The sequence below is a fragment of the Madurella fahalii genome (assembly GCF_045866475.1).
Source record: "Madurella fahalii IFM 68171 DNA, scaffold_4, whole genome shotgun sequence".
NCBI classification, from domain to species: Eukaryota; Fungi; Ascomycota; class Sordariomycetes; order Sordariales; genus Madurella; species Madurella fahalii.
The window spans coordinates 1800709-2310000 of NW_027263974.1; the positions used below are offsets into that span (position 1 = coordinate 1800709).

At 54.9% G+C, this 509292-nt stretch overlaps 168 protein-coding genes and 4 non-coding genes across 172 annotated transcripts; 80 read left to right on the forward strand and 92 right to left on the reverse strand.

The window, feature by feature from the left end:
• Positions 1 to 36286: 36286 nt before the first annotated feature.
• On the reverse strand, positions 36287 to 38215 carry ILV1_1 (threonine deaminase; the record flags this gene model as incomplete). The annotated part of the gene is made up of 2 exons (XM_071062944.1): positions 36287 to 37819; positions 37937 to 38215. 2 exons carry the CDS (start codon positions 38213 to 38215, stop codon positions 36287 to 36289), a joined length of 1812 nt encoding a protein of 603 aa, XP_070919045.1.
• A 1097-nt stretch (positions 38216 to 39312) lies between these two features.
• On the forward strand, positions 39313 to 40137 carry RCF1 (Respiratory supercomplex factor 1, mitochondrial; the record flags this gene model as incomplete). The annotated part of the gene is made up of 2 exons (XM_071062945.1): positions 39313 to 39368; positions 39456 to 40137. 2 exons carry the CDS (start codon positions 39313 to 39315, stop codon positions 40135 to 40137), a joined length of 738 nt encoding a protein of 245 aa, XP_070919046.1.
• Positions 40138 to 40411: 274 nt separating this feature from the next.
• RTC5 (Restriction of telomere capping protein 5) lies at positions 40412 to 42336 on the reverse strand (the record flags this gene model as incomplete). Its single annotated transcript, XM_071062946.1, has 2 exons — positions 40412 to 42217; positions 42274 to 42336. The coding sequence occupies 2 exons, from the start codon at positions 42334 to 42336 to the stop codon at positions 40412 to 40414; spliced, it is 1869 nt and encodes a 622-aa protein (XP_070919047.1).
• A 578-nt stretch (positions 42337 to 42914) lies between these two features.
• On the forward strand, positions 42915 to 43443 carry MFIFM68171_07527 (uncharacterized protein; the record flags this gene model as incomplete). Its single annotated transcript, XM_071062947.1, has 2 exons — positions 42915 to 43210; positions 43266 to 43443. The coding sequence occupies 2 exons, from the start codon at positions 42915 to 42917 to the stop codon at positions 43441 to 43443; spliced, it is 474 nt and encodes a 157-aa protein (XP_070919048.1).
• Positions 43444 to 43703: 260 nt separating this feature from the next.
• Positions 43704 to 44203, forward strand: MFIFM68171_07528 (Rpel repeat protein; the record flags this gene model as incomplete). The annotated part of the gene is made up of 3 exons (XM_071062948.1): positions 43704 to 43836; positions 43916 to 43971; positions 44036 to 44203. 3 exons carry the CDS (start codon positions 43704 to 43706, stop codon positions 44201 to 44203), a joined length of 357 nt encoding a protein of 118 aa, XP_070919049.1.
• A 3091-nt stretch (positions 44204 to 47294) lies between these two features.
• FPR2_2 (Peptidyl-prolyl cis-trans isomerase fpr2) lies at positions 47295 to 48069 on the forward strand (the record flags this gene model as incomplete). Its single annotated transcript, XM_071062949.1, has 4 exons — positions 47295 to 47478; positions 47579 to 47636; positions 47692 to 47807; positions 47870 to 48069. The coding sequence occupies 4 exons, from the start codon at positions 47295 to 47297 to the stop codon at positions 48067 to 48069; spliced, it is 558 nt and encodes a 185-aa protein (XP_070919050.1).
• A 940-nt stretch (positions 48070 to 49009) lies between these two features.
• Positions 49010 to 51287, forward strand: MFIFM68171_07530 (uncharacterized protein; the record flags this gene model as incomplete). The annotated part of the gene is made up of 2 exons (XM_071062950.1): positions 49010 to 50447; positions 50524 to 51287. The coding sequence occupies 2 exons, from the start codon at positions 49010 to 49012 to the stop codon at positions 51285 to 51287; spliced, it is 2202 nt and encodes a 733-aa protein (XP_070919051.1).
• A 272-nt stretch (positions 51288 to 51559) lies between these two features.
• On the reverse strand, positions 51560 to 53492 carry MFIFM68171_07531 (uncharacterized protein; the record flags this gene model as incomplete). The annotated part of the gene is made up of 2 exons (XM_071062951.1): positions 51560 to 53263; positions 53337 to 53492. The coding sequence occupies 2 exons, from the start codon at positions 53490 to 53492 to the stop codon at positions 51560 to 51562; spliced, it is 1860 nt and encodes a 619-aa protein (XP_070919052.1).
• A 415-nt stretch (positions 53493 to 53907) lies between these two features.
• MFIFM68171_07532 (uncharacterized protein) lies at positions 53908 to 55491 on the reverse strand (the record flags this gene model as incomplete). The annotated part of the gene is made up of 1 exon (XM_071062952.1): positions 53908 to 55491. One exon carries the CDS (start codon positions 55489 to 55491, stop codon positions 53908 to 53910), a length of 1584 nt encoding a protein of 527 aa, XP_070919053.1.
• Positions 55492 to 56530: 1039 nt separating this feature from the next.
• MFIFM68171_07533 (uncharacterized protein) lies at positions 56531 to 57338 on the forward strand (the record flags this gene model as incomplete). Its single annotated transcript, XM_071062953.1, has 2 exons — positions 56531 to 56756; positions 56821 to 57338. The coding sequence occupies 2 exons, from the start codon at positions 56531 to 56533 to the stop codon at positions 57336 to 57338; spliced, it is 744 nt and encodes a 247-aa protein (XP_070919054.1).
• A 554-nt stretch (positions 57339 to 57892) lies between these two features.
• On the forward strand, positions 57893 to 58969 carry MFIFM68171_07534 (uncharacterized protein; the record flags this gene model as incomplete). The annotated part of the gene is made up of 2 exons (XM_071062954.1): positions 57893 to 58044; positions 58099 to 58969. 2 exons carry the CDS (start codon positions 57893 to 57895, stop codon positions 58967 to 58969), a joined length of 1023 nt encoding a protein of 340 aa, XP_070919055.1.
• Positions 58970 to 60408: 1439 nt separating this feature from the next.
• On the forward strand, positions 60409 to 61969 carry MFIFM68171_07535 (uncharacterized protein; the record flags this gene model as incomplete). Its single annotated transcript, XM_071062955.1, has 5 exons — positions 60409 to 60414; positions 60473 to 60528; positions 60608 to 60657; positions 60719 to 61471; positions 61533 to 61969. 5 exons carry the CDS (start codon positions 60409 to 60411, stop codon positions 61967 to 61969), a joined length of 1302 nt encoding a protein of 433 aa, XP_070919056.1.
• Positions 61970 to 62730: 761 nt separating this feature from the next.
• Positions 62731 to 63699, reverse strand: MFIFM68171_07536 (uncharacterized protein; the record flags this gene model as incomplete). The annotated part of the gene is made up of 1 exon (XM_071062956.1): positions 62731 to 63699. One exon carries the CDS (start codon positions 63697 to 63699, stop codon positions 62731 to 62733), a length of 969 nt encoding a protein of 322 aa, XP_070919057.1.
• Positions 63700 to 64387: 688 nt separating this feature from the next.
• On the reverse strand, positions 64388 to 64865 carry APC11 (ubiquitin-protein ligase Anaphase Promoting Complex; the record flags this gene model as incomplete). Its single annotated transcript, XM_071062957.1, has 4 exons — positions 64388 to 64455; positions 64517 to 64580; positions 64639 to 64670; positions 64724 to 64865. 4 exons carry the CDS (start codon positions 64863 to 64865, stop codon positions 64388 to 64390), a joined length of 306 nt encoding a protein of 101 aa, XP_070919058.1.
• Positions 64866 to 65422: 557 nt separating this feature from the next.
• Positions 65423 to 66521, forward strand: MFIFM68171_07538 (uncharacterized protein; the record flags this gene model as incomplete). The annotated part of the gene is made up of 2 exons (XM_071062958.1): positions 65423 to 66408; positions 66467 to 66521. 2 exons carry the CDS (start codon positions 65423 to 65425, stop codon positions 66519 to 66521), a joined length of 1041 nt encoding a protein of 346 aa, XP_070919059.1.
• Positions 66522 to 67702: 1181 nt separating this feature from the next.
• Positions 67703 to 70087, reverse strand: MFIFM68171_07539 (uncharacterized protein; the record flags this gene model as incomplete). The annotated part of the gene is made up of 8 exons (XM_071062959.1): positions 67703 to 67759; positions 67863 to 68635; positions 68701 to 69090; positions 69142 to 69213; positions 69272 to 69398; positions 69459 to 69546; positions 69605 to 69806; positions 69883 to 70087. 8 exons carry the CDS (start codon positions 70085 to 70087, stop codon positions 67703 to 67705), a joined length of 1914 nt encoding a protein of 637 aa, XP_070919060.1.
• A 1518-nt stretch (positions 70088 to 71605) lies between these two features.
• MFIFM68171_07540 (uncharacterized protein) lies at positions 71606 to 72919 on the reverse strand (the record flags this gene model as incomplete). Its single annotated transcript, XM_071062960.1, has 3 exons — positions 71606 to 72362; positions 72426 to 72737; positions 72810 to 72919. The coding sequence occupies 3 exons, from the start codon at positions 72917 to 72919 to the stop codon at positions 71606 to 71608; spliced, it is 1179 nt and encodes a 392-aa protein (XP_070919061.1).
• A 770-nt stretch (positions 72920 to 73689) lies between these two features.
• JIP5 (WD repeat-containing protein jip5) lies at positions 73690 to 75010 on the forward strand (the record flags this gene model as incomplete). Its single annotated transcript, XM_071062961.1, has 2 exons — positions 73690 to 73942; positions 74013 to 75010. 2 exons carry the CDS (start codon positions 73690 to 73692, stop codon positions 75008 to 75010), a joined length of 1251 nt encoding a protein of 416 aa, XP_070919062.1.
• Positions 75011 to 75686: 676 nt separating this feature from the next.
• Positions 75687 to 77113, reverse strand: MFIFM68171_07542 (uncharacterized protein; the record flags this gene model as incomplete). Its single annotated transcript, XM_071062962.1, has 6 exons — positions 75687 to 75795; positions 75855 to 75986; positions 76067 to 76138; positions 76218 to 76679; positions 76780 to 76831; positions 76900 to 77113. The coding sequence occupies 6 exons, from the start codon at positions 77111 to 77113 to the stop codon at positions 75687 to 75689; spliced, it is 1041 nt and encodes a 346-aa protein (XP_070919063.1).
• Positions 77114 to 77919: 806 nt separating this feature from the next.
• MFIFM68171_07543 (uncharacterized protein) lies at positions 77920 to 78426 on the forward strand (the record flags this gene model as incomplete). Its single annotated transcript, XM_071062963.1, has 2 exons — positions 77920 to 78124; positions 78182 to 78426. The coding sequence occupies 2 exons, from the start codon at positions 77920 to 77922 to the stop codon at positions 78424 to 78426; spliced, it is 450 nt and encodes a 149-aa protein (XP_070919064.1).
• Positions 78427 to 78565: 139 nt separating this feature from the next.
• QA4 (3-dehydroshikimate dehydratase) lies at positions 78566 to 79648 on the reverse strand (the record flags this gene model as incomplete). The annotated part of the gene is made up of 1 exon (XM_071062964.1): positions 78566 to 79648. One exon carries the CDS (start codon positions 79646 to 79648, stop codon positions 78566 to 78568), a length of 1083 nt encoding a protein of 360 aa, XP_070919065.1.
• Positions 79649 to 81196: 1548 nt separating this feature from the next.
• On the forward strand, positions 81197 to 82296 carry QA3 (Quinate dehydrogenase; the record flags this gene model as incomplete). The annotated part of the gene is made up of 3 exons (XM_071062965.1): positions 81197 to 81437; positions 81503 to 82146; positions 82201 to 82296. 3 exons carry the CDS (start codon positions 81197 to 81199, stop codon positions 82294 to 82296), a joined length of 981 nt encoding a protein of 326 aa, XP_070919066.1.
• Positions 82297 to 83101: 805 nt separating this feature from the next.
• On the reverse strand, positions 83102 to 84715 carry MFIFM68171_07546 (uncharacterized protein; the record flags this gene model as incomplete). The annotated part of the gene is made up of 1 exon (XM_071062966.1): positions 83102 to 84715. The coding sequence occupies one exon, from the start codon at positions 84713 to 84715 to the stop codon at positions 83102 to 83104; it is 1614 nt and encodes a 537-aa protein (XP_070919067.1).
• A 765-nt stretch (positions 84716 to 85480) lies between these two features.
• On the reverse strand, positions 85481 to 88265 carry QA1S (Quinate repressor protein; the record flags this gene model as incomplete). Its single annotated transcript, XM_071062967.1, has 2 exons — positions 85481 to 88017; positions 88082 to 88265. 2 exons carry the CDS (start codon positions 88263 to 88265, stop codon positions 85481 to 85483), a joined length of 2721 nt encoding a protein of 906 aa, XP_070919068.1.
• A 764-nt stretch (positions 88266 to 89029) lies between these two features.
• On the forward strand, positions 89030 to 91378 carry MFIFM68171_07548 (uncharacterized protein; the record flags this gene model as incomplete). The annotated part of the gene is made up of 1 exon (XM_071062968.1): positions 89030 to 91378. One exon carries the CDS (start codon positions 89030 to 89032, stop codon positions 91376 to 91378), a length of 2349 nt encoding a protein of 782 aa, XP_070919069.1.
• A 247-nt stretch (positions 91379 to 91625) lies between these two features.
• Positions 91626 to 91736, forward strand: MFIFM68171_t105. Its single transcript has 2 exons — positions 91626 to 91663; positions 91695 to 91736. It is a non-coding gene; the product is annotated as a tRNA-Leu (tRNA).
• A 474-nt stretch (positions 91737 to 92210) lies between these two features.
• MFIFM68171_07549 (uncharacterized protein) lies at positions 92211 to 93764 on the reverse strand (the record flags this gene model as incomplete). The annotated part of the gene is made up of 1 exon (XM_071062969.1): positions 92211 to 93764. One exon carries the CDS (start codon positions 93762 to 93764, stop codon positions 92211 to 92213), a length of 1554 nt encoding a protein of 517 aa, XP_070919070.1.
• A 1331-nt stretch (positions 93765 to 95095) lies between these two features.
• Positions 95096 to 96326, reverse strand: mug86 (Meiotically up-regulated protein 86 protein; the record flags this gene model as incomplete). Its single annotated transcript, XM_071062970.1, has 3 exons — positions 95096 to 95201; positions 95470 to 95892; positions 95968 to 96326. 3 exons carry the CDS (start codon positions 96324 to 96326, stop codon positions 95096 to 95098), a joined length of 888 nt encoding a protein of 295 aa, XP_070919071.1.
• A 7248-nt stretch (positions 96327 to 103574) lies between these two features.
• RPS2 (40S ribosomal protein uS5) lies at positions 103575 to 104523 on the reverse strand (the record flags this gene model as incomplete). The annotated part of the gene is made up of 3 exons (XM_071062971.1): positions 103575 to 103838; positions 103916 to 104173; positions 104254 to 104523. The coding sequence occupies 3 exons, from the start codon at positions 104521 to 104523 to the stop codon at positions 103575 to 103577; spliced, it is 792 nt and encodes a 263-aa protein (XP_070919072.1).
• Positions 104524 to 105273: 750 nt separating this feature from the next.
• Positions 105274 to 105677, reverse strand: rps30a (40S ribosomal protein eS30; the record flags this gene model as incomplete). The annotated part of the gene is made up of 4 exons (XM_071062972.1): positions 105274 to 105297; positions 105361 to 105465; positions 105541 to 105566; positions 105644 to 105677. 4 exons carry the CDS (start codon positions 105675 to 105677, stop codon positions 105274 to 105276), a joined length of 189 nt encoding a protein of 62 aa, XP_070919073.1.
• Positions 105678 to 106184: 507 nt separating this feature from the next.
• Positions 106185 to 106705, reverse strand: MFIFM68171_07553 (uncharacterized protein; the record flags this gene model as incomplete). Its single annotated transcript, XM_071062973.1, has 2 exons — positions 106185 to 106564; positions 106630 to 106705. 2 exons carry the CDS (start codon positions 106703 to 106705, stop codon positions 106185 to 106187), a joined length of 456 nt encoding a protein of 151 aa, XP_070919074.1.
• A 2681-nt stretch (positions 106706 to 109386) lies between these two features.
• On the forward strand, positions 109387 to 111324 carry MFIFM68171_07554 (uncharacterized protein; the record flags this gene model as incomplete). Its single annotated transcript, XM_071062974.1, has 1 exon — positions 109387 to 111324. The coding sequence occupies one exon, from the start codon at positions 109387 to 109389 to the stop codon at positions 111322 to 111324; it is 1938 nt and encodes a 645-aa protein (XP_070919075.1).
• A 386-nt stretch (positions 111325 to 111710) lies between these two features.
• Positions 111711 to 114544, forward strand: MFIFM68171_07555 (uncharacterized protein; the record flags this gene model as incomplete). The annotated part of the gene is made up of 5 exons (XM_071062975.1): positions 111711 to 111741; positions 111819 to 111878; positions 111944 to 112026; positions 112081 to 112232; positions 112297 to 114544. The coding sequence occupies 5 exons, from the start codon at positions 111711 to 111713 to the stop codon at positions 114542 to 114544; spliced, it is 2574 nt and encodes an 857-aa protein (XP_070919076.1).
• Positions 114545 to 114819: 275 nt separating this feature from the next.
• Positions 114820 to 115953, reverse strand: MFIFM68171_07556 (uncharacterized protein; the record flags this gene model as incomplete). The annotated part of the gene is made up of 1 exon (XM_071062976.1): positions 114820 to 115953. One exon carries the CDS (start codon positions 115951 to 115953, stop codon positions 114820 to 114822), a length of 1134 nt encoding a protein of 377 aa, XP_070919077.1.
• An 881-nt stretch (positions 115954 to 116834) lies between these two features.
• Positions 116835 to 119183, forward strand: MFIFM68171_07557 (uncharacterized protein; the record flags this gene model as incomplete). The annotated part of the gene is made up of 1 exon (XM_071062977.1): positions 116835 to 119183. The coding sequence occupies one exon, from the start codon at positions 116835 to 116837 to the stop codon at positions 119181 to 119183; it is 2349 nt and encodes a 782-aa protein (XP_070919078.1).
• A 991-nt stretch (positions 119184 to 120174) lies between these two features.
• CAJ1 (DnaJ-like protein) lies at positions 120175 to 121976 on the reverse strand (the record flags this gene model as incomplete). The annotated part of the gene is made up of 3 exons (XM_071062978.1): positions 120175 to 120381; positions 120472 to 121811; positions 121871 to 121976. 3 exons carry the CDS (start codon positions 121974 to 121976, stop codon positions 120175 to 120177), a joined length of 1653 nt encoding a protein of 550 aa, XP_070919079.1.
• Positions 121977 to 122698: 722 nt separating this feature from the next.
• MFIFM68171_07559 (uncharacterized protein) lies at positions 122699 to 123672 on the reverse strand (the record flags this gene model as incomplete). Its single annotated transcript, XM_071062979.1, has 2 exons — positions 122699 to 123148; positions 123220 to 123672. 2 exons carry the CDS (start codon positions 123670 to 123672, stop codon positions 122699 to 122701), a joined length of 903 nt encoding a protein of 300 aa, XP_070919080.1.
• A 1152-nt stretch (positions 123673 to 124824) lies between these two features.
• On the forward strand, positions 124825 to 126455 carry ERG9 (bifunctional farnesyl-diphosphate; the record flags this gene model as incomplete). Its single annotated transcript, XM_071062980.1, has 4 exons — positions 124825 to 124892; positions 124948 to 126007; positions 126073 to 126234; positions 126339 to 126455. The coding sequence occupies 4 exons, from the start codon at positions 124825 to 124827 to the stop codon at positions 126453 to 126455; spliced, it is 1407 nt and encodes a 468-aa protein (XP_070919081.1).
• A 1437-nt stretch (positions 126456 to 127892) lies between these two features.
• On the reverse strand, positions 127893 to 129289 carry MFIFM68171_07561 (uncharacterized protein; the record flags this gene model as incomplete). The annotated part of the gene is made up of 3 exons (XM_071062981.1): positions 127893 to 128410; positions 128473 to 128626; positions 128690 to 129289. The coding sequence occupies 3 exons, from the start codon at positions 129287 to 129289 to the stop codon at positions 127893 to 127895; spliced, it is 1272 nt and encodes a 423-aa protein (XP_070919082.1).
• Positions 129290 to 133286: 3997 nt separating this feature from the next.
• MFIFM68171_07562 (uncharacterized protein) lies at positions 133287 to 135172 on the forward strand (the record flags this gene model as incomplete). Its single annotated transcript, XM_071062982.1, has 2 exons — positions 133287 to 134820; positions 134913 to 135172. 2 exons carry the CDS (start codon positions 133287 to 133289, stop codon positions 135170 to 135172), a joined length of 1794 nt encoding a protein of 597 aa, XP_070919083.1.
• A 675-nt stretch (positions 135173 to 135847) lies between these two features.
• GPI14 (GPI mannosyltransferase 1) lies at positions 135848 to 137351 on the reverse strand (the record flags this gene model as incomplete). Its single annotated transcript, XM_071062983.1, has 3 exons — positions 135848 to 136105; positions 136205 to 136484; positions 136564 to 137351. The coding sequence occupies 3 exons, from the start codon at positions 137349 to 137351 to the stop codon at positions 135848 to 135850; spliced, it is 1326 nt and encodes a 441-aa protein (XP_070919084.1).
• Positions 137352 to 137744: 393 nt separating this feature from the next.
• MFIFM68171_07564 (uncharacterized protein) lies at positions 137745 to 138846 on the forward strand (the record flags this gene model as incomplete). Its single annotated transcript, XM_071062984.1, has 3 exons — positions 137745 to 137998; positions 138051 to 138068; positions 138147 to 138846. 3 exons carry the CDS (start codon positions 137745 to 137747, stop codon positions 138844 to 138846), a joined length of 972 nt encoding a protein of 323 aa, XP_070919085.1.
• Positions 138847 to 139403: 557 nt separating this feature from the next.
• EFB1 (Translation elongation factor 1 beta) lies at positions 139404 to 140458 on the forward strand (the record flags this gene model as incomplete). The annotated part of the gene is made up of 4 exons (XM_071062985.1): positions 139404 to 139443; positions 139508 to 139547; positions 139777 to 140159; positions 140229 to 140458. 4 exons carry the CDS (start codon positions 139404 to 139406, stop codon positions 140456 to 140458), a joined length of 693 nt encoding a protein of 230 aa, XP_070919086.1.
• A 712-nt stretch (positions 140459 to 141170) lies between these two features.
• On the reverse strand, positions 141171 to 143604 carry MFIFM68171_07566 (uncharacterized protein; the record flags this gene model as incomplete). Its single annotated transcript, XM_071062986.1, has 2 exons — positions 141171 to 143427; positions 143480 to 143604. 2 exons carry the CDS (start codon positions 143602 to 143604, stop codon positions 141171 to 141173), a joined length of 2382 nt encoding a protein of 793 aa, XP_070919087.1.
• Positions 143605 to 144030: 426 nt separating this feature from the next.
• MFIFM68171_07567 (uncharacterized protein) lies at positions 144031 to 145110 on the forward strand (the record flags this gene model as incomplete). The annotated part of the gene is made up of 1 exon (XM_071062987.1): positions 144031 to 145110. One exon carries the CDS (start codon positions 144031 to 144033, stop codon positions 145108 to 145110), a length of 1080 nt encoding a protein of 359 aa, XP_070919088.1.
• Positions 145111 to 145560: 450 nt separating this feature from the next.
• MFIFM68171_07568 (uncharacterized protein) lies at positions 145561 to 147602 on the reverse strand (the record flags this gene model as incomplete). The annotated part of the gene is made up of 3 exons (XM_071062988.1): positions 145561 to 146105; positions 146186 to 146789; positions 146868 to 147602. The coding sequence occupies 3 exons, from the start codon at positions 147600 to 147602 to the stop codon at positions 145561 to 145563; spliced, it is 1884 nt and encodes a 627-aa protein (XP_070919089.1).
• A 947-nt stretch (positions 147603 to 148549) lies between these two features.
• Positions 148550 to 149773, forward strand: MFIFM68171_07569 (uncharacterized protein; the record flags this gene model as incomplete). The annotated part of the gene is made up of 1 exon (XM_071062989.1): positions 148550 to 149773. The coding sequence occupies one exon, from the start codon at positions 148550 to 148552 to the stop codon at positions 149771 to 149773; it is 1224 nt and encodes a 407-aa protein (XP_070919090.1).
• A 1427-nt stretch (positions 149774 to 151200) lies between these two features.
• On the reverse strand, positions 151201 to 152478 carry MFIFM68171_07570 (uncharacterized protein; the record flags this gene model as incomplete). The annotated part of the gene is made up of 3 exons (XM_071062990.1): positions 151201 to 151687; positions 151768 to 152206; positions 152274 to 152478. 3 exons carry the CDS (start codon positions 152476 to 152478, stop codon positions 151201 to 151203), a joined length of 1131 nt encoding a protein of 376 aa, XP_070919091.1.
• Positions 152479 to 154307: 1829 nt separating this feature from the next.
• MFIFM68171_07571 (uncharacterized protein) lies at positions 154308 to 156243 on the forward strand (the record flags this gene model as incomplete). The annotated part of the gene is made up of 2 exons (XM_071062991.1): positions 154308 to 154535; positions 154594 to 156243. 2 exons carry the CDS (start codon positions 154308 to 154310, stop codon positions 156241 to 156243), a joined length of 1878 nt encoding a protein of 625 aa, XP_070919092.1.
• Positions 156244 to 156846: 603 nt separating this feature from the next.
• On the reverse strand, positions 156847 to 158083 carry MFIFM68171_07572 (uncharacterized protein; the record flags this gene model as incomplete). Its single annotated transcript, XM_071062992.1, has 3 exons — positions 156847 to 157078; positions 157150 to 157223; positions 157319 to 158083. 3 exons carry the CDS (start codon positions 158081 to 158083, stop codon positions 156847 to 156849), a joined length of 1071 nt encoding a protein of 356 aa, XP_070919093.1.
• Positions 158084 to 158919: 836 nt separating this feature from the next.
• On the forward strand, positions 158920 to 158993 carry MFIFM68171_t106. Its single transcript has one exon. It is a non-coding gene; the product is annotated as a tRNA-Asn (tRNA).
• Positions 158994 to 159517: 524 nt separating this feature from the next.
• On the forward strand, positions 159518 to 160396 carry MFIFM68171_07573 (uncharacterized protein; the record flags this gene model as incomplete). Its single annotated transcript, XM_071062993.1, has 2 exons — positions 159518 to 159933; positions 160066 to 160396. The coding sequence occupies 2 exons, from the start codon at positions 159518 to 159520 to the stop codon at positions 160394 to 160396; spliced, it is 747 nt and encodes a 248-aa protein (XP_070919094.1).
• Positions 160397 to 161195: 799 nt separating this feature from the next.
• Positions 161196 to 162411, reverse strand: MFIFM68171_07574 (uncharacterized protein; the record flags this gene model as incomplete). The annotated part of the gene is made up of 2 exons (XM_071062994.1): positions 161196 to 162205; positions 162381 to 162411. 2 exons carry the CDS (start codon positions 162409 to 162411, stop codon positions 161196 to 161198), a joined length of 1041 nt encoding a protein of 346 aa, XP_070919095.1.
• A 337-nt stretch (positions 162412 to 162748) lies between these two features.
• On the forward strand, positions 162749 to 163167 carry ILV1_2 (mitochondrial 54S ribosomal protein bL36m; the record flags this gene model as incomplete). The annotated part of the gene is made up of 2 exons (XM_071062995.1): positions 162749 to 163021; positions 163078 to 163167. The coding sequence occupies 2 exons, from the start codon at positions 162749 to 162751 to the stop codon at positions 163165 to 163167; spliced, it is 363 nt and encodes a 120-aa protein (XP_070919096.1).
• Positions 163168 to 164365: 1198 nt separating this feature from the next.
• On the forward strand, positions 164366 to 165272 carry MFIFM68171_07576 (uncharacterized protein; the record flags this gene model as incomplete). Its single annotated transcript, XM_071062996.1, has 3 exons — positions 164366 to 164460; positions 164626 to 164967; positions 165020 to 165272. The coding sequence occupies 3 exons, from the start codon at positions 164366 to 164368 to the stop codon at positions 165270 to 165272; spliced, it is 690 nt and encodes a 229-aa protein (XP_070919097.1).
• Positions 165273 to 165690: 418 nt separating this feature from the next.
• Positions 165691 to 166285, forward strand: MFIFM68171_07577 (uncharacterized protein; the record flags this gene model as incomplete). Its single annotated transcript, XM_071062997.1, has 3 exons — positions 165691 to 165808; positions 165868 to 165979; positions 166066 to 166285. 3 exons carry the CDS (start codon positions 165691 to 165693, stop codon positions 166283 to 166285), a joined length of 450 nt encoding a protein of 149 aa, XP_070919098.1.
• An 817-nt stretch (positions 166286 to 167102) lies between these two features.
• On the forward strand, positions 167103 to 168930 carry MFIFM68171_07578 (uncharacterized protein; the record flags this gene model as incomplete). Its single annotated transcript, XM_071062998.1, has 2 exons — positions 167103 to 167350; positions 167409 to 168930. The coding sequence occupies 2 exons, from the start codon at positions 167103 to 167105 to the stop codon at positions 168928 to 168930; spliced, it is 1770 nt and encodes a 589-aa protein (XP_070919099.1).
• A 210-nt stretch (positions 168931 to 169140) lies between these two features.
• MFIFM68171_t128 lies at positions 169141 to 169231 on the reverse strand. Its single transcript is given in 2 exon segments — positions 169141 to 169176; positions 169195 to 169231. It is a non-coding gene; the product is annotated as a tRNA-Phe (tRNA).
• A 331-nt stretch (positions 169232 to 169562) lies between these two features.
• GPI17 (GPI transamidase component) lies at positions 169563 to 171279 on the reverse strand (the record flags this gene model as incomplete). The annotated part of the gene is made up of 2 exons (XM_071062999.1): positions 169563 to 170957; positions 171013 to 171279. The coding sequence occupies 2 exons, from the start codon at positions 171277 to 171279 to the stop codon at positions 169563 to 169565; spliced, it is 1662 nt and encodes a 553-aa protein (XP_070919100.1).
• Positions 171280 to 172540: 1261 nt separating this feature from the next.
• FAT1_2 (long-chain fatty acid transporter fat1) lies at positions 172541 to 174718 on the forward strand (the record flags this gene model as incomplete). The annotated part of the gene is made up of 3 exons (XM_071063000.1): positions 172541 to 172622; positions 172706 to 173466; positions 173564 to 174718. The coding sequence occupies 3 exons, from the start codon at positions 172541 to 172543 to the stop codon at positions 174716 to 174718; spliced, it is 1998 nt and encodes a 665-aa protein (XP_070919101.1).
• Positions 174719 to 175992: 1274 nt separating this feature from the next.
• On the forward strand, positions 175993 to 176814 carry PRX1 (peroxiredoxin 1; the record flags this gene model as incomplete). The annotated part of the gene is made up of 3 exons (XM_071063001.1): positions 175993 to 176012; positions 176075 to 176398; positions 176487 to 176814. The coding sequence occupies 3 exons, from the start codon at positions 175993 to 175995 to the stop codon at positions 176812 to 176814; spliced, it is 672 nt and encodes a 223-aa protein (XP_070919102.1).
• A 2428-nt stretch (positions 176815 to 179242) lies between these two features.
• Positions 179243 to 182518, forward strand: MFIFM68171_07582 (Regulatory protein ral2; the record flags this gene model as incomplete). Its single annotated transcript, XM_071063002.1, has 1 exon — positions 179243 to 182518. One exon carries the CDS (start codon positions 179243 to 179245, stop codon positions 182516 to 182518), a length of 3276 nt encoding a protein of 1091 aa, XP_070919103.1.
• A 1474-nt stretch (positions 182519 to 183992) lies between these two features.
• MFIFM68171_t127 lies at positions 183993 to 184094 on the reverse strand. The gene is made up of 2 exons: positions 184058 to 184094; positions 183993 to 184028 (listed from the first exon to the last, which is right to left on the reverse strand). It is a non-coding gene; the product is annotated as a tRNA-Val (tRNA).
• Positions 184095 to 184508: 414 nt separating this feature from the next.
• Positions 184509 to 186396, reverse strand: MFIFM68171_07583 (Long chain fatty acid acyl-CoA; the record flags this gene model as incomplete). Its single annotated transcript, XM_071063003.1, has 3 exons — positions 184509 to 184852; positions 184940 to 185932; positions 185991 to 186396. The coding sequence occupies 3 exons, from the start codon at positions 186394 to 186396 to the stop codon at positions 184509 to 184511; spliced, it is 1743 nt and encodes a 580-aa protein (XP_070919104.1).
• Positions 186397 to 187731: 1335 nt separating this feature from the next.
• On the forward strand, positions 187732 to 189144 carry MFIFM68171_07584 (Acyltransferase MbtK/IucB-like conserved domain-containing protein; the record flags this gene model as incomplete). The annotated part of the gene is made up of 2 exons (XM_071063004.1): positions 187732 to 188688; positions 188782 to 189144. The coding sequence occupies 2 exons, from the start codon at positions 187732 to 187734 to the stop codon at positions 189142 to 189144; spliced, it is 1320 nt and encodes a 439-aa protein (XP_070919105.1).
• A 1065-nt stretch (positions 189145 to 190209) lies between these two features.
• MFIFM68171_07585 (Apoptosis-inducing factor-like mitochondrion-associated inducer of death 1) lies at positions 190210 to 191737 on the forward strand (the record flags this gene model as incomplete). Its single annotated transcript, XM_071063005.1, has 5 exons — positions 190210 to 190420; positions 190488 to 190832; positions 190905 to 191262; positions 191329 to 191636; positions 191694 to 191737. 5 exons carry the CDS (start codon positions 190210 to 190212, stop codon positions 191735 to 191737), a joined length of 1266 nt encoding a protein of 421 aa, XP_070919106.1.
• Positions 191738 to 192061: 324 nt separating this feature from the next.
• On the reverse strand, positions 192062 to 194090 carry MFIFM68171_07586 (Ascus development 3; the record flags this gene model as incomplete). The annotated part of the gene is made up of 9 exons (XM_071063006.1): positions 192062 to 192177; positions 192242 to 192308; positions 192386 to 192515; positions 192597 to 193320; positions 193385 to 193424; positions 193475 to 193557; positions 193640 to 193768; positions 193826 to 193935; positions 194005 to 194090. 9 exons carry the CDS (start codon positions 194088 to 194090, stop codon positions 192062 to 192064), a joined length of 1485 nt encoding a protein of 494 aa, XP_070919107.1.
• A 480-nt stretch (positions 194091 to 194570) lies between these two features.
• Positions 194571 to 196285, reverse strand: MFIFM68171_07587 (Dehydrogenase/reductase SDR family member 7B; the record flags this gene model as incomplete). The annotated part of the gene is made up of 5 exons (XM_071063007.1): positions 194571 to 194908; positions 195012 to 195312; positions 195372 to 195437; positions 195537 to 195739; positions 196162 to 196285. The coding sequence occupies 5 exons, from the start codon at positions 196283 to 196285 to the stop codon at positions 194571 to 194573; spliced, it is 1032 nt and encodes a 343-aa protein (XP_070919108.1).
• Positions 196286 to 196985: 700 nt separating this feature from the next.
• TGL5 (Lipase 5) lies at positions 196986 to 199407 on the reverse strand (the record flags this gene model as incomplete). Its single annotated transcript, XM_071063008.1, has 2 exons — positions 196986 to 199073; positions 199147 to 199407. The coding sequence occupies 2 exons, from the start codon at positions 199405 to 199407 to the stop codon at positions 196986 to 196988; spliced, it is 2349 nt and encodes a 782-aa protein (XP_070919109.1).
• A 1934-nt stretch (positions 199408 to 201341) lies between these two features.
• Positions 201342 to 202814, forward strand: MFIFM68171_07589 (Alpha/Beta hydrolase protein; the record flags this gene model as incomplete). The annotated part of the gene is made up of 2 exons (XM_071063009.1): positions 201342 to 201616; positions 201680 to 202814. 2 exons carry the CDS (start codon positions 201342 to 201344, stop codon positions 202812 to 202814), a joined length of 1410 nt encoding a protein of 469 aa, XP_070919110.1.
• Positions 202815 to 202839: 25 nt separating this feature from the next.
• Positions 202840 to 204205, reverse strand: MFIFM68171_07590 (uncharacterized protein; the record flags this gene model as incomplete). Its single annotated transcript, XM_071063010.1, has 2 exons — positions 202840 to 203230; positions 203361 to 204205. The coding sequence occupies 2 exons, from the start codon at positions 204203 to 204205 to the stop codon at positions 202840 to 202842; spliced, it is 1236 nt and encodes a 411-aa protein (XP_070919111.1).
• Positions 204206 to 204675: 470 nt separating this feature from the next.
• On the reverse strand, positions 204676 to 207214 carry MFIFM68171_07591 (Amine oxidase; the record flags this gene model as incomplete). The annotated part of the gene is made up of 6 exons (XM_071063011.1): positions 204676 to 205904; positions 205962 to 206345; positions 206431 to 206558; positions 206738 to 206811; positions 206865 to 207040; positions 207124 to 207214. 6 exons carry the CDS (start codon positions 207212 to 207214, stop codon positions 204676 to 204678), a joined length of 2082 nt encoding a protein of 693 aa, XP_070919112.1.
• Positions 207215 to 210112: 2898 nt separating this feature from the next.
• On the forward strand, positions 210113 to 210833 carry MFIFM68171_07592 (uncharacterized protein; the record flags this gene model as incomplete). Its single annotated transcript, XM_071063012.1, has 4 exons — positions 210113 to 210277; positions 210329 to 210451; positions 210504 to 210626; positions 210720 to 210833. 4 exons carry the CDS (start codon positions 210113 to 210115, stop codon positions 210831 to 210833), a joined length of 525 nt encoding a protein of 174 aa, XP_070919113.1.
• Positions 210834 to 211607: 774 nt separating this feature from the next.
• On the reverse strand, positions 211608 to 213159 carry MFIFM68171_07593 (uncharacterized protein; the record flags this gene model as incomplete). The annotated part of the gene is made up of 6 exons (XM_071063013.1): positions 211608 to 211689; positions 211755 to 211828; positions 211913 to 212812; positions 212869 to 212916; positions 212979 to 213023; positions 213106 to 213159. 6 exons carry the CDS (start codon positions 213157 to 213159, stop codon positions 211608 to 211610), a joined length of 1203 nt encoding a protein of 400 aa, XP_070919114.1.
• A 1818-nt stretch (positions 213160 to 214977) lies between these two features.
• On the reverse strand, positions 214978 to 216488 carry MFIFM68171_07594 (uncharacterized protein; the record flags this gene model as incomplete). The annotated part of the gene is made up of 3 exons (XM_071063014.1): positions 214978 to 215307; positions 215471 to 216111; positions 216185 to 216488. The coding sequence occupies 3 exons, from the start codon at positions 216486 to 216488 to the stop codon at positions 214978 to 214980; spliced, it is 1275 nt and encodes a 424-aa protein (XP_070919115.1).
• A 1718-nt stretch (positions 216489 to 218206) lies between these two features.
• Positions 218207 to 220513, reverse strand: MFIFM68171_07595 (Arabinose-proton symporter-like protein; the record flags this gene model as incomplete). Its single annotated transcript, XM_071063015.1, has 6 exons — positions 218207 to 218943; positions 219004 to 219303; positions 219436 to 219525; positions 219583 to 220244; positions 220308 to 220394; positions 220464 to 220513. The coding sequence occupies 6 exons, from the start codon at positions 220511 to 220513 to the stop codon at positions 218207 to 218209; spliced, it is 1926 nt and encodes a 641-aa protein (XP_070919116.1).
• A 2165-nt stretch (positions 220514 to 222678) lies between these two features.
• Positions 222679 to 224128, reverse strand: MFIFM68171_07596 (SET domain-containing protein; the record flags this gene model as incomplete). Its single annotated transcript, XM_071063016.1, has 4 exons — positions 222679 to 223109; positions 223196 to 223284; positions 223346 to 223371; positions 223427 to 224128. The coding sequence occupies 4 exons, from the start codon at positions 224126 to 224128 to the stop codon at positions 222679 to 222681; spliced, it is 1248 nt and encodes a 415-aa protein (XP_070919117.1).
• A 1722-nt stretch (positions 224129 to 225850) lies between these two features.
• On the reverse strand, positions 225851 to 227551 carry PCL7 (cyclin-like protein interacting with PHO85; the record flags this gene model as incomplete). Its single annotated transcript, XM_071063017.1, has 2 exons — positions 225851 to 226006; positions 226091 to 227551. The coding sequence occupies 2 exons, from the start codon at positions 227549 to 227551 to the stop codon at positions 225851 to 225853; spliced, it is 1617 nt and encodes a 538-aa protein (XP_070919118.1).
• Positions 227552 to 230604: 3053 nt separating this feature from the next.
• Positions 230605 to 231673, reverse strand: PRE3 (Proteasome subunit beta type-1; the record flags this gene model as incomplete). Its single annotated transcript, XM_071063018.1, has 6 exons — positions 230605 to 230923; positions 231008 to 231248; positions 231344 to 231378; positions 231443 to 231457; positions 231519 to 231564; positions 231640 to 231673. 6 exons carry the CDS (start codon positions 231671 to 231673, stop codon positions 230605 to 230607), a joined length of 690 nt encoding a protein of 229 aa, XP_070919119.1.
• Positions 231674 to 232350: 677 nt separating this feature from the next.
• On the reverse strand, positions 232351 to 233061 carry MFIFM68171_07599 (Sulfhydryl oxidase; the record flags this gene model as incomplete). The annotated part of the gene is made up of 2 exons (XM_071063019.1): positions 232351 to 232741; positions 232817 to 233061. The coding sequence occupies 2 exons, from the start codon at positions 233059 to 233061 to the stop codon at positions 232351 to 232353; spliced, it is 636 nt and encodes a 211-aa protein (XP_070919120.1).
• A 1160-nt stretch (positions 233062 to 234221) lies between these two features.
• MFIFM68171_07600 (CsbD-like domain-containing protein (Fragment)) lies at positions 234222 to 234748 on the forward strand (the record flags this gene model as incomplete). Its single annotated transcript, XM_071063020.1, has 2 exons — positions 234222 to 234336; positions 234411 to 234748. 2 exons carry the CDS (start codon positions 234222 to 234224, stop codon positions 234746 to 234748), a joined length of 453 nt encoding a protein of 150 aa, XP_070919121.1.
• Positions 234749 to 236749: 2001 nt separating this feature from the next.
• MFIFM68171_07601 (uncharacterized protein) lies at positions 236750 to 237106 on the reverse strand (the record flags this gene model as incomplete). Its single annotated transcript, XM_071063021.1, has 1 exon — positions 236750 to 237106. The coding sequence occupies one exon, from the start codon at positions 237104 to 237106 to the stop codon at positions 236750 to 236752; it is 357 nt and encodes a 118-aa protein (XP_070919122.1).
• A 3355-nt stretch (positions 237107 to 240461) lies between these two features.
• Positions 240462 to 240890, forward strand: MFIFM68171_07602 (uncharacterized protein; the record flags this gene model as incomplete). Its single annotated transcript, XM_071063022.1, has 1 exon — positions 240462 to 240890. The coding sequence occupies one exon, from the start codon at positions 240462 to 240464 to the stop codon at positions 240888 to 240890; it is 429 nt and encodes a 142-aa protein (XP_070919123.1).
• Positions 240891 to 243590: 2700 nt separating this feature from the next.
• MFIFM68171_07603 (Serine/threonine-protein kinase ppk16) lies at positions 243591 to 246582 on the reverse strand (the record flags this gene model as incomplete). The annotated part of the gene is made up of 5 exons (XM_071063023.1): positions 243591 to 246004; positions 246054 to 246201; positions 246257 to 246374; positions 246442 to 246470; positions 246535 to 246582. 5 exons carry the CDS (start codon positions 246580 to 246582, stop codon positions 243591 to 243593), a joined length of 2757 nt encoding a protein of 918 aa, XP_070919124.1.
• Positions 246583 to 248001: 1419 nt separating this feature from the next.
• MFIFM68171_07604 (C2 domain-containing protein) lies at positions 248002 to 250164 on the reverse strand (the record flags this gene model as incomplete). The annotated part of the gene is made up of 2 exons (XM_071063024.1): positions 248002 to 249178; positions 249239 to 250164. 2 exons carry the CDS (start codon positions 250162 to 250164, stop codon positions 248002 to 248004), a joined length of 2103 nt encoding a protein of 700 aa, XP_070919125.1.
• A 626-nt stretch (positions 250165 to 250790) lies between these two features.
• On the reverse strand, positions 250791 to 255525 carry MFIFM68171_07605 (TRAPP II complex TRAPPC10 C-terminal domain-containing protein; the record flags this gene model as incomplete). The annotated part of the gene is made up of 2 exons (XM_071063025.1): positions 250791 to 255430; positions 255492 to 255525. The coding sequence occupies 2 exons, from the start codon at positions 255523 to 255525 to the stop codon at positions 250791 to 250793; spliced, it is 4674 nt and encodes a 1557-aa protein (XP_070919126.1).
• Positions 255526 to 255994: 469 nt separating this feature from the next.
• Positions 255995 to 257258, forward strand: MRI1 (S-methyl-5-thioribose-1-phosphate isomerase; the record flags this gene model as incomplete). Its single annotated transcript, XM_071063026.1, has 3 exons — positions 255995 to 256136; positions 256187 to 256252; positions 256303 to 257258. The coding sequence occupies 3 exons, from the start codon at positions 255995 to 255997 to the stop codon at positions 257256 to 257258; spliced, it is 1164 nt and encodes a 387-aa protein (XP_070919127.1).
• Positions 257259 to 257740: 482 nt separating this feature from the next.
• MFIFM68171_07607 (Peptidase M20 dimerization domain-containing protein) lies at positions 257741 to 259197 on the forward strand (the record flags this gene model as incomplete). Its single annotated transcript, XM_071063027.1, has 3 exons — positions 257741 to 258447; positions 258540 to 258922; positions 259010 to 259197. 3 exons carry the CDS (start codon positions 257741 to 257743, stop codon positions 259195 to 259197), a joined length of 1278 nt encoding a protein of 425 aa, XP_070919128.1.
• Positions 259198 to 259280: 83 nt separating this feature from the next.
• Positions 259281 to 260859, reverse strand: CDC43 (geranylgeranyl transferase type-1 subunit beta; the record flags this gene model as incomplete). Its single annotated transcript, XM_071063028.1, has 3 exons — positions 259281 to 260014; positions 260071 to 260116; positions 260170 to 260859. 3 exons carry the CDS (start codon positions 260857 to 260859, stop codon positions 259281 to 259283), a joined length of 1470 nt encoding a protein of 489 aa, XP_070919129.1.
• A 734-nt stretch (positions 260860 to 261593) lies between these two features.
• Positions 261594 to 262362, forward strand: MFIFM68171_07609 (Increased loss of mitochondrial DNA protein 1; the record flags this gene model as incomplete). The annotated part of the gene is made up of 3 exons (XM_071063029.1): positions 261594 to 261731; positions 261798 to 261936; positions 262025 to 262362. 3 exons carry the CDS (start codon positions 261594 to 261596, stop codon positions 262360 to 262362), a joined length of 615 nt encoding a protein of 204 aa, XP_070919130.1.
• A 412-nt stretch (positions 262363 to 262774) lies between these two features.
• MFIFM68171_07610 (N-acetyltransferase B complex non catalytic subunit-domain-containing protein) lies at positions 262775 to 266287 on the reverse strand (the record flags this gene model as incomplete). Its single annotated transcript, XM_071063030.1, has 9 exons — positions 262775 to 263596; positions 263668 to 263786; positions 263837 to 264683; positions 264742 to 265048; positions 265105 to 265445; positions 265498 to 265587; positions 265639 to 265725; positions 265791 to 266072; positions 266144 to 266287. 9 exons carry the CDS (start codon positions 266285 to 266287, stop codon positions 262775 to 262777), a joined length of 3039 nt encoding a protein of 1012 aa, XP_070919131.1.
• A 650-nt stretch (positions 266288 to 266937) lies between these two features.
• CHCHD7 (Coiled-coil-helix-coiled-coil-helix domain-containing protein 7) lies at positions 266938 to 267395 on the reverse strand (the record flags this gene model as incomplete). Its single annotated transcript, XM_071063031.1, has 4 exons — positions 266938 to 266982; positions 267045 to 267072; positions 267147 to 267254; positions 267328 to 267395. The coding sequence occupies 4 exons, from the start codon at positions 267393 to 267395 to the stop codon at positions 266938 to 266940; spliced, it is 249 nt and encodes an 82-aa protein (XP_070919132.1).
• Positions 267396 to 269272: 1877 nt separating this feature from the next.
• MFIFM68171_07612 (uncharacterized protein) lies at positions 269273 to 270463 on the forward strand (the record flags this gene model as incomplete). Its single annotated transcript, XM_071063032.1, has 1 exon — positions 269273 to 270463. One exon carries the CDS (start codon positions 269273 to 269275, stop codon positions 270461 to 270463), a length of 1191 nt encoding a protein of 396 aa, XP_070919133.1.
• Positions 270464 to 271551: 1088 nt separating this feature from the next.
• Positions 271552 to 273144, reverse strand: MFIFM68171_07613 (Mannan endo-1,6-alpha-mannosidase; the record flags this gene model as incomplete). The annotated part of the gene is made up of 3 exons (XM_071063033.1): positions 271552 to 272136; positions 272248 to 272969; positions 273042 to 273144. The coding sequence occupies 3 exons, from the start codon at positions 273142 to 273144 to the stop codon at positions 271552 to 271554; spliced, it is 1410 nt and encodes a 469-aa protein (XP_070919134.1).
• A 1912-nt stretch (positions 273145 to 275056) lies between these two features.
• On the forward strand, positions 275057 to 276289 carry MFIFM68171_07614 (uncharacterized protein; the record flags this gene model as incomplete). Its single annotated transcript, XM_071063034.1, has 1 exon — positions 275057 to 276289. One exon carries the CDS (start codon positions 275057 to 275059, stop codon positions 276287 to 276289), a length of 1233 nt encoding a protein of 410 aa, XP_070919135.1.
• A 1354-nt stretch (positions 276290 to 277643) lies between these two features.
• MFIFM68171_07615 (O-methyltransferase) lies at positions 277644 to 278389 on the reverse strand (the record flags this gene model as incomplete). Its single annotated transcript, XM_071063035.1, has 2 exons — positions 277644 to 277858; positions 277912 to 278389. The coding sequence occupies 2 exons, from the start codon at positions 278387 to 278389 to the stop codon at positions 277644 to 277646; spliced, it is 693 nt and encodes a 230-aa protein (XP_070919136.1).
• A 441-nt stretch (positions 278390 to 278830) lies between these two features.
• MFIFM68171_07616 (Filamentous growth regulator 27) lies at positions 278831 to 281110 on the forward strand (the record flags this gene model as incomplete). Its single annotated transcript, XM_071063036.1, has 2 exons — positions 278831 to 280461; positions 280531 to 281110. 2 exons carry the CDS (start codon positions 278831 to 278833, stop codon positions 281108 to 281110), a joined length of 2211 nt encoding a protein of 736 aa, XP_070919137.1.
• Positions 281111 to 282385: 1275 nt separating this feature from the next.
• On the forward strand, positions 282386 to 284103 carry MFIFM68171_07617 (Glycosyltransferase family 31 protein; the record flags this gene model as incomplete). The annotated part of the gene is made up of 2 exons (XM_071063037.1): positions 282386 to 283557; positions 283701 to 284103. 2 exons carry the CDS (start codon positions 282386 to 282388, stop codon positions 284101 to 284103), a joined length of 1575 nt encoding a protein of 524 aa, XP_070919138.1.
• A 1231-nt stretch (positions 284104 to 285334) lies between these two features.
• Positions 285335 to 287622, reverse strand: MFIFM68171_07618 (Rab-GAP TBC domain-containing protein; the record flags this gene model as incomplete). Its single annotated transcript, XM_071063038.1, has 2 exons — positions 285335 to 285835; positions 285892 to 287622. 2 exons carry the CDS (start codon positions 287620 to 287622, stop codon positions 285335 to 285337), a joined length of 2232 nt encoding a protein of 743 aa, XP_070919139.1.
• A 2899-nt stretch (positions 287623 to 290521) lies between these two features.
• On the forward strand, positions 290522 to 291105 carry MFIFM68171_07619 (Cyanovirin-N; the record flags this gene model as incomplete). Its single annotated transcript, XM_071063039.1, has 3 exons — positions 290522 to 290757; positions 290818 to 290948; positions 291008 to 291105. The coding sequence occupies 3 exons, from the start codon at positions 290522 to 290524 to the stop codon at positions 291103 to 291105; spliced, it is 465 nt and encodes a 154-aa protein (XP_070919140.1).
• Positions 291106 to 292788: 1683 nt separating this feature from the next.
• Positions 292789 to 294310, reverse strand: FAH12 (Oleate hydroxylase fah12; the record flags this gene model as incomplete). The annotated part of the gene is made up of 2 exons (XM_071063040.1): positions 292789 to 293204; positions 293284 to 294310. 2 exons carry the CDS (start codon positions 294308 to 294310, stop codon positions 292789 to 292791), a joined length of 1443 nt encoding a protein of 480 aa, XP_070919141.1.
• A 1960-nt stretch (positions 294311 to 296270) lies between these two features.
• MFIFM68171_07621 (uncharacterized protein) lies at positions 296271 to 297052 on the reverse strand (the record flags this gene model as incomplete). Its single annotated transcript, XM_071063041.1, has 2 exons — positions 296271 to 296738; positions 296789 to 297052. The coding sequence occupies 2 exons, from the start codon at positions 297050 to 297052 to the stop codon at positions 296271 to 296273; spliced, it is 732 nt and encodes a 243-aa protein (XP_070919142.1).
• A 2024-nt stretch (positions 297053 to 299076) lies between these two features.
• PRT1 (Translation initiation factor 3 subunit b) lies at positions 299077 to 301455 on the reverse strand (the record flags this gene model as incomplete). Its single annotated transcript, XM_071063042.1, has 3 exons — positions 299077 to 299505; positions 299588 to 301127; positions 301184 to 301455. 3 exons carry the CDS (start codon positions 301453 to 301455, stop codon positions 299077 to 299079), a joined length of 2241 nt encoding a protein of 746 aa, XP_070919143.1.
• A 671-nt stretch (positions 301456 to 302126) lies between these two features.
• CCT2 (T-complex protein 1 subunit beta) lies at positions 302127 to 303894 on the forward strand (the record flags this gene model as incomplete). The annotated part of the gene is made up of 4 exons (XM_071063043.1): positions 302127 to 302129; positions 302194 to 302348; positions 302407 to 303781; positions 303835 to 303894. The coding sequence occupies 4 exons, from the start codon at positions 302127 to 302129 to the stop codon at positions 303892 to 303894; spliced, it is 1593 nt and encodes a 530-aa protein (XP_070919144.1).
• A 2534-nt stretch (positions 303895 to 306428) lies between these two features.
• Positions 306429 to 307727, forward strand: MFIFM68171_07624 (uncharacterized protein; the record flags this gene model as incomplete). Its single annotated transcript, XM_071063044.1, has 4 exons — positions 306429 to 306474; positions 306772 to 307048; positions 307363 to 307531; positions 307590 to 307727. 4 exons carry the CDS (start codon positions 306429 to 306431, stop codon positions 307725 to 307727), a joined length of 630 nt encoding a protein of 209 aa, XP_070919145.1.
• A 1930-nt stretch (positions 307728 to 309657) lies between these two features.
• On the forward strand, positions 309658 to 310147 carry MFIFM68171_07625 (uncharacterized protein; the record flags this gene model as incomplete). The annotated part of the gene is made up of 2 exons (XM_071063045.1): positions 309658 to 309739; positions 309819 to 310147. The coding sequence occupies 2 exons, from the start codon at positions 309658 to 309660 to the stop codon at positions 310145 to 310147; spliced, it is 411 nt and encodes a 136-aa protein (XP_070919146.1).
• Positions 310148 to 310554: 407 nt separating this feature from the next.
• MFIFM68171_07626 (uncharacterized protein) lies at positions 310555 to 311862 on the reverse strand (the record flags this gene model as incomplete). The annotated part of the gene is made up of 1 exon (XM_071063046.1): positions 310555 to 311862. The coding sequence occupies one exon, from the start codon at positions 311860 to 311862 to the stop codon at positions 310555 to 310557; it is 1308 nt and encodes a 435-aa protein (XP_070919147.1).
• Positions 311863 to 313603: 1741 nt separating this feature from the next.
• Positions 313604 to 314608, forward strand: MFIFM68171_07627 (uncharacterized protein; the record flags this gene model as incomplete). The annotated part of the gene is made up of 4 exons (XM_071063047.1): positions 313604 to 313616; positions 313684 to 313820; positions 313877 to 314365; positions 314423 to 314608. The coding sequence occupies 4 exons, from the start codon at positions 313604 to 313606 to the stop codon at positions 314606 to 314608; spliced, it is 825 nt and encodes a 274-aa protein (XP_070919148.1).
• A 1210-nt stretch (positions 314609 to 315818) lies between these two features.
• MFIFM68171_07628 (uncharacterized protein) lies at positions 315819 to 318337 on the forward strand (the record flags this gene model as incomplete). The annotated part of the gene is made up of 2 exons (XM_071063048.1): positions 315819 to 316256; positions 316337 to 318337. 2 exons carry the CDS (start codon positions 315819 to 315821, stop codon positions 318335 to 318337), a joined length of 2439 nt encoding a protein of 812 aa, XP_070919149.1.
• Positions 318338 to 318817: 480 nt separating this feature from the next.
• MFIFM68171_07629 (uncharacterized protein) lies at positions 318818 to 321520 on the reverse strand (the record flags this gene model as incomplete). The annotated part of the gene is made up of 1 exon (XM_071063049.1): positions 318818 to 321520. One exon carries the CDS (start codon positions 321518 to 321520, stop codon positions 318818 to 318820), a length of 2703 nt encoding a protein of 900 aa, XP_070919150.1.
• Positions 321521 to 322176: 656 nt separating this feature from the next.
• IRE1 (bifunctional endoribonuclease/protein kinase ire1) lies at positions 322177 to 326016 on the reverse strand (the record flags this gene model as incomplete). Its single annotated transcript, XM_071063050.1, has 2 exons — positions 322177 to 323342; positions 323541 to 326016. 2 exons carry the CDS (start codon positions 326014 to 326016, stop codon positions 322177 to 322179), a joined length of 3642 nt encoding a protein of 1213 aa, XP_070919151.1.
• Positions 326017 to 327707: 1691 nt separating this feature from the next.
• Positions 327708 to 329172, reverse strand: MFIFM68171_07631 (Short-chain specific acyl-CoA dehydrogenase mitochondrial; the record flags this gene model as incomplete). Its single annotated transcript, XM_071063051.1, has 3 exons — positions 327708 to 327847; positions 327913 to 328526; positions 328598 to 329172. 3 exons carry the CDS (start codon positions 329170 to 329172, stop codon positions 327708 to 327710), a joined length of 1329 nt encoding a protein of 442 aa, XP_070919152.1.
• A 518-nt stretch (positions 329173 to 329690) lies between these two features.
• On the reverse strand, positions 329691 to 330324 carry MFIFM68171_07632 (uncharacterized protein; the record flags this gene model as incomplete). The annotated part of the gene is made up of 2 exons (XM_071063052.1): positions 329691 to 330053; positions 330136 to 330324. The coding sequence occupies 2 exons, from the start codon at positions 330322 to 330324 to the stop codon at positions 329691 to 329693; spliced, it is 552 nt and encodes a 183-aa protein (XP_070919153.1).
• An 8898-nt stretch (positions 330325 to 339222) lies between these two features.
• Positions 339223 to 340639, forward strand: MFIFM68171_07633 (Fungal zn(2)-Cys(6) binuclear cluster domain-containing protein; the record flags this gene model as incomplete). The annotated part of the gene is made up of 3 exons (XM_071063053.1): positions 339223 to 339245; positions 339330 to 339387; positions 339494 to 340639. 3 exons carry the CDS (start codon positions 339223 to 339225, stop codon positions 340637 to 340639), a joined length of 1227 nt encoding a protein of 408 aa, XP_070919154.1.
• A 938-nt stretch (positions 340640 to 341577) lies between these two features.
• MFIFM68171_07634 (Pisatin demethylase) lies at positions 341578 to 343550 on the forward strand (the record flags this gene model as incomplete). The annotated part of the gene is made up of 6 exons (XM_071063054.1): positions 341578 to 341800; positions 341871 to 342067; positions 342139 to 342503; positions 342570 to 342695; positions 342758 to 343262; positions 343383 to 343550. The coding sequence occupies 6 exons, from the start codon at positions 341578 to 341580 to the stop codon at positions 343548 to 343550; spliced, it is 1584 nt and encodes a 527-aa protein (XP_070919155.1).
• Positions 343551 to 344361: 811 nt separating this feature from the next.
• On the forward strand, positions 344362 to 345283 carry MFIFM68171_07635 (Ubiquinone biosynthesis O-methyltransferase; the record flags this gene model as incomplete). The annotated part of the gene is made up of 3 exons (XM_071063055.1): positions 344362 to 344411; positions 344533 to 344689; positions 344771 to 345283. The coding sequence occupies 3 exons, from the start codon at positions 344362 to 344364 to the stop codon at positions 345281 to 345283; spliced, it is 720 nt and encodes a 239-aa protein (XP_070919156.1).
• An 829-nt stretch (positions 345284 to 346112) lies between these two features.
• On the reverse strand, positions 346113 to 347855 carry MFIFM68171_07636 (Efflux pump gsfJ; the record flags this gene model as incomplete). Its single annotated transcript, XM_071063056.1, has 1 exon — positions 346113 to 347855. One exon carries the CDS (start codon positions 347853 to 347855, stop codon positions 346113 to 346115), a length of 1743 nt encoding a protein of 580 aa, XP_070919157.1.
• A 1476-nt stretch (positions 347856 to 349331) lies between these two features.
• MFIFM68171_07637 (O-methyltransferase aclM) lies at positions 349332 to 350657 on the reverse strand (the record flags this gene model as incomplete). The annotated part of the gene is made up of 2 exons (XM_071063057.1): positions 349332 to 350338; positions 350408 to 350657. 2 exons carry the CDS (start codon positions 350655 to 350657, stop codon positions 349332 to 349334), a joined length of 1257 nt encoding a protein of 418 aa, XP_070919158.1.
• A 574-nt stretch (positions 350658 to 351231) lies between these two features.
• Positions 351232 to 352303, forward strand: MFIFM68171_07638 (Thioredoxin reductase; the record flags this gene model as incomplete). Its single annotated transcript, XM_071063058.1, has 3 exons — positions 351232 to 351626; positions 351699 to 352011; positions 352070 to 352303. The coding sequence occupies 3 exons, from the start codon at positions 351232 to 351234 to the stop codon at positions 352301 to 352303; spliced, it is 942 nt and encodes a 313-aa protein (XP_070919159.1).
• Positions 352304 to 352670: 367 nt separating this feature from the next.
• MFIFM68171_07639 (Secondary metabolism biosynthetic enzyme) lies at positions 352671 to 354198 on the reverse strand (the record flags this gene model as incomplete). The annotated part of the gene is made up of 3 exons (XM_071063059.1): positions 352671 to 353686; positions 353744 to 353948; positions 354013 to 354198. 3 exons carry the CDS (start codon positions 354196 to 354198, stop codon positions 352671 to 352673), a joined length of 1407 nt encoding a protein of 468 aa, XP_070919160.1.
• A 467-nt stretch (positions 354199 to 354665) lies between these two features.
• Positions 354666 to 355641, forward strand: MFIFM68171_07640 (glutathione transferase; the record flags this gene model as incomplete). The annotated part of the gene is made up of 4 exons (XM_071063060.1): positions 354666 to 354780; positions 354845 to 355151; positions 355235 to 355318; positions 355386 to 355641. The coding sequence occupies 4 exons, from the start codon at positions 354666 to 354668 to the stop codon at positions 355639 to 355641; spliced, it is 762 nt and encodes a 253-aa protein (XP_070919161.1).
• An 855-nt stretch (positions 355642 to 356496) lies between these two features.
• MFIFM68171_07641 (Cytochrome P450 monooxygenase) lies at positions 356497 to 358166 on the forward strand (the record flags this gene model as incomplete). The annotated part of the gene is made up of 3 exons (XM_071063061.1): positions 356497 to 356634; positions 356695 to 356882; positions 356939 to 358166. 3 exons carry the CDS (start codon positions 356497 to 356499, stop codon positions 358164 to 358166), a joined length of 1554 nt encoding a protein of 517 aa, XP_070919162.1.
• A 180-nt stretch (positions 358167 to 358346) lies between these two features.
• MFIFM68171_07642 (Glutathione-dependent formaldehyde-activating enzyme) lies at positions 358347 to 359453 on the reverse strand (the record flags this gene model as incomplete). Its single annotated transcript, XM_071063062.1, has 4 exons — positions 358347 to 358679; positions 358755 to 358950; positions 359001 to 359113; positions 359190 to 359453. 4 exons carry the CDS (start codon positions 359451 to 359453, stop codon positions 358347 to 358349), a joined length of 906 nt encoding a protein of 301 aa, XP_070919163.1.
• A 478-nt stretch (positions 359454 to 359931) lies between these two features.
• Positions 359932 to 360546, reverse strand: MFIFM68171_07643 (uncharacterized protein; the record flags this gene model as incomplete). Its single annotated transcript, XM_071063063.1, has 2 exons — positions 359932 to 360189; positions 360274 to 360546. The coding sequence occupies 2 exons, from the start codon at positions 360544 to 360546 to the stop codon at positions 359932 to 359934; spliced, it is 531 nt and encodes a 176-aa protein (XP_070919164.1).
• Positions 360547 to 362208: 1662 nt separating this feature from the next.
• On the reverse strand, positions 362209 to 367121 carry MFIFM68171_07644 (Carrier domain-containing protein; the record flags this gene model as incomplete). The annotated part of the gene is made up of 2 exons (XM_071063064.1): positions 362209 to 364578; positions 364641 to 367121. 2 exons carry the CDS (start codon positions 367119 to 367121, stop codon positions 362209 to 362211), a joined length of 4851 nt encoding a protein of 1616 aa, XP_070919165.1.
• A 1072-nt stretch (positions 367122 to 368193) lies between these two features.
• Positions 368194 to 369748, reverse strand: MFIFM68171_07645 (Membrane dipeptidase; the record flags this gene model as incomplete). The annotated part of the gene is made up of 6 exons (XM_071063065.1): positions 368194 to 368725; positions 368787 to 368876; positions 368953 to 369026; positions 369092 to 369374; positions 369452 to 369611; positions 369688 to 369748. The coding sequence occupies 6 exons, from the start codon at positions 369746 to 369748 to the stop codon at positions 368194 to 368196; spliced, it is 1200 nt and encodes a 399-aa protein (XP_070919166.1).
• A 148-nt stretch (positions 369749 to 369896) lies between these two features.
• MFIFM68171_07646 (uncharacterized protein) lies at positions 369897 to 370818 on the reverse strand (the record flags this gene model as incomplete). Its single annotated transcript, XM_071063066.1, has 2 exons — positions 369897 to 370208; positions 370285 to 370818. The coding sequence occupies 2 exons, from the start codon at positions 370816 to 370818 to the stop codon at positions 369897 to 369899; spliced, it is 846 nt and encodes a 281-aa protein (XP_070919167.1).
• A 428-nt stretch (positions 370819 to 371246) lies between these two features.
• Positions 371247 to 372947, forward strand: MFIFM68171_07647 (Cytochrome P450 monooxygenase; the record flags this gene model as incomplete). Its single annotated transcript, XM_071063067.1, has 4 exons — positions 371247 to 371462; positions 371528 to 371637; positions 371699 to 372468; positions 372529 to 372947. The coding sequence occupies 4 exons, from the start codon at positions 371247 to 371249 to the stop codon at positions 372945 to 372947; spliced, it is 1515 nt and encodes a 504-aa protein (XP_070919168.1).
• Positions 372948 to 374910: 1963 nt separating this feature from the next.
• On the forward strand, positions 374911 to 376836 carry MFIFM68171_07648 (Peroxidase; the record flags this gene model as incomplete). Its single annotated transcript, XM_071063068.1, has 5 exons — positions 374911 to 375573; positions 375637 to 375695; positions 375772 to 376066; positions 376132 to 376488; positions 376546 to 376836. 5 exons carry the CDS (start codon positions 374911 to 374913, stop codon positions 376834 to 376836), a joined length of 1665 nt encoding a protein of 554 aa, XP_070919169.1.
• Positions 376837 to 377248: 412 nt separating this feature from the next.
• On the forward strand, positions 377249 to 379759 carry MFIFM68171_07649 (uncharacterized protein; the record flags this gene model as incomplete). Its single annotated transcript, XM_071063069.1, has 1 exon — positions 377249 to 379759. The coding sequence occupies one exon, from the start codon at positions 377249 to 377251 to the stop codon at positions 379757 to 379759; it is 2511 nt and encodes an 836-aa protein (XP_070919170.1).
• Positions 379760 to 382308: 2549 nt separating this feature from the next.
• On the reverse strand, positions 382309 to 384000 carry MFIFM68171_07650 (uncharacterized protein; the record flags this gene model as incomplete). The annotated part of the gene is made up of 1 exon (XM_071063070.1): positions 382309 to 384000. One exon carries the CDS (start codon positions 383998 to 384000, stop codon positions 382309 to 382311), a length of 1692 nt encoding a protein of 563 aa, XP_070919171.1.
• An 837-nt stretch (positions 384001 to 384837) lies between these two features.
• Positions 384838 to 386391, reverse strand: MFIFM68171_07651 (uncharacterized protein; the record flags this gene model as incomplete). The annotated part of the gene is made up of 1 exon (XM_071063071.1): positions 384838 to 386391. The coding sequence occupies one exon, from the start codon at positions 386389 to 386391 to the stop codon at positions 384838 to 384840; it is 1554 nt and encodes a 517-aa protein (XP_070919172.1).
• A 683-nt stretch (positions 386392 to 387074) lies between these two features.
• MFIFM68171_07652 (uncharacterized protein) lies at positions 387075 to 387797 on the forward strand (the record flags this gene model as incomplete). Its single annotated transcript, XM_071063072.1, has 2 exons — positions 387075 to 387174; positions 387322 to 387797. 2 exons carry the CDS (start codon positions 387075 to 387077, stop codon positions 387795 to 387797), a joined length of 576 nt encoding a protein of 191 aa, XP_070919173.1.
• A 490-nt stretch (positions 387798 to 388287) lies between these two features.
• On the reverse strand, positions 388288 to 390164 carry MFIFM68171_07653 (uncharacterized protein; the record flags this gene model as incomplete). The annotated part of the gene is made up of 2 exons (XM_071063073.1): positions 388288 to 389575; positions 389677 to 390164. 2 exons carry the CDS (start codon positions 390162 to 390164, stop codon positions 388288 to 388290), a joined length of 1776 nt encoding a protein of 591 aa, XP_070919174.1.
• Positions 390165 to 392081: 1917 nt separating this feature from the next.
• On the reverse strand, positions 392082 to 393684 carry MFIFM68171_07654 (uncharacterized protein; the record flags this gene model as incomplete). Its single annotated transcript, XM_071063074.1, has 4 exons — positions 392082 to 392139; positions 392203 to 392342; positions 392418 to 392661; positions 392765 to 393684. The coding sequence occupies 4 exons, from the start codon at positions 393682 to 393684 to the stop codon at positions 392082 to 392084; spliced, it is 1362 nt and encodes a 453-aa protein (XP_070919175.1).
• A 767-nt stretch (positions 393685 to 394451) lies between these two features.
• MFIFM68171_07655 (uncharacterized protein) lies at positions 394452 to 396676 on the reverse strand (the record flags this gene model as incomplete). The annotated part of the gene is made up of 2 exons (XM_071063075.1): positions 394452 to 396401; positions 396458 to 396676. The coding sequence occupies 2 exons, from the start codon at positions 396674 to 396676 to the stop codon at positions 394452 to 394454; spliced, it is 2169 nt and encodes a 722-aa protein (XP_070919176.1).
• A 923-nt stretch (positions 396677 to 397599) lies between these two features.
• MFIFM68171_07656 (uncharacterized protein) lies at positions 397600 to 398417 on the reverse strand (the record flags this gene model as incomplete). The annotated part of the gene is made up of 2 exons (XM_071063076.1): positions 397600 to 398021; positions 398087 to 398417. The coding sequence occupies 2 exons, from the start codon at positions 398415 to 398417 to the stop codon at positions 397600 to 397602; spliced, it is 753 nt and encodes a 250-aa protein (XP_070919177.1).
• Positions 398418 to 399034: 617 nt separating this feature from the next.
• MFIFM68171_07657 (uncharacterized protein) lies at positions 399035 to 399707 on the forward strand (the record flags this gene model as incomplete). The annotated part of the gene is made up of 2 exons (XM_071063077.1): positions 399035 to 399335; positions 399421 to 399707. 2 exons carry the CDS (start codon positions 399035 to 399037, stop codon positions 399705 to 399707), a joined length of 588 nt encoding a protein of 195 aa, XP_070919178.1.
• Positions 399708 to 399763: 56 nt separating this feature from the next.
• Positions 399764 to 401758, reverse strand: MFIFM68171_07658 (uncharacterized protein; the record flags this gene model as incomplete). Its single annotated transcript, XM_071063078.1, has 2 exons — positions 399764 to 399907; positions 399962 to 401758. 2 exons carry the CDS (start codon positions 401756 to 401758, stop codon positions 399764 to 399766), a joined length of 1941 nt encoding a protein of 646 aa, XP_070919179.1.
• A 1063-nt stretch (positions 401759 to 402821) lies between these two features.
• On the forward strand, positions 402822 to 406475 carry MFIFM68171_07659 (uncharacterized protein; the record flags this gene model as incomplete). The annotated part of the gene is made up of 3 exons (XM_071063079.1): positions 402822 to 403738; positions 403843 to 404118; positions 404171 to 406475. The coding sequence occupies 3 exons, from the start codon at positions 402822 to 402824 to the stop codon at positions 406473 to 406475; spliced, it is 3498 nt and encodes a 1165-aa protein (XP_070919180.1).
• A 918-nt stretch (positions 406476 to 407393) lies between these two features.
• On the reverse strand, positions 407394 to 408596 carry MFIFM68171_07660 (uncharacterized protein; the record flags this gene model as incomplete). Its single annotated transcript, XM_071063080.1, has 4 exons — positions 407394 to 407446; positions 407507 to 408314; positions 408379 to 408433; positions 408496 to 408596. 4 exons carry the CDS (start codon positions 408594 to 408596, stop codon positions 407394 to 407396), a joined length of 1017 nt encoding a protein of 338 aa, XP_070919181.1.
• A 4059-nt stretch (positions 408597 to 412655) lies between these two features.
• On the forward strand, positions 412656 to 414281 carry MFIFM68171_07661 (uncharacterized protein; the record flags this gene model as incomplete). The annotated part of the gene is made up of 3 exons (XM_071063081.1): positions 412656 to 412739; positions 412796 to 413705; positions 413815 to 414281. The coding sequence occupies 3 exons, from the start codon at positions 412656 to 412658 to the stop codon at positions 414279 to 414281; spliced, it is 1461 nt and encodes a 486-aa protein (XP_070919182.1).
• A 2455-nt stretch (positions 414282 to 416736) lies between these two features.
• On the forward strand, positions 416737 to 418522 carry MFIFM68171_07662 (uncharacterized protein; the record flags this gene model as incomplete). The annotated part of the gene is made up of 3 exons (XM_071063082.1): positions 416737 to 417128; positions 417185 to 417512; positions 417575 to 418522. 3 exons carry the CDS (start codon positions 416737 to 416739, stop codon positions 418520 to 418522), a joined length of 1668 nt encoding a protein of 555 aa, XP_070919183.1.
• Positions 418523 to 419182: 660 nt separating this feature from the next.
• URA7 (CTP synthase ura7) lies at positions 419183 to 421498 on the forward strand (the record flags this gene model as incomplete). The annotated part of the gene is made up of 9 exons (XM_071063083.1): positions 419183 to 419219; positions 419284 to 419321; positions 419394 to 419508; positions 419570 to 419822; positions 419902 to 419926; positions 420052 to 420786; positions 420841 to 421219; positions 421285 to 421331; positions 421385 to 421498. 9 exons carry the CDS (start codon positions 419183 to 419185, stop codon positions 421496 to 421498), a joined length of 1743 nt encoding a protein of 580 aa, XP_070919184.1.
• A 1067-nt stretch (positions 421499 to 422565) lies between these two features.
• Positions 422566 to 424603, reverse strand: MFIFM68171_07664 (uncharacterized protein; the record flags this gene model as incomplete). The annotated part of the gene is made up of 4 exons (XM_071063084.1): positions 422566 to 423644; positions 423749 to 424051; positions 424119 to 424199; positions 424261 to 424603. 4 exons carry the CDS (start codon positions 424601 to 424603, stop codon positions 422566 to 422568), a joined length of 1806 nt encoding a protein of 601 aa, XP_070919185.1.
• A 2151-nt stretch (positions 424604 to 426754) lies between these two features.
• On the reverse strand, positions 426755 to 428617 carry MFIFM68171_07665 (uncharacterized protein; the record flags this gene model as incomplete). The annotated part of the gene is made up of 4 exons (XM_071063085.1): positions 426755 to 427893; positions 427951 to 428163; positions 428207 to 428262; positions 428316 to 428617. The coding sequence occupies 4 exons, from the start codon at positions 428615 to 428617 to the stop codon at positions 426755 to 426757; spliced, it is 1710 nt and encodes a 569-aa protein (XP_070919186.1).
• Positions 428618 to 429489: 872 nt separating this feature from the next.
• MFIFM68171_07666 (uncharacterized protein) lies at positions 429490 to 430131 on the reverse strand (the record flags this gene model as incomplete). Its single annotated transcript, XM_071063086.1, has 3 exons — positions 429490 to 429519; positions 429579 to 429884; positions 429940 to 430131. The coding sequence occupies 3 exons, from the start codon at positions 430129 to 430131 to the stop codon at positions 429490 to 429492; spliced, it is 528 nt and encodes a 175-aa protein (XP_070919187.1).
• Positions 430132 to 430643: 512 nt separating this feature from the next.
• On the forward strand, positions 430644 to 435971 carry SWR1 (swr1 complex component; the record flags this gene model as incomplete). Its single annotated transcript, XM_071063087.1, has 1 exon — positions 430644 to 435971. The coding sequence occupies one exon, from the start codon at positions 430644 to 430646 to the stop codon at positions 435969 to 435971; it is 5328 nt and encodes a 1775-aa protein (XP_070919188.1).
• A 720-nt stretch (positions 435972 to 436691) lies between these two features.
• Positions 436692 to 438356, reverse strand: MFIFM68171_07668 (uncharacterized protein; the record flags this gene model as incomplete). Its single annotated transcript, XM_071063088.1, has 3 exons — positions 436692 to 437655; positions 437718 to 437964; positions 438029 to 438356. 3 exons carry the CDS (start codon positions 438354 to 438356, stop codon positions 436692 to 436694), a joined length of 1539 nt encoding a protein of 512 aa, XP_070919189.1.
• A 382-nt stretch (positions 438357 to 438738) lies between these two features.
• MFIFM68171_07669 (uncharacterized protein) lies at positions 438739 to 439852 on the reverse strand (the record flags this gene model as incomplete). The annotated part of the gene is made up of 2 exons (XM_071063089.1): positions 438739 to 439124; positions 439282 to 439852. The coding sequence occupies 2 exons, from the start codon at positions 439850 to 439852 to the stop codon at positions 438739 to 438741; spliced, it is 957 nt and encodes a 318-aa protein (XP_070919190.1).
• A 756-nt stretch (positions 439853 to 440608) lies between these two features.
• On the forward strand, positions 440609 to 441283 carry MFIFM68171_07670 (uncharacterized protein; the record flags this gene model as incomplete). Its single annotated transcript, XM_071063090.1, has 2 exons — positions 440609 to 440852; positions 440922 to 441283. 2 exons carry the CDS (start codon positions 440609 to 440611, stop codon positions 441281 to 441283), a joined length of 606 nt encoding a protein of 201 aa, XP_070919191.1.
• A 3348-nt stretch (positions 441284 to 444631) lies between these two features.
• MFIFM68171_07671 (uncharacterized protein) lies at positions 444632 to 446294 on the forward strand (the record flags this gene model as incomplete). The annotated part of the gene is made up of 4 exons (XM_071063091.1): positions 444632 to 444937; positions 445087 to 445453; positions 445511 to 445628; positions 445712 to 446294. The coding sequence occupies 4 exons, from the start codon at positions 444632 to 444634 to the stop codon at positions 446292 to 446294; spliced, it is 1374 nt and encodes a 457-aa protein (XP_070919192.1).
• A 1438-nt stretch (positions 446295 to 447732) lies between these two features.
• On the reverse strand, positions 447733 to 449447 carry MFIFM68171_07672 (uncharacterized protein; the record flags this gene model as incomplete). The annotated part of the gene is made up of 3 exons (XM_071063092.1): positions 447733 to 448666; positions 448740 to 449192; positions 449269 to 449447. 3 exons carry the CDS (start codon positions 449445 to 449447, stop codon positions 447733 to 447735), a joined length of 1566 nt encoding a protein of 521 aa, XP_070919193.1.
• A 2208-nt stretch (positions 449448 to 451655) lies between these two features.
• MFIFM68171_07673 (uncharacterized protein) lies at positions 451656 to 453073 on the forward strand (the record flags this gene model as incomplete). The annotated part of the gene is made up of 4 exons (XM_071063093.1): positions 451656 to 451847; positions 451902 to 452040; positions 452095 to 452203; positions 452272 to 453073. The coding sequence occupies 4 exons, from the start codon at positions 451656 to 451658 to the stop codon at positions 453071 to 453073; spliced, it is 1242 nt and encodes a 413-aa protein (XP_070919194.1).
• A 365-nt stretch (positions 453074 to 453438) lies between these two features.
• On the reverse strand, positions 453439 to 455320 carry MFIFM68171_07674 (uncharacterized protein; the record flags this gene model as incomplete). Its single annotated transcript, XM_071063094.1, has 2 exons — positions 453439 to 454679; positions 454741 to 455320. 2 exons carry the CDS (start codon positions 455318 to 455320, stop codon positions 453439 to 453441), a joined length of 1821 nt encoding a protein of 606 aa, XP_070919195.1.
• A 1169-nt stretch (positions 455321 to 456489) lies between these two features.
• On the forward strand, positions 456490 to 457329 carry MFIFM68171_07675 (uncharacterized protein; the record flags this gene model as incomplete). The annotated part of the gene is made up of 1 exon (XM_071063095.1): positions 456490 to 457329. One exon carries the CDS (start codon positions 456490 to 456492, stop codon positions 457327 to 457329), a length of 840 nt encoding a protein of 279 aa, XP_070919196.1.
• Positions 457330 to 459264: 1935 nt separating this feature from the next.
• Positions 459265 to 461983, forward strand: KATG2 (Catalase-peroxidase 2; the record flags this gene model as incomplete). The annotated part of the gene is made up of 7 exons (XM_071063096.1): positions 459265 to 459544; positions 459606 to 459760; positions 459836 to 460340; positions 460410 to 460553; positions 460626 to 460865; positions 460927 to 461249; positions 461309 to 461983. The coding sequence occupies 7 exons, from the start codon at positions 459265 to 459267 to the stop codon at positions 461981 to 461983; spliced, it is 2322 nt and encodes a 773-aa protein (XP_070919197.1).
• Positions 461984 to 463184: 1201 nt separating this feature from the next.
• Positions 463185 to 463854, forward strand: MFIFM68171_07677 (uncharacterized protein; the record flags this gene model as incomplete). The annotated part of the gene is made up of 4 exons (XM_071063097.1): positions 463185 to 463218; positions 463286 to 463335; positions 463396 to 463707; positions 463762 to 463854. The coding sequence occupies 4 exons, from the start codon at positions 463185 to 463187 to the stop codon at positions 463852 to 463854; spliced, it is 489 nt and encodes a 162-aa protein (XP_070919198.1).
• Positions 463855 to 464734: 880 nt separating this feature from the next.
• MFIFM68171_07678 (uncharacterized protein) lies at positions 464735 to 465579 on the reverse strand (the record flags this gene model as incomplete). The annotated part of the gene is made up of 3 exons (XM_071063098.1): positions 464735 to 465082; positions 465185 to 465474; positions 465531 to 465579. 3 exons carry the CDS (start codon positions 465577 to 465579, stop codon positions 464735 to 464737), a joined length of 687 nt encoding a protein of 228 aa, XP_070919199.1.
• A 1592-nt stretch (positions 465580 to 467171) lies between these two features.
• On the reverse strand, positions 467172 to 467807 carry MFIFM68171_07679 (uncharacterized protein; the record flags this gene model as incomplete). Its single annotated transcript, XM_071063099.1, has 2 exons — positions 467172 to 467601; positions 467692 to 467807. 2 exons carry the CDS (start codon positions 467805 to 467807, stop codon positions 467172 to 467174), a joined length of 546 nt encoding a protein of 181 aa, XP_070919200.1.
• A 1275-nt stretch (positions 467808 to 469082) lies between these two features.
• ZRT1_4 (high-affinity Zn(2+) transporter zrt1) lies at positions 469083 to 470884 on the forward strand (the record flags this gene model as incomplete). Its single annotated transcript, XM_071063100.1, has 7 exons — positions 469083 to 469273; positions 469326 to 469430; positions 469484 to 469600; positions 469669 to 469787; positions 469839 to 469951; positions 470046 to 470295; positions 470358 to 470884. The coding sequence occupies 7 exons, from the start codon at positions 469083 to 469085 to the stop codon at positions 470882 to 470884; spliced, it is 1422 nt and encodes a 473-aa protein (XP_070919201.1).
• A 609-nt stretch (positions 470885 to 471493) lies between these two features.
• MFIFM68171_07681 (uncharacterized protein) lies at positions 471494 to 471778 on the reverse strand (the record flags this gene model as incomplete). Its single annotated transcript, XM_071063101.1, has 1 exon — positions 471494 to 471778. The coding sequence occupies one exon, from the start codon at positions 471776 to 471778 to the stop codon at positions 471494 to 471496; it is 285 nt and encodes a 94-aa protein (XP_070919202.1).
• A 937-nt stretch (positions 471779 to 472715) lies between these two features.
• On the forward strand, positions 472716 to 474073 carry MFIFM68171_07682 (uncharacterized protein; the record flags this gene model as incomplete). The annotated part of the gene is made up of 3 exons (XM_071063102.1): positions 472716 to 472825; positions 472883 to 473238; positions 473292 to 474073. The coding sequence occupies 3 exons, from the start codon at positions 472716 to 472718 to the stop codon at positions 474071 to 474073; spliced, it is 1248 nt and encodes a 415-aa protein (XP_070919203.1).
• Positions 474074 to 475451: 1378 nt separating this feature from the next.
• Positions 475452 to 476567, reverse strand: MFIFM68171_07683 (uncharacterized protein; the record flags this gene model as incomplete). Its single annotated transcript, XM_071063103.1, has 1 exon — positions 475452 to 476567. The coding sequence occupies one exon, from the start codon at positions 476565 to 476567 to the stop codon at positions 475452 to 475454; it is 1116 nt and encodes a 371-aa protein (XP_070919204.1).
• A 1245-nt stretch (positions 476568 to 477812) lies between these two features.
• MFIFM68171_07684 (Oxidoreductase YhdF) lies at positions 477813 to 478903 on the forward strand (the record flags this gene model as incomplete). The annotated part of the gene is made up of 4 exons (XM_071063104.1): positions 477813 to 477886; positions 477947 to 478066; positions 478126 to 478491; positions 478567 to 478903. The coding sequence occupies 4 exons, from the start codon at positions 477813 to 477815 to the stop codon at positions 478901 to 478903; spliced, it is 897 nt and encodes a 298-aa protein (XP_070919205.1).
• Positions 478904 to 479580: 677 nt separating this feature from the next.
• On the forward strand, positions 479581 to 480834 carry MFIFM68171_07685 (Heterokaryon incompatibility protein; the record flags this gene model as incomplete). Its single annotated transcript, XM_071063105.1, has 1 exon — positions 479581 to 480834. One exon carries the CDS (start codon positions 479581 to 479583, stop codon positions 480832 to 480834), a length of 1254 nt encoding a protein of 417 aa, XP_070919206.1.
• Positions 480835 to 481078: 244 nt separating this feature from the next.
• MFIFM68171_07686 (uncharacterized protein) lies at positions 481079 to 481499 on the reverse strand (the record flags this gene model as incomplete). The annotated part of the gene is made up of 2 exons (XM_071063106.1): positions 481079 to 481126; positions 481176 to 481499. The coding sequence occupies 2 exons, from the start codon at positions 481497 to 481499 to the stop codon at positions 481079 to 481081; spliced, it is 372 nt and encodes a 123-aa protein (XP_070919207.1).
• Positions 481500 to 482905: 1406 nt separating this feature from the next.
• MFIFM68171_07687 (Glutamyl-tRNA(Gln) amidotransferase subunit B, mitochondrial) lies at positions 482906 to 484795 on the reverse strand (the record flags this gene model as incomplete). Its single annotated transcript, XM_071063107.1, has 1 exon — positions 482906 to 484795. The coding sequence occupies one exon, from the start codon at positions 484793 to 484795 to the stop codon at positions 482906 to 482908; it is 1890 nt and encodes a 629-aa protein (XP_070919208.1).
• Positions 484796 to 485355: 560 nt separating this feature from the next.
• Positions 485356 to 487373, reverse strand: LCC2 (laccase, multicopper oxidase, benzenediol:oxygen oxidorectuctase; the record flags this gene model as incomplete). The annotated part of the gene is made up of 4 exons (XM_071063108.1): positions 485356 to 485707; positions 485774 to 485832; positions 485914 to 486598; positions 486745 to 487373. The coding sequence occupies 4 exons, from the start codon at positions 487371 to 487373 to the stop codon at positions 485356 to 485358; spliced, it is 1725 nt and encodes a 574-aa protein (XP_070919209.1).
• Positions 487374 to 499736: 12363 nt separating this feature from the next.
• Positions 499737 to 501044, reverse strand: MFIFM68171_07689 (Aspartic peptidase domain-containing protein; the record flags this gene model as incomplete). Its single annotated transcript, XM_071063109.1, has 2 exons — positions 499737 to 500751; positions 500824 to 501044. 2 exons carry the CDS (start codon positions 501042 to 501044, stop codon positions 499737 to 499739), a joined length of 1236 nt encoding a protein of 411 aa, XP_070919210.1.
• Positions 501045 to 502162: 1118 nt separating this feature from the next.
• SFH5 (Non-classical phosphatidylinositol transfer protein (PITP)) lies at positions 502163 to 503182 on the forward strand (the record flags this gene model as incomplete). The annotated part of the gene is made up of 1 exon (XM_071063110.1): positions 502163 to 503182. The coding sequence occupies one exon, from the start codon at positions 502163 to 502165 to the stop codon at positions 503180 to 503182; it is 1020 nt and encodes a 339-aa protein (XP_070919211.1).
• A 2027-nt stretch (positions 503183 to 505209) lies between these two features.
• Positions 505210 to 506466, forward strand: MFIFM68171_07691 (LIP-domain-containing protein; the record flags this gene model as incomplete). Its single annotated transcript, XM_071063111.1, has 1 exon — positions 505210 to 506466. One exon carries the CDS (start codon positions 505210 to 505212, stop codon positions 506464 to 506466), a length of 1257 nt encoding a protein of 418 aa, XP_070919212.1.
• Between the last annotated feature and the right edge of the window lie 2826 nt (positions 506467 to 509292).

Sequence of the window (509292 nt, forward strand, 5' to 3'; positions counted from 1 at the left end):
AGATTTTTTAATACTTTTAGACAAATTAAAGCTTTTTCCTTCGCCTAATGTACTCCTATATATTTATATTCTATACTGCTTCTATACCTTTATATATCTTACTTTATATACCCTTAATTGTAGTCTATTATCTAGGTATTCTCTAGGTTCTTAGATATTATCTTTAAGTAGATCCTTCTATTTAATTAGGAACTACCTACATATTACTGAACCTTTATAGTCGATAATAGCTTCTACTTTATAATACTGCTCTTCTAGCTCGACATCAACCCTTTTTTTATACTGCTCTTACATTTATTCCTCGCTATCTTTAAATAGCTTGAATAGGGTAATTAGGAAAACTCGATAGATACAATAGTATTATAGAAGGTCTAGCTTATATACTATCTTCTATCACTAACAACCTTAAGGATTTTAAAGAGCTTTAGATATTTATCCATAAATACTCCTTAAATATTACTACTCAAGGTAGTTTATTAAGAACTACACTTATTAACTAGCTTTAAACGCTTTATTCTCCTACTTTCGATTATACTACTTCTTATAGCTCCTATTAATAGCAACGAGGATATTATAGATCTTTTTTACAGCTCACCGATAAGTATCTTACTTACTTATCTATAGTAGGAACCAAGTTCTTAGAGATTATTGTGGAGTCTAGGGGATCTTAGGGGTAGAACCTATAGAGAAGAAAGGCTAGTGTTGACTATAATACTATATAGTAGGAACTGTTATAGGTATACTCTACAAGGTATAAATAATATACCTAATCCGCTTAATCGTAGCTACAGAATATATATAGGTAACACTCGAGTATCTAGTTCTAACGCTCTATCTACCTATTAGTCTATGGGTAATATATAGTACTTAGGTACCACTATATATAGCTTTATATATTAGTAGTTTATATAGTTGCTTTTTATATATACTACTATATCCTCTCTTATAGATAGCTAAGAGTAATTATACCCTAGATACTCCTATATCTTCCTAAAGCCTCTATAGCCTATAGTCGGTATATTGTAATAGCTCTTAATTAGCTTATCCCCGAAGGATAGAGGAATATTGAAATGGTGTAGAAACACATATCTACACCCCTATATCCAACAAAATAAAAAAGGAGATAGCAAAGACAGCCAAATGCCAGACAGACAAGATAGACAAGACAAGCCAGGCGATACCACTATAAATCGAGTCTCTGTAGCCTAAATAAGGTCAAAACAATATGTGCAGATAGAGCTCCCTGTGATCAGAGGGAGATCACTTTGTATGTAAAGAAAGCTCGTCAATTGGGCTTACAATAAGTATGAAGAAAAGTACTGAAATTGATTGTCCTGTCTAAGAAGTAATGGCTAGGATGGCCCTACTTATAGTGCGAAAGAAAATGGGTCTACGGTAAGTTCCAGCCCCCGGGTACTATCCTAGTAACTGTGTTCCTCTGATCAGAGGGACTCTGCCCTCTGGGAACTGTTTTCCCTAACTCAAACTTCCTTTACGAGTCTGTATATTGCTCTAGCTAGTAGACTCACCTTCCTTATCAATGCTATCTATCTAAAGGCTATCAAATTAAATATAAGCGGATCTTCCTTTATTTCCTGTTCTTGCCCTTTATTTATTATAATGCTGCTGGTGTTAGGTAGCCTGAAGGGTGTGCTTAAGGTTTATAGAGTGTACTTGAGTCTAACGGATACGCCTAGCCTCTATAGTATATTCCCGCTCTAGGGCAGCCTATCCCTGGTACTAGGGTAGATGTTCTGGTGAATAGTGGATGTCGGGGAACTGAGAATGGTCGTATATAGGTAGGCAGATACGTCTTTGGGTATTGTAGGACGCGAAGGCTCCTTACTGCTATATTTGGTGCTACTGACAGTGCGGTTGTAAGTTCGCTTAGTAGATAGGATAGGGAAGTTTAGCGAAATCTCTCTGCAACGTTTTATCTAGGTTATCCACTGGTTTCTAGGGCTCTCTAAGTAGTAGTATTATCTAGCTGGGCCTATTATATTCTAATTAGAGTAGTGCTTTTAGATATAAGGTCTTTCTAGCTCTCTATAAGCATCTTATTTTTAATAAATGTATATAGGTCCTTAGTATTACTCAAGGATAGACTCGAGGCTTTTGATATAGAGAAGCTAGATAGTACTGCAAATGGTATATACTCGGAGTAGTATTTATTAGATTAGAAAAGAAATGCTATCTAGTCAATGGTCCGAATATTGTGACGAATCCTTCGTAGTCCCTAACGTCTGAGAAGATTCTGCAAGATGTCTTAACTAAGGGATGGTAGATTCGGTGAAGCCTAAAGGTTTATAACAATCGTGTAAGTGATGTCTCAAAGGTAGTAAAGCTAATAAGCTGTATTTCTTACTGGAGAACTCCTTGAGTCCTCTAGAAGTAACTAAAGGAATTACTTTTATAGATATTAACTCTTGTGGCTCCCTATGGCTCTTTTAGAGCTATAGAGAGCTAGGGCTCTCTATAGTTCTTATAGAACTGTATAGGATCCTCCTGATTAGTCTATTCCGAGACGCTCTAAGGCTTTTATAGAGCTCGATAGAGCTTCTTCTAATTAGCTACTTAGCCTAGTTCGGCCCTGTCCCCTAGAGGTGGGCCCGATACGGGGTTCCCCTATATTATTTGTAGTAAGATACCCCTCCTTCAAAGGTCAATGTCCTATTAACTAATTTAGTATTCCTGAAATAGTTAATGTTCCTGTTATTATTTAGTGAGCGTTCTTCTTCCTATACTTTTCCTTACCTCTACTATAGTTAACTATATTTATAAAGGATACCATAGTTCTATTAGTACGTAGTGTCGTTATCGCTTCGCCAAGACTTCGGCTGCTATTAGTCTTCTAATACCTAAGCGTTCCTTTTACTTAGAAACGGTTTTGAGTACCTGGTTTCCGGTACTTCCAATCGTTATAGGCTATATAACTATATTAACTGTCCTTCCTACGATATATAGAAAATTGAGCTTTCTATTTATAAGTATATCCGGCGTCCTCTATGTGCCTATTTGACTTCCTTCTATAGTCTGCTTCTTATATTAGAAAAGGAGAAACTAGACCGAGAGAAATAGGAAATGCTAAATAAACTTTTATAACTCGAGTATCAGACTCGTTTGTTAGAGGAGCAAGTGATGAAGGCGATATCCCGTGAACTCTAGGATATTTCGGAGCTAGAAGAGTTCGAAAGATAGGCCGCTAAGGTGCTAATCGGGGCCACTTTTAATACTGCTGCCGGTATAGGTAACTTTAATAGCTTATTCAAGGCCTTCTTATCTTTTCTATCGGGCAATCTAGATTCCTCTAATAGAATTCTCGTACCCGAAATCTAACTACTTAACTAGGTACTCGAATTGTCTGTCGATAACGTATAAGTCGAGGATTTCCTTTATATCCTACTCTTCCTTCATGTCTTCTAAATCGAATTACATTATTAGCTAGGTACCCCTAGGTACTAGTTCTAGAAGTGAAATATAAAAAATATTGGTTTATAACTTTACATCTAGGGGTAGTGATAGTTTATAGTTAGATATTATAATTCGCTCTTCGATCTTTAGTAGTCTAATCTTTTTAAAGTCGAGTTTTTTACTTAGTTGTTTTATATATAAATTTTGTGAAATAAAATAGATTAGATCCCCTCTTTCTAGGTAGGGTCCCTCAAATCTATTTTTATTATAATATTTCTTTATTTGCTATTAGATAAACTCCAACTCTTCTTTTAAAGTTATATATAGTATATATATTTTATCTACTTTAACTACTATTTTGGACTATAATATTAGGTCCTTGTTATAGGTCTACTTCGTATCTATAATTTATATAGAACAGTATAACTATAACGAGAACCTCTTGACGGAATTAGAACGACCGGGCGAATGCCCCACAATAATGTCATGTTACCTGGTAGATAAGAACTCTGCGTGGCAGCTGCACACGCGGGGGAACTTCCGATCCGTAAGGATTAGTCTCTGTCAATAGAAGGAGGCTGTTCGTGAAGACTTCTACCCATAATCGTTAACTTATGGGTACTGGTACATCGTGTCCCAACTCCCTCAACGTACCTGTGAACAACTCCTTACAATAACTCTAGTTGTTTCTATATGTATAGTATTATAGGCTAGCTGCGTTACTAGTAATAGAGATATCTAATCGTTCTAAAGAAAGTTTATAAATATTTTTTAGATACTATTTAACTATTTAGTTAAATCGTTCTATTTATCTATCTATGTATGGGTAGTAGGCTATAGATAGTTTACTCTTAGTTCTAAACCTCTATATTAGGGCTTACTAAAACTTTAATACGAACTAAGTATCTTAATCAGTTTCTATTTCTCTAACTACCTATATACTAATATAACGTTTCAGTAGATAGTATCTATAAGTTGCTCTGTAGACTAGGCTTCCTTATAAGGTAGGAAGTAGGTCTATTTAGTTAGTCAGTCTATGACTATAAGGATGCTATTGTAGGTAATGCCTATAGTTATATCCATTGAGGGTAATATATCCTATATCTACTACATCGAATGCTATTATAGTAGTTTTTCCCTCTATCTCTATAGCGATTAGTTCTATTTCTTATTATACCTGCTAGGTATCGAATAGTCTATTAACTACCCTAGCTCTCGTCTTTTCCTTCTATAGAATTTGGTATTAAGTGACTAATTATAGGGTTAAGAGGTCTAGTTATAATCCTCTATTAACTAGTACCTTTATTTGGAAACTAGGTCCTTTTACTGTTATCTAGATCCTATTGTCGAAGGCTAGTATATCGATAGTGGTGACTTCGACTGTCCTACTTATCTTCTCCCTTCTGCTCTTATAACTTCCTTTAGAGGTTCTAGGGCTCTTTATAAGGCCCCTAGGTCGTTTCCCGGCTCGGAGACTACTAGCTCATTGATCTCCCTGAGCTAAAGTAGGCTAACTTGTGCCTACTAGGGATCGACCTATGTATTTACCTGCTTTGTATAACTTCTATAGAAATGGTTGTGTATATATATCTGCTTATATTCCCTATAGAATAGGTAGTCCGATATAGTGTACCTTTCAGTAGTTCTCTTTAGGTACCCTTTTACTAACTCCTATCTGATGGGGGTTACCTATATTTTTATAGGAATAACGGGATGAACTGTCTAGTTCTGGAACTCTGTTTTAGGTATCGTTTCCTAGATCTGGTTTATTAGGAGATACTCTCTGTCTTTTCCCTTGAGCCTCTATAGCTAGTAGTTATTTTCATATTTAGTTTAATAATAATAATAGTATTCGTCTACTATATACTAGGGCCAGGCTACTTCGTTATAGTCCTAATATACTAGATAAAATAGGGCTAAGTCGTTCTTAATATACCTCCTACTAGAGCTTATTCGACTACAACCTCTAAGTCCTCTTAGGAGTAGTCGATACTAGCTACCTCTTTAATAACTCAGGTATCTATAGCTATAACTTCCTTACCCGAGACTGGTTTCTACTGGGTCTTTTTAGGAGATCGGTACTCTCGGGCAATATACCCCTTCTTACTATAGTTATAGTAGGTAAGGTCGGTTTAGCTTTTCTATAGCTTAGTTTATATTATACTGATGTCTATAGAACCGGTGTAGGTTCCTAAAGCGGTATTAAAGTACTATCTCAGCTTCTTGGTATTCGGAGTATATATAGATACCGACCCTTTTCCAGTCTTCTATTACTTATAGGCATATTACCGATCGTTAATCCCAATAGCCATAGCGATATAGCTATCTAACTCCTCCAGTCAGTTCTTTATATAGAGATCCTCTTTAACCGAATCCTTTAGTCTATTATAGAATAGTTATATCAGTCCTTTATTATTGATTTCTATATAAAGGGAGTTCTATCGGAACTAAATAGTATAGGCTATAGCAGACTTAGTTTATTTAAGTCTAATAGTCTCATATAGGTATAGAACTTTTATTATAGTCCCTAAAAACCTTAGTAATTTTTTTCTCGAATTTATTATAGTCGGTATAAACCTTTATAGTAAAATCCTTTTAGTTATCTATACTAGACGTTAACTGGTTTCTTATCGTCGGTTCGAACTATTATACTGCTTTGTCCTCTAGGCGAAAGGTTATAAATATAACCTTTACTTCCTTATCTACGAACCTCTTAGGGTAGTATTTAAAGTACATACGGATCTAGGTCAAGAATCCCGTAAAGGCCTCGTATACTCCTGAATACTTAGCTAGGGTTCGATCTTAACTTTGTTCTTAGTATCGATTAGCCCTTTAAGGTCCTAATTAGTCTACTCTAGGAGCTTCGCTCTCTTCTCCAGACTCTAGGCCTTTTATCTAGAGCGTCGTAGGCCTCTGTCTTGGCCTTCAACTCCGTAGTTAGGGTTGTTACTGCCCTGGCTAGGGCCTCAATTCTCTTTTATAGCTATCGATTGATTTCGGCTTAGATAGACATTTTGGAGATACCTTGGTATAAATCGTAATAGAATAAGGTAGAATAAGTAATGTATAACGAACCCTTTATAGTCCTTAATGTCTAAGAGGATTCTGTAAGGTGTCATAACTAAGGGGTAATGGATTCGGTAAAGCCTAAAGGTTTATAATAGTCGCGTAAGTAATGTCTTAAGGGTAATAAAGCTAATAAGTTATATTACTTACTAGAGAACTCCTTAAGTCCTCTAGGAGTAACTAAGGAATAACTTTTATAGATATTGACTCTCGTAGCTCTTTCAAAGCCACAGAGAGCCGGGGCTTTCTATGGTTCTCATAGAGCCGTATAAGATCCTCCTGATTGGTCTATTCCGAGGCTCTCTGAGGCTCTTACAGAGCTCGTGTTATGTGGGAAAATGCAAGAAAAGATGAGAATTCGTTGTTGTCTATCTTGCACTGCAAAGAGTGCGGGAGCCCAGTAATATATGACAGGAATAGGCCAGTGTCCAGGGAAGGTTCCAGAATCCTGGGATCACATGACCCCTGAGATTCTAACCGTCTGGCCCATCTGGGCTCCCGCCACGTAACAGCTCGATAGAGCTTCTCCTAATTAGCTACTCGGCCTGGCTCGGCCTCGTCTCCCAGGGGTAGCCCGATGCGGGGTTCCCCCGTGTCATTTGACAAATATCTATTTCTATTTATTGATTATAGACTAGATAACTAGAGGGTATCTTTTAAAGATAGATAGTTAGAACGCTATTATAGTATTATAATCTAGATAATTAAGGTTAATAGGCTGAATATAATCGTTATCTCCTTTAACGTGCGTGATAAGCGAGCCGTAAAAACAAGCGAGCCGTAAATTTTCTACCACCCCCTCACAGCTAACCTCAATTACACAACCACAACACTAGGAAATAACAATAACTAAATCAGAAACAGATGAATCAGACGATTCTGCAGCCTCCTTACACGTGCGTGCATTATGGCCAGGCTTACCGCATACGCCACAACACCGAATCTTCGTACGAGACCCCTTTACACCACCACCATTTTATCGTATTTCCTGGATTACCTGCTCACCCACAGCCTTCTAATCCAGTAGATCCTATACCTCTTGTACAGTAAGTGACCCTCCAAGCCGTATACGTATTTTTTTGGCTCTCCGTCTCTTACTAAGCTCCTCATTGGCCTTACGTAGCGAAGAGACCTCTACACGGAGAAGAGCCACCTCGTGTATCACAGCCATCGTACCTTTAACTAATCGATCTACAGCAGTTAGTATTGAGGTGGGAGAGCTACTCTAATGGTTAGAAATTCGAGTTTTAATAAACGCTGACTGTAAAGTAGCCTCTCGAGGGTTGTATAGCGTTTGGGAGACCCAAGGTAGTACTGTAGTTAGGCTTGAGGCTAGGGGTATTAGAGTCCGAATACGCACATCCAGCTTGGATATCACCCTCTCTAGGTCGTATAGTACAAGGCCGGCTCCGGCAAACCCCCCCTGGATATTCTTTTCCGTAACCGAAGCAAAAAATACCTCTTTAAACCTATAAAGAAACTCCAGCTTGCTGATATATATAATATTTATCCGCATTAGCTGTTTAATCTAGCAGCTATATACCTTCTTTAACAGCCCAAAACAACCAACATCTAATGGCTGAAGTAGATATAAAGAGTACGGAGGTATATAGAGTGTAATAATATTATGCTCCTAGCAGTAGGTCTCGAATTCTTCGGAGTAGTGGCTATCGTAGCCATCGAAGATCAATAGTCGGTATTTGCCCTTTATACAAGATACTATATAGAAATCGAAATACCGAATCCAATCTATACCTTTCTCATTGGTGGTCCAGCTATTATCGGTTGTTGTAATGCGCTAGGTAGCCGGAAGGTTTATACTCTTGATACCAGTTAGCAAGGTAATACTGCCTAGCTAAGATAATGAATAGTAGGATAGCCCAGCCTAGAGCATTCACTCCTTAGATAACTATAGCCTACTCTCGATTACCAGGCTGGGCCTATTTAGCCCTACTACGGCTATTAGAGGTAGTAACTACTATAGTAGGGATAATAATACCCGTTATAAAGCCGGTCTCGTCGAAATTATACGAATCGTCATTAAAAATACCGTACTTGGCCTTCGTATTATACATAAGTGAAAACCACTCGCGAATAATCTCTAGATCTTTGTACTTAGCCCTCTGGTAGTCGTATTTACGCGTAAAACGCGTCTGAAGTTCTAGCTAGCGCTTAATAAAGTTGTAAGCCCAGCGTTTACCGACAGAAGGCGCGTCGCGTTCGCGTAGCAATCGGTTAACCATATCTTCTACGTAACGAAGCCGAGGATGGAATGCACGTGTACATAGCTCAACTATATATCGAACAATCGTTTGCTCTTCCAAATCCGTAAGCTTACGTGAGTTGGCTGGAATATCGCGTCATGCAGGCCGACTGGCGCGTCGGTCGCGGAGAGTATTGTAGGGAACAGAATAGGTCTTTGCTGCAGTAGAAAGACGAAGTTTCGGGTCTTTTCTAAGAACCTCGAGGGCTAGAATTAGCCGCGCTTTTTTTGACGGTGATAGCATGTCTTGTAGTAGAGGAAAAGGTTGCGAAGGGTAGAGAGGGTAGGTCACAGGGAAAATTTACAGCTCGCTTGTTTTTACAGCTCACTTATCACGCACGTTATAGCTAAATATATTATAAACTAGGGCCTTCTATTTATAGAGTATAACCTCATTATAGATACTAGGACCCTTTAGATTCGAATAGATATAGCTTTTCTACTAAGCGGAAAGTATTATAAGTCTATTTAAATAAGCTTTTTAGAGAAAAAAGTAAGTAAATTCTATTACCTAGATACCATACTCCTATTCCCCTTTCTATTTAAGATAGGCTAAAAATATATTATATCGAAAGTACTTCTTTAGGTTAGAGGGAAAGTCTGATATATTATAAACCTTGATCTAGATTTGGTTTAGAAAACCGTGAAGACTCCTGTTATTATCTTATAGGAGTTAAACTAAGTAAAGTGGATATATATCTTATTATAGATCGTTAAAGTCTAGTAATTACCGTTAAAGTAGTATAGAATAACCTAAAAGTATTTACTAGCTACCTTTCTTCTAAGTGCTCTTTAACTAGGTGATTACTATAGTCGTTTTAATTGGATATAGTATTTAAAGCGATCTAGATAAGCCTTTTAAATGAAGTTGAAGCGAATTTTAGGAAGTTTTAAAGTAGTATATAGTCTAACTAATACTAAACTATTATACGTTTAATATTAAAGAGGTTTATTCCAATCTCCTTTAAGATTCTATTAAAGAAAGTTATCCTTTTTCTAGGGAGAATATAGCTAGAGGAGAGGTAGTGGAAGATAGTATCGTCACCAGGCTCCGAGAAGTATAAGCTAGTGATCTAGGCTAGCTATCTACCGATAACTTTAGGAGTATACTAAATATAACGTTTAATAGAGATAAATAACTTATAAAGGTCACTGTTTATTAGAATCATCTTATCATTAGGGCCAGGGACTTTATAGTGAAATATCTATTACCGGTATATATCTTTTCTATCTAAAGGGTAGGGAGTATTACTATAAAGTAGCTGATTTACTAAAGTAAACGGGAATTCTAAACGAGACCATCTGTCCTTAAATTATAAGATTAACTAAGATACTAAGCGAAAGGCTACTATATAAGAAGTCAGTAGTTCCAAAGTAGATCCCTCTTTCTATATAATAGGCAATTATATCTTCTTCCGGTTAGAGGGAGAATATAATTTTTATTAAAGAAAATCAGAAGATAGGTAGTAACTATAATAGTTATAGACTTCGAAAGCACCAGGACCTCACTAAAGCTCAGAGCTCCCTACTAGTACAGGCCCGAACGGGAGCTATCGGCCTCCGGGACTTCCTTTTTCAGCAGAGAGTTCCAAACCTCCCTACTCCTTACTGCAGCTGTGGGGAGGGTCGGGAAACAGTGGAGCACCTTGTTGTGTGGTGCCCGATACCACCGAAGCCTAGGACTTAGCCAAGGACAGAAATTCGAACTCACCGGGACCTTAGCCTTGTATTACAGGGCCAGAGCTCCCGGAACCTCAGGTTGTTAAGGAGGGTTTTAGGCTGGCTGATGGATTCGGGCCGTTTGATGGAGTACAGCCTAGCTCGACGGCTAGAATGGAAGCCGAAGAGGCTGAGGAAGAGGAGGTGGTAGTGGACGAATCTGAAGCCGAAGACTAAAAGTGTTCAGGGCTTTGTATAAGGCCTTCCTTTCTTTTGCAACTAACTGGTGTCTATTACTGTTATTTCCTATTACTTGTTGATATAGGTTTTTCATCCGGCTGTTGTAGCACGGTTTTCCTATGTATTTAGCAGTAGAAGGTCCGGCACACCCTATCTTGGGTAAAGCGGTATAGGAAGAAATAAATAATATAATAGTTACAGATTCGCCTTATTTAATAAAAGAGTTGAAGATTAGGCTAAAGAAAGGAGGTTTAGACTAATAAATACCTTAAAACTATTTTTCTAGTACCTGTTTTGATCTTATCTCTTTTCTTATTAAATCTTATATATTTTATATTGCTTTAAAGATTGTCCTAGGTTGTAACCTCTTCTGTTTATTTATCTAATCCCTTCTTCCTACTATAGTTATTGTTTTCTAGCCTATAGTAGTAAAAGAAGCCTTTTCCGAGCCTCTAGAAGGTCCTATAGGTACCGTTTATCTTTATTCCGATCTCTTTTAAAACAAGTGACCTGGATAGACGGTTAGGAGTCGTTAGATTCTATTAGCTAGGCTTTATTCTAGCTACGAATTTATTAAGGGTAGCGATCTTTTGATATAGCTAAGAGTTACTAGATTACGTCTTGCCTTTCTTCCTAAGTATAAAAGGAGGGGTCTAATAGTTAGGAGATAGGGGTATTATTAAAAGTTGAATAGTCTTCTTTTTCCCTTTTCTATTTCCCTTTTAGATCTATATATTACGCTAGCTAATAGATTTGTATATTAAAATACTATAGTACTGCTTTAGAAGGATTAAAAGACTCAGTAGACAGATTATATTATTGACTTTGAACTTACTCTTCTCGTTCTTTATAAGTCTAATTACCCTATTGACTTAACTCCTATTCTTTACTATCTTACTAATACTCATCATTAATATATCTAGGTAGTCTACTCTAATTATACCGATCTACTATATCCCAAAGATACTATTAAGCCTAAAGAGATAAACCCTATAGTATAAAGTATTCTACTGCTTATTAAATTCTTTTCTTTTAAGAAGACTTTAATTCTATATCCTATCCAGCGTCTTCTAGCGGACTTTTTAATATAGCTCTAGCTATAGTAGTTCTTTAAACTATTTCTATCGCTTCTAGCCGACTCTAGGGCTAGTAGTAACTATTAGTAGCGGACTTTCAAGGATATTATTATCGAATAGTATAACGGACTTCCCTTTAGTCATTGGATATACGAGACTACCCTCCCTGGTTATTACCCAGCTAATAGGCTCTTTATATAAGCTTTTAATAGATAATAAGTACTATAATCCCCCTATAACTAGACGAAGACTGACTCGTCTTATAGTAATCAGTTTCTTTATAAGACTTATAAGCTTATATATATATATTTGACAATAGAGATATAGTATCCTCCTGATATCCTTTATAGGACTTGCATCTATATTATATAGCCTTCTTTGGGTATATATCCTATCCTCAAGTTAACAGAGGCTAATATAGGAACTATATCTTTATCGACAAGAAATGCTTCTAGTCCGAGGATAGTAAATAGGTTAATATACCGATTTAAAGTATAAAGACGTCCTATAATAATATACGCTTAATAAAAGCTTATTCCAAGAAGCTAGGCCTAGAGATTATTATAGACTTTAATACATTCTCTAAAAATAGTCTAAAAGATATTATAACGGAATTTGCTATAGCGATCGGAAATAAGGTAGTATTCCTCTAGATAGAAGGGGAAGATAAAAGAAACGGTTATAATAGTTCTAGTAGGAGAGATATAGATAGGTCTTCTTAAGGAGGTAGTTTAGGCAGGCTGATAGCAAAGCGCTTTAACCCTCTATTACTCCTTTAGGACCCTAGTAGTTTTCCTCTTATTAATTCGATAATTAGTTAAGATTTTTATTTCAAGTGGTATTCTGTCCCTATTTTATTTCTTACTTCCGTTTTAGTCCTCTCCGGTTAAAGGGATATCGTTATCTACTCAGCTGGTAGTTACCTATAGGATTAGTAATTCTATAATTTCTATTATCTCATCCATCTCTAGTACCGGGGTTATTAAGGTCTATAGAAGCTAGATTAATATATTTCCTAGCTAAAGTAGCTCGTTGTTCTAGGATACGAATACTCTATTAAGGTAAAAGAACTTTTTAACCCTATTAGCTATAAAGGGGGTCTTAATAGAGATACTATCAAATATTTTAAAGAGATAGGTATTACTGTCCTTAACTTCTTTAACAATAAAGAGACCTTTTAATAGTACTGGAGTTTATAGAATATATTTATATCAATCCTTTAGACTAGTTTATAAACTAGGACGAGACCTCCTTCATTAATTTATTCTTTCCTAGGCTATAAACGGTATTTACCTACTATATCTCGCCTATCCGCCAACTTTCTCCAGGCTATATTAACTCGGTCTACTATAATATCTATATTATACTGGTTATATTAAAGGACTTTGACATTCAACTCAATTAGTTATATTATAGCCTCTTTCTAAGTCATCTGCCTCTCTATATAGAGGGAGACTATACCTTCCTAGTTAAGTAATTGCTGAAAAGGTGACTATATAAAGACGAAGACCCTTTCTAGTTAGAGAGTTACTATAATTGTAATATAGTCCTCGAATATATGTATCGTCTAAATAGATTCGATAGATATCGGAAATCAAGTAGTTAAAGACTTATATCATAACTCTCTAGAACAAGGCTAGTGAATTTATACCGCTTTATAGCAATATTATAAAATAAAGCAGTCTAATAGGGGTTAAGAAGGTTATTAAATCTCTACTCCTCTTGTTAAGACTAATATAATCGTAACCCGAGAAGATATCGAGTAAAAAGAGGAGCAGATATCTTCTAAATTGCTTACTAAATTCCTTATAGCTTAGCGGTATAAAGGTATTTCGAATAGTAACCTTATTGGCTTTTTAGACGTCGTTAATCAGCTATAGACCACTATCCTTCTTAACGATAAGGAACTAGTTGTTTATATAGGTACTATATAGCTTTCTTCGAGTATCCTCGATATAGTCGTTATCGTAAGAGATTAATAACCTTAAGTATTAGAGCTCTAGGGATTGGGATATACTTCGACTTCTAAACTTTATATAGAATTGTCCTAATAGATTGAAGAGGAACGATTTCCGAATCGATTCGCCTATATTCTGGAAATTCCTAGGCTAAAGCCATCCCCTTATTATATAGGATATAGGTAAATATCTCGATCTCTGTGCTACTTAAGATACCTAAGACCTTAATAACGAATTTATTAAGGCTTTCCTTGATAAACTGTGATCCTTCAGGGAGTTTACTGAACTATAGGGCGATAAATTCGTTCTATTCAGGTCTAAATCTTATCTCAGCTTCGGCAATAGCTAGGTATTTCTTCCTCGAGTAGAGGTCCCTTTCCGGAACTGAACTATCTAATAGCATATTATCGATTAGTTAAACCTTAGTAGCAACAGTTTTCTATATTATAAAAGAATATAGTATCTTCTTTAATTCCTTCTTTTCTTAATATCTCTTTATCTGGTTAGAGGGAGAGGGTATTTAATTTAATGAAAATAGGAAAAATAATAATCTAGAAAGGGTAAAGAGGTATATTTAAAGAAAAGTATATAAAGATCCTGACTAGTAGTATCGTCTATAAAGCTAATAGATATATCCCTTTCTTTAAAGTTGTAAGATCTAGAAGATCTTGGAATCTGATTTATAATCACTATACGACTAATATATATTCTTACGTAATTATTATGTAAAGAAATTCCATTGGGTTCTATAAGATTCCATAGGCTTCTAGAGGCTCTACAATGATTATAAATCACAGTGAGTCATTCGATGAATTACACTATTAGTCATATAGAAGAAAATTCTAGAAGACCAAAGCTAGCTCTATAAATACGGCTATAGCCCACTTGAAGATAGATTTTAGATTAGAAAAAACATGTAATTCTGAATAATATAACTATCTTCAACCTACTTCTACTGCTCCTACTACATTACTACCATTTGTCGATTGCTTCGTTATTCTACCTTTACTTCCGTTACCTCCTTACAATAACTATATAACAATATATACAACAATAGAGCGACTGCCCAGCCTATTAATAAAGACCTTCTAATGTGTATAGATCTGTGTCTAACGAGTCTAATTAATCAAGTAGGTGCTATAGACTATGGTTTCAATAGTTATAAGCCCGGCTAACGATCTTCTGCTTCTACGGTCAAAACTTCAGTCAGATATATACTTAAGACACGACTAACGCGATTATTAATAACTATTGGAAGTGCAATATAAGAGCAACGATTAAACTAGATAAGATAACTATTACAAAGACCGATGATACTACGGCTTGCCTCACGAGCCTAGACGACTGGTATATATAGAATTACGAGTTCTAGTCGAGAGCCGTAGCCGCCGACCTTTGGGACAAGATTAACCCCGATGTGGATATTAGGGAGCTATTTCTAAGCCTTCTTCAGCTACCTGATTTCGTGAAGTTCGAAAAGCGAGAGCTCTTAGTAAGGCAATTAGAACGCTATATAACAGCTTCCTTAGCCGGAGCTATAATACCTAGTACAGCTACAATTAATAGTTTCTATAATTTCGATATCTAAAGTTAGGGAGTAGTATATTAAGAGTATATTGATATCGGGGTCAAGCCTATATCTATTATAGAGCTCTCGACTGCTGGAAGGAGCTTTTATACGCTTGAGTATACTGAATATATAATATAGTTACGGTACTTCGAGAAAGAGAAGGATAATATTAAGGAGCTTAAGGTATAGGTTAATAATATAGTTTCGAGCTACTTGTAGTAGGTCTTTTATCATCCTATAGCTTTGTTGGTAATATAGAATATAAATCTATGTAATCTGATTAGTGTTACCGAGGTATATAAGAAGATGATTATATAAGATATATACCTCGAAGCGACTAAGCTACTTATATACCTTCCTAAGGATATAAGTACCTAACTTCGAACCTAGGAGTATACAATGGCCTATATATAGAATGAAATAGTAGCCGAGGCTAAGAGATTATCTTCCTAATTCCCTGACTTTAAGAGAGTAGTTATAAGGGTCAAGGACCTAAGGGTAGTAGGACCAGAGTGCCTAGGTACGAGCAGTACACGCATAACGTAGAAGCAGAGTGCTCGTTAGGGGTAATATAGTAGTCTCATTGAACTCTGTCTCCCTCCTAAATCCTATCTTCCACCCCTCCTCCCTATGCCCTACAATAACAGCGTTTGGACTCACTTACCCCGCTCGCTACCCCGTCATCGTCCTTGCTTATGCACTCCTGTAAAGGGGTTGTTCTAGGAACACGTTGAGGGAGATAGATCACGATGTCTTGATACCGAAAAGACCTAGACCAGCGGGCGATATCTTAGTGAACAGCCTCCTATTAATTACACAGAGACTAATCCTTGCGGATCAGAAGTCCCCGCATAGGAGGGTTTCCCACAGGATTCTTATCTACCCTAGTACTATGACATCATCCACCGTCATTCGGCCGGTTCTCCCGGTCTTGCCCAAGGGCTCTCATTACAGCTCCTTCGACGCTCCTCTAACGCGATATCCACGCCATTCTGGCCTAGCATTATTATTGCTTTTCGTAACCCCGCCGGCGCTACGGCTTCGAGGCTTCCGTCCTACGTCCACGCCGACCTTACCCAGCCGGTCCTCATAGTAGTAAAGGGTATAGAATATACCGACTAGTACTAGATCTATTAGATACTCTATTTAAAGGAGATCGAAGCGATACTTTAGAATACTATAAGTTTAATAACGACTTTTAGGACAAGATCTATAATACTTAGAGGAGTGAAAGCAAGTTATATATTACAAGAGGTATATTTATAGCTACTTTCGCTAATTAAAAGGATACTAATAATAGAGCTATTAAGTGCTTACGATCGAGAAGTAACGATATCTATATATATAAAAGAGGATATACTAGAGGAGAGCTATCGGGCTATAAGATATACAAATATCTATACTCTTTTAATTATACTTTTATATAATAGATTAGCTACTACTATAATTGTTCGAGAAAAGGGAATATATTATTAAACTCGTTAAACGGAATTTCAAAAGAAATCTCTAACTATAAGTGGAAGTTATCCGGTTTAATAAGAAAGCTAAGAGTTTTAAACTTTAAACTTATTAACGTTGAGCGATAGAGGCTAAGAAGTAGATTATTAGTAGGCTAGTCGATATAATAGTGGATACGATCCTCTATATAAGAAAATAAGGTAAAAGTAATATTTAAGGATAATAGTTAACTATCTAAGAAGATTATAGAGGTTAATACCGTCTTCGTAGTAGTAGGATTAGTGTTATTAGTAACTACCTACTAACTACAGTATTTAGCGATCTTCGATTTAGGTACTATAATCTATATACTAATCCCCTAAAAAACTTCTTCTATTCTGCTTACCGGCTGCTTACCCGCAAAGCCGGCAAAACAGCCGCAACCTACACCGATCAACTCCTCTCGAAAAGCTCTATCTAACGATACCAACTGCAGCTACGCGGCACCCGTTGCGTAGCCGCAGTTGGGCCCGAAAAACCAAGCTGGATCGAACGCTTTGGCTGTCGGTAAAATCTTCGCAGCAGATCTGTCAGCCTGACGGCCTTACAAATAAGGCACTAACTAGCCAGCCAATTATCGGGCTTGCTGAAAGGCCCTCCCCACCATACGATCGTACCAGCCACCCCAAACCGCACCAGCCACCACCTTAACCATACAAGCCACCCCCTTAATTATATAAGCCGTCTCCTACATACTATAAACAGCATTGAAGTGGAAATAGAAATAGAGGAAGAGACCCCAGCCCCAACCCCAACCCTAACGCTAACTCCAACCCCAACTCCAGCCTCAACAGCTCCGACCTCGACTCCAGCCCCGACCTCGACCCCGGCCCTGACCTCAACCTCGGCCGCAGCCCCTACCCCGGGACTACTTCGACCTACTCGTCCTACACTCAACCGCACCAACGATAGCCTAAAAAAGTCTTAGAGATCTACCCAGCCGACCCAACTCTCCCAAGTTCAACAAACCCGTGTCAATAACAGCCAGCTGAACTACCCTACGTTAGGGGACTTCGACGATCTAGTCAATAAGCTCCTCGCCTTTGTACCGACTGGAAGCAAGGATAGAGCCCGAAGCCTGGCAAAAGAGATCCAATAAGCCTACCGGAAAGCTGTTGTAGTACCGGGGTTAATCTCGACAGTTACTTTACCCAACCTTCGGAAAGTAGTAGCTGAGGAAGTAAGAGTGGCTATCCGGGAGACCCAGCCGACCAAGCCGATCCAACTAACTCGGACCTAGGCCGACGTTGCCCGGGGAAACCCAACTACTTTGACCTCAGCCCAGCCGGCTAAAGTAATCCCGGTAAAGGCAAACCGAGAGATCCTAGTCAAAGGCAACGGCTTGCCACCCGACCTAGCTAAACGGAGCCTACTTGAGATAGTTCAAGCTATCAACCAAGTCTCGGGTCGAAAGGGAGCGGTAGCAGCTTGGAAGCTCCTAAATGGGGATACAGTAGTTACTTTCTCGGATCCGGCTACCCGGGACTAGCACTCTTCCAATAACAACAACTGGATCTAACAAGCCTTCGGAACCCAGGCAAGGGAGGCCCAAAGGACCTTTACAGTCTTAGTCAAAGGGCTTCGGCGGAAAAACCTTCAGGGGGTAACAGAGCTGGAATTCGGCTAGGACCTAGGTCTGAAATCAATCGACAAAGTTAAATTCCAGTACCCAAAGGACCAGAGCCTCACCTGGGTAACGGTTCTAGTTACCCTTACCAACCAACAGGAAGCTAAAGCAGCTTACGACTCAGGGGTAATTTTCAGAGCACAGGTCTTCAACTGCGAGCCCTAGTGCGCTCCTCCACAGCCGACCCAGTGCTTTAAGTGCTGGAAATGGGGCTACACAAGCCGGTACTGCAGGAAGGAGTCTCTGTGCCCAAGATGCGGAATAGGGGCCTACGACCCTGGTGGCAGAGAGGGCGAAGCCCAGTGCCCTACCTATACCAACTATAGACTGTTCTGCTGGTGCCCGGCCTGTAGGAGACGGCATCCGGCTTGGGATAAGGAGTGCCCTGAAAGGGTAAAAGCGAAGACAATGGCAAAGGAGGCCTACCTACACCGCCCTCGAACCTTCGAATCAGCTGCCCTTCCGGCTACTGAAACCCCCCTCTTCAACTTCGCCGCTGAAGATAACTACTATTAAAGTGGTGGTCTGGTCCGGAAGAGGGGAAGACCTACCTATATCCAATAGGCTTCCCAGGATCTAAAGCAGGGCCGGCTCCCTTTCCTAGCAATCCCTAACTGGCCTACCCAGCTCAACTCCCAGTCAAGCTCTCAGCTCAGCTCCCAGCCCGGTCTCCAGCTCAGCTCTAGCCCGATCTCCAGCTCAGCTCCCAATCCGATCTCCAGCCCAGCTCCTAACCTACTGAAGCCTAAGAGCAAGACACTACTAGCGATCTCATACCCTAATAGGATTTACGATATTGCTATGGAATACCGGAGGAAACAAACTAGCCTTAGAGATGCTGCTGGAAGAAGCTAAATTCGACCTCCCGGCTATCCAGGAACCGTGGATCAACAACTTTACTAAGTCAACCTATTGCCCCCGAAGTAGCCGATACCGCCTGGTCTTCGAACCAGGGGGTAGAGCAGCTATCTTAGTCAATAAAAGGATCGATATCAGCTAGTAGGAATATGAGTCTTCCAGATACTGGTACCGGGTACGCCTTGGCAGGCAGGGAGATAGGGGAGACCTCGAGGTCTGGTCAGTATATAACCCCCCTTCAGTTAAAACAATACATAAAGAACTACTAGAAAGGCCAAAGCCAGCCTGCCCAGTAGTCCTTATAGGTAACTTCAACCTCTACTATCCTCTATAGAATCAGCTCGACCGGTACGACCTAGATTCCGAAACCCTGCTCCAACTATTAGCCTACTAGGACCTCGACCTTATTACCCCCCGCGGTACTATTACCCGGGTCCCCCGAGGGAACCAACGGGGTAAGCCTTCAATACTCGACCTCGTCTGGGCTTCAGGGGGCATCTAATACTCCTACTACAGCATCGAGGAAAGGGGGAAATCAGACCACTCTCCCTAGGTCTTCGAAATCCTTACCTACCGCCTACAACTATACCAATAACTATAACCCCTAGGGTAGAACTAGAAAAAGATGGACCGACAGAGAGTCCAGGCCGAAGTAGCTCTACTGCCCTTAATACTAGGCCTAGATAACAGAGGACCTACAGGACTGTCTAACTAAACCTAGACAGCCGAGGGGCTGGATAGAGCTTTTAATAGGCTTATTAGAGAGTTAATAAAGATTACAGAAGTTAATACCCCCCGGAGAAAAGCTAATATAGGGTACTAAGCTACTTAGTAGTCTCTAGAGGTCTAGAATAAGGTTAAAGAGGCCAGACAAGCTGAGCGATTAGCAAAAGAGGTGCCAACGGATTATAATAAGACCCAACTCAGCTACAGGCTCAAAGACCTCTTAAAGACCGTCAGAAAGACCAAGACGAAAGTGTAGAGAGAGGCTCTATAAGGGGCGTCCTACGATATAGCTTAACTCTGGAAACTCGAACGGTGGGCTAGGTATAAAAGCGTTAAATCAGCCGAACCCCCTAAACTCCTAACTTTCGAAGACTCGATAGACCAGCGTATCCTATCAATCTACCTCCAGAAAGCGATAGCTCTAACTGACTGCTTCTTTCCTGACCCTCTAGCCGACCTATCAGATATCCAGGACCCTAAGCTGTCCCGGGTATAGGAGCCGAAGTTCGAGATCAGCTAGGCTATTACCCCTAGGGATATAAAGGAGATACTATCCGAGACCTCGCCGTAGAAAACCCCAGGCAACGACTATTTACCTACAGGCCTACTTAAGGCCTATAGGTAGCTACTCTATAGGATCCTAGCTTTCCTTACCTAGAGATACTTCGAGCTAGGATAGTTCCCCTAGAGACTTAAAGAGGTAATTATAATAGTACTTCCGAAAGCTGGAAAAAAGCCGTCTGACTATTATACCCCTGGAGGTTACAGGCCGATCTTTCTACTCCCTATAGTAGGGAAAGTAATCGAGGCGGTAATAACAAAAAGGATTATTGAGATAGCCGAAGCCTATAGCTTACTGCCCGACGAATAAATGGGAAACCGGGAGAATAGGTTGACAGAGCTAGCAATCTGGCTAGTAATGGCTTAGGTCCGTAAGGCCTAGAGACAACAAGCTATAGCTTCCTTACTACAGCTAGATCTTATAGGAGCTTTCGATAGGGTCAACTATATCCGACTATTAGCTACCCTCTATAACCTCGGCTTCCTATAGTAACTAGTCTACTAGATAAAAGCCTGGCTTACCAACCGTAAAGCAACACTCCTTTTCAACGGCCAATAAGCTTAATAGTCCGATATCAGGGCCGGAGTCCTATAGGGCTTACCCCTATCCCCTATCCTCTTTATCCTCTATATAGCTTCGCTATATAGGATGCTAAAGGAGAATACCCTGAAATCGGACTGGTAGGCTTTAGTGATAACACTAATCTCCTAGCCTTTAGGAAAAACTCGAAGATCAACTGCTAGTAACTAGAAAGAGCTTGGACTACCTGTATACAGTAGGCGAGAACTTACGGGATAGAATTCAATCCGGTAAAAAGCGAACTAATCTACTTTAATAAAGGCCGATCTTATTAGACTGACCCCCTCCGACTGACCTATCCGACTGGATAAGGCTATACAGTAGTCTACCTAGTGTCCAATACGAGGTTCTTAGGGGTTTAGCTCGACTAGAGACTCAACTGGAGGGCCTACGAGTTAAAAGTGGTAGAAAAGCTGAAAACTCAGGATTTTGCCCTGTCCAGGATAGCAGCTAAAACCTGGGGACTGGGCCCAATTAGGGTAAGAGAGGTCTATACCAAGTGCATTCGGAGTACTATAGCCTTTAGAGCTACCAACTATTACCGGCCTACAACAGTCGACAGCCAACTATAGGGTATAGCAACTAGGCTGGTCAAAGCGTAGTTAAGGAGTCTTAGGATAGTAGTCGGCGCTTATAAAGCTACCCCTATCCAGAACCTCGAAACTGAGACTTAGGTACCACTACTGGATCTATATTTTAATAAGAGACTAGTAGACTTTGAAGCCCGGTTACAGACCCCTCTCCTACAAGCTGGATAAGGTCTAGAAGCCTCGAGATAGCCGCTGAGCTCCTTGATCCAAGTAGCTTATAACAAACTATATAGGAGGTTTCAGAGACGGAAGCGAGGTCGTAAAGCACTATCGCTATAACAACCGATAATATCCGAGAAAGCGGCTATTACTATCGACAAATAGGTAAGCTAAGGATAGAGCTAAGCTCAAGGCCTGAACTAGGGGTCAAGTCCAAGACCTATAACGGAGGTGGTGCTGAGTAGAGCTTGGGAAGTGCGTTGGAAATAAGAGGTTAGAGGCCGGCCTACTAGATTAGCCGACGAAGGTCCCCTTGAATTACTATTTATTAATAAGACTCTTCGAAAATATTAGGACCTTACTAAAGCCTAGAGCTCCCTATTGGTATAAGCCCGGACAGGAACTATTGGCCTTAGGGACTTCCTTTTCCAATGTCGGGTTCCGAATCTCTCTACTCCCTACAGCAGCTGTGGAGAGGGCCGGGAAACAGTGAAGTACCTCGTTGTGTGGTGTCCGATACCGCCGAAGCCTAGAACCTGGCTAAGAACAGAAATTCGAACCTACTGGGATCTTAGTCTAGTGTTACCAGGCCAGGGCTCCCGGAACCTCAGGCTGTTAAGGGGGGTTTTGGGCTGGCTAATGGATTCGGGTCGTCTGATGGAATACAATCTAGTTCGACGGCTGGAACTAGAAGCAGAGAAGGCTGAAGAGGAGGCGGAGATGGCAGACGAATCCGAAGCCGAAGACTAGAAGTCTTCAGGGCCTGGTATAAGGCCTTCCTTTCTTTTGCAACCAACTGGTGTCTACCGCAACTATTTTTCCTATTACTTATTGATATAGGTTTTTCACCCGGCTTTTACAGCACGGTTTTCCTATATACTTAGCAGTAGAGGGTCCGGCACACCCTATCTTGGGTAAGGCGGTGTAGGAAGAATAATAATAATAAGTTTAGTACCTGGACTAAGCGGTGGCCTAGATATATTATAGGCACTATATAGTACCTATAAATAGGTTATCTAGGTCTAGGAGCATTTAAGTGCCTTATTAATATAATAGAAGGAACTAAGATTAAGATATTTACTACCTACGAATACAATATCTATATATTTAGTAAGATAAAGTAATAGATCTATTATAAGCCTAGAAATCTAGATAGAATCCTCTTTAGAGAGTACTTTGCCCTCGACTTCTATAATTTTGAGCCCGATTAATAGGGATTTAAGACCCTAATATTTATTATCGATAGGTATTTTAGATATATATATGATTACTACTTTATTAATAAGGAGGTGCCTACAACTATAGACGCCTTCGAGTTCCTAGTATCAATATTAGAACTTTAAGATAAAGGTTACAATTATCGAATTCGATAACGAGATTGTTAAGAACTATATAATTAAAGTATATTTTACTTCGAAGTTAATTAACTCTGAGCCTTTACCTCTATATATATAGGACTTTAATAGTATAGCCGAATACTCGGGAAGTATGATTAAGAATAAGATATATTCGATGAAAGTAGGTATAAAGTTCCTAAGTTCCTTCTAGAGAGAGATTAATGTAACTGCGGTATACCTAGTAAACTAGATACTACGGTACTAGATAGGATAGGAGATACTATAGAAGATTCTGTATATATATAATAGAGAGTGAAAGAAGCTATAATTAAGGTATTTATAAGTATTCGACTATAAGGTATATATAATAACTACTTAGGTAATAAAGAAAGAAAAGTGCTTTAAGCGATTCGACCTATATACCTATATCGGATATCTCATTAGATATATCTCTACGAATATATATAGGATATTGAATATTCTATATAACGATTATTATTTATTTCTTCCTACACCGCTTTACCCAAGATAGGGTGTGCCGGACCTTCTACTGCTAAATACATAGGAAAACCGTGCCACAACAGCCGGATGAAAAATCTATATCAACAATAGGAAATAACAGTAATAGACACCAGTTAGTTGCAAAAGAAAGGAAGGCTTTATACAAAGCCCTGAACACTTTTAGTCTTCGGCTTCAGATTCGTCCACTACCTCCTCCTCTTCCTCAGCCTCTTCGGCTTCCATTCTAGCTGTCGAGCTAGGCTGTACTCCATCAAACGGCCCGAATCCATCAGCCAGCCTAAAACCCTCCTTAACAACCTGAGGTTCCGGGAGCTCTGGCCCTGTAATACAAGGCTAAGGTCCCGGTGAGTTCGAATTTCTGTCCTTGGCCAAGTCCTAGGCTTCGGTGGTATCGGGCACCACACAACAAGGTGCTCCACTGTTTCCCGACCCTCCCCACAGCTGCAGTAAGGAGTAGGGAGGTTTGGAACTCTCTGCTGAAAAAGGAAGTCCCGGAGGCTGATAGCTCCCGTTCGGGCCTGTACTAGTAGGGAGCTCTGAGCTTTAGTAAGGTCCTGGTGCTTTCGAAGAGCCTTGTTGGTGAAAAGTAGCTCAGAAGGGTCTTCATCAGCCAATCTAGTAGGCCGATTTCTAACCTCCTTTTTCCAACGTGCTTCCCAAGCCCTATTTAATGCCTCTTCGGCCATAAGCCTCTGATCTAACCCCTGACTCTGATTCTGGTCCTGGCCCTGACCCTGGCCTTGAAGTCCCTAGATTCGCAATCCCTACGAACGTGCTACCTAAGCTATATACAGCGAAGATCCGCCTCGAGGGGGTATCTAGTCAGAGAGGTAAGGCCAGCCTCTCTACCGGCTTCCTTACGACTTACGGCCTTTCGTTGTCGTTGGGCGTGCATAAGGAGCACGGGACCCCAAGGTTTGCACCTTAAGCCCTCCGCAAGAGGCACGACTGCCTGGCGATTTGTAGGCGACACCACAACGACCACGCAACCAGTCGAGGCCCGCGTGCGAGCTGGGTACTCCTCGCCACTGCAGTTCCCTCTCTCTTGTAAGACTGACACGCGCGTCCGTCCTCTCGAGCCGACTACCTACTCCTCAGAAGCGAAGTCCCTCCGACAAGGCGGCGACACCGCGCATTCGGTCCCCGGCCGAGGCACCGTACCGGTGCACACCTATCCGCAGCTTCATCCCATACCGTAACCACAATGCCCGTATACCCGGGACGCGACCCGCGCGCGTACGGTCTAACAGATCTACTGAGGAAGCATCGTCCGCGTTTCGCCTGCGCCTCGAGTGCGAATCGAGCCCTCCGTTGTAAACTCCCTTCTTCCGATCCAGGTGTAGTCGCTACGGCCCACCTTCCCCTAGGCGCAACCCCAGGTTCCAGCTTCCCGTTGTACTACGAGGGTCTCCCCGCGAGGCCGAAGCCGTAGTACCGACCGTGTCTTGCAACGGCGCCGTCAGGCGAGAACTACCACGCCAGCATAGTTCTCAACGGCTGCGTACCGCCACTAACCTGCCCTGATCCACCGTTGTATTTCCTCCTCTTGTAGTGTGCTGTTTATCAAGAGGGCGAAGCGCCTCGCAGGAAGACCGGTCGCCCGTTGATTTGCCTCCCTTAACGAACCCGTAACTTCCGTCTCCTCGGTCGATTAACAACTCTTGCAATTGGAATCGTACTTCGGCTTTCGCTCCGTATCCTCGTCGTAGCTGCATCTAGGCTCTTGTCGCCACTCCTAGCAGCCGCGCTCCCAGAACCGGGCAGGGCCGGGGGTGCCCTATCTCTTCTTCAGAACGTCGAAAGAGTCGGGCTTCTATATAACGAGGAAGAGTTCTTTAATAGTAATTTTAAGAGCCTAAAGGACGATATTAGAGAAGTAGATATAGAGGAATTTATTCGATTACTATAATACTACTCTATAAATACCTTAGAACCTAGTAAGATACCTATTTATAAGCCTTTCTAGGTGAACCTAGATTATAGGGTATAGAGCTATAAGCTTATTATATAAGAGCTAGTTGCTAAAGGGATCCGACTAGATTTGAGTCTAGATTACTAGGGTATTCGGATAGAGGGATCGATTCTAAGTATATAGAAGGCTATAGAGAAAATCTATATAGAGATACAGTTTAAACTGCTGTTAATGTTACTACTGTCGCTACTAGCTGCGATAATCGCTACTATATTCTATAGATCAATAGAAGTATTTAGAGATAGACTTATAGACGATTAATACTAATTAAGTAGGATCAACTATATTCGTAGGATCAAGCTCTATTATACTGAAAGCGGGAAAGTTATATTCCTAGGAGGAATCTAGATAAACGAAATCAACTAAGATAGCTATAAGCTCTTAAGAGTATAAGTAGTAAGGAAGTTGATTAAAGACCTTCTATTGAAGCACCGGGTATCAATTAACGTATATTATAAGCGAGCCGTAAATATAAGCGAGCCGTAATTTTTCTACCACCCCACCACAACTTTCTTTAATTACCCAACCACAACACTAGGAAATAACAATAACTGAATTAGAAACGGATGAATCAGACAATTCTGCAGCCTCCTTGCAAGTGCGTGCATTATAGCCAGGCTTGCCGCACACGCCACAACACTGAATCTTCGTACGAGACCCCCTTGCACCACCACCACTTTGTCGTGTTTCCTGGACTAACTGCTCCTCCACAGCCTTCTAATCCAGTAAATCCTGTGCCTCTTGTACAGTAAGTGACCCTCCAAGCCGTACACGTGTTTTTTAGCTCTCCGTCTCTTACTAAGCTCCTCATTGGCCTTACGTAGTGCAGAGTTCTCTGTACGAAGAATAGCCAGCTCGTACATTATTGCCATCGCTCCTTTGATAAATTGGTCCAATAAATTGGTCCACAGCAGTGAGCATTGAGGTTGGAGAGCTACCCTAATGGTTGGAAATTCGAGTTTTAATAAGCGTTGACTGTGAGGTAGCTTCTCGAGGGTTGTGTGGCGTTTGGGAGACCCAAGATGGTGTGGTGGCTAAGCTTAAGGCTGGGGGTATTGGGGTTCGAATGCGTATATCTAGCTTGGATATTACCCTCTCTGGGTTATACGGTATAAGGCCAGCCCCGGCAAAGCCCTCTTGGATGTTCTCTTCTGTAATCGAATCAAAAAACGCTTCTCTAAACCCACAGAGAAACTCCGGCTTGCTGATGTGTGTGATGTTCATCCGTATAAACTGCTTAACCTGGTCGCTATACGCCCTCTTTAACGGCCCAAAACAACTAACATCTAATGGCTGAACTAAGTGTGAGGAGTGTGGAGGTATACAAAGTGTTTTGATGTTGTGTTCTTGATAGTAGGTCTCGAACTCTTCGGAGTGGTAGCTCTCGTGGCCGTCGAGGATTAACAGCCGATATATGCCCTTCATACGAGATACTGTATACGAATTGAAGTGCTGAATCCAATCCATGCCTTTCTCATTTGTAGTCCAGCCATTGTCAGTTGTTGCAATACACTAGGTAGCTGGAAGGTTGCATTCTCGATACCAGTTAGCAAGGTGATACTGCGCAGCTAAGATGATAAATGGTGGGATGGCCCAGCCTTGAGCATTTACCCCCTAGATAACAGTAGCCCACTCTCAATTACCAAGCTGGGCCTTTTTAGCCCTACCACGGCCATCTGAGGTAGTAACTACTATATTGGGGGTGATAATACCTATCATAAAGCTAGTCTCGTCGAAATTATATATATCCTCATCAAGGATACCATACTTGGCCTTCATATTACACACAAGCGTAAACCACTCGCCAATTATCTTAAGATCTTTGCATTTAGCCCTCTGGTAGTCGTATTTACGCGAAAAACGCGTTTGGAGCTCTGGTTGGCGTTTGACGAAGTTGTGAGCCCAGAGCTTGCCGACAGGGGGCGCATCGCGTTCGCGTAATAACCGGTTGGCCATATCTTCCACAAAACGAAGCCGAGGAGGAATGCACGCGTACTAGCTCAGATATGTACTGAATAATCGTATTCTCCTCTAAATCCGTAAGCTTGCGTGAGTTGGCTGGAATATCGCGTCGTGCAGGCCGACCGGCGCGTCGATCACGGAGGGTATTGTAAGGAACATTATAGGTCTGTGCTGCAGTAGAAAGACGAAGTTTTGGGTCTTTTCTAAGAGCTTCAAGGGCTAGGATTAACCGCGCTTCATTTGAAGGCGGTACCGTATTTTTTGATAGAGGAAAACGTTGTGGAAGGTAGAGAAGGTGCGTTGTGGAGAAAAATTACGGCTCGCTTATATTTACGGCTCGCTTATAATAAACGTTACCTATAAGGAAGTAGAAAGAAGGCTTAGATTAAACGAATGTATCTACTATAGGGATTTCTCGGAGCTACCTAATAAGTATTATAATTTTAAGGATTATCCTTTAGGGCTATAATTTGAAGAAGCTGAATATAATTACCTCGAGAGCTATAACTATATAGAATCCTAGTCGAGGTTAGAAGAGTGGAGGCAATAGGGTATAAGATCCTCGACTACCGATAGATATTCGTATATAAGTTCGATAAATATAGTATCTTTATTAAAGTAAAGGTATATTTTATTATAAGAGGCGATTATATATCAAAGACCTGGATTAAAAGATATATATTATAATACTTACTAGAAGATCTTTCTATACAATTATAGTGATTACCGTATATTTCGATTTAGAGCTCCTATAGTACGATATATTAATACCTTTATTAATATAGCTCTCGACGAGATAGTATTTATATATGTAGTACCTAGATACTAAAAAGAGAGGATTATTTTATAGCTTAGAAAAGCCTCTTATAGATTATAAAGATTATTATTTCTATAATAACAAACGTTTATAATAACTATAGTTGTAATAGGATTTAATCCAGTTCCCTATAAGCTATATACCTTCGTCAAAATAGGATTATTATCTTCGTATATATTATTATTCTTCCTACACCGCCTTACCCAAGATAGGGTGTGCCGGACCCTCTACTGCTAAGTATATAGGAAAACCGTGCTGTAAAAGCCAGGTGAAAAACCTATATCAACAAGTAATAGGAGGAATAGTTGTAGTAGACGCCAGTTGGTTGCAAAAGAAAGGAAGGCCTTATGCCAGGCCCTGAAGACTTCTAGTCTTCGCCTTCGGATTCGTCCGCCATCTCCGCCTCCTCTTCAGCCTTCTCTGCTTCCAGTTCCAGCCGTCGAACTAGATTATATTCCATCAGACGACCCGAATCCATTAGCCAGCCCAAAACCCCCCTTAACAGCCTGAGGTTCCGGGAGCCCTGGCCTGGTAACACTAGACTAAGATCCTAGTGGGTTCGAATTTCTGTTCTTAGCCAGGTTCTAGGCTTTGGCGGTATCGGATACCATACAACGAGGTGCTCCACTGTTTCCCGGCCCTCTCTACAGCTACGGTAGGGAGTAGGGAGATTCGGAACCCCGTGTTGGAAAAGGAAGTCCTTGAGACCGATAGTTCCTATCCGGGCTTGTATAAGTAGGGAGCTCTGGGCTTTGGTAAGGTCCTGATGTTTTCGAAGAGTCTTATTAGTAAATAGTAATTCAGGGGGACCTTCGTCGGCTAGTCTAGTAGGCCGGCCTCTAACCTCTTGTTTCCAACGCGCTTCCCAAGCTCTACTTAGCGCTACCTCCGTTATAGGTCTTGGACCTGACTACTGGTTCAGGCCTTGAGCTTAGCTCTGTCCTTAGCTTGCCTATTTGTCGATAGTAATAGCGGCTTTCTCGGATATTGTCGGTTATTGCGGTAATGGTGCTTTGCGACCTCACTTCTGTCTCTGAATCTCCTATACAGTTTGTTGCAAGCCACTTAGATTAGGGAGCTCGGCGGTCGTCTCGGGGCTTCTAGACCTTGCCCAGCTTGTAGGAGAGGGGTCTGTAGCCGGGCTTCAAAGTCTGCTAGTCTCTTATTGAGATATAGATCTAGTGGTGGTACCCAAGTCTTAGTTTCGAGGTTCCGGATAGGGGTAGCCTTGTAAGCGCCGGCTACTATCCTGAGACTCCTTGACTGCGCTTTGACCAGCCTAGTCGCTATGCCCTGTAGTTAGCTGTCGACTGTTGTAGGCTGGTGATAGTTGGCAGCTCCAAAGGCTATAGCACTCCGAATGCACTTGGTATAGACCTCTCTTGCCCTAATCAGGCCTAGTCCCTAGGTTTTAGCCGCTATCCTGGATAGGGCGAAATCCTAAGTTTTTAACTTTTCTACTACTTTTGACTTGTAGACCCTCCAGTTGAGTCTCTAGTCGAGCCAAACCTCTAAGAACCTTGCGTTAGATACTGGATAGACTACTATATAGCCTTGTCCAGTCGGGTAGGTCAGTCGGAGGGAGTCGGTCTAGTGAGATCGGCCTTTATCGAAGTAGATTAACTCGCTTTATACTAGATTGAACTCTATACCGTAAGCTCTCACCTACTGTATATAGGTAGTCCAAGCTCTTTCTAGTTGCTGGCAGTTGATCTTCGAGTTTTTCCTAAAAGCTAGGAGATTGGTATCGTCGGCGAAGCCTACTAATCCGATTTCAAGGTATTTCTCCTTCAGTGTCTCATGTAGCAAAGCTATATAAAGGATAAAGAGGATAGGGGATAAAAGTAAGCTCTATGGGACTCCGGCCCTGATATCGGACTGTTAGGCTTATTGGCCGTCGAAGAGGAGTATTGCTTTACAGTTGGTAAGCCAGGCTTTTATCTAGTAGACTAGCCACTATAGAAAGCCGAGGTCGCGGAGAGTAGCTAATAGTCGGATATAGTTGACCCTGTCGAAAGCTCCTATAAGATCTAGCTGCAGTAAAGAAGTTGCAGCTTGTTGTCTCCAGGCCTCGCGGACCTGGGCTACTACTAGCCGGATTGCTAGCTCTATCGACCTATTCTCCTGGTTTCCTATTTGTTCGTCGGGCAGTAGGCTATAGGCTTCGGCTATCTCAGTAATCCTTTTTGTTATCACCGCCTCGATTACTTTCCCTACTATAGGGAGTAGAGAGATCAGCCTATAACCTCTAGGGGTACAGTAGTCAGACAGCTTTTTTCCAGCCTTCGGAAGCACTATTACGATTACCTCCTTAAGTCTCTAGGGAAACCATCCTAGCTCGAAGCATCTCTAGGCGAGGAAAGCTAAGATCCTACAGAGTAGCCATCCACAGGTCTTAAGTAGGCCTATAGGTAGGTAGTCGTTACCTAGGGTTTTCTAGAACGAGGTTTCAGACAGTATCTCCTTTATATCCCTAGGGGTAACAGTCCGGCTGATCTCGAACTTCGGCTCCCACGCCCAGGACAGCTTATGGTCCTAGATATCTGATAGGTCGGCTAGAGGGTTGTCAGATCGAAAATGGGGATTGCTGTGAGAAAAGGAGAGTGAAAGGATGATTCGCATTGAAGGAGCGGCGTCTGCGCAGCTATCGCTTCTAAGGAGGTGGTAGGTGACAGTGTTGAACTCTGAACGTTCCAAAACTTCCGGCGAAGCCGGTAATTTATAGGCCCCTGACCCTGGCAGTGCCCCGCCTGCACCTGACACCCTCCTGCACCTGACAAGGGTCAGGAAAGAAGCGGTCGGCTAGAGCTGTCGCTTTCTGGGAGTAGGTTAATAGGGTAGGTTGGCCCGTCAAATCTTTGAGGGTTGGGAGTTTAGGGGGTTCGGCCGGCTTGAAGCTTTTGCATCTAGCCCACCGTTCAAGCTTCCAAAGCAAGGCTGTATCGTAAGAGGCTTCCTATAGAGCATCTCTCCACGCTTTTGTCTTAACCTTTCTAATAGCTTTTGAGAGGTCTTTGAGCTTGCAGTTGAGTTGGGTCTTGTTATAGGCCGTTGGCACCTCCTTTGCTAGTCGTTCGGCTTATCTGGCCTTTTTAACTTTGTTCTAGACCTCTAGAGACCACCAAGCAGCTTAATACCCTATATTAGCCTTCCTTCGGGGGGTACTGGCTTCGGCAATCCTTATTAACTCGCTGATTAGCTTGTCGAAAGCTCTGTCGAGACCCTCAGTTATCTGGGTTTGGCTAGATAGTCCTGTAGGTCCTTTGTCGTCTAGACCTAGTACCGAAGGCAGTAGGGCTGCTTCGGCCTGGACTCTCTATCGGTCCATCTTTTTCTAGTTCCACCCTGGAGGTTGTGGTTGTTAGTGTAGTTGTAGGCGGTGGGTAAGGATTTCAAAGACCTGGGGAAAGTGGTCCGATTTCCCCTTTTCCTTGATACCGTAGTAGGAGTATTGGATACCCCCTGAAGCCCAGACGAGGTCGAATATCGAAGGCTTACCTCGTTGGTTTCCTCGGGGGACCCGGGTAATAGTACCATAGGGGGTAATAAAGTCGAGGTCCCAAAAGGCTGATAGTTGGAGCAAGGTTTCAGAATCTGGGTCATACAGGTCGAGCTGATCCCATAGAGGATAGTAGAGGTTGAAGTCGCCTGTAAGGACTACTAGGCAGGCTGGCTTTGGCCTTTCTAGTAGTTCTTTGGGTATTGTCTTGACTGAAGGGGGGTTGTATACTAACCAGGCCTCGAGGTCTCCCCTATCTCCCTGCCTGCCAAGACGTACCCGGCACCAGTATCTAGAAATCTCATATTCCCACTAGCTGATATCGATCCTCTTATTAACGAAGATAGCTGCTCTACCCCCTGGTTCGAAGACCAGATAGTATCGGCTACTTTAAGGGCAGTAGATTGACTTAGTAAAGTTGTTGACCCACGGTTCCTAGATAGCCAGGAGGTCGAATTTAGCTTCTTCCAGCAGCATCTCTAAGGTTAGTTTATTTCCTCCGGTATTCCACAGCAGTATCATAAATCCCATTGGGGTATGAGCTCGTTAGTGGTTTCTTGCTCTTAGGCTTCGGTAGGTTGGGAGCTGGGCTGGAGGTCGGGCTGGGAGCTAGATTGGGGGCTTGGTTGGGAGTTAGGTTAGGTAGGCCAGTTAGGGACTGCTAGGAAAGGGAGCCGGCCCTGCTTTGGGTCCTGGGAGGCCTGTTGGATATAGGTAGACCTTCTCCGCTTCCGGACCGGACCACCACTTTGATAGTGGTTATCTTCAGCGGCGAAGTTGAAGAGGAGGGTTCCGGTAGCCGGAAGGGCAGCTGATTCGAAGGTTCGAGGGCGGTGTAGGTAGGCCTCCTTTGCCATTGTCTTCGCTTTTACCCTTTCAGGGCACTCCTTATCCCAAGCCGGATGCCGTCCCCCACAGGCCGGGCACCGGCAGAACAGTCTATAGTTGGTATAGGTAGGGCACTCAGCTTAGCCCTCTCTGCCACCAGGGTCGTAGGCCCCTATTCCGCATCTTGGGCACAGAGACTCCTTCCTGCAGTACCGGCTTGTGTAGCCCCATTTCCAGCACTTGAAGCACTGGGTCGGCCGTGGAGGAGCCCAGTAGGGCTCGCAGTTGAAGACCTGTGCTCTGAAAATTACCCCTGAGTCGCAAGCTGCTTTAGCTTCCTGTTGGTTGGTAAGGGTAACTAGAACCGTTACCCAAGTGAGGCTCTGGTCCTTTGGGTACTAGAATTTAACTTTGTCGATTGATTTCAGACCTAGGTCCTGGCCGAATTCCAGCTCTGTTACCCCCTGAAGGTCTTTTCGCCGAAGCCCTTTAAATCTTCGTATATATAGATAATATTACTCTAATATTTCCCGAGTACCTAAGAAAAGCTGCTTTTAATACTGTCGCTAGGATTAATATACGATATAAATTAATAGAAAGAAATCTACTATAGTAGTTCTTAGAAATCGAAGTCTTAAAGGATTATAAGAAGTACCTGATCTAGCTATCCCAATCTATATATATTAATAAGATCGCTAATTTAATACGATTAGCGTAGCTTATAGTAATGCCTTTAAGCTATAACGAACTCTTTTTATATAATAGAAATATTGCCTACGACAAGAGGCACCGATATATATATATATATAAGATCGGATTAATCCTATATACAGCTATAATTATATACCTAGATATTACCTTCGCGATCTCGTACTTTATATACTTCGTTATAAATCCTAGGATGCTCTATTATAAGGTAGCCGATAGAGTTTTGTTCTATTTTAAGAGAATAAGCTCTTTAGCGTTTTAGATTAGAGGTAGTAATAGCCTCTAAGTCGCTAGCAATATATTATTTGTAGATAATATACTTGATTATAAAAGCTCCTAGGTATATACAATGAAGCTATTTAGTAGTATAATAGGATAGTATACGAATAAGTAGGATATAGTAACGACTTCTACTATAGAGGCTAAGCTCTTTACTCTCTCGTAGGTAGTAAAGGAGTTACTCTATATAAACCGCCTTTTAAAGGATCTAAGTATTTCCCCTGACAACGAGTATATTACAATAGAATGCAATACTATATAGACGATACGACTAGTAAGTGCCGAATATATAGTGTTTAAGATGAGCCTAAGATACATTGATATCTATAACCATTGGCTACAATAAAAGCTTTAGCGAAGTATGATTAACGTTAAATATATAAAGAGCGCTGAGATAATTGTAGACGGCCTTATAAAGGTACTGAGTAGGAGGAAATACGATTACTTTGTGGCCTAGATGAGCCTCGTAGATGTAGAAGATAGACTGGCAGAGTATAAAGAAGTAGAGGATCAGTAGTAGGAGCGCCTAGATGTAGTGGAAATAGTGGTAAAGGACTACGATAGAGATATCTTGATGGATTACGATTGACCTGACGGTCTACGATGGATTTGAGCGATTTGAGTGTTTCTGGGCGATTTGAGCTAGTTTCGCCCTGCGGACTCAACTAGGGAGGTGTGTTGGAAATGAGGACTGTCGTCGTAAACAAGCGACCTACTTTGTATAGCAGGGAGTACCTGCCGGCAGGTGTCAAATTATATAACAGATGTACCTAGGGGCTATCTTTCTGAGCTCCCTGCTTCCTGAGCAATATCTGCAGTGTAACCATACAACAATATATACAATAACAGGGGGACTGCCCAGCCAATTGATGAAGACCTTCTAGATGTGTGTGGATCTGTGCCCAACGAGCCTAATTGATCAAGTGGGTGCTACAGACTATAGTTTCAACAGCTTCAAGCTCTCACTCGCGCCAGTTCTGAGCACTTAAGATAAAGGGTGTTAGCTAATGACTTCGGTACTCATGCTACCTTTATCCACCTCTGTACACCAGTATCAGCGTATTCATCACTTCGACCGGGCATTGTTGTTCAGTTCACCCCTGCCATATACCCCATCAAGTGAGCGAGGCCCGGCTGCCAAACGTACGCAATCGACCGGATGCCGCAGCCCTTGGAAGCGCTACACTAATGCTCGGCAGCAGGATCCAAGGATTTCTACGTGATTCTCACCCTCAACATGCCCCATCACGGACTCAACCGAGTATGGCATTATCTTCACACTCATCTAAATAAGGCGCGTCGCCGAGCCCGATACGTTCGCCACGTTTTACAGTACCATACTGGCCTCTGGCGAGGGTAGCGCTCACGGTACTGCTCGACATTATAGGGAACTTTCCCAAGCTTCCTTCTCAGGGTTTGTTGTTTCCCTTCCACAGAGATTATTGCCTGATGCTTCCAAACAAATCTTCATACACCCCGTTCCCGTCCATACAACCTCCCCCAAAACCATGAGACCTTTCCCCAGTTCATCCCAATCAACTACCGTTCTAGATCTAGTTGACAGAATGCCAGCTACTACCCCATGTCCACCATATACACCCACGTCAACTCCTTCCTTTCCACTGGCCAAGGGAGCCGTTAAGTCCAGTTACTTACCAGCGACACCCTCACGGCGACGTTCTAGCTCACCAACACAAGCGTGGGCAAGTGGCCCCGCCCAGGAGACGGCTCGGGAGAACTTTTATGTGGGTGATATGCTGGGCCCAAGGGTGTGGCGCAGACGTGGCCCGCGTTGTAGATCCTGTGGTGGGACCTCGGAGGGGTGAGGAGAAAGGTATGGCTCTGACAAGGAGTTTGAGAGGTTGGTGAGAGGTGAGAGGATGGTTCCTCGGGATTCGAATTGGGCAAGACTGAAGGGCTTGGTGTGATAGCTAATTGCACCTCTTCTTACTGAGTATCATGCTTCATCCGCTACCGTAGTTCAACTCGAGAGACTGGATGAGGAAAAGAAGAAAGAGAATTGCTATTGTATTATCCAGACAGAACCTGAGACCTTCTAGCGAGTTACTTGAGAGCCGGGGACACTGCAGTGATAAAAAGAACTAACATACCACTGCCACTTTCACATTCCATTACGACCAAATCAAATGGGGCAACAGTACCCTTGATAGCATGACAGGATCTAACCGCATCCGACCAGCCCTATCTCTCGCCCGTGAAGGAAAACGGAGTTGGCCATTATTTCCCCTCCCTTCACTTCTCTTTCCCAGCCTGCCTCTCTCCCCTTACATGTTTCATTCACACATTCCTTGCCACTGTAGCTCTACTATATTCTTCTCTGTACTGCCAACAGGAGTGTGGTTAGTTACGATCATATCACCTAGTGACACAGTCGATCTATTCACTTCAATTACTGCGAGCGGGTAGCACGATTGCTAGCGCACCGCGGAAGCTAAATCTGGAGTTCCCAGTTTGATTTTTTCCACGAAGAGCCACTGGCGTAATATCTATCCTCGTCGGGTTACGCTCGGAGGAAAGTCTTGTATACTGCCGACTCAGTGCAGTCCTCCCATGGGTATCCTATCTCCTTCAAAAACCTCTGCAGCTCACCGATCTCCTCATCCGGGCAAAGGATGCCTGTCAGTACCTGTGCAATATCCCCACCGTTGTTCCTGTACTGGAAGAGGCTGATATTATACTTTGGCCGCAGCGTCCGGAGGAAGCGCTCCAGCGCCCCGGGCCTCTCAGGGAACCGGAACGTGTAGAGCCTTTCGTTCAAAACGTCAGACCGGCCGCCAACCATGTAGCGGAGATGGCTTTTGGCCAATTCGTCCGCGGATAAATCCGTCACGTCCATGGTACCGGATTCATTGATGCGATTCATGATGCCCTGTAGCTCCTGGACTCGCTGATTCCCCGGCGCGGTCAAGGAGATGCCGACCAGCACATTGGCTTCGGCCTCACTGGAGTACCGGTAGCTGAACTCGGTCACAGAATGGGGCATGACTGCGTTTATCAGCTCAGCGAACGCGCCGGGTCTCTCGGGGATCTTCGCAGCCAAGAGCGCTTCCCTCCCTTCTCCATAAGTAGCGCGAGCAGAGACAAAACCCAACCGGTCAAAGTTCATGTTCGCGCCGGATGTGATGGCCACAACCGACCGTGCTGGATCGCTAGATGGGTTGGCGGCAACCCATTTCTTCAAGCCTGCGATCGCCAAAGCGCCAGCTGGCTCAATTATAGACCGAGTGTCTTCGAACATGTCTTTGATGGCGGCACAGGCCTCATCTGTTGTGACTCGGACCATCTCGTCCACCACCTCCTGGCAGATTCGAAACGTCTCCTCGCCGACCGTCTTAACCGCGGCGCCATCGGCGAAAAGGCCGACATCCGCCAGGAGCACGCGCTCGCCTTTTGCTAGGGACTGGGTCATGGCGTCGGCATCATGAGCCTCAACTCCGATTATTTTTACGTGGGGCGCAATGCGCTTCACGTATACGCCGACGCCGGCGATCAGGCCGCCGCCACCAACGCAGCAGAATATGGCATGCAGCTTTTGAAGGTTCGTCTGGGATAAAATTTCCATGCCAATGGTGCCTTGGCCTGCGATGACATAAGGATCGTCAAAAGGCGGGATGTTGATCAGGCCGTCTTGTTTTTCCCTCCGGGCGCACTCCTCCTTTGCCTCGTCAAAGTCGGCTCCGTGTAGAACGACATGTCCTCCCATGCGTGAGACGTTGAGATGCTTGATGCTCGGCGTGCCCTTGGGCATCACGATGGTAGCGGGGATCTTGAGCTTGCGGGCCGAATAGGCCACTCCTTGAGCGTGATTGCCGGCGCTGCAGCACACCACCCCTCTCCAAGACTCGGCGGGATCCAGATGCGCCATCTTGTTGTAGGCGCCGCGCAACTTGAAGCTGAAGACCGGCTGTTCATCCTCGCGCTTGAGTAATACTTTACATTCGAGACGATTGCTCAAGCCGACTGCCTGGACGAGCGGAGTCTCGTGGCACACCTCTCTGACTCGCGGGTACGAGGTAATGATGAGTCGGAGATACTGTGGCCCAGTTTAGTTCCTTGTCAGGCTTTGAATGAATCGGACGCTTCTAGAGACAGCTCTAGAGCACGGAGAGGGCTTGCGAGTGGACCGGGAGGAACGACGTGGGTGACTCACGTCCGGGTTACCATTTGGCAGAATCAGGTCATCGGGCACAATCTTCTTCAGGTGGACTTTCCTATCCTCGGACGGAGGTGAGGGTCTTGCGCTATACTCGGTGAGAGAGAAACTGGTCAAGGACGGGATCCTGGGCAATGCTGTGTCGGTTCGTGGAGGTGTGTATGGCCGCGAGGTGCTGCTCACAGCGCCATTGACTGCCGCAGGAGATCCTCCCGCGTTATTGGTCTCGTGGATCTCGTTGGCCCGGTTCGGGTCGTCTGTCTCAGAGGGGGCCATACTGCTTGTAGTGCAAGCTGACTGTTGAGAATCGTGAAGCGGCGATGGAGAGCTCCGATTTTCGGTGTCAATCCAAAATTTTGGTGGGGCAATGAATTAGACAACGACACACCTGCCCAAACTGGATAAACTGACTGTGTCCTTGGATAGGACGACCATATCAACTCTATTCGATTGTGTGTACTGAACTGAACTATAAATACGTTTAGAAAAAAAAGAAGAAATCTTCTTTTCAACACAATTACCTTACATTGACATATTTCTATGGTGCTCTGCCTCATCTAATTACAAGGTACTCTGATTTAATCCATCTAGTGTAACAGCTCGGACTTTGACTCGGCTCCACCGTATTCAAGTTCTGTTCCGGCAGCCATGATTCGTACGGGGATCGTGAATACGAAGTAAGAGAACAAGAAATAGGAAAAAAATGGAAAAGTAAAGTTAATAAAGCATAAACGAGGTGAAAAATAAAGGAAGGGAAATAGGAGAGACAACTCCAACCCCTCCACCCTCACCGGGAAAAAAAAAAAAAAAAAAAAAAAACCTCCCTTTAGACCTGCATAGGCGAAACGCAATTTTGCGGAATGTAGTGAGATATGGTTATAATAATAGATGATAAGGTTGATTTGCTAGAATGACAATCGTCTTTCTGCGTGCTGGGTTGTACAGCTCGACCAACCCCACTGAGAGATTGGTTCAGTAGCACAGTGTAAGGTTCCTTGTGATATTACTGTTGTAAGAGGAAGGTGACTAATTGCGGATATGGCTTGTAAGGCCTGTTCTTGCCTTTTGAGAGCCCTCAAAAACAAACCACTGCACTGTGCTGTCTTGCAAGAATATATTCACATGTAACTCAGTAAAATTGGTTGCCCTAACGTAGACCTTCGGGTACAAAGTACTCCGCGGCATACCCCCGGTCGGCCTTTTGTCGTGCATATGGTTCGTGCGCTGAGGGGGTCCCACAGCTCCGGCACCTACAATTCCCGTGGCAGGTCACGTTGTTTCGACAGTCAAACTCCAAATCCGGCAACTCCACGAAGACGACTTCGATCGGTCGCTGCCTACGTCGTGTACGCTCCCTCAACAGACCGCCCAACATGTCCGACCGCCCACTGTCAAGCCGGCCACTGCCGTCGTCCTTTGAGGACAATGAGTAAGCCAAACCCACTCCCAAGGCAGCTCGCTCTCGTGCCGGCTCGTTCACGGCACACACAAAAGGCTCACGTGGGGCTTCGCGCAGGGAATTTTACAACGAATCTGCGCGCCAAAAGTTAGCCCGCAAGCTCAAAGAGGAGCCGCTGGTCCCATTTGGCGCCCTCCTCACGGTCGCCGCCTTCACTAGCGCCTACCGCGCCTCGCGCAAGGGTGACCATCACAAGGTGCAACGCATGTTCCGGGCTCGTGTCGCCGCGCAGGCCTTCACCGTCGTCGCCATGGTCGCCGGCGGCGCATACTACGCCGAAGACCGCAACAAGACGAGGGAGCGGCACAAGCAGGAGCAGCAAAAGAAGGCCGAAGAGCATCACCAGAAGTGGATCAGGGAGCTCGAGGCTCGCGACGCCGAGGAAAAGGAATTCCGGGAAAAGCTTGAGAAGAGACGGAAGCGGGCGGCTGAGAAGGCGGGACTCGAGACGGGTACGGACGGCGTTGCCGCGCAGGCGAGGGCAGCGCTCAAGGAAGTTAAAGGGGTGAAGGAGACTACAGGGGAGAAGCAGGCCAAGGAGGGGAGAGAAGCTAAGCAGGATGCGACAGACCGGGACACAACCGAGAAGCCTAGCCAAACACCAAACAACGAAACGAGACCTGAGAGTGCCATTTTGACCGCGTTAGGCGGCTGGTTTGCTGGGTCTAAGAAGACGCCGGAGGAGCCGACACAGACGCCGGATGATCGGAAGCCAGATTCAGAGGTCACTAAGAAGTGAAAGACTACGGGGATCACCGGGATGGGTGATATGTAATAATACGGAAGGAACTACTACAGATGGCAAGGTATGTGAATGTATAATATGCCAAAACAGCCTGGAGTCCAGGTAGCCAAGACGTCAACCCCCCCCATCTGCCACTTTGTCACGGTCCACTTCGATCTCGTGTAGCAAAGACGGGCACAGAGCCGCTCTTTGAGCATCAGTGAAAAAGGGCTGCTGTTACCTTCCCCAATGTTCGCCGGGATTAGTAGCGCGGTTATAACTGCCCGTGCTAGCCCATACTGCCGCCGCTCCGGTTCGCGCCGATTAACCCGGCCATCTCCAAAAGGGCACGATCAGCTTCAATGTCACCGGTGCCGAGGTTGATTTTCCTCCTGGCCTCGGCTTCCCTAGCCTCCCAAGCCCAGCGTTCGGCCTGATGCTTGGCCTCCTCGTCCCCGCCGCACCCCCATACCTCGATGCTCGAAATCTCGAAACGATCTTGAAAGTCAAATTTCCTGGCCACACTGGTATGGAATGCGCCGCCCCGCGATGTGTAGTTGTGTGTGAAACAGCCAAACTCGAAACTGCTGTCGAGGGCAAGGGAGACAGGCCCTAGTGCTACCATGTTGGATCGACGATATGCTTGGGTGTTCTGCGGTGGCGGACAGCCGAATGATATACCTCCTATCGGGGTAGACGGTGATGGTTTGTTGAATGATGCATAATCCGTGTTTATCGTTGATGCGTGGAACACATCGTGGATAGGCTGCAATTGGAATAGGAGGGTATCTTCTCCGCCAAAACACTCGCGGTGGGTGTGTTTCCATGGCTGACTGAGGTAGACGCCGTATGTCAACGTTTTGTCCTTGCCGCCGCTTCCGTCAGGGAACCGCTTCGAAGGCAGAGTCGCAAGAAAAGCGGACTCTGCCCCGGTGGTTTTGTGGGCTTCTTCGTCCTGGAGACGGGTTCCGGTCACCAGGAGAATGGTCGGTGCCCTCCAGTTGAAGACCTTCGACTCGAAGCTGCCCATGCTGAAGCCGTCTTCGTCGCCGGAATAGAGCAGACGGATTTTGCGGAAGAGTGATGAGCCCGGAATGAAGAAGGAGAGCTGTGAGAGGACATTTCGGTTCATGATTGACCCTTGATCCTGCAGGAGCGGTTGGACCGATTCGGGCGGCAACGCCACCGGTCCTGCTGTATCGTTTTTGTGCCTGTGGAAGTCTAGGTTCTTTGAGAACAGGAAATGTTCGAAGAGCGGCGTGAAGCCATTGAATATGAAGGTCATTGATGCGGGGATAATTGCGTTGAAACGTGGGAACGTGATGCCGCAAGACTGTTCCACGTTCAGAAAGGCTGCAAGGACGCAGTCTGCCGTTGTTCTCAAGCTCTCCAATTCATCGCCCGACAATCGATCCGAATATGATGTTAGGTGCTCTTGTGCGCCCAGCGGCGCGATCAACAGGAGGAGCATGATCAACTTGCGCCAATTGTCTGCTGGGATCATGGCGCCATGGGTCGTGGGCGTATTCCCGTGCTTAAAGACGCTGATGTAATCCAAAGAGTCGAAGGCAGCGAGAACCAATTCATCATCGTCGTCGGGGCTTGATTCTTCGTCGTCTCCCGCCTCGTCAATTGCGAACCCCGGCGACCGCGTACCAATGCACGCTGCGTTGCCAACTTGGACCTGGCCCTCTTGGCCTTGGTCCTTCCGAATTTTGGCCTGCCCGTTCGAGGGCAACTCGGAAAATTTCCGGTCATAAACTGCGAGGCTCTTGAAGAGTAGCTTTCTGCGGTCAGTAGCACCCTTAGCTAAAACTCGTGAATATCTCTCTGTCAAGATGGTGACGACCATGACCATCTCCTCCAGCCCAAGAACAGCTGGCGCATCCTCGAGGAATGGGAAAGCACCGATGTACGAGACCATTTGGAAAAGCACTGGAGACACGCCAAGAATGTCCGGGATCTCGAGAAAACGGGAAATCGTGTCCTCCTTTAGATAGCGGACATGCTGCTGTTGGTCGGCAAGGCTCTTGAATACATCCTTGAACGAGTACAATTCGAGTGAAGTGAAGCACTTCTCGGCGAACTTTTCTGCCTAGACGGCATGAGCGGCCTTGGAATGATGGTTCAAACGGTTGATGCGTTGCTCACCAGTTCCCTGGTAATCTCCTCGCGGGAGGGAGGGATTCTCTCGTCCGACTGACCCTGGCCCATGGTTGGTAGCCTGGCCCTGGGGCACTGGAACGCGAGAGACGTAAATCACGGGGGACGATGAGACTTATCCGGTTCAGTTCAATGAGGCTTGTGCGCAGTTTGGCTCCGGCGTTGTATGGGGACTCTGGAAAGTAGCCCTAATTGTCTGGAATTGAAGGTGAACAAAACGACGAACAAAGGCGCTGTTCAATGCAAGGCAATAGTGGTTTCACCGTGTAGCTTCTCTGAGGTTGGTTAGCCCCACTTTACGCGGTGCGTCACGGTAATCAGCAGCATGACGCCGAAAATCATTCCAGGGTACCATACATTGCGGATGCGGACGCGCTATAAGTGGATTGCGTCGAATCTGATTAAGCCGTTGTCAAGGGTGCTTGGTTCCTTTTCTCCTGCTTAACACGGCGGTTTCCACTCGATAATTTTGCAGCCGCGAACTCCTAGCAAAGAAAACCAACCTCGCAGAACGAGACACGGCCAAGCAGCGGGTAGGGAGTAAAAGCAGACCATCCCTGTTCCTGGATTTGGCAACCAACTAACACGGCATTGCAAAGCCGCGAACCAGAATGTCTCACCTCCAGCAAATGCTCGGCCTGTCGGTCGGGTTGGGGTACGGGGTTTTCGGTGCTGTTGAAATTTGGAAGCCCCAGATAATTGCCGCTCACTTTCTGGCGCTTCCGTTAGAGCCAAGCCAAGAGGCCGATCGAGCAATCTCGCTGCTGGGTCGTTTGCTGGGAGCGAGGGACCTTACAGTCGCGGCTCTGATTTTCGGTTTCTACCACATGGCGCAATACCGTGAGATGGGGAATGTTATCATGGCTGGGACGATCATTTGCTATGCTGATGCCCTAGCCGTCTGGTCGACCAAGGGTCCAGGCCCGTAAGTCGTCCTACAGACCGGCGATGGTGCTGGCGTACTAACTTCTTGCGAACAGAGCACTGCGAATGGCAACCGTGGCAACAGTCTGGACCTGGGTCGGAATGGGCCTCACGTTTGCGGACGACAAATGCCAGGGTCTAAGTGGTCGAGAGATGGGAGTGGGAAGGTGGGGTGCCTGGATCCTTGCAATTGCAGCCCAAGCTGCGTCACTGTTACCGGGCCAAGGATCTTAGAATTGCTTGTTTGTCCCACCTTCATGGTGTGGGGCGATCCCAAGTCAGATGTTGCCCCGCATTGCCAGACCTGTGGCAGGCCACCCAGAGAGTAGGGAGCGTGTCAGTCAGCTGCTTGGTCAACCTGCACTTCTGCCCAACTACAAAAGAGCTCTGTACCCCCTCAATTTCGACTATTCGGTTGGCCTTTGTCAATCTCATCTGCATTCCCATCCAGTCAAATCACACAGACCAAAAAAAACAGTGGTATTCTCGCCATCATGGCCGACAAGGAGAGCACTACTAGCAGCGTTGACGAGACTCCCATCTCGCCCAGCTTGCCCAACACAGCGAGGAGGAACTCTCTAGAGTACCATTTATCACACCGGCCAGAGCGCCAGGAGCTTGTGAACAGTACGTGGCCTTGTCCGGTCTTGGCCGAACCTGGGTAGGTTGGAAATTGGGACCGCTGACCCCAGTACCCCGCGTTTAGGGAACATCCTCCCTGCATCAACAGCCGCCCCGAGTCTCCAGGCACACCAGAAGGAGGTGAGTTGAAGGCCGCCTCTGTTGAAAGGGCTCCACTCAGCTGACCTTGGATCGCTGCGAATAGCTGGAGAGGCACATGCGTGCTGACTCGCTGAACGAAAAGATCGCCCACCGGCCCTCCCCAGAGGCACTGATTAAAGAGGGTGTGCTTCATGAGGATCCCCGCTCGCCCGAGGAGAAATATGCCGAAGCGATTGAAGAGGAGTACGCCAAACGGGAGGGCGGCGCTTGAGGCTTGGTGCTCTGTTGGAGGGTGGTCTTGGACTGCCGCGAGGAACAAGTATAACCGGGTTTTGTTTATTTGCGAGTTCTTACTCAGATAAGCTGTCCCAGAGGCTGTTCCCCTGAATCCGAAGTCTCCAGAGGCGTATTCTTCAGCGTGGGCACGACGAGAGTGTGCCCTTGGAGTACGTAGTGGGGTCTGCTACTGCCGATATTTCACTTACAATCCAAGAGGACAACTAGCGATAGCGAAGGCAATAAAGCTACCGAAAAACCCGTGAGCCTTTGGAAGAAGGTGATTCTGCCTGATTTTGAGGGTTAACATCATCACGCCCCAAATCGCCAATTGGGTGTAAAGGTGCTACCATTCTGCAGCAAAAACGAGTAGGCCGAACCGGCTACTTTAGATGAAAAGCACTTGAGATATGATTGGTCGCGAGTTCTCCGAGACCCGACTCTTTCCAACATGCTCTATCACTTCTGGTACCTCACTCTCACACACCATTTACCTCGAATTGTCGCTCGCTTAGGTAATATTGCACCTATGTGAAAGAGCAACACTGTCCAACAATCCCCATACATCCTTTGTATATCCTTTGTAGGGCCATCTGTAACAATCCCATGCCATTGCCGTTGCCAACTCGCCTACGCCGAGAACCCAGAGAACAAACCACTGACTGAACCAATCCTGCCAATATACATGCACTATGAAAACAACCAAAGATCCCAACCGCTCGGCAATGCTGAACACTTAACCGACTAAGAAAGAAAGAAAAAAAGGAAGAAGAAGACGAAGAAGAAATCCTAGACAAATACCATATTGTTGGAACATCTTATCGCCGGCCGCTGTCGTTGCGGTTGTACGTCTCCCTAGACTGGTAGTCTGACGACCTGGGCTCATCTCTGTCGGGATTGGCCCGGTTGTGGTGCACGATGACCGTGTTCTGTCCTCGGGAATTTGTGACTTCCCTGACCTCGGTGTAGAAATTGGCTGTGGAGAGGTCATCAGTCTCACGATGATCTGCCAAGGGCACATAGAGAACTCACAAGCAGGCCCAGAACGATAGAGCCCTTGAGCAATAGGAGTTTGGTCCGTTGATGAGGAAGCACTCCAAGAAGAAGACGAGGAGGTAGTGTATCTGGGTGCCCGGCCCGAGGAAGAGCCGCTCGTGTAGTCAGCCGAAGGGCGGCTGCCGCTCTGAATAACAACAACACTGCTGCCGTATCTTGAGCTTTGGTACGAGGCCATTGTGGTTTGCTTGAGAAAGAGGGACACTGAAAAAGTGTCTGCAGATGACGGGGTGGGCTGTGGTGACGACTTCTTTTTTCTTCTTTCCCTTTTCCGGGACCCCAGGAGTAACTCGAATGCGTGAATGGGTAGAGAGGGGAAGTGTCATTAAGGGATGGAAATTCAAGAATAAATACTAAAACCATACCGGAGAGCACTTGCTCGGTTTAGCAACATGGGTTACGCCTCAATCGAAGGGGACGAGTTGTGTTGACTGTTGTGACGAGGCATCTTAGCCAGACCGCAACAGCGGCGATGCTAGTTTCGGTCAGTAGGTCCCTAGTGTCCAGGCAGACTGCGAGGCCACTAGGCTATTCGTTGCCTTGTTTCTCATCGCTCATCTGGTTAGGAAACAACCAGGTGGAGCCCACGGGGATGACTCAATTGCGCTCCCGAGCGGTTTCGTCTGCGAACGAAGGGCATGGTGGATGTGAGCCAAGCAGACGCCGTTGGGACTGTGTTGGAAAAGTGGAATGGCGGCCGGATTTCTCGGGGGCTCTTTTGCGTTTCTGCCCCATTTCTAGGCAGCGAAGAGCGCATCGGTGGGCAAAAGAGAGCATGTGGCCAGGCACGAACATCGCAGACGCGACGTTGAACAGGGTTGGCGCAGCCCTGTCTTCCGTCGCCCGTCGCCAGTCCTAGGTGACTCGGTGACTGGGTGTTATGTTGGATCCCATAATAGGTACCGCGCTAGTCAGGCTTCGGTGAAGGCTGGGCTGGCCAGCCAGCATTAACTCCGGAAAGAACCGATTAGCAGGGCGTGGCTCACGTTCTCGCAAACTGCCTGGGCTGGAACCCTCGAGACAGGTTTGGCAATGGCCCAGCACCCTGTGTTCTGCCTGATGGCACTCTGCGCGAAAGGGGTGCTGCTGCCTCCCAAGTGCCCACCAGGGGCGCTTAAACCTGAAGTTTTGGGGCTGAAGAGAGCAGATGACTCATGTCAAACTGTGAGGCACCCTGAGGGAACGCCCCTTTTTAACTTTTGAACAGCCGGGAGGCCGCTGATCTCCTCGGGTGCTTTTGTAAAATCGCATCGCTGACGTGTGATTGGGGAATTAACGCTGCACTGGGCTGATTTGCCGCACGCGTCGTCAAGAAACATGAAATTGGCCCTTTGCAATTTGGGGTTGGGTCCCACCACAGCATGCGTTCGCAGGCTCTTGGCCCCGCCTGCCCTTGCATGACGATTGCTGAAGGGTCCACATACCGCCGAGGTGGCTTCCAGGCTTCCCGCTAGCGAGTGGGCGGTTTACGTGGGGACGGACAATGGACTTTGGGCGAAAGGCGGAGGGAATTTCATGGGACGGTCCGCGGCCCACTGGACCTGCGATTTCGAGTGAATTGTGCTTCTAGGGGTAGCTGCGCCTTTGGAGGCCGACCAGAGGCGTCGGTTCTCGCCTGTCCTTGGCTCGCTTTTCGATTAACTAGCATCAATCTCTCTGCCTTGGCTGCAAGGTACAGTACGGTACTTATACACCTTCGTACTTCATACTGTGTACTGGGCGTACTGGACCCACATGTGCGCTAGCGAGGAACTGTGCGCCCTGAATTTCGTCAGTTTGGTTGCAATCCGGCTGGGCGCGGCATATCGCCCCTTGTCCTCAACTTGCCCCTGCGATATCGATGATCTGGCTGGATCACGCTGCATCGCTTTCTTCCGTCTACCTTTCCGCAACATAGGTCGACCCTACAGCGGCTGCCTATCTCACATTCTCCCACCATGTAAGGAACTTCGACTGCCTCACAATCCAACGTTTATCTGTGTGGTTTACTTACAGAGTTGCCCCATCACAGTTCTGCCCTCTCTCCCAAGATGCAGCGCATCCTGCTCTCGCTCTCCCTGCTCGCCTCAGCGGCTGTCGGTGTCCTCGCCTCGGACGGATTGAAGATTGATGTTACGCTTCCTGTAGAATGCGAGCGAAAGACGCGGAAGGGAGATACGATTGACGTCCATTACCGGGGCACTCTGCAATCCAATGGCCAACAATTCGATGCCAGTTAGTGGGCGGTTGCCCTGACCGTTCGCCCCATATCCCCAGCTCTTACCTACGTGAGGCGGGCGCCGAATTGACGCTAACCCGCGCTCGCTTTTGTCAGGCTACGATCGTGGATCGCCGTTTAGCTTTAAATTGGGCGATCGCATGGTTATCAAGGGGTAAGGCTGATAAAACGTGGTACCTAAAAGGCAGCCGGGTTCTAACGTCGTGCAGCTGGGACGAGGGCCTACTCGATATGTGTATCGGCGAGAAGCGGACCCTGACTGTTGCCCCGAGTTATGGCTACGGGAACCAGGCAATCGGTCCCATTCCCGCGGGATCTACGTTGGGTATGTCCAGTGCGAATGCCCCATCCTGAACAGCGCGTTACTAACAACTTACGTTTGTGCAGTTTTTGAGACCGAGTTGATGGGCATCCAGGGCGTGGCCAAGCCTGAGTCGATTGTTACCAAGTCCGCCACCGATAGCCCTGCCTCTTCGGCGAGCCAGAAGGTGGCCGAGAAGGTGGCTAGTGCGGTGAGCGACGCTGCTGAGGCAGTCAAGACTGTGGTTGCCGACACTGACGACGTCCAAGAGCACAACGAGCTCTGAGATGAAGGATCTCTGAGCTGGTTACAGCGGTAATAGCCGGTTCGGCCAAGGGAACTGAGAACTAGGAGGTAGGGGGCCGTTGCGACGGGCAGCGCGTCGCATAACCAGAATAACCTGTCTTGGAGGCTACCGATTGGCCATCGCAGCTGTTGGTGCAGAGAGATCTTGCCTCTGGCACTCAAAATGCACCGAGCAATTGCTCGCTCCGTTGTAGTTTTGATTTCTGGGGATCCCATCGTTCCACTGCTCAGTGTGTCGCTCACTCTTCTCAGCGCTTTCTAGCCGGTAGCTAGGACGCGCTTCTTCCGTGGTGCGGTCCATTCTGTCCGATGAAAATCACTTGCCCATATCACAGTTTGTCGGGCCTGGTATGTGCTGCAACACCGATGGCCCTGCGATTGCGTTTATGGCCCCCGCGTCGGGACCGTGGCGCTGAAGCTGGGGTAATGATCATCGGTGCGGATTTAGGGCTGAACCGAGAGGGTCTTCGACGACGGGGGTGTGCAAGGAAAGGTGATTTAAGAGATAGAAACGCTCTCACTCGCAGTTTCGACGCCAGGTCCGTTGTGCACTGGAACTCAAAAGAAAAAGCTGGCACAGCGAGAACACACACATAGACCGCCTTGCGGCGCCGAGCCAGTTACCGGTCTCAGCCAGTTTTGTTTGGTGTTGGCTACTGCGCCCCAGGCAACGGTTTCATGCTCACCGCTCACGGTCAAGCTCGTAACGGATTTCAAGCCCCGCAGGGACACTTTGTTCAGCCATCCCTTCCAACGTATTGGTGTCTAGCATCCCCAGAGGGTGTCTAGCCTGGGCAGAGATCGCATTGTACGGTAGCCAGATGCCACATGCGGCTCCTCCCACCAGCAGCATGTTTACTACCGCCGTCAATCATCTGCTCTCTTTTCTCTCCATTGTTCATCTGGTCTGTTTCCCGCGTATGCGACATCGATATGGCCGGCTCGCTCACAAATGCTCACGCGTTATGGTGACGCTTCGGTCCTGGCTTCCGCCTCTGAACTTCATCACCGTTCACTATGCCTACTTCATCGTTGTCTGTTTGGTCACTTCCCTGGTCTTCTGGGGTTCATCGGACCCTGCTTGGAGCATCGGCTACACCGACAGTCTCTTCCTCGTCGTTAGCGCCATGACCGAGGCAGGACTCAACACGGTTAACTTGAGCCAGATGACAACATGTCAGCAAACCATATTGTTTCTCCTGATTGTTTTTGGGAGTTCCATCTGGGTATCCATATGGACTGTTGTGGCGCGCAAGCATGCCTTCGAGAAACGGTTCCAGGACATAGTTCGTGCGGAGCGCATGCGCCGGGCAAGCCGAGGGAGCATACTCACTCTACCAAGACTACAGCAGCTGCTATCGTTTCGAAAGGCTTCGGTAATACCCTCGCCAGAACCTCCCACAGCCATCCAGCAGGGTGAGCTCTTCGACCAAGAAAATATCCTCCCACCCCTTCGGACCAGCCCGGACCCAGCCAGTGCTTCTGACCCTGCTCCCGGCACAGGCTCTACAATGGCAACTGACCGTGGACCTCGTGAGCGGCCTGTGAGCCCTGTCCGTATTGTCTTTGTAGATGAACCCCATCCCAATGCCGCTGCTTCAACAGCAGTCCAGTATCATCCCCAAGAGAACCCGCCCATATGCAGAAGCCGCAGCACCGGGCACGAGCCGGCAGACACGGAAAAGAACGGTTTCAGCATGAGGCACTTCCTCGCAAAAAGATCCGCTGGCAGGAATGCCCGGTTCTACGACTTGACCAGTGAAGAGCGAGAGCATCTCGGCGGGTGCGAGTACCGAGCCCTCAAAATTCTCTCGGTCCTCGTGCCGATTTATTTCATTCTCTGGCAACTCCTCGGCTGTCTCGCTCTGGGCGCCTGGATCCACAACAACCAGCCCGCGACGCCTCTGGAGAACGGGATCAACCCCTGGTGGTTGGGCATATTCAACGGCGTATCGGCGTTCAACAACTCGGGCATGACTCTGCTGGACGCTAACATGATTCCCTTCCAAAACACTCACTTTGTCATCATCACGATGGGATTGCTGATTCTGGCGGGCAACACGGCATACCCAATCTTCTTGAGGCTCATCATCTGGTCGTTCTTAAACCTTGTAGTGGTTGCCACCCAAGAGGACGAATCCTGCGAGCTCAAAGATACGCTCAGGTTCATTTTGCAATACCCTCGCCGTGTCTATACCAATCTATTCCCAGCCCGTCTCAACTGGTGGCTGCTTTTCATGCTCTTCCTGCTGAACGGGATCGACTGGGTTGCGTTTGAGTTGCTCAATCTCGGTAACCCTGCCATTGAGAGCATCCCCCGCGATTCCCGCGTGCTGGATGGACTGTTTCAGGCCCTAGGTACGTTTTCGCCCGTCTCATTTGCGCCGTTGCACGATGGATCCCCCCCGTGTGCTGACCTGTCCTTGTAATGTAGCCGTCCGTTCCGGGGGCTTCTACATCGTCCCCATGACGTCGGTCTACATCGGCCTGCAGGTGCTCTACGTGATCATGATGTACATTTCCGTGTACCCCGTAGTGATCACGATGCGGCATTCCAACGTCTATGAAGAGCGGTCGCTGGGCATCTACGCCGAGGACGAGCTTGCCAACACGGACGATCCCGAAGCGGGAAGAGGTGGTCCCGCCTCAGCGCACTCCCGCCGCCTCGACCACCACAGCATCAGCGGCAACAGCCTAACCACCACCCTCAGTCGAGCCCTCCGCGGCACCCTCACCTGGCACGGCGTCGGCGCCCGGCGTCCCCCCAAAGAGCGAGGTATCGCCACTCCTGAATCACCTATCAGCTTCATCAGCCAACAGATCCACGGCCAGCTAGCCCACGACATCTGGTGGCTCGTCCTCGCGATCCTCGTCATCGTGACCATCTGCACGAGCCACTTCCTCGCCGACCCGGTTAGCTTCAGCGTCTTCAACGTCATCTTCGAGGTCGTCTCGGCGTACGGCTGCGTCGGCATCAGCGTCGGGACACCGCGCGGCGCGTACAGCTTCTGCGGGTCTTGGCCCGTCGCTGCTAAGCTGGTGCTCTGCGCCGTCATGATCCGCGGCCGCCACCGCGGCCTCCCCGTCGCGCTGGACCGCGCCGTGCGCTTGCCCGGGGAGGAGCTGCACGAGGAGGAGGAGGAGGACCACCGGATTCAGCGGAGCCTTACGAATCGGAGGGTTAGTGCTGAGGGGTAGGTGCGGTCGGCCTGGGGGTTAGTGCCTTGGGATTAATCCGAACTAGCACTGCTTCGTATAGCGAGGCGTTTTGGGGTATTCTCTGTTGTTATGGACATGACTTGGGACGATACAATATAGACAAGGGGGCTAGAGACCAATCATCCAGCTATAGACGGTCATAACAATTAATGGTTAGTGGTTGCGAAATCGCAACTAGCAGATGCAAATCTTGTGTGGTATTCCTAACATCATTCAATCATGGACGCAATCCTTATCTATCCGCCCCAAGTCTACCCAAAACAAAGCTTCTTCTGCTTAGGATCTGCTACTCCGGGTGGCCTTCCCCTTTTCTTTTCCTTGACCTTTTTAGCCTCGGGGGTAGTTTTGCCATGCGCCTGCTGTGTGGCTGCCTCCTGCTGGACGGTGTCCCGGATGGCCTGACGTGACAAGCAGAGATCGATATGCTCATTGAACTGCTTCTCGTTGGCGGCTTGCGGTCGGGCACAAACCGGACAATCCCACCATTCCTCCTCGGCTGTCGTGCTGGGCTCCTTCGTGGGATTGGGTACAATTTCTTTCCCATGTTTGTGATAAGATGGGCTGCGCCGGGCGCTCGGGTCATGGTCGGCGTCAACTTCCCCCTCTCGGGAATGCTCTGTTCCCTCGTCGTCGGCCGTCCTGTTCTCAGTGCCATTGCCTGCCGCTGTTGAGTCGCCAGACTCAGACCTGAGCGGCCTCAGCCCAAAGAAAGCTCGCGTGTCTGGCTTTTTTGTGCTGACAAGATGGGTGCACCTCAGGCCCATCAGGCGCAGCTTCAGACCGGGAATTTCATGCTGCAGCTTGACCAGCATCGGCAACGAGTAGTTGTATAGGTCATCAGCTAGACACACGGCTTTTGGTGTTGCGACCTGGCGCGTCAGAACCTCGTATGTGTGCAGTTTTACCTTGAGGCAGAGCGTGCGTCCCTTGCATTCTGCCTTCCGCATATCCACCTCCAATTCCTCAGCGGTCTTCCGGAGCTTTTCACGCAGCTGGGCCGGGTCGTCCATGTCCCGAAACGTGCTCTCGGTGCCAACGCTCTTGCGCTCGTACTCTTCGGCGGGCTGCACATTCGTCCGTCCCAAGCCCAGATAGCAGCGGAGGAGGAACTCGTAAGTTTTCTCACCAAAGAGCTGGTCCAGGTACTGCCGCTGCGCGTAGATGTCACCGCAGGTTTTGACACCCACAGCTGCCAACTCGCGCTCTAGGACGCGCCCAATGCCGTTGACCTTGCGGCAGGGGAGGTTGCGCATGAAGGCCATAATAGCGTTGCGCTCGCGTGGTAGGACGAACTGCCCATTGGGCTTGTTCATGTTGGAACAAATCTTGGCAAGCCGGGCATTCGCCGCTATGCCAGCCGACACGGTGATATGTGTCTTTTCGTGTATCTCCCTCCTCATCTGGGAGACGGCTTCGGTGGGGTCCATGTCATGTTCGGCACAGTACTCGGTAATGTTGAGGTAAGCTTCGTCGATGCTGGCGCTCTCAAACCTTGGGTCGTAGTCGGCTAAGATCTCGCGCACTTCGGACGCCTTCGCAATGTACTTGTCAAAGTTAAGTGGGAGAAGAATCAAATCGGGACAAAGCTTCTTGGCCACGAATCCGGCCATACCGCTCCGGCACCCGAACTTTCGCGCGACATAGTTACATGTGGTCAGAACGCCGCCTCCTACGGCGAAGGGGACATCCTTCAGCTCGGGTCGGTCCAGCTGCTCCACAGCGGCATAGAAAGCGTCGCAGTCGATGTGCACAATGTACTGCGTTAGGTCGCGCGAGAGCTCCAGTTGGGCAAGCAGATTATCGGCTGCGCGGAGCTCGCGGGAAAGGTCGAGGGTTTCGAGCCGGCGCTTCCTGGCGAGGATATCGTCGATCTTTGCAGTCAGGAACTTGTCCCTCTCCTCCTCGCGGTTGAAGAACTTGGAGCCCTTAGAGGCGTTGTAGATGATCTCGGAGACCTGCGAGCACGCACCAGTAACATATTAGCGAAAAATAAAAAAAGGTAATCCTAGCGGGCGTAGGGGGTGGTGCCTTTGACTGGTCGACCGAGTCCTGGCCGGCCTTCGTTAGAGATGGACCAAGCAGAGAGTACTTGAGGGATGCATGTTCGGCAGCCGCATCGGCTTCGCTTCGCTCGCCATCCGACGGCCCTGTCTCGTTGGTCGCCTGCTGCCCCTCCAGGGTCATACTGGGACGTCGATTTGGAGAGGTATGCTGAGTCTCGGCCCAAAGGCAACTCTGAGATTCATGATAGAATAGCGGTGATAGGAACCTGTGTCATTGGTAGAGATGCGTATTGGCATGCGATTTCGTGGGAGTTGGGGTGGGCGTAAGCCGTGAATGCAATGCAACGTGACGCGACGCGATTGTGTCTTGGACCCCAGCGCCAAATCACGGGGTGCCAAAGCCAACTGTGCGGGACTTATGCACTTATTGCGGCGTAATTAACCGATATGATATGTATTTTGCCAATGTTGGCCAATGCCTTGGCGTTATACGGGAGGCTGCTATGACAACTGCAATTTCTCCACTGCCTAACTCTCTACGAGCAAACCGTCCGTTCATTCGCAGAGGGCAAAGGAGGCCGTTTGCAATTGTAAGATCACTGGCAGGAAAAGCTCTCGGGAACATTCGGATCGCCGCTACCGCGGTACGTCTGCGTCTTTGGATAAGGGCAGAGCGGCCGCTGCCTCAGCACCCCTGAACTTGGATTCGCCGCGCTCTTCCATGTCGTCGCCACGATCTCATCAACCGCAGTGCCGTTCTCGACCCATGCCATCAATGCTAGCAAGGCATCATGCCGGGCGTCTTCGTAGCCAGGGGTCGAGTAAGTTGCGGTACCGAGTCGCCCATGTGAACCGGGTCCGGCGAAATACCACGGCGCGTCGACCACGGTGCCACTAACGTGCTGCAAGCCAGGCACCAGGAAATATCGAAACCAGCTCTGTAAAGTATCAATGCCTCCCATCGAGTCCGCCACGCGTTGATATAGGACGTCTGAGCTCCGTTGAGGGATCAGACCATCGGATATGCCGTGGTATAATAAAATCTTTCCTCCGCGCTGCTTAAGCGGCGATAGATCATAGTCCACGACCGTGCTGTTCCCAGGGTCTGCTGCGTCGGCTTGCCATACGATGCTGTCATTGAATTGTGTCCAGTTCCAGCTGGGGTCGTTGTACAGGAAGTACTGTATGTACCCATCCCCAAGGTTGCTGGGGGCCGGCCCGCCAAGAAGAAAGCCCCATTGCGCTTCAGAACTAACTTCGAGCCCAGGGAACGCGAACTTTCCCTCAGCATGGTAGTCGCTGTAGACATCCAACACAGTCTGTGCCTGTTCTTCGGCTAGACACGCCGACGAGTTGGCCCCTGGCGAACTGCACAGCAACGGGTCCAGGGTAAAGTTGCACTTGTGCGGTTGGCTGACGATGCCGTCTTTGAGACCATCGATGGCGTCGCACTGGTGAATGACTTCCTCGGCAATGATGTTAAAGAGCGAGGCATCGACATGCTTCCTGTCCGACGTGGGAAGGTTACGTGTGGCAACCCAGGTGGTCCAAGTCTGTAGGTGACTTGTGTACCAAGCCGGAGCACCGACGATGAGCCCATCGAAGCTTTCTGGCGAGATAGATGCTTCCTTTAAGCCCTGCCGCCCGCCGGTTGAGGCGCCAGAGTAGTACGAGTACGTGATGTTCGTTCCGTAGTACGTCTCAGCCATTGACTTGCCCAACGTAACTGAGCCGTGCATGGCGCGATAGCCCCAGTCCTTCTTTCTCTCCTCGTTATGCAGCGCCCAGCTCAAGTCATTGTTGGTTGCGTTGTGGCCTGTATCAGTTGAGACGGCGGCATGCCCGTAACGCACCCCAGCCCCCATATCGAGCCAATTGATGCCGCCTTGGAAACCCCCGTTCCCTACCGCTAGGAACCTCGTGTTCCACTCGGCAGGTAGGAAGATGCCGAACCGGTAGTTAGAGATGGCCGAGCTCGAGACGTTGACAACCACAGCACATAACTCGGGCAGGTTTGTGGGAGAGATGGGATATGCGGGATTTGCGCTGCCTTCGCCGAACTGGCCGCCGTCGGCAACAGAAACAGCCGAAACCACCTGGGCAGAGGGTGGAAGGACGTCATCGAAACTGTCAGGCGAACAGGGTTTGATGGCGGCAGACAGCGCCAGCTGCGCTGCCATGCTATAAACAGCCGCCACAATCTTCATACTCCAGAGAGACAGCAATGCGAGGAATGCTGGGCGGGCAACTTGAAGCCATCCTACAGTAGAGCCCGCAAGGAAACGAGGGGGCGACGAGGGTATAAGTTTCCAGTGGTATGTGTTTGTTATTTTCCCCTCGTTTCGGCAAGCCTTGAGATAGATGAAGCGGCAGGGGAAGGGTAGTTAACTCCGCTTGCCGTACTGACGATAATTTCTCCGCACCGCACTCTCGGTAGATGGTCCGGGAGTGCTATTGCCATTTGGGAAAATACCACTGTAACTGCGAACTTGGCTAGTGATTGGTACTACCGATCACCGTCTTGGATATTCCCTTCTGTCATCAAAGAAAGTATCTTTGTGCCCGCATTACCCGTCCCGGGCCGAGCTCTGTCAAGCTGCATAGCTGTAGCCATTGTTGATAGAATCCATCCCAAAAATTGCACCGTGTAAAGTAAGCACCTCCGTCATACTCTGTCTGCAATCTAGAATAGGTGCACTGTCCGCCGGCCGATTCAGGATATGAGAGTCGAGAGCGAGTTGGAAGTTGCAGGGATGGAGTTGAGGACATTTGGGGGTTAGATGTGTGCACTAGCTGTGCTTAGCCACTCTGTCGCTCGAGTACCTCAAAGTACTCGCTGGCCCGTGCGCTTATCTATCTGATGCAGCGCCAACGCTTTAAATTTGTATCTTACACTTGCACCTGTATCCTGACGTAACGTGAAAGCTCCCTGCTGCCTTGGCTTACGCGAAGAGCACGGGCCGCCACTTTAAGTTTCGCGTCTCCTAGCGCGGCACGGACGCGCCGTACCCTCCAAGCATTGCCAGTCTTCCACCCCTCAATTGGTGTCAGCTTTTCCCATCATTGGCCACGCAAGCATCCAAGAAACGCCAAACCATTGTGTCGTGTGCCGTTTTGTTTGTGACTTATACACGACACAGCATTGTCCTTGAAATATCAATTGGTCATTCCAACCTTTCCATTATCTTTATCCAAGAGACACCATCTCTCATCGTCAAGATGTTCCTCAAGCGCAAGAGATCCGACTCGGAGCTGTCGTCTGGGTCTTCTACCTTCTCATCCATGCTGCGGCCAGACAGCAACAGCTTCAATTTCAATGCTATATTAGCAATGGACACAAGCAGGCGGGGTTTCTTCTCGCCCCGGCTCCCCATGCCCTCCCACCTACCCAGCCGTACCATGAAGCGCTTCCGCGACAATCGACCTTCCGACGCGGAGGTCCACCGTAAGTCTGCTCAAGAGCCCTGCCAGCCCACCCTACAGCAAGCAGGCGTTAATTCAAGCACCAGAACACACCTTAAACCTTCTCTACTCAGCCCAGCACCACCATCATCCCCAACAGCCGCAATCACCCCCACCCGTGAACCCCGCGACCCCTATCCAACCACAGGCCAATACCCAAGCCCAGCGCTGCGGCGGCAGTGGCCAACAGCGCTCCCTGCACGCCTTCTGGGACCTGCCCCGCTCATCGGCCGCCTCAACGAGCAGCGCGAGCTCCGCCGCGTCCTCGCCAGACCCTTCTCCTTCTGCAGTCGTAGGCCGTGACAGGCCGTTGTCAACAACTTGTGAAGACTGTGGCGCATGGCTGCGGGGCAGTGGCGGCAACGTCGACGCTTGCAACGACGACGTAATGATGGACGTAGTTGTTGATGATGGTGGCTACGGCGGGTTTGGGTCATTGGACGGAGACGACCATACGTGCGGCGCGTGCGGGAAGGCGGTTTGCTTCAGTTGCTCGGTCAGTAACCTGGGAGAGCATCGGCGCTGTTTGGTCTGCGCCGGACGGGTGGAATGGGGAGCGGGCTAGGGGACGGGGTGCCGTGCGAGGTGAGAGAGAGAGGGGTGTTTGGGGTCTATGGTGTTAGGGGAAGCTTGAGATGGGTAATCTGCCCGCGGGCGCTGTTGGGATACCCGGTTGGATTTGGCTGATGTGGTGGAGTTGGGCGTTTGGAGTTGGCTATTTCAGATGGAGGGAGAGTCGTAGTGACGCCGCATTGATGTTTCGGTTTGGGTTATCTCATCGCACAGCTGGAGATGTGCAGCTGTTTGCCATTATAAAGGATGACAACATGCCTTCGATATGCACGTGTTCAGCAGCCCGTGTGACCCCTATTAGCGACATCAGTTGCTAAGGTGTGCAATCGGAACCAACCTGAAGAGTTGTGAGTGATGTCACAGCGCTGCACGAATTCGGGTAGGTAGCTTGGAGTGCGGGGCACATGGTGTTCAACTACCCCGCTTCAACCTCCTGCCCCTCGATCGAGCTTCCGAGCCATTCTTCGTTCGAGAACATTGGGCGAAACTGACATTCATTAATCGTAGATTTCAGGTCCCCGGCCGCAACGCCCTCGCGAAGTCAAGATGGGAACACGGGAGGCTAGTCACGCCGGATCTTGGTACGAGGATGATGCTAGGGAGCTCTCCTCTCAGCTCGACGAGTTTCTGGACAGCGTGCCGACAACATTAGACGACAGTGGCCTCCCGATTCCAGGCGCGAGGGTCATAATTGCCCCGTAAGTCAAGGCATTACACATTGTCTTTCAGAGTGTTTCCTCATCTTTCGGCAGGCATGCAGGGTACTCGTATTCCGGACCCTGCGCGGCCTGGGCTTACAAGGCCCTCGACCTCAGCGCGGCGAAACGGGTCTTTGTTCTCGGACCCTCTCACACCTACTATTTACGCGGATGTGCCCTCACCACGTTCGAGAAGTACGCGACTCCGTTCGGAGACCTCATTGTGGACAAGGCCACGACATCGGAACTGAGGCAGACTGGCCGGTTCTCGGACATGCCGACTCGCAGGGACGTGGACGAGCACTCCCTCGAAATGCACCTTCCGTACCTGTGGAAGAGACTCGAGCAGACTTTTGGTAGCGACAGCAGCAAATTTCCCCACATCGTCCCCATTCTCATTGGTGATGGCTCCGTGGAAGAAGAGAAGTCTTTTGGAGATCTCCTCTCGCGGTACCTAATGGACCCGGAAACCGCCTGGATCGTCTCGTCTGATTTCTGTCATTGGGGCTCACGGTTCAGCTACCGACCCGAATTCTGCGACGGCCTGATCCGGGACCTAGATGCGCCGAGGTCTAAGGGCTCGAAACATGAGGTCCTGAAAGTCAGGCCGGATTGGGGCGAGCTGGCTGATAAACCCGAAGGGCCTGAGATCCACGACGTCATAAAAGTGCTAGACCAGATGGCCATGGACGCGGTCGAATCGGGCATACATCACGAATTCTACAAGGTGCTTAAAGATACTAACAACACCGTTTGTGGGCGGCATCCAATTGGGGTTGTCATGGCCGCGCTGGAAGCGCTTGCCAAGGGCGGGCAGGAGGACGGGAAGGGCAAGTTCAAGTTTGTTCAGTACCAGAGGAGCAATTTGGTCAAGAAGCAGTGGGATTTCAGTGTGAGCTACGCCTCGGCCTACGCTGTTGTCTGAAGCACATGGAAATGAGCCAGGCATGATGCCGACGATATGGGCGCCAAAAAAGCCTTAGCTCATGTATTTGGCCGCATGAAGAACCGGGAGTCGAGCTGCTCGGCAGAACGCCATTGCTGAATCAGAATCTCGTTGCTCCTGATTTATCTGGTGACAATTGACCCGAGACGCGTAGGTAATGTAAACTGCGGCGGCCGGAAAGCCGGAGGTCTATCAAACGTCATCCCGATCTTTGCAAGGCGCCATTCTGCAGTGTCAGCAGCACGGTTGACAGTTACACCGCACAGTGGAACGGTGCTGCATTGACCGTCTCCGCTATCCTTTGGAGGTGCGTCAAACCGGCCGCGGATCTTTGCGATGGCCTATAATGTGAGGCCCATCGCGGATCCGACCATGACGGCTGTTTCCTGCCGTCCTACGCGGCCGTGAACGGCATGAGGTCGCGTTTCGAACTTTCCGAAGTGGACGTTATTTCTATGTTCCTAAATAACAGAAAGTCCGGATGACAGATCAGAGCCGGGACGGCTTCCCACGGTGGGGCAGCAGGTCCCAGCCTGGCCTGAGCTGACGTTCGCGAAGCACGCCTTGCCAGGACTAGGGGGTCTGGGCGGATGCAGGACAACGCATTCGCTGAAGGAACGGAAACTGGCCAGGAAGAGAGGAGAAATCTCCCTCAGGATCTGGCGGTCCCTCCGTCTAGCGAATATGTCCATTCGCTCGCTCTGACTTAATTTACATTTTCCGTGCAGCATATCCTATCCTTTGACCCCACAGCATCTGAACCAGTGGTTGTGCCTGGCGATCGCTGTTCTGAAACACCTTCTGTTGCTGGGTCTGGCCCGGACATGGGTTTTAAGCCGCCTCTTGCCCAAAGCTGGGTGGTTTCGTAACAGGCCAAGCGCGACGCACATCGCCCCGGCGGGTCTGCAAATCCCCACCCGTTAAGCTGAACATCGACGCCCAGCCACCGGCCGTGATTCACTCGCGATTCAGACCCTGCACAAGACCCTGAATCCCTGGCTCTGAGGAGGTCTTTTCACCAACCCCAGCCGAGTGTTACCCTCTGGTTTCGCCCTGGAACGTGGTGCATTGAACGAGAGCAAAGCGTGACAGCACAGCAAAAGGGAGCAATTGCACCTAGCACAGGCTCTTTGATGACCGCGCCACAACCCCCCTAACCTCATTTGGGTCAACTGCCTCCTGAGGATCCGACGGCCCTCATTTACGAGGCTGCGCCCTCCACACTTTTCATTTTCCGCGAACCTCTTTCCCATTTCCGGTTTGCGTTTTCCTTTCGGCCGCTCCAATTCTTGAAAATTTAGGCTCTATACAAAAGCATCACCGAGTATAGCTGATTTCTGTCGACCGCCCCGGTGCCTTCTCTATCACACGCACGAAAGTCTCCACCAGGAGCGCGTCAAGCGCCTCAACCCGACAAGATGAGTGTAAGCTGTTTCTATCACTTCGCACGGTTGGAAAGACGTGTTCCTAACCATGCATTAGTACGGCGGGTATAATAACTCGTACAATTCGTACAACAATGGCGGCGGTGGCAACAGGTATGCGAAGTTCCGACCTGACCAGTTCGCCCTCTGCTGCGATTATACACCGCAGGTAGTCTGACAAGAGTTGTGCTAGGGGATACGGTGCCGACCCTTTCCATGACCGAAATGCTGCGGGATACGGCGGTGAGTTAGGATCAATTAATTCCGCATGGCGTGAATTGTTTCTAATGCGGATTACGAACAGCCGGGACCGTCGAGATGTCGTCGTTCAACCAAAACAATCAGCAGTCGATCCTCCAAAAATGCACAGAAATCGGCAAGGGGATCAGCGATGTCGAGAGTAAACTCGACAGGCTCCGCCAGTTACAAATCCGGACACTCAGCGAATCCGATACATCGGACGACTCGACAACCAAGCGGCAGCTCAACGCGTTGACGCAGGAGATAATGGACCAGTACAGGGCATTGACCGACCGAGTCCGGGAGGTCAAGTCAGACCCCGAGAGCCAGAATGCCCGGTATGCGTCACAGGTCGGCTTGGTCGAGAAGCGGCTCAGATCCGCGATTCAGTCATATCAACAGAAGGAGTCGGCGTACCATCAAGACATGCGGGAGAGGGTGGAGCGCCAGTTCCGCATTGTGCGTCCAGATGCCACCGAAGAGGAAGTCCGCCAAGCCGTGGAGGACAGCAACACTCAGGTCTTCTCGCAGGCGCTCATGCGCAACAATCGCCAGGCCCAGGCCACCGAGGTTCTCGGCGCCGTCAGGCAGCGCCACCAGGAAATGCTGGAAATTGAGAGAAGATTGGGAATGCTCATGAACCTCCTCGAAGATATGCAGGTACTGCTGGCTAAGCAGGAGGTGACGGTCATGGCGATCGACCAACAAGCCGAGCAGGCCGCGGGGGATATGGTCAAGGCGAACGAGGAACTCGTGGTGGCCGTCGACACTGCGAGGAAGACTCGCAAGAAGAAGTGGATCTGCCTAGGCATCTGTGGTATGTTTTCAGTGAATAGGATGACATTAGTTTTGCTCCTTGACTAATTTTGCGATTTTAGTTGCCATTGTTGTTATTATTGTCGTTGCCGTGGTTGCCTATATAATGGTCAACCGCGCTGCGAACGGCGGAGGCGGCGGCGGCGGTGGTGGTGGTGGTGGTGGCGGTGGGGATAACAATAACAATAACAACAACAACAACAACGGCAACGGCAACGGCAACGGCAACGGTAACGGCAACACCGATACCAGCGGCGCCAGTGGCAGTCAGAAGCGAAGCCTCTTCCAACGAGACGTACTGGCCGATCTCCAGATGAACACGGACCGCGCTGTCAAAATCGCAAGCGAGAAACCCGTAGCTCGTTCCGCTGGCGCCGACATTCTCCCCCTCACATCCGTCTCTAGACGACGTGTCTCCAGGATACAGGGCGCGGTCGTTGGGAAGCGGTTTGTTGTTGATTGGGACGATGGCGCCGACCCCACTGGCACTAGCAATTGAGCGACATGTGGCCGGGGCCCTCCGTATCTTGACTTGCCTGCCGCTTCCTCATTAAGCATGGGTTTCGTCAGCGCGAGTGGATACTCCGGGGTTAGCATGTATTACTCATGCGCACTACGAATGGCGCCTGTTGCCTATCTATAGATTATCTTCCAAGGAGACCGCTGTTTCTGGCTGGTTTTCCGCCGTGGATTAGTTTGATTACGCTGGGAAGCTGTGCGTTGGTCAGGCGTTATTTTGGTCTAAGACACAGACGTACGTTTTCTTGTCAGTTGGACCTCCACACGGCGCTGTCTGCTTGGTTGGATTGTTGGTTTGGTTTCTTTTTCCCTGGACAAGTCCTTAGCATTGCGTGTCGTCGGCAAGATATCAGGCGTTTCAGGGGTAGCGACAGCTTTCTGATTCCCACCCGTCCCTATGTATTAAAGCATTGTAATAGAATTCATGCTGCTCACTACGGGTTCGGCTGTATTGCATAACTGTACATTGGGAACCATTGAGTTATGGCTGTGTTCCTCTACCTAGTCTATTGCCCCCAACACCGTCAAGTATTCTGCAAAGCGGATCTTAAACAAACATCAGCCGCCAAGTGGCGCTCAAAATTATGGTATTCGGATGTGCAAGAGTCCCAACGGCTGGTAAAAGACGTCGGTCTGTTGCTCGCAGTCACGCTTCGTGTTCGAGACACATTTCGCGATATAACGGTCAGCGTAAGCTTGCCGTCTCCGTGCTTGGCGCAATCGGATGGCTGGGCTTTGGGCTCATTGCCTGACCCCCGCTTGGTGTTGCGCATCATCGCCCTCCATCCCGGGTCGAAACGACAGACCTTCTGAGACTTGGTCACGTCCATCCCCGGACGCTCGCTGTCTTGCTGCGCCAGCTTCGACAACCTTCCGCAAAATCGCCATCCGCTTCTCAAAGTCTTGGAGCAGATCAGCGTACTCTTCAGCGGCCGGCGCCGGCGGCTGCTGCTGCTGACGACCGGTGCTGCCTCCGGAAGATTGCAACTCTGTCTCCGGTGTTCCCGCTTTGCCCATGGGAGCATTGGAGGATGGCTCGAGGCTTACCCCCTCGATCTTTAGAACCAGACCGCCGTTAGGCCCGGTAACCACCCCGCCATCGCCGCCGGCTTCCATCCGACTCACGCGCGCCGAGGTCACGGCCCAGTCGGGCGACAGACTGCTAGCCCATGCCACCTCCAAGCTGGACCCGTCAGGGCCGGGCTCCATGTCCAGAATGACGGCGCGATCGCGGGGCCCGCCGCTGCGGTCGTCATCCTCGCCGCTGGGGTCCTCGTAGGCTCCACGGTGGTGGTGCGCCAGCGCGGCCGTTAATATCTCTGGGTCGTCGTCGGCGAAAATGTAATGCACCGTCGGGTGATGGATCGTCTGGCGATTCGATGCGTGGGAGGTCGACGTGAGGAGGGCAAAAAGCGGCGAGAAAGGCGGCGGCGGCGGAGGTTGCTGGGGGGGTTGCAGCGGTGACGCAGACGACGACGGACGAGGGGGTTCCTCGAAGGGCGTTGCTGTGATCGGCTGCGCGGCTTGCGGTTGGGAATACGCCACAGACGCCGGCCGGGGTTGCGCCTGTGCCTCCTGGCGCTCTTGCTCGCGCCGTAAGCTCGATCGGCTGGCTCGGCTGGCTACTGAGGGGCGCGGGCTGGGCGGGATGGGAGAGGCGTAATGACCCGCGGCAGACGAGCCGGGACGATCAGTGTCGGGTTCGGTCATCGCTCGTGCATGCGGGAATAGCGCGGACGGACAAGGATCTCAAAGAAGGTTTCCTGGTGGTGGAACAAACGGCGGCGATGGAGATGTTGATGCTGACGGCGCATGGAACTGGGCGACGCCACGGCCGGACGCGGCATGATGCGTCTTCGAATAGCTAGGTATTGCAGTGCTGGCTGAGCAGATGTGGGAGGGTGTAGTGGGGTGGAGCTCGAGGCAGAAGCCCGTCAGAACAAAGTTCAACGTAAGAAGCTGTCGAAGAGGATGACTGGCAAGGCTGTCGGGAATTTCCAGGGCAGGGGGTGCAGGGGGGGCAGGGGGCAGAGCTGCATGCAGGCTACCATAACAGTCCGTTTTACTTGCAGACGCTCGATGCAGTATGAGGCGCCACTATCAGGCCGAGACATTGGTCCGTACCTTACAGACTCCTCTCTGAGGGAATCACGCTGCAATCGGCGTTGCATCAGGTTACCTTGTTCAAGTACTCGGGCGCGGTCACAGTCCAACTCATACGCTAAGATCCATTGCCCCGCGCCACTCACACCCAAAGGGACAGGACAATGCGCACACAAAGTGCATGGAGCATTCTACCTTTTATGTATGTAAGAGAACTTCGGATGATCTCCATCAGCCCGGCTTTGGGCCACTACTAACGGCGCAAACACTAGCCGCCTGAGGTGCACGGAGTTCGCTAGGCCTCCAGGGGATTTTGAGTCGTGTCCATAGACGTCTCGTTTGTTTGCTCGGTCCACTCAAATCCTGTGTCACCATGGTCAGGACGTTGAGACATAGTAGGGAAAACAAAGACAACGGAACGTACTCTGACGACACATAGGACACTGGCCCTTGGCTGAATCTTGCTTTATCCATTCGAGGATGCAGTGCTAAAATATCCGCTTCGGTCAACACGACCTGCAGAAAGAGGCCAGGTGTGTAACGAACCATGTGAAAGTTATGACCGCACTTTCCAGATACTATATTTGGAGTCAGCAAAGGCACTCAATGCACAGCGATGGAAACGACTAACAGAGGCTGCAATCATCACCGGGATATTTGCAGGCTGGACAGGTTCCGTCGAAGTGGACCTGGCAGATACCGCAGACATCGTCTTCCGGGAGGTCCCACCGCCAAGTCGCGACGGCATTCCACTTTTTGATCTTGACCTTCATTCCCGCAGGTGGTGTAGTTGCTGGTTGCCGCAAGACCTACTATCGGGAATAGCGTTCAAGAGATCTCTTTCGGAGTTGCACACGAATGCTCAATGCTCTTCCTGCAGGGGATCAGCGTTTGTCGGTATTGTTACAGAGAGCATTACACAGCCCGATAGCGGATGCATTGCCTTATCAGAGCCACCTGACCAACCAGGCATGGCGTAGTTAATCGTGGCCCAAGCTCCTCCTGGCCGGTTCCAGTCCCACAATCCCAACTTTCGGCCCTTGGCGGGTCAAACTTGACTAACTCTCGACAAAGAAAGTCTGATGCAAACCCCTCGGTGAGTCGATGGTGTTGCGGCATCCCCGTGAGCTGCCTATTTCCCCCGCGGGATACGTCGCCTGTCTCAATTCGGCTCCGGCCTAGGTTTGTGGGCCTTGGTGACAATAACGGACTGAAACAGCCCGGACGCTCGCCTCGCCCATTCCTGCGGGCCAGCACCCACCCAGACCTCGGGAATCACTTCGAGGCGCAGCCAAGCGCTGGGACACGACACCAATCGGCCGCCTACGCCATGGTCTCTATCACAGCATTGCACCCATTGCGGGTGACAATATTGCAATGTAGCGCCCGCCAGCTGTCCCGCGGCTCGGCCAGCTTCGTTGCCGCCAAAGCCGGAGCCCACCGGTCCTTCTCCAGCTACCTCGTCACTCCGAAAGAGCTCGCAGAGGCCTTGAAGAAGAGTCCACCCTCGCCAGTCTCACCCGAGCCGCGCGTGATTCCCCTCTGCGCTTCGTGGTTCCTCCCAAATGACCCGCAGGGCCGCACCGGCATTGACGTGTTTCGTGAAAAGCGCATCCCCAAGGCTCGGTTCTTCGATCTCGACAAAGTCATTGACAAGCGCAGCCCGTACCCTCATATGTTGCCAAACCCCAAGAACTTTGCCGAGGCCATGAGCGAGCTGGGTATCCGACGCGAAGACACGGTAGTGGTCTACGACAGCCACGAGCTTGGCATCTTCAGCGCGCCCCGCGTTGGATGGACCATGAGGGTCTTCGGTCATCCTAAGGTTCACATCCTAAACAACTTCAGATTATGGGTCCAGGAGGGTTTGCCAACCGAATCGGGCAACGTGTGGACGGTTGAGTGTGGGACATATCCGATCCCAGAAATGGACGAGAACAAGGTTGCGAGCTTCGAGGAAGTGCGCGAAGTCGCCCAGGACTACAACAGGGAAGGCGCCGAAGGCGTGCAGATATTGGACGCCAGATCTTACGGTCGCTGGTCTGGGAAGGACCCGGAGCCGCGACCGGGCTTATCCTCGGGCCACGTCCCTGGCTCGATCAACATCCCTTTCGATGCCCTCCTCGATCCGGAAACCAAGGCGTTCCTCCCGCCTGACAAGCTGAAGGAGGTATTTGCGAAGAAGGGCGTGGATCCTGCGAGGCCCATCATCTCCAGCTGCGGGACCGGTGTCACGGCCTGTGTCATCGAGACAGCGCTGAACGAGGCTCAATATGGATCACCAGAAAAGAGGAAAGTTTACGACGGAAGTTGGACGTGAGTCAACGGGTGGCAATCCAGATTGCGGCATGCAGATCCACTGACAACCTCGCAGAGAATGGGCGCAGAGAGTGGAGCCCTCCGAATCACTCATCCGAAGTGAAGTGTAGCAGCTGCGAGGTTGACGCTACTCTTCGGCGCCAACGTGTTGGAGCTAACAATGCCACCAACCCCTAAATACTTTATATGTACGATTACCCCGACATAGGTGCATCACTGGTGGATCGGCTTTTCTTCCCTTGTATGCATGGCCCCGACCAGACCGCCGCCAATCCACGGTATGTCTCTGGGGTAGGATTTCCGCGACGCCGCTTTTAGGAGGGACGAGCTACGAGATAAGGGATGTTACGGGCGTTCGGGGTTGGGAGCTATGGAGATTGTGTACGTCCAAGCTAGCATTAGGCGCGGTATTTAAAGTGACGCCACTCGAGGTTTTTTTTGTCCTCTCATTATGGCCCTGAGTTTTTTTGTCATATTGCCGCCGCCTCTGGGCTGCTCAGTTTCACCAGTATGCACGCTCCCGTTGACCTTTACCTCGTGCAGGACTCGTATTTCGCGGTTGCTCTCGGTCTGGAGCCCTACCTACCTGAGGATACAGATCCTCAACCACGTACCCGATTATGGACGGCAGCAGCGGTGAGAATAGCGATGAAGAAGGGAAGAATGGAGCGTTATAATGCCTCATCAACCCAAGGTATTGTGTTGGAAATGAACTCGTTTCTTTCTATACTCATTGTTCCGTTTGCCACACACACACACACACAAAGGGAAGGGTAAGCAGGACACGAGGATAGCGGGAATATAACGTAGTTAACGGTTCCTGCTTGCATACATATAAGAAAGCAAATTATACAAGCATTCATGGGAAAATCCAGGCCTCGTCACGGTCACCTTTGAGAGCAAGCCTGTACCAAGCCGGGTATCACAAGCTCCTCTGCCAAGCCCTTGAGAATACATTGAAATTTACGTGAACGATCGGCAATCCCCAAGTACTGCCACTACCCCTTCTGGTACACCCGTGCCATGTGGTGCAGTCACCAGATACGGTCACAAGAGTGTCCGGCGACAAGTAACCTTTGTAACCGGCCGTTTCACTATTCACACCTAACCAGCAGAAGCCCATCTTGCACGCCCTCGCTTCCTTCACACACTGGGAAGTTACAGATACAGTTAAGTGACTAGATCGTTCTTTTATATGTACACGTTATCTAGCATAATTACTATGCATACAGGATACAGAATTACTTCGCGTCTAACAACTGGTTTACCTCGGGCGACTGACAGACGTCCGCTAGTTCCCCGAACAAGCCCCGGCCAAGCAGTGCTCCTTCTTGATGAGATCGGCAAGCTGTAAGCAAGCAAGTTGTTAGCAAGATCACCCCTAGAAGAAGTGAAAGAGGAGAAAAAAAAGCACAAAAAAAAAAAAAAAGGCGGTTGGTTGAACAACTCACCCTCTCAGCAGCGGCGTACATGGTCGCCATAGGGGACCCGGAAATCTGCATGGGCCAGAAGCTGGCGTCGGCGACGCGGAGGCCGGAGACGTCGTGGACCTTGTGCTGGTGCGAGACGACGCCGCCGAGGACCTTGGGCATCATGGCAGCCGTGCAGCACTGGTGGGCGTTGGAGGGGTTGATCTGGTCGCGCATCACCTCGACGATCTGCTCGTCCGTGGTCAGGTGCTCGCCAAAGGGCGCAGCCTCGGCGGGGCCCAGGCCCTGCATCGACGGGGCGGCGAAAAGCTCGCGGTTCTTGCGGAACAGCGCCGTGTACACCTTGAAGTCGGTCGGGTCCGTGGCTGTGCGGTAGTCGATTAGTGGGTTGTCGAGCGGGTTGGTTGACCGGATGTTGACCGAGCCGCGGCTGAGGGGCTTGAGGTGGTAGACCAGCGCCGTGTCGGCGGTGCCCCAGTGGATCGAGCCGACTCCGACGTTGGCGCTCTCGAACTGCTCCAACATGGAGAGACGCTGGGCGCGATAGCCCAGGAGGACGGTCGGATGGACGTCTGCGGGGAGCGAGAGGGCGGGATCGCGTTGGCGTGCCTCTTTGATGATCTGCTGGTATGAAGATGTGGCGTCCTGCAGCGAGAGCACGCCGATGTTGGTGCTGAGCGTGCTGACGATGGAGTATGCGCTCTGCTGAGAGCTGTCGTAAAGAGCGCGCTGCTCAGCATTGTAAGTGGCATTGGTCATGAGACTGCCAGAATTGGGGACAATGTTATCGCTGACTACACATCGAATTGCAGTTAGCACGGGAGACTCGAGAAGATATGCCATGAGCGACATGACGGACATGTATATGGGACCGTCAAGGTGGGCTGGTCTTGCAAATTCTGGCCGACACCCGGGAGATCCGCGACAACTGGGATTCCAAACTTATTGAGAAGTTTGCTGGGACCAACACCCGAGAGTTGGAGGATTTTGGGTGTGTTCAAGCCTCCGGCAGCCAGGATGACTTCCGTGGATGCGTATACATTCAAGGGGGTTGCATCGGCGGGCCCGGCCGTCGGCACATAGCTTACACCCTTGGCCCGCTTCCCAGTGAACAGGACTTTAGACACCATGTGAGAGGCCAGTACGTGATAATTCGGCCGCGAGTTGGCGACCCGCTCGTAGTGATTCCGCCCCGCATGACTCCTCGTCATAGTGCTGGCGTCCAGGGTCGAAGGAAACCAGAAGATGCCTATTACATGTCAGCCACAACTAACGGGATGGTCTTGTGCCAGCGACGTACCTGGCTTGTTCCCGGCAAGGGGGTCTTCAGTCGGCTTAAGCCCAATTTCCCGGGCCGCGTTCCACCAGTTCGCTGGGTTAGCTGTCAGCGTTGTCACCCGACGATGAACCAAATCATCCAGGGCACGTACCGCTTCCCGGAAAGAAGTAGTTGGGATACGAATACTGCACCGGGCCAGACTCGCCACGGACCGAGTCATCCCATGAGATGTTGCCCGCTGCGGCAAAATCGGCATTAGGTGCGGTGAAGGTTTCGCCCTGTAAGTGGCAGCGAGGTTAGCCCCTAGGGCCGCTCCCATGTGTTCTGGCCGCGCCTACTTTCATAAAATATGGGAGCATGTTCTCCCAGCTATAATCTGGGTGGTTCCCGAGATCACCCCAGGCATCGTAGTCTTCGGCATCACCTCTAAACATCGGGGCCGAGTTAGCATCAGCCCCGGCAGGCCCGGACGAACCAAGCACACCTTAGGTAGACCATGGCATTGATGGTGCTGCCACCGCCCACGACCTGAGCGGCAACGGTTGCAATTTCCCTGTTGTTGAGTTCCGTCTGGGGGACAGTAACAAGATTGGGCCAGAAGTAGTAGTAGGGCGCATAAGCGCCGGGGACGAGGATCCCATCTAGGCCCGGGTCGATCGGACCGGCTTCAATTACGAGTACACTCACTACAGCAGCCGACAGCCGCCATGTTAGCATATTGCACATGTGTCCAAGACCGATTTGAAGCGCAATGCACTGTACCGTTCGGGTCCTCGGTGAGACGATCGGCGAGAGTGAGACCTGAGATACCGCCTCCGGCGATGATGAAATCGTATTCAGAATTAATGATTTGGCGGTTCACAATAGTAGCGTGCCGCGGCACTCTCGCCGACTCGGTTGGTGCCGAGGCGGAGAGGGACGCAAGGAGGAGAATGGCTCCAAGGAGCTGGTACCGGGAGCGTCGCATTGTGGGCGGTTTCACTACCTAGGGAGTCTTGACTTCTCTGCGGTGATTCCTGGACAGCGAGGCGCGGCAATTCGTCTCAACATCCTCCATGCTCTGGGGAACCGTGTGCCTTTATAAGCAATAACAAAACATGAGATCCGTTGTTGGTGCCATGAAAGTGGAGGTCTGCGGCAGCCACCACGTGGGAGTTGTGATTGCAGCGTCGCATTCCGTCGCGGTCCCATCCAATAGCTGCTGGGTCCGCTCGGCATACTCGGCCGACCAAGTCTTGGAGAGCGGCCATCCCCAATAATTGCTACGCTGTATGTGTAGTGCACATACGAGGCGCTTTCCTTCGCGGGATTGGAGAGCCGATTTAGGCCCAAAGCCCATGCAGCCGTGGCAGCCAAGACGGGCACGGAGGGCCCGATGGGTGGAACCTTGGATAATGCACGCAGACTTCCCCTGAGACTAAAAAGGAATGAATCCGAGCGGCCGGCTCCAGGGGCCCGTCACCGGCCCACAGTCTAGAACGACAGGGGTCAAAAGCGGAGGGCCCATAGCCTGAGGACGGGGTCAAGAGGTGGATCGACAAGGAGTCCACGTTTTTTATTTTTATTTTTCTCTTTTGTTTTCGGATCCAGAAGGTAGCAATGGTACCCTTCAGATGAGGGGTCTCCAATGGAACCGACCTGCTCCGGTGACTGTGTTAGTTCATAGATGATTGTCTGATGCCGAGCCGATGCTTCGTGGCATTGTTCTGGACGTCCGTGCGTCGCTGATATGGATACAATACAAAACCGAGGTTAACACCGAGAAAATTGATGCTATTTCATTCGGATAGCCTTGACCACCATCGATGCTCCTGATCCCATGCTACACCAGAAACCGCCATGTGAGATTGTGTTGGTCACGAGAGACTGTAGACCTGGATACTTGTTACAGAACTTTTGCCCAAGGTTACAACCTCGATAACACCGTCTCTTCATTGTCTCATCCTCCTCGTTCCACGTTCTATCATGCTTCCCATCACCCGCCGCGGTCGCTGTTATAGTCATTCTCCTTGTCGATAGCACCGTCTTTGTCCCTGTCGTGGTCGGAGAGCGGATAGGGTTAGAGTTTCGTAAGTTGTAATGAAGTTCCATTCTACTACGGTTGGATTGAAAATGAGGTTGCAATGATCGCAACATGGCATAATCCCGCTACGGCAGCGTTGATAGCGGGTTCGGTGAATGCTACCTGATGACCCTATGCAACCGGTACAGAAGGTAGAGAGCTGGTTCGCCCCCTTATACTCGGGTAGTCTTGTTGTCCTCCCCCCCTCAGTATAGGGGAATCGGTTATATACCCGTGGATGAATTGATGGACTAGAGATACGGTTGAATCACGGTAGCCGAAGTCCGTTCCAGTTCGTTGCAAAACTAGCACCAAATCATATGGTTTAGTGAGACCCAGAAATCATACATCTGCATTCTTTGGCCACCACGAGTATTACCGACATGCTGCCCGTTGGAGAGGATCGTAAAGTAATATGTATACTCACAGCTCGTCCTTGGCCTTCAAGTGCTCCTCCAGACCATCATTGAGCGCCGCCAGATGCTCAAACAAGGGCGCATCCTCCCCCAGGCCCCAGGCGAATACGCCCCCCAACCGCCTTTGACGCAAAATCAAGGGGAACTTGCGCTTGATCGCATCTGCAGTATCAAACGTCCACCAGAGATCCTCCTCTCCGTCCCAGTAGTAATACCCACCCTGCTTGTCGTCGTAAGTACCGCGGTCGAGCGCCCTCGCGAATGACTCGGCGACGTCTTTTGGAACGGGGTCGTGCCAGGAAAACGCCCCGCTGCGGCCCATATCGTCTCCTGTGTCCGGGTGCTCCAAAAGCAGCGTCGGGCAACCGACGGGCGAGGCCTGCTGGCAGCTTTCGTGCTCCGTCTTGAAGTACTTTGCATAGAAGGCGAAGCCAAGATTGAGCTTTTGCGGTGCGGCGCCCGCCGCAACGTAGGCGTCGACGGCCTCGAGGCTGAGTTCGACTCCGGTGTGATGCTTGGTCACCGTATCACGCCGGTTCATTAGGTCGTACGTCATGACGTTCAGGAAGTCGAGGTGGCGCATTATGCGCGGAACCATCTCGCGCGTGAATGCGAGCATGTCGCGCTTCAGGCCGGGCACAGCGGCCGAGATGATCTTGTCTGGGCCTAGCGCGGCACGCAGCTCTCCGAGGAGGAGCGGGTATGCCGTGATTTCCCAGGCTTTGGCCGAGTTGGGCACCTTCTTGTAGTCTTCGCCGTTGCCGCTACGTCGTTGGTTTTGAGGTTAGCAGGCCTCTGGCGCTGGCAGGTTTGCTGGGCTGACGTACCCCGGGTATTCCCAGTCAACATCAACCCCATCAGCACCGGTGTCCCGGACCATGTTGGCCACGTTCTCGGCAAACAACTTGCGGGTCTCGTCGGTCAGGGCAGCGACGGAGAACCCGAGCGTGTCCCCCCAGCCGCCAATGGCAACCATAACCTTGGTTCCCTTTGGGAACTTGGCCCGGACCTCATCGACAGTCGTGAATAGCGGCCATTCTGTCCGTCCGGGATCATTGAAGATGCCCGGACTCATGAAAGCCACAGCCACGTGGGTCACATGGCGGAGCTGATCGCTTGGAGGTGTAACAGGGTGCTGGCTGAGCATGGAGGAAGAGTTAATCAATGGCCAGGCAGCCGGCAACGTGGGTAAGGGCGAGGCTCTTCATTACCCGGTGAAATACATGATGCATCTAAATGGCGATTTTGCGGCCGCACTCGTCGCCATGATGAGCGAAACGGAGCAGAGAACGAGGAACCAGAGAAGCCGCACGCCCGCCATCCTCGCGACCGGTCGGAGGGGTTTGTCGAGACGCAATGTCAAACAATAGCAAAGGGAGGCGAGCCGGGATCGATACGACGAAGCTATTTGAAGCTCTTTAGGAATTCCAAGCTACATAAACAAGGTAACGTCGGGTGCGCATCTGCCGTCAATCGCGCAGTGGCCAAGCAGCTGGACACTGCGTCCAGAACCTGTCTTGAGGTGCGTACCCGCTGCACCTGCTTGGACCTGCAAGATGACGGAAGAGATCCAGTCATGGAGAGAGATGGGCGTGTGCGTTCCAATTGCAGATCTTCAAGCCATGCCCAATCCGGCACCCTGTTAGACCTGCTTTGGCAATATTTGGGCCAAAACGTGGCGGTCACTTGCGGCTTTCCTTTTTATTTCACGCAACAAAAACGTATTACGTAGAAAAGCTATCGAGCTCAAGCTTTGGGATGATTATTACAGTTTTGATGGTAGTTGTAGTGTACTCTCCTACCTGCGGTAAGCGGAGTCGGGGGATAAGAGAAGAGGGACGTGAATGGACGCTCCGGCGCCGCAGTGCACTAATCCAAAGCGGAACGAGCCGCTACTCCCAGAGCTTTGAAATTTTTGGCCATCTGCTTGGTTGACTCGGCTTCCCCCCAAACCCTTCAACGAACATCACGAGCATCCTATATCACGGTTACAGCCTATTTTCCAACAAACAGCAGGATTGACAAGAGGCATCGATATGAGCTGAGACTACCGAATCATTCCCGTTTGCATTGGATAAACACGTGCTCAGGATGCTGGAGAATCTCTGCACCCTCCCGCTCTCGGCGGACCTCTTCACCCAGGCCGTGCACCCGTCCCAACCGCTGCTTACCGTCGGCCTGTCCAGCGGCCGGGTTGAGACCTTCCGCTTGCCAGCCGATGACGAAGATGAGAATGGCGAGCGGAGCAGCACCAGTAGCGGCCGAGGTCTGATCAAGAGCGTCTGGAGCACCCGCCGGCACAAAGGAAGCTGCCGTTATCTCGCTTACAGCCATGACGGAGAAGGTGAGTCGGACGGGCATTTGTTGTTTTTTTCCCGTGCCTCACGTGTTAGGACTGACAACCACCACTTCAGCCCTCTACTCGGCCGGCACCGACTCGGTCGTCAAGCACTTCTCCCCCGAAACCGGTCTCGTCGTCTCTAAGATTGGCCTTCCCCCTCGCAACAGCACCACGAGTATGACGGATTGCCCAGCCATCCTCCATGTTCTCTCCCCTCAAACGCTTCTCCTCGGCACCGACTCGGGCAGCCTCTACATTTTCGACCTCCGCGAGAACGGGAGCCTGGATCCCAAGCCGGTGCGCAAGCACGTGCCCCACTCCGACTACGTCTCCAGCATCACCCCGCTCCCAGCTTCGGCCGAGAGCACTTCTGGCTTTGCGAAGCAATGGGTATCCACGGGCGGTACGACGCTCGCTGTCACGGATCTCAGACACGGAATAGTCGCAAACTCGGAAGACCAGGGAGACGAGTTGCTCTGTTCCACCATCATACCGACCGGCCTGGGACCTAAGGGCATGCGGAACAACCCCGTCGTGGCTGTCGGTACCGGTGGTGGCGTCTTGACGCTCTGGGACCGTGGCTCGTGGGATGACCAGCAGGAACGCATCTATGTCGCAGGTGGTAAGACCAAGAGAGACGGCGACAGCTTGGACGCCATTGTCCGGGTTCCGGACGAGCTTGGGTGGGGCAAGAAGGTCATCGTCGGCGTTGGCAACGGCAGCATGGCTGTCGTTGATCTGAGACGACGCGAAGTGGAGACGGTGCTGAAGCAGGACGAGATTGAGGGTGTCGCCGCGCTTAACTTTGACTACCAAAACCGGCTTATCAGTGGCGGTGGCATGACGGTCAAGGTTTGGGCCGACTCGGGGCTTGACGATTATCCCGATGACGTGGAGGAGGAGCGTGAGGCGATCGGCATCAAGCGGTCCGCAAGCAGTGACGATGATTCGGACCGTGATGATAGCGACAGCGAGGTGGAGCGTTCGAGGAAGAATAAGCAATCGAACAAGAAGAGGAAGAAGGGCCGAGGTGGCCAAGGAAGGACCGTGGCATTCCCCGGCCTGGATTAAGCTGCCTTTATCGACAGCACCACCGCGTCTGTGCCCCCAACAGGATATCGCCTCTAAATCTCCGGCTCGCTGGGTTGCGGGTCATAACTGACATGTTTAGCGTCGTATATTTCATGCTGGATGCGTAGCTCACCCTTACTCGTGTGTTTCGCAAAGGCAGGCCCGCTTATCGCTCTAACATGTTAAACTCGGGCCATGAGAAGTGAGACACTTCCAGCCGAGTCTAGCACCCCTGGCCGTACGTTCTTTACCAAAATGGGGGGAGATTCTGGAATGAAACACCTAAGGGGACCGGCGGGGGCGAAATGGCGGCAGAGCCATTTCGGTATACCTTTCCAGCGGACCCGGTTGACCATCTAAGGTAGAGTTGTATGAGTAAAGAGTCTTGCTAGGCCCCTAACCAGGACAAATCCGGTTTTAGGAATACAATAAACACAGGGGCGTTAGCCGTGCCCATCATGTTTCAAAAGACCGCCATGCTCCATTAGCTAGTGCTTCGACTTGCCTCCGCTTTCGCGTAGCCTTCCTCTTCATGGGCATTTCATGAGTCTAGCCATCCGCAAAGTGTTTTCGGACGCTTCTTAGGGCATGCCTCGATATCTATGATTTACGCCCGTCGTAGCGACCCTGTCCTCATGAAGCTTGGTTCCATCCCGTGACCATTTGCCACGACGACTCATGCACCGGGCCGCGTATAGTCGAGCTCTCTCACGCGACGCCATACCTCCCGGACTGTCCTTTCTTGCCCTTCACGTCCCGATTCAGTCTCTGATGGGCCTGCGGGCCTTTTGGCGCAAAAGTTTTAGCTAGATTAAGGGTCACCTGACGTCGGAGTAGCACTCACCGGATGGCTAGATATAACCGGCTCCCTAGTCTGGCATCCTCGATCTTTGCGGTTGCGGGATCCGCGGGCGGATTCGCGGTCGTTATCAGCCCCCCAGCTTCCTGGAGGATGGCAATACCAGCTGCGACGTCCCTTTTTTTCCCGGGGGGGTTGTATCAGCAAAGGTATTTCAGGCCAGTTTTCCAGGTCGTGCCTGGTTGATCATGGCTTACCATTCCCAGCACCCGCCCTCCCACCAGATGTCAACGGCTCCCATTGCGGTGTAGACTAGGTCCATCGTTGCGCTGTATCTTTTTGTCAATCGACGGTCTAACATGGAGTTGAAGGAGAGAATAGAGGGCCGCAGGTGCGGAGGGAACCCACCTCCCAAGACTCCTCACACCATGCACCATCCCCCCTTTTCCGCCCCTGCCCTCAACCTCGGCCGCCATATTCCAAAAACTCTCCACCTTGCGGTGGAGGTTCCCGTCGGGGGTGTCACGCCTGTCCTTGCCCCACTCGCACGCGAAGACGCAGCCGGCCGGCGCGTCCGCGGGCATGGGCCGGTCCCGGACGAGGGGCAGGCGCCGCGTCTCGTTGAGCCAGGCGCCGCGGCCGCGGCACGCCGTGAAGAGCTGGCCGAGGAAGGGCGCGTGCACGACGCCGACGGCGGTGCGCCCGCCCACCACGAGCGCGATGGACACGCAGAACATGGGGAACAGGTGCGTGTAGTTGACCGTCCCGTCCAGCGGGTCCACGCACCAGGTCGGCGTCGTCGGCGAGATGACGTACGGCCGGCCCGTGGTGGTCCCGACCGAGTGGGAGTAGCTCTCTTCGCCGAGGAAGCTGAGGGGCAGCCCGGGGGGTCCCGGTGTTAGAGGTGACTTGGTTGGAAGTTGGGACACGGGGAAGGGAGGGGGGGGGGGTTACGATTGGGGTGACGTACGCGTGGTTTGGGTACTTTTGCGAGATGGATGTCTTGATGAAGGCCTCGACGTCTGATTACGGGAGTTTTGGTAAGTGCTTTGTGTCAGGACCGGCCCAAATCTGCTTTTCAGTTGTTCACCTTCATCTGTCTTGGTCACGATGTCTACGGCGCTGTCCTTCTCGGCAAATTCCTGAGCGGCCTGGCCGTTGCCGCTGAATCTTGACTGGGCGGCATCGAGGAGGAGTTTACCGGCGTCTTTGCCGAGTTGTATGGCAAAGGCGTATATTTCATCGAGCTCCTGTTCACTGAAGGTGTCCGAAGTCATGACTGATTTTATTTCAAAGAAGTGCATATGCTGTTACTGGAATACAGGCAACTTGGATGAAGTAAGAACGATGTTCGGGAGTAGACATCAAAATTGTAATTGCCGGGCACACGCCGGGACAGCGCCGCTCCTGGCATCGGCCGCGGTCCTCAGCGTAATTCCGCTATGAAAACCCGGTGCAAGCCGAGCTCGAAGGCGCCCCGGGCCTCCGCTCCAGACCTTGGAGGTGGCACCCAGTTCCGGATCCGCTTCCTGACCCGCTTCTCCGGATGGCGGGGTGCGCACGCTGATCTACTTGAGAAGACCATCTCCACGCTGGTATTTACGACGCTACCCCGGAGGTTCTCTAAGGCCTCAATGGAAACAACTTCTTAGATGTACTTCCCGATCGCCGTCAGGTAGTTAGTTGGTTCTCCATTCTGGGTGCTGGCCGCGCAGCGGAAAACCGTGGATCCGCCCGGGAGAGTCTTTACCCGTAGGGTGGGTAGTGGAGTGGGACCGGAGACACCCCCGGAATAAGACCGCATCTTTAGGCGAACTCTTCTAAGATGGCCTAGACTACCTTTCCTGGTTGGAGAAGGTTGGAAGCTTTGCGGAGGTAGAGGGGTGTTAAAGGAGGGGGGCGGGTGCGGATATCAGTATGCTGGTCCGGGGAGAACTTGAGCGACGGTCCGTACGATGAAGTGATGTAGTATATCACACATAGGCGAGCTTAAGATTTCAGGGCTGCTTGATACCTGTAGTCAATATTGGAACAAGCCAAGTTACACCCTCCCAAAACCCCTACTACCTCGACGTACCTTCGTTCCTTCACATCTTCACCACAAACCACCATGACCCGCCGCATCCTCCTCATCAACGGCCCGAACCTAAACCTCCTCGGCAAACGCGAGCCTCACATCTACGGCTCAACCACGCTCAGCGAGGTTCAGGAGCGAGCACGCATGCAAGCGCGCGAACTGGATGCCGAGCTCGAAACATTCCAGTCCAACCACGAGGGCGCCATCGTCGACCGGATCCAAGAGGCGACCGGGTGGGGTCCCAATGCAGAACGGGATGGCAGTAGTCGTACTGCCTCGGCCCCTCGGGGAAAAGTATCAGCCATCGTCATCAACCCTGGCGCGCTGACACACACGAGCGTCGCCATCAGGGACGCGCTGCTTGGCGTAGACATTCCCTTTGTCGAGGTTCACCTGTCCAACGTGCATGCGCGGGAGTCGTTCAGGAGGCACAGCTACCTAAGTGATAAGGCGGTGGCTGTTATCTGCGGGATGGGCGTGTATGGGTATACGGCGGCGATTGAGTTTGCGGCGAGGCATATGACCTTGAAGGGTGAATAGAACTCGTTCCGTGTATGATTTTTATCTAACCACTATCCTGAAAACATGCAAATCTAAAGTGTGCTCTACTTTGTACTCGTCCACCCAACTCCTTGCGCTCGACCTGCTGGAAAGGGGAGAAATCGAAAAAGGCATGTTATTACAGGGATGCGGATATCCTGACGACAGGCGGGGATTGCGGTACGTCCACCCTCAATCTCATGTCCTTGACTAGTTTGGCCCATGAGATTGCCCCCCTCCTAGCGAGCTCCTCGGGCACCTCGGGGCCCTCGTCGGCCATGCGGCGGTTAAATAGTTCCATGCTCACCCATCCCTCGAAACCGATTTCATGAAAGAAGGTCCATGCAATCTCCTTGACGGGCAGATACGCGCCGCGGTCCTTTTCGCCGTAAAATAACCTGCAGTTCCGGGACCAGCTCATCCTGGCGGGCTGCTCGGGGTTGTAGAAAGCGTGTCCGGGGACAAGGGGTTCTCTGAGACGCTCAGCATCGACGACCTGGACGTAGAACACCTTGGCGACATCAACGTGCTCGATCATGCGCGCCATTGACCTGTGCACCGCCTCCTCGGCGTTGGGCGTCCGGCCCGACGGGACGGTGGGGTCGGCATAGATGCGGCCGGCAATGTTGAACGTGTCGAGGCACATGCCGAAGTTGGGACGGTCGACGCGGCGCACCACCTCCCAGCAGCGCTCCCAGATGTCGACGCGCGTGCTCCAGCACAGGCTCTCGTAGGCGAAGCGGATAGGGGGCATCGCCTGCAGGCCCATGTCGGCCACCTTGCGCAGGTCCGACACGATCAGGCTCAGGTCTTCCGTCACCTGGTCGGCCGGCAAGAAGTTGGCTGGGATCTGGATCAGGTCCGTGTCGAGCTCGTGTGCGAGCTGGATCCAGAACTGTAGCTGCTCCAACCGGCGCTCATGCTCCGACCGGTCCAACAGGCCGTCGTAGTGGCTGAAGGGCTGGAGACAGACAATCTCGATGCCCCTTGCGCGGCACAAGCGCAGGATGTGGCGCGCGGCGGCGATCTGCGCCGATGGTGACGGGCCCGAGGGAGACGGGACCTCACGGGACAGGTGCTCGGCCACATCGGCGAGGTCCTCGTGGAAGAGCTCGATGCCCTGGTAGCCGTATTCGTGAGCGGCGTCCAGCTTGCTGGTGAACGAGTGGCCGGCATAACACCGGCCCAGCGACATGGAGGTGATGGCTAGTTTGCACGGCATCCTGAAACGGGGTTGTGTACGGGGGGAGTGACTGCTTCGTGCCTTTGTGAATCCCGGAGGAGACACCGGGTTGATATAGATAGAGCAAAGGGAGAGGAATGTCCGAGGGGAGGTGTGAGTAAGCAGTATGTGTGTGGCACACTGGGATGCTGACGGGATGGTGGTGGTGAGAGCCACAGAGGTGTAATACCGAAAGTACCTAGAGAACTGGCGCTGAGGTGTCCGAGTTCCCTGAGGACATGTCTTGGTAAGGTGAGACAGCGATTTAAATACGAGAATCAAGCGCACAGTGCCTGCCCTCGGCGCGGCGGGTGAGACGCAGGCATATGTGCCTACTCTAGTGTACCGGGGGAAAGCCACTAAGGGATCCCAACGGGGAGTATAGGAAGGAAGGGATGTACTGAGTGAGCGGGGCGGAAGCATACCCGGTTTCCATTCCGCCCGTGTTCCCACACCCATCTACGGGAAACAATTTTCAGTCTAGTTGTCGGTCTGACCGAACGGGCACTCGTCAGGCGGGTCCGAGCCGGGCTCTACGGGGTTCTTTTCGAGAACGGACTGTCTGTTCGCAGGCCGCGGCGGGCGCCGGGAGGAGCCGCGAGTGGCAGCCACGAGACTGAATCCCAGGCCTGCCCCTGAGGCCGGCAGGGGAGGGGCGTTGAGCGGTGTATAGGTTGAGATACGTGTACTACGCGGAAGCAGGCTTCATGCAGCCAACGACGTAGTGAATCAGATTGGTACAATGTGGCCGAAGATAAGCGAGCACTCTGCTGCCCTGCTGTGCAATGGCAGGCGGTGGGGAACCTGTCTCTGCCCGTTGTGCCGTGTTGTGTCATTATGGGGGCTCTCTCCACGGGCTCAAAGAGGGATGGCACGACGTCAAAGTGGGAGAAGGCTCGCCGCTGGATAATAAAAAAGCAGCAGGGTTTGGTTGCGTGGGGAAAATGTTTAAGCACCACGACTGGAGAACGAGCCTAGGTACAGTACCATAGGTAACAAGGGCCAAGAAGCGGACGCACATAATTCCCCCCGAAAAATAATCGCACTGCAGTACCTCAGGGCAAGACCGGGCGCCAGCAACCCGGCGAGCCTGGCAAACAATTTTCCCAACAACCCTGTCAGATGCATCATTGCACCTGCGGCGTCGTGCGTCAAGCACGCCACACACAGCACACGCATGGCCCGGAGCTCGGCAAAGCCTTCAGTTGCGTGGGAGATGCATGCATCCTGTTCGCCGGGGTTCTGGTTCGGCCGCTGCGCATCCACAGTTGACCATCCCCGTCGACTCCACTGTGGTTCTCCGGGCCCCAGACCACTCGGCGAGAGAAAAGCATTGGGCGAGCTGAGTTGAGGTATTGGGGGCGTTTAAATACAATTCCTGTGGAATAGACACCGAGATAGCGTCCATTAGACAACGTCTTCAAATACCCTTTTTTTTTTTTTTTTGTTTTTCTTTTGTTTTTCTTTTTTGTCCTGCATACCACACGCACCTTTCCCGTTTCCCGTCCGTTATCTAGCTCGTGTCTCGTGACCCAAGAGAGGAACAACATGTCCACCACAACCACTGTGACGGTGCAGCAAGAGCAGCCCCTGGCGCTGGCGCTAGACTCTCGTATTGGTCAGCTCGACAGACATGGCTTCCTCTTCGGCACGAAGCTCGCAGCCTCCATGTCCCCCTTGCTGCATGGTGTGGTGTATCAAGGCCTGGGCTTGAACTGGGAGCAGATCCGATTCGACTCGACAGACATGGATCTCTTCCTCAGCTTAATACGGCACCCCAGGTTTTACGGTATGTCAGCCCCGTCAGAGCCGTTGGAGACAGGCCAACTGAACGAAATACCCCACTGGGTCCAGGCGCCTCGGTCACCATGCCGCACAAGGTAGCCATCATCCCCCACCTGGACGAGCTCACGGACGAGTGCCGCGAGGTCGGCGCCTGCAACACGCTCTTCCTGCGCCACCTGCCGGACGGCCGCCGCCTCTTCTGCGGCGCCAACACCGACGTTATCGGCGTGCGCGAGTCGTTCGTCCAGAACATCCCGCGCGCCAACGCGTCCGTCTACGAGGACCGCCCGGCCATGGTGGTGGGCGGGGGCGGCGCCGCCCGCTCCGCCGTGTACGCCCTGCACAGGTGGCTCAAGGCCACCCGCATCTACCTCGTCAACCGCGACAAGGCCGAGGTGGATGCCGTCATCGCCGAGTGCACCGAGCGGGACTACGGCAACCGTCTGCTCCACGTCGAGACGGTCGAGCAGGCCGAGGCGCTCGAGGGGCCCGGTGCCATCGTGGCCTGCGTTCCCGACTTGGCCCCCGTGACTGACGCCGAGAAGCTTGCGAGGCGCATCGTCGAGGTTATGCTGCGCAAGGAGAGGAAAGGGGCCATGTTGGAGATGTGCTACAACCCCTCCCCTTACACCGCTCTGGGTGCCCTTGCCGAGTCAGAAGGGTGGCAGGTCATTCTAGGGACCGAGGCTCTGATTTGGCAGGGGATTGAACAAGTGAGTTCCTAACCCCCATCGCTCACTTGCTGGTGGGGAATTAACAGCAGGTAGGACAAGTACTGGACTGGCCGTGATACGAGCGAGCTTCCCGTGGCCGAGGCCAAAGAGGTCATCGCCAGTAGATTAGCCCAGCTCTCCAAGAATTAAAACTTAAATCGCCCATTGATGACCAAAAACCGTGAACGATGCTTAGTTACTCGAGTGGCCTCTTCGGTGGGCCTCAGCGCTCTACCTTGCCGACTGCACAGGCTTGCTTGACGCGTAAGAACGTGGAGAGTGCTGTTTTGACTTTGAAATACAATTACTTCAAGTGGCCGCTCCCGCTGGTAATTACCGGTTGCACCCACCTCATCCATGCTTTAGAGGGTCATGAAAGGCAGACATGCTATTTAGTTTTCGGTACAAGTGAGGGTGTCACAGACACGAGCCGCTCTCGACTGAGAGATGTCAAACAACACCTAGCAAACCTACGCGGGTCGCGGTACCCCTCAGTCCCCCTGGACCTAACGGTTCTTGAGATGGCGCTCCGCGCTTCGCCCGGTGAAATAACCACCGCCATGATCCCGCATCAGTCGTTCCGGACAGCTTCTTGGAGAATAAATGCTTGCAAAAGCCCCCCCCCCCCCCTCTTTCCACGAGCCCACCTACTATTTTTTAAAATACCAGCGAGAACAACGCAGAGAGATGAAAGCCGTGGTTGAAGATGCACATGGATTTCTTTTAAGTCCTTCTGAAAATCCGGCCAAAGCCACTACGGTATTATTGAATTTACTATCATGGATTTAGTTGAAAGTCGGGTTCTCCCCCAATTTCTGCTTTCCTGCCACGGTATTGGCACAGAATCCCTCGCCCACAATGTTTCGGCACCTGAATCAACCTGGTAACTTTTATACGGATGTCTAGCATCGCCATTTCCCGCCCTGAGCGCCCAGTGGGCGCGCCACCGCGGGGCTTAGACGCTTTCCGTCTTCTCCAGGTGGTCCTGCTTTTCCTTCTCTCCCGCGGAAGACGAGTCCGCTGCGAGTACTCCTGTGCCTTGACTTCTGAGCTCTCTCATGAGGATCTCGTTGGCCCTGTGAACCGGCTTGATCTCGAACAGGCGGTCCATGTACTCGAGCGGGATCGATTTCGTCTCGGGGACGCAAAAGAATACAAAGACGATCGAAATCAACATGAGGGACGCAAAGAAGAAGTACACGCCGTACTCCATCTTGAGGAACATCTGCGGCGTGAAGCGCGAGATGATGAAGTTCCAGAACCAGTTGTTGGCTGACGCAGATGCTTGGCCTAGGGAGCGTGTGTTCTGGTCGAACATCTCCGAGTTGACGACCCAAGGCGTTCCGTTCCAGGAAGGCGTGTAGAAGGCGGTCCAGAGATAAAAGAAGAACATGGCGGCGATACCCCCGCCGCTCATCGTCCCATCCATCCTGGATGAAGGATCCGCGATCTTGACGTAGGCTCCAATGAACCACATGCACAGTGAACCGCCCGCGGCCCCGATGAAGAGCATACGTCGCCGGCCAGCGTAATCTACGAGCCAAAGAAGCCAAATCGCCGTGATGACGGTCTTGACAACACCAAAAATGCCAGTCGTCAGGAACCCCGTGTTCGTTCCTGTGATGCCGAGGCTGCGAAAGATTCGAGGTGAGTAGTAATTGATCGCATTAACCCCGGAGCCGTTCTGGAACGCAAATAGAAGACCGCCGACCAGGAAGCGCCACTGGATCCTGCGCTGCTTGAGGGCCAAGAACGGCTTCCAGAAGCCCTTGCCCACCTCTCTTTCGAATCTCTCAATGTCTTGGTCAATGTATTGAACCTCTTCCATGATGTACCGGTCGGTGGGTTCGAGGTTCCGGATCCAGCATAGAATCTGCATAGCCTCCTCCCTCCTGCCGTTGGCGAAGAGCCACCTTGGAGACTCCTTGATCCAGAAAAGGCCGATGAGCAGGAGGCCTCCTGGGATCAGCTGGACGGCAAAAGGGATGAGCCACTGTGAACGGTTCGGGGCGAGAGTGGTGTTGACGCCGTAGTTAATCCAGAACCCGACCAAGCCGCCGACCTGCCACCCAAGCTCGTAGATGCCGACGAGCCGCCCGCGGACGGCGGGAGGTGCTAGCTCCGAGATGTAGATGGGTACCATGTTCGATGCTCCACCAATACCGATACCGGCTAGGACTCGGCCGGCTATGATCGGGGCTAGCCCTTTCTCGGCGCTGGCCGCCAGCATGATACCGGCACCCAGCATGAAGACAGCGGCGAAGGCGAACAATGACTTGCGTCGGCCGAGGAAGTGGCTGGTGGCGTAGGCAAAGAGGCTGCCGAAGAAAGCACCTGCCTGGTAAACTGAGACAATGTTGGCCTGGAGAAGAGCGAGATCGTCGGGATTGTATGAGGCGAAGTCGAATTCCTCGGTGAAGGAAGGCAGAGCTATGGTGGTCCCGATGAAGGCAGAGTCGTAGCCGATCATGCATGACGCAAAAGATGCAACGGCCGCGAAGGCGTAGACACGCCAGTTGTAGACGGCCTTTGGCGTTGGCCGGTCTTCCTTGAGCGCGAGGAGCGTCATCTCGACGTCGAGTGCTGAGGGCGTCCAATCGAAGGGGATAACAAGCAACCCGTGAGGACACGCCCGGACCCGCGTGATAAGATGATCGTCCGAAGACTCTACACCAATCTCTGGGTGCTGGGATTCGCAGGTTTTATAGGGTGAGGCACGTCTCGAGGCTGGGCCGTCTTACCCCGTATGAGGTAGTCCAAACGTTCAGAACTCCCTGGCCTTCACTCTCCACAGGGAAGCCCACACGAATCCTGGGGAGCCAAGACGTGCCTCCGCATGAAGAATGTTGAACCGTGCAGCAGGGGTGCACATTACAACGTAGCGTGTGAGCGATGAAGAAAGTATTTGGGGAGAACTTCTATGCGCAAATGAGATTGGTTTAGAAGTCCAGCTTGCCGATCAATCCTCCCCCGTGGGCTCTCTTGGTTGCTACAAACCCGGTCCCGGGAAGACCCCACCACCATGGCAATGGTTTCGGCAGTGGGGATGAACACTCTCCCGGCCTTGGGTAGCTGGACTTGTGCACCCTCCGATGACGGATGTGGCGCGAACACTCCCCTTGATTGCCAACTAAAGTCGTGCCCATGTCGCGGACTACACCGTTATGGCTGTTACGCCGCGAGTACCGCAAAGTATGATAAATGTGCTGGGCTCCTCCGGCACTAGTTGGTCGGCATCAGCTGACCGGAAAGTGTGTGACACTCGATGTCGTGTCTAATCTAGAGATTTCCGGCTTTCCAACGGCTAGCCGACCGGGTAAGGCTATACAAAACGTCAAGGCTCTTGCGCAGCGATGTTGTTGAGCCGGGGCTGCAGCTGTGCAAAGTTGGAACGCCTATGGTCATCAGGATACGCCTTGAAGACTTCTCGTCTCATCAACCGGCGCGGTGCCCGCCTCCCGGTGAACAACTCAAACTGAGCAAAACCCTGCTCAGGAAGCAAATCCAGGCCATCCATCGTGACCCAGCCCCTATGTGCCTCTTGCCGGACTTGTTCCAGCAGCGGGGTGTTGAGTGTCTTGTAATCGAGCTCCACGACAACGCCGCCGGTGGGGCTGCCCAACCATTGAGGGGGAACCGTAAAATCTGGCGCCGGGCTGTCTCCAATGCTGTGTGTCGGGATGCATGAAACGATCATGGTAGGGTATTTGTAGCCTTCAGGCCAGGGTTCATCTCGGGAGCGAATGATGTGAAACCGTGCGGCCTCATGGCGACTAGAATTAGTACTCAACAAAGGTAGACCATTACGCGATAGCAGCGTCTCAAAATGGGAAACAAGTTTCTCAGCGTTGGCGACTGTCCGATTGAAGACCAGGATATGCTTGACCCCGAGCTGCAACATTGCGTAGACCGCAGCTCTGGCCATACCGCCGGCTCCGATGACGAGCCCGGAGGTGGTGGACCTCACGGCGTTCGCCGGAGAAAGGCCGCGGCGGATACAAGCCCGAATGCCGATCCAGTCGGTATTTTCCCCGTAGAGCGCCTTCACTGGACCAGCTCGGTTTCTACCGTGGAACAGCAACGCATCGTCACGAATGCTGCCATCAGCATCGAGATGCCGCACGGGGATTAACGTATTGACAGCGCCAATGGCTCTCGCATGCCTGCTTAGGGAGTGCGTTAGGCTGATAATTTCAACCTTGAATGGCAAACCAACAGAGGCGCCGGCGAAATGGGGGTCGTTGACGAGCTCCTGAAGGCTTGCGATGGTGCTCGTCGAGTGAGGTTCGTAGTGATGAGGGATTCCGCAGGCTCTGAGCGCAGCATTGTGCATTGCTGGTGACAAACTATAGCCTACTTTGGCACCAAAGACGTAGAGTCTCATGGGGTCGTAGTAGAAGGAAGAGTAAAGCGACCGTGTTGCTTCCAGAGCCGTAAGAGAAGGATATACCACGGGGGCAGCATCGTCCGTTGTTCCACAATGTCCCCTCGGCAAGCCTTCTGGCGAAACCGACGTGAGGACTTGGTTGAAACATGCGGACATCCGACCCAACGGCCCCGTATTGTAAGCAATAAGGGGGATTCTCCGCCCCGAAGTTGATTCGGCTGCGTAGCGGACGAGACGCACGTCGAAGTTGTCGGCAGCACTGACAGGTCGCCTCGTGAACCTTGCGAGGTCGCAACCGGTGTCCTGCGCCTTTTGATAGTATGCGCGCCAGAACTGTGATGCCCAAGGTGGCGGATCGGGTTGCAGCAACTGCAGGTTACCGACAACCTTACAGGTTCCCTTAATGGCCAGGATGTTGGCGAGCAGCTGGCTATCAAGCCTCATATCGACGGTAATGTACTCAGGCGCGAGACGCAACCCGTGGCAAACATACGATACGTATAGGGATCGCCAAAAATTATCGGACAGGGCTGCTTCGGGAAACACCACATGGAGGAAGATAGGAACGACAGTGTCTCGCCTGACCTGGGCCAGGACGCGGCTGATCTCACTAGCTCGGTTGGGGGGCACTTGCGGCGACGACCGTAAACGGCTAGCATAATCGGTAATGAGATCATCGATGATAATCTCTATTGCGTCGGCACCGGTCTCGAGTTCCTGAATATCCATGCTGCCTTCGACGAGGGATGAAAGTGGCAGGGAGATGGCGTAAGTAAATTGTCTGTCCTCAGCAGGAACGGACGCCAGCGGGAAAGCAGACTCAACAAAAGGGATAGCGCCTTTCGGAAGAATCAGCGAGAGGAACTTGAGGAAATGCCGCTCGGCCCGTTTGAGCGTGAGGTAGGGTGCCATGGGCCTATCGACTTCGGTTGTGGATGAGGAAAGAAGGCTGGTTGTGGATCCCCCGGGTTTGCCGTACTCCTCGGACACGTTGAAGAATTCAAAGCTAGTACACCTTCTGAAGACAGTACTGCTTGCGTCTAAAAGTTCGCGAACGATGTGGCTCTCGTAGACTTTTAGGTGGCTCTGGATGGCTTCCGGATCGCGGAGAACGTAGATGACGGGCGTGGTCCTTCTTAGTCCCTCGAGGGTGGATTGTATGCCCCGCTCCATCCACGAGCAGACAATAATCGCGTTTCTCTTGTGCCTCTCCAGGACTTCCCGTAGGATGCCAGCCTGGCGGGTTTGGCAAGCGGCGGCGCCATTCATCCTCTTGTAGGCCGGGCTCGACAAACCCGTGGCTTCGTGGAAAACCTTTTCGAGATCAACAATCTTGCGCTCCATGGCGGCGGAGGCAATAATGGCCAAGGTTGACTTGCCGGCACCTCGGATGCCAGTGATGATAATCGACACATCTGGATCAAAGGGAGCGGCTGCTGGGGAGGCTGCCGTGTGGGGTGGGGACTGTGATGCCGACCGGGTTTCTGGCAAGGCGTCAATGAGCTGAGGTAAAACTATTTAAAACGGCTAACTATCGGGGTGCCATACCTTTCGCTGCTGAGCTGGCCGAGTTGGCCGGCAGTATGTGAAACGAATGCTGTAGATAGGATGGGCCTCTGCCATCTGCTGCGAAGATTCCGGGCGCCCGTGTTTCTGGTGGCTGGCCATCGTCGTATGGCATGGCCATCGCGGTATACGAGCGCTTCACTCCGGCAACGACTGGCAGCACCATGGCGAGGATTTGCAGTTGAGGTGCATGAGACGTCGACCGGCCGATCACCCGGGACGAGGAAGCTGCCGAATTGGGAGCGAGATATGGTAGCGTTCACGCAGCGACCAGGGACCACACGAGCATCGAAAACATGCAAAAGAAATTGTTATTCGCCCAGTCCACGAGGCCCCGATCTGGCCTGAAGCTTACAGAATACTGCAGCAGGGGATGTGAGATGCAACGCGGTGGGAGAGATGCGGTTGCCGAATGAGGTGGTGGCCCGGGTGGGTGGGTGAGCGGGGATAAACATTTACCCCACCGGCCCCCCCAACCCACATCCCATTGCACCCGCAGCCCTCGCTTAATGACTTTTCCCCCGCTTCAGTTCTGTCAAGACCAACCGTACACGGTCCGGTTTCGACGGGCGCCTACCGTGGCCGAAGACATTCCATCCTTATAGGACGCGAACCAGGACGCTACGCCCGTGGGGTAAGTACCGAGCCGTCGGCCGGGTTCACCCAAAGCGCTGGGTCTTTTGTGTTGCGAAGCTTCCCAGCAGCTTTGACCCGCATGGTCCGCTTAGCTACCTCCGCTGACCCCAGGTTGCATCCGCTCATATCGAGAAACTCCGAGGAAGAGGAAGTCGGTAATCCTCTTCCCCTGAGCGACACCCGGGGCCGTCAGCACGACACTGCGGCAAGAGACGGCCATGGTATATTGGCGAGCCAGGTGGCTGGGGTGAACGTTTATCTGTGTCGGGGATCCGGCGCTGCTTCACCTTCGCCATGCCGTCAAAGCGGAGGGTGACCGAGACGGAAAATCCCATCGACAACGCGCCTGGCCAATCCGTAGCCCCAGCTTCTCCGGCACAGCCCGCTCCCACTAAGCGTCAGAGGGTATCAAGGGCTTGCGACCAATGTCGCGCCGCGCGGGAGAAATGCGATGGCGTCCAGCCCCAGTGCTTCCCATGTGTGTCGCAGAGGCGACCTTGCACCTATGAGGTCAGCCCTAAGAAGAGGGGGGTCCAAACAGGCTACATCCGCACTCTTGAGCTGGCCCTTGGGTGGATATTTGAGAAGGTGTCTGGGAGCGAGGACGCTCTCAACGCCGTCTTCGCCCAGCAAGGCGGCCAGGCTCAGATCATCCTGGCAGGAAAGGACGCCGGTGGCGCGGACCGTCTGCAGAAGAGGTGGAGGCAAAGCCGGGTACACAAGGGTATAGACCGCATACTGTCCGGCGGCGCGGCGCCGTCTCCGTGTCAGGACTCGAGCACCTCTTCTGTGGATGTGAGCGATATCGAACCCGATCCAGCCCGAGGCTGTGCCAGCTCGGAGGCGGCTGATGCTGGCGTGGACATCCTTGCACAGGATCCAGATCCTCAGCGAGCCCGCCCTGGATATCATCGCCCACATACGCCACCGAACGACGGCCCACCGAGTCTCGAACGGCGGCCAGAAAGGTCACAGATTAGCGTCCAGCAGTCTTCTCCGTTCTCACCGGACCGCTTAAGGCTGCCCCCGAACCATTGGCGCCTGCTTGACATATATTTCTCCTATACTCACTCCTGGCTCCCGATTCTTGAGAAGCACGCCCTGTTCCAAATTTCGTATCAATACCCGGAAGAAGGGCTCACCATCACTCCGGAAGTGGCCTCGTCTGGGGCTCACGCTGAGCTCTGGAGTGCGTTGGCATTGGCCTCCTTGCAAGACGCTGCGAGCTCAAAGGCTGCATCGTCTGATGACAGGGACTCTGTTGGTCCCTCGCCTATCGAGGTCTATAACGTTGCCCGTGGCCTACTCCCGTCAGAGAATGGGCCATTCCAAGTACACCATGCCCGAGCTCTCCTTCTTCTTAGTTTAGTAAACTTGGCAGGGGAGAAGCTGTCGGGCGCATGGCTTCTGACCGGCTCAGCCATACGCATTCTCCTCGACATCCCCCTGCCAGCCGGCCAACCCAAAGACCGGCGAAGCATGGAGTTGGCACTGATGGCTTGTTTCATGATCGAGACTATCCTTTCCGTGCGATGTAACCGGCCGCCCCATCTAAGGGAAGAGGATCTCGCCGACTTGCCGAGGATACCTGAAGATGGCCTTGACCAGTGGGAGCCATGGAAACCCTGCGATGGTTTTGGGCCCAGCCATGCTGGACCTCGCTCGTCCCGGAGCCCTGCATTCTGCATGAGCACCTTCAACCACCTCTATGCAATCATGAAGGTCGTAGCTAGGGAGAAGTGGGCTAAGAGGTGCGAGCCGTCTCACCTAGGGCGGGTGGCAACTTTCGTCCCGCAGTTGCAGCAGGCGGTGGATCCCAATTCACCATTCGGTAGCTTCATTGCTTCCCCGGACTGCGGTACTATCCTCGTCCCAACCGCCTACGTCGCTCGAGCCGCCTACCTATGGGCCAGCGCCATCGTTGACCCTCGCTCGGAGGCATTCCTCCCTCGGCTGCAAGACACTGTCAACCAGTACAAGAAGTTATTTGGTGGATGCAGCATGCCTCCGTTCATCTCCGCATGTTTAGCATCTCTTGTCCGCGAGACGCATCAGCCAGGTTGCAGAGGACAGCAGGGCGAAGGCGCGACAGGGTTGATATCGGATTATTCGTCCGGGTGGAACAAGGAGCGGCGACATCCGATGATCTCCGGGTCCTATCAGACGGAAAAATCGACGGCGACGGCGAGGTCGGTTCATCTTTTCGTTCCCAACAACCCTGCCATGACTTATCCTACTCACCTCATCTCTTCGCCCTACAACAACTCGACCATAACACAACACGAGACGAACGGAGGATACGGGTCTTTTTCACCCCCCGGGATGGCTGGGCCGTATTCAGCATCGTTGCCACAGGGCAGCAATAATATACAAATGCATCATGGACCGGGCGGCATGGCAAAACTGGCAAGAGGGCCCACGGCCCTGACTTCTCCAATACACCATGACCATCCGCCTCCTGGTCGTCTTCTTCCTCAGGCGGGCTTTGGCCGCAGTCCAGACTACGATGCCCTCCTAGACGACCTTGCGTCGATTGAGTGCACCGACCCGGTCGATGTCGACCCACAGTTTATGACTAACCTTGGATTTGCTCCAGGGTGTGACATTGCTGAGATCTTGACGCGCGATTTTGGCGGCGCGTGAGGGTTGGTATACGATTGAATGTACTTAGTTTAATTATGGCATCATTATAGTTTACGTTTTTAGTTCTGAGCATGCCGAGCTCGAACTTTACGAGCGCTCCTTCGTTAATGTATATGTAATGGAGTTGATTTAATGTTGAATGCGGATACCGGAGGGGGGGAGGGTTGCGAATTGGACACGGGGGAGAATTGTGAAGGGCTTGGTTGGTATGGTCACGTAGCGGTCGCCGTACTTAAACAGGTGAAAAGGCAAGATGGCCGAGCGGTCTAAGGCGCCACGTTAAGGTGAACCCTTAATACAATCTTAACTCAAGATTCCGTGGTCCGAAAGGGCGTGGGTTCGAATCCCACTCTTGTCATGACTTTTTTCGCCTGCAATCGATATACCCTACAAAATTATTTTTGAGCCCTTCTCAGGGGGAAAGGTGTTTTCCTCGGTGATCCTGTCCTTCAAATCTCAGTTCTCCGTCTTTAGGAACCAGCCATGCCTATATCCCTACCGCTTCCCCTAAAGTCAATTTACTCTCCGGGTTGTTGTTGTCCTGCTCAAGCTTTGAGCGATGATGCTTGGTAGGGTGAGGAAGGCTCGAGGGTCAGGTACGAGTGACAATTGTGTAAGCACTTTTGCTGGGGGTCAATCGAATCACTTGTCTTTTCAGGGCGTGGCAATATAAGCTAGGTACGGCGATATGTAGTTCAAACTTTGGCATCCTTCCCAGCTCCGGCAAAGGACTAACATAACATCCAGGGCCTATGCGCTTCTACGGAATACCAAGACCTTGATTGGCAAATTGACTATGAATAACATTGCCTTCCTGGCTCAACCACCCCCCTTACACCGCCATCTTCAAAGCGCACTTCACAGCCTGCTCCCCTGCAATCCGACCAAAGACAACACACTCCAGCAACGACGACCCTCCCAGCCGATTATCTCCATGTATCCCCCCGGTAATCTCACCGGCGCCCCAGAGCCCCTCGATCGGCTTCTCCTCCTCTCCAAGCTCCGAGGCTAAAATTTGGGCTTTCTCATTGAACACGGCACCCCCCATCGTGAAATGAACAATGGGCGTGACGCGGCCAACGCACACCTCCGTCTCCCCCTGGTCAATGTCCTCCACGCCGAGCCTCCAATGCCCGAACGCCGTCCTCCCAAACTCATCCCGCTCCTCCCCCTTGACAACCCGCGCATACCGCCTCAGGGTATCCCTCGTCACCTCGTCCAGCTCCCCCACCTTGACCTTCCGCAACAGCCCCTTCCACAGGTAAAACCCCACGTGCGCCGCCGCGGCCTCGCTCGCGCCGGGGTCCAGCAGCAGCTGCACGTCCGACTGCCTCAAGCCCGGCCGCTGCCCCTGGCCCTGGCCATCACCATCACCGCCGTCACCATCGCCATCATCGGCCGCCGACAGCGGCGCGGCCATGATGAGGGAGCTCACGCGCTCCCTGGTGTCGAGCTCGTCGACGAACCTGCGGCCGGCGCGGAGCAGGACGGCGCCCTCGCCGCGCAGCATCTCGGCGGCGAGGAACTTGACGGGGGCGCGGGGGGCGGCCGGGTCGACGAAGCCGGTCGGGTGGATCTGCACGCTGTCCATGTCGACCAGCCGCGCGCCGGCCGCCGTCAGCAGCGCGTGCGCGCCCGGCCGCGGGTCGTTGGTCGACGGGAGCCCGGCCAGGTCCGGCCGGTAGCGCGACAGCAGCCCGTGCGTGTCGCCCGCGAAGCCGCCCGTGGCGAAGACCACGGGCCCGTGGAGGGTTTGGGGGGTGTTGTTGTTGCTGTTATTACTGTTACTGTCGTCCTTTGCGGGGCGGTGGTGATATTCTACGCCGGTAACACGGGAGTCTTGGGAGGTGGTGGTGAGGAGGAGCTTGGTCACTTCAGCATCGGTCACGAGCTGGAAGCGGTCCCCGCCTTGGTCTTTGAGCTTGGAGAGGAAGGTAGTGATGATGGATGCGCCGGGGGGTGTCTTGCCGGCACCTCGGTGCGTGCGGGGGACGCTGTGGCCGCCGAGCTGGGCGACGACGCTGAGGTCAACGCCGAGGTCGACAAGGAAGTCGATGGCTGCGGCGGACTGGTTGGTCAGCGTTGAGATGAGGGCTTCCCGCTGCTTTCTGATGGGCGGGGCGACGGAGGCATGCAGTCTGGAGCCGGCGGACCGGACTGTATCGTCCCAGAAGGACTGGTCGACGCCGTATTTTGCGGTGTTCTGGAATCGTGTCGGGGCGCCGTTGATGCCGGAGGATGCTTTGATGCTGTTGCCTCCTGGTTTGGCATTTCGCTCGAGCAGACGGACAGAGGCGGCTCCCGATTGGAGAGCCGAGTAGGCTGCCGAGAGGCCCGCAAGGCCCGCGCCGACAACGATGACTGGGGGTGGATTGGGGCTTGCCATGTTCACGAGAGGGGAGTCGAAGAGAAACGGGGACGCTGTGAACCGGTGGTACAGTATTGCTGTGATGGGTATCAGGACGCTGAGGAACGCAATGGAGAGCAAACGGCGTCTTGTCATGACAGTTCGAGCCCACGAACCTGCCGCTTCTGCAGGACCAATGTCACGTCTCAAACATAAAGACGTAGTTAACGGAGGAAAATAGGTACAGTATCGAGATAAAACAAAGAAGCAGGTTCACTCAAACCGTGGGAGCCAAAGAAAGCACTGCGTATACACAGAAGAGCTCAGTCGGGCATCAGGTGATGCTTGCGTAGTTGTCGAACGAGTCAGAGCGCACAGCTCCCCCCAATTGGAGAAGCTTCTGTCCTTTCTCCGCACGGGGTTGAACGCGACATCCCCGCGAATGTGGCGAGCGAGATGAAGATGGGAGATGGGTTACTTTGCTGATGAAGCAACTGCCGGTTTGCTCAACTCTAAGCTATAAATTTGCGGTTCGATATATGAGTAGGACAGCAGTCAAGCCGGCGTCGCCCAACAATATCAGACCGGCACACTTGGGTCGCGCAGCATCGGCAAGCACCGCATCAGGTCCCAGAACCCGGTTAGCATAGCTCATAACATCCGCAGGACCCCAATTGGCTGAGTGCGGGCACCGGGAAGCTCAACGCGTCATACCACTCCTTGATCAATCCGGTCATCAGATAAGCAGAGGCCAAAGGCAAAATGTTCGAACAGAAGCAGCCGAGTGGCACGTGCGCCATGTGAGTCGGGTGTTCCCCCGCATCCAGGACGAAAGTTTATCCCCAAGACCATCAAGCTTCAACAGACACACTGTCAGCTGAATCAGACCTACCCACCATGTCTCCAGGACATTCCCAGCAGGGCCGCCATTAGGGCATGTTTGACGGCGAACGGGGATCAAGCCTGCGGCAGTTACGACACGAAAGGAATTCGAGACATCCGCTGTCCTCTGAAATAATCATCGACCCGGGGGAAGGGGCCGGCGCTGCAAAGTGGGCAGTATGTGGAAGAAAAACACCTCGACGGCAGGGTCTAGAACTGCAGATTTCGTCCACCTAATTATCCACTTCTTTTTTAAGTTCATTTCTCTCTGGTAAACCATAAAAAGTACAGGATTTGCTAGGTGGCTCCGATCCACCCGGGCTGGACCCCCATAATTCCGCCGTCGAAAACCTTCACCGCAGCTGCCCCACGGCATCAGCCGGCCAGTGTTGCAACTGCCGAACACAAAAAATCATCCAAAACATCCGACCAACAAAATTAAATAGACCATGGCGAAAAGCAAAAGCGCTGAGGTATCCTTTTATTATCTAAGCAGTGACGTTGCTCGTGCGGCTGGCCGACTTGGCGAGACGAGCCTCGCGACCTTTCTCCGACCACGGGAAGTGGAAGACGGGAATGAGGAAGAACGAGTTGCTGTTGTTTCCGTCAGCGAACCAGGTCCCGATTGCATTACAGGCCAAGGAGGTGAGAAACTGGGTTTGGGAGTGGTCTGGGCATGGTCTTGGTTGACGGAAGTGGCTGACGATCGGTGCCTTGGCGCATGCAACCGAAGCTGCTTCTCTCCAAGACCCCGAATCTGCGTGAGGTGGTTTCGTAGGTGCGGAGAAGCTCCCGTTGGGGCCGGGAACTCTGGGAAAGGGAGAAGATGGGAGTAAAAGGTTACGAGTAAAGATAAACATACCTGCTGTCGGCAATGCCGGCAAACGCGTTGTACCATGCCAAGAAGGCAGCAAGCATACCGAAACCGCCACCAGCGTGCTTGAGACTCAGAGCCGCAGCCGCGTTACCGTTGTTGGCAGCGTAGTGGCCGCAAGCAAGCATAAGGAAGGCAATGTCAAGGGTGAAGAAGAGCATGAAGAACATGACTGTCGACCGGAGCGTGCAGAGTAGCAGGATCGTCGTGAAGATGAACCAGCCCGTCAGGAAGAAGCCAACAGCCGAGTCGGCCATCAGAGGGTCGATCTCTCTCATATTCTCGTTTACGTACGGGCCACCAGCGCCGAGGATGTTCCAGTGAGGTGTGTTGAGGATGGCGTAGGCGATCCAGAAACCACCGTAAGACGACAGCGCCGTGGCACCAAACGTGTTGCCAACTGCCATTTCCCTGCGAAACAATTCCACATCAGAACATGTCCGTCCCGGCACCCTGCCATGTCAAAGTCGGTGCTTGGGGACTTACCACATGCCGGCCAGGAGCTGGACGAGACCACCATAACCGTACGCGAGCGGGACAGCGATGTGCGGCGGCTCGACGCCGCGGGCGTTCATGTTGATGGCTGAGAGGACAAAGGTGGTGAGGGCGAAAGCGCTCAGACCCAGCGGCGCGGGGTTGGCGAACTTGCGGTGCTCGACCGGCCGGTAGAGACCCGGCTGGAACTCACCACCGAAGGCGGGCAACCGGGCGTCGTCGCCGGCGTGGACGTTGGCCATTGGGTTCCGAGGGTCATAACTCCGGTGGTGGACGCCATTGGCGCCGGCCGCAGCGCCGGTCGTCTGGCCGATGTCCTTTTCGTTCACGGGATTTACCTGGTCCGCCATTGTGTCGCTGCGGCTTCTTGAAGCAGAGGTGAATGGTAAGATCTCCTCGTTGGCTCTTACTAACAACCGGAGATGACAAGAGGGATGAAAGAGCCGAAGAGAGGCGGCTTTGGAAGAAGTCTGAGGGAGGGGGTGACGGGGCTTGATATAGGTACCAATTTCTCAAGCGGGATACCACGGCTGCTTGTTGGTGCGGTCGGGGTTGAGACCAACGATCGCTTAGGTAGGATCGTCAAATGAACGGCAGGCCTACCACAGGAGAGACGGGCAGGCGGGATCTGTTTTTGTCATCCACCTGTCCGAGTACCAGCTAGCGGTGCGGATCACACCTACGCAAGGAACCTGGTCTAGAGCGGACCGCGTCCTGTGATAGGGTCAAGGTGCATATGCCGGGCACAAGGATCTCGTCCGTCGCCTGGGCATGCCTAAGCATGCCATGCCACGGCTCGGTGGGAGATGGGATATTGCAGCGGGGGGTCGTGCCGCATCGTCTCCCTGCGAACCATCTGCGAGAGAAAGCTGGGGGGGTCGCTACGGGACCTCGGAAAGCGAACCGAATCTGTGCTATGGAAATGCTAGCAGACGGGGCAATTCCCTGTACGAGTTGCACCGAACCCACTCTCTGGGGACAGTGAGGGTAGATGAACCCTAGCTCCCGGGGCAATGGGATAAAATAAAGAGGGGGGGAAGGAAAGGGGGTGGGGTTGGGGGGGTGGGTGGAAGAGCAATAACGGGGACACCGCCAGGGACATTCACTTGTGTATCCTATCGAGGGTTGGCAAGGGAGACGGCCTTCGTTTTGTGTTGCAAAAAATCTCCGGCCCGGATCCAGCAAGGTAGTATAGGTCGTCGTTTGGCCACACTGACGTGCATAACCTGGGGTCTCCCCGCATGAGGAAGACAGGTGGCAGAGGACTCGAATATCAGGCAGTGGATGAACCACCAAACCCCGGCCGAAGCTTGCTTCTTTCTCAAGAACATTTTCTGGTCATCTAACCTCGGATTAGCGCCATAGAAAACCATGACTGGGACCAATCTTCTTGCTCGTGCCGAGATCTGACATCGGCCATACGGGCAAAAGGTTGGGCAAATCATGACGCTTTTTGGCAGAAACTTGCAGACACCGTTTGGGGAACGACTCCGCACCCAGAAAACGGTAAAGCGCTAATCTGGGCCTCCACACCCCCTGGCGGGCGGGAATAATTTGTATGCTGTTAAAACGTTTAAAACCCCCAGATGACAGCAGTCGCCGGGGAAGATCGTCGAAAAGGAGCCTACCCAATGTCTGGGGTAAAGGCGAATCCCTGGCAATGGCTCATTTGCGGACAAGGGCAGCGCTCTCACACGGTGAAGAAGCCCGTGGCGTGCATCCCAACTGGTCCGATCCACCAAGCCACACCACATGGCGTTTCAAGGGAGTCGATCGGTCGGTGTACCGGAAAATGACCCCTCATTATCCCATGTCCATCCGACCTGTGAGCTTCCTGGGAAAGTCCCGATTTGCCCACTGATCTGGCCAGGCCCCGTTTGTGTCCTTGGATGAATTCACTTGGTTTGTCCGACTCTCTGTAGACAATCGCTTGGACTGATTGGGGTCACAATCCTACCCACCACCCGCCCGCGTGCCAGCAACTTGGAAAGAAGCGAACCCTGGCATGCAGGGCAATCCAGGCGTTCTGGGTCGTCATGTGCTGCCGCGATTCAAGACTGGTGGATATCGCCTCTCCTCCTGAACGCCGGGTCGCGATGTTGATACAAAATTCACCTTTTCATGCTGTTGGCAGTTTGTCGTTGACATGCCAAGGGCGCACGTCGTTCTCATCGAAGCTCCCAAGACACTAACGGGCTTGGGGCCAAGACGGCAAACTCGGCATCGGTTTCCCAGCCTTCGATTGGGCGCCACGCTGCGATTCCGCGCAGGATGGCGAAAGAAACACATGGCCGCCAAGCAGCAACCAAGCCGCGGCGCTGCCTGGTCGTCGACTCCCGTCCACCATTGCCGGCTGGGCTTGCGTACCCCCCAAGTCGAGAGGCTACCAGTCCGCAGGCGGCGGTCTAAAGGAGCTGGGGAAGGCGAGAAAAACAAAGCAGCACCACATGTTTTTCAAAACTCGGAAAGGCCGATGACGGCGACCTCTGCGGACACCAAATGCATTCTAAGTTAGCAGCCGGAGAGTGTCTCAACACTCCGAAGGGGGTCGGGCTCCTCAGCCCCGGCGATCCGGATGACGAGGCATTCAGACGGAGACCCACAAACCTGTCCTGAGGATCTGGGGCCCGGCTGGGGTTTGAAGACCAAGCCGGTGCACCTTCCCAACGAAGGAATCGGTTTAGGGGTTGTTGGAGCTTGTGAGTGGCTATTGCTGAGTGATCATCGTTGCTATTGACATCATGGGAAGCCGACACAACCTTGCACACAACTGGTTGGTTTCCCCTCCGGGGCCCAGATTCGCTGCAGAGTACGGAGCCGTGTTGGCGTGTCAGCGCCAGAATTCTCGTGTATGGTAAGGTTCGATGGTGTCAGAACTGCCCCGCTCTCTAGAGCCAACAGCTTGCGATGCACCGTAGAAGCATGAAAGATTCGATGGGAATGCCTTTTTTCCGGCGCTAGCTTGATGGCTTCCAGGTTGTTTTCGATGCCCCCTGGTTCCCACGTCGATGCACCCCGGTGGGGGTGGATCGAGCTGTGATGCACTGGCCTGTGCCACACATACACCGCGAAAGCGAAACCCCAGCAAAAACAAGGTTCCAAACCTGGAGACGAGCATGTCAAAAGGGAACCCGTCAACATCGGGAGTATGTGCAGCAAACGAGTCTCAGCATAATAGGGAAAGCGGAGACTGAGCTCGACAGCATCGCCGAATCGTGGTCCCTTGAATCTCGGAGCTCGCAACCAACAAAGACTCATATACCCACCCATTCTTCTGGTTTCTTCTGACATCTCCGCGGTAAAGGCATCCTGAATGGCCAACATGGGAACGGTTGTGCATCCCGGCGAGCCATGCAGAAAGGGTAGTATGCAATACGTAACCGGAAATGCAGTGCATATTAGGTAGAAGCATTATTTACCGGGGTGTTTTGCTGCGGGCCGATCTTGGCTGTATTTCCCCACAACGGCAATCCGCACGACGCACACATTTCCATTTCTCAGGAGCGCTTCCACCCAAAAACACTTGGTCCTGCGATCTAAAGATTGTTTGAGCCCCATTGTCTGCTTACGAATCAGCCTCCCCGATCCGCGGTCAGAGAGGAGGAAGAGGGAGAGATGCATCGATGCGCTCAGCCTGGGAACGGCCAGAGGTGGCCTTGCTCACGCTCCGAGGTGCCCTCTCTCCCTCTCTCATTCTGCATTCTACGTCAACTTTGTACGGCCGTGCAAGATGGCCCAGGGCTCGGCCGATTCGCTTGGCTAAAGTCGCGCGAACAACCACCTTGGACAGAGGCCGTTGGGTCGCTCAGTGGGTGGTGGCATCGGGTACTCTTCTCTTGCAGCCCGTCGTCACATTGAACCCCTAAACACGGCACCGGGAGTTGACCTATAGGCCAACGAGTGACCTCCTCGGGCTTTTATCCAGCCCGAGTCATCGTTGAGTTGCTCTGAGAACACACCATCTCGGTGCTTTGAGCGGCGATCTCGTTTGGGGTTGAGTATGCCCAAGACCGACCCGCTTCCCTCCTGAGGAATCGACCAGGTCGATTGTGGGAGCTACACGACTGCGAGAACCTATATAAGTCTTCTCTGCAGAATGTCTAGTACTGTACCATATCGTGCTCAGCTGACACAAGCAGTGGCATTGTCATCGGACATTTTGGACATATGCACACGCCTTAGTACAGTTAGCATCCGCTGTAGTATTTTCCTTTGTCCCCTGGGATGCGAGTTTCTGCCGTCGAGAGAGGAAGGTGGTTTTATCCCCTGCCCTAAGAAACGGAGCAATCGGACGGGACATGGGAAGGAGCAGAGACTTCTGCACTCGATCGACTATACCATATACCCTCCGACGCGGTCGCGGCTCACACCGGCCTCCTTTTACCAGCACACACCCTCAAAAGATACACACCATGTTTACCACCCTGGTACCAGTACTCTCCATTCCCCAGTCATCCTGGCTTTGCATTTTATTTTGTTTTTCTTTTGTTTCCAGTCGCCCAGGCAAATGCAGGACGAAGTTGCAAAAGACCTACGAGGCAATTCTCACGGCCTCTGCCTCTCTCCCCGGTAGTGCAAGCAATTGCCGTCATACCCGCAAAAAGCTTAGCAACGGGAAAGGCGTCCATGCCAAGGGCGGAGAGAGAAACGCTGCAGTTTTGGCGCCAACCTTTGCTTCGCCACACACATACGACCAAAGGTACCTCGAGGACGAAGTTTGCTTGACTGGTGATCCCGTTCTAGTATTCCTGTACACACCCCCTCTCCCGACTTTAAATCCTTCATGGACCTTGTTTAATCTCGTGCCGCGTCTCCTTGCAACGGAACATCCTACCTCATTCGTACCCTGGCCACCGCATTAACCCTCGCTTTTCACGTAGGTACAAAGGGCTTCAGCGAGGTACATGCCATGGGAGAAATTTCCTGAAATGCTGGCGTTCCTCGATCATATCGTGAGCCGAGGGCTCACCAACTACTAGGCAAGGAGAGACATGCTCGCATCAATCCTTGACACCGACACCATTTCTCCGCGAGGCTTGCCCGCATCTGGCTGTGGCATCTTGTTATGTAGTATGCGTATACATTGTTCCCTGTTCATCTAGGCAATACCGCATATTCCACAACATTGAACCCAAAAACGGCAGAAGATTGTGACGTACCACCATCTCCAGCACTGAGGACACACCGGCCAACTCATTCAAAAATTTGAAGACGCTGAGAGAAGAGAAAGCGGTCGCTAAATACCGACAATCACCATCAAATCGGTAATCAATGCTGGTCATCAGGGCGGATTCCGTACATGCGTACAGGGAATGAGATGTTTGGAGGGCGCTCTCCCCCCCCCCCCCCCCCCCTTCCCACCCCCAACTGCAGCGTTTAGTGTGTCAAGCGCTTAGCAACGCTCTGCGGCCGGGGTGGAGATGCCGATTTCCGTGTTATCTTTGCTGGCTTTCATAATTCTTAAATCCTGCGACTGTGGGGTTATGGCAGCCTTTTGGTGTACTGATACATGCCTTGGGTTGATCCTGTGCGCCGTTAAGGATGCGCCCGGCGCCCGAAGTACAAGGTTTTGAAGGAGCTACCTGAGAACTCATCATTCTCGTTCATCCTACGTGGGTTGGGCAGAGACGGCCCTCAAGAGGGAGTTGCATCCGCCCAGCGCTTACTTAACATCCAGCGGACTTGGCATCGCGAAGAGCCTCACTCACCAGAGAAGAGAAGTTCTCTCAGAATGCAACACCGCTGACGATGTCACCGCAGCCCTGAATCTCCGTTGCATACGCGAACGGCTGCTTTACCCGGATCTTGAACTTGCAGGTACGTATCGGCTCGGGACGTGCAATAACAGCTGTCAATGAACAAGAGGTAAGGGCTGGAGACACAACACCAAGTTCCCGGGACAGCAGTAGCATCACAACGGGGTTGCACCCACCGGGAAGGGTAGATCCCGCCACCGTCACACGTGTCGCCCTTGCCGTGGGCGTGGGCGCAAATGTGTTCGCCACTCCTTGGTATGCAGTACTGTAGGTCGTTATAGTACATCATGAACTTTTTGTCTCCCCTCCGGGGAGCGGGGACAAGGTGACCTCATCGCAACCAAAACAAGCTTCTCGGATCGTCCCGAGCATAGGGGTGTGTGCGTTTGTGCACATGCGAAACACACACGACCCCGATCCACTCCCTCAGAGTGGAAGGGGTGGGGAAAGGGGAGGGAGAGAAGAAAAGATCATGAAAATGAGGGAAATCAGGAATGTGCCACCGGTGCTGCTACAAGGTTTGTGTAAGGCAGAACGGGAGGGACGGAAACTCCCGACCATACACCTACCTGCATTGTACGTAACAAGCACACGGATCGAGGGTGCCGATGCCCGTGATTCGAATGCCGAATCTCCACCGAGGCATGCCATACGCCCCCGGTGTGATGCTCCGCTGGTACGTACGATGGCTCCTCAAAACCGGGATTTTGTGAGATGGGACATTGACGACCGGGAACGGCTACGGGGGAGCGGCTGCTGCCGTGGCGCGCGCCATCCCTTCACTTGCGTCCCTGTTCACTGCGGGAGGGGAGATCGATCTGAGACCAGGAACCGGGAACCGGGAACCAGGACCAGGACCATGGTCGCGGAGACGCCATCGCCACCACCGGCACCCTGGAAACATTCGCCGTCACACACTCTTTTGTGTGACCGGTGTGGGAACGGATTCGGTGAAGATTCCGGTTTGCTGTGCTAGTAGCGTGGGTTAAAGTCTGCATATTAATGGCAAAAGACATGACTTGTGGTCATACCGGGGGTTGAAGATCCAGCAGGAGGACTTTCCATCTCCTATGGTTCGGAGGAACTGTTCTGGCCTAGGCCGCGAGTGTGGCCAATCCATAACTGTCTGACTTCTGTAAGGCTATGATGGCCGGTGGGAAGGGAAAGATGTACTCGAGATTGGACACCAACTTCGGTGAAAGCCCTTAGTGTAGGTGGCGCAACACTCTGGACACAGCAGACGAGACACACAACGTCCTAAACTGGGACGCCAAAGAGTGCTTCGAAGGCTTGATTGAAACCCCCAAGTTTGAAGGCCAAACGGCAACCGACATCATGAGACTAATGGGCCAAAGACAGGTATTAGGAAGAGGCTGGGATTAAATAGAGTCTAGGAAATAGAGTGGATTGATCCCAGAGGCCATATCTGAATTTCTTGGGAACGGAGTGCAAAAGAAGAATCACTCAGTGCTCCCGCCTCATCAACAACCTCTGGCGGAGGGACGGAGGAGCACTGACTCGCTCGCCCGCAGCATCCCATGCAACACCAAACATCATACGCCCAAAGGCGTCACCTTCTGGTCTCCGGATTCAGGTTATTGGGAATGGACCTTAGCATTCCGCTCATGTCCAGCCTTGGCATACAACGCGCAGCCAGGGTAGGAATCACCCAGCACCACGAAAGCTTCGTAGATCAAATCGTGAAATTGATTCAGGCCGATCGTGCTAATAACTGCGCAGCCTCAATCTATGCCATTGCCGGAGCCCATGCAAAGTAAAAATCCACAGACGCCCCAAAAGCACCATTCCCGCTGACTGAGCATCACCCTCAATTCAGCAACCTTAGTTGGCGTACCGCTTGCCGTCCCGCAGGGTGTCGGCAAACTCCTCCAGAGGGCTCCTGATGAGCTTGGTCTCCTTCCACAGGTTGGGTGTCAGGAAGCCGTAGGTGTTGGAGACGGCCGCGAACGTGGCCTTGAGCGTGTTCTCGAGGGTCTTGGTCGAGCCGGACGACGAGGTGTAGGCGTCTTCGATACCGGCGAGCTGGAGCAGACGCTTCACAGCAGGAGAAGCGACGAGCGAGGTACCGCGGGGAGCAGGGATAAGCTGAGCACTCTGTTAGCGCCTGGATCCACGCCATATCAAAACCGCAGCAGCCTTCTTATTGTCCGGGGGATACGTACGCGGACGGTGACGGAACCGCACTTGCCGCTCTCCTTGGTAGGGAGAGAGTGCGGGAGACCGAGGTTGGCGCCCCAGTAACCACGTCTAACGGGGATGACGCTGAGCTTGGCGATGATGATGGCGGCGCGAATGGCAGTCGCGACTTCCTTCGAGGTCTTGATACCGAGACCGACGTGGCCCTCGGAGTCGCCAATGATGACGATGGCCTTGAACCGGGTTCGCTGACCGGCACGGGTCTGCTTCTGGACGGGCTTGATCTGTTTTGGGGGGGAAATTGAACGTTAGAAAGCTGCCAGATCCGCATCGTCATCGCGATTTTCGGTTTCGCTGAGCGTACCTTCATGACCTCATCCTTAAGCTTGGGGAGGAAGAAGTCGACAATCTGGTACTCCTTGATCGGGAGCGAGTGGAGGTAGATCTCCTCCATGGTCTTGATCTTGCCAGCCTTCACGAGACGGCCCAACTTGGTGACGGGCTGCCACTCCTTCTCCTCGCTCTTGCCGCCCCGACGTCCACGGCCACGGCCACGGCCGCGACCACGCTCACCACCGCGATCACCCCGGGAAGCGAAACCGCCGCCGCGGGCGCCAGTTCCCCGATCAGCCATTTTTTCGATTGTCAGTGGTTGTCGATGGGGAGTTGTTGTTGTCGTAGACTCGGTCGAGCACTTGGGGCAGGTCAACTTTTTTCCTCCGAGTGCGGGGGGCTTTTTGCAGTGAATTCTCGATTTCTGGTGTGCTATGCGGACAACCCTAAGATTGTGTGGTGCCTAAGATTTCAGGCCGCAAAGGTTCAGTGGTGATGCACGGACCAGCCAACCCCCTGCTGCATGACTTTCGGGCGCTCACCGAAGTGGGAGAGTCAGGACTCGGACGCTAAGCTCATCTTCCGCGATACCATGAATACTGCTGTATTAGTATATAGCTTCGATATGATGTCATACTACTCCTGTTCTATCTGAGGTTGTTATTTCTATCGAACGAGACCTATAGGCTTGCACCGCACTGATCACAAAGACTTGCAATTAGAATCACATCAGGGAAGTTCACATGGATGCTTACCATTGAAGACCCGGCAGGAAGGGACAGAAGCAAGTCTAAGAGACGGTCTCGCGTAACGGCTACTCTATTTCCCACACAAAACCACCCGGCAGGCGATGTATTTTCCTGCCACCGGAACGCCAATACTTGCCCGAAACCTAGGGTGAAAACAACCACTGTACGATGCTAACCATGACCTCCATTTCTAGCTACAAGCCAGTCGGCCGAGTCCAAAGCGCCACTACATAATTAATCACCTCCCGTTAACTTCAACGCCCCTCTGACTCCTCCCAGCACCTCCTCCCTTCGTGCGTTGGTTATGCGGTTGGGTTCTGATTCATCTGCGTTGCAACCTGTGTGAGCCTGCTGCTATGACTATTCAAGGAAAAAATCTGGCCCGGTACCTTGCGCTTTCCACCAGTGGCTGTGATATTGACGAAGCGGCGTGTGTATAGTTCGCGCTTGTGCGCGCGGCCCTTTGGCGTCTTGGGCTTTTCTTGAGGCTCAACCTGACGACGGGGACTCTGTCAGTCACAATCTAACGAATTGAACCGTGTAATGAAGAGTTGAAGATTGTGTCCCACCTTGGGTGTTTGCGACTTAACCTTGCCTACGCATAACCTGTTAGTCTGCTGCCCCTGTTGATCGAGGAATGTGCGGTTAAGATGTCAGAACGGGTTCACTTACCAGCGCGGGCGAGAGAGCCGTGAACTTTGCCCATCTTGAAAGGGGTATGTTAGATTATGGCGGGAAATTACGATTTCTTGTTGCTCACTTTGTGCGGCGAAAGGAGGTGATGGGAAAACTTGAAATGCAGTCAAAGAAGTGATCGAGAGAGATGGATGGTCAAATGCTTGGCCAGTGATTGGCCGGTCTCGGTGGGACCTTCACCGATGACTCGACACCGAACCTGGCCTTCAAACTCCAGACTCGGTTATGGAAAGGGTTAGGGTTATGCTAAGAACAGGAAAAGTAACACTCTTCAGGCGTAGAGTCTCAAACACCAATAAGCTAAGGAGGGAAGGAGATATCGATAGAAGGACAAGAATTCATTTGGGTATCTAAGTTCCGTTATTCCCAGCTACATATTCTCCCAGTTCCCGTTGCAGGGTGTAGCGCCTCCTCATTATGGTCCTTGGTCTCATCCCCCCGTCATCACCACCTTGCATTGCGTTATTATTCCAATTTTGGTGTACTTCACACCCGTCGCCGTTTTTAAGATACACCATTACACGACAGTATGCGGCTTAGGTTGTGCATTTGTAGTGTTGTTGCCACGGGCGCGCAGTGCGTCGAGGGTGTCGACAAAGACGAGGAAACCGAACAGCGCCCACAGGAAGAAGCCAAAAGCGACCGCCGCCTCGACAGCGCCGCAGAATGTGTTACCGCCGCAGTTCGGAGAGCCCCAGTAGGCGGCCAGTGCGATGGACCCGGCAAACCAGAAGATCATGGTGATCCACTCGAGAGCCAGAGACGCCAGGCGGTGGAAGATGCGGGCGTAGTATAGCGGCGTCAAGCCAACATAGGCGAGCACCAGCAGCGTCCAGATCGAGTTGAAGACCATGAAAGACTTGACGCTCGGAGTCCAACGGTAATAGGGGCTGACAACTAAGCGCAAGGTTAGGGCCGGGTGCGTGGCAGGGACGGTCGAGACGATAGGACAAAGAACTCACTGTAAGCTGTCAGTCCCAGCTCGATGACGGCGAAGACCGCCGCAACGATGTGAACTATAGGAACGAAGCGCTGCATGTTTCTTGGGATTTTTTGTTCGGTTCTAATCAAGGCTATATCGTTGAGCTGATGGGCGAAAGTGGAGAGGCGACGTTGGAGCAGTTGAGGCAGATGGTTTATTAGGTGGAGAAGGCAAGACAAAACTGGAGATGGATAAAGAAATGATTTGCGGGTTGGCTTTATATAGTGTCTCGACGTTTATGCCCAAGCAGTGGCGCTCATTGTCCCGCGCAGGCCAGATTTCCTGGCAATAGGCCAAGCAGAACAGAGATGACGTGTTGCCCGGCAATGCACCAAGAGGCTACGACCCAACTCATGTGAGACGAAGACACCTTCTAGAAACCCTATGCTAGACTCAAGCGTGGAATCTCTGCAAGTCAGTAACAGATAAGAGTTAATGCTAACCTAGCTGGTCAGCTGATCAGGCGTGCATTTATCGTCGGGCGGACTAAAGACATGAATATCGCTGACGTCATAATGTAGTGGGTAGTGGTAAATGTGGAGAAGCTGCTGGCTTGTCCCACATGCAACCCCCCCCCCCTTTCCCTGCCAAGCGTCTTCACTCTCAAAACCACGCTCTCTATGTTGCCGTTTGTATCTTTCATCTGAGGCAGAGATTCAACCAATAATGCAAGTCGGTTAACCTTGTTCAACGAGTGCCTGATTACCGACAAGACACACGTAGTCCAAGGTGTAGCCCAATCACCCAACCCGCAGCCAGCGCTCGGGGTCGGTGTGTGTCCTACCCTGCTGTGTCTCGGACTAGAGTCAGGGGCAACTTGTATCAGTGAGCCATGTTGGAGTCTTAAGTCGCGTAATCGGCGATACTCTGCGCTGAGATGGAGTGTGACATGTCTTCCAGAACCGTGCGCTTCGCAACGGTTTACAGTTTCCTTTACTAACACATGGGTAGCATCAGGTTGCAAGGAGCTGCCTGAGCTCGGGGTAGTATAAGCATGTTGTGCAGTGGTAAGTAGCTAAGCCGAAACCCGTGTGCACGACCGATTAGTCCGTACCTGCCATGCCCCGGTTTGCAAGCAGCAAGTCGCTCGTAGAACGGGATACTATAACCCTGCCAGCCGACGGTGTGGCTTCCCCGAAAATGGGAGATAGAAACGACTCGATATGGCCAGTTCTTCGCTTAAACTGGATTGGTGTGTAGCTAATGCTCCGTGTGGACTGTCGGGTAAAGCTGGGCTGCTCTGCCCCGGGTGTTTATATAAATTAAGGTTGGGTGGTCTAGACATGATGCTTGCCTGCATGAACCATGATCTCCTTTCATTGATACTTTCATGATTCTGGCGAGACGAAAACATGAACCCTCTCCCAAGGAGGAGGGATGATGAGGCGAGCCTTCGACCACCCAACTCTATGCGGCTTGCACTGGGTCCTCGACAGCACCAGTTTGTCCTTGCCCACCGTCTTCACGGGGAGGCTGGATGTTCTGCACTGGATGATGCTACACGTGCGTGGTAAGACGGCTTATTGGGCGAGTGCGTTCACGCTGGGTCGAGCATTGCGCGCTTCGCCAAGGAGAGGCAAGCCTGTTACGTTTACAGACTTTGAGGTTAGTATGGACTATATGATCTGGACTCGCGTGGCCCGTCTTGCTATTGGGCATCACCTCCTGACGGCTCTACATTAGAGTCTTGATCCCACAGTTGTAGACAACGTTTCTGAGGCGATGTAGAACCCTGGAGTTGGCCCATCTGCTTTTGGGGTTTCCTCGTGGCAGTAGAGCCCCGCACTTTCCGGTTCACGGACTCGAGCGCTTGCCTCTGATAGCGCTGGGAAAGCACAGTGAACCATGCGGGATCCTTCAACGGTTCTGAGCCAGACGGTTGTGGCTTCGGGGGAATGTGACTTCGAGAGGTTGGGTAGTAGGCAACGGTTGCTTCTACACCATTCTCTTCGACTCCTCTTAGAGACGGGAGATGGGCTCGAATGCGGGATTGACCGCTCGCCGCGGCATGACAGTTCATTGAGGGAGATATCTACCTACACGGGATCGATCTCAAAGGCGTACATTCTAGCCGTACTCTGCCAAACGAGCCGAGGACGGTTTGCGATGCTGACAAGAAGCCATATCTCTATGGCACCATGATGAGTGAGATGATGTACCAACCGAGCCTGGAAATACTGTCACAGCATGGCGGAAACATCTCACAGAGCTCTCCTTCAAGGACCCGAGACTGCTGCCTGAGCTGCAACAGCATGAATGTTTTAATGAGTTACGACTTGGGCATGATAAACGCAGAATACGCGGGAGCGAACTAGCCATCAATTTAGCAGTCGGACGCGTTGGGCAACGGTCGAGATCGTTTCAGCCCCCAAACTCCTCGGTGAGTGCGTAATCGAATCTTTGATTGCGTGTAGAATACTCGATGAGACCTGACTGCATGCGTAGTGGCCCCACCCTTCCCTTGCTGCCTACGATTCAGCTTGGAGCTATTGCGTGTCGAGGGGTATAGCTGTATTGCAAACCTCGAGTCATTCCCGCAGCCTTCTCGAACTGAAATGCTAGCGAGTAAACTATTTATACTCGAGGGAGGAGGCAATGGGCATGGTTTTCCAAGTAGACTACTTGTGATTTCTTTTTGCTTTTCTTTCATTTTTTTCTTTTTATTGGGTAGACGACGAGGCAAATCAGGATACCAAATTCTCACCTGCCTCTGACAATACGGGACCCCGCGAGAACCATGAATCCATACGTCGCGATCGTCTCATCGCTGCTCTTTTTACCAGCATTGTACTTTCTTCTTCACCGCCCGAAGCAAAACACGAAACCACACGAGAACGAAGCCGAAACAGAACAGCCACGAGCAGGTTGGCGCCAGCAATATGAGGACTGGAAACTCTTCCTGCCCCTCCTGCTGCCCAAAGACAGCGCCGTTCGCCGGAGGCTGGTGTACCGGTACTTGATGATGTTTATATGTGTCGGCGCGAGGAGGGTCCTCAGAGTGGCCCATCCCATTTTGCTGAGGCGAATTGTGCAGGTCCTGAGCTCCGAGACAGTATCGCCCCGTCTACCGTGGATTGAGATTGCCCTCTTCATCTTCCTCCATAAGGTAGTACAGGGCGTCATCAATAACGTACAAGAGGCCTTCAGAGCAAGAGCGGAAGGCGTACTGGTAAAAAACATCTCCGTGATCCTATATACCAGGCTGCTCGAATTAAGCGCCGATTATCACGAGAACAAGAAGTCTGGAAGCGTGTGGAGAGCGGTTCACCGATCCGGAAGTCAGACTGTCGCTTATTTTGGCGACATCTTCTTCACCGAGGTAGCCATGGTATTCGATGTCATCCTCAGCATCGGAACCTGCTGGACCATCTTTGACGGCGGCCTTGCACTCGCCATGTCTGCCGCCTTCGCCTGTTACGTCGGCTTCTCGCTGGCGTTGCGACAGCATACCAGGCGAAACTTCGATATCGTGATCAAGGAGAACGAGAGGGAGGCAAACCTGAGCTATGATGTCATTCAAAACTGGCCAACTGTCTCGCACTTCAACAGGGTTGAGTACGAGGGCAACCGATATACGTCGGCCATCAAGAGGAGCAGGGAGGCATATGACCAACTGTTCTTGAACCATCAAATTTGGAGAAGCATCGGCAGGGACCTCGTCGCAAGCGTCGGCATGGCGGCCGTTTGCATCCTCGGGGGTTATCAGATCCGGACGTCCCAGCGAAGCACGGGCGACTTTATCATGCTCTTCCAGTTCCTCACCGACACGTTCCCGCAGCTCGTGTCCCTCTCGCGCATATTCGAGAGTACGGATCGGTTCCTCTCGAATAGCCACAATGTTATCGAGCTTCTCAAGCTTCAGCCAACAGTGAAAGACAAGGAAGGTGCTCCAGACCTGAAGGTCGGAAACGGAACCGTCGAGTTTGACAATGTCAGCTTCTCGTACAACGGGAAGACGGATGTTGTCAAAAGCGTCTCGTTCAAGGCCGAGGGAGGGAGAACCGTAGCCATCGTGGGTGAAACGGGGGGCGGCAAGTCGACACTTCTCAAGCTGCTGAGCCGAACGTACGATGTCAAGAGCGGAGCCATCAGAATCGACGGACAGGATCTCCGCGACGTCCGCCAGGATTCACTACGAGAGCAGATGAGCATTGTCCCGCAGCTGATCGGCGTCTTCAACGCGTCGATCCTTGAGAACCTCCGCTATGCGAACCTCGAGGCGACTAGGGAACAGATCGAGCAGGCGTGCGAGGCTGCGGCGCTGCACAAGAGGATAATGTCGTTCCCCGATGGGTACGACCAGGTCGTGGGAGAAAGGGGGGTGAAACTCTCCGGGGGGGAACGCCAACGGCTCGCAATTGCGAGAGCGCTCCTCCGGCCGGGGCGGATCGTGCTGCTCGATGAGGCAACGAGCGATCTGGACGCTGAGACTGAGGCCCGGATTCAGGATTACTTGAAGAAGTGGTACGTTGGGCGGACCGTCATTGTCGTGGCGCACAGGCTCGCTACCATAGCCAACGCGGACCTCATAATCCCATTCAAGGATGGTCAAGTGGTTGAGGTTGGGCGGCACGGCGAGCTGCTACAAAAGAAGGGTTACTTTTACATGCTGTGGAACAAGCAGAGGCTCGCTTGGAACCCAGCTTCGAAAATAGAAGCAGAGTCGGAGGTCTGATGTAGTTGAATGAGCGCAGGTTGGATTAGGGTGATAGATGATGTGGAATAAGAATATATCTATATGAGATGAGTGAATAGAACAAATACGAACAAAATAAATTATATTTTTATATTTATTTATTTTAGTTTTTCCTCCAAAAAAAATGGAAACGAAGAACAAGCTGCGCTTGAATGTATGCAGCGAAAAGGGCACTGAAGAGTAGTCACGTGTTGTCGCGTAAATGACGTGTTTGCCGCCGAATGATTTCCCATACTGCAATGCATTACCTCTGACCACACCAGCTCCGAGATTCCTCACGTCAATCAGCCTTGTCGAACTCATCGAGCTGCCGTACACATTCAATGGTCCTAGATTCTTCCTCGTCCTTTACAACTTAGGGCACCATGTGGTTACTTGAGAGCGATATATTCGAGGGTGCGTGCGTCGATGCAAACAGCCTTCCTGGCCGCGTACACCAACGAACCCTGACGCGAAAATTAATGCGAGAATAGGCAGGAAACTCTGGTTGCGGCCGGGCAAGCTCTACCTCTTTGGCCGCACGGCTGCAGAACGTAAGTCCAGCTCGTGCACTCCTCGCATTACGCGCAGACCTGCTAACTTTCGCTTCCGTTCTCAGCTGGCCAACTTGCGATATCGGACAAGACTATCTCGAGGAAGCACATCACGATCCAAGTTGACAATGTCCCGGAAGGCGGCGGTGTATGTTGTTTAGTTTCAGGCGCATTGCAATGATAGGCTGCTGACTGGCTGCAGCGCAACCTGCGTTCGCGCTCGGCGATTACGATCGAAGACCTCGACTCCAAAAAGGGGACACTGTTGAACGGCGTCCAAATACGCGGACAGAAGAAGACACTCTCGGAAGACGTGAACGAAATAAAGCTGGGCTTATGTCCTAAAGTGGTCTGGTAGGATACCCCGCCTCTGATCCAAGGCGCTCTCCCTTGCTGACGCATGTGGCGGACGTGGTAGCATTCATTGGCAGCCGGTCGTTCTTAGCTTTTCATTCACTAGCAAAGAGCTGCGCGCGGATCCTTGGGCAAGACTTCGTGATAGTCTCGAGCAGCTCGACATAAAGTACTCGGCCGACTACGAGACAGCCACAACCCACGTCGTCTCCAAGAAGCGCAACACATCCAAAGGACTGCAGGCTCTGATCAATGGAAGACACATCGTGACGGATAGCTTTATAGATGCTATTGTGGAGGCAGCTACTATTCCAAACGAAGCTGAGGAGGGCGCAAGCAGTGCTTTGGAACAGGATTTCGAAGCCTCTTGGCCGAATGCCATAGACCATCTTCCGCCACGCGGTGAGGCGCCGGTGGACCGGCCTCCAGAAGCCTACTCACCGGATGGGCGGCGGCAAGAAATTTTCGATGGATATACGTTTGTGTTTTACGAAAGAAAGCAGTATGACAATCTCCTCTCCGCTATCACGGCTGGGAAGGGTAAAGCTCTGCTCAAAGAGGTTACTCCAGGGGTTACAGACATTGACGACTTCATCCGGTATGTCAAAGGCGTTGCCGGCGAGAAGGGACTAGGATCATTTGAGGACGGCAGCGAGGGGAAGGGAGTGGTCGTTGTGCGCTACATGCCAAAGGATGAGAACTATGAATGGTACGCTCAGTTCTTGACCGCATTTGCTCAGCGCCTCGACCATCGGCCAATAGACCAGCGGGAGTTCCTCGAGGCTATCCTTGCATGTGATGCGTCCATGCTTCGCCGTCCACTCGAGGAGGCAAGCCAACCGGAATCGACGGTACCGCGCGGCCAGCAACCAGCAGATGACTCAGGAGATCGCATGGAAGTTGACCAGCCTTCAACAGAGCCGCAAATATCTCAGGAACCGGTTGCGGAGCAGGAAGCCGCGAAACCGCCGCCAAGGGGGCGGGGTCGAAGAGCTGGACGGAGTCGTTTCAAAGGGTTCGATTTTGACGACCCGGAACCTGTTGAGGAGAGCCCGCCAGTCGAAGACCCGGAACCTCCCAAGGTGGCCGCAGCATCTCAGGACAGCTTATTCGTTTCTCAATACCGCGAACCGAACCTCCCCTTAGAGGAAGAAGTCCCGAATACACGCGTAACGCGCCGATCACAGCGTAAACGTGCCCTCTCGCCGCTACCGGAGCATGACAACTCAGCGTTAATGGACGAGATTGCACCGAGAGCAGCGGCAGCCAAACGGCGGCGCATCGAATCTGGCCAGACACCCGTGCCTCCTCCCCCTGAGCCAGCACCAGAGCCTAGACCAGATGAAAACGAAGACATGGTACCTGAATCCCCACCGGAGAAAGCAAAGAAGGGCCAGGCAGTGAAAGGCAAAGGCAAAAAGGCCAAGGAAGGCGAGGACATCCTCGAGCTTGCTCGCCAGCGCCGAGAAGAAGCCGAAGCCAAGGCTGCGGCGGAGCGCATGGAACTCGAGCAGCTGCCCGACGACGGAATCGACTACGCCACTATCCGCGCATTACACATCGTTGAAGAGTGCGAGGTACGCTTCCCGGATCCGGGTAGTAACACTCGCACCCGGGAGCAGGACATTGCCGACGGCCGCTGGGATCCGCGGTGGAACGGCCGCAAGAACTTCAAGCGCTTCCGTAAGCAGGGCGACGCGGCAGGCCGTCCAGCAGCACGAATCATTATCGGTCTGGAGGAGGTCAAACCAAAAGAGTATGGCATTGGTGACGACTACTGGCTCGAAGACGAGAGCGGCGGCCGCCGTAAGAAGGACAGCCAGCGTGAATCGCAGAGTCAGCCGCAGCCGCAGCCGCAGCAGCAACAACCACCGTCGCAGGGTAAATCCGACAGCGGAACCGCCAAGGGCAAGCAGCAGAAGGTCGCGTTGCGGCGGACTGTCTTGGCCGTGGATAGCAGTGACGAAGAGGAGCGGAACGAGCTCGAGTCTGTGGCGCAACAAGACCAGATGACGATAATACCGGACTCGGAGCCGTCAAGGAGCAGGGCAGCCAAGGCGGCTGAGAGAGCGAATACTACCCGCCGCGGGCAGACGCAGACGCAGACGCAATCGCAGAGCCAGGCAATCTCGTCGTTATCTACCAGGGGGAGTAGTACTAACAAACGGGCGGCGCCGGCGGAATCGTCGTCGACCGGGGGCCGGGCAGCCAAGAGGCCAAGGAAGGGATTCATGGCGGCGCCGTCTGATGATGATGACGACAGTGACGACAGCGACGACGAGCTCAAGTTTCGGTTTGGGAGGCGGAGGTAACGAGCATACGTCGCGCATAATTTTGGTTGTTAAGCCGGCTAGATTTAGAGAGCAAGCGAGCCATGTGACAAACCCGGGATTACAGGAGGATTACAACGAAAGAAATGACCTTCCTATATCTATGGGGGTATCATCTCTATGAGTCTTAACACTCGACACATACACCCGCCGAGAAATCTTTGCTTAGATCTAAGCCCCACGTGTGTGCAAGTATATAACACATATTACATTCCCCTCCCCTCCCCCCCTTTCCCCCAACTCTCTTACACCATATCTCAATCCATCGCCTCCATTCCCCCACCCCCCTTCCCCGCCGCCGCCGCCGCCTCCGCCGCCTCCGCCGCCTCCTCCTCGGTCACGTAGATCCCCACCAAACAAGCCGCCAGCATCCCTTCGTAGTTCACCCACGGATGGATCTCGCCAAACAGCCGCGTCCCGTCCCTCCCGGCGCCGCGCAGCAACTCGGGCTCGCCGCCGGGGTGGAAGGGCAGGTAGGGCGTGATGTTGTAGACCTTGCCGCCCAGCACCGTCCACGCGTCCTTGCCCTTCCGCCCCGTCTGCCTCTTGAGCATCGACGGCGTGACCCGCAGGTAAGGGGACCCGGGGCCAAGCCCGCGGAGGTCGGCTGTGGGGTGGCCCGACAGGCGCGCCCAGTCCAGCGGGGAGTGGCCCGGCGTGAGGACCACTTGTCGCGAGGGCTTGGCCGGCTTGGACGAGTGGGTGGGTGGCGGGGCGAGGGTGGAGCAGCCTGGTTGTTGTTGCTGCGGTTGTTGCTGTTGCTGTTGCTGCTGGCCGCGCGGCGGGATGGGGAGGTTGCGGTTGCGGGGGGCAGCGAGGGAGGAAGAGGCGGAGGAGGGGGAGGAGGAGGGGGCGGGGCTGAGGGTGGTGCTGGGAACGCGGAGGGAAGGCGTGGGCCGCGACGGAGGGGGCATGAGGGAGGATGCTGAGGCCGATGCTGGGGCGGGGTTGGACATTGTGGTCTCGGGAGAGTCTAGTATTAGCGTCGGCACTGGGATAGTGAGTGTGGCTGCCGAGGCCTTGGGTGTGCTCTGTGAATCGGTGCTCTGAGAGCCAAGGCTGGCAGCGTCAACTTCGGCGTCATGGTGCCGGATCACCGGAGGCGGTGGAGGAGGCGGCATGGCGATTCGGTCTGCCGTCTGCCGGCTCGCCGGTGCCGTTCGCTCTTTGCGGGTTTCCGATCCATTATGGCTGCTTCCAAGCTCCTCTCTCGTGCTGCTTCTTTGATCGGCGGGGTGATGATCTGTGTCTCGGTCTCGCACAGTCTCTTCAGCTGACGACCCCAGCGGGGCCCGCGAGAAAGCCCCGAGTATAGAGGAGAACCACGCCGGTCTCCGCATGCAGAATAGAATGACAGATGCGAGGATGAGCGAGAGGCCCAGTAGCGCCATCCTCGGGCGCACTCGGTGACTTGGACGGCTTTGCGTGCTGATAATCGTATGGATGTTTGGGTACAGGACGGAGACTTCGGGTGACGGCCCGAGCGTCTACAGTGGATCCTGTCAACGAGGCAGTGCGGACCACGGAGGGGGTAAACGCTACTGTATCTAGGGTTAACTAAGGTATAACTGATGCTGTCCTGTACTGTACTAAAAAGCTACGCGGGTACGTCGAAATTTCTAGCCATTGGCGTTTAAAAGAAAAAGAATATATAAAAAAGAAAAAGGAAAAATGCTGACTGTTAGACTTGGCACGAGTCTATCTCGCTCTCGCTCTCTTTTTTTTTTTTTTTTTTTTTTTTTTTTTATCTTAATTTTTCTATTTGTTTCGTTTCGTCGGCGGATTTCCTCCGAGCAGCCCCGTGTCGACGTTGTTTGGTTATAACGGAAGCGGGGTGGCATGTGGACTCGGCAAGCAGGGGATCCCCTTGCAGCGGTACCCAGAGCCCGTCTGGCCAGGCGTGGTGGGGTATGTCTGCAGGTTAACGCATGAAGTAAACAATCCATTGAGTTGAATGACGAATCGCGGCCGGGAGTGGTTAAGAGCGGTCAGAGTGTTGCGTTAGGGTTGTTTACCTTGCACAGCAATGGATCCGGTGCGTTGGGCACTCTAAAGTCTGCATTGGGCTCGAGTGCTCGCACCGAACGCTGCACAGCTGTTTAATTGTGAATATTCAGAGCTCAATCTTCTGCGGTGGCTAATCCTACTGTTAATGTTATTTTGCTCGGCGTTCTCGACCAGTCAGAGCGGGCCAATAAACGGAATCACTCTCAGGGTCCGGCCTGGCGAAATCGCGCCTCTGATTGATTTCCCCATCGCGGCCCACGACGCAATGCCACCACTCGCACCAACACCCGCCCCAGAAGCAACTGTTTTGTCGAAGCACCCTTCTGCATCGCGCGAGTCCGCCGGTGCAGCAAACAATACTCTGCTGCCACCAGTTTCCCTCAGGAAGAAGCCGTCTGCGGGAATTTTGACCACAGGCACGACGGCTTCCGGAACGAGAACGGCACACATCACCACCACAGCAACCGCATGCCCAGCAGCAGCAGCAGCAGCAGCAGCAACAGCGTCCCGCCATCCGCTCCGACTGCGCGACCAAAATGCCGCGCTGGCGTTTCGAGCTGTGAAACCGGGACCCGAAAGTACACCGCGCCTCTCGACGGCCGCCAGAATGCCGCCGTATGAGCGGGCATCCGCCACCGGCCACCGGCAGCCCACCGCCGCAAGGGCGGTAAACAAGCCGCCCCTGACCCCCAAGATTGCAACCCGGTCGCAACCACCCCAACACCCGCATGCAACTCTCGCAACAACACCTCTCGCGCGACGCCCACCGCCCGAATCAACATTGAGCGCCAATGGCGCCGCCCCGCGCGACAGGGAAGACTTATTGACGTCGCCCGTGTCGGCCTTCCTCAGCACCAACGTCACACCACGATCCGGCTCGAGGCAAAGTCGCGTCGACAGTGCTAACAGCACCCCGAACGGCACGCCGAATCCGGACCGACATGACCCCTGGGAGACGCGGTCCAGTGTGGGTATCTCGGCGTCCGGGCCGGACGACACCATGAGGAGGCCCGTGGTGACGTTTAGCTCGCCATCGGACGCGGGCGGCGGGGCACGGGCCGACCGAGACTCCAAGTTCTTTTATGCTTCGGACGCGCAAAAACAACCACAACAAGTTGCACAAGCGAAACCGTTTGCGACGCAGCAGCAGAAGCCCTCGACTTTCTTTTATGCAAACGGAAATACCGTACCGGAACGCCAAGATGCGGCCGTCCCTGGCCCGCTATCGCCCGGATTGTCTGCTTCCTCTTCCACCCAGGATAGTTTGATGAGCAAGTTTGTTTACGCCAATGGGGCGCCTGAACTACAACCGCCGGCAAAGATAGGGCCGTCATCGAAGAGACTGTCGGGGTCGGTTATCTCGACAGCATCCAGGCTGCCACCAAGCAGACAGGCAAATCCGCCACGGGCTACATCACCTGTTAAAGCCCCCCCCTCCCTCACGCCCAAAAATTCTACAACTCCTACTGTCCTCTCGCCTCGATCTCCCGTCTCGGCGACAACTCCCCAGGGTGGCAGCCACGCAAGCCACGCAAGACTGAGCGCCGAGATACCCTCGCGGCCTGCTAGGTCCCACACGCGTACTAAGAGCCTAGCCGGTACCGAACCGTCTATTGCCGCCGCAAGGCGGATATATTCCCACGGTTCTGTTCCCTCATCCGGGCGCACTTCTCCGTCCAACCCGTCACATCCGCCGCCGGGCACAGAGCCGAGCGACACGGCTTCTTCGGGGTTTGCATCTCTCCTTCAAGCTGCCGAAGACTTCGCCGAACCGGAAGAGGCCAAGTCCGAGTCGCTGAATAGCCCGACCAAGACGTCGCAGGATGGTCAGGTGACGGATCTTGTTGCTAACGCGCGACGAGAGCGCAAGGTTCAGGATCTGGAGATCACGAACGCTAGTCTTGAGGCTATTAACCGCACACTTGAGAGGCAGCTGAGGAAGCAAACCGCCGAGCTGCGGCGGTACAAGCGGTTGTCTAGATCCGGACGGTTGAGCATAAGCTCAATCGGCAGCCGGATCCCATCTGACTCGACGGTAGACGGGGGCGGTTTAGCGAGAGCCGGCATGGGTCTGGACGATTTGAGCGAAGAAGAAAGCGAGATCGAGGCTGAAGATGCCGAGATGGAAGAGCTCGAGGAGGAAGACGACCTGTCTAGTTCGGAAGCCTCGGGGGAGTCAAGCCTCGAGGTGACGGCGGTGCGTGACACGCGGCATCGCCAGAGAGCCGAGCGACGACTCGAGTTGGATATTTCTAAGCACCAGCAGCTGCTCATTGACAGCCAAAAGATCAACCAGAGCCTCAAACGGTGCTTGGGGTGGACCGAGGAGCTGATCAAAGAAGGCAAACGTGCTCTCGCGTATCAGGTTCGCGTTAGCGACGTCGAGCTCGGGGGAAGGGTCCTCCCCCCCGAGGAGATCGAACGTCGAGAGGCGGAAGCAGAGGGCGAGGCAGTGGGAGACGGCATCGAAGTCGTCGACTACCAATACGATTTGCTGTACCAGGACGACTCCCAGCTCGCTGTAGAGCTCGTCGCCGAGGCCGACACACATCCCTGGAGTAAAGGCCCGCAAGACAGAGATAGCGGGATCGAATTGCCTACAGACGGCGGGTGAAAGATGACGCAGTAAAAAAACATCCAGAACGACATCAACGCATGGCGATGCGCAAGCTCACCACTCATGGGATTTTTTAGGTATTTTTTTTTCCCTCTTAGCACATTATTTCCTTGGTACCTTGGGCCGGCATTGGGATAGGCGGCAATAGGCGGTGATGGTTTGCATTGCATGGTTGGCGAGGCAATTCGCAGACTATCCAATCGGGGACGCGCCATCCTCACGTCGCCCATCGTTTTCCTCTTTTTCTTGCTTTACTTCAAGCCGCTCACGCCCTGTCAGGGGGAGTGTATTATTGTTCTCTCATATCCTGTCCGGGAAACTCAAGCTAGAACAACCCGCTCGCCGTCGGGGGTTTTTCTTTTTTCCTTTGTCGGAACTCTGTAACACTAGATACCCCAAGCATAGAGGAAGGATTGCGGACGCGCATGGGGACAGAAGGGGCCCGTGGTCTTGTTGGCTTTCTGGAGTATCTCTGCAAATGAGCTTTTCTCATCATAATATCGCGCACACACACAGCTTCGATACCCCCCGCAGCTAGTTGAGATCGGATTCTCAGATAGTATTACTACTGTACAAGGCCAATATACGGAAGGGGAATAGTTATAACCCAAAAGAAACAGATGGCTTGTGGGGGGGGGGGGGGGGGGGGTAAAGCATTCACAAAGTTGGATAATCCTATCATCAGGCTGATGAGGTTGTTATTCAAATCAGGCCAGTTCAGTGGGCCATTAAAACGCTATATTCTAAATCGCGGATGCTGCATAGTAGATTCTAATATATGTACCCTCGTTCCTCCACGACCATCGCTGGGCATAGGGGAATGGCCCTAGCGCCACTGACGGTTGTGAAAGAGAAACCAAATTGAGCGAGGAGCGAGCCGACCCGAAGCCCCGGCGGTGCATCTCCTCCCGATGCCCCTTCCCGAGTTCCAAACATGATACGCCGTCCATTAACCAGACTACAGCAGGTGTTCCCGAGAGTCGTCACTCTATGAAGACTCGCCCTTCGGAACGTTGGGGGCGTCGTTGGCCGCCGCGGACGCGGCCGTCTGCCACGCCTTGTCGCTGCTGCCTTTCTCCTTCTTCTCCTTGCCCTTCTTCTTGGACTCCTTCTCCTTCTCCTTCTTCATGGCCGCCTCGGCGACGAGCTGCTCAAACGCCATGTAATCGCCCTCTTCTTCGGGGCTGCGCTTGGCCTGGAGTTTGTTTCATGCACGAGTTAGTCCGTTTTTCTATATGATCGGAAAGGGGGAATAAAATCAGAAACCGGTCTATGGGGCACTCACGTTTGAGCAAACCTGGCCGACGATGATGAGGGCCTCGGCCCTCTCGAGCCTCTTGGCGAGCGGCACCTTCTTGTCGTTGAGCACGGCGTCGCACACGTCGCGCAGCACGCTCTGGATCTCAAACTTGCTGCCCCGCCAGGCGGCCGTCAGGATCTTGCCCGTCACGCGCCGCTCGTACTCGGATTTCTTCTCGTCGGTCCAGTCCTCGCCCCCTTGCATCTCGAGGCGCGCCATCTCCTCCATGGTCTGCTGCGCGTCGATGGCGCTGCTGATGGTGTTCCACGTGTCCTTGACCAGCGTGCCCTTGTCCTTCATGCGGCTCAGGAAGCCGCCGACGCCAAAGAACTTTTGGCTGCGCAGCAGCGTCGTCGCCTTGGACACGTACGTGGCGCCGATGGCGTGCAGGATGTCGATGCCAAACGACTCCATCTTGAGCTCCTCAACCTCGAGCCGCATCTTCTCCTGGAACGCCGCCGTCACGTCCTTGCCCCGGTCCGTCTCAGTCCAGATCGAGATGCGGTCCAGCAGCTTCCGCGCCAGCGTGTCGACGCGCTCCTGCCGGATCCGCGCCCGCTCCTTCTCGTACGCCGCAAGCTGCTCCTTCTGCTCTTTTGTGAGGCCCGACTTGGACTTCTTGTCTTTGCGCTTCCCCTCCGACCCGGAGGCCCCATCTTCGTGTGCCATGTCATCTGAGGGCCGGTCCATCAGGGCCGGCCGGAGCGGGATCTGCGTGCGGCCGTTTCGGGGGGTTGATGCGCCAGAGCCGGGACCCGGAGAGGGAGATTTCGCGTATGGAGGCGGGGGGTCGGCGGCCTCGGTCCGGTAGGTGTTGTAGCCGAACTTCCCAGACTTCTCTGACGGTTCCGTCTTTTCCTCCTCAACTACGACCGTTGGGGCCGGGGCCGGGGCCGGTTTCTTTTCACTCGACGCCGACCCCGCCGAAGCCTCGCCCCCGGCCGTCTTTAAGCTCTCCTTAACTGCCTCCTCGGTGCCGGGGAACTCGCCGTCCCTAGGAGACCCTGGCTTGTCGGCGACGCCACCCGCCGCCGCCGCCGCCGCCGCCGCCGCCTCCTCATCCTCCTCGGCACCGGCCATAGTGATGTCCATGGTAGCCGTCAGGTCCTTCATCAGACTAATCTCGCCGATCCAGTCGATGAAGGCTTCGCCGCCAAAGATGCTCGTGAAGAACTCGGCCGGGTCGACGAAGCCCTCGGACGGGCGGGCCGATTCCTTTCCAAATTTGTCATAAGCCTTGCGTAGCTCCTCGTCGGATAGCACTTGGTAAGCCTCGCCAATCTCTTGGAACTTGGCGTGCGCGGAAGGATCGTTGGGGTTCTTGTCTGAGGAGACGAGGAGCATAAGTACCGGCGAAAAGAGGACGAGATGCGCGCTCACTTACCGGGATGGTGGATAATGGCGAGCTTCCTGTAGGCCTTCTTGATCTCGAGCTCGGTGGCCGTCGGCTTGACGCCGAGAATGTCGTAGTACGCGGTATCGACCACCATGGCGGCAACGCTTGAACTGAAGGGATGCGATGCGCCCGGCAGAGTAGTTCGGTTCGATATAGGTAAGGCAAAATCTTGCTGATGGTTACGTCTATCGGCAACAGGTTCGATGCCTCCCACGATGCGCCGATGTCAAAGAAACAAAAAAAAAAAAAAAAAAAAAATATGGTTCCGTGGATGTAGTCTTGCGAGAGCGGGCTGCCTCCCTTGTTGAAAATTACGCCCCGCGCGTGGACAACAACTGCCTTAGGCTTCTCGTAGGTCCAAAGATTATTTGGTCTGCGCGCAAAAACCACTGGGCCTTTCCGCGGCTTCCAGTTCTATTCTAGTCCTGAGTGGATGCCAAAAGCCAGGCAGAGCCCAGCCAAATTACGTATGTACCCAGCGACGGAAAACGCCGGCTGCAGCCAGGGGGAGGGGCCCGGGTGCCTGCTCGGCGGGGCAGCTCACCCGTCGCTCCGATTGCAGAGCGAGAACCGGGCCTTGACGCAGCAATAACCTAAGGTAATAGGGACTGCGGGCACTGCAGAATAGATATCCTAGCATATCCAACCCCCAGGAAGCCAAGCTGGCAACATGTGCGTCGCCGGTCTCTCATCCGATGCGATACATCTTAATCGTGCAGCAGCTAGTTTCGCTACATTCAACGCCAAACTGTTAATCACCCCATGAGGTCATGATGCTGCGTGCCATACGGCCATCCACCCCCTGGACCTTTACGATTATTGGACACCGGCAGCCTTCATCCGCTCAAAACACCTCCGGTACGCCTCGTGGATTTCGGGGATTTCGTAGCCGTACTCCTTGAGCTTGGAAACTAGCTTGGACGTATCCAGCTTGCAGTTGCTGCGGCCGGCCTTGATGACCTTGGCCTGCTCCTCGAGGCTAAAATTCTGCCACTTGAAGGATGGCCGCACAATGTCCCGGAACAGCGAGAGCACCTCGTTGTGCGAGATCGAGCCGGGATTGGTAAAGTTGTAGATGCCCACCTCGTCGTGCTCGGCTAAGAGGATCGACGCCGGCAGCAGGTCCGTCAGGATCGTGTTGCTGTTTGGTATGTCAACCACGCGCTCGTACGTCGCAATTTTGGTCACAAAGTTGCGCGGGTGCAGGTCATCCGAGACGGGCATGCGCAACCGCAGGATTAAGCAGTTATTGTAATGCTTGATGATCTGGCCGCCGCAATCGCGAGCTCGGGTCAGCCAAGTCTGGAGGAGCCGGGCGGCGAAGCGGACAGCGTTACCTCTTCAACATGGGCCTTGGTCATCGAATAGAAGCTGCCGGAAAAGTTGGCCGGGTCGGTCTCGACGAAGCCCGGCCCGTCCCATGGGTGCACCGCATCGTACTGGTAGATGCAGCCGGTGGCGAACACGGTACAATGGATGCTCTTGAGGAAGCAGCAGTCGGCCAGGTTCAATGTGCCGATCACGTTGGACCTGATAGTAGCCTCTCTGTTGTCCTCGCACCAGTCAACGTTGGGGCGCCCTGTGCAGCCGGCTGCGTTTAGCACGTGTGTGGGCTGGATCCGGTCGAGTTCGGCGACGACGGCCTCGCGGTTTTCCATGCGGATCGTTGTCGCATGCACCTCCTTGCCCTGCCTCTCTAACAGGGCCTTGAGATGTCCGGCAACCCAACCATCGCCACCCCAGATCAGGAAACGGTTCCTTCTGGTCCCGTTTGTGTTGCTCGCTGCCATCATGGGAATCGTTGACTAAGAGTATCGAGTGATGACACCGTGCCGTGCCGGTTTAGCTGCGCCGCATTGATACTTCTGGCGAACCTTGCGCCGGGAAAGACTCGAGAACAGAAGTCGAGAGAAAAGGAAAAGGGGGGAAAGGACCGACACAATGATGAAGACATGCCGGGAGTAACGCTCAAGGGGCTGAGGATCGAAAATATGTAAGGTTGTGGTTAAAAGATATTCAACCACCCTCCCCAATGTTGCACCCACAGGCGGCATGGAACACCCAATAGACGGCGCAAGGCGTTGATAGAACGGGGGAGCTAGCGCAAATCTGCTGCTGCAGATTGGTGTTTGTCGCCCACACCTGTCCGGATCTGTCCGGTCCCCACGGCGCTGCCCAGCTCCGCGGTTCCAGAACGGGCTGCTCCTGGCGATGAATAGCGGGGTGTTGCAGCCAGGGTCTGCTCACCCGACGCCTCGCCCGTACATACATCGGTTCCGGTTCTCCTGGGGTAGCGGTCGTGGCCCATGGTCCTGTCAGAATGATACCCCAGCGAACTGGACCCGAATGCTGGGAAACACGCCGCTTGTTACAGTGTGCGAAGCTGCTGGTCCCTGCCCTGAGTCCTTCCAAAAGAATTAAATTGGGAAGAGACAGGCCTAGCACCCCGGCCGAGCTTCGGATTCAGCCGTTTCCAGAAGCAGAGAGCGGTTGCGGCTAAAAGCTCTGGCCACCATTGCCATTGGCCAATGGGGGTATGGAATCTGTCCTGGAACGGGGAAACAGTGGGCCGCCAAGATGCTAATTCGTGCATGGAAAAAGGTACCGAACCAGGGACCGCGTAATTTTTCCGCCTGCGCCAGGAGATGGGGATCCCGGGGGAGGACAAATTTCTTGTGGAGTCCCGTTGGGACACTTCTCCTCGACCAACCTCCGCATCGTCGCGTACCCGTCAAGAAGTACGGATTTGTAGTTGGCGTGTCCGTTGCCCGAAGCTCATCAACAGCTGTGGCGGACCCGAATTGCGGCAGGCGCTTCCGACACCAGCCAGACCTTGAAAGTGCAGGCGATTGACAGTCGCGTCGTGTCTCACCGACAGCTACCCCTTTCTTAGTGCCTTGTACGCGCATTTGGGCGTCACCTGCCATTCAAAACCCACGAAAATGGGCGCTGCTCAGAAAGCCATCTACTTCCTCTTCCACCCGAATCAGCTCCGGTCCATCATACAGTGGTTTGTGTCCCTTTGCCCGCCCGTTAGCCACGGCCCCTAATCATTTGCTTTCTAGGAAGGTATGGCACGACCCCGTCCACCGACGCGACCTCTCCAAGGAGACGCCGACAGAGAGGGCATGCTTCAAATACCTGGAGCTGACGTCGCGGTCATTCGCCGCCGTCATCCAAGAACTCAACCCCGAGCTCTTGATGCCGATATGCGTCTTCTATCTGGTGCTGCGCGGCCTGGACACGATTGAGGACGACATGACGCTCGACATCAAGGAGAAGGAGCCGTTGCTGCGGAAATTCCACGAACTCATGGAGCAGGACGGGTGGACCTTTGACAAGAACGGCCCCAACGAGAAGGACCGCGAGCTCCTCGTCCACTTCGACGACGTCATTGTCGAGCTGAAGAAGGTGAAGAAGCCCTACTATGCCATCATCAAGGATATCACTGTGAAAATGGGCAACGGCATGGCCGACTACGCCGTGAACGCCGAGTTCAATGCCAACGGCGTCGACACGATCGAAGAGTACGAGCTGTACTGCCACTACGTGGCTGGTCTCGTGGGCGAGGGCCTGACGCGCCTCTTCGTCGAGAGCCAGCTGGCCAACCCGCAGCTGCTGGTGCGCATGGACTTGACCGAGAGCATGGGCCAGTTCCTGCAGAAGACCAACATCATCCGTGATGTGCATGAAGACTGGGTTGACAAGCGCCGATTCTGGCCCAAGGAGATCTGGAGCAAGTATGTCGACAACTGGGACGACCTCTTCGCGCTCCAGAACCGCGAGAAGGCTCTCCAATGCAGCTCGCACATGGTGTTGAATGCCCTCAAGCACGCCGACGAGTGCCTCTTTTACATGGCTGGGATCCGCGACCAGAGCGTCTTCAACTTTGTTGCCATTCCACAGAGCATGGCCATCGCGACGCTGGAACTGTGTTTCCGCAATCCGGCCATGTTCGAGAGGAACATCAAGATCACCAAGGGCGATGCTTGCCAGTTGATGCTGGAGTCGACGCAGAACCTGCGGGTGGTGTGCGAGGTCTTCCGGCGGTACGTGAGGAGGATACACAAGAAGAACGATCCCAGAGATCCAAACTACTTGGCCATCAGCGCGCAATGCGGAAAGGTATTGTTGCCTTTTATTCACATTTTTTTTGGTTCTATTTTCTTAGCTGCTGACACGTGCATCAGATCGAGCAATTCATTGAGTCCATCTTCCCCACCCAAGATCCCAAGAAGATCGCCGCCGAGAAGCAGGCTGCCCAGGCCCAAGAGCCCCAGATGGAGACTTTGGAGGCGTTCTACCTGGTCCTCGCTGCCGTGTCAACTCTCGTACTTATCGGGGTGCTCATGGTACGTACCCCTTCTTCGGGATAACTGTTTTTTCCGGCCCATGGGTGGAGATGCGACATGGCCCGGGCCACGGCTCCATTCATTTTTACTGACTCCAATCGCAGATGGGAATTGCTTGGCTAATGGGCGCTCGCTTCGACAAATTCTTCCACGACCTCGACCAAAAGCTTGGTGGTAGCGTCAGGACGACACCGCTACCGGTCGCACACGAAGAGTTGTGAAAAAAGGACGAGACTCATGCGAGCAAGCACATTTGGTTCACGCATTTATATTCCTACCTAATGACATACCCTTGATGCAGTTGTCATGTACACTGTTACGAGCGACGGGCGGGCGTCGCGTTCTGGGCGTCTCTGGATTTACTTCGGGTCCCGGTCAAGCACCTAATACTAACGATGCTAGTAATATACGCATGCTTGACCCTTCTCTTTTTTGAGGCGCGTATCACCGCACCTCGTTGGGTGATGACGTGGACTGATGCGAGCAAGCACGGATGTCAAATTGCAATTCAGTCGCTTTCCCTCCGGGACAGGCTTCAATGACTGTGGTTGTGCCGAAGATGTGCTGATAGCAAACCCCATTGCAAGTAGCCTGGAATCCCGGCACGTCTTTGGCCGGGGCTTTTTCTTTTACCTCTCTTAACAGAAAGCCTTGCTGAGGACGGACTGCGGACATGTTTTGCCAATCCTCTGGTAGAATAAACGCGTTATTGGGCAACCAGATACGGCTCGGTCGGTGCTTACCGAGATTTCTGCCCTGCCGGCCTCAGCTTCGCTCTGGCAAAACATAAGCAAACCCGACCCCGTCCCCAACTGCGGGTTTAGAAGTTTTGGTGCATACGTAGTGTTGCCGCGCGCTTGCGTAGCCTTACGTTTCGCTGCGGCGCTGGTTGTGTTGGGTGAAATGCACTCTGCACATATGTGAGGTGCCATGCCCTTGTCTGAAACCTGCCCTAGCTCTCTGAAACACCGCCTTCAACACCATCGGGCTAACGCTCTGACTCAGGCTAAACAAACAGGCTGGGAAGAGACTCTCCCTCGGGAGTGGGGGCAGCCAGGAAATAATCCTCTCCGGCATGGGCGGCCTTGCTTCTGTTGTTGTTTTAGAACGACGCGTGCAACGGGATTGATTGCTCGGTTGGTTCAAGTCGTTTTACGGAGGGGCTGCAGTCTTCGATTCTCTGTGGTGTGTGCGTACAGTACCTATACTAAGTTTTATTGTCTCATCGCAACGGCGACCCCGGTTTGCTAGACACTGTATGTGATTGTTCCCAGTTACCAGTTGGTTGGCAAACAAATTCATTCAGGTTCTAATTGTATCCCTCGCTCTTCCCAGCCTGATCTTCCTTTCCTCCAACCATACCTATAAGCCGTGCCAGTGTAAAAAACAAAACCAAAAAACAAACAAGCCTTGCCTTCCCAATTGATACCGCCGGTCTTGGAAATGAAAAAGCGATTTCTTGGTTGCGTTGGGGTTGGGGGTTGGGGGCGGGGGGAAACATTGGCTTTCATATGTACATAAATATGTCCCAATAAAACCCGGGGTATGCATCTACTAGTGACAGTTGCGTGTTTATATACAGAGTCCTGCTGCTGTCGCTGCCAAATCCCAAGAAAAAAAATAAAATCAACGTTCGAAACGCCCCGCCGTTTATTAACTTAGTCCCGGAAGCCGTTGTTAGCGATGAGGCTGGTAGTGCCGCGGACATTGCCGCGCACACGGGCGCCCGTCTCGCCGGCGAGCTCCTTGATGCGGTCGGCAACCGCCTGCACGCCCGTGATGTCCTCGAGGGCCATCAGGTAGGCGGCAATGCCGGCAACGTGGGGCGAGGCCATGCTGGTGCCGCTGATGGACCGGGTGGCGTTGTCGTTGGTCGACCACGCACTGAGGACATTGACGCCCGGAGCGAATATGTCCACGAGCGGGCCGAAGTTGGAGAAGTCGGCGCGCTGATCGTTGGTCTGGTCGATGGCGCCGACGGTGATGGCGGCTTCGGCGGAGCCGGGCGAGGTGTTGGCCGTGTCCTGGTCTTCGTTGCCGGCGGCCACGACAGGGACGACGCCGGCGGCTTCGACTTGGTTGATGGCCGAGTTGACGGCGCGGGAGCGGCTGCCGCCCAGGGACATGTTCATGACGGCCTTGCCGCCGAGCCCGTTCCGCTCAGCCGTCTCAGCAACTTTGCGACAATGTTAGCGTGTGGGGGAAAATGGTGCATGGAACGAACAGCTAAATGCTTACCGAACTGCATGCCGGCAATGACGCCCGAGTTGGTGCCACCGCCATCGGCATCCAGGACCTTGACGGCGACGAGCTCCACCTTCTTGGCGACACCAAAGTTCTTGCCGCCAATGGTGCCCGCAACGTGGGTTCCGTGACCGTTTCCATCCGTATCCTAAACGAAACGTGAGCAATTACTGTCCCTCTCACAGGGAGGGGTGGAAGACGGCAGACATACCTCATCGTCCACAAAGTTGGCCCCCCACGTCGCACGACCCTCGAACTCGCTGTGGGTGATGCGGATGCCCGTATCCACCACAAAAGCCGTGATTCCCTCGCCCGCGCTGTCGTCGAAGATGTAGGCACCCCCGCTTCCAGGCTCAGCATGGCTGATGCGAGCCAGCCCGCTCGTTGCTCGCCCTTGGACCGCCCTGGCATTGATGTTGATGTAGGCGTCCTGCTCGATGTACTCGACCTCATTGGCCGCGAAAATCTCGTTAATGAGGAGGTCGTCAGCCTCGAGGGACATGGCCCGCCACGGGCCAACCTTGTAGGTGTTGACGAGCGTCGACAGGAGCTGGCCGGTCAGGGGGCTGCGCTTGCCGATGTTGCGCTTGGATATCGTCTTGATGACTATGTCCTCGTGGGCCGCAACGTCGTCATCGCTGAAGGTGTCGTTGTAAACGACGATGAACTTGTGTGGGATAGCATTCTGCACACCGGGATTGGAGATTGGTACGCCGAGATAGAAGCCGTCTGACTTGCCGGACTGGGGCAGACAGGACACGCCTAGGGCGGAGAGAGCGAAAGTGAGAGAAGCGAGGAGCCGACCAGCCATGGTTGTGATGCGAGATTTGAGCTAGTTTCAAGAGTGAAAGAGTGACGAGAAAAGCGGCCAAGCGCGTCGACGACGACTAATATACGTCCTCGGAGAAGAGAAGAAACTTGTTGATGAGAAGGAAGGAGTCGACAATGAGCCCGACCGAGGCTGTGGAGGGTTTTTCGACTTGGCGCCGATCTAAAAGAAGCGAAGAACTGGGATGAATATGTATGCCTGGCGGAGAAGGATAGTCTGTGTCAAAGACCGACGGGAGAACACCTGGACCGGTCCGGGGCGGAGGCTCGGAAAGAGAAAGCAAGGAAAGGGGATCGAAGGCAGGGAAGAGGATGCAGGAAAAGGGAAACAAGCAATGAAGAGCGGGTAAAGACAAGAATGATGCTCAAACACAACGATGCAGACCGGCTGCTATTTAACTGAAGAGAGGGCGCATGAAGGTTGCGGGTTGATGGTCCATCTTGAGAAGGGCCCCTTTTTTGGGTCGTGTGCAACGTCCAGGGGTTGTATGGCACGAACAAAAGGTACGTGGTACCAGGGACGGGATGACGAGGAGGGCCACCCCTGGACGCCAAGTCAAACGGGAGATCCCTGGCAGCCAGGGGAGTTATTTTCCCCCAGTCGGAGCGTGTCTGCAGGTTTCGAAGGGCTGCAGGCGAGAACGCTCCCCCATTGAACCTCAAACAGCACAGCGTACGAGATACACAGGACGCCCAGCTCAGGACGGGCGCAAGATTGGTCCGCCCCGACAGGGCCGTCTAAACCGGCGACCTGGTCTGATGAAAGTCTAAAGGGGCGGGGCGGGGGGCAAGACTGCTAAGCGTAAGTCCACCCACTGCAGTGACCTGTTTGCCCAGGCCGGCACTGCTTCGCGACCTCAGCAAGCGCCCTCGGGTCATCTGCAGGGCTCGCTCCCCCAGACCCGCTGCGTGGTCCGCCACCGCGCCACGGGCAAGCCTCTGCCGAGGGCCGGCTTACGGTCGGAATGAATTGAGGCGCAAACAACGTAAAAGAGGAAATAATCCGGGGCATAAACGATCGCCTCTGATCTGCCGCTGCACAGGCGGCTGTGGACCTGCCAATTGCATTGCGAATCCGCCAAATCCATGGCCGCGCCTCTCTTATGCAAATGTCCGAGCCCGAGATCCTCACCCATGGCTATGTGGCTGCCGCGCCCGCACGGCGAGGTAAGGGTTTTGGGGTTCGGTGACCGGCGCCTGTCATTGGACGTGACACAACCGTCGCTTTCCCCTGCAATTCAGCATTCGAGCGTGCCTGGCCCAATCGACCGTCAGCAAACCCGCAGCAGTGAGGCTCGCGCCTGGGCCCATCCAACGGAATTCTTGGCAACCCTGCTGGTGATGGCAAAAGAACGGTCGGGATTGGGGGTTTTTGTGTTTGTCCATGGCCAACGAGGTCGCGTTGGTCTATCACGCAATCTTGGGCTCCGAGTGGTTCGTTATGGTTAATTGTCGCTGTCCCCAGGTGCATTCCCACCGACCAAATTCCAGGGTCCGAGACAGCAGAAGCCCTAGCGAGTTGCCGGCAGCTGCTGGCGACGGGACGATTCTACATTAGGTAGGCAACCTCGTAACCTGGCAGGCTATGTCAGTTTGGCACGAAGGAAGGTATTAGCGGGACCCGCAAAGCTAAGACGGGTTTGTACAACACTGTGGAGACCTCGGCTGTGTGTGTGTGTATTGTATGTACTCGGATACTGTAAGTACCTGTAATATATCTTGAGATCGTGCGTGTGTGGGGGTTTGCGCCACCTTTCAATCTCGGGGTGGGTGGAGGGCACTTGGCGAGCGCAACTCAATCCTCTTGCTCGCAGTTCCAAGGAGAGAACGCCTCTCACCATGATCTGTGATCAAAGAAACGCCAAGCTACCTGTTGGCGCAGGTACAACACTGGTAGGGTGGTGTCAAAGAAGGGGTCCCCCGCCTGAGGGGTTGTCTTTCTGACGCGCTTAACACTGAGAATGGCAGCTGCAGCCGCAGAGTCTTGTGAGTCTGAAACACCAAGTCTCTCCAGATTCCCCGCCAGGCGCCGAGAGCCAAGTTTCAATGCTACCAACCCGTCGGAGATTTGACGGTGGCGTGCTTTTTCGGCGGAGATGAACAGCTGGGTCTACGGATCCATGTCCCGCGATGCTGCACGCAATCAGCGACACTGGAGACGATGTGATGGAGAGCAGTGAGACACAAGATGCCAAGCGACGTTGCGGCTCTGATCATCGCAATACAACGGCGAGGTGCATTGGCCCAATGAACGGTCCCCAGATCCCTATCTCAAAGCATCGCAGCCTAGATGGAGTGCAGCTAATTAATTAGCAACCTAAAGCATCAACGGGCAACGGCCAAACAAAGCAGGGGCTATCCCGTTTGCAGCGGACAGGGCCGTGGAAACCAAACACCGAGTTCCTCAAATGGAAGCAACGGAGAAAAGCTGCACCGCCTCCTTGACAGCACCCGGGAATAGACACCATCTGATGATGAATGTCATGCCTTGGCTAGGTAGGTATCCATCGATTCCAAAAATGAAATTGGTGATGGTTCCACGCATGAACACGGCCGCAATGGATGCAAACACACCATTCGTTCTAATGCGGGCGAGGCATGATGATGGATAGTAGAGTCAATCCATCTATTCCTACTGTACAAAGACGGCGTCACCTCCTCCGCCGGGGGCAATTCCCCTGGGTCTTTTAGGAGCACCTTGGCCACCAAGAGGGCTCGACCCGATCAAGCGGCCGGACGGGTGCGACCGCTTGTTCTCGGTGTGGCGCACCGATGCCGAAATACCGAGTCCGGGTTTGCCGGAGGCAAAACCTCGGCGGCCACATCGCCACGCCCCGTCAGGTGCTTCGGGCCCGGCGTGGTGGAGACCATGAATGCGGAGCCGGGAAGTAGGAGTAACGGGATCGGCTCTCTACTACACATACGTTATAGTACTTTGAGTAGAGCATCCTATCCTAGTACACACATGGAGCTTCTTTTGCCGGATAATGCGCTAACTCCGAAGGGGAGACTTTATATCGGCTCGACGCTGGTTGCGAACTTGGTCTTTCGTCTTCTCCCGCCTCCAGTCGATCACGGATAGGTTTCAGTGTTGTTTGACTACCTATGTATCTTGATTATTGATGGCGACACACGAACGGTGCATCCCAATGTCCGCACAAAGTGTGAATGCCAGTGCGAATGTCTTATGCTTCCGAGGGGGCCAAAGAACGGATTAGAAGGGTTGGGGCTAAGGAAGCTGATGCCGATCTGCAGGCTTTCTCTGCCATGTTCTGTTGATGTTCTTTTGATGCCTTATCAGTCTCTGCAAACCAAGTCCCGGACTTCCCAGACCAGAGAGTTCCAGGCCCTACTATTTTTTTTTTAGCGTGTCTCTCTTACCTGCACTCCCTGTCGGGTCTGCTTGCGCCAACGCATGATCGCCCACCGAGAGCCCAATTTCACCGAATCAAGCAGCGCTTCCGGGAAGCATTCTGCACGCGCAACAACAACATACTGCAGAATACCAGGACAACTGTCTATCTGCCCCCCCATTGCTTTCCAGCCCAAAGTCTCCTTTAGGCGCCGAATTGGGTTGCAGACGGCCACTCTGCCAATCCAGCCCAAGAACCGCAATAGCCTAACCCCGCGCCCGCCCACGCGACATTCGGCCAACAGCACCTCACTGTGTCGCGCTTGCACCACAAACAAGAAGTAGGGTTGCAAAGGCCTCGGTTGGCCAACAGAGCGTGCTGCTGCATTGCAGGACGTCTCAGGGAGGACTCCGGCGCTTTCTTGGTGACACTCGTTTGTTGCGCCCGTGGGGGAATTAACAAACCCGACCACCGCCCCTCAGCCTCAGCTCCCTGCCCCTTCCGCAACTGTGCCTCTCGTCTACGGTTCAGTCCACGTCCGAAACACCAACAGCACCTGGCTACCCTGCCATGGTCTTCCAAGAACCGCCAGACGACTGAGAGCGATATCCCCCCCGCCGGGACAAAATGGATCTGCCCCGTGGGCCGACGTCCATCGACGAAGACCGTGAACGTGCCGACCGTGCCGATACGCTCACCATCGATACGCGGCTCCCCAGGGTCGAGCGGACCCAGTCGATACACGATCAAGATGAGGGCAATGTTGCTGTTGAGCTTGCCTCGATCATGGCGACGGCATCAAACCCAGTGTCGCCAGGCCCGTCAAGCCCGCCGCTAGAGCAGGTGAGGATGCAAGACTTCATCCCTCCCACACGGCCGAGCAGCACCCCCTTCCCCCAGCCGGAACCACGCAACACAGAACTCCGATGCATCAGCTGCCCCACCGGCCGCTTCTTGGACATTGATGGTCCCGTGCCTGCCGGACCGCCGACGATACAATCGCCCGGCGTGAGTGTCGTCGGTACGAGCATCAGCGACCTCCCTGCCGAAATCCATGAGTGCATTCTGGACCACCTGTTCGGTTTTCGAGTCTCCCCCACTTCCAAAAGTTCCATCACGCGCTGGGGCACCGCTCTGCGCCATCCGCGGAGGAAAGAATTGTCGGGCTTGTCTCTGGTGAGCCGAGCATGGAGAGTGCTGATCCAGGAGCGACTGTATCGGCACATCAAATTGAAGGCGACGGTCGACTCGCTCAGGGAGTCGTTTTCCTACTTCGCCGCCCACCCCCATCTGCGGTCCTATGTCAAGCACATCGAGATATGGTTCCCGGTATTCCGCCCCAAATACGGCCCCTTGGCGCTCTCCAATGCCAACACCCTCCCGACGGTCACGCCCGACGGCCTGACGACAGCGTCCTACGTTTTGCCCATGGACAACTGTTCTCTAGAAGAGGCATTTTACTTCGTGGCCGAGTCCTTCCCGGAGGTTTGTGTCATGACGCTGGAAGGGGGCGAACGGAAGAAGGCGCCCAAAGTGAGGCACTGGATCCGAGACTCGGGCCAACGATTGCGGGTCATGCCAAAGGTCGAGTCTATCCGCACTCTCATTTGCAAGGGGCAGTGGAACCTGATCAGAGGGGAAGACGACTTTGAGGCCATCATGTCCGCCCTGCCCAACTTGCAGGAGTGGCACGGGTCCTACAGTAAGCCCAAGTCAAAGAGCTATCTCACCATGGCCGACATTCTAGTAAAACCCATGCGCCTGACGAGCTTGGACCTGTGCATCGAGGGGGACTACCGACGTGAGCTTTCGTTCCCGCCGTACTTTCTAAAAGTGTCGAGCAGGCTACACTTTTGCTCGCGCTTGGCACTGGGCGCCGCTTCCCCATCGTTGGAACGCATCTCGTATACCGGCCGAGTCTGCAAGCAGTTCTTCATCGACCTCATGACCAAGCACAGGGACCCGCGGCAGATACGCCTCAAGTCGATTGACCTGACTGTCAAAAACTGCTGCCGTAAGGTGTCCCATTGGAACGAGTCGGGATCGGGTATCACAGATATGAACTTCATCAACGCGTTCGAAGAGCTCGTCATCGCGGGTATCCGGGCCCTGGGAAGGCTCAAGTCAATCGAGTACCTCCGGATCCGCTACGTGGATCTAGGTAAGTAATGTCTACTATTCTTTTTTTTTTTTTTTTTTTTTTTTTCCAGATGTCCAGTCGCGGGTCCGGAGACTGATGCCAACCGCCTGCAGACTCGCCAGTTCCGCCGCTCAACCCCTATTTCCTCCTGCGCGACGGGTGGTGCTCAGGCGTCTGGAGTGATGCCATCATCGCAGAACTCAATCGTGCCCGGCCGAACGCCCGCTTCGAGGACCTGGCCGAGTCGTTTGGCGAGGTGGGCTACAACAAGGACGGGCGGATGACCATCAGCCCGGAGTTTCCCAAGTCAAGAGCCCTGTCGCTCAAATTATCCAATTATGCGCTGTTGAGCGGGGGCATCTCCATCTCCTGAGACGGGATGAAGGACCTTACCAATTAATAAAAGCGCCAAGCAGTCCGCGATGCTCACCCAAGAAAAACATCCAAGCACGCGTCTTTGCCCTATTTTTATTTTTTATTTTTTATTTTTTTTACGTCTCATTCACAACTAGGAGTCATGGGCTATCGACCACTAGATCGGGGGGCGTCTGCGGCTTAATTCTTTACTGCGTTGCTGCTTGTAAGAGTTGGCCGGATAACTTTTTTCTTGCATCTGTTGGTCATTATCGAATTCGGGGGGCGTCTGATCGTTTCTGCCGGGGACATTGCGCGCAACATGGAAGGGTTACCGGTGGTGGTGGGATGTGCTGTTAAAAAGATGGATTTGTTTGTACCGAGGCATGTAATGTTTCTGCATTTCGAAATGCCTGGGGTGTGCTGGAGTGGGTTTCCAAGATCAAGGGCAAGCGGCCGTGCGGCCGGGCTACCTAAGGTGATGTCCCTAAGCAGGGGAGACACAGTGCGTACGTACTTACTGCATGATGAGATAATGTCCTGTCAATCTGATGTTGTTTGAACAAATCTATACACTAGGCAGTGCCGTGCTAGCGGTCGAACTGACCGGTTTCGCGAAGTACTAAGTCCCCGGGAGTTATAACCGTATCCTCATCCGCGCGGCTCGGACAGGCCATCCAACAGATCCTCAGCGCTACACACGGGCACATCCTACATCGCCGATTATCACGCCCAAGATCCAGCAGTTTACTAGGAAAAAGACCAGCGACGCAACCCACAGACCGGGCAGGAAGGAACTCGTCCCCAGGAACTCGAGCTCATACCCCTGCTGCAACCACAAGCCCTGCGCGGCAACCCACAGCGCCAGCGCGGCAACCCCCAGCCGCTTGTTCCTGAGGAACGAGGACCGCGGCAGGTACAGCGGGAGCAGGACCATGTACCAGAGGAAATACTATTTTTCAGCCCGTCTCAGTCAATCAAATCTTTCCACTTTCCTTTCCCAATATGAGGGTATCATTTGGGTCAGAAAAACGAAAAGAAAAGAACGTACCTGGCTGGTGCAGACCTTGTTGAAGGTGACAAACGCGAATGTCTGGGCGAGCATGGCCGCGGGCAGGTCCCTCTTTGCGAGGGCGAGCGGGATGAGCAGGCAGGAGAGGGCGAGCTGCGGGAGAAAGGCGACGGATTCGATCTGGAAGGAGGAGGACGCGGAGGGTGACGGGAAGGCCGAGGCGAGATAGAGTTGCGTGTTGTAGGGGCTGAAGTTGTGGCGGTGGTCGATGCGCGTTACGTGGTGCAGGTAGGTGTGCTGGAGGAAAGGGGGCCCGTAACTATGCGGTTGGGGTTTGGTTAGGACGGGATGCGGTTCGGTAAGGGGATGGTTGGTGGGGGGGGAGGGAGATGGCTTACAGGAGAAACATGATCGTGTTGAGAGTGAGGAATGTGGCTAGGCTGATGGCGGATAGTTTGAGCCTTGCCGGGGTGATAAAGGAGGCTAGGTTGTTGAGCCAAGAGGGTTGGTGTCTCTTCCTGTCGATTGTTGAGCCGCTCATCCTCTCCCGGTCCATCCACCACACGATTGCGGGCGCGTAGATGAAGGGGTAGATCTTGAAATGCACACTGAAGCCCAGCAACAAGCCGGCCAAGGTGATGCGCCTTTCCATCACGGCTGACAGGAGTGCCATGACCAAGACGCCTAGCAGGCCCTCTGAACTGCCCCTGGTGCTGATCGTGGCGACCATGGGGTTGAGGAGCCAGATGGCGGCAAACTTGCGTGCCGCTGCGGCATCCATAGACCGGGCCAGAGCGCGCTCCAGCAGCCATCCCGCAACCAGATCGGCAGCCGCAAAAAGCACCTTGCCCGAGCTGAACAAGGCGGCATCCCACAGCGGATTCCCGGTCTTGTGTGCTGTCGGGAGCAGGAGCCAGGCGAGCACCGGTGTGTAGCGGTACGTCTCCCGCTCATAGGGGCTCAGGCCGCACGACACAAACCGGGCGGCATCGGTAAAGACCAGATAGTCGATGTCGGTGTATTTGACTGGAGAATTTGCATCCTGCCAAAGACCGTAGAGGAGGAAGACCAGGCGGAGGAGGGCAGCTGCGATGTAGAGTGGAGAGGGCCGGTCAAAAAAGGATGTGATGAACGAAGGTGCTGGTGACGGGGCCTTCCCCTCAACTGATACCAAAGGATTGTCCATTTCCTCTCCCTAGCAGCAGCCTGTTGCCTGGTGTCAGCAATAGGAAGTGCCGGTCCAATTCCGTCTCCAAATCCCCGTCCCTGCCACCGCCGATGTTCACTTTTACACGTGCGCGTCGCCTTCTTCCCGGCCACGCACTATCCGCTCCGAAGGCAGCCGTTCCTTTCCCCACAGCAAGACGCGTCAAAACGGCCAATTTCGACCAACTCCTTTCGATGCAACGATTTTGCCGTCAAGCGGTTTGACGTCAAAGCCGGCAAGGTGTTTTGGTTGTTTGTTCGCTTGACGTTTGGACCCCTGTTCACCAATTGGAAGCCCCTTAACGCCAACACGCCATGGTGTCCACCTACTAATGCCCAACCAAAAGCCAATCATTGCTGCGTGACGTCAAAAATGGACAACAAACCATCGCCAGAGAAAGCCCATTTGGATCGCAAGACGTCCGATTATATCATGTCTGGCTTTAAGCGCGACTGGAATGGAAATGCAAAGAGACGAGAGGGGCCGAAGCCAGCCCAGAAGCAGGTTGTGAGGAATGCGTACACTCCCATGTTTGAGCAGCTCCGCAACGAGCTCGATGAGCATCACGATCGTCGGGAGCGCATTGTCAAGGCATCACGAGATATCACTGCGCTGAGCAAGAAGATGTGAGATGCCATGTAGGGACAGACCGTCTAAGCCGAGGCTGACACTTTCCAGCATCTTCTCGTTACAACGGTATGAAAATCAACATACCTATCGCTTCACCCTTGGGAAACAGTAGGACGCTCACACTACCATTTGCATCACCATCAGCGTGCGAGGCATCCAGGGCCAGCTCCCGGCAAACATCCAGGCCGAGGTGGACTCGCGTCTCGCCGAGATCGCAAAGCTCCTAGCCACCATAGCGCCCGAGATACAAGGCATCAACCGCTACCGTTATTCTCGGTCACTGATGTGTCTGGAGGAGCTTGTCGAAGCTCTCACGTTCGCGCACTACCTCAAGACCCAAACCCTAATCAGTCACGATCAGCTCTCTCCCATTGTTGAGGAACTCGCTCGCCAAGGGGCTGCGCCCGAGGATGAGGTCATGACCGATGCTCGCGGCACGCCTGCCACCCCCGAAAAGCCCCTGCAGGCTGAGACGTACAAAATCTTGCTCACGCAAGACGACTATCTCTACGGAGTCTTCGATCTCACGGGTGAAATGATGCGCTTCGCGACCACGTCGACGGCACTGACAGGTACCATGGCTAGCGGCGGCACCGGTGATGGGGATGATGAGCCTCGCACTATCGTTCAGGACATGCACGAGCTCGGCAGCTTCTTCGAGATGCTGCCGGTAGTACCTGGGAACCGGTTCGCTTGGGAGAAGAAGTTGGAGGTCACGCGGCAGTCGGTGCAAAAGGTCGAGAGACTCGGTTATGATCGCATTATTCGCGGCAGCGAGCGCCCCAAGGGCTGGATCCCAGACCTGAGCTCTGCTGATCAAGGCCAGTCCGAAGAGCTTGAGTGACTATTTGTCGGCGAGCGAGTCATGGAGGATCCAGGGTCACTTTAAGTCAGGGAGGATCTAGGGTGTCTCTGGTTCCCGACCTGTACTGTGGTTGCATTCCTCCAGCCATGTTTTGGGATGACTCATGAAGAAGGCAATACAAGCGAGACTTGCGTTTGACGCATGGCTTGCCTAACGGTTCCAGCAAGATTAAGAGATCGGAGGTATGTCTCGCACAGAAAAAACGCCCACTGTACCCGCTTTCTTTTTTTTCCTCCTCCTACTGTTGGGTTAAGGGAAAGACATGTGTTAGTTCATCAAGGCTCCATTGGATGGCTGTTAAAGGCTTAAACAGCCTGACAGCGGGGTGGGGGTCACTGGGCAGTCGCGGTGTGAGGGGCCGGAAAGAATCGCGACAAATTGCCTTAGGCCGCAAGATAAGGTGCGGGGCAACACAGAATATTAAAACCAAAAGATTTTCCTACCCCGCCATCGTTCGTAGGAGCTGCCGCCACAAACAACACACTCAACTCTCCATCTCCAGACTCTTTCAAACGTCTCGACCAAATTAACTCAAAATGGGCTTCACCGACCTCCTTACCGACGCCGGTCTTACCGGTAAATCCTTCCCAACGTTGTGTTCACCAAAGATTTCGAACTGTCGCTAACCAATGCCCCGCAGTGCTCAACAACTGGCTGCAGACTCGGTCCTACATCACTGGGTATGGTTCTTCTCCCGTTCCCCGCGACGGCCACTTTCCTGCCTCTCCCCTCCATGATGACCCCCATGGTCCGTGTTGCTGAGCAGCCTCAAGACCTGCAAATGATTACGCACCCAGCACTGTGTGCACCTCTGACACCCCGCCCGGCCAGCCGTCGGCGACTGCTCTGCCTCGTCTCATTTTTCTTTGGTTAGCATCGCGCGTCCGCTGACCATATCTACTATCACAGCTACTCCGCCTCGCAGGCCGATGTTGTCACCTACAAGGCCCTGAGCGCCGCCCCCGATGCCGCCAAGTACCCCAACGCGGCCCGCTGGTACAAGCACATTGCCTCGTACGAGAACGAGTTCGCCACCCTCCCCGGCGATGCCAGCAAGCCTTATACCGTCTACGGCCCCGAAGTCGCCGAGGTTACGCTCAACCCGGCCAAGGCACCCGCCGCGGATGAGGAGGAGGACGAGGACGTCGACCTCTTCGGCAGCGACGACGAGGAGGAGGATGCCGAGGCCGCCCGCATCCGCGAGGAGCGCCTCGCCGAGTACCGCAAGAAGAAGGAGAGCAAGCCCAAGGCTGCGGCCAAGTCTCTCGTTACCCTCGACGTCAAGCCCTGGGGTACGCTGTCCCTCTACTCGGATTTGAAATGCAGAGCGGTTTGCTGACACAGACACTTTTTCATCGCAGATGACGAGACTGACATGAATGGCCTCGAGGCTGCCGTCCGCGGTATTGAGAAGGATGGTCTAGTCTGGGGCGCTTCTAAGCTCGTCCCCGTCGGCTTCGGTATCAAGAAGTTCCAGATTAACCTGGTTGTCGAGGACGAGAAGATCTCACTGGACGAGCTCCAGGAGGAGATCCAGGAGTTCGAGGACTATGTCCAGTCGACCGATATCGCCGCCATGCAGAAGCTCTAAAACGTTTGTATATGGGATACTAGCGCGTTGGTACGAAATCATAATAAGTGACGATGCAACCATGCAAACCATGAAGGGATGGCGTGCAAGAGAGATGGAACCGAGACGTTGTGTTGAGATGTGTCGACTTGTGTTAGCATACCTCAGCAAATGAACTGAATATCCCCCACCCCCTCCCCTCACCCACCATTTACTCAAGTGGGCGTATAAAACCATTCGACACTCTCTACCCGTTCCCGCCCAGCCAAACGTTGTAACGTCCAGTATCATATACTTGATTGGAGGAATATCCTTACAGCCTAGACACATCACCGGTCAACCCCATCTTATGCACACATAATTCAGGTTTAGAAAGAGTATTTCCCTCTTGATCGCGGTACAATCACTAGCAAAAACGTCTTCGGTCTTAAACTTCTCCCTAAATTTCTAGCGTACAGACTTTCAGCCGGCATGTAGCTATTATATGATATTTGCCGTCCCTGTCACAGCTCCACTACCCAATCGGATCTCATTGTGCTTGTTGAGTACTATATCTTTTTATATGAATATTTCCCCATCTGTTACGTGCTCTAGTATTCTAGATAGTTGTGAGTACCTAATCTCCGATAAGGAATGCAATCTAGAAATGAGTAGTTCAGCTTTTTTCTTTGAATAGTAACATATGCAAACCCAAATACTATAAACAAAATATATCCAGACGCTGCTATCCGTTCTAATCACTTATCTCCCAGGACTTCAAGTACTTTAGAAAATACTGCGCTTTAGGATGATTTGCTCCTAAGACCTCGCAAAACAATTGGAAAGACGACTCCATCATAGCCCTAGCCTCAGAATGCCGCCATTGGCTATACCAAGTAATAGCTAGTTCGGCCATACTCCATATCGTATCGGGATGCCTCTCGCCAAGAATATTGCGCTGTAGTGCCAGCACTTCCATGTAAATCTTCTCTGCCTCTTCGTACCTCCCCTGCTGATGGTATGTTGTAGCTAGTTCGGCCATATTCCATATCGTATCGGGATGCCTCTCGCCAAGAATATTGCGCTGTAGTGCCAGCACTTCCATATAAATCTTCTCTGCCTCTTCGTACCTCCCCTGTTGATTGTACGTTGTAGCTAGTTCGGCCATACTCCATATCGTATCGGGATGCCTCTCGCCAAGAATATCGCGCTGTAGTGCCAGCACTTCCATATAAATCTTCTCTGCCTCTTCGTATCTCCCCTGTTGATGGTATGTTGTAGCTAGTTCGGCCATACTCCATATCGTATCGGGATGCCTCTCGCCAAGAATATCGCGCTGTAGTGCCACCACTTCTATCTTGATCTTCTCGGCCTCTTCGTACCTCCCCTGTTGATTGTATGTTGTAGCTAGTTCGGCCATACTCCATATCATATCGGGATGCCTCTCGCCAAGAATATCGCGCCGTAGTGCCAGCACTTCCATATAAATCTTCTCTGCCTCTTCGTACCTCCCCTGTTGATGGTATGTTGTAGCTAGTGAAGCCATACTCCATATCGTATCGGGATGCCTCTCGCCAAGAATATTGCGCCGTAGTGCCAGCACTTCTATCCTGATCTTCTCTGCCTCTTCGTACCTCCCCTGTTGATTGTATGTTGTAGCTAGTTCGGCCATACTCCATATCGTGTCGGGGTGTTTCCCGCCGAGACTTTTCTGTCGGAATTCGTACGTCCTCTTATTGATTACCTCCAACTCTCTCCACCTCCCACAATCGAATAGGTAGTCCGATACTCGAATCACGAGCTCCGATGCTTCTATTTCCGCTTCACACAATCCAGCCCACTCTGCCGCTCGCTGTGCGTGTACTACGTATCTCTCACACTCCTCCCAGAGTTCCCGTTGTCTTTCGGGAAATAGGTCCGTAACAACCCGAAGGGCCAACTTCGAGAAGCGCGCTTCGTCTTTCCGCCTGCCCTTCCTGCTCAAGGCATATTGGGTGGCCTCCTGTACTAGCTTGTGCATCTCATAAGTCCGGCTCTTGTTTTTATCCTCGGTGGTACGAAGGTGTAGGAACGAGTACTCCTGGAGACGGACAGCTGCATGAAGAACCTCATCGTCGTCGTCATCCTCGCTGTCGCTTCCAGACTTGACGCTTCTGGTGCTTTCGTCACTTCGTTCATCGTCCGTCAGCTCCTCGTTACACAGAGCCGCTGCCTTGATCAGAATCTTGAATGGAATGTTTTGGTTGTCCAAAAAGGCCAGAATGTGGAGGATATCGTATGCCATCTCGTTCTCCCGCTGGATCTGTTCCATCGAGATGTCCCATGTCTCTAACACGCTGTTGGACAACCCCGGCCTTCGATGTCGGTCAAACTCAGATTCTTGCAGGACCTTCCATCTCTTCCGCCGCCTCGCTAGCTTCGACAGGTATTCCATTGGTGTAATCGACATCCTCCGCATATATGCGGCAGCTTGTGACACAGCAAGCGGGAGCCAGTCGAGCTCTGCAAGCAGCTGTGCGGCATTGTCCCGCTCGTCCTCGCCGACCTTCCTGTTCCCGACTGTCTCAAGAAGCGTTACGGCTTCGCTGTCCGTCATGCGGGCGACATTGATCGCTCGCTGGGCACTGACGAGGCTACCGCCGATCCGCTTATCGCGGCTCGTCCACAGCACCGTCCCTACGGGACCCCGCGGGACAAAGTCGTACAGGTTGAATACTTTGCCTGCCGTCTGGCCGTGGCGTCCGCGCTGCACGGTCCTGCCTACCCCAAACAGCCCGAGATCGTCCGCGTTGTCGAGGACAAGAAGCCAGCACGGGTCCGTCTCGATCCGCCCGCGCACCGCCGCCAACAGCTCTGTACCGCTGAGACCCTCCGCAAGTCCTAGCTTTTGGGCAATGGATTTGTAATCCTGCGCGAACGTGGTCTCGTCGTCGGCGTGAACCCAGAACACAGAGCAGGGCGGGTCGCGGAGGCTCCGGCGGTAGGCATACTCGAGGGCGACCTGGGTTTTCCTATGCCTGTCAGCCTGCATGTAGGCCTGTTCGGAGGGCAGGACCTTCTTACCCAGATCCGCCCAGGCCCCAGAGGGCAGCGCTCTGGCATTCGCGGGATGGGGGAAGTAGTGCGTCGAGCTCGGAGAAGATGGCGGCGCGGTGGACGACATCTTCATTACGCGGGAACGGGATCATACAGCACGGGGTGGTTACTGGACGGCCTGAGGCATGTTATTAGATTTGCAGATCAAAGGTTGGGAAGAGGCTTGCCTTCCGAATTGTTGATGGTTACGTTTAGGGTTCCTCCGGACACATGCGTGCCGGCGATGACGTTATTGCCGTCAATCCGTCCAAAAGTCGCCGGTGGATCCATCGGGTCGGGCCGTCAACAACTACTCCACTAGCACCGTTCGGCTCGGTGAGCTTGACCAGGAACGTCGACAGAACAACTACCGAAATGCGGTGCTTGAGAGAAGGTCGGAGACGGACGCAGGCGGGGAGGCGGCTGAGTATGGCACAACGACCAATGAGAAGCATTAGGCCTGGCTGTCTCAGAGCCTTGCCCGAGAATACATCGCTCAGCAGCCCAACGTGAAGCTCAACAACCATCCTTGTTGAAGAATGCCTGAATTAGACCCCCGGCTTTACACTGTCGCATGGATCGCGCCTCTCGAGATCGAGGCCCGAGCTGCCCTGCACATGTTCGATCACCGACACGACGGCAGGTTTCCGACAGGCCGAGGGGACGACTATTTGTTCCATGCTGGCGACGTGTGCGGACACAACGTCGTCCTCGCGACTCTTCCTGCGGGTCAGGAATACGGCACGGGGTCAGCGGCCGCACTCGCCAGCCAGGTGAAGAAGTTCTTCCCAAATCTCTGGTTCGGCTTGCTCGTTGGCGTTGCCGCTGGCCTCCCCAATCTCTCGACGAATCCGCCCCGTGACATCCGTCTCGGCGATGTCCTTGTGGCGCTCCCCGAAGGGGACAGTGCCGGGCTGGTAGCCTACGACTTGGGCAGGGAGACGAAAGATGGGTTTCAGCCTCTGCGTTTCGGCCATGTGCTGGCTACTACCGAGACCGTGGTTCGGTCAGCGATCGGTAGTATAAAGATCCATGCGCCGAACGACTTGGAGAGGTTCCTCGTATACTATGAAAACATGAAAGAGAAGGAGCATTCAAATGGCACCTTCGCCGACCCTGGCCAGGACAAAGATGTGCTCTATGAGGTAGATGAACATGTAGTGAAGCCGGTTAAGCGTGAACCGCGGCCAGACTCCAGGCGGACCCGAGTGTGGTACGGGCCAATCGGCTCGGGAGAGAAGCTGATGAAAAATGCCCAGAAGCGGAACGAGCTTAGGGAGAGGTACAACGTCATCGGCCTCGAAATGGAGGCGGCTGGAACGATGAACCGCATCCCTGTCGGTGTCATCCGGGGAGTTTGTGACTACGGTGATGAACACAAGGATAAGGAATGGCAGCCCTACGCTGCAGCAATGGCAGCGGCTTATGCCAAGGCAGTCTTACGCGAGATATTCCCAAGCAAACCGTCTGCAATGGGCTCACCATCTGCAATGGGTTCACTATCTCCATCTGCCTCACGGGAATCAGGAAGATTTGTTTTCAATGGACCTATTGTTGGCAAAAATGTACTTGCTGGAACTTCTATCTCAGGGGGGAAAATGACTTTTGACTTTTCCTAGAGGCCAGGGAACCTGGGTCCTTTGGCATCGTTATATCAAGCGCCGATTAGGCTATGTCGCGGTCTTGACGGAAAGGGATTTTGATAGTAGCTATATCTGTCTCCTATCCCAACCAACTTCCAAAAACGAAGGGACAAAACGCCAGGCTTTGTGTAATGCAGGTCCCGTCCGTCCAACCCCGTCCATCACCACCAGCCAACAATTGTTCAAGATTCTCTTTATAGGTAGGTAGATGAGAGAGAGAAAAAAGTGGTTGGGTAACGCTTTGCTGCCGGGGCCGGTGCTGCTAGCCAGACGGCATGGCGCGGGCCAGTTTGATACCTCCATCAGGCTCATCACATCCAGCGCCCCCCCCGCCCCCCTTTCTCCTCTATTATCTCTCATCCCTCATCTTTCATCTCTCATCCACATTCATCACGCATCCATCCATCCCATAAGCATTTAGATACCTTATGATAGTCGAACCCCCCAGACCCCCCTGCCCGCGCTCACCCCAAGCCACTCGCCAAAATCACCTCCACCGCCACTACCGTTCGACGCCGACGACAAGTGCGGCACCCACCCCAGATTCCCCACCTCGTACTCGCACTGCCAGCTGGCCACCGGACTCCTGGCACTCCCGTCGCCGGTACCCCCGATCCCATTCACACCCACACCCGCCCCGGTAATCGTACCCGACGAAGACGACGACGACGAGGAAGGCTGGCTATTCAGCAAGTCCCAGATGAGCACCTGGCAATCGTCCCCACCCGACGCGAGGGTGCCGCGGCGCAGCGGGGACCACTCGACGCAGCTGAGGGCGCCGCCGTGGCCGCGCAGCTCGAGGAGGGCCTGGCCGGGCTGGCGCACGTCGAGGATGCGGATGACGCTCGAGTCTTGCGCGAAGGTGGCGAGGAGGTTGTGGTCGTGCGGCGAGGTGGCCAGGCGGAGGAGCGGCGGCGGGTGGGACATGGTCTGCTGGGCGAGCGTCGGGGAGATGCGGCCGCCGTTGGAGTCTGTTTTTTTTGGACAAGGAGTGTTAAAAAGGTTTCTTCTTTTTAAAAAAGAAAAGAAAAGAGTTGGCTGGCTCGCTTACCTCTTTCATCCTTGCCCGTGGGCTCGTAGATGATGGTGCTGTGTTCTAGGCTGCGGAGGTCAAACATGCGCACGCTGCCATCCTGCCCGCAGCTGACGAAAACGTCGACGCTCTGCGCGCAGAACCGCACGTCGTAAACCTCCTTGTCGTGGGCGATCAGCTGCGTCTTGGCCGTCAACGACGGAATGTCCCAGATGGTGCAGGTCGTGTCTATGCTCGACGTGATGATCAAGCTGGGCGTGACCGTATTCCAGTCGAGCGACGTTAGCGGCGCCGTGTGGTCCGGCGTCTTAGAGTTGGACAGGAGCGCCAGCGGCGTCAGCTTCGTGATGGGCATGTCGCGCCCGTTTCTCGACGTTATCGAAGAGCCGGACGTGTGCACCTGGGAATCGGAGGGGAGTGACCATAGGCGGAGGTGGTCGCCCGAGGTCGCGAGCAGGTCGGTGGATTGCTTTTGCGACGATGGCGGCTCCCATAGCAAGCGGGTGACGGGATATGAGTGCGTCGCCTCGGCGATTCTCGTAAAGTCCATGGCATACTTGGATGTCCCAGGCGAGTACACGTCGGAGGGCGTGGGGGTGAGTTGAGCATCGAGAATTTGGATCTGAGGTGCCGTGGCGTCAGGAGGTTTGTCCGAAGGAAGGGAGAAGGGTTTGGCTACAGGGCGGACAGAGGAACTTACAAAATTGTGGCCGTCTTCCAAATAACTTCCAATAGCCACTTTGCCGGCACTGTTGCCCTGGGGCGTCCACTTGCACCAGTCGAAAGCGTAGAGAGCCCACGGAGCCATGTAGTTGCTGGTGCGTGACTGGGCGTTTGCCAGCTCGTAGGCGGGCGTGCCGGGTAGGCCATCAGAGAGACTCGAGTCGGCCCGCGGCCGGATATCGGCGAGCCCAAGAGGGGTGTTGGAGATGTTTCGCTGGGAGCCCGAGGTGGTGTATTTGGGGTCGGTGGGTGACATGTACTGCGAAGAGGTGCTGCCGCCGGGGGTGGTCGGCGTGTAGGGCATATAACCCGAACCGCCCTCGTAGGGCGCCGAAGGACTAGAGCGCGAGTAGCTATGCGACAAGCTCAATGAATTGGGTTTCGACTGGGACTGATGCGGTTGGTAGTCTGATTGCTGCATGGTGGGCAAGGTGGGAGCCGTGTTGGACTGCATTGCGGACGGGCGCGCAGTCAATCCGCCTGGCTGCAGCACGTTCGGAACGGACCCTGTGGGCTGATAGTTGGGCATCTGCGACAGGTTCGGCGAGGCCTGGTCGAGCTTTATGTGAGGGGGGCCGGCTGCCGAGTAGTCGCGCGGCGACATCTGCTGGCCCTGATGAGCCATGGCCGACGACGACGTGTGCAGCTCGTCGGGATGCGACGAGTAGGTTCCTGTCCGCCGCGGCGGTTGGTACTGTGGTGGTTGGTTCATATGTGCCGGCGTGCCGCGGGGGAGGGGGGCCGCGGGGGGGGGGGGGGGCGCGGCCGTCCAGCGGAGGATGGTCTGGGTCCGGGGCTGCGAAGTGCCTGAAGACGGGGGGGTGATTGGGCGGGGTGGCTTGCGCCAAGGGCCCGATGCCCGTTTCCAACGTCCGCGAGATGTAGAAAAGACGAAATTGCCGTTTCCCAGCCGCAGTGAGCCAGGCTGTTGGGCGCGAAAGCCCGGGAGCGGCAATGGTAACTTTGGAACACACGTGGAAGAGGAAGCAATGTGATGTCGGAGCTTCAGATGTTCGAGTCTGGCAGCAATGGGGTCACGGTCGCTGGACTGGCGTCGTCTGCCGCCAGGTGGCTGCGGCTGCGCACCGGAACTGCGAGACGTGATTGGGCTGTCCAACGTATCTGCATGGGTCAGCCGCTTGTTCCTCGACCCGTCGCAGCGACTCTCGAGAAATGAGGGATACAATATACGATCGTGCTCTTGGTTAGGGCATGGGTTTGACAGAGTAGTATCATGGCCAGTCTCACAAAGCATTTTATAGAATTTTATGTTCTGAGAGCTGCGTTGTTAGGCGCCCTGATGTACTTTGTCACGTACACTGATCGGGAAACCGATAACACGGTGCCCCACCTCCACGCCGAGGTACATCGCCTTACTTCATCTCATCTCCGCTGCCTTTGACGGAAGCCGAAGCCGCAACAGAGAAACACAACCGTTTCATTACATTTCACATTTTTGGTGTAGATGCCCGACAGGGTGTGTGAGATCTTAGACGACTACCATAGTCAGGCAGGTGGCAGAGGCGAACCACGCCAACCGACCATCAGTGCCCGCTCAAAAATTGCGACTTGAATTCACTCACCAGTTGCACCGCCTCATTCGATCCATCGTCATCCCTTCAGGTGATTCTTTGATTCTCACCCACAGTCAACGGCATGATGAAACGGGACGACTTGCCCTCACTTCTTTTGCTTCCTTTCCCTCCGGACCCCTCGAACCGTTCGCTCCTCAACGCCGCCTATCGGCCCTCCATCACTGCTACCCTCTCCAAACTCAAACACCCGACGAGCGCATCAAAACTGACGATCGCCGTCGCCTGTCCCATCTTACACGGCCCGTTCCTCCGTTCCAAGACGCTCTCATGGCCCGCAGCCCAGGCGCTCATCGCAGGCGTCTACAGCATCCTCTCAGTCGTGTGCGCCCAACTCTCGATCGGCACTGAGGTAGGCGGCGGGCCCGGCTCGGTTGACGCGACTGTCATCCTGATCGACCACGACCGCGACCGGCGCTTCACCCCGGACTTCCGCCCGGCCATCGAGCCCAACAACACCGTCGTCGTGGACATGGCCACGTTCGCCTCCGCGTACCACCCCTGGAACTACGTCTTCCACGTGCGCAGCGAGCCCGGCCTCCAGCTGTACCAGACGTACCTCCGCTTTGCCGAGGGAAGGCAGACGCTTCTGCAGGAACAGCTCGTCCCCGTCGAGGGCGGCCTGACCATGAATGCCGCTCACGGCGGCCCCTCGAGTCTGACCCCGCAGACGTCTACCTACCCCGTGGTCTGCCTGGGAGGGACGTTTGATTACCTCCACCCGGGCCACAAGCTACTCCTGACGGCCGGCGCGCTGCTGCTACAGGTGCCACGGAAGGACGAGGCCGCCAAGCCATGTCTATACATCATCGGCGTCACTGGCGATGAGATGCTACGAAGCAAGAAGTTCGCCGAGTACGTCCAGTCGTGGGAGGAGCGGGCGCGGAACGTGATCGATTTCTTGTCGCGCCTGCTTGAGCTTTCCGGCCGTGGATGGAAAGACGGCACACAGCCCCAGATCGACGAACAGGACGGCGACTTCCGAGCGACCTTCCGAGACGGCACGATCCAAGTCCAGTGCGTGCGCATCCATGACCCGTTTGGGCCGACCATCACGGTGGAAGACATCGATGCGCTGGTTGTGTCGGGAGAGACGAGATCCGGCGGGCAGGCTGTCAATGAGAAGCGGGCTGAGCAAGGCTGGCGGGCGCTAGAGGTCTTTGAGGTCGACGTGCTCGATGCGGAGGAGATTTCGGATGAGCCAAGCAAGACGGAGAACTTTGCTGCCAAGATTAGCAGCACGGCTATCAGGCAGCTAAGGGCGCAGGCGAGAACCCCGACCAAAATATGATCCGCGGGCGCGACAGGTGCTCCGGGCAATCTGAACTGTGGATCTTAATGCGCTGGTAGATGACTTGGTAGCGACGAGATATCGTTTGGCCTCAGTGATGGAACCTAATAAGCGAGTGTCCAAGTCGATGGCTGGAGAGACGCCTTTCGACCTCCCCTGCCAATGCTGGAAGTTCTGTCAACTCGCGCGCTTTAACCTATGGATGGTTTTCACAGCTGTACGTAACGGACGTCGGAGGACGTCAGAGGACGTTACGATGCTGCAAATACGCCCGAAACCTTGGACATTTCTGGGGACCCCTCTATGAGATCCTATGTAAGGCAGCGCGGCTGGGAAAGTATCCACTGTGCGTATTCCAGTAATACAACGGACTTCTTCATGACGAATCGTTGTGCTGTTGTTGTGCATAAAATTTATGCTCACTTGGTCCATCCGTCTTGCCCCTGTCGAAGCGGCCATGCGGGGAGTGATTTGTAGATCTGTACACTAAGCGCCTAAAGGAAATAAAGTTCGGCTAGTATATTATATGACAGTGCCACCATGCGCATCATCCGTACCACGCCACATGGAATTGTGGAGGATCTGGCAAGATCGGAGATGCGGAATGTCTCAGCTGCGTGACTAATTAAGGCGCCGACAGGGGTGCTAGACACACTAGCCAGGTATGAAAATAAGGGCAGGACTTATTTTTCGGGATACGAGCCTTAGAGAGGGATAGTTCCGAAGTGCTGGTTGATCTGCATTCAGAGATAGTGTATATCAACAAGTCGACGGCTCTTGGCTGTTCGAGTTTGTTGAGAGCAGGTGGAGGTCTAATATGCGGTGGGGTCGCACTGTGCCGGATTCAGGGGTTCTGGAACTTTGGTCCGGTTCTTATTGGCGTCCTGTGAACACTGCCAACCGCAGCCAAACCAGAATGGGCAATGGAAAAGTAGTGTCTCCAGCATGTTCTAACCCGGGCTATTTACTAGTAGAGCTCTGAGATTCAGGCACAAGGTCCAACCTTGTGATGATATCCTGTGAGGGCGAATCAGCGCGATAGCCTGCCCAGCCCGATGCGGTGTAGAGACCAGAACAATAGCTGCAGATGTTTGTTCCGCCGTCTCGTGAAACCACTCCTTGTCATAATCGCCACAGCAATAGACTTCCAGGATGTGCGAAGACCCTGGTCCCTGCAGATCGAGACAAGAGCTTGAATGAATAAACAGAATATCTTCAAGTTGACGCTTCCTAATTATTCAGTTGTGGTCCAGGACCAAAACCCAATGATATCCGAACCGCCTTGCCCTTGCCGTTTTTGCTAACTCTCGTCTAAAATGTCCTAAGCGGCCTCTTGTGCCGTGAGCCGTCTATGTACGTACTTAGCATGTCTATAAAACAAAATACTATATTTGAAAACGAAACGAAGACGAAAAATCCGGGCATGTTTAGTGGTGGGAGATTGCCCACTTTGTCTGCACCCTAATACCGTTGATGTTCTGGTGATTGTTTTCCTGCTCCGTCGTTAGGGCGATCTCGGAGCCGCTGTCGCTGCCAGCGGGCCCTGGACGGTCCTGGTCGGGCTCAGGCGTCGCCGCTTTGGCTACGGCTGTCTGGTAATGCACCTCCTGGTTTGACGCATATATGTCTTCGAGTGAGATGGGCTTGTCAAGGTTGCTTTGATTCTTGAGCTTGCTGAAGGCGCTGCCGTTGGTAGGGTTGCCGTCGCTATGGTAATAATGGTTTGATTTTGCGGTGCCCCGGCTTGACGCACACCTTGCTCGGAGTGTGCCTAACATGGGCATGCTGACGCACATGATGGCCAGAAGCGGTTCGGTCGTTGACCAAAAGTCGGCCCAAATCATGGTCCCCGTGAGGTTGTTCAGGTCAAGCTGCGTCAGGGCTATGATACGGATGATGGCGACGACGCTGACGCTGAGCGAGGGAAGAGACGTAAAGTTAGTTGGCGGCCGCCACCTTGAACACAGGCTAGGGGCCTTTTGGAGATAACTTACATCAGACCGATGAGGAAGACACCGGTTAGACCGAGTTTGGTGGCCGTCGTCATCTTCAGGGACCAGACGGTTGGCAGCGGCAGCGCCAGGATCACAATGTCGGTGATAATATTGAAGGCGCCAATGGCAATGAACGAAGCCACCTGGTCGCCGCACTCGCCGGGTATGGTTGGGTCGTAGGATCTAGCGAAGGGGCGGCAGAGTAGGAACACCTGGAGGAGGTTGCCAATGCTCCAGAGACAAACGAATGCGAGGGCGATCTTGGTGGCCATCCGCAAGCCGTTGTTTACAAAGACACGAAGGTAGAAGATCATGACGCTGAGCTTGACGGTGCTGATGGATACCACGTAGATGAGCTCGTAGGAGACGAGCATCCTAAGTATGTGAGGGAGGTTGGGCATAGTCTCATTCATGGGGTATCCGACCCCCATTGGTGCCCCTGATACGCAGCAAGTTAGCCCTTGGACGGAATCTATACCCTGCTGTGTCATGGCCGATATACTCACATAAACCCTGGATAATCAACATGCCGATACCCTGGGGCAGGGCAAATAAGATGAGGTAGTCATCCCACCACAGTCCGGCGCCAGTCAAGAAGCGAGCCACAAGACGCAGGCCCACGATCGCCGTCGTCAGGAGAGCGATGATGCAGTTGATGACGAGATGGATTTTGACGATGGGCAGTACAGGGAATTCGACGTACTCCAACATTGCTGCGTCGAGTTTGTAGTGCTATTATGGCTGAACCGGTTGGGGCCAAGCGTGACGGATCACTCAGCCTCGTGACAGGCCAAGTCGGAGACAGTGGTGTTAGGAGTCGCAGTGCCGGAGAGAGAGAAGCAGATAGAGTTGGAGTGCGGTCTCAGCGATATTGTATCTACTGCTCCGGAAAGCCTCAGCTTGCTCGGAGGAATGCTGCAGCGGGGTGGCAAGTGGGAGACATGGGCGAGAGAAAAGGCAATGATGCTGTGCGCTTATGGCTCTGCAGCACCTCTATCAGGAGATATGGATTCGTCTGGATGACGCCCGCTGCTACGATAGTGGCTACTTGGACGGAAGATTCCGCCGTCAGGGGCAGAAGGCAGGGAGACAGGACCAAACAAAAACCAACAAGAATAAGAAAGAAGAGAGAGCGAAACCCGAGACAATTAACGTGGTAGAGGCGCTCTGCCCAATGGAGCACGGCGGGTCCTCGACAGGACGACATGCTGCCAAGACTATTTCCCCCCAGCCCTGTCGACTTGGTGCCCCTCGATGCCGGGACGGGGATAGAGTCGCCCCCTGGTTAATAAAGGACCTTGCTCGAACAAGTCCGACCACCTCACGCAGTGACTCGGCATGCCCAGGGGGGATCAAGAAAAAGAAAACGGCACTTTTTGCCTGCGTGAAATCCGGAAGGGGCATGATGTCGCGTGGCGACCAGCCAGGTTGCATCGAATCACACGGCCCGATGATGAAGCCTTTACAGTACGGCTAACTGCCGAGCTTCGGGACCTCCGTTCTAAATTGCCTATGTATGGACGAACCAGGTCCTTGGGATCGGGAGGTCTGGGCCACAAGCCGCAGGCAGCTAAGACCGCTGGTTGGGGAATGGACTCGGGGGACCATCTCCTACTCCCCGCGTTACACTGCATAATTATTTATGATCTGCGAAACTGGAAACAGGATGTGGAATAGCGACACACAGACCCTGATTCGTGGGCGGCAGACACTCTCTGCAATATCCATCGTCTCATAGCTTTCTAATATTTGGATACAGAAACGCCGTTTAGACCCCACATGGTAAAGTAGTGTAAATCAGGAGAAAAGGGATGGCATGAGACGGACTTCTGGACTCCTGCGGAGACGTGACTCAATCCCGAATAGCGAGCTTCTAACCATGACTCCGGCAGCCGTGGTCCCGTTCCTGTGCGCTATCTTGTGCGCTAGCTTGTTTGGACGGTGGAGTCGGAGAACTGGGGGAATTATGAAGAGCTGTTTGCGAATTATCCATCTTCAAAGTGTGTACAGTACCTCTCGACCCGAGAAGTCGGCTGCGCCATGCGTTGGAGCCTGCTGTAGATTCCTCGCGGTCATTATGCCCTTATATATCTGAGTTTCTGATAGTTCCCCGTCACAGGCGCCGGTTTCCGTATTGAGGACCCTGATAGAGCTCAGTCATGCTTCTTCACCGCCTGTTGGCCTTCCGGGTATGGCCCCCACGAAAACGGTTGGGTGGGGTTGGTGGCGCCAGAAACGTTCTCACCCCCTCTCTTTTGCTTGCTCTACGGAGGTAATCGTTCGGAAGATTTGAGGGGAGTGGGACGAAAGGGGACACACAGCCGGGGAGAATCAACACTGGCTTCCTCAGTCATGTTGGGTGGATGTCTCCCAGACAGGGTCGACATATACCAGAGCACACTCCCCCAATCGTCTCTTTGAAACAACAAGTCCGAGACGCCCTGTCCCATCGTTATTCTTAACACATCTGTTTGCTCGGGTTCCGTCTTGAAGGAGCCTTCCACCGTTCGCTTCGACGTTTGCTCAACTAGCACTTCAAAATGGTTTCTGTTGACGTCTTCGACCAGCCGTTTGACTACATTGTCGTCGGCGGCGGCACCGCCGGCCTAGTAGTTGCCAATCGCCTCAGCGAGGACAGCAATGTCCGTGTACTCGTAATCGAAGCCGGCGCTGACCGCACCGCCGACCCCCTGGTCGTGACGCCGGGTCTAGTCGCCGGTGTATACGGCAGGGACGAGTATGACTGGAACTTCACATCAACGCCTCAGGTCAGTATTCAGATCACCTCACAACCAAAAGATTCAGACTGCTGACCGATGCACATAGTCAACCCTGAATAACCGGTGCATCAACCAGGCCCGTGGCAGAATGCTCGGGGGCAGTTCGGCACTCAATTTCTTGATGCTCCTCTACCCGTCCAAGGGCAATATCGACTCTTGGGCCGCCCTGGGTAACGCCGGCTGGGACTTTGACTCCATGGCCCCTTACTTCCGCAAGTTCGGCACCGTCCACGCCCCACCCCAGTCCGCCCGGGACATGGTTGGCCTGACGTACCACAACGAGAGCCTAGCCAAAGGCGATGGGCCCATTCATATCTCGTTCAGCGAGGGTTACACTCTCACCAACAAGGCGTGGATGGAGACATTTGCCGGCCTCGGTCTCGAGGTCACGACTGACCCGCGGACTGGCAAGGCACTGGGCGCCTTCCAGAACCAAGCCACCATCGACCCGGCCACCAAAACGAGGAGCTACGCGGCCAGCGGCTACTACACCCCCGAGGTTGCTAAAAGACCGAACCTCGTGGTCGCGACCGAGACTCTAGTCAACAGGATCATTTTCGACGCCACGAGCGGCGCGGATGCCGTGGCCACGGGGGTCGAGATCATCGCGAAGGACGGCCAGAAGAAGCAGGTCTCGGCCGGCACCGAAGTGATTCTGGCAGCGGGTGCATTGCAAACGCCACAGATCCTCGAGCTGTCCGGCGTGGGCGGCCGCGACCTACTGGAGAAGCACGGCATCCCGGTGGTTGTCGACAACCCCAACGTGGGCGAGCACATGCAGGACCACCCCATCGTCTGCCAGAGCTTCGAGGTCGCCGACGGCACGTCCTCGGGCGACGTCATGCGGGACCCCGCCGTCGTGCAGGCTCTCGTGGGCATGTACCAGGCATCGGGCGACGGACCGCTAGGCCAAAGCAACATCAGCGTCGCCTACGCGCCGCTGGTCGACGGGTCGGGCGTCATGTCAGCCGAGGCCAAGAAGGCCCTCCTCGCCCAGCACGAGCCAGCGCTCACCACCCCTTCCACCCAGGCCATCCGGAAACTCGTCGAGTCGGACGACGAGCCAACCTTCCAGTACCTCCTCTTCCCGACGCAAATCTCCATCCCCGACGTGCCCAGGAGCATGGCCGACCACATCGTCCCCGTCCTCCCCGAAAACTACATCACCGTCATGACCATCCTCAACCAGCCCTTCTCGCGCGGCAGCGTGCACATCGCCAGCGCCGACATCGCGACCAAGCCGGTCTGGGACCCGCGGTACAACGCCCACCCGCTCGACATGGAGCTGCTGGCGCGGGGCGTGCAATTTGTCGAGCGCATCGTGGCGCCGGGGACGCCGTTCGGCGCGCTGCTCAAGGCGGCCGCCGAGGGCGGAAAGCGGCTGCCGCCCATCGTCCCCTCCGCAGAAACCAAAAACGGGGACGGAGGCCTGGACCTGGAAAAGGCCCGAGAAATCGTCCGCCGCCGCCAGATTTCCGTGTTCCACGTGGCCGGCAGCTGCGCCATGATGCCGCGCGAGCGCGGCGGCGTGGTGGACGAGAGGCTCCGCGTCTACGGCACGCGCCGGTTAAGGGTTGTGGACGCGAGCGTCTTCCCGCTGGAGCCGGTCGGGAATATCCAGAGTACCGTGTATGCGGTTGCGGAGCGGGCGGCGGATTTGATCAAGAAGGATCGCGTTAACCTGGCTAGGGGTTAAATATTGTTGTACTAATTAGTAGATGCGGGTGGCAGGTTTCTGTAATAGGCGGACGGTTTTTTGAAAGTTACTACTGTACCGTAGACCGTTTTTGCTGGCGTTAAGATACCTAATCGAGATGCGTTTAAGGCAGATGTTGAAATCGGTCCATACGGTATGTTCTGTGTATTTGGGGTACTTCGGAGCTGGAATCCACCGTCGGGGTTATTAGTATCAAACGTTTGAGGAGATTGCTGAATGCTTGAGTAGTCCTAGGTTCAGGCTTCTAGGCACACCCGCTTCTGTACCTATCCTAACATGTTCAAAGGGAACATTGTCGGGACACTTTCTGCTCTGTTCATGAATATCCCAGTGCCGGTTGTTTGCAGCTTCTTGGGAGGGGCTATCTCAGGTAATTAGAGCGCAAGTCTCAAATGGCTTGACGCCTTGGTCTGGTGATGGTATGGATCTAAACGGCTCCCTTCTCAATTCGCCATGCGGTTATGCTCGTTGAGCTCCCTTCGTTCCTCTATACTGTTTAAAACCTTAATCTCAGGAATACCAATCTAAGCAACCATGACTCAGGCTTCTATGCCCGGAATATTGGTGACCCCTGCGAGGTGGTTAGCCAGATCCATCCTCACCGAGAGACTTCTCAGTGCCATGTGGGAAGTGTAACTTACATCCGTCAATGTCATCTTCAACAACCTGGGGAATAGTGCACTTCATTGCATCCTCGTCGGACTGCCGCTCCAACACGTCACAGACGTCGCCGAAGCAGAAGTTGTCCATGGCGCGTTGGAGAGAATCGTCTTTCCAGCCGAAGACATAATCCCCGTGCTGCGTGTAGCCGTCCCTGCAGATTGATTGTTTAGAGTTGCGGCCTTCGTGTGACACTTAGAGGGACGTAATATGGGCATAACTCACTTGTCGCCGGTACTCCATACGAACGGTTGCGAGCCACCCTCGGGCCACAGCTCCTCCTTGTTGAATTCTCGGGTCTGTGGGATACAGCGTCAGCATGGTGGACTTTATCCCTGCCAACTCTAGGGCAGAGCTGGAGCTCCAGGAGGAAACGGGAATACTAAGTACTTACGTCCCAGATGACTTCAAACATGACTTGCGGTATCTTCACGGGATGGGTGTCTGGACAGGTTCCGCCTCCGGGACTATCGAATGTCCCTTCGCTTGGATACGAAACGTGGCTCTGGTGGTCAGGGCTATCGATATTTTTGCCGTCCCAGCAGGTGGGGAAGGTTATGACGGAACGTATGCCGCCAGCACAGAACTTATCAGGCAGGGTCTGGGAATCCGGAGGGGCGCAGTTCAGGTGGCTCCAGTCTCCTGATTCGGGCATGCAGCGATGGCACACCTTGGGGTCTTTGCTCTGCGACTTGAGCGCGGCATCTCCGACAAGCATGCGGAAGCCGGGCTTGAAGGCGGTGACCTTCGTCTTTCCGTCGTATGGAGGGATGTAGTACACGGTGATGCCGCCGTTGCCGCGAAGCATCTCACTCACGCCTTGAGGCACACGCTTGTACGTCCCATTGCGGGCTCGGAAATATAGGACGGCGGTCCAGTAGTTGGAAAGATCTTCGCTGAAGGTGCATGTGGTGCATGTCGAAGATTTGACGAGGTCGTGTGTCGCCGGGTCCATGGAAGCATTGAATGAATTCCCTCCGACGATCTGGTGGAGATGTGGTGATGGAACAGTGCCGGGGGTTACCAGGGGGTCTAGGCGGTCGATGACGAGCTGCGAGCAGCTAAAACGCAGCATTGGCGGAACCCCTTCTGGAATACCCTGGATCTGGCCGAAGCCATGCTGGACGAGAACGGCCAGGGCGAGAATATTCCACTGCATCTTGGGCGGAACGGCGGCTGCGATTCGGGGAGAGACGAAGGGCTCGGCCAAGATGATGGACGATAACTTGGAGGTAAACATCTAAATACATGGTCCTCCCAACTACTACCCCTCGGGCGGCTAAAGCTTCTGTCTTGTGCCGTTCGATGCAATGCTGACCAGTTTATCTAGATTGCGGATATATTAACAGGCGCGGGCGGGGGGTTATACCACGTTGATCTTGTAAATTGCCGGTCTCGCGAGGCCAACGACATGACTTGGTAATATTGGGATCCTGTGGTTTGCCTCGACGCACATGTGCCACGCATGGATGCTTCTCTGCAGCTTCTCCCGGGCGGCCCGGTGCCTCGTGCCGCAGGTCAAAAAAAGGACCGAATGTGACTTCTTGCTCTCTGGCTTGGAATCGAGGGGATGATAGTGATTCGCCTACACAGTAGGCGCCCTTGACTGATCCGGGGTGTCGGAAGCCGTACCTGGGCGTGACCGGGTTGACGCTTTATAAACAATGCGTGTGACCACCAATAGTCTTGAAATTGGGTACTCCCGTTCGATCGGAATTACTACGTTTAGATAGGATTTCGAATTTCCCATTCGCAACACCACATGTATTGTATATTGGAGACACTTCGTTCTTCGCCTCGGATCGAGCCTGCTTACACGGAACCGTCGCCACTGTCTCCTGTTCGCCACCATCACTCATCCGCCTCGGTCCTAGCCTGCTACCAGCGCCCGGAACTTTACCTGCCGCATCACCAACAAGCCTTCATTTGGCTGCCGACCAAGGTACGGTAAGTGTTTGTTCAAAGACATTTAGAACCCCGGATAGACGTAGTTAATCCTCTGTGGCGCAATTGGTTAGCGCGTCTGACTGTTAATCAGGAGGTTGGAAGTTCGAGCCTTCCCGGAGGAGAAGATCTGCATTTTTTTTTTGACGGGTTCATCTTATGGCTTCCACCCCTGTCCCACAGTTTCTACTCTGATCCTCAGCTGTTAAATCCTCAATAAGTATAGCCGGATATTTTTTTGTTTGTAGGTAACAACTCTTGGAGTGGGTATGGATGTGCTTTACATATGGAGAAAGAACTGCCACTCCAAAGCGTTATGCCTCGTGAAACGTGGATGTGATCTTGCGAGGAGGAGGGCTTAGTGTGGTGTAGCCAAGTCACTAGTTGAATCCTTTGAGGTCCGCCAAGCCCGCCAAATCCATACGACGTTTTGTATAGGCTATTGATCCCAGGGTCAGGGTGCGATGCGTGGTTCTGGCGTAGCAGTTAATGCCGGATTGGGAACTTAAGTCACAAGTGCGCCATTCCTGGCGGGTGCCACCGGATATAGATTGTGCAAAGTTTGGTATTCATTTTTACATGAATTGTGTGTGGTCATTGAAATCGGTTCAACAAGAATCATCAGCTGCAGCTTCTTTACAGCGCGGCCATGGCCCTCTACGCCTGGCTCGCGCTTCTTAGCGCCATCATCCGAGAAGCAACGGCACTAATAGTAGCTACGACACCAGTAACAGCAAGCATCGACTCCACACCTCGTACCACGAGCCTCTTTATCATAAACCCGGTACAACCAAGTCTCATACCCCCAGTTTACGCCTCAATCATGAACGTCATACCCAGCCTCTCCCAAACCCACTACTGGATTATGTGTGAGGTTGCCGAACAAGACTCTGCCCCTTGCCACTACATCCATGGTGCCAGCGTGACGGTTGACCCCACGAGCATGGCGCTGGACATCCACCGCGAGACGTATCTCGGCAGACTCAGACGGCCAACCGATGGGGAGCCCGAAGCGCCGACTGAGGATCCGTGGCGGCTGGTTACCGAAAGTACTCTGATCACCGTGTATGAGCACCCTCCTCTCCAAGCTCCTGATCACCACCGACACCAGCTATCCGGATCTCATCCGCACCACACCCTCCCTTTTTGTTTTCCCATAACACAAGAAACCTAACTCACCTCGCCCCAACGCGACAGAGGGGGGACAGCCACCTGCGACATAGCCGACTCCACATGGGCCTCGTGTGCGGGGCAGTTGACGAGCTCGCGGAGGTCTAGTACACGCTGGGGGTCGAGTGTCTGGGGCAGCGGCAGCGACGTCGCGATTGAGTCCATCCGGACAGTGTTCACCGATGTCGCAGCGCACAGCATCCCTATTACCGTGACAGCTGGCCTTGAGAAGGTCCCTACGGCCACGGGTACGGCGTCGCCGACTACGAGTTATTCAGCTGGTGCTGAGCTGACGGTTCCTGGAATGGGACTAGCTGTGATTCCGGGTGCTGTTGCGTTGGCTAGCTGGTTTCTTTGATCCAGACCTAAGGTGGGTATGAAAGGTTGGGATTGTTTGGAGAGCTTAGAGTGTGCTGACGTCTCAAATAAGGTTGCTCTGGGGTTGTCAGCTGCCTTGACTAGGACAGAGGACCAGAGAGCGGTTCGCTAGCATTAAGAGATATGACATTACCAATTCGAACTGTGGCTACATACAGGGAAAACCGAGGAACTAGTACTAACGAACTAACAATGTGAGAGATGCCAGAGACCATTGTATATCGAACAAGAGGCGGTCCTTGCGCTCAAGTATAATTACTCCCTCCTTCCGCATATTGATATTCAAGACAAAAAGGGAACGGCAAAGGTTGAGGATAGTTTAAGAGATGTATAGTTATATACCTGTAAAACCAGGCCTTCAAGTTATTGCTGCGCCACATGCTCGTCTTATCAGCACAAGCTCTTGGGGGAATGAGGGAGCCGCCGTTTTAACATGATTACAGCTGGACCATCAGTCAGAAACGATGAAAACTAGCGCCTAGTCAAGATCATTGCTCTGTGACAGCTCCATACTCATATACGCTCGTGGACACTTTCAATTAAGTTGTTGCAATCGAGCGGTAAGTCAAATAAGAAGAATAACTTTGGAATCAAGGCCAGAACCTGATGCAGAATAAAAAGACACAGAAACATCGACGGATTCTGTGAAGGACGGAGCGAAAGATGTCAAGCATCCCATAGGCCTGCAGGCTACAATCTCATGTGAAAGAATACGATAGGATGGCGGTGATTTCAGCTCTACACTTCAAGTGTCTTACTAACCTGGGTGCTAGGGACCCTCAATTCAGGGCCTCCTCCCCAACAACCGGCGCCTTCACCCCAAGCAGCTTCTCGGCGTTTCCGTACGCGATCGCCTTGAGCTGCTCGTCATTGACAAGCCCGCTCTCCTCCAGTTCCTTGATCCATGCCAGCCCAATCTCATTCTTCTGGAAGGGGTAGTCAACACTATACAGAATGCGGTCGACCCGAGTGTTTGCCAGTATACACCGCATCGGGTCAACACTCCACACGCCGCTCGTCGTGATCCAGACGTTCTCGTCATAGACGGTCTTGAAATCCCGCCGGAACGTCCCCCACCGTGGGCTCAGCGCCTGGATCCGCTGCAACAGAAACGGGATCGTCTCGCCCATGTGCCCGATGATGATCTTGAGCGCGGGCCGCCTATCAAACAAGCCCGAGGCAAACAGCCGCATCACATGCAGCGCCGTATCGGCGTGCCAGCCCAGCCCGCTCGACGCCATGCTCGCGGCAGCGGCCTCGGCGAAGTTGCCGCGGTACCGCGCCGCCACCTCCTCGCTGGGCCACGACGGGTGCAGGTAGACGGGCGCGCCGAGCTCCTCGGCCGCGGCCCACCACACGTCGTACTCGGGGCCGTCGTAGAAGCGGCCGCGGGCATGGTTGTCCACCAGGGCGCCGACGAACCCAAGCTCGGCCACCGCCCTGCGCAGCTCGGCAGCCGCCGCGGCGGGATCCGCCATCGGCGCCACCGCGAGCCCCGCGAACCGCGCCCTCCCTTCCCGCGCCGTCCCCCCCGCCCGCCGCTCCTCCTCCCGCACCGCCGCCCGCAGCTCGTTGTTGGCCGCCCGGCACGCCGCCGCGTCGTACCCCGCCAGTCCCGGGACGTGGCTGATCACCTGGAGGGCGACGCGGCCGGCGGCCATGTCGCGGCGGCGGGGCCCGGCGGGGTCGCCGGTGAGGTCGGTTAGTTTGGCATAGACGTTGGGCACGTGCTTCAGCTGCTCTGAGTAGCTTGCTTTGAGGGAGGCCGGGGAGGAGGTGGAGAAGAAGTCTGTTAGTTGTGGATGGCCGGGTTAGTTCGTCTCGTTTCTTGGCTTTTTAGGTGGAAAGATGTAGGAGGACTGGGTGCGGAAGGGTTTGGCATGTACTCTAGTGGCTGTAATCAAGGAGAGGTAACGGAAAGGGGGGAAAATAGGCTCCGGCTGTGGTTGGCTGGCTGTACATACGCTCCTCGAGAGTGATCAAAGGGGGAGTCATTGTGATCTCTGGGGCGGCTGTGGATGCTGGAAGATGGGAGTTTTGGTAACTATGAATGGCATCATTGATCTGAGGGGCTCATTCGGACTCCGGACTCTCCCCAACTTGGTTTCCTTGGACTGGTGTTTCTGTGTTAGTGAGGTGTTGGGCAGGAACGAGGGTTAGGGTCAGAGTTGTGTTTGGAGTTCACACGTGACCGTGCCAAGCCGTTCGAGGCTCTCACGATCTTCTCCACAGGCCGTCTTCAATTCCTGAACTGCCGACCGACGACACGCCGCCGACAGTTCAATCACGCCTGCGACACCCGCTCGCCGCCTCCTGGCAGCTAACCACAAATATGGCGAGCCTATCGATCCTGTCGCGGTCCGCCGCATCGGCAACCAAGTCGCTCACGTCCTCGATGCGCGCCCTGTCCCTCTCGGCCCGGCCGACCCTCTCCTCGGCGCCGACGCAGACACGATGCCTCTCGCAGAGCGTATCTTACCCCAGGACAATGGTGCTTTCCGCGAGCGGACCGAGCGTTACGAGTGGCCTGGCGGCTTTTCAGAAGCAGCAGACGAGGGGGATGAAGGTGCGCAGCTCCATCAAGAAGCGGTGCGAGCATTGCAAGGTGAGCTGTAGTTTAATTGCACGGCGAGAATGCGGGACTGATGTTTCCCGCGGCAGGTCGTCCGGCGGAAAGCAAACAAGCGGCACCCGGGTTATCGCTACATAATATGCCCGGCCAACCCGAAGCATAAGCAGCGCCAGGGATAGGCGGGGGGCAAGGTAGTTTGGTGCAAAAAATCTGATATACATAGTCCAAATGGCGGTGTTCTGTACGATATGTACAATTGGGGAGGTATATACCGGTTTGGGAAGGGTCATGCACCCACGGGACATAAGCGGTTGCTGCTCAAGCCGTGGTATGTGGCTGCTTGCTGCGCTAGTCCGGAGTACCCTCATGTCAAGCTGGGGTTCTAGTCGCCATGGAGCGAGACACCAGCAGACGCGAGTGCCAAATCCCGGTTAGATTGGGGCAATCGGTCGTTGTTCATTGCTTTACAGTCCGTGAATATATCTCTCCATATTCTCCCATTCCGTCTTGCCTGTCGAGAGGAGGTATCGGATGTGACTCTTGTTTTGTGTTAGTATTCATGGGTAATCTGCGGTGATAGTGAAACGGACAATATCTGTGACGCCTCGGTGGCGCTCAAACTCGTCTCGTGCGAACTTCCTTGTCTCAGTGCGAGTGGCCGGGTCGGCGATTTGGCGCGTGCTGCGGAGAATAGCCCGGTAAAAAGAGAGGACGCGTGCTCGTTGGATAAACTGTATTGGCAGGTTAAGAGGGACCAGGCTGTGAGACTCAGCAGGGCGCATACATGCTCCAAACTCAGCGTCGGGCCAAGACGCGAGTGTGCACCTGTCGCATAGGTGCGAAGGGGCCGCCACGCCGGGGCCAGACGAGGACGCATCAATCGCGGTGAAACTGGGTGAAAAGTGTTAGGATGACATTGGCGTTGTCGCTTCTGCCCGGGCCATCGAGCTCAAGTTCGTTACTCGAGACTGGGCCGGTGATTCTTGCGATGAAGCCAAGGTTTCCAAAAAATTTCCCCTGGAAAGCCGCGATTGCAGCTGCTTCACGTCATCGCTGTGGGCCCCACATTGTAGATGCCAAGCCAAGCCCTTTAGACGGTTGTGAAAGAAGGATAACTACGAAGTGCTGCACATGATATTCGCTGGGAAAGCAATTGTCTCGCCAGGTACGTAGAATGCAAGGGAAAGGGATTCATACCACCATCCGACGGTGGCCTCGCGGGGCCGAGCAGAAAGGCCGCACGCGAAACCACGTGCGTTGGCGCCAATGCCAAGACTGCGACCCCAAGACTCTGGCAGACGCGTTGGGGAAGCTTCGGGAGGGTTTGGACCAACACACTTCTGTCAGTTTGGTGTCGGGCCGTTTCAATCGCTTACAATGAAGGGCAAGCGGCGGCGGGCGCCGACAAACCCACTGGAACTTGCGAACCGCAAGACCGATGAGCAGTTTATGGCCGATTACTTAGAGCCTAGGTTTGTCTTTGCTCTTCCCTTTTGGTAAATCTAGCGGCCCAGTGGGACATCCTATTGAACCGACGGCCGTCCTTGAGCATATCCTGCCGCTTCCGCTTGCGCTCCTGTGTTCCTCTCATCTCGTTCGCTCCGGCTTCGGGCTGACTCCAGGCGAATCCCATCTAGCAGCTCAGGTGCATCATCCTGGGTGACCACTTGGATGCATCCACAATCGGGCACCGGGTACAACATCAACTTGGCGTGCGCTGGTAACCTCAGTGAGGAAGAACTTCAGGCTTGTTTCTCTCTAATTGAGCAGACCAGTCGGAAAGACTATGAAAACTCGGCTGGCAAGTGGCATCCGAAAAAGAAACTCGCAGAGATGAGGTCTCCCGAACTGCGCTACATCTTGGTCAAGGAGAAGGACACGCAAGCCATTCGCGGCTTCACTTCGTTGATGCCAACGTACGAGGAGGGCGAGCCCGTCATCTACTGCTACGAGATTCATCTTCAGTCAGAGCTCCAGGGGTACGAGCCAACACTCTGCAAGCAAAGCCCTCGATGCTGACCGATGCCACAGGACCGGTCTCGGCTCGTTGCTCATGAGCTTCCACTCGGCTGTTGCCGCAAACCTGCCGCCCGTGACAAAGGTCATGCTGACATGCTTCTTGTCAAATCAGCGCGGGCTGGCTTTCTACGAGAAGTTGGGCTTTGAAAAAGACGACATCTCTCCCGGGCCTCGGAGGCTCAGATATGGAAAGACCTTCACCCCGGACTATGTCATTATGAGCAAGATGATTAGGCCAAAAACTACTAAGAACCCGACGTCTTAAACAAGCAGCATCCCGAAACGCCTAGCCGGCTCACACTTTGACACAAACTTGTTATGCATCACCGCGGGCACTCTCAGCTCTTCAGGCAACTAGTAGGACTCGCCAGGCTGCGTATTTCTTCGGGCCGTGATTCGCCAACCATCTCTAAGGCTTCAGCCACAGACCCTTGCATATTCAACAAAATCCACCGCCGATTGTATCTTACGCCGTCTTGGCAAATCCCCGTCCCATGTCAGCCCCTGGCATGATATCCCGGTCCCACCTTAGTTGAAGCTGTGGACCCGGCTGAGCGTGAGTGAGCGGGCGCCGATGAGTTGCAGATGCCCGCTACGTTCTCGTTACTTAAACTCCTGTCCCCGGTTCGTACGTGCCGACTCAGAAAAAGCCCATGATCTCCAGCCAAACTAACCATACCGCCATGGAAGAACAGAAGCACCAGCAGAACCAACAGGCTGCTACCAAAGAATGGCAGACGGGACTCGTCCGATGCACACCATGCGGGACCTTCTGGAAGGCCGTGACATGTCCATGCATCAGTGGGTGGCAACTTTCCGGAAGACTTTGCTCGGCATATTCTATAACTAACTGTTCGCAGTCTACGGCCAGACCGCCCAACGGCTCCGTGATCCGACAGTGGAGGCCGAGGAAAAGAACGCCGACTGCGAGGAGTTTGCCTTCAATCATATATTGGCCTCGTTATGTTTCCTGTAAGCATCCACAAACCTGGCCCGATAGCCTAATTTACGTACTGATTAGCGATGGGACTAATCAATCAATTTGCTGCTGAACCCAGGGACATCATGAAGCACAGAGCCGAGATTCGCCGGCGTTACGACATCAAGGGCAGCAATACCAATGACTGCCTCGTTTCGTGTTTTTGCTGCGCCTGCGCGCTTCTACAGCAGGATGACGAGCTCAAGACTCGCTTTGCAAGTGAAGGCATCACGGCGCAGTATAAGCCGGAAGAACCCATGAGGGTGCCGGGCATGACCGCCAACGCCCAGCGACAATGAAACTCGGGGGGGGGAGTAGTTGATGGTTGGGTTTTGGTTTGGGTTTGGGATGCTGGTGCATGCAACGAGTGATTCAAACTCCGGTATGAGAGGGAACAGGAGGCTATAATTTTTCTGCGGGTTAAACTGATCTCCGGATCTCAGGCTTTCTTGGTTCTCCGCTCTTTAAATCGCTCAATGAAAGAGCAAGAACGAATGGGTGGTTCCCTTGAGACTGGCGATACCCTGTGGTGCGGATAATCTTTTCACCTAATAACCTAGCAGGAGGAAAGGGGGTCTTTGACATTAGTAATGACAACACACTAACTAGATAGCTAGACCTCTTATTCTGCGCGGGCAATTGATACTAGTAACACGATGACACAAAGCCTAGGTGCCACCATAGTACATGGTGGTGTCTGACTAGAGGTCATGATCTCCCTGATGGGAGCACAGAATCCAGAGGTCCAAGTGGCCGGGGTGGTGACACTGATGTTAAGGAAACCTTCCAAATTCTCCCACTGCTAGGGGGTTGCAAAAGCAAGACAATACATTTTCAAATACAAGAAATGAGGCTTAAGGCGCACGTCGCCATTGTTGCCGTTCTCGTGACTGTAATTTTCCACACTTAACGTGGGCGGATTGATCGTCAGCCTTGTTGATTGATGTGGTCTCGGAGGGCTGACGACGACAGGGATAGATGCGCCAATGATCACGTCTGAACTAAGTCGCACCAATGGCGTCGGATGGCGGCGCAGTCAAGCATCAAATTTAAAGTCTTACTAACGATTTTCCTAAGATCCTGTTCTCTTCGTCCACAGCGGCAAGCAAACGCAGTATGGCGTCGATGTTGCTGGAATCGCTGCTTGGCAGTGGGCAGTCGTCTTGGGACGGACGCTTCACCTTTGCTGCCGCAGTCGTGCTGCTGCCGCTTCTTCTCACCTACGCCATAACATTCCTCAGCGCCGCATGGATCAAAAATGTCCGCGGCAAAGGTGACCCTCCGCTGGTCCCGTATGCCGTGCCGATTGTGGGCAATACGCTCCAATTCGCCTACGGCACGGAAGGGTTCCTGACCCGGACGCTGTAAGTTGAGCCGCAAACCCCTGGATGTCCGTCACGCAACCAGCTCACCCTCCGATAGGAGGCGCTTTGGGAAGGTGCCGTTCCGCCTCAATGTGGGACTCGAGAACATGTACTACATCCCGTACGGGGAACCGATCCAGGCCATGTTCAAGAATGCCCGGGACCTGTCGTCGAAGCCCATCATCGTGGTCGCCATGCGGGACCAGTTCGGCATGCCAGCCAAGGATCTTAGCATCTTCCAGCGCGATGGCTCTGGCGGCAACGCGAAGCCCCTCGAGGGATGGGAGCATATGGATCCCGCCCACCGCATCTTCTACCACCAGCACCGCGACCTCCACGCCATGCTGAACGGCGCGGCGCTCGACAGCATGACGACGCGCTTCATCGCCACCTACACGAACCGTCTGCGGAAGACGCCGCTGGTCAGCGACGAGTGGATCGAGCTGCCGGACCTGTTCGCCTTTCTGCGGGGCGAGATGTTCCACGCCGCCTGTGTGTCGATGGTCGGCGAGCGCATCTTTGAGCTCTGCCCGGACTTCGGCCGCGACTTCTGGGACTTTGACAGCCACGCGCTGACCTACCTGCGCCGGACGCCGCGCTGGCTGGCGCCCAAGGCCTATGCCGCCCGGGACCGGGTGCTGGCGTCGGTCAAGAAGTGGCGCAGGCACGCGATGGAGCGTGCCCGCTACCACGACCCGTCCCTCGCCGACGTCGATTACGAGCCCAACTGGGGGTCCCGCCTCCTGCGCATGCGCGCCGAGGTGTTCGACAACGCAGGGGCGTCCCCCGACGGCGCCGCCAGCATGGACCTCGGCCTGCTGTGGGCCGCCAACGCTAACGTGATCCCGGCGACCGGGTGGGCGCTGCTCAACGTACTGCTGTCGCGGAACCTGCGCGAGCGCGTCGCGGCCGAGATGGAGGAGTGTTTCGACAGCGCCAAAGACGCGTTCGACGTGTCGGCGCTGTGCGGCAAGCCGCTCCTGAACGGCATCTACCTCGAGGCGCTGCGCTTCTGCGTCGCGACTACGTCGGCGCGCAACCCCGTGACCCCGGACTTCGACCTGGGCGGATGGAAGATGCCGCAGGACTCGCTGATGTTGTCCATCAGCTGGTTTGGCGCGCACGACCTGCGCTTCTGGAACACGGGGCGCATCCTGCCCAACGGGAAGCCCGAGTACCCCGTCGACAGCTACTGGCCGGAGCGCTTCCTCGAGTACCCGGACGATCCGGCCAGCGGTCCGGTGCGCAGGCCCGACGAGGCCATCTACCGCTCCTCCGCCAAGCAGCGGGAGAGGACGCCCGCCGACGACAAAACCGCAAAGATCGTCAACCACACGTCGGCCCTGCAGGGCTACTTCTTCCCCTATGGCGGCGGCGTCAGGATCTGCCCCGGGCGGCATTTTGCCAAGCAGGAGATGATGGCCGCCGTGGCCGTTATGCTGCAGGAATTCGAGCTTGAGCTGATAGACCCCGCGTCGGCGAAGAAGGCGAGGCCAGACCTGAGCGTCTTCCCGACGGGCGCCATGGCTCCAGACAGGAAGATACCAGTCAGGGTGAGGAGGAGGCCGAGGTCAACATAATAGAGCATTATCCATGTTTAAAACTACAGCCTTGGGTTATAATAGACTTTTTGGACGCACTATGGCTGCTTCAAAATGGAACACGACTTGTATAAAAATAGAAAGAAAGAAAAAAAAAAGACGAAACGGAGTGGTACGATGATAGGGGCCTTGCCCCCTAACAAGGGGCTAAAAAAAGTCGTGATCCCAGGTGCGGGGATCTTTGTGCAGTGCGGTTTGTGTGGATCGAACACACGACCTTCAGATTGACTTCCCGAAGTTTTACTTCAGTCTGACGCTCTCCCAACTGAGCTAAACCCGCATTGTTGGAATTCTGATCATTTTCTCTAGCCTATGGTGCCGTGCCACAGGCGACCACGGGTTGCAACATTCTCCCCCTGTGATGAAACGGGGGCGGGGGTCGTATTATTGCTGTTCAAGTCCAAGATCAAGGGAAACCAGGGTAGACATGGATCAGAGTGACGCCTAAAAATTAAGCGTACAGACAAAATCAAAAGCAATTGCAACCCCTATTAAGCAAACACAAAATAATGCCAGGTATCGAAATGACTTTATATCTACGCCCTATGATGCATCAAGAATCAAGAAAGGCTTAGTAAACCACACCCACAACGCCGCTATCCTACCCCCATCTACTCTCTCTTCTTCCCCTCCGCCTTCTCCGCCATCTCCCTCCTCCTCTTCCTCCACGCCCTGAGCTCGTTAATTAGCCCCATGACCAGCGGCACCGCTACGGGCCCCAACAACGGCAAGTAGACGGCAATCTTGTGCTCGTCGGGGAAATAAAGCTGCCCGACCATACTCTTCTCGAAGAACGCTCGCTCGGCCTCCGCTTCGGCAATGCGCGCGTGGGCCAAACCCTCGGCACCGCCCAGCGTCTCGCACGCCAGCCGTAGGTGCGAGATGGTCTTGGACACGCCGTCGGCGACACTGCCGGGGATCGAGATGGACGGCAGGGCGAGCGCGAGACGCGCGAGCGAGCCGAGCGTGGACGAAGCCCGCAGGAGCAGGTCGGCGGAGCGGATCCGCGCGAGCGTCGAGAGGCGCAGCGGGAGGGAGCCCGACTGCGGAGTCCCGGTTAGGGAGAGGAGGTGCGAGGTGAAGGTCAGGAGCGGCTGCTTGAGCGACGAGGCAGTGAGATGCGTCACGTCGTCGGGGAGAGACAAAAGGTAGACTGTGCCCCACTGGGGAATCAGCCACGAGTGCGCTGTCGAACTCTCCGTGTCCCTCGAGCTCTGCGACGGCGTGGCGATGGTCTGGTTCCCGACAAAGACGAGAAAGTTGATGGTTGGCGCGCCGCCAATCGACGGCGACAGCGGCCACTCGGCGGCATTGATGAAGGATGAGAGATCCTCCTTATTGAGAACCTGATTCTGAACCCCGGGCGTGGCATACAGCTGCACCTGAGTATCGATGGTGAAGTTGTGAATCGGCGAGAGCACGTCGAGCACGGGCTTCATGTACTCGTCAATGGCCGCCTCAATATCCCAACTACTCGGCAGCGGCCCGCTCGTGAAAAGGGAGAAGGTGAGGTGGTACGTCGGCGCGTATTTCAGCGACCTCGTTGTGCGCTTGGAAAGGGACTCGGCAACTTCCGGCGAGAGGCCTTGCGGACGATGCTCCGAAGGGATCGAGTTGGTGGACAGCAAGTACGAGATGGTTGCTTGCTCCTCGGCAAAGGTTGACCGTAGTTGACCGGCAACGTACGAAGCGAGCGAGGACGAGGATGAAGTGGGCGAGGGAATGGCATTGGGCGGGTATGTTATGTCGAGGATTGGTTCATGCGGATCGAGCGTCGCCGACGTCGTCTCGCCGGGAATCAGGCGGATGGTCAAGGCACTGTCACCATCGTGGCTCTCGCTGGCATCGCTGGATGGTGGTGCTAATTGCAGCCGCAAGTGATGTCCAGAAAAGTCGTTGAGGTCGTCGAGGGCATGCTGGGTGAGACGGAGCAGGTTCTGGGCCTCTTGATCTTGGAGCGAGTTGGCTTGGATGGAGATGCGCAGGGGAAAGACGGGGCGGCAGGCCTGCGACAAGCGATGTTAGGGGACCCTACGAGCTACGGGACAGCCGGTTGCATACCTTGCCATCAGCCCAGTCCAGCATCTCCTCCAGCGGGAGATCGGCGCGCGGGATGGTTGTTGTCTTCCACCATATTGGCAGGCCCAGGAAGAGCACGATCAGCCAGAACGAGAGAATGACGTGGCTGCGTCGCCGGATGTCGGACGGCTTTTCGGGTGGCGGCTGCTTTCGCGCTGCTGTCCCATTGCTCGATGTCACCGGCACTGTTGCAGATGTCGAGCTTTGAGATTCTGCCGCACCGTGATCCGGCGATTGTTGGAGAGACATGGCGATGCGGGCGGTCGGTCCATCGACACTCTTCTGCGCGCCGACACGCTACTGTCTGCCCGCGCGACCAACCCATCAGGTCCTTTTCGTCTAATTGGGGCTAGCGCTGCACGTGGAGATAAGGCTGCCGCAAATTTCATGCACTGGGGCAACGATAAGCGACGGAAACAGGGGGCAGCACCCACCAAGGGTTCCGTGCTGCTTCGGCTTCACATGGGGACAAGGGTCCATGGCCGGCATTCTACATGCATATCAGATCAACTTCGGTTCTCCCGCTGCAGGGAACAGCACTTGAACCTGGTCGGAGCTTGCTTCCCTCGTCCCTTTCTTCCTTCCTTCCTTCCTTCCTTCCTTCCTTCCTTCCTTCCGTCCTTCCTTGCTTACCTCCCGCCCGGTCTTCCCGTCAACGCGAAACAGCGAAACAGCGAAACAGCGAAACAGGTTTGTTCTGCGACCCAAAGAAATGGCTGGTTCCTCTCGCTCTGCAGGGCATGTTTTGCTCATTTCAGTTTTGAGCCGCATTCGACTTGCGACCAATTTAACCGTTTCCCTATGCGTCTCCCGGCATGGTTTATTCGATCTATTGGCGATTTCCCCCGACCAGAATTTGGTCCCACTGCAACTACATAGTACACTAGCGAACTGCATACCAAGCGAAGGCGAGTGACCACGGGCAGCTACTCTACCCCGCCCCCTAGCCACGGCTACGGCCACGGCCAGCCGTATCCTGGCTGCATCTTTCTCGATGCCCAGAGGTTCCTGATCGCGTCCGGCCACCCGGGGTTTCTTGGCTGGCCTATCCTGGGCCTCGTGAACCGAGGCAAATTGCCATGCTGCGCAAACCCGTGTTGCATCTGCTTACTGGGCGGCGACTGCGCAGCAACACGCGTGTCAATCATTGCCGCTGATGGTTCTTCGGCCGTGTTGACCTCCTGGCTGTCGGGCCAGAGAGCGATGGTGAAAAAGCACCTTTCCCGTCGTCGCCCTCTCGTTCCAAGCTGTCCTAGGTAACGCTATCCGAATCTGGTATCCATCTGTCCAGCTAGGCGCCACTCGATCCCTGTAAATCGCTGGTTCTCGTGGGGTTGCCCAGGCGAATCCAAGATTTCCAGATAAATGCCAGGAACTACCTCGAATAAAGCAAACGTTCCCGAAGCCCGGGAGGGCTGCGATTCCCCACCTCAGCGCTTTCTTGTCCCCCGAGTCGCAGTTGGTTTTGTGTACATGAGCGGCTCATGGTAGCGAGGCCTGAAGGTTTTGCATGCTTTCGTATTTTGAGCCGGTGCCAACTGTCATCGCCGCTGATCTATCGTCCGCGATACTTCGTATCGTGATGGCTGCTCGTAAGTGACTGAACAGGCAGACCGATCTACGTTCTCGCATCGGCCTGTGGAGCCCCCAACTAACAAGCCGCCGTCACCGCTAGTGCCTCTACCTCTGCCCGTGGCCGTTCCGGCCTTGGCTGCGGCGGCGGCCTACGTCAATGCCCGGACCTTACTGTATTACGATTATGGCCTGCTCAAGTCCATCGTCCCAACGATCACCAAGATCGCCTGGTGGACGAACCGCGGGCGACTGAACTTCTTCTACCGCTTCGAGGACCTAGCTACCTCCAAGTCCTCTGAGAACCGTCTCTTTTTGCGCTTCGAGGACCGAACCTACACCTACGCTCAGGCCTATGACACCGTGCTACGCTACGCTAATTGGCTGAGGGACCGGCGCGATGTCAAAAAGGGCGAGTTGGTTGCTCTGGACTTCCAGAATACTGACACTTTCGTCTTCTTGCTTCTTGCCCTCTGGGCCCTCGGCGCGGTGCCCGCCTTGATCAACTACAACCTCAGCGGCAAGCCCCTTACGCATTGCATAAAAAAGGCCACAGCCCGGCTTGTTCTAGTCGACCCCGTGGTTTCTGGGAATGTCGGGGAGGATGTTCGGTCGGAGCTAAGCGGAACCAGCTTCGAGGTGGTAACGCCTGAGCTTGAGAGACAGATGCTGTCCCTGGAACCCATCCGGCCTCCGGATGAGGTCCGGAACGACGCCACGGAGAATGGCATGGGCATTCTCATATACACCAGTGGCACCACGGGACTGCCTAAGGCTGCGATAGTTTCGTGGGCCAAGCTTGCAGTCGTCGGAGGGTTTACGTCCCGCTGGATTGGAACTACTAAGAACGATGTTTTCTACACGGTTAGTCCGAGACTTGCTAGAGGCGCGCCTCGACGAGCCTTAGCATGACGTCGCCAGCGCTGAACCGTATCGAGCTGACTTGGAACGTGTCGCGTAGGCTATGCCTCTCTACCACAGCACCGCTATGTTACTTGGCTTCGCTCACGCCCTCTCTATGGGCGCCACGTTCGCCATGAGTCGCAAGTTCTCGACCAGCTCGTTTTGGGACGATGTCCGAAGACATAACGCCAACATTATCCAATACGTGGGCGAAACCTGTCGTTACCTGCTATCGGCTCCTACACGCACCGACCCGGTCACTGGTGAGAACCTTGACCGCAAACACAATGTGCGCGTTGCCCTTGGCAATGGCCTGCGACCGGACGTGTGGAACCGATTCAAGGAGCGCTTCGGCATCGAGACTATTGCCGAATTTTACGGCTCGACCGAGGGTAGCTTTGCCACGTGGAACCTAAGCCGAAACGACTATAGCATGGGCGCCGTGGGCCGCAGCGGTTCCCTTTACACCGTCATCCTCGGCAGGTCCGTCGCTGTCGTTGAGGTGGACCACGAGACGGAGCTTCCATACCGAGATCCCAAGACAGGCTTCTGTATCCGGGCGCGTCGGGGCGATCCGGGCGAGCTATTGTTCAAGTTGCCGCCGCACAACGTCGACTCGCGCTTCCAAGGCTACTACGGGGACAAGGATGCGACATCGAGTAAGATCATGAGGTCCGTCTTTAGCAAAGGCGACGCTTGGTTTCGCACTGGCGATATGGTGCGTTGGGATAGTGAGAACCGGGTATACTTTACGGACCGCATTGGTGACACGTTCCGTTGGAAGAGCGAGAACGTATCAACCGCCGAGGTCGCACAGGTCGTCGGGTTGCATCCAACCGTCCTCGAGTCCACTGTTTACGGCGTGGAACTCCCGCATCACGAGGGCCGTGCCGGATGCGCCGCTATCATTTTCCAACCGTCGGCATTAGTAGGCGAGAGTGGCCAACCAAGCACCGAGACGCTGAAGGCGCTAGCCCAACACGTCCGAAGAGGATTGCCCAAGTACGCCTTGCCACTTTTTATCCGCGTCATGAGCAACGGCGCAATTCAGACTACCGGCACAAACAAGCAGCAGAAGAACGATCTGCGCAGCGAAGGCGTGGATCCCAGCAGGACGGGCCCTGACCACGTCTTTTGGCTGAAGGGCGATTCCTATGTAAAGTTCGGGAGCAAAGACTGGGAGGCTCTGCAAGGTGGCCGTATCAAGCTCTGATAGATGATTGCATGACTGAGATATACCCTTCCTCCTTCTCGTTTTCTTGTCCATCTTGGTTAGTCTACTCTTGATACCTCTCGAGATGCCCTGTACGATAATGTCACTGTATCGTGCCATGCCATTTTGCTTCAGTCTCCAAGCACTGCGGTTGGGACAAGAGAAGGTCTCTCCCCAGCGGATATTCCCGGCGGTCAGGGATTCATGCATCCCGTGGGTGGCACGGATTTTATATCACACCAAGCCCCTTGCAGGGCGAAGCGGCTGGGACGAGTATAGATGTGCAGGTGCCGATCTCTCGGACCCAGCAGCTCCAAAATCTGACTGACCAGGTTGCTGGAGGCCGGCCGGATCGTTAGTCGTGACATCCGGAGACTGGCTCACGAACCGTGCGACCTTGGGCGGCAGACGATTGGTTTCATAGTGTAGTGTAGAACCCGGCGAGGTCGATAGAAATGTCCCCCACACTTTAGACCAGGATCGTTTCCGACGACAAGCCACGAGGCACTTCTCCGGCCCGTTGCAACCACCGCCCGGCCAATCCACGGCAATGGCAGCCATCCATCAGGGTTGCTGCGCCGATTTCAAGCAGCTTGGTCCAGAGCTCAGGCGCTTCATCTTCGTCGAAACAACTTGTACGTACAGCAACATCCCACTGAAGAATTGTATTAGAGAGATGGGACTATCATCTTGCTCCTAGAAAATGGACATACTAGAATGATACTGTAACTATACAGAGGGAATCTGTCCTTAGACTCCGATGTTCGGTCCGCAGCACCCCTGCGGTATTCAGCGGGTTGCGAACAACAAGCGTCGAATGACATAATGATTTACCTCGAGTCAACTGGCCAATGAGGAGAACAATTGATCGCGCAATGCGCCGCCAGACCTAATCGGGCCAATGAGGGGCATTCTTATCCCCAACGAAGGGCAATGGAGGGGCAAATCGCCCCGCGTCACGGCATCGGCGCAGGAGAAACATGAGCAATCGCTGGCTGCTTTGGGGCATGCCCGGGGAGGAAGTCGGCGGGAAACGCCAAATGTAGGGAGGGCTGGAAGAGGCCAAGGATGGCGCTTTATTAATCCAAAGAGGCCAGAAGAAGTCCTCGCAAGCGAGTCCCAAAGCTTTAAATACCTATCCACTGTTGCCCCTCACCGTGCCAGACGCTCCCCTCTGACGTTCACTTGATCTGTGTGCTGCTTTGCTTTGCAATCCATTTCTCGCGAGTCCCATCTCTTCTGAACCAAGTTCAAGATATCCCAATACCGACACAATGGCCTCTGACCGCGCCCCGTAAGTCCCCTCAGCCGAACCGCCGGAGTTCTCCCTCGATGCTAACACGCTTCGCCTGGCAGCCTCCGCCTGGGTACCGTTGCCCCCAACTTCCAGGCCGACACAACCAAGGGCCACATCGACTTCCACGAGTTCATCGGCGACAACTGGGTCGTCTTCTTCTCGCATCCCGAGGACTACACCCCCGTGTGCACCACCGAGCTCGGCGAGATGGCGCGCCTCGAGCCCGAGTTCGCCAAGCGGGGTGTCAAGCTCATCGGCCTCTCTGCCAACACGCTCGGCAGCCACGAGGGCTGGATCAAGGACATTAACGAAGTGACGGGCTCGCTCGTCAACTTCCCCATCATTGCCGACAAGGAGCGCAAGGTTGCCTACCTCTATGACATGTAAGTGAGACTAGATTCGACCGGTCGGAAAAGATGTCGAAGAAGTTGGGTTCTGACAGAGGTGCCCCCCCCCCCCCCCCCAAACCAGGATCGACTACCAAGACACGACCAACGTGGATGAGAAGGGCATCGCCTTCACCATCCGCTCCGTGTTCGTCATCGACCCCAAGAAGACGATCCGCACCATCCTCTCGTACCCGGCCTCGACCGGCCGCAACAGCGCCGAGATCTTGCGCGTAGTCGACTCGCTCCAGACGGGCGACAAGCACAAGATCACGACGCCCATCAACTGGGTGCCGGGCGACGACGTCATTGTCCACCCCAGCATCAAGACCGACGAGGCCAGCAAGATCTTCCCCGAGATGCGCGTCGTCAAGCCCTACCTGCGCTTCACCCCGCTGCCCAAGGATTCTTAAAAAGTGTAGGGAGAGAAGTAGATCGGCGGAGATGGGAGAGGCTTGAGCTAGCAGAGATGCTGGAGCTCGGGATATTATCGATACGAAGTGCTGCCACCTGGCACGGAAATGGGAGGCGTTGAATGGGTACGGGACCAGGGGAATACGGTGGCTCAAACTTTGTTGAGCCGTGCTTATAATCCGGGTTTCTGTGGCAAAAAGAAATACAAAGCAAATTGATGTTCATTTTTGGCGAAATATCGCACTACGACCTTGGTAATATGTCCGTTGCACACCGGCAAGGCCATAACAAGGCCGGAACAAAGCCTGACCCGGCTGTATGGTCCCATCTCACCCAATATGCTTGGTGCGGCTGGTGACGCTCAGGTGTAGCAATGGCAGTATACAGTACATAGTGCAAGAACAATTCCGGCAGGGAAACATGTCGCTTTGTGATACAATTCGTGGTCGTTTGGCTCCAGCTTGTCCCCACGTCGTCGGCACAGGGGTGATGTTTCGTTTCAAAAGGACTCGGCGCTAACTCTCCGTGTTAAGGGTAGGGCCGGACGATATTGCAAGGTTTGTCCAAGAGACTTCATCTCGGCCACTAGGATAGAAAGAACAAGGGGCGGAGGAATCGTTTTCAGGGCAAGCGAGGCTTCGAGAAAAACGAAGCGCCGCGCGGAAGGCGACCCGGTTCCGTGGCGCCGTCCACCGCTTTTTTTCTTGATCATGGCACAATCAAGCCCATGCACTTCCGGACGAAGTGGCACAGTCAACCCACCACTATTCAAATCATATTGGCAAAAATCCCTAGGAGACATCACCTAACATTTCAAAGGGTTGCGAATTGAGGAATTACGGTCATGGGAAGGTATGCCGGGCCCAGCTGTGGGAGGCGCAACGATGCATTGATGGACATCTTTGACAAAGCGGCGGCAGTCGAGGGGCTGCCTTGCCTTTGTGCGACACGACGCACAATCGGACGACCAACCAGATCAGGTCGAGGGTCTCGGTTACGGCGAGAGATATGAGACCTCACAGCCTCGCTAGGGCTGCGGTAAGGACCCTTCTCTTGCACTAAGGTGAGTTGCTGTGCAGTAGGCGGGCTGTGAGTTCGGTCCTCGCCTTGCCGTTGTTCTTCTGATTGATCAATTGAAAGAGCTTGGTGGAGGTTTGTGCACGCAGGTGACTCGACGCAAGGTACTGGGAGGCTCCCGCTTCGAAAGCCAAGGCTCGCATTGCTGGCCGCTTATTCGCCGGGACCCGACAGCGGGTGCCGCAGACCGATCCGTGCCCTACTCGAGCGCCGCTCAGTCGTTCACCCCCACACCTTTTCCCTTGGTGGAGTTTGAAAGGGTCCCTCGTGGTTTCGGCGAGTCGCCATCTCGTCTTCCCTGCAGCTGCTTCACCTCCTTTCACGCACATCACCTCTCTCGTACCGAACCACGTACCCCCCCACGAGCTGGCCCAACCGGCAGCCCGGCCTCCACCCCGCCGCTTTCTTTCTGCCGACCCGATCGAATGACTAACTGGCACTGACACTTGACATTGACGGTTCATCCCAATCCCGTCCGTGCGGCGACGCTTGACGCAGTGGGGGACCGTCCGTTCGGACGTCTCCTCCTATCCACCATCTCCTCTCTCCGGAAAGCGCAAATCGCCTTGTTCTTTCATATCCCAGCGCTGCCCCCGGGAAATTAAGCGCTGCAACGTCAGCCTGGGTCGAGGGCCGGCGCTGCGCATCACTACACTGATCAGGTACGCAGGTCCGTGATTCCCTTATTTCAACCTCGCTTCCGCCTTTCCGGTTTTCACTCCTCCTTGCCCAGCCCTACGCGCGCGCGCTGCTGTCTCGTGGCGCACTCCCTGCCGTGTGCGAGTTCTCCGAGCGCCAGGCAGACTCCCCGTCCCCACACCCTTCGCTTACCAGCTCTCCCCTTCCCTGATACCCCGTCACTGCCTGCCCGTTCTGCCCCATTCGACAAGATCTCGTTGCGGGATTCCGTCCGGGCGAGTCCGGTGAGAGCTCCCGGGACCGCTAGGGGCTCGCTACCCTGGGAACTCCCGGCGCCTCCTTGCCCCCGGTCCCTGACCCCCGTCAGCATCGCCCAGGACCAGGAATCGCTCTCCGGGGGTCGACAGACACATGGTGTTGCGCGCCGTCTGTGCCTCCATGGCGGGTTATTCCTAGTCCGCCCCCCGAGTTTTTCTCTTCTCGCGAACATCTGGTTCTCCAGCATCTTTCCAGCCAGCGCACGTCGCTGTTGCGTCTCCCGTCTTTCTCGCTTGCACTTTCTTCCCTCATTCTGTTGGCCCTGGCATGAGCACGAAGTTGCAGCCTTCGCCGGACTTCGTTCCGCTAGCCCCGGCTCCCGAACCCGAGAGGGCGGCTTCACCCCGGCTCGGCCGTCTCGATTCCCGCGGCGCAGCATCCTATGCGTAGACAATGTCGGGATCTAAGCTAACGTGCGGCAAATCAGGCCAGCAGCAGGCCGACACTAACGACCCCAGCCGGTTCTCCGATTCTGAATCCGAAGAGCGCTCGCCGTCCAAGACCTCGGATATCCTATCCTCGGCCTTCCGCGGCATCAAAAAGATCACGCCGGGGAGAGACGACTTCGCGCGTCTAACCCGGAACCCTTCCCACCTCGTGATACGCCGGCCCTCGGAGCCGTTCGTTCCTACAATCGATAGACCTGCTGTCTCAGCGCCTCTCCCGAGCAGACCTCCCGGCCCGTCTCCGGCGCAACATGCGCGCAGTTTGAGCCTACAAGATAGTTTATCGAAGCCCTTACCCGAGCCGCCGCCGCCGTCGCTGTCCCCGACGAGCCCCCTAACACCCTTAGCGCAGCCGGCGCAACAGGGGAGCCTGGCCACAATCATCGACACCGAGACCCAAGAGATGGACAGTCGCACAAGTACCATGGATTCGACCTCGTCTGCCGAAATGGGGGGTGGGCTTTATATGAGAGGGCAGGCCGGCCATGGGCAAGAAATGAACACCAACAGCGGCCAGAGCAACATGGCAAACTCCTCACGGCAGGACGGGCAGGACGACCGAGGCGACAACCTGACGCCCAAGAGCAATGGCCCGCTGTCGGCCGGGCCGTCTCCCAACATTGGCCAGTCGAGAACGGCTGCTGGAGGGTCCGCGAGCGGCCCGAGCGGCCCGCCAACCCCATCAGCACACCTGTCCGGTTTGATGTGTAATGTGCACCGGACAACGGGAAGGGAGCCGCATCCTTTAGTTGGCGCGACGACAACCATCCTGGGCGACAAACTGTACGTGTTTGGCGGGCGGATACTGTCTAGGAGCAGGGCTGCGCCCTTGACGGCGGATTTGTACGAGCTGGATTTGATCCGCCGCCACTGGACGAAGCTGGAGACGACAGGTGACATCCCGCCGCCTCGGTACTTCCACTCGATGTGCGCGCTTGGCGATACGAAAATGGTCTGCTATGGCGGCATGTCTCCGACAACGAACCAGAGAAGTAATGCCATGCCGCAAGACCAGCAGCCCGAGGTCACTGTCATGTCCGATATCTACATATATGATGTACCGACAAAGAAATGGACCTTCATCCCCACACAGGACGCTCCCCAGGGCCGCTATGCGCATTGCGCATGCGTCCTACCGTCTTCAGCGACGTTCGCTTCACACCGAGCCCCGCTCTCTGCTCTGCAGCACAATCCTTCTACCGGCAATCCGAACGAGGGCCGGATCGGCATCAGCATCGACGGTACGGGCGGCGCCGAGATGATCGTTGTCGGGGGCCAAGATGGGTCGAACCACTACATCGAGCAGATCAGCGTATTCAACCTGCGCAGTCTAAAATGGGTCTCAACGCAGCCCCTGGGCAAAAGCTGCGGCGCGTACCGCAGCGTCGTGGCGCCACTCCCGCCTTCAGTTACCGCCAAACTAGGCAAGACGTACCCCAACGGCGCACGGCAGGACCCCTCGGGGATCAGCCAGGAAGCCAGGGAGGCTGGCTCCAGTATGCTGATATATAGCAATTACAACTTCCTCGACGTCAAGCTCGAGTTGCAGATCAGGTCGAGCGACGGCCACCTTACCGAACGGGCCATGAGCGGCACTTACAGCCCGCCAGGGTTACGCTTCCCCAACGGTGGTATCATCGATACCCATTTCGTTGTGAGCGGCACTTACCTCACGTCTTCCAAGCAGGAATACGCTCTGTGGGCGCTAGATCTGCGGACCCTGACCTGGAGCCGCATCGACGCCGGTGGTGCTGTCTTCAGCCAGGGGAGCTGGAACCGCGGTGTCTTGTGGAACAGACGGAATACGTTTGTCGTCTTGGGCAACAGGAAGCGGAGCCTCGTCGATGACTATAACCATCGGAGGATCAATTTTAGCAATGTTTGCATGGTGGAGTTGGAAGCCTTTGGCTTTTACGACAATCCTCGCAAGACGTCTCCCATGAGCGGCTTTGTCAGTGCCAGCAGCCCCTACACGGGACCCGGTCTGAGCCTGGCTCGAAAGGCGGGGTTTACGGCCGGCGGTAGATTCCATAGCCGTGCCGCGGAAGAACTAGGCGAGAAGGCGCTCGCGATGAGGGAGCTGGCTGATATGGACATTCTGTGTATCGGTGGCGAGCGGATACCAATCAATTCGAGAATCGTTGCTAGGAGATGGGGTCCGTACTTTGTGCAGCTCCTTAGAGAAGGCACAGCTACGCAGGACGGCAGCGATGCGGCAACGCTCAGGTCGAACTCGATCTCGGCGCCCGGAAGCACGGTCCGGAGCTCCAACATCACCATCACCCCCGGAAGCAGGGGCGCAACGGAGAGTCCGATATCGATGGGCGGCAGCACCTTGTATTCGGCTGGCAGCAAACCGCCGAGCACAGCAGGGTCGTCGATCATGTCGCCTGCGGTAGATCCCGCAGCCATCAACACAGCACCGACGCCTCGCACCTTGCCGCCCAACAGCCGGCCAAGATGCCTATATCTCCCCCACACCTACCTCACCGTCCAAGCTCTGCTCCATTTCCTCTACACCTCGAGCCTCCCGGCCCCGTCCTCACCACTCTGCACCCCACAGATCCTCTGCAGCCTCCTGCAGATCGCCCGCCCGTATCGCATCGACGGTCTCCTCGAAGCCGTCGTCGAGCGTCTTCACGGGCTTCTCGACAGCAGGAATGCCGCGGCCGTCTTCAACGCGACGGCCATGGCGGCCGGCGGCGGTCGCGGCATCGATGGCACGCTGAACCCCAACTTCTTCCCCCTCTCGGCAACCGGCGGCCTGGACGGCTTGGCCAGTCCCTTGGACAACACGGCCCAGCCCAACGGTGGGGGCGGTGCCGGCAGCGTTGCGGGAAGCGAGGTCAGCGCGAGCACGGCGACGAGCGGGCTCAAGATCAGCACGGCCGTGCAGTCGACGCAGCCGTCGAGCGACGAGCTCAGCGCGACGACGAGCGTGAGCGGGAGCGAGTGGAGCTCGGAGGTGGGCGATAGCGAGCGGGGAACGACGCGGGAGGTGTGGGCAGGGGATCTGAGTAGCGTGATTGGGCTGCAGAAGAGGGGGCTGAGGGGTTTGATGGAAGGGCGGAGGATGAGGGAGAGGACGGGGACGAACACTATGGGAGCGGGAGCCGGTGGTGGTGGTGGTGGAGGAGGAGGAGGAGGGGGGGGAGGGGGACCTGCGTCTGGGTATGGAGGAGGGATGCAGGGCCGAGTGGGGTTGGGGATTGCGGGTTCGTGAGCCACGGTAGCTAATTATTCGGATGTTTGCTGGGGCAGGATACTCTGGCGTGGATTACTGAATTCAGTCTCTGGGTAGAGGAAACAAAACAGTGGCATCTTTTGCATTCTGGACGTTTTTTTTTTTTTTTTTTTTTTTTTTTTTCCGGTTTTAATCGGAGGGTGTGATGAGACCATGACCAGCATTTGGTGTTGTGCTTGATCTGTATTTGGCGCAGTACGTATGGTATATACATGGCCAGTTGAGATGTGTCTGGAGCAGGTGGCATCTGGGTCATGCAGCATGGGATGCTTAGAAATGTTACCACTGGGGAGAATACCTGGTATATATGACATTGTGTTCTACTCGGATAGTTAGCTTAGTTGAAGAATGGTTGCCTTGGTAGTCACTGAACCATTTGCCGAGTTGGGTTGTATTAAGGTGAAGGAGACAGCATTTGTGTAATCAGAACTTTTATGGTGCTGTCAGCGGCCACCCTCGCCTGATGTAGCAAGTCATTCGGACCCGGTAGACTCCCGGTTGCTGGGGAGCCTTGGTAGGTGAGCGGTCGCTAGCCAGAAATGAAATAACTCTGAAAATGATACGGCCTACGAAGGGGCTGTGAAAGGACAGTAAACGCTTGACAATACTGGCCTTCCCTGACGGGCTCCAAGACTTCACCATCGCCACACGACGACACCGACAAAACAGCCGTCAGACCTACCTCCAATATTCCTATCGCAGTGCGAGTCTCACCGCGGACTGGAAAGAAGGCCCACAATACTATGTCAGCGACGTAAGCTCACCCTAAGGGTAGGTTTTACATGTCTCCAGTGGGTGGACAGCATGCTACAGGTACAGGTAATTATCGAGAATTTATCAGCCAGGTGTTGAATAGGACCGCTTACCCAACTAGCTGCAGGAAGACGGCTACGATACTACTACATCGGAAGCTAAGCTCTTCAATCCGGCTACTGTGGCAATTGCCATGCTGTCTGCTGCTGACGGGAACGAAGCTGACGATTTTGTAAATGATGCCGCGAAGGATGTCTACCCTCCTCTCCCAGTGATTGCCTCCGTAGCTCCGCAAAGCAACGTTGAAAATATCGTCCGTCTTTAAGGATCCGAAGATCATTTCGACAAGACTGAAATCGGCGTGGTTTCCATGTCCCATATCTCCTTTCAACGACATGACGATGTCTTGACGGCGTCAAGATCCCTCGGACACCCAACTTCAACTCCAATTTCCCGATGAGCGCCAACAAAGTAAGACAAGGCAGTCATTGTTATGGAAGGGAGGAAAGAAAGGCGGTTCCTTGGGAAGTGGTTCTGTTTTAGAGTACGGCTGTGGTGAGCTGACAACCAACAAAGTTTTAGTAAGGTGCTTTGAGAAACGCGGCCCAGGCGGAGACGGTGTCGTCTGCAGGAAGAAAAGGAAGAAAAGGAAGAAAAGAAGCGCCCTGACTCAAGCTTTCATGGGGGGAGCAAAAGTGAATGACCGACCCAGGGATCGAACCTGGCACCTTCTCGGGGGAAGAACTCCCAGTTGTGTCCAACTTTTGTGAACGAGACGTGATAACCACTACACCAGTCGGCCTGCTGTTACTGATAAAATTACGGTCTTTGGTAATATGAATGACTAGGACTGAACTAGCGCTATTGATTTCATGCCATGAATCTCAAAATACGAGTCAATTTGAACCTGCGATATTGTTACGTAGCTACCTTATCCTGTTTCGGACCACACTACTGGTAATTGCCTGCGGCTTGTGATTATCACTTGTGCTTTAACTTATTTAATTGCTGGCGGCAATCATTTATCTATAATTAGGGCGTGTGTTTGAAATTCCCAACTGGGACTTCTGTATTGCTTATAAATGCTTTTTTGATTTAAACATACGATAATGATGTCCTCCAAGGTTTCAGTGCTATAGCCTCCTTCGACTCCTGAGAGTCACCCGTCTTGTCTTCTCTCCTCCGTTTGTTTCTACAATCTGGCACCCTGCCTCCTTTACAACTTCGCCTTGGCAGCCGCCTCCAGCAACCTATTCCCCAGCTGTGCCATCTCAAACTTGCGCACCTTGCCGCTGCCAGTGAGCGGGACCGTGTCCGGGACGCCGTCACAACCCAGCCAAAAGACGTGGGTGGGCGCCTTGTGCTTGCCGAGCTTGCGCCTCACCCACTCGCGGATCTCGTCGGCGCCCGGCCGTTGGGTATGGCCGCTGTCAAGGTCCAGGAATGCGCCGACGACCTCGCCGTAATGGGCATCTTTGAGCCCGACCACGACAGCCTTGGAGATGGAGGGGTGGGCGACCAGGCGCTCCTCGATCTCGAGGGGGTAGATGTTTTCGCCGCCTGCAGACGTCAGGATCGGGACATCGCACATCACAATAACAACAAAAAAAAAAAAAGGAGGGGGGGAGGGGAGGAAGAGGGGCTCACCCCGAATAATAATATCCTTGAACCTCCCGGTAATCGAACAATACCCCCTCTCATCAAACACCGCCTCATCCCCGGTATGCAACCACAGCACGCCGCTCTCATCCCTCACCATGACCTCGTTGGTCTTCTCGGAATTATTCCAGTACCCGGCCTGCAGCTGGTAGCCCCCGATGCACAGCTCGCCCCTCGTGCCGACGGGGACGATGTGGCCGTCGCGGTCGACAATCTTGGCCATGGCGTGGGGCATGAGCGTGCCGACAGTGGTCAGCCTCGTGGCGATGGGGTCGTCGGTGAAGGCGTTGAAGCAGGTGGGCGACGCCTCGGTCAGGCCGTAGCTCGAGGTGAACTCGGACATGCCCAGGCGCGAGACGAGCAGCTCCATGAGGTAGCGCGGCACGGGCGCGCCCGCGATGATGCCCGTCCGCAGGCGCAGCTCCGCCGCCCGCAGCCGCTTGGCCTCGGGCAGCGCGAGCAGGCTGTCGAACATGGCCGGCACCCCGTGCACCGCCGTGCACCGCTCCTCGACCAGCGCCCGCAGCGTCGCCGGCGCGTCGAACACCTCGGCCGGGTACACGATCTTGGCGCCGTGCGTCATGACGGCCATCAGGCCGAGCACGAGCCCGAAGCAGTGGAAGAGGGGAGGCGGGCAGCAGAGGATGTCGTCGGGCGTGAGGCGCATGCGGTCGCCGATGAAGCGCGAGTTGTTGACGATGTTGTGGTGGGTCAGCATGGCCGCCTTGGGCAGCCCCGTGGTGCCGCTGGTGAATTGGAGGTTGCAGACGAGGTGCGGGAGCACCCTGATCTCGGCCTGGTGGAGGCGAGCTGGGCTTACGCGGGCGCCTTGCGAGAGAAGGTCGCCGTAGGTGGTATAGCCGTCCGCGTCGCCCCGGAGTATCACGACTTTGGGTGACTTGGCCCTTGCCGCGAGCTGGGTGAGTAGGGGCCCTTGGTCGAGCCGGCCGATTTTCTTGGTAGTGAAGAAGACTTTGCAATCTGGTGCGGACGGGTTAAGACCAAGGAGTAGGAAAGACGAGAAATACGAAGGACGTACCGGAAAAGTCAAGACCGTACTGCGCCTCGGTCGGGGTGTACGTGTTGTTGAGGATGACCAGGATTGCGCCTATCCGGGTGGCAGCAAAGAACACGGCGGCGTATTGCTCGCAGTTGCCGGCCATGATGCCCACTCTGTCGCCGACGCCGATCCCCATCTCTAGCAGGGCGGCTGCTAGCAACCGGCTGTGGTGGTTGAGTTCGTTGTACGTCCATCTGGCGCCGGTCCAGGGAATCACGATGCCTTCCCTCGTTCCATGGTGTAGACATTGCAGGTTGAGCAGTTCCCCAAGCGTCAGGTCGACCAGGGGTGGGTCGGTCGGCCCGTAGAGGAGCGATGGTTTCTGGGTTTGAGGGAGGACAAAGCCGTCCTCGACGGGCTGCTGTGCTGGGACGCGGACCGACATTGCCAACTTACTCTATTCGAAAGTAGATGATGCCGCTGTTGTTCCTAGTTCGGCTTCTGAAGGAGACTCACGGTTGTCTACAGATTACATGCATCCCAGAGGAGCGGGAGACCGCGGCACCGGAGCTGAGTAGAAGAGTTATGACGGAATGCCACGCTGCTTTGCCGTCAGGGTACCGGGAGCCCGGGGTCGAGTCCCATCTCCACTCAAAGACAAGTTTCGGATCACCTGGCTGATTTGATCTAATCTGATAAGATGGATTCAAGCAAGTCTTCCCAACTTCCCGCCTCATGTCGACACTGGCACCTTCCGGGGTTTGCGGGCTGATCTGCCTGAATACGACGTCGTCCCATTGTTCCTCGGCTTCAACCTCGCGTACCCCACCCCGCGAGGGCGAAACGGATCAGAATTTTCTCTCTCCACGGCCTCCATGACACCGGGCGAGAAGGGGTTGCTGCATGGCCGGTGGGGTTAATACCTCCGCTAGTACCATCTGATAACTCAAAAATGCAGCTGGTGGTGGGATGGTGGGCGGCAGACACCCCCGTAAATGCCTCAGAGGGCCCTCCGTCGGATCTGATAAGATTATTCATGCCAAGTCTCTGGTCCCCACGCCGCTGGAACCGAGGACGGCATCGGTTGTTCGCGGATTGCGAGGCATACAAGTGGTGTGGAGGTCAATTGAACGGCGGGCAATGCATATCCCGTCTGCCGTCTCGCTTGGCTGACTTGGAAAGTTGAAGATCTCCAGTAAAGCACATTGATTTCGGCGTCAGACGTGCCAACGGGACGGACGCGGGCGCCGTCTCCGAAGTCGGCCGAATCCGCCAAGGGACGGGGGGTGCTGGGAAAAATTATCTGATCCGCTTTTTGGCGTCCGAGTAAAGTTATCAGATCCGAAAACCCCCCGCCCACCACCCCCTAGAGAGTCCCCTGTCAACGGCCCCTGACCCCTCTTTCCATTGGCCACTTCTTCGGAGTCTTGACTGGAAACACACTCGACGGTGGTGTTCCGGAACACAAAATGGGTCAATGAAACCGGTTTCTGCCCTCACAGAAGCGATCGGCGAGCTAGACCTTTTGGTCGTCGACTCGTCGTATGTCAATGCCGAAGGTGGATACGCTCGATGGGGGGATTGGACTATCCCACCTACCCCAACGTGGCCGCACCCCCACCTCCCGACTGGGGGAGTCTCTGTTTCTTGTTATGCACGTGAATTGCTCTGACTCTGCCGTCGGGGCAGAAGCTTCCTATAGCTTTCGGAGCCTCTCCCATCGCGTGTCGTGCCGCTGCATCCCGTTCATCCGGACGTCTAGAACCACAGATTGAAAACGATGGCGTCGCCAACACAATCACCACGGCAGTTTTCCAACTATGCCACATCCCTAGAACCCATTCTGAAGCTTCCCCATCCGTACCAGACAGCCTACCTCGTCAGGAAAGCCGACGATGGCACCAACTCCTACCAGCTCACCCCGCGCGAAGCCGGCCCCGGCACGAAGCCGCTCCCTCAACTTCTTCATAACACCTCGGTCTATTTCTCCGAACCACAGGATCTCAAGTCGAGCGACAGGCCAAAGGATTCCAACAACACGCCATGGGGCCGGGCGAGACGGTCGCCCGCAGTGACGGTCAGCTGGAAGAGCGAGCAACCACCGACGATCGGCCAGCTCTGGCTCATCACATACGCCGTCTTCACGGTGCGCCCCAGCGAGGAGGCGTTCCGCCTCGAGATGTATGGTTTCGGCGCCGACAGGTTAGCGCAGCAGCTCAAGACGGTGGGGCTCGCCATCGAACACCCTACGTCGGCCTCCGAGGATGCCAAACCGACCAAGGAACTCGTCGTGTCGCGCGGGGCGTTCTGGCAGGGCGCGGGCTCACCGTTTGGCCCGCGGCCGGCCTGGGTGCCCGAGGAGCAGGACCCGGACCTCTCGGGGTACCCGCTGCCGCCGCCCGAGTTCGTCATGACCAACGAGGCGTCGACGGCTCTCTGCTGGCACCCACGGCGGCGGGCCAAGCCGGCGCCCGGGTCCGTCATCTACAGCCGGTACATCCCGCACCTGCGCGAGACGTTCAGCATGGTGGCGCTCGACTACACGGACAAGGAGCACCTCGAGCTGTTCCACGTGTGGCAGAACGACCCGCGCGTGTCGCAAGGGTGGAACGAGACGGGCACGCTCGAGCAGCACCGCGAGTACCTGCGGAGGGCGCACGAAGACCCGCACCAGATCACCATCCTGGCGCGCTTTGACGATACCTTTTTTGCCTACTTTGAGGTGTACTGGGCCAAGGTGAGCTGTTTTTTTTTTTTTTCACCCCTTTCTTTTCCTTTAATTCTCTCTCTCTTTTCTTCCCTGTCTTCTTTGCTAATATATTCCCCCCAGGAGGACCGCATCGGTGCATACTACTCGGCAGGCGACTACGACCGGGGGCGGCACAGCCTGGTGGGCGACGTGCGGTTCCGGGGCCCGCACCGCGTCAGCGCGTGGTGGTCGAGCCTGATGCACTACCTGTTCCTCGACGAGCCGCGCACGGCGAGCGTCGTGGGCGAGCCCAAGTTCACCAACAGCTCCGTCCTCATGTACGACCTCATCCACGGCTTCGGCCTCGACAAGTTTATCGACCTGCCCCACAAGCGCTCCGCCTTCGTGCGCTGCTCGCGCGAGCGCTTCTTCCAGCTGTGTCCGCTCGACGAGAACGACAAGGTCATGGGCGGGACGGGGGTTGGGCTAGTTCCGAAGTTGTAATTTTATTTTATTTTATTTTTTTGTTTATTAGGTTGAGTCGGACTAAAACAGGGAAGTGATTGCGCGGTTAGATCTTAATTAGCACGATCCTGTGATAACATGCAACGATTTTCTACGAGAGTCTCGTTTTGCAATGTCCGGTTGTTTTATCGAAAGACTCTGCCTGCAATTTGTCTCCCAAGAATCCAGGACTGTACACGGAAACGGGCCTCTGCATCGAGCAATAGACAAGGGGAACCATGCAATCCTCAATAAATCCGAACCAAGGGAGGCTAAGCAAAAACAGGCACGAATTTCATCAGCGGAGAGAGTGCCGACTTTTGCCGGCTCGGAGCGTCCAGTTCAGCGATGCTTGTCACGATGATGATCTGATGATCTGATAAGATGAGCCTGCAGCGGGTGGGTTACACCGCCTGTGGCCGCTGCGGGCGGAGACAGGGAACCGGCCCTGGCACTTGACTCCTCATTCGCTGAAAAGGATCTGATTAGGTACCGAAACCCTACGCCGCAAGAGAACCCCTCGGGGGGGGAAACAGCACCTACTGCAAGGCAATTCCGATGCCGGGAGCTACGGACAGGAACGTGTCCTCTGTGGACCATCAGGGAACGGCGGGAATCGATGGAATCCGCGCGAGTGGAGCCGTCGTCGGTCTTATTTTTTTTTTTCTTTTCTGCTCATCGCTCGGCCCGCAGGGGATCAACGAAACGCAGCGAGGATGGGGATTGTGGGGCATGGCCTGGTTCCCGCTGTCCTTCCCTTGGTACATCAGGTAGCTAATAAGGCACCCGCAGCAGACTGGAGCAACATCCTTCTGGTCCCGAATAAGAGGTGCTAGCCAAACTCGGGTGCCTTCCGGACAATCCCCCCCTTCCCCAATTCCAGACTCCCCATCCCTCCATCCATCCCGCCATCCATCCCACTTGCTCTGCCCGCCCGATTCGGTCCTTGCTGGCGCCACATCCAGGACTGTCTACTGCTACTCTTACTACTACTCCTACTACTACTCTGGTCTCTGATATCACTCAAACACCCCATCTACATCTCTATTTCCCAAGTCGGATACAATGGGCTCCATGTTTGAATCCCCGCCAACGCAGCCCTTCAGGGTGCTCGTGGTTGGCGGTTCATATGGCGGTCTCTCGGCCGCTCTCAACCTGCAGGATCTCTGCCGCGGCCTGGCGCCACGGTGTGGGCCAAAGCCCAAAGAGGACGAGCATGTCGAGACGCCACAGTACGCTATCGACGTTACCATAGTAGACGAGCGGGATGGCTTCTGTGAGTTCCCTCCATTCCCTCTTCCCCTCCCGTCTTATCGCTCTCATCACTCACCTCGTATTCGTAGACCACCTTATCGGTTCCCCTCTGGCGCTGGCGTCCGAGCCGTATGCCGAAAAGTGCTGGGTCAAGTATGACGACATCCCCGCCCTGCGGTCGCCCAACATCCGCGTCCTCCAGGGTACGGTGCAGTCTGTCGACCAGCAACGAAAGGTAGCGACCTACGTTGCCCACGGGGCCGGCACGCAGACGTCAGAGGTGCACTATGACTACCTCGTCGCCGCGTCCGGCTTGAGGAGGGTGTGGCCCGTTGTGCCGCAGTCGCTGCGGAGAAAACAGTACCTCTTCGAGGCTGGTGACCACATCCGTGCCGCTACGACGGCGAGGCACGGCGTTGTCATTGTGGGCGGTGGTAAGTTGTCCTTGTCTTGCCGTCCTCGGCACATACATATGTTTCCTGTGCTCTGACGCCGCCTCCACTTAGGCGCCGTGGGCATCGAGATGGCAGCGGAGCTCAAGCTCGTCCAGCCGCACATCAAGGTGACGCTGGTCCACTCACGAGACAAGCTGCTCTCGTCGGAGCCGCTGCCAGACGACGTCAAGGACCGCAGCCTCGAGCTCCTCCGCGAGGCTAACGTCGACGTTCTCATGTCGCACCGGCTCAACCGGACTGAGGAGGTCAAAGACGACAATGGCAACGCGTGCATCAGGGTGCACTTCACCAACGGCCATACCATGTTGGCCGACCAGGTGGCCATGGCCGTCTCCAAGAGCGTCCCCTCGACGACATTCCTGTCGGGCAAGGTCCTGGACGATGAGGGATATGTCAAGATCCAGCCTAGGTATGATGGCGATCCTAGTATGGTTTTACGGCTCTCATTTTGTGCTGACACAGCTGGCTGCGGCAGCTTGGCGTTCCCCTCCGACACACCCAACTCGGAAGACCACTTCGCCATCGGCGACCTGGTCAAGTGGTCTGGCATCAAGCGGTGCGGCGCTGCCATGCACATGGGTTATTTTGCCGCCAACAACATCCATCAACAGATGCAGAAGAAGGTGGCCGGGAGAGAACCCACCTTCCTGGAGCTCGACGAGATCCCGCCCATGATCGGGTTGGCGGTCGGGAAGAAGGCCGTGTCGTACTGGCCGCAGGCCGGCATGACTTCGGGTGAGGATGTCATGAAGGCCTTCTTTGGTGACGACCTTGGCTTTTCGAGTGAGTATTCTGACAAGCGGCGCATCCTTTGTCTCGTTGCTAACCGACCTGTTGCAGTTTGCTGGAATCATTTGGGACTCGGCGGCGAGAAGGTGCTCTGATGCATTGCACGGCGTTAATTACAGGAAAGATTTCTGGAACTGTTTGGTATCATATCATCTGTCGGCATTTTTCTATTTTTGATTAGATTACAAAGCCGGGTTTACGTAGCTGCTTACATTAGAATCTAAGACCGACGAGCGATGCAATACCTCTTCGCCATTAGAAACCTACAAATTAACCCTAGCCGAGGGTGGGTGTAACCGGGCACTGTCGCACCAAGAACCAGAGACAAGTCGGGGATGTCCGACAATGAGGCATGAGAGACTCAACACTTCTCGGCGGTTTCCGCCACACCATTCATCTTCCCTTCAGGAGAGTGCTTGTTATTTGGCCGCCTCCTTAATCTCGATGCTGCCCTTTTCGTTTACGGGTTGAACCTCGATGTCGGTACGCTTCTGAATGTCACCGAATATCTCGTCGATCTGCTCGAGTGATTTGCCTGCACAGCCAGGGTCAGAGTACTGCTTTGTTAGGCGCCGCGCGATTATTTCGTTTCTGCGTACCTCTGGTCTCTGGATAGGCGACCGCGAACATAAGCGCACAGAGTGCGTTGGTGAGAATGAAGAGAATCTGTGGCTCGTCGGTCAGTGTAACTACCTTAGGCCTCTTCTCTCTCCCTCTCCCTGGGTGGTACGGTGAGGACTCACGTAGTACCTCCAGCCCACCCGCTCAAGAGCAATGGGCGAACATTGTGTGATGATCAAGCTGACTGAGTAGTGGATGACGTGGACGACGGCGTTTGCTTTGGCGCGTAGTTCGGTCGTGAAGACTTCTGGCCTGTAGCAAGCATCAGCCTATCAGCAGCCGTTTCATCAACGGTGGGGAGGGGGGAGGGGGGCTCAACAGATTGGAACTTACGGAATGATCCATGTCATGGGGCCTAGGAGAGCCGAGTAGTTGGCTGATACCAGGAAGATGCAGGCGATCAGACCCCTCTGGGCGGCCTCGTTGGTTGGGAAACCGGGTCGTGCAGGGTACAAGGCGGCGAGGATCGTGATGATCATGTACGAAATCGACAACAGGGAGGAGCTGGTGATCAAGATGGTTCTGCGGCCGACGCGGTCGACGAAGAAGAGCGAGAGGATACAGGCAATCGGAGCGACGCAGCCGTATATACCGCTGACGAGTAGCTGCTGGTCCTGGTCGAACCGTAGCGTCGCGTAAATGGCTGTCTGGAAATACTGGACGAAACTGATGCCCGACAGCATGGCTGCGGCCCAGACAAAGGACCCGACGAAGAGGCGCTTCCTGAACGGGGGGGTGCGGATGAGGTCGGTCCAGCCGAGGGCGCGCTGGTCTTGAATCTCGTCGGCGATGCTGGCCTGGATGACGGCGAATTCGGTCTTGCACCACTCGTCGTTCGATCCGTCGTAGTGCCACCCGCGGAAGGCGGCCTCGGCTTCTTCGTAGCGGCCCTTGAGACACAACCATCGTGGCGACTCGCCGATGAACAACACTCCCACGCCCAGGATGAGGGCTGGGATGGCCTGGATGGCGAACCCGAGCCTCCACTGGTTGTCGTTCTGCCACTTGCCCTCGCCTACGCCTGTCCACAAGGCGACGAAGAATCCCCAGGCGACCACTTTTTGGAGGGTCAGCGACCGAAAACACAGAGGGATACGCTTCGGTGGGGTATTAATGCTTACTCATCTGGTTCACCGCTGTGATTCTCGCCCGTTCGTTTGTCTGTTCCGTCAGGATGGGACCTATACTTAGCTGAGGGACTGTGAACTCACCTTGGCGATCTCGGCCCCAAAAACAGGGGCAACTCCGGTGATAGTGCCAACTGCATAACCGACCAAAAGCCGGCCCAGGATAACTAGAAACAACCATCGTATGAGCGCCAGTCCCTGCCGGCGACAATGCAAAATGGCCAAGGCGGACAAGGCATTAGTACTTACGCATCGCGACGTGTGCCGCTCCGGCCATCAGCGCTCCCCCAAGCACACCCCACGCACATCCAAACGCGATTGCCTTGCGCCTCCCCAGCCAGTCGCTAGTTACGCCCACGGACGCGCTGCCCAGCCAGGCTATGCCTCTCGTTAGCATTCATGTTAGGATCGGGGGCGAAGCGGTGAGATGCATGCCTCCGGCTTGATAGACCGACACGATAGCGCCGCGGAGAGGCGCGCTTGGATTATCAAAGTACGACACGAAGGAGCCCAGCGCCAGGCTCGGCGTGATGATGCCCGAGTCGCTGCAGGGAGCAGAAGCCAGTTAGCATGGATTTCAGTTCTAGGCGGAGTGTTGCTCGAGTAGTACTCACTAGCCATAGAGGAAACCTCCTATGCCTAGGTACAGCGAGGCCAGAAAGGTTTTGGTGAGCCAATGGGCCCCTAGTTTTGGAGCCATGACGACGATGAGGGGGACGGCGCGCAGACAACCCGTATCCGAGAGGATGGTAAACAACCGCTACGCATAAGGATAATTAGAGGGCTGGGTGCTGGGCGTGAGCATCGGCAGAGAATTTATTTAGGGGAGGCTTGCCGGCTGCAACCCTCCATCGCCGTCGGGGAAAACTGCCGATGTTCTGTTGTGGGACGGTCTGGCCAAGGTGAGCTAGTGTGCGGAGAAGCTGACAGGCTAGCCTGGGGAAGACAGACACAGGGATGACAATCCTTGAAAGCACATGGTATGATTCGCGATACGGCCTGGGCTCTCGGAACAGTTCCGGCAGCAGTTACCCAGGCTATCGGTGGCAGCTAAGAAGTGATGTCTAGTGGTCGCCCTTGAAGGAAGGGTGAATATCTAGAACCGCCAGAATCGTAAAGTGAATAATAGGCCACCTCAAGTCTCAACCATCCATGGTCCATCTCTAAAATCCCCGTCTACTTACTTGCTCACGTCAAACCCCGGAAAATCAAACTTGACCTCCTCCGCAAAATACCCACCGGGCGGCGCCCCGGCGTTGGTTAGCTCCCCCAGGAAACTCGTATGCAGCGAATACAAGTCGGGATCAGCCTTGATCGCCTCGGCCTGTGCCAGCACATCCTCGAGGTCCTGCCCCACGTCAAAGTACTTGCCCCTCAACACCTTCTTGCCCACTCCCGTGGCCAGCGCGACGCAGACCATGCCGTTGAGGTAGGGCGAGTCGTTGTAGACATCCAGCGCGTTGGCGAACCAGGCGCGGGCCTGCGGGGGGAGGTTGTTTACTGACTCCGTTGCATACTCTAATATATTCCAAAAATGATTAATTAGTTTTCCCCGAGGCAATGAGCTTCAAGTGGTGTGCAATCAGGCCAAAAAAAAAAAAAAAAAAAAAAAAAAACATACTCTTGAGCGTCATGGCCGACTTGATCCCCCCTGGATGGAGCGAGTACAGGTGGACGTCATCCAGCTCCTCGACGTCCATCTCCTTCTGCGTGCACGCCGTCAGGTTGATCAGCGCCGCCTTGCTCGCGCAGTAGCTCGTGCTATAGGGGATGGCGACGGTCCCTGCGCGCGAGGCGATGTTGAGCACGCACCCGCTGCGCTGCTCGCGGAACTTGGGGATGAGCAGGCGCATGAGGTAGTACGGCCCGTGGAAGTTGACAGCCACGTCGCGGATGAAGTCGCGCGGGTCTTGGGCGTCGATCTGGCGGCAGCCGTCAGTCTCCAGAATCCACTCCGCCCTCTAGGAATCCACACACATACCGGGCCCAGCCCATTCGCGCCAGCGTTATTCACAAGCACATCCACCCTCCCATATTTCTCGAGCGCCTACCGCACCATCCGCATTAGCCACCCACCCCTTTCCCTAATCCACCACCAGACACTAGGACCAAGCACATGGGGCAATGGTAGATTAATTATACTCACAAACCTCACCAGCGCCTCGCACCCGGCGGGCCCTTCCAGCTCCCCGACATTACACTTGACGAAATCCACCGCGGCGGCCCCGAACCTCTCACATCTCTCCCTAAGCTCAGGCGGTGGTGGCGTGTTATTGTACGTCAGAATGAGCTTCCCTCCGGCCACGGCAAACGACTCGGCCAGGCCGCGCCCGATGGCTCCGGCAGCGCCTTGATTGAATCTCGATTAGCACCCTCGCTCGCTCGCTCGCTCACCCATTCGTTGAACAAAAACAGACATAACCGAAGGCACGGCAAAAGGCCAAGCAATTTGGCTTATGAACGAAAAGAAAACACCGCCAGCACCCTCGCAGTGGATGGACGGGGAAGATGTGAGTCTATCAGGACGTTGCCAGCTCGATATATATTTTCCCGCAGGGCTGGACATGCGCACCCCTGTGAGGCTAGTACCGTGATGCCCAACTAGGCACCGTATTGGCCAGGTAGAGAGGCAGTGGTGTTATGCTGGTGCCAGAACGGCGTCATTGTATTCCTCGCCAGTGGTGGACCTTATGGGTAGGCAGAACATTATGACAGAGCTCCTCCTTTATTTCTTCCACTGCTAGAACGTAGTATATTGGCACGGTACATACCCGTAATGATAACGACCTTGTCCTTCAGCGCGCCTCTGAATTTCTCAGGCAAGATGAAGTCGTAGATGTCGGTGCGGAAGCGCGGAGTGAATTGGGTTGGCGGGGATTGTTTCCGGTCGGCCATTGTGCCTTCGTTTTCGCACTAGTAGTGGTCTGGCGGAGATAAAAAGATAGCTAAGACACTGAAGCCGACTTTACGGAGGGGAAGCTCTTGGAGATGTTATGCTATTCAGGGTGTAAAGCGCCGCGGGTCAGAAAAATGACCATTGACGGTGGGGTATGTACGACTCTACCCCCGAGCCACCCCCAAATCCTGCTAGACCAGACATACACAGGAGAGCGGCTGTATTCGGGATGTTTTGCGCTGGCTTGTTCCTGGATAAATACAACCGGATCTAACGCTTCGGCAGCCGCCCAGTAATAATCCTATTCACGTCGGCAGAAACAACGTGGCAGAGAGTACTTGATCCCCCGTTCCCATGTGTCTGCATTCTCTGAATTGTCTACCTTAACCTCTTGGGTATCCTCGGCCCCCCGTACTAATACTATCTATACTGGTATCTATGCTATGTACTCAATTACCAACGCCAAAACCATGCTACTTCCATTGACACAACCATTTGCATGACTTCTATGCAATGACTAATAATGCTTCTCCCGGACCACACTTGTATCCAGCTTCGAGAATGCTGCATAACCCCCTCAGAGCGCATCCTGAGCGTCCGTTGTTGTTGTGGACGACGCCACGCACGACCATGCCTGACCCGTTTTCTACCTACGCCATTTAACCCGCATGTCCTCTTGTTAATGCGCCACGACCCCCATCACTCGCCAGCATTCTTCTCCCGGTGAACCAATTCCGTCTTCAGCTGGTATGGATCCGCGTCGCTCGGTACGTCAGCATCCGATGGCAAGGAGTCGGTCCCTCCGGCTTCCGACATGCGATAGATAACGAAGGCCAGAGGTCTGGCCGTTTCCTCTGAACCACTGCCATCAACTGCGACTTCCCGATCATCCGCGGGCGGAGGGAATGGCCTCGCATTTTCAGGCCTGGGCGTGTCGACTTCGTTCAGGAAATACTTGTCGGTGGGCATTCCGGCCCGCATGTGGCTGTGGCTCTTACTGCACCGCTTAAGACGGGGTTTGGGAACGCCCGGCCACTTGGCTGGAAAAGCGGTAGCAGTGCCGTTCCGAAACTTCATCTCCAACTGCTCGTCTTCTCCCGACACATCATCCGCCACGTCCTCGGTTTCCTGAAAAGACTTTTTGTGCCTGGCCGCTAGAAGTTGAATGCTGCTCCCGGAGCCCCTACGTCTGCCGTACGCTCGTCGCTCCGGGCTGCCGTCTCCCGGAGACGGCCGCGGCCTGCGACCTATCTGGCCACCATCGACCCCTCCTCCATCGCCGATGCCGTTGCCGTTACTCTGTAGCCGAAGCAGGTTGAGCTGGTTCTGGTTGAAGACGACGCGTGCTCGCAGGTGGTGTACTGCCTGGTCCAAGGCAAGCTCGATGCCGAGTCTGTCGCGGATGCGGCTGAGCTTCGGCCATGTCGCCTTTTCGCCGATAACGCAACTGCGGAGCATGAATTCGGGCGTCGGGTTTTTCAGGATGAGCGGAAGATCGTTCATTGGGATTTCGGGGAGGATGGTTATGTCGCCAGAGTACCGCTGGCTCAGCACGCAGAGCAGCTTGGAGAATAGGTTAGGAAAGATGCCTAGCTCCGAGAGGTAGTGAAGTCTATGCATCGCTTCCTCCTTGGCGAGAGCTGTAAGAGTGTAGAGCCATTCTCCATCCTCCTGTCCCTTTTGCTGACGCAATCTCCCTGGAGCGGTCGCGGGGTAGAGACGGTCGTCCTTGGCGAGGAAGGGGACGATGTGCGGGTTGACTTGCGAGACGATGAAGTGGTTGACGTTGAACATTTCGGCAAGGCGCGTCATGGGCAGGTCGTTGTCCACGGACCCGTCGATCAATCGCTGCGGCGTGGGGTTCCAAGACAGATGGGCCCCGGTAGCCGGATCTTTAACGAGCAACGGGGCGCCCTGGAAGACGAAGGGGACCGAGCAGGAAGCGGCCACGGCTGACCATATTAGGACGTTGGGCGCCGTGATGTAGTTGAGTAGGCGCGGGAGTTCGTAGAGGGACGCGGTCGACACGCAGATGTTGCAAATCCTCCGTGTCCGATTATAAGCCTCCTGAAAAGTCAGGTCGCCGAGCCATATGCGCATTACCCTCGTCAGATTGCCGATGTCAGCCCAGCTCCCCTCGGTCAGGAGGCGGCGGATATGGTCCGTGAATCCGTCGTTCCCGCCTTCAAACACACCCAGGTCGCCAAAGGGGAACGCTTGGACCAAGGCTGGGAGCTCTTCATCTGTCCTCGTACACACTACCGAGGCCACGATCGATCCGGCAGAGGCGCCCGAGATGATGCGAGGGAGGAGTTTTTCTTCGTAGAGCGTCTTAAGCACGCCGATGTGCGACATACCAAAGGTGGCGCCGCCGCTCAGTAGCAGGGCACTCCTCCCGAAGCTCTGTCGGGCGTAGAGCATGCCCTCTAGTAGCTCCTGGGGCTCCAAGCCGTACTGCGGGGCGTGCGCGCTCTTCTCAACCACCGATTCGATCGTCTGTTTGGCGGAACTGACATAGCGCTCCACCAGCTTCTTGGTCCCGATGTACGAGTGCCGGTAGAGGTCAATGCTTCCCATACCGCCGAGGTCACGCGACAAGGACGTGCGGATCAGATACATCATTGTGTGGATGTCGCAGTTGGTTCGGGCCGTGTCCAGCTCCTCCATGCTTGCCCGAATCAGCTCTGGGTAGTAGTCGCCGCTCTCATCGTCCAGCTTCCACTTGTCATTGCCTTCGAGCCGGTCGAGCTCTTCGGCAGCCGCCTCCCACTCTTTCAGCGTGATGGCCTAGGGCGGAACGAAGTCTGGCATTAGCGCGCGAAGGTACGGGAGGGAGTGACTGGTAACAGGATGCGCTTACATTCTGCATGCGTGCGGCCAGTATCTGAGCCCTCTCTTCGGTCCTCCGCCTATCCTCACGCTCCGATTGGGAGAGACCATCTCGCCAGGAGAGGATACGATTGTTGGCATCACGTATGAGTTTTGATAACTGGAAAGGGGCATGTTGGTCTTTTGGTTCCTTCTTGGGCTTGACGGGCTGGGGTTTGGGGGGAGGCTTCAGCCAGGAGCCGAGCGTGCTGACCTGGACGATGTGGGGAGCATGGAGGAGAAGGTCTGTCATGGCTGTGGTAGGGGTATCCAAAAGCCGTCCGGCGGCGAACAGCCGAAGCAATGGCGGCTGGTCGACAGGCCGGACGTTTGTAGGTGGTTGTTCAAAAGACTCGGTGCAGGAGAGTGGTGAGATGGGCGGGATGCATGCGACAGGCTCGCAGCGGGCTTGCACCTTGTGACGTAGGGAGGCGTATCGAGTGCTAATTATTAGGCCCTGATTCGCGTTTAGCCAGAGCCGTCGGTCCAAAGAAAAACACTAATAAAAAAGAAGAAAAAGAAAAACACCAAAAATGCGCTAGGTACGGACGACCAACTCTAATAACCAAATCTCATCAACGTCTTAGACGCCGAAAAAGAGCGAACAAGGCCACAGGAGAGCGCAGAGGACAGATTATCTGGATTCGGGACATGCTGTCCGGTGTGCGCTCCTGCCGGATGGAGCACGGGGGGGAGGCCACCTGACGAAGCGCAGGCCGAGGGTTCCACCAACCAAGATGAAAGGGCCTGGTGAATCGTGGGGCACCCCACGCTGCGGGTTGTGTCTCTTGACAGTGGCAGGAACAAAGAAATCGTGGGGAACCGCGCTGGTGGGGCCGCGTCGATTGGCGGTCTGAGTGCATCTGACGGGATCCTTGTTGGGGTTCGGCGGGCCGATGCAGCAGCCAGCCTCAGCAGCTGGTCCGGTCGTCGCGATGGACGGTTGAAGATGTCCCGTCACACCCGAGGTCATCGGGCTCGAGAGCTGGGCTATGATGTTGTGCCCTGTAAGCTGAAAGCGTCGGGCAAGTGAAACGCACTCGCCTGCTTGAAAATCGATCGGGAAGCTGTGCCCTCTGGCTGCCAGATCTTAGGTGACGTTGGGATCTGACGGCCGACCCCTTCAATTGCCACAAACCCCCGCTGTCATACACCTAAGCCCGCAGATGATTTCAGTGGCCGGTGCTGCGTCCCGCAGTCGCTCCCCTACATGTACAGTACCTTACCCAACACTTTTGCTCCCTCTTCAGATTAATCCTACGAACCATCGAGATCAAGCGGAGCGAGCAGATGATTATGTAGTACATGGAAACGAGAGCCACCCCAGCCCGGCCCTTTCTGCAGCCCAGAGGTTGCCCCGTCGAGGGGTGGTCTGGCCCAGGGGGTAAGGCGACTGCATTAATTTTTTTTTTTTTTTTTTTTTTTTTTTGCGAGTCATGTCGGGTCTCATGCTTTGGAGAGGGACAGATGGAATATTTCGTTACGGGGCTGGCAGCCCCCGTAACCCGTGTCAAGCGTGGGTGCGCCCAGGAGAGCTGGCTTTCACATGCCAGCCCCGTGCGGGGTATACCACGCATGCAGCCGCAGACGCAAGAGCACGAGGTACTGCTGGCGATCTGCCGCATGCGCCATTCCACTGGAATTTCTACGGCAATGCGCAGACAGCTATTCGTCCAATAACTCGGTGAAGATGAGATCGCAGCAAACTGAACCACTGCCCAGTCCTTGTGATCGATCGGAAACCCGAAAGCATAGTGGAGGACCCAGCACGACAGTAGTTCCAAGGAGAATGGAAACAAGACCAAACGAGGACGTGGTAATTCGGGAAATGGAAGAAAAACATAGTGCTTAATACTTAGGTAGGTATTTGTAGCTGACGATTAACTTCATTTCTGAGTAGGCCTTGGGGCAAGAGACAGAAGCAAGCGACGTGTCGATTAGGTAATCAGATGACCCAGGACTTGCTGGGCTTGCGTCATCGCCTGTGATTTGCGGCCTGGCACAATTTGTCCACGGCCGGGGCTCCGCTGGTTCCTGGACCCGGAAAGCTTGTGCACACCTCAACGGCCCTCGTTAACTGTTAGGCCGAGCAGCTGGCAAGCCGCGTACACCTCCCCAAGAACCTGGGGACGAGGGTTTCTCGCCACCATCCCCAAGCTGCAATCCGAGCCGGCATTGGGCAACAAGATGGCAGATCTCGGCTATGCGTCGTCGACGTTGCTGCCAGAGCCCAGCATTACGTTTACTGTGCCGAGTCTCCATGATGGCTTGCCGATCGACTGTCGCGTCTATCACCCGCCATGCCTGGTGGCGTCTCACGACGCACCGCCCTGGCTGAAACACGCCGCCATTGTCGCCCATCCGTACGCGCCCTTGGGTGGCTGTTACGATGATCACGTCGTCCACTTGGTAGCGGGGACTCTGTTGCGCCGGGACTTCCTTGTCTGCACGTTCAATTTCAGGTTCGGACCATTCTAAGGCCCGTTGCAGCCCCGGATACCCCACTAATGCCGCTCCCGTCACAGAGGCGCCGGGGGCTCCGCCGGCAAAACTTCCTGGACAGCTAAGGCCGAGCGCGCCGATTACATTTCGGTGGTGGGTTTCATATACCATTACGTGCACTTTCTCAACCCTCTTCCTTCTGCGGCCTCACGCAGGCTCGAGACAGCGAGCCATGAAGACGGGGGGGCCGAATCAATCGTCCACATACGCCCACCAACTCCGGCCTCACCAGAGCCGTCATTGGCAGCAACTGTAACACCGATATTGCTGTTAGGAGGATATTCGTATGGTTCCATGATAACAACCCAGCTACCGCCGCTCGTGGCGATATCCGCAATGTTTAGTTCCCCTGAATGTGGCTCTCCCGCGGCCGAGATCCGGCTGCGGGCACAGCACTTGGCCGAGATTCAGAACGCAGTCATAGCCAATGCCAGGGCTGCTGCGGCCGACAGCCACGGACCGCAGTCCCCAAGAAAATCGGTTGGCTTGCGTGTGGGCGGAGACGAGGAGAACCGCAAAAGCCACGAGACACGCCGCCCCTTGTCTCTCGAATTGGAGGAGACAGTGCGGCACGGTGTCGCGGAGCTTATGGCGAGGGCAAAGAAGGGACACAAAAGATCGCGAAGCGGCCAGGGTCAAGCATCCCCTACTTTAGATGAGACCCATGGAGCTCATGAACATGGTGCCAGGCCGCAGCCCGTGTCTCACCACTTGTCTCCGGTCCCCGGCCAAACCACTTTCCGTCCAGCGTATCTCCTAGTATCGCCGCTGCAAGGGCTGGCAACTAACCTCGCCACCATGTCTTTCCCTTCGTTGGCGAAAGTCTCCAAAAGCGTGTGGAACCGGTTCACTTCGGGGACGGGGGAACCAAGGCCCCTCGGACTCCATGGAGTCGCAGCGACAGTCTCCGTCGAGGCTGAAGAAAAACTGGTGCAGAATTCGACCCTTGCCATATATGGGGATCGCGACGGATTTGTATCCGTGCAGAGGCTGCGGGAGTGGGCGTCACGGTTGGAGGCAATTCCGGGGTCACAGTTCCGCGCTCACGAGGTGTCGAGCGCCAATCATTTTTGGGCACAACACAATGTGGCCAGGACGCTGAGAGATGCTATCCAGGCATTTGCAGAGTCTCTTCTAGATGCTAGCAACTCGAGATGACATTCCCACTACCTCCATGCCCAGATCAACCCCATAGTGTATCAGCATGCATTACAAATAAATCCCTGAGCGCCTTGCACCTATTCTCCATCGCCGTCTTGGTCACGACTATCTCGGGCGTCATCCACTCCCACCCATGTGGGACGCCGGGATACAGGTGCATCTCGACCTCGACATTCGCCGCGGCCAGCCTCGCGCCAAACGTGAGCACCTCGTCCCTGAACAGGTCCAGCCCGCCGATATCAAGGTACGTCTTGGGCAGCCGAGACACGTCCGTCGCCCGCGCGGGAGCCGCATACTGCGAGACGTCTTCCTTCGACCCGCCCTTGCTGCTGGCACCCTGGTGCGCCGAACTCACCATCCCGGCGTACCCGTCGAGGTAGGCCCGCCAGGCGATCTCGTTTTTCTGTCCTGTCCTGAGTCGGCGTAACACATCAGTCCTGATGCCAATGCCAATGGGAGTGGGGGTAAGGGAGGAGAAGGGAGGGGAGGGGAGGGAAGCAGTTCTTGGCCTGGGAATCACGGGCGTGGTACTGTAGTACCTACCAGGTCAGGTACTCGGCCAGGGGCGAGTCGCCGGCGATGCGCGTGCGGTCGTCCAGCATGGGGTACACCAGCACCAGCCGCTCGATGCCCGGCGAAAAGCCCCGGTCCCGCGCCGTCAGCGCCGCCGCCGCCGCCAGGTTGCCCCCCGCGCTGTGGCCCATCACGGCGATGCGCTGCGCGTCGATCCCCTCCCCGCATGCGTGGCTGTGGAGCCACTCGAGCGCCGCGTACACGTCCTCGAGCGGCTTGGGGAACGGTGCCTCGGGCGCCAGGCGGTACGACGGCGCGTAGAAGGTCAGGCCCGTGGCGACGGCGTAGCGGATGATGTCTCGCGTGAAGAGCTCGACGCTGCCGGAGAGGAAGCCGCCGCCGTGGAGGTAGAGGACTGCGGGGTGCCGGGTGGTCGGTTCGGAGCTCCCGCCCTCCCCCTCGACGTTGTCGTCGTTGGCCTTGTCCTTACTGTCTTCGGCGGTGGTGCCGTTGCCGCCATCGTGGTTACCGGGATTGTCGTTGTTGGGAGAAGAGCCCCGTCCGCTGGGCATGCGCAGCGGCTGAAAGCGGTGCAGGGTGAGCTCGGTGCCGTCGGCTGAGGTGTAGGAGATCTCTTTTTTGTGGACGCCCCCATACTCACTGCTGCCGCCCGCGCCTGCGACAGCCGGGGCGGGGAGCCGGTTCATGACGGCCCTAATGGACGTGTTATTTTGCCGCCGGAGGGAGGCCGCACTATTGGGCACCGGCGGGATGAGGTTGCCCCAGTTCTCCATGTAGGCCTTTTTGAAGTCGGGGTCGAGCCGGAGGGCGCCGCCGCCACCGGGTGGTGGCGGGGTATTGGGAGGGTTACTCATGTTGCTGGTAGAGCTCATAGTTAAATCTTAGGAGATCGTTTCCGGTTTGTGTTGCTGTGTAGAGGATGAAAGGCAGGAAACCACGGCCGTACGAGCGGGAAGCTAGATTCCGTAAGGCTTATATATGAAAAAAGTATCACATCGGAGTTGCTCGTGATGTCCTAGTGATGTAAACAGCGGCCTGAGCGCGACGCCGTCTATATGTCCGGTGTTTGAGAGGTTATTAGTTCTTCACCTGCCTGACAACGCTTCAGGTTACCGCAGTAAGGTGGACATGGGGAATGTTAGATCCGTTTTGACAGACTCTCCTATATCCTGAGTACAGTAGCTCCGGAAGACTAGGTTATAGGGTAAGAAACGTCGAGACAAACTGCAATATAACATTCTGTAACCGCTTCGTTCCACATATCCCCCAACCTTCTAGGACCTGCTAAAGATCTTAACCCCATCTATCCCCCCGAGCCCTCCCCTCATTCCCAAACCGCCCGACTCGGATCGTACGGAACCTCTCTAGCAATCACATCTCCGGTATACCCCTCCAGGTCTTCGGCCACGGGCTCAAACGCCAACGTACACATGGTCCCATTTCCATCGTTGAACTGCCCAAACCTCGTCACCTCAGCCGGCCCGCCTCCCCCACCATAACCAACCCGCACCTGGTTCACCGTCCGCCGGCTCTCATCCCTGCCGTCAAAATAATTACTCGGCGTAAACACCACCCCGGCACGCGCCGTCGTCATGACCGTGTTAGGCAGGTCCCCGGTGTGCGGGACATGGTGCATGCCCAAGTTGAGCCACACGACGAGGTCCTCGTTGCGCAGCGACTCCGCGTCGAAGAAGGCGTCGAAGTCGACGGGCGGGTCGTGCACGTCCTGGCTGTTCAGCGGGTGGGACGCCCGGGGCTCCGTGTCCTTGCGCCGCGTGATCTGGACGTCGTGGGCGGCCCAGCGCGCGGCGTTGGCGAGGTTGGTGCTGTCGAGCACCGTCAGGTGCGCGGGTGGCGTGGACGGGAGGATGCGGTAGCCTCGGAGCTCGCCGTAGCGGTTGGGACGCTGCTCGTTGACGATGGGCAGCTGGGTGGCGGCGTTGGGCGGCCAGTTCAGGCGCGAGGCAGATTCCGAGAGGATGAACATGCGGGTTAGGGCCATGGCGTTGCGGGGCTTGGGCCCCCTTGACCAGGGGCAGATTTTGGTGGTGGGGATCATGGTCATGAGCTGCGCTGAGTTGGCGGTTCCGAGGATGTCAAGGTCGGCTTTGAAATTGAGCACGTGGTCGTGCATGCTCCCGCTGAGCGCAGACTGGATGCGGAAGCCGTAGTCTTGGTCGTGGGCGAAGTAGGCCGACTGGATATACCCGGATGCGCGGACGTCGACGGAGATGGAGCCGTCCATGAAGAAGGTGTAGCTGAATGAGTAGTCGTAGTTGCCGACTGTGGCGACGGCCCGGACTACAAAGTAGATGTTTTTGGTTGCGGAGACGTAGCGGTTTATGGTGTGCCGCTGGATGGGGTAGTCAGATACGTACTCGAAGAGACATACACTGTCGATGTGGGTGTTGATTGTCTCGGCGACGTAGAAGGAGGTGTTGAGATAGACTGAGTGAGCAGGGCAGTCGTAGCCCTTGACTAGCTCAAACGTGTATAGCCCGAATCCATAGAAGGTGTCGAGACATGCGGTGCCCGAGTTCATTGGGTCATTCCCTTGACGAGTTAGCATACCCACCGCTTGGTGCTCCTGTCACAGGCACGGCAGCTTACCTGCGTAGTGTGCCAGAACTTCTTGCAGACTCAGCTCGTACAGAAGTCTCTCGCCCTTGTAGCGAATGTCGTAAAGAGCGAGGCCGGTATCCCTGGTGAAGCCAATGTAGAAGCTGTAGTCCATCCAGTCGACATACTTTTGCTGGCGGTCGACGGCAAAACGTGAAGCCCCTGGAGCGACCAGGATCGGGGGATGTGCAGTATCCATGGGGTGTACGGAGCCCAGTTGATCGGTGCTTGCCCAAATCCTGTCCACATTTGGGGGGTTCTTGACAAACCCCTCTCTCCAGTAGGCTTCTCGGAAAGCGTCGGTGGTTTCGTAGAAAACGTTGTTGTAGAACCAGCCCTCAAGCTTCCACTTGCTGACGTCCCTGCCGGTTACATCTGACATGACGTACAGACCAAGCGGCAGCGGGGCCATGGCATCAAATCCCTGTGTCGGAGAAAGTGTCCCAGCGTATGATCCTACCGTCGTCCTGCCACAGAGGTTCGATGCCCCAGATGTCGATTGTGTCATTGTCCAGGCCTAGTGCAGTACCATTCCACAAATCCGGAGTAATGTCCGTGATGGAGGCACTGATTTTGTAGAGCCACTCGCTATACAGCGTTCCCGTGTCTGCGTCGAGGTTGCGTACTCGACAGCCGCTCTTCTTGGTGTAGGGATATTCTAGTGGTTCCCAGGCTGTGGACACATCGTCGATAGGAAGCGGTCCCACCGGGATGTCCGCATAGTATGGCCCCTCGTTGCCCGATTGTTTAGGACGACATGGGCATACCTTGCAGGTCGCGTCGCATTTCTGTCCAAGTAGGCCAGAGCGTCGGTCTTGTTGGGCCACATTGCCTCGACGAGCTGTGTGGAGTGGTTTAGTGCAAATGCTAACTCTGACCTTTGGGCTGGGTTACTGGCATGGTATTGTCCCATTCCGTAGCATCCTCGCTGATAGTCAGATTTAGGTCCTCTTGGGCGAAGAGCCACCGGACGACAGCAGCAGCTTCATAATCGGCGAGCTCGCCCCATACGTTGGCCTTTGGGGCCGGATAGTGGTTACCAGGCTGTCGGCGCAAGGAATTTTCGTCGTCTGACGACCCTCAACAGCATGTTTGAAACGGTTCGCCAGCTTTCTCTTGCCTGGTCCCTTTTGCGCCCAAGCAGCTCTAGAACCTGGCCTTGCGAGCACATCATGGACGACTGAGAAAAGAAGAAAGGCCGAGATAACAAGCGCCCTAGGGACCAGAAAACCAAAACGGCCCATAGTGGCTGACTGTATGGTAGAGAAACGTATTGGGTTCCAGGCGAACCCTCGTTAGGGCCGGCGTGGTACGCGCTTCTTATCCCCAGGTATGCCTCACGCTCCTACAGCACAGTTCCACCAACCGTCATGCTGTGAGACTCTAATATTCCGTACGTTCTGCATTCCGAGTGAATCTCATCGCGTTCTAGTGATGTGAACGGCTCGTCAGCATATCACCACGCAGAGATGCTATGACCGGATGTCGGGGAACCATCAAAGAAATTAGGGATCATTGTGTTGTCCTGCAACTTCCGCACGGGGTTCTTGCATCACATTTTTGAGGCTCATTGACGAGCCGGAAGGAATCGCCGTCATCTTCCCCAGCATCTGGATCACAAGAGCACGTTCGAAGGAGGAGGGAAGGGTGGAAGCGGAAGGGATGAAGTGGTATCACATATGGGTGACGACAGCCGAAACCAAATTTCGGGACTCGATGGTCTCAGTAACACGAGAATGCAGCCGTTCGGAACCCGCGGTCGGCGGCCGGCAGGAAAGCTGTATAACGGTAGCCTGGTAGCATCAAAACCCAACGCACGACGGACGAGTTCAGAAATCTTACCCTCTCCAAGTCGTCATTGTCGGGGCAGAATGGGTGGGCAGAAATAGCCTACCCACCCATCCAACCTTGACAACAAGGACTGTCGTTGCATATATCTCCTTGACAGGCGCACCTGGGAGTAGGTTAGGTACAGTACACTACCTAATCTTCACAACTTCCATCTGCCAGACACGAAACACACACGGCGAGGAGACACAACCACTTTGTAGTGCATAATCCAGGGCATCTCCAGCGGCCCGTTTTTTTAACCATGGATGCATGTCGCGCGTGACATTAGCGGCCGCCCATGTCGCGACTAGTATTCGAAGACGGGCGGGCCGTTCGGCAGTGCGTTCGACGCCGGTAGACTTATTCACTCGGATTGCGTACCAAAGTAATTAATGGGCAGCGTAAGCGGACGCAAACTAAATCATTGAATGTTGATATCCCGGGTAATCCGTCATATAGGTTAAACTAGCGCTCGGCACTACAATAAAGGTCGTTCTTTCATCTTTCTTCCAACTTTTCTGAAACGAAGTGCACGAACAGACATTCGAGCCTCTCGGATGTCGACTGGCCCCATTCCTTCACCCGTCGAGTCCTTGTACTCCATTGGAAGTCGGTGGGACTAGACGTTGCGGAGTTTCGACGTCCATCGAGGTTCGCTCCACGGCCCGATGAATACTCCTTTCCATTATATTGTAAACATAGGGACAAACCCACTGCAAACCTGCAAAGTCCATAAGCAAACATCGCCAGTAGATTGTATTAGCTTGTCCACATCAAGCGCCTTTCAAATTTCAACAGCACCTCCGGGAGGAAATTCGTACAATGCTCGAGCGTAACATCCACGCATACCAACATCAAGCCCACGCTGGTGTCATTGTGGTGCGTAACTCAGCATCAATGTTGATCATTACCACTAGGCGGGCGGGATATAACCCCCGACAACACAACTCAGGGTAACCAACCATGATAGAACGCCCGGCTCCCTTTCCCCTGCCAAGAGGCGGACTATGACGGTGCGGGACATTCTTCAACAAGGGTCCCGGGTCGATCGTCACCAACGGGTGGGTACCGTACGGTATGCACCAAGCCTAATGATGTCCCAGATCACCGGGGCGCTGTGGAACTGCCGAGCAGCGGCTGCCGCCCGCCTCGTCAGAGGCTGAGCTCTCCGTTTCCGCCTCTCCATGCGTAAATCTGAGCAAGGGCTGGAGAGCCCCGCGGTTCGGCAGCGGGCGCTGTAGATTGCCGAGTTGAGACTAAGTATGAGAAGAAGTTCACGCTTCTTCACACCAACAGCGGCTGCTGGCCGTGTCTTGAGCAGGGGCTTTAAACGCCTTACAGGGGTTTTTAGCGTCATGCACGAAGCCTCGACAGAAAACGACCCTTGGAGTGTTACCTCACCGACTGCTTTTCTTTCAAGGGGCCGACGATCTTACGTAAAACAGCCATGGGGAAGCGGCAGCTGAATGGGAATCGAAATATGAGCAAAAAAGGTTTACGTTCATCCATTTGACCCCTGGCGGCTTAGCCAGGAGATATCTGGACCTTGCCCCTGCCGATCCTGCCAACATTTGCCGGGCTTGGCTGGATGTGGAAGAGCTGAACCCCCTGTTCTAGGTCTAGCCTAGCGCCTCGTTCGGTTTAGTGTATACAGAATGCCGGGAGATCATGAAGCCAAGAGGTGCTCAACGTATTGGCTCAGGGGAGTAATTCCGCTTGCCCTGACCGGTGCGTGACAGCCCTGACTAGTTCCATCACCATCTGCCGTGCTCGCCGGCTTCGCGTTACATGGCAGCGAGAACAGCTCTGCAAACGATGATCTGGCGTGCTGTGAAGGTAACTGATCCCAATTGCGAGTGTTGGAATCTGCTTGTGATCTTGGGCGTAGCTGGACGTCCCAGAAACTATGAATCGTAGGAAACCCTGGGTTATGCTCCACGGTCCGAGCCGTTCGACACCGTTCAGCCATGGTAAGAAAAAAAAAAAAAAAAAAAAAAAAAAAGGCATTTCAGCATTGGGGGAGAGATGTACAAACCTACTAAGCCGTATCACCACTAGCTCGCAATCCGTGGCATCTGTGAGTACGGTGATCTCTGGGAGGCACTCGAAAAATCGGCCCGACCCTTGCACTTTGGTCGCGGAGATGCTGAGTCGATCGACATCACGGGCGGCAGACCGACTTCACAATCTGCCTACAAAAAGGGCGGTCCCGTCTCCGTCAGTCTCGAGCATTGATTGCCCATCATCCTCACAGCTTAGATCGTTCTTTGCTCAACGCACACCTCGCCTCAGCCATCCTCATATTCGCCAAGATGCTTTCTCTCCGCTCCCTCGTCACCGGCGCCGTCGCGCTCATGGCGACGCCCATCATGGCCCTCACGGCTACCCAGGTCACCGACAGCCTCAAGGATCTGACCGCCAAATCAGACGCTCTTGTGCCCCCCGCACAGAGCATCGCCGATAGCGTCACCGTCGATGTATGTTCGCGGACACTTGGCTCTGACCATTCACTTATTAACATAACATAGGTTTTCGTCAATGTCTTTGCGGAGGTCGTCGTGGGTTCCACGGATCTCGTCGCTCAGCTGGAGGCAACGGCCCCGATCACCGTGGCGGCTGAAGTGGATCTCATCATCGCTGCTTTCGTCCAAGTATGTTTCAAAGCCGGACTCGCTTCTATTCTAAGCTGACGGTTCTCTCTAGCTCTCTGTCTCTCTCCAAGTTGTCCTAGACATTCTGAGCGTCAGAGTCGACATCGTTGCGGATCTAGTCGTTCTCCTCCAGCCGGTGCTCTCCATCCTTGGGCAGGAGCAAACTGCCATCAATGTAAGTGTCTTTGGCGCCATCAATCCGGCGTTATCAACTCCTCCAAACACCCCCTTTCGACTTGAGCTGCCGCTGACATTACGGATCTACCAGGGCATCGCTGCCGAGCTCATCCGCATCGTCGATTCCAGGGGCGCCGAGATCCAGGCCCCGGCCGACACTCTGCTCTTGACCCTCGGTGACGTTATCGGCCTCTTGGGTCTCTAAATGACGAGTGGCACTACCGCTTGCAGCAAGGTCGATGACCTCGTGCATTTCCTGATGGCTGCAAGGATAGAAGCGCCTTAGCCAGCAGCATTGGTCTGCGCAGCGGAGAGGATGGATTATGGCGACTCGTAATGGAGTAGAGGAGTGTGGCCAATTCTGCCGAGGAATGATGAGTGATGCTGGAAGTGATGGGTTGAAGACGGGGTCCTTAATTTAGATTTGGGCATAGACTCGTAAAAATGGCACTGATTTCCATGCCCAAGCACATGGAGCTCTCGGCACATTTTTACGTAATTGACTATTAATTATGCTGCCTGTGCTATGCAATCGCCCCGTCATGGGCTCATCTGTTTCAATGGACAAATCGTTCAAGTTTAGCACGACTCTAGGGGTTTGTCGGTATTGCGTGGATCTCCTTTGCCAATGTCGGAAAGTCAACTCATTGAGAAGCTTCAGACTCAAGTCTTCTATCCGTCTTGCTAGATCTCGCTGAGCTGGAACACCCCTACTCAAGTCAACGGGCACCGCCCCTTATCCTTTCAGATTGTCCAGGCACATACTCGAGAACATCACCTAGCCTACTAGAGTTCAATGCAATATCTTAACTGGATATGTAAAACAGAACTTGGCTATTCCATTGCTCGTCGTAGACATGTGGTCTTTCCGCTGTTCATGCCCATAGGAATAGTAGTAGACTGGTGCAAACCAAAGACAGTCCTAGAATCCCGCAAACCCCCCCAAACGCCGATCTAAATGCAGCAGACTGGACCTTAATCACAAGTGGTAGTCCTGCGGGCTCGTAACAATAACACCTCGTCTCGCCCATACGGCTTCGATGCCCATATCTTCCTCGCCGCTAGTAGTCACAAAATCTTGATCAGTACCGACTGACAGGACAGGGCTGGTTGAGAAGATGCTTACTCATTCTTGAGATTGATAAAGGGCTCGGTGGCCCCTGCGGAAATGTTGGGGTTTCGAAAGATGACGTTGCGTGTCTAGCCGTTTGTTGCTTGTCAGTCCAATTCCCCTGTCTAAGTGTCCAGTATTTCGGCCGGAGTAAAAAGGGAATGCAAACTCACCAAACCCAGCGTCAGATGTATCGCCGCCGGCGCAACGGCCAACCTCTCCTCCGGCTCCCGCCCCGCTACCATGGCGGCAATATTCTGCGCCGCCGTAGCAGCCTGCACCGCTCCGGGCTTGGCTGCCTTGTGCGCCCCCGAGTCCGCAATGTCTCCCACCGCAAACAGATGTGGGTACTTTGGGTCCCGGAACTGCATCGTCGGCCGCACCCGGATGAAGCCGTTGTCGGGGTTGACCAGCGAGTCGGGCGACGACGGCTCCAGCCCGGTCAGGAACTGGTTGTTGGGCGTCTGCCCCGTCGCTTGGATGGCGAAGTCGACCGTCAGCGCCCGTCCGTCCTGGAGGCGCACCTCGAACGGCTTGTCCCCGTCGTTCGGAAACCCCCCGTGCGGGACGACCACTCGGCTGCCGGTGACGAGGTTGACGCCGAGCTCCCGGAAGCGGTCCTTGATGAGGTTGCTTAGCGCTTCGTGGTACACTGGCATGAGCTGCTGGCGGGAGTGGATCAGGGTGATGGTCTTTTCGGGGTAGATCTCCTTGAGGTCGCAGGCCATTTGGACGCCCACGGCGCCACCGCCGATGATGGCGATTGACTGGGCTTTCTCGATGCCCTGTTGGTATGCCTGTAGGTAGCGCACCGAGGGCGCCTTGTCGTCGCTGGGCATGGTGCCTGGGGCGGCGAGGCGGGTGCCCGTGGCGACGACGAGGAAGTCGAACTGGATGGTTCGGGAGCCCTGCCATTCCCTGTCCAGAGTGACAGAGTTGGGCTCGAGAGATATGGCTCGCGCCCGGGCGACTTGGTGCCGGGGTGTTGTCTCCGCTGGGGTGTTAAAGACAGATGAGAATGGAATGAAGGCCTTGTGCTCGTGGTTTGGTGCAATGGCGAAGCGAGGCTGGCTCTGTCAGACACGAAGGATTGAAAGGGCGAGCTGGGCGATGCGCCGATGCAACGTACAAAAGCAAACAAGTGGTGGAAATGGCTGTGAGGTTCAACTAGAAGGACCTGCCGACTCGAATTAGACAGCGTCATCAATAACGACAGTTGGCGAAGCAAGAGGGACTCACACGATGGGTTACTGGAAGGAGATTCGCAAGCTCCTTCGCTGTATTCTGGAGATGGAAGCAGACTAGATTAGTAAACTGGAACTTGGATTACGGGCATATGCTAACCAATTAGGTGAATTCAACTTACCACCCCAACGAACGAACCGCCCAACACAACTACATTACGAAGAGTCCCAGCCATCTTTCCCAGCTTGGTCAATTCAGGGGTCGTGTGTAAATGTTCCAGGTAAAGACTGGTAAGGGCAATAGCCACGGCAACCAATAACAGTAAAAGAGGAATTGATACCTTGGTAGAAGCCATACTGAAGAGAAAGTAACGATTTATAGACAGTAAATACCCAGATACGGAGATCCCCGAGTGTTCCTTGTCTGATGCTCGCTTCTCGGCGCTACGAGTGGATCTCCGAGCTCGGCGTGGGGACGGCGAATTGGCGGCAGGGCACCCCGGGAGCTGTTGGGTTAAGGTTAAGCCTGTTGTACTGTACAGTATATGAAATACCCAGTAATTATTGTATATCCACCGAGTACCAAGCATCCAGCGCCTCCTTTTGCCACTTGAATCAAATCGACCCAGGCCCAACTTGCCGATCGAGTTATCAGAACTGGTTTCGACAGGTAGTTAGCGAGAAAAGTATTCTTTATAGTTTGGTAATTAACATCATATACCCGTCTTCAACGAGAATGGACTTTGCGGCCATCTCAGCGACGGAACCCTTGAAACGAACAATGTGGCAGTGTCTGTCTGAAAATTCGGTGTTCAAAAGTCCGGTACAGACATTGATCAAGTTGAAGCTCTTGGACGGGGCTTTGATAAAGTACTTGGCACAACCACCCTTTACCTTCCTCACTACGGCCAGCGACGAATACTTCACGCTGGGGTCTGCACCGAGACATCAGGATCGATCTCAATTATCTAATCGGAGCAAAGCTGTACGAGGGTGACTGGGAGGGGTGCTGCAACAGGAGTATATTGGCAGAACCAGTGCGCCTAAGTCTGGTGCCCAATGCCGATTGGAATTTACGAGCAGTACCTGAATGCCAACCCCCGACTCCGGTCCTTGTTCTGCGATATAAAGCTGGGCTAAATTTCAAGCTTGTCAGTACTAGCTCGAGTATTATGAAGGCCGCGGCGACAAAGTTATCGTCTCTCGGACAATGTCTACTCTCTCCATGCGTACGCAAAGAGGCTGACGGAACCGGTCCTCTATGGCAGCACCACTTACTTATACAGAGCGCCAGGAGGTACTGAACTGAGGTATTTTCGCAGCTCGCCACAGTGTAATACCCTCTTGCTCTCTAAAATAGGTAACACATCCCTCGTTATATCCGAGGCGATAGTTCTCATCCAGATCTTGGCGTAATACGGCTCGCGTCGCTAGGAAGCCCAGCGCCTCGGCCGAATCCTGCGAGCCAAGCATGAAGGGGCACGGTGGGATTTTCTTTCCCATGCTCCTCTGCGAAGCTCGAAGATCAGTCCAGAAGACAAGTAGCTCATGGTCATCATCACACGGTCTCTATTGATTGATTTTTCACACCTGTTCATCCAGATTAGAAAGAAAGCATCATACGTTGGTTTGCTCACTCTTTATCAACCTTTGCCTGTAGCTCTCCGTCGACCTCTGTACGCCGGTCTCTTCTACGTCGCTAATCTAATCCTGGCTATCCCTGCTCAGGACTCTGCCCATTCGGCCAAAGTCCCAAGTGCCAAATCCGGCTAGTAACTCTGACTCTTTGGTACAACCCTTCTTTGTATAAGGCACCCAAAGGCGCACCCCAACTCCCACCATTGCGCAGCGAGTACCTGGTTAGCTGATTAGTTGGTAGCTTCGACTAAGTACAGTAGCTTAGTTATGCAAGTTACTCCTCACCAGCATGAAGAGTATTTGTCCAAGCTGTATACCAAAAATATATGATTGGGCTGTTGGATTCATAGATCGGCACGGGTAGCTACGAACCCAGGGTCCTGCGAAGTGGATATAGATATTCCCACTCGCCGTCGTTACTCCCTCAGATACTCGCACACAGCCCTGCCCCATCGCACCGCGCCCTTATACACCCACATGCCCGGCGCATTCCCTGCCTTCAAGCCCTCAATCGCGTCCGCGAGCTGCGGTCCCAGGCCCTCGGCCTTGATTTCGGCCAGCGGATACAAAAGCGTCTTGAAGCTAAAGAGAATCGCCCCCGTCTCGGGCAGCCGGGTCAGCGTCTGCACCTCGACCCTGAACCTCGCCGCCTCAGCATCAATCCTCTCCTCTTCCCCCACCGCCTCGCCCTCATAGGCGTGATTCCCGCTCGGTGCGAAAAGCCTCGAATGCGTCTGCACCCCCCACTGATTCCCCCCAGCCACGCCCAGCGCCGTCAGCACCGCACTCCACAGCAGAGACAGCAAAACCAAACAAAATCAACAACGCTAAGACCCTTCTCTCCTTTCCTTGTTTGCTTAAGGAAAAGAAAAGGAAAAAGAAAAAACAAAAGAGAGAAAAAGAACGCACATTAACCCTCCTCACCGCCCTCCCCACCTCAAGCCTCGCAAAGAACCTCTCCATGCTCGCTCCGATCCTAGCATACCCGGGCACAGGCGCGTGGATGGCGGCCAGCGCCCGGCCCAGCTTCTCGGAGGGGTCGAACCCGGCCGGGTGGCAGCACACAAAGGCCACGGCGCGGTGCGCCCCGGTCTCCGCCCCGTCCCCGTCCCCATCCCCGTCTTCGTCCTCGTCCCGTTCCTCGTCCCGTCCCCCGTCCCGATCCCCGTCCTGCAGCAGCAGGAACATGTCGTCCTCGACTGTCTCGCCCACGATCCGGAGCATCTCGCGCGGATCGCTGGGTGGCGGCTGCAGCGGGGCGCTGAGGTTGGTGACCTTGTTGCGGAAGATGGTGGTGGTGATGGTGGTGCTGCTGCTGCTGCTACTGCTATTGGAGGGGGTGGGGACGACCTCAAACATCCGCGGGAAGCGCGTCGGGAGATAGGTCCCCAGGAGGTAAGTGTATAACTCGCGGACCGGACCGTGGCCGGCGGGCAGCACGCCGAGGACGGTGGAGGGGTGGGTTGCCATGATCGCTCGGCGGGAGGTGACGCGGGAGAGGTAGTTGGAGTCGATGAGGATGAGGTCCGAAGGAGTGCTGTTCTGGAGGGCTGGAGAGGATTGTTGCGCCGGGTTAGTGGTCTTGATAGGATTATTTGGCGCGGCAACATGAGACACACATACCCATCGTGATGTGATACGTTGGCTTGAAGGGCCGCAGCTTCATTGGGGGCGTGGCTTTCCAGTCAAAGTCGGCAAGGGGTTCAATACTCGTGGTGTTCGGGCTCGGACCATCCGGTTTGGCCGTTCCATTGTCACGACGGCGCCTTTTTTCTACAGCATTAGTTCCGGAGTTAGCTGCAGCCGCTTTGGAATCACCACGGTGCGAGCTTGTCAGTGGTTGTTGTCGGTGCCGGGAACCGAGATGCCATCCGCCCACTGTCGTCACCATGATGATCAAGACGGCAAATGCAAATAAGATTGCCATTGCCGGCCGTGTACAACGGTTCCTGATGTTATGGAGCGTTGATATCAAAATCGTCTTCGGATAACATCACACGAGGGTTGTGCACAAGACTATCTGACCGCCGCTCCTTTGAGCCATTGATATCACACCACCGCCGGTCCCCTTCCGGACCAGAGAATCCCTTACCCCACATCGCCAAGTCCACGTGTCGCCACGCCAAAAGCGATGCGCACCAGGAAGGTTAGTAGAGTCCTAAGCCTGATACGGATGGGTGATATTATTCTACGTGTACTCTGTTCTGGCGGGCAGTTTCATTTTGTTTCCAACACGGCCTTACTCGGACCCTCGTACCATTGACCTGAGACAAACGAACCCATCTAAGCGTCTTGGGCTGCATCTGACTAAGTGCCGACTCCCGGCTGCAGGGCGACACGGTGATGTATGCAGGGGCCAAGCGGGATCGATGACAATGATTCCCCGGTGGCTGCTGATATTGCAATGGGGTGCCGGTAGTCATCGTGCGGCTGTTAATGTTATATTTATTGTGCAGTGCTAGCAAAGATCACAGTGTTAGGCCTGGTAGCGGAGCATTTAAGGGTATTTCATTCATTCATCTGTTAGGGAGTCAGTTTGAAGCGATGCCTCTAGCTCGCCGTCTCTTTCAGTAAGAGTAATTCTGTGAAACTGCGAAAGATGCCGTCACTAAACATTTCCATCTATCCGCTGTTCGGCCAGCTAAGGAGGGACCGGTGTTTGGAGCTAAATACGCATTGTCCCGAACGGCGAGTTCCACAGCTAGGGAAATGCTACGGGTATTCGTGGAGTGGCTTATCTCGGTCAACAGGGTTGAAGACTTAAGGCTGTTAGCACAGAGACCGGCCGCCTCTACAGATTGAGTCATCGGGCACCATCTCTTCGGTCTCTAACGACACACCGACGGGAAATCCAGGCGGATTTGTGGGATTTAGAATATGTGGTGGCGGCGATGGCGGTGGCATTGGCGGTGGCGAGAGTCGGTGTGGAAGATTCGGGGCTTGTTGAGTGGCTGTCGAAAAGGGGTCTTGACGATACACAAGCTTGGCCAGGGATGAAAAATTGCCGCTTTCAATGGGCGTTGTCACTGCCCGACTTGGCTGTCTGTTCCGACCGAAAAGGACGGTAGAAGCCGACGATCTGGCCAAACAGCTGATTACGAAGAGTCGAAAACACAACATTGTCCCGGCCTCCCACGGGTGGCCGACTATTTTCTTCGTGACGTGGTGAGTATGAATACCTGGTAGCCAGGAAACGGGCTGTGTAGCATTGTTACCAGTCATGACGGCGGCTGGACACGTGTTGGAACTTCTCTTGGAAGTTGGTAGTTGGGGCTGTCAAAAATCCATACTGGTAGTGTTGGAAGACGGGGAGACTCCGTTGCACAGCAGGCCGTCCCATTTCTATCATGTCCTCGGGCTTCACATCAGAGCGAGATTATGGAGTAAATGCCTCCAAATTACGGGGCTAATAGTGGTAGCTAGAATCGACCTAGCCCTGGTATCACCATATTCCTTCCGTCCGTATAATAGCTAAAACTTATAGAATTACCGACAGCAAACGCGTCATAGTGAGAGAAGAGAATGTAAATTGACTTGCCGCAGCGCGGCATACCAGAAACCCATCGGCAACATAGGCAAACCTCTACATTCCTCAAGATCCCTCCGACCGAAACCCTAAGGACGATCACAATAATCACCCACCCTCTAATTCTCCTCCGCCGCAGCTGGCGACTGCTCTACCTTCTCCTCTCCCTGGACCTTCCTCCCCGGCCGATCAAAGGTATACAGCGGCCTGAGCTTCGCGTCGCGCTGCCAAAACACCCAGCGCTTGACGAACCAAGGCAGGGCCTCCTTGAGCTGGTAGCTGGCAAACCTTCCGGTCGGCACGGCGAACACGTAGTCGAGCTCTTCGAGCGTCCGCTGCTTCGTCTCGGGCACAAAGAAGAAGATCATGATCATGGCCACAAAGTTGAAGCCCGCGTAGACGCCAAAAGCGCCGACCGGTTGCGCCGACTCCAGCAAGAGGGGGAATGTGATGCTGAGCACAGCTGCCCAGAACAGACATGTCGCTACGGCGAAGCCCATGCCCACCTCTCTGTGGGACAGCGGGAACACCTCGGCGCTATAGGTAAACGGCACCGGCCCTTCGCCCGGCGAGTAAAACGCGGCAAACAGGTACACAAACAGCGCCACCAGGGCCGTCCTCGTCACGCCTGGTGCAATGAGCGTGCACAGGCCGGCGGCAAGCAGGGTCCATGTCATCTGGGGGAAGGTAAACAAGAGGAGTGACCGCCGGCCGAAAGTGTCAATCGTCCAGAAGGCGGGGAACGCAAATACCCAGTTGATCAGACCAAAACCAAAAGACGCCAAAGTAGCCTGGAAGTCGTCTTGGCCAGCTTCCGCAAAGATGGTGGTGCTATAGAAGGCGATGATGTTGATACCTTTGGATCTTCCTGTTAGAACCGCTGTCGTCAAATCCGAGGATCAAGGCGTCCACTTACCGCACATCTGCTGGGCAATCATGACGGTAAAGGCGGCCAGTGTGGCACGGCGGACTCTGGGGACAGTCAAGAGCTCGATGAAGCGCTGGGCGTAGGTGCTGTCGCGAAGGAGTTGAATCTCCAACTCGAGTTGGGAATGGATATAGAAAATGTCACGTGCGACCTGGAGCGGATGGTTCCGAAGTTTGACCATCGAGTTCCAGGCCTCGGCGTATCGGTTCTTCTTCATGTACCAGCGCGGCGACTCGGGACACATGTAGATGAGCACGAGCAGCGGGACGGCGGGGATGAAAGGCGCGCCTATCCAAGAGTCAGCCGAGTTAGCTACAGGCTTGTGGCTGGCCGTAGACGCCAAGCATCCAAGCATGCCCATAGGCGAAAAAAGAAAAAAAAAAAAAAAAAAAAAAAAAAAATTAGGAGGTTGCTACTCACCCAACATCAAGCGCCAATTGATCTCCGGGACTCGGAAGACTGCAAGGTTGAAGGCTGTCCCGAGGAAGATTCCAAAGGCCGTCCACATCTCTAATCGTTTTTGTCAGTGCGGGATCCAATCTAAGCGGATTGTCATCCGGGACTCACGCCAAGACATGACGAGAGCACCTCGAATTGCTGCCGGAGAATTTTCAGCCGCGTAGATGGGCACTGTCGAAGCTTTGACGCCCATGCCAATGCCCATGAGAAGCCGACAGGCCAGCTGCTGCGGCCAGGTATGACAAAAAGCCGAGCCGATGACGGGCCAGATGCAGAAGTGCGCCGAGACGAAGATGACACCACGACGGCCAAACCAGTTGTTGATCGGGTCAGAGAGCCAGCACCCGATAAGGGCGCTACCGATATATGGGCCCGAATTGACGAGCCCAATTAAGAGCGTGTTGGCCGTGCTGATCACTCCGTTCTCGTCTGGTCCGATGCCGTATATGCTGGGGAAGAAGAGGTTTGCGCCGTTGCTGCCCGTCTGGTCCCATCCCTGGACCGCGGCGCCGATGGAGCAGGTTGCGATGGTCAGGAAGAGTTTGGCGGGGAGGCGCCACTTGTGCTTGACCTCCTTGACGAGAGCCGCCTTCTCCTCGTCGGTCAGCGCCTCGGGGCCGGTAATATCTTCGTAATTCTCGGGATCCTGCGCAACGAGCGCGCCCTTGCGTAGCAGGGCGACGTGTTCGGTCAAGCCCTTCTCTTGGGCGAACGTCTCGACGCGGCTCATGAGCTCATCTCGCGGGATGCCTGCCAGCGGGTTTTTGATCCTAATGGCCTGTTGTTAGTATGGGCAACCCGAGAATTGGCATTGCGGGTTAGGTCGCTCTGACTTGGCCTCGAGATTCCGGTTGAGATCCACATGTTCGATGTTGGAGACGCCTTTCTCGAGATGGTGCCCAGGAACGCCCTTTGAATCGCTGTCGGCCGGGGGCGAAGGCGCAGTGGTTAGCCATGAAATACTTGACACGGGTTTGGTATTTTCGTACTGCTGATCGTTGCCAGCCCGGATACTATCCGAGCTCGGGCTGTCGGCCATGGCTGTGGAACGCGAAGGGGATGTTCCACGGGCTGGCCGGACGTGTGTGTAAACTCTAAAGGCTCGGCGGTCTCGTGGCCAAGCGGCGATGGAGGTCGGGCGGGTTCTAAAATCTCAAAAGGAGAGAGCAGGACGCGAAAGGGTGCTGGCGTAGCGCTGGGTTAATATCCCAGCCCTCGGGTTCGGGGACAGCACATGCATGTGGCTGGGCACAGTGTTGACTCGGATCATGGCCCCGCAGAGAGGTGTACGTTAGGAAGTTGAGCTCCACCGGTTGGCCGCGAATAACATGCAGTAGCGGTTCGCAGAACAGGACGTGATCGGCCACACGCCAAGATAGAGCGTGTGAGTAGGATCAATTTGCAGCCTTTGGGGGGTCCGGGGGGGGGTTGATCCAAGCTTCGGCCTGTTTTCATCAAACAACGGCATCGAAAAGCGGGTAAACTGGGGCCGAGGGCAGCAGGCGGGCGCGCGAGGCGTTAGGATGAACAAGGCTCCCTCGTGCCCCGCGTCTTACGCAGCCGAAGATCCCACAACGGTACTCCATTCCCACTACTTGTTCCCCCCTCGGTGGGCACGCGGGGAGCCGGGTCCGGGTTCAGCCCAGCCTGCATTTCCGGTGGATCGGCTCCAGTTTTTCTTATGCTCGTCTTACAGAGCTCTTCGTTTTCGAGAAAACACCAATGGGGCGGACTGATTTCCTGCCGATCGCGCCCGTATCTCGTTAAAGGTGCATGCGACGGGCGGGCTGGTCTCGAGGTTCTTGCATCTCAACGAGAGACCCTGGCGCGACAGCGGGAGCGGTTGCGGCGTCATCCTTGGCCCACAGTGCCGAGATCTTGGCAGTCTCTTGGCTGACGTTGGGTGTGGGAGAAGAAGCCCTGCGCTAAGCATTTGGGCGCTTTCTTGGAAGTCGGGGTTCTCTCTGGGGTGTATGGCGGGGATATCGGTCCGATCACAGACCAGGGATTGCCGGGAGCCGGCCGTCCGAGCGGGCGGGTGGCGTGCCAGCTGAGAGCAGAACTCTTACTGAATGTGTCTTGAGGACTCAGAGCGCGATTGAACGGCACTGTTGGCGTGGGGGGGAGAGGGAAACAATGGGAAAAAATATAAAATTAAATAAATAAATGGGGATTGCAAAAATTAGGGTGCTGTGTAGATTGAGAGTGTGCCGTTTGCCGGTGGGGTTGGGGGAGACCGTTGCATGCAGCCACTCACGCTCACACTCTACATTACACTACACGTACACTACACGTACACTACACGTACGTTACCACTACATGTACCCATTGTAGTACTCCGAGACCCACAGTCCCTGCGCCTTCTCGCCTCGTCGGTGAGGTGAGCACCATCCCGCCTGGCTGGCATCGGATATGCCCCGTGTTTGCACAGTACGAACGAGCGTCGCGAGTGCACGGTGCCGACCCTGGATTCCCGGCAGCTCGCGTTCTCCTCAATTTCCAATCCCCTACGCTGGCGGTCCTCCTTCTCGTTTCGGTGGCACGCCCGACCTCGACGTTTCGAACCAGGGCTGCCACTGGACGGAAACGGGCAGACTGTCGGGGTCTGGTGGGCCCATAAGTGAGCTTGAAGGATCCGCCCCGCAGAGGATCCAACTGCTGCAAGAACCTAATACCTCTTATTGCCGCGGTAGGGGAGTACGCGATCGATCCTTCGACAGTTTTGGTACCCGCATACTCTCCTACCCGTCTCCTCCAAGCCCTCAAAAACCGCATTCTCCACCGCCTGTCATCTGGCACAGGGTTACCGCACCCAGTCACGCGTGCAGCTGGGATGCTGCAAAGAGCGGGAAAAAAAGCAGCCCCTGGGAAACGTAATGCATGTCGGCGACCCCGAGCCTCGAACTCTTGATCGCCCATTGTGCCAAGTTTGGCCTTGCCTCCGGCTCCACGAGTTTGATGAGACGTTCTACACGTACGCAGTGCGCTTACAAAGGCATGCTACAGAAACTGAAGAGAAAACAACAACAGGAGACTGACCGCTTCTTGGCCGCACGGCTGTGCCACGCCGTCGCAGGTTGCACGAAAGCTTCCTCATCCGATCGATATAAACCACCTTGGCGCCGTGACCCGACATAATTATTCGGATTGTTGCTCGGACTCGAGCGATTTGCCCAGCCTGGCAGGCAGCGGAGAAAAGTAGATTCAATACCTCCCACCTTCCTCCTGCTCGAACCGCTTCCACAGCTGCTCGAGATGCTCGGGTCGCACGCTCTCGATGTACCCTTGCTCGGCCAGAATCTCCAGCGACATGGTGGCGTACTTCTCGGCGTTCTTCTTGTCCCGTAGCACGTAAAAGATGCGGGCCATGTTCTCGTACTGCTCGCTGAACATGGGAAACAGCTCCTCGGACGGAAGCAGGTTGATGATCTGCCGTGTAAACCGCAGAGCCTGGTACGGCCTCCCTGCTTGGAACGCCCGGATGGCGTATTCGCGGAGTGTCTCGATTTGTCGTCGGCGGGCGTCCGAAGCCTCAATCTCGGCTTTGCTGGCGGTGCAGAGGCTGCATGTGCACTCGAAACCCCATTGCTTTATATTTTTCTTGCGTTCCTCTGACGGTTGGCCCAGTGTGAGGTCTTCCAACACAGCTTGTTAAATCAAATGCTCGAGATGCCGTGAAAGACTGAGGTACGAATTAGGTAAGGTAGTGTAACCAACTTACAGCTGATTGTGATCTCCTCTCCTTCCTCAATATCCTTCGCCGCGGCCACACTAACTTGCAGCTTCTCCGGCATGAACCGCGTATACGCACTAGGCGGCGTGTTAGCAATCCATTCCCAAAGGGAAGCGAGAAACAACCGGGCTGGCTCACTTTGGCATGCATGCGTGGTTAATCCGCTGTTCACTCGTATTAGCATCGCTGAGAGGCAACTGATTGACAACCCACGCTTACCGAGACGGCGGGATATACCGCCATGTGCGGCACCCCTCCCAGATTGGTATGAAATGAATTCGTCCTCAGCACATTCTCGACGCGGTCCTGAGCGAACTCGCTGCTCCCGTCGAGTTCCAGAACGCTGTCCGGGTCGGAAAGCTGGTTGACCGCCGAGTGCAAGAGCCGGTAGCCCTGGAAAGCCGGGACCTTTGTCGTGAAGGCAATGTCGACCAAGACGGTCGCATAATCGACGAGGATTTCCTGATAGCGCTTGATGCGCCTCGTCGCCACTAACCCCTTCCCCTTGCCAGGGATATCGACAATCTTGTACGGCGCGTCTCGCAAGCCGGTACGCCTCGACGAGTTCAGCGGCATGTTCAGGAAACCAATATTGTCAGCCGCCGTCTCTGGAGACGTGATGATGCTCCACCCGCGGGATCCGTGTCGCGAGTTCGTGTAGGCGCAGTACTTGGCGGCTTTGCCAGCCGTGTACACGCATTCCGGCGGGTGTGTCCATGGTGACGCGCCAGGCAGCCAGACCTCTGAGATGTCGTCGACCGGTAAGGGACAGGCCACGTTCGATGCGGCGGAATTCAGAGTAATGGGTACTGAGACGGGGCACTCGTTGAGCGAGGCTTGGGCTAGCAATGCCTGGGTTAGAAGAGGAAGGAGAGTGGTGTGCCCTAGCATTTTCAATCTCCTTGCACGCTCAGGAGCCATGATTTGTTCAAGATATCGGTTGTAATCGAGCCGGTGACTAGAGGGTACATGACTCGGTAGTTGGGAACAGCCATCCTGCTAGCTACACATCAACCGCGGACAACAATCAGGACACGGTCAGCGGTTTCACTTTTTGAATCTGGCCATGCCGGGTCATTCAACGCGCCCGTCGGGAATAAAGTGTCAACTCCACCGATCGACACCCCAGAGTGCGAGTTGGATCCAATCTTAACCTGAGAAATGACGGCCAAGTCTCTTGGCCGCGGTTGAAAGCAGGCCATAGAGAGTTGGCGGGTAAATTGTGGCGGAATCGACCCATTGAGACGTGAGGCGCCGAGAACTCCAAGACGGAACCAAGCATTGGGTAGTTAGTTCCCGTGTCTGGGCTACGTAAATCGATCCGAAGTTACTGTAAAAGGAAACGAGCATGGACTGAGAGCCGAACACTGAGATAGAAGTCGGAAGAATCAACTTGCACGAGATCCCGACCCACGAAGTATAAGTCAACTCTCGCCTTACAAACCTTGTCAAAGTGTATTTAATGTTGACTAGCCACCTTTCATAACCTTAGCATAAGATTGATAAAAACAAATGAATTGGAACCGCTAATCTGAAAGGCTGTGACTCCGGCGCATGAATATCGAGTGTTCTCGTTCCCACTCGTAACTTGGTAGCCTACCTTAGAGACCGAGATTGAAAAGGAGATCTTGCGGACGACGGAAAGAAAACATGGCATTTCCAGATAATTGCACCACCCTATACTTCGCGGTGCCATACTCAGCCAAGCTCAAGGTTCTGACATCATACACTGCGCAAGGCATCTGCAACTGCCTCATGAAGAAGCCTTCAGATATTTCCATCATAACGTCCCAGTCGTTGGATGTGCGCCCCAAACTGACGGCGCTTTCCTGAGTGCCGTTGACGACGCTGTTGCCGGTCCAGGACATAAAATATCGGAGGATGCAAACAATACGAGGAGGTTCCCTTCTCAAACAATCAACCAAGAAATAGCAGAGTCCCATTCAAGAGAAGACCTGGATATGACTTTAATCCATGCTATCATGCAATGCGTGTCGTAATGGCCCCATCAAACCATAACCAACATCATCCAGCAATGTAACACCAATCTCCGTCACAACGATAAAACCCTCCGTCAGGTCGTGGCAACCCGTCGAGCTCACACCCTGCTCGCGGCCCAGTCGTCTTCCTCCCCTCCGTTGTCTCGTCATGATGTAAAGCAATGCACCAAGAACAAAGCAACATATCGCATATCGTCCGATGGGATGAGACCGTCAGGCAGACCAAGGCGAGGTAGGCAATGTATCCATATGTCGTCTTCACCCTCCCTCTTTCCTCTCCAACTCATGGAGTAGACAAGAGAGAACATCGACAAGACGGCTGCTAAACCAACGCGCCCCCCCCCCCCCCCTTCCCCCCTCCTCCCCCAAAAATCCTTCGTTCCAGCTCCTCACCGAACAAACTAAACCCTCACCACCCACGAAGCCTTTAAAAGACTACCCCCACCCCATCCTAATCCCCATCTAAAAGAAACGCCTCCCGTCTTGCCCTCAACTGTCACCACACAAACCCCAGTTCCAAAACTGGGAATTAAATAAAAATAGAGACCACCCCGCCCACGCCCCCGGCCTCTTTCCCGGCTTCACGCTCCATCCGCCCCACCCTCCTTTCAACCAAGCACACATAGAGCAGGGGGGCCCCTCCTTATGACCGCTGGGCAATCACCTCGCGCGCATAAAACTCGACCAACATGGTAGCATACGCCTCGAGGTCCTCAACCGGCACCGCCAGACGGAAGTCATTCAGCAGCAAGAACTGCAGCTCAAGGTGATTCAGCTCGGCAAGGGGTAGGCCGCCGACCTGTTTAATTGTTTGCGCATTAGCCGCTCGCTGTCCAACAACCCAGCCAAAGACGAAAAGAACCCGGAGCGACATGAAACGTACCTTTGCATATCGCGAATTGGTATAAAACACATCCGAAAAGAACTTGCTGGCACACGTGACGCCAGCAATGATTAAGCGATGGATATTAAAGCTGTCCACGACAAAGTACGTGGCCTGCGCGGCAGCGGCGGCATTATTCGCGCCCGGGGTCGAGCCCGAGGCCGCCGCCACCCTTCTGCTCCCCCTCCCGCCTCTCTGTCCGTCAGCGTCTGCGCTACTATCGTCCGCCAGGTCCGAGTCAGTCTCGTCAGAGTCGGTTTCGTCATCGTCGTCGTCGTCGTCGTCGTCGTCGTCGTCGCGCATCACCGTGTCCCTGTCCGCGTCTCCCCTAGTCGGCGCCGCCGACCCTGGGTCTCCAGCTACCGATTGTGTCTGTGCTTGTCCTTGCTGTTGCTGATGCGCTTCGAGCTGCTGCCGCCGCGCCTCCTCGCTCTTCATCACCATGTCGTTCACCCGCTCCGTCATCCTGTCAAAGTAGACTAGCAGGCTAAGAAAGACTTCGTATGTCGTCGGACAGTACTTATGGATCCGGCTGAGATAGCTCAGTATGGTAATGGCGGGTACGTTCTTGCCGTGGAAGGCTAGGACGCTGCTGCTCAACGGACTCATGCTGCTCTCTGAGCTTCCTTCCTCGCCCCTCGCCTGCGCCTGCGCCTGCCTGAGGTGGTGTGCGTTGCGGTTGAGTGCGTCGTGCTGGAGGTCGTTGGTCGTGGTAATCTTGGTGAGCAGGGCAGCAACCATCTCGATGATGTCGCCGATGGGCATGCCGCTGATCTCGTATTTCATCTGCTGGAGAGGGGGGTCATTTAGAATGCCCGGGCCGGTGGGGGTGAGCAAGTCCGCTCGTGCTAGGCTCTGGATGTGAGCGAGGTCGCGGACTCGGATCGTGGTCTGCGTCGGTATCGGAGATTCGGGCGGCTCGTCAAGCGGCGGCGGAATACCACTATCGGAATCGGGAGAAGGCATGGTCCTCGACGGTGCGGCTATCACCGTCGTGGCCGTACTCGCCGACGAGGCGCTCGACGACGAGGTGGAGAATGGCCCGGATGCTGAGTCGTGCGCGCCGTCACCAGGTATCTCATGTCGCGGTTGTGTCCCAGTGGATGATGTTTCCGAGGAAGACGACGACGACGAAGGCGGGGAGGGGAGCCGCGCAGCCCCGCTACTAGCTGATTGGCGGTTTCCCTGCACTTGTTGTTGTTGTTGTTGTTGTTGCTGTACGGTCCTTTCTTGCGATGCTTCGCTCCAATCCCGTCTGCTCTGCACCTGCGTGCCGGCTAGGGAAGCCGAGCCTTGCCTCCGCGGGCTCGACGTTGGGCGCGAGTGGTGGGTCTGGGCATCGCGGTCGCGAGATCGGCTGACAGATCGGCTCTGGTAGTGAATGTCGTGTGAGTGGCCCCCGATCATGCTATGAAATCGCGAGGTTGGTTCTGCAAATACGTCGCCGATCATAGCTGCCATGTTGGCAACGGCGCGGGCTCTTTAGATGTTGTTGCTGCCAAGGGTAGGATGCTACCGGTCGAGGACGGCACGTTAGAGACTGCCGGGACGAGAGTGGCTGTGTCTCGCATTAGCACAGGTTTTCTCCGCTTGGCGAAATTTTGGACCCGGCGATAAAGACCCGGCGACTGCGCCTGCAGCCGCGCACTCGATCACACACGCACCAGCGTCACAGGAGCCCAGAGTACCTCGGGTAGCGTTTGTCAAAGGAAAATAGAAGGCAAAAAGAAAAGTAGGTCTAACGACAGGGCGGGTATCGCAAAACAGTAGTCCATTTGTCGACAACAAGGGCACAGTGACATGACGGATGAATTGCAGCAGAGCAGCGCTGTTGGCTGCCAGCGGCGCTACAGGAGGAGCACGCAAAGCACTGGCGGAATGCTGCTGTTGCGCCCGGGGGGCCGTAGCGATGGCGCATGGAATGCGCGGCTTGATTTGGTGAATCGGCTTGATCGAGGAATGACGCCAGAGGCTCCCTTTCGGCGAACCATAAACGACAAAGTAGCGCCGTCAAGGAGCAATCCCAACTGACCGCTTCAAGTCCAAAAGCAAACGATGGGGCGAGGCGACCCAGCGACGTCACTCTGATCTTTATGCTGGAGTCCAGATGACACAAAACGAGGCAGAAGAAGAAACAAAGTGGTGCTTACCCGCGCGGCGCCGTGTAGTTGTGGCTTATCTGGAGATCGCGGTATCAGATGAACCAGGCGCCGGGTTGCCGTTCGATGCTGACACTTTTTTCGGGCGGTTCGTTGTCAGGTTCGAAAGTCCGATGACAGGGACAAGCAGGGACCAAGATAACGTCAGGATCTGAGATGGCGCAAACGGCGCACGCGATGGCGGGAGGCAAAAGGTATAAAAAGGAGCGAAAGTCACGGCGCAAAAGCTTGACGCAAGAAGCTCGCCGCTGATAAGCCCAGTGGCGAGGCTAGATTTGGGGATCGATGGGCCAGAGATGCGGCGGCGAGATTATCGCATAACGAATGCTGATGAAGCAATGCCAAGAAGCGGCCGAAGGCCTGGAGCGGTTGACAGGTCGAGGCCGATTAGAGCCTAAAAAAATAAAGCTCCAAAACCCGCGACGCTTCCGGCGTAGGTGCACAAGAGGAAGCACAAAACCGAGGAAAAGAGACGAAGGGGGGTCGATATTCGAGAGGATACAGGTCAGCTAGGAAATTTGTTATTGAGCTGAGTGTCCGAGATAGGCAAGGGGCTGGAGGCGGCCTGGATCTGCAAGAGATGACGACCGGCCTGGCTTTTTGTTATAACTCCCGCCACGTGTGGACGCCCAGAAGGTCGACAAGGGGGCCTGTGAGCCTAGAAAGTGGGGGCTAGGGAGCCATAAAAGGAGCCTTGAACAAGGTCCGGGATGGTTGTCGGTCGACTAGCTGACCGCCGACTTTGTCTCTTTATAAAATCGACTCTCTTTGCTATCTGTCGCTTGATATCTAACGTGCTTAATCTTCATTCACGGAGACGACAACTGATTGCAGCAGGGAGCGGTTTCGGGTCGTCGCCGCCGATGACTGATAAGAGAAAGTGGAGCGCCGATCCGATACTGCGGCCCCACCGCAACCACAAGTCACGCCCTGCCCCACTCTAGCACCATCGAGTGGGGTTCCAGCCGCGAGCATCCACATCGCGCTTCAGCGGGACGCCGGCGCTTCAGTGTGGGTTCCATTGCGTAACTCGAGCTCAAGGCCCAAGGCAACGCGTTACCACCTCCGTCTGGAGAAGCGCATCTGTTCCCTGGCACGAGAAGCGCGGCAATCAAGCTTTATGTATCATGTTTAGATGGGTTCATTCTCCCCCCTCACTCTCCCCTCGACCGCTCCGCCGGGTCCCGGTTGTTTGCTCGCTTGTCTTGTATCTGCAAGCCTGCTGCGCTCGCGCTCCATCTTGATTTGCTCCCTGCAGCTACCCGTTCCCCTCGTCTCACCTTCCCGTGCGCAAGGCAAGGGCCGTTTGAATCCGCTGCCCGGCCTGCTCCGTACTGGGTGCTTTCCTGGGCAAGTAATGATTGTGAAAATACTTGACGCAACCGTCCTTGTCCAACCGCCGCAAAAGCTTCCGTTCCCAAGCCAGATCGGACCAAACAAATTCCTGACTGCCCAGGCCTTTGGGCCCTCAGGTGCAGCAAATCCGGCACCACGAGCTGACCACGGGGAGGGGTGGCTCATGGAAAGGGCGGGGATATATCGAATCCCGCTACACCGACCTTTCCACCTTACCCCTCAGTCCCCGAGACCCAGCTCTCCACCGTCCGTCTTAGCGAATGTGCATTACCAAAAAAAAAAAAAAAAAAAGCTGAAAATACCAGCCCATGAACTGGCGACATAGTTGGGAATGTACCTGACGAGGCCCATCGTCTTCGGACCAGAAGGCCAGCCCGGATCCAAGGAGGTGGTGCTGGGTGGAGTTTAGCGAGCTGGTCTGCGCAGCCCTTGTCGAGGCACACATGGCCAAACCCATGTTGCTTGTTCATTCGGGCCTTGCCGGGTTTCCAAATCGACCTCGGAAACCGGAGGTTTACGATCGAGGCGGCCTCTCGAGGCAAAGGCGGGAGGTTTGCGTGTTACAATGCGCGCGAATAAAACCTGCAAGCCTCCTGTGGTGGCCTCTATGCTGGAATACGCCACGGACAGGCTGTGTAGCAGGCAGTCCCGGATGCAATGAACAAGGCATTTTCTCCCAGTTCCTGTTTGCGATCACACCGCGCCTTGTCCATAGAATAGCGCCTTGCTCTACCAACCTTGTTCTTCACCGCCTCCTCCTGCATCTCCCGGGCTCCCACAATGGCTACTGAGCGGGTGATGTAGACTGCTAGTCCATGACGGGTTAGGGCGCGGCTGCACGCATGATCCTCGAGAAAAGGCTGCGATAAAAACCCCGACCGCCAGCACGGGAATTCCTCTGCATTCATAACCGGACGTGCTTTGCGACGGCGTAATCATACACATGTCCAGGCCCTGGACTCCCGCTCTTTTTCTAAACCCCGAACCCAGCAACTAGGCTCACGTATGCCGGACCTTGTAGTCCGTGTCCGGGAGATAAAGGTGCCTGTCGGCGCCCTTGGCCGTCAGCACGACCATGCGGATGACGCCGCCGGAACTGCCGTCCCACTTGATGGCCTCCTTGAGCGCTTCCTTGACAAAGTTGACCGCCTCGGCCTCCTCCATCTCCTCCTTCCAGTTGGAGTCGCAGAAGCCGTAGATATATGTTGAGCCGGACCCGCCGATGGCGTACGGCTGCTTGTGCAGAGACCCTCCGAGCGGGATGCTGTAGACCTGGCCGCCGTGGCGCTCGTCCCAACCGGCGATAATGAGACCGGCTCTGCCGATGATGGACAAGCACGCTTTTGTCAGTCTCTTGGCAACGTATGGATTGGCGGCAAATCCAAAAAAGGTTCCCACTCACGACAACCGGTCCTTGTTTGCGTAGCAAATCTCTTGGAAAATAGCGGCCGCCGTCTGTGTCGTTGGCGGCTTGCCGTTCATCATGGCGAACAGTCCCAGCTGATACTGCACAATGTCGGCGACGGCTTGTGTATCGGCTGCCGAGCCGGACCGGCAGCACCAGATCGTGTCATGTACCCGCGTGAGCTTGTCGGTTACGCGGTTCGCAATGTATGCGCCCGTTGTTGTGCGGGAGTCGGCTCCTATGTGGGGGGAGTGGCCGGTTAGCTAGATGTCGTGGGGCAAGCGGGCGAGGGGCAAAAAGAGGTGGGGGATGCAGGCGGAGGTGCGGACTGACCCAGAATAACACCGTCCTTGAACGTAACAGCCATACTAATCACCAGTTTGTCAGGATGTGTTTCGGGATGCGCGCGGGGTCGGTTGCGTTCAAACGTACATCGAAGTACCCAGGCTGGAGAGAAGATTAGCAACTATCTACCATGACGAGGAATGGAAATCCCAGAACAACATACTTGACCTCTCCTTTCTTCAGCCGATCCATGTCAACGTGGATGCCATCTGTAGGCGCAACTGTCAGTACACGGGATGCCGGACAGGGTGGAGCAGGCTGCGCCTGGCTGCAATGTTACCAACCTTCGCTCAAGCAGCCCGAGTTGCCGAATTCCATTGTGGAACTGTTGGGTATATGTCATGAACGGGTCGCCGATAAATAGAAATCACCGTCGCTTGCAGAGCTGGAGAGATGGTTAGGGTGGGAAATCGCAGGGTATTGTTCGTCGTTGGCGAGCTTAGAGCTCCAAGCTCAAGGCAGCTCAGACACGCGCGTGCGCCTTGCCTGGCTGAAGCGGGTCACGTGAAGAGCTGACGGCGGGACCCACTGGGTTATCTGGGGTGGCACTCTTATCATGAGCAGGGGTATGGTACTGTACACCACAATAATGCGACAGCATGCGATAACGCAGCTTATGGTTTCTTAGGAGCTTGACTAATTAGCTCAGGCAGGCACAAAACCAGCCGGTAGACGGAACGTATTTAGGTTAATATGAACATACAGCAAGCGTTGCCGGTCTATTTAATCCGCTTCCAGCCGGTCCCGGTGCCTGCTTCGGAGGAAGACCGCAAGGTCCACCGCAGGCGCTTGGGGAACCTCCTGAGAGGTTCTGGCCCGGGCTAAACAAAGGCTTATCCGACGGAACCAAGTCTTCTGTAATACCCGCTCGCTGGTGAGGCGGGCGGATCCGCGCATAGACAGCATATTCCGGTAGCCGCCAGCGGTAAATCACTTCCAAGTTGCCAATGCATCCAAGAAACGCCTCAACTCCGACCAGCCAAAAGCAAGGGCGATCAACCCCCTCTTGTCAACCCTTCCTCCGTTTCCAAACTAACACTCGCTCTCTCCTTCAACTCATCCTCCTTCTTCTTATCCTCGTCTCCACAGCCACAGTCATAAAAGTCCCCAATCTTGTTGCAGTCAAACTCCTCCTTCTTCAGCCTCTTGTTGACCTGATTGTGGACGTAGCACGCCCAGCCGGCTGCAGCATTCCTGCTGCTCGTCTGCGGTGGATACTTTGCGATGAGTTTCTGGAAGTGAGAGGCGCAGTCGCCGCACGGATAGAGGCGCGCGAACAGCTGAATGTACGTCTTGAGGGCGAGGCTGTCGTCGGGCGTGGGCTTCTCGGGGAAGCGCGCCATCATGGTGTGGAAGAGCTTCCAGGAGGCGCGGCCGAGCTCGGCTCTGTTGACGGGGGAGGGGTCAGCTGCTGCTGCGCAGGAGAGAGGATGGAAATAAAACGACGGGCGCTGCGCTTACTTGGCGGTGGCATTCTCGAGCTTTGGCGCGATTGAGCCGCCTTGTAGAATGCTATCCGAAATGCCGAGCGCGGGGTTGCTCGCGCTGTCGCCGTGGCTGCCGCTGTGTTCGGGGCGATTCCAAGCGTTGTCGACTCCCATGGTGGGGTACCGGTCGCCTGAGCCGCTGCTCGACATGTAGTATGTCAAGGTCAGAAAGAGCATGACGCCGATCAACGTTAGGGTAAGGTGCTGCCGCCGTGCCATCTCGTCGTCGGGAGAATGCGGGCACGACGGGACGTTGGCGGTTTACGCAAGCAAAAGCGCTCGAGTTTTTGAGAAAGATCCGCTAAAGGAGTATCATAAAAGAATGACTGCGGACCGTGGACACAAAGAAGGTTGAAGATGCAAAAGTCGAAAAGGAGTTGTCAATGTTCTGCATGGCCAATGCACCGTTGGCTCGATATCTGCGACGGATCACCAGGGGACCAGTGGGGTGCGTTCCCGACAAGCAATCCTTGCGAGGGCCAGGCCTGGGCCCGGGACTTGGGATACACCTGCAGGGGTCTACCAGCCAGCGCTCCACTATCAATCAAGAAGACCAGCAACTTTAATGAACGTTTATATCAGTGATACGAGAATCGCCTCTATTATCTTAAGGTAGGCGGGAGCAGCAAAGAGCGGACAAATATCCAACCAAAAACAGTATTGAAAAAAAAAAAAAAAAATACTGGCGGAGATGCATCAAGATTTAACATCACCCGACGACCAGCTGCTAATGCCCACAGCTTGCGACGAACAGTCAAACCATGAGGCACATACGTGGCACGTCTCGTGGGTATCTTGGGGATGCAGTGGACGGATCTCTATTTTGTTTATCCAAAAATGCTACACGTTTCATGTTATCCCTCACCCTCTTCATCCGACATGAAGCACACCATAGGCACATACACTACTTAACTCGGTGAAATGTTTCCTTGTGCATCCGTACAACACACCAGACGCTGCCAAGAAATGAACAACTTACATCATCAAGAAGAACACTCCCGAATGGGGATCATCAACGAGCTTTATCCAGATACCGCGACTGCGGCTAGTTATGCTCTTAAAACCTCAAATCCTGATAGGTTGGTGCGCCTCATTCTGCCCAAAACCGGGAAGTTTGAGCCTCCCGCCATGACGTATGCCCCGTCCCGCCGCCACTTACATCGAGCAGCCACATTGTGGTAATTGGATCTTGTTCGGAACTTGCATCATAGGGGAAATGAATAAGAAGGCGCCGGTAGTCCGGAAGCATTATCTCCAGCTCAGTCCCAGTCCCACGCTCAACGACTACGACAACCCCAGTATCGCCGAAGCCAACCACTTGTAAAAAACAAACCAAGTAGGACCAGACCATCCAACAGCAACAAGCATCCAGTATCAACATGGAGTGGGCCAAAGAACAATACAACAAGCAATACGAGATATGGGTCCCCTGGCTCGAAGACATCTACCTGCGCTACTTCACGCGCGACAACAAGGCGAGCTATACCACACGCCGTAAGCATTCCCCACCGCTTACTTCGCACTTCTTGTCCTTCATAACTAACAGCCAACCTCGTCCCCGATTCTAGAAAACTTGGACAAAACCAAAGTCACCAACATCAAGCAGGTCGACACCCTCCAAGACGGCGTCCACTCCCTCGTCTCGGGCCAACTCGGCCAAGATGGCTTGGCTGCGCCCGCAGGGAACCTTGTCTCGCGCGAGGGGATTAATAGAGTCGAGAGGAATGGAAAGGACGACAAAGGCGGCTATGCACCCGACACGGCAGGACAGGCGGTTGCCGGAGCTGGGAACGCAATTCTCGGCGGCGTTGTTGCCGGCGGGGCGCAGGCTGCTGGGGCGGTTAAGGGAGGCGGGGAGAAGGTTGGAGGATGGTTGGGGTTTGGCGGGTCAAAGGGGAAGAACTAGATGGTTTTCTCGACAGTGTTTGGAATGTATAAACGAATACCTAATGAAGGAGATTGGCTGAGGTGATGGCATCGGGCAAGGGAAGAGGATGAGTATTCAGGGATATGATGGTATACCAGATTGCGTTGATTAGAGGATTTCTTAATCAAGGAGAGATGTTGATTCCCAGAAGTAAGAGTCGGAAAAGGAAATCGCAGTAAGAAGCACAATCGAAATGAAAACGAAGGAACCGACCAAGAACCGAACCGGCGACTTGTAAAAAAATTGAGCGATGCCCCGGCGACAGTCTGGGAACATCTTTGCTCAACCAGAGGTTATCGGAAGCCCACCGCCCAGAACAACTACACCACAGAGTGGTCTGTAGTGGTTCGTTGGAAAGCCGTGCCCCAGACCTTGCTTATATGCCTTCTCTCGCTGCCCACTTCGCTTCCGCAGTAAGCCCCATCCCAACCCCCCAACACCACCCGTCCGACGAGCCACAGCTCGCGTTTCCTTTTGTTTCCACCCGTAGCTTGAAACTACCGGGGCAACGGAACACTGCCAGATGTTTTATTTTACGGCCATGGCAATAAAACAAAGGGACGGTCACACGATATTTAAAGTTTTTAGACCACTTCCTTAAGTTTCCAGCCCATATAACCCTTCCCTCACATTTATCACCTTCTCCACCCTACAAACTAAAGTCCGTCAAATCCCCAAATCGTCGAGCAGGAAAGACGTATTACTCGGGTAATACACATCTCAACATTACGACTCGTCGTCCGCCCGTAAGTCCAGGTCCATCGCCGGCAGCATCGTTTGTGCTCCCGCCGCGTCGGGGTCAATCCCCCTCAACTAGCAGGCCGCTCGTCCGCCGCGGGGTTATACGCCTTGAATCCACTCACGAGGGCACATAAGCATTCGCCAGCGGCGCGGGTTTCGCGCCAAGAATGACCAGAAGGGCCAGGGCTGCGCGAGCGCAACGGGGTGCGGCTCGGACGAGTTTGTTCTGGATCGGCTGGAGGTTCCGGGTGTCGGTAGTCGGCGGGACGAAACTCTGCGGCAGACGTCCCTATGGGTGCACACTTTGAGTTTCTCCCGAAAGTTTCTGCCGCGGCGTCTGCGAGCCAAGCCGTGCCGTTATACGCTGAGAGAAGTGGTTGTCCACAATCGAAACTACACATTGCCGTGCCAATGGACATGGATTGAAATGCATAGGGGAATATGGGACGAACCACAGCGACAGGGATGAATAAACCCTCGCCACGGGCGGCCAGTAAGATACGGGCCATATCCGGGGAAGAAAACTTGGGAGAGGCAAATCCACGGTGTCTCTGGTGGCTCAGCTGGCGTTTGTATAAACAGGGTTGGGGAAAGTAGCTTTGAATTCGCCGAGCCCATGGAAGCTGCGAGAGGAGGGTTCCTCGATGCAAATACCGTAGCCGTCAAGGCATAATATAGCGGGATCATGGGAGTGAGGTCAGAGATGGAGCTCGCTGAGGCTTCGCACCGATGCTGTACAGCTTACGACCCAAGGTGGTACGGAATGGGCCAACAAACTAAGGTAGGCATTGTAGGACCAGCGCTTATGAGATGCGGCTGGCTGAATGAACTACTTCGGTAGACAAATCCGTTAGATGTGCTCTATAGTGGGAAAATCCGACTCCGCGCTTTGCCGTAGACGGGAGCTGCTGAAAAGTCGGGACTCTTGGAACAGAATACGTGACTAATGCGTAGCCCTAACGTGACGCCAATTCCTTCCTTTCTGACGGACGGGGGTATAGACGGGAGGTTGGTGATGGATCGCGTTAGCTGCATGAGGGGCTGAGATATGGTCCAACTCTGGGTAGTGCATTCTTCCCGAACCCACCCTGGAACGCGACTTGACTTGGATCTCAATACAATACATTGCGCCTTTCCGGGAGATCTCAAAACTGTCCAGCACATCACCCGCTATGGCTGATGGACTCAACAATTACCTGCCCAGGCAAGATTACAGCGGAGGATGCTGTATCAACTAGGCTAGGGTCTAGCGCCCTTCTCCTTCTCCAGTTCGGCAATCAGGATCTCTACCGCCTCATCTCGGTGCTTCTTAACATCCAGGTTGAGAATAAAATCCCATCTCGGCAGTAATCTCTCCTTTAACTTGCCTAGATCTAGTCCCGTGTCCTCGCCCCTTCCGGTAACAATCTCTCCAGTTCCCCGGCTGGATTTGACGATAAGCTGCGTGCGCGGGCGGCGAATCTTGTCGTAAACCTCCAGAGCCGTCCGCGCCTCGGCGGGTGTCTTTGCGCGTCCGAATAGGGCAGAGGACAAGGCTGTCCTCGATGGACATGCCGGCCCCGGAGCCTTGCCAGGGTGTTGTCGTATGTGCGGCATCTCCTATGAGGCAAATGACGCCCGAGACGTAGGTACGGGCTGGTGGGTGTTCCCAGAGGTACATAGCGGGTTGTTCAGGCTGGTCACAGAGTGACTAGCCGATTGAAGCAAAATCTCTGGCGCTGCACGACTGCAGTTGCTGACTCAGCAGGCCCGACTTTCTCGTTCGCCCGATATTTTACCGGACGACATCCCATTCGTATTCCCAGACCGTAGCCGCCTCCGTAACGACTACAAACGGCGCCGGCAACGGAGGCCGGAAGGCGTCGCCCATTCTACTTCGTTCACACCCATCGAGCCCTCCGGGACGCCTCACCGCGCATTCGCGATAGAGGTACATCTTCGGCGCCAGGATCCCGTCCTCTATTAGGGATACGAACCAACTACATCCGACCTTCGAGGCTCAGTACTAGTAGCCTAGCTCGCTCATATCGTCGTAACCTCCCTCCTCCCCCCTATCAAACCACAGAATCATCTTCCTCTCTACTTTTTCTCGTCATTTTTCTTACTCCTAATGCACTCCGTAGCTCACTATAACGATATAAGTGAACTAGATATAACTAGCATACCAAGACCTATTGGGCTTAGCCCCTCTAAGCGAAATAAAATCCATCTATCCATCTAGGCGGCTACTTAGAGACCTGAAGCTAGATTGGGTCATAATAGCCTATTGGGCTCAGGATGTATATATCACAGGGTATTCTATTGAATCTATCTCTTCGTTTTTATCAAGCACTTTAGATATAATCTCTTTACTACAGTAGTCTCAATTTGCAAACTGCAGTCACTACTATAGCTTCAGCCTAGGAACTGATCCTTTAGTACTCGGTAAATATAGTTTACAATCCCGAGCCCAGATCGTACACCGACAAATCATAGGCTCGACTATACCTCCTAATATAGAATTTCACTGTCTATACCACTATAGACTAAGAAGGCTCGGTTCATACCGCATTCGACCTAGCGTTTCTACCGCTATGTAAGAGGGCGCGCAGTAAACCACTCTGCCAATGAACCAAAAGATCCGCCAGTTCAATCACTCCGTGATTGAACGCTGCGCACCACTTGCTTATATCACGTACCTGGGCTGCGCCCTCAGCCGATCCCGTGACACGCTAGGTGCTGATGAAGAAAGACACTCCACTCAGCTTACTTACCTACAAAATAAGAGGTTCTAGAGACTTGAAACCGAGTGTTGCGAAGTAAAAGATATGGAAAAAGGTCTGATTTTGCTTGTCCGTCAAAGCAAGTGAGGGCGGAAGAACTGCACTATTTATGTGACAAAGTGGACCCACAATGGGCCGAGGTCCAAACCTGTCAACTCGTAACACAAGCCCTTCACTATTGGGGGTTTGATAGAATAAAGGAGGGAGTTCTTCACTAGATGCCCTATTTAGAAAGTTGACGGTCAATCCTATACTAACCACCTGGAGGGGTACGTCTGGTTGGTATATACGGCTACCGGTAGGTTGTATTGGAGATACGAATTGGTAGAGGATACAGTGTAGGAAACTGGCGCATTTTGGCAAGAATAATCCCAAGCTTGGTGAGTAAGAAGTAGTAGATGACGAATATATGGATCATCTCTCAGACAATAAAGTTAGAGAGCTCTCGGACAACTAGTTGAACATGGGTTGCATATTTTTTCCCTTTTTTTCAATTGTAATTCCCATATACAGAATACTGAAGTTTAACTCACTGCGCTCTCACTGCTCACTGCTTCCCCTGTCAGCCAAGAAAGCTTCCAGAACTGAACGGGCCCAGACTCATCAATCAAGCTTCACAACCCCACAGCGTCTATGCAACCAATCCTGAGAAGCAGATCCGCTACTTCCAATTATTTGCGCAAGTCAGGTGGAGCATGTCTCCGGGAATAGCTGGAAGGACTGCCGTAGCTGCCGAGACTCTTTACGTCAGGTCTCGGAACATTTCGCTATGGAGGAGAGCTAGGTGTCAAGGGAAGCAGTGTACATGCACTTGGAAGCTTCTCTCCGATTCTGGTTGGGGTAGTGCCTAGAACGCAGTGGAGCATCCTCTGGAGACCTTCTCAGTTCGAGGAGAATCTCTCAATAGCACATCTGAAGGATCCCATCGGTTGCAATACAGAGGGAATGGCTACGTAGAGAGAGCCTTTGTTGGAGCCTCCACCTCAGCTTCCTCAGTTTTGTCCTTCGCTCCAGCTGTGCACCCGAAATTGCCACACTGATAAACCCAGTCGCAATCACATAAGTAGTAACATTCGGGGATATTGGTCAAAGGAGTAGCTCCCTGGCAAGTTGTGCTTGCATTGCATCTTTCCCAATTCGCATCGGTGTGACAATTAAGTGCCCAATAACCCTGACGCTTCATGGGGTGATGAGCTGGATTTGGGGAGGTGTCGTCTGTCTGGATGGGTGCTGCGATGACGAGGTGCATGTTGAACCCGAGGCAAAGTAACTGGAGAGCGGAGGTGACCTAAAGAAAGTGAGTGCAGTAGTAAGGGAATGTCAAATAAGGCTCCATGGCGTTCTACCTTCATGGCTAGGCCTCGAAAGTGAAAGAATAAATAGGTTACAATGGAATGTGTTTTCTGTGGCGTGCTGGGAATACGATGCTTGATTTGCCTAATACACAAAATGGAAAGATCAGGACGGATAGTCGAAAAGAAGCGATCTATATATAGACGTTTCATTCAATATTGCAAAGTTGAATCGGATTCCCCTTCGACGACCGACGACGGTGTTTTGCCTCCATCAGACATCAAACCGCGACCACAGAGCTTGCCGTGATTGTTCCCCAATGGCCAACAGACATGCTGGTGATGTTGGCTTTCTTCTTTGATGACAATGCATTGTGCGAGTCCAACCTCCTGCCTGTTTTAAGGCTATACCTGGACCAACAACTTACAGTTGGGCCGGATAATACCTCTGCTGTTGGTTCAGATATAGCTTTTAAGACCGCTAATAAGGCATGCAGTTGCGCTGTATACCCCGCACTTGGGGGCTGTGTGCTATGTGCGTGCGTAATTTTCTCGGTCCTTGAGGACAGGCGACATTCGGGACCAACAGCTTAGAGTAGGGCCGGATAATACCTCTATCTGCTGTACCAGAATGCAGGCACACACAACCCACTAATTGGCCTGTACCCATGGTGATATCTGACAAATCCATTATGAAGAAATGTACTGGGAAGCGGGGTAAGCTAGAGTGTCTTACAAAAGAGTAAAGAATTGAAAGTCGTACAGCAACATATAAACAATCTCACTTCTGGACACTCATTGTCTAGTACAAAGCCGAAGAATACAATCGCATGCACACTATTTCATCGCCAAGGAGTCAACTCTGTCAACAACCCACCCTTTGCAGAACATGAAGCAATGAACACTGAGAACGTCCAGCCGCAGCCGCCCGGTGGCCAGCTACCCATGGGGCCACCTATCCAGTCGTGGACAGTGGACGGGTACCCCATTGTCGATGGCAAATACCTCGATCTAAGTACAGGAGAGATTAAGACGCACGAGGGCCTCTTGACCGGCGGGCCGCCGTCACTGGCCGTTTACTGGCATAACAAACTTCCCAAGCATCAGGAACAGCCATTCTATGCTGTTTCCGCTTTCAGTCAGATTAGCGTGACTGATTACCTGACCCGGATTGGCGACTTACTCAGAACGGGCATCTGTACTGTGGACTCCCTGAATGCAACCAAGTACTCAGTCAACCTAGTTATTCTAACTCAGCTCTCGCGGAACGAGTTCGAAGAAGCTCTTCTAAGGCATGGACTTCTGTACTCTGGGTCGAACTCATAAGCTGGACGCTTCTTATCTAGCCGCAGTATGAGCCAAGGTAACGATATCCTCTTGACCCGCTTTCTCTCCTGCTTGTCCTGCTGACTATGTTGCATCGTTTGTACCATAGTGGGCTAGGTCTCTCGCTCGGCTGATCGAGATAGTGAAAGGGGAGACTCAACCGATTTTAACTACGTCGATACATCCGGCGTAACACCACTTGAGCAAGCTATTCGATCGGGATATTCAAATGTCGTTTCGGTTTTACTAGACCTCGGCGGGAAGGCGACTACACGAGTTTTAGAGGCGGCGGCTAGGAATTGGGAGAGTGGCAAGGACGTGATGGCGCTGCTTCTCGACCGGCGGGGCGACGAGATCACCTAGACACCAGGGGAAGTACAAGCAGGCAGAGGCAACATATCGACAGGCGCTGGAGGGTTATGTGAAGGTGCTCGGTGATGAACATCCTAACACAGTAATCTGTAGGAACAATCTGGCGGCCTGCGTGGGATAGTAGGGTTTATAGCCTTAGAACTGACGTAAAGCCGTGTTCATATTTGAGGTACTTGGCGTTCACGATACCATGTACGGTATACGCGTACAAGTTCCCTGCACAGTTGTAACGAAGTCCTGTACATGTCCTCGCGAGGGGTCGTCAGGTTTGAAGCACGCTACGCCTGCAGCCCATCACTCGGCCGGCAGGCGGCGTACAACATACACTACTTTCCCATCCAGCCAACACACGACCATCGGTCTCCTCCGCACGTCAGGAACGACGCGGTTGCACTAGCTGCCACCGAGTCGCGAACGTCCCAGTTGGCATCGGCACTAGCAGTTGGCAACTACCGTCAAACGGAGGATCCGTGCAGACCGGCCGCCGCCCGGAGTGGCTTTCGCCATACGGCCAGTCCGCCCAACAGCGTCCGCAGAATCGCGTTCCTGGTGTGCACTATAGAGGACCTCGTCCGACGATGGTGCTGAGGCGCCTGGAACCGACACGAGCAGCCCCTGCTGTGCGCCCACGTCCAACCCAACGCACTCGGGAACGCAGTAGCGCTAGCACGCCTGTTGGGAGGCATAGGATGGGACTTCCTTGTCTTGCGGTCGCTTGATCAACGCGCAGGGTCGTGGCGTGGCCGTATCTACGCGCGTCCTAGCAAAGCTTGCCTAAGTAGGCTGGTGTTGATGTTGGGTAGTCTGTGCAAAGGACGCGGCAACGATATCCTTGGAGAGCGTCATCCGCTAGGACGGCTGGGGTTGCGGAGGAACAATGCTGCAGGACTGCAGGCACTGCGACTTCGCGAACAACCGTAGCTGCTACTTTGGAAACCTCCCAGGCCTTGTCACGCACAGGATGTTTCGTACCTTGTCCTATGCGCGCCTTCTCCCGAACTATTTGCGATATGCCAGTTTGCCTGGGTTGCCCTCCCGGGAGTGCAGCGTCCCCTGGATGGGTGACGAGCTGTACCAGGTTGGGGACCTGCAGCTCGCGATCCGGTGCAGCCGCCCACAGCGTCGGAGATTTCGTAGACGGAACCGGCGAACGGCGTAGCGGCGGCCCATCCCGTGTCATGGCCCACTCGCAGCGTGGCCGACCTTCGTTCGACAGTAGGCCAGATGCACGTACCCCCCGTTCCCAGCGCGGTAGCAAGTGGTAATCTGGAGCGATTGTTCTTTCTATTATGGCGCCGCAGCGCCGCTCGGGGAAACGGCTCTCGAACACGGCGGCTGTAGTCCCAACCTTGCGTCGCGATCAGGGGGCTCTCGTCATGCCCACCCAACATGTTTGCATGTTTGATTTAGACGAGACCAGCAGCAACACGACCAAGGTTAGGACAGTCTTTGCCTCTTGATCCTACTCAAACCACCCAAAACCAGCCCTATACAACCCACCCTCGAAATAAAAGATGCCCTCACCGCGAATGCATTCCACGAGCCGGAGGAGGCGCTAGCGGAAGTAGGGCACGGCATGAGCCGGCATGCGGAACGGATGACACGGCTACACCAGCCCATGGCCGTGCGTCTGGCAGTGGCCCCGCCCGGCCCGTCCTCGGAACCATTGTCCACAGGTGCACGGGTAGGTTCCGTTGCACGCGGGATTCTCTAGCTTAAGCGTCCCGTCGGGGGGGGGGCGCATCATATTTGCGGCATGGTGTGGACACGCTACCGCAGATCAGCCAGCATTTGCCATTACGAATTAGTAGACTATCAGCCGGTCTAAGAATGTGCCGCGTCTCATTGATTCGCAGCTTCTTCCGCTTTACATCTCGTTTACGCTTGGTTGCCGGCTGAGGCGGCATCACCGGTGTTTGCCTGTTCACGTGTGGTCCGGAAGCAGAAACGAGAGAAGCCGGAGGATCTAAGACCCCAAGACTGAAACACCTTAGAAAGGGAATAAAGGCATCCCGTGACTATGTATTAACACTCTCGTGGTTGTATCCGCATGTCCATGTGCATACGAGATCACCCTGGTTGCTCCTCGCTTGATATAAACAAAATAAAACCGCCCGTTCGGCTGGTGGTATCCCTGATCAACAAATACACATCTAGCGAGAAAACACCCCTCTCCAGACCACAATATCCCTCACAAGTGCTCTCGTACACAGCCAGCATACAAATCAGACTCTCTTCTTCCGCTCCCCTACAAACTACCACCTGATTATTGCTTTGCAAGCCCGAGCCGCCCCCGACTACCCCGACACTCGTCCGTCACTGCCGCCGTTAACCAGCCGGTTTTATCGTCGCGGCAGGCTGCAAGCCCACGGGCCTCGCCTGCTGCTCCACCGCCTCCTCTTCCTCTTCGCCCTCCTCATAAATCTTTTCTTCCACCACCTCCCCAGGGCCCCTAACGATGGGACTAAACGATTCAACCTCCTCCACCTCCTCTTCCTCCTCCCCAACCCGCCCAACCACAACCCCTTCAAACCCCTCTTCCTCTTCCTCCTCGTCTTCATCCACCTCCTGGATCGCCATTTCCCCACTCCGCCTCCCCAACCCGCTAGCGCTCGCGCTCCGCGAATGACTGGCCGATGCCGATCCCTCTCTCCTCCCCTCCCTGGACCCTCCACCCCCGGAAGAAGCGAAGCTCAGCATGGGGCCCTTGAACAGATTCCGTTTCCGCTTCGCGAACATGACGCCGCCGCCCGAGAACGGATTCGGGCTCCCCGGCGGCTGCATCATCATGACCGCCGCGGCGCTGCTGCCCCCAGACGACGACGACGACAAGGCAGTCCCCGGGGGGCCCTCGTTGAAGAGAGTCATCGGCGGCCCGCTGCGGTCGCGCACCAGACGTATGTTGCTCGGGAACCCGCCCGTCGTGGGTGTGGCAGGGAGCACTTTGACCGAGTGGTGCGGGCTGCGGCTGTGCTGCATGGGCGTTTTCGAGACTGAGGTCGAGACGGACCCGTTCGACGACGTCGAGCTGGCCTTGCTGTGGCTGTGGTGATGGGTCGGGTGGTGCAGGGAGCGGACCGATGACACCGATGACGAGGTGGACTTGCGCCCTCGCAGCCCTGTCGCGCCGGATGATCGCCGTACCGTCGAACGGGGCGTCAACGGTGAGGGAGACAGCGAATGGCGCTTGTAAGAATTTGACGTGTGCATGCGCGGGACGTGGCCAGCGATGGGCGGGGTGGTTAGGGTAGGCGAGATGGGGTGCGAAGAGAGACCGCCTCGAGACGCTGATGCCGAAGCGCCCTTGGGCGTGTAGCCGTTGGCTACCACCCCCTTGGGAAGGCTGGACGTATTAACGGTCGGGCCGGAGCTGCTCGCGGGATACTTGCTCGTCTGCGGCCGCGGGCTGTCTTTCAGCTTGACGTCCTTCCCGCTCGCCGGCTTGGCTATTAGATTGGGTGTTGACTGGCTCCCTCGTCTGTTCGAGTTGATGTGCCGTTTTGTACTCTCGACTAGCCAGTGCGTCCAGTTTTTCCAGGTGGCGAAGATTGTGTGTGATGGCCGCTTCTTCACCTTTTTGTGGTCGCCCACTTCCGAGGCGGCGTTGGCGTCCAATGCCTCGCTTGTTGTCACTAGATGGAGCGTCGAGCCCCTCGAGCGTGCGCTGCGCAGGATTCCCTCCTTTGGCGGCGGTATCGGCTTCCGATGTCTCGAAGAGCTGACGGATCTGATCGAGTCTTTGTCGATAGGAGGCGGTGCCACTTCGCTATCCGGACTGAGATTCCCATTCGCAATCTTGGCCAGGTCGGTAAGGTCGGGCATGTCCGGGATCGTCAAGCTTGGATAGTAGCCGCTCCTCCTCTCGGTCCTGCCCCGCGTCCTCGGCGGCGGGGGATCGGATAGCTTGACGAAGTGTGTCTCCTCCACGGTCGCTAGGGCGTTGAGACGGCTCGAGGCCTGCGAAAACCGTCGCGAGTTCCGATTTTCCGCCTCCCTCTCCTTGCGCTTCCTTTCTCTTCTCTTGGCCTTGCGCTCTTCCTTTTCGATCAGAAGCGTCCACCAGCCGGCTAGTGCGTCACAGCGCTGGGCCAGTACGTTCTCGATGACCGAGTCGATATCTACGCCGGCACTGCGCATCCGATGCAGCGTCTCCTTTTCTAGCGGCGTTGAGAAAGGCGCTGGGCGTTCGGTCTTGAGGATCTCCTGTTGCTGCTGCGCGTATTCGGCGAGGAACGGGTGGGCCAGGATATCGGGAAGTGTCGGCCGAAGCAGAGGACGCTTCGAAAGCAAGAGCTTTAGGAGGGACAGGGCGTCTGGCGGTATGTGATCCGGGTAATTGGGCTCTTGTGTCAGGATCCGGGTCCTCGTGACATTGTCGTCGTCGTCGTCGAACGGTAGCTCACCGCTGAGCAGCGCGTATAGTATGACCCCCAAGCTCCACACATCCACCTTCTCGCCGGCATATTTCTCCCCTTTGAGCATCTCTGGCGCTGAGTAGCATATTGTCCCGCAGAACGTCTGCAGGTAGTTGGCCTTGCCTTCGTATTCGCGCGTGAAGCCGAAATCGCAAAGCTTCACGTTCTCGTGCTTGTCGAGGAGGATGTTCTCGAGCTTCAGGTCTCGATGGACGCAGGACTGCTGGTGTACATAGCACACGGCACCGACCAACTGCGCAAAGATTCGCTGAACTTTATCGACGGGCAGTTTGCCGTGTTGGAGGAGGTAGTTGTACAGCTCATCGCCTGTGCAGGTTAGAACTCAATCCTGGTCGTTTGAGTAGAGCTGTCATACCTGGGCAGTATTCCAAGACCAGCCACACCAAAGTCTCTGTCACTATGACCTCGTACAGGCGGGCGATATGTGGGTGGACAAATTGACGATGGTGGTGGATCTCTCGGGCGAGGTTCGAGTCGTCCTTGTTGGCCGACTTGAGGACGACCTATCCCTAGTTGTCAGCCGTGTCAGAGGGAAGCATTGTAGCATCGATAGCGCACCTTGGAGCCATTTGTGAGCTTGTGCGTGGCGAGATAGACTTTGCCGAACGACCCCTTGCCAATCAGCCGGCCCAGGGTATAGTTTCCGACGGATTTAAGGTCCTTGTTCGAGAACTCGCTGTACAAGGCGGCGGTCAGTGGCTTGCGGATAAAGTATGCAATTGCATAGAGGTTGGGTTTCCTACTCGAGAAGCTCTTGGTACGACTGAGCAAGCTAGTGGACTCGAATTAGCCGCCGTGGGCATAGAATGTATGGCAAACGAAAGCTGAACACGCACCTTCGCCTTCCGCCCAAGCGCCTCGGCCTTCACCTTTGACGTCTGCATCCCTCCGCGGCGTCGGGACGGAGCCCGGTCCTCATCCGCCTGCCCGGGGCGCGCGAGGCTGAAGAGGCTGGCCGTGTGTGTCCGCGGTGTCCGTCTCGGATCGCCGTTGCGTTTCGGATTGGATCAATCGTTCGAGCAGCTTGACATCAGCCCCGGGGAAAGGAGCAATTGCAACTCGTCGTGAAAGACAGTCGCGAAGCTATCCAAAAGATTCGCGAAGCCCGAGTCTGGACTAACGACAGGGTCTTGTTGGAGGAGGATCGGGAAGTCAGGGTCCGTTCAGCTGAGGCTGGATTTCGAGGAGGGGCTGTCAGAGCCCGCGTTCTCGGCTCGGCCGCGATGAGAGATGCCGGACCGACTCTGGAGCTGCTCGACGCGACGGCAACAGCGGCATTCGAGGGCTCGGAGGAGGCTAGTAGGGCGCAATTGTCGAGAGTGGAACGGGTTCGGGCAGGAAGCTCCAAAATTGTTAGCGTGATCCGCATCCAGTCGGAGCGCCGTAGGTTCTCGGCCCACAGTGGGGGTGCCGCTGTAATTAGAAAGGGGGCACTCGTGTGCTGTACATACTGTACACTACAGTATTGTACCGGGTGCACTATTCTGTAGGCACAGTACATACTTTTTTCTGGGCTATTGTCGTTTTGCGTGGAAACACAGTTGCCGGGTTGGATGCTGGTGCTAGGTTATTATTACTGATGCGTGGGACTCGGAAGAGTGTCAGGGGCTATTTTCTCCTTTTTCCCAGAAAGGGGAGAAAAAAAAAATTGAGGATTTCTGCTGCCGTGCAAGGGATAGCAAAAGCCGCCCTGAAGAATTCGCAGCTCAAGACTTCCAGCGCCATGGTTGGGTGCTCGTTCCAGAAGCCGCAGGGGCGCCAAGGCCTCGGGAGCCCCAGATCGAGCGTTTTGATCTGGTGGTCTGGGACATCCCTGCATGTCGGGTGTCGGGGGGGTGGGGCGGGCCTACATAGTATTTCTCCCAGCCACTTCCATGTCTTGCAGCGGGCGTTTTATTCGCGGTCCCTGGATGTGCATTCTTGTTATCGTCGTCTCCGGTTCGATACGAGAGGACAAGCAACGTGGTGGTGTTGGACGCGCAAATCCGATAGCTCACATCGTCTGCCCACGCAGAACGGCGGTTCGATGCGGATGCGGGGTCACGTAGGAATTCCAGGCACTAATAGCTATTTGACTTCTACCCTTATTCTCACTGTCAACTCCCAGTTCCCGGGATGCAAGCATCATTCCGGGAGGAATGATCTTAACGATTCAACCTAAGACCTTGATCACCTGAGCACAAGTTGATCCAAATTCCGCCCAGACCCTTTCCGTTCCATGCAACCCAGCTAAAGAAACAGGAAACAGCTTCCATCATCAAATCATAAAAAAAATCATAACCCACCATCCCAATCCCAAGGAATCACCTCCCATCCTCCCTCCCCTTTCCCTTCCCCTTCCCCTTCCCTTCTCCCTTCCCCATCGGCAACCCTAACACCTCCCTCCACCGCCGGGGCTCCCACAGCACCTCAAACGCCCTCTCCTTCTTGCTGCGCAGGCCGGCGCCCGCGCCGTCGCGGTCGCCGCGCTCCAGCTCGCCCAGCCGGCTGTCGTCGTCGCTGCTGAAGCTGCTCCCGCTCGGGCTCCGGTTCAGCACCATCCGCACCACCTGCCCGCCCCGCTCGCGCTCCTTGACCTCCTGCTGGGCGCGCTTGATCTCCTTCAGCCGGTCGTCGGCGCAGTGCAGCGCCTGGACGTCCAGGCCGGGGAAGTTGTGCTGGAGGAAGCGGCGGAGGTCCGGGAGGACCGAGGCGTCGGGCCGGTAGGTGCCCGAGTCGTTGTCGATTATGAGTTGGTAGAGGTGCGGGTCTGGCGGGGGAGGGGCCGAGGGCGGGCCGTCGCTGGGGAGGGAGGGTTCTGGGGGGTGAGTGGGTTGGTCAAGGTTGTTTTGGTGGCCGTCGTCGTCGTCGTCGTCGTCGTGGCTGCCGTTGTTGCCTTTGCTGGCGTTGTCTTTCCCGTTCCGGTTGGGTTCGGGTTCGGGTTCGGGCTGGGGCTCGGATTCATGATAGCCAGTGGAACCGGCTCCATCGTTATCCCCATCGCGGGTAACTTCAGATTCAGATCCAGGTTCGGCATCATTGTGGAGGTAATGGTGATGATGGTGGTGGTGCCGCCGGTGGACGGGATGGGCGAGCCGCCGGATCAGGAACTCGCCCGCGCAGGCAACATACGTGGCCACGTCCGCGTGCATCGTGTGCTTGCTCAGCAGGTCGATGCCGAATTCCTTGCCCGTCTCGGTGAACCGCATCAGGCCGTCGAGAGTGATGACATAGGTAAAAATGCGCCCGCCCTCATCAAAATGCGCCATTCTCAGCAACTGCAGCGACGCTTCTTTGCTGCATGGCTCGAAGGTCCCGTACTCGGTGCCCGAGTCATAGTTGTAGATGCGGTTGTGCTGCTTGTGCAGCACCTTGTTGAGGATGCGTCCCCTGACGCCCTGCGACGAGAACATGCGACCGATCATGGGCCGGAACTCGACGTAGCGGTGGTAGAGCCTCGAAGGGACGGGGCCCGAGAGCTGGATCTCGTTGGCTTGGAAGCTAAAACGACTCGTCAACACAACTAAACCAAGTATCAAGAGCGCCGTGATGATAACTCACTCGTACTTCTTCGTCTGACGATCCCCTTGTTGGCCCGACGGCTCCGCATCGTCCTGCTCGCCCTTGTTCACCTTGACGCCCGTCAACCGCCCGATCATCGGGCTGTAATGCTTCACCCATGTGGTCGGCCCCACAGTGTACATCTGCGCATGTGGAGGATCCGACTTTCCCAGCACCTTGATGCTGATGTGTAGCCGCGGGGTCACGGAACAGTCCCCGCAGAGCACCGAGGTAGCCCCCCGGACGATGTAGGCCCGCTTGCTGCCCGAACGCTTCTTGACTTCGAATATCCTCCCTTCTGGCCCCAGACCCTCCCAGTTCTCGTCCACATAGGGAACCCGAATGGTGACGTTGCCCAGTCGGTCATCGCGGTCTGGCCAGTCCTCGTCGTAGAGCCGGCACTTGAGTGTGAATCCCGACGCCGGCACGTTGGCCACAATCCAGTCATCCTCCCAGGCTGGCTCTGTGGTCCTTCTCAGAGTCCGGGTACGGTGTGTTAGCAGCGGGTCTTCCTTGTGTCGTTTTGGAATCGCAGATATTAGGGTAGCGTGCAAAAAGGGGTCGGACGATTTGAGATGGAGGTCGCCGACGGGTAGGTTGAAGGCGCGGTGGAACGTGAACTTGACAGTGTACCCTTGTGGTGCGTCGGGGAGCGGTGTCGGGTCGAAACCCCCCGGAGGCTTAGATTTGGTCTTGAGCTGCTCCTTCTTGTCGATAAGCCTCCCCTTTTGCTCATGGAGCTTCTCATGAAGGTCGCTAGTTGCGGCGGGGCGGATAACCTTGGCGCTATCGTTGCTGGTCTCCCGCGTCTTTGGTCCTTCCCCATTCTCAGCACTTTGCGGACCCGGGCCATGCTCCGGGGGCTTTCCGTGAGCGGAGCTGTTTGGTGAAGCTGTGGCGCTCGGGGTGGGGCGGGCATCGGCCATTGGATGTCCGGAAGACATGGGAGCTAGCCCGCAGTCAGTCTGGTGTTCACGGTTGGCGTATAGTAGACCCCGTTGCCGCCGGAATGATGGAAGGGCCTGGATATGAGCGGGGGTCGCTTTTATCTATCCAATGACTACGGAGCAGTGCGCGATTGATTGATTGTCCCGATTTTGACTGCGCGCTCATTGCACCGGGTCTGTTTCTGAGGAAGACTGAACGAGGGAGTCGAGGACCGAAGGTTTGGATGACTAGATATTCCGACCCAGGTTACTCGGACGGCTACGTACAAACCAACCTGGCCGTTGAGTCTGGCCCATTAATCTAGTCAGCATCCGCTGCGTTGTGTCGGTTTGTTTTGTCGCGGGGCTGGCTACATAAGGTAGCCATTGTCAAGCCCCAAGCTTATTTCCGTCCAGTGACGTCATGCCGTGCCGAAGTTTCAGGGGTCGAGTCCGAATGGCCCGGAGTCTTCACGCCTTGGCGACCAGTTCCATCTTTGATCTCTCAGAGACTCGTTGGGGAAGGCCAGTAGATAGATATATATTAGAGTAAGCGTGCCATTCCAATCATCCCATCCTGTTGTCACCTCACACCGTCTTCCCCCACCCCCAAAAATATCCACCATTCAAACAACCGTCCTTCCCGTACCCAACCCTGCCCTCCCGCACTCCAGCACCAGCGGTCCGCCTCCAGCACCACTCGCATCCAAACTGACCGTCACCTTCCCCCGGTCCGCCACAACAAACACCGTCTCCCCGATATTCTTATAATCTATCTCGCAGTGCCCGCCCACCGCAACCTCTGCTTCCTCCCCGTCGTCCTCCACCCGCTTAATCTCCACGCTCGGAAACGGCAGGTAGCCTTCCCTCAGCGGGATCAACACGATCGGGATATCCGCCTCGGTATCCGGCGTCGACGTCTCGCTCTCCGCCGCAGCGGGAATCACAAAGTGCCCCTTCCGCCGCCCGCCCAAAAGCCACATGTCCCCCGGCGCCGTGATCTCGTAGCCAAACTCAGCATCCTCCTGCCTCCTCCCCCCGCCTCCTTCGACAGCCGTAGCAGACGCCGCCGCAGTGTCCCATATGCGCGTCCACTTGAGGTGCAGCGTGGCCGGCAGCACCTGGTTGACGCACACCGTCGGACACCCCGTCTCGGGCGTGTCTGTGCCCGTGACTGTCTCCAGCGGCTGTTGCAGGCGTATGTCGGCCGTGTGGACCACCGAGACCGAGGGGAGGTCGACGGGGATGAGGATGGTGCTGCTTCTTGATGCCGTCGCGGTGTCGCGCGGGTCAGGGAGGCTGAGCTTTGGGTGGGTGCGGAGCCAGTCGCGGATGAATGTCGTTACGCTGGAAGGGGAGCTGCTGTCTTGCGGATCCGTGATGGCGAGGCCCAGCCCCGCAAACTGCTTCTCCCAGCTGATGTTGGAGAGGAAAGATGTTGGGAGCTCGCCGAGGAGGGCTGCCTTCTCGAGGTCGTAAGCCGACAGTCCGCTTCGGACCCAGCTGAGGACTTTGGACACCACCAGCTTGGACAGCTCCTTGAGGGGCGTTTCGGAGAGATCCTCGACGAGAGCCTGCTTGAACAGCGCCTCTATCTCGTCTTGGATGACGCTGTAGTAGAGTTTGAGGTACAGCGTCCTTTTCACCTTGGGGCCGAGCTTGGAGCCTGGCTTTCTGGTGATTTTGTACAGCAAACTCGTCGGCTGCTTGGGGAAGACCACCACGGGCTGGCTCGGAGGCTGTCCAAAGTGCGATTCGAACACGTCTGAGCTCAGGAGCTCGCTTTTGAACAGTCTTAGCGGACTGTCACTGGCTGTTGACACGGCAAACCGCGAAAAGAGAGCATCGTGTTTGAATATGTCTTGGACGTTGACTTCTAGGGCGAGCGAAATCGGAACCGACGACGCCTTGAAGAACGTAAAGCTCCCCCTGTCAGTTGAGTACGTCACCTCAGTTCGGACAGATACATCGAGCACGTCTTGCTCAACCGTGAACGGGAACCTGATTTTGATAGAACTGTTTGGCGGCATTGCGCCGAATGTGAAGGTACCGCCATCGGTCTTTGTGGGCTGCGGCGAGCCTATCACTTCGGCCTCACTCATGACGAGCCGCAAGCCGCCAGTAGCGGACTTGATTTTGACCTCGCATGTCTTGACCGTGTTCCACCCAGTCGATATCTCTAGATCCAGCGACTTCTTCTTATCGAGCTGAAGATCCTGAGGCCCCATAAGCTGCACATCGAGGCAGCTAGTGCGCTGATACAAGGTCACACGAGCATTGTTGAGGGCTGTTGACGACTTGTCCAGGGGCTGGTTGATGTCCCGCTCGAAATGCAGCAGCACCTTGTTACTGCTCAGGCGAATTTGGTCAACTTCGAATGTCCCTGCCATCATGACAGTGCTCTGAACCCGCACTTTGTTTGACCCAGGCCTGATCGTGACGGGACCTTTTGTCTGCAACCAAATCTCCTTGTTACCTCCAGAAGCTGGGCTTGAAATGCGCACCTTGACCGAAGTCGCCTCAAACTCATCGGCCAATAAACTGTGGAGGTCCAGAAACAGCGAGAAGCTGTCCTGGCCGTCGTCGTAAAATGGTGGCCCGTCAAGCCCCATGTCGCAAAAGAGGCTGGTCAGCGGGATCCTGACGTCCTTTTCCAGCGAGGCCGACACCTCCAACAAATCCGTAAGGAATCCGGATATAGCCGACGGCTCAGGGTACTGTGTTGTCGACGTAATCCCGATCCTGAAGCGAGATTTCTGCTGCAACCTGTCCCTCTCGGCAGCGGCAGCTTTGCATAGAAGTTGGCGGAGAGCTTGATTGACGTAGTCGTCGAGTTTCTTGAGCTCCTTTAGACACTTGGCATACATTACAAGCATGGAAAGCTCAAGCAGGCTCCATCCGGTCTCGCCGAAGAAGGGAATGACCCTGTAAAAGTAGAACGCAGCCTCGGTGAATTCGCCGAGGTGAAACTTCAGGACGGCGAGATCAGCCATGCTGGCTTGGACCGAGTGTGCGTGGTTAGCCACTGTGTAGTGCCGTAGTGCCTTGTCAATAAGCGTTTCGTAAAGGCGGTAAAAGTCGTCCTTGTTGTCGAGCGCTGTTCGGAGAAGGGTATTGCTCACGCCGGCTATTGACGTCTGTAGCCGGTCAGCGGTCTCTGGTTTGGATTTCGCTTCGTTGTCATCAACATTCAGGTTAATGTCCTCCATCTCTGTGATCCCGGTCTCGCCTACGATGGGCACGGAAGCCCAGCCATCTGTCCAGCCCCGTTTCTTGCCACATTCTTCGAGGACATTTCTGGACAAGGCACACAGCTCTGCTCTCTGCGCAGCCAGCTCTTCGAGACCGTGCTTGAGGTAAGGGGGAGCAGGCATGTTGTCGTCTGCCGAGCGCCTAGGACCGGGAAACCCTACAGGGCTCGGCGGGGGACGTTGAGCGTTCTGTGCATTGAGCGACGAGCTCCTCGCGGGATGCATCATGGTCTTCGGCTCTGGTATTGAGGCCTTTTGCTCGTGCGCCTCGGGTGAGCCCAGCGTGGATGGCGGAATCGGGAGCGCTTTCGTGGACGTCTGTGCAAGGATCTGTTGAGCGACGGAGAAGGCGAAGGAAGCAACCATGTTATCGACGACCTCGGCCAGGAGCGGATCTAGGGCGACTTTGGCATCTCCCCCGCCTTCCTCACCCTTCTCCGTAGACGCCATTGAAGCAATAATGTCTCTCCTCATCACCGCTGACACAGCGGGAACAAACTCGAGCGTCCTCTTGCAGATCTCTGCTAGCTGCGCCAGGTTCTCGGCTTCATCTGTCATTTTTGGGAGCGGTGTTCTCGGTGCAACACCCCGTGGGGCCAACTCTTGTTGCTCTTTGAGCTTAGCCAAGAGCTCCTCCCGAGTCGACCACGCATTTCCCAGCCGGAGAAGGAGCGCAATTTGGCGGGCAAAAATGTAACACCTAAAGTCAAACAGGGATACGTTGTTGGCAAGGATAAGTTCCCGATACGGCTTCTTCGAAGCTGTGATGGGGATGCCGTCAAATTGGTCCGCTTTCTGTTTCTCACCCGACTGAAGGTCGACAGCCTCCTCCTCGTCGAATTCTAGGTGGCCGCCGGCGATCTCGGTCATGGCCTTTTGTGCGAGCTCCTTCAACTCTGGTGTGTAACTGAGCAGCGCGCCGCCATGTGTCTCGGCGGACCCCGTGAGGGCCTGCTCCTGGATGATGGCATCTAGGCCGACGCTCAGCTCATCGTACCCGACCAAGGCATCCTCAACCAGGCCGACGCTCTCGAAGCCTCGAGCTAAGCCTTCTTTGAGTATGAAAAAGGTGCAAAAGTTCCAGCCGGGCAGGCTTCTCTGGCCATCCCTCTCCTTGATGTCTTCTTCGTACTGGCTGACGCGGGTGTCAAAACTCGCCAGGATGAGCTCCTTGAATTTGGTTATCAAATCTGCCCACGCGGCCTCGCTCTCCTGCTCCGTCTCCTGGTATCCCGTGGGCACGGCTGGCACGACGCGCGGCAGCATGTTATAGGGCACATCGTTGATGCCGATCCGGATCTGGCATACACGGTCGACGGCGCCCTTGGCGGAACTATTAAAATCGTTCCGCATCTTTTCCAACAGGGTGCTGGAGCCACTCCGCCACCGCGACGAGGACTTGGTGGTATCGGAGCCCGCGTCTAGCGCCTTGCTGTTGGCCATGCGGGGCTGCGTGGCGGCCGCCGAGTTTGGGAGCACGACGTGGAGGATGAGCCACTCAAAGGCATCGTGGTTTTCGGCCCTGCCCTGTTTCGCCTGAGACGGCGGCGTGTTCGTCTTGATCCACTCGCGTATTTCGGCCCTTGTTGTCGACTTGTACGTGTCGTTGTCGTCGCATCTGACGAGCAACACCTTGAGATACGGCGTGCGACGCAGCCCGGGGATCTGGTGTCTGCGCTCCTTCCCGGCCCCTCCAGGGGGGCGGAGGGTGCCGGCGGCCGAGTCAGGCTGCTCCGTGGAGGCTGTCCGGCCGCCAATCGCCGCTGTCTGGAATCCATCATCGCTTTTGGCCGGCGTAGAGGCATCGGGCAGGCCGGGGGTTTTAGGGTTCGGCGAAGACAGCGGGGTGAAGATGTTGGAGTAGTCGACGCCGGCGGGGACGAGTTCGACGTGCAGTGTATTGATAGACCGCAATGGCCCGGCGTGAGACTGCCAGTTGAGGTCGCGGAGCGGCAGCCGGGGGATCAGGCCGGGCGCGAGGAGCTTGTAGACATCGTGTGGGTCGAAGTACTCGACTGCAGCAGAAGAGGCGTTAATGTCAGTGGAACGGCGGTATCGCAAAGCAACGTCTCGAACCTGTAACTTTTGAAGACGAGAAAGGCTGTTCCATGCTGAACAGCCGGGGCGGGGTCTATAGCATGACCCTGATCAAAGCCCGTGATCAACACTGGAGTGGCTGGTGGTAAAAAGGTACCTGGAGCGGGCCGTTTGAGACGGGCGTCGGTGGCACTCACCGGCTCAGCCAGGGGCAGCTCAGGTCTTCCTCACCTTGGCACTTTTCGGGAATAGCGCGACCCTGCACGGGTGCTGCTTCTTGGCAGCCGTTTGATTTCTTCTCACTGAGCTACCCCACCAAAGATGTCGCCCGCAGCGGCGTGGCGGGGCATCTGATACCAGGCTCTGCAGCTCCCTGAAGAGACATTTTCACTCTCGAAGTTTGGGATCTCGTCTCCCTGCTCAACCATATAAGTTAGTGTATCTAGCCTACTATAATTATTCTGCCCTTTTCTGTTCTTTACCTTTTTCTTTTTTGTCTCAATTATCTCTCTCTTCAGAGATTGCGCACTTTGAGAGCCGCCATGGCGACTCTCCAGGCGATCAAGTATTCGCGGGGCAAGCTGTTAGTCCTGGACCAGCTCAGGTTGCCTCATGAACACCACTACGATGAGGTGTCAACTGCTGAAGAGGCGTTTGATTGCATACGGTCCATGAGAGTGAGAGGTCTGTCAAATTCCAATAATCTAGTAAATTTTGTTGCTTACCATTTCCAGGAGCACCCGCTATCGCCATCGTCGCCGCTCTCGCACATGCCGTGGAGCTTTACAACGGGAACTGCAGTGAGTGAGCCCATGCCAACCAATTCGGCTCAAACCTAACCTCAGACCAGCTGCGACCACCCCAGAAGACACAATCGCGCACATCGAGTCGCGGTTAGACTATCTGAAGGAGAGCCGGCCAACAGCCGTGGACCTCTCCAATGCCATCTCGCTCCTCAAACTCGCCGCCAGAGCTGCCAAGCTCGAGGGCTTAGCGCACCCCGAAGCCAAAGAGGCCATCCTGAACTCGTACATCGAGACAGCCGAGAACATCCTGGCCAAAGATCTCGAGAACAACACATCAATCGGCTCCTTTGGCGCCTCGTGGCTGGAGCAGCAGTACAATGCCACATCAGACCGCAAAATCTCGGTCCTGACCCATTGCAACACCGGCTCGCTGGCTACATCCGGCCATGGGACTGCGCTGGGCATCATCCGGACGCTGCACGCGCGAGGGCTACTCCAGCACGCCTACTGCACCGAGACGCGGCCCTACAACCAGGGCAGTCGGCTGACCTCCTTCGAGCTAGTCTTCGAGGGGATCCCGTCGACGCTGATCACGGACAGTATGGCGGGTGCGCTGTTCTCGCTGCATCGGGAACGCATGAACATTGGCGCCGTCATCGTGGGTGCCGACCGCGTCGTCCGCAACGGCGACACGGCCAACAAGATTGGCACCTACGCCCTTGCTGTGCTGGCCCGCCACCACGGCATCAAGTTTGTCGTGGCCGCGCCGACGACCAGCATCGACCCTGAGACGGAGACCGGAGCGGGCATCAAGATCGAGGAGCGCAAGCCTGAGGAGCTAACGCAGATCAGCGGCGCCGTGGTCAACCCTGACGGAAGCATCGACAAGAGTCGGACGGCAAGAGTGGCAATTGCGGATCAGAGGATTGGTGTCTGGAATCCGGCCTTTGATGTTACGCCGCACGAGCTGATCGATGCTATTGTCACGGAGAGGGGGGCGGTGGTGAAAGGGGCTGATGGAAAGTTTGACTTGAGTAAGGTGCTGTTGCCTGGGAGGTAGTTATTTCAGCAGTGGAGTTGTCTGCCAGGATAAATAGCGGGCAGTGGTGAAAGAAACATGACACTGCGTGGTGGCACTCTTCTGTGTTGCTGGTGTTTGTGATGATGTGCAAATCACGTTTGAGAGTCCATTGAATTAACATGAAGGCCGTGGATCAGCGGGATTAGAGTGGACGCTATATCGGCTAATTTCTGCTAAGGTGTGCACACATCTGCCAGCACTCAAGACATGTGATATCTATTCCTTACTTGTTGCCGTATTGCCCGAGCCCCGTTATCTGAGGCTATTCTCAAACGACCAAGTGTATCGTGGAGCTTACAGCCGCCGCAGGCTTCTCAACATCCCCACACCGGGCACTTCCCACGGGTTTGGGGGTCCAAATTGGGGTAAGCTCCACCTTCGCCATGACCTCATCGCACCGCCAATTGGGATGACCGATTCATTCTCCCTCATGCGAGTTCACCAGAGAACCGGGACTGAAAATGAAGCCAACGGCTCAATTCCTGCTACTCTGTAGCGCACTGTGCTCTCTGAGCTCAGCATCTTTAACTGACAGCCAACGCCCCCTCGGCGCTTCCACCATCCCGGGCACAGATCCGCACCAAGCGCACCCGCAACGCGATGCGCCTTCATACCGGCAGAGCCTCCTTTCCCTCCACAAAGACCTCGTACAGATTCCCTCCATAAGTGGCACCGAGAGAGATGCTGCCGTCTTCCTCGAGTCCTACTTGACCAAATACGGCTACACCGTTGAGCTCCAGCAACTCCCCTCAGAGTCGCGGTACAACGTCCTGGCCTTCCCGCCAAGCACAAACACAAACCGTGACCTCGCCGACCGCGTGCTCATAACGTCCCACATCGACGTTGTCCCGCCTTACATCCCCTACCGCATAAATGACACTACCGTTCCCCCCAGCTACGACTTCACCGACCCCTCCATAACACCCTCCACCCTCCTCTCAGGCCGCGGGTCCGTAGACGCCAAGGCAAGCGTGGCCGCCCAAATAATCGCCATCCGCGAGCTGCTCTCATCCGGCGACATCCCCGCCGACCAGGTGGCGCTCCTCTACGTGGTAGGCGAGGAAGTAGGCGGCGAAGGAATGAAATACTTTTCCTCCGTCCTCGGCAACGACAGCATCAAGCTCAAGTCAGCCGTCTTTGGCGAGCCAACTGAAAACAAACTGGCCTGGTATGTTACGATCTCCCTCCCCCGCCTTGATATATATAAACATGTAGACATCACACTCTCCCAACCGACTAACATTACCACCCCTCGCGCAGCGGCCACAAAGGCATAGCCGGTGCCACGCTCACAGCCCGGGGAAAAGCGGGCCACTCGGGCTACCCCTGGCTCGGGAAGAGCGCCACCGAGGTGCTGATCCGGGCGCTGGAGCGGCTGCTGCGCGCCGACCTGGGCAGCAGCGAGCGGTTCGGCAACACGACGGTCAACGTCGGCGTGCTGCAGGGCGGCGTGGCCGCCAACGTGATCGCCAAGGAGGCGAGCGCCAAGCTGTCGATCCGCGTCGCCGTCGGGGACCAGGCCACGGGGGCCGCCATCGTCCAGGCGAGGACGAGGGAGGTGCTGGCCGCGGTGGATGAGGAGGCGTTCACCCTGGAGTGGGTTACCGGGTACGGGCCGGTGGAGTGCGAGTGCGCGGTTGAAGGTGAGTTTATTCCTTGTGCGGCGCATTCTTGGGCGGTAGCGCGGGGGAGAGGAGATGTGTAGGCTAATTTTTGTTTGCTGCGGGCAGGGTTTGAGACGATGGTTGCCAACTATGGAACTGACGTGCCTCATCTGGAGGGGGATCACGTCAGTTATCTTTATGGGCCGGGGTCGATCTTGGTGGCGCATGGCGATGATGAAGGGTTGCGGGTAGGCGATCTGGAGGATGCAGTTGAGGGGTATAAGAGGTTGATTGTGCATGCGATTAAGGCCTGAGAGCCCGGATTGCCTCTTCGGAGTTACTTTGCTGCCGAGATACCATTTCAATGTGTTAGAGGTTAGAAATCCGCGATACTTTATCACGAGCCAAAATACCCCCCAACAGCAATTAGCCAAGCCGGCGTCTCCCCCCTCATGGCCAGCCCCATCTCGACAGCTTCCCTCGTCAGCTTCCCAGCCCGCCCTTCCTCCCTCACCCGTCCCACCAACGCCGCCCTCGCTTTCTCAATCACCCTCACCGTGTGCACCGGCACGACCAGTGCGCTATCCAGCTCGTTCAGCCCCGGCTCGCCCATCACGGCCAGCGCCGCCAGCCCGAAGCAGCCGTGGTACACGTCGGGCGGGCTGCCCGGGTGCTTGCTGAAGCCGCCGATGCGGTGCGCCATCTTGTCGAGCAGGAAACGCCGCGCCGGCCGCCAGTCGATGAGGTCCTTGCGGCCCAGGTTGGCGAACGCGCCGCCGACCCACCACGAGTAGCACGTGTCTGCCACCTTGTTGCAGCGCCCATTGCACGCCACATGCCGCAAGTTCTGGGAGAGCGAGAGGTCTGCGAGGCGCTTGGGTAGGAGGAAGTTGACTGCTTCGTCGAGGTCGTTGTCGTCATCGTCGTCGTCGTCGTCTTTTGGGTCGTCTAGTTGGGCGAGGTCCGAGTCAGGGTCGAGGTAGGCAAACTGCCGCGAGGTGAGCCAGTGGATGAGTCCCGGCATGTTGCGGATGCCTGAGTGGAGGATGTTGCTTGAGTGTGAGGCCGTGCTATTTTCTATGGGGCGGTCAAGGAGGGAAAGGGCAGCGATTGCACAGTACGCGTAGCCAGCTGGCCCGGTGTTAGTGACAAAGAGGTGGTGTATGAGGGCGACTTGGAGTACGAACCGTGGGGTTCTTCCTGCGAGCTGCCGGCGAACCCGCCATCATATGTCTGCACGCGAGTCAGAATTACTCGGGAGCGGCGAAAGGTTGGATTGCAGGTACCTGACTCCTCAAGATGTAGTCTGCCAGCCCCCGAGCATCAAAATCCTCAACCCATCCGGGCTCACCCTCTCTGACGTCGCCCCTCAACATCCACCGTATTGACGCGGCAATGTAGCAATACCGCATGTCATACCCGCCGCCAATAAACCAACCATGGCCAGGAAGCTGCCTCAGGACCTCCCCGAAGCTCCCATCCTCACGCTGCAGTCGTCTGAGCCAGCGCAATATTTGAACCCTGTCCACTCCGTTGAAAGCGCCCGCTTCGTCCCCTTCATCAGCCAACAGCGCGAGCAACTGCAACGCGAACAGCGTAGCCGGCAGATTAGCAACCCCGGGAGGCTCCATGTCCTGCGCGCCCGTCTCAGGCTCCCAGTACTCATACCCCTGGAGGGGAAAGACGAGCGACGAGGTCGCGGCGAAGCCACCGCCGGGCTGTTGGTGGGAGAGAATCCACTCGCGGAGCTTCCTGCGGTCTTCAGGGGGTATCAATGGCTTGGTCTGGGAAGCTGCTTCTCCGCCCGGTGTCTGTGTCAGGATGCAAATGGAATTGATGATAAAGTACGCCAGGACCATGCGGTTGCCCTCGTTGGAGAGATAGTGGTGCGGAAGGGGCTTATCCAAGCACATCTTCCAGTATCTAAGATGGCGCTCAATGTCGAGCACCGGTTCTGTGTCGTCAACCATGGCCATACTGATGCTTGCTTTCAAGGGTGCAGATGAGAGCTTTGTGCGACAACGTAAATCTCTCTATTGAGATCCAAACATATCTCTGAACCCAGAAGCGCTGTCCGCAATTCGATGAATTCTTTGGCCAAAATCCCCAAAATGCTGCGTTTTGGGGGCTTTCAACTCGTCGAACGCAGTGAGGGGCAACAAGGAGCACCCCGCCATCGTGGCCCAGGTCAAATATTGCCCAAGTCAAATATTACCCAACTAGGATGAGCGACGACGGGTAGGCTCCAGCCACAGTTTCCCGGGGATTTAAGCATAAACTGTGGCTAGGGTGTCAGCTGCCAAACCATTGCAGGGCAGCCAATTACACGCCCTCGTCTATCGCCAGATGTGGCCGATAAGGCATGTGAAGCGTGCACCTTGAACCAACAACGATTGCCTTGCGCAGCAGCAACAACTCCTACTCTCTCTTGGACAGGGCCGCACAAGGACGGCGCAGGCAGTGGCTCCAGACTCTTTGGTCTCTGCCAACAGAAGTCAATAATTTTGTCCAACTATCTCCACCCGCTGCCTCTCTATTCGAAACTGTGGTTCTGAGACGGCTCCCGACGACCTGCAACCATCCCCTGCCGCTGTCCATCGGCCCCCGAGACACTTAAACTCGCGCACCCGACCCGACAATCACAGCCGATGACCTCTTTGACGTCGACACCGCCGATCCAAGTCCCCGATACCCGACATTCGCTAACACCATGGCGCTCATATCCGCTAAGACGATCATCACTTCGCTCTCTCTCTTCCACATAACCCTGGGCTTCTTCTTCCTCACCAATCCGGGCACCGTGGCCGACCAACCAGTGGTCTACCTCCTCGGCGAATCCATGGGCCTGGTACTTCCCTCATGCCCCTCCACTCCCTTCCACAGCGCTGACCTAACCCTCCACCGCGCATGACAGCCGCATTCCCGGTCGTTCGAAGCGCCATCCCCGGCACTCGGCTTCCTCGCCGTCGTCCTCGGCATCCTCGGCATCTGCGACGTCGTGACCCTCTCTCTCCCGGACGAGATCAGCCTGGTCCACCACTGGGGGATGCAAGGTACAGTAAACCCCCTTTTTTTCACCTGATTCCCCACCAGCACCGCCCGAAGTTGCATAACTAACGGGGCCTCCCCGTCCGCTCCCAGCCCCGCTCCGGCTGACAATCACCTTCTTCCTGACGCTGTACTCGTTCTTCTTCTCGGCGTCCTCGCCGCTCTTCTACACCGACGACCCTTCCTCTCCGCCCTCCGGTTCCTCGGCGCGGTTCACGCACCCTTCGGCGCACCACGCGGCCCATAACCCCGCGTACATCCCGTCCGGTTGGGGCGGCGACGCCCTCAAGAACAGGGTGTTCTTCAGCTTCATGTTTGTCGAGACCATCAGCTGGTTCTGGGTGTGGGTCACGCTGCAGGAGGAGCGGCGCGAGCTGCTGACGAAGAAGGCGAGAAGGCGGTCGAGCGGGAGTAATCACCATGGGCATTGAACAAACTGTTGGGGTTTTGGGGGGAAAACAAACGGGGAGAGGAGATGGCTCCGACTGGTTGGGGAAGGGAAGGAATGAGGGATGTGATTCAGAGACGCAGTTATGGTTCGGCATATGTGAGAGAAGGGGCTACATTTGGAGGGATCGTGAATGCCTTACAAAGCAGGGCCGGCTTTCTACACTTTCTTGTCTGGTTCGGAATGCATGAGATGATATCTTTCTAATTTAGTTAGCATAGCGGGACGGGTCAGCGAAGCATCTAACGGGTGCGGGCAAGCAGGAACTAGCATTTTACCTACACATTTTTTTCCCTCCTCTCTATTCATCCATTCATTCGAAAAATATCCCCTTATACCATCCTGTGCCCCCCTTCGAAGACATTGCGGCAGCCCTTCCCTCAAACACATCATAATCACTCCATCCGAACCATCCCCCATCCCTTCATATTCTCCCTCCAGCTCTCGATGACCTTGCCAGCCCACTCCTCGGCCCCCGCCCTACCCCCGACAACCTCGGCCAGCGCTTTCCCCACCTCGTCCTCCCCTTCCTGGCCATCCCCGCCAAACACCAGATCCAACAAGCGGTCCAGCCACCCGCCCTCGGCCAACGCCTCCTTCAGCCGCTGCACGGTCCCCTTGACCTCACCCAGGGCGCGCGCGGCGACCTCGGCGAGCGCCTTCATCTCGACCAGCGCGTCGCGGTGGAGGCCGGACCGGCCACTCCGGTCGCGCGCCAGCTCCTTGTCGTGCAGGGCCAGCACGAACGCGGCGCTGTGGCGGATGGCCAGCGCCGCGTCCCGCACGCACGACAGCGTGTGCATGTCGGCCAGGGCGTAGCACGCCTGCGGCATGCGCGCGTCCGGGACGGGGTGCAGGAGCGGCAGGGCGGCGCGGAGCGCCGAGAAGGCCGTCTTGATGGACGACGTGGCCGTCCAGAGCGTCTGCTTGGGCGGCGGGTCGGCGCGCGAGCTGGAGACGCACGTGAGCAGGGCGGCCGGGAGGAGGGCGAGGATGGTGTAGTAGTTCGTTTCCGGGCCCGTGAGGAGGGCAGGAGTCGACGGCCTGTGGAAGACGTCGGCGAGCGAGTTGCTGAGCCGCGAGAGCACCTCGAGGATGTACTCGCGGTCGCGGAGGGCAGCTTCGTTGGCCTTGGATGGCTTGTATTCCTTGGGTGGTTTGTACGCGAGGAGGTCGAAGTACTGCTCCGAGAGAAACGCCAGGTGGGCGCGCTCGTCCTGTGGGGTGAGAGGGTTAGTTGGCCGGGTTGGAGTAACAAGACAGAAGAGGGGAAGGGGGTGTGGCTTACTGAAAGCCCAGGTCCGAGGCGGAGATATTCGTGGATAGGCGGGCCGTCCGGGCTCTCGAGATTCGGAAAGGAACCGTAGTCCGTCTTGTTTACCAGGACGGTCTTGTCCGTGATGTTCACTAGAGATCCGTCAGGAGAAATCCAGAGCCACGGACGGCATGACACTCACTGGCTAGGGGGTGCTCCTCGATTTCGCACTCCATCTTGCCACCGAAACACCTCGTCGCGCGCCTCTCCTCCACCAAGGTCATCATCATGGTGCAACTCCTGCGCAGATTGCTGTCGTACTCTGCAATATCGAGGATGCTGGTGTAGCTTCCAGACGAAAAAGCATCCCAGATGCGCAGGGGACAATCGTCTCGTAGTGTGCTGTTATAGTAGGCACGTAGCGGCTCCATTAGCGAACGTGTGCCTTGAAAAAGCCCCGGGGAGAGGCTGGATATCCTGTCGAAGAACAAGGGGCTAAGCGCATCTTGGACTGTCCTCTTCACGTCCAACGGGATCCAGAGCTGGTATGCATACGAAGGACAGCCAAGTAATAAATATAGCTGGACTAGAAGCAGTCGCAGCTCGTTGTCGCTGGGCGTTACTTTGAGCTGATGGTCGAGAAGCAGCACCGCTTGCAGAAACGGACCAGGCTCGATATCTTGCCACAAGGAGTGAACCGAGTCTGAAGTCCGCGGCTGCAAGCCAGATAGCTTGAGGAACGAGGTGCCCATGACGAGTGCTAGGTCGAGCCTGGGGTCTTTGTCCAAGCGAGGAATGGCCTCTAAGAGGTCTTTGTCGCTATTTATTTGTTTGTACGTGGCTGATGCGTCGACGATGATTTTCTTCAGGCAACGCTTGCATGGGAGCGAGGCGAGAGTGGTACAAAACCGGCATTTGTATGGTTCATCTCGGCCTCCGCCGTCGACAACAGACGGCTTAGGTGAGATTGTCTGTGGGCATGTTGTGAGAAGATATCGAAGCTTGCACTCCAACACCCTTAGTACGACTTTCCGAGCCTTGTCGGATTTCTATCCGAGCTGGTTAGTCTGTCCTCTAGAGGCTAGCTTGGTTGGAGTAGAAACACACCTCATCCACGATCCGGGGCACGACCTTTTCCATGAGAGCCTTGATTTCCCCGAAACCAAGCTGCGAAACGTATCCCTTGATGTCGTCAAACGCAGCCAGTCTCTCAAAATATTGGTCCAGAAACAGGCCAATCTGAACCACTCTCGGCGATAAGGAGGTGGAATCATGGTTCGGATTTAGTGTCGTCACCTGCAGCCAGAAGGTCGTCTCTAGAAGGGCGAGGCTAAGATTTTTCTTGTACATCTCACTCGCTCTATCTTTGATATCGATAAACCGTTTCAGAAGAGCTTGTACCTCGCTAATCGCGCTGTAGGGAGAGCCAGTGAGCATGCCCAGACTTAGAAGAGGGATGGAGGGGCATACTTGTCAGGATCTGCCGCCTGGCCCGCAGCTGCCGCAAACTTCTTCCATATCTGCAAGTCGCAAGAAAAGAAGGGCGTTGTGCTTCCGTTAATGCCCAGAGTCAAGGCCTCGCGGCAAATGTTATAAATGTGATCCCATTTGCCCCATGTCTCTAACGCATCGAGGCCCTCGCAGAGGAGAAGTTTGTGGCCCTGCTTGAGCTGGCTAACAGCTCCCAGTTTTGGACTCTGCAACCGAGAGATGAATTCCTCCTTGGTCCCGTGGCTCAGCAGCACCCGGTAGTAGAGACATATCTCTTCTTCTGTCAGGAGACCCCTATCCGTGGGCTCCAACTTTGTTGACTCGGGGCAAGTCAGCACAGTTTTCCTGTATACCAACAGAGAGTGAACATACATTTTCGGTCAAATCAGCAGCTCGCTCGAGTTGCCTGACCGCCAACAGGCTATAGACCTTGCGGCTGGCATCGGTACACTGCGGGCTGATCTATCCATGTCAGGCTTGAGTAGGGGAAAGGGCCCGGAAGGTGAGACACACTGAAAGCAGGAACGTTAGAGTGATGTTCCAAAATAAGTACCGGCGGTCAGTAGAATTGGTGTGTGTCTTGTCCAGAGTCGTGGCGATCTGATAGGGAAAGTTGATAAGCACGGTGTTTCGGTGACCAGGCGAAGTTGCATGATATCACCCACCTGCTGAGCGCTCACGAGATCCCATTTCTCAAGACAAGCTTGCAGGCATTGCACGGCCAGGGGGCTTGTGGGATTCGCCTTGGCCCAACGTGCCCTCAGGGGTCCCAAAGTCTCGGCATACTCAATCTCGTAGCCCAGGAAATCCCGGCAAGCCCACTCGTACAGCTCGATGGTGTCGATATCTGGCGTCTTCTTGTTCTTGATGAGCTCATCGATGGCAACGAGAACCCCGCATTTCTCGGCGGTTCCGTCAAGCTGGGACTCGGCACACATCTTGATTGCCTGGCCAAAAGAATGAGATGCCGTGTCAAGACCGAAAGCAGGGGCCGGCCGGGGTGACCGGTTACACGCACCTCGTAATACGGATCCTTGAAGGTTGCTGCCCGCTTGGTGGCGAGGCGGACGACGGCGTTCCAGTTCCCATCGCTGAAGGCCGACTGCAGCTGCACGTCAACGCTGCTCCTGAGCGTCGGCCGGCCATACCTGTATGAAGACATGGTGGCAGGCCCCGGTTCTGCACTGTACAGCGATCTGTTTGCGGTCGTGCGTGAGGAAACAGCAAGGTCATCCAACGTAGGGTGGGAAGGGAGCCAATAACGATGGCGGGGCGCACTTTGTCGCGAATTCAGTGCAGAGTTGGGCGCCCTTTGGTTGTTCCCACGCCCGCGACGCCCAAATCGGCTCTTTGCTTACGAATCCCAGGTGCAGTCCGGACCAGGACAAGCTCTCTAGCAGCTGGCACCTTTCCACTTCGCACAAGCTCCGCTGCCCAGCGATCTGCTCTAGAGGGAAGTTTGAAAGTGTTGACAGCCGACGCAACTTTATTTGGTGGGGTTGTTGAACATGGCTCGTGCGCAGCGGGACCCCACCTACCATGCGCCGATGGGAGGAGCTCCGATTCCCGTCCCATCTTCGCCGACTGCTCGGCAACGATCCCTGTTGCATTGCCCCTGCCGGTATCCCGAGCTTTCCTTGCCTCACTGAGAAGAGGATATATCACATGTATTGTACAGTACACTTCTACGACGGGGTTTGCTGCTTTCACCGGTAAATGTACGCGAACAAGCAACTGCTCGGCCATCCGAGTCGCGGGATACCGGGACAGATCTCGCTTCTCGGAACCCAATTCGGAGGTGCTGGATTGGCCTCATGCTGAACTGCTCCCTCTGCTGCCCATCCTCCGCTTCTCTATCTGCTCGCCGGCCGTGCTATGTCAGAGACACATCCAAGGAGGGGGAGAAACACGCTACGTACCCAAGCCTTCTTGCAGTCCCTATACGCCCTGCGGTTCCGCGCCATCAACAGTCAGCAAAAGCCTTATTCCGAACAAGGATTCTTCAGCGGGCCACCACTGACTGGAAGTAATCCCCACAGAAGGACCGGTCGCCTCCATTGCGATGCAGGCATCGTATGCTCCGGGCGGCAACGTCTTGACACGGGTCGAGGAACTCGCTTCTGTCCTTCCTGTCGCGCGTACAGCAGATGTTAGCTTTGCAAGCGGTGCGCAGAGCAGAGCGAAACCATCATGGATACTAACGATTCGAATTTGTCCTTCGTCTCCCGGTTCCAGGGTTCCGCGCTGCTGCTATCTGCGGTAGATGCCATGGTTTCCGTATCGCGGTGAACTGTTCATAAGCGAGCAGTGCGTGAATGTGTCGCGCGTTCGCATTCGATCTCGTGGTGCAGCGGCCATCGATGTTGGATTTGCGAGGAGAGCCGCTTGGTTGCCGAAGGATGCCAAGCTTTCTGCACAGACCCATGTCACCTGGCGACTCCCGTCAACCCCTGTTACTGTACGGTACCTGAACAACCCCCTGAACGGTCACAAACCATATGCATGTCGAGATGCTCACCTCAGCCGAGTTCTCACTCGGGTATTGAAGGGATCTTGCGCAATTCTTGAGACGGAACTGTGTAATGTAGGGCATGGAGGGGGCGAAGTACGCCCCTAATCCTAGACAAAGTATTGTCAACTACGCTTCAGTCCGCTTCGGGCTAACCCCCAGCTCACTTGCCTCTCCGATCGCCATATGAACTTCCCCTGTTCAGCGAACCTAAGGGCCGGTTGCTTCGTACTCTGAACCTTTCTTATTCGACTTCCAGAACAGGGACCAGTTCCAAAGTGGCTCCGAGATATGGGATACAGGATACATAAAATAAGTATTTGTGCACGATGAACGGCTTCGCTCAGGACCCCCCCCCCCCCCAGGCCGGTTCCCGTTGCCGTGGAATCGAGATTCGGTAAAGCCACCATAAATGAAAATATTTCTCTCTGGCCCTGGGATGATTCTTGGTTTCCGCGGCTTGCAATTCTCCCGGCCCAATCCTGAACCTAGGGTCGAAGCAAGTCAGGTACTCATTCCCCATCTACCGCATCGCCGCAATTCTTGGTGTCTACTTCCAAACCTCATATCGCGCAGGACATCAAGATATCCAGAGAATTATACTCGCCCTAAAGTACCTCGCATTTCTTTACGTTCCCGGCTTCTTGCTGCAGGTCACGATTTGGTCTTCTACCCTCAACGCACCACCACCACCGCCCCGCTCCGACTATTTGGTGGCCTCGGCCCAAGTTATGAAAGCCGCTGGAAGCGTCATTGCACGTAAGGCGCCAGTCATTTGTCACTCTCAAGCGACCGTCTTCCCCATCCCATAACCTATCAGCATCCAGAAGATTGTCCCGCTAACGTGCCTCTCGATGTAGACTGGCTTCCACCTCTCTCTAGGCAGTCACTCAATTCAGAGATCACCCACAGATTGGTGTTCCTTCACGCACCTAGTCCACCCAAGTCAAGATGGCTCAACGGGCGCCACTAGCCCGCAGGTGGCCTTTTTTTCCCTTCTGGAAGTTGGATGGCTTTAATTTCACGGAGCTGCGAAACTCCCAGCATACCAAAGCGGTACGAGGCGCTCTCTACAAGAGAGAGTTCACTAACACCTCAATTTCGGATTCAAATCCCCCGTCAGCGGATGACTACTCCGTTAGAGTGCGCAACAACGTGGCGGTACATTTTCTGGCGATGTTATACTGCAAAGACTCTTTCTCTCAACAAACAGTATTTTGGCAGCGAGTCCAGCTCTGCGGTCTCGGGCAAGGAGCTAGAGTTGCTGAAGCCATAGGAGATATATTCGTGGAAGCACGAAAGGCGTGGCTACGACGCGGCAGAGCTCGTAGGCCACTGAACGAGGCAGCCAGACTGGTCGATGAATGGATACTCTTCCTGGAGTCTCGAGGCAATAACCCTGTACTCGACACGTCGGTCAGCGCACCCTGGGAAACCCGCTATCAGGAGTGGATCGCCAAGAAGGCGAGAGGAGAGTTGATAAATGCAGGTCAAACTCGAACCCAGCCAGCCCAGACTGCGCTGAATCGGACAGTCTCGAATGGCAGTGTTGGAGCTCGGCCGACAACAATGCTACTGGGATCGCAGGACTGTCCGATTCCAGTTGAAATAAAGCAAGAACCAAGGACGCCAGGCAGGATGGGCACCCCTGATGACGCTTCTCTGGTTGATTTGGGGTCTAGCAGACCCGACGGCTTCAGGGAGCGGAACAAGCGGAAGGGGATGGAGAGTCCCAGCTCACGCCCAGCAAAACGGCGTGCGAACATATCTGCTGGGACCACCGTTGCCTCACGTCCTGACCAACACCAGCTGCAATCGCCGCCGCCATCATCACCCTCGGCGGTGGCTTCGGGTGCTTCTAAGAAGAGCGCCAAGGATAGCTCAAAAACTACCAAGAGACGCGTGGCCGAGTGCGAAGAAAGGCTCGTCGAGCACAAGAGTTTGACTCTCAACCAAGACCTGAGGATCGGGTCTCAGGAGGATCGCATAGCCCAGCATGCGATCAGGATCGACAGCCTCGACTCACGGTTGAAGTCGATCGAGGAGAACGCCTCCCCCTCCGAGGACCTTCGGCAGAGCATCAGCGAGCTCACCAACAAGCAAAACAACCGGGAAACCTACATCCGCTCTGTTGTGCGGCAACATTGGAGTGCTGTCCAGGCCCCTTTCACGCAGGATCAGAACCGGGTGAGCGACCGCGTTGACACTCTGAGCAACGAGGTAGCTGTCCAGAAGGTCCGCCTCGAGGATTTTAAGAAGACGGTGGATGAACACAGCCAGAAGGTCAAGGAGGCAAACACCGCGCTTAGCCACCTCGAGAGCAGCCTCACGAAGAAGATACGGGTCGAGCGACATCGGATCAGCGAGCTAAACGCCAAACTCGACCAGGTGGAGGAGAAATTGAACAACGACAAACCCCCGACCCGGTCGGCTGCCGACGGCTCCCCGAGCCAAGCCGATTTCACGGAGGTATCTCAGCTGGAGAAGCGTCTGGACCATCTCTCCGCGCGAGTCGCGAAGCTGGAGAAGAGGTCCGGATCGGACTTGGAGCACCAGAAGCGCCAGTGGGCAGCCATCGACGACATTCTTGGGCGTCTCAAGACGCTCGAGACGGACCATTCCGAGCTGAAGACAACATCCATGGTCAATCGCGCCGCGCTTGACGAGCGGATAACCAGGCAGGGAGAGCGGCTCGGAAGACAAGAGCGAACAAGCGAGTCGCTCCGGAAGGAGGTCTCGAATGTCCACACCGAGCTCCAGAACTCGTATCAGAGTCACACTCCGCCTGACTACAGGGCGAGACAGAGCCGCCAGAACGGCCCTCGCTAAAAAAGCCCCGGTCTTGTCTGTTATTTGCAATTCATTTCTTGCTGACATGGAACTCGATGACTTCAGATGTTGCTGCCTTGGGAGGAATAAGAGAATCCGGGATCGATGACGGGCCCTCATTTCGTCGTGTTCATGATACACCTTGGTCGGGAAAAGGACCACTTACTATGTGGATAGACATTTCTCGTCGCTTTAATCTTGCTCTTCGCTTCCCGATCTTACTTCTTGAATCCTAGTTTGAGGACTCAGAACGAGCATGAGCTCAATACTACAACCGACCCTACCAAGAGGGCGCTGAATTAGTTTAGTTGGAATTGATTGTCGAGGCTTTATCCGTGTCCCTCCCATACGGAAGTGCAACTGTATAGTAACCTGAAATATATATATTATTCCATCCTCATGATGTAAAGACATCATGGAGGGTAACTTCCCCATGAGCAGCGCAGCGACTAGACGGCAAAACGAACCAGGCTTGAGAAGTCCATCCATCCATCGTTCTGCGACTAGCCTAGCCTAGAATGAATCGAGATAATTAGCATCTATTCTGTGCTCAAAGGCGAAGAAGCAGTGCAGGGCCACGGACGGCTGGTATGGTGTGTCTATCTTCACCATGACGTCCAATAATAATCTTCACAGTGGCGAGCATTCTTCTCAGAAGCTCCACAGCACAACGCGTGAACAAGTCCACGGATTCCATGATGAAAACCAGGCCAGGACTTGGAGGAACGAGACCCGGAAAGATAGACGGAAACGCTATCGCCCGAGATCACTCTTGGGATAGGGGTACCATTGTCTTAACATCCAGAACCGGCATAGAAGCGAAACGCGGTGACATTGGGTCAAACAGCAAAACACTACCCTAAAGCTCGTGTGCCCCCTATACCGTCAGGTAACCCCAAACGCCATACCAAATACTCAAAATCTAGCCACTGGGCCCAATCCTCAATGGCCCCATTACTCGCTCGCTCTTCCACATTCGGATCCACGGACCGCCAAGGAGAGACAGAAAATAAAAAAAAAAAAAAAAAAAAATCTTGAAACAGCAGAAAGCGAAACCTTTTCCCCAAACCAAAAAACCGGTGTGTGATCTACGCCCCTTCCGACCAGCCCATACCGATCCACAACAACCCACCTACAAACGAAGCCAACACCACAGCCGTCAGGATACCAGCGCCCGCCCTATCCCCGGGGGTGATGGGGGGCGGGGGGGGCAGCACGTTGGAGTCCTGGCCGGCGTTCGGATCGCCCCTGCTCGTGCCGCCCGTCGTGTTGGTTAGCGGGCCGAGCAGGACATGGTCCTGCTCGATGAGCAGGGTCGACAGGGCGGCGAGGGCGCTCATCTGCTGGCCGGCGGGGCCGTTGTTCACGTCGCCGTCGTACTCGCCGCGGTCCCAGCGGAAGCCGCACGTGCCGTCGGCCAGGCACGACGCGACGCAGCCCTCGGTCGAGGACCGCAGGACCCGCTCCACCACGGGCCGCGTCTGCGGCACCACAATGGCCACCGTCGCCAGCGCCCGGTGCATGTACCCCTTGAACGAGTGCTGGTCGACGTTGCACTGCACGCGTTCCGGGAGCTCGCACGCACGCTCGATCATGATGCCGTCTGGGAAGAAGTGTTCGATTGTGCGGTTAAGGAGGCCGTTGACGCGGCGGAGCCATTTCTCGTCTTCGGTCTGGATTTGATGAAGAAAGGAGGGGGGGTTAGAGAACCTCGTTTGACTTTTTTTATTTATTTTTTTATTTTTTATTTTTTTGGGTAGAGGGGAGAGGGGAGAGAAACGTACATAGTTATACATGATAGCGGTGCCATGGATCAGGACAGCGGCGTTGGCAGAAAACTGCACCGGGTTGACGTCGGTGCAGTTGGCTTCGACGTGGCCGCCGTCAAGGACGTTGTAGTCCTCGGTAATGTATCCCACGCCTTGGACCCAGTCCCACGTGCGGTCAGCCCACTGTGCGTACGTATCGTTGTTGGTATAACGCGCAAGACGGGCGGCGATGTTAAGGAAGCAGACGTTGGCGATGGTGTTCTTGTAGTTGTACCCGCCGTTGGTGTGGGGAATCTGCCAGCGCAGTCCGCCATTGCAGTGGTCCGTGTTCCAGCGCGCCGCCTGCGTGTTGAAGACGGCTTGTGCCAGGGCCAGGTACTGCGGCTGGTCTTCGGGCGGGTTGGGGAAGTTGACCTCAGCGGCGAGCATGGCCGCCATGCCCCAGAATGCTTGGTCGTCGTTGCCGAGCGAAAGCGTCCAGTTGTCCGGCATGTAGCTGTTGTCGGGCGCCTCGGCCTGGAATACCAGGGCGAACTGGGTCTCGTTGTTGTACGTCGGGTCCCCCGTGTAATACCAGTAGTCGATCAATGTCCCGAACATGGCGCCGGCCTGCCACCAGTAGTAGGGACCGTTCGGAGGCGGCCCCGGGAGGATGCCAGGGGTCTGGCCGGGTTCGTCCCCGTGATAGTACGTCATAAGGTTGGCCGCGACGGCCCTTGCGGCCGATTTGATCGAATCTGTTCGGACCACAAGTCCCATTCGTTAGTAGTCTGGTCCGGCCAGAAGTAAGAGGGCGACGGCTCACGCACCAGCTGAATCAAGATCGACCTCTAATCTGTCGCGCTGGGTATTTGCGCCCGTCGCCGCGAGCAGCAGCAGCGCTAGGGCTCTTGATGCCATTGTCCATCCCATGTCGGCGGACTCGGCCGAAGCGCATTGGCTATTGAGCAGGGCCAAGAGAAACTGTTGCGAGACCGTTCGGACTCTCGGTTGTTGAGAGCAGGGCTGGAGCTAAGAAGCGCGTGGGGAGAACAGGGGAAAGTTGGCTGGGCCCGGGCTGCTGGGTTTCCCGCAGGTTCATCGGATCTGATCCAACGTCAGCTGAGCAGGAACGGTCGTTCTTTTCTGGTCCCCTTCGCCTGTGTAACTGACGTAAGGCCAGTGGAGGGGGAATCGGGAGCAGGCCATTGGGCAGGCGGCGCGGTACAGAAAACGCAGCCAACATTCCATTTGTTCTTTGTCGCGCCGGTCGGAATGCCAGGGGATTGGGCGGATATTGCAGACCAGCCCCAGGGGGATGGGGGCTGTGTTGGGGGTGGGGGGGGGGGGGGAGGGGGGCGCGACCGCCTGTTGGCCCTCGGCAAGGCCTGCTGTTGACGCCAGGGCATGTGGTTGTTCCTAAAACGCCCTAGCGTCCTAGCGCCCTCGTATTTCCTGGTTGCAACTGCGGGGCAAAATCATGGACGGGGACTCACTTGCCCCAGGTGTGACAGGCCGTCTGGGCATCAAAACAAGCCTTTTTTGACAGAAACCCTGTCCTTGAGAATTGCACAGTGAATCGCCAATTGAATCCCCAACCCTTCGCGGTTGGTGATGCCGGTTGGCGGAATTGACGTGATACGTGTAGACCAAGCATCCTCGCATCGCAAATTCTTTGCCGCTTCTAACAACGTCATATTCAACATGTCTTGGATCCTGCCGTTGCATCCGTTGGGAAGTGCGAATGTTCGGGGTCAAGAACTCGTTCTACTAAAACCAAGCAACTGGCTGGCTTTTACTCGGCACTTTTACTTCTTATTTCTTGTTGGCTTACACCAAGGTTACTTATCTACTTGATGAACAGCGGCATGTGGCATGACCAGGACATGTATTCGCAGCGACGTATGCCGCCAATCCAGAGTCTAGCACGCTCTTGGATGTGTGGTTACCTGTAGAGTTTAGGTTGGTAGAATGGGAATATCCAATGATTCGTAAATTGGAAGTCGGAATCATGTTGCGGCAGGCCAGCCACGGGCAGGCCAAAGCCGAGATAATGACAGGGATCAGCTGAAGAAACCTCACTATAGGTAATGTCTACTTTGTAGGTATCTTGCATTAGTACGTGTAATCTCTAGGGGTACTGGTTATTGTCAGGACAGTATGTCACTTGCACATTCTCAGCCTTGGTCGACTAGCTTAAGGGTTCTTCCATTGAGACCATCAGGTGACGGGGGTCCCTTTCTTTTTCTACGGCAGGCGTTAAGGGGATCGCTGTACCTGACAATCTCCCATTGCCCAGTTAACTTCTCGGGAAATTGGTTTACTATATCCAAGAAGCATCTATTCAGGAACTGACTGCTATTCTTCACACTTTGTGAACAGAGCGTGACAAACGTCCTGTGCTAAGTGTTCTGGGTGATCCAAGCTTCGCTTTGCGGATCTGTGGCTTATTGTTTACACCCCTTACACCCCTTCTGTGCATCCCCGTTCTCAACTTCACTACAACTGAAACCAAGAAACCTATTCTCGGGGGTTCATGACGGTCAAAGATTCATTTGATTCGCTGCGCCTTCTCAACTATCTTCTCTTCTCTTCCAACGACCAGTTTCGCAGACTCGTCATCACCCTCCATCAAACACGAATCAAAAGGCATTTACCACGCCCAATTTCAGTTCCGAATCTTCGCCTTCATTAAGGCGATGCCATTTACTTAAAGAATCTTGAAATTTCGTCGGTACGCGCTGCAATTCTCAGATTCTATATGATTATTATTGATTCCTAACCACGATGCACTCAGCAGGCAGATAAACGTGGACCCAAGCACCCCTCCACTCCAACGCTCATCATGGACCTTCGCAAGCAGCTCTTCGACTCCTCCAGGTCGGAAGAGCGAACTAAACGCTCTAGCGCTGAGCCGCTCGAGGATACGCCTGCGGCGAAGCGCGCGAAGCGTTCCAAGAACGGCAAAAAACAGCGCTCCGAGGGAGGCCAGGACTTGGATGCCGACTTCGTCCAGGATGACTGGGTTTGCTTCAACACGAGCTCTGCGATCGGCAGTCCCATCGTCCGGAAAATGACTCCTGTCTACCCTCCCCACCCCTTCCCTCTCAAGTCGGCTGGCAAAGCTACGGCGTTGAAGTCTGATGGGAAACATGAAAAGGTTGATTCCAAGGCAGGAAAGGAGGGCCTGGAGTCTAACCTTGATGTGAACGAGATTCTGAAAGAGAGAATGATCCACGAGAGCCCAAAAGCCGAGGCCAACACCAGAAAAACCAGAGCAGAGCGAGAGCTCAAGAGTGGCTCCCCTGAAATATCGACGACTGTCGAGCTGCCCAAGCTTGCGACGAAAAAGAAGAAACCCAGCGTTGAGCCCCCGACCAGCAATGGGATCATCTCCAATGCTCCTGCCAGCCCAAAGACGGGCGGCTTCGCCAAGACCAACAAAGTCGAAGCCCGCAAAGATGATGACTTGAACGACAACGTGGAAATTATGTCCTACCCCAGAGGGCATAAAACTCTCAAGGCTATCAACAAATACCTCAAGTCCCTCAATGCTAAGCTCGGCGCGGGCGGAAGCGGCGGCCAGACTGACCCAGAGCTCACCAAGGAGCTGCAATCCCTCCGCACCGACATGTCCTTCCTGCAGCACCGCCTCCACCGCGACGCCCTGCGCGCGTCCTTCCGCCACGAGATCATCTTCAACGCCCTCAAGAAGGTGTCGACCGACCTCAACAAGCTGAGCCACCAGCTCCAGGTCCAGGGCGAGAACGCCAACCAGGGCCAAGACGAGGGCGCCGCAGACGAGACGGTGGCGGCGACGCCGCGCTCGGCCAAGGGCAAGGCTCATAAGACGTCGGCCAGGGACACTACCGGCAAGGACGGCGCGAGGGACGCTACTAGCGCCAGCGGCAACGCGACGAAGCAGAGCGCTGCCATGCAACAGTCGCGCAAGACGCTCGAGCGGTGCCTGGGCGGCTTCCACCAGGACATGGATAAGGCGGGCAGCGCCGAGGAGGTGAACAAATTTGGTAGGCTGTGCGTGCAATACGCGGCGGATTTGTTCAAGACCCTGGGGTGAACCGGGGGCTTGTCTTGCGTTTTTACAATGAAGTACTCTATGCGTCGATGAGGAGTAATCCTTGCTTTTGTTCTTTTCAATTACTATTTTTCTTCTTGTGTGGGAGGAGGTTTATAATTGCAGTGGCTGGCCTTGTGGGTTGCTTGCGGGTTGTCTCGATTGATATGCTGCCGGTCTTCAACATGGCAATTCGATGGGTAGACATTAACTGGGAGTTTGAGCCCCAGTAGAAGGTCTGTAAATGTAAAACTACATGCATACATTCGCGTGCTCGTCTCCGAGCTCGTGTTTCTCCTAACGCTCTTCTAGCGTGGATAGGTATCGTGTCGAACCTAACTACCTTAGTTACCCTACGTACCTTTCCCTAAAGTTCTCTCAATGGTCTTGACCAACTGGCCACGTGATTGACCAAGATTCCAGGAAATGGCCAACGGACGATTGCTACCTGCTAACAGCCAGGGATGGCTAAGTTACATTAGTATCGGTTATCTATGTTGAACAAATCGGAAATCCGTCCACGTCATACCAAAAATTCAAAAATCCGACAACATAGCGCCGGACGGCCTTCAAACAAGTCACGTCCAGGCATCAATTATCCCAGGGTCAGCGGAAAACTCATTCGGGCTTCTAGTACATGCAATACCGCTCGGTCCGGAAACTCCATAACGAGCTCGTGTCGGAGCCAGACAAAGAATGGAACAACCTGTGGCTCAATCTCCCCAACCTGTATTTCAGCATCCGCGACGGCTACGGGCTGGGGCTAAGGAAGCCGGAGCGCCGACAGCACGGGGTCGGTTACCTACCTTAGTAACCTCTGCTTCACGGTCCAGGGTATGCACGTATTTGATTGTGACGCAGGTGGTGTCAAGCTGTTCCTGGCCATTTTCGAGGCCCTTGCTAGAACAGTTGTGCCCAAAGCGTGGGATGACACCTGGGAATGCGCCATCCGGCGGATCACTGACGAATTGTTGTTGGACGTGCGGTCGACTACGCCTTTGGCCGACACCGAGATGCGGGCCGAGCGGAAGATACGTCGTATGGCATTGCGACTATTGGCCGGCATCTGCGCTTCTGGGAGGTGATTCCGGGCGAGGAGAAGGCGCGGGACATGGGCGATGTGGAAGGCCGAGTCTACGAGTTCAAGGAAGATGAAGAAGCCATCCACAAGCTGCTTTTGGGTATTTATGAGAAGACATGGTCACCCGAGAGGCGCGCAGAGTGACGAAAGAAATTGAGGCGAGCTGAAGCGCGATCGCAAGATGGGATTCAATTGAACCAAGGTAGTCGACATCAATAGCCGTGTACATGAGAGCCGTGACTCGTAGCTGAGGTCTGACAACCCGACCAGGCCATCTTACGCACCCTCGCTCCCAAGATACACGGCAATCTCAAGACCACCATGGTAGGGGGCCGTTGTTCTCTTGAACCCGTTTGCCGGGTTGTCAATATACGCTAAGAGGTCCTTGTACCCATCGCTGCTGGCAGTGACATTGTCCATGACAACCATCGCTCCGACCCGGAGGTGTGGCTTGACGAGCTCCATCGTTGGTAGGGCCAAGAAGCACCAGACTTTAAAACGGTATTAGCTCCACTGGCCGGTTTGGGGGGTCTGCATGACTCACTGTCCAGCAACAAGAAATCAATCTGGCCAGGGTAGTCCGCCTTGAGCGTTTCCCGGATGTCGCCTTCCCTGAGTTCAATCCAATCTTCCACGTCCTTGCCGGCCTTCTTCCAGTGATCCCGTGCCCGGGCGGCCTTGGTCGGTTCGTTCTCTGTGGCAATCACTTTGCCATCGGCGTTCTGAGCTTTGGCGTTCTGCCCAACGGCCAGGGCAAGGTAGATTGTGCTGAGGCCAAACGACGTCCCCGCTTCGACAACATACCTCGCTCCGATGGAGCGGAGGAGAAGGTATACGAGTGCACATTTGTCGGGATCCAGTGCCACGAACCTATCTAGGGCCGCAGTGTGAGGTTGGTCATCCGCGCTGAGGTAGGGGGGCTCCGTGAGGGCCTTGGTGTGCAGGTCTCGGAGGACTTCAAGTGTTGCCGGAGCGGCTCGCACCGAGGCTAGAGTTGCATCGATGATGCTCAGATCGGCCATGATTATGAGGGGCTTGGGCCAGACGATGGGGCGGGTCGATGCGATGGTCAACAGTGGGTTGGAATGAGCCTCTGGTCCAGGTATCTTGCTGCACTATGAACGGTATTTATATAAGCTGGGGCGAACGTATGGGCATTGTAGACGACGTATATATATATATGTATATATAAGGTAGAAGTCGAAGATCCCTGAGTTCAATAGCTTCGTCTTTCAGATATCGGACCGGTCCTGACTGGGCCTTTCGCAATCGGAAGCAAAGACAGGCAGCAAGTGGTGACTGTGATGTCAAGAGAGCTAGTAAACCCGCTGTAACCACCTTCCGTAACGGGTTTCCGCGGCTTAAACGCAGCGCTGTGAGAACAGCACCTCTGCGGGGCTTTTGAAGCCCAACGCTCCCCCTAAACTCTTTTGCAACACCGAACCTACAATTGACCGCCCAAGATGGAAACCCGAGGTGTCCGCACCCGCGTGGCAAATGCATGCGACCTCTGCAAGCTGCGCAAGATCAAATGCAGCGGCGCTACGCCCTGCGGGTACTGTGTCAGACGGCGTCAGCCCGGCAATTGTCGTTACACCGTCGCCCGTCGCCGATTGCGGCCCCGCCCGGATGGCGTCCCAGCCGCCCAGGACCACGGCTCGTCTTCTCCGCTGGCCTCCGCGCCGTCCAGCCGCGGCCGTCCAGACTTGTCGTCGACACCGGCGCCCTCCAATCCCGTCTCTGCCGCCGGCCCAACGCCCATCGTCGTGTCATTGGCACCCTCTGCGCCCTCGCTCCCTTCCAGTGCCGACCGCCAGCTGCCTCGGGACACCGTCTTCGCTGCTATCGAGGAACACGAAGAGACCGAGGTCCCTCGCGATGCACGCCTGCTGTGCGATGCCCAAGGAAAGCTGATATTTATCGGGGACTGCGCGCCTCTCTCGTTCTTCCAGACCGTCCGGCGCCTTGTCACGAGCCGCGTCGACGCTCATGCCTTTGCTCCAGAGACCAGTGGCTATTCGGCCCTCGAAAATGTCTACTCACGCTCATGCGCGTCTGCCGGTCATGGAGCTGAGCCACCGCCAGTCAAGTTGCCCATCGCATCTACTGTGTCGACCTACTTTGAGGTGACGGCTGGGCTAATCGACCTGTTCGATCATGCTCGGCTGGTGGATGATATCTCGATCTGGGCCGACCAAGTCCGCCTGCGGGAAAGGGCCGTCGACGTGGCCTCGGCCGTGAACTACCTGGTGCTCGCCATCGGTTGCCAGAAATCGGATGAGGGCACTGCCCAACTGTACTTCGACTACGCACGCCAGCTCGCGTTTGCCAGCCTCAGCGGGGATCTAGGGGTTGCCAGCGTCCAAGTCTTCATTCTCATCAGCTTCTACTCGCTTGGCGCGTGCCAGATCAATGCCGCCTTCCTCTTCTTCGGCATCGCAGCGCGGGCCGCATACTCCATCGGGATACACAGAGCCGTTGTTAACGCCAGGTTTGCCCCCGAGATCCATCGCCAAAGAGACCGCCTCTGGAAGAGCCTAAGAATCGTGGACCTGTTCCTCAGCACGTCTATGGGCCGCCCACCAGCCACTTCCGACTTGGACTGCACGGTCCCATACAGGGCTCAAGACGAGGCTGGCAACGAGAAGTTTGACCTGTTGAACGCGTCGGCTCAGATCTTCCTCGTCATAGAAGCCATCGTCCTCGAAGTCTACTCGCGGCGGAAGATCTCGCCGCGGCTGACTGAGGGCATCTCGCGCGAGCTCCGAGACTGGTCCGCACGCTGGCTGCAGCGGCTGAAAGACGTCATTGAGGGAACCTCACCCGAAGACCAACCTGGATCGGTGAATGGCGCGTGCCATATCCTTTCCTCTTACTACTATGCCGTCATTCTCGTCTCCCGGCCCTTCCTGATGGTTGAGTTGCACCGCCGATTGTCAGACGGGTACTCGTTTGCTGCAGGCCACGGAGGCGGTCTCATGACAGGCAAGTCTAAGCTTGCAGATGCCTGCATTGATGCTGCAATCTTGATGGTCGAGCCGGTTCAAGGTCTTATCGAGCGGGGACAGATGACGCGGCGTGCTCCAGTGATGGTGTAAGTGATGCCTGACGCCTAACCATACCTTTTCGTCCAGCCGTTCACCTTGCTCACCGCCGAGTCTAGCTCATGGCTGTTCGCCTCGTCCCTCGTGCTTGGTGTTGGGCTCCTAGGCGGATTCGGACGCATCATCGAAAAGTACTGCCGTGCTTCTATAGCTGCGTTGGAGTACTTTGCTCAGGCCGATGCACATGCTGTTCAGTACTCACTCATTGCCAAGTCCCTTCTCAGCACAGCTTTGGAGTACCTCGAGAAGAGGGAGATGCAAGAAAGGCTACAACGGACTGAGAGCTCCTCTCAGCTCTTTGGTCTCATTCCCTGCACGCCCCGCGAGATCTCCGGCGCCGGCCGTGACGGGAGGCCTTCGAGGAATTACCAAGATGCAGCTCCCGGCCGAGGTTCCCCCTCGAAGAGCATCAGCCGGCCAGATAAAGCGCGCTTGGCGCATGCAGATGGCCCAATGCCGCGGCTAGGCTTCGATTTCGAGTCGACTTTCCTCGGCTTGACTGAGGGCTTCCCGAGGACGCCGGATTTCTCACTCGTGGGCGGGTCCCTTGATGCCGATGCGGAGCAAACCTTTGGCGCGCTGAATCTCTTCCCCTTGCTCGAGACTGACGGCCATATCGACCTGGGCAATTATTTCTGAGCTGTCAGCCCTGACGGATCGGCGGAGGTACTCTCGGGCTTTTACGTCAGCTTTTCTGTTCGGGACGCCGGTTGCGGATGGATGCGCCGGGTAGCTCCGGGCCCGAAACAGTAAGGACGTCGACTTTCCCGAGCCGTGCCCCGCGTTTGTCGGAGACATATGAGGCAGTCCATTCTGCCGGCAAATAAGTAGGCGCGGCACTGCATCGCTATTGGTCCTCGGCGCGCTCTCCCGGCTGGGAGTATGGAGGCCAAGCATTGGCAGCCTGCCGGTTTGCCGCCCTCATGAGAGGGAAGACGTCATGGTCCCGGACAGAGGTGAACCCACGACAGCGGGCGCCTCTTGCCGCGGCTTGCCATGATTCAGGACGCTCTCTAGTCAATGCCAGCCTCCCCACAGAGCTGCGACGGTTCTCAGTCACCGAAAGTACCGACTTCCTCGCGGCATCCCATCTGCCGCCAGAGCAACCAAGCTTGGTACCCCGAGTTGGATCTCTCGGCGGTAGCCTCTCACATTTGCAGCCGCTATGTATGTTTAAGGTGTAACGCTAGACTACACCGCACAGCCCAATGCTGCCCTTGTCGAGGAGAATCGCTGTGGGCCGGGATCCGCCACCGGCCAACACTCCATGTTCCAACCGAAGACGTTGATTCCATAGTGCAAAAGGATTGGCATCGAAAGCCTTTGTTGGCTGGCATCAAAACACTTAGGAGCGCCAGTCTCATCAACAATAAAGATAATTCCATCAGGAATCAATGTCTAATACCGGACCACCGGGTCACCCCAAGTTCCAGAGGGCGGGTCCATGAGCGACTGATGCCGCCCCAGGGGAGCTAAAAAGATCTTAGATTCATCCGTTACAGTAACAGACTAGTGAGGTAGATCGGGGCGATGTGATACGCCCAAATCTTGATGCCACAAGGGCAGCGGAATGACTAATCCCAAGACCGTGTCGTGTCGATTAGTCTCTCCTCATGTCGGGTATCACGACGGAATGGTACATGCATGAAGATGATCGCCAGTACCTTGTCACCTTGTCTTGTCCCGCAACCGTTGACAGTTTACCCATAGAGGGGGGGTTTTCTCGGCGTCGGTGTGTGCACCCCTGGTGGATGTCAACATTGTCCTTGGCTCTAAATGCAGCTTGTCTGTGGCCTCCTAAGTTCCGCCCTCTTCCTGGCGTGCGACATATCACCGGTTCAGACTCTGAACTCTGTTGTGGCGCTCCGGCTTGCCGACACTCATCGACCATTAACTACTCGACATGCCGTTCCCATGATGCTCGCCCACCCTTGCTCCCCAAGAGCCTTTCTGCTCTTGGTGGCGCTCCTCTTGGCCGTATTTCTGTTGACCGTAGCTCGACTTCACCATGGTCCGTCAACAGACAGTCTTATATTCCCACATCTTGGGGCCGAAAGGAGCGACGTTCTCGGCCAGGGACCTTCGGTGGCGGACGCAGCTGAGGAAAGGCCAGCCAAATGCGGAAGTCAGGAACTCGACTACTTGCGTCAACCCGAGTTACGCTTCACCAAGACCATCCGCTACACCCGCCGCTGCATCAAGCCCATCCGCGGCGAAACCGACCGTGACGCCGTCGCCAACATTACCGGCCCTCTCATCACCGGCACAACGACCCTCGACCTAACCGCCGACTGCTCCACTATCAAGCTCCCCCCTTGTGAGCCACTAACGCTCCACGTCCCGCCGGCCTACCCCAAGCAACAGTACCGCCACCTCCTGTTTGGCGTAGCATCCCGCTACGAACGCATCAACGACTCCCTGCCGGTGTTCGCCCACTGGCTCGCGGGCACGGGGGCTCGCCTGGTAGCCGTCGCCGCGGACGCCGGCCTGCCCTACAACAGCCACTTCAACCTAACTGCTCTCGAAGAGGCCTATCGGGATGCAGGGATCCAGGCGAGCATCATCCCGCCCAGCCTCAAGACGGGCCTGCCCCGCAACGGCTCGCAGCACCTCCCCAAAGGCGACGGGCGGCCGGCGCCCGTCGAGCAGCTCCACTTCATGCTCATCCGCGACATGCTCGACGCGGCGACCGAGGAGACGCAGTGGCTGGGGGTGCTGGACGACGACACCTTCTTCCCGGCGCTGTACCCGCTCAGCCGCGAGCTCGCGCGGCACGACCACGCGCGCTCGGCGTGGCTGGGCGCCCTGGCCGACAACTTCTTCAGCGTGCGCATGTGGGGGTTCATGGCGTACGGCGGGGCCGGCGTGTTCCTGAGCGTGCCGCTGGCGCGCCAGCTCGAGCCGCGGCTCGAGGAGTGCATCACGACCACGAGCGTCCCCGGCGGCGACGGCATGCTGAGGGACTGCGTGTACGCGCACACGACGACCAAGTTGACGCTGGTGGACGGCTTGTACCAGCATGATTTCCGCGGGGATCCGTCGGGGTTTTTCGAGAGCGGCCGGCGCGTGCTGAGCTTGCATCATTGGTATGCGCTCTGCTTCTGGGCCCTTATCACTCTTGGACGGCTTTTCTTCCCTCCCTCCCTCCCTCCCCTACCTCCCCTCTTCCCCAAGACGCCACCGCAAAAATCCACCGTTGCCATCCACTGACCCATCCGTCTCCCCCCAGGAAATCATGGTACCGCGCCCCCGTCGCAGCCATGGCCTCCATCACGCGCCTCTGCGGCGACTGCTTCCTGCAGCGCTTCCGCTTCGGCCGCGACACGCTCCTCGCCAACGGCTACAGCATCACGCAGTACTCGCCCCCGGGCCGCCTCGACTCGATCGACCTGTCCCGCGTCGAGGGCACCTGGCAGTACGCCGACGACGACAAGTTCGACTTTGTCTACGGCCCGTTCCGGGAAGCCCTGGGGCCCAAGACGAAGAAGTCGTGGCGGCTGATGAGCACCATCGGCGGGACCGGGGATGCCCGTGGTGGCGGGGCCATGCGGCAGGTCTATGTGTATCGCGCGAGGCGGGATTTGGAGGAGAACCCCGTGGACGAGGTTATTGAGTTGGTTTGGCAGGGCTAGCCGCACGGGTTTCCCCCCGATTTTACCGCGGCCATGGCTGATTGGTTGTTGTACAGCGCAACGGTCGGCAAGGCGAGGGTTTAAGGGGGGGGGGGAGGGTAAAAAGGTTAAATTTACCAGACACGATACACAACCAGGCGTTCCAGCGAAGAACAGGAAATTGGGGGAGATTTTTACATGGCATTTCTGCATGTAACCGGTATACAAATACATTACCCTCTTAAAGAGAACAATGCTAGACCATGGGGGAATGCAAGAAAAGAACAGGAGCATTCAAGTTACGTACATACAAAGTCCACTCGTGTCTGGTTGGGGTGTCAACCTGGCTATAGAGGTCATGATGATCTCAGCTGTAAAAACCATCGGTAGCTTGATCCGGAAAGCAAACAGCTCACGGTTCGACAGCCATCCGGAAATGGCACCGACTCGGCCACAAAGGACGTTGTGTCTTGGGGCATCTCCCAAGCAAGATCCATCACCGAAAATCCAAGTCACACAGCACACACGCACACACACCAAAATTAACACGATCAAAGCTTGGTTCACCAAACAAAAACCCCTTTCTCGCTGTTCATTCCCGTTTATACAACAATGACAACAACAAACTACAAAAATATAAAACTCGTTACTTCCCCTGGATCATCTACCAGAGAGAAGAACAGTTTTGGCCGAGCTCCTCGCAAGGAGACGCCCCCTTCACCTCCACTTCCATCTCCTTCCGTCCTGAGCTTGGCCCTAGAATCCACCCCAAAGCAGCTCGCTCCAAAGCCACGCCCGGTGGCGCACGTCAGAAGAATATTAAGTATACACAATAACCTAAAACAAAGTGTAGTTTGTTTGGTTGGGTGGTAGAAAAGAAGAAGTTTGGCCAGGAAAAAAACAATAAGAGAAGCAACGAAAAAGGACAAGGACCAAGTACCGCCCAGAATAAGAACAGAAGAAGTCATAACATAACCATCCATTCCCTGACATACTGTCAGGCGCCAGGGAAAAGTGTTGTCAACAAAACGCCGGCTGTTTGTCGCTGCTGTACTTCTCATAAGAGATAAAAACCCCCCTGTTCATGACGCATCAGCGCTTGATGTGGCCTCCGTCCTTCCCATTTTATGTATATACCCAATTTCTTTTGCTCTTGATTGGTCTTATATTCGCTGTTAACGAGCCCCCAAGACCAAAAGAAGAAGAAAATAGAAAAACCCCCATCGGAGCGAGAAAACGAGAAAGGCTCTGCTTAGGCTTTCCCCGCCTCCCTAAGAGTGCGCATCCACCTCTCCTCATCTCCATTCGCCCCGACGACGCGCGGACTCTTTGTCCCGTCCGAGGTCATTCCGAGGATTGTCCTCACCTCGGCAACGGACTTGGCCCCTAGCAGGTTCATCTCCTTCTGCAGGAGCAGCGCCACCCCGGCACGCACCAACACGGCGTCGCCTTCGAATACGTAGACGTCCCACAGCCTGGTGGCCTCGTCCAGCGCAAGGTGGCGGGTGAACAAGCCGGCAAAGATGTCATTAAGGTATAGTTCAGGGTCGTGGTCATCAAGATGGATGAGGTGGTCGTGTAGATTCGGAGACTTGTTCGAGAGTGTGTGCAAGACAAGGTTGTAGGCCGATGTCTTGGCCCCAATATCAGATGCGTAGAAGCTCAACGGGAGCGACCGGTTTAGGACGTTGGCTAGTGAGATGAAGGCGTCCGTGGCCGTTGGGAGGTTGAGGAGCAAGAGCGCTGCAATGGTCTACAAAACACTGTTAGTCAAAGGGTTTTCCTCGACGGAGACTGTGAGCGACTCACATTGCAGCCTGGCACGTATCCGATATCGCTCCGGTACATGACATATGCTCTCAGGACATCTACTAGGCTCTGGTGAAGCGGGCCGCCGGGCTGAAAGATGCGCAGATCCGGCCATGTGCGCTCCCGGACGTCCTTGCTGATGACCTGGAACCAAGAGACGGCACGCATGTCCTCGGCACACCCGTGGCCAGATTTCGCCTTCGTCTCGGCGTCGCGGGCGCGGCCCAGGGCGGCCTCGAAAGATGTCTTTGTGAGGCCGAGATCGTTGCCGATTGCTCGGGTCCAGACAGCACCTCGGCTGCGCGGTGCAATTCCACGCCACCACATATCCCTGGTCCTACGCTCACGGATCGCGTCATTCCAGCGGGGGATGATATCGTGCTCCCATATCTGCATGATGCTGTCCGCGGCAACATCGCGACACTCGGAGCGGACGCGCTTAGCAGCTTGGCGACGGCGGTCGGCCTCGAGGCTCTGGGTCATCATCTTTTGATACTCCTTCAAGTGGCGGCGCTCCTCGGCGGGGTCCTTAGGCGGGAGCCACGAGGGGCGGGTGCGCGACAGGACCGCCTCCTTCTCCTTTGAGATTGGTAGCGGGTCGATCATGATGTTGGACCTGCGCAGAGGCGGCAGCTCCGCCAGAGCGGATTTCACGCGTGGCTTCGTCTCTGGATCCGACGACCTCCGGGCGGTCGGTATCGAACCGGTGCTAGACCGTTGGGCTTTGTGTTCGAGCTCGTCGGCGTGCGCCTCCAACTTCTCGGTTAACGCCTTGGCCTCGGCGTTCAGATCCGACAACGCAGCGGTCCAGCTCTTCGCCCTCGTGGCGGTTGGGCTAGGTACTCGGCTGGAAGCGGCGGAACTGAGCGTAGAGAGTGCTGAATCTGATTTCCATGTCGGCGATCGAAGGCATCCCTGCGCAACCGCCACCGGCGGTGTACCGTTCCCAACACTCCGCACCCTTTCTTTTGGCGCGCGCTCCGGGGAGGGCGCCTTGGAGGAAGCTCGGCTGTGTGATCGTTCCGAGGGTGGCCTCGGGGAAATGGGCACATTATCCAGAACAAGACCATCTGGGATGTCGTCTCCATCGTCCTCATCACACTCCAGTTCCAGCTCCAGTGCCGTTTTTCGCTCTCTGGTCGACTGCCAGCTGCTCCTCCGCGGCTTCATCATGAAGTTTGGGTCTCGCGGGGAAAGAGAGAGGCCGGGGCTGGGGCTCCGATGCCGGCCCATGGATGACTGCGATGGGCGGCTACCGAGGTTGCGCAACGGAAGGGGGCTGGTGTGGGGCTCGGGCAGGAGTCCCAGGCTCGCGACGCGTCCATTGACGGTTCGTACTTGGCTCTGAAGACTCGGGAGGGAGGGCCGCGACTTGGCGACAGGCGCAAAGTCGCGCTTCTGGCGAGTCCTCGATGAGTCGCGGGAGTACTGCAGCCGGGGAGTAGATGCTGACGCTGGCCTTTTCGTCGCGGCCCGCAGGTCAGCGGAGAACGACGGGCTGTAGGGATTCGGGGCATCCTTGAGGTGTTGGTCTGACCGAGCTCGGGGGTCAATCTGGCCGTCGTCAAGCCCAATGTCTTCGAAATGGCCGACATCGGCGAGTACACTGCCGTCGTCCGAGGGGAGAGAGGTGAGCGAGGACGCCATGGAGGATTTAGAGTTTGTCATGCCTGGCGGAGAGCCTGGGCCGGGCACGACGACATCGTGAACTGGTCTCTCGTAGATCATCATCTTGGCATGGCTCCCCACGAAAGACGAAATTCTCGTGTGCAGGTGGTGCAGAAGGCCCCGCCTCCTCGATGATCAGGCAAAATTGCTCGGCGGCGTTTGTTGTTGTTTCCTCAATTCCACCGTGGTTTCCCGGTCGAGACCGGAGTGGGGAGGAGGAGTAGGGGGAGCGAACTGTCGATGCGGCAGCAAGTGTTGCAGGGCTGCAGCGTCGGGGAGGATCGTCTGGTTCGAAGAGGATCGGACGGAAACGTAGCAGGTTACCCCTGGATGCCAGGGCGGTTGTCTCGCAATACTGCTGCGACGGATGGATTGGGCGACGAGCCGAGAAACGAAACTGGCATTAAAAAAGCCAGCACAACAATCGCGACGAATTGAGAAAATGGTAAAAGTAATTATTATATATTGTACGGTTGAACGATTGAATTGCCGAACAGCTTTGTCGACGTGGGCGAAACAGTAGAATGGCGGATGGCGGGTTGCGGTCAACGAGAGTCGATGGAGGGTGCGGTGGATGTAGCGAATGTACAATATTAAAGCGGTTTCGCGACCCGGATGGGGTAGGCGGAGTGCGAACGAGCGACTGGCCGACCGGATGATGGACTTATGTGCTAACGAGAGGAAAAGAAAAGAGGTAATGGTGACCAAGATGCGAGGTGTGAAAGAAGAAAAAAACGGGTCGAGGCCGCAAATGACGAAAAAAGGAGCTAGAGCAGCCAAAGCGAGAGGGGGGGGGGGCAAGCGCCGGCTCGCGGAAATCAGAGCGGAGGATCGCTGCAGAGTGGGAACCTATCGCAAGCTGCCGCCAGCACAACCCAAGCAGAGCTAAAATCAAGGCACAAAGGACCAGGAACCGAGCAACGGCAAGGGCGGTGATATCAAATCCCAGGTTTTCCTGGCGAGGTAGGCCGGCAGCAAAACCTGCATGCGGTCTGATTTTAACGTTAGACGGACAATTGGGCCGAGCCACCTGCATCCGCCTGGCGAAATCTGGTTGATCCAAGTTGGCCGTGAATACAAGATTCCTGGACTTGGGAACAAAAGATAAGTGCAGGGGATCGCAGGGGATCGCAGCGATCGACCGGCCGATTTCTCTGGTTGGATCCTCCGGCCGGCCCAGGGTACGTGACGGGCACATTGACGCGCAGCTCGGCCACACCAGCGGCCAAGGTAGCGGACAAGTAAACACAAGCTACGTTATTTTGCGCTGACGGCCATTGGCGTCATGGACAGCTCTTTTTGCTGAGGCCGGTTCCGCACGACCGGGCAAATACAGAGCCAAGTGTGCCGACCACATTCACGGACCCTTACCTGGGGGTGGATAGGTAATTGCCCAAAATACCACGGATTTGGCTGGCGTAGGCCGGCAGACGGGCCAACTGCCAGCGCACAGCGGAAAACGCTGACGGCGGGAGCGCGCCCGCGCCCGAGGGTTGCGGTGAAGCTGGCATCGCAAAACTGCACGTGTGCTTGTGTTTGAAACACGGACTTGGAACAGTGTGGCTTGCAGATTTGCCAAGAGGGGCCGGCGCCCGTCGTTGCACGTCAGCATGCATGCAAACCGCCAGCCTGCAGGTAGGACAGTCGTGGCGTCCAACGGAACGACCTTGCCGACGTCTGACAAGATTGCCAAATACTTCTGTTTTTCTGACATATGACTTCGTGTTTTGCTCGCGGGTCTCGCGGGTCCCATCAATGCGGTCCAACTCAACCGTTGTGGATTGCGCTCGAGCCTGTCTCCATCTCCTCAACGTTCTAGAAGAGGCTGCAAATGGTTCCTAGTCAAGCCACAGGAAAAGACGGGGGGAGTGGGAAATGAGGGGGTACCACTTCCAATCTCGATTGCGGATGTGCGGCGGGGAACTCATGTTTTGAACCGTCATGCCTCCTTCCACACCTGGTCAAACCGTGCCGTCGCTGGGTGGACGGAGACCAGGACTTTTTAAAGCTTTTTTTTGCTCCTCAGGTTCTTCCCCCAGGAACCAGCCGGCGCTGTGCTCCTGAGCCGGTGCCATTTCTGGCCCTCCTATATCTGGACGGTCCACATTCGGGTCAGTTGTGGGCTCTTCTCGCCAGCCCTGTTTCGTTTCAAGATCATCATTAAATAAAAGCTTCAAGTGGTGCTCTTTTCTTCGGCGAGACATCGGACTCGACAGAAGGCTGGGCGGCAAGCGCTGCAGCCTTTCAATTTTATCTTTTATTTTGTTTAGGTCGAATTAGCTCCCGGCTCGGCGAGCCGTACAAGCCTTTTCGAGTCTGCAAACCCCTTGGTCTTGGCAATGCGACTCCTGATCGTGGCTAGGTTGTGGGATTGCAAAGCGCTGGTCTGCTTCGGCGACTGTTCAGAGGAAGCAGCTTTAGGCTGTTGATGGGCTTTCCGGTATTGCTTTCTGCGTGTGCTACTCTATCAACTGCCGGCCTGGACAGATAGTCGTGGCATCATTGGCATTCTTCCGGCCCTAGAAAGAACACGACCCTGCTACGTTGAGTCGAGATGCTTTGGAGATATCCCGACGTCGACGTAATCTATCTTTCGAGTCAAGGTTGGGTTTCTGTACGACCAGTCCACCATAGCGGATTTAGGTTCCGGTCGCGCCCGCTGTTCAGCGCGAAGCAAATGGCATTTCTGTCTTGAGAAGGCTTTCGAAGCGCGTCTGGTGGTGGCGTTTACCCTTTCCATCCCATGCTTCGGTACTCAAGGGGTTTCTGAATTGCGATTTCTAATTCACTGCTGCTTGCTGTCTGCAACCGGCAAGAGTACAATAACCTTCCACCTGGTTTCTAAGCGATTTCTCAACGAAAAAAAAACGTTTCCTCAGCTTTGCCGTGAGCTTCACCAAACCTGAAAACCGATCGCCTGCCCTCAAGCTACCCCTTCAAGGTTCATAATTTGTTCTCCAAAATGCGATTCGGACCGCTTCCCTTTTGGCTTGGATTTGTCCTTGCCGCTGCCGCTGTTGAGAACTACGGAAACTTCTCTCTCACCTGCAGCGGCGTCACGCTCGATAACTCTGTCCTCACTGCTTCCTGCTGCGGCCTGGGCGGGGCCGATGAAGACACTCCGGCCCAGAGCAGGCTCGACCTGGCCTTGTGCATTGGCCTTGACCAAGTGAGCGGTCGTCTGCAGTGGGAGGTCTAGTGAGTGTTCTTATTCTGCGCCAACCCCATGTTCTAAGGCAATCCTAACATCTCGGCTAGCGGCAAATACCCCAACTACTGCAAGAACTGCACCATTCTGAACGTCGCCGGAGAACCCGACCATCTCCTCTCCTGCTCCTGCATCCCGCTCGTTGGCGGCCGTGGCCCAATTCAGTCTACTCTCAACTTGGGTATGCTCAGGTCTCACCTCGTGCCAAATCTTCCCAAGGTGGATGCTAACTTACACCAGATGAGGGCATCAGCAACGAAATGGGCAGACTCCGGTGTGAAGGAGGCATTGGGTCCATCACCTCGGGTGACAGCCAGAAGGAGGGACAGCTTATTTAACGGGAGTCTTAATAGACGTCCCGGAGCGTCGAGCTAGGATTTACGTGCATGGCCGTGGGAAACGCTTTCCTGGCGTCCAGAGCCGAGGGATAAGGGAACTGGGTCGGGCGGCAGAGTGCATACATACGGTGCTTCGGCTCGGACCGTCACTTACAGACTGATCAGCCTTCTCTAACCCAAGTAGCCGGCACAATCCGATCCTTCAATACAAATACTCCCTACATTTTGTCCCGCAGCCGCTTCTGACCGTTGGACCGTGCTTTAGAGTAGTGCAGACGGAAAGGAGGCGGAACAGGTTCCGAAACTCCTGTTTCGTACCTAGATCTATCTTCGGACCCCTTCTACGCCGCACAGAAATCGAGTTTAACATGTTGACAAGACCCTACAAAGACAAATAGAGGTAGGGACTGCCATTGCTAACCAGGCCGCAGGAGAGAGGACGCCATCAGCTTGAGAGTTGTTGTATAAGGGAGAGCACTGTACCAAACGCAGTGCATTACTCACGACCCCAACACGCCATCCAATCACCTCGAAACCTCTTAACCATGTCGTAACCACCACTATCCAAAGAGAGAAAGCACCAGAGAAGCAACTTCAAATCTTTCTTCACCCTGCTCATCATACAATGCATCATTGTCTGTACACATTATCCAAACCACATAGCTTACACCTCGACGAGGACCCTCGGCTTCGGACTCGCAGAACCCTTGTCAGCCCCCTCACCAGAGTAACTTTCGTACCATGACCCCTCACCCCCGACATGGACACCAGTTGATCGGCCAAAAACTCGGCCAGATCGATAGGGAAAAAAGAAACAGAAAAAGGGCCCGAAAGTTCCGACCCGTCCCCAAGGGCTCGCACATCCATCCATGCATGCGGTTTGGAGTGAAGGACGGGGGGGGGGCTTATGGATCGTTGGCCGGGGGGCCGTCACCCCCTCTTTCCATATATCCCCGCACGCTGCACCGCATCTCAAACTGCCGCAGCAGGCAGGCAACCAGGAAAGGCGAGGAAAAAGGCAGGGCAAACGCGAGACATGATCTGTTAACGAGGTCCAACAAAAGAATCCCCAAACTTTTAAAAGCAGGCGAGGAAACCCAGTTTTGCTCAATGCTATGCTTTTCAGTTCCCCCCTCCGTATATCCTAGCCACCATCCACCACTACCGATGGTTCCCGACTCTCCGTACTCATCGCATCACCCCAACAATCGCACTCATCACTGAGCATGATCGGATCACGCGGATTTTTTCTGTTCTTATTATATGCATTGCAAAGAATAGGTGGTGGTCTATCGTCTATTAACCTTCGCCCGCTTGAAGCCAACTCCCCAACGATTTCAATGCTTTTCCCCGCTCACCAAAGCCAGGCGCAGACGACGAAACCAACAAGAAAAAGCAGGAGAGAAACCCCGACATGCATATTATATCATCATTACGATAACCCCAAGTGTCACCCGTTTTATCCAAAACTTTTTGCACTCGCTCAACGCGCGGTCCATCACTCCGAACACACCAAATCTAGCCCAAGACTCATCGCGAAAAGCTTCCAGAGACATACGCAGAGCAGGAGAAAGGGTGGTTTGTGCAAGGCCAGCAAGAAGAGACTGGCTAGAAGCTTGGGGGCTGTCGGGGGAGAGGAAAGCCTAGGTACCCCGGCGGTGATCCGTCAGTCAAGCCTGACTTTCATTGCGCAACGGGCTTCATCTTGGCTGGGGCAGTGCCCAGGCCATTGTGGTTGCGGAAGAAGAGGACGCCCTTAGCAGGACCCTCGGCGCCCTCGGTCGGCTCGACCCACTGGCACCACCGGGCGCTCTTCCACATAGCCTTGATGAATCCGACGGGGCCCTCGCGCGTGTCGGACCGGTAGTGCTGGCCCATGACGGGCTTGATGGCCTCGGTGGCCTCGTCGGCGTTGTAGAAGGGGATCGTGCTCACGTAGTGGTGCAGCACGTGCGTCTCGATGATGCCGTGGAGCAGGTGCCGGCCGATGAAGCCAAACTCGCGGTCAATCGTGGCGGCGGCGCCGCGGACAAAGTCCCACTCCGCCTCGGTGTAGTGGGGCAGCGAGGGATCAGTATGCTGCAGGTAGGTGATGGCCACTGGTTCGTTCCATTCATTAGCTCTTCATTCTTCTACAATTGTGGGTTGCTTGTGGCAATAAACACTGCTGTCACTTACCGAGCCAATGGTTAACCCAGATATACGGCAAGAAGTACCAAACGAACATGTTCGACCAGCCAAACGTGTTCCCGAGGTAGACGAGCGCCGAGATGGTGATTGCCAGACCAATGTCGCTGAGGACAATGTACAAGGCGTCCCTGTTCTCATACAGCGGGCTGCGGGGATCAAAGTGGTTCACGCCGCCGCCGAAGCCGTTCTTCTTTCCCTTGCCGCGACCTTCTCTCTGCCGCTCGTGGTTGTTGTGGCCCGTCACATTGGTGAGGAGGTAGTTCCACCAGCCAATTGTCTGCTGACCGAGCAGGTGGATGAAAGTGTATACAGGTGTCTCCTCAGTCAACTCGGAGAGCTCGTGGACCAGGCGGCCCATGCGAGTGGCCTGCTGTTCCCTCGTGCGCGGGAGGAACACCATGTCGCGCTCCATATTCCCGGTGGCCTTGTGGTGCTTGCTGTGACTCAATTGCCAGCTGAAATAGGGAACCAAGAGCGACGAGTGCAGGACCCAGCCCACAAAGTTGTTGAGTTTCTGCGAGGGAGAGAAGGCGCCGTGGCCGCACTCATGGGCAAGGACCCAGAGACCGGTGCCAAAGAGGCCCTGCAGGAAGGTATACACACCCCACAGCACGACGCGCAGCGCCTTGGACGGGATGTACTCGGGCGTCACGAAGTTATTCCAGATGTAGAACGTCGTGGCGAGGTAGAAAATGTCGCGGGCAACATAGCCCAGGCTGCGGACCGCCGACCGCTCGAAGCAGTGCTTGGGGATGGCGTCGCGGATGTCCTTGATGGTGAAGTCGGGGACACGGAACTCATTTCCGTACGTATCGATGAGCTTCCCATACTTCTTGGGGGCCGGGCCGTCGTCGGAGGCCAGCGACGACAGCGACGTGGACGAGGCCGAAGGGCGGGGAGAATCGATGGGCGAGACCACGGCACTCGAATCTGAGTAGTCGGTGGTGGATGTGGGGTTCCTCCTTAGGGAAGGCTTCTTGCCGGCCGCAAGGCCAGTGGCTGTTGAGAAAGCCATTTCCTCTGATCTTAAATCGATCAATTGCTTCCAGGGAAGAGGTTGGAAGCTGGGGACGGCAGCTCCAAGGACACCGTTACGTGGAGACAACGGCGAGGAGTCTGGGCGGCTCGCGGGTTAGCAACCTGCCGCGAATAGCTTCCCAATTGCTAATGGGAAAGGGTGGGAAAGCTCGGCTATTACATACCGTCAAGAAGAACCTCGATCGACCACAAGAAAAAAGAAAAGGAAAGGGGGAAATGGGAGGGGACGGGGCCGAACAGGTGAAAGAAAGTCAAAGTCTGGCAGTCTTTCCTCCTATCCAGGGGTCGAGAAAAAATTCGTGTGCGATCTCCTTATCCGTGGGTCGATTTCCCGATTTGTTGGGGACCGGCGCGGCTATGGGCCACTCTCCCGCGGGGGCGGTTACAGAAAAAGACAAATATGTCGAGGACAAAAGGACAGGGGCCAACCAGCGCCAACCGCTTTGCTTGCAGATGCCAGAACACAAGACCGAAGATGCCAGGCATGGGACGATGCGGGTGCTTTAAAAGACGGGTGCTCACAAGAAAGAAAATGATTTCGGCGGCCACCTCTGACAGGCAAAAACACCTGACCCTGCATGAACTGACATTGTCACCCGCGAGTTGGCCACCGCAACCCTGAGCTATGCACCAGACGGGCCCTCTACTTTTCGCATGGAAGGCGACTTCCGCAGCCCAGCCGGCGGCCTGCCTCATGTGTTTGAGGCAAGGGGGGAGTTCACCGCCTCTGGATAAGTGAGAGGCGGCAGTCTCACATGCCAATAGGCGGAGGGTCTCAGACCATGATGCGGTTTCCAAGCTGAAGGAAGACTCACAGGCAAATTGTCTTACCGAGGCCCAGCCGATTGGTTGCACAGAGATCACACAAGGGCAAACCGGGGGTCGCGGATCGAACTGCATTTTCGTCTGCTCTGGGTCTCATTCTCTGGGCCAGTAGCCAGCTGCAGTGCTGGATAGCGGGGGGACGAGGGCCGAGAGTGACGCAGGAAGGAGGCGATACCGGAGAGCGTTTATACACTAGTGTCGCAGAGCACACATATCTTTTCCTCTTCTTTTTGATGGGGGCCGAGGCGTGGATGAATCGCTACACTGGGCGGCGTGGCGCACATTGCACAGGGTACCTGATATTCCACGGCTTCTGGAACGGAAGAGATCCAAGATGTGACGTGAAGTCGGGCCTTGCGTTCCGGCCGACATCTGACATGGGCCGGCGGAATGGAAGTGGGTCCTCCACATCCATATCAGGGTCTCTTGAAATTTAGCTCAAACTGCGGGGGCGGGGTCCTTCAAAAGAAACAGACATTCCGAGTTTTTGCTGCAAACTTTTGTCCTGGACGAGGCCATTTGGCAAGGAAGAATGGCACTCGCCAACTTGGGAAGGTAAAGTACCGATTCTGGCTCGTCAACCATTTCGAGCACACAAGAAGTGAAAGCCTGGGGGTGCAATGCATCCACGCAGGGGCAACTCGAGTTGCAGCTCCCAAGTGGAGCAGGGTTTTTTGTTGGGGAAGCTAGCCATGTTTTGTTGAGGCTTGGGTGCCGGAATCAACATCCCTGCAATTCTGTCTCCCCTCCCGAAGGGTTTCCAGGCACAGTCCAGCTTTGACGGGACGGGACGGGAATTGCATGTGACGGACGAAGCGGGCTCTTGACTCGAAGCCGCCACACACTAAGTTACCTAATAAGTTTACTGCCCAAGAAATCCCCGACGGGGCCCTCACCTCCGGCTCCGGGCTGTGCTCCGAGAATGCCTTCACGGATGATCGGGCGGCAGAACGGCGGGTGCTCCCGCGGCCCTGCCCTTCAAAAGCTTGGCAGAAGCCTCATCTCTTGACCCCTGTCTGCTGCGCTCTAGAAAAGAAACTGACGATTACTACTCACTACAACTCTTAAGCGCTCACAATTTACTTTCCCTCATTCCGCCTGGAACCCGCTAGCTAGTCCAAGACCACTGGATCCGATATGGTGCCCGCTCCGCTTCCCTTCCGACCGCCGGCCGCTGCTCGGCGCTGTGCCAAGTCTTGGGCTATCCTCGCAAGGTGAGGATTCGGGATGGCGGTTTCGCGCCGGACCCATGGAGGCCTTCGATGGGAAGGGCTTGGACTCGAGCTCGTCGGTTGCGCCCTTGCCCGTCTCTTCCGACCGGCCGGTGTTGAGTTCGGAGACGGCCCGGACCCTTCCACCTTCGGCTGCAGAAGCTCATACTCTTCCTCTTCGCTCTCTGACACAGACGCGGGATCAAACGTCCTATCGTCAGGCTCCTCGTATTCCGGCCCACTGTCAAATGCGTCGTCGTCGTCGCCTTCGTCCTCTATCTCTCTAAACCCTTGGTATTCGTCATACTCGACGCTTCTCAACACCGATAGGTTGTGCTCGTCAAGCAATATGCTCTGCTGTGCCTCGATCTAACTAATGTCAGCATATCAGTCCGGCAAACCACACCAGCCCGACCTACCAGCAGCCTTTGCCTGTCCACGTCCTCTTTGACTTCCCGGTTCCACCTCGTCTGTTCTGCCCATCTCGTCTCCATGTCCTCCTGTCTTTGGGCAACCTGGCCCAGTTGTGCCGCTACAGCCCGCAGACCATCCTGGAAGCCCACATTTCCCCCCTCCATCATCGCACGCAAGACTTCTTCTAACCGTGGCTGCTCCGCTCTGCCATGGCCATCATACATTGCCTGTCGCGGCCCGTGCTCTGGTAGCGTCGGGCCAGCCAGCATCGCGAGCGGTCGGTGTTCTGGTGGGCAAGAGAGTAATGTGCCGACTCGAGTTTCTTCTATTGCCAGAGTGTCGACGGGCACTTGCGGGTGGAATTGGAATGCTGGTTCTGCTATTGCTGCTGCTACTGCCGCGTTGCTTTCTATAAAGGGATTTTGCGGCGTCAGGGCCAAGACGGGCTCGAATATCGCCGCAACGAACGGCGCACGGTCGACGTCGGGTTCCCGCTTCACTTCTGGAGAAGGTCTTGCCTGCCTCTGCTGTAACACCTCTCCGACCTCAAGAAAATGCCGTGGACTCCGATCATGACCCCCGCCCGCTTCTTGCCCTTCATTATATCCCCGGGATAGTACGTCCCGGTCTTCGTGGCGCGGGTGCAAAGGAGGACGTATGGCGAGATGCCTGTCTGGCCAGTGGGCCAGCCCATATGGCCGAGTACCGAAGGCATGTCTTTGCAACTACATCCATGTCAGCCCGCGCACCTTCGCCCTAGGGGCTGTCATTACGGACCTCTTCTCGCTGGAGGCGGGATTCCTTCTCCCTAGCCCGTTGGTCTTCCTCCAACGCCTTCCTGAGGCTCGGGCCGCCATCCGCTCCGCCTGGCAGTCTCCCCCCTAATATATTCGAACAGGCTTGCACAACGGTCAGCTTGTCATTGCTCCTTGTCTGAGCGGGCGAGTTTGTTAGTTCAAATGCCGGGCCTTGCCCACGGCCTTCTTTCATCCGCTCCAACATTGCTGGGATGACGGACTTGGTCTTCCCCACCGACTTGACCTCATACCATTGCTCCAGATTGGGATGCATTTCGGCTGAAACCTGCCCGACGGGGATTGAAGAGGGGGCCTGGGCGGAGATAGAGGGGATCGGGAAGAACCTGAGCACACTGTCCCTGGAGAAGTCAAGACTGGAGGTGTTTTGTCTAGCAATGTGGGCATAAGTACCCAAGGCGGATTCACGAAAACGCCCATCAGGGCCGAACCCTAACGCCTCCTTCCATCGTCCATCATGGCAGCGCGAGCCCGATGTGAGATCCCGTGCTCGAACGCAGAATTCCGACGGAGCCAGGTTCCTGAGGCCCTGTTCGTCGATATTATCTCTTCGGAATAGGGGATTTGCGGGCCCACTCGGGTTGAAGAAGCAACGCTCTATCCTGGGGACAGGGGCGAGATGGCGGCGGTGCTCCAGAGCATTGTTGTGTTGAATACTGCACTCGACGTGTTACCGCAACGTCGTCGGATATGCCGCCTCAGCGGTAGGGAAGGCAAACCGGTGCCGGGGTTTTGCATACCCTACAGCGAGTTCTCAGAACACCGAGCAGACCGTTTGGATACACAAGACTTAGTTTGTCATCCCCGGATTCCAGGAGCTTCAAGGACAAGTGCCGGCTCGACCCACAGTGGCTTCTACCAACCTGGTCTGTGGCTTTCAATAAACGACTGTGTTCATTTTAACTCGGGGTCAAAACTGATATCGAATCCCAAGACACATGGTCGAGGCAAGTTCCGCGTCGCGGCCGTATTTGATTGCTTTTGTTTTCCGCCTGAGGGGCCGGCGATCGAGACACGATGCCGTCACGCATACACCGTACATTGCTGTGACTAGCGTCGCGGCTCTCGCCTGTATCTCACATGGTCTTAACAAAGCTGCGTAAAACATGATACTACCTCGTTGGTGTGACTACCCGAAACCGCCCCAGACCAGCTTTTGATAATGCAACGGTGCAAAAGCCGTCAGACCTTTTACCACGCACACCCTGTCTATTATCCCGAAGCAAGTGATTTTGATGAACACCAGCCCCATCCACCTATTTCCCAGTCCGACCAGGGTCTTGGTCTGATTTCATTTCTCGGCCTTCGCCCCAGCAAGCCCCGCCTATCAGAAAACGACAACAAAAGTTGAAAAACGAAAGAAAAGGAAAGCCCCTCACAAGATCAGCTCGGCTCTGCTCAACGGGGGAAGGCGGCAAAAGAAGAGGTGGCAACGTTTGCAGCAGGGTGGTGGGAAGTACGATGTAGATCAAATCCTACTAGTTGACAATCTCCTCGGTCTCCTCGAGCACCTCCTCCATGATCTCCTCAATGACCTGCTCCTCCCCGTCGGGCGCAATCTCGGCCGCCCGCGCCTTGAGCAGCTCGGCGACGGGATCGGCGGGCAGGCCCAGGGCGGCGCGCTCCTCGTCGAGCTCCTCCTCCATGGCGCTGCGCCAGGCGTACCACTCGTCGAGCACGCGGCGCCGGGCCTCGACCACGGCCACGTCGGCGCTGCTGATGCGCTCGGCGTCCTCCTGCTCGAACACGCGCGAGTACTCGCGCAGGTTCTTGCGGATCTGCTTCTGCTCCTCCTTGCTGAGGAGCGTGGGCGGGCGCGGCCGCCACGCCCACTGCTTGAACTTCTCGATGTGTTCTTCGCGGAGCTGCTCGCCCCGGAAATCGTAGAGGTGGTAGCCATTTTCCATCTAAAGCGGGGGAGAGAGAGAGGAGGGGGCATTAGTGGTGAGTTGAGTTGGATTTTCCGTGTGCTAGAGAGAAACGACTTACCGAGTGCTTCCAGGCTGACGCCCACGTGGCGACGTAGCGGCCTGACGGATCCCACTCTACATCGGTCATGCCGTAGTGCTCCGATGTGTTCATCAGCTGCAGGTTTGCCGTCAGGTCCTTCTCGGCCTCTGGCTTCTCACCCTCAAAGTCGACGTCGAAGAACTCGAGATCCGAGCTTTGCTGGTTGTGGACGGTGGCGATCACGACGAACCTGCCCTTTGGTGACCAGTAGATGGCGTTGCTGTTCTTCTTGTCGAGCGTCCGCAGGTGCTTGAAGTTGCCAACCGCATTGCCCTTGGCCTTCTCGGGGCAGAAGAAGGAAACCGCCGTCTTGGGCGGCACGGCGGTGGCACCGACGGGCTCCGTCGTGGTAATGATAACAAAACGATCTCCCTTGGGCTCCCATGCAAAGTTAATGACGGTGTCTTTGATCGTGTCTACCACCTCGACCGGCACGCCCTTCTCCCTGACACGGAAAATCTCCAGCGTGGTCGCTAGCGACTTCTTAGACTTGGAATGCCGGTCGACCTTGACGCAGAGGTACGAGGCATCGGATTGCCAATGCAGCTTGGCATCCGAGACGCTGAATAGATTGAGAGACCGGACAATCTGTTTGGAGGGAATGCTCATCAGGCCGACCCTGGCAGGGTTGCTGCCGATCTCAGGGGTCCAGAAGCAGAAGAGTTGTTCGTATGTCTTGACGCCGTCCCTGCGCGGGGTGGCCGGTGCCCAGTCAAAGTCCATCACACCCTCGAGCTTGATCGCCGTCTTGTCCAGGAGGTTCATGTTTGGAAGCTCGTACACCGAGATGGAAGTGCCCTGGTTCAGCCTCGCCACGTACTTGTCGTCTGCCGACCACTTGAACGCGGGCCACGGGAACTTGGGCGCTTTCTTGAGGCCTTGCTCGTCGCCGGCAGGTGTGTCGAGCTGGGCAAAGGACCGCAGCGGCTTACTTGTCTCGATGTCCCAGATGACATAATTCTTGCCGTCGTCGTCCAGCGAGAGGGCAGGATGGCCGCTGTCGGGGATGGCGATCGGCCGGTTGGACCACGTCACCATGTACTTCTCGTTGGGCGAGAAGGCGACGAGGTTGACAAAGGGATGGGCGAATCTCCGAAGCCTAGACCACGACGGGCCGCCCCAGAGTAGCACACCCTGCGCGTGCACCGATGTGAGGTATGTCCCCAGAGGCGACCACTGAACAAACGTCTCCGTCCACTGTTGCCGGTCGACAATGCTCTCGGGCTGGTCCTTCTCGTTGTTCCAGAAGACGCCCACCGACTCCCCTCGAAACATGACAAACTGATCTCTGCCGCGCCCGCTCGGATCCGCCATGAACCAGCGGAGGTGCTCCTTTTCCTGAAATTCTTCGATCTTTGGCGGGGTGTAGTGCTCATCTACCCGTCCTTCCCGCCCGTACCGGTCGACATCGGTGAGCTTGTTGACGCGCATCGTGTGCTTCTTGTCGAGGGGAACGAGATCGAGCTGCCGCACTGCCGCAGCCGCCTCGGCGGGTGACGAATACTCTACAAAGGCAAAGCTGCAGAACGCCATGTCAGTGTCATGCCGCGGACCTAGAACTTTTGGTCTGCATACCTTAGCGACTTTCCGTCGTCGCCCATGGGCATAAATATGGCATCCTCGCTAGTCCGGCCGACCGTGTTTAGCTTCTTGAGCAGAAATTTGATGAGCCTTGGTTTTTGAGCCTCGTCGACCGTGGGCAGGCCGTCGACGACAACAAAGGCATCGTAGCCTTGCTCGAGCTGCACCTCGTATTTTTCTCGCAGATCCGAAATGTCGACATCGTCCATATCGAAGTCCTCCTCGTCGAGGTCCTCCTCGCGCAAATGGTCAAATGACGGCGCCATGCTGGGCAATCGGTCTGGACCGTGGGGCCGCTGCGGAAATGGATGCGTTCTCGTTACGCTGTTGCGCTGGCCGCGGGGGGGTAACTGGACCGTCTGCCGTCGGGGATAATTGAGATTTTGTGCGCTTCGCAGAGCGTGGTGGGGTTCAGGCAGAGTCGACCTCCAAAGTCGAAAAATTGCCCCACAAAACCTATGTTTTTAGGATAATCTTGCGTATCTCTTTTAGAATCTGTTGAGCGACCGCAAGGCGAGGCGGCAAGACGAGGCGGCAAGACGAGTCGGCAAGAGGCTTCCAATATACAAAATAGAACTGCAGAATTAACCTGTTGCAAGCCTAGGTCGCAGCATAGAAACGTGAAAGTTGTCTGTCTGTCCGTTCCACACGTATCCTCGCACGTTTTTGATCGGGTAAGGAGGGGTGTTGCTTTTCGATTCTCTTCAGGTGGCGCCAACTGTGAAAGGCGGTAAGAGAAAGCTCCCAGACTTTTGCCAGTGCCAGGGCAGAAAAAGTCCGGGTGCCGTGCAGCTTTCGTCGTTGACTGGAAGGGCCTGCCTGGATCCAGAGCTGCCCCTCCTCCCTCCCCCACGATCACGTACCGATCTGATCCCTTTCCCTTTCGGACCGCAACCCGCAGTCGTCGACTTTCCCCGATACCAACCCGGCTGGTACTATGGTATGTCCCATTTTCCAACAATATTAAAACCTTCTTCCCTCAGCCCCCGCTAACCGCAACCCAGTCCTCGTTCAGCCCCACCCAGATCTTCGAGGAGGGGACGACACAGGAGAAGGGTGAGAATGCCCGCCTCACTGCCTTTGTCGGCGCCATCGCCGTTGGCGATCTGGTGAAGAGCACACTCGGGCCGAAGGGCATGGACAAGATCCTGCAGTCTGCGTACGCTCCCCCAGTATTCGCCTTCATACCGCTTCAGGGGCTAACACCACGGCTGCAGGTCGACGGGCGAGATTATGGTCACAAACGATGGCGCTACCATCCTCAAGTCCATCGCGCTCGACAATGCCGCAGCGAAGGTTCTCGTGAACATCTCAAAGGTCCAGGACGATGAAGTCGGTGACGGTACCACCTCGGTTGCCGTACTCGCTGCCGAGCTGCTGCGTGAAGCCGAGAAGCTCATCGACAAGAAGATCCACCCTCAGACAATCATCGAAGGTTACCGGATAGCCAGCCAGGCGGCGCTGAAAGCTTTGGAGGCATCGGCAGTGGACAACAGCAAGAACCCGGAAGCGTTCAAGAAGGACCTCATTGCCATCGCGCGGACCACACTGAGCTCCAAGGTGCTCGCCCAGGACAGGGACCATTTCGCCAGGCTGGCAGTCGACGCCGTCCTGCGGTTGAAAGGATCGTCCGACCTCACCAACATCCAAATCATCAAGAAAGCCGGCGGAAAGCTCAGCGAGTCATACCTGGATGAGGGTTTCATCCTGGACAAGAAGATTGGCGTCAACCAGCCGAAGCGCCTCGAGAAAGCCAAGATTCTTGTTGCCAATACATCGATGGATACCGACAAGGTCAAGATCTTCGGGGCCCGGCTCAAGGTCGGGTCGACTAGCAAGCTGGCGGAGCTCGAGAAGGCCGAGAAGGAGAAGATGAAGGCAAAGGTGGAGAAGATCAAGGCGCACGGCATCAACTGCTTCATCAACCGGCAACTTATCTACAACTGGCCCGAGCAGCTCTTTACGGATGCCGGCATCATGTCGATCGAGCATGCCGACTTTGACGGGATTGAGCGGTTGGCCCTCGTCACTGGCGGCGAGATCGCCTCTACGTTCGACCACCCCGAACAAGTTAAGCTAGGGCACTGCGATCTGATCGAAGAGGTCCTTATCGGCGAGGACACCCTCATCAAGTTCTCGGGCGTTGCGGCCGGACAGGCATGCACCATCGTGCTCCGCGGCGCGACGGACCAGCTCCTGGACGAGGCCGAGCGTAGCCTGCACGACGCGCTCGCCGTCCTCTCGCAGACGGTCAAGGAGCCGCGCACAACATTAGGCGGTGGCTGCGCCGAGATGATGATGGCCAAGGCTGTCGAGGGTGCCGCGACGCGGGTCGAGGGCAAGCGGCAGACGGCAGTGGCCTCGTTTGCCGTGGCTCTGCGCCAGCTGCCCACCATCCTTGCAGACAACGCCGGTCTGGACTCGGGCGATCTGGTTGCTCGCCTCCGCAAGGCGATTTACGACGGTTTGACGACCTACGGTCTTGATTTGATGACTCCCGGAGGCGGGATTGCTGATATGCGGGACCTCGGCGTGATTGAGAGCTACAAGCTCAAGAAGGCGGTGGTGTCGTCAGCCAGCGAGGCAGCTGAGGTAAGAACCCACGTATTCCGGTTTTGGCGCTCTAGGACTGACCACGATCACAGCTCCTTTTGCGTGTGGACGACATAATAAGAGCGGCTCCCAGGAGGCGAGAGAGGCACTGAGTGTAGGTAGCGCCGGTGGCGGTGGGCTTGGGACTGTAGAATACCATAGATGGCCCAAATACATGGCTGTGAGCCCTGTCCCAGTGATGGGCAAGCAGCTGCAGTGCTGCCATACTCGTCGCCCTCCTACAGCCCCTCCCATCTGGGTCTTTGTGGAAAGATAGGCAAGCTCCCAGGATCGTGCCACCTACAGCGAGTTACGACTCTCGTATGCCTCTAGGAATATGTGCTGTTCCACATGCCAAATGGTCATTCATGATCTGCAGGATACCTTATTCCAAGCCGTGAAACCCTACCCATGTACGACATAAGTCAGAGAGGCATCAGCCAGGCAAACGGCCTAATACACCAAGCTTCCCACCGACGGCTTTCCCTTCGTAAATTGATCGATAGAGGGAGCCTGAGGCCGCTGACATACAGCACTCCAATTTGGGCTTGTGCTTTGTGTCTCAGAGGTATTTCTTCCTGGAGCGTTCGTAGGCCACTGTTTGCTTCTCACCCAGTCGGTGCATGTCTCAAAACCCTAATGGAGCGCGATGGACTGCGGCAGACCGCTCGGCCGCTGAGGAACAGGCGAGAGTTGAGATTACGTATCCTCTCAAGCTCGTCGGCGATGGTCCTCAAGAATGAGGTTGGAACTGAGCGCTTGAAGAGCTCTTTCCCGAAGACTCTGGATTGCTGCCGTCGTCTTGCGCACCTTTTTTCGCCGCAAACCCCCGTTGTCCCTTGGGTTTGTGATTGCGGTGAGTTGCCAGGTACTGTTTTAGCTTGTCGATGGTTTTTTGCTGTCTGGATGGCAACGAGTTCTGCACAGACGCATTGGTTAACACTATGTAATAAAACATTTATTGCCATTAGGTGTAGCTAGTTGAAGGTAATTAGAACGGGCAGATTTAGGTGTTAGGAGACGGAGACCTTGGCAGTTAAAAGACAGGAGGGAAGAAAGAACTGTGGGAAAAGGAAGTAAAAGAAAACGAAAAAAACAAACTACGAAAAAAAACTGTTCAGAGCTGTTGAATCCCCCGGATCCCTCAAGGCTTATCACAGAGTGTGCATCCTATGTGCAAGTACTGTCTACCACTAAGACGTTGTACCCACAACCCCATGCCGGCTGTTACCATGAACAAGCCCACCAGCCCAGTCAAGCTGGGTATCGCAACAGGACTCTCACAGAGTGTGCATCCTATGAGCAAGTACTGTCTACCACTAAGACGTTGTACCCACAAACCTATGCCGGCTATTACCATGAACGAGTCCTGTCCCAGCCCAGTTCCCTAGAGATCTGGGTAGCGCAAACGTGTGGGAGTTGAACCCACAGCTTCTGGCGGGTGACTGGTCGTCAATGCCAATTGGCCAACAAGCTCTGTTCTTGGTTTGTGTTGGCAGATGGTGCGGTTCGGTGGCAGATAAAGGGATGTGGCAGACCTTAGGTAGCAGGTGCCGGCCCTGCTAGCCACCGCCCCTCCTCAGGTTCTTCCATCCGATGTATAGAGGCCGAGGGTGCCTGCCCGGCGTGTATGGGCGCGTTGGGCTTGCAAGGAGACAATTTTGCTTTCTTTCATTGCTCCTACAGCCTGAGCATCCGTGGGAAGAGAAGGCAAGGGCATTAGTGGCGACACAGGTGCTTGCTCGTAAGGAATCGTCAAGCCAGTCACTCATCACTCATCATATGCTTACATAGAACCCTACAACGTGATATCCCAGTAATCTCTCGACATTTTCTTTCTCTCCCTACTGAAACACAGCCGTCGGTTTAGAGGTTACCGGCCTCAGCCTCCACCCTGTTCACTTGCTCAAGCTCGACTTTGCAAGTATCATCCAAGACCTTCCCCACTGAATCTTCAGTGTTAAGCGATGGAAAGTCTACCACACGAAGAGATAACGGGCAGAAATGGTTACTGGGGGGTGGCGAGAAAACGATGCCATTCCACGCCAGCGTGGCTGAAGCGAACATCATCGCGCTTGACAGCATGATTATTGATCAATTCAAGTGAAGTCTGTGTTTGGAAGCTATAAACAATAGGCCACGCTCGCTCGCGTCTTGGCCCCAAATTAAAGCTGAATAATTCAGACGGTTGCCGTATTTCAAAACTTCAGTCTCAGCTGGATACCTTCACCTGAGAAGTTCTGATTCTGGAGGCGCTGACAATAGGAGACAGTCTTTGGTGTTCCATCTTAACTTGGGTATCCTCACCTGATCCTTCCTCTCACGACTGATGGCTGAATTACGCAGAGTATTGTGCAGATGGCCACACAATTCTCGAAAACTCTGGCCACAACTGACCTAATTCACATCACTGACAATAGGAACCCTAATCATTTTGTTGACCCTACCTGCTTTTGGTCCCACCGACATCTTCCCGCTCTCAAGTTTTCCAGCCTTCAATCTCCTTGAGACGTTCAATCTTCTCATCTCGCCAGAGCTTCGTCTACGACCGAGAGGTTCCTTTATTTCTTTTTTCTTCATTTCTTCAAATTAAAATACCCATACGAACCGTTAGCTCGCCGCTCTCTCCCCTTCCACAACGAGAGAAATGGCCGCCGCAGCCAGAGATGTCCTTTTTAATTGGTTCCCGCGTGGTATGTATCATACATTTTCCCGGAACGAAAATCTCGCTTGTCTTCACGTCAGCCGCTCCCGCCGGCGAGATGTGCGTATTCCCCTGCTTGCCCAGCGTAAGATGGCGACTTACAACCGGCTGAAGACGCGATCATCGCTCACCCGACCGACGGTTTTCGAGAGCCCCGGGGCAACGATGACTCGAGACGCACCCTTCCTCCATGCGAGGAAAGACGTGATGGCTCCTGAGATGGCGTTTTCCTTTCCGCTAAATCGATTCTCGCGATTACTTACCTACTAACACGATTTGCTCTCAGCCGGTTTCTGCTGGCGACGTAGGCAGGGCTCGCCGAGGATCCTCCGCTCCGACGCCCGGGACGCCATTGTCCAGCGCGCCATCATCAGTTTGCACGGCGGCAACACCAAGGTCCGTAAGCGCGACGCTCGAACGATGATCGTCAATGCGCTGGAAGTCATAGGAAAGACGCTGAAAGACGCGGACTCCGGCATCCGTCCCGAGGAAGGGATCGTCGAGTATCTTGGGCGCGCGGCGAGTTTTTCCGAGCCGTCTCAGGCTATTCCAGAGGACAGCTGGTTAGTGGTTTTTTTTCTAGTTTGGAGTCCACATATGACTTCTCAAACGAATCTTGATTACTAGTATTCGACGACCTACATTTTTTGCCCAACAACCGGCCTGTTCTCCTCATGAATGCGGACGCCGAGCCAATGGACGGCAGCGAGAGGACCTACCGCCTAGGACAACCTCGGCCGCCGCCAGAGATGACTTCTACCTTCAAAGGCTGTCCAGCCGCTGCCAGCTAGCACAAGCTCCCTTGTTTTCCCCTCACATTCTCCACAATCCCAACCCCAAGTCCCGCCAAGAACTATTACTCACAAACGCTGAACAGGATCGAGCTCGTGTACCAAATCGTATGGGCACGCAACGAGTACGAGCGGCACACGCCGGCCGCGCAGAAGAACGGAGACCGCGATCAGCTCACCGCGCTCGCTTTCGCCGCCGACGACCTGCTGCGCGCTGCCGGCAGCTATTGGGATTGGCTCGCCCTCGAATTTTACGTCTACCCACACTTGATGGGCGAGGGTTGCAGACTACTACATTGACGACTCGGCCGAGGAAGGGAGCGGGGACGAGAAGGAAGAGCCGCCGGCCCTGGTACGCAGGATGGGTGCGGGCGGGGACAAAGACCTCCCCGAGAAAATGAGGAAATTGAATATCCAGGACGCCGATGGCGGCATCGAAATGATGGGCTGAAGGGGGGGAAGGAATGCTGTGTCGGTTCTTGGCTGGACGCTGTTCTCTCCATTCTTTTTCTATTCGTCTTCCCACATGGGCATCTACACAAGCCCATATCGGGTTTCAGGAGCAGGGCGGCACATGGCGTTATGGTTCGGGGGGCACGGGGCGGTTTGATTTTATGATACCTTTCTCTGGATGACTGCGTATGCTGGATGCATACTGGTTGCTAGTATAGAGGTGGCACACGTACCATATAACTTAGTAGCTGTGTTGGCACCGGAATTCAACAGGTATCTCACACAAACGTGAGTACGCCTGATCAAAGTGGTATTGTGCCACTGTTCCCCGTCGTCCAGGACATGCCTCTCAAGTTCAAGGTCCGGTGAGTCGTTGCCGGCCTTAACTCTCATTATGGTGCGGTTGTAGAGGCTAGCTGCCAACGTGTCTAGACCATAGACGCCAGGAATACGGGACACTCTGAGTACAACTAGTTTGCGATCTGATGAGTAGGCGGCCCGCCAGGTTGGTACACTGCCCAACGCGGTAAACAATGCCGTATGCCGGTCGCCCTTCCAATTTAATGTTCTGAGTCTGGTAGTGCTTCCACCGTCCATCCGGTTGGGAGTGGCGCCGTCGCCACATCACAAGTCCAGTCTCCGAATGAGAAAGATAAGTACGCAACATAGGAAAATCCCACACGGAAACCTTAGAGGGTTGTACACCTTAGTAGCAAATTCAAGAACTGAAGAGAGAGTTGTTCTCTAACTTATCTCTGAAGAGCCGCTTCGCCAGTCTTGCCTTTACTGGAGCTTCACGGTGGTTGCCATGAACCACGGAGACACGTTGTATGGGCTTACCTCCTTGGCTTGGAAACTGTGGACGACGTTGTCTGGTGAGTGAACGGGACACGGTTTGCCGACAGTTGCTGAGAGATTGTGACGCGTAGGGAGCTTACCCATGGGGGCTCGGGAATGGTGGGGAGAATGAGAATGACGACGCATGGATGAATGTAACGGCTCTTCTTTTTCTCAGTTACCGCGATATCCGTCTGCTAACCCCACCCTCCTCACATTTGAAGTCAAAGCAACTGCCTAACCTCGGGTACCACGGCTCTGGTCAGAAATGTCAGGCCGCTTTGCGTGACGCGGTGGCATTTCGTCAGTAGCGGGCCGCAGCCATCGATCGCATCGAGACGACCCAATCCAGCAACAGTATGCTGTCGAACGAAAGAGATCAAAAGTTTGGCATTGGATACCTCATTTTTGGGGGTGGAGATGAGGACGAGGAATAAACGGCAGCACTGCGCTCCGGATGGGCCCAAGACAATCGAGACGTCGTAGCGGTCGGGACCGAGACAAGAGTCGATGGCCATCAGCGCCTCGGTCGTCGATGCCCGACTTTACAATGTGGAGTTCCATAGGCTAATGGCATCCAACGATCAGCCTCTCAGATCGGCATTGATGCCGGAATTGCGACCAAGCATTGTCGTTGGTTCGGGGATGCTGCGGACTCCGAGTTGCTCCTTGGCTGACGCCGCAGCTAGTTGTAGTTTGAGACGCGGCGGCTCGGATTACCCCACATAAACGGTCTGGGGGGAGACGCCCTTTGGACGACGCGCCTGGCCAAAGCTGGAATTGAGACGCATGGAACCGTAGGATCATGGAATCGATTGGCGACGGCGAGAAGCCAAGGGGCCCCTATGCTGCTTCTCAGCGAAGATTGCGGGTTATGGCCAGCAGGCGCCAAGTTCTAACGAGATGTGGACTTACGTCAAAGTATTGGTCTGCTCAACACCGTCTTTGTCTATAAATAGGCGGCTCTCATCCCCTTTCTTCTCGGGTTGTGGAATCAGAACATCGACCAGGCACAGACTAGCAGACCTCGACCTTGCCCAGATACAGACCCCAACCTTGCTCAGAACCTCAAATCACAACCCACCCACACAATGGTCGTCCCTATTGCGAGCTTTGGTGCCGACCCCGGCGTTGCCGAGAAGATCCAGGAACTTCTGCTTCCGGATTACGACGGTAAGCATCTATCCATCTCAACACCAACCCCTTTCCTCCCATCTTTTGCTTAAGGTACGGTAGTTAATGCCCAATAAAGTCACCCATACCTGTCTCAGCTTCGACGCCGCCTTGTCCGAGCTGCCCGAGGTCTGCTCTGGCCATTTGGAGACCGAAATCTCGTCCAAGCTTGGCACCAACTTCAACCGGCCCGTTCCCGAGCGCCAGAAGCCGCGAGCCATCGTCTTTGGAGGCGGAGTGCCGGATGAGCAAGTGCAGGCTGTGACTCAGGAAGTCCAGGCAAGAGAGCCCGGCGTCAGGGCGCTGCGTGTGACGCGTGAGGATATCGTGGCTGCTGGGGGGGGTGGCCCGAACCCAGATATCATTGCTCAGGTGCTGAGGAAGAAGTTGGGCGAGCTATCTTTCTGAGCGGGTTGACCTATTGGTTGACTGTCCCCTTGAGCGGGGAGTGTGGATGAGTGGTACTACTTTAGTGCGTCAGTACCATCAACCGCCTTAGAGACCTCATCCAAGCTAAGGCCCATATTTGTCCAACGAGCCACATCTCTCCGCTGCGTGATGTCCCGCCTTCTTGCTTCTGTAGAAGACCCGTCGTTCACGTATTTGCGGATACACAGCTCGAAGTAAACGGCGTAACCGCCCCCGCTTCACCTAGGCCTGATGCTCACAAGTCATTAGCAACCTTGCTGCCATTCCGGTCGTATTCAAAGTCTATGCTGAGGCATGTCTACGTTGGCAAAGGATAGTAACTAACCATGCTAGGAATTCCGATCCCAAGCTACCGAGGAAATGGGCAACCCGGAGCAGCCGAGCCGTCATGTCAAGACAGAACCTGCCGTCGGGTTTCCCCGCCGCTCCAGCTCTCCTCTCACCGCATCATAGGAAGCATATGCATCAGCTTCCGCATCGAAATCCAGAACCCAGGCTTCCCTCTTGAGATGGAGCGACTTGGGATCCTTCCATATCGCGTCCCAATCGGCCTTGTGCCACTGCTCGCGCGTGGTGATGCCGGTCTTTTGAATTTTGTGCACCCGCTCGTACCGAATCTTCTCCCAGACCCTAACCGCCTCCTGCACCTTGTCCTTGCCCGCCCTATCCAGACACGCGGCCAGTACCACGCCGTCCTCCATCGCCTGACTCGCCCCCTGAATCGACGTGGGCAGGAATGGATGGGCCGCGTCGCCAATCAGCACCGTCCTCGCCTTGGGCGAGATGAAGGTGGGCAGCGGGTCCCGGAAGACAAGCTTATAATCAAACAACCTCTCGGGCGGCGTCGCCTTCACCAGCTCCACCACGACCGGATCCCACCCGCCCACGACGCGCAACACATCCTCAATCTTACCCGGGAACTGCCAGTTCTCCTCGATGCTCCCGTCGTCCTTGTGGGTGCACACCCAGCTCATCTCCCTGCCGTCCTTGATGGCCGCGGCCAGGAAGTGCACATCCTCGCCGATCCAGGCGTGGTGCGAGTCGCCGTTCTCGACGAGGTGCCTCGTCTTGTCGTTCTTCCGCAGCTCGTCCGAGGGGAACCAGGTGCGGAAGACGGCGTAGCCGGACGGCTGCGGCCGGTCCTCGAACCCCAGCACCAGCTTCCTCCCCCTGGACCGGACCCCCTCGGCGGCGAGGACCACGTCGGCGGTCAGCACCTCCCGGCCGCCGCCCTCCACCTCGACCTCGACGCCGGCGTGGTCGTCGGCCTCGAAGTACCGCACGGCATTGCAGCCCAGGCGCACGTCGATGCCGCGGGCCCGCGCGTGGGCGAGCACGACCTGGTGGATCTCGCCGCGGTGGCCGTTGACGCGGGGGCCCCAGGCGCGGTGCTCGTCGGCGAACGACTGGGTGGTGACGTAGGCGCCCTTCCAGTCGTGGAAGTGGACGGCCTCGCTCTTGTGCACCAACGGCTGCAGCGCCTCGACGACGCCGGGCCACCGGCCGAAGACGCGCGTCGAGTTCTGCCCGAACGAGATGATGTCGCCCAGCGGCGCCAGCGCCCGCGCCTTCTCCAGCACCACCACCGAGTGGCCCTTGCGGTCGCATTCTATGGCCGCCGTGAGGCCCGCGAAGCCGGCGCCGACGATGACGACTTTGATCCCCGACGGCGGGAGGCGCGGGAAAGAGGTCATTGTCGCGGGAGGCTAAATTTTTTTTTTTTTTTTTTTTTTTTTTTTTTTTTTTGGGATTTTGGTGGTGTGTGTGTGTTTGATGTGTGTGATGTGTGTGAATGTGTGTGAGAGAGTTTGCCTGCTGTGTCTTTGCGGGAAGGTCAAGTTGGGACGAAGCTCCCTTGACTTACCTATATATTCCCGTTCGTTATCCTAACTACCCTACCTTGACCCTATGCATTCATCTCGGCGGGCGCCCAGGGACCAATTCCCCTAGTGGGACCCTGATCGCACTATTGGACGGAGGAGTACCCCGCATGCGAATTGCACTGGGACGGTCGGCCAAGCAGCATCCTGTTGGCGTCAAATATTGATGAAGGTGCAGGCAAGACAGGGATGGGGGAAGCGCGGCGGAGCGATCCTGGCACCACATGAAGCTGCAGGAGGCACCGGAAGCGCGCATTGCGTCTTGAGGCTCAAAAAGCTCGTACGTCGGTTGCAGAGGGATATCGTGATGCGTAGAAAAGGATCATGCAGCTGGGGGGGGGGGGGGGGGGCTTGTGAATGGCGGCCGTCATCCGATTGCCGTGATGCTCTGATGTTGCATTCATCCTGTGCGTTGGGTGTTAGCATCAGATGTGCGGGAGGACGTGGTTTTGCCGTGAGTCGGCTCTGAGCCGTTTTCAGCACGCAGCAACCCAGACTCCCGTCCTGGGGTGTCTCGCGGGATGCGGGACATGCGGAACACGCCGCCCGAGAGAGACAAGCGACGAGGGGTCCTGGCTTTCGGCAGAGAGAGAGAGAGAGAGAGCTCGCAATTAAGTTGCTCCTAAAGTAGAATGTACTGTACTAGGGGGAGGGGGGGGGGTTCCCGATTAGTAAGAAACAGCCGCGTTTTTAGGAGGACAACACCCGCTTTGCTGTGCTGCTACGGAATGACGTGCATTTCTCCCACCCAAGCACGACTCTTCTCGAACTGAGCGGCTCAGAAACACGGACAAAGCCAATTGGCAGATCTTGTCTCAGCGCTGGACGTCACGTGGAGCTGCTCCTAAGTGCACGTAAAGTGCACGTAAAGGCACGTAAAAGTGGGACTGCCAGCGAAGACAGTTGCCGTTGCAATTCGGAGAATTGATTGGACAGGGATCGCCGCAGAAGCTCCCCACCTGCTTCCAGCCACGCGCCTCATTGTTCGCCGCAATCCGCTGAATTGCACCTTTCGCACTCACCTCAGCGTTATCTGCGGTAACACGCTCTGCCCGGAAGCGCCACATCTGTTGGCTCGACTTTGGCTGCCATTGCATCAGGGGACCAGACGCACGCCTTGCTTTGCCATCCCACATCTCTCCCGCGTTTGTCGATCGGCCTTTGTGGGGGTGTTGGCTTCGCCTTGCAGCCCCGGTAGAAGTCCCATAAACCCATCTTCTCCACTTCCCAAGCCCAGGACTCTGCGAACTATCGCGACGTCGGATCCCTCCTGGCCGCCTGCCACCCTGCCACCCTGCCGCCCTGCCGCCCTGCCGCCCTGCCGCAGTTTCGCCGCGACCTACAAGAACAGATTTCTCAGCGCCAAAGCGACTGGCCAGGCCAACCTCTTATGCCTCCTGGGCCTCCGCTCAGAACTTCGCGCAAGCCTGGATCTGTCTAGCCACACTCGTTGATCCCGTTCCGGGGCTCTGCACACACGTCACGCGGCGTTCGATCGCACTGCAGCAAACGCAACAACCACGGCTCCATTGGTGCGCCGTGCCGCCTCAGCACCATGTCTGCCCCATGTACGCTCCTGCTCGACCCGGTCCGGCCGAGACTGGACTGCTCGTGCGGTTTGCTAACCGTCGACAGTGACTGACCACGAGAGGGAAACCTACACTCGCATCATCGATCGCATCCTCGCATCGGCCGACCTTCAGACGGTGACGCGCAAAAAGATCCGGCAGGGCTTGGAGGAAGCGATCGACAAGGATCTTAGCGAGCAAAAGGTTTGTGTTGGCTGCTGTCTGTTCCGCTCTCTCGGTGCTGACGCCCGCGTCGAAAGAGTGCTATCAAGAGCCTGATCGAAGCCCGTTTCGACGCGATATCTGCCGAGGCTGCTCAAGGAATCCCCACACCTACTTCTGGCGCGGGGGCCGAGTCATCGCCCAATCACGGAGCCAACGGCCATTCGGCTTCGGACGACGCAGATGATACCGGAGCCGACGGCGAGATTGAGGTCTCGCTTCCGCCGGCCAAGAAGAAGCAGAAGCGTGAGAGCTCGAGCGAAGACGCCGATGCCCGTCTGGCAGCCGAGCTCCAGGCGCAGGAGAACAGGCTATCCCGCGGCCGCGTGACCCGCGGAGCGAACTCGACCAAGCCCAAGGCGAAGCCCAAGGCCAAGAAGAAGAGCACCAAGCGTGCGCACTCGGACGACGACAGCGACGCCGGCGATTCCGAGGCCGGCAGCAAGCCGAAGCGGAAGGCAGGGGGCGGCTTCCAGAAGCCGTTTAACCTCAGTCACGCTTTGGCGGAGCTGTGCGGGGAGGAGCAGGTAGGGCTGGAGCGGACCTCCAACGTGGGAGTGATTCAAGCTAACGGGGGGCTCTAGTTATCGCGTCCCCAAGTCGTCAAGAAACTCTGGGATTACATCAAAGGCAACGAGCTCCAAGACCCCAACGACAAGCGCCAGATCCTCTGCGACGAGAAGTTGCAGGCCATCTTTAAGCAAGACAAGATCAACATGTTTTCCATGAACAAGCTCTTGGGGAGCCAGCTCTATCCTATCGAGGAGTAGTCGGCCGGGCATGGCGATGTTTCGCAGGCTAAGGTAGGCGTGCACGGCGTCTAGGGGGGAACACTTTTACTTGGCTCAGGGATTCTACGGTTTATGCCTCTTTCTCGTTGGGTCGGCTGCTACGGCGGGCCTCCTCGTTGACCTCCACCGATCCCCCCATCAACGCTGGATATGTTCTTGCCTCGAGTTGGACAGCCACAAGTCGCGGCCGTCGCTTGAGGCTCAGAGCAGCCAACACAATTTCTGACGGGACACCATACATTGACATGATGGTCTTGCCCTGCATCATCTTCCGTTTCCCTTTCCATCTCGTTTGATATCGCAACCATTCGCGTAATTTTTTCGTGCGTCGGGCCTGGGGGACAAGAGTCGCCCAATCTCTTGAGGATAGGCAGCAAAGCCGAGGGACCCATCTTCTTTCGCAGCGGGGACAAGGGCGATGGATCATTTAAGTCCTGCTTACTTAGCATTGCGTCGGTATTTGTATTGTGTAGTTTCGGACAGGCGGCCGGGCAGAGGCAAAAGTCACGGGACGGGCCGGACAGCGGCGGATAGCACAAGTTACATAGGCGAGCCCAGGAGGGAATTCAGGGGTGGTTCCAATGCTCATCTGGCTGGTGGCGCAGCACCTCTGGAGAGTGCAGGGAGACTCAGCGCGCCGCCGAGTGTCGGTACTATGTATTTGGCTCGAGTGTGACTTGACTATAATGCCTATCCGGCATGACTCCTCGATCTTGGCTAGGTACCCTCCAAGTTCCCCCGCGCAAACAGTTCACCCTGACATGGGAGCGTCAGGGTACTATGACACACCCGGCGAGCCATTCCCGGCTAGATCCGCTGTGGGACCCGACTCCGGGGGGCGGTGCCAATGGCGCTTGAGATTTGCCCCCCGTCAGCCTGGGCAGATTCCACACGCTGATTAAAGCATCCAGAGCTGCCGGAACCCGACCCCACCATCAAAAAACGTCCCAAGCTGCAAACGAGCTGTTTCTGGAGCTGCCGCGCCAATTGTTTCCCGGCGGTTTGCCGTGCACTCGGTAGGCTTCTATCTCTTTGCTTCTTCTCCCCCTCTGTTTTTGGTCCCACGAGCCCTGTGCATTAACTGACCGGACCCCAAGGTCTCGGACTCACCATTGCCACCTCTTTTTGGACAGACCCGAAGCTGGCAATTGTTAAGAGCACCAGAGCCCAGGATCCGCGCAGCACAAGCATGGCTTCGACCGGCGCCGCCGCACCAGCAACCGACGGCGGTGGAACCCTGAGCCAAACACCACCTTCAGGTCCGCGCGGTGACGGTCACAGGGGCAGAGGCAGAGGACGTGGAGGAAGAGGCCGCGGCCGGGGAGACCACTCTCGAGGCAGAGGGGGTGCTGGGGCAGGGAGGGGCAGAGGCGGCGGACATCACCACGGCGCGCAGAATACCCCAGCGGAACCTGCACCCGAGGCACCCAAACCGGGCAAGCCGCAGAGCTTCAAGGTCAAGAACGAGACCCAGGATGGCGGTGCCGACGGCGACGTCGAGGTCTGCTTCATTTGCGCCAACCCCATCAGCCACCACTCGGTCGCCCCATGCAACCATATCACATGCCACATCTGCGCCCTACGTCTGAGAGCGCTCTACAAGAACAAGGATTGTCCACACTGCCGGGTAGGTCTTGGGTTTTATGTTTTTAGTTTTTCTATTCCGGCTAGGAACGGCGCAGATGACTGATCAGGCTCTTTGCCTAGACACCGGCACCGTTTGTCATCTTCACCGATGACGGAGAGAAGCGCTTTGACGACTTCGCAGCCACCGACATTACCAGCACCGACGACAATATCGGCATCAAGTACGCGGGCGAGGATATCGTGGGGGACACGGTCCTGCTCCTCCGGTACAACTGCCCCGACGCCGAGTGCGACTTTGCCGGCCTCGGCTGGCCAGACTTACATCGCCATGTCCGCTCCGTCCACGGCAAGAAGATGTGCGATCTCTGTACCAGGCACAAGAAGGTCTTCACGCACGAGCATGACATGTTTGCGGACAAGGAGTTGACCGAACATATGCGGCACGGCGACGACAAGCCCGGCGCCGTCGACCAGACGGGGTTCAGGGGCCATCCACTCTGCGGTTTCTGCGGCGCGCGCTTCTACGACAGCGACAAACTGTACGAGCACTGCCGGAATAAGCACGAGCGATGTTTCTTGTGCGACAGGAGGGACTCGAGGCAGCCGCATTACTACCTCGATTACAACGCGCTCGAGGAGCACTTCAAGAGGGACCATTACCTCTGCCAGGACCGCGAGTGCCTCGAGAAGAAGTTTGTCGTGTTCGAGTCCGAGATGGACCTCAAGGCCCACCAGCTCAGCGAGCACGGGGGTTCGTTATCAAAGGGTCGGGATGCGCGCACGGTGGACCTGTCGAACTTTGACCTGCGCCAGAGCTATGAGCAGGAGAGGAGAGGGGCCGGCAGCGGGAGGGAACAGCAGCGGAGACGCGGTCCGGATCCGAACGCGGAACCGTTGCCCGTGAGCTCGGCCCAACCGCTGCGAAGAGACGAGCTTGCTTTCCAACGACAAATGGCCATCCAATCCGGCGCAAGCCGGCCGCTCCCTCCCGGCCTTGCCCGTCCGACACCTCCGCCGTCCCAACAACCACGGCCGCCGCCGAGACAACAGCCCATCATCGACGCCTTGGAAAGCCTAAGCGTCACCGACCTCTCCTCTCTCACCCCGGAGCAGCGCGCCAGCCTGACCCGGCATGGTGCCGTCGTCGAACGCGCCTCCAACCTCCTCGCCAATGACACCACCAAGATGGCCACCTTCCGCTCGCACATCTCTACCTTCAACCGCGGCTCCATGACGCCCGAGCAGCTCATCGACGCCTTCTTTGCCCTCTTCTCGGAAACCTCGTCCAACGCGCTGGGCACTCTGGTGCGCGAGGTCGCCGACCTCTTCGAGGACAAGAAGAAAGGCGAGGCGCTCCGCAAGGCCTGGCAGAACTGGCGCGCCATCAACGAGGATTACCCGTCGCTGCCCGGGCTGGGGGGCATGCACGGCGCGACGACGGCCACGAGCGGGTGGGCCGCCGCCGCCGCCGCCAGCAACCCCGGCGCTGCGCAGCAAGCCAGCGCTACCGCTGCGCAGCAGAGACATTCCAACAGGGTGCTGAAGCTCAAGAATAGCACGCGCAGGACTAGCGTGGGCGGGCAGTCGGTCATGTCGATCGCCTCGGCGGGGAGCTCGGCTCCTACCCCGACTAGCCAGACCCCCTCCGCGCGGGGAGGCGTTCCGTCGTTGTCGGCGGCTTTCCCCGCCCTGCCTAGTGGCGGCGGCGGCGGCACTTCTACTACGACTACCGCTCGCCCTGCCGCGCAGCCGAGCTGGATCGGGGCCACTGCTACCCCCTCGTCAGGAACGGGGAGGGGCGCCCCCGGCGCGCGGAAACCGGGCCCCATGTCGTCCGAGGACGCATTCCCCGCCCTGCCGGCCGCGCCCAAGCCCCAGACCACCATCTTTGGATACGGAAGGGGCGCGGTGCGGAGGGACTTTGGCGGCGGCGCGAGGGATACTGGATTTAGTTGGGGCGGCGGGGCAGGAGCAGGAGCAGGAGCAGGAGCAGGAGCAGGGGCAGGAGCAGGGTCGAGCGATGCCGCTGGTGCTGCTGCTGGTGGTGCGGACGGGGAGCAGCAGCAGCAAGGGGGCAAGAACAAGAAGAATAAGAAGCAGGTCTTGGTACATTGGGGATGAGCGTCTCTGTTTTCAGTTGATGGGACGATGGAGTGTGCGAGATACATGACGGTATATTTGGGCCGAGTGAGAGCCTTGTGGACGAGGGACGTCTATTGCATGGTCGGGAAATTCTCGTGCGGGCTAGTCGTGCATAAACAGGTAGCGAAAGAAGCTGTGGGAAATACGAGACGAGACTGAATGTTCATTAGTAGCGTGTTTCTGGGGAAGGGATTTGAGTGTTCATGATTAGGGTGTCTTTGGGAAAGGGATCGGGGGAGTAGTAATGCCCATGTGGGTAATGATTCCCAGTTGACAGGGCCTAGCCATCAGGGCAACGCAGAAAAAAAAGAAGATACCTGCCCCCTTTCCTCGCCTCGCGTGGTGTTGAGATGGGCAGTGGCACATTGCTGATTAAACCGGATACGAACTACCACAACGTCTCCTCATTTGCGTTCTGAGATGGATCTAATCCTCACAACATTACTGTAAGTAAATCTATCACAGCAGCTGCACATCGGTCCACGAGAAGTCCTCGCGCTCCAGCGCCTCTCCATGCATGACCCCATGGACATAGCAATCGCCTATCAGCCTCCACGTCCCCTCCTCTTCTCCGCCCGCCCGCTTCCGCAAGACGAACGGGACGTGCCCGCCGGCGAGGACATACACCGCGTCCCCGACGCGCGCAGACAGCGGGCCGGCGCCCAGGTAGCCCTTCTTGGTGACGAACAAGCGCCTCTCCAGGAGCGTCTCGGACAGGAGGCGCATGAACTCGCCCTTCTCGGCCAGGAGGCGCGGCAGGTCCGCGGGCGGGATGCCGTGCTCGGCCAGGAGCTCGTCGCGCGCCCTCGGCCCTCCATCCCAACCCCCCGCCGCGGCGAGGCGGTCGAGCTCGGCGTTCAGCCGCAGCACCCTCCGGAACGCCTCGTAATAGGTCCCGTACGCGGCCGGGGCGGGGCACCGGCCCTGGGCGTCGCGGTCGCCGATCAGCGTTCGCCAGAGCGCGTCTTCGGTCCGCGCGCCGCCCGGCGCCGCGGCGGGGTAGGTCGCGGGCAGGGGCTCGATCATGGCCGCCCATTCCCGCGGCTTGGCGTCGCCGCGGATCTCGACGTCGGCGGCTTCCTCTCGGCTGGAGAGCGCCGCGATCTCGTCCATCTCGAAGCCGGACAGCACGAGAAGCTCCCCCCCGCTCCACCTCGGGCTGGCTGTGGCGCGACGGCCCGAGGCCGAGTAGACGCATTCGTCCCCGCCGCCGCCCGCCCCCCGCTTGGCCAGCGGGGACCGGGCCATCGGCGCGCTGAAATCGGGCACCCACGACGGCAGGCCCGGGAGCCTCCGGGCCGACCCGTCCTCGACCTCGCTCAGCACGCCGAGGTCGCCGTCGTCGCGCATGCACTTGACCGCGTACTCGGTGTAGACGGCCTCCACCGGCCGGTCGTACGCGGGCATGACCCAGCCGGCGGCGCTCCACGCCCAGTCCGGGTACTGGCGCTCGAGCTTGACCGCGTACTGGAGCCGGTCGAGCGTCTGGCGGTCGCCCATGAGGATCGGCGTCAGGTCTCTCGCCGTGCTGGGCCCCGCCCGGCCGGCGGTCGCGGGGCGCTTCGGCTCCAACAAGCACTCCAGCATCCACGACGCGCCCTCCCGGAAGCGCGCGGCCCCGTCGCGTATCTCGGGGATGCCGCACAGGCGCGCAAAGACGGCGGACTCGCAGTGCTCCCCTATCAGCTGCGTGTACAGCTTGATGCCGCCCGAGAACATGTTGAAGGCGTTCCAGGCAAAGTCGGCGACCCGCTGGTGGTCGAGGCTGACCCTGCTGCTGTCCTTGCGGAACCGGGCAATGTGCTGCACCCCGGCCACCGTCTTGTTGGTGGCCACGGCGTACTCGTCCAGGAAGGACGGCAGGGTGTAGTCCTCGTCCGGATGCAGGACCACGTCCGCCACGCGCACGCAGCCGCGGAGGACGTCGAGCAGCGACCCGTGGAGCTGCCTGATGGCTTCGTCGGCGGATGTCTGGAGGATTTCGATGGCGACGTCCTCCTTCGACCTGCCCCGCTGGTCCAGCTTGAACGTGGCGTGTACGGTGCCGCCTTCGGTGACGGTTTGCGGCGGCCCGCGGCCCTCGGGGCTGTCCTCGCCAAGGAGGTCCCGGTGGCCAAAGTCGTTGATGATGCCGATGAGGGCAAAGATCTTGTCCCTCGGGTCCGTCGCCTCGAACCGCCGCGTATGCTGCGCCTTGCGCCGGATGCGATGCCTGTCCGCCTCTGTTTCCGCCCCTTGCATCCAGAGCAGGGCGATGTCGAGCGTTGTCAGGACGAACGAGATACTGCTCTGGTGGTCGTAGTGAGAGCTCAGCTCGGCGATCCATTGGGAGCGGTCGAGGAAGGAAATGGCCCCGACCAACGTGGTCCAGGGCACGGGTTCCAGCCCGCCGCAGTAGAGCTTCGACAAAAGTCCGGCCGCTACGATCTCCTGCACGATCCAGATCCGCCGGAAATACGGACGGGCGAAGAGTTGCATCAAGTCTTTCCATTTCGGTGAGGGAAAAGGGGGCAACCCCAGGCTGCGCATTGCGCCGGCATAGTTGTGCATGTCCTGGGGAGAGAGGTGTGGTTTGGTGGCTCGGATGGCGTCGAGGGTTCGGACCAGCTCCAGCGCAGAGATAGTAGACTCGTCCTCGACGCCGAGCCACATACAGACTTCGGACGCAGCATGGTATATACGCTGCATGAGAAGCAGTTGAGTGCCCTTCTCGGCATTGTCACCTTGGTTAATGCAGAGTGCATCCACCCACAGCCTGACCGCTTCGCTCTTACTCCGCAGTTTCCGAAGCGCATCACGGAGACTCGTCGAGATTAGGATTCGCTTGCCGCTGCTGCACCATAGAGCATGGCACACCATGTACTGGGAGCGGAGAGGATCATCCTCGGGGATGCGCTTGCCGTCGATGACCAGACTGTCGAACTTGGGATTATTCCAGCAGTAGGAGAGAGCCTTGTACGGCGGCATCTGTGGGCCATCGAGCGCATGGATCGTAATATCGCATTCAAGACGCCTGGATTCGCCGGGAAGAAGGGTTAAGAGACGGAAATGAGTCCCCGGCGGTAGTTTGTCGTATTCGTACGATGGGACGCTGAGGGCATCGGGCTGCTCGACGGCAAACGACTTCTCGTCGTCATCGACGACGGCGTAGGGCTTGGCCATGCTGTTGCCTGAGGACTTTGGTCACCGTGAAGTATTTCGTCACTCGTCGCGAAAAGTAGAATATAGTGAGCTTTTGTAGTAGGGTAGACCGTCTGATGTTTTTGAGGCTTTCGACCGGGCCAATTCGTCAGCCGAGCTGACGAGCTGAAGTATCACCCAGCAGCCTCGTCCATCGATTCAGCCTCAGCTTAGGGTTCAGAGTGGCTGTACCGCAGCCAGGGAATTGGGATCGGCCTCTTAGGGCCGATGTCTTGTACACAGACCATGTATGATTTAAAAGGGGGGGGGGGGGGGGGGGGGGGGGTTGTTCTGCTGGAGGTAATGAATCGGTGCGCCAAATGACTAGAATACTGAAGGTATGATGGGGAGAAAAATCGCAAGATCGCGAGGAGAGCGTGTATACTCGGCTAAAGTGCAGAAGCAGAAGACACTCGTTGTATAAAGGCACGATCAGTTCAATCAAAGCTGTATGTGTATAAGCAACGAACGCGACTGTAAAACCAAGCAGAGAGACTTAAAAATCAGACAAAAGCATAGCAGACTACACAACCCTCGGTGTTTCGTGAACCCCGGTCGCCACTCACTCCCTCCTGCTAAACCCCTGCCACTACGACCCCTTCAACCATCCGCTTCCCCGCTCCAACAGACGACCTTACCTACAAGATCGGTGTTGGGGGTTCGGGCACGTAATAGTCCCTAAACCGATCCGTGTTCTCCCACCGCAAATCATACACCACATTCCAGCAAACAATCAGCAGATTCGGGAACTTCGCGGCCCAAAAGGCCAAATAACCATCCGGCAACGGCCCTACCGTCTTCTTGAGCGACTCTGGCATGTCCTCGTAGTGGTTCCGCTTGTTCCTCAGTGCCCTCAGCAGGTCCAGCAGCCTCGAGCCCGTGTACTTGCGCTGCTTGCCCAGGCTCTCCACAAACTCCCTGGGCAGGTGCTTCAGGAAATCCCCCCGGACCACGTGCGGCGCGTGGCTCTCTAGCTCGGTCAGCGCCGCCGACGGCGGGTCCCGCGGTTCCTTCTCAAAGTGGTCCGACACGTCGCAGAGGAAAGCCAGGCGCTTCTTGTAGCTCCAGAAGAATGGATGCGCCATGACATCGCGGGCCGAAGGCCGGAGCTTCGGATTGGCATTCAGCATGCTCCCAATAAGGTCGCGCGCTTCAAACGCAAAGTCGCCGAGAGAGTCGAGCAAGGCGAGCGAGTACGTCCCCTTGCGGATGTTGACCTCGCGCATGAAGCGGTCGCCGCAGTCGAACGGGTGGTAGCCACGGGTCAGGACGTAGAAGAAGACGAGGCCGAGCGAGAATATGTCTATCGCCCGCGTCACGCGCCGGTGGTGGGGCCCGTCAGTACCCTCGGGCCCGGCCGAGCCGCTATGTAAGCTCGAGCCCGGGTCGGTAAGCGTCATGTGCTGGTTGGAACCCGGTGCATCGTCGTCGATCAGAAGCTCCGGGGCGCGCCAGCCGCTCGTTCCCGCCGCGTGGGCAGTGGTTGCTCCAAACGACGACTGGCCTCCTTCGAGCTTCTTGCACAGGCCAAAGTCGGAGACGAGGATGCGGGGCCGGCCGTCCTTGCCCATGTTGACGAGGATATTTTGCGGCTTGAGATCGCGGTGGACGATGCGCAGGCTGTGCAGGTGGCTCAGGCCGTTGGCGATCTGGTACAGGACGCTTGGCATATCCCGCTCGCCTGCTTGTGCCAACTCCCGAAAGCTGGTAGGCTTCTGGACAACGTCGGCGAGCGAGGCTTGGCAGAGCTCGAGTGCAATGTAGAGGAACGCGGCGCGCTCTTGCTGGGCGTAGTAGCGGATCACTGGTTTTGTTTAGTATTCTTGGGGGATGGAAGGAAATGGAGTAGGGAAAGGGGAAAGGGGAAAGGGGAAAGGGGAAAGGGGAAAGGGGAAAGGGGAAAGGGGAAAGGGGAAAGGGGAAAGGGGAAAGGGGAAAGGGGAAAGGGGAAAGGGGAAAGGAGAAAGGAGAAAGGGGATGGTGAGGAACGAAGCTGACTCACCATTGGGGTGATCATCGCTCTCTCTTAACAACCGCGTTTCTTGACTAGCAATCTCGTTGAACTGCACCAGCATACGCTTCACGGCCACATCACGACCGTCCCACTTGCCAGCAAAGACAATGGTACCGTTGCTCCCTGTGCCCAACTGCTCAGCCTCGTTGACCTCGAGGCTTCCCATCTTGAGGATGTGACCCGAGACCTCGTCGGCGTCTCCAGGTACTGTGATGATATCCGGCTCCAGCTTGGGCTCGCGGCCAAGGGTTTTGGCCTTGTTGACGACCTCCTCGACAGTTTCTTGAGGGGGGTCGTCGTCGCGAGACTGGGAGCCTTCGCGCTTGTCTTTGTTCCCGTTCCCTTTCTTGTGCTTGACCCCTCCTCGACGGCCTCTATGCCCTTTCTTCTTTTTGACGGGCTCTGCACCGGGGCCGGGGCCGGCATCGGCTCCTTCAGCTGCCGGCTCGGCAACCAGCTCAGGGGCGCCACCAGGTGCCGGAACGGGGAGCGTCTCTCGATTTGCTGGTTGCACGGCTGGGTTTGGCTCTATGAGTTTGTCAACCGTGGCAGCATCCGGTGGCGTGGCCACTTCTGCCTTGGGTCCCTCGGTCTCGGCAGCTGGTCGTTTGTCGTCCAACGACGGCACCACGCTGGGGACCGTCGGGTTAACCTCGATGCGCGCTTCCAAGACGCTAGGTTTGCCTTGCGGCATCCTGCTGAAGCTCAGAAGCCTGTCCTTGTAGATCAACCACATGGTAACAAAAAAGAGGATGATGGCGGCAGGGTTGCTGATCAAATCGAAGACCTTGATTATGGCAAGCTCGGCGATTCGCCTTGCTGCCTCATAAATGTCGGTAGATTCCGGGTGAGGAGGTGTGAATAATTGGGCGATGTCGCCGTCGGTCGGGCTGTCGTTCTCGCGCTCGCGAGGCGGATCCAGCAGCAAGGGCGTGCGCGGGACTTTGCCGACCGAGCCGAGCCCGTCGGGTAGTTGGTGTATGCCGACCAGTACACTGGACCGTTGAGCGTCGTCCAGCAGCTCCCAGCCATCTTTGATCTTCCACCAGTCAAGACTGTGGATGGGCGCGACGGGGGCAGACAGGATCAAGGGGTAATGGCTCCCCGAGAGGGCATACCAGCTTCCTCCCTCGGTCTGGTTGATGAACACCTTCTCGTTCCTGAGACGCAGGCTGGCCTCGTCGCTGGCGGGAAGTGGGGGCTGAGGTAACACAATGAGCTCGGGGTCGGTGTCGGGGGCTGCGCCCCATCGGTGGAGCACATCAAAGACGCGAGCGACGGGAGAGGATAGAGTCTTGGTAAACAGCGGTCGCTCCTCGCTGAAACGTCCGATATCAAATCCGTAGATCTTGCCGTCGTGCTGGCTTGTGATGTAACGGCTGTCCTTAGAGTTGTGGTTCTGTTGAATCAGGTCGTTGTCTTGGGTGTTTGGGCCCCATTCCGAGTACTTGAGGGACGCGATGGGACTACCGTCGGCGCGGTGGATGCTGACGGTATACTCGGTGCGTCCAAGCGTGATGGTGCCGTCGCTGCACTCTTCACCGTCCCCGTCTGCGAGAGCATTCGGTTTGAAGCAGCTCTCGGATTCGACTTTGTTGACGTAGCTACCGGTCGAGCCGAACTCCTTGAGGACGGTCCCGGTCGCCGCGTTCAACGTGATCATGGTGGTCTTTTTGTCTCCCGTGTAGACGACGCCGTTAGCCTTGTCGTTCAAGGGCGAGAGCTGTTCGACCACCTGTTTCATGTTCCACGACAGCTTGGCCAGACCCGCGCCGTCCTCGCCAGGCCTCCACAGATATAGCTCGCCGTCTCTCGTGGGCTCGACGACCCAGATGCAGTGGTCGATGGGGTCATAGTCTTCGTCTAGGACGGAGCGGTTGGTTCGGAAATGCCTGGTCTCGACCAGGGGCCGGCTGGCCTTGAAGTGCCAGCGCTCTTGGCCGGTCTTGCGGTCGCTGGCATAGAGGTCTCCATCGACGGTCGCCAGAAGAACAAAGTCTTCCACTTCCCAATCCTCCAGACTCCGCGCAATCTGCTGCGAGAGTCCAGCCCCGGGAGCCCGGGTCCTGTACTTTGATGGAGGTGGTGCTCGAACGGACAAGTCCGGAGCCAAAGCGTGGGCGCGCGCATCGTCAGGAATAAAGATGTTGTTTGAGCGAGGGACATGCCGGGCTGGGACACCGGCGGCGTTGTCGGCGTCGGCGTCCCTGACGACGGTTGTTTTCCGTCGCTGGTGGATGAGGGGCGTCTTGGCCGATCCCTGGTCCGTCACGGCCGTCGCGGCGAGGTTGGGAGCGACATGCTGGTCGTCCTCGGGCGGAGATCTCAGCTGGTGGGCTGGGACTGGCGGGCGCGGGTGCTGCTGCTGAGCATCGGCGAGCGGAAGCCACGGAAGGAGGATCAGTGCAAGTGCCAAGAGGAACTTGGGCTGGGGAGCGACATGGCCGGGCGGCCGTCGCAACATCTTGGGGACAACAACGCGGGAGTTTGGGGAGCCGAGTCAGGAGATCCCATCAAGCAGGGTTCGTGGGGCCGGCAGCGCACGGGGAGAGTGGGTTCGCTGTGCAGGAAAGACCCGGAGCACACAGCCGACCGACCGGAGAGGCCGACTCGAGCCTCGATGGGAATTTAGTGATGGCGGTCTGAGGCGCTACGATTGCCGTTGCTGGTTGACGATGGATGACAGTGACGATGATGACGATGATGACGATGACGATGGCGATGCTAGCAAGGATGGAGTTCGATGGAGGAGGCTGCGGAGAGCAAGAGCGGAAGAGGCCATGTGGTGGAAACACGGACGGCGGCAGGATAAAAGACGGAAATGGAAGCAATTGGACGCTTCTCTCTGCTCACCTCAGGCGACCTCAGGTGGTTGGCGTTCGCCAAGCCACAGGCGCTGACCTGTGCTAAGCCATAGCGGCACCGGGAGCGAAGTGGGGTACAGTACAGTACAGTTCTTTTTTTAAAAAAAAAAAAGTTCCCACTTTACATGGACTGTACTGTACATGTCTGTCAAGCGAGGGCATCCAACGGCACCTACGGCATCCACGGCATTCAGCCCTCCCGCCAAGCAGAACCCGACAAGTTTACGTTATTGCGGGACGTCGGAGGTTTGGAATCTGGGGAACAGCTGGTGCGTGGACTGCTTTGTGTCTGCTCCGCTGTGGATTCACTGCCAAATCGAGACTTCTTTTCCCTTAGGCCTTGTCCAAAGAAGCAGTAGAAGCAAATCGGGCTGTTCTCGAACGAACAAAAATGTCGACGTGCGACGTGTCCCAGTATCCCTCTTAACAGTGTCTTCTGGGGTTGTGCGCGATCAGAAAGCGCTGATTGGGCGATTGAGTCTGGCTCCTGATGCAAGGACCCCTCCATCAAGCCCCCAAGCCCTCGCACCGAGCCTATCGCCCTTGCACCAACTGCTATTTAAAAAAAAAAAAAAAAAAAAAAAGAATACTCCGAGCAATGCAGCAGGCGTGAATCTCGTCCCACACTAATAAGCTCTGCACGGGGAGCCCGCTTGCTTTGCTTTCGGAGTGTCTCACGACACGCTCACATGAACTGGGCCGTTTCGAGATGCCGCTTTTTTGTGTCGGCCAATTCGCCACCTCGCATCGTCTTTCCCCCATCATCCGATGTGATCTCCACGGTATGCATCCATGCATCCATCCCTTCAGGGCAATGGAGCTTCCTCGGCCGAATTCCCGCTTTTGTCACGCATTAGGTTTTCCCCGGTTTGTCTTGATGGTTTCATCATAGCACGATTTCTCCAATTTCTTCAGGATGGCCTCCGCATCCTGTCAGAGGGATCTTAGTGTAAGATGCAAGGGCCCGCCGGTGCCTGCGTTTTTGACGTCGCCAGTGGCGATGGTTTGCTGTCAGGCACTGTCCCCTCTAGACTCTGCCCCACGTCGTCCCGTCTCGAGCGGCCTGCAGGCAAATCTCGGAGCGGGAGCAACATCGAGTACTGTACCTCGCAGTAGCCTGCTGTTCCCGCCACTTGCCAACAGTTCTGCAAGACGCGTTCCCGTCTGTGTTACACGGCATTTATGGTCACGGCATGAGATGCCACCATGCCATTCACAATCTCTTCCATGCATGGCTGCTTTCGGCTGCCCGCGCGATGCAGCAAGGGACAAGACGACAGGGAGAAGCAGTTCACAGCTTCGAGCCTCCGGCTGCTGTCAGCATCTTGGTCTGAGTTCTATAGATCTTGACCAGCTGGCGGATGGCAAGGTCGAGTAGCACATCCTCAGAGCCACCGGGGATTCTGGTTCCCATGACTTCGCGGTAGAGCACTGCAGCGTCGCGTACTCCATTAGCGACATTGTGCAATGACAATGGGAACATGGGGGGGACTCACTTTCGGCAAGCATGCCCTGCCCGCTTCTGGTATATCCGTTTCCCCCAAACAGCAGGACCGACACATCAGCACACTCCTTAAACACCATCCCGGCATGCGCCTTGAGCAAGGCGGTCAATCCGCCGAGCAGGATATCGGCCTGCTCAGTCGGCAGCCTTGTCATCTGGAAGGCGAACTGCTCGACCCATGCCGTCAGGCTCTCGAGTAGTGCGCCCGCCTTGGCGAGTCGGTGTCTGACTACGGGCTGCTCGACGAGCGGCTTGCCAAACGCCTCGCGTTTGAGCACATACTCAAATGCAGTCGACAGCGCGACCCTCGCCTGTCGCGTGGCGCCCGTTGCGACCCCCAGCCGCTCATGGTTAAAGTTGGTCATGATGTAGCGCATGCCATGGTTCTCCTTGCCGATGAGGTTTTCAACGGGCACGCGCACGTCGTCGAGCTCGATGTAGGTCGTGCCCGAGGAGACGATGCCCGAGACCTTGAGACGGCGCATCGTCACGCCGGGATGACCCTTGAGGGGGACCACGAGCAGAGAGATACCATTCGCGCCGCTGCCGGGAGGCCCTGTGCGAACAGCCATGCTCGCGTAGTCGGACCAGATCCCCGTTGTGATCCTGCCCGCGTACTATTGATTAGCAATCCCCTCCCCACAGCGGACATATCGCCTGCCAAGCAGCCATCTCACCATTTCTTCGTCCCATTGACGACCCACTCCGTCCCGTCCTCACTCTTCACCGCCGTGGTCGTAATCCCCGCCACGTCACTCCCCGCATCCGGCTCCGTGATGGCAATACAGCACCGCTTCCTCCCCGTCAACATATCCGGCAGAAACTTCTCCTTCAGCCGCTCGCTCCCAAACTTGAGAATCAACGGCACCCCAAACGCCATCCCCGTCGTCAAGCTCGCCCCGGGCCCGGACAGTCCGCTCCGAGCCATCTCATCCCCGAAAATGTAGCCATGGAGCGAGTCGAATTCCTCGACGGGGAGCCCTCCGAGCAGCGTGTGGATCCCCAGCCGCTTGAGCCCGGCCACGGGCAAGGGGGCGGGCAGCGCCGGGATGAGCATGTTGGCGGCGGCGAAGTCGGAGAAGACGTGCTCCGGCAGCGTCTCGGCCTCTTCCCACTCCACGGCGCGGTCGTGGAGGTGGGTTTGGATGAAGGGCCGGATGGCGGCTTGCCATTTGCGGTGCGAAGGCGTAAAGTAGGGCGACGGCATGCCCATCAGCCAAGGCGGGTCGGAGAAGGGGACTTGGGCCGTCATGATGGGGTTGCCGCGTTGGTTTTGCCCTGAAGGACCTGTAGACGGTGTATCGTAGAAATCCTAGGTCAGATGAAATGTTTTGCGGACTCAGCATGTAAGCAAATACATATATATCTATGCCAAGGTTCCCCCGCATTTACAGTTGGGTGTCGGATAGTTGATCCTCCTGCAGATGCTGCCGAGGTCCAACGGGCTTGGGATTGACACAATCTGCGGGGCGTTCAGGGGTTGCGTAGACCTCGTCCCGGTTGCATGGGATTCAGTCCCCGAGGCAGCGATCACATGATGTGCGAATATGCTGAGTGTGTACACAACACTTGGTGAGGACCGACAGGATAGCATGAATAGCCCGATTGAGTCGGGTTCATTTGAATCCACACCTCTTCTCAGCCCTCCAACTACCTACTGAAGACCAGGATTCAAGATTTGGCCCCGGAAAAAGAGAATAATGAAAACACATCCCCATTTCACCTTGTTACCTTACGCTAACAGCTCCGGCATCCATCGACAGCTCAGAGCTACCAGCAGCTCGTCTGCGAACAAACAAGCAGCGACCTTTCAGACTCGTCCTTGCAGCTGCACTGGCAAACGTTGCCGTCGTCGCAGTGCGATTTGCAGTAGCCCATCGCAAAGCAGTGGATGAAGCACTCCAGACTCGGTGTAACACCGCTAGCGCCGCACGTCATCTGCGCTTCCTGAGCCCCCTCCTCGGCGCGGGGAATTCGGCCCGGGCCTTCGGATACGGTATCGGTCACCTCATCAAACTTGTCGTCTTCTTGTAGAGGCTGGTGTGTGGTGGTGGTGGTGGTGCTAGAGTGCAGCGACGGCCGAGTAGCATCGAAGCCATCATCCTGGGTTGCCATGAAAGTGGTTCGAGTTAGCTGAGAGCAAGAAACTCAGGCTATCCACCCAAGCGCCTATAGAAGTCCCGGTGGCAACGCAAGGGTATTCGCATCCTCATACCTCTGCGGGGGCGTCAACCTGTCCCTGCTGGCAGGTGATGGTGCCGTCGTTGTGACCGGTACAGGTGATGTCGCGCACCGGATCGTACCAGGACACGTCGGTCTCGCCGGACAATGACTGGAAGCTTGCTCCCTGGGCGAGGGCCACAAGGAAGCCGGAGAGGAGGACCGCGGCGGAAGACGTCTTCATTGCGAGTTTACCCGACTCAATATAAGTGTTGATTGAGGTCCGAAGAGCGAAAGTTGAATGGAGTGACCGTCAAGAGCACGCACCTTTGACCCCATGAACCTGGGTGACGAGGGTTATTTATGCTACACTTGGAGGGTTCAGAAGACCGAGGATTGCTTTCACCGATTGAAAATCCATTCCAACCATGTACTTGAATCTCCCTTCGAATACCACGGCAACCACATGATTACGAGAGCGCGGAGATGTCAACGATCAGCGACCTTCCACCTACTCTCTAGTCATTCTTGTCTTGGCCGGCATTTTTAGATGGGGTTTTTGTCACAGCAACGGGCTGCGACCCTAATATCTCAATGTAGGTCGTGGCAGCATCAATCAAGGCCTGGAATGGATCTCCGCAAGATGTCTTGTTCATTGGAATTCCACAACGAAGGCGGGACTAATTACCTGTGGTGTCGATCCATGCCCGCAGGAATCCAGGCTCAAACACCCAAGGTCATGGTACTTGGCCGGGCTTTGGCTACACTTGATACAAAACTGGAATCCAGAGTGAAAAATGCCCTGCTGCGTACGATAAAGCGGTATGGGAAATCCCTTGTCCAGAGCAGTTATAGAGAATCCCTTACAGTCTCACGGATGCCACTGCAATAATCAAATTCGGACCAAGCCGTGTGCTGCACCCTTTCGGCTCGAGGCTAGTACGGCTGTGTTATCTGACAGTTGCTTCCAACTTTTGAGTCTGGCTTGAAGGCTCCCGCACTCATCAAATTTCATTCACCGCCGTGGGCTGTTGGGGAAGGATGGGGGGGCGGCGTTGCAAGGGCTGGGTGCCCTGGCTAGCAAACACCCTTGAATCGCCGGGATCGGGAGGATTCATATTGCCGCTACGTGGTGGCACCTTTCTTGAGAGCTAGGACCTCGAGCGATGGCTTCATGCTGACGATAGCGTGACAAATGATTAGTCCATTCAGAAACTACAAGCAGCACTCCTCTACCCACGAGACAGGGATTATTCCCGGGATCACTGCTGCGCCTCAAGTGCAGCTTTTCTCAACCGGATCTCGTTCGGGGTCTCCACACACTTTGTGAACAGGACGCTTAGGAAGCCGTGTAAATAATTGGCCTTTTTAAGGCGAGATAGATGATGGGGTATTGAGTATTGAGCGAGGTGTAATACTGTATCAGTTGATATCTCAGTTGAGACTGTGCAAGAAAGCTTACAACGGGCAACCTCGGTTGAAACTTGTGGTTTCAGATGTCGACAATAGGCCAGTTGAGACTTGCTGTAACTTCGATCGTGTGTCTGTATGCTGTGCTGTCGATGGAGGCTCTAGACCCCTCGGGCACCACCTGCACCGCACCACATCGGCTCCGGATTTAACTTTGATACGCCTTCTACAACAAAACCCGGCATCCGATGTTGTATTCGAGCACAACGATTCTGCATTAGTCTATTCCTTCGGCGCGCCTGGATCAGTCTACCCCAGTGAATGGTCACCGCTAGGACTCTACGGAATGTGGGGGTTCCGTAGGATTCAACCTGCTTTTCGATGCCGGCCCGAATTCTCGGCCTCTCCGCTCAGACAAGATTCGCCTGGCCTCGCCCCAGGTTGAATGTTGCCCTTCACATCAACATAGAGGCGAAGCGGCTGGCCTTAGTGCCATAATTGAAGTTTTAGCTGCATCTCAGAACGTAGTATCGAGAATATTTCTTCTGTAATGCTGGAAATAGATTAACTCAGCGCCCATTTCCGACACTCAACTCGCCATTCGGCAACCACTACACCTCATGTCGGACTACGGAGTTAGACCTCGCTTTTCCCCGCTCCCCCTGACTTTGCGGTGGCTCAATGCCCCAGGTCACTGCTAGTGCTTCTGACCATCTTTCCCACTTGTCCTGCCCGTCGCCCGCCGGCTTATCTCCTAACAACGGCAAGCAGACAAGGGTTGTACTTGCGACCACAACGGCCTCACTCTCAGCACTTATTTTAATAAGAGATCTCGCCTTCACTTTGAAAACTTTGTCCTGCGACGCTATTGACATGTTGTGTAGTTTGTCAGTAGGTGTCCTAACTTGCAAGAGCTCCTCGACTGGCATGGACCGGACTTACAGTTTTGTATTGTTTCTTGTGTGAGGGGGTATGTACTGCCGGCCGTCAAACTTCATTGTCAATCCATACATCTCCACAGGGGAAAATTGAGACAAGGAGATGTTGCCAGTGGTGGTGGCCAACGAGAAGAGGGTCTGGTGCAGGGTCCAAAAGCGCACCGCATGCTCTCAACTTGTGAGGTAATTAGCATCCCCTTGGTTGATTTGTCAACAGGTATGAGCGCTGTTAGTTTCTTACAGAACCACTCCGACCCCTGTTATCAGCCCAATCCGGTTCAGAAACGTTGAGGATCTACTGGTAACATAGCTGTTGACCCCCCCCCCCCCCCCCCCCAGCCGCAGCCACTCTTCCCATCATCCGAGACTCGGTCTTCAATGCCTAGTTTTGGATCCGATTCAGGGGAGGCATATCTTCAAGATTGATGCCTAACCGGGGAACGGGTTGTATAGGATTGTCCTGCCTTATTGTGTTTAAACATGACAGGGTTACGGCCGCGCTAAGTTATCGTGATGCCTGATTGGGTATCATGGTGGTATCCTCTAAATTTTGATGCTGGCTCTAGACGTGGATACCAAGGGGCAGTAACATCATAACATAGACCTGCCCTTTTCAGGCTAAGTACCTAGGTACTATATAGTTACGCAACACGATACCGTAATCTCATCGAAATCCGCACTGCCGGTGCTTAGTAGACGCAAAGCGAGAGGGGGAAACAGCACTGTAGAAGAGACTTCCTTTCCTTGCGAGGCTATCAAGAGCTACTCGACACCCGTCCTCCCTTCCCATCGATCGTTGGGGAAAGACGCAGTGCGATACTGCTCCACGGAAGAGGCGGCGTCACCTTCCATAATCTCTCGTGTATCTGCAGATGCTGCAAATCAATGTTGATGCAGCTTGAGTAGTTCCGACCCAGTTTTCTTCCACTTTTTTTATTAGATAAATTAATTAAAAAAAAAAAAAAAATCGCCCCCCGGTCATCCCCTCTTGACGACCTGGACAGCCCATCTCCGTTCATTAATACTCGCAAGGTAAATGTTATGAGTGACACTTGTATGGGACGGCGCGGGTGAGAAAGGTTCTGCGGTTGTTGGGTCTGTTGATTCAGATCACTAGGTAGCCAAACGTCCTTTGTCGAGAGGCTCACCGTCACAGAAAATTGGCCTGCCAATTCTAAACTTAACTTTTAGATATATATGTCAGTGCTTACGCGTTAATTATGCTGGAATGATACTGACCCCACGCCACGGTATGACTGCGGTCGGTCAGATGTGGTCCTTAGGAAATGAGTTTCCTTTGAAATGCCTACAGGTACCTACTACGAACCGGGACAAACAGGGCCCCTGAAACTCTCTTCTTCGAAATCATGACGATACTACTCTCCACACAGGCAGGCTAGCCCTCAACTTTCGCGGTTGGAAGAGTGCTGCTCTTGTTACCTTCTTTATGACGTGTCGGATGCTTAGGAAAGCTTCATCATCTAAGCCATTGATCAATAAGCTTGCTCTTCTCGGGTATCGCTCTTTGATAACTGTGAAGATGCCATGCGGGGGGTTGAGAAACTATTCCTTGATTCTCTCCCTAACCAGCAACAACAACATGGAGATTCGCTCGCGTTGCCACTAGGTTCTCACTTCGGAGCAGCACAATTATGCCGCGCATAACGTTTCGGAGGCGGGTTTGAGCAGCCCTTTCCCCGTGGTTTCAGGGAGCGGCTGAATTGGTTTGTCGGCTCGGCCATGCTTGCTGATCGCGCAACACCAGGTAGTTATGATGGTCATCACAGCCCATGAATATAATGAACCGCACCTGGCACAACAATCCAACCCAGCGAGAATCCTGTTGCGGTATTAAGAGCCAGGATCAAGGCTAATTAAACTGACGGCTTTCTCAGCCAGGGATCTCCGCTACATGAAGCTACATGGTTCGTTGATTACCCAGCGGGTGGATCACGATACACTTCAGGTTGGTTTTTGGCATGAGTTGGTAGTAGGTTATGATTCATCGACCCGGGTTATTGTTTTACTATTTGTCCACCGTGGCTACAATGACAGTCGCAGCTGGGCTTGGATTCGAAGTAGTATCTTAAGCATTGGATTATCAGCCGTCGGTGATAGCTAGCTAGCAAGTTCACCAACATGTATAGACCTTGCATCAGCAACCAACACGCCTGGCGTGAGGACCTGGTCTTGTGGGGACACCAGGCGCATTTGGAGAAGTGGACCACGGCTAGACCGACTTCGAAACCGTTGGGACTAGACTCCATACACTTAGCAGGGGCAGGGCCCCAGGGAGAGTTGTCATCACCCGGACATTAGCGGATATTAACGGCGATTGATTGGCGTACAGTACGATAATTTCGTGGGTGTTTATAGAAACCGTTCTAATTTTGATGCCTAGTTGGATACTACAATGGCTTCCTTCAAAGTTTCTATTATCAGCGCACAGAGTGAATATCAAGGGGACCAATATTATGATAGACTTCGGCCCCGCCCCCTTCGCTGTGGGAAGAACTCGCTACGACCTGTGGAGCCGTTTTCTGGAGAGAGGCGCGAGTCCGGTCGCATTAATTAATTCATTGACATCTCCCGGGAAATTCTTGATCCTAATTTGCACAGACGATTGATTGTACACCGCTTCGACCTAATGTAGTGCTCCTGTTTCGGACTGAGTGAACCGCAGCTAGGTCACTTCAGCCAACATGCCCCAGCCTCCTCGGTGTGGGGTCCGTCGAGAGCACCGGAAATGGTGCCCGGCGCAGACCATCCGAGACAACAATGGGCTTGTTCAAGCTTCTGGATATCCCCATCTCTCTGAATCAACGTCCTACTGTACGCATCATCCAAGCCAAGCCGGGGCCAAGAGCCAGCAGATGCGCATCATGTACACACTAGGACAGCCGGGGGGCTAGGCATTTTTGGGTAGGATCTTCTCTTGGCGGCGCATGGTGTTTTTATAACCACCTTGGGTTAGGTAATTATTATCTACCTGGAAATGCCCCCGCTGCTGCTGCTGCTGCTGCTGCGGCATCGGAAATACTGCCTCTTTGAGGCTTTGACGGCATCTTTAGTATACGATCGCACATTAGCCTATTTAGTTTAGCTAGGGAGCTTCGCGATCGGAGCATGACGTTATCACGCTCGCCGGTTCGCGTACCCAGCGGACGCGCTCAAGGGAACTTGCCGTCCATGTGGAGGTGCTCGGTCGACGGCTGGGTTCGCAACCAGCTTGCGGCACGAAAAGTCACGTTACTCAATTCTACGAGGCCCTGTTATGGCAGCCCCCGGAGCTGGTGCAAGCCGGGTTCCGCTCAAGAGGCGGGAGCTTGCTGAGCTGGGTCGTAGTAGGTTGGGTGGGAGCAGATGGAGAGTCATCTGGGTCCGATGCAGATTGCAGACACATGCCAAAAACAGCGCACCCCCTCTTTTTGTTCTTCGAGCCGAGAAATGTGGTATTGGGGGGCATGCTCTACAACCATGCACGGCACGGCCATGGCACCGACCTGGCGACGCGAAGGACGGCTTTAGCCTCTTTGGGACTTCGGAGTTGACATGCGGGATTGCTCAGATCTCTACTTCTTCTACTTTGTCCAAGGTGACTCCGTGTTAGCCGGCGACGATGCAAATCCTATTTGAACTTATCGAGTTGGGTTGCTGGAATGACGTTGAATCACAGGGGGATCGCCGGATGGAGCGACGTTGGGCCAAGGAAACATCCATGACATCCGTCCCCTCCGGCAAAACGCATCTGGTGGCTTCAAGGGCAAGGGGTTGTGTTACGCGTACGTCCTGTGGATATGGGCGCACCTCCTCCGGGGAAAAATAAATCCCTAGCGTGGCAGGGGTCCGCTGTTAGAACCTACCAGAAAAAGTATGGGGCGACATAAAGAGTTACCCCTGGTCACGGTAGGATTTCTTTCCACTATGTACACTAGGCACCTGATGTACTCTGGAGGAGGTGTTGCCAACTGGAAGAAGCCTGATAGGGACTACGACGGCGGACAGAGGATCGCGAGAGATGCGGAGGGAGACTGAGTAATGTAGATCTCGTATCGGGATGGCTTTGAAATGGCCTTGACGAATCATTCCCAAGATGATGATGGGTCAGCATGAGCACAAATCTTATTGGCTTTGCCATGGTTCGTTTTTGTGGCTTTCTCTCACTGGCTCCCACCGACAGCCCATCTGAATTTGTTGGGACCGACTACTAGGCACCTACCCAAGCCGGGGTAACAAATCTGCTCCCTCTTGTTTGTATTCGATCCACCTCGCAATGTTAGCAAATACAACCTGACTTGACGGGATCTGTCACATAAGCAAACGGAACGTTTATCAATTCCGTAACCTGGGGGAGTCTATTCGCGCACACCCCGTCACGCCGCCACTGGATGTGTAAGCACCCTGGACAGGAGAGCCCCACGGCCACCGGCAACCAGAGGCGCTTGAGAGAGTCGCACGGCTTTATACCCTGGCCGAGGCCGGCAACCTCCTTCCCCATTGGCTCTTGTGCCGCGCACACTCGACAAAGCGACGAAGGATTCGCCAAGATTGTCCGATTGTCCGATGCGAATCATCGACCCGACCGATCCTACAAGACTAGCAGGGAAAGCTGAGTTAATTTGATCCTTCTCCTGCACGTGGCCGGACTGCAGCAACGATCGCTCCGGCAAGACGCCAGCGGGCCGAGACGGAGGTGGACATACCCTGCCAACGCCGCCAAGGTCCGTTGTGACGACACAGGTATACGCTGCTGACTTGAAACTTTTTAACTCGGCCGATCTCCAATATCAGAAACCCGACAGAGCGGATCTTCCGTGTGGCTAGGTGGAAATAAAGTTGTCAGGTAGTATGGATGGCAAGCACGTTATCGGGACAGAAGGCTACACGGCTTGAAAGTTGGGGAACTCGTGGAGCAGACATGCGTGTCGATCTTGGCCACTTCGTTTCGGCCTTTCTCTGGCCGCTGGGTGCTGATCGTTGCCCTGGCCGTGTAATTGACGTACGACCCGGAGGTGGGGGGAAGGGGGAAGCGACATGGGACTGGCCATGTTGCATTCTCGACGCATGTCGACGTAGCGTAGCCCCATGGAATGCGACCGTGCCAACTCGCTCAGCGGGGCGATAGTAGCTTTTAGCCCGGGGTCGCCGGACCATTTCTATTCGTTCCTTGGATCTTTGGAAGGATGCCGTAAACACGGGGGGAAGCCCTTGATCAATGGGATAGAGCGGGCGAGAGAGTGGAAGAGAGCCGGAGAGAGCAGGAAGAGAGCGGGCATAGAGCGGTGACAGGGTGTTTGGTTGTGAGGGTGGTGGTGTCTTGGTGGGGAGGGGTGGTTTAAACACGAGAGAAAGCACAAGAGAAGAGAAGAAGGCTCCGGGACGTTCCCTGGGCCAATGTATGTACGTACACGTAGTGTACAGCAATTCTGTACCGTAGTGTGATGTAGAGCCGAATCCTTCCCCACGCTCAGACTTCTGCGTGCCAGGGTGTGCAAAGTCGGCTGGTAGCTGCTGCACCAGCATGTCTCTCCGCCAAAATATGCCAAAAGGCCTATGCAGCCCCCGGCCGCTCCCGGGGCTAGCCACTTCAGCACATCTGCATTGAACATCGTAGAAGAAGGACTGTCACTACGATCCGTGTAGAGTTTTGGCTCTGATTGGCGGAGCCCGGAGGCCAGCAAGGTACTCACGACTACTCCACATACCCGGATCCGTACGCCTAGCACAGTCAGATCTGTGGGCGCCGTGAATCCTTCGTCTCGGCGGGCAGCGACCGGTAGCGAATCAGGCCAAGCTCTACGCGAACAACGGGTAGATGAGATTGTCGGAGGCCATCCGATGGGGTTTGGTTCACCCCCCTTTTTGTGTCGCGGAAAGGACCGCCTCATTACACTACTGCGACGCTTTCCAGCTGTTTCGGCGTGAGCGAGGCACGGCAAGGGCTCGGAAAACCCCGGGGCACTCAGCTGCGTCGAACGGCCCCCCGTCAGCTCGATTGGGACCTGGTCAATAAGCTTATTAGGCAGAGCGTTTTTGAAGGTTGCATCTGTTGCAGAAACGAGAAAGGCGGGGTTCGGTTAACTGGGGATACCCATACCGACACCGAACCCGACGTTGGGAAGAAGCCAACAATACCTACCTAGTGCAGCGTACGTTATACATACACAGTAGTGTAGCAATCCTCTAACCCCTAAATACCTTAGTGTGTAGCTTACCTCCAGGGGCTTTGATGTTAGCATGTTAGCATGTCGGCGTCTTGGCTCAAGCACTGCTGCGCTCGCTCACTAAGGTAATGACATCTTGGCATGCAGCTGTGCGTTTTATGTATGGACTCTGTGTCATCCCATGGCCAAGTTAGTAGGTAGGTACATCATGTATGAATGATTCTTGAAGCTTCTGAACGAATCCTACCGCACAAACACCGGTTCCCTTCCGCTCCAGTAGGTCGCACTCCGATCCAGGTACTGACATGCATACCCATGTAGCCTGCGTCAGCGAGTCCCTCTGAGCTCACCGTTCCCTTACTACGCCGCACGCCTGCCGTTTGCTTGTCCATCCTCGGCCAAACATGGTGCTGCAACTCGGGCACGTTGCCAAGACGAGCCGGTGCCGCATAGGCAAAGCCTTAACACCTTCCCCCTGGGGGGGGGGGGGGGGGGGGGGAAGGATGAAAGTGTTCACTATGTAAACGCGCACCTGCTCGTTTCTCTGCCCCCTGCTGAGTGGTTGCGAGTACTCACCAGTTTAGCCATTCCGTCCAAGCAGAACTGCCGTCGACGAAAAACTGACTGAACATGGCGCCATCATCCAACTCGTCGTAAGCTAGCCCCCCCTTTGCAGTGAAGGACGACAAGTATTGATGATGTGGTATATCAAGACGGGGAGAACAAGAGTTTTCAAGATGGGTAGCGAAAGCGCCCCGCATGCGAACAGCATGTACCCAGTGCCATGCGGCAAAGGTGCGACTCTGACTGACGATGACACCATCGGCGCGCGTCTGGCGTGCTTGGTGCCTTTTCTTTTTTGGTCTAGAAGTGGCCCGCCTTAACTAACATGCCTTGATAGATACGATGCAGCGGGGAGAAGACGGGCTGCCAGAGATGCACCACTCTCAGTCTTCACTGCGAGTACGTGGTGTCCATGGTTGGGAGAACGCCAAAGCGACAGCGCAAAACGTCTGAAGCCCGCTCCAACGGGCAACAAACGTCGTCTCTCGAGGCGCGTCCTCCGGAGGCGTCTCTAGCGACGCCGCCATATCCCTCGAGCCATGCCTCGGTCAGCGAGACGCCAACAACCACGGCGAACCCCTCGCGCGACGGCAGCTTGGACATCTCCCAGACCATATTCGCAGCGGGACAGACGCTGCCACAACCAGACTTCAACGACCAGAACCTTTTTGATTGCCTCAATGACGATAGCTGGGTGACTGGGGGTGCGGCCTGCACGACGGGTCTAGACGACGGCACCGGCTTTGGGGAAGCGACGGGGTTCGAGATTGAGAGCTTTCCCCTACCGTCCGACCTGCAGGTGTTGGGCGCCACCAGCGGGCCATCCTTCCTCAAGATGGGGTTATCGCAGCCGCCGTCGCTCTCCTCGGCCATCCCCGGCTTCTTTCCCATGAGCCCGCGCTCGCCCGGCCAGTCGGTCACGGGGCTGCCATCGACACAAACCAACCAGGACTGGGGCCAGCACGCGCACGTGGTTGCCCTCTGCAAGATGATCCGCCTGCTGGAAAACCACGTGCAAGCCAAGTCGACGCCCGTCGACGAGGTCATGAAGCTCAGCCAGGCCTGCATCCGGGACATCACCAAGATCTCGTCCAAGAAGGAGTACATGCAGTGCCGGAGCTGCCCGGCGCTGATATCGACCATCATGGAGCTCATTGTCACGCTCTACGAGGACACAACCAGGAACCAGGTCCAAGAACCCGAGTCGACAGCGTCGCCGGGGCTGTCCAAGCCCAGCGGGCCCCTGTTGCACTTTGGCGTGTTCGAGCTGGACCCAGAGGAGCAGACAGCGATTAGGAATCGCATCATTCGCAAGGAGGCGCAGGAATGCGTGCAGATCATCCAAGTGCTGAAGCGGCTGCTCGGGGGAGAAACGCCCACGGCAGGCAGGGAGACTCTGCAATCTCGGGCGCTTGCGGAATGGTGCGAGGGAATGGAGAAGCGGATGAACGAGCTCATCTCGAGCTTGTTGCCATTGCCTTAGAGTTTGCGAGCTCGGCGGACATATGAAGAGGTCAGGCCAAATTATTATTACCTAGGTTAGCTTTTCTACATACAAAGGTTAGGTTACTATAAAATAGTACAGTACATATCAACCCTCATGATGGACAACCTTAATGTCTTGGCAACTTTTGACAATCTGATATAATTGTGAGTTTTATTGATAGATTAAATGGCTATATTCTTTAAAATTTCAATTTAATTTCATGCTTATTTTTGTTTTCATTTTCTTGTATTTTGGTCATTCGATAGTAAGGTACTGTACTACCGCAGGTTCCTGTGAGGTTCCGATCTCGCCCGCTACCGACCACGCGAGCCGCGTCACATCACGGTCCACAGGACGTTCGTCGGCTGGGTGACATGCGTCCTGGCATCCGCATCCACTTGGTATCATAACTGGGCTCCGAAGATCCGGACCGCTTGCTAAAGGGATCGGTAACGAGCGCCTCTCGTACGGCGAACATGTTGGCTTACGGCGTGGCCGGGAGCCCGGGACAAAGTATGCATGCATGTGTTATGCATAACGCCTTCGCCAGCCTTATCGGAAACCCTAATTGAATCCAGTCGGCCGTTACGGCTGATCAGATGTTCCCGGCGCCTTCATTGAAACTCTGTGTGGGGGGGCCGGAGTGGTGGCAGGGGGAGGGGGTGGGGGGTTTGGCCATCAACGGTCCGCGTCTCGGACCGATGCGAGCCAAACACTGCAAATCCAAATATGTAGCCAGGACCCTTGGACTCAAAAATCACGCCAGAAATCCAGCTCAAAGGCCGAGGGGAATCACGGATACCGCATGAGATACCTGCCTCTTTCAGACTTTCCTTGTGTTGCTACCCAGGGTAAAGAGTAGGGACACGCTCACGGCAACTCCCCGTCGTTTCTCAGACTCCCCATCTCAAGCGGGCGAGGTTTGAGACGAAACAATGGAGCTCCTAAGCAGACTTGGCATTGCCACCACCACCGGCGTGGCTCCTCTAGTCATTATTGTTGCTGTCGTCTTGTACATCCTAAGCTCGGTAGCGCAATATGCGCGACTCCGGGCCTTCAAGGGCCCAACCTCAGCCGCCCTATCGCGGCTGTGGTTACTAAACACGATCCAGAGCGGGAAGATGCACCACATCTTCCACGAGGTGACGAAAAAATATGGTACGGATGCCCCCACCCCACGACAACAGAGTCAGACGACAAGCAGTGGACCCTAATGACAATGCCACAGGGAAATTTGCGCGCGTCGGACCCAGGACTCTCCTCGTGGCAGACGTCGAGTTCCTTCGCAAGGTCAATGGCCCCAAGAGCAAGTACCATCGGTCGGACTGGTACAAGGGCTCGAGATTCACCCCCGGCGAAGACACATTGATTAGCATGACAGACGAGGCCGAGCACAAGTCTCTACGGGCCAGGATGACGGCGGGTGTATGTCTTTTACCTTGTCCCCGGCGGGCAGGCGGGCAGGCAGGCAGGCCGTAGCTGACCGATTCGTGCAGTACAACCTGAAAAAGGACAACGCGCGGTGCGAGAGCGCCGTCGACCGTCAGATGGGGAATATGTTTGATCTCATCAACACAAAGTATCTCACGACCGGGGACAAGGTCAAACCCCTAGACTGGGGCTACCTGGCGAGCTACTTCTCGATCGACTCCATCACCGACATTTCGTTCAGCGAGCCCATTGGCGATCTCCAAGAAGACAAGGACAAGTGGAACTTCTTGCACAACACCGAGGATAACCTGAGGCCCATGTCTTTCTTTACCATTTTCCCGGACATTCTGAGCTTGATTCCCACCTGGCTCATGGTCAAGTTCCTGGCGCCTCACCCGGGCGACAACAGCCCGTTTGGGCAGGTTTTGGGGTATGTATTTACGGCTGATGCTTCGCTGTCGTGATTGTTCATATGCTGACCTAAGCGATTTGGCAGCTTCGCCCGAAAGCATTCGCGTGAGCGCTTCGGGCCGGCCAAGGTCGAGAAGAACGACATGCTGGGTGTGTTTGTAAAGGGAGGCATGAGCCAGCCAGAGGCCGAACGAACCAGCATTCTCCAACTGTAGGTTTTTCCAGGAATCCACGAGAAAAACCTAACAATCGGATATCTGACGTTTCCCGCAGCATCGCCGGCTCCGACACGGTGGCCACGGCGCTCCGCGCCGCCATCCTGTACATCGCCAGCAGCCCATCGACAGTCGCGCGCATCCGCGCCGAACTCGCCGCGGCGGGCGTTTCTCCCGACAAGCCCACCACGGACATCATCAGCTACAGTGATGCCCGCAACATCCGCTACCTCGTCGCCGTCGTCCGCGAGGTCCTCCGCGTCCACCCGCCGGCCATCGCCACCATGGAGAAGCAGCTCGGCGACGAAGACGACGTGCTCCCGGACGGCCGCGTCATTCCTGCTCGGACCAACATCGCGCTGTCCCTGACGGCAATCCTCCGGGACCCCGAGACGTGGGGGCCGGATGCGGAACTGTTCAGGCCGGAGCGCTGGCTGGAGGACGTGGACGAGGCGACTAAGAGCAAGATGGATCGCGCGCACGAGTTCATCTTTGGGTCTGGGAGGTTCTTGTGTCTAGGGCGGGAGATTGCGATGATGCACATTGTCAAAGTTGTGGCCGAGGTGAGTTCACGTTCAAGCTGGAAAGTCTGGGTGTTTCCACACGATGCCCGAGTACCTACCTTACCTAGCCACCATACGCGCGGGGGAAAACGAAAACATGCACTGACAGCGCGGAAACAGATCTTCAACCGCTACGACATCGCTGTCCTGACCCCCGAGAAGCCGTGGCATAGCCTTGCCTACGGTATCTTCATCCAGCACGACCAGTGGGTCAAGGTGACCAAGAGGGACCTCAGTCGTGAGGGACAGCCACTGCCGATTGCGGCGACGGCGAATGGCAAAGCGTGAGACGCAAAGTTTAGGTGGCCGTGCCCCGCCGGGGCCGCCCTTGCGCGAGTGGTAAAGGGTGGCCTGGCTTGCAGTGTGAGGCAGTAAAACGGCTTCGCTGCCTCGGCATTCTACATACAATGCGACGGATCGAATTGGTTTAGGGCCGCAATGGCAGCACTGTACATAGCTGATAATGGGAGCATATGCCTAAGACAGACACACCGGGAGTTGATCGACTGGCACGGGATACCCCGGTCTTCAGATGCAAATATTTCCAGCGCGCAGCAAGTGGCCGCAATGATCGCAATGGTCGCAATGGTCGCAATGCCCGAATGCTGCAAACCCTCCTTCTGGATGTGGCGCCAGAATTAGTTGCCGAGCCCCGTACTTTTAGTGTTTTGTGCAAGTGCTGTGCAGTACTGCGCAGTACTGTGCATTAGCGCTCCAGGACGCTAGGAATTGAGGGTGGCACGGGCCGTTGCGGTTTGACGCCACTCGGAGATTTTAGTCGGAGACATTTCGTGCACTTCAAGAAGCGGCCCGCGAGCTAGACCAGCACCATCCTGCGTCATCCTCGCCCCAAAGTGTCCGTGGCCCGGGCCGAACAACTTGCTGGTGTCATAAAATTGTAGCTTCACTTCACATCGCAGAAAGATTCCACGAAGAGTGAGAGAGAGAGACCGATCTTGCCAGAATTGTTGTCGTAACCAAATTTGACCATCGACCTAATTAGTACCTGAGCTTCAAGAAATCCACATACCTCGCCTACCTTAACTTACCGTACTTTACCACCCTCACAATTACTACCTTAGACATGGCTGGGGCTACCATGGCAGCCAACATGACAACAATGAGCGACCTCAACCGGGAGTGGTTCGAGTAAGGAAATCCCCTCAAACAACCCAAGTTACTTCACGGGCTCCGGGGCTCCGAGTAATTATGAACCATGAACTTTCATTTCACAAATTAGTAACTGACACGCTCGACTCGGTGTTTTCAGCTCGATCGCGGCAACCACGTACAATGCCGACTGGATCCGCGACCTGGTCAACCAGATCAGCACATTTCTCCGTGACAACATTCAATGGGTTAGCCCGGCGGGCATCACTGGGCTGAAAGTCCTCGATTATGCCTGCGGTGGGGGGATCGTATCAGCGGTAAGATTTGACTCCTACTCCACCTTCCCCTGCGGGGGAAACGAAATCCAGAGCAGTATGCTAACCCGGCCCCCGGTCTAGACCCTAGCCCCATTTGCCTCGCTCCTTCGCGGCATCGACGTCTCGGGGGGCATGATCAATCTGTACAACGACAACGCGCGCAAGCAGGGCCTCTCGCCGGAGCAGATGCGCGGCGTGCGGGGCGACCTGCTCGCCGACAGCTGCGCCGCCGGGGACGAGGACCTCAGCGGGCCCGAGTTCACCGGCTTCGACGTGGCCGTCATGTCCATGGCGCTGCACCACGTGGACGACCCGACCAAGATGATCAAGAGGCTGGCCGACCGCCTGGCTCCCGGCGGGTCCCTGGTCATTGTCGACTGGGTCTCGCCCGACAGGAAGCCGATGATGCAGCACTCGCACCCCGCCGCGCACACCATGACCCGGCATGGGTTCCCGGAGCACGAGATCAGGGCGATGTTTGATGAGGCCGGGCTGGTCGATTACGGGTACTTGCTCCACCCCGAGAAGTCGACGATACCCGGGGCAGGGCAAAGTCAGTTGTTTTTCGCCAGGGGCAGGACTCGGCAGGCTTAAGAGTTAGACTTCGTACTACCTACATTGGCGTCCATGTAATCTACTACTACTACTACTACTTAGTAGACGAGATCGCGCGAGCTCACGTTCACATGAACATCTTGCAACTAGTATTAATTACCACCCAAGCACTGCATGTTTGTAGAAAGCCAGATATTGAAAGCTGTAATTTTAGGCGCTTGACTTTTGCTAGTTATTACAGCATGATTACTATCGTACCTCGCGGGTATTTTAGAGAGGTAGTATGGTTGATCTCATCAGTGATCAGGTAGACCGACAGGATAATTATGATACTCATTAACTATGTACTGTGATTACCTGAATTATGGACCGCGCCAGCGACACCGACCGGGTTTATCGGAATTATTAGGTGTTCAAAAGGATAAAAAAAACCAAATAAAGAAAAAAATACTATGAAAGACAAATCCTAATCCATTTGGATTTGAACCGTGAAACGTGAGAGTGATGATTAATAAAATTGATTGACGACTACAGCGCATATCTTGAGCTGGCGAGCAATAGTACCACCATGATGCCAACTAAAGAGTGGAAGAAAAAATGCAACCAAGGAAATCATCATCAACAACAACATCAAAACAAGAAATCCTAATATCATCCCCATGTCCCATCTTGACACAATCTGGTGTTTTGTTTCCCAGCCTCTATACCTTTACCTAGGTACCTTACCCAGTCAAGTTACCCGATCCCGTACCGTACCCGGCGACAAATGGCTGCATGAATGCAGCCGGGTAGTAGCGTTGCTATGCTATATATATCATAGATATATATATATGTGTGTGTGTGTTTCCGTGCGTGCGGGTATGTGCGGTTACGCCTCGGTGGAGGCTTCCTCCTGGCTGGGCGTCTTCTTCTCGTCGCCGGGGCGGAAGGCGTTCCACTTTGGCACGAGCGTGAGCAGGAAGCCGATGCCGAGCAGGGCGATGGCGATGGCGAAGGCGACCTGGAGCCCCTCCATGTAGGCCAGGAGGATGCCCTCGAGCTCGGCGCCCTCGAAGCGGCCGCGCAGCTCGGTGGCGCCGATGTGGAGCAGCGAGGTCGGGTCGACGCCCGGCGCGTACGCGTTGACGCGGCGCACGATGGTCGTGGTGAAGGCGGCCTGCGCGCACGACACGGAGAAGGAGCCGCCGATGATCTGGAAGAAGAGCGTGATGGCCGACACGGCGGGGATGTCCATGGGCATGACGACGGCCTGGTTCGACATGAGCGGGATCTGCAGCGCGATGCCCGTGCCCACGCCGGTGATGACCTGGTACCCGATGTACTGGCCCGCCGACGAGTCGATGGCGAGCGTGTACAGCAGGCCGCCGCCGATGGTGGCGATGGCCGAGCCGAACGCCATCAGCGGCGCCCAGAGCCTCCCGTAGACCGAGACGGCGAAGCCCGCCGCGATGCTCAGGAAGCAGCCGATGTTGATGGGCAGGTTCCGCACGCCCGACTCGATGGGCGTCATGCCCTGGATCGACTGGAAGTAGATGGGGAGGTAGTAGATGTGGATGAAGAAGCCGCCCGAGACGAAGAAGACGTGGGCGCAGTTGGCCCAGATGCGCCGGATCTTCATCAGCCGCGGCTCCAGGATGGCGCGGTCGCCCATGTACCATTCGTTGGCCACGAAGACGATTGAGATGAGGGCGAAGCCGATGATGGTCCCTATGACGGTGCTGTCCGACCACGGCTTGAAGGAGCCACCCCACTGGAAGGCGAGGATGAAGCACACCACGGCCGCCATGACCAGGAAGGTCCCGACGAGATCCATCTGCAAGATCTTCTCGCGAATCGGAGCCGCCTGCGGCTGGGCCGCCCTGGGCGTCTTGTACACCAAGAGGACGATGCCGGCCGCGACTCCGCCGATCGGCAGGTTGATCCAGAAACACCACCGCCAGGTGACGGACTGCGTCAGGACGCCGCCAAGCAGGGGGCCGGCGAGAGATGCCGCCGCGTAGGTGGCCCCTCCGAGACCCATGTACACGGGGACGTATTTGGGTGGGGCCGAGAAGGCGATCAGGATAAAGACACCGGCGGTGACGCCCGAGGCGCCGAGGCCGGCGATGGCACGGCCGACGACCAGCGACGTACTGTTGGGAGCCACGGCGCAGATCAAGCTGCCGACCTCGAAGATGAAGATGGAGAAGAGGAAGGTCATCTTGATGGGGAAGTACTTGAAGATCTTGCCCCAGGTCGACTGGAACGAGGCTGACACGAGCATGATGGCCGCGGCATACCAGCTGACGTCGGCGATGGTGCCGAACTCATTGGTGATGTAGGGGATGGCGGTCGCGAGGATTGTCGTGTCGAGGTTGGCGGCGAAGAGCACGAGGAACAGGGCGATCATGATCAGCGCGAGGGCACGCGGGCCCGGGAAGTCGGACGTGTCCATGACATAAGCCTGCGAAGCGTCGGCGGAGTCATCTTGTTGCTTCTCGGTGGTCACGGCTATAGGATCCGTTGCCTGCTGGTCCACGTTGCTTGTCGAACTATTCGAGTTGCCTTCTCCTGAGGAGAGCCCATCTAGGGACTTGCCCGTTGGCTTTTCCGCCGTGCTCGAGGCCCCCATTGCTGGACTCGCTTACACGGAGCAGTTTTGGTTGCACTTGAGGTGTGGAAGAGTCAGGCCTGCGCTGGATACTTGCTTGTTTTTCTTGCGAGGAGGGAGGTGGTATGATGGTTTGGAGCTCGTTCAAAGACGAGTGGGAGATTTCAAAAGGAAATCCAAACTTCAAGGCTGAATCTGATGCAGTACGAGCTGCTCTGGCACGGCCTCGTGCGGCCCCCGTGGACGATATGCTAACTTAGACCTGGAGCAACGGGCCGCCGCACGCAGCAGTCCGAGACAGGGGGGTGCCCTTTTGAGCATTGTACCAAAGTAGTAAGATTAACGCCACAAGGTCGTTTGCCCAACCGCAACCGGCCCCTGGCCAACTGGAAAGTTTAGCGGAAAAGTCGCCGATCGAGACGAGAGGGGTGGGGGTGCCGCGGTTGGCAGATCTACACTCAGAGATTACCGGCATCAGCCCCGGCCAAGACCCGGAACCCTGCCGGTTCGCAGAGTTACAGCCCGCCCTACACATTCTCCCCGAAGAATTTCATGCATGTGGAAAATGCGCCGCCCAACGTATGAACAGATGCGCTCGGCGCGCTCCAGCCCACTTGGAATGATAATTCCCAAAATCTGTTCTAGTCATGCTATTGCTGCCCAAACTGAATGGGAAGTTTGCGAGTGATTAGAAATAAAGATCCGGGAAGCTTGCGACCGATGTTAAAATCTCCGTAAGGCACTGTAACCTTAGGTCAGCTAGTGTGATGTTGGGTTTTGGGGGGGGGGGGGGGGGGGGCAAAATTCAGGGTCAGGGTTCAGGCGGGGAGGTGTGCATACGCATGGCATGTAATTAAGTCCCTAAGGGTACACCCTTATCCTGATCATTGAATACCACGTATGTGTACACACATGAGGTTAGTGGCAATGAATAATTACAGTCTAAAATAAAAGAAGAACGGAAAGTAGAAGAAAAAAAAAAAAAACCGCTCGCAATACTCGGCGTTATTACTAAATTAATTCGTAGGCCCAATTCAGTACGGAATCTGGCTACGGCTGGCAGCAATGTCACTGCACGGGGAATATCACGATCTGATCGAGTACTACCTTATAATCTACCTAACCTGTAGGAAACGGAGTGGAGGTCTCCATCATTCCTTTGCATCACCGCCTACTGCTTGCAATAACAGACATGATGGCGACATGATGACACTTAGCCGGGCGCCGCAATTGCATCGTTTAAAATGGCACTGCCTGCGTTGGGCGTAAATGATGTCAAGGGGTGGCAGCGGCATGACAAGGGACTCACTCCCTAGCCCCGGCTAGGTAGTATCCTCTTACAAATTCGCGGACAAAGTTCCTGGACTAGATCTGCTTAAATATAAAAAAAAGACATCATATTTGACAAGCGCATGCTGGGCGCGTCTATAGAAGTGCCATGGCTACTCTAAACTGCAGTCCTTTGGACAAAAACACAAGACCCGAGTCTCTTCAGTCTCAAGCTGGGCGCAGGTCGATGGCCTGGACCCAAGCGTTCCTCAACGGATAGATCTTGTCGACCTTCCAGCCGGCCGCCTCGACCAGCTTCCTCCACTGGGCCTCGGTCCGCTCCTGCCCGTCCGCCGTCATCATCATGTTGATATCCCCGTACCGCGACAGGCGGCCCATGCGCCCGTCGGACAGGATCGACTCGAACACCACCAGACGGCTCACCGGCCCGGGCACGATGGCCTTCCGGATGTTCCGCAGGATGGTGACGGCCGGCTCGTCCTTCCAGTCGTGCAGGCACCACTTCATCACGTAGACCTCGGTGGGCGGCACCCACTTGAGGAAGTCGCCCCCGATCAGGTTGGCCTGCGGGACCCGGTCGGCGAGGTCCTCAAAGGTGCCGCCCTTGGAGAAGAGTTCGGACGAGTGGGCGATGACGTGGGGGAGGTCGTAGATGCTCCCGCGCATGGTCGGGAAGTTCCTCAGCAGCGTCGCGATGAACGAGCCGCCGCCGCCGCCGATGTCCAGGACCGTCTTGTCCTTGACCTCGCTCCACGGGTAGTCCTGGACGATGCCCGGGGCCATGGCGGTCGCGCCCCCACCCAGGGTCCGGTGGAGCTGCGGCATCCATCCCTGCGAGTTGAAGTACTCAAACATGTTCATGTCGGTGTCGAAATTGATCTGGGCCGCCCACCGGGTGGCGTCCTGGCGGATCGACTTGGGGATGCCGCGGGCAATGTCGTAGAACTGGTTGCCGTAGAGCTCGACCCAGTTGTGCCACTGCGTCCAGTGGTCGGAGCGCAGGAGAGTCGACACGTGCGTGTTCGCGTATTCCCCGGTTTCGGCGTTGTAGCTGAAGATGCCATTGTTGCGGAGCGGCACCAAGATCTGGCCGAGGCGGTCCGCGCGAGCAGAGCTTGCCTTGGCAAGATCCTGAACGTTCATGGGGCCATTGGCGAGGATGTCTGGTAGACGGAGCTCGTTGGCTGCCACGAGGCACTTGGTATCCGTGTACCCTGCAATCAATTCCCTGTCAGCTCCGTCGATGCTGGTGTCGGGGCGAGCACTGCAGTGTCACAACGTACCGAGGAAGTGGTCGGCAAGGACCAGGTGCGCCGGCTGCAGTAACTTCTCGATCTCGGCCAAGAGGTCCACCGTGTCCGACGCCAAGCTGGCCAGGGCCTTGTCAGGCAGGCTCTTGTCATCGTGCAGCGCCGCTTGCAGCTCGGAAGCGATCTTGGCAGATCTCAGAGATGCGAGCGAAGCGCTCAGATTCTGCTGGAGATTGCTGAGAACCGTCGCGAGATTATCCTCGCCGAATGGAAGAGAAGGCATGGCTGGCAGGGGTGATTGGATTGGGGGTGGGATTCGGATTACAGTGAGGTGGGTAAGGTAAGGTAGTGTGGATTCTTGATGGTTGTGGAATTCAAGCCAGACGTTCAAGTCAGCGGGCTCGTCTTGTTCTATTTTAATTACTTCTTGATTTTACAGATTGACATTCACGGAATCCATAGGCGCCGTAAACGGCCTCCATGCGGAACACATGTTGAGAGTTGCAGAGGTTACCCGGGCGCATCGGCCCGCTTCCATGTGGGATGCCGGGCGTCAGGGGTCCGGCCCGGCACGGTTCGGCGGCATCCAAATGTCTCCGGACCCCGGAGACAACCCGCAAACTACTAGTAGCACATCGTAGCACATCATTGGGCCGTCCGGCCACATTGCATGCCACCTCCTCTCCGCCCATCCACACATAAAACCCTGCGCCTTTAATTGTTTCACCATGCGACTTCAACTCAACGCCATCTTCCACAGCGTTTTCTTGGTTTCCCAGGCCAGGGCCTGTCTAAGTCTTCCCCAATTCCACGACGCGCATTCACATACTTGCCGCTCCGAACCGGATAACACAACCATGCCTGCCCTCCTCGACGTGCTCATCATCGGCGGCGGCCCGGCCGGCCTGTCGGTCGCAACGGGCCTCGCGCGGCAGCTGTACACGGCCGTGGTCTTTGACTCGGGCGTTTACCGCAATGCGCGGACCAAGCACATGCACAACGTGCCGACGTGGGACCACCGGGACCCGGCCGACTTCCGGGCCGCTGCGCGCCGCGACATCCTCGCGCGCTACGACACGATCCAGTTCCAGGAGACGAAGATTGAGTCTGTCCGCCGTCGAGAAGACGGCCGCTTCGAGGCCACCGACGCCAAGGGCACCACCTGGCTCGGCAAGAAGCTCGTCCTGGCGAGCGGCATGAAGGATGTCTACCCTGACATTCCGGGGTATGACGACGTCTGGGGACGGGGGGTGTAAGTCTTCCATTGCTTTCCATTCGTTTCCGGACGCCACGGTGTGTGCATAGCAGTACTGAACCATGACAGGTACCACTGCTTATTCTGCGATGGATTCGAGGACCGGGGTTCTGCGTCAGCGGGCGTCTTGGCCATTGGCGACGTCGCAAAGCCGCCTCCTGCTCTGCATCTGTCGCGCATGGCCAAGCGTCTGGCCAAGAAGGTCGTCGTCTACACCAACGGTGCCTCGGAACTCTCGGAACAGATCGCTGCTGCGCTGGGCAACGACCCCGTCATTGTCCTCGACAACCGCCGTGTGACACGGTTGGAGAAGGTCAATGAGGACTCTTCCGAGACGATCGTCCATCTGGAGGACGGGACCAAGGTTTCACACGGTTTTGTTGTAAGTGAACCAAGCATTTCTCTCGAATCTTTCCGAAGACTGACACGCGTGCTACCAGGTTCACAAGCCGAAGAACGAAGTCAATGGCCCGTTTGTGAAGCAACTCGGGGTGGAACTGAACGAGATGGGCGTGATCAAGACCACTCAGCCTTTCTACGAGACGACGGTGCCGGGCGTATTTGCTGCTGGTGACTGCGCCGCACCGATGCCTGCTGTCAGCAATGCGCTGGCGATGGGTGCCTTTGTGGCCGGTGGACTGGTGGCCCAACTAGGAGCAGAGCCGACTGCGTAATCTGGGTAGATAGGTAGTATTATCAAATAATTAGAGTATTCCACCATCTGCATCGACCCTCACTTCCACCCTGCTGTGCTTGTTGTAATTACATAAGCAATGTTGTCGTGGCGCTGGATGAAAAAGAGACGAGAGAGAGATAGTGATAAACCCCGTACAAGAAGCAACGTCATTTACTTAGAACGTCAAACCTGTCATAATCATTATATGTAACATCCACGCGTGCGTCTCGTGATTTTTCTTTCCTTACTTTTTTTTTTTTTTTAAAAAAAAAAAAAGGAAAAAATAAAATAAAGAAACGTTGTATAATCTAAGGCACGTAGGAGATACTCATTCAGGACCCAAGGTACTATACTATTAGAGTGTGTTAAGCTCCTTCAAACCCCAATGCCCTCCCAATCCTATCCAGCCCCTCTCGCAACATATCCCCCGGCACCGCGAACGTGATCCTCACCCAACCCTGCGCATCATCCGCGCCAGGGAAATGAAACGCCTTGCCGGGCGAAACCAGCACCATCGCCTCCCGCCTTAGCACGTCCACCACATCCCCGCTCCCGCCCCCAACCGCAGCCCCGAGACCCGCGAGCACGTACGGCCCGCTGGTGGCGGGCACAAACGGCACCCCCCACGCGCGCAGTCGGCGGGCGACGGTGTCGTGGTGCTCGCGCAGGCGGCGGCGGTTCGCGACGACGAGCGCGTCGAACCGCGGCGACGTGAGGAGGTAGCGGGTGAGTAACATGGAGATGGTGGGGAGCTGGGTGGTGGAGAGGAGCGCGAGCGAGGTGGACAGGAGGGACAACGATGACGGCGACTGCGACGACGACTGCGACGACGACTGCGACGACGACAACGACGACGGCCTCGAGACGTGCGCTCCGATCCGGAGGCCGCTCGATCCCAGGTCTTTCGAGGTGCTCCAGATGACGCTGATGGGAGGGGTCTTGTCGGCCGGGAGGGCTATGGAAAGCGCTGAGATGAAGGGTGTTGGGTCGGGTTCGGTACCGTGATTACTAGTTCCATTGGGCGTGGCCGGTGGTGTTCCGGGACAGAACCCGTTTTCTTGGACCGGGCTTGGCGCGGCCGAAAAGTCGGAGAGGGCGTACACCTCGTCGGAGATATAATGCAGTCCCCGCTCGGCGCACCACTGGATTGCTTCGCGCAATACGGGCTCGGGATAGCATCGGGCGAACGGGTTGTGCGGATTCGTTATGACGAATGCCTTGGCGCGGCTCTTGTTCTCGCAGGACTCGAGGGCGGCCTCGAGAGCTGGGACCAGGGATTCCGAGAGTAGATCGCTTGGGCGGTCGAGAAACGACACGGATGTGGTGAAGACTGGGACAATCTTGATATTTGGCCGCAGCATAAAGTGGACGTCAAACCCATCTGTTCCTGTCAGACTCGCTGGACACCTCTGCAGACCAGGAAAAAAGGGTGACTTACTCCAGAACGGAGCGAGAACTAGTACGCTATCACCAGCCTCGCAGATGCTGAAAAGAAGCGAGTCGAGGCAGTTGCTCGCTCCTGGTGTAACCACTATGTGGCTAGGTTGCACCGGAGCTAGGGGTGAGAAGTACTTGTTGAAGAAAGCGGCGAGCGCCTCTTGAAGCTTCGGGTCTCCTCCAAAGCCGTCTGGGTATGATAGGTCCTATGGGCTAGTGTTAGATATTTTGCCTTACTATGGTTGTTTACGCGCAAGTCAATCATCGTACCGCCAGCGTGAGATTGTTTTGCAGGGCATCTCTGTATATCTCAGCAAGCTCGGGCCGAATGAGCCAGTTCTCAGCCGTTGCGAGGTCTATCTTGGGGGTTGCATTCGTTCTGTCTGCTATTGTGGCGGCAATCTTTGGCAAGATGGCCGATGCCGGCTTTTGCATCCTAGATGAGAGTTCTGCCATAGTAGTATGGGCGGTGCTCCGTGCAGCGAAGTGGGTGAGGGAGATGTGTGCAATGAAGAAAGCACTAGAGAAGATACAAGCGCGACTACTATGCCATGCTGCATGTGCTGCTAGCTTACTAGTACTACTAGTAAGGAGACCAACGTGTTTGCGGTACGCCCCTCTTCCCTATTGTTCGGAGCTACACACGCTTCCCGAGCTGCATGCCGACAGGTCGGCGGTGTCGGACCGTTGGACGGGTATCTGCTCTGCGGGACGTCGGCGTCTGGTACACCGGAGTGTCTGGCCGACTACGGACTCCAGAATCATCTCGTCCCGGACTCGAAGGCGGCCACAAGGAGGCCCCTGCTGGCTGCGTTGACATATAGAGGGCGCTCGCGGATCGTGTCAATGCAGTCTCAGTACAGGTCAACATTCCACATCACTGCTACAGCAAACTCTACTCATTCAGATACACACGAGACAACATGGCTGTCGCTGATAACGCCGTCGCCGCCAACGAGAAGGCGGTTATCAAGAGCCCCGAGATTGTTGATGGAGACCCTGAGTATGACGGACGTGTCATCATCTATGTCATCAAGGGTGAGGAAGCCTATTAACCCTCGGCTCCTTAAGTACTTCAATTAACCCTAACTTCACACTGCAGCCGACGAGACATCCTACATTAACTACATGAAACCGCTGATCCTCGCGCTCGAGCTTAACGTTCCGCATGTGCTCTCCATCATCGATACCCACAGCCAGTGGTACTACTCGATCCACCCGGAGCGCTACGTGCCTGCTATCCGCGACAGGGATCCCGTCACCGGAGAAGACGCCATCGTCTTTGAAGGGACTGCTTGTCTCGAGTATCTCGCCGATCGCTTCGACAAGGATGGCTACTGGACCGGCCGGACGGCAGCTGAGAAGGCGGCCGTCATGTCTTGGACCGCGTACCAGACCGCCGGAATAGGGTAAGAGCGCCGTCGGCTGGAATACCTTACCGAGCACCTCGCTTCTGAAAGTGAACGGAATGCTGACGGCGAGTTCCTCACAGGGCCACGGCAAAGTACTGGCTGTACTTCCTGCGAGGTTACCCCACCCGGGCCAATCCGATCCAGCTCCCTCGCACGATTGAGAAGTGCGTTTGCCCCTTTGAAAAACGGCCCGAACCGATTGCTTGATGCTGACTCTGAGTTCTGCTGCAGATTCCACCAAAACACGCTCAAGCAATGGGACGTCCTGGAGAAACAGCTCTCCAAGCCGGGCCAGGATTACATCGCCGTCGGCAACCGCCCGACCCTGGCCGACCTGGCCTATTTCCCATTCGCCATGCCGTGGATGTTCAAGTTCCTTGGCGTCGAGATCAAGGACTGGCCGCACATCGAAAAATGGGCCGAAAGGGTGGCGGCGCGGCCGGCGTTCAAGCATGTGCTGGAGACGGCCCCGAAAATTGGCCACTGACTGGGTAGGGCAAGAATGACTCCGAGTGAAGATGGGCAATCTGGTGGGTTGGGGTATATATGTCGCCGGAATGTCTCCGAGCACGATATGTCTCCTCGATTGCCACTTTTGGAGCAGCGGGCCGTTACTACTGGGAGCATTTAGGTACCGGGCCGAGCCGGGGAGGGTTACATCGCGTCCGAGGTAGCACATAGTCGTGCCGGTAGTTGAATGTATTCACACGATCTAACCCTTTCCAAGAGCGGTGCCCCTGGCACCAATACTAACCAAGTAGTACGTACATGCAACAGGGGCGCGGCGTATGCAGCGCTGCGGCTACGCTTTGCGCCTTACAGTCTAGACTACGCGTTTGAAATGTTTGTATGAAGTAGGGTCGGGATGAGGTTCAACAGTAAGGTACAGGCTTCAAGTAGTGATGTCGAGTAGGAATGCGCACCGGTGGTCCAAGCCGGGCTTTTCCTTCTGGTGCTTGCGGACTTTTCAATGTACTTCCTTGTGCCCCGTTCTAGCAGGGTGTATGGTGGTAGAGCGTAAAAGAGCCCGAACCTAGGGCTCAGTAGCATCTTGTGGGCTCCGGCCGGCTGATGCTACCGGCCCCTTGAAAATGTGAGGCGTTAGTCTGAGTCCCTGCCTTGATCGTAAGATGATGTCCATCAAGCTTTGGGCCGTAGCAAAGCGGGAGGTTCGGAGGCCGGCCTTGTACACTGGCCTAAGGGCCGTTGGAGGATTACACCGCGATCTGGGTCCCCTTTTAACGGAGTGAAATGATGCCCCCCTGGGAGTTCTTTTTGGCCGTCACTTGAACCTGGATCAGAATAACCTTAGCCAGCGAGCTATGCAGAGAATCTGATCAGGATGGACATCAACATCATTTCGATCCAGTGGCACCTGTTCCTGCCCCTGGTTGCATTCTTCCCCCTTGCCTTTCGCTGGAAGGCCTTGCGTCACACTCTGCAGTCGAGGCTGACAGATCTCTTGTCGTGGCTGCTCAATGTAAGGAATCTGTCGGTATGAACGCACTGGATGTACTAATTCTAACTACTTCTGGTCCAGTTGTGGCTGTCTTTCCGGTACCCTGTTCGCCATGTCGACAACAAGAGACCTCTTCCCTCTGTTCCGTACCGATTCCCCAACGGTCAGGGGGATGGAGCAAAGTTCCTCCATGGCGCCGAGAACAGCGTAGTATGGCAGAGGCAATACGGATCCCTCTATCGCATTTGGTCTGGGACTACACCAGAAGTGTATGGCCTCCCGTCATGTATTTGGTGTGCATCGCCATTGCTGACCGAAGCCTTAGGGTGGTGACCAAGCCAGAGCATATCCAAGAGGTCTTCAAGGACTCTGACAAGCACCTCAAGGCAAAGAACAACGACTCGGGCTACCTCCTGGGCGAGCTCCTGGGCAAATGTGTCGGTCTCGTGAGTCAAAATGAGTGGAAGCAATTGCGGTCTATCTGCGAAGTCCCGTTCGTGCGGTCAACGTCGGCCACCTACGTTGATCTGATGGAACGGCGCACCGAGAGGCATTTCAAGGAGCTCTGGGAGAAGTCATCTCTCTCTCAGTCCATCATCGACGCCGCGCAGGATCTCAAGATGCTCCCATTCTGGATCGTCGCGGAAATTCTCTACGGAGGGCTCACGGCCGACATGGAACAGCAGCTCGGAGAACTGGCCCCCGTGAGAGAGAAGCTGGTCCACTACTTCCTCAAGGGCGGCGTCACGCGGTACACATGGTCCAAGTACCTTCCAACGACGGCGAATAAACTCTTGACAGATTTCAAGACCCGCTGGGCGGCTTTCAACCGCCAGGCGCGGTCCCAGGCCCCGCGCGATTCGCCGATAGTGTCTTACTACAATGCTGTAGACAGCGGCTCGATTGACGAACAATCGATCCTCCAGACGCTGGATGAAGCCCTCTTCGCCAACCTCGACGTCACGCTCGGCGGCATCTCCTGGAACCTGGTCTTCCTCGCTGCCTATCCAGACGTGCAGTCCCGCCTCTACGCCGAGATCAAGGCTGAGCGGGAAAAGGCTCGCAGCGGCGGTAGCAGCTTCGACTCGTATATCCTGCGGTCTGACACCTTTGTTGCGGCCTGCATCTCGGAATCTTCACGCCTCCGGCCGTTGGCGGCCTTTTCCGTCCCCCAGGCTGCGCCGACGGGCAGGGTTGTGGGCGGTTACTACTTCCCGGCCGGCACCAACTTCATCGTCGACTCGTACGCGCTGAACCAGCGCAACGAGTACTGGGGCGAGGACGCGGACAAGTACCGGCCCGAGCGGTTCCTCGAGCGCAGCGCGGTCAAGGATCGGTACAATTTCTGGCGGTTCGGCTTCGGGCCCAGGCAGTGCATGGGCAAGTTTGTGGCCGACTTGATCATCCGGGTGTTGCTGATTCACCTCGTGGAGAATTATGAGCTGGATATGCTCGACCGGGATAAGAAGTGGGAGAGGGACCCTCAGAACTGGATCAACCACCCGTTGATGAAGCTCAAGTGTGAGTTGAGGAACAAGCAGGCCACCGCGTGAGGTACCTCATTAGAGCAGCACTTGACGTGTGGCAAGGGTCTGAACTTGGACAATTAGTTGGCAGCGGAATCCCAAACATGAACCATCTGGGCACATGCTTCGATTTAACGGAAGTACTAGGTAGTATGTACCTTACTACTACTACTACTACTACTTATTGTAACATGATAAAGAGGTTGCTTATGGATTTACATACTCGGGGGGAATCCTCGTGGCCCCGTTTCCGTGCACTGGTTCGCGCAACCTGGTAAAGTCCACATCAGGGAAAACACGCAGATTCACCGGATGCCGCGTCTTCATGCTGTCACCGAACCCGCGGGCGGGCAGTGCCCCTAGCGCCTTACGCTTCTCCTCGGTGAGGTTGGCGTACTCATTAGTCATGCAGACGCCGCAGATGCGGCAAAACGTCTTGTTCATGACGTGGCGCGCGAAGCCGTACCGTCCGATGTTCGAGGGGTCACTCGCAAACAGGACGACTTGCGCGTTCTGGGGATAGATCCAACGGTAGCCGTTCTGCGGACGATTTTTCGTCAACACCTCTAGCCCTGGTAGATAGATGAAGCGATTTCATTCTTTTCGTTTACTCACCCTCACGCAAATGCTGCAGTTGCATTCGATCATCTCGTCGTCAAACGTCTCGTCTAGCGGCTTGCTCATCAAGGCCACGGTGACGGCGCCGCAGTGGCAGGAACCTGTGTAGAGTTTATGGCCGTCGATGGCTGCTGGCAAGGGGCCCTTGTGCTCCGGAGGCACGTATTGTACGCCAACCGACGCGCCGTCGTACCTGCGTGCCGTCAGAGCTGGGTAAGGTACAGACAGGTATGTTCTACATACGGTCGTCTCTCCAGCGCCCACGTGTCAATGCCCTGGATGGCGCGAACATTCAGACCGCGCTTGCCCCCATTGGCGTATTCTGCCATGACCGGGGTGGCGCATGTCGGACAGAACTGCGAGGTTGTCAGCATGCCCGATCTTGCCGCGCCGCCCTTGGTAGCTCGGGAGGGTTCCGTGAACCGCGCGGACCTTGTGCGTGAACTTATTTGGCCCAAAATTGTACCGAGTGAGGACGTCGTCGGTGCCCTTGACGATCTCGAATCTCGCCTCGGCGAAGACCCAGAGGTAGCCCTTCTTGTGGCAGATGCTGCAGTTGCAGTCGTAAACGGACCGGATCTCGGGTAGCTCGGCTTCGTACACAAAGGCACCGCAATGGCAGTTGCCCCGATATGTGCGCAGCTCCTTCTGCTGGTCCTGCTGCGGCGCACTCTTCACGCTTCCGGTGGTAGCCATCTTGGGGTGTTGTAGGAGATTTCGAGGGCCTGGATGTTGACTGAGTGCTTCGACATTGGGGTAAGACGGGACGACGTGGTTCGAAACTGTCAGGGTTGAGATCACCCCCGCACTTGCCGCAGTTGCCGCAGTTGCCGCGATAATAATGAATGTTAAAACGCCGAAGCCGCCCGTTGCGGAACCTCTGAATGATTCCATCACGTCCTAAAAATCTACAAACACTTAATTACACCATTCACTACTGGGTCTTTCTTTGCTTTTCTCGTTTGCTTTTCTCTTTTTTCTATTCTCTTTTTCTCTTCCCTTCCCGCTGCCGACACGAGATGTTGTCACGGGTCACTCTTCCCTCACGCACTAAGATTTTACGCATAAAGTAAGGTACAGTACTATTACTTTAGTAGTACTCAGCAGTGCAATATTGTCATTTAGTGTTGTGTGATTGCTAGCTCGCTACGGCGTGTCCCATCCCATCCCCCATTCACGACTTGTTCCCAATCTTGCCCTCGACCTTCCACCTCCGGAACGTCTTGACACCGTCAATGGTGGCGTTCCTCGCCAGCGCACGGTAGTTCACTCGGACGTCCTCAGCCTCCTTGGACCCTTCCTCCACACCATCCATCCACAACTCATACGCCGTCACGAGATAGATGTCGGGCCTTTCGGGGTCCTGCTCCCCAGTCCCCAACGTAACGCCAAAGGTGGTGGCGGCACCGGTATCTACTGTCTTCGCCTCAACCTGTACAGATAAAATTCACCGTTAGGTTCGCGCTCGCCCATATATATACGTGCAACCGTGATTATCCGGGTCATTAGCGCTTACATTCATCTTCGGCCGGACGATCACATCCTGTATTATGGCCTCGCCGGCGCCCGTGTGCACGGCGCCGTTGGCAAGGATCAGCTTGCGGCGGAACTTGAGCTTATCCTCCGACTCTGACAGGATCTCGCAGCTGGCCACGTACGAGGCCATAGAGGGGGGGTTGTGCGCCCCGTCGACGATGCCCTGCCAGACGTCGTCAAAGGTGAGGACGGGCTCGTCACCGGGGCGGTTGACAGGCTCCGCGTACGAAACGTTGACGTTCAAGCGAGGCATTGTGATGTGATTTCGCTTTTCGCCTGGCGGTGTCACTTGGACTTGGGGATTTGCAGCTGAGTATTTCGCAGTGGTCTGGCGTGGCAACCTACTAGTAGTGTCAAATGTGACTGGGACACAATTTATAGCGAGAGTCGACGGCTCCCTGATAGTGCGCACCGCTTTGGGAACGGCTGCAATGGGAAGCCCGGTGCGGTGTTTCTGTGCAGGTGCCATTGTCAGGGGTATAGTCTTAGGGGCCGAACCGCGTGTTTGCGTTACTCCGGTCACCTCAAGTTGCGGGCCGGCCCTCGGCGCATATGCACCCCATCTATTGCCGATCGGACGCCGAGGGGCGGGAAACAGCCTTGGTGAGAATTCCCAGCTTCCACACCCTCGTTCTGCTTTACGATTCGCCGCTTTCACCACCCCTGTCCGCCGGACCGGCCCCAAAACGCTACAACAACTTAGTTTCCATGGCCGTTTGTGTGAGGCGGGACTGTCGACAGCGCACAAAGGCAGCCGGTTTCCGAGTAGTTTGGTACCCAAGACCACACGATGAGTCGCTCGGAAAATTGTACATTCGGACATTTCTAGTCCGTCCGTCGGCGCTGAAATCGAGTAAATGGTAGTAGTTGCGTCCAAGAAATGACCGGGCACTTTCCATCCACCTAGCGGGGGCAAGCGGGGGGAAAATGCGTGCCTACAGCCTGGGACTGGCGAGTCTGCCATTGCACTGCTACGGCGCCCGGCGGTAACAGCACCCTGCGTCAGCCCCTGAGTTTCACTGTTGGGGCAGTTGGTATCTTAGGTCGGAAGAAAGGAAAGAAAAGAAGAAGTAAAAGGAATGAGAAGTGAGGTATTCTTCGTTGCCAAGTTTAGATGGAATGATTTGCTGCACTGTAACCCATAATCAACGGCACGTGGAATGATTCAACACTTGGGCATAGCAGTAGCAGCACCCCAGTGTATTTGTAGTAATGCTATTATGCTAGGACATGTTAGGTAGGAGGTGGGGGAGTATCTGCCACTGATTTAATCCTGGAATCTTATGCTATAGTGCTTTACGTAAGGGTACCGTACCTTAGCCATGATGTATTGTTGACACGTCCTAGTAATGGGCCTCGTTATAGTTATCTTAATTATTTGCTACAGTATAGTATGATCATGTCTAATCAGCTGGGTCACTATGAGAGGAATAGTTACTTCACATAGACTCACCTTGCAAGCGCTCGGCGCAAATGTTAAGGTGTCACCACACGGTCCCTCTTCCACCGGCTCAATACCTGGAGGATTAGACACGACAATAGCTTTGCGGATATATTAGTGCTTAGCTGGATGCAAGTGCTCTAAGGTAGCAACATTACCTCGGTGCTAAATAACGATAAAACTCGCGCTAGAGCTAGGGATAGCATTCATTGAAAGGTTGCTTCCCACTTCTCTGCCAACGTCATCCGATGGTTGGAGGTACCAGTAATGGACGGCAACGAGATTCTCAATCAAAATAGAGTGCAATTCGCAACGGCCCATCGAAGCTTAGAGCATAAAACACAATGAAAATTTAACTCTACTGACGCTTGGTAGGATAGACAGACTCTAGTAAAAACAAACAGATATGTACTCGCAACAAAACACAAAGGCCTCCCTTCCAACCTCAACCCGGGCGAACCACCCAAACCCGTCTCACAAGATATCCCGAAAGCTCTTCCCAAACAGCGCGCTCCCGTCCAGAACCCTGCCCCCTTCCATCTCGCCCTGCAACCCCCTCAACCGCCGCTTCACCTGCTCATGCCCGGCCCCGCCCGCAAGCATGCACATGGCAACGGGGGCCGCCCTCTGGATGCGCGCGACCTCGTCCGCGGGGACGACCTTGTCGTCGTACTCGATCCGCAGCAGCATCCGGCCGTTCTCCAGCGCCGTGAACTCGCACAGCAGCTTGAACTTGGCCCCCTCGGCCCACGTGAACGTCGACTCGACCCCCGCCACCCCCATCTCCAGCCCGCTGCCGCCCTGGCCCTGCCGGAAGTCGTGCATCGTCACCATCACCTCGAACAGCGGGTGGTTCGGGTAGTCGGCCTCCGCCCCGACGTGCCGCACCAGCTGGTGCCACGGGATCGCGTGCCGGAGCGCCGCCTGCGACGCCGTCTTCACCGCGTCGATGAAGCTGGCCCCGCCGCGGGCGTTGCTGTGGCTGTTGCTGTTGACGTTGGAGGAGGAGGAGGAGGAGGTGGTGGTCGGGTAGGTGATTCGCACCGGGAGCGGCTGCAGGAACAGGCCGAACGTGTCTAGGTCGTCGGCCGTCTCTCTGTTGATGTGCGGCACGCCCAGGACGATGTCGGTGCCTGAGGGGTTCTGGTCGAGACACAGCGCGATGCAAGCCGTGGCGAGCTGTTGGAGCGTGGTTTTGGTCGAGGTGGAGTACTGGAGGAGGCGCGAGACAATGTCGGCGTCGATGATGGAGAGCGCCGAAGTGCCCGAGTAGTCGAGGCGCGCCGGCTGCGGGCCGAAGGGGTGCGGGTTCGAGGGGAAGCCTTGGAGATAGCTGGCCCAGAAATCCAGACTCTCCTGCGAAGGTGTCTCATACCACACCTTTGCCTCGGAGTACCGACGCGGCGCGTCAGGTAGCGGTTTGCCGTTGTATACATCGGACGCTTCGCGCATCAGGAGGGCCAACGCGGTGTAATCGGCGACGATGTGGCTCAGAACGATAGTGAGGCGATCGTCGGTGACGAATACCCTGACAGGATGTTCGAGCTCCAGCTTGAAGGGTCGGTTGGCCTCGGCCCGGAGGTCGAACGAGCAGGGCGTTTGAACTTGGGGCGTGGAGCCCGAGCTGACGCGGACAACTTCGCCAGGGGCCCGGTGGACGTAGTGGCAAGACAGTAGCTGATGCCTTGCGAGGACGATGTTCCATGCTTCGACGAGCTTGCCCCGGTCCACTATGGCGCTGTCAATGGTACAGGAGAAGCACACGTTGAAAGACGACGACCCGGCCGAGGTCTTATACTTTGTCACCCACTCCATCTCGATAGGAGTGGCGCGCTCCTCGTTCTCGAGAAGCTTGCTGTGGTCCTGGACAAGGGATGGCGGGACACCCATGCCCGCGTCTTCGACGACCTTTGCGAGTTCCCTCACGGTGCGGCATGCGAGTACCGTCTTCAGGGGCAGCCGGACCTTCAGGTTTGCAGACAGGTATCGGAGCAGCTCGAGCTGGCGAAGCGAATGGCCGCCGAGATCCACAAAGTTGGAGAAGGCGGTGATCTCGACATCGTCCGGCAGCTGCAGCGCTGATCGATAGGCCCCGGCAACGGCGAACTCGGCCGGTGTGGCCAGCTCCTCAGACTCGCACGGCGTCTTGGATTCTGGCCGGGTCGGAGTTGCTTGAGACACCGCCTTGTAGTCCACCTTGCCGGCACCGGTGACGGGTAGCTTGTCGACCGTGACAATGACGTGAGGCATAGCGTAGTGCGGGAGAGCCTTTTGGAGCGCAGCGCGTAGGTTCGCCACGTCAACATTCTGCGGCTGAACCATCGCTACCAGTCGGTCACTGCAGTGGCGCGCGACGGCGACGGCCTGCAACGAAGGATACGCCCGCGCGATGCGAATCTCGAGATCGCCCATGTCTAGCCGGTAGCCGCGCAGCTTGATCTCGCGGTCGCGGCGTCCAAGGAGGCAAACCTCGCCATCCTCGGTCCAGTAGCCTCGGTCTCCTGTCTTGTATATCAGCTCGCCCCCGCCCAAGGGCCAGAGCGTGTCGGGCAAGAAGCGCTGCTGCGTCTGCTCGGGCAGGTCCAGATAACCTCGTGCAACTTGCACACCGCCGAGATAGAGCTCGCCGATAACCCCGGGCGGCGCCAGATTCTTGTCAGATGTGAGGATGTAAATCCTGGTGGTGGGGTTAGGCACGCCGATGGTTACCGGCTGCTTGGGAAGAAGCCTCTTGATGGTGGCGCCGCAGGTGCCTTCGGTTGGCCCGTACATGTTGTACAGCTGCTTGACCGAGGCCCAACGGTCACATACGGCCTGCGGGACCGGCTCGCCGACGAGGTACACCTTGCACAACCCATGTTAGTGAGACGCCTTCGCGACTGTAGGATGATTGAGAGTCCACATACCCATTTCAACTGCTTAAACTCGTCAGGGTGAAGAACACGCGCCAGCGACGGAGTGAGAATGACCGAGTCGACGGTATGCAAATGACCGAACGGATCCGACCCAAATGGCAACACTACCGTGGCACCATACGTCAAGGCAGAGAAAAGTTCGTGGATGCTCCCATCAAAGGCGACAGACATGACGTGGGCTACGCGCCTTCCGGGAGCAGCAAAGAGTCGGACGTCCAGCGAGGACTGGAACGCGACGAGGCCGGCATGGGCGCAAAGCACACCCTTGGGAGTACCGGTAGATCCGGACGTGAAGCAGACATAGGCCGGAGACTGCGGGTTGGGAACTCGGCGATGCTCCAGAACCTGGTCGTCTGGCGAGTCGATCGTGCTCCGGACCGAGAAAGACAGCGGACATCCCTCGGGGACCATCTTGAGGTCGCGCTCCTCAGCTGTGATAAACGTCTTTGATCCCGAAAGCCCAAAGATTCTGTTGCGGACTTGGTCGGGTACTGCAGGGTCGAGCGAGCAGTAAACGCCACCAGCTTTCAGAATCCCAAACATTGCGCAAAGCCAGAACATTGATCGATCCGAGTAGACACAGACGACTTCGCCCGGTTCAATATGTTGCGAGAGACGGAAAGCGAGGCGGGAGGCGATCCTGTCCATTTCCGCGTATGACATTCTCTCCGAGCCCTTTTCGATGGCGATGTTGTCGGGTATCTCCCTTACTCTCCGCTCGAAAAGCGTGACCAAATCTTCTTTGATGCTCGCTGTGAGTGTTGACGGCGAGCAATTGCCAAACTGATGGAGCAGTTCCACATGGGCTTCAGGGAGGAGGTGCCTCGAAATATCGTCGACAGTGCGGTCCGACTCGAGCAGCAACGACAGCGCTCGCCGATACGTCTCTCCCAGGCGCTGGACGTGGTCAGACGAGAAACGGTGAACGTGGTAGTCAAACGCCACTTCTCGCAAGGGGTCAATTCTGATGCCCAGCGGAACTTCGTGCTCTTGACGTGTCTCTTGGCTGAGGGGACGGATTTTCCTGGCCTCGAGGCCGGGAACTTCGACTTGAACGCTCAGCGCTGTCTCGAAGCTGCGGTGGAAACCGTTTTCAGGCGTTGTCCACTCATACTCCTCTAGCTCTACCAATTCGTTGAATGTCGACCGCAGAAACCCATCTGTTGTCTTGCTCTTGTCAACGTGTACCGCGAGAGGAAGCGTGTTAAGGAGGGGCCCAATAACATCGGACGCTCCCTTGATGGGTGCGTTGCGACCGCATAGAACGGCGCCAAATGAAACTAAATCCGAGTCGGCGTACAATGCCAACGTCAAGGCCCAGGCGGCGTTGAAGAATGCGGCCGGCGTGACGCCGACGCTCTTGGCCCTCGATTGGATATCCTGCGCGATGCTCGAGATGTCCACCTTGACGGTTGAGCTGCCGACATATTTGTCGTCGGGGCTGGCCGGCGGAAGAAGCAACTCGTGTTGGGCGTTGCTCAAGTCGTCTTTCTTGCTTGCCCAATAGGCACTTCCGAGTTCCCAACTGGCTTTTCGGAACAAATCCAGCTCTGCGGCGAACCGGGAGAAGGAAGGGCCTGGCGGGAGTGGAGGCTCCCCGTTGGCCACTCGAAGGACCTTGTCGAGTAGGACTGACGCCGAGTAGCCGTCTATCAACGAATGATGAACTGTCCAAGTCACCTTGCTCAGTGCCGGCTCGGAAGCTGAGAGGCGATTGACAGGTGTCACGCGGAAGAAAGACCCGATGCCCAAGTCCGCAGCATGGCACTCCTCTGGGGTTTCTTGCGCGGCCGAGTCGACCCAGTTGAAGCTGGCCTGAGCGCTAGTGTCGAGCGCCGGGTGTCTAGGGAAGTCCTGGTTGAAGATGGGCTCCGCCTCGATGACCTGCCTCCAAGCTTCCTTCAGAGTTGCGATGTCGTCCGTTCTGTAGGTCTCGGTATAAGCGATAACATTTGTCCCAGGTTGCCTCAAAGACCCACGGATGAACAGGAGCTGCATCTCCGTGAGCGGGCCCAAGTCCGGGGTCGACAGCGCTGTGTCGGGGGTATCGACCCCTTCACCCTTGGCCACAGACTCTGTATCGCTGGGGGTTTCCAATATCAGGGGCGGGTCGATTGGCGTCATGTCGAGGCCGCTGGACGGAGAAGTATCGAATGAGACCGATGATGCTTTCGATCCGCCCCTGGTCTCCACGGCAAGTTTCGATGAGAGGTAGCCCTTCAGGCGGGCTGACTCCTCGTCGACTACGCATGATACTGCCGAGAAGAGATCGCGAAGTGATTGACTCTTGAGAATCTTGTCCCTGGGCAGACTGAGACCATGGTCCTTGCAAGCTGCTGACAGAGCAACGGCTCCGAGGGAGTCGCCCCCGTTAGCTATGAAGCCATTGTCGGGGTTTATGTCGAGAGCGCTTTTGTCGAGGATTGTGCAAAGTTCAAAGAGCACAAGGAATTCTGATACTGCTGGCGCCATGTTGTAGCCTGTCTTCAACTAGTGAACGCCCGTTGTCGACGCAAGCTTAGAGAACGCCGTCAACCTGGGATTTGAACAGTACCAAGGGACTGCTGGTCTGTTTAGGCCATGGAATATACGGAATATCAGCTAGGGCTAGCAGTGCTGAATATCCATCTCTCTTAATGGCGAAGCCCTACGGCAACATTAAGGAGCTGTGCTCTCGGAGCTTCCTAGTCCGGCGACCCCGACGGTCTTCGTCTTGCATGGAGGCTTGTTGTGACCCTGGTACTCGGTACTCAGCCAGCCCTGCCTCAAGTCGTTATGCGGACCGGTCGGCTACCGGGGCTCGACACGACGAGGTGAATAAGGGGTTCCAGAAACGGCAGGATCGGTGAGCTCAGCGCTGACCAGGCCGGAGTGGTGGCTGGGTGGCAGCAGGGGCTACGGCCAGGCAACACGGCTTGCGTCCCTGCCAACTGGCGAAGGGTAGGGTGTGCCCTGGCTCGGCCGCCGACCACTAAGTGTACATCGGACCGTATAGATCCGGGGTTTTGTGGTTCTACGCGTCTCGCTTCGGACTAACCCCTTTTCCCTAGTCTTCTACGGCTTCACAGAAGGGATCCAGCTCCGCCGCAAGACAAAACGCTCCGTAAAAAATGTGGCCAATCAGCACTCCACTGTCTATGTCGAACATGTCCGATACGGATAGTCTCCTGCGGCGCTCGTCTATAGATCGGCTTAATGGTGCCCATTCCGGTTCGAGGCGAAGCCTCAAAAATACGATTCAGTTCTCGCTAGCTTGTCTGCTGCCGAATCTTGGATACTGTCCAAGATAATCCTTGCATTTCCGGAATCTCGATCCGGTTTTGTTAATCGCCAGAGGTGCGTTTTCACGTACCTTCGCCGCTCGTTTGCGGGCTGCCGGCTGACCTCTTAGCAGCGGAATAACGGCCCAGTCGACGATAGCAGCGCGTCTTTCTTCCGAAACGGACCAGTTGGGCTGAAGAACACTGTATCTGTTGTATCTAGCTGCGCGTTACGTCTTGATGGCGGTAATCGCCTCCAATCTGACCAGAAATTGCTTCCTTTGTCAGCCAGACCCGCTGGTGATGTTCGAGCTTCGCAGCGAGCCTCTCGCCACTAACAGCGACACCTGCTCCTCAGTCCAAGGAGGCGTAATTACATCACAGAGGACGTTGGGCCTGTCCACGCTCTGGGCGGCTCTGCTCACGGCCTCGACCTCCTCCATGACTCGGATCACGTTCAGCCCCATAACGCACTTGATGTCCTCCTCGTCGACTCCTCGCCTCAACATCTCCTCGACGAGGCCCGGGAAGCACGAAGTGTCATCCAAATCTGACGGCCCTTCCAGCATGCCGTCAAAATCGGAGCCAATGCCCACGTGATCGTAGCCTATCGTCTTCCCGACATGCATGATGTGGTCTACGACGGAGGCAACACTGGGCTTCATCTTTTGCAGATTCCCCGTAGTGCCGTTCTGGACAGGCTGCGGGGGTGTGACCAGCGACGGGATGAAGCAGATCATAATGAGACCCCGGTTCTCCTTGAGCTTGTAGAGAACCTCCTGACGAACGTTGCGCGGGTTTGGGCAAAGTTCGTAGCTGGCAGATAGTTGCGTCAGCGAGTTCCGTGTATTCTTGCTTGCTTCGAGCCACCGCTTACCAGGAGGAATGCGAGAAAATCACAGGAGCCTTGCTGCATGCGAGCGTGTCGAGTTGTGCGTCGTGGCTCGTATGGGCCAAGTCCACAATCCTGCGGCCCATCTTGTAAGTGTCGTGCCATTTTCTTTTTCTTTTTTCTTTTTTTGCTCCCTCGTGTCATGACGTACATGCCAATTCTGTTCATCTCCAAGACGAGCTCCTTCCCCTTGGCTGAGAGCCCTCCGTGGACCGCTTCGGCTGTCTAGTTTACCATGGAGGGTTAGAACCGGCTAGACATGTTTGAATTTCACCAAAGAGTGCGCCTACAGCACTATCCGCATACTCATTCCCCTTGTTGTGACACAAAGTCGCGAGCCGTACTCCCAACCGCCAGAGCATTCGTAAAACGCTCGGGCTCCCAGCAATCTGGTGCAGACCCTCGATGCTGAGGAGACTGACCACCTTGCCGGCCCTGAAGGTTGGGAGGATCTCGGACGAATGCGTTACGAAACCAAATACATGGGGGTAGTGTTCGAAGATGGCGTGAAGAACGTCGATCTGCTGGAGCGTGGACAAGAGGATCGAACCACTGCTCTCCCCGTCTCTCGGGCTGTCGACCACGGGCGTGAGCTCACGTCTCTCCGATCACCTAGTAGTGGCTACTAGTGATTGGGGGGGAAGACTTACCAGGGCACGAATGCGCTCCAGAACTGGCCACCGAGCTTCCCTTTTCGGAGGCGGGTAATGTCGGTCTGGCCGATTGGCATCACATGGATGTCAAAGGTGGGTTGACTGACGTTGTTCTGAAACCAGCCCCGGACCATGTATGCAAAGTCATTGTGCCCATCTACGGAACCAAAGCGGGTGAGCAATATGAGCAAGATGAGAAGGGGAAGGCAAAGACGCTCCCGGCCGCGGCATACCGATGAGTGGCACCTGGTTGAGGAGGCTGAGGGCGCGGGCTCGAAGAGAAGGATCGGCCATTTTCTTGGAGATACGACGAGGTGGGTTTGGACGACGTGAATGATGTTTCCACACAACAGACTCAAATCTGGCAGAGAAAGAATTGTCTTGCGAGAGTCTACTCCTACTACTAGTTGTAGGTACTCAGCACTATCATTGCGAGGTAACATCACCTCCTCCCCCCCCCATGTCCCCACAACCGACAGTGTACCAGATCGTAATGCAACCAGACGGCGTTGAACAGGAGCCACACCAAGATGCCCGTTCGCGAAGGCGATCGGTCCGACGCAGTATTGCGTCGAGCGGCTGACTTGATACGCCTCATTGTCCAGTTTAGAATGGGCATCCAGAAGCCCAAGAATAAGCGGGCCCCAAAGGCCTCGACGGGCGAGAGAGACTTGGTGTAACAAGGTAGAGAAACCAGGTAATCTCGGTACGAGGCTGGCAGGCCATGCTCCTCGGCCCCGTCGATCAAAAGGCGCTTAGTAAACCGGAGAGTTAGGAATGGCCCCTTTGGTTCATTTTTTTGCCGGGCGGCCAATTGGAGGTGAACTTACGAGATAGCGTGCGCTGGGCAGGGGGTTTGGCCGGAATGGGTAGCGGCCGACAAGGGTTCGGACCGTTAGACTCGCGCTCTCGCCGTCGGCGCCATCAAGAGGCCGGGCCTGGAGCTCGACCTCAAGGTATGCTGTTCCGGCCCCCTCGGAAATTACCAGGGTCCTGAACTCGCTTGCCGACAGCAGGTAGCCAATGCCGTGAACTGGTGGGGGCCAAGACGACTCTGAGTCCTGCATGCTGTCGCTGGGGCTGTCGCTGGGGCTGTCGCTGGGGCTGTCGCTGGGGCTGCTGCTGCGGGCCGCTCCTCTGCCGCTCCCCCGCGTTGCCGTCTCCCGTTCAGCGATGCTCGCCATTGCCGGTTCGCTGTACGGAACACCGAAAATGTCAAAGGTGAGAACGTGTGAGGGGACGACGAGCCGTTTGACCGCAAAGGGTTTCATTCCTCGTCGTTCCATGACCGAGGACTTCATGTTGGAGCCATAGGCAAAGTACCAGACTTTGTCGGGGACACCGGCCATGTCGCTGGAAGCCATCGTTTGCTGCCGTGGCAAGGTTGGCATTGACGGAGCAAAATTAGGAGGAGGGGCCCGAAGGCTGATGTTGCATGCTTTGTATCCATCATCATCATCATCGAACGACAATTTGCAGTCCGTGGAATGGTTTCCCGGTGTCTGCAGCCTGGACGGCCACCGAGAGCCATGCCGGAGAGTTTTCGGAGCGCAACCGACTGGAGACCACCTAGTACTTGACCAGCACGCAGCTCGCTAGAATTCATAGCCCCGACCCAGACCGTTGGAGCCATAACCCTTTCTAGTCCGCACCGATCCTCATCTTTTCTTTCCCCCCCCCCCCCCAGGGCCGCCATACAATGCTCGTGCTCTGAGCCTTGAACTATATCCTGTCTCATTCCAACTGCACTGAGCCAGGACTAGTAGCACCTCGCGTGTCCAGACCGCAAAAAATGGAGTCGATCAGTATGGACGCAGTGCACCATGTCATTGGTCGCATTCACGCCATCCAAGGCACAAGTCCGGCACTTCTAGGTGTCTTGGCATCGTTAGCAACGGCCTTCCTATTGTCGCAGCTATGGAGGCACCGCCCGAAACCCCATGGCCTTCCCGTAGTCAAGGTGACGGGCAACAATGTGGTCGAGACGTTGGAAGATGCACACAAGAAGGTGGGCACTGGGCATAACCCGCCGTTTGCATACGTCCTAATCGCATACTAACCTACCTGTATCAGTATCCGAATCAACCTTTTATGCTTTCGCTACCCGGGATGGACATGGCAGTCCTGCCAGACTCGGAAATCGAGACGATCAGAGCACTTCCCGAATCTGATGTCTCCATCAAGTGCGTTTCCCTGGGAACCATCCCCCTCCCTTTCTTCGAGTTCTAACAGTGCGGCATGTAGGAAGCATCATTACGACGTCTTCCTCGGCGAGTACTCCTACATGGGCACAAAGGCCGATGAATTCGACAGCACCATGCGAAACGTCCTGACCCGCAACACCCCAGCTATCCTGGCGTCCTTCACAGCCGAAGTCGAATACGCCGTCAATAAGATGATTGGGCCGTGCAAGGAGTGGACCGCCATCAAGCCGCGCTATGCCATGTCCCGGATTGCCTCCATTATGTCTGGCCGTGCTTTCGTCGGGCTTCCCCTAAGCCGGGAAGAGGAGTGGGTCGAGGCCACGGTTGACTACACTGCCGGCGTTTCCCGTGCCTGGCTCGTCCTCCGGCTCATCCCTTGGCCCATCCGCTTCTTCGTTGCTCCGTTCCTCCCCCAGGTCAAGGCGCTGAAGGAGCAGAGGCGAATCAACGAACAGAAGCTGGCCCCTCTCCTTGCCGAGAAGCAGTCCGGTGTGAAGAAGGACAAGAGCATCCCGGGCGGCGATATGCTCGACTGGTTTATCTCGCAGTACTCTCAGCCCCCCACCGCCCAGCAACTCGGTCGCGACCAACTCCTGGCCACTTTTGCTTCCATCTACAACCTCTCCAATGCCCTGACATATGTCATCTTTGACCTTGCCTCGCTCGACCCAAAGGACGTTGAACTGATGCGGGAGGAGGTCCTGCAGCACGTTCCCCCCGATGGCAGGATCGATAAGATGAACCTGCCCAAGCTCAAGAGGCTGGACAGCTTTGCCAAAGAGTCGCAGCGGCTTTCCCCGCCGTCTCTCGGTACGTACATCCCGCAGACCCGCGCCGCCTTGGAGAACAGCCTTTGCTCACATGAAACAGTGAATATCCCCCGCATCGTCACCAACCCCGCCGGACTCCGCTGCTCCACGGGTCACGTCCTGCCCCAGGGAACGCGCATGACGATCCACGCCCACGCCATCAACCACAACCCGAAACTCTACCCGGACCCGGAAAAGTTCGACCCCTTCCGATTCTCCAAGTTGCGGGAGATTCCCGGAAACGAGCACAAGTTCCAGCACGCTACCACGGGCATCGACAACATCAACTTTGGCCACGGCATCTGGGCCTGCCCCGGCCGCTTCTTCGCCAGCGCCGAGATCAAGGTCGTCTTGGCTTACATCCTGCGGCACTATGACATCAAGCTCAAGCCGGGCGAGACTAAGCCCAAGCAGCAGCACTTCGGATTGGCTATCTTGCCTGATCCGAACGCCGAGGTGCTTTTCAAGGCTAGAAATTAGGCGTATATATGGATGCGGCGGTTGGTGTGGCTCACTGCGTTGGGATTACTCTGCTTTGGAACTGCCAGGGTCTTTCAGCGGCTAGGCCTTCTATGAGATATCGGCTGGATAGGATGGCTCAGGTGAACTTGGAAGGGATTGCGCGGGCCGCGAACGGTACTAGTACGCCTGCGTGCCCAACACGGCATTTCCCTAGCTCGCTCCTTTCTTTACTTGTGCATAGTTCGGTGATTCAATTGTGCCGCTTGACTCTATAGAGAATTTTCTCGTTGTATCCCGGTATTCGGACTGTCCCTCGCTGTGGGCTATCATTGCCAGTGTTCCTTCTACGAGCCAGACCTCTATGCGCCGTAGGAGTACCAGCTCTATCATTCTCGTGGGTACCTACTCAATCTCGTCTCATCCTTCCTTCAGAGGCTTCTCCGTGCCATGCAGCCAACTCTTTTAGTTCTTCACGGCCGTTCTCGACCCCGCTTTTAATGCTTCACGGTCCATACAATTGCTTGTTAGATCCTAATTACAAACTACCTAGCATTCTCACCCAGCGCTACGTCTTCAACCCACCGAGCCATGGAGCCATGTAGGTAACTAGCCGGGGATTCCAGCATGGGAAATCCGGGTGTGTGATAAGTCACCTGACGCAGTGAGGCCTACCATCTCGTCGTCTTTCTCCACTTCCCCCGCAACCTGAAATTGAAGCCATCGCTACACATGGCCTCAATACTATTCCAAAAGGATCACTTCCGACCTTTTTCGATCGTTTACTGGTAAAAACACGTCAAGAGCAATCAGGCTAATGTTTTGTTTCTGCGCGATAAAACCGCGGGTTATAGTACGAAATGAGAGACGCCTCTCTGCGTCAATAACAGAAATTATTTCAGCTTCCATGACCCAAATCCGGAAAGTATATGGGACACGATGGCAACTACGGCATGTACGTGAGGGCTATGAGTGCTAGTGGCTGGGAATGTATCACACCGAAGGCCCATCCCAACGGAGGATACCAGCTGTTGGTGCCGTAATTATTGGACTGCTGCATTGAGAATTGTGGTTGTCGCCGAAGATGGAGAAGCCTGGTGACGAAGGAACACGGCGAGTCTCTTTGGGAGCTTGTGAGTCGGAGAGTAATTACTGTCCAGACATGAAGATGCACTGCAGAAAGATGGTATTTGCATTTCAAATCGTTGATCTAAACATGGATAGAGCAAGAAGTGTGCTGCAACCTTGTACACAGAGATGTCACGGTAGCACGAGCAACATCTTGTCTGTTAACCATGACGATGTCGCATTAGTAGCAGTGTATCGTGATGTAAGGGAGGGCTGCCTAGCCCTATGCCTTCGGGTTGGCCATGCTCGCCATTGCCGACTTGCATTCCTATCGTCCCAGATCGGCTTACCATGCCATAATCAAGTGCACGAGTGTCCCCTTCCTAACCCTTAGAGTTTCACGACCATACCGCCATCCGTCGTCTTAACTCAGTGACTCGTTCGAGTAATCGATGTTGGTACCGTTGTTGACGCTTCCCGGTGTAACGGTACCATTGGCTTCCGCTACGTACTGCACCTTGGCCCGAAGGAAGAATTCCTTATATATGGACATGCACACCTACCAGGCAACCCCGTTGGCTGGCGGTGGCCTAGCTGAACTCAGTGCCCAATTAGAATCAATGTCCTGATTAAGGACATATTGTTTTGCCCAAGGGTCTTGCGGGGCCCGGTGTATACAACCTATTACTGCTGAGCAACCTCAGGTCTAGGACCCTATTTGGCTCCCGCTACTCGGACTTGCTCGGATTCCTGCAATCCCCCAATAATAGGTAATACTACCTAACAAATCCGGAATGCGCGTATAGTACCACTGTGGTGCTGGAAGTACTATATCTGAAGCTTTGCCTCAAGATGGCCTTGTGAATCTCAGCGCCCGGACGCGTTGATGTCGTTTAATTATCCATTCTAGGATACAATGTCATATTTCGCCTTCTTTCTCAGCTGCAGCATTTTGTTTGCTCTCCCTTGGTCCGCGTCGTCCTACACATGGCCCGACTACGAGACGGATATGTTGGAGGCAATCTACTACCAACAAAACGGTTACAATGGGCATCGCTTTGGCCTCTTCATTCGAACCTGCGAATACGGCAATAATCTTGGGCCCGGCCGGACTAACACTGCCGAATGGGTGCGGACCGCCTACCACGACATGGCGACGGCCGACGTCGAAGCCGGCACCGGAGGCATCGATGCCAGCATCGGTTTCGAGAGGAAACGCCCAGAGAACGTCGGCCGAGCTATCTACGACACGCTGCTTTTCTTTGAGAATTTTATGAGCGTTCGCTCCTCCATGGCCGATTTGCTGGCCCTCGGCACTGTCATGTCCATAACCGCATGTACTGTTTCGCCTGATCAGAAGCCGGTATACCTGCCATTCAGGGGGGGCAGAATCGACGCAACAGAACCCGGACCTGCGGGGGTTCCAGAGCCGCACCAGGATCTCCGGACTCACAGAGAGAGTTTCAAGAAACAGGGCTTCAATGCGACCGAGATGATCGCCCTTGTGGCTTGTGGCCATAGCTTGGGCGGCGTCAACGGACGCGATTTTCCCGACATCGTACCAGTCAAGGACGACCCGGTACCTTGCGTCCCCGTCCCTCCTCTTTGATGATCAAGACGCTCATCATAGTTGCAACAATAGATGAATTTGGAGAGCAAACAGAACTTTGACTCTACGCAGTCAGCGCTCGATAATGCCGTGTGAGTACCTACCTGACATTGTTAGTAAGGTGCCGTCTTGTGTCCGGCATCTAAACGAGCATATTATCCCACGCAGAGCAACCGAATTTCTTAATAATAGCACTCAGAATGCGCTAGCATTTGGACCCAACGAAACCACCCGATCCGATTTTCGTATTTTCACTTCCGACGGAGGTGCTTTGATGCGGAAACTGGCTTCCTCGCAGAGTTTCTTCTTGGAGACGTGCAGTCATCTCTTTCAACGCATGATCGACACGGTGCCTAAAGGCGTCCAGCTTTCCGGAGTCATCACGCCGATTTCCCTGAAACCAGACAATATATTCATTGCCATCAGCGATAGCGGCAACATGACTATCACAGGAGAAATCAGGGTGAGTCCCACTCCATAGATCCACTGTTTAATCCGTGCAAAAGCCAACCAAGACGCCTATGATAGATACGAACAGACGACAGGCCTCTTCCAGGTTCTCGCCAGGTCCTCATACACTTCACACCGGCGGAAGCAAGTTCTCCAGCAATCCCGGCTGCAGTAGCGGTCAAGTTGCATGAGAATACCACGGGCTATCACCCCTACTCACCTACTTTTGAGTGGTGGAATTTCACTATGAGCGCTCCTATCAGCCGCAGGTACTCTTCTTTCACCGTCGAGGTTGTTGATGACGGCAACTCGACCGTCTACTCTAACGGCGGAAACGGCTTCCCTGTGGAAACGGACATTATTCCTCAGACTCGCCTATCCTGCGGCACAGTTAGTTTCATGAGGAAGGATTACACCTTCAATCTAACAGTAGCCGTAAGTGGGGTCCAGAGAGCCGGCCGGCTTTGAATACTAACAACGTCGGATCACTAGGTCCGGGACGATGCGCGTTTTCAGCAGATAACAATGACAGTTCCGCTCCCTCTCCCACAAGAAGGGTCCATGGTTCCCAGGTTCGAATCATACGTCCAAACCATGACGAAGGCGGAGACTATTCAAGGCACTGGCTACTCGCTGTACACTGCTAAGGTTCATGTTCCAACCGACAAGGTGTTCGTCACAATCATGTCATACGGTTTAAGCGGCAGCGGGGGGGTAAGGGATGTTGAAATGCCGTTCCTGCTGTGGAGAGGCATTGGCTCCTGCGATCCAGTAGAAGACTAAGGGCTCCTGAGAGGACACTCTCAGCACCGGGGACTTCAGACAGTGTCCTGAATCCTAAGGCACTCTTTACGGGTAACGCCATATGGGAAACCGTTAGTAATTAAAGGCAAGTTCACCGTCAGTTTGAGGTTCCATGACGCAATTGTAAACTAGTATCCGTGTGATGGGTTTAAATTTTGAGAGCTGGATAACGGGAAAATATAAAAAAAAAAATCGAATACCAAATGCGAGACACAAAAATCTGCCTTGGGCAACCCAAACGAAGTAGTCTGGCTTGGCGGGAACCAGCTGAGCAGCCCCATCTTACGTGGTCTGCCCCCGCAGCCGCGGCGGGTTTCAGCTCGACTATTGGAAAAGGACTTAGCCAGGAGCAGAGCTAGCCCCATGCCACCACAACGCACAGTTTCACAAGATGCCACCCGTTGCTGCGAAGCCCTTTAGCGACCCAGAATCTGATAATCATGAATATATGCTGAGTTACTTCAGTCTACGCGATGCCACCGCGAGCTTCTTTCTCGGCATGGCTGCCGCCGTCATCCACCACCATCTGCCAGTCAAATACATGGTCCAGCTCCTCACCATGCTCATATATCTCTACCAGGATCGGAAAGCCCGTCGCTTCGATCGCATATTGCAAAAGATTGCTGGATACGAGCATGCTAACAATGGTCAAGAGACGGCCACGGCCCTCCATTTCCATCGGTTCGTGGTGAGTGCCGCCATGTGCCTCCCTACGGGAGTCGCCTTCACCCTGGGCTTTGTGATGGTACAGGACCGTGTCGCTCCGGTTGAAGCAGCCAGCTATCACATCCTGTTTGGGGAGTGGGACCGCCTAGCCTTCACACTTGTCTCCCTCGGGGCAGCGGCCTACCGGTCAGCCGTTGCAATGCGCAACACGCCCTGGCCCTTGCACCGCCATGAACTTCGCGAAACTCGGTTGCGACTGTCTCTCGAAACCACGATACCGAATTGGATTAGCTATCGATTCAACAACCTTATCTGGCGCCAGGTCCGGCTCCTACGCCAGAGACGGCGACGCCGGAGGGCCATGTCGGTGTTGGATGTTACCGGATGCCATAACCGTCCTCGCTATCAGTACCGTCCGCTCGCGAGCGCCAAGGGCGAGGTCCGGCTGTTGACGCTGCATGCAAGCACCAACGGCGAGATCCACTGCGACATCATCCACGACTCGATCTACGCTCCCAGCCGGGCATACGAGGCTGTTTCCTACCGGTGGGGCAACCCCGAGACTTCGCATACCCTTCTCATCGGGGACGACGATACGGCTACGACACTTCCGATACCAGAGAGCGTGCATCAGGTCCTGACGGCTTTGTGCCCCACACAAGGCTCGCGATATCTCTGGGTCGACTGGATCTGCATCGATCAGAGCCGGCCGCAGGAAAAGGCCACGCAGATCCCGCTGATGAGATCCGTCTTCAGGAAGGCGAATAGAGTGATTGCCTATCTCGGCCAGCCCGAGTCTCAGGACGCTGGGTTCGCGAGCGCCTTTATGCACAGGGCTGTATGGCAAGCCCAGGAGTATCTCGATTCTCTCGAGACTTGGGAAGGAGACTTTCGAGATCACTTCGCCCGGCACAACCACGCGATTCCCTTTTCCGGTGACCAAAAGGGATGGCGGGCCTTTGAACGGCTCGTGGGGCTGGACTATTGGCGGCGTATGTGGATCATCCAGGAGGTGACGGTGGCCAGGAAACTGCATCTTGTCTACGGAGAGGCGCATTTCCCCTGGACGTCCCTGGATCTCTTCGATACCTACTTTCCGCGGTGGAGATCCAGGATGCGGCAGTTTCAAGACACCGACCGCACGCGGCACGACGGCGAGTCCAATTTTGAGGGCATGTTCCGGCTACGAAGAGAATTCCGCGACAGCCAAGCCGAGCCCCGCTGGTCACTCGCGCAGCTCCTGGCTGACCTGCGGTGCTACGAGGCGTCCGACAAGCGCGACAAGGTGAACGCGCTTGTCGGCATCTCGACCAGCCGCTTTGTCCCGGCTCTCATGCCTGCCGAGGAGAGGTCCGTGGCCGACACCTTCGTCAACGCCGCCCGGGTAGCATTGCTCGACGGCGGCTATGAGATTCTGAGCATCGCGGGGCTCACCCATCCAAGGAACCCCGAGCTGGGCCTCCCCTCGTGGGTCCCCGACCTGACGAGCCCCCCACGCCATGCTTCGAATCATCACTACCAACGAGGTTACCGAGCAGGCGGCCATCCAAGGCCGTCACCCCATCGAGCCGCCTTCCCCAATAAGCATCATGTCGAGCTGCTAGGCCACCGGATCGGCGCTGTCAAAGCGCTAGCGAGCGAGTTCCCGACAGTCCCCGAACCCCCCGAGACGGCGGGCGACCGGGTGTGGAGAGCTGCCGACAGTCTGCTCACCCGCTTTCTCGGATACAGCTCCGAAGCGAAAACGCTCTGGGAGGGACACGGCAAGAGCAGAGAACAAGACCCCCTGCCCATCTTCCGGGCGCTCGTCGAGGACTACGACGGCGATTCCTACCCGGCAAAAGACCTCCCCGTTCTCCTCCGGGAATTCACCCACCTCGTCGAGGAGGGCACCAAGCTCCTGCAGGCCGGGCACTCGACGGCCAATCTGGAGACGTCCTTCGCCGTCCGGGCCGGCCCTCATGACGAGTTCAGAGGGCTGCGGTATCTGCATCTGGCCACGTGGGCGTTGGATCTGCGCCTGTTTTCCGTCACGACCGGCGGCGCGGCGGCCATGGTCCCCAAGGCTACAAAGGTAGGGGATCTGCTGTGTGCGATAGCCGGTTCCCCCTTGCCGTGTGTGTTGCGGCCCGTCGAGGACGTGGACAAATTCGTGCTGATTGGGGACGCGTATGTCGACGGGTTTATGAATGGGGAAGCTATGGCCGAGGGCGAGGAGTGGTTCTGTGTTTGTTGATCCGTGTTTTAATTACCTAGTCGGGGCAGGTGTCGGGGTTCGGCCCGGTTGGGGGATTTGATTATGATGTTGCTATGACATGACCGTATCGCCGCCTAGTGCTGGCAATGGAATGGCACCTCTAATAAGTAACATGATGACGCCTAGCTGAGCACAATAATGGCCTAAGTAGATTATGCCGGTGCCTGGTTGGGCGCCATGATATCACCAGCATTTCGGAATTGCCAGCGCTGGGCTATACGGTCAGGGCATGGCAATATCATGGCCAAGAACCCCCTTTATCCCGGCTAGATTGATGCCTGCTCGGCCTTAGCTATCCAGGTTACATTGGCATCAGCGCCTTTAGCCAGCGTTCCTCGAAGCACATTGAGGAGCACTTGCATGAGAGCAAGCAATATCGGAACGGGCTGCAGGGGATGTGCTTGAACCTGAAGACGAACCGAGAAATGTCGGAAGCGAGATGTCAAGCAGGGATTGTTATTACGAGTTTAATTTTCTTGCTAAGTGTAAACTAATCCCTCTAACCATTGCTAACCGTCCCAGATCTACAGTAAAATGGCCCGAGAGGACAGTATTCTTAATGCTGGCATGGCAATTGTTTCAACTCGAGATAGTTCATCCATGAAGGCACTAGCGGTCATCACTACGATCTTCTTTACCAGGCGAATTTCTCGGGACTCTGTTCGGCATGTCAATGTCTAATTGGCAGGCTTAGGTGAAGACGCCATGGGAGCAGGCTCGACCGCGCTCGCGCCCAGGAGACCTACCAATTCTCGAGATCCCGTACCAGTCCTCAGCAGTGTTTTTTGGGTTTATCGGCTGACAGCTGTACCATTTATATTTGGAGTCGTACGTATATAGCGTGCATGGCAGACGAAGCAGGAACGCTACTCTCGGCATGGGGAGATGAAAAGGTGATACGTACACTTGGGTCAAATTCAGCCGAAAGCAACCCAAATAATTAATATGGCCAACATCCCTCTCACCCAGGTGGGCGTTTCTCAGTACCTCCCCGTCAGGTGTATGGGACATCTGGTCTTGATTTAGCACCTAGGTTGCATTACCCGTCGTTGCCGCTTACCTACTGTCAATTCAACTCTTTCTCCAACCACTGCAATGGATAGTCTAATTCTGCGACGATTGAACAAACAAATCAGGTTAGCACTGCATTGATTATTTCAAGGTCAAACTGATCGCTTTTGTAGGGAACGTAGACGCAAAGTCAGCGCTGAGATTTTCGGCGGTCCATGCCGTCTCCCTGAGGTAGGGCACGTTTGGATGCATGTTGAAAAAGACCTGAAATACAGGGAGGGCGCCACCCCTAGTGATATAATTATTCCTCGAATGCAGCCAACTACTGCAAGATACAGTTTCTCCATATTTGAAGCGTCTGGTTGTATGCTCATTCCGCAACTTGGATCTTGTTACAGTCGTCGACAGTAGCACCCGAATCCGAAATGGGCACCATAAACTCCTTACTGTACCCTCCGTAGCACGTATCCTTTGCTCGCCGAGATCCATAGCATCACGCACAATCCAGAGGCCAAGTTCAAACAGGTCTCGGTGTTGTCCACAACTCAGGATTGGAATGGCGACCGTGGTGGTCTTGGTTTCTGAACACCGCCGAGCAGATAGCCCGGCAAGTGAGTCGATGTCTTTTGAGACAGCGCAACACTACACCAAGACTTATTCCGCCACATTAACTGAGGATTCGGCTCCCAATGAGAGAAGAGCTCCGCAAGATTACATAAAGGTCAGTTATCTCTTCAATATAATCAGTAGTAGATCGTAAGGTAGTGTACCTAGTACTATAAGAGGGGTATTTTTGTCGTTGCCCGATTGATACCAGTATTCTGAGGAAGGGGGGTGGACAGACATCACGTGTTGATAAGATATGTAGATTAGATAGTCACCTGAGGAAGAATCGCTCTGCGATCCGTGCGCTCTCCCCAATTCACTGAGGGGCAATTCTTCAACACCACTATTCTCACATCACCAACATTTCTACTACTTGCTTGTTCTCCCCGCGTATAAGCGTATCACCGATCTTACTACTTGGAAGTGACAAGAGCTAGCGTGATAGCCCCTGGCAAGGTGCTACAATAAACTTGGGGGGTTATGCTGAGGTCTACCAACTTACCAAGACAAACACGGTGCCATGGAATACCTGAAGCTGGGCAGTGCGAGGAAGTCACAGCAACTTTACGTATTGATGCAGAATGCCCTCTTTTCTGGCGAAGTAAATCCCAAATCCCCACAAGAAGGTCAATAATACAACAATAAAGTCTGTGACCTAAGCGGTTCTTCCAATCCCCCCCCCCCCCCCCCCCCCTCCTCCTTTTTAATTTTTTTTTTTTTTTTTTTTTTTTTTTAGAATATTTTCTCTGCACCGACCGAAACATTCTCTCTACGGAACTAGTTTGTATTCCGCAGCTCCACATCCTAACGCCTCGTTGCTGTCTTCCACAATGCTTCCTTGCCCTGACAAGAGTCGAATCGCTCGATTCTCATGTTCTGTTCAAAATCTTTTTCCAGTCTTTTTCGAGGAGTCACTCTTCCAAGGGAGGCTGGCCACGGAAGAACTCCCTTCTACGTTTCCTTGTCAGGGACACCCGCTCTTCTGCTGTCTGCCGTTCATGAACCAGACGCCTAAAAACCGGAGCGTTTGCGGGCAATGTATACTCAATGGTGCCGAATAGGAGCCCTAGGATGGCGTCCCCTCCCGGAAGACTATGGATGTAGTTTGGCCACGATGCGGCCCATCTCGGAGAGAAAGCGTCGGCAATGGCGGAAGCGAATGAAGGTGCAGGTGATGAGAATGAAATGGCGGGCTCGCGCCAACCACCGTCCCGCAGCTGTGATAACCGTAAGTTTATCTTGGTTATATCTCGCCCAATCCAGGCGAGCTCCCAAGCAGCGGCATCAACCTGACTGTGAATTATCCGTCGCCGCGGTATGTCAACCAGCCGTATCTCGTGAAGTAACTCCTTTGCCTCGTTCAGCACCTTAAGCTTCCGTTCTTCCTCCCAACGCTCCTCCCAACCACACTCCTCCCCAACACGCTCGCCAGTGGCTTTGAGCTGCCGTGATTCCAGTTCCAAGAAGTGCTCCAACCTGAGTGATATCAGGTGCTCCTCGATGGTCCGTACATTGTCCAACTGCCGATGCAGTTCGGTAATACGGGCTGCGATTTTGTCGTGATATGGATGCCACTTGGCCACATGCCACCCAAGAGCCGTGTAGATACCCTCATTGTGCTTCTTGGCACGTTCCCAGGCGGCCTTTCTCCCTGCAGGTGATGCATTGTCGCTGCCGTCGTCATGAGTCTCTTCGTCGAACTCGCCCGCCCGCTCCGCCCAATAACGCTCTTCTTCCTCCGCGGCCTGCTGCCGATCGACTTTTTCGAGTATAACCATGATGAAGTACAGAACTATTCTATACTCCTCCACCCAGATTGTGTTAAGGTGGAGTTCTATCCCGTCCATGGTGTCGTAGAGGAGCTCAGTAGCGCTCATATATTCATTGCAGAGCGTTTTCGATCCCTGGATCGCCGCAGCGGGATCGCTCCCCGGGGCGGGGGAGAGCTCTGAAAACTCCTCGACAAGTCTGAACAACTGTTCCGCATTCATAGAGTAGTCCCGCAAGGCATCGGACGACATGAAGTCGGGCAACCATGTGTGCGATACCGGCTCGATGAGAGGCAGCAGCGCCTCGGCGTATTGAAGTGGTAAACCAGCGATAGCGTCCACATGATCGGCAAGCGACCGCCGTACTGGCTCGGGCGTACCGAGAAGCGTTTCCAACCTTTCCCAGATTCCCCCGTCGGGGGAGGCACAATAGACTCGGTCAACTCGAGCAAGAATGATGGTGCAGACGGCGCAAGCGACAATTGCCACCCAGGTAACCTTCATGGCAGCCCTTCCCATGGGTAGAAGCCAGGTGTAAATCCATTTCCACACCAATAGCAGTGGTTGAAGTGACTCTTGCTGACGCGGTGACGAGCCGTGTTGTAGCCACGGGAAGCGAGAACGCCGAGTGGGATGGGAATGATCATCGTTGGCAATAGACCGCGGTTGCGTGTCGGCCGATTCCGACCGTGGGCTAAGGACGTGACTGGGAGTGGGAGCCGGTGGCAGCGGAGAGACATCGCGGTGTAGCATCTGGGGGCGAGGTGTCTGGCCCAGCGCTGAGTCCCGTCGCCTCTGCCTCTGCCTCCGCTTAACTGCTGCGGCCTCGTCCATGCCGCGAGAGTAGGTAGATACGAGGCAATCGAGCACGAAAGTTTTGCGGTAGGCTCACGGAAGGGATGGTTGGGGGGGGGGGATGGTAGGAATGTTTTACAAAGAACATGGTAACCGGTGCTTGGGATAACGAATCAACAATCCACGCGGCCAATGTGGTGGGAAAAGGAAGAAGCTCTCCCTGGGCTCTGCGAGAGCAGGCCGGACTGCATCATGGATGCTTTGTCCCGTCGACAAGAGTGGGGATGTGGCGCTGCAAACACTTCTTTCAGCACGGCAGCTTTTTGGCGGGCACCGGCGGGACACCTCAGCAGCCAGCCTGGGCCCTGGCATGCTGGCATGCCATGTTACCGCGCGTCGCAAACCGAAGGCTCACTTTAGAGACATGCGCAGAGCCGAAGTTTGGAATCGTACTAGTTACCTGGGTAATTACCTTAATACTGTTACCATGACAGTCTCAAAGCTACCCTGAGGCAACGAGTTCTGGTTACTAGCTACATGTACTGTACCTAGAAGCGATTCCGGATGGGCTACCAGTAGGTAAAATTACATTGGCAAAGAAGCAAGGGTTAAGGGGTATTGGGGAAGAAGGAAACTCAGGTAATTAGCGAGTAAATTCTTCAGATATTCCACACAAACAGCCACACTTTCGCAAACGCCAACGCCAAGGGAGCCGCCCACTGGCTGCAAAGCCTACCTTACACACGGCGGGGTACCGAGGTATTGTACCTTTACCGTAAATACCTTCCCTAAGGTACCTTACCTGGCCGGCTGACCATTCCTGATGGCCCAGGCAGTCGCCCTCTCATCTTGTCGCCTCGACTCGTTTGCACACAATTACCTTACGTCTTCTTTTTCGTCCGCACCGTAAGTAACCCTCAAGCTCTTCAGGTAAGTTGCTGCGGCGACTGCCAGCTCTCTTTCCCACCCCCTCACATCGCCCTCGCTCGGTGGCCTAAGCATCTCTGCTCTTGCCCGACCGCTGACATCTCCAGCTTGGTTCTTCATTATCCGCAGGCTTTTGATTTCCCCGTGCACCTGCTTCATGAGTCTCCCGGTTGTGCCACGGGACTGCTCGGCGCCGTGGCAGGAGACGGCGGCGTTGGACGCACATTGCTGCGCCAGCCGCTCACCTTGTTGCGCAGCGCTCAGCCTACCGACGAGTGCCGCAACGGCGGATTTTCTTTCCGTGGCCTCTTCTTCATTCTGGGTGCCGCGCCGCCACAGCAAAGAACTCAACATGCTTGGTTTCCCCGAGGGGTGGATGTTGCGGACCTCGGCCTCCAGCTCCAGTAGGTTATTCTGCGCCAAAGCCCTCCAACTGTCTGCGTCCTTTTCTAGCGCACATGCCTTTTCCATGACCACTCCTAATATGCCGCCTTGTTCCGTTCCGTCATCGCTGGGTCCCGATTGCGTCTGCGCCCGGCCTTTCCAGGCCAGTAGGATCTTGCGAAGTGCTCTTCGTCGCTCGATTTCGACAGTGGCGTACTGCTTTAGCCGGTCGGCACGATCCGCCACGGTGCCGGCGGGCGATACAAACGCCCCCAGCCGCAAAAATAGTGGGCTGCAGGCTATGGCATCGAGCGCCTTGGCGGTGATAGAACGCGGGAACGGTGGCGATGACGGGAGTCGAGGGGCGGCGGGAAACTGCTGGAGGTTGCAAAGGAAGTCTCGCACCTCGTCTTGTATGCGGCCAAGGTCGTAGAAATGAGCTACCACGGCGTCGTCGAGCGCTTGCGTGGCTAAGTGCAGAGCGTGCCAGTCAACCACGGTATTCTCGGATTTCCCATGGCTAACTTGATAGATTGACTTGGCTCGCTTATAGACTGGCACCAGAAGGTCGGCGAAGAGCTGGGGCTCCCTAAGAACCAATCGAGGAGGTACTTTACACTCGACTGTTCGGTTGCCGCTAGAGCTGCCCAGCACCAAACGTCCATTTGCCCACCAGCATGCGTGACCTCCGTACGGCGCCAGCTGCGAGTGAATAAAGAGAAGCATTAACAGAGCGGCGAGGGCCATGACAATGATGACTACCCCGCGGAATAAGTACCGGCCGGTGATTCTGAGAAAGAGCCAGACTCTGTCTCTGAGGACGGGCCAGGCTCTGTCTTCGAGGTAGAGCCAGAGGAAGGGCCAGACTATGTCTCTGAGGGAGGGCCAGACTCTGTCTCTGAGGACGGGCCAAACCACGACTATGAACAAGGGCCAGGCTGTGTCCCTGATGAAGGGCCAGACTGTGTCCCTGAGGAAGGGCCAGTCGAGGTCATCCAAATATGTCCGGGCAGACTCGGGCAGGTAGGGTCGTATTGTTTCCCGCAAGGAGTCCCATGATGACTCCAGCAGGCGGGACCATGGTGGTCCTGCTTTCCCCGGGATCTCGGTTTCTGCCATGAGCTCGCGAAATCAGGTCGTCGGTTGGCGTGTATCGCCGGGAGATTGTGCAGTTAAGGCTTTCCTGTCATTACCGCACTCCCGGGTGCTCTGTCCACTTTGGATGCACGGATCGACCGCTGTTTGCAAACGACCGGTCGGGTAAGATGCTTGCAGATGTTGCGTGGTTTTCTCCTCGCCGGGTCAACGAGGCAAGTCCACGGTCTGGTGTGGGAGCCGAAGTTGGTACAATCATCATTTCTGGCGGACGGGACCCGGCGGATTTTGATGGATATGTTTGCGGTGGGATTGACCTAGGAAGCAAAGATTGAGCTTTGGTGGAGATTACGGCTGAGATGCCGTCAACGCCCGACATGTCTTGAACCGTTTGATCCTTCAGGGGTTATTGACCTCAGCGCTTCCGTTTTCTTTGTTCACCTTCCGGTCCATGCCCTTCCATCATTAGCTTTCTCCACTAGCCAGTCACACCGGACGATGACCGTTAGCCAGCCAATCTTGGGAACTCGTATTCGTTGGAGCCTGGCCTGTGGTTGTGCGTCTTGTTTCAATCCCATAGACATGTCCATCATTCTCCTCCTCTCCTCTTCGCTCTCAAGCTAGCCAACTAGATCTGTCCAAAATCTTTGGTCGTCTGAAAGTGCCGCCTTTAGTTGTCAACTATGTGGACTGTCGTAGCCTTGATAATGTTCGGCGCCATCTCAATATTGCTAGTCCCGCCAGAATTTGGAGACACGATCAATCCGAAATCCAAGGGGCCTTCATTCTTCAACCTTGAGGACTCCAGTAAGTGCCTTGTCTTTTTCGAAGCTAAAGTCCAGCGCGTCGTGGAAGGGGAATAGAGTCCCAAGGGTGAGAGCGTGAAGAAGTCAAGGTTGTGGGAAACGGGAAAAAGGCTGTAAGCATGACAGCAGCTAACCATTGCCAACTCAGAGACTGTCCGTCACATCTGCATCATTTACAATCACCTCCTTGCGAACGGTGCCACATCCCATATTCCCACCTTCTACGATTACCTCGGTCTTTCATACGCAGAGCTTGAGGGCCAGCGCGACGAGAACGTGCGTCGGGAGGTGTGGAAAGCAATTGAGCGAGAAATCGGCCCCATCGTTGTCAGTTGGCAGAGACAGACGGATGCCGCCGAGGGCGGCGACGAAGCACTCATGGCCGAAGGTTCTGATACCTCTTACGAGCATCTCCATGAGGATCTGCCTCCTCCGAGAGTGGGAATGCTTTCGGACGATGACATCAAGAGAGCGGTTGCTGAGGTGCTCCTCCGAGACAACATGCGCGGCGTGTATAACAAGTTCATGATGGCTCAAAACGTAGCTATCGACGATCGAAAACGGTTCCTTGAGACGTGGTGTTATGAGGGATGGGGTGATCAACCTGTTGTGGAGGGAGAGTGATGCAAGTCGGGGATGGCAGGATCCCTGGGTTGCTTTGGCAAGGACTTGACGACTTGCAGCCCGGCAGGCGCTGGTAATTACATATTGTATTTAAGATGGGTTCCTGCTGAAGCGTCTCAGAAAGCAGGCATGCCGTGCAAGCCAGAGCTCCCCTCGAGTGTCGTCTCGATGGACCTAGACATCGCCGTCCGGCAAACGTGTCCATCCGAGTTTGTATATCCATAATCGCTATATCGTTACATTCGAAACCTGACCGTGACCAACGCCCATCCGAACAAAAAAAAAAAAAAAAAAAAAAAAAAGAAAAAAAAAAGAAGAGAAAACTAATAATAACAGGTCTCTGGCCTCGGGGAAAGGGGGGATTCGCTGCCACCACGTCGCCGTCCTTGACATCTATGCCCCGGCGCGTCGTCATGTGTCGCCGCTGCTGATAGGAACATCCCGACGAAAGATAATAAAAAAACTCATCACCACCTTTTCCCCCGCCAGGCTAGGCAATACTCAGCCTGTCCACCTCGACCCTAACTCTTTCCAACCACACGTGCGCCCTCCTCCGCCTCTTCAGCTCCTCGGCCTCTTCCAGGTTGCCGTACCTCCTCATCAACTCCTCCAGGTGGATCGACCAGATAACGTACTGCTCTTCCTTGGACATCGACAGGCCTTTCCTTCCCCACTCAAACACCTTCTCCCAGTCCCGCACCGTCTCGTAGTAGTCGCTCAGCCACCCCACGTACAGGCACTCGACCATTTTCGCAAAATACGGCGAGAACTCGCCCTCGGCCGCGCGCGCGCGCAGCTTGGCCAGCAGGGCCTCGCACCTCGGCGCGAAGTCCTCGCCGAACTGCCGCCGCAGCCACTGCTCGGCCAACTCGTCGCTCTCGGGGTCCCGAATGACCAGGTTCTGCGCCCAATACACCGACTGCGCCTCGAGGCGAATCATGTGGTGGTCGTGCCGGTCGCGGCCCACGGCGACAACGGCGGTGGCAGCGTCGGGAGTGGCAGCGTCGGGAGTGGCAGCGTCGGGGGTGGCAGCGAGCGGCTGCTGCTGCCAGGGGCCGGTGTCGTCGCCCGGCGTCATGTTTGTGCGCTGGCAGGCGAGGTACTGGTACCGCGCCCAGCGAGCGGTGCGCTCGAGGATGCCTGAGACATTAGAGATGGTGTCCGAGTTGACTTGGGAGAGGAGCATGATGTAGCGCATGATCTGCTCTGGGTGGTCGACCATGGCGGCGAACGAGGCGGCGAGCTCGGTCACCGGGTGCTTGCCGAATTTGACCGTCGCCAGGCGGGTGAGGTAGCGGAGGTAGGCAGCCAGGATGTCTTTGCGGTTCGACTCGAGGAGGAGGTGGGGGACGAGGAAGCAGAGGTCCGAGAACGACTTCATGGTAGGTCTCGAGATCTTGCGTTCGATCTGGAGGAAGGCGAGGCGGAGCACCCGGCCGCCGGCGATGTTCTCCTTGAGGTCGAATAGGTCCATGGCTGCTTTGAAATAACGGTAGCAGGGGTCGATAAAGCCGGCGACTTCTTCGGCCGTGCGGTTGGCCGGGTCGAGGTCCATGTGCCCGTGGAGGAAGCGGCGGACTGCGCTTAGTCCGACCTGCATGCTTCGCGACCCGTCGCTGTCGTACATCAGGACATCCCTGCTTAGGATGATTGCTCCTCCTTCGGGGGAGTCGTCCTGGCGCTGTTCGGTTGGCGACGCGGTCTTGGTTCGCGGCCGCCGCTTGACGGCGTATTTGAAAAAGCCCCAGCGGGCAAACTGGTTCTTATACATTTTGGGTCTGTTTTCTGCAGAATCAGTATCCCGGCGGGACGAGTGGCGTGGGAGCATCGGACTTTGCAGTCCGATTGAGGGTTCAGGGTTTAGGGGTCGTTAACTCACGTAGCCCTGAGATTGTATTCCGTCTCCATGATACTAATGATATCCCGAAGGATACGGTTCCGTGTAATGTAGAGGTCGTGGAGCACCGCCTTCCAGGGCTCCCAATCCTCGATCCGGCGCGGCACCACGGGTTGCGCAGGCACCTGTGGCGGGTGGGCCCCCCGGAGCACGACGGCCTTCGACGCAGCGGCCGTCCGCCCGTGCTTCGCCGGTTTCGAAAGGTGATGTTGAGCCGTGGCTGCCCGGCCTGCCGGCGGACCCGACAGCCTCCTCGAAGCGAGTCCCGGCTTGAACTTGGGCGGCTGGCGCATCCGAGCGAGGACGAGCGGTTTGCGATTGTCCGGGAGGGGGCTTGATGACTCTTCCTTGATGAAGGCGCGGGCGTCGTCGTCGTCTTCGTCGTCCAGCGCCAGCCCCGTCACGCTTTGAGCAGCGGCAAGCAGGGCTAGGGGCCCGCCGTCGTCGTCTGGGGACAGGCTTCGGTCCATGGAGGGTTGGGGACGGGGCGAGGAGCGAGTGGAGGCGGAATAGCGCCGTAGGCGGGTGCGGCTACGGGGCCGCGGGTGCGGCGTGGTGGAGCAGGAGCAGTGACGCGATCGCCGATCGGCAGCGGCGACAGCACCACCATGTTGGGGGCTCAGGCCGACCCAGAGTCTGCGCAGTCTCCGTGCGGGGTCACGGCGGTTTCGGGGATTCGCAGCAGTCGGGAAGGCGGGAAATGCATGCTACGACGTGTGCATGTCGGGCGCGGTCTCGGGGATGCCGTCTGCGAGGGAGAGGCCTGATTGCAAGGCGAGGTGTTGGGAAAAACGTGTACAAAGGTCGCCCGGGCAATTTGAGAAGATTGGCGGCGGCCCACCGAAGGAACCTAAACACCCCCCCCGCCCTTTCCCCCCCGCGGCGTTCCGCATCAACAGCTGCTGCCGTCTCTGTCTGGCCTAATTAGCAAATGGGCGAGCGGCCGCCGCAGGTGCCGACCCCCAATGAACGAGCCCGGAACGAGGCCCCTGGCGTCGGAATGCCCCGTACAAACAGCACAACCCCTGCTAAGCGTCCTGCCAGGCTCGTGTAGCTCGGACGCTAGAGACCCAGGGGAAAGGGCGACGTTTCGGGTGGAGACCCTTGGATTCCTTAATTAGCCCAGCTTCCCCATCTTTCCCTGCATCAACGTTGCTGTCCGCCCCGCCTTCATCTCCATCGATCCCCATCGATCCCCATCGATCCCGGCCCCCAATGGGCGCCTTGCATCGTGCGACACGGCGACTCTGCTTCCAGGACCCTGCATTCTCTTGTGCCAGCACGTGGAGGAGCTGCGGTGGTGTGCATCTCACCTGCATGGTTGCGATCGAGGTAAGCGACCAGGTGGGTAAGGTAAGGAAGGCCAAGTAAGGCAAGGGCAGGCAAGGACCAGCAGGGACAGCTACATGTCTATAATGTACCAGCCGAGGGGGGAGAGTGACGGGAAACCGTCTTCGTCCCTCCGTCGCGGGAACAGAACCCGCAATCTGCCAGTTGGGTTGCACCGGGGCTACCGCTGTTGAGTTGCGGATCAGCTGCTGCATCCCGTCCGCCCAGGGAGACTGGGAGCCCAAACTTTCGGTTGCCTCGCGGATCCAGTCTTCGCGGATCCAGTCCTCACGACCTGGTGTATGAGGACCCAAATCGACAACGGCAGCGGCAGCAGCAGCGGCAGCGGCAAGCGCACAAATACGCCATTCTTGGGATGCAGCCCCAATTGGCATGACGACGCAACCGGAACAAGAGCCTCCACTCTTCCCCAACCTGGAGGACCTGAATCTGGTTCCCAAGCCGTAGGCGGCAGCTGCCAATCGGCGTACACATCTTCCATGTCTTTCGGCAAGTGAGGTGTTACCTTGGCCACTCACGCATTACTGAGAAGTCGGATCCCGTTAGTCATCATAGGGATTATTTAATTTGGACTGCCTTATTTCAGAGTCCGCATCATGACGGCTCTGCTCTTAGTGCTCTGGTGGCGAAGCGCACCCTTCCTCATGTCCCGAGCTCCAAACGTGAATGCGTCGAGACGGGTTAACATTGAGGCTGTTTGAGCTTCCTTCCGCAACGAGGCTTCTTTGTCGCTTTAAAGGCACCTTAACTACCGGATCCGACCGAGATCTGCATATCTGTGGTCTCTTGTCTTGCTCTCTGTTATGGCTAGCTGATTTGTCGCCTTGGCTTGGTTGATGGAAACCTAACCCAGCAGAGCTTGGCGGCGGGGCTCATAACAAAACGGGTACGCAGATGACACTCACACGGCTGATGAACTTCGATTTGCGCAGAATACCTATCCCACAGTCTGACGCTAGACAGGCGGCCAATGCATAGTTTCAAAGTTGTGGTGTTCTCTGTCTCCGAACATGCATCACCAACCGACATTCTGGGATTCAGACCTTCACCGTCGATCCAATCGGCCCGAATCTGATGTTGGACCATACCACCTTCCTGCGGAGGGTTAGCTCTCTCTCTATCTCCAACGACTCAGTCTCTGGTATAGGCTACACGTACGCATTGGGATGTTTATTCTCAACCACCAACGGGTCGTTGTCCTCAATAGGCAGGCAGTCGCCTCTCTCTTTGCCCGGGGAATTTTCATCGTTATCATAGGGGGGATAGAGCGAGTCCAGCCAGAGGTTGTGCGCATAGTGCTAGTAGGGTGAGGCATCATCCAACATCAGCAGAGCGAATCACAGTCAACATGGGAAACTATCGGGTGTACCGACGTCAAGACCGATAGACATGACAAGAACCATGGGCTGATTCAGCATACTAGTATGTCGCTTCCACCCGCCATTTTGGACGAAGAGATCGTCGTCCCCAAACACTACGGGCAAGGCCTCGCAAAGCTCGGCGGTAAGGCCGCTGTGATTGGGGAGCCCATCCCAGGTGGGAGCGGGGATGTCGATTTTCCTGCCGTCTTGGATGAAGAACTGGGTGACCTTGTCTTCTGTCCACTGTGTAACGACGCTACAGTTGTTTGGATGGTTTTGGTATTTTTCACCCCAGGTTAGCAAAAGAAAAAAAAGAAAAGAAAAGAAAAGAAAGTCTTTTGGTGGAATAATGGACCTACGTGAACTTCCTCGCCGTATCTACCTCCTTCCCCTTCCCATAGAAGTCCTTATTCCCCATACGGTACGGGTTATAGTCGCACCCCATCCGATCGCACCGTGGCCCAAACACGTCAGGCCCGAAGGAGGTCCCGTCACAAATATACCATTCGCAGATTTGGTAGTCCTCCTGGGGGCACGTGTGCGACGACATGGAGAAGCTGTGCGCATTCGAATTCCACACGGCGAACCCGGGGCAGCAGGCGCCGAAGTAGCCGTCCCCCGAGTCCGGGTCCGTCTGGGAGGGAGCCCACCCCGGGTCCATATTGGCCTTGCCCCCTACAAACTTGAGATCACGCGGGCAGTCGGCGTCGCAGTATCCCGTGCCGTACTCGGCGCCGGCCTTGTTGGTGGGGAACCGCGCCTGCCCGCCGTCGGCGTCCATGGCAACAAAGTACAGCGCGCTGTTGATGCCACATTCGACCGTCGACAGGTCGACGTCAAAGGCGAGCTCGTTGTTGAGGAGGGTGAACATTTGGTATCTGTTCTTGGATTCCATGAGGAAGAGGCGGGAGCCGATGTTGCGCGCGAACTCGATATACGTCTTGAGTTTGAGCGAGATGCTGTCATTGGTGGCGTTGACGCCGTAGACCGGGATGTATTCGGCGCCTTCGAGGACGCACATGCTGGTGCAATCCTCACCCGTGTCGCAAACGCTGTCGTCCCAGTCGTTACCGCTATAGCAGTTCTCGTAACTGTCGATTTTGTGGATCCAGCGCTTGTTGGCGTCCATAACAACCTCCCCATCGACGGCTTGGCAGCCTTCGTTGGCGGCGCACCTGGTCCATTGGAGTCGGGGATGCGTCTCGTTGACTAGCGTGCCGGCTTGCTGGGCTGCAACGAGAGCCAGGGAACATAGCAACACGGAAATAAAGACCAACATGGCGAAGCGTTGTTAAGGGAACATGCGTGAAACTGCCGTGGGGGAGTTGCGGGTTTGGAAGCCATCATGGCTTTGATCATCCATGGCTGGATCGACGCCCACTTATACAACTGGAATCTGTTCCGGCGATTTGCTGGGGGGGGGGAGGCACTCGCTTTCGTTTGGGCTCTAAGACGAATGACAGTTTACGCCTCTCGCTTGATGGGTTTAACCGCTGACTTTCCGAGCAAGTGCGAGCGGTTGCTACCACATAGCCACACCCAAGGCCACGCTGCGGGTCACGACAATACAAACGCGGGGAAGCTTAAATTAAGCAACGCCCAGTGCTCTATTCTGATAATTTCTTCATAACACTGCTTAGGCCAAGCTCCGGTTCGCTTGGAGTGTTGGAACGCCGAAGCGGCAAGCGACCACAGAGTTGAGGTTGGGAACACACATGTTACCGTAGGTACCCTTAATTACCCTATCTTTATTCTTGACCATCCGCTTCTACCTTGTATACGCCAGGAGAACAACAGGTCATACTATGGGCGTCTCATGGCCCGGGGATTTGAATCCTCCATATGGATTTCGAGTCCCAGCCCTTGACAGCTCGTAAGCCTCCCTAACGTACCCTGGTTGTACTAATTAGTAGCCATACATCGCGGGTTGAGTACCTCTGAGCTCCTAGTTAGGTGAGACAACTATGTATGATTTTGTCGTGATCAAGCCATACTACTAGTAGTATTTCCGCCGGCTCTCTAATTAAGAATCTCCGAACAGGATGCCTAGTAAACCCTCCAGGCCAACGCAAACGTCTGACCTTTTACCGAAATCACATTATGCCCTCGCACAATGACGTTCGCATCTCCTTCCGGCACCTCAGTCCAGACGACCTGCTCTACATTGTTCTTCCGATCATTCAGATCACTGACATGCGCCTCCTCCGGCCCATTCATTTCCGCCTCGTCTCGCTCCCGTTTCGTCTTGTACGGATACTCCTTGGCCAGCTGATTCCCGTGCCGCTCAATCCGGCCACCGGGCGCGACAACGATGAGATCCAGGTCGTTCTGCAGCTTCTCCCCCGTGGGGTCCGTCCAGACGAGCGTCACTTTCAACGTCTTTCCGGCCCTGACCGGGATGGCGAAGCTGAACTCGTCGAGCGTGTCGAGCGCACGCTCCGGAATCTCGTCCCGGAAGCCGGCCGTCATGTCGGCCGTGGCCTTGACGCCGTTGCTCTCGCCGGCACCGCTTTCAACCTCCGGGATGACGATGCTGGCGGCCACGTCCACCCGCCCCCAGCCGCTCGACTCGTTGGGGCTCGTGCCCGCCTCGGTCGGGGTGTACTGCCCCGCCAGCTCGGCGGCGCCGTTGATGAGCAGCGCCTTGATGAGCGCCGCGCTGGGCTCGGGCGTGCCGTTCTTGACCAGCGTCTCGCGCAGCACGGCGCAGCAGCCCGCGACGAGCGGGGTCGCCATGGAGGTGCCGCCCGAGTACATGAAGGCGGGGTCGGGGCTGCTGCCCCAGTCCCCGGCGTCGGCGGCGTGCGAGCTCAGCGTCGAGAGGATGCAGGTGCCAGGTGCCACCACGTCGGGCTTGATGCGCCCCTCCCGGGTCGGCCCGCGCGACGAGAAGGCGGCCATGCCGTGGGCGTTGTTGGCGACTTGATCGTGGCTCAGGGGCCGCTTCGGATAGCCAAACCGGGAGTACTGGAGGCTAACGTCCGGGCGGACAGACTCGGAGGCGCCGACCGAGATGCAGTTCTTGGCGGCCGCCTCGGCGCCGATCTGTGCCCGGTCTACCCGGCCGTCTCGGGGGGCCGCGTCCATGCCGTCATTGCCGGCGGCGAAGAGGATGACCATGCCGCGATTCTTGGCGACGAACTCGTCGATTTGCTTGGAAGAGTCGTTGTACTCGATTTGGTAGAATGGGTCGGGGGAGGAACCCCAGCTGTTCGTGTGGATGCGCGCCTTATCATCGGTATAGGGGGTACCGAAGAGCCGTTTCAAGTCCGAAGGTATGCCGCCGAGACCGCCGCGCGGGTCGAGCAGCGACTGCATGACGAGTGTAGCCTTGGGCGCGGAGCCGCGGACGCGCTCTCCGTTGGCGGCCGTCTCGTCACCCAGGACCGAACCACAGACGTGCGTCCCATGGCCATCAGGGTCGGAGGAGTTCCCATTGCGGCCGAGGGCGTACAGTGACCTAACCCGTACCACACCTGCGTCGGCCTTGAAGGCATTACGCACGTCGGTCGGGACGCTCGAGCCCTTATCGAACCCGGTGTCGGCGACGCAAACGATCTCGCCCTCGCCTTCGTATTGAGTAACCCGGACACCATGGACGTCCTCGTCGAGACGTAGAATTCGGCGAGCAACATTGTTGTAAAGCCTGGCTGGATGCACCTGGTGGATGCTCTTGACCGCGTCCAGCTGGGCCACGTCTGGTAAGTAGCGGCGCTGCACCCTGATACGGGCCTTGTAGCCTTCCGTCTCCAGGAAGTCTGGATCCAAACGTGCGGCAGCCGCCAGGTTTTTGACAAGCTCTGGAGTCGTAACCACGTCCGGGTGAAACTCGACGTCGACATCCACGGGATGCTCGGTCCGGGCCGGAGCGGGGAGCAGCGGATTGGTCGGCGAGGACGCAGCGGGGATCGTTTTCAGACGGGACTCAATCACGAAGTGCGGCTGGTAAATGTTTGCGTACGTGATGTACGGCAGGTCGCGGATTTCAGAGAGATCCTGAGCGAGGTTACTACTAGCAGTAATGGCAGAGGGACCCAAACCGTTATACATACTCCGGGCTTGTAACCACAGAGATACGTGCGCTCGGAGACCTTTTCATTGATCTCAACCTGCTTGTCAGAAAGCTCCTTTTTGGTTTCTTTGGTAAGGGGCGAATTGGTCTGGATCAAGATGTAATTCGAATCCTTGGCCGTTTCCTGCTCCAGGCCAAAGGCGCTCAGAGTCTGGGCCGAAGGGTCAATTGAGTTGCCGTTGATGGTGATGATAGCCATGTTGGCAGTTTGAGTGTTGAACAGTAGCGAGATTTCAGAGGCGGCGGCGCGCTGGTTGAGATCGATGCACAGGTTTTGAGCTGCTTAAGACATTGACGGTGACGGGAGAGAGAGAGAGAGAGAGAGAAAGATGCGGCAAAAATTGGTGTGCTTTATACAAACATCGCAATACTACCTCCTAGTCCTAGGTTTAGCGCCTAATGGCCAGGGCGCGCGGTCAATGATGTCTCTTCCTCCCCTATGCTCCCGAAACATGTGCGTAAGAAGACTCCGAGTACAATACGTGGTAGAGTACAGACTGTTTGCGACAGGCCGGTTCTGGCCCATCACCGCCGCCTCGATCCATTGGGCAACTACTGGCAACCCCCCTCCCCCGTCTGCCGGGCGCACCACTTGGCTTTCTGCCCCATCTGAAGTTTAACACACCGAGTGATCGCTTTTCCTTTGTTTCAGGTGCTCGGATACTAGCGCTTTGTACAAAAGTACCATTGTAGTTAGTACGAAGGTAGCAAACACGCTTCTGTCGTCACAGTGTCGTGTCTCTACTACACTTTCCGAGAGGCCAATCCCAGCCTTAGCACTGTCAACTATTTGACTTTCCATCCCAGGGGGCCTTGAGTGTTCTGATGCCGGTGCTCCTGGCAGCGTCGCGTATCCTAGAACGTGGATCGACTATAGCTCACCCAATCATTCATCCATTTTTTTTTTTTTTTTGGGGGGGGGGGGGGGGGGTTCTTTCTCCTTTTTTCCTTTAAGAGTATAGTTTATGTTGTCACTAGTAACTGATGCCGATACCTATGTGTAACACGAGAAAGGAGCCTTCTGCCGGTTGGGTACGATTCGGGCCTATTCTTTGCCTAGAATTCCCGGTCGATCCTTTAGCTGCATCCAACACCATCTTCTTCTGGCCGGGATATTCGCTGCTACTGTTGTTCCCCCTCCATGAATTTGAGCGCATCCCGAACCGTATCGTCTGTCGCCACAGTACTCTCCACGGCTGTTTTGAACCCATCCTTCCACGCCTTCCACCTCTCCTGGTTAAACCCTCTCCATCCCCGATCGGCGTACTTGTCGGTAGAAACACCCAGCCTGGCATCTAGGGTGACTCCCTTGGCGGACATTTCCCGGAGCTTTTCGCCGGCATAGAGGATCCATATCGCGGCCAGCTTGACGGCAAGGGTAGTGTTCGCACCGTCCGGATGCGTCTCCTCAAAGGCGGTCCGCAATGACCACAGTGCAAAGACGGAATAATCACACGTGCCCCTCCCTGTCAATTGTGCGAGGAATGCAGTCCAGTTCACCCACTTGGACTGCGCCGCTGCTGGCGCCGAGGCATCGAGGGCGTCTTGTGATTGTTTTTTTCTTTGTCAGGTCTGATGGCCCGGGAATTTAGTGCACAGAATGACATACCAAAATTCCAAAGATCCCTGGCTACCCACCCAAACGATGGCAGGTCCTTCCAGACCACGCCGCCCTCGTAGCTCAGCGGTTGGCCCTGAGCGTCGGTAACGGTCGTTTCCTGCAGCCGGTCTAGGAAATCGACCAGCCGGGTCTGCCGCTCAGGCGGCGTACGCGCGACCACTGCAAAGACTAGGTTGAAAGCATCCCAGAGGTGGTCGCCGATTGAGGAAGTCGAGTGGGCGCTGGCCGTGTCGGTGAAGGCCTGCACGGCTTCTGCGACGGCTTCATCGGCGGCCTGCGGATTAGTGAGGGGTTCGAGGACTCCGGATGGGACAGTCATTTCGGGTTCGCTGCGGCTGGAAGAGATGAATGGGTATTCCGCCATAGAACCTGCTGGGAACTTGGGGCGAGAAGCAGATAGCTTCGTTAATGAAGCGCCTGGGTATGTACTGTACCTAAGGCAAGGGAAGATGGCGGGCAATTTGGCCCAGGGTAGCCGGGGCATCTCGCGGCTTGACGTCAGCGGGGTTGCACTGTACAGTACTGGTACAGCATCCAGTGATTCCAGTGTTGTATTACGTACAGTAGCAGTAAGTACAGCACTGTACAGTACCCTGAGTTCCATCAGCACTACGTTTCTGGCCCCACTGGTCAGTGGTTACATGTTGATCCCGAATGCCAAGAAGGCGAAATCCAGACTCCAGTCCATCGGTTGCCTCAAGCTCATCCCACGCGCTGTGGATAACGTTCTTCATTCTTTACAATCAAAGAGATCAGGGGCCACCGGTTTATTGATTTTGCGCCATATCCTTGCCTTTTCTGTCTTCTGTTTCCATTTCCTTTCATTCTTTTTCATTTTTACCCGTCGTTTCTATCATTTGTCTTGCCCATCTTAACATTGAAAGCTTGCTCACGCGTTCGCCCTTTTGCCTAATCAACATATTCGGACAGTAACCTATGCAGAGTCTTCTCTCGCTGCTAGCAGTTGTTCTGTGCACTGCGGCCGCGGCTGCCAATAAGGCTTTCGAGAAGCGACAGGGAACGGCGACACTGGGGAACGTCACATGCGGAACACACAGCTACTCAAAGCAACAAGTCGAGGAAGCCACCGCCGAGGGTTGCCGTCTCCATGCAGCGGGCCAGCAGATCGGATCAAACAAGTATCCTCATCGCTTTAACAACCGCGAGGGTCTCGAGTTTGCTACCTTTGGGCCCTATCAAGAGTTTCCCATTCTGGAGAATGGCGTCTATGCTGGAGGTGAATATCTTATTTATCTTATTCAAACCCCCATCCCCGGACCCCGGTTAAAGCTCAGGCTGGTCATATATTAACAGCTCCTCAGGAGCACCCGGGCCTGATCGCATCATCTTTGACCCCCACCACCATAGCAGCTGCGTCTACGTCGGTGCCATTACCCACACAAGCGCCTCTTCTCGAAACGCCTTCGTCTCCTGCAACGAGACTTCGGTGCGCTCCGATCCGCGCCCCAGCACCCAGGCAAGCGCGTCGCTGAGCCAGTCAACAACCGCGCCATTGCCCACGCAGCCCAGCACAGCCGCTGCCCAGTCACTTAACCTTGGAGGGCAGAGCGTAGTTGTGGGGCGGCTGGCTTGGCTGCTGTTTCTGTAGCCTGTCGGTATACTTACTGTAGGGCGGTTGCTTAATTATTCCCTTAATGCCGCGCTTCATGAGCGAAGGGATGTTTTCGTGCTCTTTGGTCTCCGGAATGGGTGCGCCTCGGTGTTCAGGACGTACTCATCCAGGCTGATCAAGTCCGGAGGCGAAAAGATGAGATAAAAGTACTTGAGCGTTTCGGCCAACCAGAAGCTCTGCCCACCGTTAGTAACACTATAGACTCACGGGCCGGTTGGGTAGAGTCTCACCTCCATATAGTCCTCCTGAGGCAGCGGATACTCCGCCTTGGTCACGTCTAACACCGCGGCATTCGCATACGGTGTCGCGGTCGCATTGCTAATCGCCAAGAACATGTCCCACGCCGCCTCCTGATACTCTTGGCGACCTGTGACGCGGTACATGATGAACACGCTCTCAATAGCCTCGGGTCTCAAGAGATACCGAGGGTCCTTGGCCGTGGTGAATCCCTTGGGCAGGTGAGGCGCCCATTCCGGCTGCTTGTTCTTCTCTCGGTCGAATAGTGCCTCGTCCCACGCACACTTGGATCGCGACTTGCAGGGTACCATGTTGTATCGCTCCGGCATGACGCCCGTTGGCATTGACTTGTAGGCGTACACGCACCCCTTTGTCAGCTTCGCGCCGAGGTCGTCCACCCACTCCGGCCGGCGGAACAGCTTGCCAGCTAGCGCATAGACCCCTCCTACAAAGCATCCAAGGTGCTCGCTCTCCGGATTCAACTCGATCTCGTACTCGTCCACGACGCTCGGATCAGCATCCAGCGCGTTCGCCGCTCCAACCATCAGAACATCCTCCTCGTCCGGCAGCATCGGCCTGAAAAGCAGCGTCTTGTTCGCCGCCTCCATCCACGCCCTCGACATCCCATCATACCGCACCTCCACCCCTCCCAGCAAGGCATACATCTTGGGCAGATACTCATACAACGAATCCGCACCTCCGGCAATCCCAAACGCCGTCCCATTCACCACATCCATCGCCTCCATCGACACGTAGACCGGCCAGAGCCCCGGAATCCTCGTCTCGCCCTGGCCTTTTTCAAAGACCTCCATCACCCTCTCCACGGCATCGAAGAACTTCGCGTCCCCCGTAATCTGCGCCAACCTCGTCATCTCCAACCCCAACGTCCCCGGCGAAGCGGACACCACGCTCGGCTCCGGCACCAGCCCGGCCCACTCCTCTCCGGCAGCCGTCCCTCCGTACCTGACGTCTCCCAAAGCTAAAAAATCCACCGGCATCCGATTCGCCGTGTCAAACCCCCGATAGAGCAACTCCCCCAGCTCAATCGCCTTGGCGAGGAGCACCTGCCTCCCCGAGAGGTCATAGGCGCCCAGCAGCCCGCCCAGCAGCCGGATGTTGACCTCGAACATGTTGATCCTCGGGTTGTTGCCGTTGCCGTTGCCGTTGCCGTTATCGTCGCCTTCGCCGTCGCCGTCGTTGGCGGCGGGGGTAGCCGCCGCGGCGCCAAAATCGATGCGCGCCACAGCAGCGACGGCCTCATCGAACTCGCGGCGCAGGCCCATGATCCAGAGCGTGTCGAGCGCGTCGACCAGCGTCGTCGCCCACCGCCCGCCCCCCGCGAAGCTGTCGGCTTTGGGCGCCGCCGAGAGCGGCTGCAGCGCGTCGTGGCCCCACGCGTACCGCCGGTACGACGACCACGCCCGGCCGAAGACCGCCCTCACCTGCTGCCGGCGAGCCTCGCGGGTCTTGGCGGCGGAGGGCGGCTCGGGCTGGGGGAAGAGGTGCTGCACGGGCGGCAGGGAGACGGGGCGGGAGAGGGGCAGTCGCCGGACCGGGGGAGGAGGCGGGTGCCGGAGGGGGAGGGTGCTCCAGTCGAAGGAGGAGGCAGACTTGAGGGTGGATGTGTGGTGGGAGTTGGCGTTCATGTGGTGCGCGAGGCGGACCGACTCGAGGTTTCGGTTGACCGGCTCATGTTGGAATAAGGAGCCGGGGTTGAGGTAGTAGTAGAGAAGGGCGGCGAGCACGGTGATGGAGATGAGAATTCTCCGGTTGTTGCGCCGCTGAGACATGGTTGAGGAAGAGATGAGCGGATAGTATGTGATTTGATTCCGAAAAAAACAAGACCCGCGGGACCTTCGGACAGTTTGAATTGGAGGCTGTATCACCTCGGTCACGGGCGCGGGCCGGCTTGCATCAAACTAAGAGGCCATCTTGTCCACACCCGAACAAGCTGTCCAGTGTACAGCCGTGCCGGGTAAACGGTTCGGGCTCGACGTGATTGTAGGTGTGCCAAGGCCAAAACGTTCCATCCAAGCGGCCAAATGAGGGAGGGGGAACCTAAGTCAAGGCCGCGCACAAATCATACCTACTACCTTACCTACCTAGGTACTTTATTTAGTTGCACGGGAGACCTCTCAATGAATTCATTCGGCTCCAAGTTGATATGCAGATAACCAAACCAACGACAGGCGATCAGGTCAGGAACACTCGTAACTCCGCCAGGCAAGCACATCAGCCAACATATGTGGCAACTCTTTTTGGCCTTTTTTTTTTTTTTCTTCACCCGTTGTTGGGGTCAATCGAGTCAGAGACACCGCTCCGGTAGAGCTGCGGACCATACCCATTGACCCATTGCTTCTTTGTTACTATCGGTCCATCACTCCTAATATCCTGTTTGGTTGTGTTTTGATGTGTATACGATAATAAGTTTGCTTCCCCAGTTGCTACTTCTTTCCAGTGGAAATCAAGGCTTTCGATTTCATCAATACTACCTTATCTTGGTAGATCTTCCAGACACTGCTAGTGGTGTCCAGGCAATGTTCAAGGGACTTACGCGGAAAACATGCCCTTTGAAGACGTTAAACAGGTTTCCAGGTAGCGGTTAATAATTAGATTGTCTGCCTAGGTAGCTAGACAGCTGCTGCCCATCTCCTTGTTGGGGTCTGTCTTTGTTGTGATTTACCAACCATACCTTTGTCCATTACAATTGGTCTTGCTATTAATATTGACCAGGGAACACGTCAAGTGTTTGGTTGGCCCACTAAAACCCTTTCTCCAGTCCTCTTCAGTGCCTCAACTCCATTTACGATTCGAATGGAAGTTCAGCGGTCCGGTACCATCAAGCCCGAAACGATGGGCTATCCATACCAGCCGTCATACTCGTGGGACTACCGCAAGTTAACCACGTTGCACGTCAATGTCGTCAACTGGGTGACAAACAGGCACCTACGGCGGAAGCTTTTAGACTCCGTCCCGTCGCGCTTTCGCGGAAAATATAGTCAGTTTGCCCCGTTCAATTATGATTGGGCTGAGTTCCAGGGCTGGCTCCGTAAAGGCTTAGGCTACAATCCCCAAGAACATGTAATTTTCTTTTGCCCCTATGGCATAGGGGACTGGAGCACGAGGATTCTGGGCGATGTGATGGACTGGGAAGCGACCCTTTCTGACATTGCTGAGAACTACCTGGTAGTCGCCGACTACACTGATCTCTTCTTTTTGGTTGTTCCGCGAGACGAACTCACTAAGGAGCCCTTCGCCAACTCGTTTGATGCCTGGTACAGTTACTGGTGTCCCACTGGGACTGTGGAGGTTGACCTCCCTCCATCCCCCCCAGCCACGGATACTGGGGATCAGCTGTCAGAGGTTCCCCAGGTGACTCTTCAGCGGCGCTCCCCGAATGACCCCGAAGTTTCTGAAATCCTCGAACAACAGAGCTGGCATGACGGCGCGCAGGTTCCGGAAAATATCATTCAGTCCACCTCTCCAAATAGCCTTAACATTTCCGAGCCATCCATATCTCCAGCTGCTTCAGCCGGCGTTAACAGCAACTCACCGGATTATCCTGAGCCACAGCCGCTTCCTACTTCATCCAAAGATGTCGGAAACCCCAATCTTCAAGTCTCAAGACCTAGGGCTTCGTCGTATACGGAGACCGGAATCGAAGAGGTAGGCGACGTTGAGGGCAGCGAGAACCTTCGCCCCCAAACCGAGCAGTCGATCGGTTTTGCAGGCGAATTCCACTGGTCTAACACATGCAGGGATCCTGCGCAGTCAGACGCTACCGCAAAGTCGCCATCTGCTAGCTTGACGTGGTCGAGTTACGGGGAAGCCACCTCTAGCGAAGTAAATCAGACGACAACACCTGAATCAACAGATCTCGGTTCCACAGCGCCCGAATTCCGTTCCGCTCGCGCCTCAGGAAAGCTCCCTCAACCCAAGTCACACATGTCCACCAGAGCGCGACGAGGCCCATTTCGGTCCCGTTTACCTATAAGAACTTCTCTAGGCACTCTACAATTACCTTCGCGAGGCTCGATAACCAAGGCTCGCTCTTCCATTCGGACAGTTTCATCTGCTCGCGGAACCCACACACCGTCTATCCCGTCCCGAGCGGCGACAAGCTTGAGTACTGCGAGGCACACCACCCGTGGTCGCCCGACGGTTAGGTGCCAGACATCCAGGAACCATTCTTGCCCTCCGAGTCCGCCCATATCCGCTAAGGATTTACCGTGCGTGGATGATGGCCCGCTCGACATCGTTGATATGCTCGCAACCGAGTACCACATTGCCGACGCTGAAGACGACGATTACGGCGCCATCGACCTGAGCGTCGTAGATACATATGCCCCAAGCTACAACACCGGCGATAATGAAAAGGAGTGGCAACAATGTCTGGGCTTCTTCAACATGGATATGACCGACTACCACAAGCGGGAGGCCCTAACCGGCAAGACGCGAGGACGTAAACGAGTTCCCATCAAGAAGCTGCCTGGTATGTCGGTCGGGTTATTCGACTACCAGCTCATGGGAACCCTCAACTTGCTCAAGTTTATCCTTAATGATGTGTCTGGCGGTCTGCTGTGCGATGAACAGGGGCTGGGCAAGACCCAAGAGATGTATGGAGTCATGGCGCTTGCTTATGGCCTTCGCAGGTGCAAAGCCGATGTCGTGGCGGCCTGGAAGAAACGCGATCCCAAGAGCGCGAAGATACGGCATAATGCGCGCGGAGCGCCCGCTCGGATTTGTCCCTATGACGAGAGATATGGCTTCAGGTGTTATTGCTACAATGAGTTCACCAGGGAGCTCGCTGACCGTCTGCCTGAAGGACCAAACCTTGTGGTTGCTCCGGCAAGAAATTGCGCTTCCATGGTTCGCGACGCCAAGACGAAGTTAGATCTCAAGCAGGTCAAGATTCGAGGGTACCATGATGGAGGTGACAAAGACGACAAGCTGACGCCTGCGGATATCAAGGTCCTACGAGCCACCATCACGGTACAAGCGGATGCACTTGTCGAGTACCAGTATCAGCCGGTACCCGGGCAGAGCGACTATATCATTTTCGTATCGCCCGAGTATATCACCCGCCTGAATGCCGAGTTCAACGTCGAAGTCAAATCCGCCCGGTCAGTAGCCCCCGGAAAGAAGAAGAGTGCTCTCTTGCCGGGTGTGATCCTGATGGATGAGTTTCACGAATACATCCACATAAGGGATGGTGGAAACAGCCGAACTGTGTCGTGGCTCCACCACCTCAAGAAATGCTCTCTAGACTCACAAATCCCCCCTCCGTTGATGTACTTTGTGTCGGGCACTCCCTTTGGTGAGACGCCCGCCGACATCCGCCCGGCTATTTGTCTCTTTGAGAAGGATGTCTGGAACGATAATTGCCATCCGCTGAACGGCGCCACTGTCACCAATTTTGACGACCTCATCAGCACATTTGACAAGCTCACCGCGTTGCAAGCAAGCGGTGTGGCCGCCCCCAGCGACGATATCCGCGAGTACCGGCGCAGGCTAAGCCGCATCTTCAAGCATATGATGGTCCGCCGCCTGGGCACTGACAAGTTCCAGAACAAAGACCTAACCGACGTCGGCCCGCTCAAGGTCAACATCACCGACCACCAGATTCCCCCAGCGGTAATCGGCAACCTACAATCGCTGGCGGTCCGTACCCGCGAACTTGCCACCGAAGCAGCTGCAGCTGCCGGGCAAGATATCGGCCAGTTCCTTCGCAGCACCGCCGGCCAAGACCTCCTCCTCAGGCTCCGACTGGCGTCCACCTTCCCGGGCATCGCCAGCTCCGCGGCGGCGGCCAACCTCACTTTCAGCCTGGCCGAAATCCTCACACATCTCACCAGCTCTAGGGGCAACCTTGCCGAAACGCCCTACTACCGGCACATCCCCGCGTGGTCGGCCAACAGCCCCAAGCTCGAGACCATTTCCAAGACGGCGCTCATCATGCTGGTCGACAAGTCCCGCATCGAAGGCGAGGCGGCCCACTCCAAGAAGTACTGCATCTTTTGCCCGCTCGAGGCCGAGGCCATGCTCCTGTACGGGTACTTGCTGCTCAAGAAGGCCAAGGACAAGCGGCTCAAGCCCGTGTGGATCCACAGCGCCATGACGCAGTCGGAGCGGCAGGGCGTCATCGACGCATTCCTGGTGCAGGGCAACGCCCCGCCCAACGTGCTCGTCGCGCCCATGAGCCTCGCCGGCACCGGCCTGAACCTCCAGCGCGCAAAGTACTCGACCGTGACCAGCCCCGCGTGGACCAAGCGCGAGAACCAGCAGGCGTATTACCGGATCCACCGCGTCGGGCAGAAGCAGGAGACGAAGCTGCAGCTGCTCACCTGCAGGTGGAATCCCGCTGAGAGGGTCATCCTGGCCAAGTACGAAGGGAAGGAGGTTGAGGGCGACGAGGAGGAAACGTGGGAGGTGAACAATCGGTTCTGCGGCACCGGGGAGGAGGGTCTGGTCGATAGGCACCAAGAGGCTGCTGCAGGTACGAAGTGAACCCCCCAGTTCCGATCCTGAAGTGGTTGGTAGAAATATGAGACTGACGACTGAATATTCAGCTATTTACTATTGCGGCAATCATAAGAAGAGTTGAAAATAGCCAGTATAAATGACAAGAATGTAGGGATGAAGAAAATTTGATGGCATGACTAGCGCGAAGGGACCAGAATAGACCCCGGGTGGTGGGGGAGGGAATGATTAGTAGGCTGTGAAGTGTCTTTCCTTGAAACCCGGTTAAGCAGTAAATTATCGTGAATATGAAAGTAATATGGTATACTACCTAGTAGGAGAACGCGGAGGTTGTCTGTCATTGCCTAGACCGTATAGCCCAGCATTAGCAATTCCGAAATGCTGGTGGCCTCATAACACCTAGCCAGGCACCAGAATGACCTACTTAGGGATATGATACCTAGCTAGATGTCGTTATGTTACTAGTAGAACTGCTATTGCTAGCGCTGGTCAATACGGTCAGGGTATGGCAATATCATGACTAAGACCCCCCTGCCCTAGCCAGGTAGTTAAAGATACAAACCATGTTGCCCTGAAACTTGTGCGGAGGATTTGAGCCGGGATGAGTGAAGCGCGTGAATATCAACGGAAGTGGTTTTTTCCGAAAGCCTAACAGTTTGCTTCCAAAATTTAGGGAGCAGTCTCGGGTCTCAACAAAGAGTCGGACTCCAATGGATGGGCTGGCAGGTGGGTAAGTGCAACGTCAATATTTACGGAAACAACAAGAACACGGTCTACGGTGATTATGATATCGCATAAGAGACAGGGTCTGGCTTATAACATCTTTGGGAAAGACAAACAACCGGGGATTTTTCACCGACAGAGCTCTATCCGGAAGGTTTCCCAACCGTACTATTGGACTCGAGTCTCGTGTGGTTTCCTGAGCGTCAACCCTTTAACTGGCGTCTAGTGGGGATCTTCCTCCATGCCGGGCTGCAATCCCGGGATTGCGTCGAGCCCTGTAAAGACATCACAAGTCAGCATCCGATTGTCAGGCCAAGGGCGGCAACGGAACTTACACCCATCAATCTCCTCGTGCACATGCAAGCTACTCGCGCACTGGTTCCCCTGCGCAATCGACTGCGACTTGAGTTGCGGGCACCGGTCGCAGTTGCTATCCATCGCTATCTGCAGCGCGTCGTCCTTCCACCCGAACACGTAGTCCCCGTGGTTCCCAAAGCCGGTCCTGTCCCCCTGGCTCCACACAAACGGCTGCGACCCGTCCTCGGGCCACAGATCCCGGCTGTTGAACCGCGTGGTATCCCAAATCACCTCGAAGAACAGCTGCGGAATCTTGACGGGGTGCGTGCTGGGGCAGGGCCCGTTCCTCTCAAACGTCCCGCTGCTCGGATACGCCACGTGCGACATGTGGTCCGGCGAATCGAGGTTCTTGCCGTCCCAGCAGGTCGGGAACCGCACGTTGGACATGATGCCCGCCGGGCACGGCTGCTTGGGCATGTCGAGCGTCTCGCCGGTACGTGTCAGCATGTTCTGCAGGCACGTGTACGTCAGCTGCCGGAAACGCGACGCCTCCTCGCGCGTGCGGTAGTGCTGCTGGCCAATGAGCATGCGGAACCCGGGTTTGAAGGCCGTCACGGTTGACCGCGTGTTGCCAAAGTAGGGCGTGTAGTAGATTGTCATGCCGCCCTTGGCTTGCTCGAACCCGACGTTGGGCTTTTGTGGCACCCTGTGATAGCTCCCGTTGCGCGCGCGGAAGTAGAGGACGGCGGTCCAGTAGTTGGAGAAGTCGTCGGCGAAGGTGCAGGTTGTGCAGGTCGCTCGGGACGGAGGGGGTTGGCTGGGGTCCATGGTCGTGTTGAAGGCATTCTGCCGTTTTCTTCATGTCAGCACTACCAAATGCTAAACCTACGCGGGACCAGGGATAGCATACCCCTCCAACGATCTGGTGTAGATGAGGTGATGGGGCAATCCCCGGATTGACCAAGCTGCATTGCCGTGTCAGATTGTTCCGGCTCTCCCAACGATCAAGGGGTAGGGGTGGACTTGCGGGTCCAGGCGTTCAACCACCAGCTGCGAGCAGGAAAAGCGCAGCAAGGCGTTTGCGCTCGACGCTGTAAGCGCCAGCGCCGCTAGCGGGTTCCAATGCATCTTGGTAGGGCACTCGCGAGGCTCAATTCCGACTATGTACCTTGTCAGGAGATATGCGGACCAGCTGGAGATTTGGGTTTGTTTCTTCTTTTTCCCGCACCGGGTACTCCTACGAGGGTGAAAAAGGGATGCGACTCGACTATGTAGGTGAGCTTGGCGCTGCTTTAAATAGGTATTGTTCTCGCAAGGCGCCTTGGTCGTTTTCTATCCCGCTACCAAATGTCATTGCAGATTACGGCTGTCCTGTTTTATTGGAATTAATCGGATTTGGTTGGCCCCTTGCGGATAGACACATGCCGCTGCCCCAACTGCCGGGGCGCGTTGGTTAAAGACACCGTACCTGATTTGGCGGATAAAGAAACGTGGGTGTGATCTCCTCGACATAATATCCATGGTGGCCATGTGCTTCTTCGGGAAACCGTTGTGCGGGGAGCATATATTGCCACCTTTAACGAGGTCAAGCTATATCGGGGCGGCCGGTACTATAACGGACATATTTCTGCAGCAGATTGTTCATCAGAGATGGCATTTCGGCTCATGATTTGTGGGAGCAAAACTGAAGACATCCATTGCCAGGCGCGTATAGCATGTATTCCCTTCGGTCAATTTCATACCTTGATTTTCATGATTATTCCCGTTGCTCATTGCTCCCACTACGGCCGAGTCTATCCCCACGGTGCCCTTGGGGCTCTTCATGCTTGTATGGCTTGGCGAGACACATCTTGCCCGGTGTAGAGCAACACCAACTTCTGCACCGATCATCTTTGGACACCTTAGTTCGGACGCATATATCATATCTTCTCTTGAATATTAACATGCCTTCCGTTTCACAAATAGTCCCCATCCCCTATACTTGCACTAGTAAAATGCTTCATGTGTGAACTGTGTGAATAAATCCGACTTTCACCCTTTACAATCCCACCGGAGAAAATTAGTAGTGTTCTTGATTGTTAGGTACCTAGCTGAGCCGGCACCGTGGGTGTTGGTCATGACGTTGCCATACCCTGACCGTATCGGCCAGCGCTGGCAATAGTATCCATACCGGTAAGATAATGATACCTAGTTAGGTACTATAATGACCGAAACAGGTTTTCGTGGCGCCCGGCTAGACCTCACGATGTCACTAGCATTTCGGAATTGCCGGCGCTGGGTTATGAGATCTAGTAAGTAATGGCAGATACCCTTTTTCTTCCTAGGTATAGCCGATGTCCAATGCTTGCTCAAGTTCCTCTGCTAGCAAAGGAAACGAGTGTATCAATTCATTATGTTTAAACACTATCACGAAAACACTCACGTCCAGTGTTTAATAAGCTCCGATGGTGCCTGATAACATCATCTAAGAAAGTCGTAGGCGCAGTCATTAGCGCCTCCTTTTCGCCAATGTCCGTAATTACAACAGGGAACATATGCATATGGTTGATTAAGATGACTTTAGACATGCTGAAAGAGATCAAAGCGGAAGCCCGTTGACAGCGATAAGCCTGAGGGGAAATTGAATAATAGCAACAGAGTCTTCCCTTCTGACGGACAACGCCCTTTGGAGTGTAATTCAGAAGCCCGTTTGGATCGGCAATTCTACTCGAAGTTTCGGTCCTCCTTCACTACGAAAACCCGTTCAAATTGATGCAAGCTAGGCGTTGCTGTAAGAGGTATGCAATGATTCCCGCTGTCCAGTAGCCGGGCCATGCTTGCCCTTAGCCACACCACGACTGGAACGCCTCGACTTGTCCAGGGATACCCACATCACCCACCGCAATGAGCTCAACAGCCGACCACCCCCTCCCGCAGCCGCAAAGGTGCAGTCTCAGGCGATGCTAGCCCGTTAACAAGGCCTCTTCCTGCCGTAAAATGCCAGCCTGGTGCGGGCACGGTGCAGTCGCATACGTCGCCCAGATTGGGATCTTTCAATGTCTGTGTTGCTGGGATACGGAGATGTCAACTCGTATTATTTTACGAAACGAAAGTGGATACAACCTCTTGGAAAGAAAGCGGTCTGAATTCTAAGCGCGAAGAAAACAACATTCTACGAGAATTACGACTTCGCTAACGACAACTTATCTGTGCTTAATTACTGCCCTTTCACAATATCCGAAGGTTCCAAAATATGAACAGGTACTAATTAGTAGTACACGAAATGTCGAACAACTTAGCTGTGGAATATCTCGTCCCGCCAAGGGGTTGGTTACTTCTGGCGAATTTACGGCCAGTAAAGGCAGTTAACAGGCGCCTTTGCCTGGCTTAGACCCCTCTCTCAGTCCGAAGGAGATCAGCGAGCGATATAACCATCGCCAACTGCACAATGACTATGATACGCCCGTTCGAAAAGACAATAACGCCCGACACGGCCCGATCCCCAATATATACCTAGCCGGGGCAGGGGGGTCTTGGTCACGATGTTGCCATGTCCCGACCATATCGCCCAGCGCTGGCAATAGCACATCTACTGGCAACATGATGACGCCTAGCTAGACACCATAATGGCCTAAGTAGGTCATGATGGTGCCTAGCTGGGCGTTATGATATTACTAGCATTTCGGAATTGCCAGCGCTGGGTTATACGGTCTAGGTAATGACAGAACCCCCCTTCTCCTGCTAGGTAGTACCTCCCATTATCGCGCCCATTATCGCGCGAACCCCCCCCCCCCTCCCCAAAAAAAAAAGAAAGAAAAAAAAGAAAAGAAAAGAAAAGAAAAGAAAAGAAAAGAAAAGAAAAGAAAAGAAAAGAAAAGAAAAGAAAAGAAAAGAAAAGAAAAGAAAAGAAAAGAAAAGAAAAGAAAAGAAAAGAAAAGAAAAGAAAAGAAAAAAGGCCGAATTAACAGCGTGGTATAAGGAGAAGCGGTAGTAATTATGTGCAAGTCGCGTAACCTCCTGTATTTGAAGAAGATTGATGCGTCTTCAGCCCTGCCGCATATAATTAGATAGCAAACACATTGAAGCATTTAGACACGGCAACGTGGCAGTTCGAGAATCGTGTTTTATTCACAAGTGCAAAGCTTTCTACCAGTGAAAGGAAAGGTCTCTATCATGATGTGGGCACCCTGGAAATTTGCGCCTACAGTAGCATCGGGCAACAAGGACAATGACCAAGACCCACCCCCAAAATACCCACCTGGCTGGACACACTGATTTCTATGTTTATGGGGGCGTAGGCGTGTAAAGTGTGGTACGTTACCGGGGGATTTGGATTAGGTAGGGACGCCTAATTCAGGTAGTCTTCGCCGTCAATGATGCTCGAGGTAAGTCAGCAACTAGTATACTTAGGTATTTATACCTTAGAATTTTTACCTACCTACATAACTTTGATGTACTGTGGGAAGCGCATCACCGCGCAGCACGCTCAGATGAATTGCCGGACTTACTACGTATATGCCTTCTGTAGTCTCAGAGGTTGGAGTGCGGAGGGACCACCCATGGTTATCGGGCATGGCTAAACCCCTATTGGTGAATGGATCCGCAATGGTGCAACCTACCCCAGGTGAAGCTTCACGGGAGCAACCAAAACGCGGCAGAAGACAGCTGAAGGATGCCGAGGGCATCAACTGATTGGTTTTGGATGCCTCTGTTGCTCCGCTCATCGCGCACCTCTCTGTTACGGAGCGGCAATGGTATTTTCGCTCGACCGATCCTATTCGTACAGTACATCGGCCCCCGCAAAGGGCAGGTCGTTGAACCCATGGCCAGCAATGATTTGCAACGACTGCAGGGTCCCCGCACTCGGCGGTGTGGTCTGGATTGTTCGGCTTCGAGATCGGAGCGGTGAGGGGCTCGCGTAGTGGACACTTTACTGTGGTACGTGTAAGACGGGGGATTGCAGCGGTGCTCTGCTGCTATGTATTCGGTTGCCACGCTGATCTTTGCAGTTTTGATGTGGTGTCCGCGGGATTCATCTAGCCATCTGTCACTGCGGCCATCCCCACAAACCTCAGGTACCTTAATTCTCAGGTGGAATTTTTGGGAACACCGTACCCGTCTGAGATATCTGTCAAGGTGTCAGCGCCTCACAATAAGGTAGCTGCTAGAGGCTGCTTTACTAGCAAAAGGTACCTTATTTCATCTACCATGTCGGATGATTCGATCACCGAGGTCGAGCCGGAGAACTTGAAGACGGGACAGCAGAGAGATGCCGAGTCGGGCAAGAATGATGTGAGGCTCCCTTTTTACGAAGGCATTATACGTACCGGCCCTGACGCGACCACTAGGTCGCTCCCATAGTCGAGTTCACCAAGGAAGAGGAGCGCGCACTACTATGGAAGCAAGACCTCACCATTCTGCCGCTATCAGCCTTCATCTACTTCCTCTGCTACCTCGACCGCTCCAACATTGGTAATGCGCGCATCCTCAACTCGTCAACCAGAAATGACATGCAGACCGAGATTGGCGCAACCCAGCACCAGTTCAACATCGCCCTCATGATCTTCCTCATTGCCTACGCCACCTTCGAGGTGCCGTCCAACATTCTCTTGAAGAAGCTTCGTCCTTCCCGTTGGATCGCCTTCCTCATGTTCTCGTGGGGCGCTGTCACCATGGGTTTGGGCGGCGTGCACACCTTTTCCGCAACGGCCGGCATCCGCTTCCTTCTCGGCGTGTTCGAGGCCGGTCTGTTTCCGGGGTTGGTCTACTATCTCACCTTCTGGTACAAAAACGACGAGCGGAGCGTACGCGTAGCCTTCATTCTCGCCAGCGCGACCCTGGCCGGCGCCTTTGGCGGCGCTATCGCTTATGGTATTGGACATATGAACGGCGCGCAAGGCCTATCAGCCTGGCGATGGTTGTTCATCATCGAGGGCGCGCCATCATGCCTGTCAGCCTTCCTCGTGCTGTTCCTCCTCCCAGACTACCCGGAGGAGTTCCTCAAGGGCAAGCAGCGCGATATTGCGCTGGCTCGACTGCATATCGAGGGCAGCAAGAGCCACCACCGCAGCATGACCTGGCAGGACGCAAAATCGACGTTGACCGACTGGCGCCTGTACGGGCATTACCTCATCTACTTTGGCATCTCGGTGCCGTTCAGCTCGCTATCGCTGTTCTCGCCGTCTATTACGGCCGGGTTGAATTATGTCGATCTGCAGGCGCAGCTGATGACAGTCCCGCCCTATGCCGTCGCGTACGGTCAGTATTTTTTTTTTTTTTTCTTTTCTTTTTTTTCCCTCATGCTACCACCATCTTCAAGTTATATTTGCATGCCACATTACTAATAAGGGGGGTTTTGGATTCTCAGTAACCCAAATCCTCGCTTCCTACTCGGCAGATCATTTCAACTCCCGCGGCCTGCACAGCGCCGCGTTCGCCCTCCTCGGGGCAATCGGGTTCATGGCTTCCGCACTGCTCCCGCCCGACGCCTACGTGGATCGCTTTGGCTGCCTGATCGTCGCGTCGGCAGGCGCGTTTGCCTGCATCCCGCCCATGCTGGGATGGCTCACCTCCAACGTGCACTCCACGGCGTCGGTCGGGCTTGCCATCGCCATCAATGTTAGCTTCGGCGCCGGTATTGGTCAGATTCCCGGCGTGTGGATCTACAAAGCCGAAGAGAGAGACCGCGGGTACCCGACGGGCCACTGGGTGAATGCGGCCATGTTGTTCATGGTGGCTGCTGGGGCGGCGGGGCTGAGAGTGTGGTATGGGTATATGAATCGGATGTTGCTCAGAGAGAATGAGGGGAGGGAGGTAAGACTGTTCAAGTTGTAAGGAGCTCCGGGCGGTTGCACTCACTCGGTGTGAGTGGTGAAATGGTGCAGAAACACACATCTACACCCACGTACCCATCAAAGCAAAGGGGAGGGCAAAGGTGGCTAAATGTTACAGACTAGATAGACAAGACAGGCCAGGCGACACCACCACAAATTAGGTTCCTACGGTCTAAACAAGGTCAAAACAATATATGTAGATAGAACTCCTTCTGGTAAGAGGGAGATCACTTTGTACATAAACAAAGCTTGTTAATTGAGCCTGCAATAGGTATAGAAAAGAGTGCTGAATTGATTGTGCTGTCTAAGGAGTAATGGCCAGGGGGGCCCTACTTATAGTATAAAAGAAAAATGGGCCTACGGCAAGTTCCAGCCCCCGAGGCGCCATCCTAGTAAGTGTGACCTTCTTATCAGAGGGACCCTGTCCTCTGGGGACAGTTTCCACTAATTCATTAGCTCGAACGTGGGCTATAAGGGGGCGGCAGTACCGATAGCGAGTGGATTAGAGCTATAGCGCTTCAGTCTTATACCAATTTTAAGGTTAAATCGCACCTTACGGGAGTAACCTACTACTACCCTCTATCCTATTCTACTTCGGCTTTGTTAGAGTAGAAAGTACGGATATGTAGAAGGCGTGGGGGAGAAGTTTGAGATAAAGGGATTCAAAGCTATCCTATGAAATACAGGGAAATCTCCTGATAATCAAAGATTATACGAGGAAACGAACTTCACTATTAGATTCAGTGAGAAGAATGGATCTAACAATATTAACCGGTGCAAGGAGGGCCTTGGCCATGATGTTGCTATAATTTGACCGTGTTACCTAGCGCCGGCAATAGCACCTCTTTAATAATATCATAACACCAAAATGGGAGTTATAATGGCATAAATAGGCCATACTAGTGCCTAGCTGGACTTCATGGTGTCACCAGCATTTCGGAATTGCTAGTGCTAGGCTATACGGTCTAGGCAATGACAACTACCTCCGTTCTCCTGTTATGTAGCCAAGCGGTTATTTAATTGTTAAGGGAAAGCAGAAGACAGAAGATAGGAGAAATCTGAAGCAACTAGTTACATATCTATATTTTGCCTTCGGATCATTCGACTACCCGGGATATTAGATTACAGATCTTTGCGTCCCCGTATAGATCTCCGGCTCTCCCGGATACAGATGTTCTCTAATTATAACCAGAAATGTTCAGAATATCCCCTGTATTAAAATGGTATAAGAATACCCATCTACATCCACACCTATATACCTAAAGAAACGCAGAGAGAGCAGAGATAGCTAATAGCCGGATAGACAAGGTCAACGCAACTATAATAGCAGGTTCCTGCAGCCTAGGTAGACGAGGCTAAACAACATGTGCAGATAGAGCTCCCTCTGGTTAGAGGGGGATCTGCACGTAGGGAAGAGCTCTCAAACTGAGCGAGGGACAATGAATTAGGGAAAAGAGGAAGCGATGTACTGGGATGACACTCTGGGGGTTGGATCTCGCGGGGTACCCAATTTTTATTTGGTACCATAAGTAGGGCCATCCGGGCCATTGATCTCCCACTAACGCTCTATCTTAAGTCTCAGTTCTGTCCCGTCTAGGCTTCCTGTAGTTTGAGTGGGTAGCATACGATAATCCATGCTCTCCGTGCCGCACCCTAATTAACCCCTCACCAAATCCAGAAGCGGTTGGTTCGGCCTGAGTCACTTCACATCCGCCTCCAGATTCCTGCATCTGAGCAAATTTCTCTCATCAGAGCAGATTTCTCTTATCTAAGCACCTTTTCTAAGTTTGCTGACTTATATGCAACAGTGCTGCAAATGGGGGCCATTGGATTCGTCTCGCCGTGTATAGCTCCCCGCCGGCCGGGTAAAGATGCCATGCATTTGTTTGCAATCGGCGTCTAATCCTCTGCCTGCTACTGTTCCTAGTCTTTGATCGGAATCTACTATACAAAGGTGGATAGGTAGACTCTGTATATATCCAATATGAGGTCAGAGAAACTGGCCGGCAATGCGGGACGAATGCAGGATTTCACCCCAGTACAAGAGTTCCCCTGTCACCCCGCCCGTCAACTCCCCTGGCCCTTTAATTGCTCATGCGGGCATTACAGGGTGCCATCGTTGTATGGCCGGTATCAATCGGACTACTAAATTAAGTAATGCTGATTACGGTCATGACTCGGGCCAACCCACAATAATACCTATCGAGCCCGAAAAGTGAGTGTCGATGAATCATTCAGCAAATTCGCCAATAGAAGCAAAAGGCGGTACCATCGACCCAACTAGCTCGGTAACCTCGGATGGAATCATGTAAGGAATCTCTCTATGGCTAGCGATGTAACCCAGGGCTGTCAGCACCATATAAACATCCCACATGTGAACGTAAAACTATGATCCGTAAGAGTGGTTCAACCCCATCTCAAGTCACTGGTTCCGTACCCGGTGTCCATCGTTGATCATGACCCGTCCTGCGGTCTTGCTAGCTGGTACCACGATCCTCTCTGCCTTCAACATCTTCGCATCCCCTTTCGGGTTCCCGTCCCTGAACAGCCCATCATTAAAGACTTTACAATGTAAACCGGATTCGTTCGCTAGGATCCTCCCACCCGGCGCCACTCTTGAAAAGGTCGAGGTAGTGCCGGAAGGGGGCAGTTACGGCGAAGGGGCCGCCAATGTCGCTTACCCGACCAACCCAACTAACCTTCCAGCACTATGCACCGTGACGGTCCGGGTCAGGAGTTCCCGAACGAGTAGCTACCGGTTCGGATTGTTTCTACCGAAAGAGTGGAACTCAAGGTTCTTTGTGGTTGGAAATGGGGGTTTTGCCGGTGGGATCAACTGGCAAGATATGTGCATAATTACCCCCAGGTTTCGGTCCGCTCTGGCTGGTCCTAACACTCACGCAGGGCATCTGGGGCCCGCCACGGCATGGCTAGCTTGTCAACCGACACCGGACACAACTCGACAGGCATAGACGCGTCTTGGGGATTGAACCAGCCCGAGAAAAGAACAGACTGGGGTTGGCGGGCGATACACGGCTCGACCATCTTAGGCAAGAAGCTAGTCCAGGCCTACTACGGCGGGAAGGCAATCCGCTACTCATACTTCAGCGGCTGCTCAAACGGAGGGAGACAGGGCCTCAAGGAGATCCAAAACTTCCCCAACAGCTTTGACGGCGTGCTCATAGGAGCTCCTGCGTGGTGGTTCGCTCGTCTGACCAGCTACTTCACCTACGTAAGTTGCCCGACCGATCAAGCCTGTCTCTTAACTGACAGCTCCCCTCCAAAAAAAAAAAGGTGGGCATGCGCAACCTGCCCGCCACCGATCCCAAACACCTCACCGCGGGAGACATATCTCTCCTTGCAGCGGAAGTAGTACGCCAATGCGACAGCGCAGACGGAGTCCGAGACGGCATCGTCAGCAGCCCCGAGCTCTGCGCCTTCGACTTCACCGCCCTCCTCTGCACCACCGCCACCACAAACCAAACCAACTGCCTCAACCCCTCTCAACTCACCACCGCCCAAGCCGTCTACAACGACTACCTCTCCTCGACCGACTCCTCGGTCCTCCACCCGGGCTTCCCCCTCGGCTCCGAAAACGAATTGCCCAACGTCCTCCCCGAGTTGGAACCCACCGCCTTCGGGGTCGGCTACCAGCGCTACTTCCTCTTCGACGACCCCTCGTGGGACTGGCGCACCTTCAACGAGAGCGTCGTCGCCTACGCGGACCGCATCGACCCCGGCGACACGACGGCCGACGACTACGCGGGCGTCGGCGCCTTCGCCCGCCGCGGCGGGAAGCTGCTCGTGTACCACGGCCTGTCCGACGGGCTGATCTCGGCGCACGGGTCCGCGCTGTACTACAACCGGACCGTGGACGCGCTAGGCGGGGAGGGCGTGGACGGCTTTTTCGGCATGTTTCTGGTCCCCGGGATGCTGCATTGCGGGGACACGGCGGTGGATGCGCCGTGGAGTTTCGGGGCGGCGTCCCAGGCCGCCGTGATGGGCAGTGGGGCGTGGTCCGTGCCGGGGTTTGAGGACCGGGATCACGACGCCGTCATGGCGCTGGTGGATTGGGTGGAGCGCGGGAGGAAGGTGGACCAGATCATCGCGACCACGTGGAACAGCCCGCTGGATCCGGCGTCGGGAGTGCGCAGGCAGAGGCCGATCTGCCCGTGGCCGAAGAAGGCGGTTTATGACGGGGTCGGGGATGTTGATCAAGCTGAGAGTTGGAAGTGTGCTTAACCATGGTGGGGTGGGGGCGCTCGTGGAAAACGCGGAAAAGCCGAGACTTTGGGCATGGGATCGAGGCATGAGTTATTGACCGCCCGCCGGATGTAGGGGAATACAGAGGTACACTGGGCTTTTCTGCCGCTCACAAGTTTTTTGACGCATTAGCGCCCGTTGTGGCGGGGTCTCGGCGCACTCGTAGTGGTGGGGTAACTGCCCTGCCCGGTTGCCGTCTCTGTCCTGGTTTGTCTCTGTCCTGGGGTTGGTTTCCGATGACGCCAGCGAAGTCTTGAAGCAGAACTTGCAACTGCGCAGTTGGCTTTGATTACGATCGGGGTCGGGGCTATTACAAGCAATTCCCGGTGACGAGAGAGCTTATCGTCGTAGTTCCCGTCTCCCACATGTAGAATGCCGTCGTGCCAATGCAAGGCGACGCTGAGGTGATCAGGTTGCTGAAACTTTAGCGCCGTGCAGCTGACGGTAGGGCGAAAAGAGACCCCTACTGTGGGTTCCGTCCCAACCCCTCCCTCTGCCCCGCACCCGGCTGAGATTTTTAGCTAGAGTGCTTCTCGTCGCGTCGCGTCAAAAATTTTCCCATTTCACACCGCCACCCGCATACGCTGTCGAACCGATTTCTTCCTGCCCCGCCATCGCAACTCGACAGCTCGATCAAAGATGCGTTACGTTCTCGTCACCGGCGGTGTCATTTCAGGTATTCTTCCGGCGACACATTGCGCGCGACGGAGCTGGCAGATTCACGGGCTAACGGGTGGCAGGGGTTGGGAAGGGCATCATTGCCTCGTCGACAGGCCTGGTCCGTAAAACCACTCACCGCCGCGCGTAAATCTCCCGGGTGGCTGCCGTGCTCTAACCGAATTGGCCGCAGCTCCTCAAAACCCTCGGCCTGCGCGTCAGCTGCATCAAGATTGACCCATATGTGTCGGTCGATGCCGGCCTGATGGCCCCCGCCGAGCACGGCGAATGCTTCGTCTTGTGCTCAGGTTCGTCATGCTTTGAGACCAGAATTAGAACCCACGCGCAAAATATCTGACCCACTCGTAGGCTCTGAAGTAGATCTCGATCTTGGCAACTACGAGAGATACCTCTCAGTCCGCCTCACGGGCGAGCACAACATCACCACTGGCAAGGTCTACCTGAACGTAATCGAGAAGGAGCGCCGTGGCGACTATCTCGGCCGGACAGTGCAGATTGTGCCCCATGTCACCGACTCGATCAAAGACTGGCTGAGGCGGGTTGCCAAAATCCCTGTCGATGGCTCACACGAGGAGCCTGATGTTTGCATCATTGAGCTTGGGTGCGTTTGAATTTGTCCACCTTCTCCCGGGTTGTGTCTCAGTGCTTAGAACAATTGCTGACTTAATTTTATTAAACAGAGGCACTATTGGCGATATTGAGAGTGTATGTATTCCCTCTTTTTTTTTTTTTTTTTTTTTTATTGGTCCGGGGTGGGGGGGGGGGGGGGGGTTACTCTTGAGACTTGGAGCCGGACCAGCTGCTCGGCCTGCTTGCTGACACCACAACAGATGCCGTTTATTGAGGCGCTTACACAGTTGCGCCATGAAGCTGGCAGCGGCAACTTCATGAACATACACGTCTCCTACGTTCCGACAGTGCATGGGGAGCAGAAGACGAAGCCGACGCAGCACGCCGTCAAGTCGATCCGTAGCCATGGCTTGATCCCAGATATCGTTGCCTGCCGCTGTGAGCAACCTCTCGCGGAGCCTACTCTGGCCAAGGTTGCGCTCCACTGCCAGGTGGAGAAGGAGCAGGTTCTCGTTGTGCGCGACATGCCCACCATTTACCAAGTCCCTCTCCTCCTAAGCGAACAGAAGCTCGTCCCCCAACTCCGGTCCAAGCTGGCCCTGGACCGGATCAACATCTCACCAGAAATGGTTGCTCAAGGCGAAGAGCTCTGGATTACGTGGAAAACGATCGTTACACCGACCTACCAAGAAGAACTCAAGATCGCCCTCGTGGGTAAATATATTACGTGCCAGGACGCCTATCTCTCAGTTGTTAAGGCGCTCGAACACTCGGCGATGCGCATTCGCCGGAAGCTGCAGCTATTGTGGATCGATTCGGAGGATCTCGAGCCAACAACAAAGGGCGGCTCTGCGCAGACCAAGTATCACAAAGCCTGGCACGACGTTTCCACAGCGGCCGGCATCATCGTTCCGGGTGGTTTCGGCCACCGTGGGACGGAAGGCATGATGGGAGTCTCCAAGTGGGCGCGGGAGAATAACATTCCTTTCCTTGGCGTAAGTTGAGCCTGGAGCAGCGAGACAGGCTCCCGTGGTACTGACAAATCTTAGGTGTGCCTTGGCTTCCAAATGGCCGCCATCCAGTTCGCGCGGGATGTCTGCAATATGCCGCAAGCCACCTCGGAAGAGTTCGACGCTCAGGCCAAGGATCGTATAGTTGTCTATATGCCCGAACTCGACCGGGAGAATATGGGCGGCACAATGCGTCTCGGTTTGCGCAAGACCATTTTCCAGGAAGGCTCTGAGTGGTCCAAGGCACGGTCCCTGTACGGCGGGGTGGAGGTCATCGAGGAGAGGCATCGGCACCGGTACGAAATCAATCCCGAGTTCGTCGAGACACTTGAGAAGGCCGGTCTTCACTTTGTCGGGAAGGACGAGACTGGTGAGCGGATGGAGATATTTGAGCTCAAGGACCATCCTTTCTTTGTCGGTACGTCTCCAATGGTCCAAGTAGGTTCTGTCCTATTGTGACGAGGAATTCTGACTCCGAAGTAGGCACACAATTCCACGCCGAATACCAGTCGCAGGTCGTCAACCCAAGCGTGAGTTTTCCCACTCATCCCCGTCATGCCATCTGAGCTGACCGCCGAATCAGAGACCTTACCTTGGCTTCGTGGCTGCGAGTGCTGGTTGCCTGGACAGAGTTATCAAGCAACAACCGGTTGAGGCGTTCAAGACGGCAGCCATTGTCAATGGGACATCCAAATGAAGGGGATATCAATCAAGAGGTCTATAGAGCGTAGCCCCCTTGGCAATTCCCACGGCTCGATCAGCAGAGCACATGACGGAATGTGTCTCCAGTTCGAGGGCTGGTGCACAGTATCCCGGTGGGGTAGACGTATTCGTAAACTGACACGGAATGCCTCCCATCTGGGGCAATGATTTCTAGCGGGAAGGTATTGCGGAGCCACGGATGGGGCCAATAGCAAGCCAAAGAACAAGCGCTGTCTCGGTGATTTTCTGCCATTGGGCAGGTAGAGAGCCGCTGCCCGGTAAAGTCGGATCATACGTTTGGTGACAGGATACATAGACTGGCGAAAACACACTCATTCGTCTTCACCCTGCTTGCTTATAGCAGCCTCCCTTAACCCTTGCATAAAACCTCTCTAGGAGACAAAGCGGTTTGCAGGCACTGACAAGGGGGACGTTTGCAACGTCATTGGATCCGGGCGGAGCATTGGGTGCATTGGTCGGGTTGGGTCCGTAGATAATTACTTCCCGGATCATGTACATTAGTTGTGACAGATGCTAACTAAGTACGTTTATATCACCCTTGGAGTCGGCCGTCTTCTCCGTTGTTCATGATTCCCAGCCGCACGAGGTGCTTTCGCTGGAACACCACCCACACCGCCAACACAAATATTACGCTGGGCGCCCACCAAGCAGTCACTTTGGCAGACCGGGGAAAGAGCGCGGACTTGGTTGGCGCGATGCTCGAAAGCGGGCCGTGTGAAAGGAGACCAATCAGCCTTGGATTAGGCCCTAGTCCTAACACCTTATGCTTATTGACTAATTCATTAATCATAAACGCTTCACCCTTGTCAACTCGATACTAATGGGAATAGAGTTGATTATATCGTTCGCTCAGCTGTAGGTGAGATTGTTCTATAACCGTAATGCTATCAGTACACCGCCTCGCCCGGACATCACCAAAGACCGAAAACCCCATAACACCGAAACACCCCGCTACACATCTAACCCATCCCTTCTAATCAAGATTACAAAAGCTGTATGTTGGGGTATCGAATCGCAATAGGAACCTGACGGAAACCACCCTCACGCAACTGCCATCTCCATCGGCTTCCCCTTGACGCTGTGCCACTCGACAAACACGGCCCCCAGTATACTCACGGCCGACAAGGCGGTAAAGACGATAAAAGTCTGCGTCAGCGCATCGTTGAACGCCAACGTCACCCCGGGCAGGAAAGCCGGATCCACGGCCTCCTGCACGCCGGTGGCCCCGAGGCCGAGGATGAAGCTCGGATCGGGGATCTCGGGCACGTAGGCGCCGACGTACTCGACCAGCTTGTTGGCAAACACGTTCTGCGACACGGCCACGAACAGCGCGCCGCCCAGCGTCTGGCAAAAGACAATGACGGACGCGCCCGTGGGCACGTCGTCGATGTCCAGCACCGTCTGCACCGCGATCAGGGGTTGCTGGAACCCGATGCCGATGCCGACGCCGACGATGATCTGGTACCCGATCCAGGCGGCGCTGCCCGTGTCGGGGCGGAACGTGGTTGTCAGGCCGTAGCCGACCGACGCCACCACGCTGCAGGCGATCATGAAGGGCGCGTAGTAGCCCCAGAGGGTGACGGCGGCGCCGGCGGCCACCGACGCCAGCACGACGCCGACCAGCGCCGGCAGGTTCATGATGCCCGACCCGACGGCCGACGCGTCCTTGACCGCCTGGAACCAGATGGGCAAGTAGTACGCCGACCCCAGGAAGGCGCCGCCCAGGCAGAGGATGAAGAAGCCCGACGACCAGACGCTGCGCTTCAGGAAGATGCGCGGCGGCACCGTCGCCTTGTCCCCTTGCTTGTGCTGGATCCAGACGAAGGCGAGGATGAGGGCGCCGAAGAGGCAGAAGAGCAGGATGATGCGCCAGTTGGACCACGGGTGCGTGGTGCCGCCCCACTGGAGCGCCAGGAGGAGGCAGATGATGGCCGGCATGAAGACGAGCGTGCCGAAGGGGTCGAACCGCATGACGCGCTGGACGAGCGTGTCGTTCTCGTTGCGCGCTTGGCGTTGGGGGTCCGGGAAGAAGATGATGATGACGAGCATGGTGACGGCCCCGACGGGGAGGTTGATCCAGAAGCACCAGCGCCAGGTTACGTGATCCGTGAAGGCGCCGCCTGTTCGTTCAAGTCTTGTCAGCAGCTTTTCTCTTTAGATTATTGTCATTGTTATTATTATTGTTATCGTCTAGTAGTTTTGGCAAGCTCAAACACACACATACCCATCAAGGGTCCCGAGATGGACGCCAAGCCATACATGCTACCGATCGCTCCTGTATAAAGGGGACGCTTGCTGAGAGGCACCGAGTAAGCTAGGATGGTCAGGGCACCCGAGAAGATGCCGGCCGAGCCGACTCCTGCCACAGCGCGGCCGACAATGAGGGTAAGGCTGTTGTTGGCGACAGCGCAGATCAAGCTGCCGACTTCAAATATGAAGATGGCGATGAGGTAGACCCATTTAATGCTGAAGAAGGTGTAGAATCTGCCAAACAACAACTGGAGAGCCGCCGTGGTGAGGAGGTATGCTGAGAAGTTGTGAGTGAGTGGCACATGTGTGACGGATGGGATGTCGTGGGCCGCATGAGGACCTACCACTGCCGTACCATCCAACATCGGGAAGGCTTTGAAACTGATCAGTAATCTTGGGGATGGCAGTTGCGATGATGGAATTGTCTGTGGGGGGACCAGTCAGCTTGACCGCAACAAAAGCCCACGGCGCTCTTGTAGTAGTTACCCAAGGCCATCGTGAAGACACTGAGACACAAAGCGAGAACAATCAAGCCAAGCGTCACGCCTCCGGGATACTCGGCTCCATCTTCCCGGGTCTTCACCTGCTCTATCTTCTTGCCAGAGTCGGATGCGGCTGTCGGCTGTCGAGCAAGCGAGCTGTCCTTCGCCTCCTGCTTCTCATTCTGTGCTGTGATGTCGATAGCGTCTGACGATCCAACGTCAATGTCTGTCTGTTCTCCGGCTGCCGATACTTTGTCGACATCGGATGCGCTGGCAGAACTCGGCATGATCACAGACACTTGCGGATCTGGCGTCTGTTGCCTTGGCAAGCTTGTTTTATCATCCATTCTGGTCAATGTCGGGGGTAATCAGGGGAACTGGGATAGTCGCAACGGGAAGACGTCAGTGCCTAATAAGAAATCAAGAACAGATCTCAAACCCATGCAATGATGAACGGGGGCAGCCCTTCAACCTATGCCGTACACCTGGCTATCACTAAGAGAAATTTTTGCATTAGGGCGAGCTGATGGGCACAGGCGAGTTATAACTAATAACAACGAAACCAGGGGCTTGGAGGCGCCGAAACCCATATCGTTGTAGAAAGCCAAGACTCGAATGCGAAAGCCGTGTCCGAGACCTGCAGGCTACCAAAGAACCAAGCGCGGACGTGCCGTCGGATTTGGGGCCTTGGGTGGCTGACGAGTCTCTCTGCGGCGCCCGAATCTCCCCGTTCCCAGCGCGCTACGGAACCATGGACATGCCGGGATTGCGCAGGGTAAGGCAGAGGCGGACGAACTTCTATCCGGTAGCCCGGCCCAATGTCCATTGTCCGCGTGTGTGGGACCCATGTTTGTTAAACCCTAAGGCTCTTTGACTTCTGACTTCGATTGCGGGAGTGGATGATGCCAGATGACGTGAGCCCTGCAAGGAGGTGAGGTGAAAAATTAAATGGCCCGGAGCTAATCAGATCACGCGCGGCGTAAAAACACCACAAAAAGATCAATTAGAAGCGCCCTTTGGAGCTGAATGTGGCCAGTGCTACAGCATGAGGTAACCTGCCAGGGGAAGAACCGCCCAGCCGGGATCAGTAATAAATTTATTACTAATCCTGCTTGAAGCCTTTGCTTCTTTTGTTTGTTGTTTGCCAAGGTGACTCATGGAAGCGAGGCAGGAACGTTGTATCGACCAGATCTGAAAGGATTAGGTACCTAGGTACCAGACCCGACCCGACCTACGGTAACTCCGGTTTACCCCGGAACGGAATTAAAGCAAACTGTCGAGATCTTTGGTTCCTTCCATTCCTTCCCGTCTATTCAGGTTCAGGGTCGGACTCGATGATGTCCCGCAAAGCCGTGTCCTTCCATTCTTCCCCTGCGTTTTTGCTTTTGGCTCGGGCCCGCGCTCCGAGATGTCGAAGGTCTCGCGATCTGAGATTTGTCGAGGCCTATTTTTGTCAACTGCTACTCTCGTTCTTTTCTCTGGCCAAGTGTTCTGCGGCGCCGGCACACTGGCACTCATCCTTGGACGATCTCGAGCAGGGTCCATGCCGGGCATGCCCTTGACAATCGGGATCCGGACTTCGGTGGAGTAACCCGGCCGGTTTTAAGCTTCTTTGTACTCTGCTCCGCCGGCACCCAATTGCGAATCCCGGTCCTGTCGTAGGATCCGGATCTTGCTGGTACTGCCGGTGGCTGCCGGCCCTGTGTCTTGTCTCCGCTGCGGCGACCTATACTCGCGCCACGTCCTTAAGACTGGTGTCTCAGTGAACGAAAAAGTGGGATGTGACACGCTTGCTGTATCCTGATTTCGGAATCCCCCTAAGGTAACCGGGTAACACAAACACCTCTCTTCTCGGGATCCGTCCGTGGCACAAAATCTGCAGTCATCAGGCGGTCATTTCTCTATTGGATGTCGTACGCGTCCTGTACTTTGTGCAGCACGGATAACAACGCTGAATCAGGCACTCTATGTCAACCCTTGCTCCACTGTCCGTGATGATAAGGAATGATGCGGCGTTCCAGGGTTCCCAGACAACATCACATTGCGATGCCAGGGTCGGGATTGGAGGGCAAGTCTACACCATGCTGATACCTATGACAGAGAAGCAGTCTGAGCAGACAAGGCCTACTTTGGCGCTGTGATACCTAATCAGACCGCTCCACCGGACGTGCATCGGGATTGCCGCCACCTACCGACATTTGCACCTTCGTTCTCTTGCCCCTCCGAATCGACACACATATTTCGATGGGGCCAGTACTTGAAGGTGTGGTGAGATAACACTTCCATTGCTCTAAAGTAACAATAGGCCTCTTGAATCAGATACTCTACGCTCCTCCTATAAGCTTCGTAAGGCCCCCCCACCATAAACCCTGGTAGTAATTCGTACCTATGTGCATAAGTCAACCGCACGAAGCAATACTCCTCGCAAGTTAAAATCACAGCTCACAGACGCCACTACCAAAGACGATACTACTTCACCCTATGCCCAGCGACTCGCCTCAGTGTGGAGTAGCCCCGCGCGGCTGGCCCTCCTCATCGATGGTCCTCGCGGATGCAGGGGTAAATGCGCCCGTACACGTTGCGGCGGCATTTCTGTTGCGATCGGTGTTACCCAGAGAAACCATGGCGCTGAGAGCACTGACAGAGCACGGTTCGGTGGTGGCGCAAACAATTGATGCCTGTGAAGAAGGCTCTGTAGCGCCGTATATGATGTCTGTAATGTTGGAGCTAGTATAATCGCCGAATGAGTTGCTACGCGAGCTGGCTGAAAATACGGCTTGTGGCGTGGGGGGCTCCTTGTTTTGGTTCTCGGAAACCTCTGGGGACGCAGAAATGGGTGCGGCCAAACCCGCACCGCCCAAACCGAACATGGGCTGCGAGAGCTTGCAGCCCTCGATTCCATCAACACAAGATGTGGGCTCCGTGAAGGGCATATAGCTGTGCGTGGGCGTCGCATGGCGGATTCCCCCGCGGGGCTTGGACGGAAAGGAGCAATGGCAGGGAGGGTCAGGGAGCGGGACTGGTTGGTTTAAGAGCGATTGCGTGAGGGAGGAAGCAAAATCGGGGGAAAGAGTCGTCGGGTCTGAGAGCAGCTGGAATTCGGTACCCTGAGTACTCAGAAAGCCTTGCTCAACCCCTGCAGCCGGCGCGTTCTTCGGGACATATAGGCTCGTGACGTCCTCCCCCTGGCCGGGCTCCGAAATCTGCACCGAGTCCGATTCTGGACCGCTCGAGGGCACATAGTCAGGCATGCTGATGTCACTGTTGGTTTGCCCCCTCGGTCTGAACAAGCTCGCTGGCCAGTATTTAGCTGTGTTTTCCCTGGTCATGGAGGCAACCCAGTCGGTGTACGCTTCGGATCCGCTGAATGGGTCGTGGTACGGAAACATGTTACCGGGCCCCGTGTTGCTCCAGCCATAGTACGGCACCTGCACTGCGGGGTTGCCCGGGAATCCGCCGCTCCCCATGATCGGAGTTGGAAAGCGCTGGTTCCTGATATTTCGCGACCATGATTTCTTCCTGGGCGAATGTGCGTGCGATCCGGCTCCTTCTGCGTGGTACATCGGCACTGGCCTCGTCAAGCGTGTGGGCCACATGCTCGGGTTTGGCCATGCGATTTCACTCATCTCGAGCATCCCTGCAATCGGCGGTTAGCAACAAGGTACAACGGTAGCATAACCCACGAGACGCTCACACAACGGAGCATGTTGGAACGAGAATGCTACAATATTTTTGACTCGCTCGATCGGGACGGAAACCGAGTCTCTGGGGAAGCCCTCGCTGATGATGATCTTGATTCGGCCAATATCATCGCCTGGATTCCAGTAGTTCTGGCTGAGGAGTTCGCGGGGAAACGGAGGAAACCGCAGCTTCCTGGGTTCGCCCGTCTTTGTGAATTCTGTTTCGCCTAGAGTTAGTACGCGCAAAGTTCTCGGGCACAGCCAACGCACCAAACGTGTTGGTAATCAGGTGCGGCCCGTTGACCTCACGGTCAAGGACTATGGAGCTAGAGGTCCGGTTAGCAAGTCAGTCCGGCGAACGAGGCGTGAGGTGACGCACGAGACCAGACATCCATCAAGCAAAACCCGGGCTTCGAATTTGACAAGCTCTGTGTGCTGGCTGTATGCACACGTGAATTGGCTGATGTCGGGCACGCGCCAGCTGTGGATCGAGATCTGGAATCCGGCCCCGGGCGCCAGGCTCGGCACAAAGCACGTCATGACTGGTAGTCCTATGGTGCCATGGATATGAGACAGTTCAGAGTCAGGCACGACATGACAGGCAACCTTGAATTCCTTGAAGGGTATCTCGGCGGTGTGGTCTGTGGGGAAGAGGATAACATCCCAGTCGCTATATCGCATCTTGGATCCAGGATGGGCAAAGCAGCAGGGTAGTGGGACGGGAGAACGACGCTAAAAATTTCTCGATGACGATGGGACGGGGAATGTATTGAACCAAGAGCCGAGGCGAAGCAAGAAAAGGGAAGCAAGGCGGCAAGGACAGCAAGACGGCAAGATGGCGAAACCAAGGTATGGACAACCAGAGAGTGGTCGGTAACAAAGTGGAGGTTGAAGTATGAAGCCTGCAACGCCCCGCTGCGTTCGGCTCACAATCCCGTCCCCTTCCTCTGCCTCAATTGGACATCCAGGAGCCGAGCACATGCTAATTGGAGGCTGCTCTTTCCCACGGATACTCCGCAACCGCTTCAGATGGAGATGCCGCAGCAGCAGTAACCATGGCAGGCCGTTGATAATTAGGTCTGGTAGTCATGTGCGTTAGGTTGGTTGCCCAACTTAGCAAGGTATGTTTCGGGCATTGGACGAATAAGGCACCCCGCTGAGGCAGTGGCGGCGTAGAGCTGGCTCATCAAGGGGGTTGCAGTCTGCTGCTGTGAGGAAGGGCGGCTTCTGAGAACCGCCTATGCACCTGCCCTCAATACGCGCTGGGTAATCCGCGCCACTAGCATCAGCTGAATCCTATACATGAAGAGGACGAGTTTGTGAGGCTCCACTTCCCGCCTGAAGCAGCCTCGTGGCAACGGATACCCATCGTCATGTTGCCGAGGCCGCCTGCCTGCCTGCCTACGCACGCACAGCGCGTAACAGTGGACGGAATATGGCCCTAGAGCAGCCCTTTAGGGGGCCACGATGACTGAGCACAAGGAGACAAAGGGGCTTGATTGACCATGGTTGAACTGCTATTTGCAAATATAGTACTCCTTCCACACGCGTATTTACGGGTCTTCATCGCCCTCCATCCTCGCCTAGGCTGTAGGTCAGCAATTTGTTCCAAATATGGTCGGGAGGTTTGACTTGCCCTGACGGCACCGGCACCGCCCAGCTCCCTCTCCAGTCCACCCTCAAACTCCCGCGGGTAGCTGACCCTGTCCGGGTACGTCAACTTGACGGCGTAGACGACGCTAAGGAAGGCAGCAATGAATATGCCGATCTGGAACAGACCCTTGCCAGGCGTGATCCACGTGTACTCGTAAGTCGAGAACATGCCGAGGATATCGTGATCTTCGTGTACTGGTTCGCCAAAGTTTCTCCGCTCCTGCTTGTCCCACCAGTCGGCATGCGGATCGCGGAATTGGCGCTTGATGCGAGGGGGGTTGATGTATCCGCCGTTCTGCGCGAAATTGTCAGTCCCATCCCGAGCGTCGTCGGACTCTAGCTGAACGCACCATGTCCGGGTCCTGCTCTGGCGTGAGCTGCGGGTAATCCGAGTCGGGGTACTTTTCGTCAATCTTGGTCCTGCCGACCATGGACTCGGGGAGGAAGGTTCGTTGCTGGACGAGAGGGAGTCGCCGCGCGGGGAGCGCAGCGGTTCGGAAGGGCGCTGCCCGCACGATCTGACGGGACAGCATCTGCGCCATCGTTAGTTACAGCTCTTCCTGCGCGAATCGTCGAGAGGAGGACACATGCCTTGGCGTCGTGGTGCCGCAATGCGAGTCAATTGGATCGGTGTCTGAGGATTACGATTGATGCGCAGCTCCCGACTTCACAAGAGGATTGGAGGTTCTGGCTGGGCGTTGGAGGATTCTGATTGGCCGAGACATCCCGCTTTGTTGCATATCGGGCTATCGACTTGGTTGGCCAAGCTCCCTGTTGCGGCCTGAGGCAGCAACGGCGCGAAAGCTGGCCCCGGCATTCGCCTTCAGGCTGGGCGGTAGCCGGAATTTTTTGTCGGTCATCAAAGTTTTGCTGACGACGGGCGTTTTCAGCACGAAAACACGCTGTAGCCAGCCTCACAAACCGCTGACCATGCCCAAATCCAGACAGGAGATACTCTGAAACTCTACCATTCGCCTGACGTTGTTTTCATCCTGCCAGATGCCAGATTCGTCGAGATCTCGGCCGTCTCTGTTTCGCGGTGTCCCTCGTTACTATGACAGAGATCGCGTCGCCCGACCCAACGGACGCAAATCCGCCGCCTGCAACCCGCGGCGACAATGGCCAGCACCACGAGCAACCATCATCCACACCGGGTCTCGCGCCCGCCGAAGCCGTCAAACAAGAGTCTCCCCGTTCCAGACAAGGTATTAATACATTTGATAGCCATGTGCAGCCGTCCGAAAACCCTGGAGAGCAGCGATCGCAGACCGAAACCCCACAAAGCAATGGCGTCAACACGCGTGAGGCACCAAACACCGACGATGGCCCTCCCGCGAAAAGGCGCCGGGTCCGCGATACGACCCCGAATAATTCTGTGCGCCGACCGAAGCCCGAGTCGCCGCCATGGAAGAAGGTCGAGGCCGAGGGACCGTCGACATTCCGGACCGAAGACGGTCGTCGGAAGTCTGGACGCATCAACACGGTGCCCTTAGAGTTGCAGCGCGGCGACAAACGGATAACTAGAAGGGCACTCCACGGGCAGCAATCCAGTCCTCCAAAGAACCGTCATGCGTCGACGAACGGCCACGTCTCGACCCCCGCCGCTGCTACCGCTCCAAAGCGTCTGGCGTCCTCGAGCAAACATCCGCCGGCCAAAGCACCGGCAACGAAACCATCGCAGCGGAAACCCACGACCCAAGACCCGAAATCTGGCACTCGGAGTCGGCGGCGATCCGCATCTCCCAAACGTCCTACTACGCCTCCGCGACCATCCCTCGGTACGCGTCGTTCGACGCGTCATCTTCGGAATCCCGAAGATGACGGCGACACCACACCCCCCGGCGCCGTGCGCACTACCCCGCGTATCAAGCTGCGAGTTAGACCGCCGTTAACGACCATACCGCTTGTCCACCGGGATCAAGCGACCATACGACCGAAACTTGGGCCGACTTTCGACGAGTTCTTCGAGCGTGCTACGGAGATCCCTGTCGAGGAAGGGGGCTTGCTGGTCCCGTCCGAGGATGGGCCGCGATACACGGATGAGATGGCTAGGGAAGACGCTCGGCTCATCTTACGCGTCGAGAAGGAGGTGGAACCGGGCGGTATCCTGGCCGAGGCAAGGTGCTCTGTGTTCGAACCCGAACCTGAGGAGGAACCCCCGCGGCAGTGGGCGCACATGGACCATCTCACAAAGGCGATGAGCAATTTCCGGAAGTTGATGCTTATAGAGCAGCAGCGGCATCGAGCAACAGCCAAACGACTTGCCATTGCCTGTGAAGCGGAGTGGAGGAGGCGGAACCCGCAACCGAAGACGGCGGAAGAAATCGAACTCGAAGAGATGGAAAAGACCAAGGCGAAATGGCGGCAAGTCACTAAAACCATCACGGGCATGTGGGATAATGTACGGATAGAGGTCAACCGCAGGCGACTGGCAGAATGGGAAGCAGAGGAGCAGCGCCGCGTCAAGGCTGCCCTAAACCAGGCAGTCAATCTCTCGGAGCAAAAGCTCCAGGCTAGGAAAGCACGTCTCGACACAGAAGACCTCTCAGAAGACGACCTCGATGACGAGGACATGATCTCGGACGTGGACGATGAAGATGGCACAGACGACGAAAGCAATCGGTCCGAAGGGTTTTCAGAAGGGGACGAGGACAACATGTCCTCTTCGGACGACGAAGAAGACAAAGAATCCATGCTGTCGGACGAGGGCCTTACGCAAGAACAACTGCGAGAGAAATATGCGAATCTGCCTGGCCTGGATAATTTATCAGACGATAACGCGGTTTCGGAAGCGCCTGTCGACGGCCCTGCGAGTGCGCGCCCCAATGATGATGACACCAGTGACGAGTCCATTGACATGGACGATGATCTCGGGTCGAGCGAAGATGAGTCGGGCACGAGCAATGACGATGAGGGCAGCGATGACGCTGATGAGTCCGAGGATGAACCTTCTGGCCTCCTTGGGCTCTTCTTCAAGAAGTCCGAACTAAAGCAGTTGAAGGCTGACGCTGTGGCTGGGAATTCGGAGGGAATGGACGTGGATGTGGATATGGCGGATGCCGATGTCCCCCCAAACCCCGAAGCCGTATCAGATGCAGAGATGAACGACGGCGTCCTCGGAGAACAGCCTCAACGGCCAACATCCGGAACGTCGGCGATAAAGCCAATGGCCGGAGATCCTGGGCAAGGCCTCGCAGAAAGTGAGCGACCATCTTCACAACACAAGCCAGTGCTTTGCAATGGGCTGGTGGAATCCGCACCGGTGGAGACTGGAGACGCAACAGCTGTTCAGATGTCGTCGATCCGAGCAGCGAATTCTGGATCATCAGGGCCTACGCCCGCCTTGGGAGAAGTCAATACAAAACCGGAGCCCATAACCGACATACCCATGCCTGATGCTCCTCAGGTGCCGGCGGAGTCTCTACCCGCCATTGCCGAGGCGGAGACCACGCAAACCTCGGCGGTAACCCAACACAGCCCAGAGACCGACCCAATCACCAACATCCACAGTCCATCCAGAAGCCAGTCGCCGCGGACATCTGATGACACCAAACCCACGGATATTGAGACCCCTACGTCGTTTTCACTACACAATGCACCCAAAACCGATAGTAGATCCGCTTCGCCACAACCCGCCGCTCCAAGAACCGAGATTCCCTTCCTGTTGCGTGGGACTCTACGAGAGTATCAGCATCTTGGTCTTGACTGGCTCGCCGCTCTGTACGCGAACAACACTAACGGTATCCTCGCGGACGAGATGGGCCTGGGAAAGACGATACAAACCATCGCTCTGCTGGCGCATCTCGCCTGCCACCATGAGGTCTGGGGCCCCCACCTCGTGATCGTGCCTACCAGCGTCATGCTCAACTGGGAAATGGAGTTCAAAAAGTGGTGCCCCGGATTCAAGATTCTCACATACTACGGCAACCAGGAAGAGCGCAAGAGGAAACGCCAGGGTTGGACGAACGACGACGTTTGGAATGTCTGCATCACCTCGTACCAGATGGTCCTCCAGGATCAGCAGGTATTTCGACGGAGACGCTGGCACTACATGATCCTTGACGAAGCGCACAACATCAAGAACTTCAAGTCTCAGCGCTGGCAGACCCTGCTAGGTTTTAACACGCATTCGCGACTGCTCCTTACTGGTACTCCGCTGCAAAACAATCTCACAGAACTGTGGTCCCTCCTGTACTTCCTAGCCCCTCCTGAAAACGGGGAGGGCGGCTTCGTCGACCTCAAGGAGTTTCACAACTGGTTTTCTAGGCCCGAATCGCAAATTCTTGAGAGTGGACGGGAACAGTTGGATGACGAAGCCCGCGCCATCATCTCGAAGCTGCACAAGGTGCTCCGGCCGTACCTCCTCCGCCGACTCAAAGCGGATGTCGAAAAGCAAATGCCAGCCAAGTACGAGCACGTCGAGTTCTGCCGCTTGTCCAAGCGCCAGCGTGAGCTGTACGACGGTTTCTTATCTCGCACAGATACGCGGGAAACTCTTGCCTCGGGCAATTACATGTCCATCATTAACTGTCTGATGCAGCTGAGGAAGGTGTGCAACCACCCGGACCTGTTCGTGGACCGGCCCATCATGACGTCTTTCCGCATGCAGCGGTCAGTCCCTGCGGGCTATGAGATCAAGGAGCAACTTGTCAGGAAGAGGCTCTTGGCGGAGAAGCCGATGAGCGTTGTCAGCCTCAGCTTTCTCAACATGATTCCAACGCAGTACGAGGACATGTCGACGATACACGCAGACCGGATCTCTCAACTGAGCACTCACCGAATCCTCCTCGACCTCAGGGAGGCACAGAAGACTCGAGCCAATAACGCCTACCACGCTTTGGATCCTGCCACAGTCAAGTCCAACATCGTGTATCTTGAGAGCGCGGCGCGCTGGGGCCGCTTTGAAGAACTCCAGCATTGCGTCTACCTCAACGCACTCCGCCGCCAGCAGCGGCCGATCTACGGCAAGCGTCTCGTCGAGCTCTTGACGCTCGATACCCACCGCCGACCGTTCAAGCAGAAGCCCAAGGTTCCCCGGAAGATCATGAGCTGGTTCGAAGAGGACTCTCATTTATTGCATAATGCGATCCCGACGCTTCAGCAGCGAGCCGACTCGATGGAGACGACCATCACGAAGTTTGCTTGCGTTACCCCCGCGGTCGTGACGGGCGACCTGAATAGGTTCCTACTCGGCGAGAAGGGCATCGAGGCTTTCGAGGAAGCGGACCTGAAGTTATCCGCCCCTGTCAAGTACGCGCCTTACATGCCAAAAGAGCGGCCGCCAGACCCATGGCACGAGGCGCGCATGCGGTTAACGATCCAATTTCCCGACAAGCGACTGCTGCAATACGACTGTGGCAAACTACAAGCCCTCGACAAGCTTCTACGTCGGCTGCAAGCCGGCGGCCACCGCGCCCTGATCTTCACGCAAATGACCAAGGTACTCGACATCCTCGAACAGTTCCTCAACATCCACGGCCACAAGTACCTCCGCCTCGACGGCGCGACCAAGGTCGAGCAGCGGCAGATCCTAACGGACCGGTTCAACCACGATCCGCGCATCCTCTGTTTCATCCTCTCGACGCGGTCGGGCGGCCTCGGCATCAACCTCACAGGCGCCGACACGGTCATCTTCTACGACCAGGACTGGAATCCGGCCATGGACAAGCAGTGCCAGGACCGGTGCCACCGCATCGGGCAGACGCGCGACGTGCACATCTACCGCCTCGTCAGCGAGCACACCATCGAGGCCAACATCCTCCGCAAGGCGAGCCAGAAGCAGATGCTGGACGACGTGGTCATTCAGGAGGGCGAGTTCACAACGGATTACTTCAACAAACTGTCGGTGCGGGACGTGATGGGCACCAACGGCGAGATCTCGGCCAACGAGAACGACGTCGCTGCCAACGCGGCAATGGACCGCGTCCTGGGGGGTGTCGAGAGCAGCAACCCGCGCAGCGTCGGCCGCGTGCTGGAGCAGGCCGAGGACAGGGAGGACGTGGCCGCCGCGCGGGTGGCCGAGAAGGAGATCCAGCAGGACGATGCCGACTTCCTGGAGCAGCAGCCCGCTTCGGGTGCGGCGTCGGGCGTGTCGAGCGTCAGGCAGGGCACGCCGAGGGAGGGTACCGAGCCGTTTTCGCTGGCGGTCGGCAAGACGGGCCAGTCCTCTGCGCTGGGGCTGTTTGCCGAGTCTGCCGCGGCGGAGGAGGAAGGGCTGGCGGAGCCGGTCGAGGTCGAGTATAATGCCTTTGGGGAGAGGATGCGCTCGGTCGATGAGTACATGCTCGGGTTCATGACGGCGGCGCTTGAGGGGACGCCACTGGAGTTGCCCAAGGATAAGAAGAAGAGTAAGAAGAACGGCAAGGACACGAGGAAGCGATAGTGGGCTTGTCGCTTGAAGGGTTTCATGCATATCGGGTTGTTTGGTTAATTGTATTATAGCATGTTCTTCTGGTTGGAAGGGCGGAGCGCGATCTCGATGCCGTATAGATGACTGGTAGGATCATGTCATGGGCCTCATCTGAGGTTATGGATTGATGGTTTTTAGACTGCAGCTGGAGGGGTATAGCATTGGTTATTCCGCTCGATTCGGTGTTTCTGCGGGGAGGGATGGGTCAAGTAGAAGCTTCGTCGCGCTGGAACCGGGAGGGCGAGAATCTAAAAGAAACCATGGGTTCCAATGACATACTCAGTCCGTCTGTCTAGTTTTACGTGCCGTGCTGAGACAAATATTCCCCGCTCCCTGCCGAACTGGCTATCATGAGTATGGGTTCGGAGCACTCTGCCCCTTCAGCGGGGGGAAGATGTCCCACTTCAAGCCTTCATAGTGAGCGACGGGCACATAATCCCATCTCTCTCCCCGCCACCCCTTAACAAGTCTCTGCTAGACTCTGGGCTGAATGGGGGCCTAATGACAAGGTTCACAAACGTGGTGAAGAGGGAGTCTCCCTGGGTCGAAGCGATTCAATCGGATAGTGCGGGATTTGGCGCATGGCACAGAGTGGATAGTGATGATGTATTACTATATTCCTTTCATATTCACGCTCTATCTAATCATTAACAGCCCTTTATCCCATCCTATCCCATCCCATCGTATCCTATCCTATGCTATCCTAATCCTCGCGACAAGAACCCCCGCGACCGCGTAACAGACAGCGCTGACCCCGTACGGCATGCCCAGCGCCATCCCGCCCACCCCCAGCCCAAGAACCCACAAAGTCGGCATCAGCATGGCCCCCAACAGCGTCCCGACCGTCCGGACCAACATGACGACCGAAAACAGATGGGTGCCCGGCCCGGGGGCCTCCTCGCCGTCCCGATGCAACGCCATGCTCGGCGACCTGAGCAGCGAGTACGTGAACATGGGCAGTGCGATGCCGAGGGCGTAGAGCAGCAGGCTGAGCACCAACACCCATATCGTCGGGGACAGCGCGATGGCCGCGGCCCCCAGGACGGAGAAGACGAGGCAGACGCGAGCGTGCGTGATATTGTCCCGGTCGGCCGCCATCTCCCGCGTGTCGTGGGTTTGCGGGGGCGGAGGGGCGCGGGCGCGGGACTGCCGCCAGCGCAAGACCCGCGGGATGACGACTGATAGGAGGAAAAAGTTGAAGACGGCTTTGACGGAGAGGAGGTAGCCGACGGAGGAGAACTTCCAGCGGTAGCGCTTCGATATGTACAGCGTCAGTAGCTTGGTGTCGGAGCTCGCGAGGGAGGCGAGGAAGAAACAGGCGAGCAGGAGGACCAAGTTGCGGGAGGGGTTGCTAAGGAGTGCGAGCATGGTGCGGAAGCGGCTGGCCGTGGTCGATCTGAGGCCAGCACGAGGTCTATGGCCGGTGGAGGATGGGAGGAGCGGCGCGTCATCGGCGTCTTCTCCGTCTCCGGATGCCGGCTTGCGGTGCGCAGTCAGAGCGAGAGTCGAGATGACCGGGACCGCGAGTAGCAGCGTGATGATGCCGAGCCAGAGAGGGAGCCAGAGCAGCGTGCTCATGGTTGCGGAGGTAAGTGCTGGCCCGAGTTGTAGCGAGAAGATGGAGGATACGGCATTCACGTAGCCGAAGAATGTTGCTCTAATGTGGTGTCAGGGACGTTGGGAGGCCAACCAGGGAGAGGAACCATGCAGCCCGCTTACCGAAGGACGTGGTCGTCTGTGAGCTCGGCGACAAGAGCATACACGATCGAGTTGAAGACACAGTCCCCTCCAAGAAATGAGAGCGATGGAGCCACCAGAATGGCATCAACCGGAAGTGCCTGGTGGAAGTAGCCCACCACAAAGGTCCAGCCGAGCAAGAAGACGCGGGGGATGAGGTTGAGACACAGCACGAATCGATGCCCATAGTGGTCCGCCAGGGAGACAAGCGGTATCGTCATGAGAAAGTCTAAGAGGTCTCAGCATCCGGCACACGCAGAGGGACATAGCCAAGACTTGGTGAGTCTTCGTACCACCAGCAACCCACAACGTCTCCATGACTCCCTGGATGCGGCCGAGCCGTTGTTGCACATCATCCACTTTGCACAGCTCTTCTGGAACGCTCCCGTCAGGACGCAGGGCTGATGGGTCGTGGGCCTGATAGTGATCGCGGCACAATCGACCCTCGACCACGCGGCTCACTGGGAGCTGGTAAAGGCTCCATGCAAGATTGACGAGAGCGACAAGCAGCAGGAGTGGCCGGATTGCGCGGCGCGGTGCTAAAGGCGGGGATCGCTTGCGCCAAGGACGCGGAGAGCGGTGCGTGCCGTCATCCCCAGAGGCCGCATCGTCATCTGCCATCGCCGTTGGTCCCGGGGAGGTGATTGATCAAGCCACCAAGCGGTGGCTCCGCATCTGCGGCGGTGGGAGTGGGACGGCGGCGGGAGGAGGATGGTCAGCCCCTTTGTCGGGTCTAACAGGGGTCCCACGATGCCTCAGCGGGATTGCGGCGCGGAGCCCCACCACGCCCCACCGATCCGCTCGTGCCGCCCGCCCAAGTCAAAAGTGCCGGCATCGCGGGGCAACACAGGCCCTGCTCCGTTTGCTGTCAAATCGAGGCGCAGTCTGGTATAAGGTACTGGGCTATACAGTACGGGTAGGTTCAAGCAAACTTCGTTTGTTCATCTTCGTTAAAGTAAACAGAGCTCGGGAATCGACTAATCAACAACGGGGCCATGCGCCTTCAATTGGTCGGGTGCTTCTCCTCCCCTGCTGCAACTCTGACTACATCCTGATTATCCAACTCGTACCTGTCATTGTTATTGGCCATCTCAACGCGGTCCCACCGCCCATCCATCTCTCGCGGCAGGGTTGTCGCCGGCTGCGCCTCGGCCTTCTCAGTCAGCGGCGAGGGGACAGAGACCGGGACGATGCTGTCGGGGGGCATTGACGCCTCCGCCTCCAGCTTGGCCCGATCGGCGCGCGTCCGTCGGAAATACCAAAACGCCAGGCAGCCGGCGCCCACAAAGAGCAGCGTGCCCACTATCGCAACGACGATGCCGATGATGGCGTCTCTCGACAAGCCAGAGCCAGCGGGGGCCACCGTAGCACTGTCCGTAGGCGTAGGCCCTGGGTAATCCAACACCGACGATGATCAGTAACTGCCTCAAACAGAAAGGAGAAGAGAGGAGGGAAAGAAAAAGTGTGAGAGAGAGAGAGAGAGAGAGAGAGAGAGAGAGAGAGAGAGAGAGAGAGAGAGAGAGAGAGAGGCTCAGAGGAAACTCACCGGGCGCAGGACGGTGATCACACTCATACACCCCGTCGCACACGATCCCTTCCTCAGTGGTATACAGGGCCTCCCGGGCCCACTTCCAGCACCGGAAGCCGCCGTTGTCGGTGAAGCCGTTGTCGCCGGTGCCGGCGAAGCCGCCCTCGGCCACCTCCGGGCCCAGCACGGCGATGAACCGCACGCCCGTGGTGAAGACGGCCGACGTGTTGGCGTTGGCCCACTGCGCCGCCTGCCCCGGCGCCGTGAGCACCAGCGCCGTGTCCTGCGGCGCCGCCTGCGCATCCGGCTCCCCCGGGTAGTAGGCCATCTGCGACGACACCACCCCCGTCGCCGGGTCCACGCAGTCGGCCAGGATCACGTGCTCCTCAGGCGCGCGCCGCTGGTGACCCCCCGGGGCGAGCGGCCCCCGCGGGGCGCTGGCCGGCGAGGCGTGCGCAACGAGGGGGAGGACGACGGCGAGGAGGAAGAGGGTTGCCATGGTCAGGGCGGTGAAGGTGGTGGTGCGTGGACCGATGTTGAGCCTGCTGCGTCGGTGATTGAGGTTTGCATTGCACGGTAATGGGCCCATTGCGATCTGTTCCAGTTGTTGCTCGCGGGTTTCGTAGCGGGCCGGTCTAATGACTCGGATCCGGGAGCAAAAATTGTCGGGTCGCGACAGCGACGCTTCGACTTTGTTCGGTGGTGTGGAGTAAACGTTGCTCTAGAAGAAAATCAAAGTAGGCTTGGCTGGGATGGCAGGCACTTTCAGACGATTAAATGTAAGCCATGGTCCCATCGGTAAGCACCGAAAAGCAGATCATATTCTTATTCCGCGGCACCCAACATTTTGTGGCGTCTGCCCTGGACCAGTAGCCGCGAAAAGCAGCCAATACTTTGTGCTTCATGCGCTATGCAGACTTGGGATGTCGAGCAAAAATTGCTCTCGACTTGGCCAATTGGCAATACAGTTCACAAACGTGGCGCGTGGTAATGCTGACGCTCTAGATTCTTGGGGGGGGGGGGGGTGGGGGGTATCGAGTGCTGAATGAATTTAACAAAAACTTTGCTTCTGTCGGTCAGGTGAGTTCGTGGGATTTGCGCGAGGCTCGAGGGCTTCGACACGTGACGCGTTTTTCTGCCGGGGCTGATTTGGAAAAGCAATCACAAAAACACCTTATCATCTTCTCCTAAATTTCCGTCTCGGGAAAAAGACATGCAACGAAGTCTCAGTAAAAACGTTGCCTTATTTCTCCATCCGTCTGACCTTTTGCAACCTTAGCCTTTACGTCCCCAGACGGCATCCTTCCTTTACCTTACCGTCCTTACCTTACTCTACCAGTTGGCCATGGCCGACATATTCACGCTTATCCAGAATGCTCCCGACCCAGTGATCCGCACTGTACTCGCCGGCCTCTGTTCCGACCGCGAAATCGGACATGAGGCATATAAGATGTTCGGCAAGATTGCGCGGGCATCGAGGACTGACATCAAACGCAAACTCCCTCCCGCCACGCTCTTCATCTGCCTGAATTGCAAGGAGGCATACAGCGAGGCCGAGAACGCGTCCGATGCCTGTTACTACCACAACGGTACCGCCTAATCCCCCCGTCTCCTGTTCCCCATGGTGACGATGCTAATTAATTTCCCCAACGCCGCAGGCAACCTTGAAATTGATTACGATAATGATGTGTGGGCGGATCACCCTGACGAAGTGGAGATGGATACGCCCGACATGCGACAGGATTGTCCCGAGGGGTTCGTATGGGATTGCTGTGATGGGGCAGCTGATGCTCCCGGCTGCACTCGCAGCTGGCACCAGCAAGGCGGCGCCAAGAGGGCAAGGTTTGACCCCCAGCCTGCTGTCATCCACATCTCGAGTGACGGGGATGAGGATAGCTCGGGGGAGGATGACGACGACACGGTGACGGACGAGAGTGAAGAGGGGGAAGAGGCAGAGGAGGAGGAGGAGGAGGAGGAGGACGGGAAGGAAGAAGCTGAAGATGATAGTCATTTACCCTAGGCAACCGATTGAGGGCCATGATAAGGAGAACGAGAACTCAAGACGAGGTCGATTGAGACATATTCGCTCGTGTGTAACCGACATGGTTACTGACCCATATCTTTACCAGTACTGTTTTGTAATACTAACCGGTCTGCTTCAAGTTCCTGCATTTACAGTGTTTGCTTCCCCACAACCTTGATCGCGAAAAGTATGTGTCTCGTCAGGCGCCAGCAGCCGCTGCGCGGTGCTTCTTTAGTACCGTCAGGCGCGTTACGCATGCAACTGCCGAGTGATGGGTCAGGAATCTCTGCAAGGCTCCATCAACTCCGGATTATGTTGTCTCGGTCGCTGTCACACATGTTGATTTGCATGATGGGGTCGCCATGACCCGCGTTGTAGCCGCCATCCGGCGTGCCGCCGCTTCCGGTGTTTTTGCCAATATCTGTCATGGGGCCGTTAGCAAACTATATGAATCGTGTTGCATAGTCAACGCAAACATGCCAGAGATAGCCTCCTCCGGTAGGGCCTTTCCCGCAGTGTGGGCCTTCTCAATCACGGCTATCTTGGCGTTGTCCGTCGTCTTGTCAGGTTGACTATAGCCGCAACCCTTTGTGGTGCTCGACTCTGCTAAGACAACATGGGCAAATGAAGCGATAGTGATGTATATTGTTAACGGCTATGTGGATGAGTCAAAGCACTTCAGTGTTACAGATTGGAATGTAGAGAATAGAGAGCGAAAGAACGGCCGAGGGATCCAGCAGACGAAGGGTATCTGTCATTGCCCAGACCGGATAGCCCAGCACTGGCAATTACGAGATGCTGGTGACATCATGGCGCCCAGCCAAGCATCACCAAGCATCAGCATGACCTACTTAGGCCTTTAGGTACCCAGCTAGGCGTCATTTTGTTACTAGTAGAGGCGCCGTTGATAGTGCTGGGCGATACAGTGAGGGTATGGCAACATCATGACCGAGATACTTCTTGCCCCGGCTAGGAAGTGATGTTCTGTATACGGAAGGAGGAGAGTACTGCAGGAATCGAAAAATAAACATAACGGACATTATACTAATTATCTCGCGAGCCGTCTGACCGCTATCGCGTAGTGATGAGCCCATGAGGCCCATGATTGGCGATAATACGCAGAGCCGTTGGGTTGTCGTCGGGTGAGGCGACGGGGGCGCCCTCATAGAAAGGTCACGCCCATAGTGGCACTTGCTAGTAATCCGTACCTAGGTACGTGAGGGAGGCAAGTACTCCCATCCTTTCGCTTGCAGTTGCACCTCCAAGACCTGTGCTGGATGGGGATTAAAGTATAAGGTAGGTAATCATGCATCAGCAAATGCCGTAACCGGGTTGGCGTTGACTCATTGCATCATATACTGTCGGGGGTTGGCAGTATTTTAGGGATGCCATCCGCCCGAGCGACTACTACAAGCATGCATCTTTTCCAACATCGAGATATCCGGGCATTACAATTTAATCATGATCAATCAGCAATCGAACAATCTAATTCTGCGTTGGACGTAATATGCCCCTGCCTTCCCCTTCCTTTCTCCAGGGAAGCATCGCACTGTTCTACGACCAAGAATCCGTCGAGTACGAGTGTAAAGCAGTTGGAACATGTTGTTTATAATGAAGGCAAACATTTTCGTACAAGGGATCCTGCGTCCCCATTTAACAGCTGAGTGGTCCTTGGCAAGGATGATTTGGAATGACAGAGGTCAACCAAAGCTGTAATATCATGCAACTCACAGCGGTATTTCCATCATCGGCTCCGCAGGCGGCAACGTACGCAAATGAAAAGGAAGCAACACCGACAAACCCATTTCCATCATGCGCAACATGCGCAACATGCGCGAGGATGGTTAGTCTTACGAGGTCTGACCAGCCTGGACGTCTCGGGTTTCAGTCATGAGTATTTAGGCGACTGAGTGGTGTCTCGGGCTCTGCCCTAACTCTCAGACTCCTCAATTGTGTCAGGAAGATTCATAGAGCGTTTGCTCTAGGGTCCTGAAAGACACCTCCAAGTCTTGTCGGGCGGAATGTGGGGTTGGACAGCAGTAGGTGTTTACCGGAACAGGCCACCCATGGGAAGGAACCAGGACCCTGAACCTACCCTACCGATCCGAGTTCGGGCCAATGAGACGCACTTGACTGGCCTGCCAGAACCCAGGACGGAGGTTTCAACCACTCTTCGGAAGGTGGGCAATGGGAGGCCTGAGCTTTTCATGATCCGTGCCCGACGCCGGCATCCGATGCTACGACGCTTATCGCTGTTTCCATCTCCAATGACCGAGCAGCCAGCCACCGACAGCCGCTAGTAGTTTTTTCGCTCTCGGCGGGAGCGGGCAAGCGAAGCGCCGTACCGGTAGCATTAGGGCAGATACACGAGAAGCTGCAGGCTGGGCTGGAGCGAAATGGGTTTGAACTAATGTCGTGAAGTCGTATGCTCCAACGCAACGGGGGGCGCGCGCCCCAACCAGCAGCGTTGCGTTTCCGGCCATCCGCCCGAAGTCGAGTGCTCGGCCCGCCGCCGCCCGCTGAGCAAACATCTTCCGTCTAATGCTTGGCAACTGCACTTTACCTCGTCCGGTGGCTAAGCATTGGGTGGCCAGGATGCACCGCTTGTGATTGGCCTGCCCTTGCTGTCGCATTGAGGGCCCGGCCGTCGAGGGGCGAACCCACACGCGATTGATCGTCGATCCGGGGGTGGGGAATTCCAGGAGACGAGGGCATTGTGAGACGACACGTCCGAGCTCTGACAAAGCACGGCTTGCCCCGTGCAGCGGTGCTTGACCTCGTTCGGCAGCCCCCCCCCAAGAAGCACGAATTTGCGCGGGGCTCGACGACTGAAATCGCTCTTGCGCTGGCCCATGCCACCCTCCCCCGACGCTCCGTCCATCTGGACCCTGTTGGCCTGGGCAGCGGCATCGCGGCACTTATACCCACGCGCCCGAAAGTGGCATGGCTCCAGACAAGCACAACCCCCGGCTCCCGTCTCCCGACGCATTTCAGTCGATGGCACGGCCGTTTCCCTCGCATGGGATGTATGCGTGCGGATCGCCCGGTTCCTGCAGCGGGATCAACGTCACTCGTCTCGTTTTCTTTGCACTCTCGGCTTTTATTCCTCCACGAGCCGTGACTAAGTCCGGGGAACCCATGGTTCGACGCCCGCATTCAATATCTCGGCAGCCGTCCCGTCTCGTCTCGCCCCGGGTCCAGGTTTCTCTATTGAGCTCTCAGCCCTGCAAAGCCCTCTCCACCACCAATGATATTGCCGCCGAGAGAAAACACCGTCGGGTTGTTGCCGTCGTCGTCCAAGAAGAAGAAGGCTGAAGTCTGCTGGCGAGTCCGCGCCCGCTTCTCATGTCGGGCCTCAACATCTCAACAGACGGATCGCCCATATCCAACTCGTCGTCATCCTCCCTCGGCGCGCCGCCGTCTCGGCAAAATGGAACAGATTATCAAAACAATACAGCTGATGCTACGGCCGCGGACACGGCGGACACGGTGTTGAGCTTGTCTCCAACCATAGACGTCGGTCCCCAGATCAACTTTACCATTTGGCTCTTGACAGCGCTATCAGCCGCATTCCTTGCTCTGCGCGTGTATTGCAAGTTCTTACGACATCGTGGGTTATGGTGGGACGACCATGTGTTGATAGCTTCATGGGTGAGTCGCAGTTTGCCCACCAACGGCCGTTGATTCTGCCAAAAAAAAAAAATAAAAAAAAAAAAAAAAAAAAAAAAAAAAAGAAAAAAAAAAAAAAAAAAAAAAAGACGCTCTTCAGCCAAGACCATTTTTGCCTAACTTCTCCGTAGCTCTCTCTTGTTGCATCCTCTGCCTTCGTTTCCCAGTCTATAAACTTGGGGTTTGGGCGGCCCCTGTCCCAATTCAACTTTGACGACCTCGAGATCTTCCTTCTCTTTTCTAATTTGGCCGGAACCTTCTCTATTCTAGCGGCACTGTGGAGCAAAACGTCGTTCGCCATCACCGTCCTGCGAATTTCCTCGGGCTGGGTCAAAGTGCTTGTTTGGTTCATCATTCTCACCGTGAACGGCTCGCTTGGCGTTGCCATCGCCATTACGTGGGGACAATGCACGCCTATTGAAAAGATATGGCGCCCGAGCCTGGAAGGCGAATGTTGGCCGAAGGGGACCCAGATTCAATATAACATCTTTACTGCCAGTAAGTCTCGTGCGCCAACACGTTTGGGACGACGTGTCACTGATGACGATTGGACAGTCTATTCAGGGGCCATGGACATTGTCCTGGCGGTTCTGCCATGGAAAATCATCTGGACCCTGACCATGAACAAGAAGGAGAAATTCGGGGTCCTGGTAGCAATGAGCATGGGGGTTTTGTAAGGATTCTTGCCCTGACAAGTCACAACAAACTTGAGCCCGTGCCATCTAACCATCTTTTCACCTCGTACTTTAAATTTAGCGCGGGCGTCACCTCAATCATCAAGATCACGCAACTGCCGTCCATCTCCAACGACACCTTCACGGAATCCACGACCGAGCTCGTCATCCTCGCCGCCGCCGAAGGCGCCATCACCATCATAGCCGCTTCCATCCCCATCCTCCGAGCCCTGCTCCGCGGCTCCCAGCCGCCCCCGGGCCCAGCGCAGTTCTACCACATGGACATCAGCCTGTACACGGGCGACGAAAACTCGCGGGGCACCGGCCGCAGCAGCACCGTCATCAGCAGCTCCGGCCACCGGCACTCGCGCAGCCACAGCCGCAGCATCCGGAGCGCGTCGCCCTGGAGCAAGGAGATGCAGCCCATCGGCTCGTTCCGCGGGCTCAGCCGCCTGAGCCGGTTCAGCGGGTTCAGCCTGGCGTTCCGGAGCAGCACAAGCGGGTTGTCGACGACGGGGAGGTCGGCGCGTGAGAGCTCGGCGAGCCTCGATTCCCCGCCGCCGGGGAAGATCATACAGACCGAGGAAGTGGTGGTGGAGTACGAGACGACGGCGGGGCGGAATACGACCTATGACGAGTGGCCTGCCATTGGAAGGGCGGTTTGAAGAAATATAGTAGCTAGTCATGCGATGTGCTTTGGTCCGGGGCGCTAGGGGTTTAGGTGTATGGGGTTTATCGGCAGTTGATGAGGATTTTGAAGGGAAAGCATCAAAGGGACGAACGTGAACAGTCATTACCTTGGGATACCCGGCGCTATTACTTTTGGATCTGGCTATTCATGATTTTTTTTCTTGCATTTGATGGGGACCGGCTTGGGATATGGTATTTGGAATCTACTTAGTTCCGGGGAGCAATTGTATGACATCTTCGTGTAGGGCTCTGTGTAGGAATAGCGTTCCATAATGATTAACATGGTATTCTCGCTCTGAAGAGGTCCTGTGTGCTGATCGGTTTCTATGCACGTGCTACCGAAATCGCAATTCAACTTCGTTGGGGTAGAGAGAACAGAGAATTGTGTATTCATGATTTCTGGCTCTCTTTTCTCCCCATCCGCCGGTTTCCATCCGGTATATTGTTCTTACCTCACTTCAAAGAGATAATCTTTACAAGGATAGGATGAGAAGCACTTTCCTGCTATGATCCTGAGTTGCCAGGGCAACTCTTCTTGTCGGTGATCTAGTGCAGTGGGGCTAACAACTAGTACCTAGCCGGGGCAGGGGGGTCTTAGTCATAGTGTTGTCATGCTCTGACTATATCGCTCAGCGCTAGCAAAAGCACCTCTACTAGTAACGTAATGACACCTAGCTGGGTACTATAATGGTCTAAGTACGTGATACTGATGCCTGGCTAGGCGCCATAATGTCACCAGCATTTCGTGCTTGTCAGCCCTGGGATATACGGTCTGGGCAATGACAGATACCCCCCATTCTCCTGCTAGGTAACCATCCGTAGTGCGTGCCCTTACCCTGCAATCCTACGACTTGTTTGTCCCCAACCACAGAAGAAGAAGCGACCGCCCTCCAATGTTTGATCGCTTCTGGCTTCTCGTGACTCCCACGTTTCTGCGCTTTTGACTTTTTGCGTCACATCCTGGTGATCGCTAGACTTCTCAAAATCAATTTCCTGATTTTCAATCAGCTGCGATCAAGCTTATGCTATTTTAGCCCTTGGGAGCGACCGGAAAGTTCATGATTTGCTTGGCATATCTGGTAGGTCCAGATGCTCAGCACTGAGAAAATAAGAGCAAAGTTTGTGTTTTTGTTCTCGCTGATGAGAGTGAAGCGACAGAGCGCTCAGCCAAGAGTTTACACGCCTATTAGAGTCTCCCATCTCCACGGACTGGCTGGCTCGGGAGCTGAAAACAGCAACTGCATAAGGTATGCAATGGAGCACGATAATTCAGGTTGTGTACACATAATTAGTACATTCCCAAGACTCTTTCGGAGTAAAATAACCACCGGTAGAATACAGGGCCCAAGACGATCAATGTGCACCTTTTCATGACCTTCGGGATGCAAGAAGAATTCCCCCAAGAGCTTGACCTCACTCTGTCGCCTCCCCGTGAATATCTTCCGCAGATAGTTCAAGATCCTTATCATAGCCGGAGAACGTAACCTTCCACTGCCTATCGTCCCTCGGCCGGAGCTCAACCTCGATATCGGAATCAGGCGTCGGCATCGCCGCCACCAAGGGCGTGTTGCTGATCGACGGCTTCGCCCACCCGCCGCGCACGGACCGCACATCGAAGCGCAGGACCATCAAGGCCGAGAACAGCAGGATCTCGGTCGTGGCAAAGTGCCGTCCGGGGCAGAGCGTCGTGCCGCCGCCGAACCCGCGCCAGGCGATCGGGTTGTGCCGCTTCCCGCCGCCGCCCTGCCCGCCACGCAGGAACCGCTTGTGGTCAAACTCGTGCACCGTCTCGCCCCACAGCTGGGGGTCGCTGTGCTGCACGTGCGCGGGGATCATGACGGTGCTGCCCTTTTTGAGGAGGTACCGGCCGTCGAGGAGGTGGTCCTCGAGCGCGAAGCGCGTCGACACGCCGATGCTGTTGACGCGGAACACCTCCTGGAAGGTCGAGAGGAGGATGGGGCAGGATCCCTTGACGAAGGCTAGGTCGATGGTTTGCGTCCCGTCGGGCGCGGTTGTGACGCCCTTTGATACCTCATCCCGGATGTCTTGGAGGACGGCAGGGTCTGAGTAGATGTGGTAGATCATCCAAAAGGTTGAGGGGAGGGTATTGGAGAGAACCGCTGTGCCACCGCCCACTTCGATACGCGCGGTTTGCATGAGCGGGATTTCGAAGTCTTCGTTGATCTCGGTGCGGGCTTGGACGAGTTTGGATCCCTGTTTGTAGCCCTCCGCAGCAAAGTATCGTTCCCAGACCTTGACCATGAATTCCCGGGCTTGGTAGGCTTCTTTGGCGAAGATCGGAGGAAACATCTTGAGAGCGAACATGATGATCTTGGGCTCGAATTTGCTATGACGGTCAGTTCTCATGGAAAATAGCCTTTTTTTCTCTCTTCCTTTCTTTTCTCTTGGGCAGTACTTACAACCAAGCCTCTTCCATATTTGGATCGCGGTAGGGGTTATGTGGGCCATAGACACTGTCCGTGGTGGCGAGCATGAGTTCGTGGCGGATCCACGTGAACAACTTGACCTTTGGGCTACCCTTGGAGTTCTTGGCATGCTGATCTAGGGCCTCAGCGAGGACCTCGACGGCTTTCTTATTCATGGCATCCAGATGCGGCCCCGCATGGACGGCTGGATGTATATACTTCGGAAAGGACATCAAGTAACCCTCGTCGCGGGAGACATCACGCGCGATGATTTCCTGCACGGGTTTGCTGACGCCAATGACATCTTGGGCAATGCTTGCTTCTAAGGCGTTAAAGGAGAGGACACGAAACTGGCGCTGGACGACTGGAATGAGAGACGTTGAGTTGACGACGTAGATTCTATTTCCCGGCATGCGCAGTGTGTAGATAGGGAGGCGGTATTTGTCTCTGGTAATTATGTCAGTTTGGTACAAATCAATGACAAGTCAAATAAAGTGGCTAATCATTGTGTAACAGTCGGTACCTCATCTCGCTGTAGAACTTGGACTTCTTGTTCATCATGGCCAAGATGGGCGATAGGAACGGGATGCCATTCTCAATAGCCTGCGGCTCCCTTGGGTCTTGCGTCAACGAAAGCAGAGCTCGAAGAAATATATATACAGCGACAAGCGACGCGCCGGCGACGGCAAGTGTAGAGGCCATGTTTAGAGTCGGACGACGGTTACCTGTTGCTGCAGCATGGAATGGGAAAAAGGAAAAAGAAGAAGCAGTAACGAGGAATTAGACAAAGGTGTTGGGAAGTGAGAGGGTGCAAACCAACAGCAATCCCTGGGATGCTACCACAGCAGGGGGACCCGCTGAAGGTGGAGAAAGATGTCTCAGGGCATCGGATCCCTCAAGCCAGGCGGTGGGAAGTGCCAAGATAAATCCCAGAAGGCTTTGCCAAGGGGCCATTTCCCTAAAATTCTTTGTTGGCTGTGCAGGTGTAGATGTGCGTCTCCGCCATTCCACTCTCGTCCTCTCTAGTATGCGGGATCTAAGGACCTTGATGAGTTCTGTGTGCTTGTAGGTGCAATTTGCGAAAATTGTCTTTCTTGAGGAAGCTCCTACTTCGCTGACTGCATTACAACCGCGCCTCGAGCCAACCAACAACCGGTTGTAATTGGACGAATGTGCTAACACTCTGATTACAAGTAGCAGAAATTTTGCCTCTTGCTTATAAAGGTAACATGGCGCAAATCTCGGCTATCTTGGCTGGCAACCACTGGTACATCTTCAGGGTAAGTTATCCATCTCACACAATTGCAAGGTTCGCGGTCCCATGACGGTGAAGTGCCGATGACGATACAAAACGGCACCTCTGGTAGACCGATATCCTGCACTATGCCTTCTCGCCCTACGCCGGCCGAGTATCCATTCGCCTTTGTGTGTTTCTGGCATGTGTTCATTGAGGTTAGACAGTAGCGCGGCGATGCCGTATCAAAACTCCGTGTAAGTATGCTATATTCTCCGTTGCGTCGCAGCATTGCGTCTTTGCAGCATTACAGAGGATTGTCTTGATATTCGGCGTTAGCGCCGTTGCGGCTGGCAATTAGATTCCTCGACTGTTTTTGCTTGGTGTACTTAGCTACGGGCACGGATCCCCTATGCAGTTTAGCACCTACGAGAAGCTTGTTATGTCCAATGTAGCCAATTTTGTCCGTGTTCGCTTGATACCATCGGTGGCAATTCTGGGGAGTTCTAAGAGCGCCCTTCCGGACCATCAGATTCGGCTCTAGCTTAGCTACTCAGGCCATTCGCTTCTTATTTTATTCCGTAGGGCATCCGTATCAAGACCAACTGATAAATGCCAACCCCACAGTAATGATGGTTATGTGACACGTCTTCCGTGGGCCTACCTAGTCACTCGTGTGCGGAGAACTTCCACCTCCGCTTATAGGACACTTTGACCGGCGTTCTCAAAACAAGACAACTTTTTCAACTCCTATCGCTCCGTTTTATTTACGCACATGGGTCTAAGCTGCGCCATCGTCTCGCCTCAAACACGTGACGTTCTCGTGGGAAATGGATGTTATGTAGAACTAAGGTTGGGTTGTTGAATTAAGCATCTCGTAACGTGATGTATGATCCAATGCAGATTCCTAGGGTACACGGAGTGGAGGATATCCATCGATAGCTCCAGGCCGGTCGGTTCCTCGCTACGTAACTCTGCTAACCTATGATTTGGACCTCGCCGTTTGAACCGCTATTGAAGCATTTTGCGGATAAGATACGAGTAAACCATCTTTTGACACTATAGGTTTAGGATCCGTCATCTTGCCGAGGCGAAGATCTCTGTTGCATATGCCCTCGCGACACCGTAGTTTGACATTAACATGCTAACGGACAGCGTGAAGTTCGACTACTGGCGCTTCAACGGGCTGGGTATGAGTGCCCGAGAGGAGTATACCATGCGCAAGACGGCCGGGGGGGCTGAGAGTGTCGATGCCTGTGTGATTACCGTGGCGGAACGGACGGGTCAGGTAGAAGTTGTCGTATTAGTGCCCTACTAGCGGTACGCTTTTGTCAATTGAGGTCGACTGATCGCTAAGCAATCCATCTACCTACCTACTCTGCAGCCGTGTGGAATGGGCTGCGATTAAGCTACGAGAGTCCGCGCCAATGTCAAGCCGGAGAAGGTTAACCGGGCCAATGAATTACAACAAAACAGCTGGGTGTGGGGATCCAGAATAGGTACCGAGGCTCGGGCTCAGGGGCCGGAATAAGCCACAGCGGTGGGAGTACAGCCGATAACCCCACTTCCGAGACTTAGCGGGCTGTCGCCGAAATCAGCCTCTTGTCCTTTTTCTTATCCAAGTTTCGTCCCGGCGCACACTGAACCAAAACACACATCCCCAATAGCCGGTCACAATGTTAGAATTCTACCGTGAGGTGCAGCACACGGTAGACTGCCACTACACAAGAGAATACGTCACGGCAACCGCCAATGGCGATGCCGACAGACCGAGGTTCGCCGTCAAGCAGTACATTCCCTTAGACAACCCCAACCCTCAACCCGGTGATATCACCATCGTTGCCGCCCATGCCAATGGCTTCCCAAAGGTTGATCGGCCGGCTTTCCGTTCGCAATACAATACGGTACTAACCTTTTTGCAGGAGCTGTACGAACCCCTTTGGGATGACCTGCACAAGCAGCTCGCCCGGAGCAGCACGCGCATTCGGTCCATCTGGATCGCGGACATGTGGAATCAAGGCCAGTCAGGGGTTCTGAACGAGAAGATCATCGGAAACGATCGTATGTCTCTCCCGGGCGCAGCGGGCGGTCACAATGCCTAATTTCTTTCATCAGCAAGCTGGTTCGACCACAGCCGGGACCTCATGCACCTGATCAACCTCAAACGCGACGAGATGCCTCACCCGCTGGTCGGAGTCGGCCACAGTATGGGCGGCGCACAACTGTATGCCATCTCCATATCACCTCACCGTCATATATGAGTAGCCGTCACTCACCCCTACCTGTGATTAGCACCCTCCTTTCCCTGATGCACCCTCGCCTGTTCCACACCCTCATCCTCCTCGACCCGGTGATCCAAACCGCCAACGCCGGCATCGGCCCAGCTGTCGCCTCTACCAACCGCCGCGACATGTGGGACTCGCGCTCCGCCGCGGCCACTAAGTTCGCCCAATCCAAATTCTACCAAGCCTGGGACCCCCGCGTCCTCAACCTCTGGATCCAGCACGGCCTGCGCAACCTCCCCACCGAGCTCTACCCCTCGGGCAGTCCCAGCAGCACCGACAGCCGCGTGACCCTCACGACGACCAAACACCAGGAACTCTTCACCTTCCTCCGCCCCACCTACCCCCGCGGCCCCGGCTACGCCATCCCCGACCGGGGCCCCCTACCCGACGGCGATAGCCCGGACTACCCCTTCTACCGTCCGGAGCCGCTGCACGCGTTTAGCCGCCTCCCCGAGCTGCGCCCCAGCGTGCTGTACGTGTTCGGGGAGACGTCCGACCTGTCGACGCCGGAGAAGCGCAGGGCGAAGATGGAGCGAACGGGCACGGGGGTGGGTGGGAGCGGCGGGGCGGCTGCGGGACGGGTGAAGGAGGTCGTGCTGGACTGTGGGCATCTGGTGGCCATGGAGAGAGTCCCGCAGTGCGCCGAGGCCATCACGCAGTTCCTGGGTGGTGAGATGGCGCGGTGGAGGGAAGAGCAAAGAGCATTTCTTGAGGGCCGGAAGGGGAGGGACAGACGCGAGGTCATTATGGTTGATGAGACGTGGAAGAGGGAGATTAAGCCTCGAGTGAGGGGAGGAACGAAACTTTAAGGTGGTTGTCGGGTGATAGAGGATTATAGAGACACAGTCAAGATTGCGTGTCTTTTTCGGGAACTTCTAGGGATCGTTGTGGATACTACTGCCTAGCAAGGCAGGCTAGGTATACTTACCGTATGGACGACTCGGCGGGAACGGGCACACTCCCACCGTTCTATTCAACAAAGCTGCTTTGACCTGACATTCGACCGTAGATTCAATGCCTTAGGAGGTACTAATTTAGCATTGCGGGATCCGGCCAATCCGGTGTTATTCCCGGTGGCAAGTCAAAGGGTAAACTTGATTACGAGACAAAGCTGGGTATTAACTACCTATGTTCCCGTGCCGGGCTCCGGTATTTGGCACTCTCCACGGCCTGGCTACGCTTTCTTCGCATCCGCAAGGATATCCTCGGCCGCCTTCGCACTCAACATCATGGTCGGACAGCTGGGGAACGCACCCGGCACGACGGGGAAAGCGCTCGCATCGACGACGCGCAGACCCTGCACACCCCTCACGCGGAACTTGGAGTCAAGCACGGCGAGCTTCTCGTCGTCCCCGCCAATCGCGCATGTCGATGTTGCATGGTGCGAGTAGGCCTGTAGCTTGAAGTACTCGGCCTGCGACGCATCGGTGCAGTTCGTCCCCTTGGGGCACGGGTGCAGCTCGTCGAACGGAAGCACGGGCTCGCCGGCAGCCTGCCACGCCTCGCGCAGCAAGTTGGCAGCCTCGACCAACTCCTTCAGGTCTTGCTCGCCGTTGTGCTCAAAGAAGCGGAAGTTGATGTCGGGCACGTCCTGCGGGTCGGCCGACTGTAGCCGGACGGAGCCGGCCTGCGACTTTGGCGCCATGTGGACGAGCGCACACGTGTACTGCGTCGGGCCGTGGTAGGTTGGGAAGCCCGGCCAGAAGCCCTCAAAAGAGAAGGCGCCGCACCAGGTGAAGATGTTGCGCTTCTTGTTGGGCGCCGAGGGCGTGCGGAAGAGTAGCGTGATGAGGCCGCTCTCGACGGGCGCTTTGCCGAGTGCGAGGAGGGAGCCCTCGTAGTTGTCGCCGAGCTGTTCACCCACCCCGGGCAGGTCCTTGACGACCGGGATGTTGAACTTCATCAACTCCTCGGCCGGGCCGATGCCGCTGAGCTTGAGGATTTGAGGCGAGTTGAAAGCACCGCCCGACACAATGACCTCGCGGTTGGCCAGAATCTGCGACACGGGGCCTTTGGTACCGTCGACATGTTTGGGGTCAGCCTTGTACAGCGACGCTCCCTCCATCACCTCCACGCCAATCGCTCGAGGGGTTGTCCCGTTATCGAAAAGAACCCGCGTCACAAGCGTGTGCAGCTTCACCGTCAGGGGGTACTTTGCGGGGTCGGCCACCGTGGCCCTGACGTAGTTGTTGGGACTGCTGCGCTTGCCCTCCTTGGTGGCATGCTGCACCATGTTGTAGAACGAGGTAATCTCGTCGGCATTCTTATAGTCACCGAGAATGTCGGTGGTGATTAGGTTGGCCACATCATCGGGATCCTGACCGGTGAGCTCGGCCATCTTCTTGAGGATCTTTGTCGCCGGCAGGCTGTCGTTCTTTGCCCATGAAGCGTCGCTGACCATGGTGGAGAGCCAGCCTGGGGTCATGATTACCGTTAGCAGGAGGGCTGTCATGCAGTCGTTGATGCTGTCACTCACCGTCATATCCGTGGGCCTCGTTTCCAGCAGCCAAGTAGTCGTTCCTCTCAATCTTCTTGAGGTATTTGCGCATGTTCTCGGCGGACCAGCTGGTGTCGCCCGTCTTGTTGACAATAATGTTCCAGTCATCGTCGGCGGGCAATGAGCAAACACCCGCGTTATGCATGGCACATCCGCCCAAGACGGCGGCACGAGGGTACTGGATACCCAGCAGTTTCGCTCCCTCGGGCGGATCGAGACCGACATAGAAGGTGCCGTCACCAGTGTCCCACGTCGTGTGCTCGAACTTGAGCTCCCGAGCCGGGTCGTCCGAGTGCTTGACCCAGAAATCCCAGCGAGTCATCTCGTCGTTGGCGGCCTCATTGAAGTATTGAAGTTCGGCATAGGTGGGATTGTCACCCTCATCGCCGCCGGCCTCGATCAGAAGGGTTGAGTATCCCGCTCGGGCCAGGTCAGCAGCCAGGGGCCCGCCACCGGGCCCGCTGCCAACCACGATGTAGTCATAAGACGCTGCCGCCGGCGCGGCGTCTACCACGACGGCTGCCGAGACGGCGAGGGCGGACAAAAGACGGTAGCGCATCGTGATTACCTCGGCGAAGATGCTGGGTATGCAGCTGGGTGAACTTCCGCCTCATCCTTAGGACAGCGGCATTCGGCATTTTGTACGTTTTGAGCTCGCTTTCTACTCGCTTTCTACTCGCACTTCGGCAGCGGCCAATCCCCAATTTAAAATAAATTCAATCCCGGATATTGAGGGGCCGCTCGCTCTATTTCTCCAACATACCCCAACGAGCGCGTAACTAATAGTTCCATTGGCTCTGGCTAAAGTGAACCCTGGGTGCGGAGACGGCCTTGAGCTGACAATGGCGGGGCTGTGGTCTCAATCAATTAGGCGGCGGTTATTGCCTTGGCGTGTTCCGCAAGGTTGGACAACGGAACGGAACGGCTACGATGAGGATGATCTCGAATTCTGACCTTTGCAGCATCGGCCAGCCGGAGTTAGCCACTCAGAACCCGCCCGGTTGGATATGTCGGATTAGTCATGAGTATTCCAGAATCTCGGCTGGACAGCACCATTAAGAGCAGAAGAACGGTATAAATGCCGGTTCAAGTCCTCCGATGTAACCTCCTCCACCCAGACTCGCCACGGCGGGATAGCACGTCTCACTTGATGAGTCGGGTTGGGTCAAATGTCGGACCACCCGTTCGGCGCTCACTCGATCGACTCTGCCCCCAATAGCTCGATCCGAGGGTGTTCGGACCCAGGGTTGACCGTAAAAGATTACCTTACCTATATTGTTAGTATTCTCGACTCATACGCCCCGTCGCTGAACAGTTACCCGGGAAAGAACCCCTGTTAGTTTGGTGATTAGGAATCGACTACTACATTAAGCAAAAGTTCCCGTGGTCCACTTTCGGACGGTTTTCAGCGCTCGAGTTGCTCGTGTCGCGTTGTAGCAGCAAGTTTAGAAGAAAATTGAAATGTTTGGGAAGCAGGTTGGGCACCTCACCTTGACAGGTTTGAGCAACTGCTGTCTACGCCAATCCTCAACGTAAGCAGCACTAGCCCCGCTACCCACTTATTATTATTATTTATTTTTATTATTTATTTTTACCTTATTTTTCTCCCCAAAAAAATGCGTCTTGGATTCCAAAACTGCCGAGTCTTAATTTCGGTCCCTGGTCACCAAACAACACATGCGAAAAGTCTTCGCAGAATAGGAGTAACCCATCTTCTTTGTTATCACAATGACCGAGAACACGACCAAGCAAGTTCTCTTTCCAATTCGTGGCAGGCATCAACAATCTAACTCAGCTCTCAGCACCCCAACCGTTCATTTTTGGGACCCATGGCATGCGTGCTCCTCAGCGATTGCCAAAATTGGCGCCGCCTGTGAGGCCCACCCGTGTTGTGATAGGGCCCACGTCGTCAACGCCTGGGATGCTCTCCTCGGGATCTACTTCCAGGAAAGCGGCGCGACACCCGGCGGTGGCTGCCACTGCATCCGTCTGGAGCGGCGGAATGGCCCGATTGCAACGGACAACAAACAAAAGGCAACCAGGACTCTGATCGTCGAGCATATCACCAACGTTCAGCACCGGCCGGGTTCACGACCAACAGCTGACAGCTCCGACATTTTCTGGGTCGAGTGTGCTGCGTCAGACGAACTCGCGAACCCGTCCGGATGGAGTGACTTGATGCGACGGGCGGTTAACCGTTTGGATGTTGAGTATCCGGCTCATAGGTTGTTTGTGATTGTGGCGATAGGGCTCAGGTGGATGCCCTTTTTGTGGGACCCCGTCGAGTCAGTGGTTGATGGGGGGTTGACTCTGCTGTGGAGGCAAAGTAGCTGCGGGGATGACGGATACAAAATCGACCACCGCATTCAAATGGCATCTTCAGCGGCGGTAGATGGGCTAACCCAACGACATGTTGAACGCTTGGATCAGGGCTTAACCGTCAACCCGCAGCAGGCATATTCTCTCGATTACTGGACGCTCGACGAGACTGGATCTGTTATGAACCTGGACGACTTGTTGTTTCTCGAGAAGCTGATCGTTGGTGTCAAGGTCGATTCCAGCAAATGAGCTGAAGACGTAGGACCCATCAGCCTCGGCTTGAGGTAGAGAGGTACCAAAGTTGGTTCAAAAACCAAGAAACCGGAGTAGAGGGCCTTAGTCATAGTATTGCCTACCGTCGGCATGTTTTCCCTACGCTGACAGCAGTTCCAGCAACGGCGACCAGCTAATCTTTATCATCTCAACATCAGGTGCTCACTGATAACGCCATGGGACCCAACCATGCGTAATCATGTAAGCCGTTGTCAGCCACGGGCTTACTGCAACAGATCCGGGCACGTTGACAAAGAGCCCGTACCTAATTATCGTTATCCCCGGTACTAGACCGAAAACCCTCACTCATGACCCGGTCTCAGCCCGGGTGGCTGGCCCACACTAGGTTGCTTTGTCCATATCTATGGTTGTGGTGCCAATCATTGTGGCACGAAGGATTCGATAACTGTGCGGTGTGAGGCGTTTGACAAGAGGAGTCCGAATTGTTAAAGTCATTGGGCGTCGAGCTGGGGAAATTTGTGGTTGTCGGACATCAGTAGCTTACAGGATCCTCTCCAACGCAGGCTGTGATCACTCTCATCTGACCACACAAGTTCATGACACGGTTCCACACACCCACCAAATTCGTTTCTCGGCCTCAATCTTTTCTTGGCGGCCGCCAACGCCACACCTGCACGGATCCTCGAGCCCCAATCCCGGAATCTGGAGAATGGCGTGACAACGCTTGGAAAAGATGGTAGATGTGTAAGATTTGGACCTTATAGGAAATGACGGATTACATCCTGGCCAATATCCTTTCACGTCCAACCATATATTTGACATCTGACAAACCTAACGCGGGGTTCCACACCTCAGTAGCAGTTGTGTAGTTTGTGACAAGGTAGATTCACATTAAGGTTATCAGAGTTTTAGTATGTACCTTAAGTTCAATGTACAATCACTTTGCTCATCCTTCCCACAGTTTGGCTGGAGCGGTGTGGAGGCTGGACATGGTGGGGGGCTTTCCAAGACTGGGCCTGTGCAACGTGGAGTATCAGTAACCCGGTTGTCGGATTCGGAGGCATTTCCCAACCACATCATGGGAGGATTTCGTGACTTGCCGGGATGAGGCGGGACTCGGTTCATGTCAGCAAGTCTACCCCGAAAGAAATCCAAGGAGCGTGAATTGATTGCTAATGAGTACATGTGATAGGTAAAATAGGAATTACCGTGTTAGCTGCGGAGTGCAGACCGATAATAGGGGCTGACATGGGCAAACTGCGGTAGCGCCGCCAACTCACATAAGCGCCAGCAAGACGAGCCCGTGGTCGGATGTTAGTCCTTGTCAAGACAACGGGACGGCGTCTAAGATACTTCTCCCTCGTGTCGTGTAGGCAATAATAACCCTACATGTGGCGCCCGCCACGCTGGGGACCAGGGTAGCTGCGCAACGCCAGCTTTCCCGGCTAGTCTACAATAAGGAGTTGGTGAACCGATTTGGCTTGATCTTCATCGTGCAGGCTTGGTAACACCACGTTTATTGGCCGACGACTCGCAGCTGTCAGCCTCAAGACCCTGCGTCTGTGGGCCTAGACCAGCGTGACTGTCTCACCAGGAGCAAACGGACGACAACGCAACCTAGAATCCAGCGCCGTGGACCTCCCGCTTGATCCTTGTCCGCCGAGCTCCATCATTCTTGGGTCCGTCCACAACAACCCTACACCCCGGTCCTCTTTGATTGAGGACATAAGGCTGTTCTATCTTTGTGGGCAGTCATCTGATGTGATAGGTCATTGCCTGCTGGCTGGACCGTTGGCCTTCGTCCCAACAATTGGTATAAAATTTCGTATCATGCCGCCCAACAGCCCTCCACCCAGTCCTCTTCCTCGAGACCGTTTCCTTCGAAGCAACTCAGAAGTGGACCGTGTCATTCCGCTCTCTTGCTCTAGACCGCCTGATTGACCCTGCTCAATGGCGCCCTCGGTCCTTTCTGCCCTGCTCGGGCTCCTACCTCTGGTCTCGGCAGGTTGTCCCTATGCCGATGCCCACAAGCGTGACAACTTAGCCGCTAGGGCAGATGACCCGTCCTTCGGAAGGTGCCCGACCATTAGCGATGCGGCCGGCGGTGGCACCCAAAACCATGATTGGTGGCCCTGTCAGTTGAGGCTGGATGTGCTTCGCCAATTCTCGCCTCAGCAGAATCCGCTCGGCGAAGACTTCGATTATGCTGCCGCATTTGCTACCCTTGACTGTGGGTTGTACCAAATTCTTCGGGTATATCGCATGCGGCACACTGACTGGCACACTCGCAGACCACGGACTCAAGGCGGATATCAAGTCATTGTTGACCCAGTCGCAACCTTGGTGGCCGGCGGACTTTGGTAACTATGGTGGTTTGTTTATCCGCATGGCCTGGCACAGCGCCGGTACCTATCGCGCCATCGATGGGCGTGGCGGTGGCGGCATGGTACGGCTCCCTTTCTGAAAATCTCCGCTTAGCGGGCAGCACCTCCTGGGTTTCCTGGGTTAACTCTCTGTGTAGGGCCAACAACGCTTCGCACCGCTCAATAGCTGGCCGGACAATGGCAACCTCGACAAGGCACGACGTCTGCTCTGGCCCATCAAGCAAAAGTATGGCAAGGCCATCTCGTGGGCCGACCTGATGCTCTTGGCAGGCAACGTAGCGCTCGAAGATATGGGCTTCCCAGTCCTCGGTTTTGGCGCCGGCCGTGCCGATACGTGGCAGTCTGACGAGAGTGTCTACTGGGGTGCCGAGACTACATGGGTGCCCCAGGGTAACGACGTCCGCTACAATGGCAGCACCGACTATGCCGAACGCGCCGATCAGCTGGAAAAGCCGCTCGCCGCAACGCATATGGGATTGATCTACGTCAATCCCCAAGGACCGGACGGTAACCCCGACCCCAAGTTGTCGGCCTTGGATATCCGCGTGGCATTCGACCGCATGGGCATGAACGACTCAGAAACCGTGGCTTTGATTGCTGGAGGTCACGCTTTTGGCAAGACACACGGCGCCGCGAGCGCTGGTGAGTTACAACTCCCAATGCCCTTGGACAGATGACGGTCTCATGGATATGCTAACACCCGTGTCGCAGACATTGGTCCTGTTCCAGAAGCTGCGCCCCTTGAGGAGCAGGGTCTCGGTTGGGCAAACCCCTTTGGCACAGGTAACGCTGGTGACACCATCACGAGCGGACTGGAAGTTATTTGGTCTAGGACGCCGACGAAGTGGAGTAATGGTACGGAATCTCATCATTTGTGACCTTTTTGATTCCTGCCGGATCCGAGGTACTTACCACCGCTGCTACTAGACTTTTTGACGGCACTCTTCAAGCACGAATGGACCCTGACAAAGAGCCCCGCTGGAGCCCATCAGTTTGTGGCACTCCAAGGACCTGAAGAGTATCCCGACCCTTTCAATAAAACCTTCCGCCGCCCGACCATGTTGGTCAGCGACCTTGCCCTGCGTGACGATCCTATCTACAACGCCATCGCCAGCGCCTGGGTAGATGACTTTGAGGCTTTTACTGATGCCTTTGCCGCCGCGTGGTGTAAGTTCTACAGCCGATGTCTCACGGCCTCTGAATTGTAGCTAAACTCGGAACAAAACAGTCAAGCTCACACACCGCGACATGGGTCCCATAACCCGTTACCTCGGCCCGGAGGTGCCACAACAGCGCTTCCTCTGGCAGGATCCTCTGCCCGCTGTCAACTACGCTCCCATCAATAAAGCTGATCAAGAAAAGCTGAAGGAGAAGATTCTTGCCGCACCCGGACTAACCGTCTCGAACCTGGTGCCCGTTGCCTGGGGTTCCGCCTCGACCTTCCGCGGTGGCGACAAGCGCGGCGGTGCCAACGGTGCCCGCATCGCCCTGCAGCCTCAGGTCTCGTGGGAAGTAAATAATCCTAAGCAATTGCAGACTGTTTTATCTGCTGTACGTTTCTTCGCTTTCTCCTCTGCAAATATGCGCAATGATTAATCTCTTGTTTTTAGTTGAATACAATCAAGGACGACTTCAACCGACGCAATAAAAGGCAGCAGGTCTCACTAGCTGACCTCATCGTCCTGGGTGGCAACGCCGCCATCGAGAAGGCCGCTGCGGCCGCCGGCCACAAGAACCTCCGTGTTCCCTTTACACCAGGGCGGGTGGACGCCACCCAGGCCGACACAGACGTTGCCAGCTTCGAGTACCTCAACCCGCAAGCCGACGGCTTCCGCAACTTCCGCAACGCTTCGGGCTGGGCGCGCGCCCGCACCGAGGAGCTCCTCGTTGACAAGGCGCAGCAACTGACGCTGACGGCGCCCGAGATGACGGTCCTTGTTGGCGGCATGCGTGCCCTCAACGCAAATTTTGATGGCTCGTCGAGGGGCATCCTCACGGCCCGTCCCGGGACTCTGACGAACGATTTCTTCACTAACCTGCTTGACATCAACACCGTGTGGACCCCCGAGGCGGGTGGCGAGGTGTTTACCGGCAAGGACCGACTATCAGGCGCTAATAAGTGGACGGCCACCCGTGCCGATCTCGTGTTTAGCTCGCATGCGGAGCTCAGGGCAATCGCGGAAGTTTATTCTGAGGCTGGTGGGCAGGGCAAGATGGTGGCTGATTTTGTGGCTGCGTGGGTAAAGGTTATGGACTTGGACAGGTTTGATGTCAGGAAGAAATAAGAAGGTCGGCGTCTCGGGAGTGACCAGTAGTACGCTAGGGTTTATTTACCCCCCTTTGAGCAAGTTTATCTTCTTTAATATTGCATTATAATCACTAATAACATGGTCGTCTGCATGCGTCGCTGGATTTCCCGTTATGGAGTGGATGTGGGATTGGTATTATAGTCCGCGTCGTCTTCAGGTAGCTAGGTACCCAGCATGGGGATTTCTTTGACATTAACGACTCCACACTTACTAATTACTAGCAGCTAGGCCTCTGTACTCTGTACTCTGCATCGGCAATTGATAACGTAGGCAATGTCGCCCAACTAGGCCCTATAACGGCCTAAATACCAGGTTCTAGTAGTACCTAGGTAGGTATCACGATGTCACCTGCATTTCGGAATCGCTAGGTAGCGATTACGGTCCACATGAACAACGACAGATACCCCTTCCTACTGCTAGGTATGATATATATAGTGCCTTGTAGCTCCCAGCACTCGTTGTTGAATGTAATGGAGTAATGTACTAGAACTTACTCAAGCTCTATACCGGCACTACTTAGTTTCAGATATGGAGAGCCGGTATGCGATAAGTCATGAACAATACTATTTATATTGTGTTATACTTATCGCAACAAAGCATGCCGTCTCAAGAATGAATCGCAGTAGGGAAGCAGCGTATTGTAGATCAAAATGCTTTGTTGCAACTTACAAAGCTGTTTATCGAGGAGACCCCTTTGTGCCTATTTTGAGGGAACAACAAGAACTTTCCTGTAGGTGCAATTGATCGTATTAATTTAATCACACCAAAGTTAAGAGGCACATATACCCCAACAGGGAAGGTTCATTGTTATATTGTCGTGTAAGGTATATAAGGGGTATGACCCTCCTCAACCCAAGTGAAGAAGCGATTTAAATCATCCTCATGATATCTCATCTTCAAGGCCGATCGAATTCCTTGTGCGACAACTCTTACCGAAATGTGTATTCATACTGTATGGACTTGCCCCGGCTGCAAGGCGTCTACGGACCGGAGCGAAGTTGATCTGTGTGACAGGCAACCTCGCTGTGATTTGCCGCGACACCTCCAGCTACCCCTACTTCTAAAGGACTACGACGAATGGGACTGCAAAACTCCCGAGTGCTTCTTTAATAAGGACTATATACAGGCACTTTACAAAGAGCACTTGCTAATTCGCGTTGAACAGAATGGGGGAGATATGGAGACACTTGATCCGCCGTTGACTGATGAAGGTGAGCGGCTTCTACAATCTGGCCAGCGACTCCTATCCACAGAGAGAGCTGACGAGATAAATCACAGAACGTCTGATAGTCACAGGGAATGGCTTCACGCCCGTCCAGGAAGAAAACGTAAGTGGCAATATTGACCATGGCAATCCTCATGAATGTAGTCACAATGCAAAAGGAAAGATGTTGGACTTCGACATCGAGGGGGTTGACGGCTTCCCCGGAATGTATATGAAGGGAACGGTGCTCTATTTGGATAAACCTCCGTCCAAGGACCTTGACGATGGGGACGTCGATATCGACGAGGTACCAAACCATGTGCAGCATAAAATCCGAGCCTTGCAGATGGCCATCAGAGCCAAGCGTCCGCCGCCGCCTAGATTTGCACGCCGTGGCCCGCCACCGCGTCCAGTACCCGAAAGATGGCGACCCGAGGAGGATGAGCTCCTTCTCACTTTGATGGATCACGGCTTTCCGTATAGCCAGATTGCATATGTAAGTGCGAGATTCTATGTGATTGGACGTGAGGTTGCTAATGACTCGATATAGCACTATCTGGACTGGCGTACCAAGCCTTCCATTGAGAAACGAGCCCGAAGGCTAAACCGACAAAGAGAAGCGAAACGCCGCCAATTTGCCTGAGAGACCCAGCTCCCCAATTGCCTCGAAAGCACATCACTACGTATGTGATCAATATGCAGTACGTTGACGCTCACCCGGCAATATGCAGTCACTTCCTACTTACTTCATAGTGTCCTATCGACGGGCGTACTGCGTTGGAAAAGAATCTTGTTTTTCTGTATCTGATACTTGCTTACTATATGTTAGAATGACTTCAATCTCAATACCTAGCCAAAACTTGTATGCCGTCCTTATCGTCGTTTCCGATTGTTGTGATCGGAATCAATATCAAAATTCTCAGCCGCGTTAAGAAATGTCGAACGAGCTGCTCCGGCCGATGGACTCGACTTGACTAGCGGCTTCATAAGTGTCTATGAACTGTCTAACCCCATGGTAGCTATAGTGCGTCGACGAGCTAACAATATTAACAGTGATCGACCTTTATAGTATCTCATCATCACAAAGAAACGTATCTAAAACATTGCACTCACGACTACCACCATGGAAAAAGATGCTATCTTAGATGCACCGTAGGGCGAAGAGTGGGGGCAGGCGTTTGCCAGCCGCCAAATTATACATTCAGAAAATGAGAGCCATTTTTGACCAGCGCGCTCCGTTGAGCCTTAGCCTAGAGGGTGAATACGTACTAGAAACGAATAAAGCCGTCATGGCGCAATAGCGACAGTTTCTTTGCCGAGAATCTCATCGCACCTAAATCTAATAGAACTTCACCCCGCTCTTTGCGCTTATACATTCTTTACTATTTTATACATATACGCTGCCGTATCGGCAGGCACTATCCACTACGTCGCGGAATCACAGTTCTAGACTATGAACTCGGCAGCTCTATCGACAAGGGATCCGGCCATGAAGCACGACCAGTGGCGCGGCACTCGCGGAGTCACGGTCGCCAAAACATGAGCCATATCGTAACACCCTCGCCGCCCTTCTTCGGCAGCCCATCCGGGCCAACCTTGCCTTTCCCTAGAACGACCTCGCTGACAGTGGTGAATCCATGCTTCAGGTACATATCTCGGGACACTGCTGTTGTTGCCTCCAACCAGATCGGCCGCCCATCGCTTCTGGCCTGGTTCTGCGTGTATACGAGCAGTTCGCTCGCGAGCCCCTGGCGGCGGCGGTTCAAGGCTGTGCCCATGATAAAAAGATACCAGTGCTTCTTCTGCTCGTCCTTGGTGAAAACCTTTGAATGCATGTCGTGAGTGACGTTGGAGTACTGGAAAATAGCACGCTGCGTAGATGGCCGTCAAGTCAGTGTTGAGCCTACCTAGTTCCTAGTAAGAGGAGGCAAAGATGTATAAATAAATAGGAAAGGAAATGTCCATGTGCTCACTTTGAAGCCTCGAAAACCTATCGTGAAGAGGGCAGGAATGAGCCCTGCTGGTATCATTGTCCACGGGTTATCGACCCTTTTGCCAGGCGGCATCAGAATGCAGCAGGAGCCGAAATCGTCCACCTCGATGAACATGGCATTGTTGAGCGTGCCGGCCGTGAGGAAGGCGCGTAGCAGCTTGTAGAGCATCGGCTCTTGTTCGGCGAGAGAATAGTCATGCAGGAGCCATGTGAAGACTGGATCGCCGGTGAAGGCCTCTGTGAGAACTTTCGCTGTCCGATCGAGATATTCTGCTCGGAGGATTTAGCACCTCACGTAGTGCCGGCGGGCTCTTTTGACATCAGACCTTTGCCTTTGCACGTGATTTGGCGTTGTTTCCCCCCTTGAGTTGCCATTGATGCTAATTAGTAGCTTGATGTAGAGAGTCCAGAGTCCTAGGTGGCCTTTGGTAAGAAATCAAGAAGACGATAGCCCGGGCAGCCGAGCCAAAGAGAAAAATGCTTCTCGGGATTGAGGCTCGCTGGAGGAAACTCGAAATCGTTAAGGCCGAGATTAATACTGTTGGCTGGCGGCGGTTGGGAACGTAAAAGGCTAGCGTCAGCAACATCCTGGACATTAGTGGCCACGCCCCAGACCCCCAGTCACCGGATATGCTTTCCTAAACTCCGATTATTTTTTGAAGCCCAAGGCGTGTTGTTATGTTCTCTAATCTTAGAGGATGACGATATGTACAGGGTTTTAGAACCAACACGCTTTCGTGCAAATTCACACGGCTGCGTTATGAAAGTGGTTCCTCAGCGCCCAAAACGTACGGCCAGAGGGCATTTGACGACAAGAAATTGTGGATTATGTCAGCGCTAACGAGTACCGGCCGGGGTGTTGGTGCGACCACGGAATCCAGGACCCTGGAAGGTTGTGCAGCAGACTTCGTCAATGCCATGTTACACAAGCGAATTACTGCAAAGTAAGTTGAATATATCTATCATACAAGATTTCGGTCTTAGATCTCTCGTGCTAAGCACATTTCCTTGGTCGGTCGTCCCACTTAACCCTTGTTGTCTGCAAATTAGCACGTGACTTCAACCAAAACCGGGCGAAACCGGCCGTCTTGAGAAGACGGTTAGACGGGATTCAGCTCCTCGACATCTATTTATATCTCCACTTCATGTTTGTGCAAAAACTGCTTCTTCAGCCCGGAAGCTGCTACTGAGTATTTTATGGATTCGCGTTGGTCTTAGCAAGTCGAATTGCGATGAGCCAACGTGTTGGGTTGGCATTGGGCTCTCCGATTAGAGAGCAAGACACCCTGGAATCTCTCGTAGCTGGATCCTGGAGGGGGGTTTATGTTACACTTTGCCTTCGTCCTTAGACTGGACAATGAGACCACCAATTCTGCTCCTGTTCCCACCCTTATTGCTCTCCCTACTTGGTGTTTCCCCTGCGTGCAGGATGGTCTCATCCTAACCAGAGTGGGCTGTATCTGTGTATAATACTTTGAACATGTCTTGGTTGCAAAAACCTACTATCATGATTGCCCAGCCTTATCCGTCTTATTGTTTACTGTGCTTTGCCCCCGCCTTGATTTAATAGGTATGCGGGCGTAGCTGTGTGTTTCTGCACCGTTTCAATGTGAAGGCTAGTAGTAAGGGATGCCTCATTCGTCCTTACTCTTAGGATGGCCCAAGACGTTTCTAGAACGGGCCGTAACATTGATCACGTTTCGATGGACGCACTTAGAATACCACTACTCCGGTAGATTGGTGGCATTTAAGTAACGCAAGATAGCCGGAGCAAAACACTCAAATTATATTACGCCATTAAGGGCCCAAATGCAAACTAATATGCAGGTGGGAAAACGAAAGTAAAACATTACTGCATGGGCCGGAACCCAGAAGCTCCCGAATGCTCTCATCGTACAGACTTCAGCATCTACATGATATCACAGTGGCTCCTCGCGTAAACGGTTCATTTCAGTCCTATCTGGCCTTTACAGGCCAAGAGCGGCAAATGCAACAAGCCCAAGCACCGGTGCAGCACCCATGATGGGACCGGCGGCAGCACCACCAGTGACGACTGCGCTTGATGAGGTTGTCACCGGGAAAGCTCCAGTGCCGGACGCGACTCCACTCGTGGTCGTTAAGGTGGCTAGGGTGGTGATGTCTGTCTCACTGGCCGTCTCGGCAGGCGGGCGGGGGCCATCGCAGTGCCAATGGTCGCCGTGAGGCTCGCAGCCAATTGACTCAGTTGGGCTAGGTCCTAGGGAGTTGGTCCCAGGAGCATCGGTGTGCTCCGCGTCGTCGTTGCCATCGTCTCCCCCGGCGGTAGTGGTGGGCTCGGGGGCGGCGGTTGTCGTCAGAGCGGGCGGAGGGGGGGTCGGAGCCGACGATGTCGAAGGCGGACGAGGGCCTTCACAGTGCCTGTTGGGAAGGTGTATGTGTGAGTAACGCACCATGTAGAATGCGATGCTTGGATATCTGGAAAGGGTTCGTTGGCCCAGCCAAACTTACCAGTGGTCGCCATGAGGCTCACATCCGATGGATTCGGTCGGGGAGGGAGAAAGCACCTGAGCCAAGGCGGGCAGAGAATGCAGCCCGAGGATGAACAAGACAACAGAGGTCTTCATCTCGGCCAATGTAAACGAGAGTGGGGATAAGATGTCGGTGGTTGGTCCGATATTTGGTGGTGTTGTCCGATGCTGTGGCGCTCCGAAACGAATGAACAGCGACCCGGGCCTCCAAGACGAGAGTTCATAAATCCAATCCTGGAGAGGCTGAAGGGCGATTTAAAGAACCCATAGCCTCGGATAGCGAGCCAGGTCAGGCCAGCATGACCGAAGACCGACATTTCCTGTCACCGAGAGGCGGACCAATCGGATAGAGCCAAGACCGAAGTATTGCCACATGCATGGGCGGAATCCTGGTGTTTCCCCTCGGGCCATCAAGGTCCTCGTTCCTGTTCTGGACCGAACTGCTCTGGCGTTTCTCGTGGGGGTAACATCGAATGCGGGCAGTACACAAGCGAGATGGATTCGTGCGTGTATTGCACTCGGACCTCACATTTCCTCATGACGGTTTAGTGCCTTGCATGCGGCTGAGAGGGGTTGCCTTGGTTTTCCGCTTTGTATCCAACGGAGCAGGCCAGTTTCGGACAACAATGGACACCCTGATGGCTCACTCTGCCTTGGCGTGCTGTCAAGTTGGAAGGTCGGCAGGCACTAGCAGACACGTCTCTTGAGACGTGGATTGGCTGCTGAAGTACGGCGCCCTGGTTGTGGGGAGTTGCTCCTCAGGAGGTAAACACACATGCGTACCCAATCATCGTAATCCCCTCTTCACCCGTCTCATTGGGCATGTGGTACGCATAAACTTCCATGTTTGCAATGACCTGTGGTCGAAGAGCCCTTCACAGAGCCGGTCGCGGCTCAACTAGGGTACAGCATGCCCTTCGTAAGAGGCACATCTAATCACACACACCCGTGTTGGGCCGCTTCCATCTCACCGAGCCATTTCGACTTGGACTACGCAGGCGGTGCGGGCATGACCAGGGTCTCGCGTAAGGAGGTCAACAAGGTAATGCCTGGCCTCCTTCGATCTAGTGCAGCAGAGGAGCATTGGGAGGCCCACAAAGTACTCAGCTTCAACTTTTCTTACGCCACGTTAATCCTTTGTCTTATTAATAGTTTTCTGTCATCACATTCAAAATTCCCGACCCCGCTAGCCGGCGCCTTACAAAATAGCAACCGAAACTCTAGATCGCCGTAATCGGCCCATTACCAAAAGCCGCCGAATACATATCCTTGGATCCTTGCAAGCCGCAACACTAAATCCGAGAACGCCCTTTTTTGATGTCGCTGGATGCAGGTCCATTTGAGCAAGTGTCCTAACGCAGATTGCCAACCATGTTAGTTAGGGCTCGGAGCGTCCTCCTTGGCGCCACCATCGCGCTTTTCATTATGGCTCTTATGGTGAAAATCACCGGGGGATTTCTTCCCAATACCGGTTGGAGACTGCCCTCCATCTTAGCCAAACTACACAGAGACGAAGCCGAGTTAACGGCGGTGTCTCGATGCCGCTTAGTCGGTTCTGACATGTAAGGCTCCTGGCTGAGCAGATACTTCGCGGCTGACAAAGAGCTACATCAGAATCTGTGCGTCGGGAGAGGTCAAGTATCTCGTCCACGCAACGGTCACGTCGGCGAGTGAGCTTTCACCCCAGTTCTCTGGATGTCATGCCCATGAATCACGAATGTAAGGAACTGGACGTTATCTTGGAACCTGGCTCCGGATCTGATTTCATTTAGCTTCTGTCTTACCGGTGAAGGCGCCGATGTTGAAATCGAACCCCTAGAGAATGCTACTACCCCTGATTCTAAGGGTGTGCCGGGTGAGCGACATTGCCACTTCCACGCCGGGGTAGAGTAAGTCTGCGCTGCTTCTTGTTCCTCGTCCTCGAATACCTTCCCGCTCAGGACTAACAAAGAGACAGGCACTGTATTGGGGACAAGGCGGACGCGTCAGCTCTCAACTGCGAGCGCATTGATCGAGACTACAATATCCCGCTCCGGGTGGTAACCTTAGTCGTAGTGCTGATAGCGAGTTCTGTCGGTGTGTTCTGGCATTCAATTCAGTGAGGTTGGATGAGTAACGGGCTCCTAGGCGTATACGGACCGATCCTTGTTGCAGCTACCATGCCTCTCAAGACCAGCGTCATATCCGCTATCCTAAAACAATTCGGCACGGGCATCATCATCTCTACCGCCTTCGTCCACGTAAGTGGTTTACCTTAGTCATCCGCAGATGCCCTATTGAGTCTCTAAGCATCCACCCTGCTATATTTCACTGCTAACGACCGCCATTACGAAGTTGTTGACGCACGCAATCTTAATGTTTCAAAACGAATGTCTAGGCGAGCTGTCTTATGAGGCAACACCGGCTGTGATCCTTATGGCCGGTATTTTTGTGTCCTTTTTGGCGGAGTGTTGTGTGCAGCAAATCCTCATGTGGCGATCAGCTAAGAAGCGGAAGACTTTGGAGAACATAGTAGGCGCCGAAATCTCTGCAGATCTCGTCAACGTGGTTATACTCGAAGCCGGCATTATATTCCATTCTCTACGTACGTCAAATATTGTCACCTTCTGAGACAACTGGCAGGTACTTATGCAATCGTGGTGGTAGTCATTGGCCTCACCTTGGTGGTCACCGGAGACAGCTTCTTTGGTACTCTGGCGGCCGTGATTGTCTTCCATCAGGCATTCGAGGGAATCGCCCTTGGAACCCGAATTGCCGCTCTGGGGCATCCCGGTCGAAGCGCCCCCACGGTTAGACACAGCCACCATCATCATTCCTTTGGGCCGGAAATCCAGGTGGTGTCGGCCGGGGAGACAGCTGTTGCTAAAGTTTCGACAATGCGCAAACTCTTCCTCGCCAGCGGCTTTGCTTTCGTCACGCCAGCGGGAATGGCGATTGGCATCAGCATTCTGAACGTCTTCAACGGGAATGACCCGTCAACCATAATGGCCATTGGGACAATAGATGCATTCTCTGCCGGGATCCTTGTGTGGATAGGTGTGGTTGAGATGTGGGCTCACGATTGGATGATTGGGGGGGAAATCGCACAGTTGGGCTCGCGGGATAAGTTCCTATGTCTGGCTGGACTCTTAGCCGGGATGGTTAGCATGAGCGTGCTAGGAAAGTGGGCATGAGATGAGCAGCTCTCAGATAACGTGAATTCAGGGCGGGAACTCCCAGTAAGCTCGCAGGTTTCAATATACCTTACTAATTAGAACACATAGCCAACTCACCCCGCGGGTCAGAATGTCGAATCATTGTTTATATAAGGCACCAGCACGCACCTAATACCTCATAAAGCTCCCCAAAGCTCGCCGTCAAATAGGACAGGCGCATTGTGTGGCATGTCAATAGGCAATCACTACTCTTAGTTTGGGGTGCTAGCAATCAAGGATAGCCGGCTTGGCCGTGGCTCGCCAGCTCATTCAACTATCTCCCGAAAAGAATGTACGAAACTAAAGTACTATTGTACTAGTTGTGAACTCAAGACTGAGCCGCCGCTGCCCCTTCCCGGCCATCGAAGCAGCGTGTTGAACCTGCATCAGCAGAGGTTGAAAATGAAAGTAAGTAAGATGCTAAGGACGAAAGTGCAATCGCCATTCAAGATGTGACATGTGAATCGGGCTGGGAGCTCTCATGTCAGGTTCGGCAGTCAGCTAATTCAATTTCGTCAGCATGTGACTCTAGGCACGGCCATCACAGTGAGCTACCTTAACCTCGCCCTCGGTTTATGGAGTGCTTCATTAGTGGTCGCCGCAGTGCCACTCGGTGTAACCCGCGGCGCACTGGAACGGCTCGTGCCCTAGATGGCAGTCCAGGCCGGTCGCGGACGGGACGTCAAATCCGTTCGGGCAGCAGAACTCGCAAGCGTTTTGTCCTGCTTCGCAGTTGCCCTCAACAACAAGCTCTGCGAACTCGGCGCTGCAGGTCTGGCGCTTCAGCTGGAGACCAGAGCGGCGTGGCCCAGGAACAGCGGCGACCTGGAGGGCAAGTGCCATGGCCGCGAGAAGGACGTTTGCCGCCAGCATATTTGCCGAGTTGAGAATGTGTAGTCGACTGGGGTACTTAGCGATGGAGGGTTGGACAAGGTTCGTGAGTGGGAAATTGGAGCTGAGGGAGAGCGCTGGGCAGGAGGAACTGGCAGGATCGGGGAGCTCTTGGGTGAGAATGGAGTGCTAACCTCTCTTTTCCAGCTCGTCCCGGAGGGCACAGCCGGTGCCTTTTTATCGTCGGCGACACCCTCCATTCATAAACTCGCAAACGCTCTTAGCAGTTACAGATGGTCGCAGCCACCCAAGTTTGACTGTCCCTACGTCAGGGGCCTATGGCAGACCGCAGCAGCTCGCCGCCGACTTAACAGCAGTAGGTGCAGTGGTCCGTACAAAGCAAACGGAGGAAAGCGGACAGTTGGCGAGCGGCCCGGGGTCTGACGTGGGGGAAGGGGGGGGGGGGGGGGCGGTCTCGAGGACCTTGATGGCCAGTCTACCCCTTCCGGAAGGTGAACCCTTTGGGTTTCTCAGCTCGTTGACATTATTGCCCCACCACTTCCCTGCCTCCCTCCTCGCCATCCTCCCCAACCTTGCATCGCGACCGACTTTTGAACGGTGTGTTATTGGAATTTCTCTCTTGGCCGCATGCGACGTGGGTTGCAGCGGGCAAAAGAAGCTCCGTCTCAACGCGGCCGTCCAATCGACGCGTGCGACGGCCACCGAACAGGACTCCGAGCGCCGTGGCGGCTGGTTGGCGTTGCTGGCACAAAGTTCTACTAGCTTCCCGAAGGAATGACGCGGGATATGTGGCGCAACCATAAGCTTGGACTGCGGGCCTAGGTGACCATCATCTTCCTATAGAAACCCAGGGTAAGTTGTCGGTTCCCCCTTCTCTTTCCCGCCAGCGGTTTGGAGCGTCGAGGCACGTCAAGTCTAATATCTGCACATGAAGACGCTGAGCTGGGTTCCTCACAAGATGTCCACACTCCGGCGACTGCTGCTCGCCGCGGCCCTGTGTCATGTCAGACCGGTCGCCGCAGCTCCCCAGGGTAACATGCCACCGTCCCCAACCGGACTGGATTGCACGTAAGTCAACCGCCGCGTAATATCTTGGTACGCAACACTGAATCGTGTCGCCGGCAGATTCCATGAAGACCACTGGGACTGCATCACGCCGTGCGCCACCAGCACCACAACCCATTGGGGCATAGCCACGACCGTCACCGACTATGCATCCTGGCGCAGCTCCATGAACAGCGCCTACTCGACCCCGGGCGCCACCTTCTCGGGCTCCAGCATCCCCGTCTATACTACCGTCGGTACCTTTGGCAACGGCGTTCCAGTGACGGCGACGCTCTACTACAACTCGGAGGCTTTGTCGAGCGCCGGATATACTATTACCGACACCGTTGTCACTGTCACCTCCTGCCCGCCGACGACTACACCAACATTACCACCGTCCCCTACTGGCTCACTGTGCTCACCCCATGGCGATCACTGTAAGGCTCTAGCTACTGTGCATGTGATTTGCCTACTTACTAAGTATATCTAGGGCACTGCGAACCATACCCATCAACTACTCTTCCCAGCTCGTCGGTCCCCGGCACCTGCACACCCCACGGCGACCATTGGCATTGCCCGCCTGGAGTCCCAGAGCCTACAACTCCCCCACCTGCGAGCGGCACCAGTTCCTCTCCTGGCGGGACTTGCACGCCTCACGGTGACCACTGGCATTGTCCTCCTGGGGTGCCAGAGCCAACCACTCCACCGCCTACTCAGACAGAACCCCCATCCACCACACCCGGACAATGCGAGCCGCACGGTGACCATTGGCACTGCCCGCCCGGCGTCACAGAGCCAACGACGCCGCCACCGGCTCACACAAATCCGCCGGCGACAACACAAACCGGACAATGCGAGCCCCACGGCGACCACTGGCATTGCCCGCCAGGTGTCACAGAGCCAACGACACCGCCGCCTACGCAAACCGTACCCCCAGGATCCGGCCAGTGTGAGCCTCATGGCGACCATTGGCACTGCCCATCAGGGGTGCCAGAACCGACCACCCCCCCGCCGGCCGCGTCGGGAGGCGCTGGGGATGGGGATGAGTGTGAGCCCCACGGGAACCACTGGCACTGCCCGCCCGGCGTAACGGAGCCGACCACGCCGCCGGGAGGAGGACAGAACACCCTCACCACCATCGTCAGACCCTCGTCCACGACTCCTCCGTCCCCAATCGTCACAGGCGGCTCCGTCTCAATTTCGAGGTCTACTTTCCCGCTTCTTGTGACGTCTGTTGTTGCGATTCTCTTCGCTAGCGTTCTCTACTACTAAGCTTTAAGGAGTAATTAGAGGCGTCTTATCCGGCTTGGGGTTTTAGCAAGCTCCATGTCCCCGTCTATTTAGTGAATAATTTAATACATATCCGTGGGGACGGATGTTGTTGTCCACACGGTGAGATTATTCCAGTCCCTTGCCCCAATGCAACTGCCTCATGCGATAAATAGATAAAACCAGCTTGTGTAGATCCTTGTACTGACTTCAAGTTTGACGATATATAATTAGCAGGACGAGGACGGGTCCCCGACATTAATGCAGTACCTTCGGCCGTTAAGACCGCTGTACTCTGTGCTGCAATATGGCAAATGACGAGCCCTGGGTACACACCATCGTGCACTATAGACGTAACTAGTGAGCGTGTCGTTAATTAATGTCAAGGACCTCCGTCCCTCGTCCGTTATGTAAGGCCTTCGGGAACGAAGGATCGTGGGCAGATCGCAATACGACACGAGCTAACGGAGTTGGAGTCTGCGGGTATGAAGGAATTGTTCAATCGCTTTCATCCAACTTACTTAAAATTATGGTAGTTGAGGCGCACCGGGTGCATGTTTCCGAAGGCCGGATTCAGGGTGAAACCGGACCCTTGACGGGAATGACGAAGACGGATGCCACAGTCTCGTGCAGAAGAGCACCAAATCCTTATCGACAAACTTATCTCTCCATCAGATCACCTGGCTCACAAAACCACTCGTGTGGCCGCACCTCACCAACTTCCCCTCGCCGGGCGCAACTCTCTGAAACCCAGGACAAAGTCAGCATCCATTGGGACCGGCTGTGATTCGTCCTGGCTTAGTCACGCCTGCAGCCGCATAAGGCGCACTGCGTGCAGCCACTCGTCCGACTGTGTCGATAACAACGACGGCGGTGGTAAGTAGTCCCTTCCTTCCCAGGCAGGTCGGACGGGTGCCGTAGATTGAGTCGACAGCGATAATCGCCGCTTCCAGCGCTATACCTTTTTGCCCTTCTCCATTCTGCGAGATGGTCCCGGCTAGAGATCGATTATAGGTGGATTTTGGAGACGACGCCTGAAGGTGGCAGAGATAAGGTATGTTATTAGCAGAAAGACGATGTAGGTAGTAAAATTGTACCTTATAAGGCCGAGGATCTTTACGAATGCGCCAGTATTTCTAGTTACTGAGGTGTTTGTGGCGATGTAAGTGGAGTTGTATAAGGCACCAGAATCAACAGATCCTTTTACCTCCGTTAAGGTACGATTACTCACTACATACCTAATATCAATGATTTGTCGATGGATCACATTGGAAAATTAAAGAGCAAGGTTCAGGTTCCCTTAAGTCTCTTTCACATGGACTATATGTGACATTTGCTGTAATTTCCTGAGTCGTAGATACGGTTAAGGTAAGTTAATTACCTAGTAAATAGCTGTCGACCGCGCCCAATCCGGCCTGGAGAACAACGGCGTCAGTCGAGCTTCGATACACTCCCAATACTCCTCAGCAAGAGCATATTCGAGCGCTTCCTTGACATTGCTAGTCACGTGCCACGGCTTAAGAGCAGCGTCAAAGTCATGGACTGTCAGCCCTCGCCCGTGGACGTCGACGCGGATGCTCCGTCGCCGGACTCCTGGTGAAAGCACAGCAGCATATCGGTCTGTGTTACCTCCAAAGCTGATGTCGGCGCCAATCATATAGACTGTTCTTGGGAAGGGGTGGCATGTCGGGTGCATTCGTTTGTTGTAGCCATTCAGCAACTTGTCAGCAAATGCAAGTGTCACGCGGTCGCGTCCCGTGCCGCAATGGTAATACTCGAGTGCTTTGCCTGTCTTAGCAGTCCATTCATCTACTAGCGTGTCAATCCAGGTCCTGTCGCGCCGAAGGAAGGGTCGGTCTCCCACGAGGGATGTGTCAGTCATGCAGACGAATAATTGCGGTTGTATCTCAAGGTGCTCTTTTTGGGCTGCGGTGTTGTTCTCTTTCCTGTCAGCCCCCTGAGCCCCCTTGCGGCTGCTGTGGGAAAGAAGCAAGTTTATGCATATCCTAATATCCAAATCCCAATTCTCTGGTGTCCATAGTACGAATATGGCGGAGATGGTGATCTCCTCGCCGGCGGGCAACTTCTGACGGCTAGCAGCATCGTACTGAAGCTTGACAACGTCTCGCGAGGTCCAGACGTCGTTGAATCCGTACTCTTGTAACATCCGACGGGCCTTTTCTCCATCACCACCGAGAACGAGCACGGACTTGTTCTTGTACTCGCGCACACAATCACGGAACGGTGATTGTGGTAATAGGATATTCCGCGGCTTGATCTTGAGAGCTAATTGTGCGGATAGATCTCGCGCTGCTTCTTTCTCTGTAGTATTTGTGTAGCTTGTCACAATCACGAACGGTATCCGCTGTTTTAGAAGGATAGAGATGGCCTCTCTGGCACCAGGAATAAGAGTCTTGCCGCCACATTTTTGCTGTGGGTCAATGGTGCTAACGTCAACCACAAACCCGATCGAGGCATATCTCGCGGACGAGTTCATTTCGGCTGCGGTATTGATCCCATTAGCACGTTGTAGATTTATTCCGATAGTCGGAGTTTTGACCCTTAGATCAAGGTTTGCTTTCACGCCTAACTGATCATAAAGGTGCAGATTGAAATAACTTAAGGGTGTCAAAGGATAATTTTATTGATGGAGTTACGCGTTGTTTAACAAAGAACCATGAGTAAATCGGCGAACCCTAATAGGTTAATTGTTTATGAACAGAGATACAGGTAGGTAGACAAAGCGCCGCACTCACAAATCGCTGATCCCTAAACGTTAGAAGCCTTGAACTTCCCTCTGTCCAGAAACAAGGGGATTCTGCATCCAACAAAGGAGTCGAAAGCTCGGTATATCTTTTTATAACGGAAGCGACTAAATACATCGCATAAACATTATTCCCGGTTTAGTACGTAGTTCTTCCAAGTGGTACCACGGTAGATGCTGTAAAATTAGACGAGTAGTCGGCATCCTCGCACTCGAGGTCTTACAAAGGTAGGGAGTCTTACGTACCTCAATACCCTAGAGGTACCAACCGGACTAACATGTAAGGACAGGTTGACCGTCGTGCCAGTAAGCACTTATTCTATACCGGGGACAAGAAGGAGTTATCTACCATGTGGCCCATTCATGCCGTACAGAATTCATCTATAACACGTTGGGTTTGGGATCATCCTGGTTAGAATCACACTTGGTCTACCAATGCCGTGAAGGAAGCGGCTCGTTACAGTGAGCAGGAATGGGATGATCACGAACTTCCATCTCTTTTGTCCTCATTCCCGTTGCTCCGACCGTTGTCTTAACTCCCTTGAGTTGGTCTCGAAGCGGGGTCAGCTATCTTTAAAAGTCGACAACAATTTAGGTCAGGTATGTACTTAGTCATTATAGGTAAGCAGGTATGCGAGGACTGATAGATGGATTCCCACAATCAACACAAAAAGGACCGGAAAACGACCAGAATGAGGTATTGCGATATTGTTGTAGAAATAAGAATGAAATCAAGCCATTTCGCCATAGCAGAGATTGAAGTGGTGGAGTGTGCTATGTTGACGTCATGATCGAGGAACCGGGAAAGATAAGTCGTCACCACTGACAAAAAGCATCAGCAGCACATACTAAACTCAGACACCACACTGCCAACGCTGAAAACCTGTGCAACATCTGGCGCATTTTACCAGGTAGCAACGTCTGGGCATTCTCGCAAGACACATCATCGCTGGTATCCAACACAGTAACGCTCTCACAATGTCAGACCAAATCAGCAAGGGCGGCAGGTTCGAGTCGGTTCCGCAGAAGCCTCAGGCTCAAGATTTACCCGGGTAGGAAAACACGACAATTTCCGGGTACATCTTACCATTCGTTAACCATCTCCCTTGCAGTCTCGAGAGAAAGATGGACCCGTCTAGCGAGCCGACGAAGCTTGAGGGCGCGGGTCAGGCCTACGAGTACACCCCTGCCGGCAAACTCAAGGGCTGCAAGGCACTCATCACGGGCGGAGAGTGAGTAATTGGCATCATTTCAGCTTTTTGTTTGGACCGTCTCAAGCTGACTAGGTTAGTTCCGGCATCGGACGCTCGGTCGCCGTCCTTTTCGCTCGCGAAGGCGCCGATGTCAGCATCGTCTACCTCCCCGAAGAACAGGCCGATGCCGAGGACACCAAGAAGATGGTGGAAAAGGAAGGCACCAAGTGCCTGCTGATCCCCGGCGATCTGATGGACTACAACAAGTGCCGTGAGGCCATTCAGATGCACGTCGACGCGTTCGGCATCATCCACGTCCTCGTCAACAACGCTTCTAAGCAGATCATGTGCGAAGACTTTGCCGAAATTGACCTGGAAAATGTCGAGAGCACGTTCCGCAGCAACATCTTGCAGATGTTTGCCATGACCAAATACGCTCTGCCTCATATGAAGAAGGGCGCATCGTGAGTTCCCCCCCGCCTCCCCTTCCCCGTCCCAGAGAATCTAGCGGGTGATTACTAATTCATACCGTGCCGCAGCATCATCAACACGACCTCGACAGTCGCTTTCCGCGGGACGAGTGCCATGGTGGACTACGCGGCCACCAAGGGCGCCATCGTGTCCTTTACTCGGTCGCTGGCGAAAAACCTGATGCCCAAGGGCATCCGCGTCAATGCGGTGGCACCGGGGCCCGTCCACACCCCGCTGCAGCCAGCCTCTCGGCCGGCCGAGCAGATGGAAGGATTCGGCTCCAAGTCGGGCATTGGCCGGCCCGGCCAACCAAGTGAGATTGCCCCAAGCTTCGTGTTTCTGGCCTCGAAAGATTCGGAGCTGTACTATGGCCAGGTGCTGCATGCATACCCGCTTGGCGACTGAGTGGCTTGTAGAATTAGCACGGCAGCCTGCTGGTAACGGTGGATGGGATGCGTCGGACGATTTCTAGAAGATTAGCACCCAAACAATAATCATTGCAATCTGCGAATTGTGACTGCGTAAGGTTATTATGACAAGCTACCAAGTACATGGATAGTATCGGCCAGCTTGGGCCATCTAGGAGTAATCCACCTCATTTCATCAATCTTCATCCAACGCTTCCTCAAGTGCGCCGTGCTCATGCAACGGTCATCGTGTATTTTAGAGCGGGGGAACGGTGAATATGTCTGATGCATAAATGAAGCGATCGTCGGGCACTAGTATTGTCGGAGCTGAGGAAAAGCCTCCTTGACCAGTGCCGGGGTAGAGGCTGAGCGCCATAGGGGCCATAGCGTCGGCCAGCTTGCAAAACTTGTTGCTGCACGAAACAGCAAGTCGATAGACTCGATCCTCGCCTGTGTCGCCTACGAGTTGAGAACGAGGTGTTCTTTCAATCCCAGCAATACTTAATAATACATACCTTGACACGTCACTCTCGTGGCGTTCGAACAAAAGCGTTGACATCTTCCGGCGTCGGTATCGGGCGACGGGAATCCCGGTGCAACTCCCACCGTCGGGGCCAAACAAGCGGAGCACATCATTTTTGTCGGAACGGAGCCGGCAACACGTGCGACGTCATTATGTGGCAGATGCGTTATCAATTGTGCGATTCCACCAGGCTGCTGGATTGGGAAGATCCTCGACGCCCAATTTACACCTTGCTCGACGCTCTGGGGGCCGGCCTTGTGCCTGGAAACAATGACCTTGTCAGCACTGCGCGGTTGTACGCAGATTTTGCCCGCGGGATGATTCAGCGTACAGGCGAACTCGACATACTAAACTGCGTCCGCGAGTGGCGTGGCGTGGCCATTGTCGATAAATGCACATGCTCCGATTGCGCGTTGCTCACCAAGCAGGCCAACTGGCCTCGCATCACGTCGACCTCGGCCGCCGGGCAAAGCGACGCCACATCCAACACCATGGATGGCCTCCCGTCTTGGGCACCGAACTTGGCGTGCACGACAGTCAAAGACCCGGAGCCTCTTCTCGATTGGTGCCAGAACCCCCGATACGGCGCGGCCAAACTGATGGAAGCGCAGCCCCGTGACTGCGCGGATCCGAACACCCTAACCCTGAGTGGGATCCGGTTTGACGAGGTCTCCGTGCTCGGTGTGCCCTGGCACCCGGATAGTTCCACGCCGCCGAGCACGCGCAGGGGGATCACGGCGTTGGAGCATTGGGAGGATTTGGCACTTGCCACGCCAGTATTGTCGTGCCCTTACGGAGGGGCCGAGGGCCGGAGAGAGGCGTTGTGGCGGACGTACCTTGCTGATTACGCTGCTGATGGAGCAGCGCCCAAGCATGCCCGTGCTCTTGTCGAACGGTGGTACGGCGGTGTCAGCCCGACGTCTATCTCACCCTCCTTGGCGGAGCCTGCCAACTTGGGTAATAGCCGAATGGTGGAGGTACATCGCCGGGCCAAGGAAAGCCGAGCACTGGCAGTGCTTATCGGGTCGGTGGCAGCCGAGTCCGAGCCGAAAACAAGAAACCCGTTACGCATCATAAGGGACATGTTCTTGCTCAAGTCTGCTCGGTATAGGCGAGCCACTGTACAGACGTATGAAGCATATACGTGCCAGATCTACAACGCGTGTGCGCACCGAAGGCTGCTTGTCACGAAGCGAGGGTACATCGGGCTGGCGCCGTGGAATGCTGTGATCGGCGACGTCGTGGCTGTTCTGCACGGAGGGAGGACACCCTTTCTTCTTCGGCCCCGCCCAGTGCCTGGCACATACTTGCTAGTAGGCGAGTGCTTTGTTTATGGCATCATGAGCGGAGAGGCACTCGCGTGGGAGCATGCGATAGCTGCCGCAAGAGAATTCCGTATTGTCTAAACATTTATTCTGATGCTTATTACAATTAGGCGCTGTCCTTCACAGATAAATTACCTAATTATCAATTGCCGGAATGCCGGAATGCATGTTGTCACTAGTGGACGGGTACTGTTGTTTATCTCCCTGGTCCAGGATTATCGTGTCTCTACAGTCAGTTTTCCTGTGTTATTACTACTGCTTCCGATTCCGATAGTTTTCCCATTCCATTATCTCCACTCGCATCAACATACTACCAGCCCCACGGCTACCAGAGCCTTTCCCCGGGTTGTGCGTTTGTATAATTGTGCAGAAACTTGTGTTAGTCGGAGACGAGCTCCAACGGAATAGGTGCCCACACATACCTCCTCGAGCCTGGTGATCTGGAAGTCCTGAGTTTGCAGAAACATGTCCGTTATCACGTCAACTTGATCAACCCGAGCCCCGAGCTTCTCAACTTTGTCCTTGAGCTCCTCGGTAATGTTCTCAACCTCATGAGACTTCCAAGCCAGATGGTCGATCCACTTGTTAAAGGCTTTCAGGTGGTTGTCCTTCTCCATAGCTTCAGCGGTGATTGCTTGAGGACGGAGCGCGGGAAGTCTGGACTCGCGGTCCGCCACACGCCTCTCATAAGGAAGCGGCTCAAAGCGCGAGAGGTCTTCTTGCGGGATCTGGGGCTGAATGGTCATTATAAGGTTAGCGGAATACTCGAACCCCAGCCAGACAGAAGCAGCTTCCTCTGCCTGCAGGCAAAATGACGTTTCGCCCGGCACAGGATGGCTGAGCTCACCGGCCACTCGTTTTCGAAGACGGGACCCGGATGCTAGACCCACGCGGCGGTACCCATTAGTGAGCAGAAAATATATACCTCGGACAAGATGGTGAACATGCCTCAATGAAGAGCTTCTGCTCGTCCTCCTGTTGCAGTTCAGAAGTGGGAAAACTGCCTTGCTTCGCGCGCTTTGCGAGGCGTTTTGCCCTCTGATGAGGTGTCTCTTGCCGGGGAATCGGCGGGCCTGACACGGCAGACGACACGGCAGTAGGTGTAGGCAAAATAATTCTCCTACAATCGTCAGGTTGCGTCTTATCAGTTCCCCTTTGGCGCTTGCCGCCCTTTGATTGGCGGACAAAACTCTCCACCACTGCCGTTGACGACATGGAGGGGATGTCGATGCCTGCACCGCTCCGCGTTCGCATCTTGGCCTCGGGTTGGAAAGAATGCTTGTTGTGCGGACTAGGCGATCACGGGAAGTCAAATATCTTGCTCAAAACACGCGCTTCGTTGATAGTCCCGAAAAGGTGTGGAGGTTGCTTCAAGGCGAGGGCATTTATATATTATAGGTGCACTCGCTCGTGCCGGGGTGATGTGACTTAGCGCTGGCCCTTCCATTGTCTCCCTATCTGCTCTTCCCTGACCTTGCGATGGCGAGTTGTACGAGAAAGAAAATGAGGTTGGGCGCGGATTTGAAAAATCGCCTTTGTGTTGAAGGAACGGACCAATAATAGGTGGGGCACGCGAAGGGTATGAAGGCTTGGTCATGTGTGTTGACCGGAACATCGTGCAATGCCGGCCGGCAGACGATGTGGCTCACATGTTCCTGGGTTATCCTTGCAAAGGCAGAAACCCCTCTGATAGACTGTACGCAAATTATTTCCGTTCATAGAGGTTTGTTGTAACCGTATACTACATTATGAGAAGCATCAGTGGTGTTCCCTCTAGGGACGTCCTACTGTGAGAACTAATCGCCGTATGGAACTCCACTTCTAGCTACGAGTGAGACGTTGAACGCGACTAGAATAGAAGCATCAAGTAGGGTAATACTCACGGATATCAGATATTATGATGAAGTCACTACTAGCATACGAGCCTTGGTGCGGTTGTTGAGTGTTTGGATGACAGTTGGACACAAGCATCACACTCAGGGTTTGCGCTTCATAAAGCTCTTGAATGGAGCAAAGGACTAAGAGAACCTGGATTGTGTGACAAGGCCAACGGTTAGGAAGTACTCGTTGAGCCACCGCCAGCGAGCAACGGGGTCGGGAATCTCTCTTGTCCAAAGCAATAATTATAAGCGTTCCCATAGCAGTATGCCTGTTATTTGCCAAACCCTAGAGCTGGAAGATAGACTTCATCAATCCTCGATCGCATCACCCTCTCGGCGGAAGCGGGATCCATGCGCTGCTCCGGGCCGGCACGCATCATCTTTCCAACGAGGAACATGAGTTTGCCTTGGGGGTAGGCTTTAACTTTGCCCTGCCTAAAGCGTAAGAACTCGTCCAAGACCTTCTCCTCCCCTTTGGCAACCCGGTCAGCCAGTTCTGCATAATCTTGTTCCGAGAGCTCCCTGAACCATAGCTCACTGGCGCTAATCGCTTCCGTAACCGCACCAGGAGCAATGTCCCTACGGAAAACGCTCCACAGCAGATCCTTGGCTACCTTGGCTGTGATCTCTCTCCGGTGTAGGTGGTACAGAATCGCTGCCAGATCAGCTGAGGGAACGTTGCACTCGCCCTGCGGCGTCATGCCGAGGTCCGTGGAGAGTTCAGTGAGCTTGCCTAACTCATGGAGACACCAATTAGCGGCGAGAAGAGCGTGTCGTTGGCCCGATCCCGCCGTCTCTGACTCGGCATCGCCGTTTAGACCGAGCCGCTCCTCGAGCGTTTCGAGGACGTTGTAGAAATACTGAATCCGGGCACCATCATCCAGCATCATGAGCGACAACGCATCCTTGGAACTCATTCCATATCTCTTAATAAGCATGTCAATCTCGGCGTCCGGCAAGACGCCCATAGAGTCAGCGAGGCTCCCGATGAGATCATCTCCGATCACAACCGGCCCGAGGTCTGGGTCGGGCATGTATCGGTAGTCGACCTCGCCTTCCTTGCCGCGCAGACGCCGAGTCTCGGTGCCGCCCAACGACCAGCCGCGCGTCTCCCCCTCGACAACCCCACCAGCCTCCAATACGGCAATCTGCCGGTCGCGCTCGGCAATGATGGCGTCCTCAACGGCCTTGAAGCTACTCAGATTCTTGATCTCGGTCCGCGTCCCCAGCCTGCCCGTGACGTCGTCGCTCCTCCGCACCGACACGTTCACATCGGCGCGCAGACCGCCGGTCTCCATGCCAGAGACGCAGGCATCGACGGAGTTGAGCAGCATCTGCACCTTGCGCACGAGGGCGGCGGCCGTGGCCGGGTGGCGGATTTGCGGCAGAGTGATTATCTCGATTAGCGGCACGCCGACTCGGTTGAAGTCGAGCCAGTGCACGCCGCCGGGCTGCGCCGTCGTCTTGGCCGTGTCCTGCTCCATCTGGACCTGCCGGATGCCCACCTCGATGCGCTCGCCGTCTTCGGGCGCAATGCCGTCTCGCGCGTACAGCACGACGAGGCCATCTCGAGCAAACGGTTGGTAGTATTGTGTAATCTGGTAGCCGGCGGGCTGGTCCCAGTGGAAGTAGTGCTTACGGTCGAAACTGCTGACGGGTTGGATGGCGCAGTTGAGGGCCAGCGCGGCGCGCACGGCGGGGATTAGCGTCTCGGGTTGGAAGAGGGGCTGCGAGCCCGGCATCGCGACGTCGAAAAGCGCTACATGGCTGTTGGGCGTGTCATTGAACGAGGTCGCGGCCGGTGAGAAGAGTTTGCAGGCCGTGTTGAGCTGCGCGTGGATCTCGATGCCAACCGTTAATTCCCAGCCCGGTACTGTCTGGTTGTCCGTGTTCTTCTTCTTCTTCTTCTTCTTCTCCTTCCCAGACGCCTTCAGAGCCTTTGCCTGCTCTTTCAGCTGCTTGCGGATGGGCGTAACGGGCACGGCGGGCGCATTGGAAGGGATAGACGTCGGCGTCTCGACCTGGCCGGCGAAGGCCCTGGTTTGTTGCGCAGCTACCTTTGCCGCTGAGAACCGCGGTGGACCTGCACGCAGGCAACCCCGGCGACTGAAGTGACCGGTCAACAGGTATCTGCTGAGCTCGGTCGTCGAGAGGCGGGACATGTTGGGGTGCTTTGTCGACCTTGGCGTGGTCAATTTTGGGGGGGGGAAATGCAGGATGCAGTTCGTCGGAAACTCGGCCACGGTTTGGGACAAAAGCTGCAGCTCGCCAAGCCATTAGCTTACAGCTGGGCGGCAGCTGACGGATTTAACGGATCTAACCATCTCAGCATCTTCAAGATTTCGAACATCACCCCTCCCCCACCTCCTCCCCCACTTTCAACACAAGACTTCACGAGGCTTTCTCTTTGCTAATAATTGACTTGTCGAATTGCTAACGGAGATATCCTCGTGTACCTTCTGGCAGGGGCCACAGAAATTTGGCGGCACCCTAAAACCTCTCTGGGCTGTAGCCCTTGGGCGCGATTGGTTTACAGACCTAACAACTAGGTAACAAACTAAAGGAACGCTGACAATTCCGAGCTGTACGGAAGAGCGGAACTCCCCCGCGTACAATGTATCCGTGATGACCGGAACAAGGGATGCGCACACAAGCACACCAATGAAACGTTACGCGCTCCTCCCACAAGTACCAAGGCGAAAATGAAGGAAGAGACACAAAATCAGATGCCCGAATCGTCCTGCGGCCAAATCGGCGTCCACGCCGTCCAAGACGCGCAGGTATCGTCAAACACGCCGCGGTCAACCGGGTTCACGGTAATCTGCGACTGGCTCTCGACAAACTCGAGCGAGAGCCCTTGGCTGGCGTGCCAGGCAATGTGGCAGTGGGTCAGCCAGGCGCCCGGGTTGTCGAGCTTGAACGCAATGGCCAAGTAACCATTCCCCGGGAGCGTCGTTGTGTCGCGCCTTGACGGGTTGGCCGTGTTGAATGAGCTCGTGTCGCCGTCGAACATGCCAGTCTCGGCGGCCAGGATCCAGAAGTCGTGGCCGTGCAGGTGCATCGGGTGCGAGAGCCTGTTTGGATGCGAATTAGCTATATGTTTGCTTGGCCAGGTTTCCATCGCAGTGGGCCGGGCTTACGCAAAACCGCTGGTGTCTTGGATGACTAGGACTGTCCATTCAGGAGCGGTACCGGTTGGCTACGCGGAGAGGGGTGTCGTCGTCAGCATGAATTTCTACGTGCGTACCTTAAGTATCTCCTCGGATCAGAGGGTGCTCACCTCAACTGCGACAACATTGTACTCGGTCGGGAAGATGCTCTCTCCGTTAAATATCTGGAGCATCGTCGGGTTCGACCAGTCTAGCAACAAGCTGCTCGTGTTGATCGTCCACTTGAAATACTCGTCGAAATCAAAGTTCAGATCTTCATGGGTGACGCCCGCCATGTTGGTAACATCGAGCGACAGGTGCGGGACTGCGCTGGCAAGCGGCTCGCCGAAGCAGCTAGTAGTGGGTGTCACCGTGCTGTTGGACGTCGGGTCGGCCGTGCTACTCGCATCGTAGCGGAGGATGCCGGTGATCCCAGCGGCGTTGCGGTTAGCTGCGCAATCCGTTACCCACCCAGCCCGGATCCAATAGTCACCGGGCTCTGCGTTCGCCTCGACAATCACGTCATATCGCTGGCCGATCGTGAGCTGGACGCTGTCTGTCGTGTAGGGCACAATGGGAACTAGATCGTGGGCCACAACTCTCAGGCTGTGTCCGTCGATGCTGAACTGGAACACCCCATCGATCGCTACGTTGACGAGGCGGATGAGATACCTCGTGTCGGCCTCAAAGACGGTCTCGAACTTGGTCCCGTTGCCCACGCATCTAGGGTCCGTCGACCCAGCGCAGTCGAAAGTATTTGTGCCGTTGATAAGGCCATTTTCTAGGATGGGAGGAGCGCCCAGCTTCGCCGTATGCCTGTCCAGCAATAGTCAGCCATGATCTGGAGGGGAGTTCTCAAGAACGGCCCGGCCATAAGGAGGGTCAAGAGCATAAGTACTATGTGAGTGTCGCGACTCCTGAAACCAGCTGTGGAAGAAAACAAACGGATCTGGTGTACATACCACAGCGTAAAGGACTCGACGTGTCCCCAGTCTTGCAGGAACAGCATTCCCAGGTCCTCATCATAGTCGTCCGTAGTCGGCCCCCGGAAGATCATGCCACCGAAGAGGCCCTCCGAGTACTGTAGACTGAAGTGGCTATGGTACCATGTCGAGCCATACTGGGTTACTCGGAACCGGTATGTCATGGTTTCGCCCGGGGCGATAGCGCACTGAGTCACTCCGGGTACGCCGTCATTGAGCGTGTTATTCAGCATGCGTAAGCCATGCCAGTGTATGGATGTACCATTGTTGACCATGTTATTTGTCACATGAATGATGAGTTCGTCGCCCCAATCAGCGAAGATGGTCGGGCCCGGGACCGTACCGTTGAAGGTCATGCAAGTCCTGGTATATCCATCAGGGGCACAAGGACCTTCAACGGTGCTGAGCCAGTACTCTCTTACCACCCCTGTGTTAGGGGTGACATCGTAGTAGTCGGTGTCGATCGAGAAGTCACCCCAGCAGTTGCGAGAAGTTGGTGTGTTCTCACACGATGACTGACGGGGCCGGAGCAAAGCGTCTGGGCGCTCCGGGATGGTGAAGGCAGACGAGCCTGCAACGGTTGCAAGGAAAAGAAGGAGTGGCTGCATCGTGTTTGATCCGATGAACTTCACTCAACGTGTGTAGAATGCTGATGCTGAAGACGGGCAGTGAACGAGTGTAACCCGGTTTTGAGAATGAGTCCCGCAGCTCGGGGAATGCTCAATGGGGTTTTGAATCCGAGCAAACGATGAGAGGAGACCTCTACTTATACATCTTCGGCGTGACGGCGATGATACCAACGACAAAGGGGCCCCCCGTCCTCGTAGCCTTGGGATAGACATCCTACAAGCCGCTCGAGCCGAGCAGGCCATTTGCTCGCTCCAACTTCCAAAACCGGCTCATTCTCCTGAGTCTCACATCAATAGTCTCATAGCGGTGCTTCCGGGAGCATCGGGGTCGATAATTTTAGCTGTGCCGCATAGGGGTTGAAGTAAGGTAGGCATGACCTCTCCGCTTGGTAGTGAGAGGCTATACTCGGCGTCGAAGGAACAGAATGTACCTCAGCGCTGAGAGGACTACAGCGGCTGGCGAGATGGGAGAGGCATAGGAACGGTAACCTTGTCTCGTATCATTAGAACGCGCTGGTAGAGGTATGACTCCCTACATTGGCGCGGTGTTAGACTTCAATATTTGCTGCAAGTGGCAGATCCTTGCCTGTAAAGGACGGTCACCCTGGGCGCTGGGTCATCCTACTTCGGGTCAGCGATCATCCCCCACGTGGGCGTGAAGGGGCTGTTAGCCATGAAGGAGGATAATTGTGGGACATGTCAAGCAGCATAGTGTTATCTCCCTTGTCCAGTTTGTACTTGTTGAAACTGAGAATGAGGATTCAAGACCTGAGGGAACAGGTGCTAAATGCAAGACACACGTCTAGAAAAGAAGGTCTCTTATCCTTCGAAGGTGAAGCCAAATGCCAATATTACGACTGTTTGAGGTACCAAAGGTGTTAGGATCCGTTTTTTTTTTTTTTTGCACCCTTCCTTCCATCAGGTAGACACAGTAGACTATGGAATGCGTTGAGGACGTGCTTTCAGGGGTTTGAATCCGTGTAACTTTACACGGCCCTTGGAGCCGCTGTGGGGCTCGCGGATGGCCCCTGACCTCAGCACACACAGAAGTGCGTAAGCAAAGCGGGGCGAAGAAGGCGGGAGGGCCTCAGCCTTGAGCCATGCCGGATCGACCAGCTGAAGCTTGGGTAAGCATTTCTCGGAGGCAGAGGAATGTCAGCAAAAAGGATCCGAACACAGGACGGCAACTCCCGCTCTATTCGAGCAACCTCAATCCAAGGTCGTTGGGCTCAGGTAGAATGCGTCGGCGAGCACATTGTTCGGTGTCGTGCAGCGCTTGCTACGGTTAATCAGTAGCTATGTGAAGCGGGTACGGGTATAACCAGGGGGTGAGGGTACCTATGTTTCTCGGGAAAACGTCCTGGGTACGTGACATAAGTGGGCCGATCCTTGACCTAGCAGCGTTGCAACGGAAACTCAAGAAGGAACTATTTTAGGCGTCTACGTAGCCAAGAGGCAAGCATTGCGGGCCGCTTGAACCGTATTACGTGGTGGTCGAGGAGAAGCACAGCTTGTTCGAAAATTCCTTCCAGAGGACAAAGCTCTAGTCCAGTTCCACTAGGTACGCATATTCCCGTACAGCTAGCACACCTCGATCCGAACACTTCGATCCGAACACGGTCCGGTCCCTCATTTACATCTACCGCCGTTATAATCCTGTCCAACAAAAGCAGGTGCCGTTGATATCACTGTAGCACACCACGCGACCCCACAAGCCGCGTGGATATCCCGCCAGTTCGCTCTCCCGCATCATGCTACAGTTACACGCTGAGATGCAACATTCAAATACCGACATGTCCTCGCGGCCCATCCGCACTCGTCGGTCAGTAGTAACGGGGGGGGTTACATCAGATCCTTCACATCGAGTCAGCCTCTGATTGGCGCAAGAAACGGGATTTTAGCAGGGTCTTGTCGTGTCTCGGTTTGCATAGATGTCGCTGAAGCATCGGCAGTTCGTACCGAATTTGTACCTGCTTTCTGTCCATGAGCCGTTCGGCGTGCCGAAACGTCCCACATGCAGCATGGCAACAGAGGATGCCTGGAATCCGGGATGGGGGGGGGGGGGGGGGGGAACAATCCGCGGACGGTAGCTTCGGCGATTTCGGCGACATCTACTTCGAATTTCCAGCGCGCTGCGCCCCATGTAGAATTTCTTATCTAGTCGCCTTGGACGGAATGCTACTTGTCGATCCCCAATTTTAATCAGAATAGGGCTGATCACCAACCAGGTCACTGATTGATCCCAGAGTGGCCTCCTTAAGCGAGCCACCCAGAAACCAGGAAACCACAATTCCACCTGCGGCTCTAGCCAATTTATTTCTAACAGAAGAGTTGTCCAGGGGGCATCGGCGGGGCCGGGTTGTTGCGGGGGTTATGTCCTTCCCGCTCGGAATTATTGCACCTAGAGCGTCAATGCGCGGCGCATGCGCCACCTCTTTGACGGGCGTGTTCGTACACATCAGGTAGGCAGACTCAGTGACACCCCTTTATGCAGGTATACAGTGGGTCAATAACCACGCCGCAATACCACCACGGCAAACTTGTGTACTACACACACATTAGCCTTGCTTGCCTGGCATGTCGGCAGTCAAGCTATGGCGCTTTCATAGAGCAGACGCTGCTACCAAAGCTCCCGTCTTAAGATCCTGTGAAACGCAGGTTGCTCCATTGAAGGCAAAGCTTTAATCTTGTAGTCATCCATGACAAAACATTGATAAGCCGTAGTTTCAGGACCACCAGGATTCATAAGCATGAACTAGGCGGAATGCAAATGCTCATATGGAAGAAGGGGGTTGCTCTCTGCTAAAACTTGAAATATCAGCCGTTGCGTTCGGGAGGCCTTGTTGGTTGGAAATATTTATCTACATTCTCGGATTTCAGGGAGCAGTCTAGTCGAAGTGATCACATACTCTTTCATAGTGACACAATGGAAACGATGAGATACCATGATCAATCAACGCTAGATCTTATATCAATGAGGCAAAAATACTATTGTTTACCGAAGTGCACTTATTTTATACCATCGCTACGATTAAAGCCCGGCTGTGCGTAGATATTGCGTTCTATATCAGGCACCATGCGGGACAAGCAACAGTACCAGAGCACATGTAAAACAACTTAGCCAATAAGAATCTTACCAAGGACCATCCCAAGGTACCTGTGACTTTAAGGAACAGTTACACAATGAGCATTTTGAAGAGCACCTCTACACTTGCATAACCTGTAGATATTGCATCCAACCCATCACGATCTGACAGCTTTTCCTGCCATAACTATTTGTTCGATATTTGGAAAGAAGCCAACCGAGGCTAATGCCACTCATTAGCTCTTGAACAAGCATATCATCCCTGAATACATTTTTAGATACAAACAGCAGACGAAGGATTTAGCTATATTCTACAAAAGTTAAGTTGTCACACATGCAGAGAGCTCGCTAGAGGCTGTGCGAAGTGCACTTGTTGAATTGAAGTCTGAAGAGTCTCTAGGTACGCAGTGGAAAACGAAGAATTAAATACAAGGAAATGTAGCTGTCAGACACTCACGTGATGGGCTGCAGAGCGTTGCAAAGGAGCCAGGCGCATTCATGAGCGCAATATAAATATATATACCTTACCTTAGGTACCCGGGATTTTACAAGTCACGAGAGATACAATGTATTTAAGAAAGTGCCGATATCTTTTTCGATGTTAGTTACTACCTTACTTACACACAAGGTACAGAACCGATGCGGGGCCACAATAGGAACAATGCTCCGACTAAGTATAGCGTCTAAGACAGCCGCTATTGACCTGCCAAAACATACTGTTCCGGGAAGGGAACGTCTTGCAACAATGATAACGCATTCGGTAATGAGGGGAAGGTAAGGTTAGGATTTCCTTCAAGGGCAGGACAGCACTCCCTCCTCCTACGGTGCACCGCCTCCTCTCCCGAAACCTCGTGCATTGTAGTTGCAGTGCCGTTCACCTTTATGGCCTCGAGTATAGAGGCCAAAACCGAGGCTCGATGAGATTCTCGCGCTGTAGCGCCACCGGGTAGTGCAGCTCTTTGGTTTAGCGGGCTTTGGGACCGGAACTGGTATTGAGCCGATCTGGGCTAATATCTTGCTAGACGGGATGCTCTTTCTCCTCGCTAAACCTGACCCTTTCACGTTACCCCGAGATCTCTTCCCTCTACTCGCACCAAGAGGGAAGTCTTCCTAGCAGTATGTTTTTAACCACACAGCAAGACTCCTTGAGAGTTCACCGGCCTGAGTTGACAATCCAGGTTGCCAACACCGAAGAACTCGCATCGCATCCTCTATATACTTGTCAAAGGCCCGGTCCTGGCTGGCCTTACTCAGAGAGACTTCGTCCGTCAATTCTTTGAGTACACTGGTCGCGATCAACTCCGTCGATAAAGCAAACGTCCGAGTAGTCACTTCGTATTTGAGCCGTCTTAGTTCCGCCGCTTCGAGGTAAGGCTGCTCTATTTGGCGTAAAAGAGTCACGGCGTGTTCCAGAAGTTTGGTGGCATTACACGCTACCTACAATGTCGCGACTCCTCTCACCTCGTGACATGTTTGTTGGCGTCATGTACGTCAACGCGCTGGTGTAGTCTTACAAGATATCCGTGTCAGCCTCAGTAGGCAAATCTAGATTTCGGCTGACTATGAAAGGCTTGTATTGCAATCCAAATTTTTGATATCTATACCAAAGCTGGGACCCCAATGTTGGGCGCAATAGGAATCTATATTCAGCAATATGGCATGGCCATTCCCAAGATTTTGGTTCAGTATGTCCTTCGATTTCCAATAACCGATACCAAGTATCCACTTCAAGGTACAAAGCGAGCGATCTAGGACCCGGATAATACTTCCACTAACAGCGTATGTAGGTTTCCTAGGTACGTTGAGGAGCATGACACGTAGCTGTTGGAGAAATATTCGAATGAAGGTAAATTTGTTTATAACGGTACGAGCAGGGAAGTGCATTGTTAAGAGACAAATAGAGATCCTCTAAATAACCAGAAGATCGGATCTTACGGTTGCGGGATGTTGCTTAGATGTTTTAGCAGCCGGTTAAAGGGAAGTTTGCCTTGGCTCCCACCCCGGACTTGCAAAGAGCCTCGAGTCCCCAGCATTGGTCAAACACATATTGCCATTCGGACGATCCGACCGATGAGACTGTACTAGGTTTTGTAGCATCGAAAAGGCATTTGGCAAGCGAGTCGATAGCATCTAGCATCCTACACTGGTGAGCACAGAGCCCTGCCGAGACTGCTGGTATCGAACTAGGATCACTGTTTCGGTGGTAGAGGAATGGGTGTTTCTCAAACCCGAACGTAGGGGTTAATTCCTTCCTCTGTGGCCGAAGGGACAGTACAGGTCGTGGGTAGGATGGAGATGATCGCTGTCCTTGATTGCCTTAGCAGTCTTTAGGCGATCAACCTTGTCTTGTAAAGAATCCCGCCCATTTTTTGCGAATTTGGGCTAGGAAGAGAAATTGTTGGAGAATGTACTAAGACTTCTCAGTACTATTAGTTAACACAGTACACCCCTCAGCCTTTTGTTTCCCTTATATAATACCTAGCGCGAAGACGACGCCTATTTCAAAGGCGATCTCGTTTCACATGCGTTTCTGTTTCATGTAAAGATGCCTACGGAGCTCTTTCAAGAGTTCCCAGTCAATTTTCTTTACTTTCCAGGTACAGGCCCTGGATTACGAGCAGGTTGCCTTTGAGCACGAGGTTTTGACACTCTGCTTGTTCCTGGGGTGGCGGCGACGACGGGATCTCTGGAGAGCCTCCACCTTGATCCCTTCAGCTGGGACTCCGGACCGGAGTAGAAATACTTCTGCAGACAATCAGTCGTAGGGCGGGAGATCCGCACAAGTAAAGTTGAAGTCGTGGCACGCCGGAGTCGAACTTCCCAGTCGTGGGAGAGATTGCTACCCAGCTGGCAATCACCGCAGCCATCGAGACGAGGAAGGAAGACAGGGTTCTCGCCTACCGCGGACAGGGGGCGGCGTTGGCTGCAAGCCACATGGTTAAGTGTGTCATTGTAGAAGTGGTTAGGTACGGTTCTGAGGAATGTAGGGATCGGTCTTTTACACCCTGGCTACCTGCCTATCTAGATTCTCGGCCGCTTCCGACGGCCTCTGAGGGGCCTCGTTGACACTGAAGCCGTGACAAAGAAGGGCGTACTCGTCACCCAGGTCTCATCAAAAATTCGGGTTGTTCCACCTGGAATTTCCATTCCAGTAATCCGGTGGTAGCAAATGGGCCGCCGGATTCTCCGTAGCGGTGGTCCATCCGTCCTGTTTGGCCGGGATTTACTGCTTGCATAGTGTGTGCCTGGTCCCACCTCTGGAGATCCATATTGCCGTCGGTAAGTAAACCGTGGTATCTCGAGTTGGGAAACTGGGTATCACACTGATGGGTAATCGAGTGCAGGGGACCTGACGGCCGTCATACTACCAAGCTTCGAAGAACGTAGAAAGCCCAAGGTACGTGTACAGCCTCGATCCGCTAGTGTCATACCAAATCAGATACCACTCTTCATCAGGCTAGATTAGTGGTTGAGATCCTAACTTACTTTGCCCTTCCTATATGTGGCCCCAACGACTAGTTGAGTGCTGATTTTGCAGCACTTTCTGCCCCATGTTGGCGCTGTTGTATCCGTCCCGCTGCTCGCATCCCTCAAGACACCGTCTATTATTCCTCAGCCTGGTCAAAGTATATAGATACTAAACAATCTCCATGTCGATTGTTGAAAGGGCTTACGTAAACCTACAGGCCAGCCTGAAAACCGCAGCAATAATGTTGTCCAGGAGTAACCGAAACCACCCCCCTTGTAGGTACCATCGTATACAAAAATAGTACCTCTATCTGCTAAACAACCCCTAAGCTAGTAACGGCACTCTCTATTAGCATTTTTCAGATATAAATATCAGATGCCAGGCGATGTCTACGCCAGATTTTCCAGCCCCCATCAACCTCATTACGTTAATAGTATTTAAGCTCATGCCATCTTAACATCCAGCTATTCTACATCTTATATCCAACTCTTTGTTCTAACCCTCTTAGGTAGCTAATAGTTCCGCCGAGGACACCTAGTCACCTCTGGATACGATGTAAGGACCTGATCGACCCCAGGCAGGTCGCCTTGTTCGATGCAATTGATCGGCTAGCGGCTCTGAAGATCGCTAGTAGGATTCATCCTCCTCGGTTGGTGGTGGTCGGCAACTAGGGGAGCGGCAAGAGCTCTGTTTCGGAAGCTATCGGCCGCTTCCATATCCCTGTTTCAGATAAACTCTGGTATGTGGTTCATAAAACCTTTTGGATGCCTTTCCGGGCTATTCTATCACTAAAAGCATCTCCAGGAGCTCTAGGACTTCGGTTCCCATCTCTTGATATTCCCCCAACCTACCCCATTTTCATTCTTTTCACAATCGTTGTTCAAGCAGATAAGACGTCTGTCGCAAAAGCGGAACCGCAATTGCAGAGCAGTAATTGCACCTTAAGTATCACAACGTCGCTAATACGGCTCATCAGCACTCGATTCCCAGCCAGGTTGAAATTTGAGCGATCTGCAAGAAATCAGACGTATTTTCCCATCGAGCTCAGCAACTAGCGGGCACCGGATGAACGTACCAGACTGTAGCAGGTCGGTGGCCCCCTAATGGAACCGGATGAATTTGGCGAGTGGATGAGGAGCGTTGCTGCTGCGCTCGGGATGGGGCCCGATATTGATGCTGACACTCCCTGGTCATCCCTGACGACCCGAGGAGTTTCACGGACGATGTCCTTGTTGTCGGAAAGTACAGCCCTGGTCTATTCATGGCTAACTTGGTGGACCTTACCGGCGTCTTTCAGGCAAATACTGTAGCTCAGAGCAAAGCAGGGACATGGTGGCGAGGATAATCGAAGAGCATGTTCGGCCAAAGGGCAATCTTATCCTTCTTGTCATCAGTGCTCGGAATACCTTCTATAATCACACTGGTTTGGCCGTTGTCCGGCTGATTGCCAAGGAAGACCCCGACCAAGCCTCGTCGGCAAAGGAGCCCTGAAGTTGTTGAGTGGCCATCACGACTCGGAAATTCTGATATTGCAAGTGGCACGTGGTAAAGAATCAGAACGAAGCGGAGAAAATGACGGAGGCTCTCGAGCAGAAGGATTTGAAAGAGGAACAGTTCTTCCTTGACAATGCACAGTGAGCAGAGAGCACCAGAGAGGCATCGCAGCGCTCACGGCAACCCTCAAGGAGGCATTTTGGGAACACACACGATCCGCACTTCCAGTTCTATGTTTGAGATCCAGACCAAAATCAACGCCATCGAGAATCGGCTTGCAGCATCAGGTCATCCCAGGTCTACCGACTACACCCACCGGCAATATTTTCACACTATTGCCCACAAGTCCGAAACCCTCGTGAGAGAAACGTTCAAGGAGCCACCAGGACGAAAACCGCAAGAATCTGTATAAAGTCGATAATGTCTGTGCAGTGTGCCAGCCATTCCTCCCCACGTTCGAGGACGACCAGCCTTAGAGCCAGGACAAGAAACTTCGTGCCAGCCTCCGGGCACTGAGCAAGGCTTTTAGTTTAGCTATGCGTGAATTTTGCAAGAAAGATATGTCGATTTCGCCTAGAAGAACTCAAACATCTTCGCAGGAGAAACACATATGCGGAATTAATCAGCCCAAGAGAGCTCAGTCCCATCGCATGACTTATTGGGTCAGAGATAGCCTGTGAAGGCCGTCATAGATGACTATTATTCGCACGACAAGCCAGAACCCATTGATCCGAGGGCCTTCGAAGAGTGGGTGGATACCAAGATCCCCCGTTGGAGCGGCAAGGAGTCGCCCGGGGAAGCCAACGAGGCTGCATATCAGCGCCTCGTCGAGTTCCGGTCTTAGAAATGGTCGCAGATTGCGTCACGATATTTGAAAGCCGTCTGGGTGGCTGTCCGGAGGTTTGTCGACTTGGCGCTAGCTACCCCCTGCCCTAGCACCGAGACCCGCCGCGCCCTGGAGGAGCATCTAGCTACACCGAGGGTTGAGCGCTTGGATATCACGTCTTACCGCATGCTCAAGTTCTCAACGACCTCATCAACTGTCACCCTCAAGGTGGTACAAGATTCTATGATGCAGTTGTCAACGATGGGCCGCCAAGGCGACTTACGTGTGGCTTTCTGCCCGGTTTGAATTCTCCGATGTCAGAGCACGCCGCCGGCCAAGGAAAACTCGGACTCCCTGAAGAAACCTTCAGCAACATCGGAGATGCGGTATGCGAAACTATCTCAGCGCAAATCTGCGGCCCTGCGGGAATCAACCTGGTCAGAGGATTGGTATCCCATACCGTCGAGAACTTTCTCCTGCAGGCTTTCCAAACAATTGGCAACCACTCGAACTGCAGGAACACGTAGAAGAACGAGGCGGCTGGAAATGGCACCCACGAATCTGTTCCGGCTGTCCTGAAACACATCACCGCCGCACGGGTCATTGAACACGTGGAGTCGTCTTACGCGATGAGGGACTGCCCGACATCACTCCGCTCTCCGCTCACTCGCGAATGCTAACTTGAGGTCGGTAGGCAGGTATGGTTTCCTTGGTCTGCTATGTTAACTCTCTGGTCATTGAAGACGGTATTCTACGCGAATTACCCAGGCCCATTCTAACCCAGTAACACATCCTGCGAGAGGATGCAGCCCTGGTGAAGAAAATTGCGGGTGGGGGGGGAGGCAGACGTCAAAAAGCGTGAGGATGATGAGTGGGAACTGGATGAGTTTCAGTCGTTGCCGAAGACGATCAAGCAGTACACCGACCGGGCGTAAGTGACGGACTGGTAACTTCAAAAAAAGTCCGATATACATTTTGAAGTGTAGGAGCCGCGAGATTGTGGTGTATATCCAGGACGGATTCAGAAGGGAGGGGGATCGACACACGTTAGTTATCATTCTGCGTGATCTGGTTCAGTTTTCTTTTGACAGCATTGGCATTTTCTTCTCGGTTGGTTTCTGGATCCCAGTTCTATTAAAATCATACTACCGCGCTGTCACTACCATAAGCTGAGATACTTTTAATCAATTGATGATGACAACTTCTACCGGGTGGCACTCTAGGACAAGGCGAAGTGACAAAACTATCGCCAGATGACGGTCCAACCTCCTAGGCAAAAAGGGGAGGCGCCTTGCGATGAAGATGCTAACAAAACAGTCATGCCTACTCTACTCCTGTATGGGGACGCCAATATCAAACACCACTTTACGATAAATACACTACCTAATTCCCATACACTCATACACATGGACACAATGACAGTTTAATAAGATGAGTGGATGTCAATCAACCCGTATATTCTAGGTGGTGCTCGACGATAATTACGATATAACACCAAAACCGAGCCTATGAACGTATCTCTGTTATCCCATTTAGCTCACAATAATCATAGCTGGCGTGGATAGGGAGCATTCTTAAACCAGGCTCAATCGATGTTTTCTTTGACCCCTGTCGCCTTCGGCTGTGTGACGAATACACTGAATGGGGGAGAAAATTCCGTTACTATCTAATTGACATAGGAAACACAACATAACAACAGAAGACGGCTATCCGATTCCCGGCCTGTGTCCGGTCTGTAAATATATGTGTACCTTGAACAGCCTGTATATATAGTGGAGGTAAAAATAGAAAAAAATAACTATACTTTGGAAATAGCAGGTGAAGCTGGTATCACACCAATAAGCCAATATGTCCACTATGCAAAAAATAAAACTCATGGGTAAAAATATGTTGGTAGGGGGATGAAGGAAGAAAAAGGAAAAAGAATACCTAGCCGTTGTAGGGGTGATCTTGGTCATGATATTGCTATACCCTAACTGTATTGCCTAGCGCTAGCAATAGCACATCTACTAGTAACATAATAACGCCCAGCTAGACATTAAATGGCCTATGTTATACTAGTGCCTATCTGGGCATTATAACGTCACTAGCATTTCGAAGTTTCTAGCGCTAAGTTAGACGGTCTAGGTAATAGCAGGTAACCTCCATTCTTCTGCTAGGTAGAAAGAATGTAAAGAAAAAAGAAAGAAAAAAGAAAGAAAAAAGAAAGAAAAAAGAAGTAAAAGAAGAAGAAGAAGAAGAAGAAGAAGTCGATCCTGGTCATTGAATTGTTAGCGAAACCACTAGTTACAACCAAGGAAACACATGGCATATGGAAGCTAATATTGAACTGTACCTGCCACTGATACCACGAGATTTTTATTCTCTTCATACAAGAAACCATGCATTCCCAACCAATTTGAACACAAAACCCGCTCAGACATCAATAATAGAGGTCAAAGCTGTATCGCCGGGATTCCCGCCTATAACAACGGTCACAGAAACGGCCGTGTCTGTAAACCCTGCAATATCGGCAACGGCATCGGTAGCCGCCGGGATAGTAGTAGCGAGAGGGCCAAGGATAAAAGGTGGCATAACGTTGGCAGGTGGAACACCACCCTTGGTACGTCATGTTGAGCTATCAGACCGGGGAATGCAGATCCGGTCCAGCAGCAATCAGGTTAAGGCGGAGCGGCGGGCTCGGTTTCTTGTTATAACGCTACGAAGTTGAAGTAGGGGTAGGTGGATAGTTTTGAGGTGCGAACAAAGCTACAAACGACAAGCTGGAAGACACACTGTGTGCGACGGATGCCGATGCAATGGTAGAGGAAGTTCGTCCTAGTTTCGACGTAGGCTCGACACGTATGCAACCTTATATTCTCTGCCATCAAGATAATGGCGTTGCTCATATGAGCTGCCACGGTTTGACAGGTGAGAAGACGAGACAACATTGACGTTAAACCCAACACGCTCCAAAGCGCGACGTCTGATCTTGGCTGTATGTGCGGAACGACATTTCTACACATCTGCCAACGCCCGTGAGGCGGTCATATAGCTAGGCGCGGCCAAGCGGCTAGCACACAGGTGTCACGCATGTTGCGATGTTTCACAAGATGGAGGGGCACGTTAAGAGCGCAGGCGACCAATCCTCGCCCCGCGCACCTGTCAGCCGACCGGCCACACAGCTGCCATCCCCACCTCATGACTGCGGCCGTCAATGGTTTGCTATTATGAACGGGAAGGATAAAATGAGAGAAGAGAAACGAAATGAGAGAAAATAGAGAAAATGACTAAAAAGCTAAGCTGTCGTCCTTGAGATACCATTGCTGGATGCCAATTGCGGGGTCAGTCTTGGGCGGCAAAAGATAACGAAAAAGGTGAATCCGTTCCTGATCCAGTCTCTGTCTATGTTACCTGTACTGCCGTATAGGACCTGAAGCCAAAAAAGAGGTCAGGTAGCTCCATTCCCTCTCCTTTCATCTCTCTCCCTCAGCACGACGGACGCGCAAAACCCAGCGTCCCCGTCTCTCCATTCCACACTGTATAGTACGACCTCAACAGCGGAGACCCGATGATCCAGGCCCGGCGACCGTGCAGCGGCTCCCTTGCAGGCCGAACGGGATCCAGGAACACGCCCTGGCAAATGCCGGGCTTCCCAGGATACTCGCCAACGTTAACGAAGCGCTTGTCGATCTTGACCTCGACCTGCTGCCCGGCTGTATCGCCCCCAAACGTAAATGTCACATCCTCCACGACGCTATCCAGGACGTGGCACGGCGCACCCCAAGTACGATCCCCCATGGGCTGGATCTGATTTGACATGAGCGCGTACAGGTCCCGGGTCGTGTCAAAGTCTGGTGTTATGACGACAGCGGCACCCGTGTCTACGAGGGTAACCGAGTTAGACGAGTTCGCTAGCAAGGCGTCGCCAATGCGTGCCGCGTGCACCCCGACAACCCAGCTTGCCCTGCCCTCGGACAGCGGCCAGTCCAGGGGAATCGTCTTGAGAGTACGCGGAATGTACAGAGACCGGTCGGTCCCGCCGAGAGTGAGCCGACCGGCCCGGTCCTTAGTTTCGACGTATGAAAACCCAAACTCTGGCTGGCGAAGCTCCCCGCTACGAACGAGGTTGCCGTATGCAGTTTGGAAATTGGACCAGGGTCCAAACGTGAAGTTGTGGGTTGAACTGAGCCCGAAGATGCCGTCGGCTAGCTGCTCCGCCAGAGGCTGGGAATAGACGTCGCACAAAAGAAACTGCTGCTGGGGGGCATTGCGGTCGACGATGTGCACAGTGTCAGTCACGACCGTGCAGTTCGCCCCTTGGCCGTCGGTAGGCGGCAGAGTGTCGCCGCTGCTGCCAGCGAAAACGCCTTCGAGTCGAATCCCCGGTTGGTTTGAGAAGGTACTGGAATTAGAGGGGTCGAAAAGAGGATGATGTCCGCACATGGTGCAGTTACTGCCGGGAAGGACAAGAAACGGTGCGCCCGTGTCGAATACGACGTTGCTTACCAAGGGGTCAGCGTCGATAAACAAATCCAGTGGTCCGTAAGCACGCTCGCTCGTGTCTTCAACTTACAAGTTTTGAGGGGGGCTGCCAACGGCAACATTGCCGGACCATTGGAGCTCTATGCGGCCTCTTCGCCATACCGTGAGATCAATGTGGACAGGCTCAGAGCTGATGTCGGGTGTTGATATGCCACGTTCCAGGGGTACAGGAATGTTGGCAGTCCTGACACCACGCAGGGCTGATGCGAAGCATAACGCGATGGAAAGGCCGAACGAAACGAACATCTTCATAATGAAATCGCTCTGGGATGAGCAGCAGAGTCAGCTGAAGGTAGGGGACAGGTGGTGTATTTATGAGAGATTGAAGTTGTAACTTTCTATCGACGTTGGAACGCCCGGAAATGAAATGATTTATAACTGTCCGGCCATCAACCAGTTGCCGTGTCTCCCTGATCCCGTTTCCACCCCAAAAACACAATACTCATAGAGATGCGATTTGAACTTCATCCACTTCGGTGCGGCTCGTTTCTGTTGCCTTGCGAACAATGACAACCGCGGATAATGACAATACTAAGCCCCGCCATTGGAATGCAAGGGATTTGGTAGCCCAGCCCCTTCCACAATTCTTAAGGAATTAATAAACCACGCGATGGCTTTTCTTCTGATGGCTTTTCTTCGCGCAAACTACAGCAAAGACAACGACGTGGCTGAAGTCTAGGCACTTTGTAAACCATGTGCATGTTCTTGCCGACGTCGCTTCGCTGCCTTCTTTATTCCCAGGGGCATCGCGCAGGATTGCTTTGAGATACAGACAAGTCACAGGCACAGCGCAGCTCTACTGCTAAAATGGCGGTCACCAGGTGCATCAACATTTCACTCATCGCGGTCCAACCGACTGGCTAATGTCCATCTGTCTCGCCTCGTCAAAATGTCAACATTCCAATGACGGTCAAGGTACCTTATCTAGTCGGAGTCACAGCATTGGAATGCGGGAGACGCTTTCATAGCTCTCAGGGTTGATTAGCTCAATAGCAGGCGACTCGAAATCAATTCTTCCAAGTTAATTAGCGGGTATAGGGGAGGGGTGGATGTTTCATCTCTTAAACCTCCCCGCTGCTGTCAAGCTGTCGGTGATAAAAGATTCGCGTGCTTTGTATGGCGTGGTAAACGCTCGTGGATTTTCCTAATTTAAAACCGGTTCTTCGGAGCTTCGGAGAACCCCGGGTGACACAAGGGAAGTATTGTGGGGTAATCGTAACCGGACTATTCCGGACCCACTTACGTTTCAGGGCCTTGAGCTCCATTTTTGACCGCCGCGGCCAGAACGCGATTTGACACCAGAACATCACTGCCCGAGGTCCACCGACCAAAGACTGTGCACCATTTTGCAGTCCTTGCCCATAAACATGATGAGCGACGCCAATTTCAAGCCCGAGAATGCAGTCGTCCCGGCGGCTAACCCGGAACCCGGGGCATCGGTGGGCGCCGGCGGTTCCGAAAACCCGGCAGCTCCGGAGATGCCTGCGACCAACGAAACAAGCTCGCACCCGACCGAGCCAACGCCGATCGCGCAGCTGTGGAGCCTCGCGCAAGCCGCCGGGCATCCCGAAGTCTGGGGAGTGACACTGGCAGACCCCGAGAGCCACATCCCCACTCGCATCATCCTGCAGAAGTACCTCAACGCCAACGATGGCGACCTTGCCAAAGCCAAAGATCAGATGACAAAGACGCTTCAATGGCGTGCCAAGACGAAACCACTGGAGTTGGCTAAGAAGGTCTTCAGCAAGGCCAAGTTCGAGGGTTTGGGTTTCGTCACCACATATCGAGAAGATGGATCTACCGAGCCGGAGGGCAAGGAGGTGTTCACATGGAACATCTACGGAGGCGTCAAGTCGATCGACGAAACTTTTGGGAAACTCGAAGAGCAAGTGCCCAATTTTTCAGGAGCTAGCTGTGCGTCTGCTTACAATTCTCAAATCAGGTTTCTAGAATGGCGGGTCGCCCTAATGGAACTGGCGCTACAGGAACTGGCGCTTTCCTCAGCAACGAAGCCGATAACGGCCGACTATGATCCCTATAAGATCGTCCAGGTCCATGACTACAAGTCAATCAGCTTTCTACGCCAGTCCCCCTACGTCAAATCGGCTAGCGCCGAGACTATCAAGGTTTTCGCCCAGAACTACCCTGAGCTGCTGAAGGAGAAGTTCTTTGTGAATGTTCCTGCCATCATGGGATTCGTCTACGCGTTCATGAAGCTCTTTGTCGCCCCCAAGACCATCAAAAAATTCCATCCAATGTCTAACGGCGACAACTTGGCATGGGAATTTGGAGAGAGCAAGGTTTCTAGATTGGGCGAGAGATTACCTGCTAACTACGGAGGTAAAGGTGCTGACCTAGTAAAGCAGGGTAAAGGGCCACTACTTGAGTAGAGTTCTAATGTTATTAGAGTAGATAATATCACTTTCTCCTCTCAGAATTTAACTCAATTTACCTACTACTTACTGAAATGGTGCAGAAACACACATCTACACCCACATACCCACCAAAAACAAAGGGGAGGGCAAAGACGGCCAAATGCCAGACAGACAAGATAGACAAGACAGGCCAGGCGACACCACCACAAATCGGGTCCCTGCAGCCTAAACAAGGTCAAAACAACATGTGCAGATAGAGCTCCCTCTGATCAGAGGGAGATCGCTTTGCACGCAAAGAAAGCTCGTCAATTGAGCTTGCAACAAGTGTGAAGAAAAGTACTGAATTGATTGTCCTGTCTAAGGAGCAATGGCCAGGACGACCCTACTTATGGTGCGAAAGAAAAATGGGCCCACGGCAAGTTCCAGCCCCCCCCCCCCGGGGCACCATCCTAGCGACTGTGTTCCTCTGATCAGAGGGACCCTGCCCTCTGGGGACTGTTTTCCCCAACTCATTACTCTACTTTATAGTAAGATAATATATTTTATCTATACTAGATCTACTAGTATTATTATTCTTCCTACACCGCTTTACCCAGGATAGAGTGTGCCGGACCTTCTACTGCTAAATACATAGGAAAAACCGTACCATACAGGCCGAGTGTGTCACGGGCGTGATATAAGCAAGTGGTGCACAGCGTTCAATCACGAAGTGATTGAACTGGCGGATCTTTTGCTCTATTGGCAGAGTGGTTCACTGCGCGCACTCTGTTACAGGGTGGAAAACCTATATCAATAAGTAATAGGAAACAACGATAGTAGATGCTAGTTAGTTATAAAAAAGGAAGGCCATATATAAGGCCCTGAAGACTTCTAGTCTTCGACTTCGGATTCGTCTAAATTGACGAGTTCTTAACGTATTAATATAATTCTTTGTATAACCGAACTACAGTGCGAAAAGTATTAGTAAAAGTGACCGTCTATCCTGGTGGTTTGTCAGGAGAATTCCCCCGTATGGACAGTGTCTCACGCGACTTTATAATCGAATACCGTGTATAGTAGTGTATCTATGCCCTGTCGGGCACATACCCATTCGGAGCAGTCCAGTTTCACCATCACGGACACCAAGATCAGAGGTATCTCAAACCTCCTTTTCCCACCACAACAACAAAAACAAGCCAGTTTTTACCCCCATTCAACAGCTATCGGTAGATGGCAAGATGGGAAGTGGGAAAGAGGAGTTCTACCAGTCCAGTAAGTCTACTAGTAGATATTACGATGGGAAGTGCATGGCTGTTCCTCACCAATCTCCAGCGGAAGAAGGAGTTGGGAAGAGGAATGAGAGATTGTGAATGGCGGCAACCCTGAAAGACGCCCTCGTATTGGATGAAGGTGAAAGACCTGGCTAACAGGGGACGTTCTGGGGTAAATGAGTTACATCCGTCAACGAAGGTATTGAGTGATCTGAAGGTCCAGTGGCCACAGAGGTCGGTACCAGTAGTACCTACTTAAAATGACTTCAAATCACACTCTCAACTGCAACACCTTCGGCTGCCAACGACCCAAATATTACACGAACTTATTTTGCTAATACCATCTGGCCCCATTGCTCTATACCGCGTCTGGGGCCGGGGAGCTCAAGGGCGGACTTAGCTACGTCTTGCACAGTGGAATGACCCTTCCCTTCACCGTCGCCATTCGCACCTACTTCCGTCCCAGACTGAGTTCAGGGAGCCTGATGTAGCCAATGCAACTCTGTGGTTGATGTGCAGTTCTTCTTGTGCTTATGTCAGAACGCACCAACCGTACGTTGGAAAATGAGGGAAACACCTGCAGGGAAAACTTAAGGCACCCCGCAGTTGGTCAAGCTTATGACGCAACGGGCTAATCCCGGTAGTCAGACTGCTGCTGCCAAATTGTAGTAACTGCATCTATGGAATATAGAAGCATAGGTGAGTAGTACCTACGTACGTCACTTACCTAGGAGGTCATTTCATCTTCGCGAGCCGGAAGAAATACTCCTAACTTTTACCAAGGTCGCAAACATGAAGGGCAGCTTCCTCGCCGTGCTCACCTCCCTACTCCTTCCGACAACATGGGCAGCCTCGACCCTACTCCCGCCCTCGCAGGACCCCTTCTACACAGCACCCCCGCACTTAGAGAAGCACGACCCAGGCACAGTGCTCCGCATCCGCACCGCACCCTCCGACACCATTCACAACTGCTCGGCAGCATACCACATCGGCTACCGCACCACCGACACACGCTACTGCCCATCATGGGCCGTGACAACCCTCCTTCTCCCCACGTCGTACAACCCTTCCACGGTCGCGCCCCTCTTGTCGTACCAGATTCCGTACAACAGCCCCGACATCGACGCCAGCCCTAGCTTCGACCAGTCCGCCATAGCCGACCCGGATGGTCCCATATCCACAGCACTGGGCCGCGGCTGGCTCGTCGTCGTGGCTGATTTTGAGGGACCGACAGCTTCGTTCGGCGCTGGGGTGCAGGCCGGACACGCCACGCTGGACTCGGTGCGCGCCGTCCTCTCGCTGTCCCGAAAGAAGGGGCATAACAATAACCTCAACCTGGGCGCGATAAGCCGCTACGCAATGTGGGGTTACTCGGGCGGCAGCGTCGCGACCGAGTGGGCGACCGAGTTGGCGGTGCAGTACGCGCCTGAGTTGGCCTTTGCAGGCGCGGCGATCGGCGGCGTGGTGCCTAATATCACGGGTCCCACGCTGGACGCCATCAACAAGTCGCCGTACGTGGGAGATGTCTTTGCTATCCTAGTGGGCACGGTGAACCAATATCCAGATGCGTACGCTTTTTTGGTCGGCAGCCTGAAGGAGGAGGGGCCGTACAATAGGACGGGCTTCCTGGCTGTGGAGAGAATGACCATCCTCGAGGCCTTTGCGTTCTATGCCGGGCAGGACGTGTGGGAGTACTTTGTGCAAGGCAAGCAAGTCGTGGAGGCGCCCATCATCCGGAAGGTGTTTCAGAGCAATAGCATCATGGGGTACCACGGGGTGCCGCAGATGCCCTTGTTTGTCTACCACGCTGTCGGTGATAAGTTCAGCCCCGTCGCGAAGACCGATGCGTTGGTGGATAGATATTGTGGGATCGGTGCGGCGATTCGATATGAGCGGAATGCCGTAGGTGGCCACCTTGCCGAGGTCGTGAACGGCATGCCGAGGGCCTTTGCATGGCTGGTGGGAGTGCTCGAGGGGACTATGGATCTACCCGAAGGTTGTGACATTCGGACAGTCTCTGTAAACATTACGGATATTGCCGACTTTTAAAGACGAAACAGTAGTACTGACACGGAGCGCTTAACGCGCCGTCTTTAAACAAACCCACTAGCTGCTTGCTGTAGAACTAGTCTTCTAACAGCATACCGCTTTCCATCCAAAGCATTGGGTTCACATTAGACGTTTCCTTATTTGGCTGTAGTAGCCGTTACGAGTGATGCAATGTATGTGAGGAGTGGTAAGAGAAAATATGGAACTTATAAAGTAAGTACCTACTGATATATTTCCCGTTCCTAGTAAAGGAGACCGTATATATGCAGAAGTCGATACCAAAACCGATAGTAGTACCTTGGGCGTACTTTTCGTTATATTTCAAGCTAAATTATACTCACCGTATTTTTTTTTGGTTACGGGGTTTCCGTCGTAATTCCGTAACTAGTGATCTCAAGGACGTCGGTTTTGACGCTGAGATAGGCACTTTATAAACACTGGTATGATCTATGACAAAGTAAGATATCATGAGTTGATTTTTTTCTAAGGTCCTCTAGAGGACAAGTCGGAGGGGTCTTTATAAACATGAGTAGTGACTCCTAAGCTATTGTTACGAGTCAGACGTGCTTGGCACGATGGCACGTGACTTGACTGCCCCGTTGCGCAGAATGACCACTTCGCGGTCATTCTGCACTTAGTTAGAAAATAGACAGACTTAACCACACTTTTGATGCTCATGCTAGAGTTCATGAAGTGTCCGCCACCAGGCAGTCAAGCCTGACCTCCCTGTCGTCTCCGCTAGCGAGTAGCGAGACACTGGTAGCAGCTATCATCCCTGATAGAATATAGGCCCAGACATTGTTATATAGTGCTGGTGTTACGGGGTTTCCGTCGTGGTCCCGTAACTGGTGACCTCAATGGCGTTAGCCTTGACGCTGAGATAGGCACTTCATGAACACTGGCATGATCTATGACAAAGTAAGATATGATGATGGTTGATTGAATGAAGGTCCTCTGAGGACAAATCTGAGGGGTCTTTATAGACGTATGCGATGACCCTTGGGCCGTCATCCCTGACGGGATGTGGGCCTGTTGCAAAGCACGGCACCTCTGAATCTTGGGAAATGACAGTTGAGGATTTTATGTGTGTTTTGTCTTCGTTCTCTCTGTCTCTCTCCATCTGTACTGGAGAGCTTGCTCCTTTTATAGACGAGATACCCGTATAGGATAACGTCTGTTCAGTGGCACAGTCAGCTGCCAGCCTGCTTTAGCTGACTAGAGTACATGGGTTTGACTCCTGCACTAGATCCTGTGATCCTGATCCTTTGGACTAGCACCTAATCCTTTTGACAGGGCCCAGACACTGCTGAGCAGTGCTGGCCTCCACCACGTAACAGCTGGCTTCTACTACGTAACATTTTTAGCTTTTATCCGAGTAGTAGCTCTATAATCCATCGTCTTAATCAACTATCAAATATTATAGCTAATATATATTCCTCATAGAAGCCTAAACTGAGCTCTGCCTGACTATTCTCACCCTCTAGTAGGAGGAATTCTCAATAGTAACCTCAAAATAGTAAAATGTCAGTACTAGTAGGTATATAAAAAGTTACTCCAGGTTAGCCTTTAAAAGACTCCACATACATTCTACGTTCCTAGTCTTAGCACTATATACGAGTGGTATACTTCTGGCTTAGTTAGCGATATTGTGAGGACCGGCTGGGTAGGGTCGGTGGGGGCGCAGGACAGAAGCCCCGAAGCCGTAGCGCCAGCGGGGTCACAAAAAGCAACAACAACGCTAGGCCAGAAGGGCGTGGATATCGCGTTAGAGGAGCGTCAAAGGAGCGCACAAGCAAGGACGATGACGGGGCAGCGAGCGGGGTAAGTGAGCCCAGACGCTGTCATCGTAGGGCATAAAGAGGAGGGTGAAAGACAGGACTTAGGAGAGAGACAGAGTTCAATGAGACTGTGAGGGTCAAGGACCCACGGGTAGTAGGACCAGAGTGTCTGGGTACGAGCAGTGCACGCGCAACGTAGGAGCAGAGTGCTCGTTAGGGGTGGGACGGTGGTCTCATTGAACTCTGTCTCTCTCCTAAGTCCTGTCTTCCACCCCCCTCTTTATGCCCTGCGATGACAGCGTCTGGGCTCACTTACCCCGCTCGCTGCCCCGTCATCGACCTTGCTTGTACGCTCCTTCGACGCTCCTCTGACGCGATATCCTCGCCCTTCTGGCCTAGCGTTGTTGTTGCTTTTGCGACCCCGCCGGCGCTGCGGCTTCGGGGCTTCCGTCCTGCACCCACGCCGACCTTACCCAGCCGGTCCTCACAGAGACCACCATCCCACCCCTAACGAGCACTCTACTCCTACGTTGCGCGTGCACTGCTGAAATGGCGTAGAAACACACATCTACACCCACATACCCACCAAAAACAAGGGGGAGGGCAAAGATGGCCAAATGCCCGACAGACAAGATAGATAAGACAGGCCAGGCGATACCACCACAAATCGGGTCCCTGCAACCTAAACAAGATCAAAATAACATGTGCAGATAGTGCTCCCTCTGATCATAGGGAGATCGCTTTGCACGCAAGGAGAGCTCGTCAATTGAGCTTCCAACAAATGTGAAGAAAGTACTAAATTGATTGTCCTGTCTAAGGAGCAATGGCCAGGACGGTCCTACTTATGGTGCGAAAGAAAAATGGGCCCACAGCAAGTTCTAACCCCCGGGGCACCATCCTAGCAACTGTGTCCCTCTGATCAAAGGGGCCCTGCCCTCTGGGGACTGTTTTTCCCCAACTCACTGCTCGTACCAAGGCACTCTGGTCCTACTACCCTTGGGTCCTTGACCCTCACAGATATTCAGATTAGTATTAGCTTTAAGTAGCT